This window comes from Pinus tabuliformis, chromosome X (genome assembly GCF_031772625.1).
Source record: "Pinus tabuliformis cultivar Carrire ecotype Pingquan chromosome X, CPIR1, whole genome shotgun sequence".
In the NCBI taxonomy this organism is placed as follows: domain Eukaryota; kingdom Viridiplantae; phylum Streptophyta; class Pinopsida; order Pinales; family Pinaceae; genus Pinus; species Pinus tabuliformis.
This window is the reverse complement of record NC_142308.1, coordinates 678,509,124-679,085,839: the sequence shown is the minus strand read 5'-3', so window position 1 is coordinate 679,085,839 and position 576,716 is coordinate 678,509,124. Positions and strand designations below refer to the sequence as shown.

At 39.4% G+C, this 576,716-nt stretch overlaps 2 protein-coding genes and 3 pseudogenes across 3 annotated transcripts; 2 read left to right on the top strand and 3 right to left on the bottom strand.

Moving 5' to 3' along the window:
• The first annotated feature begins 125,643 nt into the window (after nucleotides 1–125,643).
• LOC149141801 (uncharacterized) lies at nucleotides 125,644–132,165 on the top strand (annotated as a pseudogene).
• Nucleotides 132,166–177,139: 44,974 nt separating this feature from the next.
• LOC149141797 (putative sucrose-phosphate synthase 1) lies at nucleotides 177,140–512,603 on the bottom strand. Of its 2 annotated transcripts, XR_016264289.1 has the most exons (14): nucleotides 511,729–512,603; nucleotides 404,279–404,368; nucleotides 299,100–299,341; nucleotides 250,261–250,324; nucleotides 249,344–250,039; nucleotides 249,092–249,208; nucleotides 248,779–248,910; nucleotides 248,343–248,519; nucleotides 236,132–236,185; nucleotides 235,961–236,023; nucleotides 234,818–235,792; nucleotides 234,364–234,491; nucleotides 179,003–179,218; nucleotides 178,536–178,905 (listed from the first exon to the last, which is right to left on the bottom strand). XR_016264289.1 is itself a non-coding variant. In XM_089447751.1 (13 exons), the coding sequence occupies exons 1-13, from the start codon at nucleotides 511,930–511,932 to the stop codon at nucleotides 177,498–177,500; spliced, it is 3,225 nt and encodes a 1,074-aa protein (XP_089303877.1). In that variant the 5' UTR covers nucleotides 511,933–512,598; the 3' UTR covers nucleotides 177,140–177,497. The 2 variants fall into 2 exon arrangements, 1 of the variants encoding a protein (XP_089303877.1); XM_089447751.1 differs by lacking the exons at nucleotides 178,536–178,905; nucleotides 179,003–179,218 and adding an exon at nucleotides 177,140–177,780 and having other exon boundaries at nucleotides 511,729–512,598.
• LOC149141800 (uncharacterized) lies at nucleotides 283,138–285,460 on the top strand. The gene is made up of 2 exons (XM_089448497.1): nucleotides 283,138–284,714; nucleotides 284,839–285,460. Exons 1-2 carry the CDS (start codon nucleotides 283,138–283,140, stop codon nucleotides 285,317–285,319), a joined length of 2,058 nt encoding a protein of 685 aa, XP_089304623.1. The 3' UTR covers nucleotides 285,320–285,460.
• On the bottom strand, nucleotides 392,677–399,961 carry LOC149141799 (cryptochrome-1 pseudogene; annotated as a pseudogene).
• LOC149141798 (integrin-linked protein kinase 1-like) lies at nucleotides 455,796–456,747 on the bottom strand (annotated as a pseudogene).
• Nucleotides 512,604–576,716: the final 64,113 nt, after the last annotated feature.

Below are 576,716 nucleotides of genomic sequence, written 5' to 3'. Positions count from 1 at the left end.
ATCCAAAGGGCTCTGGATGCTCTTACAACACGGTATGCCAACGTCTAGGGACTTTTCTGCCCAGTGTTGTGCCTGTGTCCTCGGGATTCAAGTCACTTTTTGAGGCCCAGAGCTTAGGTCACTTCCTAGAAATAAATGACACCTTCAGAACATAAATATAACAATGGAATGATGATACAAATGTAATCACTTGAACAAGGGCTTGAATGGACCCCTACTAGCCATGACAGGCATTTCATCAAACATGTCACAAATATGTAATCTACAGGTGTAAACAATAGACCTAAGTATAGGGGCCTCATACTCATCTGGGAATCACTAAGAAGCATTGATGCCTCAACGCATTAGCTATAATTTCATCCATTAGTTGATAGATACATTGTTCATTCATTTACAAGTAAAAACATGATGAGAACCATACATAGCCATTGCCATAATACATATTTATAACTAGAATATTAGCAACAGAAATACCAAGGAAATCACAACCATATCATCCACATATAGACCAGTATAATACTCATGAAATAACAAGGAGAAATAACCTCATATTAATGATGCAAAGACCAACCAGTTGTGGGACTTCCACGAACCACCCAACCATAGACGTAGTTGAGCCAAAACTCTCTTCACCCAGTCACCCCTGTGCCATATTCCAAGCATGAATGTGGAATCTCATAAAACACATTAATCCAACACCATCTAGGGCTTCCAGAGGGAAACCACCTCAACCCATCAAATAGTGATTCCACCTCACAGTCGTACATCACAAAAACATCATCATATTGGTCTTTACCTAAGCCTTCCAGGGCTCCAAAGCGTTTGTTCCAACCAAGGCTTCCAGGACTACTAACTCGACCCACAGTTGCCGTCGGGATTCTAGAGTATTTGTCTAACGAGAGTTTCCAGGACTAGTAACTCAACCCACCAAGGGCTTCCAGAGCATTTGTCCAACCAAGACTTTTAGGACTAGTAACTTAACCCAAGTTGTTACAAGGCTTCCAGGATCTAGTAACTCAACCCAAGCTAAAGAAATCATGAGAACTAACCAGGAAAAAAAATAAATAATAATAAATAAATAAACCCACGACACCATGGCTATCCAAGAAATGGCAAGGCTAGGAAAATACATTGTCAATCTAGGCAATCCTCCATACCAGTGATAAATCATAACCAATAAACCACATGCATATGTCATGCATGCCAAAACTGGTGAGGAAAACATACATGCAACTCGGTATCTGCAAGAAAAACCTGTTGTAGTTGTTGATCCTGATGTTCTCTTGTGATTTCCTGCTCTTCCTTTGCCTTATTGCTCCAAAACTCCAAGTATGCCACACTCCTCCAAGAGTGCTCCAAGAAACGCTAAGTGTCCAAGAGTATGAGAGAGAGCGAATAGAGAGAGAGCTCCAAAACAGAACTGAAAAAAGTCATGAATTGATCCTCAGAAGCCTTTTTATTAATGAGGCCTCTATTTTCTTCATTTTCCATTATTTTCTTTCATTTTCCTCCTCATGCATAACCTGTGACCTTTCACCTCCCTTTTCTCCTAATTTCCATTATTTTCGTAAATAAATGTGCCAAAATGCCATTTTGCCTTTCCACAACATTTTCCATTGCCTTTGCCAATTTCTTTAGCCATTAATTAATCACTAGTGGTCCCCCTCACTATGATTTTGCCCAACATTCAGTTTGGAATAAGTGTCCCATCAACTGTGGCTAGTATTTTTGCCTTTATTAACTTTTATTATATTGAATTTTCACCAAGGTTGTTACAAAAATATTTTATAGTGCATGCAGAAAACTCTACTTTAGGATAAATATAATGAAAAAAAAAGCTAATGAGATGTTGTAAAGTTGCAAAGGCCAATTGTAGCACCCTTTCTTACACATCCCAAAATTATAGTTATAGATACCTCCTTCCAAGATGTGTAACAAAGTAAATGTGTGAACCATACCTCCTTCCAAGATGAACTTCTTTTTAATTGAATTTGTCAATTACAAAGAAGGTAAACGATCCCATCCCATGGCACATATATTGAAGACACATATGAGAACCCATTGTTTTTCCTTTCTTTCCATCCACTTTAAAACCTAAACCCTGCATGAAAGCAAATTTTTGACTAGGGTGATTTGTAAGGTTCCTAGTGTGGGCTTAGTTTGATGGGTGACAAGGGGTGGAACTCTCCAACTAACCAATTTTTTGAAGCATATTAAATTATCTTGATTTTACATTCTCCTGCATCATCCATACTAATTAAATCAATCCCATTGTGTATAAGAACTTCAAAGTGATTCCATGGTTCCCTATGGGGATTTATTATTGAAAGAGTATGCGGCTGATCGAAAGTTCAAAAAATCAAATCACCATTGGTTTTGGATGATGTTTGAGAGAAGTTTTTTCAAGCTTGATGTGGTTTAGTATTTTATTGTTTTCTTATTTGTTTGTTCTAGTCTTATATTCCATGCAAAACAATATCCATAGATGGTTTAAATATTTTTGCATAGATAAGAAAAACTAATTTTTTTGGAAAATACAAGAAACTTAGCAAAAGTAGCCTTCTAATTCTAAGCTTTTGACAAACAAGGTAACTAATAAAAAATATTATAAAAAACTTGACAAAAGCTTAGCAAAATAATAGTCTTACTGGTAATTGGGAAACAACACTTCAAATCTCTCCAATGACATAACAAATAAATCAAATTCAATCATTCAAAAAAATGAATAATTTATTTCTCTAATAAAAACAATATAATAAATGCAAAAAATCATGATCAAAGTTTAACTAATGTAAATTCAATGATAAATTGATTGCTATAGTCTCGCCCTTCTCGAGGGACTAATAATGGAATATCAACAATTAATTGTAATAATTGACTTGCTTTTTTATCTTCCTATATTACACTAAAACTTTCATATGTTTAAATCATAATGATGTATTGATAAAAGGGGTGGTAGGTGTAGGGGGTGCTTATTTTTCTCGAAGGGAAAAATGAATTAACATTCTCCTGGAGCTTGAGCAAAGGCACCAATAATCAAGCATGTGTTTACACTTTGTTCAAAGAGATTGACTTTGTTGCAAATTTGCATCTTGACAAATTAATCATCATAGGGGATTCCACCAACTCAAGAAGGCATTTGTAGCTTATCTCTCACCCTTTGGATCTAAAACTTCACTCCTTTTATCGTCAAATTTGAGTTGGTATGGATTCTCTCTAAGAAGTTCACTCTTTCCATGTTCTGAAGGGAAAATCGAATTAACATTATCTTGGAGCTTGAGCAAAGGCATGAACAATCAAGTAGAGCTTTACACTTTGTTCAAAGACTTTGACTTTGCTACAACTTTGCATCTTCAGAAATTAATCATCATAGGGGACTCCACCAACACAATAAGGCATTTGTAGCTTAGCTCTCTCCTTTTGGATATGAATCTTCACTCCATTTATCGACAAATTTGAGTTGGTGGGGCTTCTCCCCAAGAAGTTCACTCTTTCCATGTTTTAAAGGGAAAATAAAATTAAACTATCCTAAAGCTTGAGAAAAGCCACCAACAAGCAAGCAGAGCTTTACCCTTTGTTCAAAGAGATTGAATTTTTTGTAACTTTGCTTATATGTCCCGAAGCTTTAACATTCTCCTGAAGCTTGATCAAAGCCATCAACAATCAAGCAGATCTTTACACTTTGTTCAAAGAGATTGACTTTGCCGCAATTTTGCATCTTCACAAATTAATCACCATAGGGGACTCCAACAACACAATAAAATTTGTAACTTAGCTCTATCCCTTTGGATTTGAAACTTCACTCCATCTATTGACAAATTTGAGTTGGTATTTATTCTCTCAAAAAAGTGCATTGTTTCCATGTTCCAGACATAAACAATGGCCTTGTGGACTCTTTGGCATCTCAAGTGGTTGGAAAATCTCAAGGGACCCCAAAATTAATTGATAGCACACAACTCCACCTTATTCCATGGAAAGTATAATATGAAATTTTGGTCTCACCATTGATAAACACTTAGGTGCATTGGTTGTTACATTTTGGATTCAAATGACACAAGACACAATGACTATCTTTATGAAATTCATCATGGGAATTGTTAGAGTGTCTTGCCTCCCTAATGTAATAGATATATGGTTATATATTGGTGCTAATTATTTGTCATGGGGTCTCCTCACTTGAGGCCTCCTAATGTCATGGTTTTCATGCGATTTATTATCTACATGTGATTCCTAGTTGGTGGTATGTTTGTAGGACCATTGTTCATTTATTTTGATGTGAGGGTTACTGATTGTGAGGTGTCAGAATATCTTTCCATCACAATGTTGGTTGTAATGGCTTCTTATTAGGTCCCTAACTAGAAGAAGGAGCCTTGTGCATTAGCTTTAGAGGTTTTGGAGTTACAAGAGTGCTTCAATCTACTTCAAATTCACTCAAGTCAAATGACAACATAAATGGCTTCCACCATGGAAACCGTGATTGAGCATCGATAATTGATCCGATGGATGGATGTTGAATTGGATAGCCTTAAAAGAGAACTAAAGGGTGTCCAACATGTTGGCACCAAGGAAACTCAATCTCCTTCCTCCTTGGTAAATTTGGTATATCCTTATAATTCTACCCTCCCAAACCTTAATATGGTAGTTCTTCCAATAAAATTTGTTGTAGCTACTAGTCTTCCTCAAGACCCAATTATTGTTTAGTTCTAAATGCCATTAAAACTTTGTTTGATATAGAACACTTTTACAAAGTGTTCACATTTACAACCACTTTTTCTATGTAATTTGGCTCAGTAATAACCTTGATCGCTTGATTATAGATCAAACTAAAGCCAACATTCAACTTATGTTTATCAAAACTCTATAAGTAACTTTGTTATGCATTTAGGCACAAAGTTTGCTCGTAAATATTTTCTAGTTACTATTAAAAGAAACAATGTATTAATAAAAACAAGATGTATTTCATGACCTACAATTAAAAGTGTTTTATAATGTATATAAATTATCTTAGCATTTTTTCAAAATGGGAAAGGAAATATAGAAAACGATAAATGATGAGAGTGTTATAAAAGGAAAATAGATTGTGTTTTTTTAGATAGTGGATAAATGTGTTCCATGACGAGTATGAAGTGCATTAGAAACACTATGAAGTATTTATGTATCACTTATCTAACTTTTGCAGCTTTAGTAGTTCATGTAAGTAGATATAAATTATTTTATTGTTTACTTTTAAGGAAGTCATAAATTATATATACATTCTGAACTAATTAAGAAGTTCTTTGATGGGGCATTCCTTTTGTTGGGCCATTTATTTGTCACCATTTCACCATTATTTACAGTCATCCTTTTAATTATTTGTTCCATTCTTTCATCTGTTGATGAACCTATTTCCCACAAATTTTCACAAAAGCATCACAAACATTTCCAATGCTCAAAGTGGTTAAGTTTCATACATTTTATTTGATTTTAATGAACTAATTAGTATTATGTTGGTTTTACTAATGGTAGTAGCTATCTCTGTGATTGAGGTAATAGCACCATTCTAGAAGGAAATCCAACACACAAAATTTGTTTCTAAAGGTTCCAATATGGATTTGTGTTGTTCAAAGTCCACCCAACTTGCACATGTGAACCTCTAGCAAGAGATCAAAGGAAATACACAATAGTTTTGACCATTTAACTTCAAACACATTTTCTAAGCAAATGAAAATGAATTTGTAAAATCGAAAACATGGGTTTTCTTTAAAGCAAGCCCAATTTAGAGGCAGTTTTCTCAATTTCACTTGCGTTTGGGAGGTTTTACTAGTTCTTTAAACCCCATTTTTGCACATTGTGTAGGCAAACAGTTTACTGATATCTCATTCAATGCACAGTCAACTAAAAGGCCAGAATGAGTTGTTATCTATTAAATTCATGTTATAAAGATAACCTTGATCAGATCTGGGATGATCTTTGATCCAAAAATCCATGGAAATATATTTGATTTTATTTTCAAACTGATCTCATGACCAAAATTGTAACAATCAAACTCTGAACTTGTTATTGTTTCAGAGCTTTATAAATAGTGTAATGTCTATGATGAAGGAGAGTCATTTAAGTTCAGAATTTTCATTACAATTTCCTGTCGTAAACTCTGTTTTTATTTCAAGTATTTCAAGTTCTGTTCATGGCATATTCGTGATTTTGTTGGCGATTCAAAGTCTCGTGATTTGAGTTTATAAGCATCTCACACTCACTAGGAGGCCCTCCTAAGGATGTGTGAGAGATAGTGTAGTTGTTTTTCATTATTTTTCAATTTCTTATGCTTTGCTTAGATCAGAATTCACTCCATTCAATTGTTCAATTTATTTAGATGTTCACTTTCATTTCAATACTATGTTTTTAAACTATAATTGCTCTCATTTCTTTACAAGTTGAGCGCTTGATATTAAATATAAAACACCAAAAATATTTCCTTTAATTGTTAAATTGGTTTCAAATTTATGCTTGATAGATCATGACTAGCTCTAGTTCAGAATGCGCACATCAGTAATATTTTGAGTTTTTTAAAATTATTTAACTGCTCTCTATTTTCTAGAATAATTTTCATTCCAAAGAATTATAGGTTTTAATCAAATTCCCTTTCATGTTTTGTTAATTTAGATTTCCTTTCAAAGTCACCTAGATTAAACTTGCTTTCAAAGTTTCATAAAATACATCCATAGAATATATTTGCTTCAAGGTTTTATAGAATATGTTTCTTTTCAAGTCAAGTAGATTAAGTTTCCTTTCAAAGCATAAGTAGAATAAATTTGTCTTTTAAAGTTCAATAGAATAAGATTTCATTCCTTATCTCATAAAATAGATTTTGAAGCTTTTACATTAACATAGTTTTCTTTGAATTCATTTGATTTCGAAGTCTTGAATTTGATATAGGCCTATACAAACAGAATGGGTGTGTATGGTTACTAAAATCTTATCATAAATAGGTTTAATGTTTCATTTTGCAATTATAATAGTCTCCTTTGATTGAAAGTAGATAACATAATATATATAGTGCAAGTATACTTCAAAAGTTAACGAACCCTGGATTGACATATAAATGCAAGTAATTTAACCAACAATTAAATTACCCTACATTTTGGCGTCGTTATCAAGGAAGTATACATAATTATTAGCTTTCAATTGCATCTCATTCTTAGTTGCACAATGTTAATTTCATTTTAGTGCATTTTCGAGGTAGATCCATTAGAGTACAAAAAATAACTTCAATCACCTACCCACCCCCACTAAATCACGTGGTGTAGTAAGAGCCACATCACCTTCCACATCATGAATTTTTATTTTTGCAGGTATAAGAAGAGGTGAAAAGGGAGGTAGAGGAAATGGATGAAGTTGATGACAATGAGGAAGATCCTTTTAGATTTCCCATTTAGGATACATATATAAATGTTTATATGAAAACATCCCTCCATCCGTACTTCAAAACTTCAATGATATGAGATCAAAAGACCCATAAACATTTATTTTTTAATTTGAAATACTTTGTATATCTTATGGTTATTTCTTAAACACTCAAAAATTGAATTTGTTATCTGCAACATTGAAGGATATAGCTCTTAAATGTTTCATGAGTTTAGGGACTAATTTAATAAGATCATGGGATGATATGAAAAATGATAATTTTAGAAAAATACAAAGATTATTGTATACTTCATGACCTTAGAGAAGAATTTTTTGAAATGACTAAAAAACAAGATGAGAATCCTGAGGATCTAGTAGAGAGATTTTCATATAATGTTAAAAGATCCAAATTGCATAATTTAGGACTTGATACATTAAAAACTCTCTTACTTAGAGAAATTAGACACGAATGGATAAATATTCTTAACCTAATGGGCATAGGATATGTGTCTAAACTACCATTTGAAGATATTTGTGAACTGTGCAAACATATCTCAAGAGGAAAAGCAAAGTACGATAGATCCCCTCGAGATCTAGTTATGGAAAGAGTAAGTAAGTCAACATCAAGGTCAGTAAGTTAAGTTGAACTTAACAATTTGTTAGATATTCTTGGTAATTTAAGTGAACAAATCAATATTCTAATAATGCGAAACAAACAAAAAGTTGAGAATGCTGCTTTGTTTATATTTCTCCCTAAATGTAGAAAGAAACATGCTTTGCATGAATGTCCACTTCATAAAATTGAAATTTGTGAAATTTGTGCAGAATCACATACTACTAAAGGTTTCCCATCGTTAAAATGGTTGAAGGTAGTTTACCAGGGAGAAAATCAAACACCAGGACAGCTCTGTTATGTAGCTCCAAGAAGACCACAACAACCTTGTCAACCCAGTATGATGCAAGATCTTAATTCACAATATCAAGGTTATTCACAACAATCTCAAAGTAATTGGAACACACCCTTGCCTTGGAAACCTTGGCCATCTCAATCCCAACCTCAAAACAAATATTGGAAACAAGGTTAGCAAGGGCCTTATGACTATAGGTTTTAACCCTGTACATAAATTACCTACAAACAAATTCTTAAAACAGAAAAATAAACAATGGAAATAACATAAAACAAATATACACAAAGATTTTCCACTGAATCCTGAAATTGGGACTACCCGATTGATTTTTCATTATGTTCCTTTCAATGTTACAATACATATATATACATGTCGAAGCATTTACAAACCCCAATCCCTTAACCCTAGATTAGAACATAATTGTAGTTCCCTTGACCAAATCTACAAAATACCACGGGAAGAAAACTATCATGCCCAAAACCATGTGCAAAACCCATGCACATATTGAAAAGTGTAACTAGGTTCGGTCTTCATAATGACATGTGTAATTGTGATTTTATGTAATTGATGTAAAGAAGAAAAATCAATTTATTATTGCAACGCTTGTCTCATGGGTTTCATGAGAAAGGAATTTTATTTTTTGTAATGGATCCCATTGTGAGCCCTTAGGATTGGTCATAGAGTCAAAGTGAGTCAATGTCATGTATGAAGGACCCTTCTTGGGCATGTTACATTTGTATATGAGTCAATGAAAGAGTCAAATAACCCTCCAAGATCAAGCTCAAGCATCTCCTTCAATTCATCCTTAAATGAAATAATGAAATTTCTCCAAAAGACATGCCGGCTCACCCACAGTTCAAGTTGGCTTGTTATGGATGCTCCAACCACTATAAATAGGGAAGCTCGGCCTCATTTCAGAGACACAATTTCGGTCATCAACAAGTCTGCAATAGGAGGTGAGAAGTTCATATAGGAAGCCTATAATTAAGCAAAGTAAGGGAGATTATAACCAAGGTCATTTCTGATTTGTTTTGGGTTGATCTACTCCACACGTGTGAAGAAAGGGTGTTGTCCAATTGCAGAAGATGCGAAAGTATCATAGTCTACATTGAGGGACATATTAAGGAAGAGAAAAAGTTCATTATCAAGATTAGTTTCCAAGTAAGTTTCCTCCACCTAAAGTGAATTGAATCAAGGTTCCAAAGTTGGAAATTTACACGTGCTAGGGTTTCTTAAGGAAGCCGAGAAATTGCAGGATTGAAGCAGAGAAAAAGGAAGTCGAGATATGAAGTATAACAGAGGTACAAAGGAAGGCAAGAAGTTGGACCAAGTGTTGACTTGGGCATGAAAGAGAACCAATGAAAAGGAACTTGTCTCTTACTATTGGAGTGGCAAATAGGTCAAGGGTCTTGGTCTTGGTATTAGTCAAATTGAAGTGTCTATAAGAAGGAGATTTTTTTGGGTTTTCCTCTCAACTGGGAGAGATTTTGGCCTTGGACGATAACCTATATTCTGTGTCTCTTGTCTCTTTATTATTTATGCTATTATCACAAAATCACACACTGAAGGCTGCCTATCAGTAAGATAATGTGTAACTATTTCAAACCTAGCTTTGGACTAAGGCTTAGCCTCCTTAGTCTGAGAGGGCTCTCTCACAGATTATGAATGTTGATCACTAACAAGGAAAGATGGCTAACTCTTTAACAAACACATGAAAATAAGTTGGCTGGACAGATATCAGATTGATTCCCATTGGGCTTATGGAGTCTCACACATCTCAGCAAACCAAAATACTATTTTTCATAGAAGTCAGGGCTCTTTACATCTATGCTCAAACATAACTAACATAAAACACAGTCTGCCATAACATACAGGAAGTCAGAGCATGTGGGCATGAGTTCTAAGTGATTATGCAATAACAGAACTGTAAAAGAACACTAAAATAACAAGTCACCATACATTTGAACAATGAGATCTATTGAGAATCCTGAGTCAAAAACAACAGTCATTTGTATTCCTGAAACATGCTTTACATAAACCAAAATAGACTTCTTCTCTATCAAAGTATCCAACCCTTATTACATCCAAGTTTAATCCATATATAGGAATACATGCTTAACCACCTCGAGCTTCCTCCTCCAGCATGAGGGGAGCATCGAAGGTTGTTATTAACTATCCTTATCTACTGTATAACTAATTCATTAATTACATGATTGCTGAACTGTAATTACAAATGGTCTTAATTTACTCAAAACTCAAAATCTGTCCTCCTCGTAGCATGATGCTTTTCTGACTCTTGACACATGTCCTTTATCTGTTTTGGTTGAGGTATCTTGGAGGAGAATACACTGAACGAGCTGGCTTTGGATTCTAGTTGCGCAGATGGCTCATTAATTAACCAAGAGAAGTGCTCTGTTTTTACGGTCCCTGTTTCCCATCATTCTTCATCACTTAAAGAACATGTCCCCTGCTCTCTAATTCTTCATAAACAACGCATATCACCATACTCTCCAATGAGCTGGAAGCCTTGTGAGCTGAACAAGTGTACAAACAAAAATCTCTGATAACCTTAACAAGAACCCTAACAATTCGGTCATAAAGTACCTTTAACGAGACTTGAGCTAGAAACAAAATATTTCACCTTTTCCAAAATGCACATCTGTCATTCTCTGAATAGCTAGGAGAGTCTTTTAAGGTTTCCCTTATGTCTTTGAGGCTTTTCCTTCAAAAATTTGCTGACCTCATCATTAAACTCCTTGTTTTTCTTATAAAACAGCACCTACAGCAGTTTCGTAGCGCGCTACGAAACTGCTGTTTTTGCTAAAACAGAATGCATTTGCACTAAAGCTTCCTTTGCTTGAACTTTTGACTTTTCAAACTTCCTCTACAGGTGTCAAAGACTTAGATGACTTCAAAATAGTGGAACTCAAACAAAATTGACCAAAACTGAAAATATCACCTTTTCCTCAAATCAATGAGCTAGCTGACCTAGCCGTATCTTCAAATTTGAAATCTCCTTCTTTAAAGCTTTGTTTTTAGCTCTCAGGGTCAGGTTCATTTTTCTAAGGAGTTTAGCTTGCTTGAGGGCTGGGACCGTCCAGGTATATACATCAGCCACGGAATCTGTCTGACCCACTAGGTTTTTGCTGCCCTTTAACACAGCTCTTTTATAGTTGGCATACCTAACTGCACGCTCCTTAATCACATTTTTGGCTTTGACAATTTCTTCTTTGGTTGCTCCCACCTGATCTTTTATGGCTGTTTCCACTTGACTCTTTATGGCAATCACATTTCCTCCTTGGGTGATGATGACCTTCCTATTCTTATCTTTATGTTTGACTGCCTCCACTGTTTTTGTCAATACTTCAATTACCTCTGTTCTGGGTGACTTTACAGCTTTCTTTGCTTTATGCACTTTCTCCTTTACAGCTTCTTCTCCTTTATGCACTTTCTCAGCCTCTTTAATTTGTTTCCTTGTAACTGGCCTTCTTGGCTTGAACATAAACTCCTCACTAGGCTCATCAAACCTTAATCTTTTCGAAGCTTTTGATTTCTTAGTGCTCTCAGGAGAAGATTGGGTCAAATCAATATGCATGGGTTCAAGATGCACTAGTTCTTCCTGCTCAAATTCAATAGCCTCAAGTAGGTCACTTAGGCTGGCCTTTGAAATTGGACTTTCTTCCACAGCTACTGATTTACCTTTCTCCTTGCTTAGTTGACCTCTAGTTTTAACTCTTGATGCTTTTTCAGATTCAGCTGATCCATGAACATCCTTCTTTTGCTTGACCTTTTCCTTTGATGATGACTGTGGTGGCTCTTTAATAACCAAGGGTTTGACTGGATTGTTCAACTGAGATTTAACCTTCTTTTTCTCCCTAGCCTCCTTTCTAAGCTCAGCAATAGTAGGTTCCTCCATTAATTCTTCTCTTCCTCTAAGTGGCTGTGGGGTGAGGCCTGTCTTACTCTGGAAACCGGCCATATAGATGAAAGAATCCCAATCCATACCAATCTTCTGCAAACCATCCATCACTAACAGTTTAACTAGGCCATGATGAAATAGTGATGACTCACAATCATCCTTCCTCAATTGAATTTTATCACACATCTTACTGAGGCTTCGAAACAAGTAAAATGGGAGATCTATAGATGCTTTACCCGTGAAATGCAGCAACAACTTGAAATGATATGAATAAACTTTGTTATATATGCCCTCACAAGTTAAATATTTTTGAATACAAGTAAGAAGCATAGCATAACTCTCCTTAACATAACTTCTAGGTACAGCCTTGGTTAAATCTTCATTCACATAGGCTTCCTTCAAGAATACTTTACAGGGGCTCATATCAAATTTGAAATTTTTGAACCACTCCTGCCCTCCTCTAGGAATCTCAGTTACCCTAGCAATAGCCTCTGGAGATACTGGGAATTCTAACATAGATACCTTGGAATTTAAGCCTGTAAAATTCAAGGCAAATTCTTTTGTTACCTGAGTGTGTCCTCCCTTCAGCTTTTCACAAAAACTCCAGCAACCAGCGTCTTTGAAGGCCTTTTTAACACCTTCCTCCCTTAATGTCAAGTCCAATCCTTCGGGCTCTGCCCTTTGACACCTTCCGGACCGATGCTCCTTCTTCTCCATTACACCTTGAAAGCTTTTGCACAGAGAAACACCGGCAGCTTCAACTCGAAAAGCAAATTCAAACTTTAGAACACAGGCTCGCTTGCAATGCAGCTCTCTTGAAGAAGAAACTCGGGCTTATTTCAATTCAAATATCTTAACATATAAGCTGGCCACTTCATGTAATAATAACAGAACATCATGACACAACCATGTATGACAAAAACATTTGAATGAACTTAATGTGCATGACTATGAACCTATTGGTGGAATGATGTCTCGTAAGTGCTTGGAAGGTACATTAACTGACAACAACCGACCGGACACAATGACTCATCCCCGGACATGACATTTCGAAGATCTGCGCTGCAAAATCCCCGAATCCGCGATTTCGTAGCGCAGACAGTTATAACTTAGCGACATGTGCTGCGAAATGGCTGGCGCTACGAAAAGGCTAAAACATTATTGTGCTTCAAAATCAGCCAATCAAACTGCGCTACGAAAAGGACAAATGACATATACGATTTAAGACATGTCTTAATCAATCACGATGGAGGATGACTAACGGTTTTGAAAATGATTCTCATCAATATCATTGAAAAACATGACCCCTAAGTAGTAAACATAGGATAACAACCATTTGACATCCATTTTTAACAATGAAATTTTGGACTCAACTTATATACATGTGACTGCAGTTCTCAGTGATAACATATGCATTGGTAGATGTTTGATGAATAAGAACACCATAATAATCTAAATAAAGAGAATATCCTAATGTAAAGAAGTAAAAATAATTCACAAGCAGTTATCAACAAAAGAGAAATCACCTAATTTCTATGCCCTAGATTTCTCAACATGGTATCAGAGCTAAGGTGACAATCTCTAGTAAGGGCATCTTATCAAGGGACACTCAAGGACCAAATCTTGAGAAAAACATCAAAGCAAATTGAAGGATATCAAAGTGAACTCAAAATCTACAAAGAAGTGTCAAAACCCTAGATCAAAGAAGTAGCCTTTGATCATCATCAAAAGAAGGCCAATACTCTACAACTACTCAAGTTGAAGAAATATGCAAATCCAAGCAACTTGAAATCTATTCATCCAAGAGAAGCACTTCAAGGACAAAGATCACATTATTATCTTGAATAAAAACCCTAGTTCAGTCAAAGAAGCATTCTTGGGATCCACACTTAATCTTTGAGTGGAAAGTATCTTAAAATAATACTAATCCAAAAGAAGATAGAACCAAAGGAATTGACATCATAAACAAGGAAATCTCCTTTTTATTAAAGCAAGGACTTCATCTGGAAGAATATCACCCAAGAAGCATTAAGACATATTCATCAATCATCATCAACAAAGGGATCAAGTTGGACATTCTATCTTCACTTGAAAAGTAAGTACCATTTCTACTATAATCTAATCTAGTAAATGACTTCATTTTGCAAGGAGATCTATAAGTTGGTTGGGTCATCGAACTTCCTTGAATGGAAAAGAAGGATAGAAATAATACTTGAAGAAAATGAAGTTATTGATCATGTCAATGGAAAAGTCTCTAAACCATTCGAATGATAACAACTGTCTGAATACATGGAAATGGATCTAAGGGCTCGAGAGATTCTTATGGAGTCTGTCAAATATCCCTTCATTCCCTATATTTCAGAGTTGGAGACATCAAAAGAGATATATGAAAGTGCGATAAGAAAGTTCATATCACTTAGATTTGATCTATACAAATTGAAGTTACCAAAGGATGAAGGGATATGTACATGTCTCTCAAAAGCATCTTGAATAAGAACTCAACGAAAAGATCTAGGAGAGATGATATCTGATAGAGAAATGGTCTCCATTGTTCTAAATGCATTAACTAATGAACAAGGTAACCTTGTATCAAATACCTGTAAGGAGAAGAAATCTATCCCATTCAACAACTTGTGGTTTCTATGCAAGATAGAGGAAGACAAGTTGAAGGCAAAAAGTGATGAAGGACCAAGTGAAACGGGTCAAACATTTACTAAAAGGAAAGGGAAGTTCAGGAAGCATAGTTCTCAGGAAAACATGACTAAGATTCAATGCTATGGATGTCAAGAATATGGGAATTACAAGAGATATTGTGCTAAGATCAAGAAGGACAATATCAAAAGAGGAAGAGAAGAAGCCCATATCATCGAAGAAATGGAGGAAGTTGAAAAGAAGAAATCCAAGAGGAAGTAAGAGATTGAGATAGCCTTCCTCACCTAAGTTATTTTCAATTTCTTGTTCTCAAGTCTTATGTTGCAAAATATGGCTATTATGATTCACCAAGAAAAATTTCGGGATGCCACATGGCATCATAAAAGCATTGAAAGCAAGAGCTTGTGAAATCATCATAGAGAAGCATGAAAAATGGTTGAAATTGAAGTCCATGGAAGTCAGCTATGGAAGGATATAGCTCTTGGTGACCTCATTACAAGCATTATGGGAAAATATCATCAAAGACAAGGCTCATCTTACATGAGAAGGAAACATCTGCTGGATGAAGATACTCAAGATCCTCAAAATTCTCTAATGGAATATTCATTGGAAGGTTCACCAATATAGAAGGAAAGCAAATGTTTCATCAAGAATTCCAACTTGTGGAATTCATGGAATGATGGTATGATATCAAAGGAGGAGAAGCATATTAAGGTATTGAAGTTATTTCAATCAAGGAAGTTGTTGAAAGAAAGTCCAAGATGACCTAAAGGAAAATTAGGTATATTTGCTTGTATTCAATATTTTGGAGTCTTGTCATATGGTTGTAGGTATCATGAAGAAATGCTCTATCTCAAGAGCATGATCAAAAGAAAGGATCTCCTCCTTCGAAAGGATGTAAGAAGGCATGGGTCACACATTCACTATATGGAATCAACATGATATGTCCTCATATATAATATGAGTTGGTTGAAAATAATTGGAGGAACTATGATTGGAAGTTCCTGGGAATGAAATGTGTGAAGAAAGGAAGGAAGAGATCGTGGAATATGCAACCATGGAAAAGGAAATCAACATCCAAGGACTAGAATATTTGACTAGGATATCTCCATGAAATATATGAAGACTCTGATGAATTCTGAAAAAGAAAGAGACCCTTGATAATATATATCTTTTGGATATGTGTCAATGCATATATAGGACATTGATGAAAACTAGGAGATGTCACGATGAAAGATCATCATAAAGGTAATTTTGATTTAATATGTTCATTCCTTTATTTTTGAATGATGTTTGGATGGGCTTGAGCAGAGATGCCAAGGGAAGATATATGGTTATCTTCCACCCATGATTTCCATGTAGTAGGATGAAAGATCCTTAAGGAAACATGACATGAAAAAGGCACCATGGCATGAAGGAAGGCCAAATATGAATTGATGGATCACTTTCCGATGAAAGGAATAATGACATGATTGACTCATGGATGAAAGTGATGGATGGTTTGTTCCCTACAAAGAAGTCCCAAGACATGAAGATTCCTGAATAAAGAAGAGAAGTTCATGACATCGCGAGGAGGAGTTATTCAAGAAGTTGGTTGACCCGTGATATCCACCTAGAAAGTTGTTGGAAGCAAGTCCCTAGTCAAGGGGGAGCTTGGTCAAGTCCCTATTTAAGAGGGAGATTGGGTACATTCCTTTATGGAATGGGTAGGCCATCCCTAGTTAAGAGGGAGTGATAGTTTTGGTTCTCTATCTCATGTGTCATGCACTAGACCAAGACTAACAACCCTAAGTCTTAGTGAAGGAAATCATTCTTGTCTTCAATTGGAATATAGAATGGAGGATTGGGTAAACATATAGCATCCGATACTCTTTGAGGATGAGTTAGGGAATCCAAGATAAGAGTAGTTGTAAAGGACCAATATTCTTTGAGGACTGGGAATCCAAGATAAGAATAGTCCTGGTGGAACACACCCTGAGAACCCAGGTGGGGTATGTTCCAAGAGAGACAATGATGAGGGTGTCTATACATCATTGGTCTCACCAAAATTGATCTCATATCTTATGGAGAGATAGAGTTATTAGTCAAGGCCTTGCTATGTAACAATTTTGGTTGATATGATGCTAAACAGAGGGTTTACCAATCCGACTCTTCTTATGAGAAATTATTCAACTTGAGAATGACCAAGTACCATTATGAATTCCTCCCTAATTAAGAGGGAGTGTTGAAAAGTGTAACTAGGTTTGGTCTTCATAATGATATGTGTAATTGTGATTCTATGTAATTGATGTAAAGAAGAAAAATAAAATTATTATTGTAATGCTTGTCTCATGGGTTTCATGAGCAAGGAATTTTATTTTTAGTAATGGCTCCCATTGTGAGCCCTTAGGATTGGTCATAAAGTCAAAGTGAGTCAATTGTTGAGAAATGACAACAATAAATTATAGTTTAATTTGTCCTTGAATTAAACTGAGAATTAAAATCGAATTCTATTCTCATAGCAACTTGTAAATAGTTAATTAAGTTTACTTAAATTAATTAGCTTAGGAATTTCGAGTTAGAAGTCTTTCTATAGTCATGTATATGTTATCCCTAAGTTTTAGGGGTCCAATATGAGTTTAAATTGAGTTGGAAATTAGATCACTTAGTTTACTGAGTTAAGTTCAGTTAAATTAGTTCTAAATTGTTTTTGGAAGTAATATAGGACTAACAAGCAGTTGGTGCACTAATGCATCCACTAGTGCTACTCCAGTTAACTAAAGATTCCCTCATGAGAAACTCATGCATGTCAGTTCAGAGAAAGACCCAGTTGAGACTAGAGTGTAGGGACAGTGTACTATTAATGGTATTATTTACTAGAGTGTAAATATCATGCATGCATCAGAGATTGATCCTATGTTTGGATTGCATAGTTTTGGAAGCATGAATTCCCTTTAAATATGATCTATTCATCCTAGGAATTATGCAAGAGATCAGGAACTTGGAGAGCTACAAAATTGGCTAAGTGTTGGCCAAGAGCTAGCTTGTGAGCTGAGAGAGTTGAGCATACTTGTGCAAAATTGTTCTAGTGAGAACAAGCTTTGTATATTCACTCATATTTATGATATATGCAATACAGATAGCGGGGTTTTGAGTAGTGGCTTTCCCCAGATACATCTTATGTTATGTGCCATTGATTTATCTTCTTCTTGTTCATATTGTTTTCATCGATCTATTGGCTTCGTTGGTTGAAAGTAGAAGTAGATTCTTGTCCTGTGCTTTAGTAAATTGCATGAGCTTGTGAATCTACATGATTTTCTACATGGTATTAGAGCTGAGAACAATATATTAGAGGAGATTTCGAAGTTTTGAGTTTTGGGTTATAGGTGAAATTCAAATTTGCAATACATACTTCAGGATCAACAGATGGCGTTCTATGGTTTGCGGCTCGAGTATGCCTTGGAAGGCAACTTAAATTTTATATCCTGGAGGGACATAATGGAGGTTGTGCTAGAGGATAATGGCTTGAAGGAATTTGTTGATCAAGAAATTCCTAATCTAGCAGCATTGGATGCACAAAATTTGGCCGAATGGAAGAAGTGTGTGGCGAAGGCAAGGCGGATAATCCTTGAGGGAGTTTGAGACCACATTATCTCAAGTCTCCATGGCAAGGAAACTATGTATGCTATGTGGAAAGCATTGATGAACTTGTACCAAAATAATAGTGACCAAAGGAAATTGGCACTGGAAGACAAACTTCAGAAAATCAAAATGGAGAAAGGAAAGACTATTCCAAAATACTTTACCAAGTTCACTCAATGTCATGATGAACTTGGAAGTGTTAGAATCGCAGTTATCGAGGATGATATGGTGTCTTTCTCTTATATTACTCCCAAAGAATTGTCATAGTTATTAGGACTCTGTCAATGGTCAGGAGAAGATGCTGGATTGGGAACAACTGTGGTCAGATTTGATGCAGGAGGAGATCAGGAGGAACACCAAGGATGGCTCTTCATCAAAGATTGATGATGAAGAGAACTGTTCCTTAGCGATTAAGGCGAAGAAGGGGAAAGGGAAAGATTCCCATTCCAAATTAGATTCATATCATGGAGGTAAGAAGAAAGACATGACGAAAGTTAAGTGCTTTAATTGTCATGAGCTGGGCCATTTTGCTACAAATTGTCCACTCAAGAAGTTTAAGAAGAAGTCATCAGGAGGATTGGCAAGTGAGGCTTTGGCCTCTCAATTCGAATTGGAATTTTCCCTCATTGCATGTATGGTTTCGTCAATGATGGGAAGTGTATAGTATTTAGACAATGGAGATTCATTCCACATGACTGGCGACAAAGGGTTATTTAGTGACCTGGATGAGAAAGATCTCCATATTCATATCGAGATGGGTGATGAAGGGAAGTATAGTGTTATTGGATTGGGCACAATTACTTTTTAGAGGGAGCATGGGGCTCCACTCACCTTGAATAATGTCATGTATGTGCCCGGGCTGAAGAAGAACTTGTTATCCATTGCCATGCTTCAGGATAGAGGCTATGATGTGATCTTCTCAAAAGGAAAGGCATTCCTTTGACACATAGCCATGGGTCAAGTAAAGAAGATAGGGATTTGGGTGAATAATCTCTATAAGCTGGAGGTAGAGGAGTGTGCTACTTTGAGCACAAAAGCAGAAAGGGTGTAGAGCCGAGACGTTGGTGATTTGTGGCACAAGTGATTGGGCCACTTGCATCATGGGGCTTTGAAGATATTGCAGCAGATCTCTACCGGTCTTCCCAAAGGTACACTTGAGAAATTTGATACATGCAAGGGGTGTACTTTGGGAAAATACACCAAGTCTTCCTTTCACGACAGAGACAATCGAGTAGAGGCTATTCTAGAGTGAGTCCATTCAGATGTGTGTGGACCATTCTCGACAACATCCATGACCAAACATGGGTATTATGTTATATTTGTTGACGACTATTCTTGTAAATGTTGGATATTTTTCATGCAGAAAAAAGGATCAAACTTTCAAAAAAATTTGTAAGTTTAAAGCATTGGTGGAGAAATAGTCAGGAAAGAAGGTTAAAGCTCTACGGAGTGATAACGGTGGTGATTATGTCTCAAACTAGTTTAAGAACTTCTGTGCAATGGAAGGTATTAAACGAGAGTTGACGACACCCCATAACCCTTAGCATAATGGGGTGGCCGAGAGGAAGAACATAAGCATAGTAGGGGCAGCGAGGGTGATGTTACATGATTAGGGCCTACCACTACACTTGTGGGTTGAGGCATGCAACACAACGATTTATGTTCAGAACCGTAGCCCACATCGTATACTTGAGATGAAGACACTAGAGGAGGCTTATTCTGGTTAGAGGCCAGGTGTTGGTCACTTTAGGATTTTTGGGTCATTGGTATATTGCCATGTGAAAAAATATGCACAAAAGAAGCTTGAGCTGACAACAGAGTTGGGGATATTTGTGGGGTACACTGATACACCTCACAATTATCAGGTGCACTTGTCGACCAACAAGATGACAGTGGTTCGCACTAATGTCATATTAGATGAGGAGAAGGACATGCGAGTTTCCCTTGAGAGGGAGCTTGAGCTACACGAAGATGAGGAGATTTTAGCTCCTAAGATTTAGGAGCCTCATATTGATGTGGAGAAGCCACATGCAGAGGATCTGGGAGTGGAGATATCCACTGAAGTAGAGTCTTCTAGAGAAGGAATAAAGCGCACCGGAGAGGCTAACATGTTGTTGGATGATGCATGGGAGAATGTGGGAGCACCCACTTCTTAGCGCAGGCAGAGGAGGTCACCTGAGAGGTACACTGGATACATCGCTCTTATGGGCGAATGTGTTGTGACAGAGCCACCTTCCTTTAAGGAAGCAGTGCAGTAGCTAGCTTGGGTTGATGCAATGGTGGAGAAGTATGACTCCATAGTTCATAACAATGTTTGGGATGTGGTACCGAGACCGGAGGACAAGTCAGTGGTGAGTTGCCGTTGGCTTACAAGGTAAAGCAAGCTACAGATGGTAGTATGGAGAAGCATAAGGCTAGATTTGTGGCCCGTGGTTTTTCATAGGTAGAGGAGATTGACTATGATGAGACCTTTGCTCCTATTGCAAGGTACTCGTCAATCAGATCTATATTGGCACTATCAACACAGATGGGTTGGAAGATACATCAGATGGATGTGAAGACAACCTTCCTTAATGGCATGATTGAGGAAGAGGTGTACATAGAGATGTTGGAAACACTGAGAGGGGGGGTGAATCAATATTTCTTTTCAATTATTATTTTTATCAGTTAAAAACATTTATATTTGGAACACAGAAATAGATAATAGGAATAGATGATTTTATTAATGTGATCTTTGCAATAAATCAAGTACAATATATCTATATATATATATATATGTGTGTGTGTGTGTGTGTGTGTGTGGTTTCAATAAGTTGCCAAGCACCAACTTGGACTCTTTGTGAGGCTCCAACCTCCAGAGCACCAATCCTTTCAGTTCTGAGGCACCAACCTCCAAGGGCTCCAACCCTTTGCTGTAAATTGTCTGGATCTGTTTGGTTGTAATTCTCTGCTCCCAACCCTGCTGCACCTATGACTTACTTCTGTCCTCCTGTTCCTTCCACTTCTGCAAGAACTTCGGCTTCTTTTTTTTCAGTTCACCAACCTCAACCACTTTTTTTTTCTCTGTTATATAAGCTTGATATGCTAACCTTCGGCTTCCTCCTTGCTCGCTTGAGCTTCGGCTTCCTCAATGCTCGCTCGACCTTTGGCTTCCTCAATGCTCGCTCAACCTTTTGGCTTCCTTCCTCTGGTCACTTTAGCTTCCTCTGTGCTCACCCGTCCATCTACGCTCGCTTGATTCTTCGGCTTCCCAGTCGATGGCTTCCTCTATCAATAGAGAGGTCCCACATTGACTTTTCTCTTTTTAATCAGCGCCTCGCTCCGCACCGTCGATTTATTCTGTATTAGATCCAACGATCACCACTCGGTTCGATCAACACAATCCATCAGAAGCTCGCTGCGGCGTAGATCTCTTCTCTCCAAATCTAATGGTCTTGACTTAACCCGATCAACCATAGGCAAACCCTTAGTCAATATCCTTTCTATCGGGACTCATTAACCCTTATAAACCTTCATTAACCCTTAGCCGCATATATATAACCTTTCCACTCTTTAACATTGGTTATATAGAATTTAACCACATGAAATCCTTATATCCGCGCTATTTCTATTATAATGTTTATATAATAGAAATACACAATAATCATGCGTAACTTACCTTTTCCACCTTTTTACAGCCTTTGCACGTTTTCCAATGTTTACCTTTATCGGATCAATCCTCCACCGTAGATCTTACCATCCCATCCGACGATTGATATTACACCTGACCAACAAAGCTGCTCGGTGATCCCGCGCCATAGATCAAAACCGCATTTTATCCAATGCTTGACAACGATATCGGGTGAGCTACATGCACGAGGATTACCCGCCCGATAAAGTGGTTTCCTCTCTCCTCCAACGTGCGACATGTCAATTGCTTAATGGAATTGGGTGACTCCCTCCTATTACCACTTACTGCTTATTCTCAACCCCATAAACCATTTCCGCTTATAAACTCGCCTTTCTCTTTGACTAATGCCCGAGTTAATCTTCGTCGTTCATTTCTTTGACTTTACACTGCACGACTTAATCCTGGCCGCTCATTACAAACATTCTCGTTCGTTGATCTCAAAGATCCATCGGTTCCTGAACATTCAATCTTCATCTGTCTCCTCACTTTGACTTTGATTCATTTCTTTAATGTTTTTCCCGTGGTTTTGGGTTTTCTTCAGGGTTTCGACCTTTCACTTTTCCGCTGCTCAACTCTCTCTGAGCCTGCCTTCTGCGAATTCATACATCGCTGATTCTCTCTAAGCTTCCCTCTGATTATTCAACCAGATTCAAAGACCCATTATGATTCCTTTGTCTCTTCTTCTCCTCTCCGTGTTTCGCTGAATTCTGCCAGCTAATGACCTCTTTGCTTCCAATGACCTCTTCTAGTGGCTTCCCTGATGGCTTTGCTCCTTGGCTTCTTGCTCGTGTTTCTTCATGGATCCGCTCTGCTTGGCTTCACATCATTATTTACTCATCTAGAATATTTCCATATTGACATCAATGAAAATCTAGGTCAGAAATCTCCCCCTTTGTCATTGATGGCAATATTCTTCTTCTCTCCCCCTTTGACATCAATGGCAAAGGAGTGCACAAGGACTCCCCATGTCGAACTGCTCCCCCTGTCCTGCAACATCTTTATGAATCAACTTAAGTGATGCTAAAGAGATAACCCCCATATTTTGATGAAGATGTTCAAATGCTTATGGAGGAAGAGGTTTTGTGAAAATATCAGCTATCTGCTCCTTGGTATTGATATATTCCAAGACGATGTTTTGTTCAGCTACTTGTTCATCAAGGAAATGATACTTGATTGGTATATGTTTGGTCTTTGAGTGCATCATTGGATTTTTGCTGAGGCTGATCGCACTTGTGTTATCATAATAGATGGTAATTGGTTGATTTGTACCTGTGTTGACATCTTTTAGAGCTTCCTTCATCCATAGTGTTTGAGTACAACAATCTGCGGTAGCTATATACTTGGCTTCAGCTGTAGATAGTGATATGGATGTCTATTTTTTGCTGAGCCAAGATACTAAATTGTCTCCCAGGAAGAATGCATTTCCACTAATACTTTTCCAATCATCGACACTTCTGGCTCAATCAGCATCGGTGTATGCAGTCAAAGTAAGAGTTGAGCTCTTAGGGTACCAGAGACTGAAATCAGGAGTTCCTTTCAGGTATCTAAGAATTATTTTTACAGCCAACAAATGGGATTGTTTAGGAGCTGATTGAAATCTTCCCACCATTCCTACTGCTTGCATAATGTCGGGTCTCGTAGCAGTTAAGTATAGAAGGGCTCCAATTATTGACCTGTAATGAGTTGCATCTACTAGAGGGGAGTCATCATTTTTGCTCAATTTGCAAATTGTGGTCATAGGTGTGCTCATGGGTGCACAATCTTCCATTCCATATCTTTTAAGCATGTCTTTAAGATATTTGGCTTGAGATATAAACATGCCTGCCGTGGTTTGAGATACGTGTAGTCCAAGGAAGTGAGATAACTCTCCTACCATTGACATCTCGAACTCTTTTGAAATATTTTGAGAAAACTCATGGCTCATCTCATCATTATTACTAGCAAAAATCAGATCATCAACATAAACAAGTGTGACTAGTAACTTATCCTCATCCATCTTTATGTAGAGATTACTTCCTGCGACCCCCTTCTTGAAGTCTTGTTGTTGTAGATAGTGACCAATCTTGCATACCAAGCTCTAGGAGCTTGTTTCAACCCATATAATGCCTTTTTCAACTTACAAACAAAGTCTTTTCCTTCTGTTAGATTAAGCCCTTCTGGTTGCTCCATGTAGACTTCTTCCTTGAGTTCCCCATTTAGAAATGCTGATTTTAAGTCCATTTGATAGATTTTGAATCCTTTTGAGCAAGCAAATGCCAAGAACATCCTGATAGCTTCCACATGAGCTACTGGTGCAAATGTTTCTTCAAAGTCAATTCCTTCAATTTGTGTATAGCCTTTACAAACAAGCCTTGCCTTGTTTATGATGATTTATCTATCTTCATTCATTTTGTTTTTAAACACCCACTTGGTTCCTATTATGTTTTTGTCTTTTGGATGAGGTACTAGCTCCCATGTCTCATTTTTCTCAATTTGAGACATTTCTTCTTCCATGGCTTTTACCCAATGAGGATCCTTGCTTGAGTAAATGTTTCTGGTTCTATCATGGATAGAAGAGCAATATCATTTTTCTTTGGTGCATTTGTCATTCTTCTTCAGGTTTGCATCCCTTCATCTATATTGCCAATAATCTGCTCTTCCAGGTGATATTTTTGGAGAAGTTTCATCTTTGAAGGAGTTTGAGATGGTGCTTTTTCCCTGGGTATTTCTTGACTTTTTTCTTCTTCTTGAGGTTCTTCTTCTTCAATGAGAGGATCAACTTCATGTTCTTCAATTTCTTTTTCTGGAAGGTCTTCATCAATCTTCACATCAATGCTTTCCACTATTTTCCATAGTCGGTTATTGTAGCACTTGTAGGCTTTGCTCCGTGTAGAATATCTAAGGAAGATCCCTTCATCAACCTGAGAATCAAACTTTCCTGGTGAGCCATCATTGATTTTTATGAAGCACTTGCTTCCAAAAATCTTGAAGTATTTTACTGAAGCAGGTCTTCCTTTCCATAATTCATAAGGAGTCTTTTCATTATTTGGTCTTAATTGAGTTCGATTCAAGGTAAAAACAACTGTCCCGACTGCTTCTCTCCAGAATTTTGGCTGCAAGTCAGCTGCTATTAACATTGTTCTTTCCATTTCTTGATCTGTTCAGTTTCCTCTTTCAACTACCCCATTTTTCTTGGGTGTTCTAGCAACAGAGAGTTCTCTTTTAATTCCATGTATTTTACAGAATTCATTAAATTCTTTTGATGTGAATTGTCCCCCTCTATATGTTCTGAGGCACTTAATCTTTGAGTCCTTTTCATTTTCTACAAGAGCTTTAAGATTCTTAAAACACTCAAATGCTTCGGATTTATATTTTATAAAATGTATCCACATCATTCTAGTGTAGTCATCAACAAATAAAGTAAAGTACCTTTATCCTTGGAGTGTTAGAGTTCTAGTTGGTTCACATAAATCAGCATGGTTGATCTCCAAAGGCTTTGATGTAGAAAACTCCTTGGTCTTGTGGCTGGTTCTGGTTTGCTTTCCATGTTGACATGGACCACATATTCCTTGATTTGGTTTGAATAAATTTGGAATGTCTCGTACTGCTTTAATCTTGCTGATATTGATCAAGTTATCGAAGCTTGTATGTCCAAGTCGCTTGTGCCAGAACCAACTTTGATCTGTTTGACTTAAGTAGCATTTATCTTCTTGAATCTTGTTTAGAATGTAGATGTTGTCTGGTGTTCTAACCCATTTCGCCACAAGTTCCCCTGAGGAAGATTTCCTTATTTCACAATCTTTGGTGCTAAAGACAACATTATGTCCTTGATCACAGATTTGGCTAACACTCAGGAGGTTGTGTTTGAGTTTGTTTACTAGAAAATCATTTTGAGCTTTTCCTTTTCCATTAATAAGAGTAACAATTCATTTTCTAGCAATTTTGGCAGATCCACTTCCAAAGGATACATTTCCTTCCTTCTTTTTTGAATGAGACAAACTTCCTTTTGTCGCTTGTCATGTGTCTGGAGCACCCACTATCCACAAACCAATGATTTTCATTATTTTGAGCACATAGAGCTAGGCCACATTTATCTGTGTTGGGATTCTCACTTCTTGCTTTTCCTCTTTTGAGTGGGCAATTTTGTTCATTGTGTCCATTATTATTACATAATGAGCAAATCAGATCAAATTTGGCCAAGGGATCAAAAGAATTGTAGGTCTTGATTTGTCCTTGCCCTTTGGGGCCATATGGTTTGTTTATTTGATCCTTCAGTTTTGGTGTGTCATTCTTACGAGCCATGCAATGTCTAGCTTGATGACCAAAATTTTTACAATGGAAACAATGCCCAAAAAAGATAGTTTTGTACCTATTGTAATAGCCATGATTTGAATCAACATTCTTCCTTGGAGTTACTCCCGCTTCATTCTTTGGATTTGAGATGGGCCTTTGATGAAATACTGTTTTGTATCTGTTGTAACATCCATGATTCGAATCAACATTCTTCCTTGGAGTTACTCTCTCTTCATTCTTTGGATCTGGGATGAGCCTTTGATGAAATAATCTTTCTTCTTTTGGGTTGTTAGAAAGTACGTCGGCATAGCTTTTCGCATTATTCTTAGTACTTGATGATTCTCCTTTAAAACCTATTCCAAATTTTTCATGTTGAGGTTTTTGATTATTTAGGATAGTGTCAAGTATTTGAGAGCTTTTCCAACCCTTTTTAACTTGCTCCAATTCATTCCTCAGAGATACTATTTCGGCTTCACGGTCTTCGCAAGCTTCTTCTTTTTGTTTTAGCTTATTTTTCAAGAGATCTTCCCTTCTTTTTGTTTCCTCATTTTCTACCTTGAGAGAAATGATTTTGTTCCGTAATTTCTCATTTTCTTCAATGGCACTTATTAAAAATTCATCTACATTTCCATCTAGCCATGATTCATCATCATTTGTGAATGCCATGAATAATACTTCTTGGCTTCCAGCATGGTCATTTTCTTCATCTGATTCTTCATTACCTCCTTTGTGGTGAGGGAACTGGTTAGTTGATTTCTTTTTGATGACTACAAATTCATCTTCATCAGACTCATCTTGCTTAGAGAGGAAATTCTTCTTATTAAACCCTTTCTTTTGTATACAATCCTTTTATAATTTTCTTCATCATCACTATCATGCTTATGAGGACATTTTGCAGCATAATGACCTATTTTTCCACATTTGAAACAAATAAGAGGGTATTTACCTTTTAGCTTAGATCCTTTCTTCAGCCTTCATACAAATTGCGCCAATTCGGATTCAACATCGGAGTCATCACTACTGACATTCCTTTCTTTCCCCTTTTTTGATTTTGAGGCCTTGAATGCTGCATCTTTGGAACTTGGGCAACCTTTTCTCATCTCATAGGCAATGAGGATTCCATGGAGTTCATCCATCTTGAGAGTATCTAGATCCTTCATTTCTTCTATGGCACTTACTTTGGAGTCAAATCTGTCTGGGAGAGATCTTAAGACCTTTTGAACAATGGTGCTTTCTTCAATGTTTTCTTCCAATCCTTTAAGAGAGTTGACCACTTCAGCTACTCGGAGAAAGTATGATGCAATATATTATTCATCATCCATTTTTAGACTTTCAAATTGCCTTCTATGAGTTTGAAGTTTTTCCTTCTTGACTTTGGAGTCCCCGTCGTATAATCCAATTATCTTATCCCATACTTCTTTGGCAAAGTTAAAATTCATGACTTTTGTAAATTCAGAATCAATGATTCCACTAGTGATGGAGTTTAAGGCTTTTTCATTTGCAACGTAGACTTTCCTCTCATCTTGATCTGTTGGAAGAGTGGAAGGAGCTATGTACTCATTTAAGACCGAATGCCAAACTTCAGGTCCAAGGGACATTAAGTAGTAGGACATTCTCTTTTTCCAGAAACCAAAATTTGTGCCATCGAACAGAGGAGGTCTTCCTAACACTTCTTGATTTCTCATCATGACTAAGAATCCTTCTTCAAGCTGTTAGGTTGATATGAAGAAGCCCACTTTGATACCAATTGTTGGAAATACTGAGGGGGTGGGTGAATCCATATTTCTTTTCAATTATTATTTTTATCAGTTAAAAACATTTATATTTGGAACACAGAAATAGATAACATGAATAGATGTTTTTATTAATGTGATCTTTGCAATAAATCAAGTACAATATACATATATATGGTTTCAATCAGTTCCCAAGCACCAATTTGGACTCTTTGTGAGGCTCCAACCTCCAGATCACCAACTCTGTCTTGTCAAGGCACCAACCTTGAATTTAGGAGCACCAACTCCCAAGACACCAATCCTTTCAGTTCTGAGGCACCAACCTCAAGGGCTCCAACCCTCTATTGTAAACTGTTTGGATCTGTTTGGTTGTAATTCTCTGCTCCCAACCCTACTAGACCTATGACTTACTTATATTCTCCTGTTCCTTCCACTTCTGCCAGAACTTCAACTTCCTTTTTTCAGTTCGCCAGCCTCAACCACTTTTTTTTCTCTGTTATATAAGCCTGATATGCTGACCTTTGGCTTCCTCCTTGCTCACTTGAGCTTCGGCTTCCTCAACGCTCGCTCGACCTTCGACTTCCTCAACGCTCGCTCGACCTTTTGGCTTCCCTCCTCCGGTCGCTTTAGCTTCCTCTGTGCTCACTCGTCCATCTACGCTCGCTTGATTCTTCGGCTTCCCGGTCCATGGCTTCCTCTGTCAACAAAGAGGTCCCACATTGACTTTTCGCTTTTTAATCAGCGCCTCATTCCGCACCGTCAATTTCTTCTGTATTAGATTCGATGATCACCACTCGGTCCGATCAACACAATCCATCGGAAGCTTGCTGCACCGTAGATCTCTTCTCTCCAGATCTAACGGTCTTGACTTAACCTGATCAACCATAGTCTAACCCTTAGTCAATATCCTTTCTATCAGGACTCATTAACCCTTATAAAACTTCATTAACCCTTAGCCGCATATAAATAACCTTCCCACTCTTTAACATTGGTTATATAGAATTTAACCACATGAAATCCTTATATCCGCACTATTTCTATTATAATGTTTATATAATAGAAATACACAATAATCATGCGTAACTTACCTTTTCCGCCTTTTTACAGCCTTTTCACATTTTCCGATTTTTACCTTTATCAGATCAATCCTCCACTGTAGATCTTACCATCCCATCCGACAATTGATATTACACCCGACTAACAAAGCTGCTCAGTGATCCCGTGCCATAGATCAAAACCGCATTTGATCCAATGCTCGACAACGATATCGGGTGAGCTACATGCACGAGGATTACCTGATCGATAAAGTGGTTTCCTCTCTCCTCCGACATGCGACGTGTCAATTGCTTAATGGAATCAGGTGACTCCCTCCTATAACCACTTACTGCTTATTCTCAACCCGATAAACCATTTCCGCTTATAAACCCGCCTTTCTCTTTGACTAACGCCCGTGTTAATCTTCGTTGTTCATTTCTTTGACTTTACATTGCGCAACTTAATCCTGGCCGCTCATTACAAACAATCTCGTCCGTTGATCTCCAAGATCCAATGGTTCCTGTGCATTCAATCTTCATCTGTCTCCTCACTTTGACTTTGATTCATTTATTCAGTGTTTTTCCTGTGGTTTCAGGTTTTCTTCAGGGTTTTCGACTTTTACTTTTCCACTGCTCAAGTCTCTCTAAGCCTGCCTTCTGCGAATTCATACATCGTTGATTCTCTCTGAGCTTCACTCTGATTCTTCAACTGGGTTCAAAGACCCATTATGATTCCTTTGTCTCTTCTTCTCCTCTATGTGTTTCGCCAAATTCTACCAGCTAATGACCTCTTTGCTTCCAATGACCTCTTCTGATGGCTTCCCTGATGGCTTTGCTCCTGTTTCTTCATGGATCCTCTCTGCTTGGCTTCACATCATTGTTTACTCATCCAGAATATTTCCATATTGACATCAATGAAAATCTAGGTCAACAAGAGCAGCTTGAAGGTTTTGAGACCTTTGACCATGAGTCGCATGTGTGCCGGCTCAAGAGAGCGTTGTATGGGCTGAAGCAAGAACCCCGTGCTTGGTACACCAAGATAGATAGCTACTTCACCGAGTTGGGCTTCACAAAGAGTGAAGCAGATGCGAACCTGTACCACATAGTGGTGGAAGATAAATTGTTGATAATTGTACTTTATGTTGATGATGTCATATTGACAGGTGATGATCAACTAATCAAATCTTGCAAGGAGGACCTTGCAAGAGAGTTTGAGATGAAGGACATGGGGCTCATGCATTACTTTCTTGGCATGGAGGTATGGCAGGGAGATGGGGAGTTGTTTGTGTCTCAGGGCAAGTATGCCAACGAGATACTTAGGAGATTCTATATGGAGAGAAGAAAACCCATGGAGACTCCTCTAGCAGGTAACTGGAGGAAGGATGATGCTACTTCAGGGGAAGTAGTGGAAGCTACTATTTACGGGTAGCTTGTGGGTTCACTCATGTACTTGGTGAACACATGACCGGATATGTGCTATGCATTTAACTAGATTAGTCAAGCGATGGTTATGCCTACCAAGCTGTATTGGAAGGTGACAAAGCATGTGTTGAGATACCTCATGGGCACTACTCAGAATGGATTATTGTACAAACAAACAGAGGGAGTGAAGCTTCAAAGCTTCACCGATGCAGATTGGGCAGGAAGTCCATCCGACAGGTAGAGAAAATTAGGTGGGATATCCAGTATTGGATTAGAAACAGTTTCTTCGTACAACTGGAAAGAGAGATTGGTTGCACTGAGTTCAGCAGAGGTAGAGTACATGGCTGTGAGTCAAGCAGCATGTGAGGCCATTTGGATGAGGAGGATCCTGGTTTGGTCAGCACATGGATCCAAATATGATTTATTGCAATAATCAAAGTTGTATCAAACTCTCTGAAATCCAGTTTTTCATGATCGGTCCAAGCATATTGATATTCGATATCATCATCTCAGAGATTGTGTATTGAGGAAGATTATGTTGTTAGAGTACATTCCCACGGAGGATCAAGATGCTGACATTTTGAAAAAGGCATTGTCAAGATGTAAATTCGAGTTTCACAGAGACAAGATCGGGGTAGCTGATAATCCCTTTCTTGTTGAGAGGGAGTGTTGAGAAATGACAACAATAAATTCTAGTTTAATTTGTCCTTGAATTAAACTGAGAATTAAAATTGAATTCTATTCTCATAGAAACTTGTAAATAGTTAATTAAGTTTAATTAACTTAATTAGCTTAGGAATTTTGAGTTGGAAGTCTTGTTGTAGTCATGTATATGTTCTCCCTAAGTTTTAGGGGTCCAATATAGATCACTCAGTTTACTGAGTTAAGTTATGTTAAATTAGTTCTATTTTTTTTTTGGAACTACTAGAGGACTAACAGTCAATTGGTGCACTAATGCATCCACTAGTGCTACTCTAGTTAACTGAAGATTCCCTCATGAGAAACTCATGCATGTCAGTTCATAGAAAGACCCAGTTGAGACTAGAGTGTAGGGTCCGTGTAGTATCAGTGGTATTATTTACTGGAGTGTAAATATCATGCATGCATAAGAGATTGATCCTATGTTTGGATTGTGTAGTTTTGGAAGCATGAATTCCCTTTAAATACGAGCTATTCATCATAGGAATTATGCAAGAGATCAGGAGCTTGGAGAGCTGTAGAATTGGCTAAGTGTTGGCCAAGAGCTAGCTTGTGAGCTGAGAGAGTTGAACATACTTGTGTGGAATTGTTCTAGTGAGAACAAGATTTGTATCTTCACTCATATTTCTGATATATGCAATATAGATAGCTGGGTTTTGAGCAGTTGGCATTATGATACAGGTGTTTTCCTTGACATAAACTCACATAGATGACAGTTCACAGTGCAACAAGTTAACAACAAAGGATTATAGATCAGACTCCAGATATTGAAGAAAGAGAATAGTTTAAGAAGTATATGCTGGTTCACTTTGTCCAAGCAGCGTACACACAAAAGGAGCGTATACGTATGCACACACTTTCACAGAAGGAAAAGCGCGTATGGGATGGAAAATCAAGGTTTTGGTCAGAGGTATTGAAAAAGGATCAAAATATATAAGGAGGAGAAGATCAAAGGGCCAAGTGAGAAAGTGTAAGGGTTTCTCAGGAATACTTCTATATAAAGTATATTTTATGTTGTAGGGGCTATGATTATGATATGATTTGAAATATTTTGTGCACCTTGAATTCAATGTTGGATCAGGATCATGAGACCTGAAATGAATTTTCATTTAATGATCTGATATTGGATTAGCTAGATCTGATTGCTAATGCATATTTTATTCTGTAAATGTTATGATCCAGGTATGATTGAAGTCTGGAACAATTGTGAAGTTTTAAGTTAGTATTTTCAGATCTATACACTGGTTCGCCTTGGTGAAGGCGTGTATACACACTGGTTCGGTACTTCAAAGTAGCATATACATTATGAAATATGATGTTTGAAGTTGCAATTGGTTCTAGTTGTTGATGCAGAGTTCTGGGTTTTGCTCTGTGTTCTGGTGACTATGTTCTGGTGACAGTGTTCTGAATGTTCAGATTGATTGATTGTGATTTGCTTCAGTGTTGATGGGTTTTCAGTGATTGGTTGTATTGTAGTGGTGATTGATTTTGAGCTTCAATGTTGCTGATGGGTCCAGTATGAAAATTGGATGAAACGTGGCCTTCATATTGTGTTGTTGTGTACCAGGAGTATCCAGTCTGAAAATTAATGAAACGTGGTCCTTGGAGGAAGAGAGAAGGTTGTAGCCTTCTGTAGGCTGATGCCTACGTACTGGTAAACATATCGGCCAGTACAAGAGCCAGGGGGTTGGAGATCCCTTCCAGTAGCAGCTAGAGAACGAGTGAAGGTTGAATCCTTCTGTAGGTTGGTGCTTACGTACTAGTAAACATATCGGCTAGTACAAGAGCTAGGGGGTTGTAGCTCCCTTCCAGTAGAAGATGGAGAATGAGAGAAGGTTGTAGCCTTTGTAGGTGGGTGCCTACGTACTGGTATGAGTCTGCACCAATACAAGATTGTAAACAGGTTTTTCTTATATTAAAAGAAGACAAAGACGACAGTAGCAGGTGGTTTTTCTCCCACATTGGGTTTCCACCTTAAATCTTGGTGTTCATGTGTGTTGCTTATGTGTGATTGCTTATTCTGTTATTACTGCACATGGTTACTGTTTAAATGGTTAATTAAGTACTGATGCACTGATTAAAGATCAACATATGATGAATTAACTAAATCATAAGTTCACTGGATATACGTTGGTTTCCTTAAGAACAGTTGCGTGCACACACGAGTTCCCTTCACTGAAGTAGCGTATATAAATTTGATTATGAAAATAAAAAGTTAGTAAGTTGATAATATTGATTCACCCCCCTCTCAGTATTATTTCCAACAATTGGTATCAGAGTGGGTCCTTCAGAAGAAGCTTGATCACTTGAAGGGAGATCTTTGAAGATGAATAATCGCGAAGGCGTGGGATCTACTAGACCACCAATCTTCAATGGGAACAACTTGGTATATTGGAAAACACGAACTAGAACTTATCTTCAGTCACTTGGAGTTGATGTTTGGGAAATTGTGGAAAGAGGATACCAATATCCAACAGTAGTCCCCACGGATCCAGCAGAAAAGAAATCATATGAAATCAATGCCAAAGCCGTCAACGCTTTATTGGGAAGTCTATCAGAATCAAAATTCGTCAAAGTCATGCAGTTCAACACAACCAAGGAAATATGGGACATAATCATTCAGAGCTATGAAGGAGACTCCTAGGTAAAACATGCTAAACTCCAAACTCTCAGAATCCAGTATGAAACTCTCAAGATGCATAGTGATGAAAGTATTTCTAGTTATTTCTTACGAGTAGATGGGATTGTAAATCATATGAGAAATCTGGGTGAAGAAATAAAGGAGGCTACTATAGTTGAGAAAATTTTGAGATCTTTGTCTTCTAAATTTGAGTCAAAAGTATCTGCCATTGAAGAAAAGCAAGATCTACAATCTGTTACTATTGTTCAACTTCATGGAATTTTAACTGCCTTTGAAATGAGGAAAGGAGGTCCATCAGAAATCAGAGAAGCCACTTTCAAAGCTTCTACAAAAGGAAAAGAAAAGGGAGATCTCAAAGAATCAGGATATATATAAGAAGAAGAAGAGGTAAACTTTGTGAAGAAACTTCAGCGGGGTTCCAGAAGATTCAGAGGTAAGCTTCCCTTCAAATGTTTTGCTTGTGGAAGAGTTGGTCATTATGCTGCTAAATGCCCTCATGACAAAGGAAAGATTTCTGCAGAAGGTAATAGAAGTTATTATACTCATGAAGATAGTGATGGCATGTCTAATAGTGATGAAGATGATCAAGATATTAAACTACTCATGGCATATGAAAATGATACCTTAGAAAAGGAAGATTTCCTTAAAGAAATCACTCAACTCAAAATCTGTTTGGAAGAAAAGGATACAATCATAGACACAATGACACATCAACTCACTGAAAAGGACAAGCACAATGAAGTGTTAGAATGTGAAGTAGTAAGTCTAAGAAAAGAACTTGAGAAGACAAAAACTTTGAATCTTAGATTTGCTAAAGGATTGGAAATGTTAGATGAAATCATCAAAGTTCAACGTTCTCCTCTTATAAAGATTGGTATTAGATTTCATGAAACTTTTGAAGGTGAATCTAGCTCACAAGGTGAGGCAAGGAACTTTAATGCAAAATCTGAAATTCTCAACAAGGAGATAAGTGGTAAACCCCATCAACAACCAAGGAAAGAAAGACTTCAAAGAAAATCATTTCCTCCTAACTATGGAAGGGATAATCGGTTCTTTCCTCTAACAAATAATGTTGAATGTTTTATATGTCATAATTTTGGACATGTTGTAGCCAGATGTAGAAGTAGAATGATTCAAGATCGTCACACAAAAAGATAATCAATTTCGAGGTACTTTAAGGGATATTGTTTTTCTTGCAATATGTTTGGTCACAAAGCTATTGATTGCGATAGAAGGAATATGAAACATGTAAGATTTTATGCGTGTAACAAGTTTGGACATATAACAAAGGAATGTAGGAGAAAATTTCGGCCACCATACCATAAGGAGAAAACATCATCACAATCCAAGGTATTGAAGAAGCAAGAATTGTTGTCAGAAAGATGTGGCATAGCTCAATATACAAACATAACATACCCAGGGGGAGCTGGAAGTGTAAAACTTCAGTATTCCAATTCTTATACGCAGTTATTATGAAGAAAAGTGGCGTATATACGTGAGTTAGAAGTTTCACAATTGCGTATATGGTGTTTTGAGGAAAAAGCAGTGGGACAGACTCAGGAAAAGGGGTCTGATATGGTTCAGTCAATTATCAATTATCTGTTTTGTTCTGATTGATGATGATTACAGTCTATTGATGATATGTGGAAGTATTTTTGGCCCTCATAAGTTGTTAATAATTTGATGAATAATTGGTTGATGATGATGCCTTGATGATTCTTACTAACAAATGCAATGATCAACTCTAATAGTGAACGACTGGCACAGGTTTAGGGGGAGCATATGCTTCTAATAATGCATTGTTGGCATTATATTAGAAGACCTTGGTACATGATGATGCTTATATTGCTTGATCCACATAGTTTTTTTGATTCAGATGACTCTTTTGATGATGGACATTTACAGGCTGTTGATCTTGATGCTGCTGACAGATGCTTATGGTGCAGATCATATATGGTGTATGATAGTTGCTGATGACTATCATGGTCTTGTTTAGATTGTTAGTCCTTGTTATAAATGTCATGTATATCATTTGATGTAAAGGTCATGTAAAGACCTATGATGTAACCCCACTATGCATGGGAAGGATGATGTAATAATTGCAAATTTTTTAATCATGTATGAACATTTGGTATATCCCCACTTGGTTGGGTGATTGATATATATATATATGAGTCATTGATGATAGGAAGGTCATACTCACTTAGTTGAGTGATAGAGTCATGTACTTCATTTCACATCCATCAGAGATTCTGGTAAAAGCTTAGGGGGAGCATGATCAGAGAATTCAGCATGTGCAGAGAATCCCTACTAGGGAGAATATCTTGGTCCGCCCTTTGCCCTTGATGTCAAAGGGGGAGAGAATCTGGTTGCCATCAAGTCCAAAGGGGGAGATTGTTGGCATTATGATATAGGTGTTGTCCTTGATGGAAACTCACATAGATGACAGTTCACAATGCAACAGGTTAACAATAAAGGATTACATATTAGACTCTAGAGATTGAAGAAAGAGAATGGTTTAAGAAGTATACGCTGGTTCACATAACAAAAGGATTGTATACGTATGCACGCACTTTCATCGAAGGAAAAGCGCATATGGGATGGAAAATCAAGGTTTTGGTCCGAGGTATTGGTCTGAGGTTTTGGTCCGAGGTATTGACAAAGGATCAAACTATATAAGGAGGAGAAGATCAAAGGGCCAAGTGTGCAAGTGTAAGGGTTTCTCAGGAATACTTCTATCTGAAGTATATTTTATGTTGTAGGGGCTATGATTATGATATGATCTGAAATATTTTGTGCACCTTGAATTCAATGTTGGATCAGGATCATGAGACCTGAAATGACTTGTCATTGAATGATCTGATATTGGTTGGGCTAGATCTGATTACTAATGCATGTTTTATTCTATAAATGTTATGATCTGGGTATGACTGAAGTTTGGAACAACTGTGAAGTTTTAAGTTAGTATTTGCAAATCTATACGTTGGTTCACCTTGGTGAAGGTGTGTATACACGCTGGTTTGGTACTTCGAAGTAGCGTATACATTATGAAATATGATGTTTGAAGTTGCAGTTGGTTCTGGTTGTTGATGCAAAGTTCTGGGTTCTGCTCTGTGTTCTGGTGATAGTGTTCTGAATGTTCAGATTGATTGATTGTGATTTGCTTCAGTGTTGATGGGTTTTTAGTGATTGGTTGTATTGTAGTGGTGATTGATTTTGAGCTTCAATGTTGCTGATGGGTCCAATATGAAAATTGGATGAAACGTGGCCTTCATATTGTGTTGTTGTGTACCAGGAGTATCCAGTCTGAAAATTAATGAAATGTGGTCCCTGGAGGAAGAGAGAAGGTCGTAGCCTTCTGTAGGTCGGCACCTACGTACTAGTAAACATATCGTCCAATACAAGAGCCAGGGGGTTGGAGCTCCCTTCCAGTAGCAGCTGGAAAACCATGAAGGTTGAATCCTTCTATAGGTTGGAACCTAGGTACTAGTAAACATATCGGCTAGTACAAGAGCTAGGGGTTGTAGCTCCCTTCCAGTAGAAGCTGGAGAATGAGAGAAGGTTGTAGCCTTCTGCAGGTGGGTTCCTGCATACTGGTATGAGTCTGCACCATTACAATATTGTAAATAGGTTTCTCTTATATTAAAAGAAGACAGAGACGACAACAACAGGTGGTTTTTCTGCCGCATTGGGTTTCCACCTTAAATCGTTGTGTTCATGTGTTTTACTTATGTGTGATTTCTTATTATGTTATTATTACACATGATTACTGTTAAATGGTTAATTAAGTATTGATGCACTGATTAAAGATCACCATATGATGAATTAACTGAATCATAAGTTCACTGGATATACTTTTGTTGCCTTAAGAACAGTTGCGTGCACACGCAAGTTCCCTTCACTGAATTAGTGTATATAAATTTGATTATGAAAAGAAAAATTTAGTAAGTTGATAATACTTATTCACCCCCCCTCTCAATATTATTTCCAACATTATTTACTGGAGTGTAAATATCATGCATGCATAAGAGATTGATCCTATGTTTGGATTACGTAGTTTTGGAAGCATGGATTCCCTTTAAATACGGGCTATTCATCATAGGAATTGCACAAGAGATCAAGAGCTTGGAGAGCAGCAGAATTGGCTAAGTGTTGGCCAAGAGCTAGCTTGTGAGCTGAGAGAGTTGAACATACTTGTGCGGAATTGTTCTAGTGAGAACAAGATTTGTATCTTCACTCATATTTCTAATATATGCAATACATATAGCGGGGTTTTGAGCAGTGGCTTTCCCTAGATACATCTTGTGTTATGTGCCATTGATATATCTTCTTCTTGTTCATATTGTTTTCATCGATCTATTGGCTTCCACTGGTTGAAAGTCGAAGTAGATTCTTGCCATTTTTATATGAGTCAATGAAAGAGTCAAATATCCCTCCAAGATCAAGCTCAAGCATCTCCTTAAAGTCGACATTAAATGAAATAATGAATTTGCTCCAAAAGACATGTTAGCTCACCCATAGTTCAAGTCGACTTATTATGGGTGCTCCAACCACCATAAATAGGGAAGCTCGGCTTCATTTCAGAGACAAAATTTTGGTCATAAACAAGTCTTCAATAGGAGGTGCGAAGTTCATCTAGGAAGCATATAACCAAGTGAAGGAAGGAAGATTATACCCAAGGTCATTTCTGATATGTTTTGGGTTGATCTACTCCACACGTGCGAAAAAATGGTGTTGTCCAACTATAGAAGAAGCCGAAGCCAAGCATCATAGTCTCCTTTGAAGGACAAATTAAGGAAGAGAACAATTTCATTATTGAATTAAGGCTTCTATTATCCATATCAAGTTTTTAAGACATGTTTTTCGGCGATAATCACATCAAAATTTATTTGTAGACGCGTTTCAAACCAACAAGTGTGGTTCATCGCCAAGACAAGATGAAGAACTAGATCATGGTAGCAAGTTAAATAGAGAGATCGATCATTCAAATGGCTAGAAAGAAACAACTACTTTGACGAAATGAAACGGCTACAATGGACTGGCCCTCAGCCACAACTTATTGGACTAAGAATTGGGGGAAAGGTTGATAAATAATTAGTTAATTGCTAGATTTAGTTAATTTATCTAAAACTAAATATATATCCTAAATAATTGTTAAGGGACATTATAAGTTCTTCCTTTTTAATTTAAAAGACTACAAATAAACTTATACTACTATATGAATGAAAGTTTATTAATTAAATAATCAATAAGTTAATAAATTAGTTAATTTGTTTATTAAGTTTATATATATATATATTATATCCAATTTTTAATTTAAAATTAAATATATAAATTTATCATGTGATAAATTAAAATACAAATATAAGTGTGTTTTTTTTTTTTTTTTAAATTAATTAATTATTAATATGTTTATTAAATATATTTATTTTTACTTGAATATAAGTTATAATTAGGGTTAAATATAAATGTCTACTAATTAATCAATCACTTAGTTAAATTGTTTAAAAACTTTATTTATTCAATAAGAATGTAACTAATTAAAAATTCAATGAAAGGAATATAACAAGAACCTATATTTAAAAATTAAACCTAATAAATAAACATTACGTTAAGCTATATTATCCTTTTATTACAATATAAAAATAAACTTATAAGAATATTATTATAGGAACAAATAGAAAATATTAATAAAATAGGAAAAATAGAGGTAAAGAGTACAAAAAACAACAACAACAACAACTGTAAATCAATAGAAAAGGGAACAAAAACAACCAGAAGTCGAGGGAATAAAACTAGAAAGGAAAATGAAGGAGGGTAAATGAAGGGGTGGCGGGGAGGGGGGGTGTGGATAATAGGAAAGGGCAGGGATCCAACAACTGCTAATCTTCCAGCCGTCGTCCCTATTAAGATTGCTCGACCTCCTTTTGATTTCTATGGCTTCCCTAAACTTATGGTGATGAAATAGAGCAATCTTGGCAATAACCTGGCCTCCTCAATACATATATGATGCTTAGACTTCTTTGCATGTTCATCCAAGGTTGAAGACCGGGTCCTCCCATGCTTGATGTCGGCTGCATGCTCATGAATCCTCTGATTAATAGAGCGCCCAGTTTCACCAACATAGGGGGTCCCACAAGAACAAGGAATAACATAAACACCTTTCATGTCCTTGGGGTCAATAGGGTCTTTTACAGACCTAAGGGAGTTACGAATGGTGTTAAGGGGTCTAAAGGTAGAGGGAACATTATGCTTCCTAAGAAGCCTCGCGATCTTGTCAGTGGTCCCCTGGATGAAAGGGAGATGCACCCCTGAGATTCTGTCTTTAGGGTCTTTCTTAGACTTGGGACCTCTGCTAGCTTCAAGGAAAGCTTTCAAACCTTGGTGCCTACTATATCCATTATTAACAAAAACATCAAGGAGGTGGGCTTTCTCCTTATCAAGGTTCTTTTCATCAGATATTCTCAATGCCCGAGTGGCAAGCGTGTTGAGAACCCCTATCTTTTGAGCAAGGAAATGATGAGAGCTGGCATGAAGATACTGCTCAGTATGAGTTTTTTTTCGAAACACCTGGTGGGAGAAAAAACCTTCATCTTTTTTCAAAATAAGAACATCAAGGAAAGGTAGGCACCCATCAACTTCATGTTCCATAGTAAACTTTATGGAGGAAGATTGATCGTTGAAATGCTGAAAAAATTGATCTAACTCTTGTTGGCCATGAGACCAGATGACACAAGTGTCATCCAAAAACCTTTTCCAAATCTTAGGCAGGATTCGAGTTGAGGCCAAATCCCTGGATTCAAAGTATTTCATAAAAATATTAGCAGCAATCGGGGACAGGGGGGAGCCCATGGCAAGAGCTCATGGCAACCCCGCATGTCTGCTCATAGAATTCTCCTTCGAAGTAGAAAAAAATAGAAGTAAGACAAATCTCTACTAAATGAGCGATATCTAGATTAGTGAGGTGATTGATGACCCATGCGATTAATGGTGTCTAGACGGGTTCTAGTGGAGAGGTTAACCCACCGGAGTTTTTACCTTTGGTCTCCAGCCGTTCGGTATCAGTTCCACCACTTCCCAACGTGGAGCTTGGTATGCACCACGATGATTTGGACGCCCCCTGCTCGATCCCTCCTACTTCGGATTCTTGTCTTGCCTCCAAGGTTGATATCAGTTCCATTGGCGTGATGACTGGTTCATTCAAGCCCGATTCTTCTCCTTTGGTAGATATCCATCCCCGTGGGGTCCTTTCTATTCAAAATGCAACCGCAAGTTCTGTCGTCCCTTTGGTATCTGACGCTGGAGAATTTCCTTCACCATCCTCGGTTAACCGTCCTCCCTACTCCCTAACTGATTTGGGCCTTCCCTCCTTCAATGGTGTCGAGTCCGATCCTTCCTACATGCGTGGGGATTCCGGTGGTTTTCATTCGGTGGACAGAAACCAAGGTAAGCCTACACTGCCATACCCGACCGTTTATAATAGGTTAATTAATTTAGGGACTGGGATATTGGGTTATGAGGATAATAGCATTGCAAATAACGAACCTATGAACTTTGATAATTGCGATTACTAGTAATATGAAATTCAATAATAGTAATAATAACGGAATTAATAATAATATTAATAAAAATTTTAAATATGGTAATATTAATATTAATAAAAGATATAATATAAAATACAACATTGTTAATTATATCAATAATAATAGTAGTAGTAGTAGCAGTGATAATAATAATAATAAATATAATAATAATAATAATAACAACAACAATAATAATAATAATAATCATCTTTCTCATAGAAATAAGGTAGTCAATCTTTCTAGTTTTTCCTTTCCCCCTTCTGTTTATAGTCTCCTTAATAAGGGATTAAATTTTGCCCTTGCTCCTAGAAAAATCCCTGTGGAAGACATTATGTGTGACGTGGAGTTTGGGATTAGGGGCTTACCTAATAAAGACACAATAAGGCAAGACTGTGCTGTAATCCTCAGGAAGGCAAAGCCCCCTAGGAACAATATTAGCAAGGATGAATTTGATGCCCTTAAATCCTTGAACCATAACCATGACATTGTCGTTCTTAAAGTTGACAAAGGTGGGGCTGTTGTTATCCTTGACAAAGAGGATTATCGCAGGAAGATGTTGGATCACCTGTGTAATAGTGGTAGCTACAAAAAGCTTAATAAGAATCCCCTGAAAAGGATCTCTAGAACAGTTTCTCTAGCTATTAAGTCTAGTAGCACTGTGGGCACCCTTTGCCACAAGCTTATTGAGAGTAGCCCCATCACTCCGAGGATCTATGGTCTTCCAAAGATCCACAAGGAAGGGGCCCCCCTAAGACCCATCGTCAACACCATAGGAGGGCCAACCTACCTCCTAGCCAAATTCCTTGCCTTGAAGCTTAAACCCCTTGTTGGCCTTACAAAGTCATTCGTCAAAGACTCTTTTGCATTTGTTAATGAGTTAAAGGGAATAAAGTTTGACCCTGAGGATATTCTTGTTAGTTTTGATGTAGTCTCCCTTTACACTTGCATCCCTATTAAGGAGGCTATTGAGGTCATCAATCACCTCACTGATCCCGATACCACTCATTTAGTAGAGATTTGTCTTACTTCTACTTTTTTCTGCTTTGAAGGAGAATTCTATGAGCAGACATGCGAGGTTGCCATGGGCTCCCCCCTGTCCCCAGTTGTTGCTAATATTTTTATGGAAGACTTTGAATCCAGGGCTTTGGCCTCAACCCGACTCCTGCCTAAGCTTTGGAAAAGGTTTGTGGATGACACTTGTGTCATCTGGTCTCATGGCCAAGAAGAGTTAGATCAATTTTTTCAGCATTTCAACGATCAATCTTCCTCCATGGGTGCCTACCTTTCCTTGATGTTCCTATTTCGAAAAAGGATGACAGTTATTTCTCCCACTAGGTGTTTCGGAAAAAAACTCATACTGAGCAGTATCTTCATGCCAGCTCTCATCATTTCCCTGCTCAAAAGTTGGGTGTTCTCAACACACTTGCCACTCGGGTGTTGAGAATATCTGATGAAAAGAACCTTGATAAGGAGAAAGCCCACCTCCTTGATTTTTTTGTTAATAATGGATATAGTAGGCACCAAGGTTTCAAAGCTTTCCTTGAAGCTAGCAGAGGTCCCAAGTCTAAGAAAGACCCTAAAGACAGAATCTCAGGGGTGCGTCTCCCTTTCATCCAGGGGACCACTGATAAGATCGCGAGGCTTCTTAGGAAGCATAATGTTCCCTCTACCTTTAGACCCCTTAACACCATTCGTAACTCTTTTAGGTCTGTAAAAGACCCTATTGACCCCAAGGACATGAAAGGTGTTTATGTTATTCCTTGTTCTTGTGGGACCCCCTATGTTGGTGAAATTGGGCACTCTATTAATCAGAGGATTCATGAGCACGCAGCCGACATCAAGCATTGGAGGACCCGGTCTTCAACCTTGGATGAACACGTGGAGAAGTCTAAGCATCATATATGTATTGAGGAGGCCCAGGTTATTGCCAAGATTTCTCTATTTCATCACCGTAAGTTTAGGGAAGCCATAGAAATTAAAGGAGGTCGAGCAATCTTAATAGGGACGACGGCTGGAAGATTAGCAGTTGTTAGATCCCTGCCCTTTCCTCTTAGGCCCTCTTCCCCCTCCCCCCCTTCATTTACCCTCCTTTGTTTTCCTTTCTAGTTTTATTCCCTGGACTTCTGGTTGTTTTTGTTCCCTTTTCTGTTGATTTATAGTTGTTGTTGTTGTTTTTTTGGTACTCTTTACCTCTATTTTTTCCTATTTTATTAATATTTCCTATTTGTTCCTATAATAATATTCGTATAAGTTTATTTTTATATTGTAATAAAAGGATATTATATCTTAAGGTAATGTTTATTTATATTCCTTTCATTGAATTTTTAATTAGTTACATTCTTATTGAATAAATAAAGTTTTTAAATAATTTAACTAAGTGATTGATTAATTATTAGACATTTATATTTAATCCTAATTATAACTTATATTCAAGTAAAAATAAATATACTTAATAAACATATTAATAATTAATTAATTAAAAAAAAAACAAAAAAACAAACACTTATATTGGTATTTTAATTTATCCCATGATAAATTTATATAGTTAAATTTAAATTAAAAATTGGATATAATATTTTGTACACACACACACATATATAAACTTAATAAGCAAATTAACTAATTAATTATTTAATTAATAAACTTTCATTCATATAGTAGTATAAGTTTATTTGTAGTCTTTTAAATTAAAAATGAAGAACTTCTAATGTCCCTTAACAATTATTTAGGATATATATTTAGTTTTAAATAAAATAACTAAATCTAACAATTAACTAATTATTTAATGAATTAATAATTTATCAACCTTTCCCCCAATTCTTGGTCCAGTCAGTTGTAGCTGAGGTCCAGTCCATTTTACTCGTTTCATTTAGTCAAAAGTAGTTGTTTCTTTCAAGTCGTTTGAGTGACCGATCTCTCTATTTAACTTGTTTCCATGATTTGGTTCTTCATCTTGTCCTGACGATGAACCACACTTGCTGGTTCGAATCGCATCGACAAATGTATTTTGATGTGATTATTGCCGAAAAACATGTCTCTAAAATAATTTCATTATCAAGCCGAGTTGCCAAGGAAGTTGCCTCCACCTAAAGCGAAGTGAATCAAGGTTCGAAAGTTGATAATTTACACGTGCTAGGGTTTCTAAAGGAAGCCGAGAAGTTGCAGGTCTGAAGCAAAGAAAAAGGAAGTCAGGATCTAAAGTATAGCTGAGGTACAAAGGAAGGCAAGCAATTGGACCAAGTGTTGACTTGGGCACGAAAGAGATTCAGTGAAAGGGAACTTGTGTCTTGATCTTGGAGTGGAAAATATGTCAAGGGTCTTGGTCATGGTATTCCTCAAATTGAAGTCTCTATAAGAAGAAGAATTTGTTCAGGTTTTCCTCTCAAGTGAGAGAGGTTTTGGCCTTGGCTGATAGCCATATTTTGTGTCTCTTGTCTCTTTATTGTTTGTGCATTGGTAGCTATTTGATAAATAACAACACCATACTAATCTAAAGAAAGAGAAAATCCTAATCTAAAGAAGTAAAAAGCACTCACAAGCAGTTATCAACAAAAGAGAAATTACCTAATTGCTATGCCCTAGATTTCTCAACAACAAAAAACCATGAGTAGGTCTACCCACCATCTTTGGGTCTGTCCCCCATCCTTGGGTCTGTCCCCCATCCTTGGGTCTGCCCAACTATTATTGGTTCCGCATAAAAAAATAATTCCCAGGGCACTACGTTCGACCTCGTGCAAGGGGGCGATAGGGGGGGCGACCGCCCCCTCTATGTCATGGAAAGAATATATCACAAACCCAACAACGAAAAAAATCCACCATATCCTCAATCTTTTCTTCACTATCCTCAATACCAATCCCAATGCTATCCATTCCATTCACCTCCACCACAACTTCATTTTCACCCACAACTGACCTCAATTCAACCTTTCCCATTACCACCTATGCAAGCACTGCAAAAATCCATTCCCACTCAACTACCCACATAACCATTTTCGATCCCCACCAATAAAATACCTCAGCCTGCTTACAATTTTGAGGTACACAATCTTCAAACAATTCCTCCTGATCTAAATGATATTCATCTTAGATTAGGAAGAGTATTGCAAAAAAGAGAATATCTAATTGTCTTTGAGGAACAACATCCAAAATAAGAAGAAGATCCAAAGAAGACTACAGAATCATGGACCACATCTGATGGAGAGCAATTGTTGGAACCTAAGATCGTAGAATATATGAAGAACATGGAAGAAGAAGACATAAAAATTATCCAAATGAGCAAGTGAACCAAGGGAATCATAACTATATTGAACTTTGGTTTGAAACAATCATTGAGTTGGAACACACCTCTCTTCTTTAGCTCTTTCTTGGCATCATCTCAATCAAAGCAATTGGTCTTTCATATAATGGTATATATCAAATAATATATTTCAAACCTGCATATGAGTTTACTTGTCATCATGTTACGCACATGGTTCCATTGGAAGTATTACTATACTTGAAAGCTATTTTATTTTTCATGTAGGGTAGAAAGAAACAAAAAAAAGAAAAAAATATAAAAGAAAAAAAAAGTCCTATTGTGAAAACTAGTTTACTACACAATTGGACAAAAGATTTTCTTGAAAACCAGGTAATTGGCAAGAAAAATTCACAATAAGTTCTGCAATTTCATGATGATTTGAATCTTTAATTATGGTTTAAATCATTTTGGATCTATACTCAAGTTGGTTGATGTGGGATTTCTCAAGGCCCATGTTCCAATAGATCTTGTCCCATTGACTTCAACACCTTATCTGGGACCACGATCAAAGATTATTTTGACTGCCTTAGAACTTTCATACATCAATGAAAAGTCTCCTCGTTGAAAACAATGGGAATTCAACAATGTCTCTTGATTTTCAGATCTTGCAGGTGCTCGACTTCAACACATTCATTCATCCCTGTCAAGATGCACTCAGGTGCCTTGAAACTCATTTACATTATCAATGAGTTTTCTTTCATTGGTTACCGATTTCCATCAGTGATCGATAATCCAAGTATTTCTTTCCATGCTCGAATTCGACACATTCATTCATATGGTAAGAATTATACCATGGATTTTGGTTTTAATGAAAACTATATGGTTTAATGGAATCAACAAAACTTGCAACAATTCGTTTTCTTGTTCTAAAAAATTCTTGTAGTAGCATGATTCACCTTTTGTTCCAATAACATTTGTCATTCAACAACAACATGATGGTAGCTACTATAACTATTATTCATTCATTTCCTTCTCTAGTAAATCAATAGAATTAGACAATTTAAGTAAACATGCTTCATATTTCATGGTCTCTACTTCAATACTCAACACATAGTCCAAATCAACAGTTCGAACTCAAAGAAGACAACTTCCATAATGAAGGTAGAAACAATTGTGGAAAGTTTGTAGTAGCTACGGAAAGTTGTTGTAGAAAACTATTCTAGAGCAGTTTTTGCATAGAGATTACAAGAAAATGGAGCATAAATAAAAAATTATGATACGAGGGTTTTTCTCAAAGTATGGAAAATTGTGATGACACTGGAATTTTTTTCTCATGCTGTCTTGATTAAAACCCACAAATATGCTAGATTTTCACTTACTTCAACTAAAATTATGAAGTTTAGCAACCAAAAGGAGATAGAAAGTTGTTATAAAATAGACCTACATTGATCCGATATGTGATTTTGCATAAGTATTCATGGAGTTTATGCATAATATTGACATCTCTTTGAAGCAATGGCATATATCGTTGCAAATCAGGGCCATAAACATGTGAGTATTGCCCTTGAATCTTAATCCCATTTCTCTCCATTTTGTAGGGCATTTATGGAGATTTCTATGAGAAGAGCATGTGGATAAAGAACAAATTAAAGAATCACTTGCAAAAGAAAGTAATCAAGCAATAACTCTTGAGGACGAAGTCTTGATTTCAAATCATTATTTTGAAGACTTAAGGTATGACATGGTGGATTTCTAAGGAATCTTGTGAGTCATTTCATGGGATATTGCATCATTTGTTAGAGTTATGAAATAATTTCATGTTTTTCATGAGGATGTCAGCATGATGGTTTTTACATTGACCTTTGAGGATGAGGCATTGAAATGGTTTGGGGATCTTCACAAACTTCATTAGTGGAATGCTCACTAATTTTTTTTCCTTTGATTTCAAGCTGATATTTTGTGACAATAATCTCTTGTTGGTTGTTAAAGAAAGAATTGAAGCAGGTCTAGTTCAGCAGTTGAGACTAATCTCATTCCTTCAAATCAACCAACAATCAAGAAATTATTCCTTTGAGAACAAACAATTGTTCAAAGAAAGCTAACTCATTGCCAAACAAAGAAGGATACATTCTAGAGCAAATATGTTGATCAATTTTATTGGTTCCCTTCATTTGTATGAGGACATGCAAAGATATCAGTGTGGGGGAGATGTTGGGCTGCTGATTTGTCGCCATTTCATAATTATTTACAATCATCCTTTTACTTATTTGTGTCATTCTTTCATCTATTGATGACCCTATTTCCCACAATTTTTCACAAAAGCATCACAACCATTTCCAATGCTTAAAGTGGTTAATTGTCATACATTTTCTTTACTTTTAACGAATTAATTAGGATTATGTTTGGTTTTACTAATGACAATTTGGCTAATTCAAATTCCGTAGCTTCATCCAAGTTTCTATAGTTATCTCTGTGATGGAGGTAGTAGCACCATTCTAGAAGGAAATTTGATACATGGAATTTGTTTATAAAGGTTTGAATATGGATTTGTGTTGGTTAAATTCCACCTATCTCGCACGTGTGAACCTCTAGCAAGAGATCAAAGACAATACACATCATTTTTGACCAGTCAAATTCAAACACATTTTTGAGCAATTGAAAACAAATTTAAAAAACATAAAACAAGATTTTTCTTCAGAGCAAGCCTAGTTAGACTCCTCAAGGGCCATTTTCTCAAATTCATTACCATTTGGGAGATTTTCCTAGTTCTTTAAACCCATTTTTGTAGATTGCGTGGAAAAACGATTTGCTAATGTGTCATTCAGTGCACAATGAACAAAGAGGCTAGAACGAGTCATTCTTTAGCAAATTCGTGACATACAGATAACTTTGATCTGACATGGGCTTATCTTTGATCCAAATATCGATGGAAATATATTTGATTTGATTTTCAAACTGATCTCATGACCAAAATTGTAGCAATTAATCTCTGAATGTGTTGTTGCTTCAGAGCTCTATAAATAGTGTAATTTCTATGATGAAGGAGAGTCAATTAAGTTCAAAATTGTCATTACCATTTCCTATTGTAAACTTTGTTTTTATTTGAAGCAATACAACTTCTATTCATGGAATATTTGTGTTTGTGTTGGAGATTCAATGTCTCATAATATGAGTTTTTAAGCATCTCACACTCACCAGGAGGCCTCCCTAAGGATGTGTGAGATATAGTATAACTGCCTTTCATTATTTTTCAATTTCGTATGCTTTGCAATTAGATCAAAATTCACTCCATTCAATTGTTCAATTTATTTAAATGTTAAATTTCATTTCAATGCTCTATTCTTAAACTAGAATTACACTCATTTCTTTTTGTTTCTTTACAAGTCAACTGCTTAACATTAAATCAAAAACACCAAAAATATTTTCCTTTAATTGTTAACTTGATTTCAAATTTATGCTTGATAGATCATGACTAGCTCTAGTTCAGAATGCACATATTGATAATCTTTTGAGATTTCTAGAATTATTCCATTGCTCTCTATTTTCTAGAATAATTTTGATTCCAAAGTATTATAAGTTTTAATCAACTTCACTTTCATGTTTTGTTAATTTAGATTTCCTTTCAAAGTCACCTAGATTAAACTTGCTTTCAAAGTTTCATAGAATACATCCATAGAATAGATTTGTTTCAAGGTTTTATAGAATAGGTTTCTTTTCAAGTCAAGTAAATTAAGTTTCCTTTCAAAGCATAGAATAAATTTGTCTTTTAAATTTCAATAGAATAAGATTTCAATCCTTGTTTCATACAATAGATTTTGAAGTTTTTACATTAACATAGTTTACTTTAAATTCATTTGATTTCCAAGTCTTGAATTTTATTTAGGCCTATAAGAACATAACATGTGCATATGCTTACTAAGATATTGTCATAAATAGGTTTGATTTTTCATTTTTCAATTATAATAGTCTCCTTTGATTGAAAGTAGATAACCTAGCATATATAGTTCAAGTATACTTCACAAGTTCATAAACCTTGGATTGAAATATAAATGCAACTAATTTAACCAACAATTAAATTACCCAACACCTTTATTCAAATAAATCTTATGATGATAGCATATCAAATTTGAACTAGAACACCCAAATTTTTAAGTCAAGCCATGGATCATTTCCCCTAACCCTCTTACCAGAGATATCGAGAAGGTAACATAGGCTTTATTTGTGCATGGAAAGTGGATGGGTCAAGTGTGTAACTATCAAGGTTACTAAGTAATGTGGGATACATATAAATAACTACATAGAAGGAGATTAGCACTGTTAGCTCTGCTACATGTTGCTGATGTTCGAAGAGTAGAAGTAAGCTCGGTCCTTGGTTTTACTCAGAAAAGGCCTTCACCGGATATCCTTACCCTTCTCCATTTCCTCGCCCATTCCCCTCTTTATCTCCTTTGCTTCTATTTAAAATCCCACAAAATGATTTTCTTAAGTCACGGGCGTTAAAACCCCTAAACCCATATAACCGCGTACCTTTGCAAAACCCCTGCCGTAACCTTAACTGTAGCCATTCACTTTCCCCGCTAATCAGCTGTTTCCCTGTCACATCAAACAAAACCCACACGGTTAAATCCCTACCATCCGATCATCCCCTCTGCGATTGAACAACAGTCGCTTTCCTCGCACTGTCAAACTGATCGCGTGATAACTCACGATCAAAAGTGGTTTCATCTTGTCCTGTCTGCCATGCGTCGTCCTTCGAGTGGTATCACGCGTTGTTGTACGATTACCGCTTTCCCCCCGATAGCGATGCGATAAATACCGCTCACCGCCAAAACCGTCCTCCCCGCTCGTTAAACTCCGCACATCTCCTCTGCCCAATGACCATTGGATCTGTCTATTGGAGATCCAATGGCTCATGATTGTCCGCCCCCGCTTCCGCCCGATACCTCCCCCGAGAGATCTCTGTCGTTCATGCATTTGATCCAACGACTGATATCTATTCCCCATCTTGCTCATGCATCCACCATGCAGTCCTCATGTCCATAGCCTATCCCATACATCCGCAGGACGAAGGTGGCCGATATCTAGTACACGGCGCATCAGATCTTCAACCACCGCTTTCAACAGACTGTGTACCCGAGAAGAAGAAGGACAAGGCTCAAGCAGAAATTTACATTTAACAAGCATGGCATTTTGGCTTATATGACACTCCAGCCACTTCAGAAGTACAACAGAGCATCCAAGAAGATCAATTTTGTTCACTACAGCAAGCAATTGCACTCAGAAGTTCTGCCAGGCAGTTAAAGCGGTTGGTGGTCCATTATGACCCCTCCACGTCTAGGATAGCAGAACATTTTTGTAATCAAACTCTATATATACCCAGAAAACAGATGTAATCAGGGTTGATGGTTGTTGTTTTGATGTAAGGTTCAACTTCTGGAGACTGTAACTACTTTGATACTTGCAGCGTCTCGTCTTCATTTTCAGCTAATACAAGCTTCTTTTGTTGTTAATTGCTCACTTTCCATCTCTTTTCTGTTCTAGGTTGTGCTTGATATGCATTCTTCCTGAACTCTTGATGTTTAGCATTAGAGGGGCTGTCATCCCACCTCTGTGTTATAATCTTGCATGTATCAGTGAATCTGTCAATCAGGTTTCTTTTCACTTAGTGACAGAGAGCTGTCATCCTGTCTGTGCACTAGTGAATTAGATTTGCAGACCTTTTTACTGGTTGCAGCTGCCATCACAGGGTCCTGCATCTGCTGGTGTGGTCAGTATTCTCCATATTCACCCAATCCTTAAACTGTGAGTAATTGGTGGTCTAAAGCCTTGTAGTCTGGGGGTGTTCACGCATGTCTAGAGTCAAGCAAAGTAGGAGTGGTTATCTGGCTTGAATATGCATCATTCCTTCCATTCATCCATTTCTAACATGAAGTTGAGTTTGTAATGTTCCTGAGCATCTCCGAGCTACAACCTAGGAGAGTTTCTTGGGGTGATATTATCGATTAGCGTCGTTGCTGGGGAAAGGAGATTGAATCTCAGCTTCCCTGGGAGAACGACACAGCTCCATGCTTTGATGATAGAAAAAGTCTGGACAGATTTCTCGTTGTAATCATCTATCTGGCGACTCTACTGGAGAACCTACCTGGTGGCGACTCCACATTTCAGTTCTGGCTCAGTTTGTGAGGCATACCCGGAGAAATATTTGGAAATCACCAGCTGACCCAGTGCCTGACCCTGAGAAGATTGCTAAGAAAAAGAAAACATCACAGAAAGGAGCATCAGGATCAGGTAAGCCCAAGAAATCTTATGCATCTCTGAAAGAAAATATTGCAGCTGAGGATATACAGTTTGAATATTTAGAGCCTAGCACTGCTAGTAAAGAAATACCTTTAGAGATTCATACAGCTCCTTTTTCAGTCAGTTCCCCTTTGGATCTCAGTCCAAAGAAAGCCTCCCATACAGTCCATCAATTTCCTTCATTTTTGTCATCTATCTCATTACTTCCTATCATTCAATTTGCCAATATCCTTCCACCTATCCCAGTCATGGCAGGTCAGCAAGCTCCCATGAAGATGGAAAGAATTATAGCTGCTAGGTATGGACCCCTGGTCTTGCCTGTTCCTTTGAATGCCATGCCTATAGGAGAATATCATAAATATATGCCCAAATTCACTGGTACAGAGGGAGTAACAGCTGAAGAACACCTTGAGTCTTTTTATAGTTATGTTGATAACTTAGATATCAGTGAGGATGATGTGTGGATGAGAGTGTTTTTCCAGAGCCTTGATGGAGAGGCTAGAAAGTGGTTCATAGAATTTCCCCATAGGTCCTTAGTAGACATTGAGACATTGGATGATGCATTCCTGAAGCAATGGGGAGATAGAAAAGACCTGCTCTATTACATACAGAGTTTGGAAACCTAAAGAGGGAAAATGGGGAATCATTGCCTGATTTTAATAAAAGATTTAACCGTATGTGTAGTAAGATACCAGCTGAAGTAAAGCCTACCACCACCTCTGCCAAACTCACTTATGCCAATGCTTTTGACTCAAATTTCTGCCTGCTTTTGAGAGAAAGAAGATGTGCCACTCTAGTTGATATGCAAGATGCAACACTAGAGGTGGAATCAAATATTATGGCTGCAGAAAAGCTTAAAACACATGCTGATAGAAGAAGGCAGAGTAGTGAGGCTTCTTCTTCCTCTGCTTCGTCTTCAGAACCCAAATTAGATAAGATGACTAAGATGATAGAGTCATTAGCTACTGAGATATCCAAGCTGAAAGTTGAGCAAAGTTCTGGGAAAGCAAGGTTTCAAAACACATTTTCTCCAAAAAATCCAAATCCACTCAGAAGAGCAAATGAACAATCATTCAAAGGGGTAAAGAAGCAAATGAAGAACAGAAAGTTAAGGCTCCTTTCCAGAATGTAGTCATGGAGGAGGAGCAGTTTGAAGAGGAGGATGAAATTCATTACATGGAAGATAAAGGTAGCGCTACCTTTCTGACATTGGCTGCATATGAAGAATCATTACTATTGGACCAAACCAGTCAAGAGTGGGATAGAGAGGCTATTCTGCAGATTGGTGAACAACAAAGATATAATCTCAGGTCAAAAACAAATAGTGTCAAGGAGAGTCCTGCCCAAAAAGCTGCTGTCCAGACAGAGTCACAGAATATCAAACAGAAAATACCAGCAGTTGATCCAGTCATCCTCAAAGCACTAGCTCAAGAGGTAAGAGGTCCTGATAAGTCCCCTTCCCCTTTCAGTTTTGAATCAGAAGTCTAGAAGTTAAAAATATCTGTGCCTCTGTTAGAACTTGTAAAGAGTGAAGTTTTTAGAAAGCCTATCCTTGATGCTCTTGAGCTGAAAGCCACACAAACCTCCACTGACTATGTCAACTTGCAAGATGATAAACTTGCAATTGTTCTTAGCCCTATGATCGAACCTGTTGATAATAATTCTCCATCATTTTATGTCTCCTTGACCATTCATGACAAAATCCTCCACAATTTCCTGCTAGACACAAGGGCCAGCCACAATCTGATGCCTAAAGCTGTCATGGAAGAGTTAGGCCTTGACATCACCAGACCATATCATGATTTATTCTCATTTGATTCAAGAAAGGTGAAATGTCTGGGGTTGATTAAAGATCTAGCCATTACCCTAACTCAACTACCCATGAAGAGCATGATGATGGATATTGTGGTAGCGGATGTCCCTCCCAAGTTTGGCATGCTGTTGTCCAGGGGGTGGATTAAGAGACTAGGTGGGACACTACAGAATGATTTATCTTATGCCACTGTCCCAGTTTTTGGAGGAGAAAGCAGGAGATTGTACAGAGAAGCACAGCTGGCCTACATCATCAGTGATGAGAAGAATCCTTCTAATCATCCTATTTATGCGGTGGACACTGATTTTGGAGCTCGTATCCTCCAAATTGAAGAATCACAGAAGGCCTCAATGCAGATCAAGAAACCAACAAATCAGGCCGAGGGAGAGCAAGGAGGTCTGGTTTGGGAGATGTTCTTTGATGGAGCATGTTCCAGGGAAACCGCAGGAGTAGGGGTGGTGCTGATATCTCCAAAACAAGAAAGAACATATCTATCTTTCAAGCTGGCTTTTCAAGTCACAAACAATATAGCAGAGTATGAGGCTCTGCTATTGGGCCTTAATGCAGCTAAAGACAGAGGAATAAAAAACATAAAGGTGTTTGGAGATGCTGATCTTATCATTCAGCAAGTAAACAAAACATTTCAAACAAAGCACCCAAGGCTGAAAGCATACAGAGATGAGGTATGGAGACTTAAAGATTCCTTTGATAATTTTTGTATCTCATATATCCCTAAAGCCAAAAATTAGCTTGTTGATTCCCTCGCTGTGTCTGCTAGCATGTTCATTCCTCCCATGCCTCCCAGACTAGTTTATGAAGTCCAGATGAAATACAGACCATCCTTGCCTGATAATGTCCAGCATTGGAAAGTCTTTGAAGATGATGATGAAGTAAATAGGTTTCTGCAAGTCTTTGATGAATTTTATGAAATATAAATTGACCAAGAAAATGAAGCCTTGGAAGAAAGTCCCCAATCCCATCTTAGAAACAAAATTGGCAAAGATAACATTGCCCAACTGCCCAGTAATCATATACCTAAGCGTCTAATTCCTCTAGAAAGATTGTTTGACCAAAATGGTGTGCCTTATAACGCTGCCCAAAAAGAAGACCAATATGTAGTCTGTAGGCATAATATAGGGAGTTCAGATCAACCCAGATACATAAATCTGTCCACCTGCCTATCTGCTGACCAAAGCGCTGCATACTGCAATGTAATGAAGCAATTTGCTGATGTCTTTGCCTGGGAATATAATGACCTGAAAACTTATGATAAAAAGATTATCCAACATAAAATCCCTTTAGAGAAAGACACCATCCCTTTTAAATAGAAGCTGAGACCCATAAAGCATTTGCTCCTTCCTCTGATTGAAAAGGAAATAAAGAAGTTACTGGTTGCCAAAATCATAGTCCCTCTCAAATACTCAAAATGGGTAGCCAACTTAGTGGTAGTGAGGAAGAAGAGTGGAGAAATCAGACTCTGTGTTGATTTCAGGAACTTGAACAAATGCTCTAAAAAAGACAACTACCCTCTACCCAAGATGGAGCATTTGTTGCAGAAGGTCTCAGGGGCCAAAGTAATGTCTTTCCTGGATGGATTTTCAAGCTATAACCAGGTTGCTGTACATCCAGATGACCAAGAGAAGATCGCATTCACCACTCCTTGGGGCACTTTTATGTATTCCAAGATGCCTTTTGGGTTGATGAATGCTGGAGCCACCTTTCAGAGAGCTATGGATATAGCGTTTGTGGGAGAGAAGGATAAGTTTGTCCTTATCTACCTTGATGATATAACAGTATACTCTAGCAGCCATCATGACCATTTGCAGCATTTAAAGAAAGTGTTCCTGAAGTGCAGAAAGTTTGGAATTTCAGTCAATCCTAAAAAATCACAGTTTGCTTTAGAAGAGGGCAAGCTGTTAGGACATGTTGTTTCTGCTGCAGGTGTTCGAATTGACCTAGAAAGAGTAAGAGAAATACAGACCTTGTCTGTCCTGAGATCAAAGAAAGACATCCAGTCCTTTCTGGGAAAAATAAATTTTGTGAGGAGGTTTATCCTGAATTTTGCAGAACTTGTAAAGCATATTACCTCCATGTTGAAAAAGAGGTCAGAGGTCAAATGGATTGATGTAGTAAGAAGATATTTTGAGTCCATTAAGAAAGCTATTATGGAGGCTCCTACTTTAATCAGCCCAGATTACAGCAAGGAGTTCCACATATTTTCTTTTTCTTCTGAAGACACCCTTGCAGCAGTTTTATTGCAAGCATATAAAGAAGGCTCAGAACATCCAGTGGCATTCTTCAGAAAAACCTTAAGGGATGTTGAGCTGAGGTATGATATCATTGAAAAACAGGCATATGCTCTTATCAAGGCTTTGAAATCTTTCAGAGTTTATATTCTGCATTCCAAGATAATTGCATATGTACCCTCGACTTCAATAAAAGATGTCTGATGGAAGAAGGGCTAAATGGATTGCAAAGTTAATTGAATTTAATATATAATTGAAGCCCACCAAGCTTGTCAGAGGTCAGGGCCTCACCAAGCTATTGGCTGAAGAAAATTGCAGATCGTTGGACATAGATTTCATGGGCACAATTGCAAAAAATGGTCAAGCAGAAGGGGAGGAAGCAACTGAATCAGGGAAAGAACAGTCATTGGCAGAAAATCTAGCTTCTTGTGATTGGTACTCTACAATAGCTAAATTTTTCCTGGAGCTAGAAATTCCTCTAGGCATTAGTTCGAGCCAAGCTAGAACTGTCAAGCTCAGGGCAGCAAAATATTGTATTCATGAAAATCTGCTCTACTGGAGGGATCCCTCTGGAATCTTGCTAAGGTGTTTGGACAAAGAACAATCAATGGAGGTTATGCAGCAGTTTCATTCCAGCATGTGTGGAGGGCATCATTATTGGAAAAATACAGCCCACAAAATTCTCAGAGCTGGGTACTATTGGCCCACCTTATTTTCTGATGTCTTTTCATTTGTTAAATCTTGTGACATGTCCCAAAGATTTCAAGGAAAGCAACAATTGAAGTCCCTGCCCTTAAAACCAATACACTCTAATGGACCTTTTCAGCAATGAGGCTTATATTTCATTGGAGAGATCAATCCACATTCCAGTGGCCAGCATAGATGGATATTAGTAGCCACTGACTACTTCACTAAGTGGATTGAAGCAATCCCTACCAAGAAGGCTGATCATCACGTGGTCATGAGGTTTTTGACAGAGCATATCTTCACCAAATTTGGTTGTCCACATAAATTAGTCACAGATAATGCAACAGCCTTCAGAGCAAAGGAGCTGGTGGATATGTGTGACTCAATGGGCATTAAGCTAGTTCATTCCACCTCATATTACCCTCAAGGCAATGGTCTAGCAGAATCTTCCAACAAAAGCCTGATAAGGATAATTAAAAAGCTATTGGAAGACAACAAAAAGAATTGGGATGCTAAGCTCAAATATGCACTGTGGGCTGACAGAGTGACCACCAAAAAATCCACAGGGAGTTCTCCTTTCAAGTTGGTGTATGGCACTGAAGTTGTGTTCCTGATTCAATTAACCCTTCCTGTGACAAAATTCCCATAAGAAGAACAAAATGTGGAAGAAGACATGGAAAAAAGGATCACTGATTTAGCAGAGGTACATTAGATTAGAGAACAACTGGTTGAGAAGGTTGCAGCACATCAAAAGAAGATCAAGGAAGTCTTTGACAGAAAAACAAAATCAGATAATTTTCAGGTTGGAGATCTGGTTCTGAAGTGGGATGCATTGAAAGAAAAGAAAGGCAACCATGGGAAGTTTGATGCTTTCTGGACAGGGCCTTTTATTATTTCTCAGATTTAAGGGAACAATACCTTCTTGCTAAAAAGTATGGGAGGAGAAGCAGTTTTTGATGGCCCAGTTAATGGGCATTTCCTGAAAGTTTATGTTATTTAAGGTCTTTTGGCCTTAAATTTTGTAAATATGTTGTTTTATCAGTTTTTAGTGTAAGCTCAGTTAGACTCCATGCCCAATGGAACACTAGGAAATTTTGCTAATTTGTTTTCACAGGAAAGGCATTGATCTGCAAGTTCTTGAGACCTCACAGGGAGGATCTCATCCCCAGAAGGAGCCAGTGTTAGCTCTGCTACATGTTTCTGATATTCGAAGAGCAAAAGTAAGCTCAGTCCTTGGTTTTACTCAGAAAAGGCCTTCACTGGATATCCTTACCCTTCTCCATTTCCTCGCCCATTCCCCTCTTTATCTCCTTTTCTTCTATTCAAAATCCCACAAAATGTTTTTTTTAAGTCATGGGCGTTAAAACCCCTAAACCCATATAACCACGTACCTTTGCAAAACCCCTGCCGTAACCTTAACCGTAGCCATTCACTTTCCCCGCTAATCTGCTGTTTCCCTGTCACATCAAACAAAACCCACACGGTTAAATCCCTACCGTCCGATCATCCCACCTACAATTGGATGACAGTCGCTTTCCCCACACCGTCAAACTGACCGTGCGATAACTCGCGATCAAAAGTGGTTTCATCCCGTCCCGTCTGCCACGCATCATCCTCCGAGTGGTATCACGCGCTGTTATATGATTACCGCTTTCCCCCGATAGTGGTGCGATAAATACTGCTCACCGCCAAAACCGTCCTCCCCGCTCGTTAAACTCCGCACATCTCCTCCGCTCGATGACCGTTGGATCTGTCTACCGGAGATCCAACGGCTCACAATTGTCTGCCCCCGCTTCCGCCCGATACCTTTCGCTGAGAGATCTCTGCCATTCATGCATTTGATCCAATGGCTAATATCTATTCCCCGTCCTGCTCATGCATCCTCCATGTAGTCCTCATGTCCATAGCCTGTCCCATACATCCGAAGAATGAAGGTGGCCGATATCTAGTACACGGCGCATCAGATCTTCAACCACCGCTTTCAACAAACCATGTACTTGAGAAGAAGAAGGACAAGGCTCGAGCAGAAATTTACATTTAACAAGCATGGCATTTTGGCTTATATGACACTCCAGCCACTTCAGAAGTACAACAGAGCATCCAAGAAGATCAATTTTGTTCACTACAGCAAGCAATTGCACTCCGGAGTTCTGTGAGGCAGTTAAAGCGGTTGGTGGTCCATTATGACCCCTCCACGTCTAGGATAGCAGAACATTTTTGTAATCAAACTCTATATATACCCAGAAAACAGATGTAATCAGGGTTGATGGTTGTTGTTTTGATGTAAGGTTCAACTTCTGGAGACTATAACTGCTTTGATACTTGCAACGTCTCGTCTTCATTTTCAGCTAATACAAGCTTCTTTTGCTATTAATTGCTCACTTTCCATCTCTTTCTGTTCTAGGTTGTGCTTGATATGCATTCTTCCTGAACTCTTGATGTTTAGCATTAGAGGGGTTGTCATCCTACCTCTGTGTTATAATCTTGCATGTATCAGTGAATCTGTCAATCAGGTTTCTTTTCACTTAGTGACAGAGAGCTGTCATCCTGTCTGTGCACTAGGGAATTAGATTTGCAGACCTTTTTACTGGTTGCAGCCGGCCATCACAGGGTCCTGTGCATCTGCTGGTGTGGTCAGTATTCTCCATATTCACCCAATCCTTAAACTGTGAGTAATTGGTGGTCTAAAGCCTTGTAGTCTGGGGGTGTTCACGCATGTCTAGAGTCAAGCAAAGTAGGAGTGGTTATCTAGCTTGAATATGCATCATTCCTTCCATTCATCCATTTCCAACATTAAGTTGAGTTTGTAATGTTCCCGAGCATCTCCGAGCTACAACCTAGGAGAGTTTCTTGGGGTGATAACAAGCACAATGTGTCACTGTACTCTTTTTTTTTTATGTTATCCTATGGAAGAGAATCTTTTCGAGTTCACTCTTGTTATCTACACAATCCTTCATTTTCCCTATTGCAAACTCTCCGAAATTGTTATGAACCTTGCACCGTAAAAATGATAAGAAACCAATGATTACAATGTTCTTTGAGGAGGATACCTCCCTTTTGCAATGAATATGATGTACAAGACAATGTTTGATGATTCTAAGACTAGGTCTCTTTAGTATATATATACGAGACACGAGGTATAATTATAATAAAATGGGACCATGAGGGGTTCTAGCCTACATAAAAATATAATAATAGAAATGTAATCACTCAATATCTAGGGCTTAATAAGGGGTTTTAGGGTTAATATGGGGCTTATATAGGGCTTAACATGCCCCTCTGCTTCAAACAAGTGTTGTCCTCAACACTTGACTAACTGCTAGTGATTCTACAAGAATAAGTCATCTTCCCATGTCATATCTTCCACTGGTAGGTTCTTCTATTTGATGATGTACTCCACAATTGTTGGGTTACTCAACTGCTTAATCCTTGTTTCAAGGATTATTTCTAATTCTAGCATGATTTTCCCTTCTTCATTTATTTTTGGTACAATTCCGGTTGTGAATGAATAACATGGTCATGATCTCAAATAGGTGGAAGACACTTTATGCATTAATTCAAATACCTTGCGATGATTGTTGAAAACTTTATGGAGATCACCGGACATAGATGATATCGATGTTTGAACATTTAGCGAATATAATTTTTCCATTACAACCTAGTAACCCCTTTTGAGTAATTTTGTCATCCCATTAGAGATTAACACTTTAGAGGGTTTCCTTTGGATACCTCTAGGCTCAATTTCATTTCCTTCTGAGGTAAATCTTATGAAGAGATCTTGAAAATTAAAGTCTATTGTTCATAATGATTGTAACCAGTAAACTCCTAATACAACATCAACACCACCCATTTGTATTGCAATCATGGGATTATCCAACAACTATTCCCCCATATTGAGCTTAATATTATGGCATTCCTGTGAACAATTTATGGTGCTTGCATTTGCAATTATTACTTAAAACTATGGTGCTAGATATATGAAACATTGAGAAGTTTTACTAATTTGTAATTGATGAAGTTATGGGTATTTCCTGAATCAATCAGCACTACTACATTTTTCTTTTTAATATCCTTCTACCTTGAGGATTTGTGGAGTATTGATGCTAGCCAATGCGTGACAAGATATTGTTGGAGTAGTATCTTCTAGCTCTATATCTTGTGACTGTTCCAATTCTAGATCCTATTCCTCTTCAAAGTTTATGTAGAATAATTTCTTCTCACTGCATTTATGCCCCTTAATGTACTTATTGTCATAGTTAAAACATAGTCGATTTTTCTCTTCTTTAATCCATTTGTAGAGGAGTCAACCTTGTCGATTTAGAAAATTGAGCATGATCTTCACTATACTTATTAGCAACTAATGTTATAGTGGCCATATTTTTACTTTCAATTTTCCTTTCCATTCTAAAAGCATGTTCTAGAGGTTTAGGTTCAAAGAGACACACCTCATGCTTTAAAGTTCCCATAAAAAGGTCTAATAGATTATCCTCTTAAATATTGTTCACTCTAAGACTCAACTTTTGGAATTGTTGAATATGCTTTGTATTTGGACCTTATTGTTGAAGATTTACCAATTACTAAAGAATGTATTGCTCTTAATATCCCCATAATGCACTTATCAATTCCTTTGTAAAAATGAACCAAGATATAACATAATATTTTTTCCTTTCACAAAACCATTGATACCATACATGTTGGTCTTGTTCTAAAAACATGGATGCAATATTTACCTTTTGTAAGGATGCCAATATTTACCTATCTCTATGCTTTTAGAGTTATACCCTATGGAAGTTAGTGTTCGTGAACAATCCACTTGGCTTCACTCATGTGCTTCTATCTTCATGTTTCAGTGAATACTATATTCATGCCTAATTTAAGTACTTATGGAAGGAAGGTGTTGTAGAAGCTTATTGATTGTATGTAAGTACCAACCCACATATATTTACTCTTGTAATTGTTTAGAGAGGATAATTTATCTCTATGGTTGGATTGTAATCATGAGTTTGGCTCATTTATGTCTATATAAAGGAAAATTTCTTTGTGTTTAACAACTTCTTCAAAGCAACAATAGTAACATGAGAAATTTTAGAAACAACGAATGAGGGCTAGAACATAGTTACAAGAAATTAAAATGAAGGTAAAATGTATATAAAATATATATTCAATCATATTACCCATCTTTGCAGGGCTCTTGTAATGATTACAGTGATGGAAAACATAGTTCCATTTGAGAGAAAACATTTTCATAATTCACAAGCATTTTGAGCATTGATGATATGAAGATGTAAGGCATTGAGGCAAGGTGCATGATAGCATATCTAGAAGAGACATCACAAAGGAAAACCGTGTCCCCTATGCTTTCTTTTCTTTTATGTTTACCAAGGCCCATCTTAACCTTCAATCTATCAAACACTAAGAGGAATAAAAGAAAACCATGTATTTTTTTTATATCTTTTCCCCATAAAATACAGATATTAGGGGAAACCATCAAGCACTATCCCTCATTCTAAGTGACATGCCTTTTAATTACCTTCCTAATTATTTCAAAAAGACAACCAAAAGACTATGCATTTAATTATTAATGTGGGTTCATATGGAACTTGCGAGTTGTCATAAACTGTATATGCAGAGCACACTTTCTACATTGGTTTTTTTGTAGTTGTAGTATCAATGATTAATTTTGAAGAGGGAGTATAAACGGTGCACAGACTTGGAAAGGTTCTACAAGTTCATAAGTAAAGTGACTAAAGCTACCTGTAGGAAAATAAACATACATGCAAGAAGGTAAACGCAATTGTAGGAAAGTAAACACACTTACGAGAAAGTAAGCATATTGGCAAAAAAGGATGGGTGGAAAAAGAAACACACATACTGGAAATAAAAGAAACATACTTGCAGAATTAAAATATCACATTTCTACCTAGTGGTCTTAGAAAACTTATCGTTGTAACCCCCAACATATGTAGAATTACTAATCTAGTTTTGCAAGAAAGGAAATGTCATTCTTCTACTCACTAGGATTAGGAAGTTTGTTATTGTAACCCAATATAGGTATAAAAGACTACATGGGAAGAAAATAAATTACATAGGAAGACATAAATGAAAAGACTAATTCTTTCTAATATGATCCTTGTTTCTACTCCAACCAACAAATGTAATCATTGTGTTGAGCACATTTATTCAATAACATAAATGAATGCAACCTAATCTAAATTATAAGCATTAGAAATAAATAAAATATGGTATGAAAAGTCAATTACATAAATAAATAAACACAATCTCACATAAATAATAGTTACGTGAACAAATTGAATCATATAACAAGAAACTAATTACGGAAATAAATAAATAAATTCTATGTAAATAAATAATTGCATAATGAAGTAAATGTTGAAGATTTTATCATATTGTTCAAATCCCTTTGGAAACAATGGTAAAAAATTTCTTAGATTGTTCTTCCTATTTATGTTTGTAGAAATCCTAACCATGGCGCTAGGCGAGGGTTTATGGATCCAACACTGATTTTTCCTCCCTGTAGTCTAGTTTAACCTATTTTTGGATTTCAGTAGTACAGGGTTGTAGTATTCTGAAGATTGGGGGTTTTGTCAACTTGTGGACAACAAGAGGTGTCACGTCTCATGATTCTGAGCTCTGTCGAACGATTCTGTTGATTTATGTAGTTTCTGACTTCCTTGGTGAATGGAATTGGAGGAACCCATTGATTACGAGCCAAAGGACTCTCCATGTGAACGCATTTTCCTAGATTACCTGGTTGAGAAAGGAATTAACCCTATAGCGGAGCTTTTGACGGTTACACCATGTGGCTACAAATTCAATGAAACAGTGATGGGGGATGCTCGGGACAAGGTGGTTGTTTCCATTGAGGCACCTAACACTATAAAAGGGCCTGGATATAGCCTAAGGAAGGAATCAAGCCATGGATTTGAAGGTTGGAGCATGGGCCCTCACTGTCTAGTCTAGGATTCAGGGGCTTCCAGAACTATCTCTCTTTCAGACGTTATTCTCATCTCACCATTCACAGTTGGCCCTAATCAGATAGAGGCATTAGAAGTTGTAACCAAAGGTCTTGGCACCAACAAGGGAAATTCTTATTTAGGCGAGATCCAAGGTTTGATTCTGATGACAGACTTAACTCTATTCAATTTTTGAACTCACCAGGGCATGAAAGCTTTAGTTAGGCTAAGAAGGAAGGTGCAAATCTGACAGTAGGGGATGTAAACACCTAGGTATTCGGGACAAGTCAAGCTCAGGGGGTAATCTCAGTAAAAACTTTGGCGACAATAGAGATAGTTCTAAAAAAAACCCACTGTATTCAAAAGGCCAAACACAGTAAACTATTTTTGGTTTTGGGACTAGATGCTAAGATAAACAAGGTTTCTCGAGTTGTGCATTAGTTTATCACTACCTTATGTATTACAAATATCACTTGGGCACTCTTATTGGTGCCAATTGTCTTCTTGATATATATACTGTGAAGTAGAGCCACACTATATTTCTTATGGCTATTATCTCTTTTATGACATGGATCCACCATGTACTATTTCATGGGTATGGTCTTGCATATTATTGCATGGACCTATAGTGTGTTGTGTTGGTGGCCATGCTTTACTTATGTTATGAGAATGGTATGCCTACCACAAAGGTTGATCTATACATGTTGGTTGATGACTAGTTGTAAGTACTTAGTGGGTCCTTGACCTTTAGCTCCTTCCTTGTACTACTTCACATCTTTTGGATTATAATGTGTTTTGGCCATCAATTCCTTTTCTAACCTCAGACATTAGAGGACATCTACTATAGCTCTATTTTCTACCCCTCATAGTCCTTGATGACCTACCGAGTTAGCTTGCTAAGAAAACATCATTTTTCCCTTTTTTGTTTAGTTTTGAAGGTAGTCATTCTCTTCACTCACTGCAAAGAACATCTAATTACTCCTTGCACCACTATTAGAAAGTGACTAGTCATGAGTTACATAACTAATAGACCATGGTCACTCCTTGGAACTTTGAAAATTGATGATTTTGGGGATAAAGAATGCATGGTGGGTTTGAAACTTTGCATGAAGAGTTGAAAAATTCTATTAAACTTGAAGTTCATTAAGATCACTGAATCATTTAAATTATTCTCTATCCTATTATAGCCACTCCATATATATATAGTGAAGGCCATACCAAGGGAAAGAAAAAAAAGTGTGCAAACTTATGCTACGAGTATTCAAAATCTCTTCAACCTTATGAGATCAAAGTTATTATGATTGTGTGAAGGCCAAGGAAGAGCATGGGAAAGGAGCTAGGAGAGGTCTTCAATTGAGACTCAAGGTATTATTACTTGGTTGATGAATTCCTATTCTTTTTATATTAATATAGATCTACATGGTTTCCCCCTCTAATATTTTATGTATTCAATTTATATGCAAAAGTGTTTGGTAGATCTAACTTATCTTTAGTAGATTATACTATAATTGATTACAATCAACAATCCTTATTTCTTTGAAAGAGTTGAGATTGATATCTTGTCTTGTTGTGTGCAGGTAGCAGGTGTTAGTATCAAGATTTTTTGGGAACTACATCAATCGAATCATGCAAAAAAATCCATCTAAGAAAATGTATGCACCATGATAGTCCATATTGTAATATATATTAGGATTTAGATCTACTCGGTTATTATGTCGTTGTATATCATATGATATATTTTAGATCAAGGGAAACCCTAAGGGAGTGCTCACTTAACCACAAGAGGCATTTTCTCTATAATAATAAGTTGTAATTGTTGTCTCATTTTCAGTTTTAAAATTTCAAACTTTAGAATCTAAAAGACAATGATTAAACCCAAGGCATTATTTTTTTTGGAGAAAATAAAATTGACATTAATGAATCAAAATACAAAAATGTTGCATAAAAAACAAACATAAACTATCAAATAATAGGCATAAATGGTAAATCTCCCACATGCCACTAAAAATAAATAAGAACAGGGAAAACTAATAGGCATTCTGAAACCTATCAAAACTCTAAAAAAACGATTGAAATTACATATAGCTACAAATACAACAACATATTGGGAATCAATTCCCACTCTGCAATAAACCAACAATGGAAAATGAAAACATTATCTCTCCAATCCTTGGCTCAAATAAAAATGGTCTCCACTTTGCTCTCAAAACCCCTCAATCTATTTGCAAAATGATCAAAGAGAACATAAAATTTGCCTTATGTTGGCCTGCTCATGGGCTTAACAATGCTTTCCATCACCTTGTGTTAATTTTGTGAAATTTAAGATATAATCACAATATTTTCTAGAAAAAAATATTGATCCTCTAGAAATCACATGAGATATCATGATGCTGATAATATTTTTATGATATTGGTAACACTATGACCAATACATGAAACAATATCATCAAAAGCAAGCAATAATATGAGATATAGGATCGTAAATATATCAAGTGTCATCATGTTATCTCCATAGAAAATTGAAACTCTAGGGAACTCTCATCATGAGGGAAAAATCATGGTACACCCTCCACATGCCAAAATCATCTAAAATGTATAGCCATGCTAAGGAAAATTAATCTATATGAGGGATAGATCATCATGAAGAAAAAATTGATATGTGGAATTGTTGATTACAATGAAAATCACAAGCCAAAAAATCATCTACTTACCCCTATATGTAACGTATAATAGGGTATCTTAAAGCATTATTTTATAGTGCCTTCTCTCACTTGTTATATGTTGTTAGTAGCTTAATTACGCATAATGTAATGATCAAATTATTACTATATTAAAATTTAAGACACTTCATGAACTCTAATGAAGAAGAACATTATCATAATGGTAGTAAAAAATGTTATTTAACAAGATTATTAAAGCATGCAATATTTCTAATTAATATAATATATATTTACTTCAATTTTAAATTCACGATATCCTCTATAATTTTTGAAGAGATTATCATTGATCCATATAACTATTTCAACAAATATTGATAATACTTAGATTGAATTATCCAAACTAGCATGACAATTTAAAGAAGTTCCTTTCTTTGCATTCAAAAAAATAAGTCAATTACATCAATGCTCCAAAAGCTCCAAAGCAAAAATTACAATATGCTAGAGTTTCATCGACTATCGATAACCATTACAGTGAAAGGGCCTCTCTTTATGTAAAGAGACATAGAGCCTCTTACAATAAAATGTTGTTTTCCATGCAAAAAACCTATCTCATAGAAATGATAATTTAATCAAGGGCCACAATAGGGATTTGGAATAGTCAAATAGAGAGATTGACTTGTTCATGAGAGGTACAATATTTTCTTTAAATAAGACAATCCATACTAAAAATGGTTCTCAACATCCAAATGTGGCACATGTGGCATATGGTCAAATTGTTGTATGTGAGTATAGTTGTTCTCTTGGTCATGGTGGAGATATCACTCATGAGAAGAAAACCTATATTTGAATCAATACCATCCTAAAAACTATTGTTTATCAATGCTAACTAGAAAGTGGAGCTTTGAAAGTTGGATGGTGAAGCATTATAACGATGGATGTCATTCATGCATGCCAATCTATTTTTTTGTGGAGCAATAATAATGGCACCAAGGAGCCCCATGACGGTTACAAATTCTTAGAACCTAGCCACAACAACACCAAGATAGAGGTGGGGCATTTGCAAAAGAATATGGAGGTCAACATGTGAAAAACATGTGCTAGCTTTAGATGTAGACTTATGTGATAGAATTGAGGGGTGCATATTGTAATACTAGATAGATAGTGAATAATTTATTTATTTATTTTGTTTAGGGGGGCTGGGGTTAGGGTGTTGGTTGGTGGAGATAGGTGTTTATCCCAAGTCAAGTTTAAAAGGGGGAATCTTAGGTTAATCTTGACTCAATGATGGTTTTACCATAGGTAGTTCAAAAACCTATGGGATTTGATACGATGATGCCTAGATTTAAAGACTTGGTATACCAAATTGTAATATGCTTGGCTTGGCCATCTTGACCACGGTTAATGAAGATATTTTTGTATTTGGTTTTCCCAATAAAGAGTTTCCAAAATAATAGGTGATATTCTACTTACGGTTGTTATTATGATGCTTTTTTTTCTTTGAAATAATTTTAATAGTTGGACAATGTTATTTGTGGAATGGACATGTTTTTTATGAGTCTAAGTATTGTAGTGTCATTTTCACCTTGGGAGATCAATTCTGTAGGCTCCCTTGCCTATGATATTCTCTTCGATCATTTATAAACAATGTAGGAAGATAACTGGAAAACTAGGATATTTTCCTCTTCAAGGTCCAATTAGAGGAGCAAAGAATATCACCATGACCAAAAAGGCATTTTCAAATAGTTTCTCATTATATTCAACTTAGAAAAGTAGATCAATTGGTGGAAGAATGTAGATACATCTTCACCTCACCTACAAGAGTAACTTTATATAGTGGGTTAAACACATAATTGGTTTGACACTGGATGCCCCTCTACTCAATGGCCCTATATACATACATAGTATTTTGGAGAATGAGAAGATCAAATGTTAGATTTAAAAGATGACACATAATGACCAAAAGCAATCGAGATCCTCTCCTTACAAAAACCCTATTATATTAGTTGAAAATAAGCATAGGAAATATCGATTTTTTATTGAATATATGGCCTTAAACAAAATCACAATCATGAAACAATGTTCCATCCCTCATATTGATGTTTAACATAATGGCAGTATATCCCTTTAGATTCAATTTAGTTCTACCTCATTTTCTTCACTAAATATGTTCCAACATGTGAGTAAATCTTGTTCCTATCTTGATGATATTAGAGCTCAAAGCACAATGATTAGATGTTCTATCATAATAATTTGTATTATTGTATCATCATCAATAAAAATGTGATTATTGCATCTTATATATTGTACTATACCAATGCTTAGACGATCTATGTAAAGTGTTTTCTTCATCTAGATGGTTACTCTAGACTCTGTGGTCTGCAATGACCCATCCTATTAATTCCCATTTCAAGATAGTAAATACCCTTATAGATTATATTAACCATCTCTTGGAGGTCATTTATGGCCGAGGTGTGTGCGTGTGTGCGCACCTTGGAGTGGATCTACTAGGACACATGACTCAAAGAACCCCTAGGTTTTCTCACTTTAGCCTCATGTAAAAGTGCTTCTCATGTATTGTAAAGGTTGTTATGCCTAGATATCACATTTCTCTTATGCTTAAGCATGAATCTCCTTATGTATTTGTCACACTTTGGCCTAGGGGATTATCTCAAAAATAATTTAGGGTCTTATAACATATATCATCACTTGAGGTCACTCTACATATTTTCATGTGGAGATATAACTCCCAAGGCATCATCATAATTCCTACGACAATTTCAAAACTCTCTAGGAACTTGTTAGAATTCCCTATGAACATGAGGGCCCTTCTTCATGCACCTAGAATATCTATGTCATGCGACATCACAAATCTTGAAGTGCTCAACCTTTTCACATATTTGGAGGTATGTGTCACAAAATTTTATTGGACATCCACCTTGGAAGATGCTTTACTTGTTGAGGTTTTATTTGACACTTTTTGACCTTCTTGGTCCTCCCTTGACTTGAGGATATGGTTGACATGACTTAAGGAGAAGGTTATTCCTTGGAGGCCTTCCATATGAATCTTAGAGCTCATTTTTCATGAGTAATCCCCTCTTTAAGCCTCCAATGTGCTACATTCATGGGTCTTCCTCATCTTGAGCATAACCATTGACATATATGGTCGATCTATCTTCATTAGAGAGGTATCTTGAGGAGGTTACCTTGCATTATGGAGGGATGTTGGGCTTCATTAATGATGGACCTCCCAATTATGTAAAACATAAGGCCCATATCGCTTTCTTAGGCACATAAAGGTCATATCAGACCTTCCCTTTTACACTTAATAACATTTTCTTAGTTTAAATGAGTTCTTAGGAAGATTAAAGATATTTGTCATGCTTTATGTGCCTAATGTGATTGTGATGAAGGATATTGAGAATATATGGAGAAAATCACGAGGATATCTAGCTAAATATATTCATGGGACCTTTCCCTTGCTATAGGAATATCAAAATTAGTTGGCTTGGAGCATTAAATACTCCTCCCTGGAGCTGTGAGGTCACTCAGAGCTCATGAACTTGTTTTTTTAGGAGTTTTGGAGGGAAAATAATCCTCCTATAAAGGAGGCTTCCCCTCGTCCATTTTGAATAAATAGAGGGTTTGAGTAACCCATTAGGAAGCTAGTCAAAGTTAGTGGAAGTAGTAGAAGCATAACATTAGAGAGCTCTAAGAGTTTTAGATCTACAACTTTTTATGTATAAGCAATTTTTTTATTAATGAAAGACATATTTGGTTCAAGATCAAACTGTTTCTCCTTTAGGGATCTAAGCTTCCTTGGGTTAGGGCCCACCCTAGGTGCTCAATGCCCCTTCTATATCATTTTTCTTTATGCACTTGTCCATTTCTGCAATTTATTTCTGAGTATTATTTTTATGCGGGGCTAATTAGTTTTTTTGTGAACAATCATTTCTTGCACAATATTTGAGCACTAGATGGTAGCTTTGGCAGTAATTATATTGTTTAGTTAGAATATTTTTTCATGCATTTGAGTTCACTTTAGTTGTTGATATTTATTTGTTGTCCATCATTGTTGTTTTGTTGTGACTGCACAGTCCCTTGCTTTTGCAAAGCTACAAGAGACTCTACAACCACCCATTTTCTGAATAAATCCTTCTACCACTAAAATTATGACATGGAAATGAGTTATTTATCATTTATCAACCTTCATTAACCTCCATTTTCTTTCTAATCATGTCCTTAGTGCGTTTCACAGCTCGCTAGACTGTCTCCTGTAGCAAAATAAGGACTCTTGTAACAATTTGCATTTTTCTTGGAAAACTCATCTGAACTTGCATCCAACTCATGATTAATATTATTTGATGTGTAAAAATGTTTGTGGAATGCAAAATATGGAATTCAGAGGAAAATAGACCAAGTATATTCCTTGACCTAGTTTGATGTAGAAATTGTCCCATTTTCCTTGCATAATTAGGGTTTGTTATTTACATGAGTTATTTCATTTATGAGTTTTCTCTCTTTGCACAGTAGAATATATATGATTTTATTTCATCATAGTTAATATGGATTTACTCCTTTTATTGTAGTTAGCATAGGTTTGTTTATTTTCTTTCATTTCCTGCAAGTTTGAATTTTTGTTTGTAGCATACAATAATCAGAATGGTTTGTGAGTGACTAGATCTCATCTCGGTGATTTCAATACAAATTAGAATTCACATTTTCAACCTTGGTGTCCTCCTAACCCTTCATCCTAATCTATGCCCACTCCATGGCCTTATTATCACTAAAGTACTATTCATCCTTTTTAGCCATATCCACACCAACCTCCTCAAAGAGGTAATTCATCTTCAGGATGGAGACCTTAGGAAACCCAACCTCTTGCCTTGATGCCTCCTCCTCAACCACAAGTACCCCAAAATAATCCTCCAAAAAAACCTTAGATGCTTTCCCAAATGAACCCAAATCCTAATAAGAAGGAGGCTCAACCAATCTACAATGGTGAAACCCCTATCCAATTTATGTTGTAGAGATTCAAGAGACCAATGTTAGGTATGTGAAGGTCCTTTTGGATGCCCACCCACCTTCTCCAACATAAAATATATAAGAAGAGAATGAATATTTCACAACTCAAGTCACCCAAATCAAGCCTCCCTATCTTGAAAGGTTGACCACTCATAAAGCACACACCCCAAAAGAAGCTGAAATTTTGGGAGAATTGAAAAATATGTGTCAAGATCCCTCTCCTTCAAGCCATCAAGAATGTTCCTATCTATAATAAGTTCATCAAAGAGTAATCTATTAAAAGGTTGGGGAGGAGGAAAAGAGATGCCCCTACCATCAATGTCATATGGAATGTTGGGTAATTTAATTGATGGTTAAATTACTTGACATTACATTATCAATCCAGGGTTCATATTCTTATGAAGTGCACTTGCATTGTATGTGCAAGGAAATTGACTTTCAATGAAAAAGGAAATTTCATCTATCGAAAATAATTGCAAGACTAAAATGAAATCTTATTAATGAAGAGATCTAAATGAGCACACAAGCCTTATTTCTAAAAAACCAATCCTAAGGAAAGCAATAAATTCTAAACAAGAAAGAAATTTTATTCTGTTGAATTGAAATTGAAATTATATTCTATTGTTTAATCTATTGAATTGAAATGACAACTATATTCTAGGAGAAGTAACACAACTATATGATAAGTTCTTAATTTAATGAATTGATTTGCACTATATCATGGGAATCATAAAGTCTATTCTAAGAGCATTCAATTGACAAATCTGGTCTAGAAAGCAATGAATTCTAATTCTAATGAAAACAATAAATTCCAGTTCTAGGAAAGTAGTAGAATTATATACTATGAAAAGAAAATACACTCTATTCTAAAACAATAAGTAAATGATTGGAATGAAGTTGCATTTATCAAAGAAATTTGGGATTATTGATGTGTGCATTCCAAATTAGAACCATTCATGAAAACGAGTATGTAAAAGAAATAACTAAAGCTATGAATGGAAGCTATACTATTTAAACAAAACAAAGGATCAAACTAAAGCTATGAATGAAAACATAACATAAAGGATTAAATAAATTCTAAATGGAAATGAAATTATACTATCTCGTACTTCTGTAGGGGGACCTCTTGAGATGCATGAGTGACTATAAACCTCATAGTACGAACTTAAATCAACCACAAGAGATTATGAAAGCGCCATAACAGAGTTACTATTATTGAAGTGCATAAAACAAAGTTTCAATACAATAAGCTTGCAAATACAAACTAATTTCAAAAGCTGTCTACTTGCTTCCAGATGAAGCATTTATAGTGTTTACATCATAACTATATTGAGAGTCTTATGGACGGAAATTAGAACTAAAGTGACATCTCAATTTCTCAAATTTAATAAAACACTTCATTTTCACAATTCACTATCGGAGAAGAAAATCGTGAAAGGACATATCATTGGCCTTGATCCATTGGGTCTTAAAAATATCATTGAATCTTAGTTCTTGAATCTCAGTTGCTTGATATAGACCTCACTTGCTTGATATTCTACTTCCTACAGGTGCACCGTAAATGGTTTGACCGAGAGTTTGACTTGAGTGATGTGTCAAACCTGAGAACTTCCACTTGTGGTTGATAGGTGGATCACCATATTGACAACCTTTGGCAACTTTCCATATACTCAGGCTAATTTATAAAACATGAGATCCTATAAAAATCTTGATTCAACTATAGAATGTTAGAGGAGCTATAGAATATGCACAATTTTGTAGCTTATGTCTAATCAAACCAATTTTATAAAGAAAAACATATATATTTGAGATAATAATGGAATTTTACCTGATTAATGTATTTGTATGGCTCAGATGATTTTTAATTCATGTTAGAGGTATAATGATATGAGAATAAGTAACAAAATGGGTGAAAATGAGAGATAAACTATAAAAAAAGAAGGCAATATTGGAGGCTCAACAAGGCAACTAATTTATCTTATGCTTGGGAGAGCCATCATCCCCAAGTACTTCGATCTTGGAAGCCTCGTAGTATATATCCACAACAATTTATAGGTAATATACCTTAACATTAATAATTAGCAATATGTATTCCCTAATCAGGGTGATAGTTGGAGTAGTTGTCTCGGTGGGATCCAAGCCAAGGAAAGTGTAATAATGAAGCATAAATCAAGGTGGCCAAATGATGGGCATCATTTATCTCCTTGCATGCATAAGGTGGAAATGAACGTTGTAAGGTGTTTTGGGAGGTGTGGGTTTTGATTATCAAGCTCGACTATGAGGTTTAGCTCCAGAATTGTTGTTTGGTTTCTGGGCTCTGAAGGCAAACACATACGACCCACTTGGTCGAGGCTGGGTCAAAGCCATGGAGTATTCTGGGTTCTCTGAGTCTATTGCTTACTATTATTATGTATAATTTTTTCTCATATTTTTAGGATATATCACTTCCGGCCTAGTAAAGCACCCATGCCTATCCATCTCTTTGCGAGCTGGGTGACTGCTCGGTCGGGTTCCTGGACGGTTGGTAGTGGATTTTTTTGGTTTTATTTTTGGGCACCCTTGTGTGGTCTGCAATTTAACCATATGGCTCGACCCTCCTCTCTCAAAAGGAACACAAGACGGGGAGGCCAGGCTCAAAGACGCAACAGAGGTCGAGGGCATGATGTTGGGCAAGCTCCACCTTCGCTAATTAGGGGTAGAGGGCGTCGTGGTAATGTTGGGAAGTCTCGGGAAGTTGCTTGGTCATACCTTTGTAATACGTCTGCCCCTGTCTGTCAGTTGATGTCTGGTTGGGAAACTGAGCTCAAGCAACAAGATGAGAATACTGATTTGGATTTGGAGGAATGACAATCTTTAGTCCAAGATCTTGGTCATTCTTATGGCAGATATACTCAGTTTCAACAGATGATTTATTTATACTCGCTTATGAAGAACATTATGGCAAAAGCAATTGTGTCTAGTTCTGCTGGGCCATCCAAACCAGATTCATACCTCCAAGAAATTCACAGGGAATTTCAATTGATCCAACGTCAAATCCAACTCCAAAATGTTCGCCTCAGCCAGATTGAGTAGTACATACCTTTCCCTCCTTAGACAGAGCTACTGTGTTCCAGCGCCAAAGATATGACACCTATTAACTCCTCTGATGAGTAATCAAACTATTAACATGGTCATGTTTTGTGAAGATTTTGTGTAGTTCATATGGTGGTTTTACAATATCTCAATTTTTGTTTAGATATATAGCTATTAGGAGTATTAAGGATATTCAAACTTATATTGCACTGCTAGACAATCTGAGAACCTTTAAATTTGGATGGCTTACAATGCAGTTAGATGGCCAACATACTCAGTTTCCCAGTAGGTGGGTTTAGGCCATCTAACACTGTTGGATGTGTATGTACACCTTGTCTGCTTTTTTCAAAGGAATTAGAAAGGATTTTCCAAGCTTACAAAAAAATTAATTAGCAATATATATTATTATGATATCTTAGTTCTAACTATAATATATTACATTATTCTTATTAATTTAATATAATATAGATTAATATGTTTATATTAATAAGTAACATTATTATTAATACACCTTATCATTTCTTTGTTATATTCTTATAATTAATTATTCTTTTCTCAAATTATTAATCATTATTATATAATTTATAATTTACATTAATTTCACATATAAAATTTACTTTTATTAATATGTATTCACTAGCATAATATTAAATAAATATTTAGTTTATTAATTCTTTTTATATTTATTTGATTATGAGGTTTTGCTTTTAGATTTTATTTATTTTGTTTTCTTAGCTAACTTTTTAGGTTTAATTTATTTATTTCTTTGTTTATTTTTCCCTCTCCTTGCCTCCTCTTTCTTCATTCTTTATCCTAAAGATGGACCCACTTAAGGATTTGAAACATCAACAACTCTCAAATATCATTCTGGAAAATTCAAACTCTCTATCTACAAAAGCAAACCACAAGAATCTAAAATCTACCATCAATGATATTGTAGTTCTTAAAACTCTCATTGACTTGGGAGCTACAATAAATTTCATGACTAAGGAGATTATGCTCAAACTCAATCTCCAAGGATCTCTAAGGAATCCCACCACATTTCTACAATTGATAGGTTGAAAATAACACCTAAAGGTATCATTGAAGATGTTATGGTCTCCATTGATTCTTGGGAGTATCCCACAAATTTCCTTGTCCTTCAGCCCAAGACCAAGTTAATAAATACTTTCTTATCTTAGGAAGAACTTGGTTGGCTATTGTCAATGTCGACATCTATTGTAGGGATGGAAATATGACTATCACCAATGGGAAATCTAAAAAAAAGTTGTATTATATCCACTTGCTCAACCCCTCATTGAGTGTGATTTTCCTATTTGGGAGAAGAAGAGGAAGGCCCTTGTCTATCATCACTGTACCCTATATGTACATTAGAAACCAACATTGGCAGCAGACAAATGGACGAAGGTAATCTGATTGACAAATTCTTGCAAAATAATTACCTTGTTGCCATGAATGTTGATGGATTGAAATATGAATCTACATGACAACTTGGCTATTCTCAAGACAATTCATGGGTAGATCTGAAAGCTGCTAGTCCTAAGGAAAATAATGTGAAAACCATAGAAACTAACCCTTCCAAAACCTTAAAAATCAACCCCTTTCCTTCAGCTGATCAAGAGGAACAACTACTCACTGTCTTGAAGCAACACATTGATGCATTTTCATGGGATTATAAAGGAATGAAGGGTGTTAATCCGTATGTACGCACTCATCATATATACATCAAGGAATATCATAAATATGTTCGCCAACCACAAAGGTGAATGAACCCTACATTAAAAGACATTGTAAAGATGAATTGCAAAAATTGTTGGATGCATGATTCATATATCCAATCTTGCATAGTGAATGAGTGTATTCCTTAGTCATTGTCCCTAAAAATAATGTAAAATGAATAATTTGTGTTGGTTACAGAGAACTCAACAAAGCCACTAGAAAGGATCATTTTCCCTTGCATTTTATTAACCAAGTTCTTGATGTCCTTGTAGGAAAAAGTTATTTTCTTTCTTGGATGGGTTCAATGGGTACAACCAAATCCATATCAACCTTGAAGATCAAGATAAAACCACTTTGACATGTCCATGGGGAAATTTTGCTTACAGACTTCTTCCATCTCCCAAAGGGTTGTGTTGAATATATTTTTTGAGCTTGTGAAAGATTCAGTAGAGATATACATGGATGGTTTTACACCTCATGGGGATGATTTCCAAGAGGCTCTCTCAAACCTATGGAAAGTATTGCAAATGTGTAAAGAAATGAAACCCTTCCTAAGCCATGAGAAATGTCTATTTTTTATGAACGAAGGGATTGTTTTAGGGCACTTTCTCTATGAAAAAAGAATCCAAGTAGAAGCTAACAAAATAACCACCATAAAAATATTCTTGTTCCTAAAAAACAAATAGATGTTAAAATTTTTCTAGGCCTTGTTGAGTATTATTGAAGATTCAATAAATATTTTAGCAAAATTGTTTCTCATTTATTTTCACTACTAAGAAAAGATACAGAGTTTTGTTGGATAGATTTATGTCAGAAGGAATTTGAGGAAATCAAAGAAAATCTAATGACTGCACCTGTCCTCAGAGATCCAAATTGGACTTTTCCCTTTCATATCCATGCAGATGCATTAGATAAATCATTTGGGGCAGCACTGAGACAACTCAAAGGTAAAATTCCCTATGCCATTTATTTTATTAGCAAGAATCTATCCAAAATTGAACTTAACTATACAATTATTGAAAAATAACTCATTGTTGTACATTCCTTAAACAAATTTAGGCATTACATTATTGGCTATTAGGTCTTTGTACATAATGATCATGCAACAATCAAATACTTAATGGACAAACTAGATGTGAATGCTTGCATAATCAAGTGGTTTTTGTTGCTGCAACAATTTGATCCAACTATTATTGATAAACTTAGAAAGAAAAATGTTGTTGTAGATTTTCTTTCAAGACTAATCTTGTATACATATGATGAAAAAGTGGTGGATGACTAGCTCCTTGACAAGCATCTCTTTTCTATATCACTCTTATCTCCATGATTTGCTAACATATCCAACTTCATAGTTGTTGGCCAATTCCATCCTCACTTATCTTCAATGGAGAAAAGCAAAAGTGTAAGGAAGAGTGCCTCTTACACTTGGATTGGGGGTGACTCTTTACGTTGGGGCTCGATCAGATCTTAAGAAGATGCGTGAGGGAAGATGGGGTTTATGAAATATTCTCAGCTTATCATGATGGACCCTATTGGGGCCAATTTGTTTCCAAGAGGAAAATCTACAAGATCCTGCAAGTAGGATATTATTGTCCATCCTTTCACAAAGATGCCTAGATATACACTGCATAGTGTGATGAACGCCATATAGTGCATAGTGTGATGAATGCCAAAGGATGGGGAAACCCACTCAGAAGGATGGAATTCCTTTACAACCTCAAGTGTATTTTGAGCCATTTGAGAAGTGGGGCATGGATTTAATTGGTCTTATTAATCCTCCATTTGGAAAAAAGAGATACATAATTGTGTGCATTGACTAACTAACTAAGTCGGTTGAGATGAAAGGAGTGAGGGAAACAACCAAGTGGAGAGTAGATGAGTTTGTAAGAAAATAATATTCTAAAAGTCTAATTTTCCTAGAGAATTGGTGACAAACTAAGGCTCCTAGTTCACCTCCATTTTGATTGAGGGGATCATGAAGCAACATCACATATGACACCGGAGGTCCACTCCATATCACCTTTAAGAAAATGGACAAGCATAGGTGACTAATAAAGCATTAGGGAGCACTCTAACCCGGGTGATCAACATTAGCAAAAAGGATTAGGCAGAGAGACTTGTTGAGGCCACTTGGGCCTACAACACCACTTGGAATACCACTACTGGGTTCACCCCTTATGAGCTAGTATATGGAAATGTATTATTATCTATTGAATTCGATTACAACACATTAAGGATGGCATCCATGCTCGGCATGGACTTGCACAAAGAACAAGATGAAACGATAGAACAATTAAATGCACTTGACAAATATAGGATGCATGCCCTATTGCATACCAAAGTGGTCTAGTTGTAAAGAAAAATATGTCATGACAAGAATATTAAAACTAGAGCCTTCTAGGAGGGTGATTGGGCCCTCTTGTATGATTCAAGGTTTAAGTATTTTAAAGGTAAGCTCATAACTAGATGGTTGGGCCCTTATCTAGTTGAAAAACACTATGGTAATGGTTCAATCTAGATCAAAATGATATATGAAAAGAAGATTCCACTTTTGGAAAATGATTATCGATTGACATTTTATAAGAAGTCCCTCTCCAAGGTTGAATTTAATGATTCAATAAGTAAGGAGTTAAACTTGATTGGAAGCCTCAAAACTCCTAATCCATTTACCTTTGACCAACAAGAAAGAAAGAAAAGAAGAAAAACAAAATTCTTAGTGAAAACCTCCTTTGAGGAACTTGAAGCAGAACCATTAGTTGAAAACCTCTATGAGGCAACTTGTGAGTCTAAGAAAAAGGAAAAAAAAATAAAGATTCCCAGGTGAAAACCTCCTTTGAGGCACCTGGGGAAAACCTCTTAGTTGAAAAAATCGATAAGGCTGTTAGTGGGCCTGGAAAAAAGAAAAAGAAAGGAAGAAAGAAGAAAAAAATGATGAAAAATGTTTTATCTTACCTTGATTTATTTGCAGGTATCACATAGAAAAAAACAACAAGATTTGTTTGACAGAACAACTTACACTCTCAGCCCAAGACATTATCTCATGCACTCTCGAAGGGCCCAAAAAGTACCCCTACACCATTTTCCATCATCATCCATCATCCATAACATCATATCAACATTTCCAAATCCTTTCCATGCATTTTTTTCCACTTCCCTGAGTTACTACAGGAAAGTCTTGTAATGCTACAGGATAACCCAGGTTTGATAAAAAGTTACAAACCGAGGATTTTCTTTGCATACGAGCTCAAGAAAAGCATCAAAGGCATCTTGACACTCAACCATTCCATCAACATGTATCACTTCTTAGATTTTCCTCCATTGTTCATCATTCTTTTCAACAACTTAAAATCCTTGTCTTTTCCATCACAACCACACTCAGACAACATTTCCATCACCATCGTCGGGGCTTCCTTGAATTATCAGTACCCCTTGATGTGTCAGAAGGATAATATGATGAGCATGAAGAATTTATGTGACTAGCTTGCAAGGATTCTCCCTCTTTTTATACCCCTATTGGATCATATTCTCTTCATCTAATTGTCTTGAAGATGATCCAAATTGGTTCGAAACACATCATAAATTTAAAATTTTTATGTGATGGATCCAAATTTAAGCAAGATATCTAAATAATTCCACTAACAAAAACCTTCATTCAGATAGACTACATAGTCCTATAACAACCTATAGAAACCCTATTGGCCCAAGTCTCTAGCACTCTTAAGAAAGATTATAACATGCCACAAATTCTCACAGTTCTAGAACATCATTGGAAATCAAGATACACCTTCCATCTCAAAAAAAATCCTGAGCAACTACATGATCTCCTGTAGACTGTTACAGGATCACTTGTTCAACAACAACAACATCAATAGATCACCTGCAAAAGAATCAAAATAACCTCCATTATCATAAGAAGGTAAGACATCAGGTATGAGGATCTCCTAACCTCACCCCTTGAACTCATTCAGAGCATTATAAATGTTGAAAGTGAAAAAATCAAGTGGATTTATAACTAAATTGGACTAGCAGGGGTCTCAGCCAAATAGGGTAGGAAACTCCACTTTTTATAAAATTTCTCCACATGTGAGGGTAAATAAGAAAAAAATAGAGGATATTTTGAAAAGTAATTCATTGTCACTTACTGATGGTAAGGTGAAGTGGAGTATGAGTGCACTAAAGGACAACGAGAAGTAGGAGGGGAACATCTCAACCACTGCGCGTTGAGCTTTCTCTCACCACCCATTGACACTACCTCCACTTCATCGCATGATCAACTTAAAGTTTTCCACCTAACCACACTCCACATTCTAAATGCAATTAGTGTTAAAGATCCTCGACAAAGACTGCCTACTATAGGGGGATATTACAATTATCAAGTTCAAATTCTATCTACTACATGAAGCAACTTGTGGCATGCTATAGGATACATAGGGTTCTGCTACAGGATCCTAAATTTCACCCAAGACGTTCACAGAGGTGTTGAACAAGATGGAAAATGAAATTATCCCAAGGAAAAAGTACAACCCCCTTTTTCACATTTGAAACAAGAATTAATGTCAAGCTCCTCGAATTTATCAATTAAGGGTCTCAGTTAAACAAAGGGGTAGTCAAATAATTTTGTTGTCTTTAAAAGTTCAAAATGATTTATAACATGAAGCGATAAGTTACACGGGGTGATAAGTTGCCTTTAATTCTTTTTTGAAGTTTGTGCATTTCTCTTAGCTACAAGATCCCCTACTTCCATAGGAAAATCATAATTCTTGTAGTATCACAAAACCAACATTGCTGTGCAAAAAATAAAGTGACCAAACTTGTGAGAGTTGTGCCATACAATGGGAGGGGGATTCAATAGGAGAGAACCCACAGATTCCACTTGGATTCATTAGAATCATGAGGTCAAGGCTATCTTAGAAAACTATCACTGACTAGGGTTCTCTGAGAAACTAACAGGTTATGATGATGAAATTACCCTAGAATTTTTTTTTAAACCTACAACACCCTAAGGGCCATGAAGTAGTCATTGCAGTCAAAGGGTTGACCATATATATTGACGAAGACTTTATCAATAGAAGCACTACCCTTCCAAAGGGGATTAAATGGAGTAAAGAGGAGAGACGTGAAGCCATTAGTGCAAAAGGAGGAATATTCCTCCCTGATGAGAAATTAGATGAAGACCAAATGGGATCAGAAGGGAAATCCTACCACACCCCTGAGATGAAATAACATATCATATTCTTAAATATATTTCTTGTAAAGGAAGATTAAGCATAGTATATGCTTATCAATCTAGGCTCCTTTATGAACTAATATTCCAAACTAACCTGCCTATTCATAAGAGGCTTAGTATGCCACATTTTCTCCTCCAATATATGAAAGAGATGAGCACAAAAGGGAAAGAGGGAAAACAAAATTATCTGGCCCATCATGGCCTAATTAGATTGATAGTCATGGATGCACTAGAACATCTCTAGGCATGGATGGAAATGCCTTATTAGAGGCCCATGCTAAATTAGAAGAGCCACATATAGAGTTAGTTGAGTTGGAATTGACTGAGACAGAGTTGGAAGAACCCCAGGTTGAATTGAAAACCCCACAAACATAGTTTCAAACAAAGATAATAGAGCCTAAAGAGGGATCAACAGAGCCTCAGGAAAAAATTGAGAAATTGTAAAGGAGGCCAGCTAAAAAGACGAAGAAAGAGGTAGTAGAAAGCCCTATATCACAGAAAGGAGGGGAAAAATTTTTGGAGGAAGAAAAAGAAATTGCTGCTACATTGGTAGCACTAAGCACTCCAACAAAGCCAAAGGAAAGTAAACCTACTCAACCTCCTATTTACTTTAGAAGAAGAAAAAGTACCAGAGTGTGGTATAGTGGCAAACTAAGGCTTCCATCTCCCACTCCTACAACCATTGAAGAAACCCCTAGCCTTTTAAAAAAAGGGCCTCAGAATATAGAAGGGAAAAAACTAATGACATTAGTGGTACAAACGACAATAACACCAACAACTCCCGAGGAAATGAAATTTAAAATACAACTAGAAGGACAAAGTGCTTAGCAATAAGAGAAACCTATAGAGCTATGAGAACAAATTGCTTTACTACAAGAACAAACATCAGAGCTAAAAGAACAAACATCAAAGCTATAAGAGGATGATAAAATAATAAATCAACTAGCTCCAAGAGGATATACTTCCTTCTAATCTTGGATTGAGGCAAGAAAAATGCTCCCTATGCACCGAGCGCCACAATTATTCCTTGAAGTTGAGCAAGAGAAGGATAAGATTCACATATGGAAGCAAATTGCACAATCCAAGGGAGTTGCTAATATTGGAAAAATGGAAGATGAAATGAAGAATATGAGAGAGGAAATAACATTCCTTAGATTTGATGAAGCAAATAGAAGGGATCGTCTAGAAAGAGAAAACATCAAGCTAAAGGCTTAATTTCAATAAACACAAAGATTTCTTCAAGATAAGGGAACTTAGGTTGCAACCCTTGAAACAAATTTGGGCACCATGGCACATCTTTCCTTAGAATTAGTAAATTGCAAGAAACCATAAAAAACCTACTCCTTATTCCTAAAGGAGCACTGGTGCCAATTTCAAATTGAAAAGCTTGCACATAGAGGATATCTCCCTCTATAGGATATTGAGTAATTCACCGACTTTTCCCTTCCATGCAGTATATAAGATAAGCCCAAGGTTCTTGGATTTTAGATTCACAAACATGTGCTTACAGATATGACCATATGGGACCCAAATCCATATTTGGGTGATGCACAACTAATGGCCCTATCATCTTGGCTAAGGCATGAAGAGGTCATGGATAAAGAAGTGAAAATAACAATGGATGTAAAGCTGAAGGAACCACTTTGGATTAGACTTGAACACCACAATCCATTTATCCTCACTTCCAACCATGCACTCCTAGTAAAGGATCCTAAAGTGGTGGAAGTATACAAATAGAGGAAAGTGGAGTCCATCCTCTACTTCGAGGATACCTTTAGGTTATTGGGGGAAGATATCTCACATGCTTTCTAGAGGAGATGGAAAACACTACCTTAAAATATGAATATCATATAGTATTGTTCCCCTGACAAGTTGCAAGTTACAATAGCCAAAACCCCTTTGTATAAGAGGATCATTCAAAGACTTTAGATCCAATGGATTGGAATCAAGTTCAATCCACCCTTGATCCTAGGTATTCAAGAGCATTAGAGCCAAGATTAAGAATAAAGGGAGTGGTAGGACAATGAGGAAAATGTAGGTTTCTATCTAGCAAGAATGACCACCTCTAACACAACATGGGATATTAAATAGGTCATTAGGAAAATGAATGAGGAAAAACATAGGAAGGAGGAAGAATAGGTTGCTCAGAGGATGAGGAATATTTTTAGTATGGGGTATTATGGGCCTCCCAATTAGGTAAAATATAAGGCCCATATAACCTTTCCTAGGCACATAAAGGTTATATTAAACCTTCCCTTTTGCACTTAATAACATTTTTTTTTAGCTTAAATGAGTTATTAGGAAGGTTAAAGAGATTTATCACGTTTTATGTGCCTATTGTAACTATGATGTATGATATTGAGAAGACTTGGAGAAAATCATGAGGATATACAGTCATAGAGATTCATGAGACCTATCCCTTGCTACATGAAGATCAAACTTGGATGGCATGGAGCACTAAATACTCCTCCTTGTAGTTGTGAGGTCACTCAAGGAGCATCATCCTATGTTTTAGGAGTTTTCGAAGTAAAACAATCCTCATTTCAAGGAGGATACCCCTCATACATTTTGTATAAATAGAGGGATCAAGTAGCTCATTAGGAAACTATTTCTAGTTAATGGAAGCAATAGAAGCATAGTGGTAGAGAGCTCTAGGAGTTTTAGTTCTATAACTTTTTGTGTACAAGTAATTTTTTTTTATTAATGAAAGAAAACTTTGGTTCTTAGACCTTTTATCCTTTAGGGATCTGAGCTTCCTTGGTTAGGTCCCACCCCAGGTGCTCAATACCCCTTCTGTATCATTATTCTTTATGCACTTTTCCATTTATGCAATTTATTTTTGAGTATTATTTTCGTGCTGGGTTAATTAGCTTAATTGTAAACAATCTTTTCTTGCACAATATTTGAGAACTATATGGTATCTTTGGAAATGATTATATTGTTTAGTTAGCATCTCTTTTCATGCATCTGAGTTCACTTTAGTTGCTAATATTTATTTATTTTCCATCATTGTTGTTTTGTTGTGATTGCACAGTCCCATGCTTTTGCAGAGCTACAAGAGATTCTACAGACACCCATTTGCTAAATAAATACTTATACTATTGACATGATGACATGGAAATTTGTTCTTTATTATTTCTCAGCCTTCATTAACCTCCATTTGATTTCAAACCACATTCTTACAACATTTCACTACTTTTTAGACTATCTCATCTAGCAAAATAGGGACTCTTGTAGCAATTTGCACTTTGCTTATGAAACTCATCTAAACTTGCATCAAAATTATTATGAATATTCTTTGACGTGTTACAACATCCCTGCAACCCTCAAGATGAATTTAGAAGCAAAGAGACCAAGTAGATTCCTTGATCTAATTTGTTGTAGAAATTGTCTTCTTCTTTTTTTCCTGTAGGATTAGGGTTTTCTATTTACATGTTTTATTTAAGTTGTGAGTTTTCTTTCTTTGTAAAATAGAATATATATGCCTTATTTTATAATAGTAAATATGGTTTGCCTCCTTTTATTGATATTAACAATGGTTTGTTTATTTCCTTTCATTTTCTGCAATTCTGAATTTTTTCTTGTAGCATAGAACAATTAGAATGGTATCTCAGTGACTATATCTTATCTAAGTGTTTTCACCCATATAAAAGTCAACAAAGGAAAATGATAAGTACGTATTGCACACATAATTTTGATTATTCTTAAGTCTGTATGAACCCCGGGTTGACAATTAATGCTGAGACCCTTGGGAGTTGCAACATTGTTGCTGCAATACTTATGGTCATCACTTGACCTCACATTGACCATTTTGGTGGGACAACTCCCTCTCTTTGGGGATTATTGTACATATGGCACATCTACATTTGTATTTTACGTATTATATGACTTTGTCTCCTTAGCTAGTTGGAAGACAAGTCAAAATGAGATCTCTTAGGCTAGATATAAGGAGATAGAACATATTATTTTAATAAGAGGGATGTTGAAGTCTCATCTAGACAAGAATTTTCCCCTCACATCTATAGTTGTTATTGGATATTAAGAATGAAATTTTGTTAAATATCTACTTATTGAGTGTTGGCCTCAATTCTTGAAACTCTTTTATCTTGGTTTTAATTTTGGTGCATAAAGATTGATTGTGAATGCTCAAGACTACTACAAGATAACATGGTTGATCCATTGAAGGTTAGGATATCACTTGGAATGAATGAGAAACTATTACAATGTCTTGCTTCGATCTTGAAGCACAACCTGCACTATAAAATTGTTCTCCTACTGACTGTCTTGCTATGGCCAACACTTAGCCAATTCAAGGCCCACCTAGCTCCTATTTCCTTGCACAATCTTAGAGGAAATTAGCTCATAAAAGATAGGATTTTTCTCTTATTTTCTTTTGTAATTCCCAAGGAATGATTCACCTTCTTAACTTCCAAGCATGTACACTCAACTAATATACAATTGATAATTACAATGTTCCTTTTCCTCCACTCCATCTAGGCAATTCAAATTCCATGCATGTCTAGGCTATTTTTAGTTGATTGACTAGTTTAACTGAGAGATCACTAAGTTAACAACAGTTCTACTACTCAAATGACCTTCAACTTACTCAACTAGGGACTTGAGCTCAGTTAACTGAGTTCAACTGAAAATAACTGAACCAGATTGTTAAATTTTAGTAATCACTACATGCACAACTCTATTTCTAGCCTATAACTAGAATTTATTGAGTTAACTAGTAGACAAGGCCATGCCACTCTAGCTAACTTCCATCCAAGTCTTCCTGCGGATGTGGAAAATCGAAGTACTAAATTTGACTAAGGCACAAGTCAAATTTAGCCTTTCTTGCTACAATTTCTAACACTCCCTCTTAGCAAGAAAGGTATTTTGAACTACCCTTATCCTGCACTTGTGGAATTCGAATTTACCTCTTGACAATGCCTTTGTCAAGATATTTTCATCCCGCTCCTCAGTTGGAATGTATTGTAGCATCATAATTCTCCTCTACACACAATACAACAAGTGATGGTATATGATATCAATGTGCTTAGACTTGTCATGAAATACTAGATTCTCAGAGAGTTTAATACAAATTTGATTATCACAATAAATCACTGTCAGATCCATCTCCTGACTGAAAAGACCCACAATTATTTTCCTCATCCATATGGCCTCACATGCTGCTTGACTTGCAACCATGTATTCAACCTTTGCTGAGCTGAGTGCCACAAACCTTTGTTTCCTACTATACCAGGAAATGTTGAATTTCCACAACCTTGGGTCTAGGTTAGAGTCTTAAAATCACTGATGCTACCAAACCAAAAATATCAACCATAAAATATTTTGCACAACGGAAATATAAAACATTAAATCACATAAGCACAAAGACACACACTTTTTAACAAAATTGTACAATATTGTTCAATCACCAATCTTCATCATATTAAACCAAATCTGAATAATAAAATAGTTTATGGTATACAAGATACAATGAAAAACTTCGTTGCAACTTCTATGTCGTATCTTGTCTTGTCGGTCCTTCGCTTCCGTACTACTCACATATGCACTTTAGTCCTTCAAAGGAAAAAACATTGAGACTCTAGGAGGGCTGCCACCCAACACTGATGCATGCCACTTCTGTTGCATGTATGTGAGCTCATCAATCTGCTCTCTAGGTTGGCCAATTCCCGAGCTCCAATCTACCTTCTAGTAGCATCTTTTGTCCATCAAAGAGCTACTCATAAGGCTGCAAACTTCACCCAATATACAACTATCTTCGTCACTTCAAGATTGCTAGTCTAGGGCTACTTTGGACATCCATAGATTTCCCTCCAATAGTACAAAGATGCCCAATACTTCATTGCCGGTTCTGCTCCTAAGATGGACTCTTCACCTCCTCGTAAAGTCCTCCACACGGTACCAATATCCTTGACCCAACACAAATTCAATTGCTGCAACAAGTCTGTTTTGCTGTTGTCATCATGATCACTGGTTAGGGCACCGAACACAATTGTAACAACCCTCCAACAATCATCAAAACAACCTTTAAAATCTGTTGCCTCTCCTTGTATAGGTATTCTCCTCTTTGTCGAAGGTACAACGCACAAGACAACCCTCAAATGTGCCTACGCTACCCCTTGCTGTGGTGGTATGGCCTGCAGCCTACCACACAACACTCCTATAGGTTCACGACACTCTTCAGCAAGTTTCAACCCACATAAAATAGCCCTGACAGACTTGCGTTGTAGCTCCTTAAGGCCTCGACCTACCAGCAATCTCGCTCAGCCTCCTCCAACAATTCTCAGACCCCTGAACCAGCCCTAAAACAGTCCTTGATCTACCTTTGGCCTTCCTGTAGGCGTCCTCCTCATGATGCGGCTAATTCAAAGCTCCCTAACCTCCATCGAGTCCTTCACTGTTGTGTGTGTTGCACAATTTTGGATGTCTTTAAGCCTTCTAATCACCTTGTATTTATATCAACACAAGGGCTCCTCCAAAGTTGTAATTAGGGCTTCAACCACTGTCATATGCCAACTTTACACCAAGCTGACCTTGACACATATGTGGAAACTCCATAATTAACCTTCAAAAATTCATACCTCCACTTCTACAACTCGGAATTCAACGATTCTCGAAGCATTGGATTCTCCTTTCCGCCCTCTATCATCTCATGCCATCACATGTATAAATGTGCTCTCGAAAATGCCCAAAACACATTTTGGTGCAAAATCCCATACTTGGATTCCAAGCCCACAAGTGACCCTTGTAGCGCTTTTCCCTCCAAACCCCGAACCCTAGGGCTTGGAGTACCTCCCAAGCTACACAAATCAACATGAAATAACTATAGACCCAACATTGAAGATAACAATTGAAGTAATTTTCCTGTTTGATGGACTACTTTCCCAATCTGCATCGGTGAAACCTTGGAGCTTCACTCCTTCTATCCTTCTGTACTATAACCTAGTCTCGATTGTGCCTCAGAGATACCTCAACACATGTTTTGTTTCCTTCCAATACAGCTTGGTAGGCTTCACCATGGCTTAACTCAACTGATTAATTACATATCATATGTCGGGCCTTGTGTTCACTAGACACATCAAGGATCCCACAAGATGTCTGTAGATGGTAACATCTACTGCCTCTCCTGAAGAGGCACTCTCCTTCCTCCAGTTTGTATCTAGAGGTCTATCCATAGGTTTGCAGTTCTCCATGTGAAATCTATGAAGTATTTCAGAGGCATACTTCCCTTGACTCACAAATATCTCACCATCACCCTACCATCTTTCCAGCCCAAGGAATTAATGCATTAATCCCATGCCCTTCATCTCAAATTCTCTCACAAGGTCCTCCTTGCAAGGGTGGATCAACTGCTCATCCCCTGTAAGTATCAAGTAATCAAAATACAAAACCATGATAAGAAACTTGCCATCTATAACAATGCGATAGAGATTGGCATCTGCTTCACTTTTGGTGAGGTCCAATCCACTAAGATATGTGTTGATCCGAGTGTACCATGCTCGGGGCGTCTATTTGAGAACATACAAGGCTCTCCTGAGTGTACACACATGTATCTCCCTGTCATATGTCTCAAATCCCTCTGCCTGCTCTTTGTAAGTTTCTTCCTGAAAAACACCATTGAGAAAGGCGGTATTCAAATCCATCTGATGGATCTTCCAACCCATATGCTCAGTTAATGCTAGAATGGTTATGATCGAGGAATATCTTGCCACTGGTGCAAATGTTTCCTCCTAGTCCACTCCCTTTACCTAAGAGAAGCCTTTCACCACAAATATGATCTTGTACTTCTAGATGCTCCCATCAGCTGCATGCTTCACTTTGTAGATCCATCTGGAGCCAACCAATGACTTGTTCTCTGGTCTCGACACCACCTGCCTGCACTGAGATGTAGGAGCTCCCACATGCTCCCATGCATCATGTACCAATCTATCAGCTTCTCTGGTTCTCTTCCTCCCCTCTTTGGAAGATTCTGGTTGAGTGGGTGCCTCCACCCGACCTCCTATTTGCTCCTCCACTTGTGGCTTCTCCACAACATCCTGAAGCTCTGCATGAGGTTCCTCCTTCTAAGCTAGAAGCTCCTCCTCTAGTAGGATACTTAGATCCCACTCTAGAGAGAATCTTGTAGCCTTCTCCTCATCAAGTTTTACATCTCGCCTCACTACTGTCACCCTGAGTGGGGGAAAATACATGCAGTAATTATGTGGTCTCTCTGTGTATCCTACAAAGAATCCCATCTTAGCTGTAGTCTCAAGTTTCTTCCTTCTATCCTTGGATACATCACAAAACACAATAGCTCCAAAAATTCTGAAATGAGATACATCTGGCTTCCTCCCAAAGAAAGTTTCTTTGGGTGTGATCACGCCAAGTATGCTATGAGGGATCTTGTTCTGCAAATAAACTGCAGTGTTGCATGCTTATGCCCATAGGTGTAATAGCAGTCCTTGATCATGCAACATGGCTCTTACTTATCCCACTATGATTTTGTTCTTCCTTTCAACCACCCTAGTTTTTTTGTGGGCTATGGGGTTTTATCAGTTCTCTTCTAATACCCTCTTTGGCACAACAGTCCTTGAAGGTGCTAGAAACAAATTCTCCTCTGTTGTCACTTCTCAAGGCCTTCAATTTCTAACAAGTCCCCTTTCCAACCAATGCTTTGAATTCAACAAATTTTGAGAAAACTTCATCCTTCTTCCTCATGAAGAAGATCTAACATTTTCTAGAAAAGTCATCAACAAAAATCACATAATACCTGTGTTTTGTTGTAGAGGAAATAGAAAATGGTTCACATACATCAGACTAGACTCACTCCAAGATTGCTCTAGATCTGCTATATCGGTCCTGGAAGGCGTATTTGACATATTTCCCCAATGTGCATCCCTTGTAGAGATCATGTTGGTCAAGGGTGCATTTCGGGAGAGTGATGGTAATCTACTGCATAATTTTTAAGGCTCCATGGTGAAAGGGCCCCATGCATTTGTGCTCGAGTTCTCCCCCATATCGACTCTGAACTTCTCCTCCCTTGCTACTTAGTGTAGTGCAAGATTCCACCTCAAGTTTGTAGAGATTCTTCACTCGAACTCCAATCTGTTTCACATGCACGGTAGCTACATGTCTCAGAAAGGATTTCCCTTTATTGAAAACAACATCATAGCCATGATCCTCCAATAAAACTACAAAGATTAGGTTCTTCTTCAACTTAGGTACATGCATGACATCTTTCAGATAAATATGGGAGCTCGATTCCCTCTTAAAGGTTACGGTACCAATTCCTTTGATACTGTAATGCCCATCATCCCCAATTTCTATATGCAACTAGAGATCCTTCTCCTCTAGGCTATTGAAGAATTCTTTACACCCCTTCATATGGTACGAGAAACCTGAATCTAGATACCACACTCCCCATTACAATGCTCACCATGCATGCAATCAGGGTGGAGTCTAATTCAAATTTTGTGGCAAGTGCTTCACCTCCTTCTCCTCCTGAAGGGTTCTTGTTAGAGTTCTTTTGCAAGCACTTTATTGCATAGTGCCCAAATTCATGGTAGTGAAAACATTTTATCTTGCTTAAGTCCTTCTTCTTGCCATTTTTCTAGCTGGTCTCTGGTTTTCTTTGGGAATTCTTTCCCTTACCTTTCTTACCCTTCCCAACCAAGGAAAAAATATCCTCCTTCTCAGATTTGGATGGTACTCCATCTCTAGTGTTGCACTGAATTTCTTCCTACACCATATCAGACCAAAGTATCTCCCAATTTGGAAATTTATCCCTTCCATTTAGAGAGTTATGGTAGCTACGCCAAGATTTTGGAAGGCCTAGGAGAGCTAGGCTCATTAGTTATGAAGAGGAATATTTTCTCCAACTCCTCTAAGCTCATCTCAACACTGAGTGAACTTGGAGAGGTAATGTGGAATGGTTTATCCTTTTTGCGGGTAGATGTTTCTGAGCTTGTTCCTCAATGCCAATTTCCTGGCATCACCACCCTTTTCAAATAGCTTAGTGAGGGTCTTCCACATAGAAAATGGAGTCCCTTTTCCATGTAAATTCGAGACTATGTGATCTCTCACACCTTAAAGGATGATCCTCCTAGCTTTTGCGGTATCCTCCGTCCACTGGGATAACTGTTGTGCATCCAATATTGCTAGATTTTGAATGTCAGTTTTGGTGTACTCCAACACACCATTATCATCAAGCACGACTTCCATCATGTACTTCCAGTCTATGAAATTCGAGGTTCTCTCAAGGGCATACTCCAATCTCAATTCGTTGAAAGACACTTTCTCGCATGGAAGAAAAGTTGTTTCACTGAATCTGCAAATCGAAATCTCTGAAGAAGAAGCTCTATTAACTAGTTTCTAGTGTGATTTTTTCTCTGATACCATATATAAATTAATATAAATTTGCTACAATCAATGAAATCGAACTGAAATCAAGAGATTACAAATTTCCTCTACTATTATGGAGAATGGAAACCACAATTTAGAAACACATGCAATGACATGAAACCATTAAAACCACAAGAACACAATGATTTACAGGGGAACCCAACTGGGAAAAACCACTTCTCTACTTTTTCATTAATCAAATGAGAACACGAAACTATTGCAATGTCTTGCTTCGATCCTGAAGCACAACCTACACTATAAACCTGTTCTCCTAGTCACTGTCTTGATCTAGCCAACACTTAGCCCATTCAAGGCCCCAACTAGCTCCTATTTCCTTGCGCAATTTTGGAGGTAATCAAAACCTACAATATAGGAATTTTCTCTTATTTTCTTGCACAATTCCCAAGGAATGATTCACCTGCTTAACTTCCAAGCTTGTATGCTCAACTAGTATACAATTGATAATTACAATGTGTCTTTTCCTCCACTCCATATAGGCAATTCGAATTCCATACATGTCTAGGCTATTTTTAGTTGATTGACTAGTTTAAGTGAGAGATCACCAAGTTAACAACAATTCTACTACTCAATTGACCTTCAACTAACTCAACTAGGGACTTAAGCCCAATTAACCAAGTTCAACTAAAAATAACTGAACTAGATTGCTAAATTTTAGCAATCACTACATGCAAAACTCTACTTCTAGCATATAACTCGAATTTATTGAGTTAACTAGTAGACAGGACCATGCCACTCTAGCTAACAACCATACAAGTTATCTTGCTGATGTGGAAAAAAAAATTACTAAATTTGACTAAGGCACAAGTCAAATTATCCTTTCTTGCTACAATTTCTAACAAACATAATTGATTAGAACCTAAAAACACATCATGTAAGGTTAATTGGCGTTAAAACAATTTTATCTCTTGTTATCCTAATTAGCTTACAATGGTTTCTTTTCATATTTACTTCTTCTAAATGTTGTTATTTTTAGATGTTAATCAAACTATTGCAAATATGAGTTTTTCTTTCTTACGTATTTTTATAAATCAAATCTCCCATTTAATCCACTAGCTTCTGACTCATAATACATTTAAGTGGATGTTTCTAATTTATGTTATTTATCTTGAAGTATTAGAACAAAGCCTTGAACCAATGATTCACTAGAATACTTATATTTACAACTGCTATGTATATTTTGCGGCATTCATTTATTGAAGTAAATATTTTCTCTTATTACTAAATCATTAATTAAGATTTTCTTGAATATATTAGGGACACACTCCTTAACCTTAAAGAGCTTGCCAAAAGTGAAGAGGAAGTTGTGTTGAGGTGGTATTGACACAATTCCATCCATTACACCAAGGTGGCATGTGTGGTTGGGCTTTCGAATTGGATGCTAGTCTAGGAATAATAGGTGCAAGATTTTTAGCAAGATTAATTTTAAGCAAATTATGATCAAGGGACAATTGAGCCAAATGATGTGTAGAAGACAACCTTCAAGTCTAAGGAAGGTCACTTTGAGTGGTTCGTCATGCCTTTATACTTGTCTAATGTGCTAGAGACATTAATGATGCCAATGGATGATATTCTTTAACTATTCACCAATAATTTTTGTGGTCATATAGCTAGACACTATCCTCATCTTAAGCATAACCTGCAAGTATTTGAATCACATTAAATTAGTATTAAGTACCTTGCAATAGCACATGTTACATGCAATATAGAGAAGTTCTCATTCAACATGCAAATGATTCAATGTTTAGGTTACATTAAGGATAATCATGGTGTGCATGTGGGTCTAGCGAAGATCCAAGTCACTTATAAGAACTATTCATTGCTCAACCCATTCCACATAATCCCTAAGATTTAATTCCCATTGATTTTATTCCATGGATCCCCTCAACCAATCATGGCGATGATTGTGTTTTTGTGGTTGTTGATAAGTTCTCTAAGATAGAATTTTTTTTCACCTTTGCAAGAAGAGTGCTACAAGAAGAAGAACCATGCAATGCTTCTTCGAGCATGTTTAAGTTCATTTTGGTTTATCAAACACCATTGTTTTTAATAGGGATAAGAGTTTCCAAAGTATCTTTTGGTCCATGGACACGAAACTGACCAAATCCATTGCCTTCCATTCCCAAATTGATGGGAATTTAGAGGTAGCCAACGTGATGATTGCGCCAAGAGGCGCTCTCCAGCCCAATATGGTAGAAATGTTGTAATGTCCTGTCTTGTCCTGTTTAACATTTTGTCTTGGTCAAGAGATGTTGTAATGTCTTATCTTCTCTTGCTTAACATTTTGACTCAGTCAAGAGATATTGTAATGTCCTATCGTGTCCTATCCTATTTAACATTTTGACCTAGTCAAATACAAAATTAACATTAATAATTAACAATGAAAATAAAATAATTAATTTATAGTTGGTAGTTTTTGGACTCCAGATTTTGAATATATTATTTTAATTTTAAAATATAATATAATAATTTTTTATTTTTTTGTTTTTTAATAAAATTACTCATTTTTTATATTTGAAAAAATAATTACTGGTTATTACTTTCACCATTGAAGAGAGAATTTTATTTAAAAACAAAGCAAGATGCTTCTAGAATAACTACAACATTCTATTCAGAGTTCAATGATCCACCCTAACCCTAATTAGGGTATGCAATTTTACATTTGCTCACACAATATATACACTGATTATCTTGTATTTGGTGTTTCATATCTCCACATTCGTTGGTTGAGGTGGAGAGACAAGAAGGGAAGGTAGGTGTTCTTTGCTTCAAGGCCATGATGGTTTGTTTAATAGTTAAGGTATCAATTAACCACAATGGCTTAGATGAGAAGAGCATATTCGCTTAGTTTAAATGGATTATGAGTTTGGTAGGAGGGGAAAATTGAGTTAATTGAAAATTGGCCTTTGTCCGTTTGGGTATTTTCAAAATAATGTGAAAATGAGCCCATCTTGTTGAAACCTTATCAAGATGAACACTTTTACTCTAATAATATTTAATATAGTATTTAAAGTGTTAATGAATACAAAGTTAACATTAATATATTTAAAGTTAATGTATTTTTATAATAATAATATTGAATATTTAGTATACTATATAAAGTGTTAATGAATAAATATAATGTCACGTTAGATTGATATTTTAGTTTTTTTTTTTAATTTACTGGATTTTATGAGAAAGAAAATAAAAAATAAAAAATAATATTAATAGATTTGAGATTATAGATGTAAAATTAATATTGATAAATTTAAAATTAATAATTAATATATTTTTATAATAGTATATATAATGTTTAATTTTTTCTTTAAAGTATTAACAAAATAGACATAACATTAAATTAGATTCACATTTTATTTTAACATTTGAATCTGTCCCGTTTTGAGAAAAATCAAATAATTTAAATATAACATTTTTGAATTTTTATAATCTTATCATTATAAAGTGCTTTTGTTCATAGAAGTATTGAAAATGATACATATACTTAGATTATAATTCTAAACATCCGTGTACATAGGATGAAGACCTTCCTTATGTTCAACATAGTTCCAATAGAACTCTTCATAGTTCTATTGTCCACAATCTTTTTTAGGTGTGCATGGATTTTCGATGATTGGACACTACTAATGTAGCTCAATACATACATCAACACAAGGAGAATCCTCCAATTCTTGAAACAATTTAGATAAAACAACAAAATTTGTTAAATGGATCAATCACATTCAATAAGAAGTTTGTGATATTTTACAATATTCAAATGTATAATACAAGTAGTGGAAAAATGAACATCGAGAGCCATGCAAGTTTCATATTTTTGACAAGGTATGGTTTCACTTTCTCTAGGGAGGCTCTAGACCTGATACCATAACCAAGGTTTTGGGTGATAATGCCTTTGAATTGAATCTGCCACCCTTCTTGACATATAAATTGTCTTTAATGTGGCACTACTTCAACTATACTTTGCCTTTGTTAGACACTTTGGAGTTGGCAATGCACACGGCTCCATGAAGCTCAATCCTCACTCCTTGAACAAGTTATAGTGGACTATATTAACATGAACACCTACCAACATAACAAACGATTCCAACGAATTGTCAAACAAGGGTGTTTTCTTCACCAAGAAAAGTGGCTTACCAATAATTAGATTCATTAGAAGTTTCAATATCTATTAGAGGAACTTGACGTAATGTGAACCATTGATTTAAGTGATCATTTAAGACATCAAGTTGGTCATGAATTACAAATATCTAAAAAATGGTCTTGAACCTCATTACATTTACAAAAATAATTTCAAGTCCTAAATTGTTGCCACATTTTTCAAGCCCTTCACATGCCTTTCGGGTAATCTACATAATGAAACAAATAGCACTCAAAATGAACATTGTATTGATCGTGCCCAAAACAAAGATTGTATGTGAAAGTAATAACCTTAAGAAGCAAACATTCCAACTAGCCTTCCCAAGCCCTTCCTTTTGCCACCTTAAATCATAAGGTCAGGGTTTTAGCTTTTAGTGTTTTTTCCTTGTAGGGATTTTGGCACAGTGATATAATGTAGTTTCAACATTTTTTAATGAGTTTTTACCAATGACCATATCCACCACATCTCTTCTCAAAGATGAGCTACCATCACGATAGCCATTTCTATTGTTATGTAAATGGCAAATTTTTAATGTTGTAATTGATAAATTTTATCAAGTGCCATGCAAGTTTCATATTTTTGACAAGGTATGGTTGCACTTTCTCTAGGGAGGCTCTGGACCTGATACCATAACCAAGGTTTTGGGTGATAACACCTTTGAATTGAATCTGCCACCCTTCTTGACATATAAATTGTCTTTAATGTGGCACTACTTCAACTATACTTTGCCTTTGTTAGACACTTTGGAGGTGACAATGCACATGGCTCCATGAAGCTCAATCCTCACTCCTTGAGCAAGTTATAGTGGACTATATAAACATGAACACCTACCAACATAACAAATGACTCCAACTAATTGTCAAACAAGGGTGTTTTCTTCACCAAGAAAAGTGGTTTACCAATAATTAGATTCATTAGAGGTTTCAATATCTATTAGAGGAACTTGACGTAATGTGAACCATTAATTTTTAAATGTGAACCATTGATCTAAGTGATAATTTAAGACATCAAGGTGGTCATGAATTACAAATATCTAAAAAATGGTCTTGAACCTCATTGCATTTGCAAAAATAATTTCAAGTCCTAAATTGTTGCCACATTTTCAAACCCTTCATATGCCTTTATGGTAATCTACATAATGAAACAAATAGCAATCAAAATGAACATTGTATTGATCGTGCCCAAAACAAAGACTGTATGTGAAAGTAATGACCTTAAGAAGCGAACATTCCAACTGACCTCCCCAAGCCCTTCCTTTTGCCACCTTAAATCCTAAGGTCACGATTTTAGACTTTAGTGTTTTTCCTTATAGGGATTTTGGCATAGTGATATAATGTAGTTTCAACATTTTTAATGAGTTTTTACAAATGAGCATATCCACCACATCTCTTCTGAAAGATGAGCTACCACCATGATAGCCATTTCTATTGTTATGTAAATTGCAAATTATTAATGTTGTAATTGATGGATTTTATCAAGTGCCATGCAAGTTTCATATTTTTTACAAGATATGGTTACACTTTCTCTAGGGAGGCTCTGGACCTGATACCATAACCGAGGTTTTGGGTGATAATGCCTTCGAATTGAATCTGCCACCCTTCTTGACATATAAATTGTCTTTAATGTGGCACTACTTCAACTATACTTTGCCTTTGTTAGACACTTTGGAGGTCGCAATGCACATGGCTCCATGAAGCTCAATCCTCGCTCCTTGAGCAAGTTATGGTGGACTATATTAACATGAACACCTACCAACATAACAAATGACTCCAACAAATTGTCAAACAAGGGTGATTTCTTCACCAAGAAATGTGGCTTACCAATAATTAGATTCATTAGAAGTTTCAATATCCATTAGAGGAACTTGATGTAATGTGAACCATTACTTTTGAAGTGTGAACCATTGATTTAAGTGATCATTTAAGACATCAAGGTGGTCATGAATTGAAAATATCTCAAAAATGGTCTTGCACCTCATTACATTTACAAAAATAATTCCAAGTCCTAAATTGTTGCCACATGTTTCAAGCCCTTCACATGCCTTTCTAGTAATCTACATAATGAAACAAATAGCACTCAAAATGAACATTGTATTGATCATGCCCAAAAAAAAGATTGTATGTGAAAGTAATGACCTTAAGAAGAAAACATTCCGACTAGCCTCCCCAAGCCCTTCCTTTTTCCACCTTAAATCCTAAAGTCAGGGTTTTAGATTTTAATGTTTTTTCCTTGTAGGGATTTTGGCACAGTGATATAATGTAGTTTCAACATTTTTTAATGAGTTTTTACGAATGAGCATATTCACCACATCTCTTCTCAAAGATGAGATACCACCATGATAACCATTTCTATTGTTATGTAAATTGCAAATTTTTAATGTTGTAACTGATAGGTTTTATGAAACAATTGTGAAGATTTGTATATTTAGAAAACCAAGAAAAAGGATGAACAATTTCACCTTCACACCTATAAAATTTAATAACCAAATCAAAATAAAACACAAACATGAAGAGTTTTAGATAGCCTACCTACTCCTAACCATGGCAATTTCTAAGGGAGAGGAAATGATAAAATAAATAGATATCGAAGAAAAACAAGTTATCCATTAAAACCGAAGTGGAATTCTTTTTGAATTGTTTCAAGCAAAAGTAATGAGGATATAAAGGTGAGATTAAAATTTCAGAAATTTTTATGATTAAAGTTTTATAATAAAAATAAAGTTTTTTTTCTTAAGAAATATTTAACTTGAGCCAGAAATAAACTTAATTTGAAACTTAAAAAATAAAATTAACTTACTAGTACAAGCCCTAATTAACTTAAAAAGGTATAGAGTCATAAACACTACTTAAAAAACAAAAGTTTCTACCACTAAAAGCTCAAAATACCAAATATATGTTTTTGAGTTTTATTTCAAATGTAGTTAGTGAGACGAGGTTCAATGTGACTTATTAAATCCATAATTAATTCATTTACTAAATAGGTTGAGTCATTTCATTGAATAAATAATTGGAAGTGAATATATTAATTATCAAATTTATTTTAACTTATTATTACTTCAATGTGGCGGTAAGAGATATCCTCAAAAAAATTAAAATAAAATCAAATATATGTTTGTTGGTTTTATTTCAAAGTCTAGTTGCTAGAATAAGGTCATCCATACCCTGAGTTATTGAATTCATAGTTAGTCCCCTCCTTAGAGGGCGTGAAACCAGTTACCCGGCTAATGAAAAAAGCATGCTCAACTAGGATGGATGGAAGGTAGTCCAATTCCCACTACCCTATAGTTGTTCAACCCCTTGGACCGGAAGCTTGGAATTGACAGATAAGTCCCTACTATCGCCAACCCTGGATAGATACAATCTAGTCACTATCTTGCCTCCCACCCACGGTATGGACTTCACAGAGCGAGAAGGAGAAAAGTAGTTCTATCCACTTCACAGAGCTATTCAACCAGAGAGTAGTTTAGTTAGGCTCCAAACGATAGCTCATGAAGTTAGGACCCAAGAGAAGAATAGCTAGTCTTGCCTCCCTCCCGGACAATAAAACAAAACAGTACCGGAAGGTCGGATGCTCGGACCAGAGAACTCTCTTTCTATCTTGTATTTCAAAAAGAATTTATTTATAACGATTTAGAGTTGATCTCGCCATAAAAGACTCTATTTAAAGAATTATATTTTAGACTTTTATCTCTCTAAGATTAAAGTTATTTTGTAAAGGTGGTGTAGGATTACTTTCAATTTGGGAGCTCAAACGCACAAAAAATCTCTTGATTAACTTTGACATTCATCAAATTTCATTGAAGATGGTATGTGTAGTGTGAATTAAGTTATGATATACATTAATGGAAGTCGATGGTTACACAACTAATATTTCAACTAGTGTAGGACATACATAATGGCAATACTCATAGCTATATTATTTTCTAAGCGGTTGTATACTCTTTATTGATTTTCTTATTTTTTCAATGCATTATTCATATTATGTACATTTTCTCAAATATAGAATGTATTTTTATTAATAAATATTTTTTAACAACATATCTGAAACTAGGTTAATGATTAAGAATTGGTTGGTTGAAGAAAGTGAGGTGGTGTTACTCCCCTATGGAGGTCCAAAGTCACTTATAAATATGTTTGGCTCTCATGGGTGAATTTTTATAAGCATTTTTTTAATTGTATCTAGTATTGTGTTTAAATTTAAGGCAAAGTTTGCAAAATGTATACTCTAATGTCCTTTTCCAAAAAAATCAATTTAATTGGTCATTTTCACTGGGAAAGAAAAATAACATCAAAAGTGAAATGATTAATTCATTTAAAATGGTATATAAAGAGAAAATCCATGATGTTTTGATGACCCATGTTATTGACCATGGTATTTCAAGACCCATGGTATTTCATCAATGGTATTTGGAGTGGAAAAATCATAAAAAAGAAAGATAAGAGTTCATGATATAGGAGTATGATAGAATATTGGTATTTTGATAATTGTCTCGAGAGCTTAAGTAACTTAATGTGTGAGAGATAGACTCTTGATATTTCCTGATTGGTGGCGGTCAATTCGGTGGTTGTAAAGCCACTATAGCTAATCAATTGATTTGCATAAGGGGTCGAATTGGTTATTCAAAGGCACTGAATTAGTAGAGAGGTTGAATTGTAGGAGCCAAAGAAATCATAGGTCTAGCATATCTTTTAGGTTTATCCTCATAATATTAATACAATTTCTCTTCAACAATCTTTAATAGTATTATAAAGATTTTTACAATATATTTTGTTTGCAAATTATGTGATTTTGTGTTGCATTTAATTAATATTTTTTGGTACAAATTTATGTTGTAATATATTTTGGAAATTTTTAATTAAATAAGAAAAAAATATCATAACGGTATCAGAGCTAATTTTTGTGTTAGCTTGAAAAGTTAAAAAATACTTCTAAGTGAATTGCAAAAAAAACATAAAATTTGAGAATTAGTAGAATACTTTCAAAAAAATTGAAGATTATAAAGGTAAAATATGGGAAAAAAGCAACAAAGGTGACATAGTATTTTCAGGGAGAAATAATTCCACATCATTGTTGGTTGATATTTGCAATCAGAAATCTCATGGTGACTTATATAGACACTTGCAAGTGTCAAGATGCTGCCCAAGGAGTATTTGTTATGGAAAAAGACATGACAATGGAGACCGGTGTATTGGTGCTTGCACTAAGGCCACCAGATTTGTGAAAGGTAACAAGGTTTAAGCCTGTCGGTAGTACCTATGATTTTCTACACCAGGTGAAAGAGTTAGCCCAAAGGAGCCAGAACTTAATGTATTCCAGTATATGTGATGCTGCCACTTCGAATTATCAATGGGATGGTCTCTCAATAACCAGGCTAAGTCTGTAAAGTCATCCCTCCGCCATTTGCCTTGCCACCCTGTTGCTGTGTCCATGATTCCAAGAACCTATCCAGCGGCTGCATATGACTTGAAGATAATGAAGATGATGAAAAAGAAGAGTAACCCCTTCTAAGATTGTGGCCACCTGGACAGACCGAAGCAACCATCAACAATAATTGCGCCAGCAGCAGCAGTCACCCGTCCTACATCACAGATGATCAGGACGATTCCGATGACAATGTGACCGTAGCTCTGTAAATTGGCCTTCCGAATTCGGAGCTTCGAGAGTGCAGAATCGAAGGTGCCGAAGAATATAACGATGCGCTTTCCATGAGTCCCAACGATGGGTGTTTTCCAAGAGGAGAAAAATGGGGAGAGGGACAGTACTGGATCCCCACACTTGCGAAGACCCTCGTCGGTCCTACGCAGTTTTTCTGTGTTGTCTGCGACGAGACCTTCAATCACTATAATAATATGATGCATATGTGGGGACATGGATCCCAATATCAGAAAGGCCCAGACTTGCTGTGAGGAACTAAGCCATTGGCCAAGGCTCCCTTGTTATCTGTGTACAAATCCATACATGCTCACGAAATTTGGATTCCATCTTGACCGTGCAGGAAATCGCTACACTTTATGTGGACAGCGAAAACATGCCATTAGGGCATATATGTGTGTTCTTCCTGTATTTGAAGGCCGTAGATGGAACTATATCAGAGACCATGTTCCTTTTGATCTCGGAAGGTGCTATACTGTTCTCGAGAAGTCAGGCCTGTGTATTCAACATTTAGCTAGTTAGCTAGTTTCGCAGGTGGGGAAAACTTGAGTTTAACTCAAGCTGGCCTGTCTCAATGTGAGTATTTTCAAAATGGTGTGAAAATGAGTTTATCTTGTTGAAAGCTAATTAGGATGAGCACTTCTTCTCAAATAATCTTTGTGTGAAAGTTTGGTGGTTTATTACTTCAAAAAGACATTACATAAAAGGTAGTTTTTTACTATTAGTTCATCCCAAGGAAGCCCAGACAAGTAGTACAAGTTCAAAACTGAGATTACATTGATCTCTTTTGATCATGACCAAATAAGTAGTACAAGTTCAAAACTTTGAAATTATATTGATCTCTTTTGATCATAGCATCTGACAAAGCAAAAAGATTACAAATTCTGGGAGATGGACAACGAGCACGTGAACCTATCTTTCTAGAGCAATAACTAGCGAAATATAAAGTATCCACACTATCAGAGGGAGACATTCCTAGAGTATATTGGGAGTGATGAACCACCATTGTGGAACTCTATTGGGTTGGCCCACATATAAAAAGAACATGGTTGAGTTGTGAGGCCACAGGTTCTTGAAACCATGCATGTTGGATATCCTTAATTCACTAGCCCGACCACGAACCAAGAGACTCCAAGCAACGAAGATTGGTATTGAACCATGGTTGAGCAAGCCAAGAGCCACAACTGCTAGGGACACAAACCTCTATAGCTGGCTGCAAGATGTTATCAACCACCATCCGACCTAATGCAACACAGCGCAAACCCTGAGATGAGGCAGAGGAGGAACTAAAAAATGACTAACTTTTTGTTTGAAGCTTTCGAATACGAACTGTGTGGAAGTTTTCCCTGTCCGACATTTCAGGTGGACACTGAAGTTTTCCCTATCTAATGTTTCAGGTGGATGAAGTGTCCACCTAAAACGTTAGACAGGGAAAACTTCCGCACAATTTATATCCAAAAGCTGCATGCAATATGAATAACTTTGGAAATCTCCACTCTCAAATGACTAACCTTACTTGAATTACACTATGGATGATGAGCCATGAAATTTGAGCCAGAGCCAGAGACAACGGTGATTGACCAACATGAAACCTTAATCCACCAACTGGTTGAATGAAGGACCACATCGGATGTAAAGGCGTTCATGAGAGTGGATCCCATCAAAGCAACCTTGCACTAAAATTAAGCTAGAGAGCTTGTGTGATAGGAAAATTAACAACATTGGACGAACATGCCGACTCAAGCCCCATAGCAGCCATGGAAATTCATTTGGAGAAAGGGTGTGTTACCCACCATTTTATGGGTGATATCCCTAGGAGAAAAAATTTCTCCAAGATGGTCATCAACCAACAGCCCCTTGCAACCACCAACTAGTTTTTTGTGCCATTTCTTTGCCACTTGAGTCAGCCATGTGGTCCCTCACCCATCTCTCATGATCATATATTTGAAGGTGGGCTTCCTGAACCTAAATGTATGCTTTGTCATTTGGTAACTAAGTATTGTAGTTTGCTTATTATGGACACTTCTAGGCATGGATTAATAGGGGGATTCAATGGAAAGAATGGGCTAGGTCTGTGCTCTTGTCCCCTAGGCCCCTTTTTGGATATGTCTTGTCATTTGGTAATTGAGTATTGTAGTTTTCTTATCATGGACACTTCTGGGCATGGATTAATGGGGGGATTCAGTGGAAAGAATGGGCTAGGTTTGTGCTCTTGTCCCCTGGGCCACTTTTTGGATATTAACCTTGGATTCTCGTCCCATGGGATCTCTTTTACTGACCATTTGGCTTTAGGGATGGTATTTCATGGGAAACCCTTATTTAGGTTGCATGGTCCCACTCCCTCATTTGCGTATATTACCCTCTTTCCACTCATTATTACCCCATTCATCGTTTCTCTCGCCTGGGTCCACATAGGGCTAGCTCTCCCCTTCCCCTTGCCCACACCTTGGGTCAAGCTTGGAGTGATGCCTCAGAGGTTGATGCAGTTAAAAAGAAAAGTAAAAGCATAATTGGCCACATTCAACAGGAAAATGTACCACAAAATGCAAAATATGGTTGGGACAAACACATTTAGCATGTGGGAAATCAATGCATGGGCTCTACTTGATCATCATGGCCATCACCCTGGTTCCTATAGGTTCTATGAGCCTCCTGCATCATATAGGAACCCATGATTGTCTCAACCCCTGGTGGGAAATGAACCGCCCTACTTTAAAAGGCAGTATCCACTGTTATATCCCACACATCATGCTCTTACCCCTTGAGCCCCGAGCAATTAAGTGAAGAAAAATCATAAAAGGAAAAATGCATATAAACAAGGGTGGAAAAATCAAGGTCAGGACACCTCATGTACCACGATTGCTCCCCTCTATACATTATAAACCCAAGTGTGGGCTTTCTCTTCTACTACCTACCCTTGTACCCTAGCATGTGGCCCAAAGCTGCCCCTTCTCATTACTTATTCTATCACCCCTTTATCACATGCCACTACCTTTTAATGGATGTACATTGGACATATTATCCCCTTTAAATGTAGAAACCACCTAATGGTATATTTGGTTAATCCCATTTGGAGTTTGGAAACATTAGCACATGCCAAAGCCCATTATGGAAGGGCAGGCCATTATGAAGTCCCCGCCTATGGTCCATGGTTTGTAAGCTCTTTTACTTGATTTCCTTGATGACTTGTTGTAGTAGAAGGCCAGGGGGCACATTGGATTTTATGCAAGATTGCAAGTGGTCTCCATCTTGGGTTTAGTCTCCCTCTATAGGGTCCTAACTCTCTAGAAGCGTGTCTTGAGATCCATGGGCCTCTACAACAGTAGAGAGCACTCCATGGATCCCTAGATGTTCAGAGATTGTTCAAGATTCATTTATTGGATGAGGAAGATGCACCTGGTTCACCTTTGCCCAGCCAGTCCCACAAATGTACCATGCACTTGGCAACTGGCCCAGGACTTGTAGGATGATATGGCATCACCTACACCATCCTTTGAGCCCTTACCAATGGTCTACATGCATCTTCAACTTACTTGGAGACCCATGAGGTCACTTGTGTGCCCTCACAACCATTGGGAGCACCACATGTTTATTATGTGGAGAACAAGGGGGCCAACCCCTTGTCCATTACTTTTGGAAGTCCAACTCATCATTGGCACTTATGGACTTCATCAAGCCTCTTAGAGAGCCCAACAACGTGCATTATTGATCCTTTGATGTCTTGGGAGGCTTATTATTTTATTTGTGAGCTAGTTTGGTGGGCATGTCACCAATAGATAGTTATTTGCACATTATTTTAGTTGATGGGCTAATGTAGGCTCAAATTAGGTAATTTGAATTCCTAATGAGTGTATAAATAGGAGAGACATGAATTCATTTATATCATCACTTTGTATTGGATCATTCTTCTCTTTAGAGAATTTCACACTTTTTCTGGGATGATGAATTGGAGCATGCATGAATTTTGATGTTTGGATTGGAGTATTTTATCTTGGAGCTTATTTATTGCCAAATTGTTGATGGTTGGATATGTTCTATTACATGTAAGTACACATATTTAATATTATTCTTGTTTTACTTTTTTCAAATGCATTGAATGGGATTTTCGCTATACTAGGGCTAATTGTTGCATTGCATAATTGCAAAATTGTGGAATTATTGTTTCTGTATAGCATCCTTCAATGTTTGGGCCATGTATTTGAATGAAATATCCTAGGAATAATTCCACTTGTGAATTTATCTTGATAAGTCATATATTTTTTCCAAGCTAAAATATAAAAGCTTTGAAGTCTCTTCTTCTTGCCCTAAAGGGCCATTGAAGTAGCCGTTAAGGCCTTCTTGACTGAAATGCGAATTCCTTTCTCATCATTATCTTAGACTCCATTCTCCCCAAGGGATTAGGCACCAGTCCACGAATAGGTGATCACTCAAAGAACATTCTATTCACCTTTTCCCTTTCTCTTTTAGGTCTAGCCAAGTTGGGTCACCTATGGCATAACTTTGCCAACGAAATAACCATAGAAAAAGTTCGATCTCCTAGTCTCTACTGCATTGGTGTGTCCTCAAGGTATCCTCCAAATTTGAAGCCATTCCAATGGTGGAGTTGTGAGATAACCCAAGCCCTAGCTCTGAGATCAAACCTTGCCTTAGTATTCCCCAAGCTAGCACCTCATAAGATCAATTTGATACTTTTAATTGAAAATTATTGCTTTGATCCTTTCCCCTTCTTTGTTTGGGTTAAGAACATCATTAGTTTCTAGATTCTCTCTCCTTAACCTAGGTTGGGTCCTCTTGGTCCAGTGTGGTCCCATACATTTGAAAAGTTAATTCTTCAAGAACCATTCCAAAAGCCAATTTCAATAAGGATTTTAGGATTGGGAAACTCCTTTACAAGGCATATTCCTCTAACCTAACTCTCAAATCCTCACCTCATTTTCCGAGAAATCTTTGTACCTTGCTTGAAGAACAGGTAAGCTTTCATCCTTTACCCCCTTCTAGGAAAAGTCTCATTAAGGTCACTTCACATCCATTTGTTCATTCATCCTTCACATGTGACTTCCATATACCGGTTCTCCTCCCATCAGTGAAAGCCAATAAAGAGTAGGGAGTCTTAGCTGAAGTGACAGTGGGCTAAGTCTCCATTGTATCCCTTGGCCTAGCAGTTGTCCCCTTTAGGAATCCACTTTAAGCTCCCTGCTAGTTTGAGTGATAGCATTTTTGTGTCTTTGTCGGGGACACGAAATGTGTGTTTGGTTCCCCATATGACATATTGACATAAGATTATTGGCGACTCCATTGGATGAACAAAGCCCTAGTTCTTCATTGAACTTCAGAGTCAATCCTTGAAGGGTGAAGCAAGCAATTGTTAAGGCAATTTCATTCACCCCGACGACTCCCATGTCATTAAGGACCCAACAACATGTTGACCACATATATTCCTGCCATAGATATGACAGGGACCCCAATATATCCTTCATCGAAATCCATAAAGAATATGCCAATGTTCTATGGGGATCCACATTCCGTAGCCAACCATGTGGTAAGGTTCATAAGGTACCTTTCAAAGCAAAATATAACTCAACTTTGTGACCAAATGGAATTGTTTGTCCTATCCATTGCCCTAAGTACCAATTGGCTTGAGCCATGTAAATCTAAAATCATTCCTTCTCTTCCAATGTTAACTACGCACTTATTGTTACATGAAGGGCCGAGTTTCCAATATCATGAATACATATCCCAAATGTTAGATATGGCCCTTTGAGAGGAGGAAGTTATTGAATATGGTTTTATGCTTGAGTAAGAGTCTCTTCTTGGTGCATACTTTAATGATTGCACCAAAGGGGAGACTCATGAATTAGAAATCATGTCCTCTAAGGATAATGAGGAAGATCTCAATCCCAATAGCCCCTCAGAAATTGAAAGAATGGATGATGGAATATGAAAAGTCTTGTAGGAAAATAATGGCCACATATAACTCCTACGAGATTTTCTCCCACTATTGTGAGCAATCGGAAAGGATCTATAATGCGAAGAGTGAACATAAAGAGAATCCTATTGATGACCTTCTTCTTGAGGCATTTGATCAAAATCATGTAGTAAAAACCTTGGAGATCATTCTCCATGAACGGATGAAGGAGGAAAAATCCTCCCTATCTAAAGAAGAGAATGAATGGCATCCTAACAAACACCAAATATATAGTGAAGAATGGGAGGATTATGACGAAGATCATGGTAGTCGAATAAACGAAGTATCTATGAGTGACTTTCAGGATGTTGACTAGGGAATTGGGTATGATTATAAAGACGAAGACCCCATGGTTTCTCAAGTCCATAAGCATGAGCTCAAGGAAGTAGAAAATGCTCTGCCCCTTCTGAATAACGATGTTGGTCCTTATGAAACCCTTCGTAGTGGGTGGAAAGGTCTCTTCTTTATGTTCCAAGACGATTTAATCAAAGAAGAGCCTTCCATGATTGTGGAAAATTCTGATGACCAATATAAAAGAAATTGAGGAAGATGCTTCCCTAGGTCATCCCACCGATAAATGGCTTTTCTTCATTTTTGAGAACTCCTTTGCTACCCTCGAAATAGATGTTTGTGATGATGTCCATTCCCCTAGTCTTGATGAAGAGCAACTTTCCCCTATGAAGGATGAAGATTCATGGTTTTTTCCCAAATATGATGATGGGTCCACTTCTTGTTTTCCCAATGACCAAAATAGTATCATCCTAAACATGTATGAGTCTTTCACTCCTTCTTACCCTAAGGATGATAGACCTGAGATAGTTCTTCATGAAATATTCATATACTTGGTCATTGACATTTCCATCTCCTGGTTGGAGGATCAAATTCAATCCTCTCGATTGGTGTCTTTTCCTTGTTTCAGGGTTCCTTTCTATGGCATGTGGGTCTCTTATTTTCCCACCTCCATCCCTCGTAACCCTCATATAATTGTTCCCATTTGTATTGCTAGGTCCATTGCAAAAATAATCATGGAAGCATGCATTCTTGTATTAATCAATTGACATGTTGGTTGCATTGGGTGTATGTTTAGACCTAGAACTTGACATTGTGTGTTATGCATTTTAGAGTAGGATGCATCACATGTTGATTTTGCATTAAAACTAACCTCATATGATATTTCTCATGGTAGATTAGATGCATTTAAATTAAAGTTCGCATATATTATTTTTCTGTTGATTTTACGACCTAACAATAAGCATGGGTGATCATAAGACACCGTGAAAAACATGCTGCCCCGTGGGTTTAATTGTTGATATGTGCAGGTAACAGGTCTGCAGTAGCCAAGAGATTGTTGGAGTTCTCATGACCTCCATTTCGAGTGGCTTCATCCACTTTTTCGAGAGATCATGTCCTAGTTGGAGTCAAATGTTACTCACCATTTTGTGGGTGATATCCCTAGGAGAAATTTTTTCTCCAAGATGGTCCTCAATCGGCAGCCAACAACCCCTTGCAACCACCAACTAGTTCATTGTGCCATTTCTCCACCAGCTTAGCCAACCATGTGGTCCCTCACCCATCTATCATGATTGTATGTTTGAAGGTGGGCTTCCTGAACCTAAAGGTATTCCTTGTCATTTGGTAATTGACCATTGTAGTTTGCTTATCATGGACACTTCTGGGAATGGATTAATGGGGGGATTCGACAGAAAGAATGGCCTAGGTATCTACTATTTTCCCCTATGCCCCTTTTTGGATATTAAACTTGGATTATAGTATTGTGGGATCTATTTTACCGACCATTTGGCCCTAGGGATGGTATTTCATGGGAAACCCAGATTTTGGTTGCGTGGTACTGCTCCCTCATCCGCATATATTACCTCCTTTCCACTCATTATTACCCCATTCATCGTTTCTCCCATTTGGGTCCACATTCCTCCACTGGGTCCACATTGGGATATCTCTCCTCTTCCCCTTGCCCACACCTTGGGTCAGACTTGTAATGATGCCCCAAAGGTTGATGCAACTAAAAAGAAAAGTAAAAGCACAATTGGCCACATTCAATAGGAAAATGTACCATAAAATGCAAAAGATGGTTGGGACAAATACATTTAGCATGTGGGAAAAAGGCAATGCATGAGCTCTACCCCATCATCATTTCCATCACCCTAGTTACTACAGGTTCTATGAGCCTCCCGAATCATATAGGAACCCTTCATTGTCCGAACCCCTGATGGGCAATGAACCACCCTCCCTTAAAAGGGGGTATTTCGCTGCTATATATCATACATTATGCTCTTACCCCTTGAGCCTCAAGCAGTTAAGTGAAGAAAAATCATAAAAGGAAAAAGGCATATAAATAAGGGTGGAAAAATCAAGGTCGAGACACCTGATGTACCACGATTGGTCCTTCCTATACATTATAAAACCTAGTGTGGGCTTCCCTTTTACTAACTACCCTTGTACCCAAACATGTGGCCTAGGGATGCCCCTTCTCATTCCTTACTCCATTTATCCCTTTATTACATGCCACATCCTTTTAAAGGATGTATCTTAGACATATTATCCTCTTTAAAGGTAGAAACCACCTAATGGGATACTTGGTTAACCCCATTTGGAGTTTGGAGACATTAGCACATGCCAAAACCCATTATGGAAGGGCAGGCCATTATGAAGTCCTCACCTGTGGTCCATGGTTTGTAAGCTCTTTTACTCGATTTCTTTGATGACTTGTTGTACTGGAAGGTTAGTGGACACATTGTGTCTTATGCAAGATTACAGGTGGTATCCATCTTGGGTTTGGTCTCCCTATACAGGCTCCTAACCCTCCAGAGGGCTACATTGGCACATGTAGGGTGTGTTGAGAGCCATGGGCCTCCACAACAGTAGAAAACACTGCATGGATCCTTGGAGATGCTTAGAGATTGATTGAGATTCATCTATTGGACGAGGAGGATGCACCTAGTTCACCTTTGCCCAGCCAACCCCACAAATGTACCATGCACTTGGCAGTTGACCCAGGACTTGTAGGATGATGTGGCATCACCTACACCATCATTTGAGCCCTTACAGGTGGTATACACAAATCTTTGACTTACTTGGAGACCCATGAGGTCACTTGTGTGCGCTCACAGCCATTGGCAGCACCACATGTTTATTATGTGGAGAACAAGGGGCCAACCCCTTGTCCATTACTTTTGGAAGTCCAACTCATTATTTAGCACTTATGGACTTCATTGAGCCTCTTAGAGAGCCCAACAACATGTATTATTGATCATTCAACCTCTTGGGAGGCTTATTATTTTATTTATGAGCTAGTTTGGTGGGCTTGTCACCAATATATAGTTATTTGCACATTATTTTAGTTGATGGGCTAATGTAGGCTCAAATTAGGTAATTCGAACTCCTAATGAGTGTATAAATAGGAGAGACATGAATTCATTTGTATCATCACTTTGGATTGGATCATTCTTCTCTTTAGAGAATTTCACACTTTTTCTGGGATGATGAATTGGAGCATGGATGAATTTTGATGTTTGGATTGGAGTATTTTATCTTGGAGATTCTTTATTGCCAAATTGCTGATGGTTGGATATGTTCTATTACATGTAATTACACACATTTAATTTTATTCTTGTTTTACTTTTTTCATATGCATTGAATTTGATTTTCGCTATACTAGGGCTAATTGTTGTATTGCATAACTACAAAATTGTGGAATTATTGTTTCTATATAGCATCTCTCAATGTTTGGGCCATGTATGTGAATGAAATCTCCTAGGGATAATTCCACCAGTGAATTTATCTTGCTAAGACATCTCGTTTTTCCAAGAGAAGTATAAAAGCTTTGAGGTCTCATCTTCTTGCCTTAAAGGCCAAGTGAAGTAGTCCTTAAGGCCTCCTTGATTGAAATGTGAAGTCCTTTCTCATCATTCTCCTAGACTTCATTCTCCCCAAGGGATTAGGCACTAGTCCACCAATAGTTGATCACTCAAAGAACATTTTCTTCACCTTTTCCCTTTCTCTTCTAGGTCTAGCCAAGTTTTGTGACCTAGGGCATCACTTTCCCAACGAAAAAGCAATAGAAAAATTTTGATCTCCTACCCTCTACTGTGCTAGTGTGTCCTCAAGGCCAACAAATTTGAAGCCATTCTAATGGTGGAGTTGTGAGATAACCCAAGCCCTAGCTGTAAGATCAAACCTTGCCCTGGTATTCCCTAGGCTAGCACCTTATAGGATCAATTCGATACTTTTAATTGAAAATACTTACTTTGATCCTTTCCCCTTCATTGTTTGTATTAAGAACATCATTGGTTGCTAGATTCTCTCTCCTTAACCTAGGCTGGGTCCACTTGGTCCCATGTGGTCCCATACCTTTGAAAAGTCAATTCTTCAAGAACCATTCAAGAAGTCAAGTTCAATAAGTATTTTTGGATTGGGAAACACCTTTACAAGGCATATTCCTCTAAGCTAACCCTCAAATCCTCACCTCCTTATCCTAGAAATATTTGTAGATTGCTTGAAGATAAAGTAAGCTCCATTATTTACCCCCTTCTAGGAAAAGGATCATTAAGGTCACTTCAAATCCATTTGTTGATTCATCCTTCACAAGTGACTTCCATAAACCGGGTCTCCTCCCATCAGTGAAATTCCGTAAAGAGTAGGGAGTCTTAGCTGAGGTGACATTGGGCTAAGTCTCCATTGTTTCCCTTGGCCTAATAATTGTCCCCTTTACGTCCTCTGCTAGTTTGAGCGGTAAGAGGGTGCTTGGTGATAAATGCAGAGCCACATAAATTCTCCATACACGAGAATGCCAATGAAGTCCTATTTCCAACCAATGAATGCATGCACACTGAGATAATAACTGGCATGATTGTGCTTGGCTTGTAGAGGCATATCTAGGTGAGGGATACACCGTCGAATAATGTTGTGCTCTGTCACACATGTGAGAAGGCCTTCCTTGCCATAATACCCAGCCATTATGAGATTGCGCGCCTAAGAGTACTCACACCTAGAGATTATAAATGATCGATTCACCAGGTAATTTAACGACTTGTACCATTGCTTGGATGGAGGCACCGTAGGCCAAATGGTCTGCAGATCGAGAATGTTCTATGACGTCAGGCTTGAATCATCACCCGCGATGGGGGAATATTTGATATGTTATTTAGTATGATAATATTTAATATTTAATTTGTTATTTAAAGTGTTAATGAATACAAAGTTATTTTACAATAATAATATTTAATATACTATATAAAGTGTTAATGAATAGATATAACGTCAAGTGAGATTGATATTTTAGTTTTACTATGAATTTATTGGATTTTATGAGAAAGAAAATATTAAATTTGATATTGATAGATTTGGGGTTGTAGATTTAAACTTAATATCGATAAATTAATAATTAATAATTAATATATTTTTATAATAATATATATAATGTTTAATTTGTTCTTTAACGTATTAACAAAATAGACATAACATTAAATTGGATTGACATTTTATTTTAATTCTATCTAGTTTTGAGAAAAATCAAATAATTTAAATATTATTTTTTTGAATTTTTATAATCATATAATTATAAAGTGCTTTCTTTCATAAAAGTATTGAAATCGATAGTTTATATATATTTAAAAAAAAAAATTTGTTGTATCAATAAGCATTCTACAACGTAGTATGGTAAATATGTTGTAATATAATGTCATGTTTAACATTTTTTACTTGGTTAAAATAAAAATAAAATAAAATAAAATAAAACATAAAATTAATAATTATAATTATAATTAAACCAAGGTTGATCCATTTGGATTTTGAATCTACCAAGAACCGAGAGGGATCAAATGTCTTGAGATGCAAACAGAGTGAAAAGATATTTGATCCCTCTTGGCGCTTAGTAAATCTGAAGTTAAGATGAATCTTTGTACATATACTTAGAATGTAACTCTAAACATCCATGTACATAGGATGAAAGCCTTCCTTATGTTCAACGTAATTCTAATAGAACTCTTCATAGTTCTATTTCCCACAATCTTTTTTAGACGTGGATGGGTTTTCAATGATTGGCCACTACTAATGTAGCTCAACACATATATCAACATAGGGAGAATCCTCCCATGCTTGATACACGTTAGATAAAGCAACGAAATTTGCTGAATGAATCCATCACATTCGATAATAAGTTTGTGATATTTTACAAAATTCAAATGGAAAATACAAGTAATGACATAACAAACATTAAGTGTCGTGCAAGTTTCATGTTTTTGACAAGGTATGGTTTCATTTGCACTAGGGAGGCTCAAACCATTTGATATAGACCTGATATCATCACAAAGGTTTTGGGTGATAATGCCTTTGAATTGAATCTTCCACCCCTATTGACATATAATTTGTCTTTATTGTGGCGCTACTTCAACTATAATTTTCCTTTGTTAGACACTTTGGAGGTGGCAATGCACATGTCTCCACGAAGCTCAATCCTCACTCCTTGAGCAAGTTATAGTGGGCCATAACATGAACAGCCACCAACATAACAAATGACTCCATCGAATTTTCAAACAAGGGTGATTTCTTCACCAAGAAAAAGTGGTTTATCAAGAATTAGATTCGTTAAAAGTTTCATCACCTAAGGGAACTTGACGTAATGTGAACCATTGATCTAAGTGATCATTCAAAACATCAAGGTGTCATGAATCACAAATATCTCAAAAATTGTCTTGAACCTCATTAGATTTACAATATTTTTTCGAGTCCTAAATTGTTGCCACATCTTTCAAGCCCTTCCCATGCATTTTTGATAATCTACATAATGAACAAATAACACTCAAAATGAGCATTGTATTGATCGTGCCCAAAACAACGATTGTATGTGAAATTAATGGCCTCAAGTAGATGTACCAACTAGGCTCCCCAAACCCTTCCTTAGGGTTTTGAATTTTAGTGGTTTTTCCTTGTAGGGATTTTGGCATAGTGATATAATGTAGTTTCAACATTTTTTAATGAGTTTTTGCGAATGTGCATATCCACTACATGTCTTCTCAAATATGAGCTACCAACACAATAACCATTTCTATTGTTATGTAAATTGCAAATTTTTAATTTTGTAATTGATAGATTTTATGAAACAATTATGTAGATTTGTATGTTTATAAAATCGAGAGAAAGAATAAACAATTTCAGCTTCACACTTATAAAATTTAATAACCAAATCAAAATAAAACACAAACAATCCATGAACTACTATAAAAGAACATGTTAGTAGATGAAGGGTTTTGGATAAGCTACCTACTCTACTCTTAACCATGACAATTTCCAAGGGGAAGGGAATGATTAAATAAAATAGATATGGAACAAAAAGAGGTTACTATTAAGGCCGAAGTGGAATTCCTTTTGATTTGTTTTATGCAAAAATAACGGGGATGTAAAGATAAACCCTACTTAGAAAGATGGAGTGGATGGAGTCATAAACGCTACTTAAAAACACAAGTCATACCACTAAACTCAAATATATATTTTTGAGTTTTATTTCAAATGTAGTTGGTGAGACAAGGTCATCCTCACTTTGACTTGTTAAATCCATAGTTCATTCATTTCCTAAGTAGGTTGAGTCATTGAATAAAGAATGGGAAGAGAGCGTATTAACTATCAAAATTATTTTAACTTATTATTATTTCAATGCGGTGATGAGAGATCTCCTCAAAGAACTTCAAAATAAAATCACTTCAATGTGGTGATGAGAGATCTCCTCAAAGAACTTCAAAATAAAATCAAATATACATTTGTTGGTTTTATTTCAAAGTTTAGTTAGTGGAACAAGGTCATCCATACCTTGAGTTATTGATTGAATTCATAATTAATCTCCTCAAAGAACTTAAAAATAAAATCAAATATATGTTTGTTGGTTTTATTCCAAAGTCTAGTTAGTGGACAAGGTCATCCATACCTTGAGTTATTGATTGAATTCATAGTTAATCCCTTCCTTAAAGGCCTTTAAAAAGAATTTATTTATAATAGTTCATGATTTATCTCACCATAAAAGCCTCCTGAGAAGCCTCCACATAAAGAATTTATATTTTAGACTTTGATATCCAAAGGAAAGTCACAATTTAAAGTTATTTTGTAAAGATTGTGTATGATTACTTTCAATTTGTGAGCCGAACAACCCAAAGAATCTCTTGATTAACTCTGGCATTCAATAAATTTCATTGAAGATGGTATGTGTAGTTTGAACTAAGTCATGATATACATTAATGGAGGTCGGTGGTTACAACTGGACAAATAATGGCAATACTCATAGCTCAATTATGTTCTAAGAGGTTGTATACTCTTTATCCTTACTTTCATAATTTTTTATTGCATTATTCATATTTTTTTTTCCAAACATAGAATTCATTTCTTATTAATAATTTCCTTGTTTTTCCAAACATAGAATGTATTTCCTATTAATAATTTCCTCGTTTTAAAACATCTGAAACTTGGTCAATGGAATTGGTTGGTTGAATAAAGTGAGGTGGTGTTACTCCTCTACAGAGGTCTAAATTCACTTATAAATATGTTTGTCTCTCATGGGTGAACTTACATAAGCAATTTTCTAATTGTAGCTAGGGTTGGGTTTAAATTTACGATAACATTTGCAAAATGTACACTGCAATGTCCCTTTCCAAGAAGATCAATTTAATTGCTCATTTTCACTTGAAAAGAAAAGCAACATCAAAAGTGAAAGGGATAATTAATTTAAAAAGGGGTATAAAGGGAAAATCCATGACGTTTTGATGACACATGGTATTGAACACGGTATAACAACGACCCATAGTATTTCGCCCATGGTATTTGGAGGGAAAAATCATAAAAAGGAAGATGGGAGTTCATTTAGGGGTATGTTTGAGTATTGGTATTTTGATAACTGTCCCGAGAGCTCAAGTAACTTACGGTGTGAGGGAGAAACTGTCGATATTTCTCGATTTCAATATTGAGATATACACCTTGGCTGGTGGCGATTGGTTTTGGTGGTTGTAAAGCCACCCTAGCCAATCAATTTCTTTGCATAAGAGGACAAATTAATTATTCGAGGCTGAATTTTTAGTCTTGAGAGAACAGTGAATTGACCAATTTGGGAGGCTGAATTACTAGCTTGTAGATAGGTCGAATTGTAGTAGCTAGAGAATTCGAGGGTCGAGCATAACTTCTAGGTTTATCCTCATAATAATAATGTTATTTTCCTTCAACAATTTTTAATAATAATATCGAGGTTTCTACAATATTTTTTATTTGCAAATTCTTGGTTTTATGTTGCATTTAAGTAATAATTTTGGTAAAAATTTATGTCGTAATATTTTCTAAGAATTTTTAGCTAAATAAATAAAAAGGGAATATTATAGTGGTATTAGAGTTGGTTTTCTTGCTAGCCTGAAGAGTTGAAAAATGCTTTTGAGTCAATTGCAACAAGAAAAATGATTTGAGGATTTCGTAGAACACTTTCAAAAATTTGAAAATTCTGGAGGAAAAATATGGGGTAGAAAGTAGCAAAAGTGACTAAGCATTTTCAGCCAAAAATAATTCCACATCCGTGTTGGTTGATGGATGCAACAAGAAGTCTTATGGTGACTTATATAAACACTTGCAGGGATTAAGGTGCTGCCCAAACATTATTTGTTATGGAGAAAGTTCGACATAACAATAGAGACTAGTTTATTGGTGCTTGCACAAGGCCACCGAATTTGTGCAAGGTAAGAAGGTTTAAGTCTAGCGGTAGTACCTATGATTTTTGTTGGACACCTAATCCTCTATGTGTTAGTGTGGAAGCCGAATAGACTAAAGGAGTCCAAGAGACCTTGGGATGTGGAACTCAACGGTCACACCATGTATTATAAATGTATATCATTTGTTAATAAAAAATGTACTCTCATATTTTATCTTTCATACTCTTTCTGCCATGTGTGTGTTTAACATGGTATCAGAGAGGGTGATCTCCTGCCCTACTCAAGTGTGAACCACCTGTTTCTGTGGCCTTTGTAAACCAATGCTCTCCTCCTGATTATACTTTTCTGAGCATTTCTTAGAATAGAGGTTGTTACCTCTATTAGCGCTGCCATTCCTCTATTGTGAGCAGTCTTGGCCCTCTGCAACTTAAATTCTCTATTCTGAAATCCTATCAGCCATATTTTAGCTGCATTCTCTGAGCACACTAACCCAAATAGAAAATCCTACAGCTTTGACGCTTCCACTGACCTAAACGCATCATTATTCCCCTGCGACTCACTATTATTCCATTAGCTTGTTCCTTCTGCTACATTGCTCCACCTGCTATTCACTATTATTCTCTGCTCCTGACACTGCTCCACCTGCTATTCACTATTATTCTCTGCATACAAAACGCTATTGCATTCAATCTGATCTTACCGCCATTCCTTGGGTCTCCATCCCACGCACCATAAACACAACATTATTAATAACGTTGTATAATACCACGCTGCGCTCATGAGACCGAGCATGACACCCACTCCAGCCATTAGATAAGGAACTGAGGAATTCACTGCCGATATTTGGTTCCTTCCTGTGCTCATATCATTTGTCATCGAACAAATGACAGAGAACACTCAGCCCAAACTAAGACCTCGTTCTGGTGAATGGTTGAAGCTGTTACAACTGTGGAGAGTTTGGCCACTTTGCTAAAGACTATACCAATGGTGGTGGTGCTGGTGCTGGTGGGACAACGACGGTGAAGGGGGCAGTTGTTATCAGTGCGGTGACTTCGGTCATTTTTCCCGAGATTGCCCTAAACCGTGAAGGTTAGGCATATCGGAAGCCTGCATCCAAAAAATTTGCTACATGCAGGAGCTGTGGTCCCATGACAATCGAACGAAGGTGAATTAAAGGTGGAGGTGACCTCTCCTGCGCAAATGTGTTTTATATACGGTGTATCGACTTAACGTTTAGTGGTATCGACCACTAGTTCTCGACATTGAATGGTATCATGTATTATGGTATTACCATTTATTTGTGCACTCTCAACAGTTATATAACATTTATTTGTGCATTCTCAGCACTTATAACATTTATTTGAGCGATTTAGATCGGAGTCCTGCGTAACATTCACCCAGTTCTTTTGCCTAAGAAATCTGGAAAAGACAAGGGGGAGATTGGATCTGCTTCTCAGGAGTTTTGATCCTGTGGCGTGTTGTTGAGCGATTTAGAATAGTATTTTTATTTGTAAATGATTGGTCGAACAAATTTGTTTACATATATTTTTGATGAAATATGGTGAATGCCGTGATCGTGGAATAATAATGCTGTTGTTGAAATCTTGGAGAGGTATTAAGCCTGAGAACATAGAAGAGTTGTACAATTCAATGCATGCTACAATGTTTTCGGAGAGGACTACAGTGTTTTCGAAGCTCTGAAGGGTGCTTTGGATGGAGGATTAGATATTCCTCACAGCGACAAGCATTTTGCTGGCTATAACAAGGAAAGCAAGAGCTCACCTAGCCTAACATAGTATCAGATTCTCTGTGAAATTCAGTGTGTTCTATACATTCAAAAAATGTGAACCTCTATATTGTGCATTCAAATCCCTTGGAGCTACGTTGAACATCCTATTTGAGCATTGGTTCATTAGTTCTACTGTGCGTTGAAGGCGTATGGAGAGACTCGCTTGTAAAAGGAGCGATGTTGCAAATGAAAGGACTTTCGACTTGTGAAAGGAGCATTGTTGTCGCTGTGCGTAGAACACTTTTAAAAAAAAGGCCTAGTTTGAAGATTGTGCATTGCAAATGCTCCTGCATATGGTGCGTTCTCCAGGAAGAATTTTAAGTATATTGCAATGAGTTCAATATCTGTGTTAATTCATTTGTGAAAGCACAGTGTGTTGAGGTTTGTGGTGGTCGATAACATGTGTTGACTACATATTCTATCAAAACCATATATTCAATTCAATATAAATCGTGTGCGCTCCTAGCTCTGCGTTAACCCATGTTTTGAATTATGTATTATGTGCACCGCCCTGATTGAAAAGGACGATAGTGTTGACTGCGTATGGATGGTTTTAAATGTGGGTGTTGTTTGAAGGTTGATATATATGCATACTTCTCTAAAAAAAAATATTTTGAAAGAGACTTTTTTGATGTATTTCAATTGAGTATTGATAGTGGAATATGAAGCAGAAATTCTTGTGCCCTCACTGTGATTCAAAAGGCCGAGTCATTCTAGATCTAAAGGTTTCAAGAGTTGAGTTATAATAGGGAGAGAGTCACATTATTCTAGATGCATCAATGATAGTCTCAAGAGCTTAAGTGGATCAAATCATCTGCCATCACTCCATGTCTATTGAAAGGAGACAATTCATCTAGCCATGTTGCAATATTAGGATCAAAGGAATTGAACTACAACCACTGATGTTATGATCTGATTTCTACATGCCTGTAGCAGTGAGTTTATGAGAGGCTGAGCTCGTGTACATGTTCCAAATTTCATGTGCCTGTAGTAGCTTGTAATGTGCATGCAACAGTCTATCAATATCTTGTGGTTTATTTGCTTCGTAAAGGAAGGGAAGATCTAGAGAAAGAGAGCACTTTACTGGGTTCACCAGAAAATTGCATTGAAGGCTATTGTGCACGGATGTTAGTATTATATGGTGTATGGTCGATGAAATATAGAAGCTAATCTCATTTTTGTTGGGGTCTTGTTATTGCTGGAAAAGAAGAGCTTGTGGGCTGCAAACCTGTCAAGCTGGACATTCTGTTAAAACAAAAATATTGGGATTATTGTGTAGAAATTGAGGCACAAGACATTGTGAAGTGAGAACATGAGCAGTGCAAATTAATTCGTGTTGAAAAGTTGGCAAATTAATTTTCTAAAACCATTATTGTTTCTACAAGTGCATTTTTGGTCATTTATTGATTTGATTGTTTAAATAATGGAGAAAATTCATGGATTATTGAAGTTATTAAGCACTCTAATCTTATCTACTGGTGGAAGCACAGTTAAAGTCAGCAAAGACACTCTCAGAGATATTCAAACATCTTTACAACATGCACAAGAAAACATTGATTTTTTGCAGCTTGAATCTCAGCTATAGCGAGCAGAATTACAACAATGGAGTCATCATTCTGAACCTGTTTCTGTTCAGAACAATGAAACAGACTCCCATAAACAACAAGACAATAATGTTACAGTTGATTCAGATCTAGTGCCCAATAAAGCAACAGTTGTACATGCAGATGCAGAAGTTTAGTTTGCACTTCCCAAGCCCATCATCAGACCTTGGGAACAACTTGTCCACAACAAGCACATAATTGGTCTTGGATATGACAAGGACATGTCCTTTCATATTCCAGACTACTCCAAACCAATCCAATTTCAAAGTGCTAGATTTATTCAGGGCGGTTCGTCTTCACCTGCTCTTCATGACAGTTCACCTTCAGTTGTTTCAGATTCTGGTTCTCTTCCACAACAGCCACAACAAATTGTGAAATTCCAACACTGTGACCGAGTTGGCCATCTGAAAGATCACTGTTTTGATCTTAATCCATGTAAGCACTGTCATAAAACCAGTCATTATTCAAACAAATGCTCAGAAACAAACCTCCTGCAAGAACAAAGATTCATCTTAGATGGATCACTTGTTGGCAATGGGCATCAATAGCGAAGAAGATATTCCAGTCACATGTCAGAACTTGTTCTAGAGTATTGAACAGTCTTGTAGTTGAGTTTTCTCCATCATCTCACCTTGTATTTGACAGGGGGGAAATGATGGTCATCTACAAGCTTCAAAGCCACATCAAGCAAGCCTGAGCCACAACCTACCACACCGGATTCAAAGTTGTAGCCAGAGACAAAGATGCCCCTGAGCATGCCTTAAGTTGGTAATTTGGGACACTTCCTCTAGCAGAAGACTTCATCTTCTTGCCAGTTTTGAAAGGTCTAGGAATAGAATTGGGGACACTTCCTCTAGCAGAAGACTTCAACTTCTTGCCAGTTTTGGAAGAGTTCCAAGAATTGTATTAAGAATTCCAGAGTTTTTGGTCATCCTTAAACCATCACAGGTTGAGACCTCCCTTTTCAGGTTGAGGTTCTCATTTTATGCGAGGTGAGACCTCCCTTTATTGGTTGAAGGTTTCCCTCTTCAAAACATCAAGAGCACTTCCTCTAGCAGAATACTTCAGCTTCTTGCCAGTTTTAGAAGAGTTCTAGGAATTGCACTAAGCATTCCAGTGTTGGTGGTCATCCTTAAACCACCGCCCTTTATACCAACATTTCACAGAGCACATTCAGCCTAGTGCTACCCTGCATTTTTTGCACATTTTGTATTACAATTGTCTTCTTGCACTCATACATAACCCTTCGAATTAAGGGGGGGAATGTTGGACACCTAATCCTCTATGGGTTAGTGTGCAAGCCGAATAGACTAAAGGAGTCCAAGAGACCTTGGGATGTGGAACCCAACGGTCACACCATGTACAATAAATGCATATCATTTGTTAATAAAAAATGTACTCCCATGTTTTATCTTTCATACTCTTTCTGCCATGTGTGTGTTTAATAATTTTCTACACCAAGTCAAAGAATTAGCCCCAAAGGAGCCAGAACATGATTTTGCAAGAACTCAATGAATTCCAGTATATGTGATGCTACCACTTCAAATTATCAATGGGGTAGTTTCTCTCAATAACTAGGTTGAGTCTGTAAAGTCATCCTTCTTTTGTTTGCCTTGCCACCCTGCTGTTGTGTCCATGATTCCAAGAACCTATTTATTTATTTTTTGTAAACTAGAGCAAGATTTTCTATTATATAATCATAAAATACAATGTTTAAATTGCAAGGATAGAGTTTTCTGGGCAGTTGGGGACTATGCATCTAGCCATCTTGCTCATCTAGAGAAAACAAAAGAAACCAAAAATCAAAAACATTAAAATCACCTAGCTTGGGGCAGATCACCGGTGCATCCTTTCTTTCCTTTATTTTTTGCTACTTTGACCCAAACTTCGAAAGGTGGGCTTACCAAAGCTACTTGAAGATTGTTTTGACAAGCTAAGGAGGGTTCCTTGTAAGAGTTTGAGGTATATGATTCATGGGCACGCTTCATGGCGCCCAACAAAACATTATTAACAACTTCTTCTCTTCTAGTTGGCAACACTTGGATCTCCTTATCTTCTTCACAGGGCTTTTGAAGATCTGTAGTTTGGGCCTTGTCCAATGAGAGCATGTTGTCATCAAACTCAACATCTTCCTGATATAAGGAAGAGGAATCCTTGTCTTTTCGAAGAGGCAGGCTGCATGGCTTCCATGCCTTAGACTTGAACTTCTGTTTGACTAGTTTTGGGGAACATGAATTCTAAAGATGGCCTATTTGATGGAAAAGTCGACACCGAAAAACAATGTTCTCGTAGTCCAATAATTGAGTCCAGTTAAAATCACCTATTTTAAATTAATTTTTTTAGGAAAGCCTTTACTGATTTCGAGTTCTACACAAATCCTGGCATAGGTGTAGACTCCATACTAGCCCCACGAGGGATTTGTGGCTAGAAAACGACCCAAGGTGTTTCCGATACCCTGAAAACTTGAATATTTCCATAGATGAACTGGCAAATTCAGGAGCCAAACCCAGATGGTTAGCTTTGTGATCACTGTTGTAGAGGGGTCAAAATCTGGGAACCAAGGGGTCAGGAAGAGCCCAAATTTTCCGCATAACCAGGGCCCCTTGGAAAGAACATTATGATAATCCTCATCATTGACAAACATGACGATGAAGAAAACCTTGGAACATAAGAGGACCCTACAATCCTTGGTCTAAGTTGAATGATTCCATTGGTAAAGGTAAGTTGTGTGTGGCTGCAACCCATTGAAACAACAGATGAAGCCATTTCCTGCCAAGAACTCATAGAGTGCATTCAAATCTGGATAAGTGATTTCAAGTGAAGGGAACTCCTAAGCTTTGTCTACTAAAAAAGAACCCAGAGAAACCTGGGACTGAGGCACATTGCTTGAGGGCTGGGGACGTGCCTGAGGTGTTATTGTACTTTGGGGAACCTGGTTTTTGACCGCGCCTTTATAAGAGAAGGCTTGGGGGAGAGGAAGGTTTTCTTAAGATCCCCCATGCAGTCAAAGTATCAAGAAAAAATGACATCCCTGCATATATTATAAGCAGAGAGAGGAGAGAGATTTTCCAGTTTCTTACCTTCGGAAATAAGGCGTTGTAAATTAGAGGGTATCCTTGTTTTAAGTTCCAATGAGAGCTTGAGGTATTTTACCAGATCCATAGATCTCACCCAAAAAAGCATCGGATTCACGGAATTCGATCTAATCGAGATCTGGAAAGGGCTCAGGAGATATGATGTAGTGACAGGTTCGACCTTCTCACCAACAACTTCCCCTTTATTAGGCACAGATTCACTCACAGGGGCTGGCTCCTCTGCAACGACGACGCCTTTGGTAGACTACTCTTTTAACTTCTCATATTCAATACTTTTCTCCTCCTTTACTGGAACATTGGGAACCTTAGTGTCTACTACAAGAGTGGCCTGTTCTAGCATCTCAACATTTTTAACACGTTTAGGCTCAGACTTCCGCAGCAGGGTCTTTTTGGTACTCTGATCAGTCTTGTTTGGGCTCTTTGCTGTGACCTTTTTAGGGACTACTGCTCCTGCGGGATTCTTCACAGCTTGGGGAGGCATGGCTGCTCTAAAATAATCGGACCTTGATATGGCAGGTGCTTGAAACCCTCCTCAAACTAATCCTTGAAAACAACATCTTCGTGATTTACTTGTAGTGGCAGTATATGATTCCAATAACCTATTCAACAATTTCAAATGAAGAACTTAAAGATAGTGAGGAAGAAGAGGAACCATTTCTAATCTTGTAGCCACCGGACAGACCCGCAACCATCAAGAATAACTGTGCCAACAACATTAGTCATCCATCCTCCTACACCACATATGAAGATGACTCTGACGACAATGTGACCATAGCTATGCAAATTGGCCTTCTGAATTTAGAGCTTCAAGAGTGCAGAAGCAAAGGTGCCAGAGAATATACGGACATGGTTTCCATGAGTCTTAATGATGGGTTTTTTCAAACGAGGGAAAATTGGTAGAGGGAATGTACTTGATACCTATGCTTGCATAGATCCTCATCGGTCCTACGCAGTTTTCTTGTGTCGTCCATGGCAAGACCTTCAATAGCTATAATAATATGCATGTGCATGTGGGGACATGGATCCCAATATCAGAAAGGCCCAGATTCACTGTGAGGAACTAAGCTGTTGGCCATCCCAAGGCTCCCCTATTATATGCATACAAATCCACACATGCTTAAGAAATTTGGATTCCATCTCGTCCTTGTAGGAAATCGCTACACTATATGTGGACAACGAAAACATGCCATTAGGTCATATATGTGTGTTCTTATTGTATTTGAAGGTGATAGATGGAACAATATCAGAGACCATGTTCATTTTAATCTCAAAAGGTGGTATGTTATTCTTGGGAAGTTGTACCTGGATATTTAACATTTAATGAGACTACTTGCATATAGTCATCAATCAATAGTAACTCAAGAAATGTATCTAGGAGATTTCTTGCGTGCTTTTTAGAGTGTCGGAAAAAAAGATGAAATGCTCAAATTGAAGTTGTCTTTCATTAATATGACATCACTGAGAATTCATTTAGAGGATCACTGCACATATGTCTCTACTGTAGCTATTATTTTACTAAAAAACACATGGCAATATTTGGAGGAAGGATTAATTCCTCTGACTTCCTGGAGATCAACTAACTGATTAGATTTTGCAGCAAGGTCTTCTTCCAAATATTTGAAAGGAAAATATAACAATGTTTGTATTGCTAGAGAGGCTATAAATGTAAGAAAGCAATGGAATCCTGCGTTGTTAAAATTGTCTAAAGTGAGTCATATTCTAATGTAGTAAATTCTGCTTATCTGTCGACACCTGTGTTCCCCTGCAACTTTTACCAGTAGGTTAGGATTTGTCTCTTTTCTTCAGACTCATGGATACTAGCAAATGTACAAGTCTCAATGCTTTAGACAGTGATATGAATAGGCAATTCAATAGTGATGTGAAGCTTGGTCCTCTCAACGATAGTGAACCATTGATTAAGGTCAGTAATGGATTGAAGTTGATTCTTTCTAGTTCATCACTAACAACGAAGACAATCGCAAATAAATTAAAGCTACTAAAAATAGGGATGTGGGCTTGTTCTAATGCCATGCAAATACATTCCCTTTCAAATTTTGAAGGGAAAACACCTGTGTCCAAGCAATGGAATTTACTGAAAGATATTACAGGTAGAAAGAATGGCAAAACCTATGCATACAAGAGGGGAACAAGAATTACGCAGGACAATAGCGAAGGAAGACATAATATTATCTTGAGCTGAAGATCAAAAGTTTCTAGGAAGCATGCTCGTTATATGACATAAAGATATACAATAAGTCAGTTATGGAATGAGAGATAACAATTGGTCTAAGCTACAAGCCTGATACATTTTAAAAATTATTGGAGTCTTTGTACCTGGATTGGAACTAGAGTTTCAACCTATTGTTGACTATTTGAAGCTATATATTATATCTCATAAGCAAGATAGTCATGATATATATATATTCAACTTATTCAAGATATTACATCACACCTATCTCCATTTATTCCTCATCTAGAGGCAGTGCTCTTAAATTACACTAATGTTGAATCCAAAATTCATTTTCTAGCAATGCTGATAGGACCATCTTATCACATACTTTGCATTGCGGGCCAAAGGGAAAATGCAAAGGGTGGAGCTAGATCCCTTGATTTGGACCAGATGAGTAGCAATTAAGGATCTGTTTTGACGATATTTTTGAAATTTCTAGGCTCAACCAAGGAGGGTGTGTGGTCCAACCCTTACTCATCAACTAACTCCTAGCTCCATTGGTTTTCCATCTAGATGTTGCTCAGAAAAGCATACAAGGACAACCACCTTGGAAATTTGTGCCAATCAGTTGCTTGTATTACACATGATTACTACACTTGGATGTTCCCTAGAAGTGTCGATTCTAGTTGTGGATTCACCAACATTATTTTGGTCAAAGGATATGACAACTAACGAACAATCTGGGGAAACTAATTCCATACATCCATGCAGAAAATAGGTATCATTTGCATTATATACCTAGTATGCTTTCTTTACCAAATCTTATACCATAGTTAGATCAGTCTTATTGTAACATGATTAGTTTTGATAATTTAAAATTTGTTGATATAATAGGTTTTAGTAGTTTAGAAATAATAAATGGGTCTGCAAGAGTAAATGCACCCTCAAAATGTAAATTTAAGTTTCATTAGCTGGTTGATTTAGTTAATCATGCATTTAAACATGATTAAATGATGTAATAAATTAAATTCAATAGTTGAGAATGAATTTTCAAAAACAAAAAGAGGTTTTTATTGATAACATCCTCATGTAAAAAAACGCTCTTGGATTTCTAACAACTATTATGGTTCGGGAGATTCGGATGAAGCTTTGCAGCCATAGTTTCCCGAAATTTCCTGTTTTAGTCACCTTTTTGTAAAGAATATTGTGGAAGAAAAAAGATGAATCCTTGGAAACTGGAAGAGGCTTTGGTTCATAAGATTCCAAAATAAAAAATCCTATCTCACTTTTCATACAGGTGTCAGGGGTTGGGAGGTACACTCTCATCGTGTTTAGCTTAATTTTTTGACTGTGCAATGTCATGTTTAAGCCACTTTTTTGCATAACATATTGCGGATAATTAGAGATGAATCTTGGGAAACTGTAGGAGGTTTTTGTTCCTAAGATACTAGGCTACAAAAACCTCTCTCGGTTTTTAAAAAACTAGCTTGGTTTGAGATATTTGAAGGGATGACTGGACCCTAGTTTTTAGAAATTCGGGAGGAAAAAGCTCAAAGGCAATTAGTGACTTGGAGGCCACCTCATCAAATATGAGTTGCAATCAAATTCGATTTCTCTTCTTTATCAATAGAAATCCTCAAGGATAGTACCAGAATTCTTCGAATAGTTTTAGTTACCTTTATTTGTGTTCTATTTTTGTAATACAATTTTTAGATATTTATAATAGCTCTTCATACTTTTATCAAGATATTTTGTGAGGAAATTGTATAAATACTTCATCAATTGAAGTAATATGTGTGGGCTTCTGATGCGAAGGCTCTTCAATTTGTAATAGCTTCTATTATAGGATTTCTAATGAAAGCCTTCCGACGCCAGTTTGACATAATTTTGTGTTTTCTAGTATGTCTTTCTAGTGTATCATATCTTATTTCTACACATGTTCAAAGCATTTATATGAAGGTGTGGGTAAGTGTAGATTAAGTCTTAATCTCTCTGAAATCCCTTGTAAAATCATAGCCATTAAAAGATATTATCTTATTGGACTATCTGTCCGAAATAGATCCTCTTATAATTGGTTTCAGTTTGGCCTTATTGGATACTTTGAATATGTTTTGTTGGGCTGTAGAAATCTTCTACATGCATCCAAATTTCCCTTGTTGTTAAGAAGTATGTATGGCTGCTTAATTATTAGGAATATCCTTACATTCTTCTATCATAATCCTTGAAAGGCTAAGTTATTTTGTTAGGCTAGAAGCTGACACATTCTGAAGGGACCCTGTGAGAGAGGCCTTTAATCATGGATAGGGATTGTCATTGATCGCCAACCACCCCTAATTAAAACCATAAATCTGGCCATTGTGATTCAAAGGATGATGTTCAGTGACAGGTGAAAAACATTAAACAAAGCCTTGTAACCACTAAGGGATCCCCCTCTGGTTCAAAGGCTAGCTTGAACCTAAAGGCTGGTTCAGTGTAATTTTTGCAGCCAAGGACTGCCTATGGGAAACAGGTACAACATCCGACGCCGTTGCCGGGAAGCGAAGTAACGAAGATATCTTTCTCCGAGGAACGATAAAGATTAGATCTATTCCTTGCTGGTGAACAAGGAGTAGGCATTTAGTATTGGTTGCATTTATTTCACCTGGTGACTCCACTTTGTCATATGGCGATTCCAATGGGTAACCGATCCCACAGTTTTGAAATTTCAGCTGCCTTTACTCCTATGCAAGGTTCATTGGTACTTGTAATCATCAGTATATGTCTCTCCCTCTCAGCCATGGTTAGAAATCTAAAATGTCTACAGAGGATGCAACTTTTATAGTACACCTGTAAGTATAAGTTTCCCATGGTATTTCATGTTCATATTGTATATATTCTTTAGATTTTTAGCTGTTGGAAACATGGTTTATCAATAAATCCACTCCGCACTTGGTTACATTGGAAAGTAGATTACACCTAACAGTGTAAAGTTTTTCAGTTCAATTAGATAGAGTTGTAGGGATTGATTAGATATTCTGAGTTTCAGTATGCAGTAGATCAGCGTGTTCGTTGTTTATGAGTGGTGTGATTTGAAGAGTATATGATAGATCAACTTATATTTTCAGTCTCTAGAAATTTTCAGTTTTCAGATTTCAATATGAAAGAGTATCTGAATTAGTGCAAGCATATGGTTGCATTTTACAGTTGTAGGTTGCAGTGTGCAGTAGCAGAGTATTCAAATGACAACACTGATCCATGGGGATTGGTTATATTTCTACATAAGATGGAAAATCAATGGTTGATGGTTTTATGGTATGACTCCATGCCCAACACTAAAGGCAACTGGTCTACTAGTTCTCTACATCCCAAAGGGGGAAGCAACCCCCATTGGAGCCGATGTTGTAACATGATTAGTTTTGATAATTTAAATTTGCTGATATAATAGGTTTTAGTAGTTTACAAATAATAAATGGGTCTACAAGAGTAAATGCGCCCTCAAAATGTAAATTTAAGTTTCATTAGCTGGTTGATTTAGTTAATCATGCATTTAAACATGATTAAATGATGTAATAAACTAAATTCAAACATGGTTTACAAATAGATGAAAACGAATTTTCAAAAACAAAAAGAGGCTTTTGTTGATAACATTCTCATGTACAAAAACCTCTCTCGGACTTCTAACAGCTATTATGGTTCGGGAGATTCAGATGACGCTTTGTAGCCATAGTTTCCTGAAATTTCTTGTTTTAGTCACCTTTTTGTAAAGAATATTGTGGACAAACAAAGATGAATCCTTGGAAACTGGAAGAGGTTTTGGTTCATAAGGTTCCAAAATAAAAAATCCTATCTCACTTTTCATACAGGTGTCAAGGATTGGGAGATACACTCTCATCATGTTTAGCCTATTTTTTCGACTGTGCAATGTCCTGTTTAAGCCACCTTTTTGCAGAACATATTGTGGATAATATGAGATGAATCTTTGGAAACTATAGGAGGTTTTTGTCCCTAAGATAATAGGATACAAAAACCTCTCTCAATTTTTACACAAATAGCTAGGATTGAGATATTCGAAGGGATGACTGCAACTTATTTTTCATAAATTCGGGAGGAAAAAGCTCAAAGAAAATTAGTGACTTGGAGGCCACCTCATCAAATATGAGTTGCAATCAAATTTGATTTCTCTTCTTTATCAATAGAAATCCTCAAGGATATTACTAGAACTCTTCAAATAGTTTTAGTTACCTTTACTTTTGTTCTATTTTTGTAATACATTTTTCAGATATTTGTAATAGCTCTTGATATTTTTATCAACCTATTTTGTGAGGAAATTGTATAAGTACTTCATCAATTGAAGTAATATGTGTGGGATTTTGATGCCAAGACTCTTCAATTTGTAATAGCTTCTATTATAGGATCTCTAATGAAAGCCTTCCGGCTCCAGTTTGACGGAATTTTGTGTTTTCTAGTATGTCTTTCTAGTGTATCATATCTTATTTCTACACATGTTCAAAGAATTTATATGAAGGTGTGGGTAAGTGTAGATTAAGTTTTAATCTATCTGAAATCCCCTGTAAAATCATAGCCATTAAAAGATATTAGCTTATTGGACTATTTGTCCAGAATAACTCCTCTTAGAATTGGTTTCAGTTTGGTCTTCTTGGATACTCTGAATATGTTTTGTTTGGTTGTAGAAATCTTCTACACGCATCCAAATTTCCCTTGTTGTTAAGAAGTCTGTCTGACTGCTTAATTATTAGGAATCTCTTTACATTCTTCTATCATAATCCTTGAAAGGCTAAGTTATTTTGTTAGGTTGGAAGCTGACAGGTTCTGAAGGCACCCTGTGACAGAGGCCTTTAATCATGGATAGGGATTGTCATTGATCGCCAACCACCCCCAATTAAAACCATAAATCTGGCCATTGTGCTTCAAAGGCTGTTGTTCAATGATAGGTGAACAATGTTAAACAAAGCCTCATAACCATTGAGGGAGCCCCCTCTGGTTCAAGGGCCAGCTTGAACCTAAAGGCTAATTGAGTTGGTTTCTTGGCGTGGTTTTTGCAGCTAAGGATTGCCTACAGGAAACAGGTATAATAGCTCTCAATAACTATTTATTGGTTATCAATGACCAACAGATGTATCAAACAACCACAATATATAAAGAAGCCTTTTGAAATTCCCTCAAGGCCATCTACTATGTCACCACAAGAAAAGATAGAGAAACTAAGATGACACTAGCATATGCAGGCAAGACTTGCAAATGAACATCAACAACAACAATATGGTGGTTAGGATGATTCCATGGATCATTCTTGTGAATAAAAAGCCACAGAAAATCAATCTCAACATGCAGTTGTCAGTCCAAAGGAAGGGAATAGTAAACTTTTGCAATCATTAAGTGCATAATCAGACTCATAAACTCCACATGAAAATTCCACTGCAGCTTTAGTAGTTACCAACATTGATGATGATGGTTCTCTAGAGGCAGTCGTACTTCATCAACCTGAAAATGCCATAGCAAGGTTGGATATCTGAACAAGGTTATGCATCCAAGGTGCATTGTTTTGTCTTGCTAGGAGTGCAATGAAACATCGCTATGTCAGTGATACAAAGAACAATAGTCAAATTCGTGAACTGCAATTTGGAGTTGGTGGCTTGTGAATGTCTATCAATTATGACAAAACCAAGACTAATAGGTATACATGATTGAATGACATGGAAACATAGGTGAATCCAATTGACTGTACCATTTCTCAATTGCTTTTCCATAATCATTTGTTACCTTCAACAGGACCTGTTAGTGCGACTGCAGGTTTTGGAGATTCCAGATTCCACTTTCTATGAATACTCAGTCTCTTTCTAAAGCACCAAATCCCTGGATATGTAGGGCCTCCAGTGTCTTGAGTCTCAAATGGGCTTAGCATAAACCCGACAGCCAAGACCCAACCCCCTATACTAGTTCAATCACCTACATCCATGTCGCAGATTGGGATAGGATGTGGTACTCAGGGTATTAATAATATAAAAAGGTTCTACCTCAGGTGGTTCTTGCAGCACTTCTGTTGTCCTTTTCAATCAACTTCATGCTCCTTTAGCATCTGCAAGTCTCCAAAACTACAATCCTCTTGTTGAAAGTGATGTCATCTTGGATACTAGTTGTTGGAAAAACTGGGGGGTGGTGTGAATCAATATTTCACTCTTTTTTACACAATTAGTTAGATTCCTTTAAACATTTAGAGCATCAAAACAAAACTTGTATTATCATCACGTCAAATAGACAATGCACAGAATATTTTCTTTCGACAAATCCTCGTTATGTATGGTTACATACAAGTTTACTAGTCGCACTAGAAGGACGCACAAAACTCCCCAAGAGTTTTACCAGCAAGGTTTGGAACAAAGCTAATTCTCCCTAATGCCTGAAGATTTTTACAGATCCAATTTGAAGGGGCCTTCAATCCCCTAATCACTTCAACTCAACCACTTTGCCCTACAACACTCAGTTGCTTCAAACAATGACCAGGATTGGGCTCCCATACCGGGGACAATGACCCAATTACAAAGATAGGCCAATAATCAATTACAATTGTCCAATTTCATCCTGCTAAAAATACACAACAATGCCCAACTGCAAATCAAATTTGAACTGCTAAAGATGCATAATCTGCTGCACAACATACCTCAAAAGACATTCCCTTGAATATGTAATAACACTGACATGACTGCAAACTGAAGATGATGTGATGCCTATATCCAAACTATGACTGTCAGTACACATGCTGCAATTGAAATCCTACCTCAACACTCTCACCTGACATACATCCTCTGCTCAGTTCACTGTCATAAACAAATTTTCCTTTGACCATTTTACAACATATTGACTAAGATTATTGATGACTCCATTGGATGAATGAAGCGCTAGTTCTTCATTGAACTTCAAAGTCAATCCTTGAAGGGTGAAGCAAGCAATTGTTAAGGCAATTTCATTCACCCTGACGACTCTCATGTCATTAAGGACCCAACATGTTGACCACATATATTCCCGCCATAGATATGACAGGGACCCCAATATATCCTTCATCAAAATCCATAAAGAATATGCCAATGTTTGATGGGGATCCACATTCCGCAACCAACCACGTGGTAAGGTTCATAAGGTACCTTTCAAAGCAAAATATAACTCAACTTTGTGACCAAATGGAATTGTTTGTCCTATCCATTGCCCCAAGTACCAATTGGCTTGAGTCATGTAAATCTAAAATCATTCATTCTCTTCCAATGTTAACTACGCACTTATTGTTACATGAAGTGCCGAGTTTCCAATCTCATGAATACATATCCCAAATGTTAGATATGGCCCTTTGAGAGGAGAAAGTTATTGAATATGGTTTTATGCTTGAGTAAGAGTCTCTTCTTGGTGCATACTTTAGTGATTGCACCAAAGGGGAGACTCATGAATTAGAAATCATGTCCTCTAAGGATAATGAGGAAGATCTCAATCCCAATAGCCCTTAGAAATTGAAAGAATGGATGATGGAATATGAAATGTCTTGTAGGAAACTAATGGCCACATATAACTCCCAAGAGAGTTTCTCCCACTACTGTGAGCAATCGGAAAGGCTTTATAACACGAAGAGTGAATATAAAGAGAATCCTATTGATGACCTTCTTCTTTAGGCATTTGATCAAAATCATGTAGTAAATACCTTGGAGATCATTCTCCGTGAACGGATGAAGGAGGAAAAATCCTCCCTGTCTAAAGAAGAGAATGAATGGCATCCTAACCGACACCAAATATATAGTGAAGAATGGGATGATTATGACGAAGATCATGGTAGTCGAATAAACGAAGAATCTATGAGTGACTTTTGGGGTGTTGATTGGGGAATTGGGTATGATTATAGAGACGAAGACCCCATGGTTTCTCAAGTCCATAAGCATGAGCTCAGGGAAGCAGAAAATGCTCTGCCCCTTCTAAATAACAATGTTGGTCCTTATGAAGCCCTTTGCAGTGGTTGGAAAGGTCTCTTCTTTATGTTCAAAGATGATTGAATCAAAGAAGAGCCTTTCGTGATTGTGGGAAATTCTGATGACTAATATAAAAGAAATTAAGGAAGATGCTTCCCTAGGTCATCCCACTGATAAAGGGCTTTTCTTCATTTTTGAGAATTCCTTTGCTGCCCTAGAAATAGACGTTTGTTATGATGTCCATTCCCTAGTCTTGATGAAGAGAAACTCTCCCCTATGAATGATGAAGATTCATGGTTTTTTCCCAAATATGATGATGGGTCCACTTCTTGTTTTCCCAATGACCAAAATAGTATCATCCTAAACATGTCTGAGTCTTTCACTCCTTCTTACCCTAATGATGATAGACCTGAGATAGTTCTTCATGAAAGATTCATATACTTGGTCATTGACATTTCCATCTCCTGGTTGGAGGATCAAATTAAATCCTCTCAACTAGTGTCTTTTCCTTGTTTCAGGGTTCCTTTCTATGGCATGTGGGTCTCTTATTTGCCCACCTCCATCCCTCGTAACCCTCATATAATTGGTCCCATTTGTATTGCTAGGTCCATTGCAAAAATAATCATGGAAGCATGCATTCTTGTATTAACCAATTGACATATTGGTTGCATTGGGTGTATGATTATACCTAGAACTTGACATTGTATGTTATGCATGTTAGATTAGGATGCATCACATGTTGATTTTGCATTAAAACTAACCTCATATGATATTTCTCATGGTAGATTAGATGCATTTAAATTAAAGTTTGCATATATTGTTTTTCTGTTGATTTTACGACCCAACAATAAGCATGGGTGATCATAAGACACCATGAAAAACATGTTGCCCCGTGGGTTTAATTGTTGATATGTGCAGGTAACAGGTCTGCGGTAGCCAAGAGATTGCTGGAGTTCTCATGACCTCCCTTTCGAGTAGCTTTGTCCACTTCTTCGAGAGATCATGTCCTAGTTGGAGTCAGATGTTACTCACCATTTTGTGGGTGATATCCCCAGGAGAAATTTTTTCTCCAAGATGGTCCTCAATCGGCAGCCAACAACCCTTTGCGACCACCAACTAGCTCGTTGTGCCATTTCTCCGCCACCTTAGCCAACCATGTGGTCCCTCGCCCATCTATCATGATCATATGTTTGAAGGAGGGCTTCCTGAACCTAAAGGTATGCCTTGTCATTTGGTAATTGACCATTGTAGTTTGCTTATCATGGACACTTCTGGGAATGGATTAATGGGGGGATTCGACGAAAAGAATGGCCTAGGTATCTACTACTGTCCCCTACGCCCCTTTTTGGATATTAAACTTGGATTATAGTCTTGTGGGATCTCTTTTACCGACCATTTGGCCTTAGGGATGGTATTTCATGGGAAACCCAGATTTTGGTTGCGTGGTCCTGCTCCCTCATCTGCATATCTTACCTGCTTTCCACTCATTATTACCCCATTCATCGTTTCTCCCATCTGGGTCCACATTGGGATATCTCTCCTCTTCCCCTTGCCCACACCTTGGGTCAGACTTGTAATGATGCCCCAAAGGTTGATGCAGCTCAAAAGAAAAGTAAAAGCACAATTGGCCACATTCAATAGGAAAATGTACCATAAAATGCAAAAGATGGTTGGGAGAAATACATTTAGCACATGGGAAAAAGGCAATGCATGAGCTCTACCCCATCATCATTTCCATCACCCTAGTTCCTACAGGTTCTATGAGCCTCCTGGATCATATAGGAACCCTTGATTGTCCGAAGCCCTAGTGGCCAATGAACCACTCTCCCTTGAAAAAGGGTATCCACTACTATATATCATACATCATGCTCTTACCCCTTGAGCCCCAAGCAATTAAGTGAAGGAAAATCATAAAAGGAAAAAGGCATATAAAGAAGGGTGGAAAAATCAAGGTCGAGACACCTGATATGCCACGATTGGTCCTTCCTATACATTATAAAACCTAGTGTGGGCTTCCCTTTTACTAACTACCCTTGTACCCAAACATGTGGCCTAGGGATGCCCCTTCTCATTCCTTACTCCATTTATCCCTTTATTACATGCCACAACCTTTTAAAAGATGTACCTTAGACATATTATCCCCTTTAAAGGTAGAAACCACCTAATGGGATACTTTGTTAACCCCATTTGGAGTTTGGAGACATTAGCACATGCCAAAACCCATTATGGAAGGGCATTCCATTATGAAGTCCCCACCTGTGGTCCATGGTTTGTAAGCTCTTTTACTCGATTTCCTTGATGACTTGTTGTACTAGAAGGTTAGGGGACACATTGTGTCTTATGCAAGATTACAGGTGGTCTCCATCTTGGGTTTGGTATCCCTATACAAACTCCTAGCCCTCCAGAGGGCTACATTGGCACATGTAGGGTGTGTGTTGAAGGCCATGGGCCTCCGCAACAGTAGAAAACACTGCATGGATCCTCGGAAATGCTCATAGATTGATTGAGATTCATCTATTGGACGAGGAAGATGCATCTGGTTCACCTTTGCCCAACCAACCCCACAGATGTACCATGCACTTGGCAGTTGACCCAGGATTTGTAGGATGATGTGGCATCACCTACACCATGATTTTAGCCCTTACAAATGGTCTACACAAATCTTTGACATACTTGGAGAGCCATGAGGTCACTTGTGTGCCCTCATAGCGATTGGGAGCACCACATGTTTATTATGTGGAGAACAAGGGGCCAACCCCTTTTCATTACTTTTGGAATTCCAACTCATTATTTAGCACTTATGGACTTCATTGAGCCTCTTAGAGAGCCCAACGACATGTATTATTGATCATTCAACCTCTTGGGAGGCTTATTATTCTATTTATGAGTTAGTTTGGTGGACTTGTCACCAATATATAGTTATTTTCACATTATCTTAGTTGATGGGCTAATGTAGGCTCAAATTAGGTAATTCGAACTCCTAATGAGTGTATAAATAGGAGAGACATGAATTCATTTGTATCATCACTTTGGATTGGATCATTCTTCTCTTTAGAGAATTTCACACTTTTTCTGGGATGATGAATTGGAGCATGGATGAATTTTGATGTTTGGATTGGAGTATTTTATCTTGGAGCTTCTTTATTGTCAAATTGTTGATGGTTGGATATGTTCTATTACATGTAAGTACACACATTTAATGTTATTCTTGTTTTACTTTTGTCATATGCATTGAATGGGATTTTCGCTATACTAGGGCTAATTGTTGCATTGCATAATTGCAAAATTGTGGAATTATTGTTTCTATATAGCATCTCTCAATGTTTGGGTCATGTATGTGAATGAAAACTCCTAGGGATAATTCAACCGGTGAATTTATCTTGCTAAGACATCTCATTTTGCCAAGCGAAGTATAAACGCTTTGAGGTCTCATCTTCTTGCCTTAAAGGCCAAGCGAAGTAGTCCTTAAGGCCTCCTTGACTAAAGTGCGAAGTCCTTTCTCATCATTCTCGTAGACTTCATTCTCCCCAAGGGATTAGGCACTAGTCCACCAATAGTTGATCACTCAAAGAACATTTTCTTCACCTTTTCCCTTTCTCTTCTAGGTCTATCCAAGTTTCGTGACCTAGGGCATCACTTTCCCAACGAAATAGCCATAGAAAATTTTTGATCTCCTAGCCTCTACTGTGCTAGTGTGTTCTCAAGGCCTCCAAATTTGAAGCCATTCTGATGGTGGAGTTGTGAGATAACCCAAACCCTAGCTCTAAGATCAAACCTTGCCCTGGTATTCCCTAGGCTAGCACCTTATAGGATCAATTTGATACTTTTAATTGAAAATACTTGCTTTGATCCTTTCCCCTTCATTGTTTGTGTTAAGAGCATCATTGGTTGCTAGATTCTCTCTCAACCTAGGCTGGGTCCACTTGGTCCCGTGTGGTCCCATACCTTTGAAAAGTCAATTCTTCAAGAACCATTCAAGAAGTCAAGTTCAATAAGTATTTTTGGATTGGGAAACACCTTTACAAGGCATATTCCTCTAACCTAACCCTCAAATCCTCACCTCCTTATCCTAGAAATATTTGTGGATTGCTTGAAGATCAAGTAAGCTCCATTATTTACCCACTTCTAGGAAAAGGATCATTAAGGTCACTTCACATCTATTTGTTGATTAATCCTTCACGAGTGACCTCCATATACTGGGTCTCCTCCCATCGGTGAAATTCCATAAAGAGTAGGGAGTCTTAGCTGAGGTTACATTGGGCTAAGTCTCCATTGTTGCCCTTGGCCGAACAATTGTCCCTTTTACGCCCCCTGCTAGTTTGGGCGGTAACAGGGTGCTTTAATGCAGAGCCACATAAATTCTCCATACACGAGAATGCCAATGAAGTCCTATGGTTGTTCCAACAAATGAATGCATGCACACTAAGATAATAATTGGCATGATTGTTTGCACTCCACATATCTAAGCTCTAAACAATGGTGGAAATGTTGTGCTTGGCTTGTAGAGGCATATCTATGTGAGGGATACACCGTAGAATAATGCTGCGCTCTGTCACACATGCGAGAAGGCCTTCCTTTCCATAATACCCAACCATTATGACACTGCGCGCCTAAGAGTACACACACCTAGAGATATAAATGATCGCTTCACCAGGGAATTTAACGACTTGTACCATTGCTTGGATGGAGGCACCGTAGGCCAGATGGCCTACAGATCGAGAATGTTCTATGACGTTAGGCTTGAATCATCACCCGCGATGGGGAGATATTTGATATGTTATTTAGTATGATAATATTTAATATTTAATTTGTTATTTAAAGTGTTAATGAATACAAAGTTATTTTTACAATAATAATATTTAATATACTATATAAAGTGTTAATGAATAGATATGACGTCAAGTGAGAATGATATTTTAGTTTTACTATGAATTTATTGGATTTTATGAGAAAGAAAATATTAAATTTGATATTGATCGATTTGAGGTTGTAAATGTAAACTTAATATCGATAAATTAATAATTAATAATTAATATATTTTTATAATAATATATATAATGTTTAATTTGTTCTTTAAAGTATTAAGAAAATAGACATAACATTAAATTAGATTGACATTTTATTTTAATTCTATCTAGTTTTGAGAAAAATCAAATAATTAATTATTTTTTTTTTGAATTTTTATAATCATATAATTATCATATAATTATAAAGTGCTTTCTTTCATAAAAGTATTGAAAATGATAGCTTATATATATATTTTTTTCAGAAACATTTGTTGTATCAATAAGCATTCTACAACATAGTATGGTAAATATGTTGTAATATAATGTCATGTTTAACATTTTTACTTGGTTAAAATAAAATAAAATAAAATAAAAAACATAAAATTAATAATTATAATTATAATTAAACCAAGGTTGATCCATTTGGATTTTGAATCTACCAAGCACCGAGAAGGATCAAATTTCTTGAGATGCAAACAGAGTGAAAAGAGATTTGATCCCTCTCGACGCTTTGTAAATCTGGAGCTAAGATGAATCTTTGTACATATACTTAGAATGTAACTCTAAACATCCATGTACATAGGATGATGAAAGCCTTCCTTATGTTCAACATAATTCTAATAGAACTCTTCATAGTTCTATTTCCCACAAACTTTTCTAGATGTGCATGGGTTTTCAATGGTTGGCCACTACTAATGTAGCTCAACACATATATCAACATCGGGAGAATCCTCCCATGCTTGAAACACGTTAGAGCAACGGAATTTTCTAAATGGATCCATCACATTCGATAAGAAGTTTGTGATATTTTACAAAATTCAAATGAAAAATACAAGTAATGACATAACAAACATTAAGTGTCGTGCAAGTTTCATATTTTTGACAAGGTAAGGTTTCATTTGCACTAGGGAGGCTCAAACCATTTGATATGGACCTGATATCATCACAAAGGTTTTGGGTGATAATGCCTTTGAATTGAATCTTCCACCCTTCTTGACATATAAGTTGTCTTTATTGTGGCACTACTTCAACTATACTTTTCCTTTGTTAGACACTTTGGAGGTGGCAATGCACACGTCTCCACGAAGCTCAATCCTCACTCCTTGAGCAAGTTATAGTGGACCATAACATGAACACCCACCAACATAACAAATGACTCCATCAAATTGTCAAACAAGGGTGATTTCTTCACCAAGAAAAAGTGGCTTATCAAGAATTAGATTCGTTAAAAGTTTCATTACCTATTAGAGGAACTTAACGTAATGTGAACCATTGATCTAAGTGATCATTCAAAACATCAAGGTGTCATGAATCACAAATATCTCAAAAATTGTCTTGAACATCATTAGATTTACAATATTTTTTCGAGTCCTAAATTGTTGCCACATCTTTCAAGCCCTTCCCATGCATTTTTGATAATCTACATAGTGAACAAATAACACTCAAAATGAGCATTGTATTGATCGTGCCGAAAACAAAGATTGTATGTGAAATTAATGGCCTCAAGTAGATGTACCAACTAGGCTCCCCAAACCCTTCGTTAGGGTTTTGAATTTTAGTGTTTTTTCCTTGTAGGGATTTTGGCATAGTGATATAATGTAGTTTCAACATTTTTTAATGAGTTTTAGCGAATGCGCATATCCACTACATCTCTTCTCAAATATGAGCTACCAACACGATAACCATTCCTATTGTTATATAAATTGCATTTTTTTAATTTTGTAATTGCTAGATTTTATGAAACAATTATGTAGATTTGTATGTTTATAAAATTGAGAGAAAGAATAAACAATTTCAGCTTCACACTTATAAAATTTAATAACCAAATCAAAATAAAACACAAACAATCCATGAACTACTATAAAAGAACATGTTAGTAGATGAAGGGTTTTGGATAAGCTACCTACTCTACTCTTAACCATGACAATTTCCAAGGGGAAGGGAATGATAAAATAAAATAGATATGGAACAAAAAGAGGTTAGTATTAAGGCCAAAGTGGAATTCCTTTTGATTTGTTTTATGCAAAAATAACGGGGATGTAAAGATAAACCCTACTTAGAAAGATGGAGCGGATGGAGTCAAAAACGCTACTTAAAAACACAAGTCATACCACTAAACTCAAATATATATTTTTGAGTTTTATTTCAAATGTAGTTGGTGAGACAAGGTCATCCTCACTTTGACTTGTTAAATCCATAGTTCATTCATTTCCTAGGTAGGTTGAGTCATTGCATAAAGAATGGGATGAGAGCGTATTAACTATCAAAATAATTTTAACTTATTATTATTTCAATGCGGTGATGAGAGATCTCCTCAAAGAACTTGAAAATAAAATCACTTCAATGCAGTGATGAGAGATCTTCTCAAAGAACTTCAAAATAAAATCAAATATATGTTTGTTGGTTTTATTTCAAAGTTTAGTTAGTGGAACAAGGACATCCATACCTTAAGTTATTGATTGAATTCATAATTAATCTCCTCAAAGAACTTAAAAATAAAATCAAATATATGTTTGTTGGTTTTATTCCAAAGTCTAGTTAGTGGACAAGGTCATCCATACCTTGAGTTATTGATTGAATTCATAGTTAATCCCTTCCTTAAAGGCCTTTAAAAGGAATTTATTTATAACAATTCAGACTTTATCTCACCATAAAAGCCTCATGAGAAGCCTCCACTTAAAGAATTTATATTTTAGACTTTGATCTCCAAAGGAAAGTCACAATTTAAAGTTATTTTGTAAATATTGTGTATGATTACTTTCGATTTGTGAGCCGAACGACCCAAAGAATCTCTTGATTAACTCTGGCATTCAATAAATTTCATTGAAGATGGTATGTGTAGTTTGAACTAAGTCATGATATACATTAATGGAGGTCGGTGGTTACAACTAGACAAATAATGGCAATACTCATAGCTCTACTATGTTCTAAGAGGTTGTATACTCTTTATCCTTACTTTCATAATTTTTAATTGCATTATTCATTTTTTTTCCAAACATAGAATGCATTTCTTACTAATAATTTCCTCGTTTTTGCAAACATAAAATGTATTTCCTATTAATAATTTCCTCGTTTCAAAACATCTGAAACTAGGTCAATGGAATTGGTTGGTTGAATAAAGTGAGGTGGTGTTACTCCTCTACAGAGGTCTAAATTCACTTATAAATATGTTTGTCTCTCATGGGTTAACTTACATAAGCAATTTTCTAATTGTAGCTAGGGCTGGGTTTAAATTTACGGTGACATTTGCAAAATGTACACTATAACATCCCTTTCCAAGAAGATCAATTTAATTGTTCATTTTCACTTGAAAAGAAAAGCAACATCAAAAGTGAAACAGATAATTAATTTAAAATGGGGTATAAAGGGAAAATCCATGATGTTTTCATGACCCATGGTATTGACCACGGTATAACAACGACCCATAGTATTTCGCCCATGGTATTTGGAGGGAAAAATTATAAAAAGGAAGATGGGATTTCATTTAGGGGTATGTTTGAGTATTGGTATTTTGATAATTGTCCCGAGAGCTCAAGTAACTTACGGTGTGCGGGAGAAACTATTGATATTTCTCGATTTCAGTATTGAGATATACACCTTCGCTTGTGGCGATCGGTTTCAGTGATTGTAAAGCGACCCTAGCCAATCAATTGCTTTGCATAAGAGGACAAATTAATTATTCGAGGTTGAATTTTTTGTCTTGAGAGAACACCGAATTGACTAATTTGGGAGGCCAAATTACCATCTTGTAGATGGGTCGAATTGTAGTAGCCAGAGAATTCAAGGGTCGAGCATATCTTCTAGGTTTATCCTCATAATAATAATGTTATTTGCCTTCAACAATTTTTAATAATAATATCGAGGTTTCTACAATATTTTTTATTTGCAAATTCTTGGTTTTATGTTGCATTTAAGTAATATTTTTGGTAAAAATTTATGTCGTAATAATTTCTAAGAATTTTTAGCTAAATAAATAAAAAAGGAATATTATAGTGGTATTAGAGTTAGTTTTCTTGCTAGCCTGAAGAGTTGAAAAATGCTTCTGAGTCAATTGCAACAAGAAAAATGATTTGAGGATTTCGTAGAACACTTTCAAAAATTTGAAAATTCTGGAGGAAAAATATGGGTAGAAAGCAGCAAAAGTGACTCAGAATTTTCAGCCAAAAATAATTCCACATCCTTGTTGGTTGATGGATGCAACTAGAAGTCTTATGGTGACTTATATAAACACTTGTAGGGATTGCGGTGCTGCCCAAGCAGTATTTGTTATGGAGAAAGTTTGACATAACAATAGAGACTAATTTATTGGTGCTTGCACAAGGCCGCCGAATTTGTGCAAGGTAACAAGGTTTAAGTCTAGCGGTAGTACCTATGATTTTCTACACCAAAAACTCAATGTATTCCAGTATATGTGATGCTACCACTTCAAATTATCAATGGGGTAGTTTCTCTCAATAACTAGGTTGAATCTGTAAAGTCATCCTTCTTTTGTTTTCCTTGCCATCCTGCTATTGTGTCCATGATTCCAAGAACCTATTTATTTATTTTTTGTAAGCTAGAGCAAGATTTTCTATTATATAATCATAAAATACAATGTTTACATTGCAAGGATAGATTTTTCTGGGCAGTTGGGGACTATGGATCTAGCCATCTTGCTCATCTTGAGAAAACAAAAGAAACCAAAAATCAAAAACATTAAAATCACCTAGCTTGGGGTAGATCACTGGTGCATCCTTTCTTTCCTTTCTTTTTTTCTGCTTTGACCCAAACTTCGAAAGGTGGGGCTACCAAAGCTACTTGAAGTTTGTTCTGACAAGCTAAGGAGGGTTCCTTGTAAGAGTCTGACTTTCCATATACCGGGTCTCCTCCCATAGGTCAAAGTCCATAAAGAGTAGGGAGTCTTAGCTGAGGTGACAGTGGGCTAAGTCTCCATTGTTACCCTTGATGTAGTAGTTGTCCCTTTTAGGCCCCCTACTAGTTTGAGCGGTAACAAACTACAATGTAAATTTACTTTGAGATAGTTCATTCCTTCGAATTAATGGAATCAAGTATACTTGACACCCCTCTTTACATCTTGAGGCTAACAATTCCTAATTTCCTACCAAATAATTAGTGCTTTGTGAGTAGTTTTTCAGGACCCTTGCAAGCCCAATAGTAGTCAGCAAACTAGAGGTAATTTATAGATTTATTCCAGGTCCAAAGGCAGCGTCAAACGGATCTACCTCGTGGAACCCTGTGTTCCTACATAACTAAGTCATCACTAAAGCGACCAGGGTTGGATCACTTGTACGTTCCTAGCTCAACAAATCTTACTATCATAACAATTTAAGGGCATCATATATTGATTACAAATAAAAAAGAAATTCATATTTTTCTAAAAATGGAAAGAAACAAGAAACAAGAAAATGCTAACTTCTAGGCCAAAAGGGAAACTTCCCTTTGCATGTCAGAATATCTAAAACCAAGAATCACAGTGGCTTCTCACCTTTAAAAGGCATTAAATAGTCACATAATGCAGAAATCCCAGAACAAACAAACCCACAAAACTGAAAAGCACACTAGGAAAATGACGAAAAGGTAGGAAATGTTATAATGTCATGTTTCTAAATTAATGCAATAAAAAGAATAAAGTTCACTTCATAAATCCTGTAATATCCCAAACGAGATATTTTGCTAAATTTGCATAAATCTAGCTCAACCAAAATTTCTCCATAAAATAACCATTCAATGAACCGAATATTGCCATGTAAAATAAAACAAATAGAGTGCTGACAACTCAATAACACGATAAATAGAAATAATCTCAACTTTTATTATAATAGAAACTGGGGTTTACATGTTGATACAATAAAATAGCTAAGATGGAAAATTGGCCTCAAGAATCTGCTCCAATGCTGTGATGGCCCTCCAAAACTAAACTGAAATGTCACTGTTGAGCTCTCTTGTGGATTCTGAATAAATTCACCAAGGGAAGATGGGTACTCGCCCAGTCTCACTGAATCACCCGAGGGTTTTTTGTCCTAGGGCTACCAATGGAGTAGAGAATTGGGTTCTCAACCTCTCATATAAGAAGAAATATCAAATCCACGATGTCCCTCCAATGGCCTCCTCTTCCTTTTTATAAATCTAATGGACCCCTCTAGAACCTCCTATTTTGTTATTATTTTAATCATTGAGCTCATTTCCCTCTTTTGTTTCAATTAAAATATTCTTTTTAATGTGGAAAAATGGTAAATTGGCCACCATGTCTCCTCAGGTCACTGAAAACCACTTCCAACCATCCCATCATGTATATCTTCTCGTTCCGGTTCCAACGAGCTATTACACTAAGGTGTTCCATCAAGTATTCCTCTCGGAATGCCACCTTAAGCGTAATTAATTAAGTCAAGCCCAATAATAACCCTGTTTTTCGAAAGTTGTCGAAATGCAATAGAACGAAAGACAAGTTGTGTAGATGATGGAACACTCCAAGAGAATGCCATCGAATCCAAAGAAACTCCTTAAAACCCCATGAAACATCTCCAAAAGCCCCTTGGCCCGTTGATGACGCAAACCTGTACCTGTGACATGTCTGCCTCCAACCTTGAAAGTCCATCCTAACCATGCCATAAGGAACACCGGAAAAAGGAACATTACAAATCTTCCAAACCAAGATTGCTTGTCCTTAAGCAATCCAAACCCGTGGACCAGTCTGGTGGCCCAATGTAACTGAGACCTAATGCCCGAATCCCATACAAACCACTGGGTGATGGTATGCCTCTGTGTCAACCCACCATGAATGGACCCCTCAATGCTCGGATCCCAGACCAATCTCTGACTGAACCTATCATCAACCAATCCTCCTGGATCCCAATGCCACCAAGAACAAGTATCAATGCTCCATGGCTCTTGTTGTGCTATAACTCCAACCATGAGTGTTGCTCCATCCACTGTGTACCAACTCATCACCTCTCTCCAATCCAACCCTTGGCATAGACCAAGGTCAATCTCACCATGCTGATGTTGTGCTGAAATACTGATGAGTGGCCAACCTACATCCTGCTGCCAACTGGAGCATGTAGTATCCCTCACATCTAAGGGCTCCTGTAGTGCAATGCTCCTAACTAAAAATGATACTCCATCAATAGGGTGCCAACTCATGGTCTCTCGCCAATCCAATGCATGGACACTTGTGTAAGGAACAAGTCTACTAGGTTGATATAAGTCCCTTCTCAACTCAGGATGCTCTATCTGGTCCAGTGTTGCACTAATCGCGAAAATATCCCGATAAAATTGTTTTATGGATATTTTTTCAGAAAAACGATATTATCGCACGATAAAAACCCATATTATTTTTGGCCGATTTTTATGAAAAAATCGTGAACCCGTTGAGCAGCGTGTATTTTAAGTGAAAAAAACGATTTTATTTTTCATTTTGTAATATCCCTTATCAGGGATATCCCTCAAACACAATGAAACTCCAACTAGAGATGGACTAGGAGGGCATTTACCAGATATGTCGCCTCTGAAAAGAGGACGAGATCTGGAGGCTACCTGGCCCGTTCCAGACTCTGTCTAAGAGTATAGGAGAAAAACACACAAGTGGTATAGTATCCGGGAAGTTCAAAGAGATTAAAATAACAGTAGAGCAACATACAATAATGTATACATGGAACATAAGCAGATACTCGAGAAATGTAGAGACAAATGCTAAGCCATTTTATTATATTGAGTAATGGAAAGAGTACAAGAGGTGATCAGAAATATAGCACCTCGACTTGCACAAGGCAAGTGAAGAAATACACTTAGAATGGTAAGGAAATGGCCTCTCTCTGAACTGCGTCCAAGCTGCCGGAGAACTGATATGCTGCTGCTACTACTAGAATCAAGTGAGAATTTAGGGTTGTTCCCATCCTCAGAAAATGTTGAAACTCTAGAATCAACCTCTGCTCAATAAACCCAGAAAAGCCCAGAAAGCTTTTCTAAAATAGCTGACCCCCGAAAATCACCCCCTTGAGGATCTACGCTATCCCTCAAGGCTCTGCGCTGCCCCTGAAGAGAATCCTCCAAAACTCTACCCGAGACTCTGTCAAAATCCTCTAATATGCAAGGGCTAATCCCTTCCTCAATCTCCAAGCTCAAATCCTCCACATAAACCCAATCCGGAGCTCCTACCAAAAGAAACTGCGTCCTCCCCTCTCAAGACTGTGCAGTCATCAAAATGCTCAGCTCCTCCTCAACTCCAGAAATCGCTCCTCCTACAAAATACTGATGAAACTACCTTGCCCGAGCAGGCACTCGAAGTCCCCCGGGGCTAAGGGTGAGATCTCCGAACGGAGACACTCGATGCACTAAACAGTGCTGCAGACAGGCTAAACAACCAGCGTGCTCTAAGTCGAAGTGACTAGCTCAAATGCAACATAATCCAGTGCCCAAATGAGGAGGCTCATCTCTCCTTTATAGCGTTGGCCTCTCTCAAAACCATAAAGCCCACCTCCTCCAACGTAGCCTCTCTCTTGCCACGTGCTCCTTCTCCATCTGCGCAGTTCCTCCAAGTGTCTACGTGGGCCCCCTTTTCTACGTGGTCCTTTGGCCCCATTGGCTCCCCTTTGAAGTTACAACGTTGTGCTACTAGGGAGTGACTTTATTCAAAAAGTGAGTTATGTCCCCCCTTTCCTCACCTTTTTATTTATAAATAACTATAGAAGGCAAAATTGAGCAAAATCAAATATTCCAATTAGCCATTGCTAATTAGGAACATTACAGTCTCCCGCGGCAAAATGTTGCTTGTCGTCAAGCAACTGAAGTGATGGATGCTGCGAAATTTTCTCACTCTCCCAAATGGCATCCTCATCCGGTAAATTCTTCCATCTCACCAAGAATTCCCGGACCGTCCTGCGCCGCAACTGCCTCTCCCTAGTATCAATAATAGCCTCTGGCTGCAACACCAAATTCCCCTCATCATCCGTGGGTGGTAGCTCATCTGTCAATGTCACCTGCTGCCCCAATGCCTTCTTCAAGCATGATACATGAAAGACATTATGAATCTTGCTGCCTTAGGGCAGCTCCAATTCATATGCAACCTATCCAATCTTGCGTATCACCCTGTATGGCCCATGAAAGCGGGGCTTGAGCTTCTCAACTCCCTTCTGCTTCGGTGACGACTGTCGGTATGGCTGTAATCATAGGTAGACCAAGTCCCCTACCTCGAACTGTCTCTCCACCCGACCCCCGTCAGCATACAACTTCTGTTGATTCTGCGCTGTAGCCATATAATCCTTGAGAGCTCGGAGGATATCCCGACTCTCTTGGATCCATATCTTGGCTCTCGGAGTCTTGCTATCACCAAACATCACGTCAACAAAAGATAAAGGATGATATCCATACAAAGCATAGAATGGTGACATACCAATGGACATGTGATGTGTAGTGTTGTAGCAATACTCCCCCAGATGCAGCCACTTCAACCATGCTCGCTACTGCCCGCTGGCATAGTTACGCAAGTAGTCCTCCAGCCACTTGTTAACTATCTCTGTCTGCCCTTTCGTCTGTGGGTGATAACTAGTACTCGGTGTCAACTCCGTCCCCACCAACCGGAAAAGCCCCTGCCAAAACCCGCCCATGAAACGGTTGTCCCTGTCATTGATGATGGTCTTAGGAAGACCATGTAGCTTGAAGACCTCTCTAAAGAACAACTCGACCACCTGCGCTGCTGTGTAGTGTGCGGATATGGCAAAAAAGTGTGCGTACTTTGTCAGTCGATCAACAACGACAAAGATACAATCCTTGCCCTGCACGATGGGCAACCCTGTGATGAAGTCCATCGAAATACACTCCCATTTCACCTCCGAAATGGGAAGAGGCTGCAATAATCCCGCGGGATGGCTCATCTCCCCCTTGTTCTTCTGGCAAATATCGCACTCCCGGATATGCTGGAGTACGTCCTCCTTGAGGCCCTTCCATGAGAACTTCTCTCTAATGGCCTTGTAGGTTTTGGTAAACCCCTGATGGCCGGCCAATGGTGAATCATGTGATGCCTAAAGTATCTTCTTCTTGAGCTGAGATCCCTTAGTCAAGAAGATCCGGTCCCTATAGTAGATGATCTCATCGATTACCCTGTACCTGTCATCTGCCACCTGCCCATCCAAAACCTCACATGCAAATTTGTCCTTGGAGTACTCTACTAAGAGTCGAGCCCTCCAGTCTCTGTCCAAGTTCATAAGAGACAACGTGGCTGGTCTACGTGAAAGGCATATGCTACCACATTGTTCTTACCCTTGACATACTCAATGTCAAAGTCATATGCTTGGATCTTACTGATCCACTTCTTCTGCCTCTCCTGTAGCTGTTTCTGCTCCAAAAAGAACCTGAGGCTGTTGTGATCAGTCCTCACCCTGAACCTATTACCCACTAAATACTACCGGAATTTGGCCAATGCATGCATGATGGCTAGCATCTCCTTGTCATATATAGAATACAACCTCTCATGCGGAAGGAGCTTCCGGTGCTCAAAGGCTATAGGGTGACCTCCCTGCATCAACACTGCGCCGATCCCCTCTCCCGACGCATCACACTCCAAAACAAATGGCTGCGAAAAATCCAGCAACACAAGCACTGGGCAGCTGCTCATAACCTCCTTGAGCCTGTCAAAGGCTCGCTGCGCTATATCCAACCAACTAAATGCCCCCTTCCTCGTCAGATCTGTCAGGGGTGCAGCAAGCTATGAGAAACTCTTGACGAACTTCCGATAGTAAGTACAAATGCCAATGAATCCCTGAAGTTCTGTCATGTTCCTCGGCTTCGGCCAATCTCTGATGGCCCTGATCTTCTCCTCGTGGACTCTCACTCTGTCCACCCCTATGATGTGTCCCAAGTACAACATCTCCATCAACCCAAACTCACACTTGGAGAGCTTGGCATAGAACTGCTGCTCCTCCAAGATGCGCAACATTATCTCAATGTGCTGGGGATGCTCCTCCCAAGTCCTGTTGTAAATGAGAATATCATCAAAGAACACCAACACAAACTTCCTTAAGTGACTGTGGAAGATGTGATTCATGCAGGACTGGAATGTAGCTGGAGCATTGGTTAGCCCGAAGGGCATCACCAAAAACTCAAAGTGCCCATAGTGACACCTGAAGGCGGTCTTGGGAATGTCCTGCTCCCTCACGCAAATCTGATGGTACTCAGATCTCAAATCAATCTTTGAGAAGCACTGTGCTCCTCTCAACTCATCCATCAACTCATTGATCCTGGGTATGGGGTACCTGTTCTTCAAGGTATTTTTGTTCAGGGCCCTATAGTTAATGCACATCCTCAATGTGTCGTCCTTCTTCTTCACCAAAAAACACGGAAGAAGCAAAAGGACTCGTGCTCGGCTGAATGTGCCCAAGAGCTAGCAACTCCTGAATGGACCGCTCAATCTCATCCCGATAGGCCTTGGGATGCGTATAGCGGGTAGTAATCACTGCCTGTATGCCTTGCTCAAGCTCAATGGTGTGCTCAAACCCCTGGTCTGGTGGCTATCCCGACAGAATCTCCCCAAAAACTGTGGCATACTGGTCAAGGATGGACTGTATCTCTGGGTACACCGCCTATCCTGTAGTCCCTGCCTTTGATGAACGCAGCTCCACTGCCCACTCTACGTCTCCCTTCCGGAAGACTGCCTCCATCCGATGAGCCGAAACAGTTTGAGGCGGATATGTGTGCTGTCCCCGTATCTTCTCATGCCTCCCTGTCTTCTCATCATCCCACTCCATCTCTAGGGACTTCCAATCTGTCGTGACCGTCCCTAGAGTAATAAGCCATTGAACACCCAGTATCATGTTGGTGTCCGGAATATTGACCACGAAAAAGTGGTCAGTCAGTGTGTAGGTGCCCATCGTCACTGTTAACTCTGGAACATAACGAGCACACACCATGGTCACATCTCCTGGGACCAAAACTAAAAAGCCATCGAAGCTCTCTATATGTATACCTCTCTGCTCAACCATCTCTGAATCGATGAAATCGTGGGTTGCCCCCCTGTCAACCAAAACTGATACTCACTGGCCACGTACTGTCCCCCGTACATGCAACGTCAAATACTTGGGAACTCCTCGGAATGTTGCAAGGGCCCCTTCGGTAGGTGCAAAAGCTGCACAACCTGCTGGTGGTGATGGAGGTGGCAAAGAATCCTGCGCGACATGACTATCTCCTGCCCCCACGTCATCCTCCTCATCCTCTTCCCTGCTGCTCTCGGAGAAGACCTCAATAAAATGTGCTTTGCCAACAGCACATCTATGTCCCGGTGCCCATGGCTCCTGGCAGGTAAAGCACAACCGCTTCTTCTTCAGCTCCCTCCTGGTATCATCATTAATCTATGCTCGTCCTGGATTCCCCTTTGGAGGCGGAATCCTCACATCCTTCCCCTTAGGCTAGAAAGCATGTCCTTGGGGGTGAAAGGCATCTTGTAAATCCCCGGTCCTGCTAATAGCACCCTGGAGTGTGGCTGGTCTAGTGGATCTGACTAGACCTCGAAGTGGCTCTGCTAACCCCTCAACAAACATGTAGATCCTCCGTGTCGCGGATAGATCTGGCACCATCATTGAAACCCTCAAGAAGTCTGCAATGTAGGTCTCTGGGTTCCCGATCTGTTTGAGCCTCGTCAGCTCAACAAAGTGATGTTCTGGATCTCCCCAGTCAAACCTCTGTATCAATCTCCTGGTGAACTCGGCATATGTCGTCACTGTGGAGTGTCCGAGTGTAACCATCCCATGGAACCACCAGTCCTGGGCCTCACCATCCAAATGTAATGTCACCACCTTGATGGCCTCTATCTCCGACATTTGGTTAAGCTAGAAATAGATGTCTAGCTTCTCCACCCAAGACTTTGCCGAAATGTTTGATGAGCCATCAAACGTAGGCAAGTGAAATCTACTAGCTGTGCAATGGGTGTCTCCGTCATGATAATGTCGGTATCTTCTGTGATGGTCGCGGGGTCTACTATCCCGCTGGAGCTGAACAAAGTCCCTGAATGAGAGAGCACCCCTAAACTCCTGCCCATAGGCCTAGTACTCTGCAAAATAATCGCCCATATGACCGGGCTATGCCTCCTGCTGGGCTCCGACCCCCGTGTCTGCTCCTAGAAAAGTGGGCATGGTAGAGCGTGTAGGGGCATGTGATGCCATCTGCTGAGTAGAATCACACTAAGTGGCACCTTGCTTTGGAAAATGGTGGGATGTACCCGATCCCTCACCAACCTGGAAAACCTGTGGGTTCTCACGCTGTCTAGCCTCCACCGCTGTGAATCTCTGCCCCATCACCTCGATCTGCCTCGACAGATCCTGCACTGATTTGAGGAGCATGTCCGCAAATCTCTTCCCGTCCTCATCTGCCATCGGATCCTCCTGCTCTGCGTCCACCACAGGCTCCTCCTGTTCTGTGTTCACCATAGGCTCCTCCTGTTCTGTGTCCACCACCCGAACACAGTCTCCCTCTCCGTAGGTGTTCTCCAACCTACGCTCAATATCTCTGTATTTCCTACCTCTGTAACAGATGTAGGGCTTCTCCCTCGGTGTCATAGACTGCTAGCTCCACATGCTGAGCCAGATCTATGCTCTAATACCACTATAATATCCCTTATCAGGGATATCCCTCAAACATAAGCAAACTCCAACCAAAGATGGTCTGGGAGGGCATTTACCAGATATGTCGCCTCTGAAAAGAGGACGAGATCTGGAGGCTACCTCGCCCATTCCAGACTCTGTCTAAGAGTATAAGAGAAAAACACACAAGTGGTATAGTAGCCGGGAAGCTCAAAGAGATAAAAATAAAGGTAGAGCAACATACAATAATGTATACATGGAGCATAAGTAGATACTCGAGAAATGCAGAGAGAAATGCTAAGCCATTTTATTATACTGAGTAATGGAAAGAGTACAAGAGGTGATCAGAAAGATAGCATCTCGACTTGCACAAGGCAAGTGAAGAAATATACTTAGAATGGTAAGGAAATGGCCTCTCTCTGAACTGCTGTGCTGCTGCTACTGCTGGAATCAAGTGATGATTTGGGGCTGTTCCCCTCCTCAGAAAATGCTGAAACTCTGGAATCAACCTTTGCTCAATAAACCCAGAAAAGCCCAGAAAGATTTTCTAAAATAGCTGACCCCAAAAATCACCCCCCTAAGGATCTACGCTATCCCTCAAGGCTCTGCGCTACCCCTGAAGAGAATCCCCCAAAACTCTACCAGAGACTCTGCCAAAATCCTCCAATATGCAAGGGCTGATCCCTTCCTCAATTTCCAAGCTCAAATCCTCCACATAAACCCAATCCGGAGCTCCTACCAAAAGAAACTGCGTCCTCCCCTCTCAAGACTGCGCAATCATCAAAATGCTTAGCTCCTCCTCAACTCCAGAAATCGCTCCTCCTACAAAATATTGATGAAACTACCTTGCCCGAGCAGGCACTCGAAGTCCCCCAGGGCTAAGGGTGAGATCTCCGAACGGAGACACTCGATGCACTAAACAGTGCTGCAGACAGGCTAAACAACCAGTGTGCTCTAAGTCGAAGTGACTAGCTCAAATGCAACATAATCCAATCCCCAAATGAGGAGGCTCCTCTCTCTTTTATAGCATTGGCCTCTCTCAAAACCCTAAGGCCCACCTCCTCCAACGTAGCCTCTCTCTTTCCACGTGCTCCTTCTCCATCTGCGCAGTTCCTCCAAGTGTCTACGTGGGCCCCCTTTTCTACGTGGTCCTTTGGCCCCCTTGGCTCCCCTTTTAAGTTACAATGTTGTGCTACTAGGGAGTGACTTTATTCAAAAAGTGAGTTATGTCCCCCCTTTCCTCACCTTTTTATTTATAAATAACTATAGAAGGCAAAATTGAGAAAAATCGAATATTCCAATTAGCCATTGCTAATTAGGAATATTACACATTTAGACAGTAGACAAGTGTGCGCCGAGGGTTTGGAGTCTTGGAGTGAGCACTTGGTAGTTTTGGCGCTAAATCCACTATCTGGAGGAGAAAAACGAAGTGTGAGCTAAGGAGGAGACAAATTTTCCCCATCAAACTGGTATGGGCACCAACGTTTTGTGTTTTCACTATTTTGTAACTTTGTTTTGGTTTTTTTCATTGTTTTTGGTTGGGTTTGAATCTGGATAACCCATTGTTTTTTTTTTACATTTGTCCAATGTAATTCTTTTTTAGTTTTTTTGGTTGGGTTTGGAATGGGGTTTCTTAAATTGTATGTAATTTTTTTTTAGTTTTTGTACAATGTAAATTGTAAGTTTGTAACTTGTAAATTGTAATCCTTATTTTTCCATAGGTTCACTGAAACACCATTCAAGTTTTCAGCTTCAAAGTTCAAAGTCAAACATGCCAAGGGAATTGGACCCTCTGTGGGAATTTGGTGAACCTGATGGAGCGAATGATAGAGTAAATTTGTCTTGCAAGTTGTGTGGGCACCATATGTCTGGGGGGTGTACAGATTGAAGTATCACCTTGCACAAATCCCTGGATTTGATGTAGGGCCTTGCACAGAGACAAATCCTGAAATCATCCGAAGAGCCATGAAATCATTCGAAAATTTAGACCACACTAGAGAGGCCAAAGCAGAAATGAAGAGGCAACTAAAAAAGTCAGTTGAACAAGGAAGTGGCAGTGGTTCTACTGCAGCATCAACCAACCCGGTAGCTGCCTCATCATTTTTTGTTCCTCGAACCACACCTGGTTCACAACCATCTATCACTTCAATGCTTAAAAAAACTGAGAAAGAACAAGCTGACAAATTGCTAGCCAAATTTCTCCTTTGGAGTGATATTCCTTTCAGCATTGTAAGAAATAATCCATTTTTCCAGCTTCTTGTTGATGCTATTGCCATTGTTGGCCCAGGGTACAAAATCCCTTCTTATCATGACATTAGAGGCCAGATTCTTCAAAATGAAAAGCTTGACTGCATCAAAAGATTGGAGGATTTTAGGGAATCATAGGCACAAACAGGATGCACTGTGATGTTAGATGGTTGGACTGACCAAAAGGGGAGAACCCTTATAAACTTCTTGGTTAGTTGTCCCAAGGGGACTATGTTTATCAAATCTGTTGATGCATCTGCACAAATCAATGATGCAAGAAATTTATGTGATTTGTTGGATGTGTTTATTTTGGAGGTGGGTGCAGAAAATGTTGTCCAAGTCATAATAAACAATGCTGCAAATTATGTTGTTGCTGGCATGATGCTTATGGATAGGCATCCTAATTTATTTTGGATACCTTGTGTTGCACATTGTATTGATTTGATGTTGGAGGACATGGGGAAAATTTCCTTTGTCAAAGATACTGTTGAGTCATCCAAAAGCATTACAAAATTTATATATAGTCATACATCTGTGCTTAGTTTGATGAGAAAATTCACCAACAACAAAGAGTTGGTGCGCCCGCCATTACACGGTTTGCCACCAGTTTCATATCTCTTCAATCCCTCTTGAATTCTATGTGGGATGTGAAGAGAATGTTTCTTTCAGAGGAGTGGCGTGCTTTGACAATGAGCCACAAACCAGAGGGAGAGGCCATATGCAGACTATTTTCATACCAGAAAGACTTTTAGACGGGAGTGCAGGAGGTGTGCGTTGTTACTGAACTTTTGGTAAAGGTTCTTCGATTAGTTGATGGTGAGAAGCCCGCAATGAGCTATTTGTATGAGGCCATGGACAGGGCGAAAGAATCCATTTGGGCCTACTATGATGATAAGGGAGATGAGGGGTTTCAGAGACAACTCCTCCTATGGGGAGTGATTGATGAACGATGGAATAACACACTCCATTGTCCCATTCATGCTTCAGGGATCTACCTAAACCCCGCATTATATTACACATGTGGGTTCGTATTTGATGCTGAGATCATGGATGGATTCTTAACCTGTGTCTAGAGGATGGTGCGATCTCCAGCAGAACGTACAGAAATCTCTAAAGAAATTGAGACATATAGGATGGCAGGTGGCACATTTGGCTTTGACATGGCTGTGACTGATAGGACAATTCAAATGCCAGGTATCTTTTAGTTTGTTTCAAATTTCATTGTCTCTTCAAATTCCATTTTTTTTCTTATGTTTATTTAAAAGTTTATTTGTAATTTTGTTGTATATGCATGGTGGAGAATGTATGGTGCCAAGGTACCCCTTCTACAAAAGCTTGCCATTCGAATCCTCAACCAAACATGTAGCTCCTCAGGATGTGAGCGCAACTAGAGTGTATTTGAAAAAATACACAACAAGAAGCGCAACAGGTTAACACTTAAAAATTTAAAATATTGCAAATTTCCAAATAATTTTTTGAATTCATTAAACATTATTTTTTTTATAATTATTATTTCATGATCTTTGTACAGGTTGGAGTCCCAGTGACTTAATGACATGGTCTACGTCTACTACAATCTTCGATTGTGGATGAGGCAACTTGAGAGGACACTTGATATGGAGGCCATCTCATTGGATGGGATTGACACCACTGTTGCATGGAGGGTTGAGACCGAGAGGCCTCTCATGGAGTCTGCTGATGATTGGTTAGTGTAGAATGTAGTGGAGGGGGAGGAGGAGGAGTTGGAGCAACAGGAGGAGGAGGTGACACCACCTACCCGGGCTACCCATGCCACCAGTAGAGGACATGGTCTACCTCCTATAGCTCCTACTCCTAGTTCTTCAGTTTCTAGAGCACAACAAAGTCCACTGCCAACTCCACCAACACCAACATCTACATCTAGAGGGAAAGGGAAAGTTATGGCATTTTCTCACAAGAGGGGTAGAGGAAATCAATCTTATTAGACTTTAGTTATTTTGTTCATTTCATTGTATATGACATTATGACTCATGATATGACTCATGAGATACATTATTATATTTTTTTTTGTTGTTGATATTTTGAGGCTGAGTTGGGACTCAGGAGTCAAGACTTACTATTCAGGACATGATTCACTATTATGTGTGATGTAGCACTAGAAATGATATTAAACATCTTATATATTAGTTCTTTTATCATATATATGTGTCAATGTATTTATTTTATGTTGTATATGGTTTAGATATTAAAAAAATTGAATATTTTTGTAAGTTACGATTTTTTTCCTGATTATTACCAATTTTTTCATGATTTTTTCCGATTTTTTCCCAGCGCCGAAATTATCCCGATAACGATTAGTGCAACATTGATCTGGTCAATCAACAAGATCTGTCTAAAGGAACCTGCCCCTCTCTCTATAATAGGCAAAAGTGGGCAAGATGTGCTACAAGCCTTGTCTGTGTACTCCTAGAGAGGGTTGCGACCTGGAAATGTTGCAGCTCTATCGACTGCCATTGCACCTATATGCATTGCATCAATGGGTAAGCCCAAATATGGATGCACCACCATCTCCAACAGCTCCTCCCTCCTCTGATCGGAAACTCTACGCTCCTGTCGTCTACTAACCTCCTGCAAAACTACCCTGTCAGCCTCCAACACCTCTCACTGCAAATACTGCCTCCCTGCTAGCTGTCTGTACATATGTCTGCTCCTCATCAATGGCTGACCCCAAGGGTGGTTTCTCATCCTCCATCACAGGCTCAATATGAACCTCCAATTGCCTCTCCCCAAAAGGCTCATCATGCATACTGTGCACATCCTCGTCGTCAGCTGACTCATGCTCCACCATATGATTCTCATGTCGAATCATCACTGTTGACTCATCATCCTGAATATCTCCCATAGGGTCCACTGACTGATCACCATACACACCCGAATATAAATCTGGCCTGTTGTCAACAGCGCCACATGACTCATGCTCCTTAGAGGCATCCTCGTATGAACCCATGGACTTGTCCAAAGAAGAATCCTCACCCTAAAAGTCAGAAGGGATCACCTCCCGCTCTATCTCTATCATCTCCTCAATGTCACTCAAGCATGAGTGGTCAGGTCCCCAAGGTCTTGTGCAAATGAAGCAAAGTCTCTTCCTCATGAGTTCATTCTTGCTGCATGATCCACCAAACCTGAGCAACTCTTCCTTGGTCAACTGTCTTCTGAACATCTCAATGTTCTTCTCAACCAACCTTTTGGCTAGTTCATAAGCAACAGGTGAGACCAATTGTTCTCTCCTCCAAATGGTCAACAATCTAGTCCGCAACTCCCTGCAAATGGCATCACGACCTCCCATACATGAAAACAAAATGGACTGCATATGTGTTATGACCGTGTCAAGATGATGTTTCCTAATGCTAAAGAAGCATTGCAACATCTAATGAATCAAGCCATCACACTCCAAATCAAACATGATTTCATATGTTCTGACCATGGCCATGATTTCTAAAATCTCAAGCTTCTTCCCAAAGGTAGAGCCTGCATTGTTGTCCAAGTCCTAGAAAGTCTCTACTATCAGTCTAAAAACACTCCTCATAACATCATCATTATAACGAGTTATAGGGGCGGTTATTCTCATGATGTTACTAGGACAAGATGCCACTGGAAGTCTAACCCCTTCACAAGGTTCCTCCAAGAACTTGCGTTGTATGAGAGCAAACATAGCTGGTTTTAGCGCCCAAATTAGTTTTTTCCCTTTTATCTGGTTCACTTTAGAAAGGAGTGCATCCAGTTCATCCAGTTTGAAAAGGACTTTCCATGTGAGCTTCATGTGTTTCAAATCTGTTCCAAGTGCAAGGATTTTGTGTCCAATCTTCAGCTTCTTCTGCAAATCAATTGGTTGTTCCTTCTGAAGGCTGGCATAGACCCCTCTTGAGAAAGGTTTGTTGTTCTGTTTGGTTTTTTGGTCTATTGTATGGTTCACTTTCTTCAATCCTATCAAGAGTTTTGTGAATTTCTCCATGGTTTGGCCAAACAAAATTTGTGATAATGAGGTCACGATTTTTCTGAGTTTATTGACTGTAAAATTCCCTTCCCTTTAGATTTCACAAATTTCAACAATTTTTAGGTTTGTGATAAAAGTCTCATTGATATTTTTTTGTCAAATAGTTCCTTTGCACACCGCTATAGGTGTTTTCTCACAAGTTCAACACACAGTGAGTAGTATGCACCCAAAATAAGGTCTTCAAAGTATTTCACTGATATATTTAATTACTCAGAAATTTATCATAATTAAAGCAAACTAGAACCATTCCCTTACATTCACTATACAAATGGACTGGAATTTAAATAGATCAGAAGAACCTGATTATTTCGCTCCAGCAAGACGACAACTCTCCTAAAGGAAACCAGCCATATATATATCAGTTTCTAATCAGTGATATCCAGCAGTGCTTTCCCATCATCAATACGACCCAGTCATGAAGGAAATGTACCAACAACTCCTGTGTATAACCAGCAAGGAGGGCTGCACTGATTTCCCACAAACCAACCTTTAAACTTGACTTTTACAAGCAAGGATGCTCAAATTTCATGCCTATAACTTCGATTGGCTAAATATGCAGTGCCACAACCCCAACAATGGTCGCTCATCAGAAATGGAGGAGAATTCATACCAACTCAAGCTTCAGAGCTCTTCCTGGTTTCCCCCCTTATGCCCAATGTGAAAATTTCTAAATAGAAATCCAACTGCAGTGATTAATATTATTTCTTCTACTTATTAACTCAAAAATAGGTTATTCACAGTGTTCTTACAGTAAATATCGAAATAAATTCTACTACAGCTTTCACAATTAAAATACTACGGAAAGTAAATGCAAGGAAAAATATTGGCACCAATACAATCACAATGACAATTTTTTTTGAACAATCGTCCCCGGAAAAACCCAATGTGGGAAAAACGGTGCAGCAGATGAGGGTTTCATTATTATTCTTCAGCGAAAATCTCATGTATAAGTTACAACCAACAGAATAGAATAGGATTCTCTGTGAGAAAATTTACAGACGCTTCCTGACAAGTTTCTGATCCAGAAGAAGTGCTCCTCTTCCCTCTATGTCCCAGCGTCAACTTTCCCACGCTGTCCCAACGTCAAAACTATCCCATGCAATCCTAGTGTCAAACTGCTCTTGCGTTGTCTCTCCCTACGTCACAACTTCTGCGTTGTCCTCCCACTGCTCTGCGTCTTCTTCCCTTGCACTCTTGACTGATGCTGATAACCCTCACTCTCTTTTCCACCTGCAACTCTCCCTCTGATTCGATTTTATCTTTCCAAACTTCGACCAGTGAGAAAATCGATCTTACTCGAGCAACTGAGTATCTGCCTCTGGTGTGTTCTCTAGGTGCCCATCAAGCCTCCTCTTATAATCCCTGCGTTGATCAATCAACAGCCCAGATTAGATCCTAATCAATGGCTAGGATCATATTGACTTGATCTCCGCCACCTTCTAGAAGTTTCACCCACAGTTTAGATTAATACCCATTAATTATTTTAATTTAGCAAGTTTAGACCAATGTTTTCAAAACCGACCGGTTCAGAACCGGCTCGGTCGAGTTGGTTCGAGCCAGAGCCAAATTAAAAAAACTATCTTCTAGTGGAATTTCCCAAAACAATTTCTGGGTATTGGAGAATGCATGTGTCTAAGCCTCCCTGCAAAATTTGAGACTTAGAGCACATCCGATGCTACCAAAAATCAACACTCCCTCTTAGCGAGGAATGTGCTCTAGTAATGCAACCTACTGAGGCATCACCCTGTTCTGTAACATCTCCCTCTGTGCTTGCTGATGTCTAACATCCTACCCACCAACTACTGCGCAAATGTTGCATATTTACCGCTGCTCACCCTACCACTTGTCAACACTGCATCCGTACTACAACTCCCTCTGCGACTATAACTGAGAAAGCACATGTTTCTGCTACTGAAATGAATTCTCTACCATACCCATCCGCTCTCTGAACTGAATGAACTTAGCTCTTCCTAGAGCCTTCGTGAGTATGTCTGCTACCTGATCTCCTGTGGGGACATACTGTAGTTGTACTGCCCCATGTTGAACATAGTCTCTGATAAAGTGACCTCTAATATCAATGTGTTTCAACTGATCATGAAATACTGGATTCTCGGAGAGTTTGATACAACTTTGATTATCATAGTAAACCCAAGTTGCTTCCATCCTTTTTCTGAACAAGCTCACAAGTAGTTTTCTAAGCAATATAACTTCACATGTAGCTATGTTGGCTGCCATATATTCTGCTTCTGCTAAGCTCAGAGCTACCGACTTTTGCATCCTGTTGCACCAAGATATCATCCCTGATCCAACACTGAAGCAGTACCCCGAGGTACTTTTTCGGTCTACTGAATTACCTGCCCAATCTACATCTGTGAACCCATTCAATCTAATGTTCTCCCCTCGAGAGTATTTCAACCCATATCCAACTATTCCACGCACATACCTAAGAATGTGTCTAGCTGTCACCCAATGCACCATTTTTAGTTCCACCATGAACTAACTAAGAGTGTTGACAACAAAGCAAATGTCTGGCCTAGTGTTGACCAGATACATGAGCAACCCAATGAGCTATTTGTATAAGGTGGGGTCCACTTCCTTGTCTCCTGATGCATCTATTTTCTTCCAGTTGTTAATCATGGTAGTGGCCATGAGTCGACAATCTTGCATTCTAAATCTCTTCAGAATCTCTGTAGCATATCTTCCTTGCCCAAGGAAGATCTCCCCATTCTTCTACCAAACTTCCAACCCTAGAAAATAATGCATCAACCCCATGTCCTTCATGTCGAATTCAGCTTCAAGATTCTTCTTGCAATCTTGTATGAGCCTGGATGAGCCTGTTAAAAACAAGTCATCCACATATAATACTAGAATAAGTGGCTCATTCTTTGCCATCAAATAGTAGAGATTGGGATCAGCATCACTTTTGAAAAATCCCAACTGCTGCAAGTAACAATCAATCCGACCATACCATGCTCTAGGTGCCTTCTTGAGCCCATATAGGGCTTTCTTTAATCTACACACATGAATTCTCTTCTCATGAGTTTCGAAGCCTTCGGGCTGTTCTATATACACCTCCTCTTCTATCACCCCATTCAATAATGTTGTCTTGACATCCATCTAGTGAATCTCGCATCCCATTTGAGTTGCTAGGGATATAACGGATCTAATAGAGGTGTAATAGTTAACTGGGGCGAAGGTATCTTCATAGTCTATATCTTCTTTTTGAGCGTACCTCTTTGCCACGAACCTACCCTTGTACTTCTCTATACTGCCATCTGCAGCATACTTGATCTTGTAGATCCATCTTGATCCTAAAACTGATCTATCCTCTGGTCTAGGTACTACTTCCTAGACATCATTCGTCGTGATAAAGTTGTATTCTTCTACCATGGCATCCAGCCAAACTTGGTGTTGAACGACTTCCTGAAAGCTAGAGGGTTCTTCAACCTAAGCTACAAATGCCTGGTATCTGTCAAGTTGTCTATGTTTCCTTTTCTCAGTTCTAATTTCCAAGAACTCCAACAAACTCCTCTGCATCCCTCAGTGTCTGTCGTACTTCTCTGTTGGTTCTACCACTGGTGGTGGGAGGCTCGATCAAATCCTCCTCCTGATCCTGTTGTTCCATCTGCTGAGAAGTATCTGGATTTCCTCCTTTTGAGGAAATATTGGTACTAGTCACTGTACTCGATCCAAGTGTCTGTCCTCCTGCCTGTCCTCCTTGTTGGCCATGTTGCTCCTGGACTAGTGGAACATCTAGTGACTGACATTTTGTTGGCATCTCTTGATATTTCTTGAAAGCTCTATCCTCCATGAACTTTGCATCCCGTCTCACTACAATCTTCCTACTGTTAGGAATGTAGATTCTATATGCCTTTGAGGTCTCGCTATATCCTACGAGATACCCCTTTTTTGCAGTCTAATCCAGTTTATTGCGCTTCTCATATGGAATGTGACAATATGCCATGCTTCTGATTATCCTGAGATGACTGACTTCCAACTTCTTCCCTGTGAAGACTCCTTCGGGCATTTTCTTCCCCAATGCTTTATGAGGAGTTCTATTCTGGATATACACCACTGTGTTGCAAACTTCTACCCATAAAAACTTAGGTAGATCCTGATCATATAACATAGCTTTCACTGCCCCAACAATAGTTCTATTTTTCCGCTCTGCTACTCCATTTTGCTTTGGATTATATGGAGTTGTCTACTCTCTTTTGATGCCCTCCTTTGCGCAGAAATCTGTGAAGTCGTTGTCCGTATATTCTCCACCATTATCTAAACGCAATACCTTTATCTTTTTCCCTGTCATATTTTCAACGAGAGCCTTAAACTCTCTGAATCGATCAAAGACCTCATCCTTGGTCTTTCAGAAATAGATCCAAGTTTTTCTGGAGTGATCATCAATAAAAGTGACGAAGTATTCGCCGCCACTAAGGGCTCTTGTGGACATTGGACCACAGATATCTGACTGTATCAATTCCAATACACATTCTACTCTATTGCTACTTTTGGAAAAAGCTGCTTTAGCATACTTCCCTAGCACGCATCATAGGCATAAGTCATCATGCTCACTACTAAGGGATGGTACTCCTGTAACAGTCTCTCTGAGCATCCTCAGTGCTCTCTGGTGTAAGTGTCCCATTCACCTATTCCATAATTCATTTCATTCCTTTTCACCACTATAGTTGTTGCCTATTAGTGCCATTGGAGACTCAAGTTGTAGACTATACAATTTGTCTCTTCTTCTTCCAACTTGGATGCTTGACGTATACTTTCTTTCCTATGAAGTATACATCATATCCCTTGTCCTGTAACTGGGACACTGTAACCAGATTCATTCCTAATCGTGGGACATGCAGAACATTGGTGGCTCAGATGCTGGTCCCTGCTTTCGTTTGAAATGTTATGGTTCCTCTCCCTATTGGAGTACATTTCGTTTTGTTTCTCATAGTAATCTGGAGAAATGTTTTCGTACTCTATTCATATGAGCTGAAACCCCGATATCAATGTACCAAACATCTGTTGATGTTGAATTTGCTAGGCATGCTTCTTCTTCTAATCTGGTAGACAATTATGAAACACTTTGAGTATCCATCTTTGTGTTATTTTTAACTGATTTCTAATGCTACCTTGCCCCAGCAACTGTTGCAGGAAAAACTGCTTCCCACCTGAGAAACCCCTCTTTGCTGAATCTTCTATTGCATTGTTCCATCTACTGCTGACAGATTTCGATCAGGAAATCTTACCTCTGTTGACTCACTCAAAGAGAGCTTTACCACAAAAATCTAGTCTCCTGGCTTGGATTGTGCAAACCCCCCGGGATTCGAATTACTGCCCCTGCAGGAAGTTCAAATTCCTTTCTTCCTTCAACGATGGGTCTTTTGGCTCCTTTCTTCTTGCTTTACCTCAACTCTGATACCATGTGAAATTTTATAAATAGAAATCCAAGTGCAGTGATTAATATTATTTTTTCTACTTATTAAGTCAGAAATAAGTTATTCACAATGTTCTTACGGTAAATATCGAAATAAATTCTACTGCAGCCTTCGTAATTAAAATACTGCGGAAAGTAAATGCAAGGAAAAACACTGGCACAAATACAATCATAATGACAGTTATTTTTGGACAATCGTCCTCAAAAAAACCCAATGTGCGAAAACCAATGCAGCAAATAAGGGTTTCTTTATTATTCTTCAACAAAAATCTCATGTACAAGTTACAACCAGCAGAATAGAATAGGATTCTCTGTGAGAAAATTTACAGACGCTTCCTAACAAGTTTCTGATCTAGAAGAAGTGCTCCTCTTCCCTCTGCGTCTATCTTTGTGTCCCAACATCAACTTTCCCACGATGTCCCAGCGTTGCCCAACACAGTCCAACATCAAACTGCTCCTATGCTGTCTGCCCTACGTCACAGCTTCTGCGTTGTCTTCCCTTTGATCTGCATCTTCTTCCCTTGCACTCTCGACTGATGCTGATTACCCTCACTCTCTTTTCCACCTGCAACTCTCCCTCTAATTCGATTTTCTCTTGCCGAACTTCAACCAGTGAGAAAATCGATCTTACTTGGGCAACTAAGTATCTGCCTTTGGTGTGTTCTCCAATTACCCATCAAGCCTCCTCTTATAATCCTCTCGTTGATCAATCAACATCCCAGATTAGATCATAATCAATGGCTAGAATCATATTGACTTGATATCTGCCTTCTTCTATAAGTTTCACCCACAGTTTAGATTAATACCCATTAATTATTTTAATTTAGCAAGTTTAGACCAATGTTTTCAAAACCGGCCGGCTCGGAACCAGCTCGGTCGAGTTGGTTAGAGCCAGAGCCAAACATTATGACTTGGCCTTGGAAACGATTCGACCGGCCGGGTTAATACCGAGTTGGCCGAGTTCTCTAGCAACTCGGTCGACTCGGCTAGCCCGCAATAACTCGGCCGGGTTAGAAACAGCGGCCCAGAAACCCGTAAATCAACGATTTTTTTTTTTAAATTGTTTTTTTGGGGAACTCCAAACCTGATTTTGATTTGTCTATTTTGTCTTTGGGGTCCATTCCCCTCTCCTAAACCCTATTTAACCCACCCAACCCCTCTCATTTCCTCACAACCATCTCATGCATTTGAGTGAGAATTTCTGTGAGAGTTTGTGAGGAGTCTTGGACAAGCATTGTAGCTGGAGCGAGGAGCTTCTTGGGCAGTCATTTGGAGTAGCATTTGCCATTGAGGAGTTGGTTTCTTGGAGCAACCTTGAGGAAGCAATTTGTGCCTGGAGGTATTTTTTTTCACTTGTAAAAATCTGTTTTTGCTTATTAAATTTTATGTGCAAATCTGGAAATTGAAAACAGTTTTTTTGTGAAAGAAATGAACATTGAATCAATGTTTTTTTGTTTTGTTTTCAATTTCAGATTTTTTGCTTTCATTTCCAAGTAAAAAAATGGCACCTAGAGTGAAAGACGCTGCTTGGGCATATTTTGAAATGGTTGATAGTCAAATGCATTGCAAATTTTTCCATAAGAAAATTAAGGAAGGTCTTGGGGGCATTAATAGGTTGAAACAACACTTGGCGGGGATTAGAGACCAAATTACTCCATGTACCTCACCAAAAATTGGGGAGATTAGGAAGGATTTGTTAGCTAGCTTTGAGAAGTCTAAAGAAGATAAGGCTAGGCAAAAAGAGTTAGAGGCTGAAATTGGGAGGAAGAGGAATATACAAAAAATGCTAGCTACCAACCCCCATTTTGATTTTGAGAGTTCTTCCTCTATCCCTTGTGCTGATGCATCCAACCTCTTCCGATATGTTCCTCCCTCTTTTGAGTCTATTCAAGAAAAGGGAAAGGATAAAATGAAAAAGGGTGATATGAATATCAAAAGTTATTTCACTCCCTCCTCTCCATCATATACACATGGTCCTCAAACTAGTAGAAGTCATATGCAACCCACTTTAGATCACCATTGGAAGAAAGAATTGAGGGAGACTGCTTGTGATTACATAGCTAGATGTTGGTATGATGCTGATATCCCCTTCAATGCTTCATGTCCACCATATTATGAGCTCATGTTTGATGCCATACATGCTGCTAAAAAAGGCTTCAAAGGCCCTACTATGCATGAGCTAAGGGGTTATCGTTTTGCAGAAAGAAATTTCCTCCATTAATGAGTATTTGAAAGATTTCAAGGACTCATGGGCAAGAACAGGATGTACCATCATGTCAGATGGATGGACTAATCAAAGAAACCGTACCATCATAAATCTTCTTATCTTCTGCCCACAGGGAACCATGTTTCTAAAATCAGTTGATGCATCTGATAAGGTAAAAGATGGGCAATTGTTGTTTCAGCTATTGGATGAGGTTGTTGAGGAGGTGGGGGTGGCTAATGCTGTTCAAGTCATCACAGATAATGCCTCTAACTATGTTCTTGCTGGTAAACTGTTAGAGGAAAAACACAGAACCATCTTTTGGACCCCATGTGCCGCACATTGCATAGACCTCATGCTTGAGGCTATTGGCAAATTAGATTGGGTCAAAAACACTGTAGATCATGCCAAAAGCATAACAAAATTTATCTACAACCATTCATGGATTTTGAGCCTAATGAGGAAACACACAAGGGGCAGGGATATTATTAAGTCTGCCATCACTAGATTTGCTACTCATTTTTTGACATTGCAATCTATGCTTTCACAACATAGAAACTTGCAAAAGATTTTTTCCAATGAAGAATGGGGTCAAAGCTAGTGATCTCACAAACTGGAAGGCAAAGAACTAAAAAAGAAAGTTAATGAAGAAATATTTTGGAGAAAGGCAGCAAATATTCTTAAGTTTGTTGAGCCACTGGTTAAGGTGTTGCAGTTGGTGGATGGGGAAAGATTGGCTATGGGCTTCATTTATGAGGCTATGGATCAAGCAAAGGAGCAAATAAAGAGGGATACAAGGATAAAGTGGCTAAGTATGGGCCCATTTGGGCAATCATTGATGAAAGATGGAACAATCAACTCCATTGCCCTATACATGCAGCTAGGTATTTTTTGAACCCACGGTATCATTATAAAGCTAAGGCGACAAGAGCTTTGAGGGGGGAGGTTAGAGATGGATTGATTGACTGCATTGATTGCATGATCCCATTGGAGTGTGATCAGCGGGAGATACACCGATAGGTCACAACCTTCAGCACTGCCTCAGGTACCTTTGGGAAGAACCTAACAAAGATTGCAAGGGAAGCAGATGAGCCAGGTAAACAAAAATTTCAATTTTCAAATTCTTAATACTTTTTTTGTTAAATCGTTTATAATTTGAAAGTTGGATATAATTTGTAATTTTGTTGAGCTAACTCATTATACTACTATGTTTTTTGCAGCACAATGGTGGGAGCCTTTTGGTAGCCATTGCCATGAATTGCAGAAGTTTGCAATTCGTATTTTGAGTCAAACTTGCAGTGCTACTGGGTGTGAGCGCAATTGGTTTGTCTTTGAGAGGATTCACACAAAGAAGAGAAACCGTTTGGATCAAAAATGGTTAAATGATCTAGTATATGTCCAATACAACCTCCAGCTCAAGCGCAACCAATTACTGAACAAAAGACTTGATTCGGATCCCATTGTGTTGGAAGACAGTGATCGAACATTAGATTGGTTAGTGAAGAGTCATCCAGCAGAGTTTGCTTCTGATGAGGATATGGATTATGAATTACAGACGATAGCATCACTCAAACATAATGTTCAGTTGAATGCAGAACCTGATCCACTTGTACCAGCCTTAGCCTCAGAGCCAGCAAGTCCTCTAGTTGTAGGTGCTTCCTATGCTCAGTCACGACAGAAGCGCATATTTCGTCTATCTCAGCTTGCAGCTGCTGCATAGCCTGCTAGTGCTACCACTTCTACAATTGCAGTTGGAGATGATGATGAGGAGGAGCCATGGGGCCCCCTGTCTGACATTGATCCAGAGATTGATCCACATGATCTCGGCTCCTCTAGTAGTAGACAATAGTATTGGTCACAGTTTACTTTTGTTGTAGAGGCCATTTCTAGCCTCCTTGGTTATGCGTTTTGTTTTGATCTCTATATCATGATCATCTATGTATTGGACAGTGCACTGGGTGCCATTTTGATATAATGGATATATTCATGAGCCTATTTTGATCATATGTTGTCTTCTATCTATATTCTAATGCTGTTTGTTTGGAAACATGAATGAAAATCTTCAAAATTATGTTTTTTTATTAAAAAAATAAATATTTAATGTATTTTTTACGACGACCGAGTCATTGAAATTGAGCCGAACGAGTCGATACCAAGTTGGAGTTGGAGTCGAAGTCGACCCTCAACCAAGTCAGAGTTTTAAAACATTGGTTTGGGCTTAGGGTCCCATTTAAAATAATTAATTATTTTAATAAAACTGTCTCCAGGTGGAATTTCCCAAAACGATTTCTGGGTACTGGAGAATGCATGCCTCTAAGACTGCTTGCAAAATTTAAGACTTAGAGCACATCCAATGCTACCAAAAATCAACACCCAGCCTATTTCGAGAGGATTCAAGTGGCAACAATATGAGGGAAGCTCATTCTTCTCGAACTGTGGAAATGGCTTCAGATTTTGGCTTGAGTTTGCCCTTGAAAGAAACTAATGATCTCTGGAACTTTCGCTTTACACTAGAAAATGCGCAGCAATTGGCATGAATTTGTTACACTGGTTCAAGGACGAGCTCAACATGCACCCACGTCCAAAAATATGCAGTTGATCACGATTCTTCCTTGTACGTACAAAAAATAGACAAATACATACGCTTATCTCATGCACACAGTGGTTTATAACTTAGTTTGTTGCCCTCTATCCCTTAAACTCACAGGTAGCTACTTCGTTTTATTGGAGTTTGGCAACTAGAGATTATGGTGACCTAAACACAACACTTCTGCACTCCTGCGCATAGCATGCACCAACTACAATGCAACCAATAGGTATTGTGATTACATGCTCTGAGATGCCACCGTTGTGCTACACCAACAACTAACAGTGAGCGGATTTGGTCCCCGGTTTCTCTTGTGTGTTCACAAAGAAATGTGTTGATTTGAAGCGTAATAACTCTTCTTTAATCAGTCCTCGTGCATGGCCCACTACAGGTAGGCAAGAACACCCATGTGCACAAGTACTCAACCAACGTTGTTTATTCTGTTGGACACCTAATCCTCAATGGGTTAGTGTGGAAGCCGAATGGACAAAAGGAGTCCATGAGACCTTGGGATGTGAAACCGAACGGTCACATAATGTACTATAAATGTATATCTCTTGTTAATAAAAATTGTACTGTATGATTTATCTTTCATATTGTTCTTACTACCCGTGTGTGTTTAACATGGTATCAGAGCGGCCGATTGCTGGTCCTGCTCCAATTTTCAGCCATTTGTTTTATGGCTTTTCTGTGCAAGTCAGTTTTGCATTTCATGAATGTTTTATCAGCAGTATTTTAGCTGCATTCTCTGCGCACAATTCCCCAAATAGAAAATTCTGACATTATTCTCCCGCTCTGACGCTTCCACTGGCCTGAACGCTGCTCCTGTAGCTGCTCCACCTGCATACAAAACGTTGCTCTCTGCATACAAAACGCTCCTTCACTCAGCACTATTTGTGCCATTCTTTACCTGCGCCCTCTGTCTTTTACAGTCCTGACCCTTGAAATTAGACCTGCGCTCTCTGTCTGACATTCATCTGACATGGGAACGTTTGCGCTGTCCTGACCTGGTTTGAAACATTTGCGCTAGCATGCTGGTCATCCTGACCTAGTTTGAACGTTGGACATTTCTTGTTTCGGTTTCATTTGTTTGAAAGCTGGACGCTCTGTTGCTTGATTTCTTGTTGGACACTTTGTATGTAGCTGAGGCCAAGTCTGTTCTATCTTTGCTCGACACACCATGATGGGCACCATAAAGGGTTCAACCTTGAAATGCAACTGCTCTTTCCAAGATTTTGTATGACTGACATGAGATGTGCCGTTGATCCGCTTCTTTTCGTTTGGCCTTCGCGTGCCAAAGGCTTCTTTTCATTTGGGCTTACAACAAGCTTGGTGGCGCTTCTTGATGCAGAATAGTATACATAGGCATTTACTGCTTCCTTCTTGGAGATAAATTCTCGTCGATTAGAATATCAAGAAGTCGATGATCAGAAGAACCAGAAAGAATTCCCTTGCTTCTGATGATGATGATGTGAGGAGATCAGGAAGGGCCGAACAATCTCGTGAACTGCTATCCATCTGTTTGTAAAAGCATCCGGAATCTTTAATCCCACATGATTCACGGAGAAGGGTTTGTCGTCGGTCACAACCAGTGATTGGCCGTGGAGGAGAGTCGGGAGTCTTGTACCCGCCGGAAGACGCGTAAGATCGGCCATCAACAACCTGCTGTTGGGAACCACATGGTATCTCACATTGTTTGTAAAATCTCCCTTGAATTTTGAAATACTATCAAACGCAGTGGGGACTCTGTGGATTGAGACCTCGGAGGCCGCGAAGGGCACGGAGGGCACTGATAAGGCCATCCTAGATATGACTATCGATGGCTTTTAATCATAGATGAGCGAGAACTACGATAAATTATTTCTAGCTCTGTGAGGCTTTTTAATTGTATCGACAGAGAATTGAGGCAATCGTAATTTGGACTCTCGTCAACAAAGTGTCTGCTCATGGTTTCGAGGCAGAACATTGCTATCAAATCTGAGGCGCGCTTTCAAAGTTTGAGTGCAAGATCTACGTGAAAACCAACGACGTCAAAGATGTCATCAGACGATGCGAAAGTTGGAGATTTTCCAAAACAATGAAGCAACGCAATGTAATTTTGACAAATTGAAGCGTCGGTATAATCTAGAGTAGCGGTGTGAATCCTACATTCATTAATATATTTGTTAATCCTAATGCGGTCATATAAAAACCTGTGTATCTGTACTTTCTTGCCCTGTGTTCATGGTTGTGTTGAATTTTCTGCCGCTCTTACGCGTTGAGACTTTGACTGGCCGTGGTATACATCGAAAAAAAATAAAAATTCAAGGACTGTGTTGAATGTATGGTTGTGTACAACTCTTATGTGCATTGAACCGTCGCTTACATGTTGTTTGCTTTTCATCGCTGAGTCATTGGAATGGTCAAACATTGCTACCCTAATTAACATACCGATTTTCTTCAAAAGCGAAAGCGCTGGAGAATTCAATGTATGATAGCGTTGAATGCTGAATTGATAATGCGTGTTGCGAGTTTGAATAAGGAGAGGTAAGTTTATTGTGTTGGTATTCTATTTTAATCAGAGTCTGGTTGAAATCAATCAGTGTTTTAAACTGATCTGCGTTTTCCAGAGTCTTGAATCGATTCAATTTGTGTTGAGTTTGGAGGATAAAATGTTGATTTAAAAACATTCACATGGTTGGATAGTATAATAAGCATGGGCATTTGATTTTATGAGCTTGATAAGCAGATTGGGAAAAGGCGCATTTTTAATATTTGGTGCAGAAATAATGAGCCAGAAGGCGCAGTCCAGAGATTGATTCAAACGGGTAAGATATGATGGTGGTTGCATAAAGTTATAATGCATGTAAATGATCGTATTAAATTGCCAGACTCAGTCTTAACGCATAGGGCATTTGTTTGGTTGAAATTTGATTGTGAAATGAAATCTGATCTTAAAAGGCGCATGTACAAGATTGGACTTTGGATTGAATGATGTTTATTTGATATGAAAGCATGTAAACGGGGATTAGAAATGCAGATTGTAATTTGGGATGATGTGTATAAACACATGTGAATGTTGGTGATTAAAGAATGAGGGAATTAAGACATGGGTATGAATAAAGGAAGTATTCATAATTTTGATGCTTGAGACAATAAACTTAAAGGAATATCGTAAATTTTTTATATTGAGGGAATCTTTCCAACCAGTTGAGCAAGGTGTGTGAATCTTCAGCAGTTCGTTTATCTCCTGACTTGGATATATCTGAAGGAGTGTTGATGTAGGTACTTCAAATAATTATTTTATTAATTTCGATACTTGCATTCGAAAGGAAGATAATCCACAAGGGTTTTGCCTTTTGATAGCCATCATTTCTGCTTTGAAAGTGATTATGCTGGGGTTTTTTGGGAATGACAGAGTTCAATGTTCATAAGAATTGGGACTGTTTATATTCTTTAAAGTTGCAGCAATTTGGCATTATTTAGGAGTTCAGTGGAAATTGTTTCAAGCCAAGACTATCCTTTGTAGATCGAATTGGTGTATTTTCTTAAAGGTTGTTCATATCAGAGATTGTTATTGAACTCGATTGAAGTTGTTGCTAGGACAAGTTCCCTTGGATTCAAGGCTGGTACAGGAAAATATCTCTTTGAGGCCTAAATTGCTTGTAGCTTTGTTGGAAGTTAAATTCTCAGGTGAATTGAAGAAAATTCATTTTTGAATGAGGAGTCTGTTTTCGGATATCACCATTCTTTGTGTGTTGAATCTATTGCAAGCTGATTGATTTGAAGTTGTTGCCATAAGTTTATATAAAAGAGCAATTGGTGTCCATCTTTTCCTCATTGTTTTACTATTTTTTGAGGTTAAAAATGGCTCCAATTGGTGCAATATTAGAGTTAGTCGACAATCTAATACTCTCTACTATGGATAATACAGTCAAAATCAGCAAGGATTTTCTCACCGATATTCATAGTTGTTTACAAGATGTACAAGAAAAGATCGATTTTTTGCAGCTTGAATCACAGCTACAGCAAGAAGAGCCACATCAAAATAGACATCATTTTGAACCTGTTTTTGTTCAGAACATTGAGACAACCACCTATCAGCAGCAAGTCAATAATATTACAATTCATTCAAATAAAGCAACAATTGTGCATGCAGATGTAGAAACTCAGTTTGCACTTCCCAAGCTTATCATCAGACCTTGGGAACAACTTGTCCACAACAAGCACAAAACTGGTCTTGGATATGACAAGGACTTGTCCTTTCATATTCCAGACTACTCAAAGCCCATTCAGTTTCAGAGTGCTGGACTTATTCATGACAGTTCACCTGCTCCTCATGACAGTTCACCTCTAGCTGTTCCAGATTCTACTCCTCTTCCACCACAACAACAACAACAACAGATTGTGAAATGCCAACACTGTGACGGAGTTGGCCATTCGAAAGATCACTGTTTTGATCTTCATCCATGTAAGCACTGTCATAAAACCAGTCATTCTTCACACAGATGCTTCAGAAACAAACGTCCTGCAAGAACAAAGATTCATCTTGGATGGATCGCTTCTTGGCAATGGGCATCAACAACCAAGAAGATATTCCAAACACATGTTAGAACTTGTTCCAGAATATTGAACAATCTTGCAGTTGAGTTTTCTCCATCATCTCACCTTGTATCTGACAGGGGGGGAAATGATGGTCATCTACAAGCTTCAAAGCCACATCAAGCGAGTCTGAGCCACAACCTGCCACACCAGTTTCAGAGTTGTAGCCAGAGACAAAGATGCCCCTGAACATGCCTTCAGTTGGCAATCTGGGACACTTCCTCTAGCAGAAGACTTCAGCTTCTTGCCAGTTTTGGAAGAATTCCAGGAACACAATTGAGAACACTTCCTCTAGCAGAAGACTCCAGCTTCTTGCCAGTTTTGGAAGAGTTCCAGGAATTGCATTAAGCATTCCAGAGTTGTTGGTCATCCTTAAACCATCACAGGTTGAGACTTCCCTTTTCAGGTTGAAGTTTTCCCTTTTATGCGGGGTGAGACCTCCCTTTCATGGTTGAAGGTTTCCCTCTTCAAAACAATAGGAGCACTTCCTCTAGCAGAAGACTTCAGCTTCTTGCCAGTTTTGGAAGAGTTCCGGGAACTGCACTAAGCGTTCCAGTGTTGGTGGTCATCCTTAAACCACCGCCCTTTATACCAACATTTCAGAGAGCACATTCAGCCTAGTGCTGCCATGCATTTTTGCACATTTTGTATTACAGCTCTCTTCTTGGACTCATACATAACCCTTCGGATTAAGGGGGGGAATGTTGGACACCTAATCCTCAATGGGTTAGTGTGGAAGCCGAATGGACAAAAGGAGTCCAAGAGACCTTGGGATGTGAAACCCAACGGTCACATAATGTACTATAAATGTATATCTCTTGTTAATAAAAATTGTACTGCATGATTTATCTTTCATATTGTTCTTACTACCCATGTGTGTTTAACATATTCGTAGATAACTCGAGAAAATCGACTCACTGTTATCACACTATGCACCCAATTTGTTTTTGCCACTCGTTTCCTGCTTTGACGCCAACGGTTGACTTTGTTAGCCAATTGTATTGGGTACCCTGTGATCCAATCTCAGTTGTCGTCCACCGTTCCTACTTTCGTCGATCTGATCTGCCTCCTAATTTGTTGCAGCTTGCGTAGTAGCCGACGGGACAACTCCTGTGCATTACCTCGTGTAATCTTTACACGACACTCCTTCATAGTGCTTGTTGCACAATCGTGCCACATTCAGGCTGAATATGCCCATAAGTGATCGCACATTCTCACGTTTATTCACTAAATTACACATCCACGAACCAGACTCCGGTGTATAAACGCTACCAGTATGCGAATGGGATCAAGTCAGACCTTCTTCAGCGCAATGTTATTTCTTACATTGGTAATTTGTGCACTAAACACATGATGTGTATACTATTCCAAGTGTATACGATGGGCTCATCATGCGCACTTAAGCAAATCTGACCCAATCGCACCTCTGTAAGCATGCATGCATAGGAATATTCAAAACGCAAGGACTGGGCAGTTGCATGTTCCTTACTCAGATCATGCTCTGTCATTTGTTGTGTTTACATTGTATAGGAATCGAAACAACGATTAGGTTAATGGGATTTGAACCTTGGCCAAAAGAAATCTCCATGACCCAGATCACGCCCTGTTCAACACATTTTTCACTGGGAACTGATCACGTATAGGGGAAACACATTTTTGTCTCAGTGAAAATACTCACACTAGTTAGAAAAGATATTGGCATTAACAATTGGTTCTTGACCCTTTGCCAATTGTCACAAAATATAATTTGTTGCAAGAGCAATAATGAGTGGAATATTTCTGGTTCGGAAAAAACCCTAGAATTTTGCCCTCACCAACTTAGCTCGGAATCAAATCAATCTCAACAAACCCTTAGGCTGGAAGGAAAACCAGCTCTAATACCACTGTAATATCCCAAACGGCATATTTTGCTAATTTTGCAAAAATCTAGTTCAACCAAAATTTCTCCTTAAAATAACCATTCAATTAACAAAAGATTGCTATGTAAAATAGAACAAATAGAGTGCATGCAATTCAATAACACAATAAGCATAAATAATTTCAACTTATATTATAATAGAAATTTGGGTTTACATGCTCATACAATAAAATAGCTGAGATGGAAAACTGGACTCAAAAATCTGCTCCAATGTTGTGCTGGCCCTCCAAAACTGAACTGAAATGTCGCTGTTGAGCTCTGCTATGAATTCTAGATGAATTCACCAAGGGGAGAAGGGTACTCACCCAATCTCACTAAATCACTCTAGGGTTTCCGTCCTCGGGCTACCAATGAAGTAGAGAACTAGGTTCTCAACCTCTCATACAAGAAGAAATATCAAATCCAAGATGCCCCTCCAATGGCCTCCTCATTTTTATAAATCTGATGGACCCCTCTAGAACCTCCTATTTTATTATTATTTCAATCATTGAGCTCATTTCTCTCTTTTGTTTCAATTAAAATATTCTTTTTAATGTGGAAAAATGGTAAATTGACCACCATGTCTCCTCATGTCACTGAAAATCAGTTCTAATCATCCCATCCGGTAAATCTTCTCGTTCTGGTTCCAACGAGCTATTACACTAAGGTGTTCCATCAAGTATTCCTCTCGAAACACCACCTTAAGCGTAATTAATTAAGTTAGGCCCAATAGTAACCCTATTTTTTGAAAGTTGTCAAAATGCAACGGAACATGCCAAGCGAATGCCATGGGATCCCATACAAACTCCTCAAAACCCCATGAAACATCTCCAAAAGCCCCTGGGCCCACTGATGACGTAAACCTGCACTTGTGACCTGTCTGCCTCCAACCTTGAAAGTCCATCCTAACCATGCCAACATTACAAATCCTAAAACTCAAGTAATAATAGCCTAATAAGGACATGAATCTAGAAAATTTATAGAAACATCTGGTACGGCTAAGGTTAAAAGTATAAGTGCATTTGCACCATCTTGTCAGCAATCATGGGTTACAAAGGCCAAAATTGTAAAAAGTCTGAACCCTATAAATTCAGGTATTCAGAATCGTAAATTGTTGCCAGTCAACCGTGTCTAATTGCTTCAATGACTACACCAGAAGTATAAATTGCAGAAATTGGCAATAAAAGGAAGCAAAAGGAAGTGACGTGAAAATATAGAAAATGGTTTTAGAAGCAAAGGATTGGAAATGAGTGAGACTCATATCAGAGTTCATGTATCCTATAATTGATTGACGTAACTTCAGCAAGAAATATCTGGACACTCTTATCAGATGATTATGCACTATATGTTCTGAAGGACCAGTTATAAAGTTGTGGCTACAACCATTGTTTCTCTTGTGGCCCTCCATGTATAACATCCTAATGGACTTATTTTACTAATGAAATTAAATTCACATATCCTATCTGGTGATACACTCTACTGATATGCTATAAACTAGTATCTGATTAATAGTGAATCCAAATTTGTATGGCATTAACAGAACCTTTAATTTATTTTGTGCAAGAACAAGATTTTCATCAGCATTTATTCTAAACAACTAGATGGTATATGGAAGCTTCACACCTGACTACTGAACACAGATATGGAAGTCTTGGTAACCTAAATGTGGAAGTTAACATACAAGCAAATATCTTAACATCTGAGACCCTTCCAAAGTTTCCTGGAGTTGATCTATTCACCCATTATTGACAAAGAGATTACTTGATCAAAAATGTCGAACTGTCATATTCTTTGTTTTAGACAGCAACGTGGCAAGCCTCAGATGCACACTATGTCAGAGGCTCCGCTCGAAAACATTTTCTTTGCAGAGGTCAAGTGTGCATTAGTTAATGAGATGGAAAGATAAACATATATCTACATATACACATAAGCAGAAAGGAAAGGAATAAAAAGGAAAAGGGATCATGCTTGTAATTTTCCCTGAATATCAAAAGCTTACACAGCAGCCAGTTCTAGTTTCTTTAATGCCACTTGTAGATCCTCAACACTGTAGCCTTCCTCAGCCATCACAATGTTCTGGCTGTTAAGTGGCACAACGTCTTCTTTTACATAGCTACTGTTGCTACGAAGAAGGTTTTCACAACCGTTATCAACTGTACCCTTCAATATGACGGTTTTGTGTAAACCTCCAAGTAGTTCTTCATAATCAGTGTCGCCAGTTTCTCCAATGAACACAAACATATTGGTAACCTCCATGCCCCAACGTGTAAATAAATACCTGCAATAGTCAAATTGGATTAAATCTTCATTTTTCCACATTATTTTGTTTAGGCTGTAGACTATATCATACAAAAGCACTAGGTCCGTCCTTGGCATCTATATTGCATAAAGATTAGGGTAAGCTGTTCATGGTAGCAGGCAGTCAAATAAATTGACTATCAAACAACAGGATCAGCAATCTGTGATGGTGCATTATTGAGATTGAGAGAATCCTAATACCTATGTCCATTAAGTAAGTAAATGGTACCAAGCATAAAGTCAACTGGAAAGAAAGCCTCCAAATTACAAAAAACAAGCAGTATTTACAGCTGATCATTGAACTTGAAATAAAATTACCCCCTCTCCCCTTCAGCCAGTAATATTAACCCAAGGACGAAATCATCTAAGAATTCACAAAATTACATAAGGGATAGAACTAGTATTCAGAGATTCTTCCCATGATAAAATAAAATGGTTTCATAAGAATTTGATTAATTGTTTCCCCTATCATCGTACAAAAGAGATACAAAATGGAGAAAAGTAGAAACTGCGAAGAATCAACATACAAGTAGGGTAAAATACAGAGAATTCAATGTATTAATCAATGTTACCAGACTCAGAATCAGAAATAAATCAGCGAGGCAAAAAAGCAAAGAGTTTTAATCAGATGAGGAAAAAATCGGCAAAAAGTCAGTGCATTCAATAAATAAAAATATACACATATTGAATTAAAAAAAAACATTTTTTATTAATATTCGGTAAAGCCGTGTCCAAACAATGCATAATATCAATAGATGTCCAAAATATCAAGAATGAATAAGTATCTCATATATGTTATGAGTCCAAACATGATCCAAAGTACTAAGTCTTGACTCCTAACCAATGACTACATAGAACCAGAAGCATATGCTTCTAAAAATTTACAAAAAAACTGCATACTAATCAGAAAAAAATAACTAAGAGTCTAAGACTCTTTAAGAGTGATAACTAGAAGCGATTCCTCCCACCCCTTCGCTTGCTTGACTCTCAAAGTTCTCCAAGTCATGTAGGCTTAAAAGAGGAGCCTCCTCTAATTGGACCCATTCTGCAGCATTTGTAGTTTGCAAATCTAGCTCTTCAAGGTCGATTGGTGAATGATCCCAACCTGTCATTATCATGAGACATTGAAATGTGAATTAAATTTTGACTTTGAACTTTAAAGTACGAATTAGATTATGAAACCTTCAAATTCAAGCTCTCACCTAGTATTTGCTTGTTGCGAAGTCGTAGATTGTAATGGACAAATACAAGGTCATTTAAGCATTTTTGTGTCAATCGGTTGCGCTTCTTAGAATGTATTTTCTCAAACATGCTCCAGTTGCGCTCACAACCTGAAGCACTACATGCTTGGTTTAAGATTCGAATGGCAAATATCTTCAAATTTGGCATATCACTACCAAAGTTTTGCCACCAAAGACCTAGCAAGTGGCAAGGGTTTGTGAGTAGAAGTACTAAATACTAAATAGTAAAAACTTAAAAAGACAACAAAATTTAATAAAACATTTAACATACAAAATAAATTTTAAACAAATTTAATGAATTGATGAAGCCTTCAAGCCTCAAAGGGTACCTGGCAACATCTTAGACCTTTCTCGTATAGCACTGGTATAGGCAAACAATTTAGATGGCACCCTATAATCTTGTAGTTGGGAAAAGACACGACTTTGAAATTCTGGATCAGGGAAGCACCTTTCCATGCATGTCATAAGTCCTCTGCCAACCTCCCCATCCTCATTAAATTTGCTCTTATCATAAAAATATTGTGGGTTTAAGAAGTACCTAGCATCATGTAAGGGGGAATACAATTGCCTATCCCAATGTGCATCAACAATGTCCCAAAGAGGCATATACTGTTGGAATTTCTAAGTCTATCTGTTAGAAATTCTTCCTGTACTATCTGATTTATTTCTTCCTACTTGTTCAGTTACTTAAAAAGTTATCTACCATGTAAATACTGAAAATAAATACAAGTACAGTATCAACACATACAGATCATAAATTGAAAGAAACAAGCACACAAGTGACACCATTGTTTTCGGAATAATGTCCCCGAAAAAACCCAATGCGCGAAAACCGATGCAGCTATTCAGAGGGTTTTATTATTAAGCAGTTTCAGAATACAATCTGGGGACTAGAAATGGCTCACCCAACAGAGAATTCCCTCGGCAGTAGTACCTCTTGGTCGAAGACAGATATTCTGGCTAAATCACCAAATGAACGATCCCACAATAACAATACAACTTCTGCTGCTCTGCATCACCCTGATGGGAACTGTGTCACCTTATCCAACTCTCCAGCTCCAATTTGCCCCATGAATTCTCCCAATGCTGCCTCTAGGGTCTGTGTCAGCCTCTCTGGCCCAGCGTCAACCCAACGTCAACCTCGAGACTCTGCGTCAGCCTCTAGAGCCTCTGTGTCTCACACGCTGGCCCTCCTCAGCTTCTACGCAGCTCCTAGCTACCTCTGCATGGCCTTTAGCTCGCTCTGCGTCGACCCTCTCTTGGCTTTTGCACTGATACTTTGGTACTAACTCTGCCTCTCCGCTATGTATTCACTGCCCCTCAGCTGCAACTCTGCTCACTCAATCAATTTCCTCAGCGAACCCTGCCCTAGAAAATCGAGTTCTTGATGTCTCTCGATGTGTTCTCCAACTGACCTTCAAGACTCCTCTTATATTTTTCTCGTTCGTCCATCAACGGACGAGATTAAATCTCTAATCAACGGCTAATATTAGATTTGGCTTGATCCATGACTTTTGGACCATTCTAACTCAAATTTATATTAATTCACATTAATATTTTATTTTTCCAAAGTTTAGATTTAGGAACTCCATTAAAAATATTAATTATTTTAATATCTCCCAAACTGGTTAGATTCTGCCCAAACCATTTCTAGGTCTTGGAGATCTCATGTGCTATAGCCTCTCCACCAATTTTCGTGGCTAGAGCACATTCGATGCTAACCCAAACCAACACTCCCTTTTAGCGAGGAATGTGCTCTAGTAATACTCCTCACTAAGTATCACCCTGATCATCCAACATCAGTCCCTGTGCTGATGACATCCTCTGCACTACTGCATCATGTACACCCATGGCCCTGCCACTGCCACTGCTGCACTGCAACTCAATTACTGAGAAGTAAGTAACTGGTCCTCCCAATTCTGACATCCCTGTCAGGCTACAAACACTCCCAATGTTGAAGCTCCGTCTGTCGCTAACAAGTGCTCCCTCTACTGACCTCTGTTCTGCTGCAACAACTCCATGCATCTTGCACTGTTGCCTCACACTGTCCCGGGACTCCTGCACTGTAGCACCCTCTGTCGCTTCATCCGCATCCATCTCTACCGACATCTATCAGTCCTGCTACTCCTCTTCGGGGCTCCCATAGCAAGGTATAATCCAAGAGGTTGGGTACCTCGAGGATCCTGCCCCTCATCGCCTATAGTCCATCTAACTACAGCGCAATGTCTCCCCACCTCTTCTCTCGAGGTGTATGAGCACTCATGGCACAATAGTCATCAGTCTCCACTTCCTTCTCCGCCTTAGCCAGCGCAGCCTTGGTCTCAGAAGCCTCTCCCTTGCTCTTCTTCCTAGGACACTGGTTCACATAGTGATCCAATTCCCCACAATGGAAGCACTTGACCTTGGAGAGGTCCTTCTTCTTTCTTTTCTCTTGTTTTTGCACAGATGTGAGGGCCACATCTTCTTCTTCCTTCTTGATTCTGACCCCTTTTTTCGCTACTCCCCGCCTTGGACACCCATCCGATCTCTTCCTGACGAAGAGTCGCCCACAGTTCCTACCAATCTGGAAGGCTCGCCCTGCCCAGTATGCTCTGGATAAATACCTCCCAATCCTCTGAGACTGCATTCAATGTGGTCCTCACCATTAGTTCCTGATCCAGTGTAGCCCTATGGAAGTTAGCTGATCATGGATCTCCTTCAATCCACCGAGGAAGAGTTCTATCTGCTCTCCCTTCTGCATCTGATATGACCACAACTAATTTTCAAGTAACATCCTCCTCTGCACAGAAGTATGCTGGTACAATTTCTTCAGGGCCTCCCACATCTCATTTGTCGTCTCCTTCTTGCCAATGTGTGGCGCCACATGATCCTTGACACCATCAAGGATGATGCACTTTGCCCTAGCCATTGCCTCCTCGTACTTGTCATTTTCAGCTGGGTCATCCGGGATCACTATCATTTTCAAGGTGAAGTGTTTGATGCGATACCTGTCTAGAATGGACAAGATCCTGGCCTTCCAGACTACAAAGTTTGAAGCTCCGTCCAGTCTATCCTGATCTCTTAGCCCATTCACTACCATTTCACTGCTCCTCTTTCAACTCTTTCAAGTCTCTCTACTTCCCGTCTGGAAGTTCTCGGTTTGACTCCCTCTGAGCCTCGATTTCCCTTATGGAAATCCCTCTGCCAATGTCAAGATGCCCCACTCCGATCGTTTGTGCAGTTGCACCACTGATCCGGATTTCTTGGCTAGAAATCCTCGACAGCAACTCCCTCCTCCTTGGTCTTGCCCTGTTAGGTATTGTTCTGACCACAATACCCCACCATCTTTGCTCCGCAACTTACCCACAGCCTCCTATGCCCCAACAGTCTAAAGGTTAGAGCCTCTAGGCTTTGCGCAATCCCGGCACCGACACAATCTGCACTTCCTGGCCACAGCGTTGGTCCTTCCTGACTAAGAAAGATGACCGAGCACTGCGTAGGTCAGGTCTGCTCCACTCTGCCTCAGCATTGATCCTCCTCCTGGCTCGAACTGATGACACAAGTTCTCTGCATCACCCCTTCCTTGCTGCTTTCTGCTAAGAACAACTTCTGTCACTCAGGACAGCCATTTTCCGTTGCTGTTGTTCTGCTCAGCTCATGCCTTCAGTTATCCTGTGATCTGCAACCACGCTCCGATACCATGTTGGAATTTCTAAGTCTATCCCTTAGAAATTCTTCCTGTACTATCTGATTTATTTCTTCCTACTTGTTCAGTTACTTAAAAAGTTATTTACCATGTAAATACTGAAAATAAATACAAGCACAATATCAACACATACAAATCATAAACTGAAAGAAACAAGCACACAAGTGACATCGTTGTTTTTGGACTAATGTCCTCAGAAAAACCCAATGCAAGAAAACCGGCACAGCTATTTAGAGGGTTTTATTATTAAGAAGTTTCAGAATACAATCTGGGTGCCAGAAATGGCTCACCCAATAGAGAATGCCCTCGGCAGTAGTACCTCTTAGTCGGAGACATATATTCTGGCTAAATCACCGAATGAACAATCCCACAGTAACAATACAGTTTTTGCTGCTCTGCGTCACCCTGATAGGAATTGCATCACCCTATCCAGCTCTCCAACTCCAATTTGCCCCACGAATTCTCCCAGCGCTGCCTCTAGGTCTGCATCAGCCTCTCTGGCCCAACGTCAGTCCAACGTCAGCCTATCTGGCCCAACATCAACCTCTTGGGGCTCTGCGTTAGACTCTGGAGCCTCTGCGTCTCACACGCTAGCCCTCCTCATGCTCTACGCAACTCCTGGCTGCCTTTGTGTGGCCTCTAGTTGGCTCTACGTCGACCCTCTCCCGGATTCTGCACTGATGATTCTCATACTAACTCTGCCTCTCTGCTATGTATTCACTGCCCCTCAACTGCAACTCTGATCACTCACTCAATTTCCTCGGCAAACCCTGCCCTAGAAAATCGAGTTCTTGATCACTCTCGGTGTGTTCTCCAACTAACCCTAAAGCCTCCTTTTATACTTTTGTCGTTGGTCCATCAACCGCCGAGACTAAATCTCTAATCAACGGTTAAGATTAGATTTGGCTTGATCAATGACTTTTAGACCATTCTAACTCAGTTTTATATTAATTCACATTAATATTTTATTTTTCCTAAGTTTAGACTTAGGAACTCTATTAAAAATATTAATTATTTTAATATCTCACAAACTGGTTAGATTCTGCCCAAACCATTTATGGGTCTTGGAGATCTCATGTGCTATAGCCTCTCCACCAATTTTCGTGGCTAGAGCACATCTGATACTACCCCAAATCAACACTCCCTCTTAGTGAGGAATGTGCTCTAGCAATACTCCTCACTGAGTATCACCCTGATCATCCAACATCAGTCCCTATGCTGATGCTAGGCCTCCCCGCTCAACATCCTCTGCACTACTGCATCATGTACTGCTACCCATGGCCCTGCCACTACCACTGCTGCATCCGTACGACAGCTCCCTCTACATCCATGCTACTGCCCATGGCCTTGCCACTGCCATTGCTGCACTGCAACTCAGTTACCGAGAAGTAACTGATCCTCCCAATTTTGACATCTCTGTCAAGCTAGAAACACTCCCGATGTTGAAGCTCCCTCTGTCGTTGACAAGTGCTCCCTCTACTGACCTTAGCGCTGCTGCAACAACTCCATGCATCTCGGACTGCTGCCTCACGCTGTCTCGGGACTCCTGCACTGTAGCACCCTCTGTCACTTCATCCGCATCCGTCTCTACCGACATCTACCAGTCCTACTACTCCTCTTTGGGGCTCTCGTAGCAAGGTATAATCCAAGAGGTTGGGTACCTCGAGGATTCTGCCCCTCATCGCCTGTAGTCCGTCTGACTACAACTCGATGTCTCCCCACCTCTTCTCTCGAGGTGCATGAGCACTCATGGCACAGTCGTCATCAATCTCCACTTCCTTCTCTGCCTTAGCCGGCGCAACCTTGGTCTCAAAAGCCTCTCCCTTGCTCTTCTTCCTAGGACACTGGTTCGCATAGTGACCCAGTTCCCCACAATGGAAGCACTTGACCTTGGAGAGGTCCTTCTTTCTTTTCTCCTGCTTTCCCGCAGATGCGAGAGCCGCATCTTCTTCTTCCTCCTTGATTTTGACCCCTTTTCCGCTACTCCCCGCCTTGGACACCTGTTTGATCTCTTCTTGATGAAGAGCCGCCCACAGTTCCTCCCAATCTGGAAGGCTCGTCCTGCCCAGTATGCTCTGGACAAATACCTCCCAATCCTCTGAGACTGCGTTCAATGCGGTCCTCACCATCAGTTCCTGATTCGGTGTGGCCCCTATGGAAGTTAGCTGATCACGGATCTCCTTTAATCCACCAAGGAAAAGTTCTATCTGCTCTCCCTTCTGCATCTGATATGACTGCAATTGATTTTCAAGTAACATCCTCCTCTGCACAGTATGCTGGTACAATTTCTTCAAGGCGGCCTCCCACATCTCATTTGTCGTCTCCTTCTTGGCAATGTGTGGCACCACATTATCCTTGACACCATCAAGGATGATGCACTTTGCCCTAGCCATTGCCTCCTCGTACTTGTCATTTTCATCTAGGTCAATCGGGACCGTTATCGTTTTCAAGGCGAAGTGTTTTATGCAATACCTATCTAGCATGGACAAGATCCTAGCCTTCCAAACTACGAAGTTTGAAGCTCTATGCAGTCTATCCTGATCTCTTAGCCCATTCACTCCCATTTCGTCGCTCCTCTTTCGACTCTTTCAAGTCTCTCTACTTCCTGTCTGGAAGTTCTCGGTTTGACTCCCTCTGAGCCTCAATTTCCCTTCTGGAAATCCCTCTACCAATGTTGACATGCCCCACTTCGATTGTTTGTGTAGCTACACCACTGATCCGGATTTCTTGGCTAGAAATCCTCGACAGCAACTCCCTCCTCCTTGGACTTGCCCTGTTAGGTATTGTTCTGAGCACAGTACCCCACCAGCGTCGCTCCACAACTTACCCGTAGCCTCCTATGCCCTAGCAGTCTAAAGGTTAGAGCCTCTAGGCTCTGCACAATCTCGGCACCGACATAATCTGCACCTCCTGGCCACAGCGTTGATCCTTCCTGACTGAAAAAGATGACCGGGCACTGCGTAGGTTAGGTCTGCTCCACTCTGCCTCAGCGTTGATCCTCCTCCTGGCTCGAACTGATGATGTAGGTTCTCTGCGTCACCCCTTCCTTGTTGCTTTCTGCTAGGAACAGCTTCTATCACTCGAGACCGTTGTTTTCTGTTGCTGCTATTATGCTCGGCTCATGCCTTCAATTATCCTGTGATCTACAACCACGCTCTGATACTATATTGTAATTTCTCTATCTATCTATTAGAAATTCTTCCTGTACTATTTGATTTATTTCTTCCTACTTGTTCAATTACTTAACAAGTTATTTACCATGTAAATACTGAAAATAAATACAAGTACAATATCGACACATGCAGATCATAAACTGAAATAAACAAGCACACAAGTGACACCATTGTCTTTGGACTAATGTCCCGGGAAAAACCCAATGCGGGAAAATTGGTGCAGCTATTCAGAGGGTTTTATTATTAAGCAGTTTCAAAATACAATCTGGGTGCGAAAAATGGCTCACCCAATAGAGAATGACCTCAGCAGTAGTACCTCTCAGTTGGAGACAGATATTTCGGCTAAATCACCGGATGAACAATCCCACAGTAACAATAAAACTTCTGCTGCTCTACGTCACCCTGATAGGAACTGCATCACCATATCTAGCTCTTTAGCTCCAATCTGCTCCACGAACTCTCCCAACGCTGCCTCTAGGGCTTGCGTCAGCCTCTCTGGCCTAATGTTTGCCCGACGTCAGCCTATCTCGCCCAGCATCAGCCTCTCGGGGCTCTGCGTTAGCCTCTGGAGCCTCTGCGTCTCACACGCTAGCCCTCCTCAGGCTTTGCGTAGCTCCTGGCTACCTCTGCGTGGCCTCTAGATGGCTCTGTGTCGACCCTCTCCTGGCTTCTGCGCTGATGCTTATGGTACTAACTCTCCCTCTCTGCCATGTATTCACTGCCCCTCAGCTGCAACTCTAATCACTCACACAATTTCCTCAATTTCCTAACTTCTCGCACGTGTGGGAGGTTTCTTCTATGCTTTGGCTCCTTTCTCCTTCGCTTGAGTAGGACGCCTTATAGGCCTAGGTTACTAGCCCAAACAATGTGATATTCATCACTGTTATCTTGTTGTTGTGATGACCGTAAGGATACTTCTATTTCTCGCACGTGTGACTGTTTTTTACCCCAGAAATTGAGGAAATTGAGTGAGTGATCAGAGTTGCAACTGAGCGGCAGTGAATACATAGCAGAGAGGCAAAGTTAGTACCAAAAGCATCAACACAGAAGCTGGGAGAGGGTTGACGCAGAGCCAGCCAAGAGTTGTGCAGAGCCTGAGGAGGGCCAGCGTGTGAGACGCAGAATCTCCAGAGGTTGATGCAAAGCCTCGAGAGGCTGATGCTGGGCCAGATAGGCTGATGCTAGGCCAAAGAGGCTGATGCAGACCCTAGAGGCAGCGCTGGGAGAATTCATGGGGCAGATTGGAGTTGGAGAGCTGGATAGGGTTACGTAGTTCCTATCAAGGTGACGCAGAGCAGCACAAGTTGTATTGTTACTGTGGGATCGTTCATCCGGTGATTTAGCCGGAATATCTGTCTCTGACTAAGAGCTACTACTGCCGAGGGCATTCACTGTTGGGTGAGCAATTTCTGGCACCCAGATTGTATTATGAAACTGCTTAATAATAAAACCCTCTGAATAGTTGCACCAGTTTTCCCGCATTGGGCTTTTAAGGGACATTAGTCCAAAAACAACGGTGTCACTTGTGTGCTTGTTTCTTTTAGTTTATGATCTCTATGTGTTGACAGTGGACACTGTACTTGTATTTATTTTCAGTATTTACATGGTAAATAACTTGTTAAGTAACTAAACAAGTAGGAAGAAATAAATCAAATAGTACAGGAAGAATTTCTAACGGATAGACTTAGAAATTCCAACAAGATTGCTACATTGAGGTAGGTCGATTTCCTCACAGCTAGGGCCTGCACGGGAGCCAAATTATGGGCACATGCGAGAGGTTGAGGAAAGGAGTTGGGGAGATGGATTGTGCCGGGAATTTGAGGAAGTCATCTAGGGAGTAGAATTCAACATTTTTGGAGTGATTGGAGGGCTGCTACATTGAATTTCCAGACAAGATGTATTTTCCAGTGTAATGTCCCCAAATTAATTAATTTTGTTAAGAAGAATTTCCGTTTTTGTAATTTTGGCAATTGGGGGGGATATTTTGGCCCACAACTTAGGAGAACAGAGAAATCAAAGGAAATTTTGATTTTTGGGTAAAGAGAAGGCCCCACTTTAGAAAAAAGGGGAAAATTTGTGGAACTGGTGGAATATGGGGTCCACCCCTCAATGAATACGCACTCCTTGGAGGAAAAATCGATATTTGTGAAGGGAGGTCGAAATATTTGGAGGGACCATCAAGGAAAGGTGAGGCAACAATTATCAATAGAAGGGTGAGAGCAACAATTGGTATCTTTTGCTCATTTGATATCTGAACCATTGTTTGCTCAAGCTGTTTAGTTGGGTCAACAGAGTGTTGTTTAGCACACGAGATTTTCGAGGGGAGATCTCAACTCCTACTTTGGTGGACTTCGAGTGCCACCCTAGGGGAGCTTTGCTACATTCTTGGAGTTGTTCCAGAGGGATTTCACAGGGAAATTTGAGCTATTAAGGAGTAGGTTGGGCGTAGTAAGGGACCACACACTCTTGTGGGGAGTGAGCTTCATGACAGCGTGGGTTCCGGGAATTTAGAGGCATATTCTCTTGGCACCTAGCAACAATTTTGCAGTGGTTTGAAGGGTTGGCTGAGTGGATTACATACAAGCTGAAATTCTTCTTCCTGGGCCAGTGTAGAAGTGGTTTGGTTGGGCCTACGCAGTCATTAGAGGAGCATGTTGGTTGTGGGGGCTGAAGATTTACAAGGGGGTATAAGGATAATTCTTGGAGGTATTCTCATCTAATTTTGGAGGGGTTTGGCAACTATTTTTTAGGTAGTACAGATTACCCAGCTATAGTGGGTGCTCACACAAATTGGGGGTGATTTTCGAAGGTTGGAATTAGGCCTAACCTTTCTGGGTTTTTTTGGGTTTGTTGAGGAGAAACCAAGATTAATTTGGCCGAATTTTTTGAGCACTGTAGCAGGCTCAAACAAGTGTCTCTTTGCAACCCGCAACTGATGGTGATTCACTCCAATTTGTGGGTTTTTTGGTGGGAAGGATTGGGACCAATTCCTTTCTGGGTCCGGTGGGAAAAATTAAGAGGGAGATACAACAACAATTTCAAGCCAATTCGGGCATTCTAGCAAGGGATTCGAACCATTTTCAGATAGTAGCAGTGGCACAATTTCTAGGAAGCGCAAGGACGGTTTGAGGGTTGAAGTTTCTACTCATTGGGGCATCTTTCTCACCTTGGGTTTGCTTCAAATTTCTTATGCAAGCCCAGGTGCCCTTGTTCCTTGTTATTGTACTCCCATTTTTTCCAAATTTTTAATAAAATGGCTCAGTTGTGGTTCTAACACTTGTATTGGGTGTTTTGGTACCTTGTGTGTAAAGATTTTTGGTCGTTTTCTAGTTCATTCTTTAGTAATTCATTGCATAATTCCATTAGGAACATTACAATGGTATCAGAGCCTTGATCTTGGCCCAACTGGGTGTAGCCAACAAGAACATAGGAGACTTAGGTATGAATGCACATTGACGGGTGAAACAATGGACAAACCCATTGCTCAAGGGAAATTCAGTATGCAAAAATTCTGGGGTGGAATCCGTTGGGATGATGAGAGGTTGGCCCAGTTGAAGAGGGTGACAGAACAAACCCATCCTCACCCTTACAACAAAGACACTAGAGGTGCACAGGTTGTGGGGGTGCAACCATTTACATCATGTGGGGAAAGTCGACAGAACCAGGGCACCAGATCTCTTGAAAAGGAGCAGGCAGGATAGGGATAGTTAGAGAGTGAGAATAGGGGGCGATTTTACTGGTGGAGTCTTGGCTTTAGATATCAGGACCCTGAGGAGGAGGTTGAGCATGATGCTGAGGGCCCATAGGATGGTGAAGAGCACATCAATATACCCGATATGGCGTAGGAGTCACCATTGTTAGAGACCTCTTTGATAGCCCTAGTTGACACCTTGGTGGAGAGGATAGAGCCTACACCCATAGAGCCATCTATTGACGTGCCACCCATGGATGAGATGCCAACAATTGCTGAGGTATCCAGAGTTGTGACCGAGTTTACAGGTGATAGATGGCCACGTCAATTTCATCAATTCTAGGCTGGCCTTCTAGCATTGAGAGAGAGCCACGACAATGCGAGAGGCTATTCTACAACATAACAAAGATTTGGTCGTCATGAGAGTGGTTTGTCCTGAGTCCGCAGCCAAACTAACTCACGTTAGGGAATGATTGGATTCCCTAATGGTCTAGCTAGAGTGCACATTAGAGCATCAGAGCAACCCTCTTCAAACATACATAGATGGCGCTTCTAGCGCTAGTAAGTTTCCTTTGCACATTGGAGAGGGAGAGGCAAAGTCACCTTGACATATTTTGTGTGTTGACCAGGCTGATGAGATGAGGCGACATGAGCTGCACAGGGTACAACATTCGCAGGATGGAGGGCTTGTCCTATGTACGGGAGTTCGTACATTATAGCCCTCTCTTGGGGTTGGATGGTGAGAGATTCTGAGTTGGTACCCGGTGGAGTAGGCTGTAGAGATGGTAGTGGACCGACGTGAAGCTCAACAAGAGCTTTCAAGCATTGGGGATACCGGAAGCCCAGACTAGCATTGGGATCTAGGTGGGACTACTTATCATTTCACGGATATGCCAGTTGACTACGACCTTAGTGGTGTAGTTGACCCAACGATTGAGCGCACACATTCGCTAAGGGAGTTTTGGTCAGCACCAGTGGCCAACCAGTTTATGGACAAATTCCTTGGGTTGTCTTGTTATGATGGTTGCAGATGGGATTGTGAAAATTCCAAAACCGGAATCATATTGCAGCAACTGGAAATTATTCTCCTAATTATTAATTTAATTTAACAATTTATTTCCTGTTTGCTACAACAAATAGTGAATAAATCACATTGCAACCTACACAAATAAATATGCGGAAGAATAAACGTTGGAAGAAATACTAGTACACACACAAAAAATTAACACAATTATTTTTGGAAAAAAGTCCCGAGAAAAACCCAACTTGGAAAAACCTGTGCAATAGCTGAGAGTTTTATTATTAAGAAATAGTGAAATAATCTAAGTACAATCTGGATGCTGAATATTGGCAATCCTATAGAGAAATACTGGCAAAAATCTGGAGAGGAATTTTCCTCACCCCACAGGCAATCTCCTGGCACAACTTGCCTCCAAAATTTCGGCACTCTAAGCCTCTGCATCAACCTATGCACTGCTCTTCGTTGTTGGCTGAACGTCTAGCCTCGAACTGGAATCTGATGAAGTCGTTCTGCCTTCTATTGACTGGAAAGACGCTTCTCCGGCACTCTCGGACTCTTTCCCAACCTCAGGAACTGAAAAAGTCAATCTCTCTCACCAAATCAACTTTGCCTCTAGAGGCTACTATGCTACCCCAATGTTAGCCTCTCTGTGGCTCTCTTGCCTCTCTGCAAATGCACTCATTGGATCTGGAAACCTTCCTCTGGCTTCACTGTCTCTACCCCTCTTTCACTATTTCTATCACAGGCTCTCTCTCCGGCAACTGACCACTGCTACTCTGGAAATTGATCTGCTCATGAAATCGAAACTCTGAAGTGTCTTCTCCATCACCACATCGACCTCCTCTTTTAATCCACTGTTGGAGCACTAGCAACCAAGAGAAATACTAGCAAAAATTTGGAGAGGAATTTTCCTCACCCCACAGGCAATCTCTTGGCACAAATTGCCTTCAAAATTTCAGCTCTCGGAGCCTCTGTGTCAACCTATGTGCTGCTCTGCGTAGCTCACTGGACGTCTAGCCTCGTACTGGACTCTAATGAAGTCGTTTTGCCTTTTGTTGACTAGAAAGGCGCTTCTCCAACATTTTGGGACTCTTTCTCGGCCTTTGGAACTGAAAATGTCAATCTCTCTCAACAAATCGACTTTGCCTCTAGAGGCTACTACGCTGCCCTAGCGTCAGCCTCTCTATGGCTCTCTTGCCTCTCTGCAAATGCACTCACTGGATCTGGAAACCTTCCTTCGGCTTCACTGTCTCTGCCCCTCTCTCACTGCTTCGATCTCAAGCTCTCTCCAACAACTAACTGTTGCTACTCTCGAAATCGATCTGCTCATGATATTGAACCTCCCAAGTGCCTTCTCCATCACCACATTGACCTCCTCTTATAATCCATTGTTAGAGCACCAATGACCAAGATTAAAACATAATCGATGGAAAGGATCATCTTGGAGTCGATCTATGTGAGTTTCTAGATCATTCACGCCTTGACATAATTAATAATGATTAATTAACCATATTCCCTAAATATTTAAAAACTAGTTAATAATCTAATTAAGGCATTTCTAAGCGGAATTTCCAGAAACAATTTCTAGGATTTGAAAATCTCTTATATTCTTGCCTCCACAAAATTTCAAGGCTAGAACACATCTGATGCTACAAAAATAACACTCCCTCTTAGCAAGGAATGTGTTCTAGTGCTATTGCACCCCTTGTAGCAGCGCCCAGTCTCTGCATCATCTCCTGCCACGCTGTTGATGTTTGGCTATACTGCCCACCAACCATTGCGCAACTCTGATATATGTTGCATTTGTGCTGCTGCTAACACTGCCATACTGCTGCCAACACTGCATCTGCACTACAACTCCCTCTCAACTGTTGCTTCTGCAACTGCAACATCTGCAACTGAAAAGCATCCAAAATACTAAATCAATTGTGACCACTATGATGCATCTATCACCCGAGTGTCTGAATGTTGCTAGTATCTGCACTGTCACTGAAGAATCTGTGTTGCTATTGACTCTGCACTGTGCCAACTGCACTACTGCCAACTCTGCATTGCGCTCCCCAGTATTTGACGGCGACTAGTCTCTGCAATTGTCACTCTAGCATCTGACTACATCAACTGTCACTAATCCACCCTGCTACTGAATACTGTGGGCCCACATAGCAAGGTATTGGTCCATGAGGTGGACTCCTCAAGGATCATGCCCATTTGTAGCGCTCTGGGGCTTCAACACCAACTCACCCCACCTCTGCTCCCCTTGTCCCTGATTGTGACCCTTTGGCGTGAGGGCCACATTCTCCTCCTCCTTCACCTGCTTCAATCTACTGCTGTTGCCACTGATGGAGTTCTCTAATAGAGCTCGCCTCAATTCCTCCTGTTGCAAGTGGGCCCACATCATGTCCCACCTTGGCAAGATATCTATGCCCAAAATAATTTGGACGAATACCTGCCACTCCTCGAAGACACTGTTGAGTGCCAATCGTACTAGCTCTATGGGTTGAGGCGCTACCCCAACAACTGCAAGCTAGTCCCAGATCTCCTGAATCCTGGTGAGGAAGGGGTCTATGCCTTCCCCCTTTTGCATCTTGACACACCTCAACTTCTCCTCTAGGTACAGCTTCCGCTGCTTGGAAGTACCCTGGTACAACGTAGAGAGAGCATCCCACATCTCTTGGCAAGTATCTTTGCCAGCTATGTGTGAAACAACATGATCCCGGACTCCATCTAGGATCAATTGTTTCGCCCGTGCCATCTCCTTTCTGTACTCCTTCAGTTGTCTATGTCCTGGGGAACTACTACCACTGCATCAATATATGTCTGCAGGCCAAACTCATCTAGAAGGACATCCTTGTCTTCCAGATGACATACTTGGAAGCCCCATCCAACCTATCTTGGTCAAGAAGCCCTGCAATGGCCATCTCAACGAACTGTCGAAAATTTCCTCTTTCCTTTTGCTCGGTTGCTGCTCTGCTACTCACACTCCCTTTTGGAGTGAGAAGATTTGCTCACAACTACTGCTAATCTGCAAGGAAAATCGAACTTCTTGAGACTAGAAGTTCCCTAAGGAAAGATTTTCCTCTGTGCATGCTCTTCTCTCTTCCAACCCGACACTGGCTCTACTCTAGCAAACTACTGCAAAAGTATTTGCATCTAGCTAGAGATCTGCTCAACGAAAAATTTGAGTTGCTCCCTCTGCTTCCAAAATCAATCGATCTCGAAGGATCGAATATTTATGCCCCTCTCAAAAAAATCGGTCTTCCTCAAGAACCTTGACCTCTTGGAAAAATATTGCGCTGCCCTTGGGAATTTCGGCCTACTGCCCACACTTAGCAATGAAATTCCTTCTTGTCGCTTCTGAGCTCTCTCGCTGATCAACTGCGATCTCATACCATGTGAAAATTCCAAAACTGGAATCCTATTGCAGCAACTGAAAAGTATTCTCCTAATTATTAATTTAATTTAACAATTTATTTACTGTTTGCTACAACAAATATTGAATAAATCACACTGCAACCTACACAAATAAAATTGCGGAAGAATAAATGCTAGAAGAAATACTAGCACACACACATAAAATTAACACAATTATTTTTAGACAAAAGTCCTCGAAAAATCCCAACTTGGGAAAACCGATCCAACAAATAAGGGTTTTATTATTAAGCAGCAGTGAAATAATCTGAGTACAATCTGGCACATCGACCACAAAGAAATGGTTTGTCATCGAGTAGTTCCCCATAACTACTGTCAAAGAGGGCACATATCTAGTGCACTGGATGGTACGGTCACCTAGTACTAGGACTGAGAAGCCCTCAAACTCTGTTGTGGTGAGGCCCCTCCTCTGGACCAACTGGGCATCTATGAAATTATAGGCAGCCCCACTGTCCACCAGCACTGACACCCTCTATCCCTATAAAGTGCCTCTGATCCTCAGTGTCAAAAATTTGGGAATACTGCATAAGGAAGTGAGAACTCCCCCTGATGGGGCAAGGGATGCCCCACCCTGTGGAGGTGGTGGTGGTGGCCCTCTGTCTGTCGAACTCCCGCCATCTGCCCCATCGTCATCCTACTCCACCTCGTCCTCCTGGTCACTATCAGAAAAAACCTCAATGTAGTGTGCTCTCCCAGCAGTGCATCGATGACCTGGTGCCCAAGGCTCTCTGCATGTGAAGCATAGCTTCCTCCATAGCTTCCTCCTCTGGAGGTCCTTTCGTATCTCCTCATCTAGCTGCCCCCTCCCCTATGTGGTCCTCTGAGGTGGAGGTCTAGTCTCATGCCCCTTCTGTGGAAAAGGGGTCCATGCAAGAAACGGTGCTCTAGTCTTGGGGATGGACCCCTGCAAATCTATGGCACACAAGACTGCTTCCTGCAGTGTGGAAGGTCTGCATGACTTCACCAGTCCACGCAGTGGCTCAAGTAAGCCCTCAATGAAGGTGTACACCCTCCTTGCTTTGGATCGATCCAGGACCATCACTAACACCCGTAGAAAATCTGAAAAGTATTGCTTCGGGTTGCCTGTTTAGCACAATTGGGTTAGCTCTCTGAAATGAGCCTTTGGATTCCTCTGATCAAATTGCTCCACCACCCTCCTGGTGAAGTCCTCATAAGAAACTATGTGGGCATGCCCTAGGGTGGTCAAGCCATGAAACCACCAATCATGGGCTTCCCCTTCCATGTGCAACGTGGCCATCTTAATGGCTTCCTGCTCTGTCATCCGATTGAGTTGGAAGTATGTGTCCATCTTCTCAACCCAAGCCCTGGCTGTGCACTTGGCAGCGCCGTCAAAAGTATGGAAATACATCCTCCCTATGGTTCTCTGCAACTCATAGTTTTAGATCCCTTGTCCTCCGTACCCCTTGTTCTTCTCACTTTGCTTGAGCTTGCAGTAATCTCTGAAGGAGAGGGCTTCTTTGAAGTCTTCATCCATAGACTGTCACTCTCTGAAGTAATCTCCCATTTGAGGAGGGTCTTCCTCCCTTGCAGGCTCGATTTGTGCCACTAGCACGAAGGAAGGTAGTGCAACCCGAGTCGCACACTAACTGAAGGGCGTTGCGCTGCTAGTGAGGATGATCGAATGGCTGAGAGGCCCCAAAAGTTTCCCCACATAGAAACCCTCTAAGCGTGGTCCTCTCTCTATTTGTGACTTAATCTCCTCCAACATGTCTTTCTGCCCCTTGGCCAAGTCACTCAAGGCCCTTAGGAGGCTGTCGAAAGCCATCTCCTCCCTACTCTTGGGCTCTGTCATTTCCTCCTCTTCTGCTATTGCTTTCCCCCTGTCCTCCGTGTCTGGAGTAATCTCTAACTCCCTTTCTCTGCTCCTGTACCTCTGTCTATGGTAGGTGATGTTCTGTTGGTCCCCTTCTCTCATAGGAGACAATCCCCACATCTGAGCCAAGAACTAGGCTCTGATACCACTGTAATGAACCTAAATAGGAAATACAAGTGCTAACAACAAATATTCTACATAGAAAAATACAAAAACGAAACATTCATCAAGCACCCATAGAAAAACTGCAAATGAAGAACTTTTGAGCCATTTTATTATATTTCTGCAAGCCAAATACAATAGATAGTGGAATGGTGCACCTGGGCTTGTCTCAACGGACAAGCAGGACCAAAACCAGGTAGGAAAATCGTTGAGCATAAGGCTGCCCAACTGCTGCACCAATCTGCACTGCACTGCCCAGAAAGCTGTTGCACTGCTGAATTTCGAATGGTTGGAAAGTGCACTAAAACCACCCAGAAACTTATATGCTTTTAACCCTAGATTCCTTGGCCAAAACCCAAAAGGGAATTTGGTTGGCTTTGACTTCTATTTTTCGACCCCCTTGGAGCCTCACCCCAGCCAATGTTGCCAACATCGACATCGAGATAAAATCGAAAAGGGTCTGAAAATCCAAAAAATCGTAAAAATCAGGAAAATTTTGGTAAAAATCGAGAAAATTAAGATACCATAAAAATATCTTTAAAAAACTAGCAAACATCGGCTAGGCCAAAAAACCGTGATTTCAAGATAAAATCGAGATGTTATCGAGATGTTCGCAACACTCACCCCAACTATGACTGCCAAATTCGACCTACTGGAAACTGCCTACAAATCCCTTTGCAAACTGCTCCAAAACATTGGGTTCACCCCTGCTATCCAACTCCTAACATCCTGGATGAATTTTTGGCCCTGATCAGCCGCTCCCAAACACCACGAAATTCTGTTGAGTGGCCTCTTCGTTGTCCCTCTGCCCAAAAATGTGAATTACTGGTCTGTTGGCTCAGCTAGCTGAAAGCTCCAACAAAAATGCCTACCCAATGTTGCTACCTCAGCTCCTTGACCTCCCGACAAGCAATGAGATCCCTGCTGGTCTCAAACTCCCTCTGCGTGATTCCTGGCTGCCCAGAAATACGCACTCCCCTCTCTGCGTTGGTTATTGATGTGTGTTGCTGCCCCAGAACTCCTGAAAACTCCTATAGAACAACCTCCCTAGGGCGGGCACGAATAGTCCCCCCGAAGTAGAGGTTGACTCTCTCGCATGAAAGACTTGTGGCTAAACAACCGATAGACTCACTAAGCACCAGAGTGAACATATGTGTGTTTGTATGCAAATGTCAAAGATGATCCAAAATGAGAATTGATCTCTCCTTATATCTCCTTGGGCCTCCTTAGCCTCATGTGGACCTCCACCCATTTGATTTCCCTCCAAGCATATCAAATGGCTAGTTGGAATTCCTCATGTGGGTGGCCCCCACATTCCACTAGCTGCTAAATAAAGTCGAATTAGCCCCAAAGTCCCTGAGTCGAAGTGTGGGGCCCTCTTCCTAAGTCAAAAATGTGCCAAAATGTGTAGTTGCACCCTGTTGCTAATGTTTTTGAGAAGGGACATGACAACCTCTCATATCGCACTGAGGAATTGGAGGTGACGCCCATGCATCAAAGGGAGTGGTGATGCGACAGAGGAGGTGGCGATACTAGTAGGGTGTGGGCCAATGCCTACTATCTCATCTTTAGAGCATGGCATCCAATGGCGGATAGGAGCATACAATGTTGAGCAGTGGGTTGCAGGTGAGCACAGAGGTGCATGACAACGTGCCACAGCAAATGGATTTACGCCATGGAGTGGGGGTAGCGACTCACACCACATTGGGTTTCTTAGTGGAGTGACAGATGCATTGGTGCATATGGGACAATCGATGGTACAAGGTGATACATCGGCAGACAAGATAATCCAGTGGTGTACAGGTACAGGTCGCAGCATACAGTAGCATGTCGAGGAGTACGGGGATACTTGGTGGTATGCAGCGGCATATGATGCGGCTCGGCGGGCTCTTGGAACATTGCTTCCAAGGAAGCTTATGAACTGGGACATCAGGTGTACCATTAGGTGAAGTCCCCCAGGATCGATGAGGACGTTGTTGAGCATCTAGGGACACCATGTTTAGCAAAGAAAGGTCTTCGATTGGGTTATCAGTAGGTCTGGGGCGGAGAGAGGGACGTACGGCGTGATACAACAACAGACATGATAATCCAGTGATGTACAGGGACAAGTCATAGCGTACAGTGGCATACTAAGGAGTACGGGGGTAATTGGTGGTATGCAGTGGCATAAGATGTGGCTCGGCGGGCTCTTGGAACGTTGCTTCCAAGGAAGCTTATGGACCGAGACATCGGGTGTACCATTAGGTAAAGCTCCCCCAGGATTGATGAGGACGTTGTTGAGCATCAGGGGACACCATGTTTAGCGAAGACAGGTCTTCGATTGGGTTATGAGTAGGTCTGAGGCAAAGAGAGGGACGTCAGTAGGATTACTCTTTAGCATCTTGGCATACTCTTGACCATACCATTGGGGACCCACCCACCCATCATCCTCCAGTGTTGCTTATAGCCACAGACCATTTGGTTGTTGCTCCTTGATGCTCTCCGCTTAGGAAGCGGGACATGGGAGGCTCACCCTACGCAGTTGGATGAGACATCGCGTCTCATGGGCAAGGAGGAGACTCTCTAGTTGAGACACTTGGTAGGTGCACGAGTTGACGTGTCATGTCCCTTCTCAAGTACATTTGTAACAGGGTGTTGCTACACAATTTTGCAAAATTTTGGCTAAAGAAGAGAACCCATCATTTTGGACTTAGGGACTTAAGAGGCAATTCAACTTTATTTGGTTGTTAGTGGAATGTGGGGGCCACCCACAGGAGAATTCGAACTGGGTTATTCAAAAGGCTTGGAGGGCAGTCGAATTGGTGGATGGAGGGGCCCACATGAGGCAAGGGAGGCCCAAGGAGTTATAAGGAGGAAACAACTCTCATTTAGGATTCATTCTAACATCTTGCAAACAAATTAACTTGACTATTCGCTCTGTTGTTTAGCTAAGTCAACCGGTTGTTTAGCCACGAATCTCTCAAGTGGGAGATTCAACCTTTACTTCGGGGGACCTTCTGTGCCCGCCCTTGAGAGGCAGTTCCATAAGTATTTCAGGAGTTCCGGGACTATGTTACAGCACTACCATTCAGCCATAACAAGAAGTGTGTATTTCTGGCTAGCTAGAGAATACGCGAGGGAGTTTGAAGCTATCAGTGATCAAGCATCTGCCGGGAGAGTCAAAGGATTGGGAGAGCAGCAAATGGCCAGCATTTCTAGTGAGTTTTCGAGCCAGCGGAGCTAGCATCTCAGTAGTTCGAATTGTTGGGCTTGCGGACAGCGCAGAGGGCCAGTCCAGCACTTTCGTGGAGCTAAGGAGCAGGAATCATAGGCTGGGAGCCCATCCGGGAAGTTAGGGGATTGATAGTAGAGGTCAACCCAGCACTTTGGGACGATTTCCAGGAGGATTTACAGGCAGATTCCAGCAAGCCAAGTTTTGCAGTTGAAGTTGAAGTTGGCCTCCAAGGGGGTAGAATCCCAGAAGTCTAAACCAGCCAAAATCCTTCGTGGGTTTTTCTGGGTTTAGGCCAAGGAGTCTGGGGTTAAAAGCATATAATTTTCTAGGCATAGGAAGTGGACCTTTCAGCCATTCAAACTTTAGCAGAAAGGCAGCTTTCCACGCAGCGCATAGCAGATTGGTGTAGCAATTGGACAGCTTCAGTTCAGCCATTTTATCACCTGGGTTTGGTCATGCTTGTCCATTAAGACAAGCCCAGGTGCACCATCTTATTATCCATTGTATTTTTCCTTCAGAAAAGTAATAAAATGGCTCAACAATTCCTTATTTACAGCATTTCCATGTGTGTTTAATGTGTATTTTGTTTTTATATTCTGCTGCATAGATTATTTGCTTTACATCACTTGTATTCCTATTTAGGATCTGTTGACCACGGAGTGGCACTTGATGATTATATGAAGACTCTGTGCCCAAGGATGATCCAAAAAACACTTGTACCATCAAATATCATCAGTCAAAATCATCTTTCTTATACCCAGATTCCACACCCTACGAGAAATTGTAATAAGTGATACTAGTAATGATGAGTTTTGAGTTTTGTAATAGGCCTAGGATGTTGGGACTCGATCAGCGAACGAGTACACGTTGGAGTGTTTTTTTTATCTGGTCAATTATCCCTTCTTTTTTAGAGGTGGATAATTTTCTAGGTTTTTTCATTCACGTTTTACCCCAAAGCAGGGGTGACGGTTTGAAGGTTGAGCCCCTAACACATCTTAGTGTCTAGAGTCGATGTATATTACCATACTAGATCACACAAAAGAATTCGTGGAATTTGGTTGTAAAAATCTCTGTTTTCCCACCCCGGTTTTCAGTTTCTCCTTATTTCTCCCATGTAGTTAAATGCCCATTCCCATAACCATACATTTAACAGACTGAAAAAAATAAATATTGCTAAAAACACAAATTCTGAAAATTTTTCAGAATGCTAGAAATTACAGAATTAAAAAATCAGCAATCAAAAACAGCCATTAAAACACATTAAAACACTGATATTTTTGGTCAACTTGACCCTGGAAAAACCCCCTACAACTCTTGGGGAAAACCAGTTTGAGAGCTCTTCTTTATTTCTGAAAATTGCCTTTTTACAGTGAGAATTATTCGGCAAAAAATCAGCAAGCAAATTTACAACTTATCTCCTTTCCCGTGCCTCACAGCAATCTGGAAATTACAGCAAACAGGACAGCAATAAATGTTGTACGGCCTCCGTTTTGTGTGCAGAAAAATCAGCAAACTGCTCCTCGATTTTTGTGCAAAAATCTGCCTTTCACTATGTGCTGAATCAGCTGTACAAATCTGCTCAACTGCTGCCTTGGAATGTGTGCCAAGCTGTTGTCTCCTTCTCCTCCCTGCTCAGAAATCTCTCTTGCTCTCTTGCTCTCCTTCTCCCAATCTGCTCATGAAAGAATGAATGACCTTTTCCTCCTTTAATATAACTCCAAGTGACTTTTGGGTGATCCAAGTGACTTTTGGGTGATCTCTAAATCCAATGGCTGAAATAGATTTAGATCAATGGCTGAGATTAAATGCTCATTTAAATCTCACTTTCTATTTTTTAATTCACCCCACTTTAATAAAGACCCACTTAGTCATTTATTTCCAAAGTCACTTTTCCTTTCTAATTTTTCATTTACTTTAAAATTAGACTTAGTAACTTTATCACTTAAAGTCACTTTTAAATTAGATTTAACTTTATAAAATTATAAAGTCACTTTAGGAGAAAAATTAAATTCTTTTGGACACTTTTCCCTAGGCCAAAGATCAAAGCCCAAGGGAACCACCTGTCCTCCGGTACCAAATTTCAACACTCCCTCTTACTGAGGAAGGTGTTCCTCACCACACCCATCTTGTCTCTGAAGTAGACATGCTTGCCTTGTGGTAAGGCTTTGGTAAGGATATCTGCAACCTGCTCATCAGTGGAAATATACTCAAGTTTCACAACTCCCTTTTGAACATAGTCTCTGATGAAATGATATCTGATCCCGATATGCTTTGACCTGTCATGAAATACTGGATTCTCCGTGAGTTTAATGCAACTCTGATTATCACAGTAAATCACTGAAGGTCTCAACGGCTGACCAAATAAGCCAAACAACATCTTGCGAAGCCAGATAGCCTCACAACTAGCTAGACTGGCTGCCATATACTCTGCTTCCGCTGAACTCAGTGCTACTGACTGCTGCTTCCGGCTGAACCATGACACTACTGCTGAACCCAACCCAAAACAGCACCCTGAAGTGCTCTTCCTATCAGAAGCACAACCTGCCCAATCAGAATCAGTGTATCCTGCCAATCTCACTCCATCTCCCTGCCTGTAGTCCAGACCATAATCCACTGTCCCCTGCAAGTACCGCAAAATGTGTTTTGCAGCCACTCAGTGAACCTTCCTAGGCTCACACATAAACTGACTCATCGTGTTGACTGCAAAACAGATATCTGGTCTAGTGTTGACCAAATACATCAAGGAACCAATCAGCTGCCTGTACAATGTGGGATCCACCAACTCGGAATCCGAAGCATGAAGCTTCTTCCAGTTGGTGATCATCGGTGTCGACATGGGTCTACAATCCTCCATGTGGAATCTGCTAAGGATGTCCACAATATACTTGCCCTGCCCCAGGAAGAAATGCCCCTCCTCCTGCCACACCTCCAAACCCAAAAAGTAATGCATCAAACCGATGTCCTTCATCTCAAACTCTGCCGCAAGATCTCTCTTGCAGTGCTCTATGAGTCTCTCTGCACCTGTAATGATCAAGTCATCCACATATAGCACCAGAATGAGGGGCTCCTCACCAATCACAATAAAGTAAAGGTTCGGATCTGCCTCACTCTTTGTGAAACCCATCCCCTGCAAGTATGCATCTATCCTGGAGTACCAAGCTCTGGGAGCTTGCTTCAGGCCATAAAGGGCCTTCTTCAATCTGCACACATGGGACTCCTTCCCATGCACCTCAAAGCCCTGTGGCTGCTCAATGTATACCTCCTCCTGTATGAAGCCATTGAGAAATGCGGTCTTCACATCCATCTGGTGGATCTTCCAACCCATCTCTGCTCCTATCAATATAATGGAGCGGATCGAAGTATATCGAGCCACGGGAGCGAAGGTCTCCTCATAATCAACTCCCTCTACCTGGGAGAACCCTCTAGCCACAAACCTTGCTTTGAATTTCTCAATGCTGCCATCTGCAGCATGCTTTACCTTGTAAAGCCATCTGGAAGTAACCACGGATTTGCCCTCAGGCCTCGACACCACCTCCCAAACATCATTCTTCATGATAGAAGAATACTCCTCCTGCATGGCCTCTCTCCAGACCTGCTGGCTAGCTGCCTCCTCATAGCTAGAAGGCTCAGAGTCAAGGATGCTGGTAACCATCGCCATATAACTACAAAACCTCTCAGGTGGTCTACTCTCTCTGACCGGCCTCTTCGGCTCAGCAACAGATGTGGCATATCTCAAGGTGTCCTGAAGCCACTTGGGCTTCCTCTTCCCTGAGCATGCTTCTCCCATAGGAGAATGAAACTCCTCCTCCTCATCACCATCAGTAGCCTGAACTCCTGACTGTCTGTCTGCTGTCCTCCTGCCTGCACCTGAACCTGTAGAAGCTGAGGTACCGTGTGAACTGTCCATCAGTGGACTCCCTAGTGAACTGCTCTGTGAACTGCTCTGCATGCTGCCCGGAGCACCACCCCTCTGGCTCGATGAGCCACTGCTCACTGACAGACCTGACATCCTCATAGATGTACCTCCTGATCCTCCTGATCCCTGCCCACTGGATCCGTGCGACTGACTCAACTGCTGCTGAGGGTCTGGCTGATCCAAATACTCTAACTCCCGTGACCTCCTAAAGGCCCTGTCCTCCTCGAACTTCACATACCGTCTGACAACAACTCTCCTCTGTGCAGGGATGTAAATCCGAAAGGCCTTTGAGGTCTTACTGTAGCCCACAAAGATACCCTTCTCTGCGGTGGGCTCTAGTTTGGTCCTCTTCTCCTTGGGTATATAGGAGTATGTAATGCATCCAAAGATATGAAGATGACCAAGATCAGGCTTCTTCCCAGAGAAAGCCTCCTCCAGAGTCATGTGCCCCAAGGCACGATGCGGACTCCTGTTCTGCAAGTAAACAGCTGTGTTGCAGGCCTCTGCCCACAAGAACAATGGCAACCCCTGATCATGTAACATGGCTTTGGCAGCCCCTATGATGGATTTGTTCTTCCTCTCTGCAACCCCGTTCTGCTGGGGGTTGTAAGGAACAGTGAACTCCCTCCTAATGCCTGCCTCCGCACAATAGTCAACAAACTCTCCAAGGGTGTACTCTCCTCCATTGTCCGACCTCAAGGACTTGATCTTTCGACCTGTCTGAGTCTCCACAAGAGCTCTGAACTCCTGAAACCGCTTGAAGACCTCACTCTTGGTCTTCAAAAAATAAATCCAGGTCCTCCTGGAGTGATCATCAATGAATAAAACATAGTACTCATATCCACTCAAGGAAACATGAGACATCCGACCGCTCACATCGGAATGAATCAAATCAAGTATCCCCGTCGCTCTGCTGTCACTGCTGGGAAAAGGGGATTTGGCAAACTTGCCCATCGCACAACCTCTGCAAGTATCAAAGTGATCAGTACTGAAATCTGGCACACCTGTAGTGATCTCCCGCAATGTCCACAAGGCTCCATGATACATATGTCCCATCCTGCGGTGCCAAATCTCACACAGCTCAGAACTGCTAGCTCTGCTGTCGGTACTACTGCTCAATGCCAAAAGGGGTTGGAATGCAAACTTGTACACCTTTGCATGGCGTACACCTATCACTCTAGCTGAATCAGCTGGAGTGTCCCTGGGATACATCAACACCTATCCTCCCCTGACAGTACCTCATATCCTCTGTCCTCCAAAGCTGAGACGGATATGAGGTTCTTCCTCATCCCTGGCACATAAAGAACCTCTGACACCTTCAAGGGAGGTTTGGACTCCCTCTGAAATGTCACTGTCCCCACCCCGACTGCTCTAACAACTCTGTCATCACCGAGTACTACCTCGATATCAGTGCCACTCTCTGAAAGCTCTGAGAAGTACTCACGGACTCCTGTCATGTGACGTGAAGCCCCACTGTCCACATACCAGATACCTGAAGATGCTCCGCTAATCGAGGGAAAAGCATGCTCCCTCTGAACCTGTGTGGCAGGTGATCCTGCACTAGAGGACTCACACGTAGTGAACGCAAACTCCCGGTCAAAACGACCTGCAAAGTCCTCAATCTCTGCTGAAGCTGCCACGTCCTGGTTCTTCCCCTTCTTCTTCTTCTTCTCCGGACACACAACTGCATAGTGTCCCATCTTTTGACAATTCCAACACTTCACCTTGGAATAGTCCTTCTGTGTGTTCCCCTGTTTACCTTTACCTTTGCCTTTGCCTCCACCACTGCTTGTGGAAGCCTGCTTCTTCCCTTTGCCTTTCTTGCCTCCTGCCACCAGTGCTACGTCCTCATCTTGCTCAACTGGCTTGGCTGCCCCAAGCTGTCCTTTCCTGATCTCTGTCTGAATACAATCATCCCAAAACCTCTCCCATGTGGGAAGGGTCTCACGTGCACAAACCCCATCAGCAAAGTTCAACCATGAACGGGGGAGGCCATTCACTGCAATACGCACCAACTCAGTGGATGGAATGGCCTCTCCAATCGCTGCCAACTCATCTCTCACATTGGTAATCTTTGTGAGATATCCAACTGCACTATCATTCCCCATCTTAATGTTCTTCAGCTTCTCCTTCAGGACCATCTTCCGGTTCTCATTGGTACTCTGGTAGAGATTGGACAATGCTGTCCACATCTCATGGGCATTGCTCTTTCCTCTCACATGAGGAATGCAATGGTCTTTGATTCCGTCTAGAATCAACCTCTTACCCTTATTGTTCTTCTTTTTATACTCAACCAACTGAGTAACATCAGTGGGCACAACAACAGGGTTCTGTGTGGTATGCACCATGATATCCCAGACTTCTGCCTCCTCAAAGATACTCTACATTCTCTCCTTCCAAACGTTGTAATTTATATGCCCATCCAGCCTATCCTCCACCCTCAATCCCAATGACATCCTGCTGTCCTAAAACTGAAAAATAGCACTGCTGTAGTAAAGATAAAACTGCGGTTTATGAAAAAATCAGCTTGCTGGAATTTTCTGAGTGAAAAATCAGCAACTGTAATTTTTCTTTTTGCTGTCCCAAACTGCCCTTCAGCACTCAAACTCTGATACACCCTGGTTTTCAGTTTCTCCTTATTTCTCTCATGTAGTTAAAAGCCCATTCCCATAACCATACATTTAAGAGAATGAAAAAAATAAATATTGCTGAAAACACAAATTCTGGAAATTTTTCAGAATGCTGGAAATTGCAGAATTAAAAAATCAGCAATCAAAAACAGCCATTAAAACACATTAAAACACTGATATTTTTGGTCAACTTGACCTTGGAAAAACTCCCTACAACTCTTGGGGAAAACCAGTTTGAGAGCTCTTCTTTATTTCTGAAAATTGTCTTTTCACAGTGAGAATTATTCAGCAAAAAATCAGCAAGCAAATTTACAACTTATCTCCTTTCCCGTGCCTCACAGCAATCTGGAAATTACAGCAAACAGGACAGCAATAAATGCTGTACGGCCTCCGTTTTGTGTGCAGAAAAATCAGCAAACTGCTCCTCGATTTTTGTGCAAAAATCTGTCTTTCACTATGTGCTGAATCAGCCGTACAAATCTGCTCAACTGCTGCCTTGGAATGTGTGCCAAGCTGCTGTCTCCTTCTCCTCCCTGCTCAGAAATCTCTCTTGCTCTCTTGCTCTCCTTCTCCCAATCTGCTCATGAAAGAATGAATGACCTTTTCCTCATTTTCCTCCTTTAATATAACTCCAGGTGACTTTTGGGTGATCCAAGTGACTTTTGGGTGATCTCTAAATCCAATGGCTGAAATAGATTTAGATCAATGGCTGAGATTAAATGCTCATTTAAATCTCACTTTCTATTTTTTAATTCACCCCACTTTAATAAAGACCCACTTAGTCATTTATTTCCAAAGTCACTTTTCCTTTCTAATTTTTCATTTATTTTAAAATTAGACTTAGTAACTTTATCACTTAAAGTCACTTTTAAATTAGATTTAACTTTATAAAATTATAAAGTCACTTTAGGAGAAAAATTAAGTTATTTTGGACACTTTTCCCTAGGCCAAAGATCAAAGCCTAAGGGAACCACCTGTCCTCCGGTACCAAATTTCAACATTGGTTAGGTCTAGGTAGTCATTTTTTAATTTTTTAGATTTCTCGCAGGTCAAATTTTGCAAATAAAATTGTATTTAAATTGTAATAAGTGTAGTCTAAAGAAGTTGTATGGGGTATAAGTAATCAAAATTACACCTCACCCTCAACCTTCTACTCTGCCACACTTTGATGGGTAAAAAATGTGTTTTGAACCCTCAAAACCCACTTTTCCTAGGTTTAGTGGGAAATCTGACAATTAATTAAGTTAGAAATTAAATAAATGGAGAAAAATAAATATCCACACATGCTAAATGTTGTGGAAATGAGGTGGAAAATTATAGGGGAGTTAAAGTAAAGTCCCAAGGTGATGTGGACTCCTAAAATCAAGGAAAGAACATGTGCTCAAATAAAATCGAATTTCTAGCATTAAAGGAGAAAGCTGCTTACTTGGGAATTCGAATTTGTGAAGTTAATGCACATTTGGGAGGATTTGGGAGAATATTTAGTGGAGATTTTTGTCGAAAATTGTCCCCACATGGGTTACCACCCATATACACTTGTCATTCTATCATAAAATTCGAATTTGGCACATAAGGGAAGAAGAAAATGATGTCCACTTGCCAGAATTCGATATTTACATTTGGCATTAGAGCTCCATTCAACAAATTCGAATTTCTCTTTGGGATTGTCACCTCATGCCACTTGTTTAATCACTTCTACATTGGGATTGGCTCCAATTCCATTTGTCATTGTCATTCTTCATTGGGATTTGCTCTCAACTCTCTATATAATAGAGCCATGGGCTCTGATTTGTATCACGTAATACAAGCTATTGAGCTTGAGGAGACTCTGCGGGATTGTATTCACTACTTGCAATATAATACAACAATCTTTGGGGTAAAGCGTGATGGTATTTTTCTCCTTACATGTGTGGTAAATTCTTGACTTGTTGTTATGCTTCTATTTATTTCCTCATGTCATTATTTCTTTCATGCTTGTTTCAAGTTATGTTAGTATGCAACTATCTCATATTAGCATAAGAATTAATTATTTGCTTTAGGAAAATAAATCTTCTAGTGGATAATAGATGTATTTCTAAGAATTCTTTCCATTGCACTTATTTAATTTCATGTCGATTTAATGATTTGTGGTGAAGTTTTGTAGATGAATCATTATTTGGTCAATCTTTTCAAGCGTGAGGGGAAATTCTCGAAAGAATCAACCCATTCTTGAAAAATATTCAAGGAAAACCCGCATGTTTTGAATTCCAAAGTCTCATCTATATCTTATTTGTGTCTTGCATGGATTCTTTCAAGTTTCTTAAAACTTTGATTTCTTGCATCAAAATATCAAACTTGGAAAAGTTTATTTTTTACGTATTGTACTTCATTTATCAATATCTGGCTATTTCAAAGAGCTAAGTCATGGCTAGTCAAAGAGGAGAGTTTGCTCATATTATTTGGCCTAGCCCCTTGTAGATTATTTTTGTAACATACTTTGTTGTCATCTTGTCTAACATTTGAGTTATTTTTGTATCCTTTTGGGCAAGATAGTTTCCATGCTTTGATTTGTAGATTTATTCATCTGGAAGCATTTATAATATCTTATGCTAACAATTTAGTGTTTCACTTTTCAGAGTTATTTTGGCTTTCCATTTGAAAGCATTTCACTTCATTTTAAGCAAAATACAATTTCATTTCTTAGAGAGCAAATACTTGGAAGGCACTGGTTGTTTATGTATTTCATGCTTATCTTATGATGGTTGTTGCTCATATCAATTTTTTGCTTATAAATCTTAAAGAGATAATCTATTTAACTCGAACAATTCTCCTAGAAACTCACATCCTTTTTAAATTAACTTTTCATTAGGGACCACCCCCCTTAGCTAACTTAGGAGATAGCACAAACGGAGAGAGTCAGGATTAGTGTGATAGCCCCTTCTTTGAGTTCCCTGCCACCAACCACACCTTGTGGGGTTGAAGGCTTTTCTCACTAACTTGTAGGTAGGTGTAGGCGGCAGGGTCAACATCTTTGGCGCCATTGTCGGGGACAAGTCTTCTTGTACCTGGGAAATCGACTAACTTTTGGTTTTTGCATGTTGGATTTTAGAGTTAAATTCCTGTTCAAGTGGCGACTCCACTTATTTCATTTTCTACAAGGATTTCTGCTTGAAGCTTGCTTCTTGTAGATTTCTTGCTAATCTTGGACAGGAGCCTCTCTCTGGTATCCATTTGCTCTTTCAGGGTCAAGTGAGCATGACATCATGAATGATTTGTTTGCCCCTTGTGATTTTACTAACATTTCAGGCTATTCGAATTTCATTCCGGATGAAGTCATTGAGGCTATTGAAGGGTTGCCTAGTTTTCTAGGTAACAATGCCATCAGTACTGAAACTTACCTTAGGAATTTTAAGCATGAGAACGTTAAAATGAGAGTTTTCATCTTTTCATTAGATGGTGATGCTATGGATTGGTTCATAGACTTGCTAACAATTTTGATTGTTTAGAACCAATCATTGATGCCTTTGAAGAAAAATATGGAGATGAAAGAAAGATCAAAACTCAAGCAAATGAGAATGATAAGGATCTCATCAAGGGGTTGAATCGAATGATTAAGGATATGCAGCTCAACCAAGCTCAACTCATTAAGGCCATGGAGGAAAATCATGCACAAGCAATAAAAGCCATGGAAATCAATCATTTTAATCAAATGACCTCTATTCAAAATAGGTTGCTCGCCATGGAAGAAAAACAAGTACAATTAATCAACACCATGGAAACAAATCATGACAAGGAAATAAGTGTTATGAAGGCTAATCAAGTCACTTTTTAGAATAGGTTGGATGAAATGGAAAGATTACAGGTACAAAAATTCCAACTTAGGTTAAATGACGAATGGGAAGAGAACAAAGAAACAAATCATAAGCCTCTCGATCCACTGAAGCAATCTTCATCTCATTATGAGGAGGTCATTTACTCCATTGAAAAATGGCTAATTGATGGAGACTTGGATAGCAAGGAAAATGAGGAGAATCAGGGTCATACTTATGAGATTGATCCATCACCCATGTCAGACCACAAGCAGAAGCAAGTCAAAGATGTCTTGGATACTTCGAATTTTCTATCAAAGCATCTTCAAAATTAGACAGAAAGGTCTACGTTGATCACCTCAACATCAACATCACAATCTATTAAGAAGAAAATAAAAAAGCAGTGAGGATTTAGTAAATTTGATGGCCATGTACAACACAGTGTTGGGATTGATCAAAGTCCTAAGATATTCAAAATTGAACAGGGCACATCAGAAAAACCACCCATGGATCTGCCCGAAAGTAAGCAGGTTCTCAGCACGAACTTCATTGAAGACATCTGATGCCATGGGACATATTTCTGTATCATATTTCTAACCTTATCTCGTGTCATTTTTGTTTAATTAGTTTTTTCATGAATAAATTGTCATTTATGCTCTTAGAATATATTTCCATTTCTTCATTTCTGTACTTGATTTCATTTGATGATATTTAGAATGGACACTGTTGATATATGTCTTTTGTTAGTGGATGCAGATTCTAGGTTCTTGCATACTATCATTTTGTATCTAGCATGCATCCCCATATGGAGCCAAATGTTGACCACTGGAGTGGCACCTGATGATTATATGAAGACTCCATGCCCAAGGATGATCTAGAGAACACTCGTACCATCAGATATCATCAGTCAACAAAGTTTTTTAACTTTACTTCTATCTTCTCATCATCTTTCTTATACCCAAATTCCACACCCTACGGGGAATTGTAGTAAGTGATACTAGTAATGATGAGTTTTGAGTCTGTAACAGGCCTAGGATGTTAGAATAATCAGCGAACGAGTACACCTTGGAGTGTTTTTTTTATCTGGTTAATTATCCCTTCTTTTTCAGAGGCGGATAATTTTCTAGGTTTTTTCACTCACATTTTACCCCAAAGCTGAGGTGACGGTTTGAAGGTTGAACCCCTAACACATCTTAGTGTCTAGAGTCGATGTATATTACTAAACTAGATCACACAATTTTTTTATGGAATGTGGTTAGGTCTAGGTAGTCATTTTTAAATTTTTTAGATTTCCCGCAGGTCAAAGATTGCAAATAAAATTGTATTTAAATTGTAATAAGTGTAGTCTACAGAAGTTGTATGGGGTATGAGTAATCAAAATTACACCTCTCACCTTCAACTTTTTACTATGACACACTTTGATGGGTTAAAAATGTGCTTTGAACCCTCAAACCCCACTTTTCCTAGGTTTAGTGGGAAATCTGGCAATTGATTAAGTCAGAAATTAAATAAATGGAGAAAAATAAATATCCACAAATGTTAAATGTTGTGGAAATGAGGTGGAAAATTATGGGGGAGTTAAAGTGAAGTCTCAAGGTGATGTGGACTCCTAAAATCAAGGAAAGGACATGCGCTCAAATAAAATCGAATTTCTGGCATTAAAGGAGAAAATTGCTTACTTGGAAATTCGAATTTGTGAAGTTAATGCACATTTGGGAGGATTTGGGAGAATATTTGGTGGAGATTTTTGTGGAAAATTGTCCCCACATGGGTTACCACCCATATACACTTGTCATTCTATCATAAAATTCGAATTTGGCACATAAGGGAAGAAGAAAATGATGTCCACTTGCCAGAATTCAATATTTACACTTGGCATTGGAGCTCCATTCAACAGATTCGAATTTCTCTTTGGGATAGTCACCTCATGCAACTTGTTTAATCACTTCTACATTGGGATTGGCTCCAATGCCATTTGTCATTGTCATTCTTCATAGGGATTTTCTTCCAACTCTCTATATAATAGAGCCATGGGTTCTCGATTGTATCATGTAATACAAACTATTGTGCTTGAGGAGACTCTGTGAGATTGTATTCACTACTTGGAATATAATACAATAGCGTTTGGGGTAAAACGTGATGGTGTTATTCTCCTTGCATGTGTGGTAAATTCTTGATTTGTTGTTATGCTTTTATTTATTTCCTCGTGTCATTGTTTCTTTCATGCTTGTTTCCAGTTATGTTAGTATGCAACTATCTCATATTAGCATAAGAATTATTTATTTGCTTCAGGAAAATAAATCTTCTAGTGGATAATAAATGTATCTCTAAGAATTCTTTCCATTGCACTTATTTAATTTCATATCGATTTAATGATTTGTGGTGAAGTTTTGTAGATGAATCATTATTTGGTCAAGCTTTTCAAGCGTGAGGTGAAATTCTCAAAGGAATCAACCCATTCTTGAAAAATATTCAAGGAGAACCCACATGTTTTGAATTCCAAAGTCTCATCTATATCTTATTTGTGCCTTGCAGCGATTCTTTCAAGTTTCTTAAAGCTTTATTTCTTGCATCAAAATATCAAACTTGGAAAATTTTATTTTTTACGTATTGTATTTCATTTATCAATATTTAATATATCAAAGAGCTAAGTCATGTCTAGTCAAAGAGGAGAGTTTACTCATACTCTTTGGCCTAGCCTCTTGTAGATTATTTTTGTAACATACTTTGTTGTCATCTTGGTATAACATTTGAGTTATTTTTGTATCCTTTTCAACAAGATAGTTTCCATGCTTTGATTTGCAGACTTATCCATCTTGAAAGCATTTATAATATCTTGTGCTAACAATTTAGTGTTTCACTCTTCAGGGTTATTTTGGCTTTCCATTTGAAAGCATTTCACTTCATTTTAAGCAAAATACAATTTCATTTCTTAAAGAGCAAATACTTGGAAGGCACTGGTTGTTTATGTATTTCATGCTTATCTTATGATGGTTATTGTTCATATCAATTTTTTGCTTATAAACCTTAAAGAGATAATCTATTTAACTCTAACAATTCTCCTAGAAACTCGCATCCTTTTTAAATTAACGTTTCATTAGGGACCACCCTCCTTATCTAACTTAGGAGATAGCTCAAATGAAGAGAGTTGGGATTAGTGTGACAGCCCCTTCTTTGAGTTCCCTGCCACCAGCCACACCTTGTGGAGTTGAAGGCTTTTCTCACTGACTTGTAGGTAGGTGTACGCAACAGGGTCAACAGGATCATTATAGTGGTATCAGAACCTAGTCCTTGGCTTCGCTATCGGGATTGTCTCCTATGAGAGAAGGGGACCAGCAGAACATCACCTACCGAAGGCAGCGGTTCCAGAGCAGAGAAAGAGAGTTGGAGATTACTCCAGACACGGAGGACAGAGGGAAAGCAGTAGTAGAAGTGGCGGACATGGTGGAAACCAAGAGCAGGGAAGAGATGGCTTTCAACAACCTCCTGAGTGCCCTGAATGACTTAGCCAAGGGTCACAAAGATATGCTGGAAGAGATCAAGTCGCAAAACAAAGAGAGAACCACTCCTAGAGGATTTCTGTTTGGGGAAACTTCTGGGGCCTCTCAGCCATTCGATCATCCCTCACCAGCAACACAACACCCATCAGCCAGTGGGTCAACTCGTGCTACACTGCATTCTTTTGTATCAGTGGCACAAATCGAGCCTGCAAGGGGTGAAGACCCCATTCAGGTGGGGGACTATTTCAAAGAGTGGCAGTCTATGGATGCAGACTTTAAGGAAGCCCTCCCTTTCAGAGATTTTTGCAAGCTCAAGCTAAATGAGAAGAACAAGTGTTATGGAGGATAGGGAATCCAGAACTACGAGTTGCAGAGGACCATAGGGAGGATGTACTTCCCTACTTTCGATGGCACTACCAAGTGCACGGCTAGGGCTTGGGTTGAGAAGATGGACACATGCTTCCAAGTTCCAACTCAACCAGGTGACAAAACAGGAAGCCACCAAGATGGCCACGCTGCATATGGAGAGGGAAGCCCATGCCTGGTGGTTTCATGGCTTGACCACCCTAGGGCATGCCAATGTGGCTTCTTATGAGGACTTCACCAGGAGGGTGGTGGTGCGTTTTGACCAGAGACATCCAAAGGCCCATTTCAGAGAGCTGACCCAACTGCGCCAAACAAGCAACTCGAAGCAGTACATCTTAGAGTTTCTGCAAGTATCAGTGATGGTCCCGGATCTATCATAGGCTAGGAGGGTGTACACCTTCATTGATGGCTTACTTGAGCCCTTGTGTAGACTGGTGAAGTCACGCAGACCCTCCATGCTGCAGGAAGTGGTTTTGTGCACCAGAGATCTACATGGGGCCATCCCCAAGACTAGAGCACATTTTCCTACACGGGTCCCTTTTCCACAAAAGGGGCATGAGACTAGACCTCCATCTCAGAGGACCACACAGGCGAGGGGGCAGCTAGATGATGAGACACGAAAGGACCTCAAGAGGAGAAAGTTGTGCTTCACATGAAGCCAGTCCTGGGCACCAGGCCATCGGTGCACTGCCGGTAAAGCACACTATATTGAGGTTTTTTCTGACAGTGACCAGGAGGATGAGGTGGAGCAGGATTGTGGTGTGGCAGATGGTGAGAGTCCGGCAGATAGAGGGCCACCACCACCACCTCCACAGGGTGGGGCATCCATTGCCCCAGCCAGGGAAGTCCTTGCTTCCTTATGCAGGATTCCCAAATTTTTTACACTGAGGATCAGAGGCACTATATAGGGGCAGAGGGTGTCAATCCTAGTTGACAGTGGGGCTACCCACAATTTCATAGATGCCCAATTGGTTCAAAGGGGCCTCACCATGACTGAGTTCGAGGGCTTTTCAGTCATAATACCAGGTGACCGTACCACACAGTGCACTCGATATGTGCCTTCCTTGACAGTAGTTATGGGGAACTACTCGATGTTAGACCATTTCTTTGTGGTCGATGTGCCAGACACCATGTGGTTATGTGTGTCCAGTGGTTGTATTCCCTTGGGCGAGTCACGACAGATTGGAGGAAGCCAGAGATGGAGTTCATTGGGTCGGATGGCAAATTGGTAGTTTTGAAAGGCATGCAGTCTTATCCACCTTAAACAGTCTCGACCCACAAGATGGAGGCAGATCTGCGACATGGGGACATTGCATGGGCAGTAGAGTTGAGGATTTCAGAGGCTGAGGGACAGGCTCAGCCACCACCACCAGACACAGGCTTTGCTGGATAGATACGCAACGGTGTTTAGGGACATTCCACCAAGGCAGCCACCAAACAAGGGATTTGAGCACACTATTGAGTTGGAGTCAGGTGTGCAGGCAGTGTTCACCAACCCTTATAGGCATCCCAAGCCTATAAGGATGAGATAGAGAAGGCCATTCAGGAGTTGTTAGCATTGAGCCATATCAGGCCAAGTTCCAATCCCTTCACTTCTTTAGTAGTACTAGTGAAGAAGAAGGATGGAACCCTTCGTATGTGCATTTACTACCGAGCCCTCAACCGGAAGACACTGAAGAATCGGTACCCCATTCTCCGCATAGATGAGCTGATGGATGAGCTCAGAGGAGCCAAGTACTTCTCTAAGATCGATCTGTGTTCAGGGTACCGCCAGATCAGGGTGAGGGATCAGGATATCCCTAAGACAGCTTTTCGGTGCCACTATGGGCACTTTGAGTTCCTAGTCATGCCATTTGGACTGACCAATGCTCCAGCCACCTTCCAGTCATGCATGAACCATGTCTTCCAAGGATAGTTGAGGAGGTTCGTGCTAGTTTTCTTCGATGACATTCTGATTTACAGCGGGACATGGGAGGAGCACCTCCAACACTTGGAGGAGGTACTACGCATTTTGGAGGAGCAGCAATTTTATGCCAAGCTATCCAAGTGCGAGTTTGGTTTAACAGAGATGCTCTACCTAAGGCATATCATTGGCGTTGATGGGGTGAAGGTCCATAAGGAGAAGATATGGGCCATCTAGGATTAGCCAGTACCCCGAGATGTGACTGTGTTGAGGGGCTTCTTAGGCATTTGCACCTACTACACGAAGTTTGTCAAGGGATTCTCACAGCTGGCAACATCCTTGACCGATTCGACTGCCTCAAGGAGGTGATGAGAAGTTGCCTGGTCTTGGCACTTTCGGATTTTTCCCAGCACTTCACTGTGGAGTGTGATCCATCCGGGGTGGGAGTCGAAGCAGTATTGTCACAGGAAGGGGCATCCCATTTCTTTCGAGAGTTAGAAGCTCCTACCACATGAGTTGTCATATTCCATATATGACAAAGAGATGCTTGCCATCATGCATGTATTGGCCAAATTTCGATAGTATGTGGGCAACAGGTTTCGAGTGAAGACTGGTCACAACAGTCTTCGTCACTTCATGGGGCAACAGGGCCTCAATGGCAGGCAACAGAGATGGGTCAGCAAGGTGCAGGCCTATGACTTCGACATAGAGTATGTGCGAAGAAAGCACAATGTGGTGACCAATGCTCTATCTCGAAGACCAACTGGGTTATCCCTCATGAGCATCTGCCATGATTGGAAAGCTCAGCTATTGGTGGAGTACTCTAAGGACAGGAGGGCATGCGAGGTATTGGAGGGTACCCATGTAGATGAGCGTTACCGAGTGATGGATGAGGTCATCTATTACAAGGGGTGCATTTTCTTAGTACCCAACTCACAATTGAGAGAGAAGGTGCTCCAGGCAGCATAAGACTCGTCGTTATTTGGGCACCAGGGGTTCCGGAAAACATATATGGCAGTCAAGGAGAGATTCACATGGAAGGGCCTCAACGGGGACATGCTGAAGCACGTATGGGAGTGTGAGGCATGCCAGAGGAACAAAGGGGAGCTGATCCACCCTGCAGGATTGCTACAACCACTTCCCATCCCCGAGGGGAAATGGGAAAGTATCTCTATGGATTTTATCACAGGGCTCCCCACAGTGCAGGGGAAGCACTACATCTATGTAGTGGTCGACAGATTGACTAAATATGCCCACTTATTCGCCATCCTCACCAGAGACATGACAACACAGGTTGTAGAACTGTTCTTTCAGGAGATTTTCAAGTTGCATGGGCTCCCCAAGAACATTGTGAGTGACAGGGACAAAAGGTTCATGGGAGGTTTTTGGCAGGAACTTTTCAAATTGGTCTGGACCGAGCTCACTCCTAGCACCAACTAACATCCTCAGACAGATGACTAGAACGAGAGGATTAATCAGTGGCTGGAGGGGTACCTGAGGAACTACGTGACCGGTCAGCAGAGGGCTTGGATTCGGTGGTTGCATCTGGGCGAGTACTGCTACAACACCACCCACCACATGTCCATTGGTATGACTCCTTTCCGTGCTTTATATGGATATGATGCATTATCTTTTGCTGACATTGTTTTTGGAGACAGTCGAGCCCCAAAGGCCAAAGACTAGGTCCAAGAGAGCCAAGACATCCTCAAGGCTCTCAAGGATAACTTGGTGACAACCCAAAATCAACAGAAGGTATACACAAACCGGCACAGGATGGAGAGGCATTTCGAAGAGGGGGACTTGGTATACCTTCGGCTACACTCTTATAGGTAGTCCACGCTGAAGCAAAAGCGGGCCGAGAAGCTACAACAACACTTCTATGGGCCCTACATGGTCATTAGGCGAGTTGGAGAGGTGGCCTATGAGCTAGGGGTTATCCCTCATGAGCATCTACCATGATTGGAAAGCTCAGCTATTGGTGGAGTACTCCAAGGACAGGAGGGCATGCGAGGTATTGGAGGGTACCCATGCAGATGAGCGTTACCGAGTGATGGATGAGGTCATCTATTACAAGGGGTGCATTTTCTTAGTACCCAACTCACAATTGAGAGAGAGGGTGCTCCAGGCAGCACATGACTCACCATTATCCAGGCACCAGGGGTTCCGGAAAACATATATGGCAGTTAGGGAGAGATTCACGTGGAAGGGCCTCAAGGGGGACATGCTGAAGCACGTACGGGAGTGTGAGGCATGTCAGAGGAACAAGGGGGAGCTGATCCACCCTACAGGATTGCTACAACCACTTCCCATCCCCGAGGGGAAATGGGAAAGTATCTCTATGGATTTCATCACAGGGCTCCCCACAGTGCAGGGGAAGGACTACATCTACGTAGTGGTCGACAGATTGACCAAATATGCCCACTTCTTCGCCATCCCCACCAGAGACATGACAGCATAGGTTGCAGAACTGTTCTTTCGAGAGATTTTCGAGTTGCATGGGCTCCCCAAGAACATTGCAAGTGACAAGGGCAATAAGTTCATGGGAGGCTTCTGGCAGGGACTTTTCAGATTGGCCTGGACCGAGCTCACTCCTAGCACCAACTAACATCCTCAGACAGATGGCCAGACCGAGAGGATTAATCAGTGGCTAGAGGGGTACCTGAGGAACTATGTGACCGGTCAGCAGAGGACTTGGATTCGGTGGTTGCATCTGGGCGAGTACTACTACAACATCACCCACCACATGTCCATTGGTATGACTCCTTTCCGTGCTTTATATGGATATGATGCATTTATCTTTTGGTGACATTGTTTTTGGAGACACTCAGGCCCCAAGGGCCAAAGACTAGGTCCAAGAGAGCCAAGACATCCTCAAGGCTCTCAAGAATAACTTGGTGACAACCCAAAATCAGCAGAAGGTATACACAGACCGGCACAGGATGGAGAGGCATTTTGAGGAGGGGGACTTGGTATACCTTCGGCTACACTCTTATAGGTAGTCCACGCTGAAGCAGAAGGGGGCCGAGAAGATACAACCACGCTTCTATGGGCCCTATCTGGTCATTAGGCGAGTTGGAGAGGTGGCATATGAGCTAGGGCTACCTCAAGGGAGCAGGATCCACAATGTCTTTCATGTCTCATGCCTTAAAAAGGTGTTGGGACAACAGGTGACAGCAACAGCTGATTTACTCCCACTGGATGATGAGGGCCACTTGGTTTTGGAACCTTAGTCCATCTTGGAGAGCAGGGAAAGGAAACTAAGGAGCGGGACCATCAGGGATTTCTTGGTGCATTAGAAGAACTTGCCAGATGAGGATGCCCCCTGGGAGGCTGAGCACATCTGGGAGCACCCAGCTTTAAGGTTGCTTGAGGGCAAGCAACATTTGGGAGGGGAGGATTGTCATGTCCCTTCTCAAGTACATTTGTAACAAGGTTGCTACACAATTTTGCACAATTTTGGCTAAGGAAGAGAACCTGTCATTTTCAACTTAGGGACTTAGGAGGTAATTCGACTTTATTTGGTTGTTAGTGGAATGTGGGGGCCACCCACATGAGAATTCAGACTGTGGGCCATTCAAATGGCTTGGAGGGAAGTCGAATTGGTGGATGGAGGGGCCCACATGAGGTAAGGGAGGCCAAGGGGAGTTATAAAGAGGAAGCATCTCTCATTTTGGATTCATTCTAACATATTGCAAAAAAATTTACTTGACTGTTCGCTCTACTGTTTAGCTGAGTCAACCAACTGTTTAGCCACAAATCTCTCAAGCGGGAGATTCAACCTCCACTTCGGGGGACCTTCCGTGCCCACCCTAGAGAGGCAGTTCCATAAGTATTTCAGGAGTTCCGGGAGTGTGCTACAGCACTACCATTCAGCCATAACAGGAAGTGTGTATTTTTGGCTAGCTGGAGAATATGCAGGGGAGTTTGGAGCTATTAGTGATCAAGCATTTGCTGGGAGAGTCAGAGGATTGGGAGAGCAACAAAAGGCCAACATTTCTAGTGAGTTTTCGAGCCAGCGGAGCTAGCATCCCAGCAGTTCGAATTGCTAGGCTTGGGGACAGCGCAAAGGGCCAGTCCATCACTTTTGTGGAGCTAAGGAGCAGATGCCATAGGCCGGAAGCCCAGCCAGGAATTCAAGGCACTGATAGCAAAGGTCATCCCAGCACTTTAGAACCATTTCTAGGAGTATTTACAGGCAGATTCCAGCAGGCCGACTTTTGCAGTTGCAACTGAAGTTGGCCTCCAAGGGGGTTGAATCCCAGAAGTCTAAACCAGCCAAAATCCTTCGTGGGTTTTTCTAGGTTTAGGCCAAGGAGTTCAGGGTTAAAAGCATATAATTTTCTGGGCATAGGAAGTGGACCTTTCAGCCATTCGAACTTTAGCAGAAAGGCAGTTTTTTGGGCAGCACAGTGTAGATTGGTGCAGCAGTTGGACAACCTTCAGTTCAGCCATTTTCTCACCTGGGTTTGGTCATGCTTGTCCATTGAGACAAGCCTAGGTGCACCATCTTATTATCCATTGTATTTTGCCTTTAGAAAAGTAATAAAATGGCTCAGCAGTTCCTTATTTGCAGCATTTCCATGGGTGTTTAATGTGTATTTCGTTTTTATATTCTGCTACACAGATTATTTGCTTTATATCACTTGTATTCCTATTTATGATCATTACATGACGGATATAGGTTTAGGGATGGCGCAGTTTATTGTCAAGGTAACATATGTTCCACCCCTGGGCTCACACTTCGGGAGGTCACTAAGAGGGAGATGCATGGTGCCCTCTCAGCTGGGCAACTTGAGGCGTTAGGTGAGCATGAGGTCCGGGGGATGGTAGTCCTTGTTGGCAGGATGATGCCTAGGCTTAAGACAATACCCGGGCACATCATTAGGAGTTGGGATAGCAGATCGTGCTGTGTGATTTGGCAGGTGCAAAGCAATTGGTCATTCGCGACACAAGTTCTTGATGCTCATTGCCTACCTATTGGATACATGCAGGAGTTGGAGACGAGGCATAGAGAGGTCCCAACAGCTAGCAACATATCACAGTGGCAGGCAATGAGGATTGGGAGTTATGGACCTCCAGCATGGTTATGGGATCCATGGATCCAATAGGGTGGTGGGATACTCCACTTCTCAGCGAGCAGGGTCAGGATAACAAGTGATCAGATTCATTCTCAGGCGGAAACATTGTGGATCACCAAATCCCTCACCATATGCCGAGGCAGATTGTTGCTTAGAATTGGGGCCAACCATGGGGTTTTAGGTGCTGGCACTGTTGAGTCGCTTTGGCAGGTTGGGACTAGCCTCGACCATCGCATATATTATGGTCAAGAGTTATGGGGGAGGACGCTCTAGTACGATCATGCTAAGCAGTCATTGATGACCAGAGTGTAATGAGCTCAGTAGGACAGTTTCTTGTTGCGATGGGCATGGGACCCTAGTGTCACAGTACTTAGCGGTTCGACTACCCATAAGCATGAGCTGGTTTCTACAGGGGGAGGGTCATCTAGATCTTCCATCAGGTTTCAGTGATTCGTTGATGGTGTGGGGGATTTCCATAGTGTGGTAGGGAAATCAACCAGAGGGCATCAGGGGAGGCTCATGCGGACGAGGACTCAACCCCACAGAGGTTGGATTGCAACTTCAGCAATCTACTCCTAAGGTGAATGAGAAGGACTATTCAGTAGAGCGGTTTCACGAGGAGATGGAAAAGATTTTATACCACCATGATACTCTACTTAGTAGCGGTCTTCAGAGGGCGTCTGTTACCTATGTTGAGCTGGAAAACGAGTGGAGCAAGGGATGCCTCATGTTGAGTAGGATGGCTTAGGACCCTGGTAGGACAGGGCAAAGATTGGGGATGGTTGGGTGGTACATTTGGGACCCCGGTATTGGGTGCATTGATTGTTTGGGTCAACTGATCGAGAGGGTGCTTGTTTCAGGCATTGCTTGAGGACAAGCAATTTTTGGTGGGGAGGACTGTAATGTACCCAAATTATTTAATTCTGTTAAGAAGAATTTCTGTTTTTGTAATTTTGGCAATTGGGGGGATATTTTGCCCACAACTTAGAAGAATTGAGAGATCAAAGGAAGATTTGATTTTTGGGGTATGTTCCGAGAGAGACAATGATGAGGGTGCCTATAAATCATTGGTCTCACCAAAATTGTGCTCTGATCTTGTGGAGAGATAGAGTTGTTAGTCAAGGCCTTGCAATGTGACAATGTTGGATGATATGATGTTATACATATGGGTTACCAATCCGACTCTTCATATGAGAATTTTTCAGATTGAGAATGTCCAAGTACCTTGTATGGATTATGAATACCTCCCTAGTTAAGAGGGAGTGTTGAAATATGCAACTAGGTTCAGTCTTCATAATGGCATATGTAATCATGATTTTATGTATTTAATGAAAAGAGAAAAATAAATTTATTATTTGTGTTTTTGAGGTATGGGTTTATGCTAAAGGGAAATTTATTTTTAGGTCAAGCACCCATTGAGTGCTTCTAGGTTTGTCATAAATTCAACTAAGTCATTGTCATGTATTGAAGACCCATTTGGGCATGTTACATATTGTAAAGGAAAATTTAATGAGTCAAAAGACCCTCCAAGACCTTATCATGGCACAAAGATCTAGTCGACCTACATGAAGGGACAAGTTGGCCTCAAGATAGCAATTCGTACCCCTCGCAAGCCTATAAATAAGAAGTAATTCGACCTCATTTGCACACTTACTCAAGCAAGTTAGGTCTCCACAAGATAGAAGTTGGAAAAGGACGAAGAAGAAGAAGAAGAAGATCAAGATCGAAGTTTTTGGGCCTCTCTCTCTCTCGTTAGGGTTTCTACAGTTTCTGGGCTAGACGAAATTTTGAAGCTGCATCAAGGTCGAAGTTGTGAAGTTGCTAGGTGGAAGTTGCTGAAGCTGCATCAAGGTAGAAGTTGTGAAGCTACTACATCGAAGTTGATAAAGCTGCTAGGTCGAAGTTGCAAAAATTGTTGCTAGGGTCGAAGTTGTTAGAGAAGTTGTTGGAAGGTCAAAGTTTGTTGCTGGAAATAAATCTCATCAAGAAGGAAGGATGACTTGGTCTTGGAGGGTCTTGGTCAAGAGTCATAGGTCTTGGAATTCGTCAATTGAAGTTCTATAAGAAGAGAAGGATTCTAGTGGGTTTTCCTCTCAGTTGGAGAGGTTTTGGCCCTAGATGATCGCCTATGTCTTGTGTCATATTGTCCAATTGTTCTTTATGATTTGGTAGTTCTCTGATGATAGAAAACATTAATAATAATAAAGGAAAGAAGTTAATCAAGTAGTGTAAAAATACATCACAAGTAGTTATCAAAGTAAGAGAAACACCTACTCTTGTTGCCCCCTATATTTCTCAACACTGAGGATATTCTTGGTCCTTGAGCCACAACTCTATTAGTTTATGTAGCTCGGACAGATGTTCTAGTCTCAAATGGTGTCTATGAGGCTAAGGAACACATTTTCTCCAATACCCAAAAAAGGTTTCTAAGGAAAAGGCCTTGATTAGAATCAATTAGCCAGTTTATTAATTTTCCTAAGTCTATCTTAGGGAAATGGCTTAATTAATCATAATTAATTGAGGTAAATCAATTTTCCTCTAGTGACTTCTAGAAAAGTCATTTGATGGGGTCAAGATGATCTTAGCCATCGATTGAGATTAGATCATGGTTGTTAATTCATCAACGAGAAACTATAAGAAGAAATTGATGGGCATTTGGAGAACAGATCAAGACACAGAATTGCAATGATAGCAAGGTCACAGAGGCAGCGTAGGGGCATCAACAGATCGGGATAAGCATTGTTTGGAGACAGGATTGTCTGGGGAGATTTATCACAACGATTTTTTAGTTATTAGCAGATCAATTTTTCTGTAGAGAGGTTGATTTTCTAGTTGTGTGAGTTGCTTTAGAGAGGAGTGTGAATTGCTCTAGAGAGGATGAATTGTCGAAGCAAGGAGATAGATTTCCAAAGTGATCGATTTTCAAAGGAAAGTCGAATTTTCCAGTTGAGATCGAAATCCAGTGGAGGCCAAGTTCATTTTCTCAGCAGTGCGAGTTTGCTAGAGAAGGGCTTGAGCCAGGGCCACACGTGTGACTAGTACAAGAGCTAGAGGGAGGCCAAATTGTGAAAATTTCAATCTATAACAACAACTAGAAATTATTTTCCTACTTGTTAATTTATTTAACAATTTATTTGCAGTTTTCTACGACAAATACTAAATAATTCACTGTGATTTCACAAATAAATACTGCGGAAGAAAAATAGCGTTGGAATCTGAGAAAATTCTAGCATGCACACACAATAAAAATGACACTATTATTTTTGGACAAATGTTCCCAGAAAAGCCCAACTTGGGAAAACCGGTGAAGCAGTTGAGTGTTTTATTATTATGCAGCAGTGAGAAATTTTGAGTACAATAATCTAGATGTCAAAATCCGGCAATCCTGCAAAGAAAATACTAGAGGGAAATTACCCTCACTCCGGGCAATACCAGCACTGGACTGCCTCTAAAAAGCAAGTCATCGAACTGGGCCTACGCAGGCTCTGCGTCACTCTGAAGCTGCTTGCTCTGTGTGCTGCCCGAACTGACTGCTATTCAAGCCGTCCTACCAGCTGCTGGTTGGGCAAATTCTTCTCCAGCACTTTGGGACTCCTTCCTGGTCTCCGGAACTGAAGAAGTCTTCCCCTCTTAGCAAATCGAACTGCCTTCTTGAGGCTCTGCGCAACCTCCTAGAGAAATCTTTGCCACTCTGCAAATGCACACGCTAGATCTGGAAAACTTCTTTCAGCCTCACTGTCTCTGCCCTCAATATCCCTGCTTCGATCTCTGGCTCTCCAGCAACTGTTGTTGCTCTCTCGAAATCGATTTGCAAAGGAAATCGAACTGAAGAAGTGTGTTCTCCATCACCACATCGATCCCTCCTTATATCTTCCTGTTGGGACTCCAACAACCAAGATTAAATCTTAATCGATGGCTCAAATCATTTATGGATCGATCCACGTAAGTTTCTAGAGAATTCTCACCTTGACTTAATTAATTCTGAATAATTAACTAGTCTTCCTAAGTTTATCCTTAGGAAACATTAAAAAAAATAGGCTAATAATCTCATTACACAAACTCTAGGTTGAATTTCCGAAAACGATTTTTGGGTTTTGGAGATCTCATGCATTCTAGCCTTTCCACCAAATTTTGTGGCTAGAACACATCTGTTGCTACAGAAACTAACACTTTGTCTTAGCGAGGACTATGTTCTCTCTAGTGTTGCACATCTTGCCACAACACCCTATATCTCTATATCACCTCCTGTCACGTTGCTAATGTCTAGCCATACTTACCACCATCCATTGCGCAACTCTGATGTTGCATCTATGTTGTTGCTGACACTGCCATACTATTTCCAACTCTCCATCTGCACTGCAACTACCTCTCATCTGTTGTTGCTGCAACTGCAACTATTGCAATTGAGAAGCATCTAAAATATTGAATCATCTATGTCCAGTATGATGCATCTGTCTCTTGAGTCTCTGACTGCTACTAGCATCTGCACTGTCACTGAAGACTTTGCATTGTTGCCAACTCTGCACCGAGCCACATGCTTTGCTATTAACACTACACTACGCTCCTAAGCATCTGACTACTACTAGTTTACAATTGTCACTCTGGTACTGACTGCATCAATTGCCACTAATCCATCTTGCTACTAAATATTGTGTGCCCCTGTAGCCAAGTAATGATCTATGAGGTGGACTCCTCAAGGACCCTGCCCAATTTCTATAGCTCTGATCTACTCATACTATCGTTGCTACTGCTCTGTTGCTATCTCTGCACTGTTGCTGCAACTACTGCAATAATGAGTCTGATCTCCCCAGATCCTGAAGTACTAGCTTCCATAGGGATGCTCCCTCTGAAACTAGACTCCCTCTGAGTCTCAATCTCCCTATGGGAAATCTCTCTGCTCCCTCCTGGCAACTTGCACTGTCCTCCTGTACTGGAAACTGGACTGCGTAGCTCTGCGCTGGGAATCTTCTGGCTGGAACTGCACCTGCATACTGCAACTGGGCAATTCACACTGCCTGTGTCACTACAACTAGTTCTGCAACTATCTCCTGACTACTGACTGCAACTAGCCTTGCAACTGTCTAATGATAGATTGCGTCTGCTAACACTGAACCTACTACTATCATGTTGTGGGCTCCTGTGGCAAAGGTGATGATCTCGCTGCAACAATCCAGAACTAATCTGAATGATCTCCTTGTTACAACTGTGTTGGATCCTACCCATCTGGCACATTGGAGTCTCATACTCCTCCACCTGGATCTGGTAGCCCATTATCTCCTTTCGAGCCTCTTCCCTGGTTGGGACCCTTCTTCACTTTGCAGTTAGCACTAGACAACTCGCACCTCCTCCAGCACCTGCCTCCAACAACTGGAAGTCAATCTGATATCCAAATCTGCAATCTGACAAACTCATATGGCCTTCTCTAGCAATCTCATACGACCATCTCTGCAAAGCTGCGAAACGCAAATATCTAGAGAAAATATCCCTCTTTCTCGCTGTTGGATCTGCTACTCGCACTCCTTTCTAGAGTGAGAATATTTTCTCATTTGTACTGCCAATCTACAACTGGAAAAGAATTATATCTCTAAAAATCAAGATCGCCTAAGAGAAATTTTCCCTCTGTTGTGTGTGCTTCTCTTCCACCCGGCATGGATTCTGCTCTAGCAACTGCTACAAAACCCTTTGTGACCAACCAAGGAATCTACTCAGCAAAAATGTGAGTTGTTGTTGCTCCCTCTGCCTACTGGAATCACTATTCTAGGAAAATCTAATTCTCTGCAACCCCGCAACTGAAAATCGAACCCTTGCCCAGCAATTTGCACCGCTTGGTTAGGCACTACGCAGCACTAGAAAATTTCGGCCAGCTGCTCCCTCTGAACAGCAAAATTTTCTTCTTCTGCTTCTGAGCTTCCCGGTTGGTCAATCACGCTCTGATACCATGTGAAAATTTCAATCTATCACATCAACTGGAAATTATTTTCCTAATTATTAATTTATTTAACAATTTATTTGCAGTTTGCTACGACAAATACCAAATAATTCACACTGTGATTTTCACAAACAGATACTGCGAAAGAAAAATAATGTTGGAATCTGAGAAAATTCTAACACACACATACAATAAAAATGACAGGATTATTTTTGGACAAATGTCCCAAGAAAAACCCAACTTGGGAAACTAGTGCAACAGTTAAGGGTTTTATTATTATGCAGCAGTGAGAAATTCTAAGTACAATAATCTGGATGTCGAAATCTAGCAATCGTGCAGAGAAAATACTGGGAAAAATACTAGAGGGAAATTACCCTCACTTCGGGCAATTCCAGCATTAGACTGCCACGGAAAAGCAAGTCATCCAATTGAGCTTGCGCAGGCTCTATGTCACTCTGAAGTTGCCTACTCTGCATGCTGCCCGAATTGACTTCTATTCAAGTCGTCCTACCATCTACTAAATGGGAAAATTCTTCTCCAACACTCTGGGACTCCTTCCCAGCCTCTGGAACTGAAGACGTCTTCCCCTCTTAGCAAATTGAACAACTTTCTTGAGGCTCTGCACAACCTCCTAAAGAAATCTTTGCAAATGCACTCCCTGGATCTAGAAAACTTCCTCCAACCCCAAGGTCTCTGACCCTCATTGTCTTTGCTTCGATCTCTAGCTCTCCAACAACTGTTGTTGCTCTCTAGAAATCGATCTGCCAAGGAAATCAATTGAAGAATTGTGTTCTCCAAAACCACATTGATTCCTCTGTATATCTTCCAGTTGGGATTCCAATGACCAAGATTAAATCTTAATCGATGGCTCAGATCATTTCTAGATCAATCAGTGTGAGTTTTTAGGGAATTCTCACCTTGACTTGATTAATTATGATTAATTAACTAGTTTTCCTAAGATTAGGCTTAGGAAACATTAAAAAAATAGGCTAATAATCTAATTACGTCATCTCTAGGTGGAATTTCCAAAACAATTTCTGGGTTTTGGAGATCTCATGCATTCTAGCCTCTCCACCAAATTTCATGGCTAGAACACATCCGATGCTACAGAAACTAACACAAATTGATCAAAGGAGGCCAAATTGCTTCTAAGAGGGTAGATCGACTTGCAAAAGTGACTAGATTAATTTTCCAAAGGTTTGCTAATTTACAACAAATGATTGTAATTTCTCCATCATGATTTTGCTAAAGAATTAATAAAATTACTCATCTACAGAAATGGTTTTCCCCACACTAGGGTTTTTCCAGGGACGTTTGTCCAAAAATATTGGTCTTCATTATTTGTGTGTGTGCAATATTTTTTCAGTTACTCTAATTCATTTATTTTTTTGTGAAGTTGCGGTAGTGTTTTATTCAATATTTGCCACAATTAATTGCAAAAGACAAATAATCAATCGATAGGTGAATAATAACCAGTTAACTGCAATAGTCTTAAAATTTCACAAACTTAAGGAGAGGATCATGAGAGCCATCCATGACTCACCCCTAGCCAAACACCAAGGATTCTTCAAACAAATAAGCAAGAACGAGAGAGATTTGTGTGGAAGGGCCTCAAGGGGGATGTTTGGAGACATAGTAGAATCTGCCATTTTCTAGCAGAATAAAATAGAGCAGATCCATCCAAGGGGATTACTACAGCCACTATCGATCTCGGATCAAGAATGGAAAAGCATTTTGATTTCATCATAGATCTTCCAAAGGTGCAAGGGAAAGATTATATCTTCATGCTGGTGGATAAGTTAACAAATTTTCCCATTTCATGGCCATATCTTTAGACTACTCAGCAGCAAAGGTGGTAGAGACATTCTTAAAGTGGTCTTCAAATTGCACAGGGTACCTAAACACATTGTCAGTGATAGAGATCGCAGATGCCTCTGCATTTTGGAAACAACTATTTAAATTAGCCAGCACGGAGCTGACCTCGAGTACTAGTTATCAATTGCAGATAGACGGCCAAAGAGAAATTGTCAACACGTGTGTGGAAAGATATTAGAGGAACTATGTGGTCGGGTAACAGAAAACTTGGATTAGGTGATTTCACTTGGGTGAGTACTACTATAACACCACCTACCATATGTCTATTGGGGTGACTCCCTTCAAAGTTCAGAGCATTGTATGGATATGATGCTCCCACATTCATTGAGATGGCACTAGTAGATAGCAAGGCAACAATGGCTAGGGATTGGTTGTAGGAGAGTCAGGATATTTTTGGAATACTCAAGAAGAACCTATAGGCAACCCAAAATCACTAGAAGTATGCAGATCCTCATAAGGTGAAGCGCAGCTTCCAGGAGGGGATCTTGTTTTCCTAAGACTTCAACCATATAGGCAATCATCCTTGAAGAAAAGTGGCTCTAAGAAATTAAAGCCACAATTCTATAGACCTTACAAAGTGATTAGGAAGATTGGGGAGGTTGATTATCAATTACAATTGTTAGAAGAAAGAAAGGCTCAAAATCTTTTCCATGTATCTTACCTTAAAAAGGTGCCTGGACAACAGGTTAAGGCCACACCAAAGCTTCCTCTACTTGACAAGGAAAGGCAATTGGTTCTCATTCCAAAGGAGGTCATGGACATGAGGGAAAGGAAGTTGAGGGATAGAGTCATCCTAGAGTATTTAATTCAATGGAAGGGCTTGTCAATGGAATATGCTACATGGGAAGGTGAATAGGTGTTCAACACGCTAGCATGCAGTTGCTTGAGGACAATCCAATTCGAGAAGAGAAGACTCTAATGTCCCTTTCCAATCCATAGGAGCATGAGAGGTTTTGAGTCATATCCTAACTTAATCCCATGGGCCATTGACAGGAGAAAGGGGGTCAACAGAATAAATTAATAAATAATTAAATAAAGGTGGTAAAAGTCACTTTACAAAGTGAAGTGACCAATGGTTTTTGCTTACCACCCATGGTTTTTGGAGCTAGAAAATATTATAAAATAGAGGAAGCTCAAGGGGAGATATGTGAAGAAATTATTTTGTGAATTGTCAAGGAGCTTGAGCAACTTACTAAGTGAGGGAAAAACCCTTGTGATTTCCCCCTATTGTTTGTGGCTCAAGTGTATTCTCCAACCCCCACCAAATTTCTTCTTATAATCTCTCGTTGAGACATCAACGGCCAAGATTAAAACATAATCAATGGCTAAGATTAACTAGAACTCAATCCATGTCTTATTCTAAAAGATTCTCACCATGACTTAATTAATACCCTTTAATTAATCAGAGTTCTTAAGTTTAGACTTAGGAAACATTAAAAAAATGATTAATTATTTTAATCAATTCATCTCTAGGTAGAATTTCCACAAACGATTTCTGGGTTTTGGAGAATACATGTATTCTAGCTTCTCCACCAAATTTCGTAACTAGAACACATCTGATGCTACAAAAACTAACACGATGTTGAAATATACACCCTAGCTAGTGGTAGTTGGTTTTGGTGGTTGTAAAGCCACCCTAGCTAATCATTTGTGATTTTTGTAGGCAGATCGAGTGGCTCCATCAGGAGGCCACAATTACTGTGAAATAGAGATCGATTTCAATTGTTGGAGGCCAAGTTGTGTTTTTTTTCTTAAGGTTGAATTCGACTGTGATAGCAAGGGTTCATTTATTGTTTCTTCTCCAGAGAGTGAGCCACTTATTTGTGGAGGAACCAAAATTGCCATATTCAAAAGGTTGAATCCACAAACCCTTGAGGAGCGCATTGATCTTCTTAGAGAGGTCGAATTAATCAATACAGGGAGGTTGAATTGTAGCTCTTACCGAGGGAAAATTTATTGTCTCTAGAAGCCAAATTATTGAAGAATTACCAGGGTTGATTTGCCAGTCAGAGGAGGTCGAATTTCTTGAGCAGGTTAGACGACAAATTGCCAAGGTCGAGATAATTTGTGGATGGTGAATTGTTCTTCTCTAAGGGTCGAACTTTTTTCCATCGATAGAGGATCCAAGCTACCCAAGTCCAAAGGTCAAGATTATTGGTCTCCAAGAAGGTCTTAATTGTCTTAATTAGAGGGCCAAATTTGCATCAACAAGGAGGGTTGAATTGCCACTTGCAAGCAGGCCAAATTATTCGGTTGAAGAGACGAATTGTTGATTTTTGTAGCATCGGATGTGCTCTAGCCTCGAGATTTTGCAAAGAGGCTAAGACACATGCATTCTCCAAGACCCAGAAATCATTTGGGAAAATTCCACCTAGAGATGGTTTAATTAAAATAATTAATCATTTTTAATGTATTCCTAAGTCTAAACTTAGGAAATGTGATTAATTAAAAGGTATTAATTAAATCTGGTGTGAATCTTCTAGATAAAGACGAGGATCAACTCTCAGTTAATCTTAGCCCTTGATTATGTTTTAATCTTGGTTGTTGGTGCTCCAACGAGAGATTATAAGAAGGAGCTTGATGGGCACTTGGAGAACACACTGAGATAGTGAGATATAGAGATTGAATTTCTTAAGAGTAGCAGCGCTGAGTTGCCGGAGAGAGATCAAGTGATATTCTTGTAGTGAGGGGTAGGGATAGTAGATCGGAGGAAATTTTTCCAATTCCAGAGAGTGCAAGACAGAGAAGGCAACGAGAGGTTCAAAGAGGCAGCGCAGTGCCACGCAGAGGCAATGCAGTGCTTCAAAGGGAGTCCGTAATTTTGCTAGGAGCAGTCGAGATCTAGTGCCGAAAGCCGATGTGTGAGACCGGAGAGCCAGAGAGTCGAGTTCCAGTCATCAAAATGATAAGCAAGAAGGGTGACGCAGTTCCTAGAGGTTGTGACACAGTGACAGCGCAGAGGCAGTGTGGGGCTAGTCATCCAAAGCTTGGATCAAATTCGGATCGCCAGTGACAGTATGAGAATATTTCTCACTACCTCTTTGCCAGATTATTCTCTGTATCAGAATGCCATTTTGGGCATCTAAATATTTATACTCAAAAACTACTGCATAATAATTAAAATCCTTAGTTGTTGCACCGATTTTCCCACATTGGGTTTTTTCGAGGACATTTGTCCAAAAACAATGGTGTATTTGTGTGTGTGTTTATTTCTCTCCTGTGTAGTATTTTGTTTCTGCAGTACTTTATGTTGTGAAGGTTGCAACAAATTTTATTTTGATGTTTACTTTGTAACACTGTAAATAACTTGATTCAGAAATTAACAAATAGGAGAAATTTAATTAGTTTCTACAGTAGGAATCAGATCACCGATTTTTCACACGAATTATCAAGAAGTTCGAAGGCAAGCATTTTCAGGGTTTATTCGCCAAGTTCTATCTCACGAATTTATGTAAATTTCCTCCTGAGAATCCCATTAATAAAATATTGCTAGAGCTGCAACATTTCATCTAATTTCTAGATTTTTACATTGCAAATTTTATTTAATATGCTGGTAAGTTCTTTTGTGTAAAATTGTGCAATTTTTATGGTGTCCTTGCAAAACAAATTCATAATTTCATGGTGTAATTTCCTGAAGCAAATTCCCTAATATTTTAGTCAAATAATACTAAGGGATATTACCAACCCAAAATCCTCCCAAATGGGAGATATTATCCAGATTGGATCATTATAATGTTTGTTATCCATCTCAATGCTTTCAGGGTGGAAAAATAAGAGAAATCAACTTACAAGAGCAGTTTTAGCAGTGAGACCTAGTTTGGCAAATTTCCATAAGAAACTTTGTAGTTTAAGCTTCAAACCCGCTGAAACTATTCTATACACAAAGACTATTCCAACTGTCAAAGAAATACATCAATCTGAGTTTGGGTGCAAGATTTATGCTTCCCAGAATTTGACATACCGTAATTGACCACCATAATTTGAGAGGATGCCATGTTAGCCCCCTTTACTCAAGGAAAACGAGCTAGCCATGTGGGGATAATGAAGAATACTCTAGAAGGGTCGAATTGTAACTCATGTTGAAGGCTAAATGGGTCAAATTTAACCCCTAGTTGGCTATCGGGCTATGTTATAACTGGGCTACTAGGAGGAAAAGGGGTCCATTCTATTTTGCTTGTATTTTGTTCAATAAACAAACAAAGTAGCTACATGTTAAATAGGGGAGAATTATGTTATATAAAAACCCATGAGCCATAGGTCGCAGGCAACTCCATAGAGAGTGCCTGCTCCTTTGAATATGCATCCTTTCCATTCTAAACAAAAACAGAACAAAGCAACCTCAACTTCCAACTAGCTTTTCTCCCAAAAAAGTTTCCCAAACCATATCTTGGTGTTCATGGTTTTTGGTGTGGATTTGTTTTTCACTGTTTCTATTTCCCACATTTTATTTATTGCAAGCATAAGCAGAAAGACAAAATTAATAAATCAAAAAATCCAAGGAAAATTCACTCTTATTAGTATAAATTTCAGATTTCAGTCTATTTTTATTAGATTTCAGTATTCTGACAAACTATCTAGTGGAATACACATGACATTTTACAGATCAACTAAGCTCACATTGTATATATTTTGTTAATAATCTAAAAAACCAGATTCGTCCTCCACCCCCTCATGTCCCAAATCCAATGTGTTGAACATGACTCCCAAGGAACATGTGTCTGATTTGTGGCTCGAGCATGTCCAACCACGTGGGATTCGCTAGGCATGCGAATCAGATTTGCCAAGCTAACATGTCCCGATTTCAGGACACGTGTCCCTCTAGAAAAGTGTGTTGCTGATCTTTAAAAGCCCGATCTGGGCCGCTTTTGCTTCATTCTTGTGTCTCTCTCTTGCTGTGGGTGTGTGTGAGCGAGTAGAAAAGGGTTTAGGAGCATTTTGGAGGTGATTGAAGTAACCGGTAAGTGCATTTTGCTTGCACTTTTTTCCATTTTTGCTACAGCAGTTTGCCTGTCCATTTTGTTTACATGCTAGTGCATTTTTTCTTCTTTTTTTTTATGGCATTCATGCCTCAATCAAAGGCAGTAGGGAAGGGACAAAAGAAGGGGAGGAATGTCCCCATTGGTGATGCCCCTCCTATTCTAGTTTCATCAGGTTCTGCAAGTGTTTCCTCTGTTGGATGTGGGGCTGCAATGGTAGCTTCAAATGTTGAGGGTAGAATAAATTTAGAAAGAGACTTAATGAGAAAACTGCAGTTTCGTGTCTTTCTCCTATTGGATCATTGATGAATCTATGATGATTGTATTTGTATGCATAATATTACAAGTTACAACTTAGATAATCTAAATCTATGTCTGAATTTGTATCATGAATGAGAATTTGTGTAATATGAAATAATTGAAATATCTATTTAGTATTATATATATATATAATGTGTCCTGTTCCGGGGGGTCTATGTGCCTTGTGTTGGACACTCGAATTTGCATGTCCCATGTCCCCATGTCAGGTGACTTAGTTAATAATGTACACAAATACCTGAAATATAAACACTACTTTTTACTGTCTAGATTTTTATGTTCTACTTTGCTCCAAAAATATGCTCTATAAAGAATATCAATACTTTTGTGGATTATTCCATACCGGCATGACATTATTTTAAAATGCATTCAAAGTGTAAAAGCTCTTGTAATTTTCATCTTGGGCATGTATGAGATGGAATGATAAAAGCATTAGTACATCATTTTCACTGACCTAATTAATCAACAGTCTAAGGAAATTTTCTACATCCAAGCTGTCATCCTTGCCAACAATTGCATGCACAGAAGAAGCTTGCAGATATCTTTTCCTACCTATTAAAAACAATTCCCAAATAACTTTGAATCTAGTCATTAAAAGCACATATCATCTTGTCAACAATTGAGAAGATCAAATTCAAAGACTTCAGACAACCCAATGCATTCGTCTCAAGAACAAGGAGTTCCACAAAATGAATAAATATAGATGCATACACTATAACAAAGTGTGTGTTTTCCAAGATTAGGCAGTTACTCCTGCATGCATTTCAGCACAAATGCCTATATACATGCAGAATACAGGTGCTATTCACATAAGAAAGTTTTGAAAATTAATACCTGAGGGCTTGTGATCGTGAAGCTAATAATGGAATGACATGTAATTTCGAGCCCTTGTGACAGTATATCACATGACATCTGAGACCTTGCATTCTTAACTGCTTTCGTAGCTTATCCACTGTAGGAACCTGCATAACAATAGACTGATTTAGATGAACAGGATATTTAGCAGAAAGCTTGAGGCAGAAATATGTTCTTCCTTGATGGAAGAACTATTTTTATCTTCATGAGATGGAATTTTGACACCCATCATCCTGTCCGGAATCCTACACAGAATAAGAAGTGACTGGCCAACAAAATAAATGAAAATATGTTAAGCATAATAGTGCTTCTACACTATAGTAAGATTTGAAACACAATTTACCAGTCAGAAAAGAATGTCATGTTCTTTTCAACATGTAACTAGAACATCATAAACAGAAGCACCATAATGGTACGAAGTTCTCAAACTTACAACAGTTGGGTCTTTGATTTGAAATGACAAGCAATGTTCATTACACCGTTGTTTATCTTCAAGAACAACACACTCTGCCTTTTCTCCCTTCTTAACAACTGATTCAGCCCATCGAACCATCGTTTTCCTGAGCCCTTCACCACCCCATCGGTAATCAATGTGGGAAACATAATCCAGATCAATTGTACAAGCTGGGTGTCCAGAAGTGATGATGTCATCTGCATTTGAAGATCCTGTATAGTATATTTCACTGCCACTGCTACAAATAAAAGCATCAAAATCACCTAGATTCATGTTCCCAGAAGCTAACAGGGACAGTGTTTCAAAAATAGTCAATGCTGTTGATAGTATAAACCCAATTGTTCCTGACATAGAAATTAGGCGCGAAGCTTCAATAACCCCTTTTACAATGCCCAGAAGACCAGTGCCCTTGTCTTCTGAATTGTAATAATCCACAGCAATAACAAAGAGGCGACTTCTTCTCCCCAGAACAGGAAATCTATTTGAATTGTCATTCTGATCACCCTTTTCACTTGGATCTCCTAACTCTCTGTGTATTACAGTAGATCTGTGTATTTCTTCACAGGCCACAGAAGTGTTACCAGATGTATATTCACTAATAGCTAGCCCCTCTTCCACATCAGGAGCTATATCAAGAGATCCACCTTCCTCGCCTTGTTCACCATCCAAGGAAAAGTTTAATTTAATATCCTGAATGTCCCTCAAAGAGTCACCTTGTGAATCTACACTCTCATCAATATCATCAATATCTTGCCATTGAGGATGCCTTATTCTGCAAAGGGCTATTCGAGATAAGTATGTTTTACAGTGTTCAGGCCACGAGAAAAGATGAACATTTTTCAACCCATTTTGCCTGCATTTCAACCAAAGCTGTTTATCTGCAAGAAGCCTTAGTAAGGCCTCTGCAATTGATTTCTGATCATGTGGATCTACTAAAAGGCCATTATCTAGCACCTGCATTGAATTTGATAAATATCTAAATGTGCATAAAATAAAAGAGACGCACCAAAAGACTTGATTTTACTAGAGCCTCTAATAATATCAAGACCAGTGACACTTAAACAGTACATGAATTGAAATGGAAACTGATATTTCTAGTATCTTTTTTACAACTCAAGATACCCTATGTATGTCAACTGGGCCTCCATTCTTTGTTGCAACTATAGGTAATCCATGGGCTGCAGCCTGCAACAGAATAATAGATCAATTTTCCTGTATGTACTATGGATGCATAATATGAAAAACTTTCACTGCTTAAATGCTCTTCCTAATCAAACTACAAGAGAAGAATACCTCTATCAACGTAAGTCCAAAAGGTTCAACCAGTGCCGGATTAATAAAAACGCCCTGCAATTAATGCTAAAAAAATAAAATACCGGCTGTTGAAATAATTCACATAAACATAAAAATAACAAAAATGATTTCCATGCAAGGCACTAGAAACTGGCTACAGTGGAAATTTCTACAAACAAATCTTAAATAATGTACATGCACAGTTTAAAGATGGAATGAAGTTAGCACATGAGATCATGTGGCATACTATCAATAAGAGAAGAATTAGGAAGTAAAAGACAATAACAGATTAAACTATTCCACTAAACTTTGAACGTTGATCAGGTCATGTCCCTACATAATCGGCATGTTATCTCCTTCAATGTCATCAGTACATAAAATCTGGGCCTTATGAGGAACACAACTCAACAAGAGATGAAACTACCTTGTGCAAATCCAGCGAAACTGATCTATGAAATCATCTCTTTTTAACACAATAATAAAATAGTATGAATAGTGACATGTCTTTCATATAGAAATTAGCCCTAAGTGCTAGCTCAACTGGTTCTCTTTTCCCCTTGGGACTGCAACCTCCAAAACTTTTAGCTTTCGGCCCCCCTGTGCAAAATTCTTAGTATGGCACTCTCATTTCCTATTCATGGTGGGTTATGTAACTTCCTCCCTGTCCAAAACCCTTTCCAAAAGCCCTTTTTGTGAAATTTGTTCTGATTGCCTCAAGCCTACACAATCCCCACCGATGGTAAATTTTTTCTCCTTGCCCAGAGTTTTACTGAAAATTTTCTGAGAAAAATCCTACTGAATCCCACTAACCTTCATATTTTTGTCCATGGCTTCTCCCCTAGACAGTCTTGGAGGCTATTACCACTTTGTAAGTGGGGGTACATAGATTTTTGAGTGCAGCACTCACCAATGTTATACTGAAAATGTTCTGAGAAAAATCCTATTGAATACCACTAACCTTATTATTTTTTGTCCATGGCTTATCCCCTAAACAGTCTTGAAGGCTATTACCCCTTTGTAAGTGGGGGTACATAGATTTTTCAATGCAGCATTCACCACCATTGTAAACCCAAGGTCACAAGTTAAGACCATGTAAAACCATGTGAGGCTCTACATTAGGTATCCCAGACTTGTGTCTTGTCAATGTGAAACTGTATCCATTTTGTTTTGGTTGGACCATGTTCCATCCCTTGAAAGCTTCACCTAGGCAATCTCTTCCCTAATCTGATTAAAGAACCTTGGTGGGCTTCTCATGAAGATTCCTGGTTTTATGGGAGCCTGCATTTGTAGGGGTGGTCACCTATGTACAGGCTAGTCCAGCCCATGTCAATGTAATGTCCCCTTCCAAATGATCGAACTCAATTTTTACGAATAAAATTCAGCCTTAATAAAATAGAGTTGCTACAACTACAATGATGAAGCACTTCTCATTCAACTTCCATTATATCCTGCAAATGAACTTCTTCATTTGACCACCTATCAAGAATCTGGATGATCCCTCCTTTTTTACTGGCTAGGGTGAATAGTTTCACCACCAAAACAATCTTGATTTGCTAGGGTGCATAGTTTCACCACCAAAACTAATCTCCATGAGGGTTTCATACCCTTACACAATGCTCCAAGAACTCACAGACCAATTATCAAATGAAATAACCAATTCATGCCCACGAGTGAGCTCCATTCTTCCTTTTATTATCATGGGCTATTACCATGGGTTATTATCGGTGCAGCAGATGAGGGTTTCTTTATTAATTCTTCGACAGAAATTCAAGTACAAGAATTCGGACATCAGAACGGAGGAAAAATACTGAGAGAAATTTAGTGACAAATTTCTCACTCTCCACAGTGACTCCCTAACCCCGAGATGAACCCTCTGAACATACGCTAGGTTTCTGCATCACCCATTGCGCAGAGCTCTAGTGGACTGTGTCTCTCCTCCTCCTGTCTCTTTCGAAACTCGTTCTGCACTTCCCAGATCACTACTGATACCCTCTCTCTCTCCCCTGCAACTCACCCTCTAGCTCTATCTCCTCTACTGAACTTTAGCCACTGAGAAAATCAATCTTCCTAGGCAACTGAGTAGCTGTTGGTGTGTATTCTCCAAGCCCCATCGAGTTTCTTCTTATAATCTCTCATTGAGACATCAATGGCCAAGATTAAAACATAATCGATGGCTAAGATTAACTAGAACTCGATCCATGTCTTTTTCTAGAAGATTCTCACCATGACTTAATTAATACCCTTTAATTAATCATATTTCCTAAGTTTAGACTTAGGAAACATTAAAAAATGATTAATTATTTTAATTAAGTCATCTCTAGGTGGAATTTCCAAAAACGATTTCTGGGTTTTGGAGATCTCATGTATTCTAGCCTCTCCACAAATTTTCAAGGCTAGAACACATCTGATGCTACAAAAACTAACACTCCCTCTTAGCGAGGAATGTGTTCTAGCACTGCAACCTACTGAAGCAACACCCTGTCTCTGCACCACCTCCTGTCACGTTGTTGATGTCTAGTTGCTTTTCCCATCAATTATTGTGCAACTCTGATATGCGTTGCATCTGTGTTGCTGTTGACCCTATTGTACGGCTGCCAACTACTGCATCTGCACTACAACTCTCTCTCATCTACTACTGTTGCAACTGAGAATCCATTTGTTTCTACTACTGAAATAGGTTCTCCACCATGCCCATATGTTCCCTAAACTGGATGAACTTAGCTCTCCCTAGAGCTTTCGTGAGTATGTCTGCTACCTGATCTCCTGTGGGAACATACTGCAGCTAGACTGCCCCACGCTGAACACAATCTCTGATGAAATGACATCTGATATCGATGTGCTTCGACCTATCACGAAATATGGATTCTCAGAGAGTTTTATGAAACTTTGATTATCACAGTAAACACTGGTCACTCCCATCTTCTTCCTGAACAAACTCACGAGCAGCTTCCTAAGCCATATAGCTTCACATGTAGTTGTGTTGGCTACCATATATTCAACTTCTGTTGAGCTTAATGCTATTGACTTTTGCTTTCTACTACACCAAGAGACCATCCCTGATCCAACACTGAAGTAGTACCTGGAGGTACTTTTCCTATCCACTGAACTACCTGCCCAATCTGCATCTGTGAATGCACATAATCTAACGTCATCTCCTCGAGTGTATTTCAACCCAAATCCGACTGTTCCATGCACATATCTAAGAATGTGTCTAGTTGTTGCCCAATGTACCCTTTTCGATTCTACCATGAACTGACTAAGGGTATTTATAGCGAAACAAATGTTTGGTCTAGTGTTAAATAGATACATGAGCAACCCAATGAGTTGTCTCTATAAGGTGGGGTTGACTTCCTTGTCCCTTAATGCATCTATCTTCTTCCAATTGGTGATCATGAGCGTCGTCATGGGCCGGGAATCCTGCATTCTGAACCTCTTCAGAATATCTGTAGCATGTCTCCCTTGCCCAAGGAAAATCTTCCCATTCTTTTGCCATACTTCTAATCCTAGAAAATAGTGCATCAACCCCATATCCTTCATGTCAAATTCTGCTTCAAGGTTCCTTATGCAGTCATTTATGAGCCTTGAAGATCCTATCAGAAATAGGTCATCTACATACAAAACCAAAATGAGAGGCTCACTCTCCACCATCAAATAGTAGATATTGGGATCTGCATCACTCTTGATGAATCCCAACTACTACAAATAACTGTCAATCCGACCATACCACACCCTGGTGCTTGTTTGGGCCCATATAGGGCTTTCTTCAACCTGTATATATGAGTGTGCTTCTCATGAGTTTCGAAGCCTGCAGGCTGGTCTATATACACCTCTTCTTCTACCACCGCGTTCAAGAATGTTGTCTTGACGTCCATCTAGTGAATCTCCCATCCTAACTGCACTACTAGGGATAGAGATATATATGGAAACTGGGGCGAAGGTCTCCTCATAGTCTATCCCTTCCTTTTGCGCATACCCCTTTGCCACGAATCTAGCCTTGTACTTCTCTACACTACGATCTGCAGCGTACTTTTTCTTATAGATCCATTTGGAACCTACAACTAATTTGCCTTCTAATCTAGGCACTACCTCCCAAACATCATTTGTCATGATAGAACTGTATTCTTCTACCTTGGCATCCACCCACACCTAATGTTGTGTAGCTTCCTAAAAGCTGGAGGGTTTTGTAACCTGAGCTACCAAGGCTTGATATCCATCAGGCTGCCTGCGATGTCTCTTGTTTGTCCTAGGAGCTCAGACAAACTCCTCTGTGTCCCTCAAGGTCTGACGCACTTCCCTACTGGCTTTACCACTGGTGGTGGGAGGTTTAATCAGTTCCTCCTCCTGTACTTGTTGCTCCGTATGCTGAGAACTCCCTAGATCTCCTACCCCTGAGGAGATACTAGTACTGGTCACCGTACTCTATCCCTGTGACTGTTCTCTTGCTTGCCCTACTTGTTGTCGTTGTCGTTGGACTAATGAAACTTCTATTGACCGATCACCTGTAGGAATTTCTCGAGATCTTCTAAAAGCTTTGTCTTCCATGAACTTTACATCTCGCCTCACTACAATCTTCATGCTGCCAGGAATGTAGATCCAGTATGCCTTTCAGATCTCGTCAAACCCTACGAGGAACCCCTTCTCTGCAGTCTGATCCAATTTACTATGCTTTTCATCTGGTATGTGACAATAAGCCACACTCTTGAATATCCTCAAATGACTTTGGACTTCTTTCCCGTGAAGACCCCCTCTGGCATTTTCTTCCCCAATGCTCTATGAGGTGTTATGTTTTGAATGTACATCGTTGTGTTAAATGCCTCTGCCCATAAGAATCTAGGAAAATCCTGGTCATACATCATAGCCTTTGTAACCCCAACTATAGTTTTGTTCTTTTGCTCCGCTACTCCATTCTACTGAGGATTATATGGAGCTGTCCATTCTCTTTTGATGCCTTCCTTTACGCAAAAGTCTGTGAAGTCTTTATTTGTGTATTCTCCACCATTATCTAAATGTAGCACCTTGATCTTTTTCCCTATCGCATTCTCTACGAGAGCCTTGAACTCTCTGAACCGATCAAAGACCTCATCTTTGGTTTTTAAGAAATAGATCCAAGTCTCCCTAGAATGATCATCAATAAAGGTGACAAAAAATTCACCACCGCCACTGCCACCGCTAAGAGCTCTAGTGGACATAGGACCACAAATATCTGAATGTATCAATCCCAACACGCCATTTGCTCTGTTGTCACTTCTAGGAAATGTTGCCTTTGCGTACTTCCCAAGTATGCATCCTCTACACACATCATCGTGCTCTATGCTAAGAACTGGAACTCCTGTTACAATTTCTCTGAGCATCCTAAGTGCTCCATGGTGTAAATGTCCCATCCTCCTGTGCCATAGTTCATTTAGCTCCTTCCCACTGCTATTATCACTGCCTATCAGTGCCATTGGAGAATCGAGTTGCAACCTGTATAACCTATTGCTCTGAGCTCCAATCTGTCTCACCTTCTTCCAGCTAGAGTGTTTGACATACACTTTCTTCCCCACGAAGTGTACATCGTACCCCTTGTCCTGTAACTGGGACACTGAAATTAGGTTCATACCCAATCTTGGCACATGCAATACATTAGTAGCATTGGTGTTGGTTCCTGTTTCTATCTAAAATTCTATGGTGCCTCTCCCTACCGGAGTACATTTAGTTTTGTTACCCATAGTGATTTGGAAGTCCATCTGCTCCTCCTGATAGCTAGAGAAATATTCTCTAACTCCTGTCATATGAGTTGAAGCTCCACTATCAATATACCAAACACTAGATGATGTTGAACCTAACAAGCATGCGAACTCATCTTCCAACCTGGAAGATAATTTTGTGGCTTCCTCGCAGTTGATTTTGTCCATGTGTTATTTATCCTTTCCTTCCTGACGTTATTCTATACTAGCAAACTGTTGCAAAATAACTGCATCCCAGCTGACGATCTACACTTCAAGGAAAACGTTGCTGCTCCCTCTGTCTCTAGTAATCTTTGATCTAGAAAATTTATTCTCTGTCTACTCTCTCAAAGAAATAAATTTTTCCTCAAAAAACAACCTTCTTGGCAAAAGGAACTGCACTGCCTCTGAGGGTTTCCAACTGCTACCTACGCAGAGCTTCAAAATTCCTCTTCTCTTCTGCCACTAAGCTCTCTAGCTTCCAAGTTGTGCTTTGATACCATGTGAAAATTCCGAAACTCAGAATCCTACTGCAGCAATTGATCATATTTCTTCTATTTTTTTAAATTAATTAAACAAACTATTTGCAATTTCCTACGGCAAATATTGAAATATATATGATGTAGCCTTCACAAAACAAATACTGCAGAAAATAAATGTTGGAAAATTAGAGAAATTATAGCACACAAATAAAAATATTGACACAATTATTTTTGGACAATTGTCCCTGAAAAAACCCAACTTGGGAAAATCGGTGTAACAGATGAGGGTTTCTTTATTAATTCTTCAGTAGAAATTCAAGTACAAGAATTTGGACATCAGAACAGAGGAAAAATACTGAGAGAAATTTAGTGACAAATTTCTCACTCTCCACAGCGACTCCTTGACCCCGAGATGAACCCTCTGTCCATACGCTAGGTCTCTGCATCTCCTCCTCCTATCTATTTCGGAACTCGTTCTGCACTTCTCGGATCACTGCTGATACCCTCTCTCTCTCCCCTACAACTCACCCTCTCACTCTATCTCCTCTGCTGAAATTCAACCAATGAGAAAATCGATCTCCCTGGGTAACTGAGTAGCTGGTGGTGTGTATTATCCAAGTCCCATCGAGTTTCTTCTTATAATCTCTTGTTAAGACATCAACGGCCAAGATTAAAACATAATCGATGGCGAAGATTAACTAGAACTCGATCTATGTCTTCTTCTAGAAGATTCTCACCATGAATTAATTAATACCCTTCAATTAATCATATTTCCTAAGTTTAGACTTAGGAAACATTAAAAAATGATTAATTATTTTAATTAAGTCGTCTCTAGATAGAATTTCCAGAAACGATTTCTGGGTTTTGGAAATCTCATACTTTCTAGCCTCTCCACAAATTTTCAAGGCCAGAACACATCCGATGCTACAAAAACTAACATCCTTGTCCTAACATGCAACTACAGGTCAGGTAACTTTACCAAGGACAATATTTTCTAGGCACTTGTACTCATAAATGGCTAGCATCCACTGCTTCGATGTGTTGTAGTTATTTTTTCTGAACCTATGACTCCCTTCCAACAGGATGTTGGATAAAGATGTCATAAGTGAAGTCTAATGTCCCCATTTTCAATTTCATCTATGTATAGCCAGGATGGATTTCCAAGGTACGTGATGGCCAGGGCTCAGAAGTAGGATTACGTCATCAGAGGCCCCAAAGGGGTTTTGAGGAGTCTTATCAGGTCCAACGACATTTGCTTGGCATATTCCATCATCAGGGTTAGTTCCGCACAACTTGCTTTTAGTTCCACTGCATTCCGATAATTCCCGTAAAACAGGGTTATTATTAAGCCTAACTTAATTAATTATACTTAAGTTGGCATTCTGAAAGGAAAATTTTGATGGAACACCTTAGTGTAATAGCACATTGGAACCGGAATGAGATCTATAGGATGGGATGATGAGAAGTGACTTCCAACCACCAAAGAAAGTATAGTGGACGATTTACCATTTTCTTGAATTAAAAGTGACTTTAATTAGACATTTAATTAAATAAAATAAGGGGGAAATGATTAATTAAAGGAAAAAGGCCAAAAGTGACTTAAGAAAAACTAAATTAAACTAAAAGTCACTTAGATGAAGTGACAACGCAATCAAAATCAGGGTTTCCCATGAAGTACCATCCCTAAAGCTGAAAGATCAATAAAAAAGATCCCACAGCACTAGGGTCCAAGGTTAGCATCCAAAAGAGGTCTAGGGGACAAGAGCACAGACCTAGCCCACTCTTTCCATCGAATCCCTCCATTAATCCATGCCCAAAAGTTTCCATGATAAGTAAACTACAATACTCAATTACCAAATGACAATACATACCTCTAGGTTTGGGAGGCCCACCTTCAAACATACAATCATGACAGATGGGTGAGGGACCACATGGTTGGCTCAAGTGGCGAAGAAGTGGCACAATGATCTAGTTGGTGGCTGCAAGGGATTGTTGGCTACCGGCTAAGGACCATCTTCTAGAAAAAAATCTAGGGATATCACCCACAAAATGGTGGGTAACACAGTGCATGTGATGCATGCATATGTAGCTATCATATGCATGCTTCATACGCATGCTAATATTCCTATGTTCCTTGTAATTCAATGGGTCATTACATATAATTTCACAAATTTACAAGAGAAACTAGAATTTAACAATTCAAAACAATCCTACTTCTCGGATTTAAACAGAGAACTCAGATTGATCAATATAAACAAGCCCTAATTTTCATTTTAACTAGAAATGAATTTTTTTGCCCTAAATTTATGAATTAACCCGACAATCTTAAATTTTAACAAATAGTCTGCAAGTACTTACCTGAAAATTTCATTTGGAGGTGTTCCTAATCTATTGTTGCTCCCGCTCCTACTACCAAACGACCCCTTTTCCTCCCAGCCTATCTGGGATTAACCTATCTGATTCCCATACCCAAAAGACTTCAAAATGGAGGGATTACGACCCCCGTGCCCAAATCTCCAAGAACAATCTGTAGGAATTTACAGGGTAAGTTCCTTAGACAGAACACCAAAAGGACACCGCTCACAACTAGATCGCAGATCAATACACCAGTATTTTGACGTGGTTAAAACCCTCAAAGAGGGAAACAGTCCACGGCCTGAGCCAACGCGGCCACTTCAGGCAATTTATTAATAAAAGAATGAAAATTTACATATGTTTCTCTCATGCACGGATTACCCTACAAATGACCCTCCATGCGCTTTAAATAGAATTCATGGACCAATCGGGTGTCAAGCCACGGATCAAGTGTCGGTAATACCGAGGAGAGAATGAACCGTCGGATCACTACATATCGTGACCGTCGGATTGTAAGTTACAAAATGTACAACGGTAAAGAAACACACTTTACCTAACTCTATACCTAACTCTACACTAGACCAAGTTGTACTTAACTATTTCCTATGTGTCGGAATATCCTAACATCCCCCCTTAAGAACAACTTGGGATAGGATTGAAGAATTTACAAATATGACACAATAGGAGAAGGAAGGAGGCACTAGAGCCTATCCCCCCTTAGTGACAACTTCCTGAACTCTAACCATAAATCGAAGTTTAGTGAACTTCGCCTCTGTGAGAGCCTTTGTGAAGATGTCTGCAACTTGATCATCTGTTGTACAATATTGCACTTCAAGAACATGGTCGTGAATGAGCTTTCTGATGAAGTGCATGTGCAGTTCAATGTGTTTGTTGCGCTGATGTTGGACTGGACCTTTGCAGAGGCTTCAGGCCATCCACATTGGGAAGCAGCTATGAATGAAGAATATCATTCATTATTGGCAAATGATACATGGGATCTTGTTCCTCTACCAAAGGGACGAAAACTTGTCAGATGCAAATGGGTTTACAGAACCAAGTATGGACCAGATGGGAAAGTTGATAAACATAAAGCTCGTCTTGTTGCTAAAGGTTTTTCACAGGTTGAAGGCATTGACTACACCGAAACCTTCTCCCCTGTTGCCAAAATGAACTCTATCCACCTTGTTCTTTCCCTTGCTGCCTCTTTCAAATGGGAAGTCCATCAGATGGATGTTAAATCTGCCTTCTTGCATGGGGACTTGCATGAAGAAATCTATATGGAACAACCCATTGGCTTCATACAAAACAGACTCCAGCCTTGTATGTCGACTTAAGAAATCCCTTTATGGTCTCAAGCAAGCTCCTCGGGCTTGGTATGCCAAAATGGATAGCTTTCTTTTAGAATCTGGCTTTTCTAGGTGTCATTCTGACAATACTGTCTACACCAAGAAAGTGGGCAACTCTCTTATCATCCTTGTTCTTTATGTTGATGATCTTATCCTTACTGGTAGTGATCCCAACCTTATAAACCATGTGAAGTCTAGCCTTAAAAGGAAATTTGAAATGACAGACTTAGGACACTTACACTATTTTCTCGGTCTTCAAGTCTTGCAATCCAAGGAGGGTATTTCCCTTTCCCAGTCCAAGTATGCTTGTGATATTCTACGTCATTTTCACATGGAAGATTGTAAGCCAGCCCCTTCTCCCTTTCAGTCTGGAGTCAAACTTTCAGTCACTTGTACTTCTCCTAAAGTTGATGCTACATTATACCGTCAACTTGTAGGAAAACTCTTGTATCTAACTCATACTCGTCCTGACCTTTCCTTTGCTGTTGGCCTTGTTGCTCGGTTCATGCAAAAGGACACCGCCCACAACCAGATCGCAGATCAATACACCAGTATTTTGACGTGGTTAAAACCCTCAAAGAGGGAAACAGTCCACAGCCTGAGCCAACGCGGCCACTTCAGGCAATTTATTAATAAAAGAATGAAAATTTACATATGTTTCTCTCATGCACGGATTACCCTACAAATGACCCTCCATGCGCTTTAAATAGAATTCATGGACCAATCGGGTGTCAAGCCACGGATCAAGTGTCGGTAATACCGAGGAGAGAATGAACCGTCGGATCACTACATATCGTGACCGTCGGATTGTAAGTTACAAAATGTACAACAGTAAAGAAACACACTTTACCTAACTCTACACTAGACCAAGTTGTACTTAACTATTTCCTATGTGTCGGAATATCCTAACACAATCAGGGCTTAGTCGTCCTCTCTGTCTTTGAATTTCCTCGTATTCCTCCTCTGTCTGAAAAAGACCAAAACAAAACTCCCTCTCCAAAAGAATTTTCTTCCCCCCATCTTCGTGCCCCCTTCTGCCTCTCTATATTCCCTCCTTGGCAGTCAATGCTTCTTTACCAACTGAATCTGTCGCTATCATATATGGTGACACCTCATATCCTTTTGTTAACGTGTTATGAAACTTGCTTATGGTATTGGTAGGTTGACATGTGCGTTTGGTTTATTTTTAGAATTAGTATTTATATATAAATGTCCTTGGCCCATATTATGTATTACATGTTAGTTTAATTTATTTGACATTCTCCTTTATCATTCATTTTCATCCTTTTACTTAAGTTTTTAACATTACCATGAAATGGCTCGGGATGTTTGAGAGTGGTTCCGATCTCATTGGATTTCATATGGAGAAAGTAGAATTTTAGATCTCACTCGAAATCCAGCAGACTTGTCAATTTTTCAAGATTTAAGGATTGGGAGGATTGCAATGTTTCCATTGGATTTTGTCATGTACTAGGGTATGGGACTTGTATTTAACAAAGAGCACCAAGCCCTCTATGTACCTTGATGTTAGTGACATTGGTTGTCGAACTCCTTTTAATTTTTGCAACTACAGTCAAATTCCACCTTGGATAGCTCAAATGACTGAGATGATGATTGCATTAGATTCCTCTTTTCAAGAGGACCAAAATCGACCTAAATATCGCCCAATTTGGTTAAGCGGAAGTTGAGTTATGATCATGTTAAGATCACCCAATTTTCATCCTTTTACTTTAATAATTGCCGCCCTGAAATTCCCTTGTGCTGAGCAGCACAAGTTGAGTTGGCTAAACAGCTCAAGCAAACACCAATTCAGTTTTCCAAATGGAAAAAAGACCCCAGGGCCCATAATGGAGCCCCTCTCTTCTATTTATCCCTGCTTCCCTTCTCTCTCCTTGTGGGCCCTCCCATTCTACCATCCTTTCTTCTCTCTTCCCTCCACATCGAATTTCCTCAAGGGAGTGCGAATTCCCTCCTTGAGGCAGCCCCCACATTCCACCATCCAATTAATTTCTCCCTTCTTTCTAATATTTTGTAGCCTCCCTTCTCTCAATTAAATTGATGTCTCTTCATCCATTTTTCCTAAGTTTTATGCCCAAAAATTTTACCATCACCAAAATTGCAAAAGTTTTGTACGTACTTAGCAAAATTAGTTATTGGGTATATTACATAAACATTGAACCAATAGCAGCTGCAGGATTTACAGAGTGAATATAATCAACGTATATTTTTACTGGGAAAATATTTGGTTCCTTTTCTACTTTATCTCTGCAACTGACTGCAGTAAGCACTATGCCATGTCTGAAATCAGATGCAAGTTGCATACCTTGGTTTTTGTTGCAAGACGGTAGATGTCAGGAACATCAGATTGCTTGTGATGTTTGGGATACGCTACCTGACCATACAGATCATATTTGTCTATGAGTTTGAGTATTGTAGTGAGCACAGCCGCATTGCCGCTAGACATCCCATCTATATCATCTCGATTTCCCATTATTAAAGTCTGCATGACAAACTAACATTCATTAATTACTATAAAAATGGACTAATTGGAAATAGTAAAATGGCCCTCTAATCAGTTTCTTAAGAATCCAAACTGATTTGAGAAGTGACAAAGTCTCACCTAGAAATATGATGCAAACTATAAAGTAACTCAACTGAGACAAAGGTACAAGAGTCCAGACTTTAAAGCAAGGATCAGATGTCATCATTAAATGTGAAACTGCATTTTAGGAAGAACACAATAACATCATAAAACTCACCAGATTTGCAAGCTCCCGCAAAGGGCGGGACTCCCCAAAAGCTTTCACAAGAGTAGTCATGTTCTTTTTTGGATCAGGTCGGGCCAGTGCAAGAATCATAGGCTTTCGGGGGTTTGTAAAGAAACGCATTATCTGTCCAAAGAAAATTACAATTAAATAGTCAGGCTGTGGAAAGGACCTACAAATAAGTACAAAAGTTAATTTATAAAGTAGATTTACTCAAGAATAGCTAACCAGTGTAAAAATACTTGACACATTTGATCATAATTGGACTTCATTTCATCCAAAGAGCTAGGTCAAACACAGTCCAAACCTCAGCCCAAATAGGAGGATCTGGTGGAGCTGATGCATCCCCATTCACATCAATGTCACCATCAGTATCAAAGTTCTCATGCTCAACCACATTGAACTCCATTCCTGGAGGTATTACCTACACAATAAATGAAACCACGACCTTAGATTCAGAAGCATGTACATTGTATACTTAACATAAAAGGGACATTTTTTCATATAATTAACACAGGTATGATAAGGACAAAAGCAAAAAATAACATTTAGAGCTTACCACCATGCGGGGCATGTATCGACCATGTCTGCTTACATTTCTCTTAGCCCTTGTGCGAAGAACACGATCCAGTTTGACATCAAAGCCATCATATAAGCCCCATTGCTCTTCAATCTCCTGCCTTGTACTTGTAATGATCAATTCAGAAGCATCCAAGGATAGTTCCTCTGCCTCTATACGACGCATTATTTTATATGTTGCATTTATTTCATCTATAGATTGCCTGCCTTGCTTCAAAAGTTGTTCAAGCTTGTTTCTTCCCAAGGAGTGTCCAGTAAAGACCATTGGAACATTTAAAGCCCCAGACAAAAGAGAAGCAGCATCTCCTGCATCTGCATAGTGCCCATGAATAACATAAGGCCAAACAGGTTGGCCACCACCAATTTCTTCACCAAGAATCTTGCACATAATTAACACATGACTTAAAGCACCGTCTACAAATTCTTGTATATGTGGCCAGAGCAATTCCTTGCAAATATATTCATCATTGGGACCAAATGGAATACGAACAATATAAGCCCCACTATTTTCTGCCCCTTGTACATAACCATCATTTGTTCCTAAGGTCAGCATCTCTGATCTTTCACCATAGCTTGAGTCTACCTCTGGGGAACAAATTTGTCTTGTAAATAGATCAACTCGATAAACTTCTGGCATAAGAGCTAATGCCCTTGCAAGCTCTACAACATATTTTACCTGTTTAATAAATTAAATAAGTAAAATATTTAAGATTTTAAATAAATATGTACCTTCCAAAATACATTTCAATTAATATTAGAAGGTCCAAGAAGATTGACATCTTTGAAGCTATTTCAGGAATTCCAAAGAAAATCAATATCCAAGAGTATAAATGTATCTTCCTTTGAAATAAAAGCTACAACTGCAAAGAGCAGAGGCTTAAATTTAGGGTACTCTACCTGCCCACCAGTGTCTGAATCACGTCCAAGCTCCATATTGTAACCTCGTACTAGACCATGCAAGCTGCAAAATCTCAACAGTATTCCTTGACATTATAAGAAGAAAATTGCTGAGAAATCCCCTACGTGGCCCCATTAATGTCCCAAGGAACCTAGCCTAAAAGCTGTACATGGTTTCCATGTTGAGAAAATAATTCCTTTGTTTCAAGAGCTAATTTTGTACTTGTATGATCAGATATGATACTAACCATGTTGCTGAAAATTATACTTCATTACAAACATATCATATCTGAGTGCTTTCATCTCTATTTGCAAGTCAAAAGGGTTAAATGTGTCAGAAAACGGGAACTTAGGGAAAAAATTTCATTCCAGATCAAAGTCATTATCTAAAATTTGTTAATTAAATTAAGCGTGACAAATTTCAGAAGAATGGCAACTGTTACATAAAACCTATATCACATCCTAGACAGGTGTTTTCCATCAGAGCTATTACTATGGAAATCTACTCAACAACTCTCTCATCTAATGCAATTAAAAGTGTTGCAGACAACACTGTGTAGTGGACTCGCATATGCTAACACATTGTTACCACTGGTTTGGCATCTTCAGTAACATCTCTCATAAGGACAATGAATTCTCCTGGAAAGATATCTATTACAAATATTAACAACAATAGAAGAAAAGAAGAGAAATATAAACCTAACATGGACAGCAGAGAACCTTCAAAAGAAATAACAGTGCTCACATCTCTGTCAATATTAGGTCAGCAGAGAGCCTCCAAAAGCAACAACACAATACTCACAAATGAGTCAATCATTAACTGCATCTTTGCGACAAGTGTTTTATGTTATACCCCAAACGGCAAAATAGCATAAAACTAGGTCTCCTTGGTACATATAGAAGTCAAGGGGTACAAATACAATAAAAAGGCCTCAGTGACTAAAGATAAAGTCTAGTATATTTACTATTTTTGACCTATAATGAAATTATCTTTTATTGTATTCTCTACGGCTTACCTCTCACGATGAGAGGCATCCCTCATCATAGCTTTTGTTTCTCTTCTTTAGGATTCCCTATTTAGAGATTAGAATGAAGGGGCTTGTATAGGAATTTCACTAATAGAAATGTAATTACTCAATATCCAGGGCTTAACAGTCCCTCCCCTTCAAACAAGTGTTGCCTACAATACTCAATTCGCTATGCATGTTTTTGAAAGAAGAGCTCATTTTCCCATATCACCTCTTCTACTAGTAGGTTCTTCCACTTGATGATGTACTCAATAATTGATTGATCTGTGTTTCAAGAATTGTTTCTAGTTCTAGTATAATTCCCCCTCCCCCTCTATTAATCTCTGGTAAAATAGTCCAAACTAGGATCTTGTTGCAATTATCTTCTTTGATAAAGAAACATGGAAGACAAGATGTACACGTGAAGATGGAAGCAAATCCAATTTGTAAGTTATCGACACCTTATTGATAGCACTTGGCTGCTAATTTATTGTCCCTCTTTTGTAGCTTGAGGGCCATTTGATTGTATGGTTGTAGCCACAAAATACCCAATCCCCCACTTCAAATTCCCTTTCAATACAATGTTGATCTATTTGTCGTTTCATTTTATTTTGTGTTATAACCATGTTGCCCTTCAAGCCCTGGAAACCTCTTCTTGGTGCTCTATGCGATCGTCCATTGCTTGAACCTTTGCTTTCCATCTGAAGGGCGGTGTGATGGATTGAGGATGATAGCCATAAAATTCCATAAATGGGGACATTTTTCATGAGTATGAAAGGACATGTTGTACTACCATTCTACCAAGTGCGACCACTTGAACAATTGTGTTTGTTTATTAGATATAAAGCAATGAAGATACCCTTCCAAACATTGGATTGAGTCTGAGAATGGTAAGAGCGGAGTACCAGGTAGTTTTAAAAACCGGAACCAGTGCCCAGACCGGTCCACCTATCAAACCAGGTTTCAAATCGGAACTAGTCAGATCTCAATTAACCAGCCTTTAAAAAAATACATGAAATAATTAGTTTTTAATGAAAAAAATCTATTTTTAAGATTTAAAACCATGATTCCAAACTAATAGAGATAAAATATGCAAAGTTTGTTCATCTATATACCAGGTAAAAGTGAATATATCAAATTGGCACCAAGTACAATACATATCAGCAACATAATACATAATCAATGAACCTCTAAATGGCCTCTAGAATCCAAAAACAATGTTATAAGCTATGGGGTCACTGGCCTACTACAAGTCTACATATCAGTGATCAGCATGATCACTCCTCATCATGATCAAACTCATCACCACTGCTAGACAAGGGATCATCAACATGAGCTCCATAAATAATTTGGCTCAATGTTTGAGGACTCCTAAAAATCCTCTACAACCTTAGCAGCAGTGGTAGTAGTAGCAATAGAAATAAACATCAAAACTACAAATCACTGATCAACATGATCACTCATGAAACTCATCATTGATTCAGCGCTACTAAAAATGGGATCATCAGCAAGAGATACATAAACATCATCTCGCTCAAAGTCTTCAGAATTGGATTGTTGAACCTTATAATATGATAGAAATTGAAAATTTTTAACATGCCTAACCAGTGATTTTGGTTTCAGTGAAGGGTTCATCTCCTCAGCCTTATAATGTGGTAGAAAAAGCTTAGCATCCCTAACCAATTATTTTCCTTTGAGTGAAGAGTACATTCTTGTTAAAGTCATGGTAGAGGAGTTCAACAATCAATACCACCAACATCAACAAAGTTCAAAAACCAATGCCACCAACATCAAGGTTCTTAAAGGGCTTCATGCTCTTGATCAAACGCCAATCTCATACCCTCATGCATGATAGAATCAAATGGAAACATTGCAAACCCCCAAACCATGAAAAAATCCTGAAAACCATTATGTCCGCTGAATTTTGAGTGAACTCTAAAATTCTAGTTTCTCCATATGAAATCCAATGAGGTCGAAACCACTCTCAAACATCCTAAGTTGTTTCATGGTAATGTTAAAAATTAAAGTAAAAGGATGAAAATGAAAATGAAAAATAAAGGAAATGTCACTTTTACTTTAAGAATTTAACATTACCATTGATTGTTAGTGTTGCTAGGGTTAAATGTGTGAGGCAAATGAGAGGGGAGGCATGATGTTCTTAGAGGGGTTGTTTTTGGAGGGAAACAACCCCAAATTTCCCTCAAAAAGACATCAAAACTCACAAAACTGCATTATGTGGGTTCCGTAGCTGACCTGGCAATAAATCGACCAGTTTACGAGAAAACCAACTAGTTTATGGCCAGTCATACCAAAAAACCGATGTGTTGCTCAGAAAACCGGGGTTTTCAACCGGTTTGATGGCCAGGGCTAATTAACCAGCCGATTTGACTAGTTTTTGGTTCAAACTAGCCGATTTTGAAAACTATGGATCATTACCCTAACAAGAAAATAATTTAGTCCAAAAATTGCCAGTGAAAATTAGATCTCTATTGCTTACAATAATCTTGGAGATTCCATGTAACTTCTGAAGTGTTTCCATGAATGATGCAGCTACTATCCTTGATTTAAGAGGATGAGAAAGCGAGCCAAAATGGGCTTACTTTGTAATTTGATCCACCACTACCATGATGACATTCTTTCCTCTAAACTTTGGTAGACATGTAATAAAATCCATTAAGACCTTATCCCAACACTCACTTGCTATTGCTAATGGTTGTAGAAGACCTGAGGTCTTGATTGTCTCTCCCTTATTCTATTAGAAAACCAAACCTTTAGCCATAATTTTTTGAACATCATTTCAAATATCTTCCCAACATCTTCCCTCATCCTATGCTAACCTTTTAGGAACCCTAAATGTCCTCCTATAGGCTATGAAATCGGATTCGTTGGATTTTCCTCAAGTGTCTGAATCCTACGAATCGGACACGATTTGCCCTAATTCGAATCCTAAATTCAGGACAGGTCGTGTCCTAACGAGACATGCTCAAATCCGGGTCGTGTCCTGTTATGACACTACATGTCCCGAAAACCGGATTCGAATCCAGCGAAAAGGAACCCGCAGGCCCTTAAAAATAGCGCATTCGTATTTTTATTTACCATTTTCTCTCATTCCTATTGCTAACAGTGAGTTGTGGGTTTGTTGTTAGAAGTTTGGAGCAAGGAGCCAAGGGTTTGGAGCACTCGGCAACGAGATTCAAGCACCAGGTAAGTGCATTTCATCTCTATTTTTTTGCATTTGTATTACAATAGTTTGTAGATGCATTTATTTTACAAATTTGTGCATGTTTTGTTTATTTTGTGACAGTATTCATGGCTCAATGAAGGGCAGCAGGTAGGGGGCAAAAGAAGAGGAAGAATGTCCCCATTGAAGATGCTCCTCCTCCCCCAATATCATCAGAGTCTGCTGCAAGTAATGTTGAGGGAAGACTTCCTCCTAAAGGTAACATTGAGAAATATCCCTTGTGGAAATATGTCACAAGAGAGGATGGGCCAAGCACCAAGGGGAAGGGAGGAGGCAATGTGCATTGGAGATGCAACTTTTGCCACAATACTTTCACAAGCACATATTTTCGTGTGAAAGGCCATTTGTTGGCTTTACCAGGTTGTGGAGTTGGAGCTTGTACAGTTGTTCCTTTACAAAAGAGGAAAGAAATGGAAAAAGAGTTCACTGTTGGTATGGCAAATGTGGCTGCAAAATCAAGAAAAACCAAGAATGATGACCCCCTTCCATTTTTGAGGAAAGGCACCACCAAATTTCCATTTGAGAGTTCTATTGGGGGACAAGCAACAAAAAGAAAGGCAATTTCACTTGGTCCAGTGGACAAGATTTTTCAAAAAGAGAAACGGGAAGAGCTTGATCTCACCATTGCCTTCTTTTTCTATCAAAACTTCATATCCTTTAATGTTGCACACTCACCTCTATTTATTGAGATGTGCCGAGCTCTAACTCATGGGTCTCCATCATGGTATGTGCTTCCTGGTTCAGAGAAGCTTAGAACTACATTGTTGATGAAGGCAAAAAAAGAGGTGCAAAAAATGCTTGAGCCTATTAAAGCATCATGGCCAACATCTGGGGTTAGCATTGTTTCTGATGGATGGACAGATCCAGCACGACACCCATTCATCAACTTCATGGTGTCTTCCTTGAATGGTCCAGTGTTCTTGAAAGCAGTGGATACACTTGGAGAATACAAGGATGCACAATTTATAGGTGAATTGTTTATTAAAGTTATTGAAGATGTAGGTGTTGATTCTTGTGTGCAAATCATCACAGATAATGCACCTATTTGCAAGGCTGTTGGCATGATTGTGGAAGCTAAATATCCACAAGTGTTTTGGACACCTTGCATTGTCTATTCATTGAACTTAGCACTGAAATCCATTGCTTCTGATGTGCTTTGGATTGGTAACATTATTGAGGATGCACGACATATCCGTAACTTTGTGCAAAATCATACAAATGCCCTCACTATCTACAAGGAGTACAACAATCTATCATTTTTGAAGATTGTTGATACATGGTTTGCCTCTTCATTCATCATGTTGAAGAGGTTGAGGGAGGTCAAGACCACTCTTGGAGCCATGGTTATTTCTGAGTTTTGGTCTTTTTGGAGAAAGACAGATCAAGTAGCCTCTAAAAGAGTGAAGGACACAATGCCAGATGATGCTTGGTGGAAGAGGGTAGATCTAATTATTCAAATCATGGACCCTATCATTTCTTTGCTTCGATTTGCAGATATAGACAAACCCATCCTAGGAGAGGTTTATGAGAGATGGGATTCCATGATTGAGTCTGTGAGGAGCATTATTCTACAGAGTGAGTGCCCCGAGTATGAGACATCACCAAAGGCCTTATGTGGTACTATACAGGATATTCTTGTCAGCAGATGGGACAAGAATTGCACACCTTTACATTTTTTGGCTCACTCATTGAACCCAAAATACGACAGCCATGAGTGGCTGAATGGTGGACCTTCCCACAAATTCCCTCCTCACATGGATGGTGAAATCTCACGGGAGAGGAAAGATGCATTCATGCGGGTTTTTTAGGATAAAACATTGCTTGATGAGGTGGAGGATGCCTTTGCAGAGTTTTCCAGTGGCACTAGTCGATTTGCAGGATATGATGTGATTAAAGACAAGGGGGCTAAGAAGCCCTATTCTTGGTGGGCAAATCATAGGGCAACAAGCCCTCCTCTACAACAGTTATCCATGACGCTCCTCTCTCAAGTGACTTCATCCTCTTGTTGCGAGAGGAATTGGAGCACATATGGGAATTTGTATAGTGTGAAGAAGAGAAGGCTTGAGCAGTCCACGGCAGAGACAATGGTATATGTGCACACCAACCTTCGTCTTATTTACAGGCAGAGGGAAGAGTGGTTGAAGGGAAAGACAAAGATGTGGGATGTCTTTCCTGATGATATGGGTCTGGACAACAGTGTTGAGTTGGCATCGACCACCATGGATCTCAATGATCCAGTGCTAAAGCCTGTTAGATTTGATGATGGTGATATTGTAGAGGGGTCATCCTCCACACTAGTAGATGCAGAGGCGACTATGGATACAGGGGAGGAGGAGGATGCAGAGGAGAGCAGTGGTGACCATGATGATGAGGACATTGATGCTGATTCTGATGATGACTATGAGGATTGATGACTCATGAGTCATGGGCTACCCACTGCCTTGAGGCTTGTATACCTGTAGTTGTTTTATATTTTCTATTTATAGTTGCCATTGGCATTGCACTACCTATGTAACACATTTTGATTTGATGACTTAATGAGAAAACTACAGCTGTCAATGTCTTTATCTCACTATCTTGTCTTTCTCCTATTGGATCATTGATGAATTGAATATGTATTATGATTTATCATTTATGAATTTAGAATTTATGATTTACGTGACATGTATTTGAATTGTGTATGTACTATGCATGCTATAATGTTACCAACTTATTTTGTAAACCATAAAACTAACATCTAGATGAAGATCTATGTTTGAAATCAATGAATTTGTATCATTAATGAGAATTTGTGTAAGAAATATCTAATTTTTAAGATATATATATATGTATTTAATAAAATAATATATAACAAATCCTATGTGTCCTGTTCCCGGGGGTCAACGTGTCTGAATCCGACACTCGAATCCCTGTATCCTACGAATCCCGAATCCCCGTGTCAGGTTACTTAGCCTATAGGACAACTATGCAATTCCAAAAGGACCCTTTGTTTGAGTTGTGAATTCTTTATATAAATACAGTGAATGTTGATACCACTATGAATTGTTCTTCCACACAAATTTATCTAATGTAGTCAAATCTTGTTGTAGTTATTGTATGATCTTCCATACCTTTTGGTCTTCCTTCCATTTTATCCTTAATTTTTCACCAAATCATATTACAAAGTGCAAAATTGCACAAAGTAAGCCCTTTGCATCTTCTTGTTTCCTTGAAAATGCATCAACCACCACATTTTGTTTTCCTTTATTGTATATAATTTTAAAGTCATAACGTAGCATCTTTGTAGCCCATTTTTGTCACTTTGCTGAAGATAATCGTTGTTACAAGAATTATTTTAGAGTATCAAGATCTATTTCTACCTTAAAGCATCTTCATTTTAGGTGAGGGCAATGTTGCGGGGGAGCCCCCCCCCCCCCCCCGATCCCGCTCCCAATCCGCGATCCGGGCGGGAGCGACTCAGGAGCGGGTCGAAAGCGTGCTCCCGTAAAAAAAATTGTGCTCCCTGCCTATTTCCGGAGCGAAGCAGGGAACGTCGCTCCCGGAGCGATGTGAGCAACCGACGGGAGCAAAACGCGCGGAAAAAAATAAAAATTAAATAAAATTAAAAAATAAAAATAAAATTTGGCGTAATAAAAATTAAAAAAAAAGAAAAAAAAAAAAAAAATTGTGGAAAATTTGTGAGGAAGGGAGGGAGGGAGGGTTAAATAGACCCTCCCTCATTTCATTTCATCATTGTGAGAGTGAGTGAGATTGAGATTAGAGAGGGTGAGAGTGAGGAGCAAGGAGAGAGCAAGGAGCAACGAGCAAGAGAGTGAGAGAGCAAGAGAAAGCAAGGAGCAAGGGGAGATTGGACGCCAAAGAGGTAGGCTCTACAATATTGAATAGAGTGTCTAGCAATTTTTTTAATGTTTATTCCTAAATAAATAAATAAATTTTTCTCTATTTCCCATTCCATTTTTTTAAATTTTGCAGATTCAAAACTTCAAATTTCAAACATCATGGTTATATTTCTTGGCATTTTCTTCTTCTTGGTTCCTTTTTTGGTTATTATGGTGCTAGAAAGTAGAAAAAGGAGGGTTGAAATTGAAAATGAAGAAGGGGATGAAGAAGGGGGACACAGTGTATTTGATGAAAACCCCGGTGAGGAGCTGAAGGAGAGTGAACATGAGTCAGCTCAAAAAACTAAACTAGACCAAACCCCATTGTGGAAATATGTTAACAGGCCTAAAGCAGGGAAAGGGGGTGGAACCACTAAATTTCATTGCTCCCATTGCAACAATAATTACACAGGTTCATACACCCGTGCCAGAAAACACCTCTGCGGGAAAATGGCATGGGATGGAGATAAACAAATAGGAATCAAAACTTATACAGGTGTGTTAGCAGTAGATAGAGCCAAATACATAAGGGAAGAGGAGGAAGCCCAATACAAATCTAAAAAATCAAAGGGTTTCTTTGAACCAAGCTCACAATCACATGCACAAAGAACTCCTTCAGCATCCTCCCAAGGCAGTGGATATGGAGGCACAGGGTCACCAGGTTTAAGGTGTAGAACCATATTAGATTTCCTTGACGAAGGGTGTACGAATGATGTGGATTCAAAAGTTTACAGGTTTCTCTATGCATGTGGGATACCATTCAATGTTCTTCGCTCACCTTATTGGCACGAAATGGTTTCTGCCATAAATTATGCCCCTAAAGGATACAAGAGCCCTGGGTATGACAAGGCAAGAACCATTGGACTTGATCAGGAAAAAGAAAAAATATCACATTCTTTGAATAGGATGACAAGTTCTTGGACTGACCATGGGGTGTCCATTGTATCTGATGGATGGACAAATGTAAAAGGCAAGCCATTGATAAATGTTCTTGCTATGTCTGTTAGTGGTGCCATCTTTCTTTCAGCATATGATTACTCAGACAAGTTCAAGACCGCCATCAACATTGCATAACCATTACTTGAAACAATTGACCGTATTGGGCCATAAAATGTCATCCAAGTCATCACTGATAATGCTCCTAATTGTAAGGCAGCGGGAGCAATTATTGAAGAGAAATACCCCAACATATTTTGGTCTGGGTGTTTGGTTCACACAATGAACCTTTTGATGCATGATATTGTTAAGAACAAAAATGAACAAAACAAATGGATTGGTGATTTGTATAAGAAAGGCAAACAAATGATAAAATTTATTACAAATCATAGCAATACCCATGGCCTTTTCCACAGTCACTCAAGATTGGAGTTGTTGAAGATTGCGAGGACTAGATTTGGTATCTATTACCTCACCTTCAGGCGCCTTTTGAAGATAAGAGAGTCATTGGCTAGCATGGTATCAAGTCCACACTGGCAGGTATTAAAGGAAAGGCTACAAATGCAGCTGACAGGCAAGGTTTTGAACAAGTGGAGGAGGCCACTCTTCATGGTATGTTTTCGGCACGTGTGAGGCAAGTATTGGATTTCACCAAGCCCATTTATTACATGATTCGGTTTGCAAATACAGATAAACCAATGATTGGCGAGGTGTATGAGCAGATGGATACCATGTTGGGGCAAATAAAAGATATTGTTCATAACAATCATCCCAACTTGTACAAACTGATTCACGATTGTGTGTGTATACGGTGGGATAAACTTAATGTTCCACTACATTGCTTGGCATATATCCTTACGCCAAAATACTACTCTACATCTTGGTTGGGCCAACCTGCACTAGGGGGTGGGGTTAGGGCCAAACCCCATATAGATGAAGAGGTATCTACAGGATATTTGCAAGCATTAGAAAAGTTGATACCTGACAGGGAGGAATGTGCTAGTGTGCGTTTTGAAATAGGCAGATACTTCAGTTGCACTAGTTTGTTTGGTACCTTTCATGCAATGGAAGATAGAGACAAATTTGATGCTCTCACATGGTGGGAATCATATGGCGGCCATGGACTTTTGCCCAAATTGGCAAAAAAAGTTCTCTCACAAGTTGTAAATACTTCTTTTGTAGAGAGGTGTTGGAGCACCTATAGCTTCACACATAATGTGAAAAGAAACAGACTCAATGAAAACTAGGCAAAAAGCTTGGTTTATGTGCACTACAACTTGAGGTTGTTGAGTCATTACTGTGATCGGGCTTATGAGGATCCAACGTATAAATTTGGGACAACCACCCAGAGAATGATAATTTGGAGGATGGCACTATGCATCTTGAAGAACTGGAAGCGGAACTTACAAGAAAGGAAGATGAAGCAACAACCATGCCACCTCCACCATCCAGTAGCAATGCTCGAGTTCCGAGGCCTGTTCCTTTGCTGTCGCCGCCTCCATCTACACCCTCATGTGGAGGGCATGTGCCTTCTGGTTCTGGTCGTCGGTCTGTGCGGGAGACTCCTAGAAGACCACCACGACCTGCTCATACATTAGACACTTCTCGTGGCAAGGGCCACATGTAGTAGTAGATAATAGATTTACAGTTTACTTGTCTTTTCTAGTTTCTATTAGTTTTCATAACTGTTGAGTCTTGACTCTTTCATATCATAATGATATTTTTTGTAAACAATATATGACTGTGACAATTTAAGTTTGAAGTTTGAAGTTGGCAATTATAACTCATTGGTAATGATTCTGAATTATGAATATGATGCTTCGTGAAAGTTGTTTCATTTCATTTCATAATTCATTTTATAACATTTCATTTCATGTTAGATATTATTTCTTATAATGGTTAAAGTTTAAACTTTAAACTTAGCTTACAAGTACAACTTTGGTGATCAATGATGATAAATGTTATATATTTAATTTTCAATTTTGAAAGCTTGAAGTTGAGACTTTAAGATTGATGAATCATGATTCACGAGACTCAATATGTTGTATGTTACTAACTTGTGGACGTGGTTGATGAAGATTATAACTTTTAGATGATTGATGTTATATGGTTAATGGTTCAATGATCAATCTATGTTTTTTTATGTTTTTTATATCTAATTCATCATTCTACATGTTTTTGTTGACATATATGTATCAAAATATAAAAAATATAATATATATATATATATATATATATATATATATATATATATAGATATAGATATAGATATATATATATATATATATATAAATTGCTCCGAGATTCGCTCCCAAACCGGGAGCTTTTCAAAATGTTGCTCCCGCTCCCAAGTAACACTGGGTAAGGGCAACATTTCTTAATGTTGAGAAATCAGTAAGCTTGTAGATTAGGGTTGATTTCTCTTTCATGATAATTACTTGTGAGTGTTTGTTGGATTTTTATTAAGTTTATGTTCTTCTTCATCAAGCAATTACCAAAATACATGAAACATGAAGATCACAAAAAGACAAAAGAACACAAAGATGTAGGCTCTCCAAGCCAGGGCTAAAACCCCACAAGGGGAAAATCTAGAAAATTCCTCTTCTTATAGAATCAGATCAAAGTGAGATATCCAAGACCCAAGACCAAGACCAAAATCTCCACAAATGTCCCAAGTTAGCCCTCCTTCAATCCTTCTTCTTGCAGGTCAAAGTAAACACTGGTCAAACATCTGAATTTTGGCCAATCCCTAAAATTTCGGCCTCCCTGAAATCTCGGCCCTATAACAACTGTAGAGAAACTCGCACGTGTGAACAGAAGATGGCAGAAAATTTCGGTTCCTTTTTTCTGACTTCGTGCTCTCTCTTTCCCTTGACTTTTCGCTGAAATTCCTCTTCTTCTTGCACAACAATTGAAGTGATGATGGATGCCAAACGAGGTTGAACTTCCCTTGTATTTATACACTTCCCAAGTGGTCGAATAGGTGCCTCTTCTAGGCCGAGTTTCTCTTGTGGAAGACAAAATTTATTTTTTGACTCTTTTTGACTCAAAACAATTTTTTCTTCTTTTTCTTCCAAGAAGTCCAAATGGGACTTTGACTCAAATACATTCTTTTGACTCAACAATAAATTCTCTGACTCAAATAACCCTACAAGCATGAAGAACATGCTTTGACTAAAAATTAATTTTCTTCTTTTTACTTTTTACAAATTGATACAAGTACATAGATAATTATGAAGACCGAACCTAGTCACATTTCCAACAAAAGGCAACATTTCTTAACTACATGTAGCATTGCTAACATTTCCCTTTCATAAATGGGTTTGACTAAATTCTTTCCTTTAAGTTGGTTTCTTTCAAAGGTAAGGGGCCTTCCTTCTTGCATTATAACACAATTTCTTTACCCATAAAAAAGTATTTACACAATTTTGTTTTAGTTTTGGTAACTTAGTAAATTTAAATGTTGCAAATTCATTTTTTATCAGTTTTTACAGCAAAGAAGTTAATATTGTAAATCGTCCTTCATTTAGATATTTGTAGATAATCCTGGGCAAAACCAACATGTAGGCTTTGTACCTTGGGTTCAAGACACGGTTGGTTTCCTCTTCGATCTGCAAAAGCTCAAACAAAAGGGGCCATTCAACGCAACACTCAACATTGTGGTAGTTGAGAAAATCACACACCAAGGGAAAATTCGCACCTCATCCAAATTGCGTAACTAGGCACAAATTCGACTAATCCAAGGGTTGAATTTGTTGAATGCCAAATCAAGGCTATAGTTATTTCATAAAGGATTGGTCGTTGAGTTTGTTGTTTCCGCCTTGCACACACACCTAAGTTAGTGAGAAAATCCCTTAACCCCACAAGGTGTGGTTGGTGGCAAAATCAATAGATGGGGTTGTCACCTATTCCCAACTCTCCCCATTTAAGCTCTCTCCTAGGCAAGCTAAAGAGGGTGGTCCCTAATGAAAAACTAAGTTAAAAGTGATGTGAGGTTTCTAGGAGATGTTAAAGTCAATTGGATTACCTTAAAATTATGAGCAAGTTCAACAAGTATGATAAGCAATATGAAATGAAATATATTCTCAATAACCATGAACACATAAATCTAAGATGACCATATAAAACCAGTGCCTTCAATATTGCTTCAAAGTAAATAACACTTGCTCTAGAAATGAAATGTTTCAAAGTGAAATACAGGTAACCCTGTCAATCAAATAGATGTTAAAAAAAGATGATATCACTTGCAAGATTTAAAATTGCTCTCAAAGAAATGCTTTCAAAATATAACCATTCAGAATTCTAAAGCATGTAAAGAAGCAATATAAAATAACTTGCAAATGAAACAAGCTAAAACTTCACTTGCAAAATGAAAGATATGGTACTTGCCTAATGAGATATTACAAGATAATCAATTCAAGGCATTTTCATCATGACAAGCATATAATAAATTGCAAGTAAAATAGCTTGAAAAGTAAAGTGAATTAATATGAAATGTGCTTAATTAAGGTTAGATGCAATTATCTTGGTTAATTTTAAACTAAATTCCTATTCTATGTAAGAGATCTTCCTCTTGAACTCTTACCAAAGGGTAAATGTTGATTTGGGGTAGCATCGGATGTGCTCTAGCCACGAAATTTGGTGGAGGGGTTGGGGCACATGAGATCTCCAATACCCAGAAAGAGTTTGGGCAGATTCTAAACAGATCAGGAGATATTAAAATAATTAATATTTTTAATGGAGTCCCTAAGTCTAAACTTAGGGAAAATAAAATATTAATGTGTATTAATATGAATCTATGTTAGAATGGACCAAAAGACATGGATCAAGTGAGATCTAATCTTAGCCATTGATTAGGGACTTAATCTTGGCCGTTGAGATGTCAACAGAAAAAGTATAAGAGGAGGCTTGAGAGGCACCTGGAGAACACACTGAGAGAGACCAATCAATTCAATTTCTAGAGCAGCGTTTGCTGAGAAATTGAACCAATAGTCTGGAGAGCAGTCAAGAGGCAGCAAGTACGGAACAGAGAGATGGGAGATCAGCGCAGAAGAGGCAGACGCAGAGCTAGGGGAAACCACGCAGAGGCAGCAGAGACTACGCAGAGTCAGAAGGGTTTGCGTCATCCACGCAGAAGCTGCAGGAGTGACGCAGAAGCCCAAAGAGGCTGCGCAGAGCCTCAATAGGCTGACGTAGAGGGTTTCAAGCTGTAGCAGAGGTCAGTAGGGCCTAAGCTTGGTTTAGGAAAGTGCTGCAAGTTTGTCTATCTGTGGGTAAGCCAGTTTGGCACCCTGTTGTACAAGAAAATTGTTGAATAATAAAATCTTCCCTTGCTGCAACGGTTTTCCCACATTGGGTTTTTCCGGAGACATTAGTCCAAAATAACTTGTCAATGTGTGCATATTTTTGTTTTTTATGTATTACAATGTGATATCTGCAGCAGTATTTATTTTAATGTTTGTTGAAGTAATTTCATGAATAACTTATGATGAAATAAGTAGGAAAAGCAAATCAGTTGTTGCAGTGATAGAATTTTCACATGGTATCAGAGCATCTAATCAGAGACGAAAAGGGAAAATCAGTTATGGGTCCAGACCACGATGTAGAGGCATCCACCTCAGGGGACTCACGCAAATTTTCAGAAGATTGCACAAGAGAGAGATTTCGATTTCTCTATGTTGGCCTCCAGGTTGGAAGAAGAAGTGGCGTGCATGACTAGTGCTGCATCATCAAAAGTATGGTATATAGACAGTGGAGCCTCGTGACATATGACAGGAATCAGGGAGTGTTTCTCAGAATATCGAGAAGAGAAGATGAACTTTTAGATCACCATGGGGAACAAGGCAAAGTGTACTTGAGTAGGAAAGGGTACCATAGTTTTTCAGACAGAATCAGGAGAATGGTTTCGTGCCACAAATATGCTACATGTGCCAGGATTAGGGATGAACTTACTTTCCATGTCACAACTACAAGGCAAGGGCTATGATGTCTACTTCATCAAGGAAAAGGTATACGTAAAACACACAAGCTGGAAAAAGAAAGTGCGGATCGGGATCAAAAGTAATCGGTTGTACAGATTACAACTAGAATCTCCAATGGCACTAATAGGCAGTCATGGGGACAAAGACTTGAACGAACTATGGCACAAAAGGATGGGTCACTTGCACCATGGAGCTCTGAGAATTCTCAGGAGCACTATAACAGGAGTTCCGGATCTGAGTACAGAACGAGACAATGTATGCAAAGGATGCGCTCTAGGAAAGTATGCCAAGGTGGCATTTTCTAGGAGCAACCATAGGGCCAAGAGTGTACTAGGATTGATACACTCAGATATCTGCGGACCTATGTCCGTCAAAGCTCTCAGCGGTGCCGAGTATTTCCTTACTTTCATTGATGACCACTCGAGGAAAACTTGGATCTATTTCTTGAAAACCAAGGATGAGGATTTACGTCGATTCAAGGAGTTCAAGGCTCTAGTGGAGAATCTAACAAGTAATAAAATAAAAGTCTTGCGCTCAGATAATGGTGGAGAATATGTCGATAAGAACTTCACTGATTTTTGTGCTAAGGAGGGCATCAGAAGAGAGTGGACAGCTCCCTACAATCCGAAGCAGAATGGGGTGGCAAAAGGAAAAACAGGACTATTGTAGAAGCAGCTAGGGCCATGTTGTATGATCAGGATATGCCAAAATTCCTGTGGGCAGAAGCATACAACACAACTGTCTACGTTCAGAAGAAGACTCCTCATTGGGCATTGGGCAAGATTACTCCAGAGAAAGTCTTCACTGGGAAGACACCTGAAGTCAGTCATTTCAAGATATTTGGGAGTTTGGCATATTGTCGCATACCCGAAGAAAAGAGGAAGAAGCTGGATCAGACTATAGAAAAGGGGTATCTGGCAGGATATAGCGAGAACGCTAAGGCATACAGGATCTATCTTCCAGGGAGCAGGAAGGTAGTAGTACGACGAGATGTAAAGTTCATAGAGGACAGAGCTTTCAAAAGATCTCGCGAAATGCCTTCCAAGGAACAGTTGAAAGAGGATCCGTTGGTCATGCCTCTTTAACCAACGAAAGTGAAGAACCCTTCCTCAAATCAGGAAGATTCTCAGGATGAGGAAGAGGAGCAAACAGAAGCACCTGTTGGCAGAGGAAGAACTAGTAGGGAACTTTGTCAAATTCTGCGTGATGCAAAGAACTTCATCAGAGAGCCAAGGAACAGTAAAAAGGAGAGAAAACAGCCAGACAGGTATCAGGTGTTAGTAGCTCAGGATGGAGAGCCTGTCAGCTTCAAGGAGGTAGCTCAACATCAGGTCTAGCTAGATGCAATGGTGGAGTATAACTCCATAATGGTAAACGATGTCTGGGAGGTGGTGTCAAGGCCTCAAGACAGATCTGTGGTAGGTTTAAGATGGATCTACAAGATCAAATATGCTGCAGACGGTAGTATTGAAAAATATAAGGCCAGGTTTGTGGCTAAGGGGTATGCTCAAAAAGAAGGGATTGACTATGAGGAAACCTTTGCCCCGGTAGCCAGGTATACATCTATTAGGACCGTGATATCTCTTGCAGCCCAGATGAGATGGGAGATCCATCAAATGGATGTCAAGACGACATTTCTGAACGGGGTAATAGAAGAAGAAGTATACATTGAACAACCAGAGGGCTTTGAAACTCATGAGAAGAAGTCTCATGTACGCAGACTGAAGAAAGCCTTGTATGGGCTAAAGCAAGCACCAAGGGCATGGTATGGTCAAATAGATGGCTACTTGCAGAAGATGTGGTTTGTCAAGAGTGACGTGGATCCAAATCTCTACTATCTGGTCGTAGAGAGTGAGCCACTTATCTTATTATTATATGTGATGATATCTTCCTGACAGGATCATCCAAACTCATTGAAGACTGCAAGAAGGATCTAGCCACAGAGTTCGATATGAAGGATCTGGGACAAATGCACTATTTTCTAAGGTTGGAAGTTTGGTAGCAAAAAGGAGAAATCTTCCTTGGGCAGGGAAGGTATGCTATAGAAATTCTGAAAAGGTTTGGGATGAGAGATTGTAGACCTATGGCTACGCCAATGATCACCAACTGGAAGAAGATTGATGCATTAGAAGACAAGGATGTCGATCCCACCCAATACCGACAGCTCACAGGGTCCCTGATGTATCTAGTCAATACTATGCCAGATATTTGCTATGCTGTCAACACCCTCAGTCAGTTCATGGTGGAACCAAAGAGGGCTCACTGGGCAGCAGCCAAGCACGTTCTCAGGTATTTACAGGGAACAGTTGATTATGGGCTCTTGTACAACAAGGGGAAGGATATCAGGTTGAGTGGATTTACTGATGCAGATTGGGCAGGAAGTTCAGTGGATCAGAAAAGTACCTCTGGGTACTATTTCAACATTGGATTAGGAATAACCTCTTGGTGTAGTAGGAAACATAAGTCTGTGGCTCTGAGCTCGTCTGAGGTAGAATATATGGCAGCAAGCACAACTTCGTGTGAGGCCATATGGCTTAGAAAACTGTTGGTAAACCTATTTAGAAGAAATATGGAGGCGACCAGGATCATGTGTGATAATCAGAGTTGCATCAAACTCTCTGAGAATCCAGTATTTCATGATAGGTCAAAGCATATTGATATCCAGTGTCACTTTGTCAGAGATTGTGTCCAACGTGGAGCTGTACAGTTGAGCTACACTCCTACAGGGGAACAAGTGGCAGATATCCTCACCAAGGCCCTTAGAAAGTCAAAATTTGACTACTTCAGGGAAAAGATGGGGATGGTAAAGAACCCCTTTCAGAAGTAGTGTGTTAGCAGCACGAATGAAGAGGGAGTTGCAGTGCAGATGCAGTGTTGGGAGAAAGGACTAGTAGCAGCACGGATGCAAAGGGAGCTGTCGTACAGATGCAGCAGTGGCAATGGCAGAACAATGGGCAACAGTACAGGATGCAGCAGTGCATAGGATGTTGAGCAGGTAGGCCTACCATCAACAGAGGTACCAATGCCGAATGATCAGAGTAATACTCCGTGAGGAGTATTGCTAGAGCACAGTCATCGCTAAGAGGGAGTGTTGATTTGGGGTAGCATCGAATGTGCTCTAGCCACGAAATTTGGTGGAGAGGTTGGCACATGAGATCTCCAATACCCAGGAAGGGTTTGGGCAGATTCTAAACAGATCAGGAGATATTAAAATGATTAATACTTTTAATGGAGTCCCTAAGTTTAAACTTAGGGAAAATAAAATATTAATGTGTATTAATATGAATCTGTGTTAGAATGGTCCAAAAGACATGGATCAATCCAGATCTAATTTTAGCCGTTGATTAGGGACTTAATCTCAGTCGTTGAGATGTCAACAGAAAAAGTATAAGAGGAGGCTTGAGGGGCACTTGGAGAATACACTGAAGGAGACCAGTGAGTTCAATTTCTGGAGCGAGATTTGTTGAGAAATTGAACCAGTGGTCTGGAGAGCAATCAAGAGGCAGCAAGTATGGAACAGGGAGACGGGAGATCAATGCAAAAGAGGTAGACGCAGAGCTAGAGGAAGCCACACAGAGGCAACAAAGGCTGCGCAGAGTCAAAAGGGCCTACTTCATCCACGCAGAGGCTGCAGGAGTGACGCAAAATCCCAGAGAGGTTGCGCAGAGCCTCAGTAGGTTAACACAAAGGGTTTGAAGTTGTAGCAAAGGTCAGTAGGGCCTACGTTGGGTTTAGGAAAGTGCTGCAAGTTTGTCTATCTGTAGGTAAGCCAGTTTGACACCCTGTTGTACAAGAAAATTGCTGAATAATAAAATCCTCCCTTGCTGCATCGGTTTTCCCACATTGGGTTTTTCCGGGGACATTAGTCCAAAATAACTGTGTCAATGTGTGCATATTTTTGTTTTTACTGTATTACGATGTGATCTCTGCAGCAATATTTATTTTAATGTTTGTTGAAGTAATTTCATGAATAACTTATGATGAAATAAGTAGGAAAAGTAAATCAGTTGCTGCAGTGATAGAATTTTCACAGTAAAAATTGGGGTGACTATAAGAAAGAGGGGTTGAGGCCACGATGGTGTCATTAATGATACCCTTCCCCTTAGTCTTATGAGCCAACATGTGCGTTCATTCCTACAAGGGGACAAGCCACCTTCATAACTACAGGGTCACACACTCTTTACCTTACTTCGTATCAGTTGGAAGAATTTTCCAAGAAAGTATTTTCCCTATGATGTCTATCAACCAAGCTTATGCTTGGAGGTTAATTGAGTTAAAATGAAAACTATGCTAAAAATGCCTAAATGTAATGCAAGTAAGTTTTCCCAAGAGATATTTGCAATGCTTCAAAATAATGGAAATGAAATAATGCTCAAAGTAAATTGCAAATGTAACTTCAATTGGAAAAGGAAATTAGCTTGAAGGTGAATTAAAGTGATGCAAGTAAGTGTATTGATGCTTTGCAAAAGGAAATTGCCTCAAGTAAATGAAAGTGCTCACAATGATACAACTTGAAAAATTTCTCTCAAACTTGTACAAGACATATAAACATAAGCTTCATAAATAAATGGAATTGTAAATTGCTCCAAGTAAATGCCACAAACCATAAACTTATAGCAATTGAAAATGAGATGAAGCTAAAAAAAAATGAAATGCTTGCTTGTAAAGTATGCTTGGAAAATAAGTGAGCAAAATAACAAATGAGCCTATAGTGAGGCAATTGTATCCCAAAGAAAGCAAATTGTTAAGCAACTAAATTAAACTTGCCACATAACTCCAAATACTTGCATGTAAGAAGTGAGTTGCTCTAAAGCAAGATATCAACTTGTACTTCAAAGCAAAATGAAATGCAAAACATCAAATGAACTTGTAGCAAGATCTAACTTAGAGATCGAAATGTGATGGTGAGGTTGTGTTAATTTTAAAGCATGCAAAATGAGCTAAAAAGGAAAGTTAGAAAAGATGAAATGCAAAATTAACCCACCCACACAAAATCCTCCTTCTAAATAAGAAGAAAAGATGTCTTGGGCAAAAACCCAAGCTTCCACAAGAAAAAGAGACTTTTTATTATCATATTACAATGGAGTTAAAACATCTTAGAGGGATGCCCAAAAGGTGATGGGAATTTGTACAAGATTGAGAGTTGGAAATAGCTAAGGAAATAGTTCGATATATCCCTCCAAACAATAGCAACCTCAAAGGCGAAAGAAGTTTTTCTAAAATCAGAAATTAAAATCTCCACAAAGGCCTATGCCCTAGCCTTCTTTGCATCTCCTTCTAGTGTCTATGGCCTCCTTGGAATAGATATTGAATACTTGAGAGGTCCTACAAGAGAGGTGGTTAGAGTTTTCAATAGTCTTTCCTCAAGGCACTTGTGTCAAAACTCCAACTATGGGTTGCAAAACTAAGACAAAATTAGTGTAAAAAGAGCATGTAAGTATGATACAAAATAACATATAAAACCAAATCAAGTGATGGGAGTGAACCCCATCACTTTCGTGGTTTGGGAAATGCTCTTAAATAGCTAAATAAATCAATGAAAAAAAAATTAAAGAGATTTAAATTATGAAGTATTTGCTTGTATACAAGCTATGTCAAAGAAAATCTCTACAAAATCCACTTCGTAAGATGAACTATGGAATTCAAAAAACCAATGAGAGCTCCTTGGAGAATGTGTCAAGAGTGGGTTGGTCTCTCCAAAGACTTACCCTCACACTAGATATTTGATCCAACAAGAATTTTCTCTACAAAAATTCAATCAAAAATTAGTTCCATATAGATCTAACAAATAAGCAATGATAAGAAAACTCTAGAAATTTATTGGAAAATAGCTAGAGATTTTTATACTTAGAGCATACTCTTAAATCAATTGTCAATGCAAGATAGCTTTACATTAACAAATCTACAAGACCATATGGAAATAACATAAATCAAAAGCACGAGCAAAGGAAGTTATACCAATAGTGAGTCAATCATCAAACTCCAATGGAACAACACTCATGAATGAACAACAAAGTCTTTTATTGCAATTGAGAACAAGTGTACATAAGATCAGAGCTTTCCCAAGCACAATAGCTCATAACAAGCATTACCTGTGTGAGAGCCTATAGCTCTATTATATAGAAGCTTGGGAGCCAATCCCAAGGCAAATGGTGACAATCCCAAGACAAATAGGTGACAATCTCAATGCTTCTTCATGCAAATTCAAATTTCCCACGTGGCGACTTGATTTCTTCCTTAGAGGCATGTTACCACTCAAACCAGCAGGGGACCTAAAATGGGTTTCTAAGAGGACAACTGCTAGGTTAAGGGCAACGGTGGAGGCTTAGCCCAATATCACCGCAGCTGAGTCTCCTTGCTCTTTATAGACTTTCACCGATGGGAGGAGTCACAGTACTGTAGGGATCACTTGTAAAGTATATGTCAATGGATAGGTGGAAACTGACCCCAGACACCATTTCCCAAGGATGGAGGGAAAAATGTAACTTGCTTGCTCTTTAAGCAAGGGACTTGGTCCTCTAGGGGTAAGGGTGGGGATTGGAGGGTTGAGGGAGAAGGAATAGGCTTATAGACGAGGTCATCAATCCCTATAATCCTTGGGAAACTTGGATTCCCAAATGGTCATTGACAAATAATCTTTATTGAGAAGTGAGACCACAGGAGACCAAGTGGACCCAATCCAGGTTTGGAGATGGAATGTAGCAACCAATGATGCTCCTATCCTGGACAAGGTGAAAAGAAAGGACAAAACAAGAATATTTACTTCAAAAGTTTGAATTGATCCTGTTGAGGTCTAGCCTTGTGGATTCCTAGGCAAAATTGGATCCTAAAGCTAGGGCTTGGGATTCTTGGAGATTCCACTCTTAGAATTGCCTCAAATTTAGAGAGGGAGGGGACCCACTCACACAGTAGCCTGTAGTAGATTGAAATTTTTCCTTAGGTCAATTCTCGAGAATTAATGCCCTAGGTGACCTAATGGGGCTAGACCTAGGGAAAAGGGGGGGAAAGGGTAAAAAGAGGGTTAAAATGATCACCCTTTTTCAAGGATCAGTGCTTAATTTACTTGGGGATATGGATTCAAGGATGATGATGAGTAAGAACTTGGTTTCTTGATCAAAGAAGCTTGGAAAGTCAACTTCATCCAATGTTGACAAAGAAAAGAGAAGTGACCAACAAGCATTTATACTTCAAAGCAAATAATGCAAGCTTATTGAGACAAATAATCTCTAGGACATTTCATTCATATAACATTGGCCCATACATTAAATTAGCTAAAACATGCTTAGTTCCACATTTCAATTATGCAGCAACTAGGCCTAATTTTAGCAGTATGCAGCAACAAGAATAACAATGTCAACATTTACTTACAACATTATAGAATATATCCAACCAGCAATTCGTTTGCATGACAAAGCTCCAAGACAAGAAAAATAGCCCAAATCCATACGTCAAAATTCATCCATTTCCAAAACATATCTTCCAAGGAAAACAATGTGAAGTTCCCTATGATTAGAGAGATCCCAAGTCAAGTGATGATCTAAATAAATGTATCTAACATCAATATATAGCCTCCTAACGAGTTCGAATTAGCCTATGGGCCTACATTAGCCCCTAATGATAAAATAATGTGCAAATAAAACTCCTATTGATGACAAGCCAACCAAACTAACTCACAAGTGTAAAAAAGCGCCTCACAAAAGGCCAAATAATAATATGTACATGTCGTGGGGCCCTCCAAAGGCCTAATAATGTCCTAAAGTGCCATACTGAGGAATAAATTCCTCGGAATATGATGGACAAGGGGCTGGCCCCTTGTTCTCCAAGTAGTAGACCTGTGGGGCTCCCAATGGTTCTAAAGGCACATAAATGACCCCATGGGTCTCCATATGAATCGGAGATGCTTGTAGATCCTCTGCAAGGGTCCGAGTGGTGGAATGAATGTTACCATGATATTGTACAAGTCCTAGGACACCTTCCAAGAGTGTGGGGCTCCTGTGGGGGCCTGCTGGGATAATGTACCAAGCATATTACCACCATCCCAAAAGTGGATCGCTAGTAGTCTCTAAGCATCGATGAAGATCCGTGGAGTGTTGTCTGTTGTTGTTGAGGCCAATGGCTCTCTATGCACACCCTATATGTGCCAATGTAGACCTCTGGGGGTTAGGATCCCGTATAGGGAGACCAAACGCAAATGGAAACCACTTGTAGTCCTGCATAAGATCCAATGCGTCCCCTAGGCTTCTAGTACAACCAGTTATTAAAATAATTGGGTAAAAGAGTTTACAAATCATGGATAACAAAGTGGGCACTTCATAATGGCATGCCCTTCCGTAGTGGGCTTTTTCATGTGCTAGTGTCTCCAAGCTCCAAAGGGAGTTAACCAAGTACCTTATTAGGTGGTTTCAGCCCTTAAACGGGATAGCATGTCCAAGGAACATCCCTCTAATGGGGGTGGCTAGTGATAAATAAGTGGAATGGAATAGGGAATGAAAGGGGCAACCCTGGGCCACATATTGGGGCATAGGGGTAGTTGGATAAGGAGAAGCCCACACCTATGTATGTAATGTGTAGGAGGGAGAAATCGTGGTACATGAGGTGCCCCGGCCTTGATTTTTCCACCCTTCTTTATATGTCTTTTGCCTTTTATGAATTTTCTTTCATTAACTGCTAAGGGCTCAAAGGACAAGAGCATGATGTGTAAGATATAGTAGTCATTACCCCCTTTTAGGTAGGGCGGTTCATTGCCCTCCAGGGGTTGGGACAAGCATGGGATCCTGAATGATAATTGAGGCTCATCTAGGGCCTATGGAACCAGGGTGATGACCATAGATTGGGGTAGAACTCATGTATTGGTTTTTTCCCACGTGCTAATTATTTTTGCCCCGACCATCTTTTGCATTTTGTGGTACAATTTTCTATTAAATGTGGCCAATTATGTTTTTTTCTTTTTCTTTTAGCTACTTCAACCTCCGGCGCATCATTCTAGGCCTGGCCCAAGGTCGGGGTGAGTGGATAGGGAGGTTGACCCTATGTGGAACAAGAATGGAAATTGGACCCAAGTGGGAGAAATGATGAATGGGGGTATAGTGAGTGGAAAGGGAGTAATATATGTGGATAAAGGAGCGGGACCACACACCCAAAGTCGGGTTTTCCCAAGTAGTACCCCCTAGAACCAAATGGTAGATAAAGGAGGTCCCACAGGACTAAGATCCAAGGTTAACATCCAAAAGAGATCAAGGGGAGAAAGTGAAAATTCCTGGACCGAAGGAACCCCTACTGCAGCAAATCTAAATCTACTTCACCTACTTGATTTTTAAATTACATTCATCAAGTTATTCTTCTAAATACTTAAGCAAATTACTTCTGCAACCTACACTAATTTAAATATTTGATCTCATGAAATGGAAAACAGAGTAAAGAACAAGATACATAGGACACACTTATTTTTGGACACAATAGTCCCTGCAAAAAACCCAATGCGGGAAAACTGGTGCAGTAGTTTTGAGGGTTTATTACTATGCAGGAGAAATATCTGAATACAAGTCTAGGATGCTCATCCCTTTAATTAGGTCTATGGGTCATTTTTAAAAAAATTTAAATTTCCTGAAAGTTGGAAATTTGAATAAAATATGAATGTATGATGTAATAAGTGATGTCTAGAGAAGTTGTATGGGGTATGTGTGCTCAAAATTACACCTCTCACCCTCAAATTTCTACTATAACACACTTTGAGGGGTAAAAAATAGGTTCTAGACCCTCAAAATGTACTTTTCCTAAGTTTTGTGGAAAATGTGGCAATAAATTAGCCCAACAATTAAATAAATGTTAAAAAATAAATATCCACACATGCTCAAATGATGTGGAAATGAGGTGGAAATTCATCTAAAGGTCAAAGTTGAGTTACCAAGTGACGTGGACTTCACATAAGCCACAAATCAAGCAAATCAGCTTTTTTGTGGAGAAGACAGCGAGTTCCAATGACAAGATCCACGATTTGAGGAAGTCAACTCGAGCTTCAAGGAGATATCATGAGTTCACTTGAGATTGCATTAGGGCTTACTTGAGTGAGATGGAGAGTGATCTCTTACCACTCCACTTCACTCTCCTACATTTCCCCTCATCTAATTCGAGCTCCCTCATCAAAGATTGGGTGGGCCTTGTTACCCACCACTTCGTGGGTGATATCCCCGGGATAAATTTTCTTCCATGATGGACATCAACCAACAGCCTGCAAACCCTTGCACCTTCCTGCTAGCTCGTTGTGCCATTTCTCTACCACCTAAGCCAACCATGTGGTCCCTCATCCACCTGTATTGATCATATGTTTGAAGGTGGGCCTCTCGAATCTAAAGGTATGCCCTGTCATTTGGTAATTGAGTATTGGGTTTACTTCTCATGGAAATCTCTCTCTGAATGAGACGACAGAGAGGTAGGATTTCTAGTTCATGAGTTTGCAGACGCAGAGGGAGTGATGCAGTGCTTGAAGGGCGCAATTTCTACCGGGGCAAAAATCCACTGGAAAAGAACGAAGACACATAGAAGGGGAATTTTCTCCTTAGAGAACTTTCCGCTAGAAAGTTCGAATTTCTCACTTGCTGAGCAGTTGAGCAGTGCTAAGTAGTGACTAGAGGAGTCAATTCGACAGTTGGGTGAGATGGCATCACATGGGCTCAGAGATCAGGACAGGTTGGACGGAGCCTCCAACTATGTCATATGGAAGACCAGAATCTTAGCTGTTCTGGAAGAATATGATCTCGAAGCCTACGTCAAAAGTGTTGTAATTGTTCCTACTGACAACGATCAAAAGAAGAAGTACAAGATCGAGAAGGGTAAAGAAAAGAGGCTCATTCTCGATGGAGTTTGAGATCATGTGCTCTCACACTTGCAGGGGAAGGATACAACCCGAGAGATGTGGGAAGCCTTGTCTTCTCTGTATGAAGGCTCTTTTGAACCACGGAAGATGTATTTGGAGCAGAAGTTGCAGCGGACTTTGATGCAGAAAGGAGAAGGGGCGAACCTCTATCTTCAGCGTCTTTAGGACACTAGAGACTAGCTTGCTGCAGTGGGGTCCACTCCTCAGCCAACTACGATGGTGAGAATAGCCCTGAATGGAGTCTCAAATGAATGGCGAGTTTTCGTCCAAAGCATATTGGGCAGAGAAAAACTACCTCTCCATGGGAGGATATGTGGGCGTCTCTTTAACAGGAGGAGTTAAGGAGGGGCCTAGTGAAGGTCAACCTCAATGGCAGCAGTGGGAGTGGCTCAAAGACGAAGGAGGACGAGGAAAACGCAGCTCTTGCATCGAAGCGACAGCAGAAGCAGAAGCAAAAGAAGGACATTTCAAAGGTGAAATGTTTCAGATGTGGCGAGTTCAGTCACTTTGCCTCTCAGTGTCCTTTGAAGCAAAAGGATAAGGACGAGAAGCATGATCATAATGTTGTAGTCGTGAAGAATGACGAGGAAGAGTATGCCATGAGTGCCCACGCATCTCCAGGAGGGAGATGTGGCGAAATTGAGCTGTAGTCGGGAGGACTACATGTGGACAGGATCCTTAAGGAGTCCACCTCTTGGATCAATTCCTTGCTACGGGAGCCCAAGATTAGTAGTAGCGAGATGGACTTAGTGTCAGATAATGCAATGGAGTGTTTGGAGAGACAGATACAGTAGCTGGAGACTAGAGACTGATTAGCGCGGAGCAAGGTTGGCAGCAGTCCAGATGGCACAGTGTAGAGGTTAGCAGCAACGCAGAAGATTCGGAGGATCAGAATTAGTAGTAGTCAAATTCCAACGGTCATTGTATTATGTTAAGTTTTGGATGTTTTTCAGTTGCTTCTCTCAGCAACTGAGTTGCAGTACGAATGCAATGTTAGCAGTGGCAGTGCTAGCAACATAGCAGATGTAGTGTTTGAGAGGGAGTTGTAGTACAAATGCAGCAGTGGCAGTGTCATGGGCAGCAGTACAGTAGTAGCAGGAGCACAGTGTTGGTGGTAGTAGCAGTGCAAAAAGAAGGTGCTTCAGACACAAGGCAGCATGCAGGTGGACATTGTTGCTAGAGCACTTTCCTCGCTAAGAGGGAGTGTTTGTTTCTGGTAACACCGAAAGTGATCTAGCCTTGAAAATTGGTCGAGAGGCTAGGGCACATGAGTTCTAAGAACCCAGAAATAGTTTGGTGAAATTCCACCAAGATTGTTTTTATTAAAATAATTAATATTTTTAATGGGGTTCCTAAGTCTAAACTTAGGGAAATTAAAATATTAATGGGTATCAAGCGAAATAGGGGTGAGAATGATCTAGAAAGCAGATGAAGCCATGTTTTAATCTTAGCCGTTGATTAGAGACTTAATCTTGGTCGTTGAAGACTCAATAGGAAAAGTATAAAATGGAGGCTTTGGGTTCAATCGGAAACGCAGAGAAAGAGATAATTGATCTAGAGTTTGATTTCTGGGGCTAGAAAGATGAGAAATTCGAACTAAGTGCTCATTCTGCAGCAGAGGGGCAGTGAGAATCCGGGAAAAGGACTTTCCGGAGAATACAGACAGAGAGGTGGAGAGAGCCAACAGAGCAGAAAAGTTGCCTGACATGCAGAAGCCAAAACTACCAGGAACAATCGGAACTGTGGAGAATTGCCGAAACAGCCGGAACTGCTGACGTAGAGGGCAGAAGCCGAAACTACCGAGAACAGCCGAAACTGCCAAGAACAGTCGAGAAAGCTGACATAGAGAGTATAAGCCGAAACTGCCGAAAATAGCTAAAACTGTCGGGAACTGTCGAAACAGCCGGGAATGTTGAGGAAGAGGGAAGAAGCCAAAACTTCCGGGAACAGCCAGAACTGCCAAGAACTATCGAAACAGTAGGGAAAGTTGACGCAGAGGGTAAAAGCCGAAACTGCCGGGAACAACCAGAACTGTCGGGAACAGCCGAAACTGTCAGGAACAGCCGAAACTGTCGTAAACTCACTCAGATTTTCTGCTAGTTTTTTTCACTATAAAGGATTGCTAAATGAGCATCCTAGATTTGCATTCAGATATTTCTCCTGCATAATAATAAACCCTCAAAGATGCTGCACCGGTTTTCCTGCATTGGGTTTTACGGGGACTGTTGTGTTGAAAAATAAGTGTCTCCTATGTAGCTTGTTCTTTGTTATGTTTTCTGTTTCATGAGATCAAATATTTAATTAATTGTAGGCGACAAAAGTAATTTGCTTCAATATTCAAAATAATAACTTGGTTAATGTATGTTAAAAATCAAGTAGGTGAAGTAGATTCAGAATTGTTGCAGTAGGGGTTCCTAGAGTCTAGGAATTTTTTTCACATGATTTTCCCAACCCCTGGTGTGCGATGAAGCACCCTACCTTAAAAGGGGGAATTCACTGCTATATCTTATACATCATGCTCTAAGTTTCTAACGACTTGAGCCCCTTAATCAAATAAAATCATAAAAAGGAAAAAGGCATAAAAGAAGGGTGGAAAAATCAAGGTGGGGGCACCTTATGTAACATGATTGCTCCTTTCTACACATTATAAACCCAAGTGTGGACTTCCCCTCTTATTAGCTACCCTTGTACCCCAGCATGTGACCTAGAGCTGCCCCTTCTCATTCCCTACTTCATTCACTTATTTGTCACATGCCACCACCTTTTGAAGGATGTACCTTGACTATATTATCCCCTTTAGAAGTAGAAACCACCTAATGGGATTATTGGTTAACCCCATTTGGAATTTAGGAGACATTGGCACATCCTAAAGCCCATTATGGAAGGGCGGGCCATTATGAAATCCCCACCTGTGATCCATGATTAGATAAGCTCATTTACTCGATTTCTCTAACGACTCGTGTGCTAGAAGGCTAAGGGACGCATTGGATCTTATGCAAGATTACAGATGGTTTCCATCTTGGGTTTGGTCTCCCTATATGGGGTCCTGATCCTCCAGAGGGCTACATTGGCACATGTAGGGTGAGCGTTGAGAGTCGTGGGCCTCCATAGCAGCAGATTGCACTCCATGGATCCCCATAGCCATTCAGAGATTGCTCGTGGTTCACTTATTGGACGAGGACGTTGATTTGGGGTAGCATCAGATGTGCTCTAGCCACGAAATTTGGTGGAGAGGTTGAGGCACATGAGATCTCCACTACCCAGCAAGGGTTTGGGCAGATTCTAAACAGATCAGGAGATATTAAAATAATTAATAATTTTAATGGAGTCCCTAAGTCTAAACTTAGGGAAAATGAAATATTAATGTGTATTAATATGAATCTGTGTTAGAATGGTCCAAAAGACATGGATCAAGCCAGATCTAATCTTAGCCGTTGATTAGGGACTTAATCTCGGCTATTGATATGTCAACAGGAAAAGTATAAGAAGAGGCTTGAGGGTCACTTGGAGAACACACCAGAGTGATTAGTGATTCTATTTTCTAGAGCGGGGTTTTCTAAGAGAGATAGAATCAATGATCGGGAGAGCAGCTGAGCGGCATTGAGTACAGAGAAACCAAGAAGGCAGAGATTTTGCCGGAGAGCAGCGCAGCAACCAAGGAGAGTGACGCAGGGCCATGCAAAGGCAGCCAAGTGCTGCGCAGAGCACCAAAGAGGCCAGTGTGTCTGAAGCAGAGGCCCAGAAAGCTGATGCAAGGCCTCCTGGGGCTGACGCAAGGCCAGTGTGAGACAGAAAGGGGCTGATGCAGTCCAGACTCCAGATTGGGCAGATGCTGGGGTTGCAAAGCAGTTTTGTGCTGAGGAGCTGCCGAAAGGATTTTCCGGGGTTTCAGCCAGGAGATTTCTCTCAAACTGTGAGGTATAACTGCTAAGGAAATTCTCCGTTGGGTAGGCCAATTTCGACACCCAGATTGTATTCTGATATTGCTTAATAAGAAAACCCTTAGATAGCTGCACCGTTTTCCCGCATTGTGTTTTTCCGAGGACATTGGTCCAAAAATAATGGTGTCATGTGGTGTGTTTGTTCTTGTTTCTTTTAATTGTTGATCTATAATATGTTGAGCATGCACTGGTGTTTATTTTCAGTATTTACTTTGTAAATAACTTGTTAAAGAAAAATAACAAGTAGGTAGGAATAAATCAAAAGAAGTGCATGAAGGGTTTCTAAACTAAGTAAACTTAGAAACTTCAACATGGTATCAGAGCGTGATTGCAGATCACAGGAGGACTAAAAGACATCAGCCGAGCGGAGCAATAGCAGCAAAAAACAGTTGTCCCGAGGTGACAGAAGCTATTTCTAGCAGCGCAAAAGCCAAGAAGTGTGACGCAGAGCCAGCGAGAGCCACGCAGAAGAAGTCGAGAGCTGCGCAGAGCCTCAGAGAGGCCAGCGTTGTTGACGCAGAGAGCCAGAGGGCTGACGCAGGGCATCCCAGGGCTAACGCAAACCCATCTGGGGTGACGCAGAGCCAGCGTGAGGCAGAGAGGGGCTAACACAGTTCACAGAGAGGCAGTTGTTGGAGTCTAGAAGGCTGCAGAAATATTGCAGAGTGGAGCTGGTGAGGTACTGTAGTCAGAACAGTGCCTGACAGAGCAAGGCTAGAGGAGTTATTGAGGGTTTCAAGCCGAGGAACCTGGATAAGTAGTGCAGTTGCACAAGACGATCAGAGTAGGGGGCATCTCGACAAGCAACAGAAGGATTTCCAGGAGGGAATTCAAGACTCAGAGGGAGTCCATAGGAGAACTTCCAGACGGGAAGTAGATACTCAAAGGAGTAGAAAGGAGAACTTCCAGGAGGGAAGTAGAAGAGCGTCATGGCACTACATGGGGTAAGAGACTAGGATAGACTGGACGGAGCATCGAACTTCGCAATCTGGAAGGCCAAATTCTTATCAGTGCTTGACAGGAATTGTGTCAAGAACTTCGCCTTGAAGGTTATAGCTATCCCAGTTGACCCCAATGATAACGAAAAGTACGAACAGGCGATGGCGAGGGCCAAGTGCATTATCCTTCACGGGATCAAGGATCATGTGGTACCACATATAGCCTTAGTCACCGGATTCGGCGTATTTAATCGAAAAAATTCGAAATTCGGCGTATTTAATGGTCATTCGAATTTATTCGTTTCAGTTCGGCGTATTTAATGGCGTATTCGAATTTAATAGCGTATTCGAATTTTTGTCGAATAAATTCGACATTAAAATCGATTAAATTCGTTTATATGCGTTCAAATTCGTTTTTTCGGGTATGCGTGTTGCTAACTTGCTGTTTTAGGCTTTAGCTTAGGTTTCATTGTTGTTTTCATTGCCGCCGCACGACAGAGACAGAGACAGAGACTACACTGTAACACGACACCTTGACGGGCTCGGGCTAGGGTTTCATTGCCGCCGCAGGCCCGCAGACGCTGTAACTTGTAAGTTTTTCGGTTTCCAAATTCCGTCATAGACTATAGTTATTAATGGAACGTCAATCGTAAATCGTAACTTCGTGAATCCTTAGTGTTACATGATAGCATCACAGACTAGTCAAGTTACCAGCATCCTTAGTGTTACATGATAGCATCACAGTCAAGTTACCATCGGTTTCGCATTGATAGCAGCATCTGTCCACCAGAGCATATCATTCTTTTAATGAATGATCTTTTGGAACTTTCCTTGAATGACTATGCAGCAGTTCGTCAGTAAGTTTAGTAACTTGTAGCCTACATCCTTAACGTTGGACAGATCAATCATCACACATATACCCACTGGAACAGCATCCTAAATAGCTTTGATGAAATACATATACCCACTGGAACAGCATCCTAAATAGCTTTGATGAAATAGATATACGGTATACCCATTACCCACTGGAACAGCATCATTCGGGAGCTTTGAAGAAATAGATATACCCATTAGAACATTATTATTCAAGCTCATGCTTTTACCTTAATAAAATAGATACACCCACTAGAACAGTATTAAATCAGGCTCATTCTATTCACTCAATAGACATTATCACTGGGCATTCCAGATTACACTCAGATTTTATCCACGGGGAACGATTATTCCCAGATTTGATCTATAGGGGAAAATTGGAAATTAGTGTATGGTGTACACTGTACACATCCTTTTTTATTTATTGGATAAAGAACCCCTTTCCATTTAGGAATGACTACTTAGTTTTAGAGAAGTTTATATACCCTAAGACTCTATTACTCTATTACTGAGAGATCTTCATTACAATTTACACATATGCTGAAGCCTGAGACTGGGACTGTACAGATTTCTGAAGTATCAAAAGCTCATCAAACAAAATTCTCAACACACCTGAATTGCAAAAATACTGCCAGCAATGTCTCTAGAATAAAACTTGTAGATCTTGTAAATTATATTGATTTTAATACCACAGATGTTAAGAAACTGGTAGATCTCTCCACCAAAACTTCAACAGAAAAATATTCTGGTCTAGAATACCATGTAAAAGATACTAAACTCGAAATTTTCACATACCATGATTCTTTGTTTGATCAAACATTGAAAGATAATATACCATGTAAAACCATTTGAAACAAGTTGAACAGAAAGATAGTCTCTTTCGTTGGTATTAGACCAATCATAATGGAATTGCAATGTATTCTATACAGAAAGGTAAGCCAGAAACAAGCTGAACAGAAAGGTAGTGTCTTTCATTGTTATTTCAACAGTCATAACAAGATCAAACCTCTGTAATTTTATGTCAAGCCACTGTTCTGTAATAAATTATAATGATATCAGCCACTGTAATTATGTTCTAACTTCTCACTGTGTTGAAGGCTGAAGCCTGATTTGACTGTGTTGAAGATGACTAACGAAAATGTAATTTCAACACGAATTGCAGGCATTTCAGACATTGAAGTGTCAGACATTTCAGACTTCTAAATTCCAATGGCACCCCCAAAGTCAACTGCTGTAGCTTGGACTTTTATCCAAAAAGATGGTTCTAATCTTTCATGTCAGCTGTGTGGACATAATTTCAAGGGCACTTTGACTAGAGCAGTGGATCACCTTCTCGGTATTACCAATGGAAGTGGAGGTGGTGTTGAAGCCTGCACTAAGATCACTGATGAACAAAAAGCCAAAGTGGATAAAGACCATTCCAGTTCACAGATGCAAAGGCAGAAAAAGGTGAATAAGAGGCAGCGAATTGAGAGGGAGATTGCCATGTCTTCCTCCACCATTAATTCAGTTTCAAACATTGGTGGATCTAGTTCTACAGCTCCTCAAGCAAAAACAGGTGTGCCGAAAACATTAAATCAATTCTGGAAACCTGTTGAGAAACAGGAAGTTGATGACGTTGTTGCTGAGTATTTTTATGCATGTGCAATTCCCTTTAATGTGGCGAGGAGTCCATTTTTTAAAAATGTAATTAAAAAGGCCATTGATTTTGGGAAGGGCTATGTTCCTCCTGGATCTGAAGCTTTAAGGACAACTTTGCTAAAGAGAGCGAAAGACAGAGTGACAGAAAAGTTGGCCGATATTAAAGAGTCTTGGAAGCTTACAGGATGCACAATTTTGAGTGATGGTTGGTCAGATTTGTGTCATCGCCCATTGATCAATGTGCTTGTTTATTGTCCTCAAGGGGTAGTTTTCTTGAAGGCAGTGAATGCAATGGATCAAGTGAAGACATCAGAATTCATTTTTGGAATTTTGGATGAAGCGATTCAAGAAGTTGGGGTGGAAAATGTTGTCCATGTTGTTACAGATAATGCATCAAATTGTGTTGGTGCAGGGAAGCTGATTATGGAAAAATATGGGCAGATTTATTGGACCCCTTGTGCAGCTCATTGCTTGGATTTAATGTTGCATGACTTAGCCAAATTTCCTTGGGTCAATGAAACAATCCGAAGAGCCAAATCAATTTCAAACTTCATCATCAACCATCGTCTCACTTTGAGCATATACAGGAAGAATGCATCAAAAGAGTTGTTGAGGCCTTGTGATACAAGGTTTGCCACTTTTTATATTACTCTGAAAAGAGTTGTTGAGGAAAAAGCGAGCCTAAGAGCTGTTTTTTGCAGCACTGAGTGGGAGAGATCTACTCTCTCAAAAGAAACTAAGGGGAAAAATGTTGAACAAATAGTGCTCAGTAATGGCTTTTGGGAAAATGCAAACAAGGTTTTAAAAATTTGTGGCCCAATTGTTAATGTGCTCCGCATGGTTGATGGTGACAAACCTTGTATGGGTTTTGTTTATGAAAGCCTTGATCGTTGCAAAGAGGCCATTGCAACTGCTTTTGATAATGTGGAAGCTGATTACAAGGAGATATGGGATTTAATTGATCATAGATGGAAGATGATGCATAGTCCATTACACGCAGCAGCATGCTATTTGGACCCTAGATTGTTTGGGTTGCCAAGACATAGGGACGAAGAAATCATGAATGGACTTATCCAATCTATTGAGAAGCTAAATCCAGATCTAGAGATTGCAGGTTTGATCAGAAGTCAGTTGAGAGCATACAGGTAAATGTCTATTGAATTATATTCCTTTGCATGCAATTATATGAATCTTGTTGTTAATGTCTTGCAATTATATGAATCTTGTTGTATATGAACTGATTGAGACTCTCAACTTGAATGCATACAGGTTAGAAGAAGGATTATTTGGAACAGTATCAGCAAAGTATGATAGGAGCAAAAGTGATCCAACACTATGGTGGGAATGGTATGGTTCAGGGGCACCAGAATTGCAAAATTTTGCAATGCGTATCTTAAGCCAAGGAGCAAGTGCATCAGCATGTGAAAGGAATTGGAGTTCCTTTGACCACATTCATTCCAAAAAAAGAAATAGACTGTCATCTCAAAAATTAGAAGATCTTGTTTATGTTCGTAGTAATTTGCAGTTGGCATTGAAGAATGTGGCTAAAGAGTCATCCAATTCTTCTACTCCGTGGATCGATCCTGTTCCAAATGCAACAATGGGTGATGTTGATTTGTACATTGATAGTGACAGGGAATTCGCTGATGAATCTGGTGCTGAAGCATCTAGCGGATCCATATCTCATACTGCTCTTGATGACATAGAACTTTTTGATATAACAAGTGGGCAACAGGAACGTCAAGAATAAAACTTGTGTTCCTGTTTTAGAGTTCTAGTTTAGTTTTTGCATGAACAATTTGCTAGAGCCTAAAACTGCCAAGCTAGCTGCTACTTTAAAGTTTAAAGTTTAAACTCTCTTTTTATCTAATGTGGAAGCTGTTCACTCTTATTTGATGACTGTTTACTCAGTACTATTCTATTCGCTTTGATGGTTACATGGTACATCATATTTTGGTTGGTGATCAAATGGTATCTTTTAGAAATTTTCATTATTTCTTTGTCAATATGGTTGACTCATTAGAAATTTTCATGTGCTACATAACTTGCTGATTTTTCCTATACATTTCAAGCTTTTCATCGAATTATGCTTTGACTCCATTATTAATATAATTTCTAACAATAAGATAGTCTTTATAAGTGTATAAATCGGCCCTCTATCTTTAATATACATTTTTTTTTTCGAATTTCTATATGTCGAATTTTATCGACAAAATTTGAGTTGCCGAACTTTATTCGAATTTCAAGGTCCTCGAACTCGAACTCGAATTCGAACCTGGTGACTTAGCATATAGCTGAGAAGGAAAGGACAGTTGAGATGTGGGAGGCTCTCAAGAACCTGTACCAGCATACTTCTGTGCAGAGAAAAATGCAACTCGAGAACCAAATGAGGTCGTATCAGATGAAGAAGGATCAATCGATTGACACCCTCCTCGGAGGACTGAATGAGATCCGAGACGAGTTGACTGTTATAGGAGCAACACTGGGTCAGGAGCTTGTGGTGAGGACAACCGGAAATGTTGTCTCAGAAGATTGGGAAGTGTTTGTCCAGAGTATCCTGGGCAGAGGGACTCTCCCACCTTGGGACAAGATGTGGGCAGCTCTTTGCCAGGAAGAAATCAGATGGCAGTCGAGGACAGGTAGCAGTAGCAAAGGGATCAAGGTCAAGCAGGAGGAGGAGGATGTGGCCCTAGCATCAGAGGGAAAGCAGGAGAAGCGGAAGAAGAAAGATCTCTCCAAGATCAAGTGCTTCCACTATGGGGAAATGGGTCATTATGCGACCCAGTGCCCAAGGAAGAAGAGTAAGGGAAAGTCTTCCGAGACTAAGGTAGCGCTAGCACGAGCAGAGAAGGAAGGTTTGATAGATGATGACTGTGCCATGAGTGCACACACGCCACTTGAGCGGAAGTGGGGAGACATCAAGTTGTTGTCAAGCGGACTACAGGCAATGAGGGGTAGGATCCTTGACGTACCCAGCCTCTTGGATTAGACCTTGCTACGAGAGCCCCGACGAGGAGTAGCAGGACTGGCTGAGTGCGTAGAGACGGATGCAGCTGGAGCGGCAGAGAGAGCTACAGTGCAAGAATCTCGAGACAGTGCAAGGCTAGCAGGCTGTAGCAGTGTGAAAGGCACAGGAGTGTGTTGCACTAGTGCAAGATGGCACAGAGAGGTGTGCAACGGTGTGAGAAGCAGAGAGTTATTGCAGCAACGCAGAGGTCAGAGAGGGAGCACTTGTCAGCGGCAGAGGGAGCTTCAGCATCAATGGGCGTCTCTAGCCCAACAAGGAGGTCAGATTGGGAGATCAATTACTTACTTCCCAGTAACTGAGTTGCAGTGCAGCAGTGGGCAGCACGATGCAGCATGATGAGAGGAGGTGCAGTGCTGGGAGAAAGGACCAGCAACAACACAGATGCAGAGGGAGCTGTTGTACAGATGCAGCAGTGGCAGTTGCAAAACCATGGGCAGCAGTACAGGATGCAGCAGTGCAGAGGATGTTGGGCAGGAAGGCCTAGCATTAGCACAGGTACCGATGCCGGATGATCATAGTAATACTCAGTGAAGAGTATTGCTAGAGCACAGTCCTCGCTAATAGCGAGTGTTGATTTGGGGTAGCATCGGATGTTCTCTAGCCACGAAATTTGGTGGAGAGGTTGAGGCACATGAGATCTCCAATACCCAGAAAGGGTTTGGGCAGATTCTAAACAGATCAGGAGATATTAAAATAATTAATATTTTTAATGGAGTCCCTAAGTCTAAACTTAGGGAAAATAAAATATTAATGTGTATTAATATGAATCTGTGTTAGAATGGTCCAAAAGACATGGATCAAGCCGGACCTAATCTTAGCCATTGATTAGGGACTTAATCTCGGCTGTTGAAATGTCAACAGGAAAAGTATAAGAGGAGGCTTAAGGGTCACTTGGAGAACACACTAGAGTGATCAGTCATTCTATTCTCTAGAGCGGGGTTTGCAAAGAGAGATAGAATCAGTGATCGGGAGCAGTGTTGAAAATATCGATATCGGGAAAATATCAGCGAGGGTCCAGAAAATATCTTATCGGCAATATCGGCGAAAATATCGGCAAGCATAAAAAATGCATAATATATTCATTTTTTTTCATATTTTTAAACATATAAAGCAATAACAACATGAAATAAACACATTGGCACATAAATATGAAGAAAGCACTAATAAATATGATGTCAAATAGAAATGATACATCAAAAGCGATACCAAATCCTGCTGATCCATGATAATTGTCCATTCAAGGACTCAAATGTGGAGAACCAATACAAAATAATATCACATATATAAAAGTATCTCATCATCATGAGTTATATGTAGCATAACAAATAAAACTAGCAGCTATCTATCTGAAATCACTGCCCTCTCCCCCTTTTACGGGAAAACATGATGGACTGTTTGCCAAGCCTGCCCCTAATAATAGAAGGCCCTGACCCTGCCTCTGCACCTAATGTCAAATAATGAGTGCTAAGTATGGGGCTATGCTCTCCAATATATATAGCAGATGGTGTTGATGTTGATGCTCCCGCAATGTCCTCCTCCTCCTCCTGCTCCTCCTCCGAGTGTTTTTGCTCCTCCGAGTCCTCCTCTTGTTGCCCCTGTTCTAATGGATCATCTGCCACTGGCTCTAACCATGAAGGTGACTCCTCCAAGATGGGCTCTTCAGACTCCACCCTCCACTGAGACAATACATCAATATTGTCTAAGGAAATGGCATCTGGATCCATTGGTGATTCTATTTGCCTCACTCGAAGTCGGATGTTGTAATGCACAGATACTAAATCATTCAGGCGTGCGAACTCCAACTTGTAAGAGTGTCAAAAAACTAATGAGTCTTGACTCTTGACTCTTAAGTCTTGACACTTGAAAGTTGAAGGTCATAAATTAAAAATTAAAAATTACAATAAGTGTAATTGCTCAACTGAAGGCTGGAGCTCAAAGTTATACCTGTTGCGCTTTTTTGCATGTATTTTCTCAAATACACTCCAATTGCGCTCACACCCTCAAGAGCTGCATGTTTGAATCAAGATTCGTATGGCCAATTTCTGCAAATTTGGTTCCCTTGCACCATAGCTTCGCCACCAAATATCTACAACAAAATAATGAAATAAAAAATTCAAAAACTTAAAACATAATTAAACTTTTAAATAAAAGTTACATAATTGAATTTTTAAAAATAGAATTACAAGTAAGGAAATTTTAAACTGAAAATTCTAATTTCTAATGAGTGATGACTTGTCACCTACGTGGCATGAAGAGGGTCCTTTCCCTAATAGCATCATCAAAGCCAAATAGGCCAACACAATCCCGATAAGACTGTATCTCGCGATTGATTTTGCTACGAAACTCAAGATCAGCTACCATCCTCTGAATACAGTTATGGAGCCCTTCCATCACCTCACCATCAAAATCAAAGCCGCATTTGTATGAAAATGCGAGGTTGAGGAAGAGTGTTGCTGCATGAATGGGTCATCCCTGTCCACTGACTATCAATCACATCCCATAACATCATTTGCCTATTAAGGCCAACAGAACCCTTGTCTACATAATAAGAACGAATGGCCTCCTTGGCCCTATCCATGCCCTCATACAAATAAGCCATTGCAGGCTTCTCCCCATCCAACAATCTGAGAACCTTTACTCTAGGTTCACTAACTGCACATGCTTCTTCTACTCCATGCTAAAACATCTCAGAGTACACCATTTTTGCAATGGCTTTCCCGTCCTGTCTCCTGTTGTATCTACAATTACGCCAATCATCAGACACAAACATTTGCTTCAACTCGAACTGTCATCGAAGAAAAGATTGAAGAGTAATAAAGTTTGTGCCAAAACGTGTGATCGCAAGACGCCGCAACTCCTTGTTTCTAGTGAACCTCCTCATGAGGCTAAGAACAAAAGCATGGTTATAAATAACCTTGGGGACGCTCCTAGCCATATCAACCGCCTCCTTGATGAAGGAGAGTTTCCCCATATCCTCAAGCAACAAATCGAGACAATGTGTTGCACATGGAGTCTAGAACAATGTGGGATGCCTCTCCATAAGCATCTCGCTGACAGACACATAATTAGCTGCATTGTTTGTTATGACTTGCATCACATTTTGCACACCAATCTCCCGAATGAACCCATCTAACAACTCACATATCGTTGCTGCATCTTTGACATGTTCTAATGCATCCAACGATTTAATAAACATGGTACCTTTAGGACAATGTACCAAGAAATTTAGAAGGGTCTTACCCTTCCTATCTGTCCAACCATCAGACATCACTGTGCATCCAGTAACTTCCCATGTCTTTTTCAACTCCGCTAATTTAGAGTTGATGTCCTGCTTTTCTGCTTGAAGAATTGGCCCCCACAACTCCTCATATGTGGCACTTTTGTACCCCGGGCCCACAACAGCAATAGCATCACACATTGGCTGCCAAAATGGATTGGTTTTGGTGATGCTGAGAGGTAAGTCGCTCCAGAAAATACACCTCCCCATGACTCTATCTGCTTCTTGCTTCTCCTTTTTTTTAACAAGCGATTTTATGCCAGGTTGTGCTCCAGGTCCTGTTCGTGGAACAAAAAATGATGACCTCACACTAGCAGTAGCAGGTGATGATGTGCCAGTGCCAGTTGTGGAGCCCCTCCCACTACCCTCAACATCAAAATCAGGGGAAGATATCCCGAAAGATCTACCTGCACGTTCAACTTTGTTTCTTTCTGCCTCTTCCTTCTATCTTTTTCATCAATTGCCTCAAGAGCTTTTTGTATAAGCTCCAGACTAGAAACTGTACAAATCCCAACATCATGTCCACTGAGTCTAGGAAGATGGTATTTCAGTCGTGTAACCCCACCTGTCATCCTAGTCCCACACAATTTGCATGTAAGATATGCACGATTTGTCCCACCATTAGGGTTCCCATACTCCCAAAATGGGTCCAAGGCTTTTGGCATATTTGTATTTTGTAGTGGGCTAACTCAAAGCTAGGGCACAAAAAAAAATGGAATTAGTAACTTAATAAGTAATAACCACATCATTTTACAAAACAGTTTTTTTGCTACATTATTTGCAATTTTGCAATGTGAATTGAAAATTGAAAATTCAATGAAAAACCATAAATGACAAGAAGAGTGTGTATTTTAAAGTTTAAAAAAAAATGCAGTTTGCTCTTGAATATCAGAGAAATTTTTAAGGGAAACACCAAGTAGGTAATCATGGCTACATGAATAAACAACATTGTCAATAAGAGGAATACGTTTCACTTTGAAGGCATTACACAACATCCAATATTGAGCACATCATTTCATCAATTCATACATAGAAATAGGCAAACGGTAAACCTACCTCACTGTTCACATTGCACAATAAGAAACTAATTTCTAAGGTGAAGAAATTTTATAGAGATGAACCCCTAATATATAATAAAATTAGTAAATAGCCTCTGCAGCTATGAACTCAAAAAAAATGGAGTTTTCTCCCCAAATATGGAGAAAACTTGAAAAGTTAAAAACTTAAAACCCTTGCATTTGCTCATGGGCATGAAAATCTTTTCAAATGGAAAAAAAAATCAAGCAAAATGATTAGGCAAGCAAGAACAATCCTAAAACTAACAAAAAATTCATTAAATCAAGGTTTATTTGAACATACCTGTTAATGGAAGAAATGAAATTATCTCACTGTTCTTGAAGCTTAGATCAATGAAATCTTCGTTGTTGGTGGCGATAATAGCTATGGAACACTCAAACCCTCCTTGGCAGCAAGCACATAGCTCTCCCCTTCCTTCTCCAGCAATCAGAAATGAAAATGATTCATAAAAAACCAAAATCGGAATTTTATAACCCGCACGGATTTTTTTTACCGTCTCCCGGCGATAAATTGGATCGTCGTGTGATATTTTGCCGAAATATCAGCGATATTTCGGAAATATCGCAATATTTTCGGGAGCCGAAAATATCGCAATACTTTCTCGGCGATATTTCGACTCGCCGAAAATATAACGATATTTACGAATATCGTCGATCATCGTGCGATATTTTGCCGAAATATCAACGATATTTCAGAAATATCGCAATATTTTTGGGAGCCGAAAATATCGCAATACTTTCTCCGCGCTCGCAGAAAATATCACGATATTTACGAATATCGCCAATATTTCGGCGATATTATCAACTGGTCAGGAGAGCAACTGAGGGGCATTTAGTACAGAGAAACAGAGAAGGCAGAGATTGTGTCAGGAGAGCAACGCAACAGCCAAGGAGAGTCACGCAGAGCCAGCGAGGGCTCACGCAGGGCCACGCAGAAGCAACCAAGTGTTGTGCAGGGCACTAGAGATGCCAACGTGTCTGAGACAGAGGCCCAGAAAGCTAACGCAAGGCCTCCTAGGCTGATGTAGGCCAAGAAAGGCTAACGCAGGGCCAGCGTGAGACAGAGAGGGGCTGACGCAATCCAGATTGGGTAGACGCTGGGGTTGCAAAGCAGTTTTGTGTTGCGGAGCTGCCGGAAGGATTTTCCAGGGTTTCAGCCAGGACATTTCTCTCAAACTATGAGGTATAGCTGCTAAGGAAATACTCTGTTGGGTAGGCCAGTTTCAGCACCCAGATTGTACTCTGATATTGCTTAATAAGAAAACCCTCTGATAGTTGCACCGATTTTCCCGCATTGGGTTTTTTCGAGGAGATTGATCCAAAAATAATGGTGTCATGTGGTGTGTTTGTTCTTGTTTCTTTTAGTTGTTGATCTGTAATATGTTGAGCATGCACTGGTGTTTATTTTCAGTATTTACTTTGTAAATAACTTGTTAAAAAAAAAATAACAAGTAGGTAGGAATAAATCAGAAGAAGTGCATGAAAGGTTTCTAAACTAAATAAACTTCGAAACTTCAACAGAGGAGTATGCCTCTGATCCATCATGCCCAGTTGGCCCCAGATCTCTGCTTACACATTCCTGGAACGCCTTACCGGGTTCAAATTAGAAGGGTTGACCTTTCAGGACCTTTGGTTATGGTGTCTTTTCCTCTACTATGATTCTTACACCATACACTTGGCAGATGATCCAGGACTTGCACGATGATTGGCACCACCTACAACATCATCGTAGCACTTGTAGGCGATCTACAGGCATCTTTGATTTGTTTGGAGACCCATGAGGACACTTGTGTGCCCCCACATGTCATTTGGAGCACCACAGGTTATTACAAGGGGCCAACCCCTTGTCCACTGCTTTTGAGAGTCATATTCTTCATTGTGGCACCCATGGACCTCATTAGGTCTCTTAGAGGGCCCTACAACATGCATAGATTATTATTTGACCTCTTGAGAGGCTTACTTTTTCATTTATGAGTTAGTTTGGTGGGCTTGTCACCAAAAGTTGAATTATTATAACATTATTTTATTTTTGGGCTTATGTAGGCCAAGGAGGCTAATTCGAACTCCTAAGTTGTGTATAAATACAAGTGAGATGAGTTCATTTTCTCATCATCACTTTGGTTTGGATCTCTTATCTCTCTTGAGATTTTCGCACTTTTTCTAGAGGATGAATTGGAGTTTTTTGGATGAACTTTGATGTCTGGATTTGGGTCTATGTTCTCTTCGAGCTTCCCTCTTGTCAATTTTGAATGGTTGGATATACTCTGTTACATGTAAGTACATGTTTTTTAATGTTGTTCTTGTTTACTTTTGTCATATACGTTGGATTGGGGATTTTGTTGTTCTAGGGCTAATTGTTGCATGCATTTACTGCTTAAAATAGTGGAATTTGTCTCTATTATAGCATCTCTCAATCTATGGGCAATGTAATATGAGAGAAATCTCCTAGGGGTAATTCTATTAATGAAGTTGACCTAGATAAGCCATTCCTTTTGCACATCGAATTATAAAAGCTGCAAGGTTGCTTCTTCTTGACCTAGAAAGGCTAGCAAAGTGATCTTGCGGCCGTCTTGACTGGGAACCGAGAAATCCTACTCATATTCATCATAGACTCTGTTGACCACTACGTGTCAACGACCCATAGCAATACACCCCCTTTTTTCGCAAAAAGGATAGCGCCTAATCGACGTGTCTGTCATTTAGCTATCATCATCACCCTGATTATCGTGTTATAATGTAAACCCATTTTGCATGTGTATAATGTAAATAATCTCAGTGATTCCGTGTCGTGTATGTAATTGCCTAGATAAGCCTAATTTTCTAGTGATGATCTACATTCCGAGAGGTTTTTTGTCTCATCGATCCATTCTCGAATGGTCGGCAGGGTTTTCCTTCAGCCTTACCCCAAAGCCGGAATGGATTTTTTCACTGGGATCTTAGGCGAGTCCTAACGTTCTAGATCGAGTCTATGTAAAAGTGATTTGAGAATATCCTGACTATTTGGTTAGGTTATTTTATTACAAATTGTTTGGTCTGTTGGATTATATTTATGTCGCAGAAATGGGTAGTCTGTGAGGGTCTTATACAAATGGGTTTTCCCCCTTGAGATATAAAAAATATGAAAATAATGATGTAAAGTGTCTTGAAAGTTGGAAAATAAATTTATCCCCTCATAGGTTAATTAATTAAATTTTCTGCCAAAATTTAATTAAAATCATAAGCCAGAAATTTACTTATTTCTACGTCCTAGATAAATTTAAATTCTCCAAAGGCAAAATTCGTCAATCCTTAAAAATTCAAATTTTTGAAGGTCTTGGGACTAAGGTAAATTAATTATTTTGCTAAATTTTAAGCCTTCGGTCCCTAGAGTTAAGTCAAACTCAAAATTTTGAGAAAATTAATTCAAAATTTTAATTTTTGAATTAATTAAAATGCATTTAATTGAAAAATTCGAATTTCCTCAAGAATTTAAAATTTCCACGGATGAGATTAAAAGAAATTTTGATCCTCATCAATGGTCGAGATTGCTTTGACAATGATCACTCGAACTAGCCGTTGGAGGATTTATCTTTAAATAGGAAGTCATTTGTCAGTCAAATCATCCAATCTTTTGATTGTGTACTAGCTCTTGAAGCTCTTGTAAACTTTTATGGAATAAATGCAAAAGTCTTTGGGGTTTCAACGTGTTGTAGTGTTCCTCTTCATGAATTTATGGTAACATTGCTTTAATTTTTGCTTAATATTATGTGAAAACTATCAATCAATAGCTCTCTTAGAATAGTCTGAATATAGGTATCTTATTCAGTTTGTTGGATCTAGGGTAACACTTTTAAGTTTGATTGAAGTAGCAAGTATCTCTATTTCTTCATAATTTTATTGTTGTTCTATTTTTCTACTTGATTTGATGGTTGATCTAGTGTTTGCAGAAGATCTCTCAGGTTCTCATTAAGCATTTGGGGATAGTCCTCGATTGGACCAGCCAACTTTCAACACATATTTTCTGAAGAGCCTACTTCATATAAGCCTCAGGATTTATCTAACGATATTTTTTTTTTTTTTCTGCAAGGTCTTTTTGGGCTAGTACCTCTCTAAACTTCAAAATCTTTTAAATATTTTGTGGAAATTTTGATAGATCTGGCTATTGAGAACTTTAGATTATCATATCTGGAAGCGGAGTTGGACTCATACTCCTTAGATCTGATAGATCTATAAATTATTTGTATAGATCTGTAAATTATTTGTATAGATTTGTTATTTACTTGTGTAGATCTGAAATTTTGTAACATAATTTTGAACTTTAACACTTCAGTTTTTTGAATTTTCTCTATTTTTGTACATATTGGGTATTGGGTTTTTCTCTTTTCACTTGTGCAGGAATAGATCTGAGAAATCAGCCAAGAAAATTTTCAGATCTGAGCTAAATCTAAACCTTGGAGGGCAAGATCTGACTCAAAGATTGTTTGCAAGAATAGATTTGAGAGATCAGCCAAGTAAATCTTCAGATCTGAGATTTTTTCAAGCAGATCTGGGGGTTTTGAAACATATCTAGGCCCTGGAGGACAATATCTTGTCCCAAATTTGTTTGCAGGGCCAGGCATCAAAGATTTTGCAATAAATCTGAAGATCTGAAGCAAAATAATTTTTCCAGAACAAAGGTTTCAAGTTTTGGGGCTCCTAAGCCCAGATCTGCCTTCTCATAGCCCAACACTAGTTCTATTGGGCCTAGTGCTAGCCCTCATTGTCCCTAGATTCCCCTTGCTCCATTGCTGATTTGAATATTTGATTTTCTGAAGCTAATCATTGGTGGGTTTTTGCAAAAAAAATATGTTTCAGGTATTGAAATTTTTTTGGCAACTTGGGCAAGTGATATTCAAGGCCTAGGGCCTAAGGGTTTGATCTCTAAACCAATTTTTTTCCTCACTGTTTGGTACAGCAATCATATACCTTTCTAATAGTGGTGAAAAATACATACAAGTGGTTTGAAATTAACTAAAAAAATTGCTAAATACATTAATAACTCATTTATGTTTGATGTGTATCAAAAAATTGGCCTAGATCTACATTTTGGGTGACTATTATCTCTGAATAATTCTGTTTTTGAAGTCTGAAATATAACAGTGGAAAAATTTCATGTGGGTTAGCCTAAAATCAGTTCCTAAGTTGTCTAATACATTAATGAATTAATTTCTTGAGTAGGGCATTCATCATTAAACTTATTTCATGTTTTAATTGTTCGTTGTAATAAATATATCAGATCTGATATAATTCTGGAAATCACATCATAACAGGCATAAATTTTTTTTGATAATTCATATGGACAAGTTTGGAAACTTTTTAGTAAATTTTTGGCATAAAGATATCATTAATAACTTACTGTTTTCATTGTCATATTATTGTTGTCATAAAGTTTTTCTTACTGCTGTCCTAAAAACTAATTTCTAAAAATTAAGTACTATGTCATAGAATTGTGATAAAATGCTTATCTTTTGTTTCATAAACTAAGTATTTTTTGAGAATCTATTGGCATTGATTGCAAAGAAGTTTTTGTTCTCTTTGAGCTATAATTGTATCAAAAAATATTTGAAATAAACTTGTGGTTTAATTGTAATATTTTCAAGGGTTTATTTTTAAGTCTTCATCCAATAAAGCGAGCATTTCATTTTGGTGATTAAGGGCTTTCGCGACACAAGTGTTTCTAATCATCGGGTCTAACTTCTTCTCATCATCTAGTGCATTTGCATATAAGTTAGTTTTGCATAAATAAAATTTACTTCCAAGCATAAGCTTGGTCGATAGAGAGATAGGTATCCATCCATCTTTGCTTGAGAAGCCTGCTTTTAATAGTACTTAAAATGGTGACCTTGCAGTCGTCAGAGCCACAGCTCTCTGCAGTGTCGGAGGCACCGGGTATGTTAGATTTTCAGAAAAGGTATCATTAATCACACCTTAGTGTGCTTCACCTTATCTTCTTTCTGCCAATTACTACGAAATCAGGCTCAATATAGAAAGGATCGAAGGGTTAAAACTTAGATAGGCATTTAACTAAAATTAACCAAGATTCTTGCATCTCATATTAGCTTTAGGATCTGCACTTCATATAAGATAGTCATTCATCCAAGCAGCAGTTGCAAATCAATTACTTGGTCCTAAATTTCCTAGCAAGATAGTTGACTCCATAAGGCACTGGCATCAATTGCTTAAAATCTAATCAAATCCTATAAGTCTTGCTAAATCTTAATCAAGTACTTGATTGCTTCACTGTGTCTCCCGAACTGGTTGGTTCCCAACTAGTTCTTCTTCATTCCATTTTTCCATAGGGTCTACCCCCCTTAGCCTGCTGTAGGGAGACAGCTTAAACGGAGAGATTAGGGATCAAGGTGACAGCCCCTGATCTGAGCCATTGTCGTGGTGCCTAGACATTCTGTGTGACAACAGACTCCATTCTCCCAAAGATTAAGGCACTAATCTACCAAGGGTGGTCACTAAAAATCATATTCTTTCACCTCCTTCCGGTTCTAGCCAAGTTGGGGTACCTAGGGCATCGATTTCCCAACAAGCTAGCCACCAAAAATGTTTGATCTTCTAGGGCCTCTTTCGCTGCCCTTTCCTCAAGCTCTTCTCCAATTTTGAAGCCATTCTGATAGTGGAATTGGGAGAAAATCCAAGCCCTAGCTCCAGGATCAAAACTTTCCCTGCCATCCCCAAGGCTAGTACCTCATAGGTTCAAAACAACATCTTCAAGTGAAATCCTTTCTTTGATCCTTTCCCCCACCTTGTCTAGAGTAAAAATATCATTGGTTGCTACATACTTTCCTCATACCCTAGACTGGATCCACTTGGCCCCGTGTGGTCCCATTCCTTTGAAAGATAATATTTCAAAAACCATCCAGGATACCAATTCTAAACAAAGATTTTAGGAATTGGAGAAATCCTTCACAAGTCTTATCCCATAAACCTAACCCTCAAAACCTCTCTTCCTTTCCCTAGAATACATAGTACCTTGCTTAGAAAGCAAGCAAGCTCCATCCTTCAAACTCTTCTGGAAAAGAGTTTATTTGAGTAACCCATATCCATTGATTTATCCTTCATCGGTGACTCCATACATACTGGGTCTCCTCCCATCGGTGAAAGTCTGTAAATAGATGGGAGCCTTAGTTGAGGTGATAGTGGGCTAAGTATCCATTTGTTGCCCTTGACCTAGCATTTGCCCTTTAGAGATCCCCCTCTTAGGTACCATGCTAATTTGAGCAGTAACAAGAGCCACTTGAGGCATGAAATCTCACAACCTGATTTCTACCTATGGAAGCTTTGGTAACCTTAGATTAGAAGGATTAGTTCTTGTTTTTCTTTGAAAGTTACATTGCTAGTTTAGAATTTTATTGTAATAGTTTGAGTAAAGATAGTTTTCATTTTGCTTACGATGTCGAGTTAGAATTTCTAGTTTTCCACTGCATTGACTTGATTAGTATTCATACTTTCTTTGATCGGTGACGTAGTTAGCATTCATACTTCTTTGATTATAGATGTTAGTTTGAATTTCATTCATAAGTTAAGCTTTTGATTAGCACTCGTACTTCCTTGATCATAGTTATTAATTTGAACTTCATTTTTAAGCTTATTTGGAACTTGTATTATTCATTGATTAATTTAACTTTCATTTTTAGGTAAGGTTATTATTCATTAAGTGACACCTTAGGAACTTTCTAAGCTAATTCCTTCACATATAGCAAGTGTACTTCATCAGTTTACAAACTCCAGGTTGATATAATGATGTCTTAATTTATGCAAGTCAATTAGTTCTCACATAGAGTACTTATGAAATAGATCCTACAACCAAGGCATAGGGTTGATAAGCAGATTTATCATAAACTGGTGCTAGTAGAAGTTTGGAATATAACACAAAACATGTGTACAACACTACCTATTTATTTTCTTCTCTATTTCTTTAATTTTTTTGTGGAATGAGGGGTAAAGGGAAGGAAAATATGCAAATGCCAAAATACTATTCATGATGATTTTTTCTTGCATACCCATTTTAAATTTAGTCTCTCTCTATATAAGGGCGTAACATAGTAAATACTTCATTCACGATCTTCAGCCTATTTTGTGGCACATTACTGTAATCCAAAGGAAAAGTTCAAAGATATACCTAATCAAAACAATATACAACTTTTTCTCCTTTTCCTGTTTAGCCCATGCCTCAATCACATCTACAGAGCTAATCCTTGATAATTTACTTTTCCTTTGACCATCACCATGGGTATACATATCATTAACAATGTCACTTTTCTCTCCCTCTGATAAGTCTTCTGATATATTGTCTGTTGCATATTTGCAACCTTGATCATGCTGAAGGTGTTTAGCAAAGTGCTGGGTTTCCTCACACTCAATCTGCAGCATACAATGATCAAAAGCATTTCAGGTCTTATCATTGACAGACAACAAGAATAGCTTTATCATAAAGAAATGCATCAGCATTAACATGCTAGAATTCAGACATCAATCAATATAGAGTCTAGGTAAGGAAGAGAATGGACTTATTAAGTGCCTAAACAACTACAAAAATACCACTGCTAAGCATATAATTTCCAGAATTTTGCTGCGTACACCCAATTCCAGATGCATTTACAACTTCAGGAAATTTGAACAGAAACAAGCTGCCAAAAACTCATTCAAATTTCAAGTTGTATAGAAGTGAACGAGAAGACTAATTACTGCAGAAACCAAGTAATGGATAATTCAAGCAGTTAAGCAAACAGAACAAGCATCACTAGATGCATACTGAAAGCACCTGTAGTTTCTGTGAGCAACATGTAGTAGGAAAGCAGGCAGACTGGAATATAGAATCATAAATATAGCCCACAAATTTCAAGCTGTCCTTCCTGCTAAGTTGGACAGTGATTCCTGATACAAATTGCATTGACTTTGATGTCAATTCATACAAAACGAAAGATCAGATAAAATTATCATTTTTCCTTTTAGAGTGTGTTGTCTGAACCATTGTATGCCTCAAGCCACAAAATTTTAGGACTCGGAAATCAAGTTATTGACTAAGTTGCAGTCTTTAGTTCAAATCAAGAGATACAAAAATAAGGATCCTAAACCTGCCTCTGCATTTGCATGGAAGTAAGATGTGTATCAAATAAGAGGCTTCACGTTCAAGAGATATTTGCATTCCTTGTAGAAGACTGAATCAAAGAATATAAGAGGCCTCCATTTGAAATAATTCACAATTTTGATATTAAATTATTCTAGGCCTTATTTCTCTCTTGTTCTCTTCTGGCTGACTTGCATCTTTTGGGAGAACACTCTTTATCCTTTCAACTGGTATGTATCTATGAAATGGATACCTCAACAGCTATATGAAAACGTAGTGAGTTGTATCTTTCATAATTGGCATTCCTATTCATGGCCTTCCTCTCACAAGTGGCATTCTCATTTGTAAAGATCTTAACATTTAACAACATTCAAAATGTCAATTTCATAACAAGTCACATCATATCATCGGTTTACAACTCTAGCCTGTGGGGATATACCACTGCAAAGTGGTTCTCAAGCATTCGATAATATTCTGTTAAGATTCCAAACATCAGATGTAAGGAAAGTAGAGTCCATGGCTTATGCAAGAGAGATGAGCAGCAAAGAAGGTTTCACTACACTATGCTGATGAAAGTGTGATAAACAGAGATAAATAATGCTAAACTTTGTAAATCATAGGACCATAATTATTAGGTGTAAAAATGTAATGTCCCTTTCCGGAAAGATTGTTTTAATTGTTCAATTCCACTTGCACAGGAAAAGCAACATCAAAAAGTGAAATGAATAATTAAATTAAAAAGAAAGAGAAAATACATGATCATTTGATGACCCATAGTATTGACCAAGGTTGGAGTGTTGGAAAATGTAACTAGGTTCGGTCTTCATAAATTGTACTTGAAAATATTTTGTCAGAAGAAAAGCAAAAATATTTTTATTATTATTGAATTGACATATTAAAACATGGGTCTCATGCTTGAGTCAAATGTATAGGTCAAGCCTCCATTGTAGGCTTTAGGTTATTGTCAAAATCAATTTGTGAAGACTCCTCCATCCATCGAAGTCTCCTTCACAGAATCTCCATCAAGTCGGCTTTCATAAATTGATCACATGTTGGCCAATATAAACACAACTGTTCGAATGCTCATGTTGGCTCAATTATATCGGACAACCACTATATATCTAAGTAACTTGACACGGGGATTCGGGATTCGTTGGATAAGGGGATTCGGGATTCGTCGGATACAGGTATTCGAGTGTCGGATTCGGACATGTTGACCCCCCAGAACAGGACACGTTAGGATACATTATATATTATTTTATTTTATATATATATTAAAAATTAGATATTTCTTACACAAATTCTCATTAATGATAAAAATTCATTGATTTCAAACATAGATCTTCATCTAGATGTAAGTTTTACTATTTACAAAGTAAGTTAGTAACATTATAGCATGCATAGTACATACAAAATTCAAGTACATGTCAGTGATGTCACATAAATGATAAATCAATGAATCATAAATTCTAAATTCATAAATCATAAATCATAATACATATTCAATTCATTGATGATCCAATAAGAGAAAGACAAGATAGTAAGATAAAGACACTGAGAGCTGTAGTTTTCTCATTAGGTCATCAAAATCAATATGTGTTACATAGGTAGTGCAATGCCAATGGCAAATAGAAATAGAAATTACAAAACAACTGCAGGTATACAAGCCTCAAGGCAGTAGGTAGCCCATGACTCATGAGTCATCAATCCTCATAGTCATCATCAGAATCAGCATCGCTGTCCTCATCATCATGGTCACCACTGCTCCCCTCTGCATCCTCCTCCTCCCATGTATCCATAGTCGTCTCTGCATTTGCTGGTGTGGAGGATGACCCCTCTATAGTATCACCATCATCAAATCTAACAGGCTCTAGCACTGGATCATTGAGATCCATGTTGGCCAATGCCAACTCCACAATTTTGTCTAGACCCATATCATCAGGAAAGACATCCCACATCTTTGTCTTTCCTTTCAACCACTCTTCCCTCTGCTAGTAAATAAGACGAAGGTTGGTGTGCACATACACCATTGTCTCTGCCCCGCACTGCTCAAGCCTGCTCTTCTTAACACTATACAAATTCCATATGTGCTCCAATTCCTCTCACAACAAGAGGATGAAGTCACCTGAGAGAGGAGCCTCATGGCTAACTGTTGTAGAGGAGGGCTTGTTGCCCCATGATTTGCCCACCAAGAATAGGGCTTCTTAGCCCCCTGTCTCTAATCACATCATATCCTGCAAATCGACCAGTGCCTGTGGAACACTCTGCAAAGGCATCCTCCACCTCATCAAGAAATGCCCTATCCTAAAAAACCCGCCTGAATGCATCTTTCCTCCCATGTGAGATGTCACCATCCATGTGAGAAGGGAAACTGCGGGAAGGTCCACCATTCAACCACTCATGGCTGTAGTATTTTGGGTTCAATGAGTGAGCCAAACAATGTAAAGGTGTGCAATTCTTGTCCCATCCGCTGACAAAAATATCCTGTATAGTACCACATAAGGCCTCTGGTGATGTCTCATACTCGGGGCACTCACTCTATAGAATAAAGCTCCTCATGGACTCAATCATGGAATCCCATCCCTCATAAACCTCTCCTAGAATGGGTTTGTCTGTATCTGCAAATTGAAGCAAAGAAATGACAGGGTCCATGATCTGAATAATTAGATCTACCCTCTCCCACCAAACATCATCTAGCACTGTGTCCTTCACTCTTTTAGAGGCTAGTTGATCTGTCTTTCTCCAAAAAGACCAAAACTCTGAAATAACCATGGCCCCTTCAACATGATGAATGAAGAGGCAAACCGTGTATTAGCAATCTTCAACAATGATAGATTGTACTCCTTGTAGATAGTGAGGGCATTTGTATGATTTTGCACAAAGTTACAGAGATGCCGTGCATCCTCAATAATGTTACCAATCCAAAGCACATCAGAAGCAATGGATTTCAGTGCTAAGTTCAATGAATGGACAATGCAAGATGTCCAAAACACTTGTGGATATGTAGCTTCCACAATCATGCCAACAACCTTGCAAACAGGTACATTATCTATAATGATTTGCACACAAGAATCAACACCTACATCTTCAATAACTTTAATAAACAACTCACCCATATATTGTGCATCCTTGTATTCTCCAAGTGTATCCACTGCTTCCAGAAAACTGGACCATTCAAGGAAGACACCATGAAGTTGATGAGTGGGTGTCGTGCTAGATCCATCCAACCATCAAAAACAATGCTAACCCCAGATGTTGGCCATGATGCTTTAACAGGCTCAAGCATTTTTTGCACCTCTTTTTTTGCCTTCGTCAACAATGTGGTTCTAAGCTTCTCTGAACCAGGAGGCACATACCATGATGGAGACCCGTGAGTTAGAGCTCGACACATCTCAATAAATAGAGATAAGCGTGCAACATTAAAGGATATGAAGTTTTGATAGAAAAAAAAGGCAATGGTGAGATCAAGCTCTTCCTATTTCTCTTTTTGAAAAATATTTCCCATTGGACCAAGTGAAATTGTCTTTCGTTTTGCTACTTGTCCCCCAACAGAACTCTCAAATGGAAATTTGGTTGTGCCTTTCCTCAAAAATGGAAGGGGGTCATCATTCTTGTTTTTTTATTTATTTTGCAGCCACATTTTCCATACCAACAGTGAACTCTTTTTCCATTTCTTTCCTCTTTTGTAAAGAAATAGTTGTACAAGCTCCAACTCCACAACCTGGTAAAGCCAACAAATGACCTTTCACACGAAAATATGTGCTTGTGAAAGTATTGTGGCAAACGTTGCATCTCCAATTCACATTGCCTCCTCCCTTCCCCTTCCTGCTTGGCCCATCCTCTCTTGTGACATATTTCCACAAAGAATATTACTCAATGTTACCTTTAGGAGGAAGTCTTCCCTCAACATTACTTGCAGCAGACTCTGATGATATTGGGGTAGGAGGGGCATCTCCAATGGGGACATTCTTCCCCTTCCTTTGCCCCCTACCTGCTGCCCTTGATTGAGGCATGAATACTGTAAAAAAATAAACAAAACATGCACAAATTTGTAAAAGAAATGCATATACAAACTGTTGTAATACAAATGCAAAAAAATAGAGAATAAATGCACTTACCTGTTGCTTGAATCTCCTTGAAAACGCTCCAAACACTTGGCTCCTTTCTCCAAACTCCTAACAGCAAACCAACAACTCACTTCTTGCAAAAGGAATGACACAAAATGATTAAAAAACATAAGCATTTTCGCCCTTTTATGGCCGCAAGGGTCCCGATTTTCTGGATTCGTGTTTGGATTTCGTGACACATTGTGTCCGAACAGGACACGATCTGGATTCGATCGTGTCCCATTTGGACACGACGTGTCACGAAATTCGGACACAATTTAGGGCGAATTGAATCCGATTCGCCAGATTCGAACACGTGGTCCTCAAACAACGAATCCGGTTTTAGAGCTATATATATATATATATATATGCACAGGGTTTTCGCATTAATATCACCACAGAGAAGTTCGGATATGATTTCACAAACATATATTTCAGGGTCTTCACAGTGATAAGTTTGGATATCACAATGTGCACAGTTCGGATGACTTTAGTTCAGTGCTATTTCAGAAAGAGAGGCTCATTGTCATTACAGAGATGAACTCGCATTACAATGACTACAGGATTCAGTGCTATCACAATGACCTTCACTCGGTGCTCTCACATGACCACAGTGACATCATCTCAGTGCTATTACAGTGACTTCAATTCGGTGCTCTCACATAACCACAGTGACCTCATCTCGATGCTATTACAATGACTTCAGTTTGGTGCAATTACAGTGGTGCTTTCACAGTATCTCGGTGCTATTATAACGATTCTATCACAATGGTTGAAGGAGGGATTGGTTGCAGAGCTGATCTCTTCAAAGACAAGTGTGAAGAAGACTGACTACTACAGGAGCAATGGAACTGAAGCATGACAAGGTTGACTTCATGGATGGAGGTAGTCTTGAGTCTGAGTTGTAAGGGTCTTGGTCATCTCATTTTGAACCTACTGAAAGAAGAATTTGTTAGTTTTTGGTAGCATCGGAAGTGCTCTAGCCTTGAAAATTGGTGGAGATGCTAAGGCACGTGAATTCTAAAGAACCCAGAAACTGTTTGGTGAAACTCCACCCAAATTGTATTTTATTAAAATAATTAATATTTCAAATGGGGTTCCTAAGTCTAAACTTAGGAAAATTAAAATATTAATGTGTATTAATCAAAATATGGGTGAGAATGATCTAGAAGGCGGCTCAAGTCATGTTTTAATCTTAGCCATTGATTAGAGACTTAATTTCGTCCGTTGAAGACTCAACGGGAAAAGTATAAAATGGACGCTTGGAGTTCATTTGGAAACACACACGGAGAGAACGAATTGATCAAGAATTCGATTCCTAGGGAATGGTTTGCTAAGGATTTCGAATTAAGTGATCATTCTGCAACAGAGGGGCAATGAAAATCCAGGAGAAGGACTTTCTGGAGAATACAAACAAAGAGGCAGAGAGAGCGAACAGAGCAAAAAAGTTGCCTGTCACACAGAAGCTGAAACTACCGGGAACAGCCGGAATTGTTGGGAACTGACGAAATAGTCGGGAAAGATGACATAGAGGGCATAAGCCAAAACTGTGGGTATAGTCAAAACTGTCAGAACAACAGGGAAAGCTAACACAAAGGGCAGAAGCAGGAACTGTCGGGAACAGTTGGAATTGTCAAGAACTGCTAGAACAACCGGGAAAGCTGACGCAGAGGGCAGAAGAGGTGACACAAAAATAGCCGGTGTTAGCCAGTCTTGTGTTGGATCAGCCGGAATTATGCCAGGTGAAGTGAGGTAAAACTCACTCAGATTTTCCGCCAATGTCTTCTCTGTAAAGGATTGTTGGATGAGCATCCAAGATTTGTATCTAGATATTTCTCCTGCATAATAATAAAACCCTCAGAACTGCTGCACCGGTTTTCCCATATTGGGTTTTTCTGGGGAATATTATGTCCAAAGATAAATGTGTCCTACGTATCTTGTTCTTTGCTCTGTTTTCTGTCTCATGAGATCAAATATTTAATTAGTGTAGGTTGCAGAAGTAATTTGCTTTAGTATTCAGAAGAATAACTTGATGAATATAATTTAAAAGTCAAGTAGGTGAAGTAGATTCAGATTTGCTGCAGTAGCGGTTCCTATAGTCTAGGAATTTTCACATGGTATCAGAGCATTGATTTTCAAACAAGAAGAACAGATCTAGTGTTGAGTAGTGAGGCCAAAAGTTGCACTTGGCAGCAACGTGAATCCCTTTATTGCGCAGTCCTTTGCTGGGACGCAGATCCGAGGAAATCTCTTTCTTAGTGAGATGGCAGAGAGGTACGATTTCCAGTTCGTGGGTTTGCATAGGCAGAGGGAGTGACACAGAGCCTCAGCGCAGTGCTTGAAGGTCGCAGTTTCTGTCGGGGTAGAAATCCGTTGGAAAAGAACGAAGACACATAGTAGGGGAATTTTCTCCTCAGAGAACTTTCCGCCAGAAAGTTCAAATTTTTCACTTGCTAAGACGGCATCGCATGGGCTCAGAGATCAGGACAGGTTGGACAGAGCCTCCAACTATGTCATATGGAAGACCAGAATCTTAGATGTTCTAGAGGAATATGACCTCGAGGCCTACGTCAAAAGTTTTGTTGTTGTTCCTACTGACAATGATCAAAAGAAGAAATACAAGGTCCAGCAGGTGAAGGCAAAGAGGTTGATTCTCGATGGGGTTTGTAATATCCCTTATCAAGAATATTCCTCAAACACAAGCAAACTCCAACCAGAGATGGACTGGGAGGGCATTTACCAGATATGTTGCCTCTGAAAAGAGGACGAGATCTGGAGGCTACCTGGCCCTTTCCAGACTCTATCTAAGAGTATAGGAGAAAACACACAAGTGGTATAGTAGCCAGGAAGCTCAAAGAGATAAAAATAACAATGGTGCAACATATAACAATATAACCATAAGCAGATACTCAAGAAATGCAGAGAGAAATGCTAAGCCATTTTATTATACTAAGTAATAGAATGAGTACAGGAGGTGATCAAAAAGATGGCACCTCGACTTGCCCAAGGCAAGTGAAGAAATACACTCAGAATAGCAAAGGAATGGCCTCTCTTTGAACTGCGTCCAAGCTGCCGGAGAACTGCCGTGCTACTGCTGCTGCTAGAAATCGAATGAGGATTTGGGGTTGTTCCCCTCAGAAAATGTTGAAACTCTGAAATCGGACTCTACTCAAGAAAAGAAAAACCCAGAAAGCTTTTTTGAAATGGCCAACCACCGAAAATCGCCCCCTTGAGGACCCACACAGTCCCTCAGGGCTCTGCGCTGCTACTGAAATAAACCCACCACAACTCTGCCTGAAACTCAACAAAAATCGTCCAATATGCAAGGGCTGATCCCCTGCTCAACCTCCCAGCACAAATCCCCCTGCAAAACCTCAATCCAGAATTCCTGCCAGAAAGAACTGTGTCATCCCTCTCAAGACTGCGCAGTCATCTAAGATGCTCAATCTTCTTGCAAAAATGCTGATGAAACTACTGCAAAAATACTGATGGAAATACCTTGCCCGAGCAAGCACTCGAAGTCCCCCGGGGCTAAGGGTGAGATCTCCAAACGGAGACACTCAATGCACTAAATAGTGTTGTGGACTAGCTAAACAGCCAACGTGCTCTAAGTCGAAGTGACTAGCTCAAATGCTCATAATCCAATGCCAAAATGAGTAGGCTCCTCTCTCCTTTATAGCATTGGCCTCTCTCAATCCCAAGGCTCACCTCTTCCAACGTAGCTTTCCTCTTGCCACGTGTTTCTCACCATCTGCGCACTCACTCCAAGTGTCTACGTGGGCCCCTCCTCTATGTGGTTCTTTGACCCCCCTTAGTTCACCCTTTAAGTTACAACATTGTGCTACTAGGGAGTGTATTTATTCATGAAGTGAGTATGTCCCCCTCTCCTCACCTTTTTATTTATAAATAGCTATAAAGGCAAAATTGAGCAAAATCGAATATTCCAATTAGCCATGGCTAATTAAGAATATTACAATCTCCCCTGGCAAAATGTTGCTTGTCCTCAAGCAACTGAAGTGATGAATGCTGTAAGATCTTCTCACTCTCCCAAGTGGCATCCTCATCCGATAAATTCTTCCACCTCACCAAGAATTCCCGGACTATCCTGCTCCGCAACCGCCTCTCGGTATCAATAATAGCCTCTGGCTACAACACCAAATGCCCCTCATCATCCATGGGTGGTAGCTCATCTGTCACTATCACATGTTGCCCCAATGCCTTCTTCAGGCATGATACATTAAAAATGTTATGAATCTCGTTGCCTTGGGGCAGCGCCAACTCATATGCAACCTGTCCAATCCTGCATATCACCCTGTATGGCCCATAAAAGCGGGGCTTGAGCTTCTCAGCCCCCTTTTGCTTCAGTGACGACTGTTGGTATGGCTGTAATCGTAGGTAGAGCAGGTCCCCTACCTCAAACTGTCTCTCCACCTGACCCCTGTCAGCATACAGCTTCTGCTAGTTCTGCGTTGTAGCCATATTATCCTTGAGAGCTCAGAGAAATATCCCGACTCTCATGGATCCAAATCTTGGCTCTCGGAGCCTTGCTAGCACCAAACATCACGTCAGCAAAAGATAAAGGATGATACCCATACAAAGCATAAAATGGTGACATACTTATGGACAAGTGATGAGTAGTGTTGTAGAAGTACTCCCCCAGATGCAGCCACTTCAGCCATGCTCGTTGCTGCCCACTGACATAGTTACGCAAGTAGCACTCCAGCGACTTGTTAACTATCTCTGTCTACCTGTCCGTCTGTGGGTGATAACTGGTACTCGGTGTCAACTCCGTCCCCACCAACCGGAAAAGCTCTTGCCAAACCCCGCCCATGAAACGGTTGTCTCTATCACTGGTGATGATCTTAGGAAGACTATGTAGCCTAAAAACCTCTTTGAAGAACAGCTCGGCCACCTGTGCTGCTGTGTAGTGTGCGGATATGGCAAAAAAATGTGCGTACTTCGTTAGTCGATCAATGACAACAAAGATACAATCCTTGCCCTGTACCATGGGCAACCCTGTGATGAAGTCCATCGAAATACTCTCCCATTTCCCCTCCGGAATGGGAAGAGGCTGCAATAATCTTGCGGGATGGCTCACCTTCCCCTTGTTCCTCTGGCAAACATCACACTCCCGGACATGCTGGAGTACATCCTCCTTGAGGCCCTTCCATAAGAACCTCTCTCTAATGGCCCTGTAGGTTTTGGTAAACCCCTGATGACCTGCCAATGGTGAATCATGTGACGCCTGAAGTATCTTCTTCTTGAGCTGAGACCCCTCAGTCAAGAAGATCCAGTCCTTGTAGTAGATGATCTCATCGACCACCCTGTACCTGTCATCCGCCACCTGCCCATCCAGAACCTCACATGCAAATCTGTCCTTGGAGTACTCTACTAAGAGTCAAGCCCTCCAGTCTGCGTCCAAGCTCATAAGAGCCAACGTAGCTGGCCTACGTGAAAGGGCATCTGCTACCACAATGCTCTTACCCTTGACATACTCAATGTCAAAGTCATATGCTTGGATCTTGCCAATCCACTTCTACTGCCTCTCCTGTAGCTGCTTCTGCTCCAAAAAGAACTTGAGGCTGTTGTGATCAGTCCTCACCCTGAACCTGTTACCCACCAAATACTGCCAGTACTAAGCCAATGCATGCATGATGGCCAGCATCTCCTTGTCGTATATAGAATACAACCTCTCCTACGGAAGGAGCTTCCAACTCTCAAAGGCTATAGGATGACCTCCCTGCATCAATAGGGCGTCGATCCCCTCTCCCGACGCATCACACTCCAAAGCAAATGGCTGCTGTAAAATCTGGCAACGCAAGCACTGGGCAGCTACTCATAACCTCCTTGAGCCTGTCAAAGGCTCGCTGCGCTGTATCCGACCAACTGAATGCCCCCTTCCTCGTCAAATCTGTCAAGGGTGCAGCAAGTTGTGAGAAACCCTTGACGAACTTCCGGTAGTAAGTACAAATGCCAATGAATCCTCGAAGTTCCGTCACGTTTCTCGACTCCGACCAATCCCTGATGGCCCTGATCTTCTCCTCGTGGACCCTCACTCCATTCACTCCTATGATGTGTCCCAAGTATAACATCTCCGTCAACCCAAACTCACATTTGGAGAGCTTGGCATAGAACTGCTGCTCCTCCAAGATGCTTAATACTGTCTCAATGTGTTGAAGATGCTCCTCCCAAGTCCTATTGTAGATGAGTATATCATCAAAGAATACCAACACAAACTTCCTCAAGTGACTGCGGAAGATGTGATTCATGCAAGACTGGAATGTAGGTGGGGCGTTGGTTAGCTCGAAGGGCATCACCAAAAACTCAAAGTGCCCATAGTGACACCTGAAGGCGGTCTTGGGAATGCCCTATTCCCTCACGCGAATCTGATGGTACCCAAATCTCAAATTAATATTTGAGAAGAACCGGGCTCCTCTCAACTCATCGGTCCTGGGTATGGGGTTCCTGTTCTTCAGGGTCTTCTTGTTCAGGGCCCTGTAGTCAATGCACATCCTCAATGTGTCGTCCTTCTTCTTCACTAACACCACGGAAGAAGCAAAAGGACTCGTGCTTGGCCGAATGTGCCCAAGTGCCAGCAACTCGAGAATGGCCCGCTTAATCTCATCCCAGTAGGCCTGGAGATGCCTATAGGGGGTAGTAATCACTGCATGTATGCCCTGCTCAAGCTCAATGGTGTGCTCAAACCCCTAGTCCGATGGTTGTCCTGGCGGAATCTCCCCAAATACTATGGCATACCGGTCAAGGATGGACTGTATCTCTGGGTGCATCGTCTGCCCTGTAGTCCCTGCCTCCGATGCACGCAGCTCCACTGCCCACTCTATGTCTCCCTTCCGAAGACTGCCTCCATCCGATGAGCTGAAACAGTCTGAGGCGGGTATGTGTGCTGTCCCCGTATCTTCTCATGCCTCCCTGTCTTCTCATCATCCCACTCCATCTCTAGGGCCTTCCAATCTGTAGTGACCTTCCCTAGAGTGATGAGCCACTGAACACCTAGTACTATGTTGGTGTCCGGAATATTAACCACGAAGAAGTGGTCAGTCAGTGTGTAGGTGCCCATTGTCATTGATAACTCTAGAACATAACGAGCACACACCATGGTCTGATCTCCTGGGACCAAAACTGAAAATCCATCGAAGCTCTCTATCAATATACCTCTCCGCTCAACCATCTGTGCATCAATGAAGTTGTGGGTGGCCCCACTATCAACCAAAACCAATACTCACTGGCCACGTACTGTCCCCTATACGTGCAGCGTCAAATACTTGGGAACTCCTCGCAATGCTGCAAGGGCTCCTCCGGTAGGTGCAAAAGCTGCACCACCCGCTGCTGCTGGTGGAGGCGGCAACGGACCCTGCATGGCATGACTATCTCCTGCCTCCACATCATCCTCCTCATCTTCTTCCCCGCTACTCTCAGAGAAGACCTCAATAAAATGTGCTTTGCCAGCAGCACATCTATGTCCTGGTGCCCACGGCTCCTGGCAAGTGAAGCACAACTGCTTCTTCTTCAACTCCCTCCTGGCATCATCATCAATCTGTACTCGTCCTGGATTCCCCTTCGAAGGTGGAATCCTCACATCCTTCCCCTTAGGCTGAAAAGCCTGCCGCTGGGGGTAAGGTTTCCGAGTCCTGGGTACGACATCCTATAAGTCCCGAGTCCTACTAATAGCATCTTGAAGGGTGGTTGGTCTAGCGGACCTTCCTAGACCCTGAAGTGGCTCTGCTAACCCCTCAACATACATGTAGATCCTCTATGCCGCAAATAGATCTGTCACCATCACTGAAACCCTCAAAAAGTCCGCAATGTAGGTCTCTGGGCTCCCTGTCTGTTTGAGCCTCGTCAGCTCAACAAAGTGTTGTTCCAGATCCCTCCGGTCAAACCTCTCCATCAATCTCCTGGTGAACTCAGCATACGTTGTCACTGTGGAATGCCCGAGTGTAACCATCCCATGGAACCACCAATCCTGGGCCTCACCATCCAAATGTAATGTCGCCACCTTGATGGCCTCTGTCTCCGACATCTGGTTAAGCTGGAAGTAAATGTCCAGCTTCTCCACCCAAGACTTTGCCGAACTGTTTGATGAACCATCAAACGTAGGCAAGTGGAATCTACTAGCTGCACAGTGGGTGTCACCATCATGATAATGTCGGTACCCTCTGTGATGGTCGCGGGGTCTACTATCCTGTTGGAGCTGAACAAAGTCTCTGAATGAGAGAGCCTCCCTGAACTCCCGCACATAGGCCTAGTATTCTGCAAAATAATCGCCCATATGACCGGGCTCTGCCTCCTACTGGGCTCCAGCCCCTGTGTCTGCTCCTAAGAAAGTGGGTATGGTAGAGCGTGTAGGGGCATGTGATGCCACCTGCTGAGTAGTATCACGCTGCTCTGGCAAATGGTGTGATGCACCCGATCCCTCACCAAACTGGAAAACCCGTGGGCTCTCACGCTGTCTAGCCTCTACTGTCGTGAATCTCTACCCCATCACCTCAATCTGCCTCAACAGATCCTATACTGATTTGAAGAGCATGTCCGCAAATCTCTTCCCGCCATCATCTGCCATCGGATTCTCCTGCTCTGCGTCCACCACAGGCTCCTCCTGTCCTGTGTCCACCACCGGAACACAGTCTCCCTCTTCGTAGGTGTTCTCCAACCTACGCCTAGCGTCTCTGTATCTCCTACCTCTGTAACAGATGTAGGGCTTTTCCCCCGGTGTCAAATTGCTAGCTCCACAGGCTGAGCCAGATCTATGCTCTGATACCACTGTAATATCCCTTATCAGGAATATTCCTCAAACACAAGCAAACTCCAACCAGAGATAGACTGGGAGGGCATTTACCAGATATGTAGCCTCTGAAAAGAGGACGAGATCTGGAGACTACCTGGCCCTTTCCAGACTCTGTCTAAGAGTATAGGAGAAAACACACAAGTGGTATAGTAGTCGGGAAGCTCAAAGAGATAAAAATAACAATGGTGCAACATATAACAATATAACCATAAGCAGATACTCAAGAAATGCAGAGAGAAATGCTAAGCCATTTTATTATACTGAGTAATAGAATGAGTACAGGAGGTGATCAAAAAGATGGCACCTCGACTTGCACAAGGCAAGTGAAGAAATACACTCAGAATAGCAAAGGAATGGCCTCTCTCTGAACTGCGTCCAAGCTGTCGGAGAACTGTTGTGCTGCTGCTGCTGCTAGAAATCAAATGAGGATTTGGGGTTGTTCCCCTCCTCAGAAAATGTTGAAACTCTAGAATCGGACTCTACTCAAGAAATCCAGAAAAACCCAGAAAGATTTTCTGAAATGGCCGACCACTGAAAATCACCCCCTTGAGGACCCACGCAATCCCTTAGGGCTCTGCGCTGCTACTGAAATAAACCCACCACAACTTTGCCTGAAACTCAGCAAAAATCCTCCAATATGCAAGCGTTGATCCCCTGCTCAACCTCCCAGCACAAATCCCCCTGCAAAACCTCAATCGAGAACTCCTGCCAGAAAGAACTGCGTCATCCCTCTCAAGACTACACAGTCATCTAAGATGCTCAATCTCCCTGCCAAAATGCTGATGAAACTACTCCAAAAATATTGATGGAAATACCTTGCCCAAGCAGGCACTCGAAGTCCCTCGGGACTAAGGGTGAGATCTCCGAACGGAGACACTCAATGCACTAAACAGTGTTGCAGACTAGCTAAACAGCAAGCGTGCTCTAAGTCGAAGTGACTAGCTCAAATGCTCATAATCCAATGCCAAAATGAGGAGGCTCCTCTCTCCTTTATAGCATTGGCCTCTCTCAATCCCAAGGCTCACCTCCTCCAACGTAGCTTTCCTCTTGCCACGTGTTTCTCACCATCTGCGCAGTCACTCCAAGTGTCTACGTGGGCCCCTCCTCTACGTGGTTCTTTGGCCCCCCTTGGCTCACCCTTTAAGTTACAACGTTGTGCTACTAGGGAGTGTCTTTATTCATGAAGTGAGTATGTCCCCCTCTCTTCACCTTTTTATTTATAAATAGCTATAGAAGGCAAAATTGAGCAAAATCGAATATTCCAATTAGCCATGGCTAATTAGGAATATTACAGAGTTCGAGATCATGTGGTCTCACACTTGCAGGGCAAGTATACAGCAACGGAAGATGTATTTGGAGCAGAAGTTGCAACGAACTTTGATGCAGAAAGGAGAAGGGGTGAACCTTTATCTTCAACGTCTTCAAGACACTAGAGACCAGCGTGCTGCAGTGGGGTCCACTCCTCAACCAACCACGATGGTGAGGATAGCCCTAAATGGAGTCTCAGATGAATGACAAGTTTTCGTCCAAAGCATATTGGGCAGAGAAAAACTACCTTCATGGGAGGAGATGTGCACGACTCTTCAACAGGAGCAGTTAAGGAGGGAATTAGTGAAGGTCAACCTCAGTGACAGCAGTGGGAGTGTCACAAAGACGGAGGAGGAGGAGGAGAATGCAATGCTAGCATCAAAGGGACAGCAAAATCCAAAGCGAAATAAGGACATTTCGAAGGTGAAATGTTTCAGTTGTGGTGAGATGGGCCACTATGCATCCCAGTGTCCTTTGAAGAAAAAGGACAAAGATGCGAAACATGATCCTAAGGCTACTTCAGCAAAGATTGACGAGGATGAGTTTTGCCATGAGCACCCACGCATCTCCAGGAGGGAGATGGGGCAATATTGAGTTGTAGTCCAGAGGACTACATGCGAGTAGGATCCTTGAGGAGTCAACCTCTTGGATCAGTTCCTTGATACGGGAGACCAAGATTCAACAGTAGCGAGAAGGACTTAGTGTCAAATGATGCAGTGGAGTGTTTGGAGGACAGATGCAGTGGCTTGAAACCAAAAACTAATCAGCGCAGAGCAAGGTTGACAGCAGTGCAGATGGCACAGTGCAGAGGTTAGCAGCAGCGCAGAAGATTCAGAGGGTTAGCAACAGCCAGATTCCGACATTCATTGTATTATGCTGAACACCGTTAAGTTCAGCTAATTTTGGATTTTTTTCAGTTGCTTCTCTCAACAACTGAGTTGCAGTACGAATGCAGTGTTAGCAGTGGTAGTGCTAGCAACATAGTAGATGCAACGTTTGAGAGGGAGTTGTAGTACAGATGCAGAAATCGTAGTGGCAATGTCATGGGTAGCAGTACATTAGCAACAGTAGCACAATGTTGGTGGAAGCAACAGTGCGGAAAGGGAGATGCTTCAGAAGCAGAGCAGCATGTAGTTGGGCATTGTTGCTAGAGAACTTTCCTCGCTAAGAGGGAGTGTTAGTTTTTGGTAGCATCAGAAGTGCTCTAGCCTAAAAAATTGGTGGAGAGGCTAGGGCACATGAGTTCTAAAAAACCTAGAAACCGTTTGGTGAAATTCCGCCCGGATTGTATTTTATTAAAATAATTAATATTTTTAATGGGGTTCCTAAGTCTAAACTTAGGAAAATTAAAATATTAATGGGTATTAATCAAAATATGGGTGAGAATGATCTAGAAGGCGGATCAAGTCATGTTTTAATCTTAGCCGTTGATTAGAGACTTAATCTCGGTCGTTGAAGACTCAACAGGAAAAGTATAAAATGGAGGCTTGGGGTTCATTTGGAAACACACACGGAGAGAACGAATTGATCAAGAATTTGATTCCTAGGGCAAGGTTTGCTAAGGATTTCGAATTAAGTGATCATTCTGCAACAAAGGGGCAGTGAGAATCCGGGAGGAGGACTTTCCAGAGAATACAGACAGAGAGGCAAAGAGAGCTAGCAGAGCAGAAAAGTTGCCTGTTACACAGAAGCTGGAATTTCCGGAACCGTCGGGAAAGCTGACGCAGAGGGCAGAAGCCGAAACTGTCAGGAACAACCAAAACTGTCGAAAAAGCTTACACAGAGGGCATAAGTCGGAACTTCAGGGAACAACCGAAACTGTCGAGAACAGCCGGAACAGCTGGGAAAGCTGACATAGAGGGCAGAAGAGGTGACACAGAAATAGCCGAGGTTAGCTAGTCTTGTGTCGGATTAGCCAGAATTCTGCCACTGGAAGTGAGGTAAAACTCACTCAGATTTTCTGCCAGTATTTTCTCTGTAAAGGATTGCTAGATGAGCATCCTAGATTTGTATTCAGATATTTCTCCTGCATAATAATAAAACTCTCAGAACTGTTGCACCGGTTTTACCGTATTGGGTTTTCCCGGGGACTATTGTGTCCAAAAATAAGTGTGTCCTATGTATCTTGTTCTTTGCTTTGTTTTTTGTTTCATGAGATCAAATATTTAATTAGTGTAGGCTGCAAAAGTAATTTGTTTCAGTATTCTAAAGAATAACTTGATGAATGTAATTTAATAATCAAGTAGGTGAAGTAGATTTAGATTAGCTGCAGTAGGGGTTCCTACAGTGTAGGATTTTTCACAGAATTTTGACTAGGTTATCCCCTAGAGTGGGGTTTTTCCCTGGCAAGGTGCCTACATCTTGTGTTCTCTTCTATTTGTTACTTGGCATTAGTCTTGATGATATGAAAAGATAAATTTAATGAAAGAATAATAATAATAAACCATCACAAGATAATGTCATCATAAGAAAAATTGTTTAACTGCCATCCTATGGATTTTTCTAACATGGTTTCAGAGCTATGGTCAAGGTCAAAGGCAGTTTGAAGATCACTTTGAAGTATTCTCAGTGAAAGGATCAGTTTGCATTGAAGATCAAGTTCAAGATCCCAAGGATGTTTCTGGGCTAATATTTTGAGGTATCTTGGATAGCAAATTGTAGTGAGCTAGTTCATTCACCATATAAAAACACCTTGAAGAAGAAGGAGGATTCCAGTATTCCTTAAGGTGAGAAGTTCGGATCAATTTGTAGTAGTATGAGGATGGGTGAAATCATAGTTCAATATAGAATATTTCAAATCAGTTTCAAAAAATGTAACTTCACTCAAAATACATAGAAGGTTTCGGTGAAATCATATGACAGGGTTTTGGCATTCTGCAAGGAGAAAATTTTGGATCAACTTCAGTGTTAAAATTGTAGTTCGATGTTAGTTATAGTCATGTCATAAGAAAAATTCGGCCTCAGTATGGTTGAAGCACTGATATAAGGAAACAATGCTATGGTCATTGATATGTGCAAGGTCGAAACAATACATTCTTCCACTCGTTGAAGAAACAATAGACTGAGTTATCACAAGTCTAAAAGCCTCTTCAACATACTCTAAGATTATAGTAACCCTAACTAAATAACACTAGTCATGCATTTGAAGGCAATGAAAGGAGGATTTGCTAAATCAAAAGCATTTATTTGAAGACTATCCGAAGTTTGGCCTACGGAAAAAGAAATAAAGTATTGTCACTTTATATGGTATGTATATGTATAAGCTTTTAGATTCCTATTATCTCTAATGGTTCATATAATCCCTATTTATAATTATTCTAGGATTAAGAGTGTACTCTCTTGATAAACCTTAATCCTCTCCCTCTAGGATTTACAAGTAATCTAGGATTCCAAGCTAAAAGAAGAAATAACTATTCATAGAATTCCATTCTCCATGGCTATGTAGGAAATCTAACTTTAGAAATTAAATCATGATTCTTGGTATCACACGTTGTGCTTGTAAGTATGTACTATAGGTATAAAAGATCATGGCTTAGGACAAAGAAGACACTTCAAGGAATCCTTCCAAGGTCTGTCAAGGAACATCTCCGGCGATGTCTTAAACTATACACCTTACAAAATTCTCTTAAAAGTGAGTTCATCTTATTTTTGTAATTTGCATCACATTACTAACATCGTTATGTCTAGTTGTCTCGAATCATAATGATTCTTGTTTTGGGTAATTCATCACTTGATAAATCTACCCTCCTTACATCCTTAATTGTTCTTATAGAACTCTAGACAAGTTCTCTAGAAAACCCTAACCTAAGGGTATGTTGAAAATGAATGAAACCCTAATCTACTTAGGGTTATTGATGGAGTCTAAAGAAATTGCTATTATGATATATTGATGATGTCAAGTTTCGGGTTTTGGTATGATCATGAAAACCCTAACTTGTTAGGGTTGAATGATGATTGTCTGAAATTCCAGGACCCAAACCTTTGAAATTTTGATATATAGTAGGGTTTGTTGAAACCTTAGGTTCTTAGGGTTTGGTTGTGTCTATAAGCAAAACCCTTGTTATGTATTTAGAGTCTTAGGAATGAAACCCTAGGTATGTCTCCATTTGGTTGAAACCCTAGCATGTTCTAGGTTGGTATATGTCTAACATATTAATATTGCCTGACATATGATGTGCTTATCATATATTCCTAGATATATGTGTTGGCCTAATTGTTAATGGACATGAGTCCTAGGGTTTGGAAACAAGCCGTAGTCAAAGCTTGATTATCTAGGATGATGTTGTTTGGAAAATCTAGGGTTTAGCAAGTAAACCCTAGTAGTAGTTAAATTCTCGTGTGTATAACCATTTGGAGTTTATGAATCTATATAGTGATTGTTGAGAATTTGTAGATGGAAATCTAGGGTTTACATCAAACCCTAGTAAATGCTAGTCATGATGTTGATTAAGCTGTGATTGATTGTTGAAGCTCATGTAAAAATTCTAGGGTTTACATGAAATCATAGTAGGAAGTCTAACCTGTGGAATTTGAAAATTGTGAGATGCATTAATCTGATTTGTTTCTAGGGTTTTCTATATAAAATATTGGGTCATGTCATTAAAAGAATATTGAAACCCTAGATATGATGAGCTTGATATCTTGATGAGCTATGGATGTGATTTAGGGTTTGTAACAAAACCTGGGCAAGAAATCGAAGTATTGAAGTATAGCCTCTTACTGATTATGTTTGTAAATGCTTCTGTTATGATAAGATTTTGATATGGCGAATCTCATGCTTCTATAGATTTGGTTGTACTTGCTATCTAAGTTGTGCAGGTATGCAATCTTCAAGCTCGTGAAGATATTCGTAGATGTGATAAGCATGACGTGAATAGTGATGGTAATAATAACTCTGATGAGATGGTTGGAAGCCACGAAAGATTCTCTAATGACGTAAAGAAGAAGTAGAACTCCCTAAGTTAAGAGGGAGCCTGAATGAAATCTCCCTAGGGTAAGAGGGAGCTTGAATGAAAGGAATCTCCCTAGGATAAGAGGATGTACAGAAATGATTAGATCCTCTCTGATTAAGAGGGAGTGACAAATGTGGTTCTCTACTTCACGTGTCATGCACTAGACCAAGACTAACAGTCGTAAGTTTAGTGAAGGCCATGAGTAAGATAAGGAAATTGGAGAATGCATTTTGAGGTACTACTGAAAGAAGGAAAGTAGGATCCGACTGAAGAATATGTTCTTGCACATGAAGTAGGAAAAGGAAAGTGCATGATTGAGGAATCTTCTGTCAAAGATTCGGTTGATAGTCCTACTATGAAAAGTTGAGAAGCAACATCAAGTTGTCTGGAAGACCCTGAAGGTTTGTACTTGATTATGCACATTTGCAAGTATATTATTAACTGGGGTTATGTTTGTACAGGTAAATCTCTTGAAGGTTTTGATAGCATGTTGGTTAGCGATCAGTTTGATTGGGAGAGATTGTTGTTCTTGATCTGTGGGATCAATGGGTGTTGAGGCTTTGTGAGTGAAGCATTTCCTGGGAGGACATCTGGCTGACACTTTCTGTTAACGTCTAGGTCCTAAAGTTGGAAGGGTGGCATTGGTCATTGAGCTCTGATACGCACTTGGATCTATGGGTTGATGGTTAGCAAGTAATCCTGATGGTACCTAGAGAGGATGAAAGCTTGAGTCCATCTTAGTCCCACCCGGATAGATTGCCCTGGTAAGGAATATAATACGTGGCATTGTAGTGCCTAAATTGTCGAGAGACCAATGTATAGATTGCCCTGGTCAGGAATCTAGTCCATGGCATTGTGGTGCCTAAAATTTTCCATAGATGATGTGTTTTGAGATCTTCCATGTACCTCTTTAATTATATGTAAATATGAATACCTCCCTGTTAGGATATTCCGACACATAGGAAATAGTTAAGTACAACTTGTCTAGTATAGAGTTAGGTATAGAGTTAGGTAAAGTGTGTTTCTTTACTATGTACATTTTGTAACTTACAATCCGACGGTCACGATGATCCAGGTGGATATTGGTGGCCACCTGCGAAGTCCACCTGGACCCCCACCATTGTTTCTCTTAGCATTTTCAGTTTCCTTAATTGTAGCACAACTTACTATTTTTAGCAGTTTTTCGAGTCCTGAACTTCCGGAGCCGTTTTGAGGCCCTAAACGACGTTTTTTTGGGAAATCTAGGGCAACATGGGTCCATGGACCGATGTTGCTTCTCAAAGTGGTAGTGCTCGATAGATCTTTCTAACGAGCTATTGTACGCGTCAAACGGAGATCGTATGCAAAAATTACGACCCCAGGAAGTTGGTGTACCAATTTACCCAAACGGGGCCCACAGTTTGGTGTTTCATCTTCTAGGGTTAGGTTTTGGAATGTTAAGGGTTTTCCATTGTTTCTCAACAATGAATAGGGCTTCGAGCCTCATTGTAACACAGTTCAAAGGCATGTAGCCACCACATCTCTTCTTAGAGATAAGCTACCATCGCCCTAGCTAGTTTATTTCCATTACTGTTTGTAAGCATATTTCAGTATTTTACATTAATGAAATGAAGTATTATTTCCGCTGCATATCTGTGTTTATGGTTATCTCTGTAATTTGTTGCATTCCTGTTTAAAGTCTGGATCAGTGGTATCAGAGCAGTCTGCTTTTTCTCTGTTTTTCTTTGCATGTCCCCAACAAGGTCGGGATATAAGGAGTTAGGGCTTGAACTGGTCGAACCTTTGCAAGACCAGCCTCGCAAATCCCGACGGCCTCCCATGGCGGATGAGAAGAAACATGAGGGGGCAGGAGATCCTATCAAAATCTTGCTCGAAGAAGCCCTCGAGCAACAACGGAACGCGATGATGGACAGCTTTGCCCAGATCCTTCAGCGGCTACCCAGAAGCGACGCATCGGCTTCCAGCAGCTACTCTGCAAACGCCACGCCCTTTAAGGTACAAGTTAATTTTGAAATCCCCATATTCGAGGGTCAGATAGACGCAGATGCCGTAGATAAATGGTAAAATCTGCTAGAGGGTTATTTTTCTATTCATGAATTTTCGAGTTGGGAAAAGATTGTTTTCGCTCTTCTCAAAGCAGCCCCCCACGTCAAGGACTAGTGGGAAACCTACTGCGAGCAGAAGGATGAAAGTACTAGCTCACTATTTTCAGTCGCACCCACCTGGAATTCATTCCGGGATGCCATCAAGGAGCAGTACTACCCTGTTGGGAGCTATGAGGATGAATACATAAAGTGGACCACGCTGCGGCAGGGAAGGGACCAAGACGTGCCGAGTTCACCAATATTTTCCATACCCTTCGCACAAAGTTGGGTACCAAGGATTCGGAGCAGCATTTGATACTCAAATACCGTGGCTGCCTCCACAAGTACATCCAGGAAGAAATACAATTCCTGAACATCTCCTCGCTCGGCACAACATACCGATATGCAGTCAAGGTCGAGCAGAAGTTTAAACAGAAGAAGCGAGACTTTGGATCTGCGAATCCAAAGCAGGGGAAAGGTGCCCCTAAACCACAGAACAAAGGACAAAGCCAAGGCGGGGCAGCCCAAGACAACCCGCCGAAGCTGCAAGCAAAGAACAGCGCCGCGAAGCCGAAAAAGGACACGGGAAAATGGTGTGAGTTCCATAAGAGCTCCACTCACACAACAAGTGAGTGTCGGGCCAAGCAGTCACTGGTGGCTGAGCTAAAGGTTTCAAAATCAGATGCATGTTCCGACTCTGAGTCAGAACCCGACAAGGGGAATGACAAAAGGAAGCAGATCATTGATGCGGATCCCAACGCCACTATTGCTACCGCCAAGATCCAGAGAAATGAACCCGAAGATCCAGAAGAGGAGCGTCTCTTCCACTCCCAGATGTGGGTAAAGGGCTCCTCGCTACAGTTCATTGTTGATAGCGGGAGCCAAAAGAACCTCATTTCGGCAGAGGTCGTGAAGCGGTTGGGCTTACCAACCACAGCACATCCACAACCGTACACCATCGGGTGGCTTCACCAAGGACGAGATCTTCGCGTGAGCCAGCAGTGTCGCCTTCCATACAACATCAAGCCCTTCACGGATGAGGTATTGTGTGACATTGCTCCCCTTGAAGTTTGTGATGTATTATTAGGACAACCATACTTGTGGAAGCGACATGTTGTGTATGAATCAAGGCCCCGTGTTGTTATTATTACATTGGGAAATAAGTTGTACAGGATACCAGAGGTAGCACCACCTACTGCCATCTATTTGGTTACTGCAAAACAATGCAGTAAGCTCATTTCCAAAACCGGGAAATTTGTTTTCCTGATGATACGTCCTCAAGGAAAGAAGAAGACAGTGGTCGTGGCCTCCAGACAGGGCCCCTCTGCACGAAAACTACAGATGGACAAGGTCGTGGAGGAGTACGAGGACATCTTCACCTCCCCCGCAGGGGTTCCTCTGCACTGTCAGGTCAAGCACTCCATCGATCTGACCCCAGGTGCACTGCTACCCAATGGACCAATTTATCGGCGCTCTGTTCTGGAGAACGATGAAATCAAGAGGCAGATTCAGGAGCTCCTACAGAAAGGTCACATCTGTCCGAGTTCATCGCCTTGTGGGAGCCCGATCGTGTTGGTACAGAAGAAGGATGGGACGTGGAGACTCTGTATTGACTATCGGGCGCTGAACAAGATCACTGTCCGTAATAGGTACCCGATCTCGCGGATTGATGACCTCCTAGACCAACTAAAGGGGGCGAAATATTTCAGCAAGATCGATCTGAAGTCAGGATATCACCAAGTACCAATCGAACCCTCTGATGTGTGGAAGACTGCCTTCAAATCCAAGGAGGGCCTTTTCGAATGGTTGGTTATGCCTTTCGGATTGACGAATGCTCCTGCAACCTTCATGAGGCTAATGGATGACATCTTGCGGCCATTCACCAACTCATTTATAGTAATATACTTGGATGACATTCTGATCTTCAGCCAGAGTTGGGAAGAGCACCTCCACCACATCCGACAGGTTCTCCAAACACTGCGGCAACACAAGCTATGTGCCAATTTGGAGAAATGCACTTTTGGCATGACCCAGGTTCAGTATCTGGGATACATCATTGATGAACAGGGGGTGCATGTGGATCCAGCCAAGATCCAAGTCATTCGGGATTGGCCATCTCCAACCACTCTAACAGAGCTCCGCAGCTTTCTCGGTCTTGCCAACTTCTACCGCAGGTTTGTGCTGGGGTTTTCTCATATTACTTGGCCCTTGAGTCAAGTCACCAAGGGAGGAGCGAAAGCAAAATTCTTTTGGTCTGAATCTCAATAGAAGACATTCATAGAGTTGAAGGATCGCCTCTGCACGACACCAGTGCTCGCGTTACCAGATTTACAACAACCATTTGAAGTCGAGACAGATGCCTTTGACTATGCTATTGGGGCAGTCCTTACTCAACATGGACATCCAGTGGCATATCACAGTGAAACACTTTCAGACACAGTCTGGAAGTACCCCACTTATGATAAAGAGATGTATTCCATTGTGCAGGCCTGCCGACAATAGAAGCATTACATTTTGGGGAAGGAAACGGTCATCCACACAGACCACCGACCCCTGCAGTTCATACAGACCTAAGGGAAATTGCAGAATGATCGCCATCAGAAGTGGTCTACATACCTGCAACAAATCCACTTGAATATCAAGTATAAGAAAGGTAGCACCAATAATGTTGCAGATTGCCTCAGTCGACCACCGATCATGGCGTTAACCACTGTGCTCAACTCTTGTGGGCACGAAACTTCTGATTGGCCACTTCTCTACAAAAGCGACCCAGAATTCAGCCACACATACCAGACACTCTTGGAGGGTCGGCATGTTCCAGATTTTCACCTCCAGGATGCCCTGTTATGCCACCTGGGTCACCTTTGTGTTCCTTCAAGCGAGTGTGCCAAGATGATTTGGGAAGCACACTACAGTCAGGCTGCTGGGCATTTCGGGGTCGAGAAAACAGTGGCAGTACTGCAAAATTATTTCTATTGGCCGAATCTTCGACAGGATGTTCGGAAGTACATCAGATCATGTACTGCCTGTGCCATTGCCAAACCGACCATCAAGAAGCACGGCCTCTATACCCCATTGCCTACCCCTAGTCGACCTTGGGAATCCATCTCCATGGATTACATGTCAGGCCTTCCTTCCACTAAGCATGGAAATGACTGTGTTTTTGTGGTCGTCGACAGGTTCTCGAAGATGGCCATTATGGCGGCCTGCAAGAAGAATATCACAGCAGAAGCCACTGCTAAACACTTCTTTGAACGAGTATGGGTGCACTTTGGGATCCCACAGTCTATCATCTCAGATCGGGACAGTCGGTTCCTCAGCACATTTTGGTCCAGTCTCTGGTCAATGCTGGACACCAAACTCACGAAGTCCACAGCCTTCCATCCTCAAACTGATGGCCAGACAGAGGTTGTCAATAGGATGATTGTGCACATTCTGCACATGTATAACTCAAAGCATCCACGCACATGGGACGAGAGCCTCCCCTATGTTCAGCACAGCTACAACCGAGCTCTTCACAGCTCCACTGGCCATAGCCCTTTTCAGGTGGGTTTGGGATTCCAGCCACTATGCCCCATTGATGTGGCCATGCCACTTGCAACTACTCACATAAATTCAGCTCATGTCCAGTCCGAAACAGATAAGGCCACCAGCTTCATTGAGCGCATCCAACATATTCGCCAGTAGGTCCATGACATTCTGGAGAAATCAAATGCCAAGTACAAGCAGCGACATGATCAACATCGGGTGCCACACAAGTTTCAGGTGGGCGACAAAGTCTGGTTGCATTTGCAAAAGGAACGCCTTACTGGAGCCTATCGGAAACTGAGACCACTCCGATATGGTCCTTACACCATTACTAAGGCTGTGGGAGACAATGCATTTGAGCTCAGCATCCCCCCATTCCTTGGCCTGCACCCAGTGTTCAATGTGGACCACCTTCGGCCATACTTTCCACCATTGCTAGACACATCCGACATTGCAGAACAGCTCACACCTACAGAATTAAATCCAGATTGCATGGAACAAGCTGCAACTGATCGGATTATGGACACACAGATCAAGAACACTCGCCAACAGAATATCCAACTGTATCGAGTTGTCAAAGCAGGCCAACTCCTTTACTAAGGCAAGTGGCTCACCAGGGAACAAGTTCAGCAAAAGTTTCCTCATCTCATGGAGGAACTCAACGCAATGGGGACCATTGCTTCCTAAGGGGGGAGGAATGATCTAGGTGGATATTGGTGGCCACCTGCCAAGTCCATCTGGACCCCCACCATTGTTTCTCTCAGCATTTTCAGTTTCCTTAATTGTAGCGCAACTTACTATTTTTAGCAGTTTTTCGGGTCCTGAACTTCCAGAGCCGTTTTGAGGCCCTAAACGACGTTTTTGGGAAATCTGGGGCAACACGGGTCCATGGACCGATGTTGCCTCTCAAAGTGGTAGTGTTCGGATAGATCTTTCTAACGAGCTATTGTACACGTCAAACGGAGATCGTATGCCAAAGTTACGACCCCAGGAAATTGGTGTACCAATTTACCCAAACGAGGCCCATAGTTTGGCATTTCATCTTCTAGGGTTAGGTTTTGGAATGTTAAGGGTTTTCCATTGTTTCTCAACAATACATAGGCCTTCGAGCCTCATTGTAACACAGTTTAGAGCCATGTAGCCACCACATCTCTTCTCAGAGATAAGCTACCATCGCCCTAGCTAGTTTATTTCCATTACTGTTTGTAAGCATATTTCAGTATTTTACATTAATGAAATGAAGTATTATTTCCGCTGCATATCTGTGTTTATGGTTATCTCTGTAATTTGTTGCGTTCCTGTTTAAAGTCTAGATCACACCATATGTAGTGATCCGACGGTTCATTCTCTCCTCGGTATTACCAACACTTGATCCGTGGCTTAACACCCGATTGGTCCATGATCTTTATTTAAAGAGCATGGAGGGTCATTTGCAGGTTAACCGTTCATGAGAGAAGCTTATGTAAATTTTTATTCTTTTATTAATAAATTGCCTGAAGTGGCCACGTTGGCTCAGGCCGTGGACTGTTTCCCTCTTTGAGGGTTTTAACCACATCAAAAGTACTGGTGTATTGATATGCGATCTGTTTGTGAGCGGTGTCCTTTGGTGTTCTGTCTGAGGAACTTACTCTGTAAATTCCTACATGGTATCAGAGCTATTTGAGGGCCACGTCCGTTGGTGATCCAAATCTGAAGTCGGTAAAACTGCATCCGACTACCGTTTCCTAGATCTACTGTTTCTGACTGCTTTCGGGCCGAGAGGACTGCTCTGTTGTGTTGGGAGCATCTGTTCCAATGAGGAACCCCTTTCGTTTCACGCGAAAAGGTTTCCGGTAGCCCTAGCTGCGTCATTGTTAAGATCTGGAGGTATACAGTGTTTATTTGTAGTTTACAGTTATTTTCTCTCTGTTTATTTCGGTTTTCGATTTATTTAGCCTTTTTTATTACCGGATCTATACCTTTCATTTCTGCGTATGCTCTTTGCTCTGCGACTCTATGCGATCTGGGCAAATCAGAAACAGAAAGGAATGATTTTTCTCAGGCGTATGCTCTTTTCCGCTGCGCCTTAGTGTGATCTCAGAAAATCAGAAACATTGAAGAAAATATTTAGTTCCGGCTAAAACTAACTTCGAGCCGCAAGGTTCGTTTTTTTGTATGTCCGTGTTGGGTTTTGTGTTTTTTGTTTTGTAGGGAAAAAGAGCTTTCTCAAAGCAAGCATGCAAACCAAAGCATCAACCCCCCCCCTCTCTCTCTCTCTCAAACTTTTTGTATAGCTCTCTTGGTGCAAAGCTAATATATGAGAGTAGAGGTCTTGGGTTCAAGTCTCCATTTTGTGAGGGCGGATTTTTTCATTTCCGCACTTCGTCGGCGACTTCATCAAATTTTCTTCAAAAAGCCATAACTTCTTCATCCAGAAGCCGTTTTCAGAACCGTTTTTTTTTAAACAACCTAATTTTTCGAGATCTTTCCATTGAAACACTTAGTTTCAGCATCTATAGCTTCAGTTTTTTTAAAATGGAAAGTCCATGCCAAGTTATTCTTGACAGCACCAACTACTTCCAATGGTGGTCCTACATTGTGGATTTACTTAGAAGTAAAGGTCTTTATAGAATAGCCACAGGCCAAGAGACCAAACCGAAAAATGAAGACAAGGCAGCTAAATGGGAAAATAGGCAAGACCAAGCACGTGGGTTGATAGGGATGTCTATTTCTCCAGATCTTAGATTCCATATTACAGAACTTGATACTCCTGATGAAGCAATGAAACAGATTACTAAAGTCTTTGGAATTAAAAATGAACTTAAAGCCCATCAACTTGAAAATGAATTGCTTACATTGGACCCCAATAATTTTTCTTGCATTGAAGATTTTTTGTCCAAGTTCAAGACCCTTAGACTTCTCTTGGAACGTGTTAAGGTTAAGAAAGAAGATAGTAGCCTTATCTACTTCATTCTTACTAAGTTGGGACCAGCCTATTCTGTGTTTGTTTCCACCTTCCATTCTACAAGAGAAGCCTTCATTTCTCAAGGACAAGCCTACAAGTCCCCTTCCTTTGATTCCGTTTGTGATTCTTTAATAAGAGAACAAGAAAAACTCTTACACCTTTGTCTTCTTCATCTCGGAAACTCTTCTAAGAAAGCGTTAGCCGCCCAGCAGCAACCAAATTCAAAGAATCCTAAGAAGTCGTATCCTAAAAGGAATGTTCCTAAACCAAACAAGCGTCCTAAGCAATTTCCGCCTCAAAATGAAAAATCATTTCAACAAAATGATAAGACAAATAAAAACAAATGGAAGAAGACTGATAGACATTGCAACTTTTGTAATCGAGATGGCCACTTAGAATCCAAATGCTTTAAGAAGATAGAAGCCTTCGAAGCAGCAATGAAGAAGCATAACATCCATTTGGAGCAATCTTCAACTTCAACTTCATCTTCAGGAATGGCACTTTCTGCATGTGGTTGTCAAGCATCTCGGTCTGGCTATGCACTAAATGTATCTTCTTCTTCTCATTCTCATGAGTGGCTCATTGATTCTGGAGCTTCTTATCACATGGCCAAAAACAAAGCCATGTTTTCTTTTTTAAATGATTGTAACACCAAAAATATATATGTTGGTGATGATAGATCTCTTAGTGTTGTAGGGACTGGAACTGTTCATCTAGACAATGGTCAGTTTAATGATGTATTGTGTTCGAACCTTATCCTGCAACCTTCTATCTGTATATCAAATAACCCATTCAGGTGAAGGTAAAATCGTTGAATTTTCACCTCACGATGTTGTAATTACAGACCTAAGAGATCCTATACAGATTTTAGCTACTGCCATTGTTGATGATTCTACAAGGTTGTATAAGTTTCACAACTTTGGGTCATCAAATCTTCCCTCAGTATTTGTTGCTCATAATGATGAAGTGAGCAAACTTTGGCATGAGCGATTTGGTCACTTAAACTATCGCTCTCTTCAGAATCTATGTAAAGAAAATATGGTGACAGGTCTTCCAATGGTATCTTGCAGAGATGGTGTTTGTTCTGGATGTGTACTCGGAAAACATCATCAGGACAGTTTTGAAAAACATGCCTCTTGGCACGCCTTAGCCCCTTTACAGCTCGTGCATAGTGATTTATGTGGTCCACTTCCAGTTGCTTCATTCTCTGGCTACAAGTATTTCTTAACTTTCATTGATGATTTCTCCAGACGCACTTGGGTATACTTCTTAAAACTCAAGAGTGAAGTATTTAACATGTTCTTGGCCTTTAAGGCCTTTGTTGAAAAACAATCTGGACATCAAATTCTTAAGCTAAGATCTGATAATGGCGGAGAATATGTTAAAAACACATTCATCAACTTTTGCACTGAAAATGGAATTCAAATGCAACATACTGTTCCATATACTCCACAACAAAATGGTGTAGCTGAAAGGAAGAATCGCACCTTAAAGGAAATGGCTAATTGTATGCTTCAATCTAAAGGACTTAGTCTTAATTATTGGGTAGAAACAATTAACTGTGCAAATTACATAATAAATCACACTCCTACTAAGGTTTTAAAGAATATCAATCCAGAAAAAGCATGGAGCTCAATCAAACCAGATGTAAATCACTTTCATGTTTTTGGAAGTGAAGCATGGGCCCATATTCCAAATGAGAAACATAAAGCTTTAGAACCTAAGAGTGAAAAATGTATTTTTGTTGGATATTCTGAAGATGTCAAAGGATATAGACTTATTCCACTTAAGTCCAAAAATGTTATCATTAGAAGAGATGTAAAGTTTGCTGAAAATATATTGGCCTGCGAGCGTAGTTCGGCGGATGTGCCACCTCTCCCTATCTCTTCTACTTTTGAAAATATTTCTTCTTCAGATGATCAAAGCGAGGATGAAAATCCTCCCCCACCTTCTCAGGATCCTCCTTCAGCTCCTCAGCTTCCAAAATGGGTCTGTGCTACTCGGGATGCAGCAGGTGATCTTGCCGGTGATCCTACAGATCAGCGACGTACACATTCTCAGTTCGAGAGAGCCTCTTCTTTACTAGCTCAAGCTTCAGTGAATTATGATCCTGACACCTTTGCAGAAGCTTCAGGCCATCCAGATTGGGAAGCAGCTATGAATGAAGAATATCATTCATTATTGGCAAATGATACATGGGATCTTGTTCCTCTACCAAAGGGACGAAAACTTGTTAGATGCAAATGGGTTTACAGAACCAAGTATGGACCAGATGGGAAAGTTGATAAACATAAAGCTCGTCTTGTTGCTAAGGGTTTTTCACAAGTTGAAGGCATTGACTATACTGAAACCTTCTCCCCTGTTGCCAAAATGAACTATATCCCCCTTGTTCTTTCCCTTGCTGCCTCTTTCAAATGGGAAGTCCATCAGATGGATGTTAAATCCGCCTTCTTGCATGGGGACTTGCATGAAGAAATCTATATGGAACAACCTATTGGCTTTATACAAACAGACTCCAGCCTTGTATGTCGGCTTAAGAAATCCCTTTATGGTCTCAAGCAAGCTCCTCGAGCTTGGTATGCCAAAATGGATAACTTTCTTTTAGAAAATGGCTTTTCTAGGTGTCATTCTGACAATACTGTCTACACCAAGAAAGTGGGCAAGTCTCTTATCATTCTTGTTCTTTATGTTGATGATCTTATCCTGACTGGTAGTGATCCCAACCTTATAAACCATGTGAAGTCTAGCCTTAAAAGGAAGTTTGAAATGATAGACTTAGGACACTTACATTATTTTCTTGGTCTTCAAGTCTTGCAATCCAAGGAAGGTATTTCTCTTTCCCAATCCAAGTATGCCTGTGATATTCTACGCCATTTTCACATGGAAGACTGTAAGCCAGCCCCTTCTCCCTTTCAGTCTGGAGTCAAACTTTCAGTCACTTGTACTTCTCCTGAAGTTGATGCTACCTTATACCGTCAACTTGTAGGAAAACTTTTGTATCTAACCCATACTCGTCCTGACCTTTCCTTTGCTGTTGGCCTTGTTGCTCGGTTTATGCAAAACCCACGTGAAAGTCATTGGAAAGCAACTAAAAGAATACTTCGTTATGTTCGAGGTACAGTTCAGTTTGGGATTCATTACAGTGCCGAAGCATCTCCTCTATTGGTTGGTTTCACTGATTCCAATTGGGTTGGTGACCCTGATGATCGGAAGTCTACTGCAGGTTATGTGTTCACTCTTGGTTCAAGACCTATTACATGGGCTTGCAAGAAACAAGGTGCCATTTCTCTTTCTTCAGCAGAAGCAGAGTATCGTGGTGCCGTAGAAGCTAGTAAGGAAGCCTTGTGGCTTCGTCAGATCCTGTCAAAGTTTGGCTTTCAGCAGCAGCATCTCACTACACTTAGGTGTGATAATCAAAGTGCCATTCAACTATGCAAAGATCCAGTCCAACATCAGCGCAGCAAACACATTGAACTGCACATGCACTTCATCGGAAAGCTCATTCATGACCATGTTCTTGAAGTGCAATATTGTTCAACAGATGATCAAGTTGCAGACATCTTTACAAAGGCTCTCACAGAGGCGAAGTTCACTAAACTTCGATTTATGGTTGGAGTTCAGGAAGTTGTCACTAAGGGGGGATAGGCTCTAGTGCCTCCTTCCTTCTCCTATTGTGTCATATTTGTAAATCCTTCAATCCTATCCCAAGTTGTTCTTAAGGGGGGGTGTTAGGATATTCCGACACATAGGAAATAGTTAAGTACAACTTGGTCTAGTATAGAGTTAGGTAAAGTGTGTTTCTTTACTATGTACATTTTGTAACTTACAATCCGACGGTCACGATATGTAGTGATCCGACGGTTCATTCTCTCCTTGGTATTACCGACACTTGATCCGTGGCTTAACACCCAATTGGTCCATGATCTCTATTTAAAGAGCATGGAGGGTCATTTGTAGGTTAACCGTTCATGAGAGAAGCTTATGTAAATTTTCATTCTTTTATTAATAAATTGCCTAAAGTGGTCGCGTTGGCTCAGGCCGTGGACTGTTTCCCTCTTTGAGGGTTTTAACCACGTCAAAAGTACTGGTGTATTGATCTGCGATCTGTTTGTGAGCGGTGCCCTTTGGTGTTCTGTCTGAGGAACTTACCCTGTAAATTCCTACACTCCGTAGTTAAGAGGGAGTGTTGGAAAATGTAACTAGGTTCGAACTTCATAAATTGTACTTGAATATATTTTGTCAAAAAAAAAGCAAAAAGAATTTTTATTATTATTGAATTAACTTATTAAAGCATGGGTTTCATGCTTGGATCAAATGTATAGGTCAAGCCTCCATTGTAGGATTTAGGTTATTGTCAAAATCAATTTTTGAAGACTCCTCCATCCATCGAGGTCTCCTTGAAATAATCTCCATCAAGTCAGCTTTCATAAAGTGATCACATGTCATCCAATATAAATAGAATTGTTCAAATGCTCATGTCGGCTCAATTATATTGGAGAACCACTATATATATATGCACAAGGTCTTCTCATTAATATCACCACAGAGAAGTTTGGATATGATTTCAGAGACATATATTCCAGGGTCTTTACAATGATAAGGTCAAATATCAGAGTGTGCACAGTTTGGATGACTTCAGTTCAGTGTTATATCAAAAGGCGAGGTTTGTTGTCATTACAGAGATGAACTCACATTACAGTGAATATAAGATTCAGTGCTATCACAGTGACCTTAACTTGGTGCTCTCACATGACCACAATGACAGTGACTATTACAGTGACTTCAATTCGGTGCTCTCACATAACCACAGTGACCTCATCTCGGTGTTACTACAGTGACTTTAGTTTGGTGGAATTTCAGTGGTGCTTTCACAATATCTCGGTGCTATTATAATGATGCTATCATAATGGATGAAGGAGCTCGGATTGGCTGCAAAGGTGAGATCTTCAAATACAAGTGTGATGAATACTGACTGCTACAAGAGCGATGGAACTGAAGCATGACAAGGTTGACTTGATGGATGAAGGTAGTCTTGAGTTTGAGTTGTAAGGGTCTTGGTCATCTCATCTTGAATCTACTGACGGAAGAATTTTGACTGGGTTTTCTCCTAGAGTGGGGTTTTGCCCTGGCAGAGTGCCTACATCTTGTGTTCTCTTCTATTTGTTGCTTGGCATTAGTCTTGATGATATGAAAAGATAAATTGAATGAAAGAATGATAATAATAAACCATTAGAAGATAATCTCATAATAAGAGAAATCGTTTAACTTCCATCATATTGATTTCTCGAACATGGTTTTAGAGCTATGGTCAAGGTCAAAGGCAGTTTGAAGATCACTTTGAAGTATTCTCAGTGAAAGGATCTATTTGCATTGAAGATCAAGTTCAAGATCCACAGGAGGTATCTTTTATAGAAAATTACAATGAGCTAGTTCATTCACCATATTGAAAACACCTTGAAGAAGGAGGATTCCAGTATTCCTCAAGGTGACAATTCAGATCAATTTGCAGTAGTATGAGCATCGATGAAATCACAGTTCAACATAGAAGATTTCGGATCAGTTTCAGAAAATGTAACTTTACTCAAAATACATAGAAGGTTTCGGTGAAATCATATGATAGGGTTTTGGCGTTCTACAAGGAGAAAAATTTAGATCAACCTCAGTGTTAAAATTGTAGTTCGGTGTTAGTCACAGTCATGTCATAAAGAAAAATTTAGGCTCCACTGATACAAGGAAACAGTGCTATGGTCATTGATATGTGGAAGGTCGAAAAAATACATTCTTCCACTTGTTGAAGAAACAATGGACTGAGTTATCACAAGTCTGAAAGCCTCTTCAACATACTCTAATATTATGGTAGCCCTAACCAAATAACACTAGTGATTCATTCGAAGGCAACGACAGGAGGATTTGTTAAAGCAAAAGCATTTATTTGAAGATTGTAATGTCCCAAATGAAATAAATTTGCAACAAACCCTTCACAAAAATTTACCACACTTAACAAAAGATTGCCATGTAAAACTAAGACATCGGAAAAATAATAAACCCATAAATTGAACAAAATCTCATTAAAAGCTCACAACATGAGGAACAATGAGAAATGCAGCAACAAAATCCAACTTTATTTTATAGAAATATATATGCCACTACAATAGCAGGGAACGACCCTCCAAGATATGTAATAATGCTGATGTTGGCCTCCAAATTGAAACAAGAAATCAATCACTACACCTATGGATTTTGAATTAATCCACCAAGGGGAGATGGTTATTCACCCAATCTCACTAAATCACCCAAGGGTTTCCATCCTGGGGCTACTGCTGAAGTAAAGAACCTAGTTCTCAAACCTCTCCACAAAACAATATACAAATCCTCGATCTCCAAATGACCTCCTCCTCCTCTTTTATAGATCTTATGGATAGATCTCCAAACCTCTAGAAGCATCTTATTTTATTATTTTATTATTATTCTAGAATCTCCTCCATTGAATTTATCTTAAGTGACCTTTTATTTTTATTTTATTTCACTTAAGTCACTTTTGGCCCATTTTCTCCAATTAATTATTTTTCCTTAATTAAATGACTAATTAAAGTCATTTTTAACTATAGGGAAAATGGTAAATTGCCCACCATACTCCCTTCGACCACTAGAAGTCACTTCTCAACACCCCATCCTATAGATCTTCACGTTCTGGTTCCAACGAGCTATTACACTGAGGTGTTCCATCAATTAATCTCCTCAGATCGCCACCTCGAGCATAATTAATTAAGTTATGCCTAATAATAACCCCATTTTACGGGAATTATCATAAAGTCATGAAACCAAAAACAAAATGTGCAGAACTGCTCATGATGATGAATATGCCAAGCAAATTTCATCGGACCCCATAAAAACTCCTCAAAACTCCATCAGGACCCCTGATGACATAAACCTACTCCATTGACCTGGCCATCCCCTACCCTAGAAATCCACCCTCGCTATGCTATGGAGAAAAATAAAATGGGGACATTACAGTCCTCCTGCCCCAAGCTTGCTCGCCCTCAAGCAATCCAAATCTATGGACCAATCTGGTGGCCCAATGCAACTGAGACCCAATGCCCGGAACCCATACGAACCATTGGGTGATGCCTTGCTCTTGTGTCAACCCACCATGAACGGGCCCCTCAATGCCCGGATCCCAGACCAATCTTTGGTTGAACCTATCATCAACAAATCCTCCTCCATCCCAATGCCAACAAGAACAAGTATCAAGGTTCCAAGGCTCCTGTTGTGCTATTACTCCAACCATGAATGTTGCTCCATCCACCGCGTACCAACTCATCACCTCTCTCCAGACCAACCCTTGGCATAAATCAAGGGCAATCTCATCATGCCAATGTTGTGCTGAAATACTGATGAGTGGCCAACCTACATCCTGCTTCCAACTAAAGCATGTAATATCCCTCACCTCTAAGGGCTCCTGCAATACAATGCCTCTGACTAAAAATGATACTCCATCAATAGGGTACCAGCTCATGATCTCTCGCCAATCTAATGCATGGACACCCGTGCAAGGAATACATCAACTATGATGATACTGGTCCACGCTCAACCCCTGATGTTCTACCTGGTCAATCAAAACATGTCCAAGAAATCCTACCTCTCTCCCTCTAATGGGAAAACGTGGGAAAACAGTGTTGTAAGCCCTATCTATGAACTCCTGGAGAGGGTTGTTGCCTGAGAATGTTGCAGCTTTGTTAGCTGCTACTACATCTGTTTGCACCTCATCAATGGGTAGACCCAAAGATGGATGCACTGCCACCGCCCTCAATTGATAGCAAACTCCACGCTCCTCCAATCCACCAATCTCTTGAAAAACTACCCTATCATACTCCAACATCTCCTGAAGACATGTGTCTGCAAATACTATCACCATGTTAGTTGTCCATACATATGCCTGCTCCTCATCAATGGCTGGCCCCAAGAATGGTTGTTCATCCAACATGAACCACCAACTGGCTCTCCCCACAGGCTCATCATGCATAATGTGCATATCATCCTCCTAAGTTGACTCATGCTCCGCCATATGTTGCTCCTGCTGAATCATCACTGGTGACCCATCATCCCGAATGTCTCCCATAGGGTCCACTAACTGCTTACAATACACACTAGAACATAAATCTAGCCTGTTTTCAACAACTCTACATGACTCGTGCCCCTCCATGGGCTCATCCAAAGAAGAATCCTCACCCTGATGGTCAAAAGGAATCTCCATCTGCTCTACCTCTATCATCTCCTCAGTGTCACTCAAGAATGAGTGGCCAGGTCCCCGAGGTCCCTTTCAAATGCAGCAAAGTCCCCAAGGTCCCAAACCTGAGCATCTCCTCCGTGGGCAACTGTCTCCTTAACAGCCCAATGTTCTACTCAACCAAACTCTCAGCGAGTTCATAAGCAGTAACTGAGACCAACCGTTCTCTCCTCCTAACGGACAGCAATCGAGACTGCAACTCCTGACAAATGGCATCACGACCTCTCATACACGATGACAAAATGGACTGCATGTGTACCATGATTGTTTCAGGATGATATTTCCTAATGCTAAAGAAGCATTAGAACATTTGCAGGATAAAACCATCACATTCTAGATCAAACATGATTTCATATGTCCTAGTCATGGCCATAATTTTCAGAACCTGAAGCTTCTTCCCAAATGTAGGACCCTCATTGCTATCCAAATCTCGCAAAGTTTCTACCATCAGCTCAAAGACTCTCCTCATAACATCATCATTGTAAGGAGCTATAGGGGCAGTCAGCGTCATGATGCTACTAAGAAAAGAGGCAACTGGAATTCTAACCCCTTTACAAGGTTCCTACAAGAACTTGTGTTGTATGAGAGGAAGCATAGCTGGTTTTAGAGCCCAAATTAGTTTCTTCCCTTCTAACTGGTTCACTTTGGAAAGGAGGGCATCTAGTTTATCAAGTTTGAATAGAACTTTCCATGTGACCCTCATGTGCTTCAAATCTGTCCCAAGAGAATAAATCTTGTGTCCTATTTCATGCCCCTTTTGCACATCTCTTGGTTGTTCTTTCTGAAGACTGGCATAAAGTCCCTTTGAGAAGGGTCTGCAGATTTCTGCTGCTAGTTTATTAAGGGAATGTATAAAGGTTTGATCCATGTCCAGTTGTTCAATGATGGTAAGTACATCAAATTGACTCCTACAAGGCTAAACTAGTAGCACAACAAAAATATGATCAAATGACTTGACATACATACTTCTCACATGGCATCAAAGCTATATCATCACTCAATCCATCAACAAAACTTGGTAATCCCTTAGCCAAGGCTTAAAATATGGCAGACTGTAGAGACAAACTCAGCACTATGATAGCATTCAATCCTCCTACAGGAGTAAATACATAGCAAAGACACCTTTGCACAAATGGGCTTTAGTGGCCAGACTCTCACTAACACCCCTTACAGGTTCAATGCTCTCAAATGTGATAGTTATTGTTGTGACTTCTACTAAATTTAATTTCTTAAAGCAGTTTAAGGACAAACTTCCTTCAAAAAGAAAAAGAAAATTTCATAAATAGAGCTAAATTGAAACCTAGCAGATACGTTTCACCTCTCCTCGTCTTCAACGTAGCTCAAAGATGGGTATTTACAGGACTGATACATGCACAGCAGTGAAAGCTTCGGCCTCCTTGCAGTGAAAATTTCGGTCTTTAAGGTGTGGACCGGTCTGAGTAAGAGGGATAGAGCTTAGCCTCTGCGCTGAAGGAATATGTTCTTTCTTCTTGACAGCAATGAGTGAAGATTCGGTTCTCTTCTGAAAACAAACCACTCACTGATCATTCGCTGCTACAGGTAATTGCAACTCGGCCTTTTCAAATCGATGGCTGCAGGCTTGAAGAAACTCTATTCCGATGTTGATAATATCGATATCGAAAAAATATCGGCGAGGGTCCAGAAAACATCTTATCGGAAATATCGACAAATATCGGCAAGCATAAAAAATGCTTAATATATTCATTTTTTTCAGATTTTTAAACATATAAAGCAATAACAACATGAAATAAACACATTGGCACATAAATATGAATAAAGCACTGATATATATGATGTCAAATAGAAATGATACATCAAAGTTGATACCAAATCCTGTTGATCCCTGATAATTGTCCAATCAAGGACTCAAATGTGGAGAACCAATACAAAATAGCATCACATATATAAAATGTTGATTTGGGGTAGCATCGGATGTGCTTTAGCCACGAAAATTGGTAGAGAGGCTAAAGCACATGAGATCTCCAATACCTAGAAATGGTTTGGGCAAATTCTAAACAATTTGGGAGATATTAAAATAATTAATATTTTTAATGGAGTCCCTAAATCTAAACTTAGGGAAAATAAAATATTAATATGAATTAATATAACACTGTGTTAGAAGGATCCAAAAGTCATGGATCAAGCCAGAGTTAATATTAGCCGTTGATTAGGGACTTAATCTCGATCGTTGATTTGTCAACGAGAATAGTATAAGAGGAGGCTTGAGGGTCACTTGGAGGAGACACAGAGGGAAACCAGTGAGTTCAATTTCTGGAGCGGGGTTAGCTGAGAAATTCGAACTAGTGGTCTGGTGAGCAGTCAGGAGGCATCAAGTACAGAACAAAGAGACGAGATCAGGCACTGGAGACCAGCACTGAGGCAGGAGAGGCAGACGCAGGGCATTTCAAGCAGACACAGAGGCAGCAGGAGACTGCGCAGTCACTAGAGGGCCTGTGTGGGTGACGCAGAGAGGCCTAGGGCTGACGCAATCAAGCAGGGGCTGACACAGAGTGTCTGTGAGCCACGTAGAGGTCAGCCAAGTTGATGATAGGACTGGGAAAAGTGCTGGAGATTTTTTTTCTCTCTGTGGGTAAGCCAGTTTGGCACCCTGTTGTACTGAAGAATTGCTGAATAATAAAATCCTCCCTTGCTGCACCGGTTTTCCCACATTGGATTTTTCAGGGGACTGTTGTCGAAAATATCTGTGTTAATGTGTTGATTCGTGTACATGTGTTTGTTTCTGTATTACGGTGTGATATGTGTAGCAGAATTTATTTTAATGTTTATTGAAGGAATCTCATAAATAACTTATTGAAAAATAAGTAGGAAAAGTAAATCAAATGTTGCAGTGATAGAATTTTCACATAAAAGTATCTCATCATCATGAGTTATATGTAGCAAAACAAATAAAACTAGCAGCTATCTATCTAAAATCACTGCCCTCTCCCCGTTTTATGGGAAAACATGATGGGTTGTTTGCCAGGCCTGCCCCTAGTAGTAGAAGGCCCTAGCCCTGCCCCTGCACCTAATGTCAAATAATGAGTGCTAGGTATGGAGTTGTGCTCTCCTATATCTATAGCAGATGGTGTTGATGTTGATGCTCCCACAGTGTCCTCCTCCTCCACTGACTCCTGCTCCTCCTCGTGTTGCTCCTCCCTCGAGTCCTCCTCTTGCTGCCCCTATTCTAATGGATCATTTGGCTCTAACCATGAAGGTGACTCCTCCAAGATGGGCTCCTCAGACTCCACCCTCCCATTTGGATCCATTGGTGCTTCTATTTGCTTCACTCAAAGTCGGATACTGTAATGCACATACACTAAATCATTGAGGCGTGCGAACTCCAACCTGTACGAGTGTCAAAAAAACTAATGAGTCTTGACTCTTGACTCTTGACACTTGAAGGTCATAAATTAAAAAATTTAAATTACAATAAGTGTAATTGCTCAACTGAAGGCTGGAGCTCAAAGTTATACCTATTGCGCTTTTTTGCATGTATTTTCTCAAATACACTGCGATTGCACTCACATCCTAAAGAGCTACATGTTTGACTCAATATTCTTATGGCCAATTTCTGCAAATTTGGTACCCTTGCACCATAGCTTCACCACCAAATATCTACAACAAAATAAAGAAATAAAAAATTCAAAAACTTAAAACATAATTAAACTTTCAAATAAAAGTTACATACTTGAATTTTAAAAATCTATAATTATAAGGAAATTCTAAATTGAAAATTATAATTTCTAATGAATGATGACTTGTCACTTACGTGGAATGAAAAGGGTCATTTCCCTAATAGCGTCATCAAAGCCAAATAGGCTAACAAAATCCCGATAAAACTGTATCTCGCGATTGATTTTGCTATGAAGCTCAAGATCAGGTACCATCCTATGAATATAGGAATGGAGCCCTTCCATCACCTCACCTCAAAATCAAAGCCGCATTTGTATGAAAATGTGGGGTTAAGGAAGAGTGTTGCTGCATGAATGGGTCGATGAAGCATCCTTGTCCACCGACTATCAATCACATCCTATAATATCATATGCCTATCAAGGCCAGCAGAACCCTTGTCTGCATAATAAAAACGAATGACCTCCTTGGCCCTATCCATGACCTCATACAAATAAGCCATTGCAAGCTTCTCCCCATCTACCAATCTCTTAACCTTTCCTATAGGTTCATTAACTGAGCATGCTTCTTCTACTCCCTGCCAAAACATGTCAGAGTACACCATTTTTGCAATGGCTCTCCCATCCTGTCTCCTGCTGTATCTACAATCACGCCACTCATCAGAAACAAACATTTGCTTCAACTCGAACTGGCATCGAAGCAAAGACTGAAGAGTAATAAAGTTTGTGGCAAAACGTGTGATTGCAGGACGCCGCAACTCCTTATTTCTAGTGAACCTCCTCATGAGGCTAAGAACAAAAGCATGGTTATAAATCAACTTGAGGACACTCCTAGCCATATCAACCGCCACCTTGATGAAGAAGAGTTTCCCCATATCCTCAAGAAGCAAATTGATACAATGTGTTGCACACGGAGTCCAGAACAATGTGTGATGCCTCTCCATAAGCATCTTGCCGACAGACACATAATTAGTTGCATTGTCTGTTATGACTTGCACCACATTCTACACACCAATCTCCAGAATGAACCCATCTAACAATTCATATATCGTTGTTGCATCTTTGATATGTGTTGATGCATCCATTGATTAAATAAACATGGTACCTTTAGGAAAATGTACCAAGAAATTTAGAAAGATCCTACCCTTTCTATCTTCCATCCATCAGACATCACTGTGCATCCAAAAACTTCCCATGTTTTTTTCAACTCCGCCAATCTAGAGTTGATGTCCTGCTTTTTTGGTTGAAGAAATGGCCTCGCAACTCCTCATATGTAGCACTTTTGTACCCTGGGCCCACAACAGCAATAGCATCACACATTGGCTGCCAAAATGGATTGGTTTTGGTGATGCTAAGAAGTAAGTCGCTCCAGAAAAGACACCTACCCATGACTCTATCTGCTTCTTGCTTCTCCTTTTTTTTAACAATTGATTTTATGCCAGGTTGTGCTCCATGTCCTGTTCGTGGAACAAAAAATGATGACTTCGCACTAGCAATAGCAGGTGATGCTGTGGAGCCCCTGCCACCACCCTCAACATCAAAATCAGAAAAAGATATCCCGAACGATCTACCTACACATTCAGCGTTGTTTCTTTCTGCCTCTTCCTTCTTTCTGTCTTTTTCATCAATTGCTTCAAGAGATTTTTGTATAAGCTCCGAACTAGAAACTATACAAATCCCAACATCATGTCCAGTGAGTCTATCCAGATGTTATTTCAATCACGTAACCCCTCTTATCATCCTGGTCATACACAATTTGCATGATAGATATGCCCGATTTGTCCCACCATCAAGCTCCCATACTCCCAAAATGGGTCCAAGGCTTTTGGGATATTTGAATTTTCTAGTGAGCTAACTCAAACCTAAGGCACCAAACAAAAAAAATGGAATTAATAAGTAATAACGACCTCATTTTACAAAATAATTTTTTTCCTAAATTATTTGCACTGTGAATTCAATGAAAAATAATAAATGACAATAAGAGGGTGCATTTGAAAGTTTAAAAAAATGGATTTTGTTGTCCAAATATGGAAAAAACCCTTGCATTTGTTCATGGGCATGAAAATCATAGCAAATGGAAAAAAAACAAGCAAAATGTTTGTAGGCAAATATGCAAGCAAGAATAACCCTAAATCTATCAAATAAATCATTAACATAGGAGTTTATTAGAACATACCTGTTAATGGAAGAAATGAAGATTGTCTCATTGTTCTTCAATCTTTGATCAACAAAATATTCGTTGTTGGTGGCGATAATGGCTATTCAACCCTCAAATCCTCCTTGAAAGCAAGCACAATGATCTCCCCTCTCCAACAATCAAAAAACAAGAATGAGGAAAAAAATGATTTTGGCCTTTCCTAGCCGCGACATCGCATTTTTTCACCCGCTCGGTGGTTTTTTAAGTCGTAGCGCGATATTTTCGGGGAGACAAAATATCGCGATATTTCCTCGGTGATATCGTGTCTCCCCGAAAATATTGCGATATTTGCGAATATCGGAGATATTTCAGCGATATTGTCTTCACTACTATATTCTGTTAAATTAAACAATGGCTCCAAGCATTCAAATTCTCTAGACAAGGTCCACTTGGTCCCTCCTTCAAAAATTCGACTTTGTTCAGTGATGAACTCTACAAACTGTATTGCACTGGAAAATTCTAAAGCGGTTCCTCTGCCCCGAAGATAGCTATGCGGCCATAATAAATTACGTGCTGAAGACACCAACTTGAAGCAATAACGTGATCGCTCAGTGATCCAACACTAAATTCGGCCATTGTCCTCAGATGAATTCAATCCTTCGATAAAATTGGATGGCTTTTACAAAATGAATCGGCCCTTCCAAAATAATTCATCCCCTTCAATAATCTGGCCCACGTAATTATCATATGCACCACCTTCCACTCACACGCATACTTTACAGTGGATGTGCCATCGTTTTTGTAACAACCGCACAATGTTCTAGTTGTTCATGACTGTCGGATCACACGATGGGCAATTGATGCACATTCTTTAGAAATTGTCGTCCGGTCACAGTTCAATCTTGATCCCTTGACTTGTTTGTTTTATGGCAGCCATGCTTACATACACCGGCTCTATTATGGGTACAGATGCATGGAGTTCAGTTATGCATTAATCACATAGGCTCAGTCCACAGGAATTGGCCACACCAAATCGACCCGATTAGAATCATGTGAGGGCCCGTTCTTACTACCTTCGATTCCTAGCGCCTGCAGTTGTTACATAACAGTCCAGCCTCCCACAATTTTCTTGCAATTCTGCTCTCCGCCATTATAGGAAAATTAATGCTACTCGCAGGTCGACACAGTTTAGCTCTTGACGGTGCCTTGGTGAATCAATTTATCACCCGAAAAATCTTGATTGATTGCTATCAAGGGTGGAATCAACCCTGCCCAATCTATGGACAGCTCACGGCTCGACACAACCCACGGAATTTTTCGCGATTTAGCCTTTAGCTTATGAGCTCATCAAGAGCGCCATAGATTAAAGCGCCTTAGCCACCTGTAAGATGGGCCCTCGACCCCTTGTCAATATTCGTCACCCCTTTTATGCCACGGCTTCCACCCAGGTTAACAAGAGAAATCGGCCTTCCATCAGTTGAAGTTCACAACCCCTTACAAAATTTCGAAATGATGGCAAAGCATTTGGCTTCACAAAATAATCGAGCCCCGCTCTAAAAAAATATGCTATAGTATGATATGACCTTCATAAAAAATGATTGGCACAATCGTTTCTTCAATTGAAAAATTTGGCCCTCAGGAATTTGGCATGAATCAATGTCCAAGTAAGATAGATTTTGGCCACAATAGAACTCAACACTTTCTGTAACAAATCAAAGACAACTCGACCCAAGAGAATGAAGAAGGAACTCAACAGCTACACAATTTTTGAAAAATAATATTAGATTTGGCACCTCAGATAATCTCAACCCCTCAAACCATAATAGTTGCAACCAAGAAATGAAAAACCCGCAAGCTAAGCCAACCCTCAAGCTGAGCCAAGACCAAGGCTTTGATACCACTATAATGTCCCAAATGAAATAAATTTGGAACAAACTCTTCACAAAAATTTACCATTCAGTTAACAGAAGATTGCCATGTAAAACCAAGACACCGGAAAACAGTAAACCCATAAAATGTACAAAAATCTCATTAAAAGATCACAACATGAGGAACAATGAGAAATGCAGCAAAAAAATCCAGCTTTATTATATAGAAATATATATGCCACTACAATAGCTAGGAACGACCCTCCAAGATATGTAATAATGTTGACGTCAACCTCCAAACTGAAACAAAAAATCAATCACTACAGCAGTGGATTCTGAATGAATCCACCAACGGGAGATGGGTACTCGACCATTTTCTGTCCTGGGGCTACTGCTGAAGTAAAGAACCTAGTTCTCAAACCTCTCCACAAAACAATACACAAATCCCCGATCTCCAAATGACCTCCTCCTCCTCTTTTATAGATCTGATGGATAGATCTCCAATCCTCTAAAAGCATCTTACTTTATTATTTTATTATTATTCTAAAAGCTCCTCGATTGAATTTATCTTAAGTGACCTTTTAATTTTATTTTATTCACTTAAGTCACTTTTGGCCCATTTTCTCCAATTAATTATTTTTCTTTAATTAAATGACTAATTAAAGCAATTTTTAACTAAGGAAAATAGTAAATCGCCCACCATACTCTCTACGGCCACTAGAAGTCACTTCTCAGCATCCCATCCTGTAGATCTTCTCGTTCTAGTTCCAACGAGCTATTACACTGAGGTGTTCCATCAATTAATCTCCTCCGAATGCCACCTTGAGCATAATTAATTAAGTTATGCCCAATAATAACCTCATTTTATGGGAATTATCAAAAAGTCACGGAACCAAAAACAAGATGTGCGGAACTTCTCATAATGATGAATATGCCAAGCAAATTCCATCGGACCCCATAAAAACTCCTCAAAACTCCATCAGGACCCCTGATGACATAAACCTGCTCTACTAACTTGGCCATCCCCTACCCTGGAAATCCAACCTAGCTGTGCTATGGAGAAAAATAAAAATGAGGACTGTTGTCGCACAAAGTGTCTATGCACCGTGACAACGCTTAGAGTAAGGACTATCACTCTAATCCGTACTCACTCCATCTAGACTTTCTCTTAGACAAGTCAAGGGGGGTAGTCCCTAAGGTAAATCGATGAGGGTAGCTTGTGGAACACGGGCTCTAGGAGATTTTAAGGATGAACAATTTGATGAATTTAAAGCAAGTCTCGGTAAATTCAGATAGTTAGATTAAAATAAGACACAATCACAAGATATAAATGACTACGGACCAATGCCTTTAATATTTGAATTAACCATAGACTAAGTAAAACAAGTTATCCAGAGAAAACTTATAAATGTGGCAAAGTGACGATCATGAATAATTAATTGTAAAATGCCGAAAACTATAGCATACAGGATAATCTAGCAAAATAATCTTTCTCCAACAGTCAATATGATTTTTTAAACATTTATCGCACCTTGACAATAGAAAAATCACAAAAATGCATCTAATCACCAAATAACACCAACAAACTTTAAATTAGTATTTTAATTATTCCTTGGGCAATTAGTCGAATGTGGCAAATGAAGAATCAAAATCTTTTAATGCGACGGAATTAAAATGAAACAAAGGGTTAAAAATTAAAATATTAATGGGCCATACGCCACATTAAAATATTAAATGTGAAAGCGCAAATCCCTTTTCAGTGTATTTCATTCCCAATCCGAAAGACAATTTTTTTTTTATGATTTTTAATTTTGTAAAAATAAAAAATCAAAATATGAAAAAAAATCAATTGTCACAAAGATTAAAAAAAAAGGCTTTTTTTATTTTTTCTAAATGTTTTAGATTTTTATTTTTTCTGATATAAAAATTTAATCAAAAGAAAGGACAATCAAAAAAAAATTTAAATTGCAAAAAAAAGGGAGAAGCCAAATAAACCCTAACGGATACACTAAAACAATAAAAATCAAACCTAATTCATAAGCATACATAATACACAAGTGAAAAAAAAGGTTGAAAGCCTTGCTTTGTGTGTGTTGTGCAGGGCTCGACGGTGGGGAGATGAGATCTGCTCGAAGGGCAGCAGACAGAGCTCGAGCAAGGGGCAGCGAGGAAGGGAGCTTGCAGGTTTGGACGTGCGCATCTGTTGCAGGGACGGCGGAGGAATGAGGACTTGCGCAGATAGAGAAGAGGGTGAGCTAGAGCCGGCTTGGAACCGTGGGATGGACGGAGCAGCGAGGGGATTCGAAGAGGCCACTACAGAACAGTGTGGGAGGACAACGAAGGGAAGGTTCGAGGGCTTGCAAGCAGAATGCGCGGAGGGAGGAGTTGTTGCAAGTTGCCGTGGAAGGGAGAAGGAAATACGCAAACGAAGAGGACGGCAAGTATAGAGGGTTACGATTTTGAAGAGACAGCGAAAGTTTGCAAGCACGCAGAGGAGGATGCAAACTCGGGCAGCAAAGAGGAGGGTTTAGGCAAAGGATAAAGAAATCTGAAATTTCCAGAAAACCCCAAGATGTAGACAGTAAAAACAAATTCGAAATTTTAAGTTTAGAAAACCCTAGGCAACAAAGAAACTGTAGCCCAAAACTCAAGATAAACCTAGAAAAATGAATTTCACACCAATGTATTTTTATGCTTCATATTTATCAGTGAAACTCCTATAAAATTATTTCCAGATTTAAAAAATTTTAAAACCCTTGCACTGCAAAAGGCTAGATAATATTCCTGCAAAATTGATTTTGAGGCCAGATCTTACCCTCCAGGGCCTAGATCTGGCTTCAAATCAAAATTCACCTTCAGATCTGCAACCTGTCCCTGAAAACAAAAATACCCATAACCCAGATATAGAAAAAAATAAATAAAACCCCAGAAACTCAAGTCAGAAAACCCAAAAAAATTTACAAATCTATGCACAGGAATGGCAGATATATCAGATCTGGGGAGTGTGACTCCAACTCCGTTCCCAAATCTGATAATCTAAGGCTCTCAACAGCATTCATCAATTTTGCAAATAAAAAATTAAATTTTTAAATTTTAAAGGAGGTGCTTATAGCTCAAAACCCTTCATGAATCACCAATAAAAATCTTATGATAAGCGCGGGATCAAATTAAGCTAGGCTATTCAGAAAACACGGATCAGGAGTTGGCTGGTTCAACTGAAAACTTCACTGAATGTCCGGTGATCTAAAAATCAAGATTTTCCTGCAAAACTCAATCCAACCATCAAAATAGAGCGAGAAAATGATAATAAATTTAGATAAATAGAGATACCTGCTATTACATTCAAAATTTAAATTATCACTTAAACCCCAGTGATTTAGCAAGATACCTGTAGTCAAATCACTCTTCAGAAGCTATCATCAATGGCTAAAAAAAATTACACATGAAAACGACACATCTTATATTATTTCCATGAAGAGTAACACTGACGAAAATTAACCCCAAAGTCTTTCTTTATTATTCAGAAAAAGAATACACGAGTTTTTCACTTAGCACACGACTTAAAAGTCAGATGAATTGACTGACGAATGACTTCCTATTTAAAGATAAATCCTCCAACGGCCAGTTTGAGTGATCATTGTCAAAGCAATTTCGAACGTTGATGAAGATTAAAATTCTTTTTAATCTCATCTGTCAAAATATTTAACTATTTGGAGAAATTCGAATTTTTCAATTAAATGCATTTTAATTAATTCAAAATTTTAAATTTTGAATTAATTTCCTCAAAATTTTGACTTTGACTTAACTCCAGGGATCAAAAGCTTAAAATTTATCAAAATAATTAATTTACATTAGTCCCAAGACCTTTTAAAATTTAAATTTTAAAGACCGACGAATTTTTCCTTTGGAAAATTTGAATTTACCTAAGACCTAGAATTAATTAAATTTCTGGCTTAAGATTTTAATTAATTTTTGGTCAGAAATTTAATTAATTAACCTATGAGGAAATAAATTATTTTTCCAACCCTCAAGACACTTTACATCATGATTTTCATATTTTGTATATCTCAAGAGGCAAAACCCAATTGTAAAAGACCTTCACAGACTACCCATTTCTGTGACACAAATATAATCCAACGGACCATGCAATTTGTAATAAAATAACCTAACCAAATAGTTAGGATTATTCCCAAATCACTTTTACATAGACTCGATCTAGAACACTAGGACTCGCCTACTAAGATCCCAATGACAAAATCCATTCTGGCTTTGGGGTAAGACTGAAGGAAAACTTTGTCGACCATCGGAGAATGGATCAGCGAGACAAAAAACCTCCCCGAATGTAGATCATCACCAAAAAAGTAGGTTTACCTAGGCAATTACATACACGACACGAATACGCTGAGATTATTTACATTATACATATGCAGAAAGGGTTTACATGACATCTTGGAATTGAAGCTGATGATGATAGTTGTACAGAACGAACACATGGATCAGGCGCTATCCCATTTACAAAAAAAGGGGGTGTACTGCTATGGGTTGTTGACACGTAGTGGTCAACATCAGGCTCTACTTGGGGACACGTTGTTGCACCAGAGGAATTTGAGAATCCAGAATCTGCATCCACGCAACACGCCATATAACATAAATAGCGTCCATCCAAAAAATCATCATATAACGTTAAGCACAGGAAAGATATAAGCTCTTCATTTATTAACTATCCTAATAACATGAAAAACATCTACCTGCAAAATAAAGCACTGAAATAAAAGGGTGTAGGGTTAAGAATACAATACAAAGGATGCCCCATGGCATCAAATGCGTTCAATGTAGTGCATGTTGAGCATTTGTCTGCTTTCAGGTAAATCTGTTGGTTGTCTCTCTGATGTGCCATGTCCAATCCTGCACATAGTAGGATTCTTTCCTATCTGGAAATCAAGTTGCTCGTGGCCATCAGATGGATCAAACCGCTTTCTCATTCTCTTTCTCTTGTGTCTTTTCTTTGTGGCGGGTTGTGATGTTGATGATGATGCAGTCGATGTACAACTTCCTTCTTGATCCAAAAAACGCTCATACGGAAAACTTGGAATGTTCAAAACTTCTGTGATCTACACTTCTTTATGAACTTGATCTGTTATGACTGGTGGATTAACCATGTGAGCATCAACCTAATTCTTATTAATTTCCATTTTATCTGCGTCACCTTCAATTAGCCACTTTTCAATGGAACAAATAATCTCCTCATAATAAAATGGATCTTGCTGCAGCAAACAGGAAGGCTTATGATCTGTTGATGTTTCCTTGTTTCTTTCATCCTCTGACCGATGTTGAAATTTTTGTACCTGTATTGTTATGGCATCCATCTGGTTAGAATGTTTAACCTTCATAGCACTAACTTCCTTGGCATGGTTTTCCTCCATGGTCAATAACTTATTCTGAAGACATATCTGACGAGCTTCCATATCTTTTATTACTTTGTCATTATCTGCTTTTATGGTCAACAAGCAATTTTGCATAGATCTCATTTCTATGTCATTATTAGCTTTCATGGTTTCCATTTCCTTAGCATGTTTTTCTCTCATGACAAGTAAATAGTTTTGCATGCAAGTCCTTTCTTTGACATGACTTGCTTCCATGGCCTCCATCATTGTGTTATGATTTACTTGAATAGTACTCATTTCTTTCTCATGATGACTATGCATGTCGGTCGTCATAGCCTTCATATTCTGAGCACACTTTTCTACTACGGTGGCTACGTGATCGGAGTGTTTAAATTTCATGATTTCCATCTCCTCATCACGTTTTTCTAGTTGAGTGTACAAAGTTCTCATATCCTTGGCGTAATCAGCTATCAATTTTTGTTGACTAAGCTCGATATTTTTTGCCCGCTGTGTTTGATTGAACTGCATGCCTTTAACCAACTGCTTTAGTTCCTTTATTAGATGCTTGTCATTTTCCCTTTCATTGTCAACATTGATTTGACAACTTGTTCCTGTTTTTCCACTATCATGGATTCGTCTTGCAATGGTACAAGTGGATGGCACATTTTGATATGGAGAATTGTCTTGAAATCATTCATTGACAGTTGGATCCTTTACGAGATCACTTTCATCCTGTTGCATAGTATTAGGGGCACAAGGCGAGCCTCCTTGATCTTTGTATCTATCTTTAAAAGCATTGATGATGTATTGTAAAGAAGCGAAAGAATCTTCAGGACAATTATGAAACCAATTCAAAGCATCACCCTCTAAACAAAAGACAAATAGACGCATCTTGACATCTTCATGTTTATATTGGGAAGAAAGACAATATCTGATTATTATATGAGTAACCCTCGATAGATGCTTTCTAGTAGCGGCTAAATCACCACCTGAGAACAAAGGTAATTTATGAATGGCCTCTTCCAGCATATCATGGAGAAGGTTAGTAAAATGACACGGGGCAAACAAGTCATCCATGAATACTTGCTTAAAGGAATAAGGAGGGACCAAATGGATGATAGAGAGAGACCCCTGCTCAACAAAATCAAGAGATCCACAAGAAGCGAGATTCTAGTAAAAATTCTTGTAAGAAATGAAAGAACTGGAGTTGCCACTTGAACATGAATCTAGCTCTAAGATCCAAAAGGTAAAAACAGTTGGATACAAAGGAGGGCTTCTTGTCTGAGAAATAATGGATGAATAAGTGGAGTCGCCACCCAAACAAGAAACGAACCGAAATGTCCAAGTGCTAAAACTGCAGATGAAACGATTAACGAGATGACAAAAGATAAGGCGATGAAAAGATCAAATGACACCAAGAAACGTTGTACTGATAGGATAAGAAATGATGAAAGATTAGATGATTAGGAAAATGTCGTGAGAACCCAGGACGGAAAAACTCTATCCCCGGGAACGACGCCAAAAAATGTTGTTGCACAAAGTGTCTAGGCACCGCGACAACACTCAAAGTAAGGGTTGTCACTCTAATCCGTACTCACTCCGTTTAGACTCTCTCCTAGACAAGTCAAGGGAGGTAGTCCCTAAGGTAAATGGATGAGGGTAGCCTGTGAAACACGGGCTCTAGGAGATTTTAAGGATGAACAACTTGATGAATTTAAAGCAAGTCTCGATCAATTAAGATAGATAAATTAAAATAAGACACAATCACAAGATATAAATGACTACAGACCAGTGCCTTTAATATTTGAATTAACCATAGACTAAGTAAAAGAAGTTATCCAGAGAAAACTTATAAATGTGGCAGAGTGACGATCATGAATAATTAATTGTAAAATGCCCAAAACTTTAGTATACAGGATAATCTAGCAAAATAATTTTTCTCCAACAATCAATATGATTTTTTAAACATTTATCGCACCTTGACAATAGAGAAATCACAAAAATGCATCTAATCACCAAATAACATCAAGAAGCTTTAAATTAGTATTTTAATTATTCCTTGGGCAATTAGTCGAATGTGGCAAATGAAGAAATCAAAATATTTTAATGCGATGGAACTAAAATGAATCAAAGGGTTAAAACTTAAAATTTTAATGGGCAATAGGCCACATTAAAATATTAAATGTGAAAGCGCAAATCCCTTTTTAGTTTATTTTATTCTCAATCCCAAAGTCACAAAAATTTTAAATTTTTTTCTTGGATTTTTATTTTAGAAATTTTAGAAATTGTTATGATTTTTAATTCTGTAAAAATAAAAAAGTAAATGTCACAAAGATTAAAAAAAAATTAAACAAAAAGAAAAAAAAAAATCTAAATGGTTTAGATTTTTATTTTTTATGAAATAAAAATTTAATCAAAAGAATGGAAAATCAAACAAAAATGTAAATTGAAACAAAATTTAAAAAAATGAGAGAAACCAAATAAACCCTAACGCATACACTAAAACAATAAAAATCAAACCTAACCTAATTCATATGCATACATAATACACAAGTGAAAGAAAAGGTCAAAAGGCTTGCTTTGTGCGTGTTGTGCAGGGCTCGACAGCGGGGAGATGAGATCTGCTTGACGGGTAGCAGACAGAGCTCGAGTGAGGAGCAACGAGGAAGGGAGCTTGAAGGTTTGGACGTATGGATCTATTACAGGGACGACAGAGAAAATGAGGACTTACGCAGACGGAGAGGAGGACGAGCTAGAGCCCGTTTGGAACCGTGGGATGGACGGAGCAGCATGGGGATTCGAAGAGGCAGCTACAGAACAATGTGGGAGGACAACGAAGGCAAGGTTCGAGGGCTTGCAAGCAGATCGCGCGGAGGGAGGAGCTGTTGTAGGTTGGCGTGGAAGGGAGAAGGAAATACGCGGACAAAGAGGAGGGCAAGTATAGAGGGTTACGATTTTGAAGAGGCAGCGAAAGTTTGCAAGCGCGCAGACGAGGATGCAAAGTCGGGCAGCAGAGATGAGGGTTTGGGCAAAAGATAAATAAATCTGCAATTTCCAAAAAACTCCAAGATGTAGACAGTAAAAACAAATTCGAAATTTTCTGTTTAGAAAACCCAGGTAGCAAAGAAACTGTAGCCCCAAACTCAAGATAAACCCAGGCAGCAAAGAAACTGTAGCCCCAAACTCAAGATAAACCTAGAAAAACGAATTTCACACCAATGTACTTTTATGTTTCATATTTATCAATGAAACCCCTGTAAAACTATTTCCAAATTTAAAAAATCTTAAAACCCTTGGACTGCAAAAGTCTGGATAATATTCCTGCAAAAAATGATTTTGATGCCAGATCTTTCCCTCCAGGGCCTAGATCTGGCTTCGAATCAAACTTCACCTTCAGATCTGCAACCTGCACCTGAAAACAAAAATACCCATAACCCAGATATACAAAAAATAAATAAAACCCCAGAAACCCAAGTCGGAAAACCCAAAAAAAATTACAGATCTATGCACAAGAATGGCAGATCTATCAGATCTAGGGAGTATGAGCCCAACTTCGCTCCCAGATCTGTAATCTAAGGCTCTCAAAAGCCAGATTCATCAATTTCACTTATAAAAAATTAAATTTTTAAATTTTAAATGAAGTGCTTAGCTCAAACCCTTCATGCATCACCAATAAAAATCTTATCATTAGCCCAGGATCAAATTAAGTTCGTCTCTTCAGAAAACACAAATCGAGAGTTCGTTGGTCCAACTGAAAACTTCCACGAACGCCTGATGATCTAAAAATCAAGATTTTCCTACAAAACTCAATTCAGCCATCAAAATAGAGCAAGAAAATGATAATAAAATTCAGATAAATAAAGATACCTGCTATTACATTCAAAATATAAATTATCACTTAAACCCCTAGCAACTGAGTAAGATACATGTACTCAAATCACTCTTCAGAAGCTATCATCAATGGCTAAAAAAAAAAATTACTCGTGAAAACGACACATCTTACAGTATTTCCATGAAGAGTAGCACTACGAAAATTAACCCCAAAGTCTTTCTTTATTATTCAGAAAAAGATTACACAAAAGCTTTTCGCTTAGCACACGACTTAAAGGTCGGATGAATTGACTGACAAATGACTCCTATATAAAAATAAATCCTCCAACGACTAGTTCCAAAAATCCTTGTCAAAGCAATCTTCACCGTTGATGAAGATTAAAATTCCTTTTAATCTCATCCGTCGAAATACTTAACTATTTGGGGAAATTCGAAATTTTCAATTAAATGCATTAATTTTGGAATTAATTTCCTCAAAATTTTGACTTCGACTTAACCTCAAGGATCAAAGGCTTAGATTTTATCAAAATAATTAATTTACCTTAGTCCCAGGACCTCTTAAAATTTAAATCTTAAAACCCGATGAATTTTGCCTTTGAAAATTTTAAATTTACCTAGGACCTAGAATTAATTAAATTTCAGGCTTAGGATTTTAATTAATTTTTTGCCGGAAAATTTAATTAATTAAACTATGAGGGGATAAATTATTTTTCCAACTCTCAAGTCACTTTACATCATAACTTTCATATTTTGAACATCTCAAGGGGGAAAACCCATTTGTAAAAGACCCTCACAAACTACCCATTTCTACGACGCAAATATAATCGAGCAGACCAAGCAATTTGTAATAAAATAACCTAACCAAATAGTTAGGATTATTCCCAAATCACTTTTACATAGACTCGATCTAGAACACTAGGACTCGCCTAAGATCCCAGTGATAAAATCCATTCTGGCTTTGGGGTAAGACTGAAGGAAAACTCTGTCTACCATCCGAGAATGGATCGGTAAAACAAAAAATCTCCCGAAATGTAGATCGTCACCAGAAAAGTAAGTTTACCTAGGCAATTACATACACGACACGGATCTGTTGAGATTATTTACATTATACACATGCAGAAAAGGTTTACATAACATCTTAGAAGTGAAACTGATGATGATAGTTGTACGGCACGAGCACATCGGTCAGGCGCTATCCCTTTTGCAAAAAAAAATGATGTACTACTATGGGTCGTTGACACGTAGTGGTCGACATCTGGCTCTACTTGGGGGCACGTTGCTGCACTGGAGGAATGTGAGAATCCAAAATTTGCATCCACATAACATAAGTAGGGTCCATCCAAAAAATCATCATATAACGTTAAGCACAGGAAAGATATAAGCTCTTCATTTATTAACTATCCTAATAACATGAAAAACATCTACCTGCAAAATAAAATACTCAAGTAAAAGGGTGTAGGGTTAGGAATACAATACAAAGGATGCCCCATGGCATTAGATGCATTCAATATAGTGCATGTTGAGCATTTGCTTGCTTTCAGGTAAATTTGTTGGTTTTTTCTCAAATGTGCCATGTCCAATCCTACACACAGTAGGAATTTTTCCAATCCGGAAAACAAGTTGCTCGCGGCCATCAAATGGATCAAACCGCTTTCTCATTCTATTTCTCTTGCGTATTCTCTTTGTGGTAGGCTGTGATGTTGATGATGATACGGTCGACATACAACTTCCTTCTTGGTCCGAAAAACTCTCATAAGGAAAACTTGGAATGTTCAAAACTTTTGTGATCTGCGCTTCTTTATGAACTTGATCTGTTATGACTGGTGGATTAACCATGTGAGCATCAACCTGATTCTTATTAATTTCCATTTTATTCAGGTCACCTTCAATTAGCCACTTTTCAATGGAACAAATGACCTGATGGATCTTGCTGCAGCAGACAGAGAGGCTTATGATCTGTTGATGTTTCCTTGTTTCTTTCATCCTTTGACCGATGCTGAAATTTTTGTACCTGTATTGTTATGGCATCCATTTGGTTAGAGTGTTCAACCTTCATAGCACTGACTTCCTTGGCATGGTTTTCCTCCATGGTCAATAACTTATTCTGAAGATATATCTGATCAGCTTCCATATCTTTTATTACTTTTTCATTATCTGCTTTTATAGTCATCAAGCAATCTTGCATAGAGCTCATTTCTTTGTCATGATTAGCTTTCATGGTTTCCATTTCCTTAGCATGTCTTTCTCTCATGACAAGTAAATAGTTTTGCATGGAGGTTCTTTCTTTATCATGACCTGCTTTCATGGCCTCCATCATTGTGTTATGGTTTACTTGAATAATACTCATTTCTTTCTCATGATGACTTTGCATGTCGATCCTCATAGCCTTCATATTCTGAGCACACTTTTCTACTACGGTGGCTATGTGATCGAAGTGTTTAATTTTCATGATCCATCTCGTCATCACGTTTTTCTAGTTGAGTGTACAAAGTTCTCATATCCTTGGCGTAATCAGCTATCAATTTTTGTTGACTAAGCTCCATATTTTTTACCAGCTGTGTTTGATTGAACTGCATGCCTTTAACCAACTGCTTTAGTTCTTCTATTAGATGCTTTTCATTTTCCCTTTCATTGTCAACACTGATTTGACAACTTGTTCCTGTTTTTCCACTATCATAGATTCGTCTTGCAATGGTACAAGTAGATGGCACATTTTGATAAGGAGAATTGTCTTGAAACCTTTCATTGACAGTTGGATCCTTTACAAGATCACTTTCATCATGTTGTATAGTATTAGGGGCACAAGGTGAGCCTCTTTGATCTCCATATCTATCTTTAAAAGCATTGATGATGTCTTGTAAAGAAGCAAAAGAATCTTCAGGACAATTATGAAACCAATTCAAATAATTACCCTCTAAAGAAAAGGCAAATAGGCGCATCTTGACATCTTCATGTTTATATTGGGAAGAAAGACAATCAGATTATCATATGAGTAACCCTGGATAGATGCTTTCTAGCAGTGGCTGAATCACCACCCGAGAACAAAGGTAATTTATGAATGGCCTCTTCCAGCATATCATGGAGAAATTTAGTAAAATGACACAGGGCAAACAAGTCATCAATGATGACTTGCTTCAAGGGATAAGGAGGGACCAAATGGATGCTAGAGAGAGACCCCTGCTCAAGAAAATCAAGAGATCCACGAGAAGCGAGCTTATAGTAGAAATTCTTGTAAGAAATGAAAGAACTCGAGTCGCCACTTGAACATGAATCTAGCTCTAAGATCCAAAAGGTAAAAACAGTTGGATATAAGAGAGGGCTTATTGTATGAGAAATAATGGATAAATAAGTGGAGTCGTTGCCCAAACAAGAAACGAACCGAAATGTCCAAGTGCTAAAAGTGCAGATGAAACGATTAATGAAATGACGAAAGATAAGGCGATGAAAAGATCAAATGACGCCAGGAAATGTTGTACTGATAGGATAAGAAATGATGAAATATTAGATGATTAAAAAAATGTCATGAGAACTAAAAACAGAAAAACTATCCCCGGCAACAATGCCAAAAAATGTTGTTGCACAAATTGTCTAGGCATTGCAACAATGCTCAGAGTAAGGGGTACAACTCTAATCCTTACTCACTCCATTTAGACTCTCTCCTAGACAAGTCAAGGGAGGTAATCCCTAAGGTAAATGGATGAGGGTAGCCTGTGGAACACGGGCTCTAGGAGATTTTAAGGATGAACAACTTGATAAATTTAAAGCAAGTCTCGATCAATTAAGATAGATAGATTAAATTAAGACACAATCAAAAGATATAAATGACTACAGACCAGTGCCTTTAATATTTGAATTAACCACAGACTACGTAAAACAAGTTATCCAGAGAAAACTTATAAATGTGGCAAAGTGACGATCATGAATAATTAATTGTAAAATGCCCAAAACTTTAGCATACAGGATAATCTAGAAAAATAATCTTTCTCCAACAGTCAATATGATTTTTTAAACATTTATTGCACTTTCACAATAGAGAAATCACAAAAATTCATCTAATCACCAAATAACACCAAGGAACTTTAAATTAGTATTTTAATTATTCCTTAGGCAATTAGTCGAATGTGGCAAATGAAGAAATCAAAATATTTTAATGCGGCAGAGTTAAAATGAATCAAAGGGTTAAAAATTAAAATTTTAATGGGCCATAAGCCACATTAAAATATTAAATGGGAAAGCGCAAATCCCTTTTTAGTTTATTTTATTCTCAATCAAAAAGTCACAGTTTTTTTTTTTTTTTTAGAAATTTTAATGATTTTTAATTTTGTAAAAATAAAAAAATCGAAAAATGCAAAAAAAAATCAAATGTCACAAAGATTAAAAAAAAGGCTTTCTTAATTTTTTCTAAATGTTTTATATTTTTATCTTTTATGAAATAAAAATTTAATCAAAAGAATGGAGAATGAAACAAAAATTTAAATTGAAAAAAAAAGAGAAAAAAAGAAGCCAAATAAACCCTAACGCATACACTAAAACAATAAAAATCAAACCTAACCTAATTCATACGCACACATAATACACAAGTGAAAGAAAAGGTCGAAAGGCTTGCTTTGTGTGTGTTGTGCAGGGCTCGACAACGAGGAGATGAGATCTGCTCGACGGGCAACAAACAGAGCTCGAGCGAGGAGCAACGAGGAGCAGCGAGGAAGGGAGCTTGCAAGTTTGGACGTGCAGAACTGTTGTAGGGACGGCAGAGCGAATGAGGACTTGCGCAGACGGAGAGGAGGGCAAGCTAAAGCCTGTTTGGAACTGTGGGATGGAAGGAGCAGTAAGGGGATTCGAAGAGGCAGCTACAGAATAGTGTGGGAGGACAGCGAAGGCACGGTTCGAGGGCTTGCAGGCAGAACGCACAGAGGGAGGCGCTGTTGCAGGTTGGCGTGGAAGGGAGAAGGAAATACACAGAAGAAGAGGAGGGTGAGTATAGAGGGTTACAATTTTGAAGAGGCAACGAAAGTTTTCAAGCACGCAGAGGAGGATGCAAAGTTGAGCAGCAGAGAGGAGGGTTTGGGCAAAGGATTAAAAAAATCTGAAATTTCCAGAAAACCCCAAGATGTAGACAGTAAAAACAAATTCGAAATTTTTTGTTTAAAAAACCCCAGGCAACAAAAAAACAGTAGCCCAAAACCCAAGATAAACCCAGAAAAACGAATTTCACAGCAATGTATTTTTATGCTTCAAATTTATCAGTGAAACCCCTGTAAAATTATTTCCAGATTTAAAAAATTTTAAAACCTTTGGACTGCAAAAGGCTGCATAATATTCCTGCAAAAATGATTTTGAGGCCCGATCTTCCCCTCCAGGGCCTAGATTTGACTTCGAATCAAACTTCACCTTCAGATTTGCAACCTGTACTTGAAAACAAAAATACCCATAACCCAGATATATTAAAAATAAATAAAACCCCAGAAACCCAAGTCAAAAAACCCAACAAAATTTACAGATCTATGCACAGGAATGGCAGATCTATCAAATCTAGGGAGTGTGAGTCCAACTCCGCTCCCAGATCTGATAATCTAAGGCTCTCAACAACGAGATTCATCAATTTAGCAAATAAAAAATTAAATTTTAAAAGAGGTATTTAGCTCAAAACCCTTCACGTGTCACCAATAAAAATCTTATGATAAGCTCAGGATCAAATTAAGCTGGGCTCTTTAGAAAACACGGATCAAGAGTTCGCTGGCCCTGCTGAAAACTTCCCCGAACACCTGATGATCTAAAAATCAAGATTTTCCTACAAAACTCAATCCAGCCATCAAAATAGAGCAAGAAAATGATAATAAAATTCAAATAAATAAAGATACCTGCTATTACATTCAAAATTTAAATTATCACTTAAACCCCAGCGACTGAGCAAGATACTTGTACTCAAATCACTCTTCAGAAGCTATCATCAGTGGCTAAAAAAAAAAATTACACATGAAAACGACACATCTTACAGTATTTCCATGAAGAGTAGCACCAGCAAAAATTAACCCCAAAGTCTTTCTTTATTATTCAGAAAAAGATTACACGAGCTTTTCGCTTAGCACACGACTGAAAGGTTGGATGAATTGACTGACGAATGACTTCCTATTTAAAGATAAATCATCCAACGTCTAATTCGAGTGATCCTTGTCAAAGAAATCTCGATCGTTGATGAAGATTAAAATTCATTTTAATCTCATTCGTCGAAATATTTAACAATTTGGGGAAATTCGATTTTTTCAATTAAATGCATTTTAATTCATTCAAAAATTAGATTTTTAAATTAATTTCCTCAAAATTTTGACTTTGACTCAACCCCAAGTATCAAAGGCTTAAAATTTATCAAAATAATTAATTTACCTTAGTCCCACGACCTCTTAAAATTTAAATTTTATGGACCAATGAATTTTGCCTTTGGAAAATTTAAATTTACCTAGGACATAAAATTAATTAAATTTCTAGCTTAGGATTTTAATTAATTTTTTGCCAGAAAATTTAATTAATTAACTTATGAGATAAATTATTTTTCTAACCCTCAAGACACTTTACATCATGATTTTCATATTTTGTACATCTCAAGGGGAGAAACCCGTTTGTAAAATACCCTCACAGACTATTCATTTTTGCGACACAAATATAACCCAGGAGACCAAGCAATTTATAATAAAATAACCTAACCAAATAGTTAGGATTATTCCCAAATCACTTTTACACAGACTCGATCTAGAACACTAGGACTCGCCTAAGATGCCAGTGACAAAATCCATTTTGGCTTTGGGGTAAGACTAAAGGAAAACTCTGTCGACCATCCGAGAATGGATCGGTGAGACAAAAAGCCTCTCGGAATATAGATCATCACCAGAAAAGTAGGTTTACCTAGGCAATTACATACACGACACAAATCTGCTGAGATTATTTACATTATACACATGCAGAACGGGTTTACATAACATCTGGGAAGTGAAACTGATGATGATAGTTGTACGGCACGAACACATCGGTTAAGCGCTATCCCTTTTGCAAAAAAGGGGGTGTACTACTATGGATTGTTGACACGTAGTGGTCAACAGGGACATGACAAAGACTATCTGAAGTCTGCCTTACGGAAAAAGAAATCAAGCAAGTATTGTCACTTTATAAGATGCTCTTCAAAGCTAAATAAACATTGTTGATTTGGGGTAGCATCAGATGTGCTCTAAGCCTCAAATTTTACAGGGAGGCTTGGGCACATGCATTCCAAAGAACTGAGAAACTGTTTTGGAAAATTCCACCCAAAGACGATTATATTAAAATAATTAATATTTTTAATGGAGTTCCTATGTCTAAACTTAGGAAAATTAAAATATTAATGAGTATTAATCTAATTGTGGGTGAATCTTCTAGATAAAGATGGAGATCAATTCAAAATGATCTGAGCCATTGATTAGGAGTTAATCTAGGTCGTTGGTTATCCAATAGGAAGATATAAGAAGGGGCATGAGGGTCATTTGGAAAATACACCGAGAGATCAAGAGATCGAATTTATGAAGTGAGAAGTTCTCAAGAGGAAACTATGATTGAAGAGATCTTTTGCAGTAGAGGGACAGGGACAATCATCTGTAGGAAGATTTTCCAGATCCGGAGAGGTAGTAGTAAGCGGCTAAGTTATTCCCAGTGCAGGAACTCGCGAATGCAAGAACGCGCAAGTGCAAGAACACGTGAGTACAGGAATTCGGGAGTACAGGAACGCGTGAGTGCAAGAACACGTGAGTGCAGGAACTCGTGAGTGCGAGAATGCGCGAGTGCAGGAACATGAGTGCAGGAACGCGAGTGCAAGAACGCGCAAGTGAAGGAATGTGAGTGCAGGCAACACAAGTGTCGGTGTTGCTTAAGGAATATCTCTACCAGATTTTCTTGTTGTTTGGATTGCCAGTTGGGCATCCTAGATGTACTCAAATTTCGCTACTGCATAATAAAATAAAACCCTCACTGCTACATCGGCTTTCCCAAGTTGGGTTTTTCCGGGGAAATTTGTCCACAAATAACTATCCTATGTGTTTGTATTTCCTTGCTCAGTTTCTATGTTTCAGAATCATATTTAATTTGGTGTAGGTTGCTTCAGTAATTTACTTCAATGTTTCAAGAAGAAATCTGAAATAAGTTTGTAATTTAATTTACATCTAAGCGAAGTAGATTCAGTTGGTTGTAGTAGGATTCCTAATATTGTTAGATCTAGGAATTTTCACATGGTATCAGAGTTGTTGATGTGAAACAGGAAGAGCAGATCTAGCACTGAAGCAAGGGCCAACTAGTTGCAGCAAGCAGTAGTTTGAATCCCTCGAGGGATTACGCAGTTCTAGCCAGGAGGGCTATATTTTTGTGGGTGTCTCTCTCTAAGTGAGCTGACAGAGAGGTAAGATTGTTGGATCGAGAATTTGCCAAGGAAGAGGGAACCACGCAAAGCATCAGCACAGAGCTAGAGGGATGCAGTTTTCTGCAACATGAGTGTTGGGCAGAAAAGTTGTCGGAAGAAGGAAGCAGATTGCATAGTGAGGGAATACTTCCTCAGTGATTTCTTGCCGAGGAAATCAATATTTCTCATTTGCTGAGCAAAAAAGGAGCAGCAGACTTACCAGCTCCATCAGGGAGCACGTAAGCCAGCCTAGAAGCTACGCAATAAGAAGAAAGAGGGAATTGTTCGACAGCTTTCGGAGGATATCGAAACCAGTGGCTTGAGGGATGAGGACAGGTTGGACGGAGCTTCAACCTACGTCATCTGGAAGGCTAGAATGACCTTCCTTCTAGATGAGCATGCCCTCAAGACGTATGTTAATAGTGTGGTAGTTATTCCTATAGATGCAGATCCGCTAAAGAAGTATAGAGCTGAGATGGCAAAGGCCAAGAGGATGATCCTGGATGGAGTCAAGAATCATGTGGTGTGTCACGTTGCTAGCAGAGGGGTTGTTAAGGAGATGTGGGATGCCTTGGCCACATTGTATCAAGGATATTCCGAGCAGCGGAAGATGTACTTGGAACAAAAGTTGAGATCTGCGTAAATGCAGAAGGGAGAACGTGTGGATCCATTCCTCACGAAGTTGAAGGAGACCCATAATGAGTTGTTGGTTGCGGGGCATACACCTCGAGATTCGGAGTTAGTGAGAATGGCTCTAAATTTGGTCTCGGATGAATGGCAAGTTTTTGTCCAAAGCATCTTGGGCAAAGCAACATTGCCAAATTGGGATGAGATGTGGGCAACTCTAAAACAAGAAGAGCTACGGAGAGACCTGGTCAAGGTCAAACTTGACGGAAGCAGCAGCAACAATGGGTCAAAGCCCAGAGTAGAGGAGGAGGATAACGCAGCCCTTGCATCAAAGGTGTAGCAGGGGCAACAGAGACAAAAGGATGTCTCGAAAGTGAAGTGATTCAGATGTGGCGAGATGGGCCACTATGCATCCCAGTGTCCCTTGAAGAAAAAGGACAAGCATGAAAAGCACGATCCTAAGGTTGCAGCCGAAAAGATCGAACAGGAGGAGGAGTTCGCCATGACAGCCAAGATACCTCCAAGAGGGAGGTGAGCTAATATAGAATTGTAGTTCGATAGAGCTACAGATGGGCAGGATCCTTGAGGAGCCCACCTCTTGGATCATCACCTTGCTACGGGAGCCCATGATCAGTAGTAGCAGAATGGAGGAGTTTTCAGTTGGTGGCATGGAGTATTGGAGCGACAGATGCAGTAGTTAGCAGCGCCCAAAATTGAACAGAGCAGAGCATAGAGTCAGCAGTGCATGGAGGCACAGTGCAGAGCTTCAACAGTGCAGTGGCTTCAAAAGACAGTGTGGGACTAGCAGCAATCAAGCTTTCAGCATCGAGGTGTATCCACGGGAAAGTTATCCATTTTTGGGTGTTTTCAATTGCTTCTCTCCGATGCAATGTTAGCAGTGGCAGTGCTAGCAGCAGCAGCATAGTAGTTGGTGGACAGCATGTCAGACATCAACAACGTAGAGGACGATGCTTCAGAGTCAGAGCAGTATGCAGTAGCAGTATATTGCTAGAGCACATTCCTCGCTAAGAGGGAGTGTTGATTTGGGGTAGCATCGAATGTGCTCTAAGCCTCAAATTTTGCAGGGAGGCTTGGGCACATGCATTCCAAAGAACCCAGAAACCGTTTTGGGAATTCCACCTAAAGACGATTATATTGAAATAATTAATATTTTTAATGGAGTTCCTAAGTCTAAACTTACGAAAATTAAAATATTAATGGGTATTAATCTAATTGTGGGTGAATCTTCTAAATAAAGATGGAGATCAAGTCAAAATGATATGAGCCTTTGATTAGGAGTTAATCTAGGCTGTTGGTTGTCCAACAGGAAGATATAAGAAGGGGCTTGAGGGTCATTTGGAAAATACACCGAGAGATCAAGAGATCGAATTTCTGAAGTGAGAAGTTCTCAGGAGGAAATTCTAATCGAAGAGATCTTTTGCAATAGAGGGGCAGGGACAATGATCCGGAGGAAGATTTCCAGATCCGGAGAGGCAGTAGCAAGAGGTTGAGTTCTTCCCAGTGCAGAAACACGCGAGTGTAGGAACGTGCGAGTGCAGGAACGCACGAGTGCAGGAACGTGCGAGTGCAGGAACGTGCAAGTGTAGGTACGCGCAAGTGCAGGAATGCGAGTGCAGGCAACACGAGTGCCGAGGTTGCTTACGGAATATCTCTACCAGATTTTCTTGTCGTTTGGATTGCCAGTTGGGCATGCATAGATGCACTCAAATTCCATTATTGCATAATAAAATAAAACCCTCACTGCTGCACCGGTTTACCCAAATTGGATTTTTCCAGGTACATTTGTCCAAAAATAATGGTGTCCTATGTGTTTGTATTTCCTTGCACAGTTTCTATGTTTCAAAATCATATTTAATATGGTGTAGGTTGCTTCAGTAATTTACTTCAATGTTTCAAGAAGAAATCTGAAATAAGTTTGTAATGTAATTTACAATCTAGGTGAAGTAGATTTGGTTTGTTGCAATAGCATTCCTGAAATTGTTAGATCTAGCAATTTTCACAAACAGGTATGTATATGTATAAGCTTTTAGATTCCTATTATCTCTAATGGTTCATATAATCCCTGTTTATAACTAGTCTAGGATTAAGAGTGTACTCTCTAGATAAACCTTAATCCTCTCCCTCTAGGATTTACAAGTAATCTAGGATTCCAAGCTAAAAAAAGAAATAATTATTCATAGAATTCCATCCTCCATGGCTATGTAGGAAATCTAACTTTAGAAATTAAATCATGATTCTTGGTATCACATGTTGTGCTTGTAAGTATGTACTACAACTATAAAAGATCATGGCTTAGTGCAAAGAAGACACTTCAAAGAATCCTTCCAAGGACTCTTAAGAAACATCTCCAGGTATGTCTTAAACTATACACCTTACAAAATTCTCTTAAAAGTAAGTTCATCTTATTTTTGTAATTTGCATCAAATTACTAACATCATTATGTCTAGTTGTCTCGAATCATAATGATTCTTGTGTTGGGTGATTCATCACTTGATAAATCTACCCTCCTTACATCATTAATTGTTCTTATAAAACCCTAGACAGGTTCTCTAGAAAATCCTAACCTAATGGTATGTTGAAAATGAATGAAACACTAATCTACTTAGGGTTACTGATGGAGTCTAGACTCTAAAGGAATTGCTATTATGTTTGATATATTGATGATGTCATGTTTCGGGTTTTGGAATGATCATGAAAACCCTAACTTGTTAGGGTTGAATGCCGATTGTCTGAAATCCCGAATCTTTGAAATTTTGATATATAGTAGGGTTTACTGAAACCCTAGGTCCTTAGGATTTGGTTGGGTCTATAAGAAAAACCCTTGTTATGTATTTAGAGTCCTAGGAATGAAACCTTAGGTATGTGTCCATTTGGTTGAAAGCCTAGCCTATTCTAGGTCAGTATATGTCAAACATATTAATATTGCCTAACATATGATGTGCTTATGATATATTCCTAGATATATGTGTTGATTTAATCGTTAATGGTCATGAGTCCTAGGGTCTGGAAACAAGCCCTATTCAAAGTTTGATGATCTAGAATGATTTTATTTGGAAATTCGAGGGTTTAGCAGTTAAACCCTAGTAGTAGTTAAATTCTCTTGTACGTATAACTGTCTGGATTTTATGAATCTATATAGTGATTGCTGAGAATTTGTAGATGGAAATCTAGGGTTTACATCAAACCCTACTAGATGCTAGTCATAATGTTGATTAAGCTATGATTGATTGTTGAAGCTCGTGTATAAAATCTAGGGTTTACATGAAATCTTAGTAAGAAGTATAGCATATGGAATTTGAAAATTGTTAGATGCATTAATCTGATTTGTTTCTAGGGTTTTCTATATAAAAGATTGTGTCATGTCATTAAAAGAATATTGAAACCCTGGATACGATGAGCTTGATATTTTGATGAGGTGTGGATGTGATTTAGGGTTTGTAACAAAACCTGGGCAAGAAATTGAAATATTGATGTATAGTCTCTTGTTGATTATGTTTGTAAATGCTTCCGTTATTATAAGACTTTAATATGGCTAACCTCATGTTTCTATAGATTTAGTTGTACTTGCTATCTAAGTTGTGTAGGTACACAATCTTCAAGATGGTAAAGATGTTCGTAGATGTGATAAGCATGATGTGAATAGTGATGGTAATGATAACTCCGATGAGATGGTTGGAGCCTGTTGACCACTACGTGTCAATGACCCATAGTAGTACACCCCCTTTTTTCGCAAAAGGGATAGCGCCTAATCGATGTGTCCATCTCGTCCAGCTATCATGTAAAGCCCTGAAATTGTCAACAAGATATAACTATTCCAAGTATAAGAATTTATCAATTTGTTGTTGAGTACCTACCTAATGTTGAGTACCTACCTGGCTGAAGATGTTTCTGATTGCTCCATTTCCCACTCCCGTTACCAAAAGACCAAAAACCTCCCAGCCAAGCTAGGAAAAGTCTCACCACCCAGCCCCAAAATACTTTAAATTCGAAGTATTTGGCCTTCATGCCCAAAAGTCTCAAAAACAACTGCACAAGCTCCATTATTCTCTGTGTCTTTCTCTTTTTAGTTCCTCCTCTGCCTTCCTCTGTATCAAAGAATGTCCCTCTTTTCTATAGTACCCTTCCTCCTTTTATGCCCCCCCAGAGACTCCTCCACCGCTTCCCCTTTCTTTATTGTTTTAATTTGATAAGTTCATAAGTTGTAGAAGCGGTCACCGCCTTCTCCCCTTCCAATTTGCTGACCATGCACTCTTATTTATACAATATCTCCTTTATCATAATGTTATGTTTCACTTTTGTTTAAATCGAATTATTTTCATAGTATTATGGTTTTATATATTCTTCTCTTTATTATATTCACTATTTATATATATATATATATATATATATATATACTTTCCTTTGACTTTATAGAATATGTTGTTTCTTTTGTAGAATAATATGTATATCATAACTCTTTTGTACATTATACTTTATAGTTCCTTTGTATGTAGTAGGGTACATACTTCCTTCGTTGTGAATTCACTATGCTGCATTTATCTTTAATTTTATATAGTAGAGTTATATATATGTATTATAGTGGTGGTACTTATATCATATACCCTACTATATTCTTGTAAGTTGGGTATTCATTTTAATAGTTAATTTGTTACTTAAATACGGACGGTTTTTCAATATTAACTAATATATACTAGTGCAGTGCAGGCGATGCATGCATATGTAGCTATCATACGTATGTCTCGTATGCATGCTAATATCTCTATGTCCCCATTAATTTAAGATGGGTCCTTACATATCATCATCAACCTGATTGTCATGTTATAATGTAAATCCATTCTGCATGTATATGATGTAAATAATCTCAGCAGATGTGTGTCATGTATGTAATTGCCTAGGTAAACCTACTTTTCTGGTGACAATCTACATTCTGGGAGGTTTTTTGTCTCACCGATCTATTCTCGAATGGTCGGCAGAATTTTCCTTCAGTCTTACCCCAGAGCCGGAATGTATTTTGTCACTGGGATCTTAGGCGAATCCTAGTGTTATAGATCGAGTCTATGTAAAAGTAATTTGGGAATAATCCTAACTATTTGGTTAGGTTATTTTATTACAAATTGCTTGGTCTGTTGGATTATATTTGTGTCGCAGAAATGGGTAGTCTGTGAGGGTCTATTTCAGATGCATTTTCCCCATTATGATGTAAAAGATATGAAAATTATGATATAAAGTGTCTTGAGAGTTGGAAAAATAATTTATCTCCTCATAGGTTAATTAATTAAATTTTCTGGCCAAAGATTAATTAAAATCCTAAGCCAGAAATTTAATTAATTCTAGGTCCTAAGTAAATTTAAATTTTCCAAAAGCAAAATTTGTTGGTCCTTAAAATTCAAATTTTAAAAGATCCCAGGATTAAGGTAAATTAATTATTTTGCTAAATTTTAAGCCTTTAGTCCCGGGGGTTAAGTCAAAGTCAAATTATTGAGGAAATTAACTCAAAATTTTTATTTTTGAGTTAATTAAAATGCATTTAATTGAAAAATTCGAATTTCCTCAAGAATTTAATATTTCGACAGATGAGATTAAAAGAAATTTTAATTCTCATCGACAGTCGAAATTGCTTTGACAAGGATCACTCGAACTAACCGTTGGAAGATTTATCTTTAAATAGGAGGTCATTTGTCAGTTGATCCATCCGATCTTTGAGTCGTGCGCTAAGTGAAAAGCTCTCTTGTAATCTTTTTATGAACAATAAAGAAAGACTTTGGGGTTAAATTTTGTTGGTGTTACTCTTCATGGAAATACTATAAGATGTGTCATTTTCATGCATAGATTTCTTTTTAACCATTGATGATAGCTTTCTGAAGAGTGATTTGAATACAGGGATCTTACTCAATCGCTGAGGTTTAAGTGATGATCTAAATTTTGAATGTAATAGCAGATATCTCTATTTATCTGGAATTTTATTATTATTTTCTCGCTCTATTTTAATGGTTGGATTGAGTTTTGCAGGAAATTCTTGATTTTTTAGATCATCGAGCATTTGGGGAAGTTTTCAGTTGGACCAGCCAACTCCCAATTCGTATTTTCTAAAAAGACCAGCGTAATTTGATTTCGGGCTTATCATAAAAAAATTTATTTGTGATGCGTGAAGGGTATCGGGCTAAGCACCTCCTTTTAAATTTAAAAATTTAATTTTTTCTATGCTAAATTGATAAATCTTGCTGTTAAGAGCCTTAGATTATCAGATTTGGGAGCGGAGTTGGACTCACACTCACCAGATCTGGTAGATTTGCTATTCCTGTGCATAGATCTGTAAATTTTTTGGTTTTTCTGACTTGGGTTTCTGGGGTTTTATTTATTTTTGTATATCTGGGTTCTGGGTGTTTGTGTTTTTAGGTACAGGTTGCAGATCTGAAAGTCAAATTTGATTTGAAGCCAGATCTAGGCCCTAGAGGGTAAGATCTGGCCTCAAAAACAGCGTTTGCGGGGGCATTATTTTTGCAATCCAAGGGTTTTAAAATATTTTAAATCTAGAAACAATCTTACAAGGGTTTCATTGATAAATCTGGAGCACAAGTGTGAAATTCGTTTTTCTGGGTTTGTCTTGAGTTTGGGCTATAGTTTCTCCGCTTCCTGAGGTTTTTAGATTTGTTTGCTGCTTGGGGTTTTCCAAAAGGAAAAAATCGAAATCATTTTGCTCTTACTGGACTTTTTTAGGTCTCTCAGAGATTTCGAAATTGTTTACTCGTCCTTGCTGCATAATCATCACACTTCTTGTTGCTCGTTCATCACACGCCTTAGTTGTCGAGCAACCTCACTATCTGTCCACGCAGCCTTTTCCAATCTGCAACAGATCCGTCGAACAGATCTCTCTCACCCTTCGCGTGGTTCCCTTCCTCATCCATCAGCTCTCTTTCCCTATCCGCTGTTTCTAGCTCTGTCCAGCTCCACAACACGCTCCATTACTATGTTGCGGGGGGGCGCTCCCCCCCTCGATCCCGCTCCCAATCCGCGCTCCATGCTGGAGCGACTCAGGAGCCGGTCGGGAGCGCGCTCCCTAAAAAAAATTTCGCTCCCTGCCTTTTCGGGAGCGTTTTGCCTTTTTTGCAATTTTGTTTTTCGTAGCAATGTTCGAAATGCATTTTTTTTTAAAGAAACAAATAATTTTTGAGTGGGGCAGCTTAATGATCAAGTCTAGGCCCTAGAATTAATATGCTATTCATGGTAATGTTAAATTCTTAAAGTAAAAGTGGCATTTTCCTTAATCCTCATTTTCATCCTTTTACTTAAATTTTTAACATTACCATGAAATGACTCAGGATGTTTGAGAGTGGTTTCGGCCTCATTGGATTTCATATGGAGAAAGTAGAATTTTAGATTTCATTCAAAATCCAGCAGACTTATCAGTTTTTCAGGATTTCAGGATTGGGGGATTGCAATGTTTCCATTGAATTTTGTCATGTATTAGGGTATGGAACTCGTATTTAATCAAGAGCACCAATCCCTCTATGTACCTTGATGTTAGTGACATTGGTTATCGAACTCCTCTATCATGAGCCTCCTAAAAATGTATGCATCACTCAAACAAAATCTTGACTTGACATGCTATGCTTTTTCTATCTTATGTTAATGCTTAGAGGGTGATATTAATGACAAAGATCCCAATACAGATACAGAGGTAATGACAAAGATACCTCTGGATAATAATGCTTAGAGGGTGATATTAATGACAAAGATCCTGATTTTCCAACAAGACTAAAAAATTAGACATTTCTCGTGGTGGCAAGAGGCCCAAGCATAAGAAATAGATAATAGATTTACTTCTCTTTTCTAGTTTCTACTAGCTTTTATAACTATTGACTCTTTCATATTTATTATGATATTTTTTTTAAACAATATATGACAATTTAAGTTTGAAGTTGGCAATTATAACTCATTAGTAATGAATTATGAATATGATGCTTCATGGAAGTTGAAAGTTGTTTCATTTCATTTCATTTTATAACATTTCATTTCATGCTAGATATTATTTGTTGTAATGGTTACACTTAGCTTACAAGTACAACTTTGGTGATCAATGATGATAAATGTTATATATTGAATTTTGAAAGCATGAAACTTTAAGATTGATGAATCATGAGACTCAATATGTTGTATGTTACTATGTTACTAACTTGTGGACGTGGTTGATGAAGATTATAACTTCTAGATGATTGTTGTTATATGGTTCAATCTATGTTTTTTTTGTTTTTTATATCTAGTTCATTATTCTACATGTTTTTGTTGACATATATGTATCAAAATATAAAAAATATATATATTATATAAAAAACGCTCCGGGATTCGCTCCCAAACCGGGAGCTTCTGAAAATGTCGCTCCCGCTCCTGTTTTCGCTCCCGCTCCCAAGTAACATTGCTCCATTAGCTCTGCATTTGCCATCCTCGCCACTGTCGAGTTGTCCACTGCGAAAACCTACGTGAATTTCTCTATTTCCGCAGCCTATTCCTGTGTTGTCTATTGCCCATTTCACCATCGCTACATGATCTCTAACCCGCTGTCCATCAAGCCCCATCATGCATCCTAGCTCCATCCCCTCGCAGACTTGCTCCTTTCCTTACCCCCGTCAAACCTGCAAAGCGATAGTCGACTTACCCTTTGTTTTGTGTACGTTTAATTTATTTTGATTTCATTTAGTTTAGGTTTTTATTTCTTTTTTTTATTTTGTCAAATAAAGCTTTAGATTTAATTTTTCAACTTTCGATTTTTTTGTTTTTGTTTTTGCATTCGTTTTTATTTTTATTTTTTTATTTAATTTCATTTAGTTTTTTTTTATGATTTTGATTTAAGATATAAAAAATCTAAAAAAAATAATAATAAATAAATAAATAAAATAAAAAATAAAAATAAATAAATAATTTAAAAATATAAAAAAAAATATAAAAATCTAAAAAATTCTAAAAAATTCTAAAAAAATATTCTAAACATTTCAAAAAACCCCAAAAATTAAAAAAAATAAAAATAAAAAATGGAAGGGGCTTCATTTTTATTTTATTTTTTTATGTGACTTTGAGATATCCTAAAAAAAATTAAATCAAAAGCCATTTTTCGCATTTAAAGATTTTATTTTTTTATGTGGCCTCTAGCCCATAAAAAATTACAAAGAAAATTATTAAATCTTTTGATTTATTTTGGTCACATTTTTTATTTACCACATTAATCTTGCTTCATAAAACTTAGCACATCGAAAAAAAAAATCCTAAGGACTAATTAAATCGTCAAATTTTAAAATTCCTTCTTGGTGTCTTTTTGTGCTAAGGGTAAAATCTGAAAGAGAACTTTTGTGGTATGTAACATTTTTCATTTCTCTATAGTTAAACATACTTAAATTTTTTGTATCTAGAGATTAACTATAGGAAAGTGGTAAATATTCCTAGATTTGAGTCACTAAGCATAAATCATTTTAATTCTAGGATTGGAATTGATCAGCATTTAAATTTCATGGTTGTTTAAAATATTTGGATCTCTGGAAATTTAACTACTAGAATATCTTGCATCTATTGAAATTGATCGTCATTGCTTGAATTATTTGATGTGTGTTACATGTTAGATATATTGCGAATATTTTCAAGTGATTGTTAAAGTGCTTTGTCCTGGAATTATAATAGATAACATATCTTTGTTTCCTAAGCTGAGTATTTGTGAACATCTATTGACATTGATATTAAATTGCAAGGAAATTTTCGTTCTCTTTGAGCTATAATCGTATCAGAAAGATTTGAAATAAGCTTGTGGTTTAATTGTAATACTTTCAAGATTTTACTTTTAAGTCTTCATCCATAAAGTGACCATTTATTTTTGGTGATTGTGTGCTTCTGCGACACAAGTGTTTTCTAATCCTCGAGTCTAATTTCGTCTCATCTTCTGGTGCATTTGCATATAAGTTAGCTTTGCATATAAAATTTACTTCTAAGCATAAGCTTGGTCAATAGAGACATAGATATCCATCCATCTTTGCTTGAGAACCCTGCTTTTAATAGTACTTAAAATGGTGACCTTACAGTCGTCAGAGCCACAGCGCTCCGCAGCGCCGGAGGCACCGGGTATGTTAGATTTTCAGGAGAGGTATCGTTAATCACACCTTAGTGTGCTTCGCCTTGTCTTCTCTCTGCCAATTAATACAAAAACAGGCTCAACACAGAAAGGAACGAAAGATTCACATTTAAGTAAGAATTTAACTAAAATTAATCAAGGTTCTTGCATCTCACATTAGCTTTAGGATTTGCATTTCATATAAGATAGTCATTCATCTAAGCAGCAGTTGCTAATCGATTACTTGGTCTTAATTTTCCTAGCAAGATCATTGACTCCATAAGGCACTAGTATCAATCGTTTAAAATCTAATCAAATCCTATAAATCTTGCTAAATCTTAATCAAGTACTTAGTCGCTTCACTGTGTCTCCCTGAACTGGTTGGTTCCCAATTAGTTCATCTTCATTCCATTTTTCCATAAGGTCTACCCCCCTTAGCCTGCTGTAGGGAGACAACTTAAACGGAGAGATTGGGGATCAGAGTGACAACCCCCGATCTGAACCGTTGTTGTGGTGCCTAGACACTCTATGTGACAATAGAACCCATGAAAGATTCTTCGATGAGGTAAAGAAGAAGTAGAACTCCCTAAGTGAAGAGGGAACCTAAATGAAATCTCCCTAAGATAAGAGGGAGCTTGAATGAAAGGAATCTCCCTAGGATAAGAGGATGTACAGAAATGATTAGATACTCTATGATTAAGAGGGAGTGATAGATATGGTTTTCTACTTCATGTGTCATGCACTAGACCAGGAATAACATCCGTAAGTTTAGTGAAGGCCATGAGTAAGAGAAGGGAATTGGAGAATGCATTTTGAGGTACCGCTGAAACAAGGAAAGCAAGATCCGATTGAAGAATATGTTGCTACATATGAAGTAGGAAAAGGAAAGTGCATGATTGAGGAATCTTCTATCAAAGATTCGGTTGATAGTCGTACTATGAAAAGTTGAGAAGCAACATCAAGTTGTTTGGAAGACCCCGGAGGTTTGTGTTCGATTATGTACATTTGAAAGTATATAATTGATTGCAGTTGTGTTCATACAAGTAAATATCTCAAAAGTTTTGATAGCATGTTGGTTATCGATCAGTTTGATCGAGAGAGATTTGTTGTTCTTGATCTGCAGGATCAAGAGGTGTTGATGCTTTGTGAGTGAAGCATTGTCTGGGAGGACATCTGGCAACACTTTGTGTTGATGTCCAGGGCCCAAATTTGGAAGGGTGGCACTAGTCATTGAGCTCCGACACGCACCTAGATCTCTGGGTTGATGGTTAGCAAGTAAGCCTGATGGTACCTAAAGAGACTGAAAGCTTGAGTCCATCTTAGTCCCACCCGGATAGATTTCCCTAGTCAGGAATCTAGTCCGTGGCATTGCAGTGCCTAAATTGTTGAGAGACCAATGGATAGATTGCCCTGGTCAGGAATCTAGTCCATGGCATTGCGGTGCCTAAACTTCTTCATAGATGATGTGATTTGAGATCTTCCATGTACCTCTTTGATTATATGTAAATATGAATACCTCCCTAGTTAAGAGGTTGTGTTGGAAAATGTAACGAGGTTCGGTCTTCATAAATTGTACTTGAATATATTTTGTCAAAAGAAAAGATAAAATAATTTTATTATTATTGAATTGACTTATTAAAGCATCGATTTCATACTTGGGTCAAATGTATAGGTCAAGCCTCCATTGTATGCTTTAGGTTATTGTCAAAATCAATTTGTGAAGACTCCTCCATCCATCGAAATTTCCTTGACATAATCTCCATCAAGTCGACTTTCATAAAGTGATCACACGTCGACCAATATAAACACAACTGTTTGAATGCTCATGTCAGCTCAATTATATAGGACAACCACTATATATATATATATATATGCACAGGGTCTTCGCATTAATATCACAATAGAGAAGTTCGGATATGATTTCAGAGACATTTATTTCGGGGTCTTTACAGAGATAAGTTCGGATATCACAATGTGCAAAGTTCGGACGACTTTAGTTCGGTGCTATTTCAAAAGGAGAGACTCATTGTCATTACAAAGATGAACAAAGGCTCATTGTCATTACTTCATCTTCAAGTCCGTGGTATGACAGGTTCCAAGGTGCCAACTAGGAAACAAAATATATGGATAAGTAGCAATTGATGCACTCAACGATTTCCTCCTCTTTGCATGAACTAGATCGATGGAAACAGGGCCTAGCAATGCGGTGAAAGGCAAAGTCAACCTCAGTAATCAACAACAGGCAAGCAAGAACGAGATCTGTGCCTCATGATTTGCTTTGATAATAGCAAATCATGAATGAATTATGCAATATTACCTTTTCAAGTTAAATTTGGTTTTTGTTGATAGGAATTAGGCGTATAGCTCTGAACAATTCACTGCCACGAGCTCTATAAATATGCCTCTCGGTAGAAGTGAAAACAGTGATAGTGAACGTGACAATGAGACTTGAGCTTTGTTATTTGATACTCTGTTTTTAAAAAGAATAGTTTCATTTTCTCAATGCGTGGTTAAAGTGTTTGATCACTAATGTAGCTACTGCCTACTTCTCGTGGAGGGACCCCTCGAAACAATAAGGATTCATGTTTTGTATTACCAGTTAGTTATTAGCCTTATATTCTCGTAGATTTCTATTTATTCAATCGAGTATTTATGTTTTCAATTTTATTTCAGAGTTAAGTTAAAATCATTGTGCTAATCATTCTTATTGTTCAGATTTTGAATGCAAATGGACAAAGCTTAGCAGCAGTGATCTAGTTTCATCTTAGACAGTATATTTATTTGCAGAATTAGTTGTTAAATTCAAGCATGTGTGATATTTAATTCAAGTAAGTCTGAGAGTGTTTTAAGCAGAAGTTTGTTTCATTTCATTTTTAATGTTAGTGTGATTCTTATTCATGCAGATGTGTGATTTTCTTTAAACACGAGATTTCTTAAGTGAGAGCAGTTTTCATTCATGCAACAGAGTGTGAATTTCAATTAAGCAAAGTATGGATTGATTTTCATTTATGTAAAGTTTGAGATGATTTACAATTATGCAAGTGTGAGATTTCAATTTTAAAGTAAAGTATGGAATCTTATAAGTAGAAGTAGTTTTGTTTGAATGCAGTGTGATCATCATTGTAGAGACAATTTTATTTTCTAGCAATAACTAATTTGCTCATGTGCATTCCAATAACTTAATTTAATTTAGAATTTATATTTCGATAACTCAATTTAATTTAGAATTTGTGTGAATAACCAAAGACTTCTGCACATACAGTGCACTTACACTTCATCAGTTTACCAACCCTGGTTGATAATTCGTGTAAGTAATTTAAGATCAATTAAATCACTAAACACCATCTTTGGGGTAGGATCACTAACCTTCTCAAATTCTAGGAGAAGCGCAGTTCTAACAGGGGATGGAGTTCATTCTCCCCTTCTTGCAATGGCCCTAGTTAAAGGAGGAATGTTGTCACCTTCAAGTAAACTAGGGGTTTGGACAATGAATGGAGTCGCCAGACGAATATTAGAAGTGTCTTCAATGAATCAATTCCTCAATGATTCACTAGGGAGGTAGACTTGATTCCTCCCCGGAAATAGCGCCAAAATGTTACCGTTCAAACTAGCAAGGGTCCAGGGAGGGGATCCTAAAGGGCAGCTGCTAGGTCAAGGGCAACAATGGAGTGATAGCCCACTATCACCTTAGTTAAGGCTATCTGCTCTTTACGGACTTTCATTGATAGGAGGAGACTCGGTATAAAGGAAATTACTAGATGAATGAGTCAATGAAAGGATGAGGAGTGATTCCTAAGGCCTATTCACAAGAAAGACTCAATTGTATGATTTGTTTGCTTGAGAAACAAAGTATAAGGCTCCCTAGGAAGGGCCAAGGGAATTTCAAGAGCTAGGGTTTGAGTATAAGACTTGTAAGGAAGATATATAGTCCTAGAAAGCCTTGTGAAAACTTGGTTTCCAAGTGGTCTTTGTGAAATTAACTTCAATAGGTTGTGGGACCACACAGAACCAAGTGGACCCAAAATTAGGTCAAGGGATGGAATTTATCAACCAGGGTTGTGCTTGACCTAATGGAGGGGGAAGAAGCGAACCAAGGAGAAATTTTTGGTAATTTTGATGCAATGATCCCAATGAGAACACTAACCAAGGGCAAGAATCAATCTCGGAGCTAGGGCTTGAAATATTTCAAGATCTCGCCGTCTGAATTGCTTCAGATTTGGAGGGCCTCTAGAAGACACAATAGCGCAGTAGTGGTAAAGAGATCGAACTTTTTGGATGGTTGAATCGTGTTAGGTCCCTATACTACTAGTGTAACCCCTTATTGTTATTAGTACAACCCCCTTATTGTGCCCATGTAATCCCCATATTGTTATTATTGTGCCCCATAGAAGCCCACCATTGTTCTTATTGTGCCCTTACATTATTATTGTTATGTCGGCTTTGATTATATTATGACCCCTTAGACTCCTATATATAGAAAGGAGGTCTTGTCATTTGTAGCATCCAAGAATTGTTCATTTGTATAATGTGAAGGAGATTGCCCCCTCGAAGAGGCTGAATTCTAAGGCGTTGATCTATCTTTTCTATCTTTTTGTGAGTTGGTTTCATAACACTTGGTATCAGAGCTTTGGATTCTAGGGTTTCGCTACTCCAAACAGGTCATCGTGGTATTTTCGCTACAAAGTTTCAGAAGCTCAAACAAAAACCAATTTGAGAAGAAATCGGTCTGAACCTCGAGTCTGAATTTCAAATCTTATCTCACTATATTTTCGGAGATATGATCTGAGGAAGTTAGGATTTTTGCAAGCTCCAGAATTTCATCTCAAACAGGTCATCGTGGAATGTTGGCTATAATGTTTTCTACGAAGGTTCAGACTCTGAAATTAAAACCCATTTGAGAATAAATTGTGGGGAAGCTCAGCCCCGAATTTCAAATCTTGTTTTGCTATATTTTCAGAGATACAGTCCAAGACATTTAGGGTTTCTACAGGCTCCCGAATTACATCCCAAACAAGTGACCTGGGGAAAATCGCCATAACTATCTCTCTGAGCATCAGATTGAAATTTCGTAAGTTACAGAAAGAGGATGGACTGTAGTTTTCTGCGTATCTGTTTCAGATCCTAAGGTCGAAACAGTGACACGTGGCACTTCATACAAGTGCGCTCTTATGAAAAGGTATATAATCAAGTCATCTTGGGATATTGTGCATAAGTCTTTCTTGGATAATCCAATTTCGATCAGACTGGTGGCATTGGAAAGAGGACGCAGAGGGCTACTGCAGGCCGCAATTTCAGAACTGGAAGATCCGAAATTACAGAGTTACAGTCGTTTCAAGATCGAGCTCCTAAAATCAAGAAAAGGCGATATGAGGAAGTTTGGCGGCAAGGATGAGGTGCAACTGTTACAAAAGGTACGTATTACATCTTCATATTTAGAACCGGATTATTTTTTATGGTATAAAGGGATTTGTTCTCATAAACCACTTGTTACGTGGTCAATTTTCATGGAGGAAACGATAGCACATTATGCGGATACGAAGTGTTCAATGGCAGAGCACATTGAGGACTCTCAAAAAATTGAATATAAGGAAAAATGATATTCCAGAGAAGCAGAGGATTGATGTCTCCATAGGGACTTTAAAGGATAACATTCAACATGAGGTTCGTCTTTGGGAACCTAATTCATTGGAGAATGCATTCAGGTTGGCAAGAAAAGTGGAAAGCAAAATTATGGAAACAAGGAAGTCTACCCCTCACAACTATAAAGATGGAAGTGTTGTTTCTCCTAGCCTTCCAGAACCTACAAGGTTGACACCACAACAATTGGAAGAAAAAAGAGCAAAAGGGCTTTGTTACAATTGTGATAACAAATACATTAAAGGTCATAAGTGTGCTGAGAAGAAATTATTTTACATTGATTGTGAAGAGTAGGAAGAAAAGGATCAAGAAACGTCAAACGAAGAGGATATACATCAGGAACCAACCACAAAGAAAGATGAAATGAATCCGACCATATCTTGTAAAGCATTGGCAAGAATTACCACTCCTCAAACTCTCAAGATAGAAGGACATATCAAGAAGAAAAAGGTTCAAGAAGTGGAAGATCACATCGAGAAAGAAGAAATGAATCCGACCATATCTTGTAATGCATTGGCCGGAATTACCACTCCACAAACTATCAAGATAGAAGGACATATCAAGAATAAAAATGTTCAAGAAGTGAAAGATCACATCGAGCATCAAGAAATGAATCCGACCATATCTTGTAATGCATTGGAAGAAATTACCACTCCTCAAACTCTCAAGATAGAAGGACATATCAAGAAGAAAAAGATTCGAGCAGTGAAAGATCACATGGAGCATCAACAACAAGTTTTCCAACTTTTAAAGGATAATGCCACTTTGGTGCAAAATCGAATGAAACAACAGGCAGATCAACATCGCAGTCAAATAAGTTTTGATGTAGGCGATTGGGTATTTTTACGGCTACATCTCAAGCAAGCTATTTATGAGAAGGGAATGTTGGCAATACTATGTGCACTTAATAAATGGCGACCTTACCTAATGGGAAGACACTTCAAGGTAAAAATGGATCATGATATTCTTAAATACCTTTTAGAACAAAGATTATCTTTAGAAGAACAGAAAAAATAGGTCACAAATATGATGGGTTATGACTTTGAAATCATCTACAAAAAAGGGAAGCGAAATGTTGTTGCGGATGCACTCTCAAGAAAGGATGAGGATGTGGAAGCATTGTTTTGTGTTATTTCTATTATCCAACCAGATTGGATAAACGAAGCAAGGGATGAATGGAAGAAGGAAGAAGAAGTGTGGCCACTCATTCAAAAGTTGCAGAAGATCCCAGTTCAAACAATATTGCCAGAACTTGACGAGGAAGGAAAAATCATATTGGAACCTAAAGCAGTCACAAAAACAAGAACCCGACAACTACAAAATCGATCAATTTCAGAGTATCTCATCAAGTGGAAGAACTTACCCACTGAAGATTCCACATGGGAGGACAAGAATTTTATACAGAAGCATCAAGAACTACTCAAGCGTTGAGGACAACACTTTTTGAAGGAGAGGGACATGTTAGGTCCCTATACTACTAGTGTAACCCCTTATTGTTATTAATACAACCCCCTTATCGTGCCCATGTAGTCCCCATATTGTTATTATTGTGCCCTTACATTATTATTGTTATGTCGGCTTTGATTATATTATGGCCCCTTAGAGTTTTATATATAGAAAGGAGGTCTTGTCATTTGTAGCATCCAAGAATTGTTCATCTATGTAATGTAACGGAGGTTGCCCCCTCGAAGAGGCTGAACTCTAACGCGTTGATCTATCTTTTCTATCTTTTCGTGAGCTGGTTTCATAACAAATCGTGAGAAAATCGATGCCCTAGGTCACCTATGGAGGCTAGGCCTAGAAAGGAAGAGAGAGGTGAGAAAAATATGCTTTTGAGTGATCACCTATGGAGGATTAGTGCCTTGTCCTTTGGGAGAGATGGAGTCAAGGAGATTTTAATATTTGGGAGACTTAGTCAAGGAGGCCTTAAAAACAACTTTGCATGGCATTAGGGCATGAGAACAGTTGCTTCAAAGTCTTTATACTTCGATTTGCAATATTTGATGACTTATCAAGATAAAATTTTGACACAAAATATCTCTAGGAATATTCACTCATTCATACATGGCCCATGACATGATGCAATGCTATAAAAGATCAAATTTCCACAATTTCGCATTAGAAAAGCAGTAAATTTCAGCCTAGTATAGCGAAAAAAACCAGCAACATGCATGTGACAAAAGAAAATAACAAGTATAGCATTAAAAGAGTACTTACATGTAAGAAAGAGTATATTCAATCATCAACATATGCCAATAGTGAAGCTTTAAGACAAAATGAAAGAGATCCAAACATCAAAATTCATCCATTCATCCAAACTCATCATCCAAGAAGGATAGTGAAAATCCCACAAGAGAAGATAACGCAATCCAAGTGATGATGATCAAAATGAATCATCTCACTTCTATTTATACACTCTCTAATGAATTCGATTTAGCTAAATTGGCCTAAAGGAGCCCCTAAAATAAATTAATGTGCATAATAACAATAGTTTTGGTGACAAACTCACCAAATAGTTCAATAATACATGAATAAGCCTCTCAAGACAGCCAAATGATCAATAAAGTGAGACGTTGGGCCTTTGAGGAGGCCTAATGAAGTCCAAGGAGTGCCATGATGTAGAAATGGACTCCCAACATAGTGGAAAAGGAATTGGCCCCTTGTTTTCCAAGCAAGAACTTGTGGTGCTCCCAAGTGGGTGTGGGGGCACAAGGACATCCTCATGGGTCTCCAAGTGCATTGAAAATGCCTGTAGACAATCTGAAAAGGGCTAGGATGGCGATGTAAGCCTTCCCTCTGTAGCGGGAGACATCCTCTAGACACTGGAACATCTGTCAAGTGTATGGAGCATGTGTGGAGTCGGCTAGGCATGGTGGACCAGGTGCATCATCCTCATCCAAAAAGGTGGAACACGAGAAATCAATGATTGGTGTTGGGGATCCATGAAGTAATATCTACTATGGTGGAGGTCCATGGCTCTCAACACTCACCCTACAAATGCCAATGTGGCCCTCTCGAGGCTAGGATCCCGTATAGGGAGACCAAGCCCCAAATGTAGACCCACCTTCAATCATGTATAAGATCCAATGCGTCCCCTTGCCCTATGATAAAACAAGTCATTAGAATACTCAAGTAATAAAGCCTACAAGTCATGGGATCAATGGGGCACTTCATCGTGGCATGCCTTTCCACAGTCGACTTTGGCATGTACAAGTGTCTCCAAGCTCAATAAGGGGTTAACCCAGGACCCTATTAGTTGGTTTCAACCTCTAAAGGGGGTGGCATGTCTGTGGTACATCCTTTAAGTGGTAGGTCGCAAATGATAAAATAATGGAATGGAGTGAGGATCAAGGGAATCATCCAGACCACATGTTAAGGTTCATGGGTAGCTATAATAAGGGAAGCCCACACCTGGGTACGCGAGTGTAGGAGGGAGAAAATCATGGGACATGGGTTACCCCGGCCTTTGTTTTTCCACCCTTCTTCATATGTGTTAAAATTGGCAACTAGGGCAAAACTTCATGTGGGTCATCTTATTCATGGCTAATAATATTTTTATTAGATTCCTCTCGTCGAGAGGTGTAGGATTGATATAAAGATCATCCAATTCTGATAAGTATTCATGGAGATATGAATTTATTTTGATTATGGAATTATTATCAAGCCGACCTACAACTCATGTAGGCTCAGAAGCCCAACAGTCACATCTATTCACCCACCAACGTTGTGTATAAATATAAGAGGACTTTTCCTCATTTAGTCTCACTCATCTCATCACATCTCTCTCTCTCTACTGCGCGGATATGAGTCTCTTATCTACTGCGCTGAAATGGGTCTCTCTCTCTCACACATGTGAAGCCAGAAGCTGTTGAATTTGAAGCTGCAACTGCAGAAGTAAAGATTGACTTGCGTGGCCTAGAAGATCTCCTCTTTGGAACTGTGCTGTAGGTTCATCTGAACCTCCTTTGAAAGCCGCAACTTTTGGTGGTGGAATGAAGTCAATCCGACGAACGGTTTGCAAGATATCGACTGCCCTAGTTTGAAGCCAGAAACTGCTGAAACTGAAGCTGCAACTGCAGAAGTAAAGATTGACTTGCGTGGCCTAGAAGATCTCCTCTTTGGAACTGCGTTGTAGGTTCATCTGAACCTCCTTTGAAAGCCGCAACTTTTGGTGGTGGAATGAAGTCAATCCGACGAACGGTTTGCAAGATATCGACTGCCCTAGTTTGAAGCCGCAAACTGCTGAAACTGAAGCTGCAACTGCAGAAGTAAAGATTGACTTGCGTGGCCTAGAAGATCTCCTCATCTGAACTGCGTTGTAGGTTCATCTGAACCTCCTCTGGAAGCCGAAACTTTTGGTGATGGAATGAAGTCAATCTGACTGTCGGTTTGTGAGATATGGTCTGCCCTAGTTTGATAATGAAGCCGCTAATGTTGATGCTACTGATCTAGGGTTTGCTACTGCTGATATGAATCAGATTTATTGTACTATTTCTCGCTGCTGAATTATTGAAGATAAAAGAAGATTTGATCAAAGGGTTTCCCCACACATTGTGGGGTTTGTCCCTGGCTAGCCGCCACATCTTGTGTCTCTTGTCTTGGCTTGTTTTCTGTCGATCGTTTAATGTTCTATATGCACTTTACTTTATGTACATGTGATTGCTAATCGGTGGAATATAATAAGAAAAAGAAGTAAACTGTTATAAGCATAGAACATACCATAACTTAACAATATGCCTTTTGCCTTTTATTGATTTTTCTTCATAACTGCTCGGGGCTCCAAGGGACGAGAACATTATGTATAATATGTAGAAGTGGATACCCCCTTAAGGTGGGGCAGTTCATCGCCCACCAGGGGTTTGAACAATCATGGGTTCCTTAATGATAGAGGGGGCTCATCTAGGGCCCATAGGAACTAGGGTGATGGCCATGGATAAGGGGTAGAACTCATGTTTGGCTTTGACCACATGATAAATTTGTATGTTCCAACCATCTTTTGCATTTTGTGGTACATTTCTTGTTGAGAGTGGCCAAATTATGTTTTTTTTAGCTGCATCAACCTTCGGGGCATCGTTCCAACCCCGACCCAAGGTGTGGACAAGGGGAGGAGGAGGCTAACTCTATGTGGACCCAGTGGATACATGTAGACCCGGATGGGAAAATAGATGAATGGTGATAAAATGAGTGGAACGGGAGGGATGTAGGTGGTATTGGGAAGCGGGACCACGCAACCAAAACCAGGATTTCCCATATAGTGCCAAACCCAAAGTCAAATTGTAAGTAAAGGAGATCCCACGGGACTAGGATACAAGGGTAACCACAAAATTAGGCAGTGGAGACAAGAATACAAACCTAACCTACTCTTTCCACGGAATCCCCCCACTAATTCATGCCCATACCTTTGAGGTCGGGAGACCCACCTTCAAACATACATTCATAACCGATGGGCGAGAGACCACATGGCTAGGTCAGGTAGCAGAGAAAATGGCACATAGAGCTATCTGGGGTCTGCAAAGGGTTGTTGGCTACTGGCTGAGGACCATCTAGGAGAAAAATTTTCCCCTGTGCATACTACCCACAGGTGGTAGGTAACATCTGGCTCCAACTGAGACATGAGCTCTCCAAAAAGTTCGCCTAGCTACTCGAACGACAAGTCATGAGAACACCAACAATCTCTTGGAACCATAGACCTGTTACCTGCACATATCAAAGACCAAGCACACGAGGCAGCATGTATTGTGGTGTCTTATGATCACCCATGCTTAGTATAAGGTCGTAAAATCAATAGGGAAGTAAAAATATGAAAATTTAATCTAAATGTAGCTAAACTACCATGAGAAATGTCATATGATGTTAATTCTAATGAGAAAATCAGCATGCATCCTACTCTAACATGCATATAATACAATGTCAAGTATCAAGGAAAGAGGTGATACGAGTTAACTTGACCAGTTGCGGCCAAAGTTCATCGTTGAGTTTAGCAATGTAATAATAATTCTCCTCAACATTCCCATGAATCTTGACGGGCATTGGATTTTTATCTACCAAGACCACATCCCCAACCTTGTATTCCCTTTTAGGCTTCCACTTTTTGTTTGCTTTGTGATTTGGTCGCTTGAGAATACAAACTTCTTGTGAAGGGAGAATAGGAGAAGGCTTCTCAATCTCATGTGTCTTATAGTATGGGATCGGTCCCGGCTTGACCACATCAGATTGCGGGATAGTGGCATATGACAAGTCCATTTGGAGATGACCCCCAATGGTGGCTCCCCACTTCCTTGATAGCAACATCCCCCATACATCAGGGATATCTATGACTACAACGTCCATAAGCAATGATATATCGAGGTTCATAGCCAAAGAAACATTAAGATCCTTTATGAGGCCCTCTACTTCTACAAGTTTGGAGTTAAAACCACACACCTTTTTATATGGCCGAGTGATGTTAAGACCCAATTGCTTCATGACTTTTAGTGGCATGATGTTTGCGGAGGCCTCTAAGTGTAATGTTCCAAACTTAAATAAACAATGATATGCAAAGCAAAAACAATTTACAACACAAAAATTTTAAACAATCACCAATTGCTCATAAAAACTCCAAAAGCAAGACCATCTAAGTCATTTTATTAATCAATAGAGCAATACAATAGTATGGAGGAATGCACTTGGGCTTGCCTCAATGGCAAGCGTGACATAACCCAAGTGATAATACAATGATCTCAAATGTTGGAAATGACTGCTCCTCTATGGCTCTACGCTGCCCAAAAAACTACACTGTTGGCTAGAAAGGAACTGCAAGAAACTCCACCTCCGGTGCTCAAAAAATGCTGCAAAATTAACCCCAAGCTCCTTGACCAAAACCCACAAAATCACAGAAAGGGTTTGGTCAGAATCCAACCTCCCAAAATCAACCACCAAGAGGCCCTATGCCCTCCAAGACTGCTCAAGAATATGACCTGCAAAGATGCCAACAAAATCCTTCTCTAAGGCTTTGGAAAAGTAGCAATCTCCTCTACAAGTGTTTCCCCAACTCTCCCAACAAAGACAAGCCCCAATAACTGAAGCTTCACCTCCCACATGTGCACAATACTCTGCCTCTACGCTCACCCAAGAAGTGCGAAAGTCACACTGGATGGGAGCTCTCTCCTCCAGCTCCAAGACTCACCAAAATGGCAGCCCAACACCTATGCCTTTTGTCCGGAATTTCTCCTGGCCAAACCTCCTCAGAAATATGCCACAATCACAACTCGGCCTCCCTTCACTGCATCCTCCGGAAATATGCACCACCTGGAGATGATGGATGCAATTGTTGGAAATCACAACAAAAACCTCCTTCGAAAGACTGAAGATGAACCTCTCTAGGGTGGCACTCGAAGTCCCCCGAATAAAGGGTGAGCTCTCCGCTTGAAGAACTCTTACAGCAAGTGACTTGGCTAAGAAGCTTGAGCAACCAAAGAGAAATTCTATATGCCAAAGATGATGAAATGAGGAGAGTTGCCTTCCTTATATAGATTTCGTGGAGCACTTTTCCCTACATTTTCCCTCCATCGTTGGTCCCTCACTTAACCATAGACTTCCCCTCCATGTAATTCGAGCTAGGGAATGCGTATTCTCCTAGTGTGGGTGGCCTCCACGTAGAACTTAACCACATAGAACTTAACCACATCAAAATAATTTCTACTAACTCTAACCTTCTAATAAAATCGAATGGGCCCCATCATCTCCAAAATTGGCCCCATAATGTAATAATTAATCATGTTCCAAATTAATTTAGGAAGGGACATGACAGTCCTCCCGTCCCAAGTGTTGATTGTCCTCAAGCAACTTCAATGTCGGATGCTCAAGTATGTGCTCACCCTCCCAAGTAGCATCCTCATCTGGTAAGCTCTTCCAACGCACCAAGTATTCTCTGATGATCCTGCTTCTGAGCTTCCTTTCCCTGGTCTCCAAGATGGCCTCCGTTTCTAAAATCAGGTGTCCCTCATCATCAAATGGAGGAAACTCCACAACTGTTGTAACATGTTTCCCCAACACCCAATTGAGGCATGAAACATGAAAAATATTATGGATCCTGCTCCCTAGTGGTAGCTCCAACTCGTAAGCTACCTCTCCAACTTGTAAGATCACCCTGTAAGGCCCAAAAATTATCAATTGTAGCTTCTCGGTCCCCTTCTGCTTCAGCGTGGACTGTCGGTATGGCTACAATCGAAGGTACACCAAGCCCCCTTCCTCGAAATGCCTCTCCATTCGATGCTTGTCAGCATACATCTTCTGTTGATTCTGAGTTGTCTACAAGTTATCCTTGAGACCCTTGAGGATATCTTGGCTCTCTAGGATCCAATCTTTGGCCTTTGGGGCCTTGCTATCTCCAAAAACCATGTCAGCAAAAGAAAAAGCATCATAACCATATAAAGCATGTAAAGGAGTCATACCAATGGACATGTGATGTGTCATGTTGTAACAATACTCTCCCAAATGCATCCATCGAATCCAAGCCCTCTGCTACCCTGTCATCTAAGTCACAGGACACGTCCTCCAAGGTCCCGTGTCCCGTATTTAACGTGCCGGACACGAAAACGGCCCTAAAACATGTCGAAAACATTTTTTATCGTGTCCTATAAAACGTAAAACATATTCGGGGATTTTAGTCGTGTCCTAGTCCTGGAAAACGAGTATTCGGTGTCTAGAATACGTTGCCCTAACGTTTTTTCTCTGGTTGAATACGTACCCCACAAAATCACTAGTTTAAAGCCCACGCAATTATTTTTTCGGGGTTCTTTTCCTATTTTACTCTGCCGTTTTCCTCAATCGTCGCTCTTCGTCGCTGTATATTCGTCGTGTGGAGCCGAGTGTGGAGCTAAGTGTGGACCGAGTCATCTCCATGGACTCGTAGAGCTGTTTGGTCGCAGCGTGTGTGAGGTTTGGCAACTTGGAAGGCTGCAACATTCAGGTAAACCGTGGTCCATCGCTGTATATTCATCGTGACGTGTTTGCTTACAGAAATTGTGTTAGTTGCTTTAGAAGCAATGCTGGCTCTCACACAGGTTTTCTTTTAGGTAGCTTGATATCACTCTAGATGGTTCAGTTATTTCTCTATCTTTTTGGTGAATGTGAATGATTATTATTTCTAATGGATTGAATGTGCTATCACTAAAAGACATTTAAGCCTTAAAGAAATGCGCTTCGAAAACTTGTGTCAGTCTATCAGACTATTCTTCGAGATGGGCAATTCATAAATGTGGTTTGTAATTATAACTTTGTAATTGCTCGGTCGTAAAACAAAATACATCTTAGAATGGACAGAAGAATAATTCTTTCCTAATGCTTGCAATGTGTACAAAGTGTGAATTCAAGTAGTTGCCCATCTTGTCATCTTTTAAGATCTGGGAACTTCTATGGTAATTTTATTTTGCGAGTAATGTATGATTATAATATCATAAAATGCAAGCTTCTTGACTTTCTCACCTATAATTAGAGTAAAACAAATTTCTACTTGTGTACTCACCTGTTATGTTTCCAATTCAACCGTGTTTAGAGGCATGTTTATGACTATATTTTGAATCTCTTTACTCTGAAGGGATAATCTAAGTTCTGATGTTCCATTAACTTTTTTTTTTGTCTTCTTTTTATTACATTTGTCTAACTGTTCTTTCAGCACTATGTAGCTCCCACCATACATGTGAGATTCATATTTTGAATGCATTCACTAATTGTGCATAACTTTAAAGTTTAAGCTTACAATGTGATTGAAGTTATCGAGAAAATCAATAACAATTACTTTGAAGAGACTGGGCAAGGATAAATGTGATGATCGAGATATTTGAAATGCATCAGCAGACGCAAAGCATGAGTGAACAATAAATATGTAGTGGCATCAATGACATATACCTTCTTTGACAGAAGTATTGAACTATAATTGCAAGTTGTATAACCTTCAATTTATTGCGCTCGAAGGATTTCTTGCCATATAGATGGCGAATTCTTCACCCATTCCCATGCCTCCAGACCATAGAAAATTGTCTCTTTCATAGTCTTATAAATACTATTACAAAAATAAATGGACCTTAATTCCTCAAAGGAAGAAGGATCATCAGATTTAAGATTAGGGCTATAAAAGTGGCATTGAAGGCGGCAGTCATCTTCCCAGTTCTCCTAGATTCATCAAATCTTCCTCAATGAACATTGAATATTCAAGAATCAAGAACAAGCATATCACATTCTAATTTCTAAATAGTAAATTATGATTCTATTTATTTTTTTTAAATGAAATATGAACTTTGAAGTAATTATATTTTAATTTGATTAGATAAGTTGCAGTGTGCAATTTAATATGGATTAAAAACTATATTTCAGTATATATATATATATATATATATATATATATATATATATAAAACGTGTCCCTCGTGTCCTATTTCCAGGTCGCTGCGTTTCGTATTGAATACTCGTATTTACGTGTCCTTCGTGTCTTGTGTCCTCGTGTCATGTGACTTAGCCTGTCACATAGTTCCTGAGATAGCCCTCTAACCATTGGTTCACCCTCTCTGTCTATTCGTCGATCTGTGGATGATAACTAGTGCTCGAGGTGAGCTCGATGCTAAATAGCTTGAAAAGCTCCTGCCAAAACACCCCCATGGACCGACTATCTCGGTCATTGACTATAGTCTTAGGGAATCTGTGCAGGCAAAAGACCTCGCTAAAGAACAACTTTGCCACCCGTGAAGTTGAATATCATGTCGAAATGGCAAAGAAATGTGCAAACTTGGTCAGATGGCACCACAAAAAAATACAATCCTTCCCTTGTACCGAGCAAAGTCCGGTGATGAAGTCCATGGAGATACTCTCCCATTTCCCTTCAGGGATGGGAAGAGGCTGCAATAGTCCTGCCAGATGGTTCAACCCTCCTTTGTTCTTCTGACAAGCTTGACACTCCTACACGTGCCTCAACACGTCCCCTTTGAGGCCCTTCCAGGTGAAGCACTCTCTCACTGCCATATAGGTCTTCCTGAACCCCCGGTATCCAGACAAAGGAGAATCATGAGTTGTACGAAGGATGCGCTCCCTCAACTGGGACCCTAAAACCAAGAATATGCCCCCTTTGTAAAATATAACCTCATCCATCACCCTGTAGCACTCATCTATATAGCTTACCTCCAAGATCTCGCATGCCCGATTATCCTTGGAGTACTCTACTAATAGTTGTGCCTTCCAATCATGGCAAATGCTCATGAGTGAAAGTCTTGCTGGTCTCCTGGATAGTGCATCCGCCACCACATTGTGCTTCCCCCACACATACTCAATATCAAAATCATAGGCCTGCACCTTGCTGACCCACCTCTGTTGCCTATCATTGAGGCCTTGCTGCCCCATGAAGTGGCAAAGACTATTGTGATCCATCTTCACCCAAAATCGGTTCCCCACCAAGTACTGTCTAAACTTGGCCAATGCATGCATTATGGCCAACATCTCCTTGTCATATATGGAATACGACATCTCATGTGGTAGGATCTTTCGGCTCTCAAAAGCAATGGGGTGCCCTCCTTGGGACAAGACTGCCCCTATCCCCACACCCGATGCATTGCACTCCAATGTGACAGGCTATGTAAAATCTGGAAGTGTCAATACTCGGGAACAACTCATCACCTCCTCGAGGCGATGAAATGCTGCTTGAACTCCATCTGTCCATGCAAAAGCCCCCTTCTCAGTTAGATTAGTAAGGGGTGTTGCCAACTGTGAGAAGCCCTTTACGAACTTACAATAATAAGTACAAATGCCCAAAAATCCTCTCAGTGCTGTCACATCTCGAGGCTCTGGCCAATCACGTATGGCTCGAATCTTCTCCTCGTGCACCTTGACCCCATCTGCGCCTATGATGTGCCCCAAGTACAGCATCTCTATCAGCCCAAACTCGCACTTGGACATCTTGGCATAGAACTGCTGCTCCTCCAAGATACGTAATACTGTCTCTAGGTGTTGCAAGTGATCCTCCCACATCCTATTGTAGATCAAGATGTCATCAAAGAATACTAGTACAAACCTCCTCAGTTGGCCTCTGCACACATGCTTCATGCACGACTGGAAAGTAGTCGATGCGTTGGTCAACCCAAAAGGCATGACCAAGAACTCAAAATGCCCATAATGACATCTAAAGGTCATCTCGGGATGTCCTACTCCCTCACTTGAATCTAATGATACCCAAACCGCAAATCTATCTTAGAGAAGAACTTGGATCCTCTAAGTTCGTCCATCAACTCATCAATATGCGGAATGGAGGACCTGTTCTTCAGTGTCTTCTTGTTGAGGGCCCTGTAGTCAATGCACATGCGGAGAGTCCCATCCTTCTTCTTCACTAGCACAACTGAAGAAGAGAATGGACTAGAACTCGGTATGATGTGGCCCAATGCCAGTAGCTCCCTAATGGCCATCTCAATCTCATCCTTATAGGCTTTAGGATGCCTATAGGGTGTAGTAATGACTGCTTGCACACCAGGCTCTAGCTCTATAGTGTGCTCAAACCCCCTGTCAAGTGGTTGACCCAATGGTATGTCTCCAAAGCCTATCGGACATCTATCTAATATCGCTTGTATGTCTAGATGTGGTGGCTTGGCCTTCCCCCAGCTTTTGAAATCCTTAGCTCTACTGCCCATGTTATGTCTCCATGCCTCAAATCAGCCTCCATCCTGTGGGCCGAAACTGTTTGTGGAGGATACAAATGCATACCCCGAAGAACCACCTACTTACTATCCAACCTAGTGAACTCCATTACTAGCTGCTTCCAATCAATGGTAACTTGGCCAAGGGAATACAACCATTGGACACCCATCACCACATTGGTGTCTAGTACATCCACTGCGAAAAAGTGGTCTATCATCGAATAGTTCCCCGTGGTCACTATCAAAGAGGGAACATATCAAGTGCACTGCATAGTCCTGTCTCATGGTACTAGAACTGAACACCCCTCAAACTCTGCAGTGGTGATGCCCCTCTTGTGGACCATCCGAGCATCGATAAAATTGTGGGTAACCCCACTGTCTACTAAACTGAGACACGCTACCCCTGCACCATACCTCTAATCCTCATGGTCAAAAATTTGGGAATCCCGCACAAAGAAGTTAGGACTCCCCCAGCTGGAGCAAAAGATGCTCCCCCATGTGGTGGTGGTGGTGGTGGTCCCCTCTCTGTTGGATCCTCGCTGTCTCCCCCACCAAGCTCCAACTCCACCTCATCCTCTTAATCGCTATCTGAGAAGACCTCGATGTAATGAGCCTTGCCCGTTGTGCACCGATGGCCTGGTGCCCATGGCTCTCGACATGTAAAACATAACTTCCTCCTCTTGAGGTCCCTCCTGGTCTCATCATCCAACTGTCCCCGCCCTTGGGCTGCTCTCTGCATTGTGGGCGCTCTAGTGTCACTTCCCTTCTATGGGTAGGGAGTGCGTGGAGGAAAGGGTGCCCAGGTCTTGGGGATGGCCCCCTGCAAATCTCTCGTACAAGTCACTGCCTCCAGAAGAGTAGATGGTCTGCGTGACTTCACCAATCCCCATAGTGGCTCTGTCAATCCCTCCATAAATGTGTATACTCTCCTAGCATCTCACAGATCTAGCACCATGACTGAGACCCTCAGGAACTCTGAAATAGAATGCTCTGGATGTCCTGTCTGCCTGAGCTAGGTCAACCCCCTGAAGTGAGCCTTTGGATCTCTCCAATCAAAACGCTCCACTACTCTTCGTGTGAAGTCCTCATAAGACGTCAAGCTGGCATGCCCCAAAGTGGGCAAGCCATGAAACCACTAATCGTTTGCCTCCCCCTCCAAATGCAATGTGGCCATCTTGATGGCTTCTACCTTCATCATCCTGTTGAGCTGGAAGTATGTGTCCAACTTGTCCACCCAAGCACAATCTGTGCACTTGGTAGTGCCATCATAGGTGGGAAAATACATCTTCCCAATGGTGTGGTGTAGCTCATAATTCTGCATACCATGGCCTCCATAGCCCTTCCCCTTCTCATTCTGTTTGAGCTGGAAATAATCTCTGAAAGATAGAACCTCTCTGAAATCCGCTCCCATGGACTGCCACTCCTGAAATGCTCTCCCATTAATGATGGATCCTCTCCTCCACATGTTTCACCCTGTGCCAAAGGTAGAAAAGAAGGTAAAGTGGCTCGAGTTGGCTCACTCGAGGATGGCCGCTGCGCAGTAGGTGAAAGGTGATCGAGCTGTTGAGAGGCCCCTAAAATCTCCCCAAATATAAACTCTTGGTGAGTGCTCTGCTCCTGATTCGGCATCCTGATCTCGTCCAACATATCCTTTTGCCCCTTTGCCAAATCGCTCAAGGCCTTCAAGAGATTGTCGAAGGCAACTTCTTCCCTGGTCTTGGGCTCCCCCATATCTTCTGCTACCACTGCCTTCCCACGATCCTCTGTGTCTGGAGTAATCTCCAACTCCCTCTCCCTGCTCTGGTACCTTTGCCTCTTATAAGTAATATTTTGTCAGTCCTCCTCACTCATAGGAAAGTTTCCCCACAGCTGAGCCGGAATCTAAGCTCTGATACCACTGTAATGTTCCAAACTAAAATAATCAGTGATATTCAAAGTAAAACGATTTACAACACACAAATTTTAAACAATCAGAAATTGTTCATAAAAACTCCAGAAGTAAGGACCATCTAAGTCATTTTATTAATCAATGGAGCAAGTACAATAGTATGGAGGAATGCACCTGGGCTTGCCTCAATGGCAAGCGTGACAAAACCCAGGTGATAATACAATGATCTCAAATGCTAGAAATCACTGTTCCTCTATGGCTCCGTGTTGCCCAAAAAACTGCACTGCTGGCTGGAAAGGAACTGCAAGAAACTCCACCTCTGGTGCTCAAAAAATGCTGCAAAATTAACCCCAAGCTCCTTGAACATACCTCTCGATTTCGCCATCTTTAGTACAAACCTTGAATAAAATCTAGACTATTCAGAGCAGTGCTTGGCCTCAATTAACGTGACCTCATAGTCGTCGATCCACAGAATTTCCCTGACTATGAGGGGCACCAATTGGTCATCTTGTGACCTTGTTGCAAAACCTATGTTGTTTCTAACTGGCTCTCTATCAACATCCATATGTTTTGACAATGAGGCACTTGCATTTTCCAATGATTCTCCCAAGCCTTCTTCTATGACTTTTTCCCAAGAAGCTCTAGCAACTGCTACACGTTGCTCATTTTTGAAAGGGCATCTTGCAAGCGCTCTTTAGCTGTCAATATCTCTATAATGGGTAGGGGATAGTTGGAATCCAACTCAACTCCAACAGACTAAAGAACATCTTTTGGTGCATCCCATGGGTGATGTATCCACTCAATGGGAAATATAACTGAATGTGGAAGCCAACAACAGACAAATTCTCTTACTAGATCAAATTTGTAGCCTTCAAGCTTAGGATTAGATATTTGATCCATCTCATAACCATCTGGCAAGAAACCATGAATTTACTGCCATCAAAGCATCACACTTTAGATCAACAACGAGGAGCATGTCCCAGAAATATTTCATACCCCACCTCCATGGAAGTTGGAGAACCTTAACAAAGAAAATAGAGACCACCACTCGAATTTGATCACACACCCATCCTATTGACCAAAAGTTCCCGAATCCCAGCATCAACTAGTAGATAGCTAATCCTACCTTGCCTCCAAGATAAAGTAAACCCTATCAAAACTCCACATAAAATAATTAAGATGTAAAAGAAGTGACCTCTCATGGCTGCAGTGAAAATTGAAACTCAAAGATCTTGAATATTCCCAGAGACCAATTGACTTAAAGAACAGATTCACACTTTGTTCTACTGAAGTATTTCCCTCATTAGCCCACAAAAATTGTCTGATGCAAACAAGGTGTAACACATTTCTAATGCTCAACTCCCCAAAATGCAAATGAGGTGACAACAAAGAAGTTGCACTATCTACTTTCTGACGATTTACTGCATAGTCAAGCGAAGGTCCATTCATGTTGTTAGATCCTTGTCAACATTGCTCCAACCACGTGACCATGCACTTGCCAAAAGTGCATTGTTGGCCTTTTCAGATTCATCCTCCATGTTCGGATCATCTAACCTGCAACAATCCCTTTAAGAGGTAGAAGGGGAGTCGTCGAATCATATGGCATGTTAAGGAACTTATTCTAATCAGTGTTGATAATATCGCTAAAATATTGGCGATATTCGTAAATATCGCGATATTTTCGGCGAGCCGAAATATCGTCGAGAAAATATCGTGATATTTTCGGCTCCTGAAAATATCGCGATATTTCCGAAATATCGCTGATATTTCGGCAAAATATCGCACAACGATCCAATTTATCGCCGGGAGACAGTAAGAAAAATCCGCGCGGGTTATAAAATTCCGATTTTGGTTTTTTATGAATCATTTTCATTTCTGATTGCTGGAGAAGGAAGGGGAGAGCTATGTGCTTGCTGCCAAGGAGGGTTTGAGCATTCCATAGCTATTATCACCACCAACAACGAAGATTTCATTGATCTAACCTTCAAGAACAGTGAGACAATTTCATTTCTTCCATTAACAAGTATGTTCAAATAAACCCCGATTTTAATGAATTTTTTGTTAGTTTTAGGATTGTTCTTGCTTGCCTATTTGCCTACAATCATTTTGCTTGATTTTTTTTTCCATTTGAAAATATTTTCATGCCCATGAGCAAATGCAAGGGTTTTAACTTTTTAACTTTTCCAGTTTTCTCCATATTTGGAGAGCAAACTCCATTTTTTTTAGTTCATAGCTGCAAAGGCTATTTACTAATTTTATTATATATTAGGGGTTCATCTCTATAAAATTTCCTCACCTTAGAAATTAGTTTCTTATTGTGCAATGTAAACAGTGAGGTAGGTTTACCATTTGCCTATTTCTATGTATGAATTTATGAAATTATGTGCTCAATATTGGATGTTGTGTAATGCCTTCGAAGTGAAACGTATTCCTCCTCTTATTGACAGTGTTGTTTATTCATGTAGCCATGATTATCTACTTGGTGTTTCCCTAAAAAATTTCTCTGATATTCGAGAGCAAACTGCATTTTTTTTTAAACTTTCAAATACACCCTCTTATTGTCATTTATGGTTTTTCATTGAATTTTCAATTTTCAATTCACATTGCAAAATTGCAAATAATGTAGCAAAAAAACTGTTTTGTAAAATGATGCGTTATTACTTATTAAGTTACTAATTCCATTTTTTTTTTGGTGCCCTAGGTTTGAGTTAGCCCACTACAAAATACAAATATGCCAAAAGCCTTGGACCCATTTTGGGAGTATGGAAACGCTGATGGTGGGACAAATCGTGCATATCTTACACGCAAATTGTGTGGGACCAAGATGACAGGTGGGGTTACACGACTGAAATACCATCTTCCTAGACTCAGTGGACATGATGTTGGGATTTGTACAGTTTCTAGCCCAGAGCTTATACAAAAAGCTCTTGAGGCAATTGATGAAAAAGACAAAAAGAAGGAAGGGTAGAAAGAAACAAAGTTGAACGTGCAAGTAGATCTTTCGGGATATCTTCTCCTAATTTTGATGTTGAGGGTAGTGGGAGGGGCTCCACAGCTGGCACTGGCACATCATCACCTGCTACTGCTAGTGCGAGGTCATCATTTTTTGTTCCACGAATAGGACCTGGAGCACAACTTGGCATAAAATCGCTTGCTAAAAATAAGGAGAAGCAAGAAGCAAATAGAGTCATGGGGAGGTGTATTTTCTGGAGCGACTTACCTCTCAGCATCACCAGCCAATGTGTGATTCTATTGCTATTGTGGGCCCAGGGTACAAAAGTGCCACATACGAGGAGTTGCAGGGGCCAATTCTTCAGGCAGAAAAGCAGGACATCAACTCTAGATTGGCGGAGTTGAAAAAGACATGGGAAGTTACTGGATGCACAGTGATGTCTGATGGTTAGACAGATAGGAAGGGTAGGACCCTTCTAAATTTCTTGGTACATTGTCCTAAAGGTACCATGTTTATTAAATCGTTGGATGCATCAGAACATATCAAAGATGCAGCAACAATATGTGAGTTGTTAGATGGGTTCATTCGAGAGATTGGTGTGCAAAATGTGGTGCAAGTCATAACAGACAATGCAGCTAATTATGTGTCTACCGACAAGATGCTTATGGAGAGGCATCCCACATTGTTCTGGACTCTGTGTGCAGCACATTGTCTCGATTTGTTGCTTGAGGATATGAGGAAACTCTCCTTCATCAAGGAGGCGGTTGATATGGCTAGGAGCGTCCCCAAGGTTATTTATAACCATGCTTTTGTTCTTAGCCTCATGAGGAGGTTCACTAGAAAAAAAGAGTTGCGGCGTCCTGCGATCACACGTTTTGCCACAAACTTTATTACTCTTCAATCTTTGCTTTGATGTCAGTTCGAGTTGAAGCAAATGTTTGTGTCTGATGATTGGCGTAATTGTAGATACAACAGGAGACAAGACGGGAAAGCCATTGCAAAAATGGTGTACTCTGAGATGTTTTGGCATGGAGTAGAAGAAGCATGCGCAGTTAGTGAACCTATAGTAAAGGTTCTCAGATTGGTGGATGGGGAGAAGCCTGCAATGGCTTATTTATATGAGGGCATGGACAGGGCCAAGGAGGCCATTCGTTCTTATTATGTAGACAAGGGTTCTGTTGGCCTTAATATGCAGATGATGTTATGGGATGTGATTGATAGTTGGTGGACAGGGATGCTTCATCGACCCATTCATGCAGCAACACTCTTCCTCAACCCCGCATTTTCATACAAATGAGGCTTTGATTTTGATGGCGAGGTGATGGAAGGGCTCCATTCCTGTATTCAGAGGATGGTACCTAATCTTGAGCTTCGTAGCAAAATCAACTGCAAGATACAGCCTTATCGGGATTGTGTTGGCCTATTTGGCTTTGATGATGCTATTAGGGAAAGGACCCTCTTCATGCCACGTAAGTGACAAGTCATCACTCATTAGAAATTAAAATTTTCAATTTAGAATTTCCTTACTTATAATTCTATTTTTTTTAAATTCAATTATGTAACTTTTATTTGAAATTTGAATTACGTTTTAAGTTTTTGAATTTTTTATTTCATTATTTTGTTGTAGATATTTGGTGGCGAAGCTATGGTGCAAAGGCACCAAATTTGCAGAAATGGGCCATACGAATCTTGAATCAAACATGTAGCTCTTCAGGGTGTGAGCGCAATTGGAGTGCATTTGAGAAAATACACGCAAAAAAGCACAACAGGTATAACTTTGAGCTCCAGCCTTCAGTTGAGCAATTACACTTATTGTAATTTTTAATTTTTAATTTATGACCTTCAACTTTCAAGTGTCAAGACTCAAGAGTCAAGAGTCAAGACTCATTAGTTTTTTTGACACTCTTACAGGTTGGAGTTCGCACGCCTCAATGATTTAGTATATGTGCATTACAACATTCGACTTCGAGTGAGGCAAATAGAATCACCAATGGATCCAGATGCCATTTCCTTAGACAATATTGATGTATTTTCTCAGTGGAGGGTGGAGCCTGAGGAGCCCATCTTGGAGGAGTCACCTTCATGGTTAGAGCCAGTGGCAGATGATCCATTAGAACAGTGGCAACAAGAGGAGAAGGACTTGGAGGAGGAGCAGCAGCACTCGGAGAAGAGGCAGGAGGAGGAGGAGGACACTGCGGGAGCATCAACATCAACACCATCTGCTATAGATATAGGAGAGCATAGCCCCATACCTAGCATTCATTATTTGACATTAGGTGCAGAGGCAGGGTCAGGGCCTTCTACTACTAGGCATTGTTTTAAAAACCGGCCGTTTCGAAACCGAAACGGCCGAGTTGATCCGAGTTGATGTTGTTGGGAGTGACCCGGCCTTGGAAACGGTCCGGTTGGCCGAGGAGTCATAAAGGGACGGCCCTCCACACGTAAACAGCATTTAAAAATTGATTTTTTTGGGATTTTTAAATTGTTTAATGTTTGTTTTGGATCTCAAACTGTTATACCAACCACTGTCTTACTAGAGCTCTGCTATATCGTTATAGTGTGCATTATTGTCATGCATATGTATAGATTATATATATAGTATATACTGTGTCAACTATTATGTATAGATTACTGCTATGTTTAATATGTATATTGTTATGTAGGCTGTGTATACTATGTAAACAACCAAGTCAAGAGATCAAGTGTTGAATCAAGTTGTTGATGAGAAACTGCATTGTTCTGAGGCCTTAAGAGAATATCAATCATCGCAACAAAACTAGAAACCAATGATTGGCTTAGTGCATATGATCCACAACATACCTTTGTACCAAATCACAACGAAATTTGAAATCAATGATTGGCGTGGTGCATTTATTTCTTGAAGTTACTCACTGATAGACAAAGTGATCACTGCCACTGTCTTATAGTGAGAGTCAACAACATATATTGACAATCGGATGTCAATGTCTTGCAGAAGTTTCGTTTATGCAATAAGGTATCGTCCAAATTACAATTGAAATGTCAAACGATGCCCTGGATGAGAGCCTACTCTTGCACTCAACAGAATACCTAAGAGACTCAAAGTTACAAAACAAATTAATGCAAAAAGGACCTAAACAGTACTATGCTGCTGGTTATAAGGCCTAAAATCTGCAGTTAATATAACTTTTCCTCAAGCCCTACTACACATGTCCGAGCCCTAAACACTTTACTTGAGTCTTCAGTGCAAATGATTATCCACAGTCAAGCATAAGTCCTGTAGTTCATTGTTAGTGGATGTCGAGTTCTTTGGAGCAGGTCTGTAATAAAATTCTGGGTGTGCAATTGAAAAGGAATCCCAACCGAATCACAAGGGAAAAAGGAAGAGAACAGATCTTAAGGATAAAATAACCCTAGAGTCTAGACTCAAGGTAAAACAACACCAGCGGATCAAAAATACAATAAAGTTCTGAAATTATACTCAAAGAATTACCCAAACAAATTCCATTGGAACACACAAAGGAATACAAATTGAAACCCTTACCTTGACACCTAGAGCTACTGTACTTTTTTTTCACTGTTCTGATGATGATGATCCAGAGATTGGTCGAGATGATCTAGGCTCCTTTGGCAGTAGCTACTAGCTAGTAGTAGTGTAGCTGCTAGCAGTGCTACAGTAGTACTAGTATTGGAGTCTGGTCACCATCACAGTTTACTTTTGTTGTAGAGGCCATTTCTAGCCTCCTTGGTTATTTGTATTTTGTTTTGAGTCTTTGATCATGTATGACAGTTGACTATGTAATTGTATTGCCATTGGGTACCATTTTGATATAATGGATTGGTTCATGAGCCTACTTTGATCATATGTTGTCTTCCATCTATATTATAATGTTGTGTGTTTGGAAACATGAATGAAAATCTTTAAAATTATGTTTAGAATATTTAAAATTATGTTTTTTAATAAAAAAAATAAATATTTAATGTATTTTTTACAACGACCGAGTCATTGAAATCGAGTCGGCCGAGTCATTACCGTTTCGGAGTCGGAGTCGGAGTCGATCCTCGGCCGAGTCGGAGTCGGAGTCGGAGTTTTAAAACATTGCTACTAGGGGCAGGCCAGGAAAACAGCCCATCATGTTTTCCCGTAAAAGGGGGAGAGGGCAGTGATTTCAAATAGATAGCTGCTAGTTTTATTTGTTATGCTACATATAACTCATGATGATGAGATACTTTTATATATGTGATGTTATTTGGTATTGGTTCTCCACATTTGAGTCCTTGAATGGACAATTATCAGGGATCAACAGGATTTGGTATCGCCTTTGATGTATCATTTCTATTTGACATCATATATATCAGTGCTTTCTTCATATTTATGTGCCAATGTGTTTATTTCATGTTGTTATTGCTTTATATGTTTAAAAATCTGAACAACAACCAAAAAAAAAATGAATATATTATGCATTTTTTATGCTTGTCGATATTTTCGCCAATATTGCCGATAAGATATTTTCTGGACCCTCGCCGATATTTTCCCGATACCGATATTTTCAACACGGATTCTAATAAGCTTGAAAGGTGGAAAACGCACATATTTCCTCATCATTGACCTCCCAGGGCTCATAGAGTAAATCTAAAATATCACCAATATGCCTTGAGAAGAGAGATCATGCTTCAACTTATGATCATGAACAAGTGACAAGGGATTTGGTGGCTTTGTACAAACCCCAATAAACTGAACTATATATTTTTGCGAGATTTTCCTCATATTGAACAACTCTTAGGCGACATCATGACTCCAATAAGTGACATCATACGATTTGGATGCCATTTTGCTATCAATTTCTCCAAGTTGCATTAAATTGGCATGTGGGCGCAAAGGTGTTCTATTTGCATCTAGCTCCTCTTCCATAGTTACGTCTTCTCCCAATTCGTCTTGGAGGATTTGATCAATGTCTTCATCTTCAATCATTATGTCCCTTTCATCTACAGCATGGATGTTATGATTTTGTTCAATAGTTGTGCTAGTGAGGCTCACATTTTATCGCCCACAACTCCTCCATCTACAAATATGAAATTCCTTTTTCCCTCACCACCTATGATAATGCCCATGCTCCAACTTGCTCTATCACCTTTGTGAGGTTTCTGTTAAAGTATTCAAAAATGCGGAAAAGTTATGCATTCACCCTTTCCACTAAGAGAAATAATTCATGTTGCAAAATTTATCAAATAAAACCCTTCAGGATGGCAAGAATGTGAAATTTCCTTAATTGCAACAACTAGAATTTAATCTTCTATCTACTGGAGATTATTTGTCTTCAGAAATTTAATTACGAAAAATAATGATAAAAATCACTACTGCAATTTTCACAAATTATTACAGGAACTGAGAAATAATGCACACACACAAATAATTGACACCAGTATTTTTGGACAAATTGTCCCTAGAAAAAACCCAAATGTGGGGAAAACCAGTTCATTGGATGAGGGTTTTATTATTATTTAGCAAAATGAGAATTACAATTTACTTGCCTCTCACTGGAAAAGCTTCGCAAATTATTCTCTACTGGCAAAATCGATCTGGAAACACAATTTTCCCTTCTGCAAAATCACACAGCCTCCTACCTTCAAATCACACCTCCTGCTTACAACTCGCACTCGCAAAATATGGAAATGTGTCCGACCCTCTCTAGAACTCGCACTGTCTTCGGAAATTAGTTTAAGCGATGATCTCTGCCTCCTGCAACTCGAATGAGCAACTCGCACCTCCTCTGATACCTATATCTGACAACTGGAAATCAAACTTCTACCCAACTATGCACGCTGGCTAGCACGGCCTCACTACAAAATAATTCGGCCTCACTGCAGAATAATCCAAACTTCCTTCCTCTCTGAAAACTAGAAATCACTCAGAAAAATTCCTCCATAAATCTTCTCTATTGAAACCCCTCTGTCGGTGTCTCCCTCGCTCAAACTGCACCCTTGCTATCTCTGCGACTGGGTGATTTGAACTCCTTGTGATGTCTCCAATTGACACATTGATTTTCTCTTATAATCTCTCGTTGATGAATCAACGACCATGATCTAATCAAAATCAATGGCTATGATCATCTTGACACCATCAAATGACTTTTCGAGAAGTCTCTAGAGCAAAATCAATTTACCTCAATTAATCTAATTTAATTAACCAGTTTTCCGAAGTTAGGAAAATATTTAATAATTGGCTAATTAATATAATTAAGGCATTTTCTTTGGAAACTTTTTCTGGGTCTTGGAGATAATTATCCTCCTACGTTTCTTAGCCTCTTAGACACCATAGAGACTAGAACACCTGTCTGAACTACTCAAAAACTAACAAGAAAAACCAACTATTATACCACTATAATATTCCCTTTATTTATTTAATAAAATTCCCAAAAACATTCTATGAATTTTCTCCAAAAAAAAGGATGCAATAGTTTTTGCCGAGAATTTAACAAATTTAAATAAATTATAAAGCCAAAAGCCACAAATCTTGTAGACAATTCCCACTGCAAACCCCAGCTACTTACTTATAATTCTAAGAGGGAAATTACGTCAAATTTATTTTGAAAGGAAACCTGAGAAATAAATAAGTTGGAGTAATTTGGTCCTCTTCAAAAACCTCCTCTGGATGGACTTCCTTGTCTACAAATGTGTGTTGCTTCACCGTTCAAACAAAATGCTCCAAAATCTCGTCCTTCCTCACTAAGCGTGAATGATGAACCTGAAGTGGCTCTCCCTATTGACTAGCTAGGGTGGATGTTTCACCACCGAAACTAATCACCACCAACTAGGGTATATAGTTCCAACACTAAAACTAGGATCTCTAAAAGGGTTTCCCCTTACACATTTAAGCTACTAGAGCTCCCAAAACAATTATCAAAAATCAATAACCAATCATGTCCCTAAATGAACTCTCATCTTTCTTTTTATAATTTTCCCCATCCCAATACCATGGGTCACTTTTTATTAATAAAATGACTTTATAAGTTTTATCAGAAGTCACTTAATAATCCCTAATAACTCACTATCACTTTTAAGATGACATTAACTAATTAAATTAACTCCCTTTTAACTCCCTTTTACTTAATCATAGCCCACGAGAATCAAATAGGCTAATGGATTACCCACTTGCGATGATCACTTGAAAATGAACATGGCATTCAAGAGGGGAGGGGCAGTCAATAGATTTCTCCAACTTTGTCAAGAAGGTCTCTTAGTATGAGATGACCTTACAGGATGTCTAGGAGCAGGAAAGTTCTAGGAACAACTTCACAAAGAGCAGGTCTTCGAGGATGATGGCAAAGAAGTCTTCCAATTCAAAAGGAGCAGCCATGGCAATGGATGCAAGTGTAAGATCATAATCAGTTCCAAGTGGCAGAAGTGCCTCCTTGCTAAGAGGGAGTGTTGAAATTTGTACCTCAGGAAAGTACTTTTGCACAGGCTCATTTGTCTAGGCGTGTAGAAATCACCCAAAATCTCCTTAGAGCACAGTGTGAGCAAGATGCTAAGTAACTTAGCCTAAGTCTAACTTAGGAAAGAGCACATATTATTATATTGGCTAGTTGAGCTAATGAAACATAGGAAAAGTAAAGTAAATTACTTTGGTGATTTTGTTTAAATTTCAATTGTTGATCTCAAGTGAGGCAAGATCTAATCTCAATGGTTAATCACTTTGGAGATTAAGGTTACGCATTTAGTTCAATGTAAAGTTATAAAAGCAAGGCTAGGGAGATAACAAAAATACACAACACAACAACACAAGATTGAAAGAGTCTTCTCAATGAGAGTGTTGGGTCCGAGGAAGGGCATCAAGGAGATCCGGATTAGAGGGCTGATCAACCGGATCAGATCCAGGGTTGTAAGTAATTTCTTAGTTGGGCCATTATCCCAGGACAAGAACCCAAGTAAGTTTGAATTGTTAATGAAAAACTTTGATTGAGAAAAATCTGTGTTATTTTTATGAGATTGGTTATTTTATTTTGCTTCCGCTGAATGTTAAGATCTCAACTATGTAAATTATTCAGTAGATCTCCAATCTACTAGGTTAATGATTTACTGGATGCTAGGTTTAACGGAAATTAACAACCTTAGGCTACAATACCATGTTCTAAATGCATATAATAATAGACGGAAACAAGGTGTACAAACAATAGAAGAGAGAGAATTCAAATAACTTGCATTATTTTTCAAAAACAAATTAAACAATACATAAACGAAAGTAGAAGCTAAGGTGCCTCTTTATCTCCCGAGGTGACTCTCCACATTCCACCTTAACTAAAACCTAATCAAAAGTGACTTAAGTTAATTCTGACATAATAATTATAAACTATGTACTAAAATGTACTTTATTGACTAATGTACTTCCTAGTGGTTATGAACACTGCACATAGTTTATCATTCTCATGCAAAAACTTGAGACCTGAATTGAATATCCCATCTTACCACGCTTCCCTTCCCATTGTGATTGACCCATATGTGGACAAGTTTATTAAGGTCTAACAAATGACCATAAAAGGGTCAACGGGACCACAAAGTACATCCATGTCAATACAAAGTGGGAGTGAAAGGGCAACTCCTATAAAAGTAAGATGAAAGCAGATCTAAGTTCTAAATCCTAAACATATAAAACCATAATGCCAATACAAGAATCATCTCACTAATGACAATATACAATCCTAGGGTCCAGAAAAGGGACTTCATGCATGAGGGAAAACTGGGAGGGCGCCTCAACACATCTCGGTGCTGCTGATGTCTTCTGTAGAAGAGGAAGGGAAGGAGGGTAGAATGAAATGTACTTTCTGATGATCAAGCTAAATACAATTCATTAAAAAAATGCCAAAATCAGCATTGACTCTCAACAAGGATAATCAGCATCCACTTAATGCTTAAGAGCAAGTGCAACACATAATATCATCAAATGCAACAGCCAATTTTTGTAAATAAACAACTGAAAATTATCCAAGATTTACAACCAGTGCTCTTCCTTAGCAACAAATGATGGTATAAAAGTCTAGGAGTCAAAAGATCAATAGAAACAGGCCATATGGATTACTTATTTTACCTGCTTCTTCTTGCGTGCCAAATGCCAGATTCTCCAACACATATTCTCCAACCTTGTATTCTGGTCCTGAGGGCCTCTAGCCGCAGCCGCCTATCAAAGACAATACCAGTTTAATGAATGTTAGAAGGTAATCAAACAGAAATATCAGTTATTGTCTCCCAGCATTATGCCAGGTTATGAAAACAATTTAATACCAAGTTATCACTGCCTACTGCTACAAGTTTTCTTGCCTACTACAAAGCCAACATGGACCAGATTCCTATGCTAATCAGTAACAACTTGTCCTATATGCTAACTTGGGAACACAATCAATAGATTAATGGATCACAACAAGGTTGATATCCATTTACTGCTATTATTTCTAGTTTCCTATTGAATTCACCGAAAAGTTATGCTACGTGAAAGTCTAGCTTTGATCAATTCATTTTGCCTTCTTCCCCGTTACAAACTGCCCAATTTCCTATATGTCATGCCACTTACAAGCCACTACACTAAACTATTTTTTTGCAAACAAATTTAATTACTATGCACACATAATATTAAATGATGAATGACACTAAGCACTAGGCTTTATTTAGTAATTTTATCTGCAGCAAGCTGACTTCTTCAGATTAAGCTAAAAGCAGAGATGCATGGATTCTTATTTCCTTGCGTAACTGACCCCATACCCACCCCAAAATCGCACACGTTGGGGTGCCTTTATCCCTCCCAAAGAATTTAACCTGACTGCAATTTTGTAAATTCTGCACACTGACCCAGCTGCACCTGTGCATCAATGGTTAAGAATAACACTGACAAAGTGTCGCCTTTCTCCCTTGTCCACAGTGCACAGAAGCCACTATTTGTTGGTTGGAAATTGCCATCAATTTTATTGAAAAAGCACATCTCTACTGCTCTTAACAAATAGGATAAGATTGGACTATATTTGAAAGTTTCAAAATACTTTTTCCCCATGAATACCCTAGTACTCTGTTGGTTGATGTAGGTCAGACAAGTGTTCTAGCCTCAAGTGGTGTTAGTGAGACTAGGAACACGAACAGAAAATATCTCCAAGCCCAGTTCATTTTATAGAGTGAAAATGTCTTAATTAAATTAATTAATCAGTTTTTAATTATTTTCCTAACTCTAACTTAGGGAAATAGATTCATTAATTAGTGATAATTGAGACATGGTCGATTTTCCTCTAGACACTTCTAGTAAAGTTTCTAAGTGATCTTAGCCATCGATTAGATCATTTCAGATCTAGATCTTGGCCGTTGATTTCTCAACTAGAGGTTATAAAGGAAATCGATGGGTAGTCTTGGAGATCAGTTCATTGCATTGAAAAGGGCACAATGACAGTGTGAGGTTTGACACAAGTGAGGGTTTCAGCAGCAATTGAACTAGTAAATATTTCCGGAGTTTTCTTTCATCGATATTCTTCTAGTTTCTGAGATCCGGAGGAGGAATTCTCCCATAGTGATTTTGTAGGCAGAGAATCCATACGAGATTGCCAAGAGAGGTTGTACGAGATTGCCAGAAGAGGTCGTGCGACTTAGCAAGTGGGCAGACCTGGGCAGCAAATCAATTTCCAGTTGTCGAAGACGAGATTTGGATGAAGTGTGAGTTGCAAGTGGACGAAGGGGTTGCAAGAACGATTTTCTTGTAGTATATCGAGTTCCAGTTGCCAATGCAAGTTGCAAGCAGGGGTGCGAGTTCCAGGGAAGCCTAGTAGGTTGCAGAGGGAGGTCGTGGGCCTTCAGTGGTCAGATCAACCTGTGGAGGTGAAGAAGTGTTTTTTGTCGGAGCTTTGTTGTGGTTTGGCAAGCAATTGTAATATGTATCAATTGCAGAATTTGCCGAAGATTAATAATAAAACCCTCAGATTACAATTCGGAAGACGAACAGCGAGGGTTGCAGATAGTTGCAGTCGATGAACCTTATGGAGGGCCGCAGAGGAGGGAGCTCCACTCCCTCCTATAAGGAGGTCATAGCTAGTAGAGGCAAGAAACCTCTAGAAAATGTTAGAGGAACTGGGGAGGAAAGGAAAAGAAACATGGAAGAGGAGACAAGAGAAGCCATAAATAAGGAAAAGAATGGCACAAAAAACAAGGAGGCAAAAGACAAAAAACAGGGAACTAAAGACAAAAAACAAAAGGGACCCTGCAGACCCAAAGCAGAGATAAATCCCAAGGTCATTTTAAATGATCCGGCTCTGCGAGCACACAGGGATCACATGCTAACTTATGCCATCATCTGTAAGTTCATGGGAGTATGGCCCACTGAAAAAGCTTTACAGTCGTGGATTAAATACCACTGGAAACCTAAAGGGAGCATAGAACTACATCTTGGGTCTAAGGGATTCTTTACGGTGGTGTTCACGAATATTGAAGACAAGGACAGAGTATTTGAAGGAGGGCCTTACTTCTATGCTGCAGCGGGACTCTACATGAGGCCATGGATGATGAATTTTGTTCCAGAAAGGGAAACTTTCACTTCAGTACCGGTCTGGGTAAGGCTCTATTCTCTACCTCTTGATTACTGGCAAAATGAATCGTTAGCCGCCATAGGCAATAAATTAGGTCGCTATGTTAAAGCCTTTGAAGCCACTAGAAGGGGAAAATATACTTCCTTTGCCAAAATATGTGTGGAAATGGATCTATCAGGAGCTCTACCGGATGAGGTGATCTTGGAAGTTTTTGATGAAGAATGGGTGCAAACAGTAGACTATGAGCACATTCCGTTCAGATGTCGAAGATGTCATGAACATGGACACCTTTTCAGAGACTGTCCGCTCAGTAAAGAAGTAAACAAGAGCAAAACTAATACAATGAAGGAAACAGACAGCTTCCAGAAAGTGGTCAATCGAGGTAAAGGAGGTAAAAGAGGACTGAAACAACATCAAGACAAAGGAAAACAGTTTAGTCAGAACAAATTCCAAGTGCTTGAGGAAGAGGAAGAGATTACAAAAGGAGATCAAGCAATGGAAGGAAGTACTGTGGAAAAGGAGAAGGAAGAAAACCGGGAACAAACACAAAATATTGATTATCAGAAAGAAGCTATAATGAGTGATGCAGAACTGGAGATGGATCAGGAAATGACCCAGAATGAGATGGACCTGGAGGACCATGAACTACAGGAAATTTTTGACAAAGAAAACCTAGATCTAGAAGGGTTCTTGATTCAGGGAACCACAGGTGGAGTGGATTCGTTAGCGCAAGAAGAGCTCAACAGAATACAACAGTTGTTTTTATGGAAAAAGCAGGCTAAAGCGTTAGAAAGAGGAAAAACCATCGATAAGCAGGACAACAGAGGTGTGAAAACGATGAAAACCACTCTGGGACTAGCCACTAGAAACACAGGCAAGAAAAGAAGTAGAAAAAAGCAAAATGAACTCTTGATGGAGTGTGGAAAGCTAATGATTGATTCAGGTAAGATGAAAGATCTAGCCAACTACTCCTTCACAAATATTTAATAATGAAGTTTACATCTTGGAATATTAGAGGTCTAGGGAGTAAGAGAAAGCAGAGAATGCTTAGTAACAGAATGAAACAAGAAACGTTGGATATAATTTTCATCCAAGAAACAAAATGTTCCATTCAAAAATTAAGACAAATTCATAGCAAATGGCTTAGCAGATTTGAGTTTTTTGAAGTCAAAGCAGAGAATACAGCAGGGGGCATACTCACTCTATGGAACCCCCAAAAATAGGCATTTTGGATGCTGAGGCTTCCAGAAATTATTTATCGGTTGTTATTCAACCGGTAGGAGAAAGGGACACCTTTCTGGTCACAAACGTTTATGGTCCTCAGAGAATAGATGACAAACTCAGGTTTCTAGATTCCCTAGTGGATCTCAGGGACAGATATGCAGATATACCCTGGATCATGGGAGGGGACTTCAACATGATCAAATCTCTTTCAGAGAAAAAAGGAGGAACAAGAGCTCTAAGTAAAGACTCTTTAGCATTCCAAACCTTTTCAGACAATATGAATCTTGTTGACACTAATTGGAATTCTGGCCTCTTTACTTGGAATAACAAAAGAGGTGGAGATTCCTGTGGTGCCTCAAAGTTAGACAGATTCCTCATCTCTGAGAATCTTATGCTGACAGATAACGAGGTAATAGCGAGAGTTCTTCCCTTTGGAGGCTTAGACCACTGGCCGATTCAATTGGAGATTAAGGGTATTGGTACTCCCAAGAACAAACCTTTCAGATTTGAAAATATCTGGTTGTCACACCCAGACTTCATCAACAACATTCAAAAATGGTGGTCAAAATATTTGTCGATTCAGCGGACAAGAATGTACCTTCTTCATAAAAGACTAAAGCACATCAAGCTCCGGCTTAAAGAATGGAACAAGAAGGATTTTGGCAATATTTTTGAGGAGAAAAAAGCTGTTGAAAACAAAATGTAGGTTCTCAACCAAGCTCTGATCACGGAAGGCTTTGATAAAGCCATAAGTGATCAAGTGGATAAACATCATCAAGAATGGGAGAATCTATGTAAACAAGAGGAAATATTTTGGAGACAAAAGTCTAGAGTTCAATGGCTCAAAGAAGGAGAGCGTAACACTAAGTTTTTTCACAGAGCCACCATGGCCAATAGAACTCACAATAGAATCTCTTCGATCAAGAATGAGGAGGGGGAGCTTCATATCTCCCATGAAGCTATAGAAGTTGTGTTAGTCCATCACTTCCAAGGTATAACTCGGGAGAACAATTTGGATAGAGAGCAATTCATCAGGGAGGTAACTAGTAATATACCGAAACTGGTGTCCAGAGAGGATAATTTCAACCTTAATAGACCAGTAATGGAAGAGGAGCTTAGTGAAGTCCTCAAAGAAATGCAGAATGGAAAAGCACCAGGCCCGGATGGTTTTAATGTGGACTTTTTCAAAGCTTGCTGGAATATTGTTAAACAAGATATTTTGAATGTTGTGGAGGACTCCAGGTTAAACAAAACCATTCTGAAAGCGCTCAATACATCCTTCATCGCCCTGATCCCCAAATAGGACATTGCTCATACACCGGATAAATATAGACCCATAGCCCTATGCAATGTGGTCTATAAGATTATATCCAAGGTTGTGGCTAACAGACTCAAACCTTTACTTCCGGTTCTTGTTTCAGGGGAACAATCAGGTTATGTGGAAGGCAGACAAATTCTTGACAACATCATTCAAGCTCAAGAGGTGGTTCACTCACTAACTAGCAAGAGGCAGGCGGGCATGATCATGCAATTGGATATAGCCAAAGCTTATGACAAGGTAAACTAGGCCTATATCAAGAAAATGCTTATTGCTTTTGGATTTGATCATAATTGGGTCAGATGGGTAATGGCACTGGTGACCTCCTCCAATTTTTCTATATTAGTTAATGGCTCTCCCTCAGAGATTTTCAGTCCTTCAAGAGGCCTCAAACTTGCTCTCTCCCTTTCTTTTTATCATCATGATGGAAGGATTGGGTCGGGCTATAAAGCAGGCAAAAGTAACAGGAAAGATTAAAGGTCTGCAACTAACTGAAAATGGGCACACCCTAACTCACCAACAATTTGTAGATGATACCATGTTACAGGGAATCCCCACAGTCAAAGAAGCTTCAACCTACAAAAAAAATTTGAATCTCTTTGCCTTGGCTTCAGGTATGGAAGTTAATCTCTCCAAATCAAAAATCTTTTTCTTCAATACCAATATTGCTATTCAGAAAAACATTTCCAAAATTCTAGGCTTTCAAAGGGATTCCCTTCCTTCAAAATATTTGGGAGTTCCTCTAACTGCTAAACCGATGCTCAAACGTATCTGGGAACCCTTGATCAATGAGTTGCAGGGTAAAGTCAGTAAATGGACCATCAGATCTTTAAATCTGGCTAGTAGGTTAGTTCTTACAAAAGTTGTTCTGCAAGCAATCCCTATTTTTATGCTATCAGCCCTCCTAGCTCCAAAAGGAGTCCTTCAGCAATTCAGAAATATTCAAAGAAACTTCCTTTGGGGCAAGGAGGAGACCAGAAAGAAATGGGCCTTAGTGTCTTGGGAAAAAATTTGTAAGCCCAAGAACCATGGAGGGCTAGGTTTGGATGATCAGGAGATACTCAGCAAAGTTTTAGGGGCCAAACTATGGTGGCATTGGGTTCAGCATCCAGAGACTCAATGGGCAAATATTTGGAAAGAAAAATATGCTAGCTCATGGCAAACCAGTGATCTCATAAGAATGTCAGGAAATATAAAGAGCTCTTATCTCTAGAACAAAGCCTGGGAGAATAGGAGACTAGTACAAGAAAATAGCTTCTGGGAAATCAGAGAAGGAGATCTGGCTCTTTTCTGGGAAGATAAGTGGCAACAAGAATCAATTCTGTTAAAAGAAGACTTCCTCGATCTTAAGCAGGAGACAGATTCCCAAGGATTAATTAAGGTGAAGGACTTCTGGAATCATTCTCATCATACGGATAAGTGGAGAATCTAGAGAAACATTGATTGCAGAGATAACAATCTCTTGAAAACAAAAGCAGAGGAGCTCAGGAAAATAGTGGAACAAAGGAAGATCTTAGTTACAGGGGGGCAAGACCAACTAAGATGGGGCAATAACAAAGAGGGTACCTTTAATCTTAAGGAAGCAAAAGGCATTCTCCTTGAGCTGGATCCCCAGGTTCCGGACAAAATTTGGCAAAACCTTTGGAGGCACCAGGGATGGATGAAAATCAAACTCTTCATGTGGTTGGTATACCACAAGAAAATCCTGACTTGGGACAACATCAGAAAGAGGGGTGTTCTGGGGCCTTCAAGATGCCAGCTCTATGAGGCTCAAGAGGAAACTATGGAACATTTACTCAACAGCTGCATTTTCACTTCCTGGTTATGGGACATATTTGCTACAATCTTTCAGCAATCAGATAGAGACAGAGGGAGCATCATTAGTACCCTCAATAATTGGAGAAAAAAAAATTTGGATTATGAAATTCTCAACTCAGCGTGGGTTCTTACACCAAGCTTCATTATTTGGAACGTCTGGAAAGAGAGGAACAAAAGAATATTTAAGGATGAAAAGAATCCCCCACACCGCCTGGTTGAGATAATCCTGAAACAGCTCAAGGAGACAGTGGGAACCACAATTCGTAACAACCCTAAAAATCCTCCCTCAGATGTAGATTTAAAAATTCTCAAGCAGCTAGGGATGCAGGGGCTCACTCCTTTAGGCCTAGAGAGGAAGGTTATAGCTATGGATATGGAGAAGGATTTCTGGCATCCTCCCCCGGAAGGCTATTTAAAGTATAACATTGGTGGGGCTTCAAAAGGGAACCCAGGATAGCTGGGTATGGAGGTGTCCTCATAAATGCAGAGGGAAGTATAATATTCATCTTCCATTGCCACCTAGGTACTGCCACCAACAACATGGTTGAACTAATGGCTATGGAGCAATGCTTGGATTTTCTGAGTCAAGATAATTGTTTCAATGTTATGATAGAGGCGGATTCTGAGTTAATCATCAACTCAGTGCAAAAAATAAATAATGGAACAACGCCGGAGAAAGTCTCTAAGCATTGGAAATTAATTCGGGTTTTCCAGAGAATTCAGAGCCATCTTCATAGCCTTCGCACTGTCAGTTTCCACCATGTTCGCAGAAAGGCAAATAAGCTGGCGGATCTTCTTGCCAACCAGGGGGTCAGCTGTACAGATGATAAGGTTTCGATGAAGTGGCAGGAGTTGCATCCAAGCAGACTGAGAGCTCTATGTTGCGAGCAAGCGGAAGAAGATAGGGAAGTGTTTAGACACAAAGCCATGGAGGCTAGCTCGATTTGATTTATCCTCTGAATGAGTCTCCATTATCTGGTAAACTATTCTTTGGCGGGGAGAAGACCACGTCTAGTCGCTCAAAATCCTGGAGTTAGCGAGATGAAGATCTCTGTTCATCGGGGGGAGAAACGAATATCACAGGTCTTTGTCCAGTGGAAAACCTCTTATCTTTACAGGGTTCCAGGTCCAGGCGAAGAAGATTAATAGGCGAGGGAAGAACCCTATTTTTTCCGGCAACCGGATTTTTCAGAATTTGGGGTCTCGACATGTAAAACCGCCTCCCAAGCGGTTTTCGGCTGATCGCACCGCTTTCAAGTGGGAAACGGTTTTGGCGATTTCGCAGCGATTCCATTCAGCCTCCAACACGTGGCAGGGAGATGGATCCATAAACTGCCCTTCATCGCACACTAATGTCTGACTATCTTGTCCGATGCGATATCAATCTCATCCGTTGGATTTAGTCGAAGGGGATCAACGGTTGAGTTTGATCGTGCAGCTTGGTGGGGCAGGACCGTTAAACTTCGGTCTTTTTGGCTGTGCGATATCCTCCTCAGTCGTTGATCTATGGGCAGCATCGGACGGCTCAAATGGTTCGGGCTTTTCAGGGAGTTATGAAGCGGGAAAGTTCGCGGGTTTTCCAAGGGCCAGGTGGTATTTTTGTTTGTTTTCCTTGAGTTTGGGCTTTTCTTTGTAAGGCTATGAGGTTTTGCCCTTGGTGGCTTGGGCTCAAATTTTTTCTGATTCCTTGACATCGGGTGGACGTTTGTAAAAATTGTACACTATTTTTCGGCTTAATGAAATAGAAGGATCCACACTTGCTTTAGCAAAAATAATAAAACCCTCAGATATGAAGAACTCGTTTTCACTTTGGGGTTTTTCCAAAGACATTTTGTCCATTTTGTGATTGGTTTTCTATCAGAGTTTCCACAGTTTATTTATTGGTGAAATTTGCAGTTGTGTTTTATTCGTTATTTGCAGTAAATAATTTGTTGGGACATATAATTTGTTTAAAGATAGGAGAATAGTAACCAGATTAACTGCAGCCAAAATTTTCACATGGTATCATAGCAGATCTGAAGAGCACAATTTTATGGAGTAGATCAACATAGGGGTTTGGAAGAGGAAGCCAAGGGTTTAATAACCAAATCGATTTCCAGAATTTCTTGGAGGGATTTTACCAGTGTTATTTTCTACAAGAGGAAGGTTGAATTTCCAGTTTACCAGTGTGTGTCGTCGGAGTCACAGTTTTGTTTATCAGTTGCAAGATTGATTTTTTGGAGGCAGTGCGAGTGGGTTTTGTTACCCACCACCTGTGGGTGACACTGTTGATTTGGGGTAGCATCAAATGTGCTCTAGGCCTCAAATTTTTCAGGGAGGCTTGGGCACATGTATTCCAAAGAACCCAGAAAGTGTTTTGGGAAATTCCACCTAGAAACAATTTTATTAAAATAATTAATATTTTTTAATGGGCCTATTGACCACCGGAGTGGCACCTGATGATTATATGAAGACTCCATGCCAAAGGATGATCCAAAAGACACGTGTACCATCAGATATCATCAGTCAACAGAGTTTTTTAACTCTACTTCTATCTTCTCATCATCTTTCTTGTACCCAAATTCCACACCCTGCGGGGAATTGTAATAAGTGATACTAGTAATGATGAGTTTTTTAGTCTGTAACAGACCTAGGATGTTGGGAATTGATCAACAAAAGAGTACATCTTGGAGTGTTTTTTTATCGTTAATTATCCCTTTTTTTTCAGAGGCAGATATTTTTTTGAGTTTTTTCACTCACTTTTTACCCCAACGTCGGGGTGACGGTTTGAAGGTTGAGCTCCTAACACATATTAGTGTCTAAAGTCAGTGTATATTACCATACTAAATCACACAAAAAATTTCGTGAAATTTGGTTAAGTCTAGGTAGTCATTTTTAAAATTTTTAGATTTTCCACACTGCGGAAATTGCTAATAAAATTGTATTTGTAATGTAATAAGTGATGTCTAGAGAAGTTGTATGGAGTATGAGTAACGAAATTTGCACCTCTCGCCCTCAACTTTCTATTATGACACACTTTGAGAGGTTAAAAATGTGTTTTTAACCCTCAAAACCCACTTTTCCTAAGTTTAGTGGGAAATCTAGCAATTAATTATGCCAAAGATTAAATAAATGAAAAAAAATAAATATCCACACATGCTAAATGTTGTGGAAATGAGGTGGAAAATTATGGGGTAGTTAAAGTAAAGTCCCAAAGTTATGTGGACTCCTAAAATAAAGGAAATGACGTGTGCTCAAATAAAATCGAATTTCTGGCATTAAATGAGAAAGTTGCGTACTTGGAAATTCGAATTTGTGAAGTTAGTGCACATTTGCGAGGATTTAAGAAAATATTTGGTAGAGATTTTTGTGGGAAATTGTCCCCACATGGGTTACCACCCATATACACTTTGTCATTCCATCATAAAATTCGAAGTGGGCACATAAGGGAAGAAGAAAATGATGTCCACTTGCCAGAATTCGATTTTTACACTTGGCATTGGAGCTCCATTCAACAAATTCGAATTTATCTTGGGGATTGTCACCTCATGCCACTTGTTTAATCACTTCTACATTGGGATTGGCTCCCATAGTTCTATTTAAATGAGCCTTTAGCTCTCATATTGATCTTTACAACGAGCTATTGGGCTTACGGAGACTCTACTGGATTTTGTATTCATTTTCATATAATAAAAAGACTATGGGTACTATTGTGTTGGTGTTCTCCTTCCATTGCTTGAGGTGATTTATTTCAATTGTTGTGTTTTACATTCGACATGTATGTTGTATTATGCTAATTATCATTTTGCCACTTGTTTGGATTAACATATGCAAGCTATCTTGTCTGGTTTTTGGGTTGAAGAAATACTCTAGGAAAAAAAGCACTAGAAGATTTTTGGTGAAATCTCTAATCTTCTCCTCCATTGTATAATCTAATCCTTTTATGATTGTTGACGTCTTTTTCCAAGTGTGTAGAGATCTTTAGATTTGGTTGAAGGGTTTACTTGGGCGTGGGGTAACTCTCCAATAAACGAACTAACTCCCAAGATCGAAAATAGAAGGACCCAATCGGTTTGCCTCAAGGATCTCATCAAACAATTTTGAAAGAGGGAGTTTCCTTTCCTCTAGCCTACTAAGATCACATTAACTTTTATTCAATATTTTTCTTGATCAATATCTTGTGCTTTCAAGGATTTTATTTGCTACCTAGAGCATGGTTTTAACTAGACAATTATAGAGTTTTACTTGCATTGTTTTGTTCTAGTTCTTGTACACTAATTGTAGATTATCATTTCAACTCTTTCATGTTATCTTTCCACTCATTTTGGATTTGTTTTGCAACCCCTTTTGAGTAGATTTGACACGAAAATTCACAGAGGTTGTGAGAATTTGAGGCATCATTTCTCGAAAGGCCGAGTTCTACTTTGAGGGCAACATCCTTCTCTCACTAGGTTGTGGGCTAGAAGTGGCTTAGCCTCTCTCCTCAGCGCTGAATACAACTCTCTTTGTGGCTGATTTGATTGCTGCAAATTTGTTTCCTGTATTTTCACATTTTGTCAAAGACATTCCTATAGTTGTTACTTGAAGAGATCTAGCCCTTGGAAGTGGCATGTTGTAAAAGACCCATTTGGTTTCCTTGGGAAGTCTTCTCAAAAAGCTTTTATTTTCTCTCTTTGTAACCAATCTCTAATAAAAAGATTATTTTTTCTTGTGAGGGAGCTTGGGATTTTTCCCATGGTATCATTTCTCCCCATTTATAGGGAGGATCATTGCTTGTGGGTGGACCAACCTCTTAGTTTAATTACTCCAATTTTATTTGTTAATCTCATTGCTAAGTTCATTCGTGCATGATTAGTTTCTTAACATAACATTCACATCCATTCTCATTTTAGCACACATTTGAGATTGGTTTATGTTTTCCATTTATATTTCTTGAATACTTGTATTGGGCAATCTACTACAACATATGCAATTTTTCTTTTGATGCAAGAAAGTATTTTATATTTACTGGGCAAGCTTAAACTAGTTTAATTTATCCATCTACTTTGGTTTCACATGTCTCTTGAGCACATTGCTTTATCATTGTCAATTTATATTATGTGGCATTATCATTATTGTTGGGTCTTTCTTGTGTCACTCCATTGAAGCAATTTGGCATTGATTTCATTTACTTGCAAAGCAACATATTTGGAACATGTGGAGCTACATTGAGCTAATTGTTTCACTTTCCCTTTTCATTGAAAGATATTGGTATTGTTTAATTGAGCATTATCTGTTATTTTGAGCACTAATATCAATAGTTTATTGGAAGCAGTAGCACTCACTCATGCATTTCATCTAGGCATTTTAATATAACAAGGCTCCAAGTCAGGCCCCAAGCCTCACTAAAATTAACCTCCAAGCATAAGCTTGGTTGATAGAAAGTATAAGGAAAAAGACTTTCTTGGAAAGTTCTTCCATCTGGTACGAGTAAGGTACAAGTGTTGTGACCCTACAGTTATGAAGGTGGTTTGTCCCCTTGTAAGAACGAAGGCACACGCTGGGTCGTAAGACTTGGGGGACGGGTATCGTTAATGACACCTCCATGCCCTCGGCCCCTCTTTCTTACAGTCACCCCAATTTTTACCCTTTGGTAAGAGCTCAAGAGGAGGACTTCTCATTTAATTAAACATTTTAGATTAAAAATAACCAAGACTAATTGTATTCAAATCTAGTATAGGTGCATCTCATGCTAATACATCTTATGATTTCACTTGCAATTGTCCATTTTACTTGTCAATATTGAATATTTTATGTTGGCAAGCATTGTTTCATTTTCTTTTTGTAAGTAGAACACTAATTGATTTTCCTTTTGCAAGATATCTCTATATGCTTTGACTTAGGCATTGATTATATTTTAAAAACATTTTATATCTTGTATCGATTATCGTGCTAACATCTTTGTCTCCATTTCAGGATTGTTTTGCTTTCATTTTTTAAGCATTTTACTTTTGTTTAGAGCAAATATATCTTTCATTCCTGCTGAGCAATTTATCTTAAAGCACTGGTTTACGATTTTAATATGTTAATGATTTTTATTGCTCATATCATATTTTGCTCATAATTCTTGAAAGTAATCCACTTCCACTTTAACATCTCTCCTAGAACCTCACATTTCTTTTATCTTAGTTTTTCAAATTAGGGACCACCCCCCATAGTTAACCTAGGAGATAGCTTTCTTAAACGGAGAGAGAGGAGATTTAGTGTGACAGCCCCTTCTCTTAGTTCCCTGCCACCAACCACACCTTGTGGGGTTGAAGCCTTTTCTCACTAACTTGCAGGTAGGTGTAAATAGCAGGGTCAACAGGACACTAAGTCTAAACTTAGGAAACTAAAAATATTAATGGGTATTAATCTAATTATGGGTGTAACTTCTAGAAGAAGACAAGGATCAAGCTAAAATGATCTTAGCCATTGATTAACTTTTAATCTGAGCCATTGAATGTCGACAAGAATATTATTTAAGGGAACTTGAGGATCATTTGGAAAACACAACAAAAGATCAAGAGATCGAATTTCTGAAGTGAAAAGTTCTCAGGAGGAAGTTCTGATCGAGGAGATTTCTTGCAGTTGAGGGGCAGGGATAGCATCCGGAGAGAGAGATTTTCTCAGCCAGAGAATCATTAGCAGAGAGAGGCAGAGAGTGATCTAGCAGCTCTCACGCAGAGGCTGACGCGGGGCCACGAAGGGCCACGCAAAGGCAACACAAAGGGTGAGAGAGAGTCCAAGATTTTGCTAAGCAGAGTCAGTTTCAGAAGCCGGGAGCCGGGGTGTGAGACTGGGAGGCTAAGAGTAGAGACTCCAAGAAGCAAATCGATCAGCTGACTGGGTGACGAAGTGTCTATAAGGGTTGATGCAAGGACTGCGTGAGGACTACACAGAGGTAGCGTAGGGCCTCCCAGAGGCACATCCAATGACCGGATCAGTAGGGATTTTTCTCAGTGATTGTGTAAGGTAATCTCACAAATCTTTCTGCCAATATTTCTCTCTCTGTAACTGAATAACCCTTGAGGTATTCAAAGATGTATTCAGAATTTGCTACTGCTTAATAATAATAAACCCTCAGAGTTGTTGCACCAGTGTTCCTGCATTGGGTTTTTCTGGGGACATTTGTCCAAAAATAACGGTGTCATTTGTGTTGTATTTTCTTTCTTGCTCAGTCTCTTGTTTCCGCATATAAATTAATTAAATGAAAGCTGCAGTGTATGTATTACGATATATGTCGTAGGAAACTACAAGTAATTTGTTTAAAGGAATTTAACAAATAGGAGTAATATCATCAGTTGCTGCAGTAGGGATTCTGATTTAGCAATTTTCACATGGTATCAAAGTTGTAGGTGAAGCAAGAAGAGCAGACCCAGTAGATCCAGCGCTCAGCAGAAGAGGGACATCTAAAAGTTACAGGAGGCAGCAGCTCAAAAACCTAGAGGGTTTGCGTAGTTCTTAGCTAGAGGGAAGAAATTTCGAGGCAGTCTCTCTCCGAGAGAGTCGACAGAGAGAAGGACTTCCAATTTGAATTTTTGCTAGGGCAGAGGGAGCAGCGCTAAAGCCTTAGCGTGAGGAGAGCTAGTAGGACGCATATTTTTCTACAAGCAGTTTGCTGGGTAGAAGATTGTCAGAAGGAAGAGAAGAAGCATGGTGAAGAGAATTTCTTCCTCAGAGAATTCCCAGCGAAGGAATTCGAATTCTCTAGAGTTGAGCAGCAGAGAGGGGCAGCAACTTTACTAGCTCCAACAGGGAGTGCGTAGGCTAGCCCAGCAGCAACACAAAAGAGAGAGGAGGTCATTCAACTTTCTATTTTTGGCAGAAATGGCAACCAGTGGCTTGAGGGATCAGGGCAAGTTGGACGGAGCATCTAACTACGTCATCTGGAAAGTTAGAATGCCATTCCTTCTAGATGAGCATGCCCTCAAGACATATGTCGACAGTGTGGTCGCTGAACCAGCAGATCCAGATCCACTGAAAAAGTACGAGGCAGAGATGGCGAAGGCCAAGAGGATGATCCTGGATGGAGTCAAGGATCACATGGTGTGTCACGTTGCTAGCAAAAGGATTGCTAAACAGATGTGGGATGCCTTGGCCACATTATATCAGGGATCTTCCAAGCAGCGGACGATGTACTTGTAGCAGAACTTGAGATCTACTCAAGATGTAAAAGGGGGAGCGTGTGGATCCATTCCTCACAAAGCTGAAGGAAACTCGCGATGAGTTGTCTGTTTCGGGGTATACATCTCAGGATTCAGAGTTGGTTAGACCGGCCCTCAATTTTGTCTCAGATGAGTGGCAAGTCTTTGTCTAGAGTATCCTAGGCAGAGCAGCATTGTCGAAGTGGGATGAGATGTGGGCAACTCTAAAACAAGAGGAGTTGAGAAGAGACTTAGTCAAGGTCAAACTTGACGGTAGCAGCAGCAGTGGGTCAAAACCCAAGGAGGAGGAGGATAATGCAACCCTTGCATCGAAGGGACAACAAAAGCAGCAGAGACGTAAGAAAGACGTCTCCAAGATCAAGTCTTTCAGGTGTGGTGAGATGGGGTCACTATGCTACTCAGTGTCCTCTCAAGAAGAAGGACAAGGATGAGAGACACGATCCGAAGGTTGCGCCCGCGAAGATCGAAGAGGAGGAGTTCGCCATGATAGTCGAGATACCTCCAAGAGGGAGGTGGGCTGATTTGGAGTTGTAGTTCGAAAGAGGTACAGATGGGCAAGATCCTTGAGGAGTCCACCTCTCGGATCAATACCTTGCTAAAGGAGCCCAGATAAGGAGTAGCAGGATGGACTAGTGTTGGATGGTGTCAAGTGTCGAGGAAACAGTTGCAGTAGCTAGGAGCACCAGAGTTTGAGCAGCGCAGAGTTGGCAGCAGTGCATATGGCACAGAGCAGAGGTCAGCAGCAGCGCAATAAATTCAGAGGTTCGGCGTAGAGACTAGCAGCAATCAATTCCAGCATTCACGTGGTATCATACTAAGCACAGTTAGTTTAGTAATTTTGGATGTTTTTCCATTGTTGGTGAAGTAGCAGCAACAATTTGCAGTGCAGTAGCAGTTAGCAGTGGCAGTGCTAGCAGCAGCACAGATGCAGCACTTAAGAGGGAGTTGTAGTACAGATGGAGTGTTGACAGTGGCAATGTTAGCGGCAGTACACTTACAGCAGCGACGCAGTGGTCGGTGGACATCATGTCAAAATTTAGCAGCACAGAGGACGATGCTTCAGAGTCAGAGCAGTATGCAGCAGCATATATTGCTAGAGCACATTCCTCGCTAAGAGGGAGTGTTGATTTGGGGTAACATCAAATGTGCTCTAGGCCTCAAATTTTGCAGGGAGGCTTGGGCACATCTATTCCAAAGAATCCAGAAAGTGTTTTAGGAAATTCCACCTAGAAACAATTTTATTAAAATAATTAATATTTTTTAATGGGACCCTAATCCTAAACTTAAGAAATTAAAAATATTAATGGGTATTAATCTAATTATGGGTGTAACTTCTAGAAGAAAGCAAGAATCAAGCTAAAATGATATTAGCCATTGATTAGCTTCTAATCTGGGACGTTGAATGTCAACGAGAAGATTATTTAAGGGAGCTTGAGGGTCATTTGGAAAACACACCGAGAGATCAAGAGATCGAATTTATGAAGTGAGAAGTTCTCAGGAGGAAGTTCTGATCGAGGAGATTTCTTGCAGTTGAGGGGCAGGGATAGCATCCGGAGAGAGAGATTTTCTCAGCCGGAGAATCATCAGCAGAGAGAGGCAGAGAGTGATCCAGTAGCTCTCACACAGAGGCTGACGCAAGGCCACGAAGGGCCACGCAGAGGCAGCACAAAGGGTGAGAGAGAGTCCGAGATTTTGTTGGGCAGAGTCAGTTTCAGAAGCCGAAAGCCAGGGTGTGAGACTGGGAGGCTGAGAGCAGAGACTCCGCGCAGCAAATCGATCAGTTGACTGGGTGACGCAGTGTCTAAAAGGGTTGACGCAGGGACTACATGAGGACTGCGTAGAGGCAGTGTAGGGCTTGCCAGAGACACCTCATCCAATGGCTGGATCAGCAGGGATTTTTCTCAGTGATTGTGCGAGGTAATCTCATAAATCTTTCTACCAGTATTTCTCTCTCTGTAACTAAATAACCCTTGAGGTATTCATAGATGTATTAAGAATTTGCTACTACTTAATAATAATAAACCCTCAGCGTTGTTGCACTCGTTTTCCCGCATTAGTTTTTCCCGAGGACATTTGTCCAAAAATAATGGTGTCATTTGTGTTGTATTTTCTTTCTTGCTCAGTCTCTTGTTTCCGAATATAAATTAATTAAGTGAGGGCCGCAGTGTATGTATTACGATATTTGTCATAGGAGACTGCAAGTAATTTGTTTAAAGGAATTTAACAAATAGGAGTAATATCATCAGTTGCTGCAGTAGGGATTCTGGTTTAGGAATTTTCACAGACACCCATAGGAGAAATTTTCCTCCTAGATGGTCCTCATCCAGCAGCCCCTTACAGCCACCAGATAGCTCGATGTGCCACCATCTCCACACCTGAGCGAACCATTATGATTCCTCGCCCATCTGTCATGATCGTATGTTTGAGGGTGGGCTTTCCAACCCTGAAGATTGTTGGCATTATGATTCAGGTTTGGCGTTATGGCACAGGTGTTGTACTTGATGGCAACTCACTCAAGTGGCAGATCTCTGTTCAAGCTCTCAAAATCATAGAAAATGAGATACCCGCAAGTGATCCTAAGAGAAGCTGCGGACCCGCAGGTACGCCGACCAAGAAGTGCGGACATATCCGCAGGTGCTCCGTTCAGAAGGTGCGGACCCCAGTTCACTCACTCCAATGCAAAGAAGCGCGCACACGCGGGGTTTCTTATGTTTGGCCCTTGGTATTTAGCCCGTCGATCATGATCCTATGGTTTTGGTCCGTGGTATAGGATCTAAAGTATTGAACCCCGGTTTGGATTCAGGTTTGGCGCTATGGCACAGGTGTTGTACTTGATGGCAACTCACTCAAGTGGCAGATCTCTGTTCAGGCTCTCAAAATCATAGAAAATGAGATACCCGCAGGTGATCCTAAGAGAAGCTGCGGACCCGCAGGTACGCCGACCAAGAAGTGCAGACATATCCACAGGTGCTCCGTTCAGAAGGTGCGGACCCCAGTTCACTCACTCCAATGCAGTGAAGCGCGCAAACGTGGGGTTTCTTATGTTTGGCCCTTGGTATTTAGCCCATCAATCATGATCCTATGGTTTTGGTCCGTAGTATAGGATCTAAAGTATTGAACCCCGGTTTGGATCCCTTGTATTGATTTTCGATGGTTTTGTCCCATGGTGTGAATAAGGGCTTGCCTATAAAAAGGAAAGGAGATCACTTGGCTAGACACTGGTGAAGATTGAATATCTTAAGATCTGAAATTTTGGGTGATCGGTTTTAAAAGTTAGATCTAAATCAAGGTGAATTTTAAGGCAAATCTATTGATAGGTCGTGATCTCTCGAGCGCATGATCAGATCTGTGGATCTGACTGTCTGTGGCACATTGGAGGACTGTTAATTTGGCTCTATTCAGAGGTCCGCAAGCGATCCACAGCACAGGTGCGGGGGTCCGCAGCGCAGCAGAAGGCGCAGGTGCGGGGATCCGCAGCGCAGCAAAAGGCGCAGGTGCGGGGATCCGCAGCGCAGCAAAAGGCGCAGGTGCGAAGTACGCAGCGCAGAAGAAGGCACAGTGCGGAGGTACGCAGGGGAACAGAAGGACCAGGTGCGGAGGTACGCTGTCAGGCAGACAATGCAGGTGCGGATCTGAGCAGAGGTACGCAGGGTAGCAGAAGGAGTAGGTGCGGAGGTATGTAGAGCAAAAGAAGGACTAGGTGCGGATCTGCGCAGTTTAGACACAGAAGAGTTGCAGATATTCACAGGCCTCTATTGGTGAAGTTGCAGACCTTTCTTGAAACATTTGTTGGCTGTCTTTTATCTATTGCTGAAGAGTTCTGGGTTTAGATTACTGGTATTGCTGATCTGGTTACTGCATTCTGAGAAGTTATTGGTTGATTCATTGGTTGATTGAAAAAGTTGATTGGGTGATTCACATGTACTTGATGATTATTTGATGTTCATGGATCCAGTTTGAAAATTTATGAAAAGTGGTCCTTGGAAGAAAAGAAGTAGGGGGTTGTAGCTCCCTTCTAGGAGAGACTGGAAAACGAGAGAGGGTTGTAGCTCTCTGCAGGTTGCAGCCTGCGTACTGGTAAAGGACTGCACCAGTACAAAATCATTGTAAAAGAAATTTCTAATTGAAAGAAGATAGAGACATATTGCAGTAGGTGGTTTTCACCCACATTGGGTTTCCACCTTATATCTAGTGTTCTTTGGTGTGATTATCTGTTTTTCCTATTCTTGCTCATTATTATATGGTACTGACATACAAACTAATGATCAATATCTGAAGAATAACTTAAAGTATAATCTAGAAGATATATTGAAAATTGTTTGATAATACTTATTCACCCCCCCTCTCAGTATTATTTCCAACAAAGATATGGCTTTCATTATGTGGTTGGGTATTTTTGCTTACTTATCATGGACACTTTTGGGCATGAATTAGTGGGGGGGTTCGACAGAAAAAATGGGCTTGGTTTGTGCTCTTGTCTCCTTGTCCAATTCGGTAGTTAACCTTATATCCTAGTCCCGTGGAATCTCCTTTATTAGCTACTAGCCTCAGGAGTGCCATTACATGGGAAATCTCGATTTTGGTTGCGTGGTCCTACTTCCTGACACCACATGCATCACTCCCCCTTCACTCATCTTAACCCCTTTTCACACATTTCCCACCACAAGGAGTTAGCCTCCCCCTCCACTTGTCCACACTTTGGGTCAAGCCTGAAACGATGCCCTAGAGGTTGTCGCAACGGAAAATAAAGTTAAAAACATAATTTGGCCACTCTCAATAAGAAAAGTACCATAAAATGCAAAAGATGATCAAGACATACAAATTTAGCACGTGGGCAAAAGCCATCATGAGCTCTACCCCTATCATAATGGCCATCAACATGGTTTCGAGGACTCCCTATATTGGCCCCTTACATCATTAAGGAACCCATGATTGTCCCTATCCCTGGTGGGCGATGAATTGCCCAACCTAAAGGGGGTATTCACTGCTATATCGTACACATCATGCTCTCATTCCCTGGAGCCCCAAGCAATTATAAGGGAAAAATCAATAAAAGGCAAAAGGCATATGAAGAAGGTTGGAAAAACAAAGGTCGGGGTAACTCATGTACCACAATTTCTCCCTCCTACATCTATTTACCCAAGTGTGGGCTTCCCTTATCATAACTACCCTTATACCGTGGCATGTGGCTTGGAGCCTTCCCCTGATGCCCCCATTCCATCATCATGTCACATGACACCTGCCACTTGAGGGATGTACCATGGACCTGTCACTCCCTTAGAAGTTGAAACCACCTAATAGGGTCCTTGATTAACCTCCTTGAACTTGGAGACACTTGTACGTTCTAAAGCCCATTATGGGAGAGCATGCCACTATGAAGTTTCCACTTAGTTCCATGATTTGTAATCTCTTTTACTCAATTACACTGATGATTTGTTGTACTGGAAGGTGACAAGACACATTCGATCTTATACAGGATTGCAGGTGTTAGTTTTTGGTAGCATCGGATATGCTCTACCCATGAAAATTGGTGGAGAGGCTAAGGCACGAGTTCTAAAAAACCCAAAAATCGTTTGGTGAAATTCCACCCGGATTGTATTTTATTAAAATAATTAATATTTTTAATGGAGTTTCTAAGTCTAAACTTAGAAAAATTAAAGTATTAATGGTTATTAATCAAAATATGGGTGAGAATGTTCTAGAAAGCAGATCAAGTCAAGTTTTAAATCTAGTCGTTGATTAGAGACTTAATCTCGGTCGTTGAAGTCTCAACGAGAAAAGTATAAGAAGGAGGCTTGAGGTTCATTTAAAAACACACATGGAGAGGACGAATTGATCTAGAGTTCGATTTCTGGGGCTAGGAAGCTGAGAAATTCGAACTGAGTGATCATTCTGCAGCAGAGAGGCAGGGATAGTTCAGGAATACTAGGTAGAGAGGCGAAGAGCCACTAGTGGAGGCAGCGCAACATCTAGAGGGATTGACGTTGGGCCAGTATGGGCCCCCGCAAGCCTAACACAGAGCCAGAAGGGCTAGCGCAGAGCTGACGTAGAGCCTGTAAGGCTGACGCAGGGCCTACGCAGGGCCAGCGTAGAGATAGTCGGGGTTAGCTAGTTCTGCTGCCGGATCAGCCAGAAACTGCTGGGTGAAGTGAAGTAATCTCATTCAGTTTTCCGCCAGTATATTTTTTCTCTGTCACTGGATTGTCGGGAGGGCATCTAGCATTGTATTCAGAACTACTGCTTAATAATATAAAACCCTCAGAGCTACTGCACCAGATTTCCCGCATTGGGTTTTTTCGGGGACTATGTTGTCCAAAAATCACTGTATCCTATGTATCTTGTTCTTTGCTCAATTTCTTGTTTCATGTAATCAAATTAAATTGGTGTAGGCTACAGATGTAATTTACTTCAGTATTTTCAAAAAATAACTTGACAATGTATATTAAAATCAAGTAGGAGACGTAAATTCAGTTTTGCCACAGTAGGGGTTCCTTGAGGATAGGAATTTTCACACGGTATCAGAGCATTGATTTTGAAACAGGAAGAGCAGATCCAGCGCTGAGCAAAGATGCCAATAGCTGCATTTGGTAGCAATTTGAATCCCCTTGAAGGGATTGTGCAGTCCTTGTCGATAAGAGAGTCGACAAAGGTACGATTTCCTGTTCGTGAGCTTGCAGAGGCAAAGGGAGTGACACAGAGCCTCGTGCAGTGCTTGAAGGGCGCAGCTTCTGCCGGGGCAGAAATCCATCGAAAAAGAGCGAAGACACAGAAGGCGAATTTTCTCCTCAAAGAACTTTTCTCACCAAAAGTTCGAATTTTTCACTTGTCAAGCAGCAGACCGGTGCTAAGCAGTGACTAGAGGAGTCAATTCAATAGTTTGGGTGAGATGGCATCACATGGGCTCAGAGATCAAGACAGGTTGGAAGGATCTTCCAACTATGTCATATGGAAGACCAAAATCTTAGTTGTTCTGGAGGAGTACGATCTTGAAGCTTATGTTAAGAGTGTTGTGGTTGTTCCCACAGACAATGATCAGAAGAAGAAGTACAAGGCCGAACAGGGAAAGGGGAAGAGGTTCATACTCAATGGAGTTCGAGATCGTGTGGTCTCACACTTGAAGGGCAAAGATACAGCCCGAGAAATGTAGGAAGCTTTGTCTTCACTATATGAAGGATATTCCGAACAGTGGAAGATGTACTTAGAACAATAGTTGCAACGAACATTGATGCAAAAGGAAGAAGGGGTTAACTCCTATCTTCGACGTCTTCAGCACACCAAAGCCCAGCTTGTTGCAGTGGGGTCTACTCAGTCTACCGCGATGTAAGGACGACCCTGAATGGAGTCTTGGATGAATGGCAACTTGGCAAGTCTTCATCCAAAGTATATTGGGATGACTTTTGGTAGCATCGAAGGATCTTCCGAACAGTGGAAGATGTACTTAGAACAATAGTTGCAACGAACATTGATGCAAAAGGGAGAAGGGGTTAACTCCTATCTTCAACGTCTTCAGCACACCAAAGCCCAGCTTGCTGCAGTGGGGTCTACTCCTCAGTCTACCGCGATGTAAGGACGATCCTGAATGGAGTCTCGGATGAATGGCAACTTGGCAAGTCTTCATCCAAAGTATATTGGGATGACTTTTGGTAGCATCGAATGTGCTCTAGCCATGAAAATTGGTGGAGAGGCTAAGGCACATGAGATCTCCAAGACCCAGAAATCGTTTGGAGAAATTCCACCAGGATGAAGAGATATTAAAATAATTAATATTTTTAATGGGGTTTCTAAGTGTAAACTTAAGAAAATTAAAATATTAACGTGTATTAATATAATATGGGTGAGAAAGTTCTAAATAATAAGAATCAAGCCATATCTAATCTTAGTCGTTGATTAGGGACTTAATGTTGGTCGTTGAATCCGTTAGAAAAAGTATAAGAGGAGGCTTGAGGGTGAGTTGGAGACACACCAAGAGAGATCAAGAATTCGATTTTCTGGAGCAGGCTTTGCTGAAGAAATCGAGTGAGTGATCAGTTGCAACGAGGGGCAGTTCAACAAGAGGTTGAATAATACATATCAGAGAGGCAACAAAAGTGTCGGAAGAGACAGCACAGAGCCTAGGAGCGCAGAGGACGCAGAAGCTGCAGAGGCAGACGCAGAGGACGCAGAAGCTGACACAGATAGCGCAGAGGGCTGTAGATGCTAACGCTGGACTGAAGAGGCTACGCTAAGGAAGTATGTGGGGTAGACTGGGAGAAGATTAGCAGAGAGAGGGTGACGCAGTTCCAGAGGAGTGCTTGGAGCAGCTTTCGTTGTCCAGCACAAGGAACAGTAAGAGTCACTGTGTGCTTGTTCATCCAGTTACTGATTTGCCGAAATATCTATCTCCGGAGAGAGGTACTATTACCAAGGAAATTCTCTGAAGGGTGAGCCATATCTGGCACCCTGGTTGTATTCAGAAATCTGCTTAATAATAAAACCCTCATATATGTTGCACCTGTTTTCCCTACATTGGATTTTTCCAGGGATGATTGTCCAAAAATAACGGTGTCACTTGTGTTCTCTCAGTTTATTTCAGTTGTTGATATGTATGTTTCTGAAGGCTACAATTGTGTTTATTTCGATGTTTATATTATTAAATAACTTGTTAATGTAAATAACAAGTAGGAGATAATAGCAGTAGGGGTTTCTGATGTGTTAGATTCAGAAATTTTCTCATGGTATCAGAGCAATTACAAATCACAGGAGGACTGAAGACACCAGCAGAAGAAATCTAAAAATTTGCAGCAGAAGCAGCTGTACCGAGAGACAACGTTGTTCCAGAGCTGAAGCAACAAGAGAAGAAGTGACGCAGTGCTTAGAGGGTGACGTAAAGGCTCGCACAGAGCCTGCGTCAGTGTTTCGAGCCAAGGGAAGGGCCAGCGCAAAGACAGAAGGAGGCAGATCAGGCCTACACAGTGTCCAATCATCTTTCTCAGCCAAGAAGGATTGACGCTAAGGCCAGGAGGAGTTGATCCAGCTCTCACTGTGATTGTGCAGAGCCAGAAGGGCTCAGATTCTTCAGTTGTCAGGGCTAAGGGAGTTGTGCAGATTGTGATTTGAAGAGCTGGTGGGACACTGTTTCTATCAGTGCGAAACAATGTCCAAGGAGACGGAACCAAGGTAGAGGGAAGCACTACCTCGACGGATTTCTAACCAAGAAATCCAGATCCGAGTTGCAGCAGCAAAGGAGGATTGGAGAGGAGTGGATCGACAATTGGCAGGAGAATTTCCAGGAGGGAAATCAGGACTCAGAGGGAGTCTAACAGAGAAGAGTAGAGATGGCAGTGAACAGACTGAGGGATCAAGGCAGATTGGACGAAGCTTCCAATTTTGTCATCTGGAAGGCCAAGATCCTGGCAGTCCTAGATAGACATCGCATCAAGGACTATGCCTTGAAAGTAGTGGCTATCCCAGTTGACCCAGCTGAGAATGAGAAGTATGAGGAGGCCCAGGCAATGGCGAAGTGCATGATCTTAAACGGGGTCAAAGATCATGTAAGACCACATATTGCTGAGAAGAACACAGCAAAGGAGATGTGGGACACCCTGACCTCCTTATACCAGGGATCTTCCATGCAGCGGAAGATGTTATTAAAGAATCAACAGAGGTCATATTAGACGCAAAAGGGAGAGAAGATAGATCCCTTCCTTCTCAAGTTGCAAGGGATTCGTGACGAGCTTACTTCGTAGGGTCTACTCCAGATCCAGAGTTCTTAGTCAGGACTGCCCTGAATGCAGTCTCCGAGGAGTGGGAGACATTTGTCCAAAGATTTTGGGCAAAGCAACTCTCCAAAATTGGGAGGAGATGTGGGCAGCTCTTCGACGAGAAGAGCTCAAGAGATTGACCAAGACGAAAAGTAGCAGCAAGGGAATTCAGAGCAAGGAGGAGGAAGAGGAGGATGTAGCCCTTGCATCTGTGGGACAACAGGGACTACAGAAGAGGAAGAAGAGGGATATCTCCAAGGTAAAGTGCTTCAATTGTGGGGAGCTGGGACATTATGCATCTCAGTGCCCCAGGAAGAAAAGCAAGGGAGAAGCTTTTGACTCCAAGACAACGACAACAAAGGCGGAGAAGGATGTCGAGACCGATGACGATTGTGCCATGAGTGCTCATGCAACTCTAGAGAAGCGGTGGGGTGACATCGAATTGTAGTCGAGAGGACTACATGCAGGGGCAGGATCCTTGAGGTGCCCAAACTCTTGGATCACATATGGCTACGAGAGCCCTTAATGACAGTAGCATGATGACAGGTGTCGGGTGGAGCAAGGTGTGTTGGAGCGATAAGGCAGTGCTAGAGTGCAGAAGTCTGTAGCAGTGCAGTGGATGTTGTAGCAGTGCGAGAGGCACAGAGCAATTTGCAGCAACGCAGTGGCAGCAGAGGGAGAGCACAGGATAGCAGCAAAGGTAGTTTCAGCATCACGAGGCTTCCAGACTGATCAGGATGTCAGTGATTGGGTGAAGTCAGTTACTTCTCGGTAACTGAGCTACAGTGTAGCAGTTCGCAGGGGAAGTGTTATGGGAAGCATGAGGCAGCATGTTGAGAGGGAGTTGCAGTACAAATGTGGCAGTGGCAGTGGCAGTGTCATGGGCAACAGTACAGGAAGCAGCAGTGCAGTGGATGTGAGGCAGCAGGCTAAGCATCAACACAGGTACCGATACGGAGGATCAGTGTGATGCTTCTATGGTGAGGCATTACTAGAGCAATTCCTCGCTAAGAGGGAGTGTTGATTTTTGGTAGCATCAGATGTGATCTAGCCATGAAAATTGGTGGAAAGGCTAAGGCACACGAGATCTCCAAGATCCAAAAACCGTTTGGAGAAATTCCACCTAGATGAAGAGATATTAAAATAATTAATATTTTTAAAGGGGTTCCTAAGTCTAAACTTAGGAAAATTAAAATATTAATGTGTATTAATATAATATGGGTGAGAAAGTTCTAAATAACGAGGATCGAGCCAGATCTAATCTTACTCGTTGATTAGGTACTTAATCTCGACCGTTGAATCGTCAACAGGAAAAGTATAAGAGGAAGCTTGAGGGTCAGTTGGAGACACACCAAGAGAGATCAAGAATTCGATTTTATGGAGCACGGTTTGCTAAGGAAATCGAGTGAGTGATCAGTTGCAGCAAGGGGCAGTTCAACAAGAGGCTGAAGAATACATATCAGAGAAGTAGCAAAAGTGTCGGAAGAGGCAATGCAGAGCCTAGGAGGGCTAACGCAAAGGCTAAGGAGACCAGCATAGAGGATGCAGAAGCTGCAGAGGCAGACGCAAAGGACACAGAAGCTGATGCAGAAATCCGCAAAGGCTGACGCACACAGCACAGAGGGCTATACACGCTGAAGACGCTGCGCTGAGGAAGTCTGAGGGGCAGACTGAGAGCTAATTAGCTGAGAGAGGGTGACTCAGTTCTAGAGGAGTGCTTGGAGTAGCTTTCGCTTGTCCAGCACAAGGAACAGTCGGAGTCACTGTGGGCTTGTTCATTCGGTTGCTGATTTGCCGGAATATCTGTCTTTGGAGAGAGGTACTACTACTAAGGAAATTCTCTGAAGGGTGAGCCATATCTGGCACTCTAGTTGTATCCAGAAATTTGCTTAATAATAAAACCCTCATATATGTTGCACCAATTTTTGCCGCATTGGGTTTTCCGGGGATGATTGTCCAATAATAACGGTGTCCCTTGTGTTGTTTAAGTTTATTTCAGTTGCTTATCTGTATGTCTGTGAATGTTGCAATTGTGTTTATTTTGATGTTTATATTATTAAATAACTTGTGAATGTAAATAACAAGTAGGAGATAATAAACCACCAAGGAAAGACTACCTTCATGGGAAGAGATGTGGGTAGCCCTTCAATGGAAAGAATTAAGGAGGGATCTGGTTAAAGTCAACCTCAATAGCAGCAATGGGAGTGGCACGAAGACCAAGGAGGAGGAGGAGAACGCAGCTCTAGCATCAAAGGGACAGCAGAAGCAAAAGCGAAAGGAGGAAATTTCGAAGGTGAAATGTTTCAGATGTGGCGAGATGGGCCACTTTGCATCCCAGTGTCCTTTGAAGCAAAAAGATAAAGATGAGAAACATGATCCTAAGGCTGCTCTAGCAAAAATTGACGAAGATGAGTTTGCCATGGGTGCCCACGCATCTCCTGGAGGGAAAGGGGGCGATATTGAACTGTAGTCGGGAAGACTACATGTGGGCAGGGTCCTTGAGCAACCCACCTCTTGGATCAATTCCTTGCTACGGGAGCCTGAGATTCAGCAGTAGCGAGATGGACTTAGTGTCAGATGATACAGTGGGTTGTTTGATGTTTTAAAACTCCGACTCCGACTCGGCATCGACTCGGCCGGCTCGATTTCAATGACTTGGTCGTTGTAAAAAATACATTAAATATTTATTTTTTTAATAAAAAAACATAATTTTAAAGATTTTCATTCATGTTTCCAAACACACAACATTAGAATATAGATAGAAAACAACACATGATACCAAAATGGCACCCAGTGCACAGTCCAATACATACATGATGATGATATAGAGATCAAAACAAAAACACATAACCAAGGAGGCTAGAAATGGCCTCTACAACAAAAGTAAACTGTGACCAATACTACTGCCTACTGCTAGAGGAGCCAAGATCATCTGGCTCAACCTCTAGATGATAGTCAGACATGCTAGCCAATGGCTCCTCCTCATCATCATCTCCAACTGCAACTGTAGAAGTGGTAGCACTAGCAGGTTGTGTAGCAACTGCAAGCTGAGATAGACGAGATATGTGTTGTTGTCATGGCTGAGCAAAGAAAGCGCCTGCAATTGGAGGACTTGGGGCTGGCCCTGAGGCTGGTACAAGTGGATCAAGATCTGCATTCAACTGAACATTATGTTTGTAATATTCCTAATTAGCCATGGCTAATTGGAATATTCGATTTTGTTCAATTTTTGCCTTCTATAGTTATTTAGAAATAAAAAGGTGAGGATGGGGGGCTTAACTCACTTTTAGAATAAAAAGTCACTTCCTAGTAGCACAACGTTGTGACTTAAAGGGGAGCCAAGGGGGCCAAAGGGGAACACAGAAATGGAGCCCATGCAGACACATGGAGGAATTGCGCAGGAGGGAAGAAACACGTGGCAAGAGGGGAATCACGCAGGAGGAGGTGAGCCTTGGGCTTAAGAGAGGCAAAGGCTATAAAAAAGAGAGGAGTCCCCTCATTTTAATCATTCCTATTATGAGCATTTGTGATAGTCATTTCGACTTAGAGCACGTTGGCTGTTTAGCTAGTCTGCAGCACTGTTTAGTGCATTGAGTGTCTCCGTTCGAAGATCTCACCCTTAGCCCCGGGGGGCTTCGAGTGCCTGCTCGGGCAAGGTATTTCCATTGGCATTCCATCAATAGTTTCATCAGTATTTCAACAGCAGTTTCATCAGCGTTTTGGAGGACTGCGCAGCACTGAGAGGAGGACGCAGTTCTTTCTGGCAGGAGTCTGGGTTGAGTGTTTGTTGGAGGATTTTTGCTGAGAGGTAGAGCATGGGATCAGCTCTTGCATATTCGAGAGTTTTGGCAGGGGTTTTAGGCAGTTTTCTGGAGGGTTTCATTTAGTGGCAGCGCAGAGCATTGAGGGACTACGCAGAACCCCAAGGGGGTGATTTTCAGGGGTCGGCCATTTTAGAAAAACTTTCTGGGATTTTCTAGGTTTATTGAGTAGAGTCCAATTCCAGAGTTTCAGCCTTTTCTGAGGAGGGGAGCAACCCCAAATCCTCATTTGATTTCTAGCAGCACGGCAGTTCTCTAGCAGCTTGGACGTAGTTCAGAGAGGGGCCATTCCTTTGCTATTCTGAGTGTATTTCTTCACTTGCCTGGTGCAAGTCGAGGTGCCATATTCCTGATCACCTCCTGTACTCATTCTATTACTCAGTTGAATAAAATGGCTCAGCATTCTCTCTGCATTTCTTGAGTATCTGCTTATAGTCATATTGTTATATGTTGCATCATTGTTGTTTGTATCTCTTTGAGCATTCTCAGCGATTATACCACTTGTGTGTTTCTCGCATACTCTTAGACAGAGTCTGGAAAGGGCTAGGTAGCCTTCGAATCTCGTCCTCTTTTCAGAGGCGACATATCTGGTAAATGCCCTCCCAATCCATCTCTGGTTGGAGTTTTGCTTGTGTTTGAGGAATATTCCTGGTAAGAGATATTACAGTGGTATCAGAGCATAGATCTGGCTCAGCCTATGGAGCTAGCAATCTATGACACCGGGGGAAAAACCCTATATCTATTACAGAGGTCGGAGATACAGAGACACTGGGCGTAGGTTGGAGAACACTTACGAAGAGGAAGACTGTGTTCCAATGGTGGAGGCAGAACAGGAGGAGCCTATGGTAGATGGGGCAGAAATTCACGGCAGTAGAGGCCAGATAGCATGAGAGCCCACAAATTTTCCAGGTTGGTGAGGGATCGGGTGCATCCCACCATTTGCCAGAGCAGCGTGATACTGCGCAGCAAGTGGCCTCACATGCCCCTACACGCTCTACCATGCCCACTTTCTTAGGAGCAGACATGGGGGCCGTAGCCCAGCAGGAGGCAGAGCCCAGACATATGGGCAATTATTTTGCAGAGTACCAGGCCTATGGGCACGAGTTCAGGGAAGCCCTCTCATTCAGAGATTTTTTTCAGCTCCAATGGGATAGTACACCCCGCGACCATCACAGAGGGTACCGGCATTACCATGATGGTGACACCCGCTGTGCAGCGAGTAGATTCCACTTGCCTACGTTTGATGGGTCATCAGACAGTTCGGCAAAGTCTTGGGTGGAGAAGCTGGACATTTATTTTCAGCTTAACCAGATGTCGAAGACAGAGACCATCAAGGTGGCAACATTGCACTTGGATGGTAAGGCCCGGGATTGGTGGTTTCATGGGATAGTCACACTCGGGCACTCCACAGTGACGAATATGCTGAGTTTACCAGGAGATTGATGGAACGATTTGATCGGAGGGATCCATAGCAGCATTTTGTTGATTTGACGAAGCTCAAACAAACAGGTAGCCCAGAGACCTACATTGCAGATTTCTTGAGGGTCTCCGTGATGGTGCCAGACCTATCCACGGCATAGAGGCTCTCTATGTATGTTGAGGGATTAGCAGAGCCACTTCGGGGTCTAGTCCAATCCACTAGACCAGCCACACTCCAGGACGCTATCAGCAGGACCTGGGACTTATAGGATGTCTTCCCCAGGACCCGGACACCTTACCCACAGAGATAGACTTTCCAGTCTAAGGGGAAGGATGTGAGGATTCCACCTCCAAAGGGGAATCCAGGAGGAGTACAGATTGATGACGATGTCAGGAGGGAGCTAAAGAAGAAGCGGTTGTGCTTCACATGCCAGGAGCCGTGGGCACTGGGACATAGATGTGCTGCTGGTAAAGCACATTTTATTGAGGTCTTCTCCGAGAGCAGTGGAGAAGAGGATGACAAGGATGATGTGGAAGCAGGAGATAGCCATGTCGTACAGGGACCTTTGCCACCTCCACTGCCAGCAGCAGGTGGTGCATCTTTTGCACCCACCGCAGGGGCCCTTGCAGCGTTGCGAGGAATTCCCAAGTATCTGACACTACGCGTACGAGGGACAGTACGTGGCCAGCGAGTATCAGTTTTGGTTGACAGTGGGGCGACCCACAACTTCATCGATGCACAAATGGTTGAGCGGAGAGGTATACAGACAGAGAGCTTTGATGGGTTTTTAGTCTTGGTCCCAGGAGATCAGACCATGACGTGTGCTCGTTATGTTCCAGAGCTTTCAGTGACGATGGGAACCTACACATTGACTGACCACTTTTTCGTGGTTGATATTCCGGACACCAACATGATACTGGGTGTTCAGTGGCTTATCACTCTAGGGAAGGTCACGACAGATTGGAAGACCCTAGAGATGGAGTGGGATGATGAGAATACAGGGAGGCATGAGAAGACACGGGGACAGCGTACATATCCGCCTTAGACTGTTTTGGCTCATCAGATGGAGGCAGTCTTCCGAAAGTGAGACATAGAGTGGGCAATGGAGCTGCGTGCATCAGAGGCAGGGACTACAGGGCAGACGATACATCCAAAGATACAGTCTATCCTTGATCGGTATGCCATAGTGTTTGGGGAGATTCCATCAGGACAACCACCAGATCGGGGGTTTGAGCACACCATCGAGCTTAAGCAGGGCATACAGGCCGTGATTACCACCCCCTATAGGCACCCCAAGGCCTATCGAGATGAGATTGAGCGGGCTATCCAAGAGTTGCTGGCTCTTGGGCACATCCGACCGAGCACGAGTCCTTTTGCTTCTTCTGTGGTGTTGGTGAAGAAGAAGGACAGTACATTGAGGATGTGCATTGACTACAGGGCCCTGAACAAGAAGACCCTGAAGAACAGGTACCCCATACCCAGGATCGATGAGTTGATGGACGAGTTGAGAGGGGCACGTTTCTTCTCAAAGATTGATTTGAGATTTGGGTACCATCAGATTCGTGTGAGGGAGCAGGACATTCCCAAGACCGCCTTCAGGTGTCACTATGGGCACTTTGAGTTCTTGGTGATGCCTTTTGGGCTAACCAACGCCCCAGCTACATTTCAGTCCTGCATGAATCACATCTTCCGTAGTCACTTGAGGAAGTTTGTGTTGGTATTCTTCGATGATATTCTCATTTACAGCAGGACTTGGGAGGAGCATCTCCAGCACATTGAGACAGTATTGCGTATCTTACAGGAGCAGCAGTTCTATGCCAAACTCTCCAAGTGTGAGTTTGGGTTGACGGAGATGTTGTATCTGGGACACATCATAGGGGTGGATGGAGTGAGGGTCCACGAGGAGAAGATCAGGGCCATCAGAGAATGGCCGGAGACGAGAAACATGATGGAACTTCGAGGATTCATTGGCATTTGTACTTACTACCGGAAGTTCGTCAAAGGTTTCTCACAACTCGCTGCACCCTTGACAGATTTGACCAGGAAGGGGGCATTCAGTTGGTCGGATACAGCGTAGCGAGCCTTTGACAGGCTCAAGGAGGTTATGAGCAGCTGCCCAGTGATTGCATTGCCACATTTTACGCAGCCATTTGTTTTGGAGTGTGATGCGTCGAGAGAGAGGATCAGCGCAGTATTGATGCAGGGAGGTCACCCTATAGCCTTTGAGAGCCGGAAGCTCCTTCCAAATGAGAGGTTGTATTCCATATATGACAAGGAGATGCTGGCCATCATCCATGCATTGGCTAAGTACCGGTAGTATTTGGTGGGTAACAAGTTCAGGGTAAGGACTGACAACAACAACCTCGAGTTCTTTTTGGAGCAGAAGCAGCTACAGGAGAGGCAGCAAAAGTGGATCAGTAAGATCCAAGCATATGACTTTGACATTGAGTATGTCAATGGTAAAAACAACGTGGTAGCAGGTGCCCTTTCACGTAGACCAGCCACGTTGTCTCTTATGAGCTTGGATACAAATTGGAGGGCTCAACTCTTAGTAGAGTACTCCAAGGACAGGTTTGCATGCGAGGTTCTGGATGGGCAGGTGTCAGATGATAGGTACAGGGTGGTCGATGAGATCATTTATTACAGGGACCGGATCTTCTTGACTGAGGGGTCTCAGCTCAATAAGAAGCTACTCCAAGCATCACATGATTCACCTTTGGCAGGACATCAAGGGTTTACCAAAACCTACAGGACCATTAGAGAGAGGTTCTCATGGAAGGGCCTCAAGGAGGACGTACTCCAGCACATCCAGGAGTGCGATGTTTGCTAGAGGAACAAGGGAGAGATGAGCCATCCCACGGGTTTATTGCAACCTCTTCCCATTCCGGAGGGAAAATGGGAGAGTATTTCGATGGACTTCATCACAGGGTTTCCCATGGTACAGGGCAAGGATTGTATCTTTGTCGTCGTTGATCAACTGACGAAGTACGCACATTTTTTTGCCATATCCGCACACTATACAGCGACACAGGTGGTCGAGCTGTTCCTCAGGGAGATCTTCAGGATACATGGTCTTCCTAAGACCATCGTTAGTGATAGGGACAGTTGTTTCATGGGCGGGTTTTGGCAGGAGCTTTTCCGGTTGGTGGGGACATAGTTGACACCGAGTACCAGTTATCACCCACAGACGAATGGGCAAACAGAGATAGTTAACAAGTGGCTGGAGGTCTACTTGCGTAACTATGTCAGTGGGCAACAGCGAACATGGCTGAAGTGACTGCATTTGGGGGAGTACTGCTACAATACTTCACATCACATGTCCATTGGTATGTCACCATTCTATGCCTTATATGGGTATCATCCTTTATATTTTGTTGACGTGATGTTTGGTGATAGCAGGGCTCCTAGAGCCAAGATTTGGATCCAAGAGAGTCAGGATATCCTCTGAGCTCTCAAGGATAACATGGCTACAGCGCAGAACCAGCAGAAACTGTATGCCGACAGGGGTCGGGTGGAGAGACAGTTCGAGGAAGGGGACATGGTCTACCTACGATTACAACCATACCGACAGTTGTCACTGAAACAGAAGGGGGCTGAGAAGCTCAAGCCCCGCTTTTATGGGCCATACAGGGTGATATGCAGGATTGGACAGGTTGCATATGAGTTGGAGCTACCCCAAGGCAGCAAGATTCATAACATTTTTCATGTATCATGCCTGAAGAAGGCATTGGGGCAGCAAGTGACAGTGACAGATGAGCTACCACCCATGGATGATGAGGGGCATTTGGTACTGCAGCCAGAAGCTATCATTGATACCAGGGAGAGGCAGCTGCGGAGCAGGAGGGTCTGGGAATTCTTGGTGATGTGGAAGAATTTGCCGGATGAGGATGCCACTTGGGAGAGTGAGAAGATCTTACAACATCCATCACTTCAGTTGCTTGAGGACAGCAACATTTTGTAGGGGGAGACTGTAATATTCCTAATTAGCCATGGTTAATTGGAATATTCGATTTTGTTCAATTTTTGCCTTCTATAGTTATTTAGAAATAAAAAGGCGAGGAAGGGGGACATAACTCACTTTTAGAATAAAAAGTCACTTCCTAGTAACACAACGTTGTGACTTAAAGGGGAGCCAAGGGGGCTAAAGGGGGACGCAGAAATGGAGCCCACGCAGACACATGGAGGAACTGCACAGGAGGGAAGAAACACATGGCAAGAGGGGAATCACGCAGGAGGAGGTGAGCCTTGGGATTAAAAGAGGCAAAGGCTATAAAAGAGAGAGAAGCCCTCATTTTGATCATTCCTGTTATGAGCATTTGTGATAGTCATTTCGACTTAGAGCACGTTGGTTGTTTAGCTAGTCTACAACACTGTTTAGTGCATTGAGTGTCTTCGTTCAGAGATCTCACCCTTAGCCCCAAGGGACTTCGAGTGCCTGCTCGGGCAAGGTATTTCCATTGGCATTCCAGCAATAGTTTCATCAGCATTTCAGCAGTAGTTTCATTAGCGTTTTGGAGGACTGCACGGCACTGACAGTAGGACATAGTTCTTTCTGGCAGGAGTCTGGGTTGAGGATTTGTGCTGAGAGGTAGAGCAGGGGATCAGCGCTTGCATATTGGAGAGTTTTGGCAGGGGTTTCAGGTAGTTTTCTGGAGGGTTTCATTCAGTGGCAGCGCAGAGCATTGAGGGACTACGCAGAACCCCAAGGGGGTGATTTTCGGGGGTCAGCCATTTCAGAAATGCTTTCTGGGCTTTCCTGGGTTTCTTGAGTAGAGTCCGATTCCAGAGTTTCAGCTTTTTCTGAGGAGGGAGCAGCCCCAAATCCTCATTTGATTTCTAGCAGCACGGCAGTTCTCCAACAGCTTGGACGCAGTTCAGAGAGGGGCCATTCGTTTGCTATTCTAAGTGTATTTCTTCTCTTGCCTGGTGCAAGTCGAGGTGTGTTAAAATTGGCAACCAGGGCAAAACATCATGTGGGTCATCTTATTCATGGCTAATAATATTTTTATTAGACTCCTCTCGTCGAGAGGTGTAGGATTGGTATAAAGATCATCCAATTCCGATAAGTATTCATGGAGATATGCATTTATTTTGATTATGGAATTATTATCAAGCCGACCTACAACTCATGTAGGCTCAGAAGCCCAACAGTCGCATCTATTCACCCACCAACGTTGTGTATAAATATAAGAGGACTTTTCCTCATTTGGACTCACTCATCTCATCACATCTCTCTCTCTCTCTACTGCGCAGATATGAGTCTCTTCTCTACTACGCTGAAATGGGTCTCTCTCTCTCACACATGTGAAGCCGGAAGCTGTTGAATTTGAAGCTGCAACTGCAGAAGTAAAGATTGACTTGCGTGGCCTAGAATATCTCCTCTTTGGAACTGCGTTGTAGGTTCATCTGAACCTCCTTTGAAAGCCGCAACTTTTGGTGGTGGAATGAAGTCAATCCGACGAACGGTTTGCAAGATATCGATTGCCCTAGTTTGAAGCCGGAAACTGTTGAAACTGAAGCTGCAACTGCAGAAGTAAAGATTGACTTGCGTGGCCTAGAAGATCTCCTCTTTGGAACTGCGTTGTAGGTTCATCTGAACCTCCTTTGAAAGCCGCAACTTTTGGTGGTGGAATGAAGTCAATCCGACGAACGATCGGATTTGCAAGATATCGACTGCCCTAGTTTGAAGCCGGAAACTGCTGAAACTGAAGCTGCAACTGCAGAAGTAAAGATTGACTTGCATGGCGTAGAAGATCTCCTCTTTGGAACTGCGCTGTAAGTTCATCTGAACCTCCTTTGAAATCCGCAACTTTTGGTGGTGGGATGAAGTCAATCCGACGAACGGTTTGCAAGATATCGACTGCCCTAGTTTGAAGCCGGAAACTGCTGAAACTGAAGCTGCAACTGCAGAAGTAAAGATTGACTTGCGTGGCCTAGAAGATCTCCTCATCTGAACTGCGTTGTAGGTTCATCTGAACCTCCTCTGGAAGCCAAAACTTTTGGTGGTGGAATGAAGTCAATCCGACGGTCGGTTTGTGAGATATGGTCTGCCCTAGTTTGATAATGAAGCCGCTAATGCTGATGCTGCTGATCTAGGGTTTGCTACTGCTGATATGAATCAGATTTATTGTACTATTTCTCTCTGCTGAATTATTGAAGATAAAAGAAGATTTGATCAAAGGGTTTCCCCACACATTGTGGGGTTTGTCCCTGGCTAGCCGCCACATCTTGTGTCTCTTGTCTTGGCTTGTTTTCTGTCGATCGTTTAATGTTCTATCTGCACTTTACTTTATGTATATGTGATTGCTAATCTGTGGAATATAATAAGAAAAAGAAGTAAACTGTTATAAGCATAGAACATACCATAACTTTAACATGGTATCAGAGCTGAGGTGAAGACAAAGCCCGAGCAAGAGCAAGAGCAATCATTGAAGAGAAGATTGGCAAGGCTATCCTAAAAGAACTATGGGGTCCTCAACACTCTTTCCTGCCGAAGACAAGCTCCATGAGAAAGCTGACTATCACGGATGGAAGATGTCTATCGATCTAACCCTTGAAGATCAAGGAGTGTTGGACCATGTAAGAGGCAATATTGTTGAGCCTTCATCAAATGCATCTGCTGCTGCCTGGAACAAATGAAAAAATGGAGAAGTGAAAACAAAGAAGATCATCCGGGACTCTATCGACTAGCGCTTGGTGGCCTACATCTCTGATCTAGACACCTCCAAGGAAATCTACGACAGACTGGTGAGTTTATTTAAAGTTAATGATGCAAATCAAGTTTTGTTTCTTAGAAATAAGCCGAGGGAAATCAAGAAGGGTAAAGATGAAAGTATGCAAGCATACTCCTTAAGAATCACCGAGATCAAGAACAATCTCCTATCTATTGGGGAAACTATTACTGACAGAGAAATGGCACTCACAACTCTTGGAGGATTGCCATTTGAATGGTATGTGTTCAGGACTACTCTTTTTAACTATAATGTAATTCCTGGTTTCGAGGAATTAATGGCTAGATGCATTCACGAAGAAACAAGGGAAGAAGTGCAAGAAATGCCCATGCCTAAAGGTCCTCCTGCTGCCTTTTCTTCTCATGCAAAGAAAAGAAATAATTCCGGGACTAAATCAAAGGAAAGGCTAGACCTAAGGCTAGAAGAAAATGGCGATGTTACATTTGCGATAAAGCAAGTCACCATGTATGAGATCATGAGCATCATGATGAATGAGATCATGGACATATAGGATAGCATGATGATGATGCACACTAGTTTGAGCAGCATTATGATGGATAAAATCATGGACATGGGCAGCATGATGATAATCATGATTAGAAAAGCATGGTACAGTATGCAGTGGTGCAACTCGAAATCCCTCTGATGGCAATCAAAGGAATGACAAATTCAACAGCAAAGGTAAGAGGAGAGCTGGGAATCAAGGAAGAGGACAAGCATTCAAGAAGGCTAGAAATTCTAGGATGTATTAAATGCTCCTGACCTCAAAAGGAACCTGGTGTCCATCTTGGCAATGGAAGACAGAGGCTATAAGGTAACCTTCAGCAATGGCAAGGTATGTATATGGAAAAATAATGTTAAAGATGCCTTTACTCTTGGGTTTAGTGTTGATTCATTATATCAGGTCGATGGAAGTCCACTAGGTGTCATGTCTTGTGACACAACTCTTTAGTCCGAACTTTGGCATCGGAGGTTTTCCCACCTTCATTACAAAGCTCTACCCGATGTAAGACAGATGGTAACAGGGATGCCCGAATTCCAAGTAGAGAAAGAAGGTGTATGTCCGGGATGTGCCGAAGGAAAGCTCAAAAGGGGACCATTCCCCTCAAGCCAAAGCAAGACCTTCGATATATGACAGTTGGTTCACTCAGGCATATCTGAGGCTGGCATTAAGAGGGAGACTACTACACCACATACTTCTGAGCAGAATGGTGTGGCGGGAAGGAAGAACCATACGATTGTGAAAGTTGTCTCAGCCATGCTACATGATCAAAGACTTTCGACTATGGGCTGAAATTACAAACACCGTCGTATATGCCCTCATCAAGCATTGGGTTCCAAGACTCCTGAAGAAAATTTCACTGCAAGGTGAACAATCTTCCGACTTTGAGGAGCTCTCAAGAAGCTGACACCAGGGAACCGAAAGAAAAGGGTGATGAATTAATGCCTGATGTAGAAGAACCCATGGATCCGATTGATCCTCATCCACATGAGCCTTCCTCTTCTAAGAAGAGGCCTTCATGGCTTAGGGGGATACTTGATGATGCTGAAGGACACGCTGCACCCCGAGGAACCTTTCGTGAAAGTAAGAAACCTAATAGGTATCAAGGATACCTGACCATCATGAGCACGATCACACAAAATGAGCCTTCGTCATTCTCAGATGCCGTCAAGCATCAAGTATGGAAGGATGCTATGACCGAAGAATATGAGTCTATCATAAAGAATGATGTTTGGGAAGTAGTTCCCAGACCCCAGGACAAGACTGTTGTTACTTCCAAATGGCTTTACAAGATAAAACATGCAGCAAATGGAAGTATGGAAAAGTATAAGGTTCATTTTGTTGCTTGTGGCTTATCCCAGAAGGAATGTATAGACTATGATATTTGCACCTGTTGCCAGATATACGACCATCCGCTTGATCATAGCCCTTGTGGCTTCACCAGGATGGAACCTACATCAGATGGATGTCAAGACTGCGTTCTTGCATGGTTCTATCAAAGAAGAGGTCTATGTGGAGCAACTTGAAGGATTTGAGATTTATGATTGAAAATCTCATGTATGCAGGTTGAAGAAGGCTCTCTATGGGCTGAAGCAAGCACCTCAAGCATGATATGAGAGGATCGATAGCTACTTGATGAAGCTAGGATTCACTAGGAGTGAAGCCGATCCTAACCTTTACTTTAAGGTTGAAGATGACAAACCTCTCATACTGGTGTTGTATGTGGATGACCTCTTTCTAACAGGTGCAGACCCTCTCGTTCACAAATGTAAGAGGGAGTTGGCTTCTAAATTTGAAATGAAGGACCAAGGACTTGAAGTGTGGCAGAAGCCAAGGGAAATTTTCCTATCTCAAGGAAACTATGTGGTAAATATATTGGAAAGATTCGGTATGATGGACTGCAAGCCTGTGACTACCTCGAGGATCTTAACTTTTAGAAGTTATATGGTAGTGATGTCGGACCAGACTTGGGAAATGCCTCTAAGTTTCAAAAACTCATTCGCATTGATGTTCTTGGTGAACCTCCGTCCGAACATATGTTTTGCAGTTAGCATTGTGAGCTCATATTTGGTTGAGCCTCACTGGATTGATGCCAGGAATCTTCTGATGTCTTCAGGACACAATCTCTCATGGATTAAGATACACTGCCGAAGATGTGAGACTACTTGGATATACTGATGCTGATTGGGCAGGCAGTGTGGTGGACCGTAAGAGCACTTCCGGGTACTATTTCACCTTGGGATCTGCTTCGATATCCTGGATGAGCAGGAAGCAGAAGTCGGTGGCTTTGAGCACCGCCGAAGCAGGATATATTGTTGCTAGCATAACCTTGTGTGAGGCAGTCTAGTTGCGAAAGCTCTTCAGTGAGCTGTTTGGATTTACATTGGATACCACTGTGATTCTCTGTAACAACCAGAGGTGGGATTCAATTGTTGAGGAATCCCATATTCGTCAATTGCTCCAGCAGATAGACATCATCTGGGATATGGTAAGTCGATGAGCAAGGAAGCTCCATCACATTAAGATGATGTATAGGTTGATAAACCTTGTCAAAGCCCCGACAAAAGATCTAATCTGTGATTTTCCCAAACGACTTGGAGTCGGCAAGAAACCCTTGTACAAGGGTCCTGCATGTTGCATACATTGAGCTCTGGGAGCTCTGAGGGTTTGCGGTTCCTACTGGAGCAACATATCACCACAGGGTGACTCACCCTCCCCTGGTGGTGCACACTGGAACAAGATGATTCACTCTCTTGTGGGACAAGATGATTTGCTCTCTTGTGGAACAGGATGATTCGCTCTCCTGTGTAGCAGGATGATTAGTTCTCCTGTGAGGCCTGGATTGATGTGTTCTCCATGGCAGCCTGGATTGATGTGTTCTCCACGGCAATTGTAGCAGGATTGATGTGTTCTCCATGGCAATTGTAGCAGGATTGATGTGTTCTCCTGTGAGTCCTGGATTGATGTGTTCTCCATGGAAATTGTAGCAGGATTGATGTGTTCTCCTGTGAGGCCTGGATTGATGTGTTCTCCATGGCAATTGTAGCAGGATTGATGTGTTCTCCTGTGAGGACAGGATTGATTAGTTCTCCTGTCGAGGCATCCTACCCATGCAGTCTGGGACTCATGGGAAGTACCTCTCATCTGATCAATGAGCAAGGAAATGAAGTTAGGGACCATAGTAGTACCGATGGACGCATCGTTGTAACTATCGTACTCCCTACGCTAGGATGACCTCCATTGATCTGGGATCAATGATACTGGTCTGGGACCAGTGGTAGGAGTTGTACCATACTATGACGCTGACTTCGGGTCGGTTGAGACTGGTCTGGGATCAGTGGTACATACTCTGAGACTGACTTTGAGTCAGTGGAGGATGATATTGGTCTGGGACCATTGGAGTTGTACTCACTATGACGCTGACTTTGGGTTGGTTGAGACTGGTCTGGGACTAGTGGTACATACTCTGAGACTGACTTTGAGTCAGTATGATACATCCTCGATCATTTCTTCTTCTTCATAATTCGGACAAAAGCAGAGTAGAACAGAAAAATGCAAGAGCAGAGCAGAACAGAACAAAACAGTACAGATCAGTGCAGGGCAGAACAAGACAAAGCAGAACAGGCAAAATAGAGCAGAGCAGGGCAAGGGTCAGGCTGTACAAGGCAGTGCTTTTGATGGATGAATAGTAACGACCGATAGACAAATTGCAGATGAAGTTCTCCATGGTTGAGAGGGAGTGTTAAAATTGGCAACCAGGGCAAAACTTCATGTGGGTCATCTTATTCATGGCTAATAATATTTTTGTTAGACTCCTCTCGTCGAGAGGTGTAGGATTGATATAAAGACCATCCAATTCCGATAAGTATTCATAGAGATATGAATTTATTTTGATTATGGAATTATTATCAAGCCGACCTACAACTCATGTAGGCTCAGAAGCGCAACAGTCGCATCTATTCACCCACCAACGTTGTGTATAAATATAAGAGGACTTTTCCTCATTTGGACTCACTCATCTCATCACATCTCTCTCTCTCTCTCTACTGCGCAGATATGAGTCTCTTCTCTACTACGCTGAAATGGGTCTCTCTCTCTCACACATGTGAAGCCGGAAGCTGTTGAATTTGAAGCTGCAACTGCAGAAGTAAAGATTGACTTGCGTGGCCTAGAAGATCTCCTCTTTGGAACTGCATTGTAGGTTCATCTGAACCTCCTTTGAAAGCCGCAACTTTTGGTGGTGGAATGAAGTCAATCCGACGAACAGTTTGCAAGATATCGACTGCCCTAGTTTGAAGCCGGAAACTGTTGAAACTGAAGCTGCGACTGCAGAAGTAAAGATTGACTTGCGTGGCCTAGAAGATCTCCTCTTTGGAACTGCACTGTAGGTTCATCTGAACCTCCTTTGAAAGCCGCAACTTTTGGTGGTGGAATGAAGTCAATCCGACGAACGGTTTGCAAGATATCGATTGCCCTAGTTTGAAGCCGGAAACTGCTGAAACTGAAACTGCAACTGCAGAAGTAAAGATTGACTTGCGTGGCCTAGAAGATCTCTTCTTTGGAACTGCGTTGTAGGTTCATCTGAACCTCCTTTGAAAGCCGCAACTTTTGGTGGTGGAATGAAGTCAATCCGACGAACGGTTTGCAAGATATCGACTGCCCTAGTTTGAAGCCGGAAACTGCTGAAACTGAAGCTGCAACTGCAGAAGTAAAGATTGACTTGCGTGGCCTAGAAGATCTCCTCATCTGAACTGCGTTGTAGGTTCATTTGAACCTCCTCTGGAAGCCGAAACTTTTGGTGGTGGAATGAAGTCAATCCGACGGTCGGTTTGTGAGATATGGTCTGCCCTAGTTTGATAATGAAGCCGCTAATGCTGATGCTGCTGATCTAGGGTTTGCTACTGCTGATATGAATCAGATTTATTGTACTATTTCTCTCTGCTGAATTATTGAAGATAAAAGAAGATTTGATCAAAGGGTTTCCCCACACATTGTGGGGTTTGTCCCTGGCTAGCCACCACATCTTGTGTCTCTTGTCTTGGTTTGTTTTCTGTCGATCGTTTAATGTTCTATCTGCACTTTACTTTATGTATATGTGATTGCTAATCTGTGGAATATAATAAGAAAAAGAAATAAACTGTTATAAGCATAGAACATACCATAACTTAACAAGGTGCCATCTTCCTAATCACCTCCTATACTCATTCTATTACTTAGTGTAATAAAATGGCTCAATATTCTCTCTGCATTTTTTGAATATCTGCTTATGGTTATATTGTTATATCTTGCATCATTGTTGTTTGTATCTCTTTGAGCATTCTCGGCTATTATACCACTTGTGTGTTTCTCGTATACTCTTAGACAGAGTCTGAAAAGGGCCAGGTAGCCTCCAGATCTCGTCCTCTTTTCAGAGGCGATATATCTGGTAAATGCCCTCCCAGTGCATCTCTTGTTGGAGTCTTGCTTGTGTTTGAGGAATATTCTTGGTAAGGGATATTACAATGTTCAAGTAATGCCTCCACCTGTAAATCAAAATCAAGATCCTCATCAGAATCAAACTTTGTTGGATGACTCTCCACTACCCAATCTGATGTTGGATCAATGTCTTCCAACACAATGGGATCTGAATCAATTGTTTTGTTCAGCAATTGGTTGCATCTGAGTTGGAGGTTGTATTGGACATAGACTAGATCATTTAATAGTTTTTGATCCAAATGGTTTCTCTTCTTCGTGTGAATCATCTCAAAGATAGACCAATTGCACTCACACCCAGTTTCACTGCAAGTTTGACTCAAAATACAAAATGCAAACTTCTGCAATTCAAGACAATGGCTACCAAAATCCTCCCACCATTTTGCTGCAAAAAACATAGGAGTATAATGATTTAGCTCAACAAAATTACAAATTATATCCAACTTTCAAATTATAAACGATTTAACAAAATAAGTATTAAGAATTTGAAAATTGAAATTTTTGTTTACCTAGCCCATCTGCTTCCCTTGCAATCTTTGCTAGGTTCTTCCCAAAGGTACCTGAGGTATTGCTGAAGGTTGTGGCTTGTAGGTTTATCTCCAGCTGATCACACTCCAATGGGATCATGCGATCAATGCAGTCAATCAATCCATCTCTAACCTCCCCCTTCAAAGTTCCTGTCTTCTTAGCTTTATAATGATACTGTGGGTTCAAAAAATACCCAGCTACATGTATAGGGCGATGGAGTTGATTGTTCCATCTTTCATCAATGATTGTCCAAATGGGCACATACTTAGCCACTTTATCCTTGTATGCCCTCTTTATTTGCTCCTTTGCTTGATCCATAGCCTCATAAATGAAGCCCATAGCTAATCTTTCCCCATCCACCAACTGCAACACCTTAACCTGTGGCTCAGCAAGCTTCACAATCTCTGCTACCTTTCTCCAAAATATTTCTTCATTAACTTTATTTTTCAATTCCTTGCCTTCCTGTTTGTGAGACCACTGGCTTTGATTCCATTCTTCACTAGAAAATATCTTTTGCAAGTTTCTATGTTGTGAAAGCATAGATTGCAATGTCAAAAAATGAGTAGCAAATCTAGTGATGGAAGGCCTAATAATATCCCTGCCCCCTGTGTGTTTCCTCATCAGGCTCAAAATCCATGAATGATTCTAGATAAATTTTGTTATGCTTTTGGCATGATCTACAGTGTTTTTGACCCAATCTAATTTGCCAATATCCTCAAGCATGAGGTCTACGCAATGTGCAGCACATGGGGTCCAAAATATGGTTTTGTGTTTTTCCTCTAACAATTTACCAACAAAAACATAGTTAGAGGCATTATCTGTGATGACTTGAACAACATTAGCCACCCCCACCTCCTCAACAACCTCATCCAATAGCTGAAACAACAATTGTCCATCTTTTACCTTATCAGATGCATCAACTGATTTTAGAAACACGGTTTCTTGTGGGCAGAAGATAAGAAAGTTTATGATGGTACATCCTGTTCTTGCCCATGAGTTTTTGAAATCTTTCAAATACTCATTAAAGGAGGCAATTTCCTTCTGCAAACGATACCCCCTTATCTCATGCATAGTAGGGCCTTTGAAGCCTTTTCCAGCAGCATGTATGGCATCAAACATAGGCTCATAATATGGTGAACAGGAAGCATTGAAGGGGATATCAGCATCATACCACCATCTACATATGTAATCACAAGCAGTCTCCCTCAATTCTTTCTTCCAATGGTCATCTAAAGTGGGCTACAAAGTTCTACTAGGTTGAAGACCATGTGCATCTGATGGAGAAGAGGGTGTGACAGTGAAATAACTTTTGATATTCATATCACCCTTCTTTTTCATTTTACCCTTACCCTTTTCTTGAATAGACTCCAAAGAGGGAGGAACATATCAAAAGGGGTTGGATGCATCAGTACAAGGGATAGAGGAAGAACCCTCAAAATCAAAATGGGGGTTGGTAGCCAGCATTTTTTGTATATTCCTCTTCCTCTCAATTTCAACCTCTAACTCTTTTTGCTTAGCCTTTTCTTCTTTAAACTTCTCAAAGTTGGCTAACAATTCCTTCCTAATCTCCCCAATTTCATCTAATTCACATGGAGTAATTTGGCCTCTAATCCCCGCCAAGTGTTGTTTCAGCTTATTAATGGCCCCAGGACTTTCCTTAATTTTTCTATGGCAAAATTGCAATGCATTTGACTATCAACCATTTCAACATATGCCCAAGCAACATCTTTCACTCTAGGTGCCATTTTTTGACTTGGAAATGAAAGCAAAAAATATGAAAATGAAAACAAAAAAAATAGCATTGCTTCAATGTCCATTTCTTTCACAAAAAACTCTTTTCAATTTCCAGATTTGCACATAAAAATTAATAAGCAAAAACTATTTTTACAAGGGAAAAAAATACCTCCAGGGACAAACTACCTCCAGGTTTCTCCAACAAGCCAACTCCTCAATGCTGCTCCAAATGGCTGCCCAAGAAGCTCCTCACTCCTGCTACAATGCTTGCCCCAAACTCCACAACTCTTCACAAACTCTCACTCAAATGCAATGAGATGGTTGTGAGGAAATGAGAGGGGTTGGGTGGATTTTATAGGGTTTAGGAGAAGGGAATGGACCCCAAATAACCTGTAGGCAAATTAGAAATCTATTTGGGGTCCCCAAAAAGCAAGTAAAAAAAAATCGTTGTTTTTTTTAGTTTTCAGACCGCTGTCACCGAGCCGGCTGAGTTGTTAGACAACTCGGCCGGCTCGATAATAACTTCGCCGGCCCAACCGGTCGATGGCCAAGTCGACCCGATGAGGACTTTGACTCGAACCAACTCGGCCGAGTCGGTTCTGAGCCGGGCTAGTAGCCTGAGACCAAAGACTGATCAGTGCAGAGCAAGGTTGGCTGCAGTGCAGATAGCACAGTGCAGAAGTCAGCAACAACACAAAAGATTCAGAGGGTCAGAGACTAGTAGCAGTTAGATTCCAACATTCACATGGTATGATGTTGAACACAGTTAGTTCAGAAATTTTGGATGCTTTTCCGTTGTTGAGTAGCAGCAATTGGAAAATGACGCAATGCAGCGCTAGCAGTGGCAGTGTTAGCTGTTGAGTTTTTGTAGCATCAGATGTGCTCTAGCCATGGAAATTGGTGGAGAGACTAAGGCACATGAGATCTCCAAGACCTAGAAATCGTTTGGAGAAATTCCACCAGGGTGAAGAGATATTAAAATAATTAATATATGGGGTTCCTAAGTCTAAACTTAGGAAAATTAAAATATTAATGTGTATTAATATAAAATGGGTGAAGCCCACGGGGTTTTGGATTGACGGTGAATGGGTGCGTTGTTAAGGCACTCCTTGCGATAGGTCACTGGTTCAAATCCCCCGTGGGTACTTAGGTTAGTCTTAACTAGAAAAAAAAATATATAAAATGGGTGAAAAAGTTCTAAATAACGAGGATCAAACGAAATCTAATCTTAGTCGTTGATTAGGGACTTAATCTCGATCATTGATTCATCAACAGGAAAAGTATAATAGGAGGCTTGAGGGTCAGTTGGAGATACACCAAGTTGATCAGTCAGTTTGATTTTTTGGGGCGAAGTTTGCTGATGAAATCGAACAAGTGATCTGTTGCAGTGAGGGGCAGTTCAGCAGGAGGTCGAGAATACATAGCAGAGGGGCAGAGAAAGTGTCGGAGAGACAACGCAGAGGCGGCCTGGGCTGACGCGGAGGCAGCCAAAGCTGACGCAGAGGCTTAGAGGGCCAGCACAGAGGACGCAGGAGGTCGAGAAGCTGATGCAGGCAGACGCAGAGGCTAGCAAAGCTGACGCTGGGCTGAAGGAGCTGCGTTGTGGTGTTTCTGTGGGGCAGACTAAGAGCTGAGAGGCAGACGCAGAGCCGTAGAGGGTGATGCAGTCCTTGGAGGGTGACGCAGTTCCGGAAGTTAGCTTGGAGCAGCTTTCACTATCCAGCTAAGGAACAGTCGAAGTCACTGTGGGGCCAATCATCCGGTTGTTGAATTAGCCGGAATATCTGTCTCCGGAGCAAGGTACTTCTACCAAGGAAAATCTGTGAAGGGTGAGCCATTTTTGGCATCCTAGTTGTATTTAGAAAACTGCATAATAATAAAACCCTCATATCTGTTGCACCGGTTTTCCCGCATTGGGTTTATTTGGGGACGATTGTCCAAAAATAACGATGCCCCTTATGTTGTCTCAGTTTATTTCAGTTGTTGATCTGTATATTTGTGAAGGTTTCATTTGTGTTTACTTCGATGTTTATATAAGTAAATAACTTGTTAATGTAAAGAACAAGTAGGAGATAGTAAACCAGAAAATGCAGTAGGGGTTTCTGATGTGTTAGATTCAGAAATTTTCACATGGTATCAGAGCCAAGTTGCAGATCATAGGAGGGCTAAAGACGCCAGTAGGAGAAATCTGAAAAATCTGCAACAAAAGAAGTTGTACTGAGAGACAGCGTTGTTCCAGAGTTGAAGCGGCAAGAGGAGAGGGTGACGAAAAAGCTCACGCAAAGCCTGCAAGCTACGTCAGCATTTCGAGCCAGGAGAGGGGCCAACGCAGAGGCGAAGAGTGGAAGATCAGGCCTACGCAATGTCCATCATCTTTCTCAGCCAAGAAGGATCAACGTTGTGGCCAAAAGGAGCAGATTCAACCCAAGCCGTGATTGCGCAGAGCCTGAAGGGCTCAAATTCTTCAGTTGTCAAGGCTAAGAGAGTTGTGCAGATTGTGATTTGAGAAGTTGGTGGGACGTTGTTTCTGTCTGTACAGAACAATGTCTAAGGAGACGAAACCAAGGTAAAGGGAATCACTACCTCGATGGATTTCTAGCCAAGGAATCCAGATCCGAGTTGCAGTGGCAAGGAGGATTGGAGAGGAGTGATTCGAAAGTTGGTCGATTTCCAGGAGGGAAGTCGAGACTCAGAGAGAGTCTAGAAGAGGAGCAAAGATGGCAGTGAACAAATTGAGGGATCAAGACAGATTGGACGGGGCTTCCAATTTTGTCATCTGGAAGGCCAAGATCTTGGAAATCCTGGATAAACATTGCATCAAGGACTATGCCTTGAAAACCATAGTTGTCCCAATTGACACAAATACTAACGAGAAGTATGAGGAGGCCGAGGCAAAGGTGAAATGCATGATCCTAGACGAGGTCAAAGATCATGTCATACCACATGTTGCTGAGAAGAACACAGGAAGGGAGATGTGGGAGACGCTGACCACCTTATACCAAGGCTCTTCCATGCAGCGGAAGATGTTATTGGAAAATCAGCTGAGGTCATATCAGATGCAGAAATGAGAGGAGACAGATCACTTTCTCCTCAGGTTGCAAGGAATTCGTGACTAGCTTACTTCCGTGGGGTCTACACCGGATCCAGAGTTTATGGTTAGGACTGCTCTGAATGCAATGTCTAAGAACTGAGAGACATTTGTCCAAAGAATTTTGGGCAGAGTGACTCTCCCCAGTTGGGAGGAGATGTGGGCATCTCTTCGACAGGAAGAGATCAGGAGGTTGACTAAGGAGGGGAGTAGCAGTAAGGGATTTCGAATCAAGAAAGAGGAGGAGAATACGGCTCTAGCATCTACGGGACAACAGGGGGTTCAAAAGAGGAAGAAAAAGGACATCTCCAAGGTCAAGTGCTTCAATTGCGGGGAGTTGGGACATTATTCATCTCAGTGCCCCAGGAAGAAAGGCAAAGAAGAAGCTTCTGACTCTAAGGTAGCTCCAGCAAAGGTAGAGAAGGATGTCGAAACTGATGTCGATTGTCATGAGTGCTCATGCGCCTTTAGAGAAGAGGTGGGACGACATCGAGCTTTCGTCAAGAGGACTACATGCTAAGGGGCAAGATCCTTGAGGTACCCAAACTCTTGGATCACATCTGGCTACAGGATCCCTCAACGATAGTAGCATGATGACAAGTGTCCGGTGGAGCAAAGTGTAGTGAAGCAGCAAGGCAGGGCTAGAGTGCAGAGTTTTGTAGCAACACAGTAGAGGTTGCAGCAGTGCGAGAGGCACAAAAGAGGTTGCAGCAGCTTAGTGGCAGCAGAGGGAGCACGTGTTAGCAGCAAAGGCAGCTTCAGCATCACGAGGCTTCCAGACTGACCGGGATGTCAGTGTTTGGGTGAAGTCAGTTACTTACTTCTCGGTAACTGAGTTGCAGTGCTGCAGTTAGCAGTGGTAGTGTTATAGGCGGCATGATGCAGCATGTTGAGAGCGAGTTGCAGTACAAACGTAGCAGTGGCAGTGTCATAGGCAGCAGTGCAGTGGATGTGAGATAGCAGGCCAAGCATCAGCACAGGTACCGATGCGGAAGATTAGTGTGATGTTTCTATGGTGAAGCGTTACTAGAGCGCATTCCTCGCTAAGAGGGAGTGTTGATTTTTGGTAGCATCGGATGTGCTCTAGCCGTGAAAATTGGTGGAGAGGCTAAGGCACATGAGATCTCCAAGACCCAGAAATCATTTGAGAAATTCCACCAGGATGAAGAGATATTAAAATAATTAAGATTTTTAATGGGGTTCCTAAGTCTAAACTTAGGAAAATTAAAATATTAATGTGTATTAATATAAAATGGGTGAGAAAATTCTAAATAATGAGGACCAAGCCAGATCTAATCTTAGTCGTTGATTAGGGACTTAATCTCGGTCGTTGATTCATCAACAGGAAAAGTATAAGAGGAGGCTTAAGGGTCAGTTGGAGATACACCAAGTTGATCAGTCAGTTCGATTTTCTGGGGCGAGGTTTGTTGAGGAAATCGAACAAGTGATCTGTTGCAGGGAGGGGTAGTTCGGTAGGAGGTCGAGAAGACATAGCAGAGAGGCAGAGAAAGTGTCGGAGAGACAGCACAGAGGCAGCCTAAGCTAACGCAGAGGCAGCCTGGGCTAACGCAAAGGCAGCCTGAGCTAATGCAAAGGCTTAGAGGGCCAGCACAAAGGACGCGGGATGCTAAGAAGCTGATGCAGGCAGACGCAGAGGCTAATGCAGGAACAGTCGAAGTCACTGTGGGGCCAATCATCCGATTGTTGAATTAGCCGGAATGTCTGTCTCCAAAGCAAGGTACTTCTGCCAAGCAAAATCTCTAAAGGGTGAGCCATTTCTAGCATCCTAGTTGTATTCAGAAAACTACATAATAATAAAACCCTCATATTTGCTACACCGATTTTCCCGCATTGGGTTTTTCTGGGGACGATTGTCCAAAAATGACAATGTCCCTTGTGTTGTCTCAGTTTATTTTAGTTGTTGATTTGTATATTTGTGAAGGTTGCATTTGTGTTTACTTCGATGTTTATATAAGTAAATAACTTGTTAATGTAAAGAACAAGTAGGAGATAGTAAACCAGAAAACGCAGTAGGGGTTTCTGATGTGTTAGATTCAGAAATTTTCACATTAGCAGCAGATGCAAAAGGAGATGTAGTACAGATGCAGCAGTGGCAGTGGTAGTGTTATGGGCAACAATACAGTAGCAGCAACAGCACAGTGTTGGTGGTAGCAACAGTGCGGAAAGGAGATGTTTCAGAGATAGAGCAGCATGCAGTTGGACATTGTTGCTAGAGCACATTCCTCGCTAAGAGGGAGTGTTAGTTTTTGGTAGCATATGATGTGCTCTAGCCATGAAAATTGGTGGAGAGGTTAAGGCACATGAGTTCTAAAGAACCCAAAAATCTTTTGGTGAAATTACTCCTGGATTGTATTTGATTAAAATAATTAATATTTTTAATAGGGTTCCTGTTAGCGCTTGAAATTTCACCTCAGGCTGAGAAAGGTAAACCTCAAGGCAACATCAAACCACTTAGCCTCGTAGCTAGCCCTACGGGGCAGGAGAGGGCTCTCTCCGGTCTATCTCAGCAAAAAGTTTTCTAAATGGGGCTGAGATGACTTTAAAAGAAACTGATTTTAGGCTAGTAAATTGATATAAAGGGGTTTTTAATAAAATGAAGGGGTTTTTCTGGGCTGCATAGGCAAAGTAACAGTTTGAACAGAGAAATGTAATCAAAACACAGATTATCTCCTGAGGCAAGGTAGGCAAGAAATTTAACACCAAATTTAGATTAAATGAGATGGCAAGACTGCTGAGGAGCTGACAAGGGCATAGAAGATGAATCCTTGTCAAACAGAAGAAAACATTGAATATTGAACAAACTTAAAGGCAGAGCATACAAATGATGAATTCTACCTTAACACTTCATTTGTTCAATTAGAAATGATCATGAAGTGAAATGAAACATAACAGATCACATATGAAACACAAGAAAAACTTATGCTAAATTATCATACCACAGGAATCTCAGAAGTCAGAGCTGTATTTTCATTAAACTCTCTGCCAAAAACTGTACATGGTAAGCTCTCTATTCTCCAGCACTCAGAACTCTCCCCTCTCTCTCCCTTTTTTTCTTACACTCAGAATTTACAATAAAAAAAATACTATCTGTAGGAAACAGATCGACCCAAAACAGGGGCGCTGTTTCAACTGAAGTTACATAAATAGAACATGTAACAATTTTCTCCTCGAAAATCTCTAACCAAAAAGCCTAACAATTGGAGCGCAGACCCCATCGTATGACTAACTGAGGTCATAGATAAGAACGAATCCTATTCATCTGGTAACAGGTGTCTTTGTTTATTTTTGGCTGAAGTGAAGGCCAGGTGTCAAGGACGTGCGCCAAATTTTTCTAGTTGACAAATCCTTTTTGGATATTTTCCCAAACCTTTCGCTCTCCTCGAGATTTCTCTTCATCATCTGTGGATGTTCCTTTAAAAATCACAGCTTTCCCACGTTGCTCTAGCAACTTAAGAGCCCAGATTAAAACTATGCGATCAATGCCAGCAAGCTCTGTTTGACACATAAGGGCCTTATTCTGTCTAGACGCACAATAATCGCAGAAAAGATTGGCCTGACACATGGGTTTCTATCCCAACATTCCTCAATCAACTCTTTCAGATCACTTGGATAATGCTTTGGCTTGAGTTTGAATGCTGGTCTCTTATCCTCCAAAGCCATCAGTCTGGAGACTTCTTCTGGTGATTTCGGGTGGAAAGGTGGGATACCTTCAATCATCTCATAAAGAATAAGACCAAACGAGAAAACGTCCACACTTCTATCAAATGCTTCATTTTTGTAAACCTCTGGCGCCATATATAACCTTAAGGTATCATCCAAGGGACGTCGATGCCATTCTCGAACATTATCTGATGATAACTTCAACAATTGACTCAATCCAAAATCTGTCACTTTCCAATGCCCCCCACTATCACGCAAAATATTTCTGGCACCTTGGCTTCAAATTACAATGGATGATTGCCTCCGGTTTGGATTCGTGAAGATAATTCATTCCTTTTGCAATCTCAAGAGCAATTCTCACTGCCTTTGCAGGTTGTAAACGTTCTTTCTTTTGGAGGTAACTGCTCAAATCTCCGTTTGGAAGATACTCTGCAATGATCATCATAGGAACATTTTGTGTGACAGCACCCACAAACTGAACCACATGAGGATGCCGAACCTTTTGTAGCAGTGTCAATTCATTCTTGAAACGTTTTATGCTTTCTGGGTCAGAATAATAGTCCTTGTTAAGAATCTTTACAGCAACTCTCGTCCCGTTCCACTTAGCTAATTGATAGCTACCCTTTGATGTCTCTGCACCTTGTGGAAATGACAGCTCTGCTGGATTTACTTCATATTCTGGAATCTGGAGAGGATTTGATACACTCATTGGTGTTTTAGGCATTTTTGCTCCTTTTGTTTTTAAGATATTGCATATTTTGGTGTTAAACTGGGAATAAGGTTTTGTCCTTCACGCCAATAAGCATCAAAACCAAATGAAAATATCTTAAGTGCCATAACTGCGGTCTCCTGCGTCCCCAAGACCTGGAATAATAAAACCGTTTTCATCCAGACCAAGATCAATAGTTCCAGTATAGACATGAAGCCCAGGAAATTTATCACTTAATTTTTGAAGTGCAGGGGAAGCAGCCACAGCCGAAACCACACGTATATCTTTGGGATCAATTCCCCTGTCCTTCAGTAGATCAATTGTGGCAACAATTGTCCCACCGGTCGCAAGCATTGGTCAGCTACAAGCACACGAGAACCCTCTGAAATCTTTCTGGCAGTTTGTTCAAATATAAGGTTGGTTGAAATGTATTCTCATCTCTATAATAGCCAACATGATATGTTTTTGTTGCAGGCAAAATAGATGCAGCATGCTCCACCAATACAAGACCAGCTCTCAAAACTGGCACTATCATCACGGGCTCTCTTGGATCAATGAACTCAACACCAAAGTTCCATTCAGCTCTTTTGGAATTGTAGATATAGGTAAGACAGAACGTATACTTGTCCAAGGCCCTTCCGGGCTAAGCCCAACCATCAAACCAATTTCACCATTGCTATATCTATTCAGAGAGTCCACTGTCAGACTCTTATCTCCTTGAGCAGTGAAGTAGGAAGTAGTAAGGGATATAAATCCACAATTTGAACATTCATTCCCGGCATCATTTGCACACTTTTTCTTTAATGGTTGTAAGCCAAATGTATCAGCACTTTTTGCATGATTCTTGGAAGTGATGCTTGTGACGGCCAATAATTTGTATCATTTTTCATAGGAATAGAAACCATTCCCATCCTAACCCGGATTCCTTTTGAGAAATTTCAAATACAAACTGTTCAATTGATTGGATACCGAATCAATGATATCTTGGCAGTAAATAGGACTCATGTAATATAGAACATCATGAACAGTGGCACTCAACATAGTACGTAATGCTCTTACACACCTGAATTGAATTGTTAGAACCCACATAATACTGGTCAACTGTCTTGAGCCATCCCAGATCATCATGGGTGTGGGAAACGAGATGAACATTGAGCTTTCCCTGCACTGGCCCTTCTGTGTTGTTGTAATCAATTGGCAGAGATTTGCATAGAGGGAGATTGAGCTCAAAGCATATAGTGCCAATGGCAAGCCAATTCCATTGCAAAACTGTGCATGGAGCCACGAATGTTGGTGTAAAATCAGATTCGATTGCCTTGAGGAATCCACCTCCTTATATACATTGCTGAAGGCTAGGCAACAAACCCGCAGGCATATGCTTGTCAAGAGATTAAAGTATGCCTTTCATTCCAGCGATTCCTTGGCTAAGTAACCAGATCTGAGCAACCAAATGTATGGAGAGCTGTATAACCAAATGACAACTGTAATAAGACAGCTTCTAGACCAGATCAAACAAATGGACATGATTGTTGATGATGTTTTGTTTTCTTTTGTTTGTGCTTTTGCAGGGATAGGAGCTTGAAGTCGCCGCCAGTTGAAGAGCTGGAGAATAAATTACATATTCTAAAACACCACATTTAATGATTTCTTCTTCAAAACAGGGTTTTGAAGAAGAATCAATCTCACATTGACATAAGACGGAGTCTAACAGTTCCTATGTCTAAACTTAGGAAAATTGAAGTATTAATGGGTATTAATCAAAATATAGGTGAGAATGTTCTAGAAAGTGGATCAAGTCAAGTTTTTAACTTTAGTCGTTGATTAGAGACTTAATCTCAGCGGTTGAAGTCTCAACGAGAAAAGTATAAGGAGGCTTGGGGTTCATTGAAAAACACACAGAGAGAACGAATTGATCTAGAGTTTGATTTTTGGGGTTAGGAAGCCGAGAAATTCGAACTGAGTGATCATTCTGCAACAGAGGGGCAAGGATAGTTCGAGAATACTGGGCAGAGAGGCGGAGAGCCTCTAGTGGAGGCAGCGCAACATCTAGAGGGACTGACGTTGGGCCAGTCTAGGCCCATGCAGGCCTGACGGAGAGCCAGAATGGCTAGTGCAGAGGAGAAGCTGCCTTCACGTAGAAATCCGAAACTGCCAGAACAGCCGGGAGAGGTTGACGCATAAGTTCCAGGAGGCAGAAGAGATAGAGCAGACCTAACACGGAGCCTGTAAGGCTGACCCAGGGCCAGCGCAGAGATAGTCGGGGTTAGCCAGTTCTGCTGCCAAATCAGCGAAAAATTGCCGAGTGAAGTGAGGTAATCTCACTCAGTTTTCTGCCATTATATTTTTTCTCTGTCACTAGATTGTTGGGAGGGTATCCAGCATTGTATTCAGAACTACTGCTTAATAATATAAAACCCTCGGAGCTGCTACACCGTTTTTCTGCATTGGGTTTTTCCGGGGACTATTTTGTCCAAAAATAACTGTGTCCTATGTATCTTGTTCTTTGCTCAGTTTCTTGTTTCATGTAATCAAATTAAATTGGTGTAGGTTGCAGAAGTAATTTACTTCAATAATTTTCATAAAATAACTTGATAATGTATATTAAAATCAAGTAGAAGTAAATTTAGTTTTGTTGCAATAGGGGTTCCTTAAGGATAGGAATTTTCACAATAGGTGGGTCTTTATCTTGGGGTTTAGTCTCCTTATACAGGGTCCAAGCCCTCCAGAGGGTCATATTGGCATTTAGAGGGTGAGCGTTGAGAGCCATAGGCCTCTACCATAGCAGAGAGCAGATAGCCACATCATGGGATCCTTCAACTCCACTCATTGCTCGCTCGTGTTCCATTTATTTGACAATGATGATGCACCTAGAACACCTTGCCTAGTTGGCTACACTCTTGGCAGTTGTTCCAGAGCCCAGATACAGTTGTGTCTCACCATGGGAGACAAAGGCAGGGTTTCATCATTGCTCCAACCCTTGCAGATGGGATACAGGCTTGCTCGATCCATTTGGAGACCCATGAGGATGTTTTTGTGCCCCCACAGCCACTTGGGAGCACCACAGGACATTTGCTTGGAGATCAAGGGGCCACCCCTTTATCACTATGTTTGGAGCCCATTCACTCCTCTTGGAACACATTCGACTCCACTAGGCCTTTCAATGGCCCTTCGACCTATTGTATCTATCATTTTTTCCCTCTTGAGAGGCTTACTTTCATGTCATGGAGCTATCTTGGTGGGCTTGTCACCAAAAAGTGTTATTTTGTACATTATTTTATTATTACGGGTACCATTAGGCCTAATTAGGAAAATTGAACCCTTAGAGGATCATATATATTGATGTGATGATCATTTCATTGGATCATCACGTAGGTTTGGATATTTATCTCCTTTTGAGAATTTCGCTATAGCTATTGGCGGACGAATTGGATGATCTTTGATGCATTTTGATATTCAGAAATCTTGTCTTGGTCTTGGAGCTTCGATTTTCACTCTTTTTTATGTGATCAGGTGCCAAGTATTTAGCTCAAAAATCAAAGTTCTCATAATCGCTCGAAACCTAAACGATCGCGTCCATCTCAGTAAAACAATCCCAACGGAACTCGTTTCACTGAAAATCGGGTTCGTATGAGGAAGATAATGAGTTCTGTCAGCATTGCCAAACAAAAGATATTTTGCTAAAAAATGTACAGTCACTGCACATTCAACAGTCTGTAATACTGACGTGGCAGGTGACTGGGCAGGGTCAAAGGTCAATCAACACTCAATCAGATTTCGACAAGTGACATCCTGTGGTTGGTTATCAGATGTGGTGACGTGGCATGTTTTGATTGGTTAATGGAGGACCAATAAGGAGGGGACAAGTGGCAAGCCTGGAGGCCGCCACGTGTCCCTCCCCAAAGGACCGATGTCAATGGCGTAGTGTGACAAAATAATGGGCAGGTCGGCGGGGTCGAACCTGCGACCTCGCCCCAACAAACTCCAAGATTTATAGTTATACCACCACCACAAGACTTAACATATAACAGATTCAACACAATGTTATGGTGTAACTGTTTGCGGTTTGGGCGTCAGGAGGGAGCCAGCCCGCGAGCCAACCTCCTCCATGTGAACACACATAACATAACCATCGACTAACGGTCAGGAAACGCAGATAATGTGCCTAACCACCACTAAACCATGGCATGTGACCGCTCCACGAAAACCGCATGTTAATTGTTTGACATAACTGCGCAGTATTTGTGTTAATCCACCATTATCCGTTAATTAATCGTGCTTAGCGTTAATTAAACTGGAGTTTAATTCGGCGGAAAAATCGGCGGTGCCACCAAATTCGGCACTAACTCCAAAATTAGCGGGACTAACTGGAATTCCTCCAGTTTTAGAGGAGGCTTACTAGGAGAAAATAGTTTTGGTCATAACTGGAGCAAAATTCGACCAAATGGAGATCAGGAAAATGTATTCCTAACTGATTGGAGCATTCTAAACACATTGAAGTAGGTTGCAGGAGCAGTAGAGCATTGTAAACAGCATTTTTTCAATTATTGAGCTAATACAGAGGCCCAAGCCATGGACGCTGGACCAAAGAGATGTAGCCCAGGAGGGGTGAACTCCTTCATCAAAAAATTGTGTTAAGTGTTCATTTTGATGGTTCACTGTACATTTACTTCTTGATGTTTAGCACTTGTTTTTCATGCTATTTTGCTCATGAATTTCACTTAAAACTTGATAAAATTTACATGTTTACATTCACAAACACCATAAGGAAACCTATGCACATGAAGCAATTGACAAGCATTTGTTTATAAATCTGAAGTTGAAATTAGCACAACAAAACTAACATTCAATAACAGATCAAGTTGGTATCAGAGCAAAGGTTATTTGCTTGATTGCTTGAGTTTTGTGCAAGTAGGGTTTTAATGGTTGCAAATTTGTGATGCTTACAAGGTTAAAGTTGCAGAGAGGAGAAGGGAAACTATTGGTAGCAACTCCTGAGGTAATGCCCAAAAGAAGGAGAGCCACAAGGCCACAATCTCCACCCAAAGTTCCAATCCCAGCTGCACTTGAAGCACCTCAAGTTTTACCTTCAATTGAGATTGAGGAGGTACAAGCAGTACCAGAAGCTAAGCTTGAATCCAAAGCCATCATGTCTGGAGCAAGAAAAACTGAAGGCCTTTCAGAAGAGGAAGCATTCAAGAAAGCTTCCTATGAATTAACTGACATGGTTAGAGTCCTCTATGAAGAGAGGAATACTAGAATGGCTGGAGAAAGTTCTAAGCCTCCACATGGAGAAGGAAGCTCCGGAGATAAAAAGGATAAAAAGAAGGATTCAAAGGGTAATGGAGGAAAGCCAACTCCATCTCCACCATCTTCATCTTCCTCATCATCTTCATCATCCTCAACATCTCAAATAGCACCATCTTCCACTTTCACCACAAAAACTGTTCATACTCATTCAAAAACCCCAAAGGAAAAAACTCCCTTACTCAAATTGGACATTAAGTTTGAAATTCCCATGTACAATGGTGAGGTGAATGCAGAAAGGTTAGACAATTGGATTTGACAATTGGAGGTTTATTGCAGAATTCAGAACCTTCAAGAAGATGACATAAAGATCCAGTTGGCTTCATTGAGGCTATAAGGAGTAGCATTAGTCTGGTGGGAAGCAAAGACTCAAGAGGAAATGCGAATTCATGGTAAGATATCCATTTCCTGGGTTGAATTTGTTTCTGCAATTAAAACACAGTTTTATCCTTTAGCCTATATGCAAAAAGCCATTATGAGTTGGCAAAATTTTAGGCAACTCAAGACAGTTCAAGACTATACCCAGGAGTTTAGAAAGAGGGCTTTGTTGTTGGGACTCAAGAGTAAACTTGAATTCCTGAGATACATTGTTGAAATATATTGGGGGTTTACATTCCTACTTAAAACATATTATCCTGATGTTCAATCCAAGCAATTTGGATGAGGTATGTGTGCAAGCCACGCACCTTGAAGCAAGGGGAAAGAACATTCAGGAAGAGGGTCGTAAGAAGAAGCCATTCAAGGGTAAGGAGAAAGAGAAGGGTGGAAAATGGAAAGGGAAGAAGAATGCAAGTGTGAAGAAAGAAGGGGAGAAAACAGTATGCCAACATTGTTCCAAAGTTGGGCATGATGAAACCCATTGTTGGAAATAACATCCCAAACTAAGGCCTAAGAAACAAACAATAAGGGAAAACAAAAGACGACCGCTACCACACAACATGATCTTGGATCAGATTCTCATGATGAGACCAAGATTTTAGCCATGGTCACAAAAGGAAAAGAAGCTATTGCAAACACTAGTTCCTCACATAGTCAAAACAACACTCCAAATGAAGAATCAAGAATAGAGTTGTTCCATGTAAGGGTAATTTCAAATCATACAAAGGTTGATGCATTATTTGATAGTGGGTCACAATCAAACTTAATTTTAGAAGACTTGGTCAAAAAGCTTAACCTTGAAACTGTACCTCATCATAAGCCATATCCATTGGGTTGGATAGTCAATAATGCAAATTTACAGGTTACAAGGAAATGCTTATTCAAGTTTGCCATTACTGAAAAGTTCATTGATGAAGTTGAGTTAGATATAGTTCCACTTGACATCTCAAGAATCATTTTGGGTAGTCATTATTTGTATAGGAAAGCAGTGTTTTATCGCCATGAGAACAAATATTTGTTGCTCAAGGATGGGGTGGAGTATATTGTGAGAGCCCATGGCAAAAGTTGAACATTTCTTTGGTTAATGCAAGGCAGATGAAGAGACTAGTAAATGCAGGCAAAAATTTTGTGCTTCTCGTGATCAAGAAAAAGAATGATATTGATTATGAATCTTTTGAAGGTTGTGATGACAAATTAAAAACTGATTTGTTTGATGTGGTAAGCAAGCATGGCGAGATATTTTAGGAACCAAAGGGGTTACCTCCCAAGAGGGGAATTCAACATGAGATACAGCTGCAGCAGGATGTTCCACTTCCAAACATTGGCATGTATCGCATGTTGATTATGGAGAGCATGGAAATCAAGAAGCGAATTCAAGAATTGTTAACAAAGGTATCATATGCCCATCTACTTCGCCATGTGGTTCATCTATTGTCTTTTTTCCAAAGAAGGACGGGACTTGGCGTATCTGTAGGAATTTACAGGGTAAGTTCCACAGAAAGAATACCAAAAGGACACCGCTCACAACCAGATCTCAAATCAATACACCAGTATTTTTGACGTGGTTAAAACCCTCAGAGTGCAAGGAGGGAAACAGTCCACGGCCTGTCCCAACGTGGGTACTACAGGCAATTTATTAATCAAAGAATGAAAATTTACATAAGCTTCTCTCATGCACGGATTACCCGAACAATGACCCTCCATGCGCTTTAAATAGAACTCATGGACCAATCGGGTGTCAAGCCACGGATCAAGTGTCGGTAATACCGAGGTGAGAGTGAACCGTCGGATTGTAAGTTACAAAATGTACAACGGTAAAGAAACACACTTTACCTAACTCTAACCTAACTCTATACTAGACCAAGTTGAACTTAACTATATCCTATGTGTCGGAATATCCTAACATCCCCCCTTAAGAACAACTTGGGATAGGATTGAAGGATTTACAAATATGACACAATAGGAGAAGGAAGGAGGCACTAGAGCCTATCCCCCCTTAGTGACAACTTCCTGAACTCCAAGCATATATCGAAGTTTAGTGAACTTCGCCTCTGTGAGAGCCTTTGTGAAGATGTCTGCAACCTGATCATCTGTTGGACAATATTGCACTTCAAGAACATGGTCATGAATGAGCTTTCTGATGAAGTGCATGTGTAGTTCAATGTGTTTGCTGCGCTGATGCTGGACTGGATCTTTGCATAGCTGAATGGCACTTTGATTATCACACCAAAGTGTGGTTGAATGCTGCTGCTCAAAGCCAAACTCTGATAGGATCTGACGAAGCCACAAGGCTTCCTTACTAGCTTCCACGGCACCACGATACTCTGCTTCTGCTGACGAAAGAGAAATGGCAGCCTGTTTCTTACAAGCCCATGTAATAGGTCCTGAACCAAGAGTGAAGACATAACCGGCAGTAGACTTCCGATCATCAGGGTCACCAGCCCAATCAGAATCAGTGAAACCAGCTAACAGAGGAGCTGCTTTGGCACTGTAATGAATCCCAAACTGTACTGTACCTCGAACATAACGAAGTATTCTTTTAGCTGCTTTCCAATGACTTTCACGGGGGTTTTGCATAAAACGCGCAACAAGGCCAACAGCAAAGGAAAGATCAGGACGAGTATGGGTTAAATACAGGAGTTTTCCGACAAGTTGACGGTATAAGGTAGCATCAACTTCAGGAGAGGTACAAGAGACTGAAAGTTTGACTCCAGACTGAAAGGGAGAAGGGGCTGGCTTACAGTCTTCCATGTGAAAATGACGAAGAATATCACAAGCATACTTGGACTGGGAAAGGAAAATACCCTCTTGGGATTGCAAGACTTGAAGACCGAGAAAATAGTGTAAATGTCCTAAGTCTGTCATTTCAAATTTCTTTTTAAGGCTGGACTTCACATGGTTTATAAGGTTGGGATCACTACCAGTAAGAATAAGATCATCAACATAAAGAACAAGGATGATAAGAGAGTTGCCCTCTTTCTTGGTGTAGACAGTATTGTCAGAATGACACCTAGAAAAGCCAGATTCTAAAAGAAAGCTATCCATTTTGGCATACCAAGCCCGAGGAGCTTGCTTGAGGCCATAAAGGGATTTCTTAAGTCGACAAACAAGGCTGGAGTCTGTTTGTATGAAGCCAATGGGTTGTTCCATATAGATTTCTTCCTGCAAGTCCCCATGCAAGAAGGCAGATTTAACATCCATCTGATGGACTTCCCATTTTAAAGAGGCAGCAAGGGAAAGAACAAGGCGGATGGAGTTCATTTTGGCAACAGGAGAAAAGGTTTCAGTGTAGTCAATGCCTTCAACCTGTGAAAAGCCCTTAGCAACGAGACGAGCTTTATGTTTATCAACTTTCCCATCTGGTCCATACTTGGTTCTGTAAACCCATTTACATCTAACAAGTTTGCGTCCCTTTGGTAGAGGAACAAGATCCCATGTATCATTTGTCATCAATGAATGATATTCTTCATTCATAGCTGCTTCCCAATGTGGATGGCCTGAAGCTTCTGCAAAAGTGTCAGGATCATGATTTACTAGAGCTTGAGCCAGTAAAGAAGAGGCTCTTTCAAACTGAGAACGTGTACGTCGCTGATCTGTAGGATCACCGGCAAGATCACCTGCTGCATCCCGAGTGGCACGGACCCATCTTGGAAGTTGAGGATCCTGAGAAGGTGGGGGAGGATTATCATCCTCGCTTTCATCATCTGAAGAAGAAATGTTTTCAAAGATAGAAGAGATAGGAAGAGGTGGCACATCCGCCGGACTAGGCTCGCAGGCCGATTTATTTTCATCAAATTTTACATCTCTTCTAATGATAACATTTTTGGACTTAAATGGAATAAGTCTATAACCTTTTACATCTTCAGAATATCCAACAAAAGTACATTTCTCACTTTTAGGTTCTAAAGCTTTATGCTTTTCATCTGGAATATGGGCCCATGCTTCACTTCCAAACACACGAAAGTGACTTACATCTGGTTTAATGGAACTCCAAGCTTCTTCTGGAGTGATATTCTCTAGAACCTTAGTAGGAGTGCGATTGATTATATAATTTGCACAATTAATTGCTTCGGCCCAAAAACTAAGACTGAGTCCTTTAGATTGCAGCATACAATTAGCCATTTCCTTTAAGGTGCGGTTTTTCCTTTCAGCTACACCATTTTGTTGTGGAGTGTATGGAACAGTATGTTGCATTTGAATTCCATTTTCGGTGCAAAAGTTGATGAATGTGTTTTTAACATATTCTCCACCATTATCAGTTCTTAGCTTAAGAATTTGATGTCCAGATTGTTTTTCAACAAATGCTTTGAAGGCCAAAAAAGTGTTAAATACTTCGCTCTTGAGTTTTAAGAAGTATACCCAAGTGCGTCTGGAGAAATCATCAATGAAAGTTAAGAAGTACTTGCAGCCAGAGAATGAAGCAACAGGAAGAGGACCACATAAATCACTGTGCACAAGCTGTAAAGGGGCTGAGGCGTGCCAAGAGGCACGTTTGTCAAAACTGTCCCGATGATGTTTTCCGAGTACACATCCGGAACAAACACCATCTCTGCAAGATACCATAGGAAGACCTGTCACCATATTTTCTTTACATAGATGCTGAAGGGAGCGATAGTTTAAGTGACCAAATCGCTCATGCCAAAGTTTGCTCACTTCATCATTATGAGCAACAAATACTGAGGGAAGATTGGATGACCCAAAGTTGTGAAACTTATACAACCTTTTGGAATCATCAGCAAGACCAGTAGCTAGAATCTGTTTAGGATCTTTTAGATCCTTGATTACAACATCATGAGGTGAAAATTCAACAATTTTACCTTCACCTGAATGAGTTATCTGATAGACAGATAGAAGGTTGCAGGATAAGGTTGGAACACATAATACATCATTAAACTGACCATTGTCTAGATGAACAGTTCCAGTCCCTACAACATTAAGAGATCTATCATCACCAATATATATATTTTTGGTGTTACAATCATTTAAAGAAGAAAACATGGCTTGGTTTTTGGCCATGTGACAAGAGGCTCCAGAGTCAATGAGCCACTCATGAGAATGAGAAGAAGAAGAAGATACATTTAATGCATAACCAGACTGAGATGATTGACAATGAGATGCAGAAAGTGCCATTCCGGAAGTTGAAGTTGAAGTAGGCTCCACATGGATGTTATGTTTCTTCATTGCGGCTTCCAAGGCTTCCATCTTCTTAAAGCATTTAGATTCTAAGTGGCCATCTCGATTACAAAAGTTACAATGTCTATCAGTCTTCTTCCATTTGTTTTTATTGGTCTTATCATTTTGCTGAAATGATCTTTCATTTTGAGGCTGAAATGGTTTAGGACCATTCTTTTGAGGATATGACTTCTTAGGATTCTTTGAATTTGGTTGCTGCTGGGCGGCTAACGCTTTCGTGGAAGAGTTTCCAAGATTAAGAAGACCAAGGTGTAAGAGTTTTTCTTGTTCTCTTATTAAGGAATCACAAAAGGAGTCAAAGGAAGGGGGCTTGTAGTCTTGTCCTTGACAAATGAAAGCTTCTCTTGTAGAATGGAAAGTGGAAACAAATACAGAGTAGGCTGGTCCCAACTTAGTAAGGATGGAATAAATAAGGTTACCATCGTCTTTCTTAACTTTAACACCTTCCAGGAGATATCTAAGGTTCTTGAATTTGGACAAGAAATCTTCAATGCAAGAAAAATTATTAGGATCCAAAGTAAGCAGCTCATTTTCAAGTTGATGGGCTCTAATTTCATTTTTAATCCCAAAAACTTTAGCAAGTTTTTCTAATGCTTCATGAGGAGTCTCAAGTTCCGCAATGTGGAATCTAAGATCAGGAGAAATAGACATCCCTATCAAACCACGTGCTTGATCTTGTCTATTTTCCCATTTTGCCGCCTTGTCTTCATCTTTTGGTTTCTTCTCTTGGTCTGTGGCTATTCTGAAGAGACCTTTACTTCTAAGTAAATCTTCGATGTAGGCTACCCATTGGAAGTAGTTAGTGCTGTCAAGAATGACTTGGCATGGGCTTTCCATTTTTTTTTAAAAACTGAAGCTGAAGATGCTGAAAGTAGGTGTTCCAATGGATAGATCTCGAAAAAATAGGCGGTTTTAAAAAAAACGGCTCTGAAAAAGGCTTCCGGATGAAGAAGTTATGGCTTTTTGAAAAATAATTGTTGAAGTAGCCGGCAAAGTGCGCGAATGTGCGGGAATGAAAAAATCCGCCCCCACAAAATGGAGACTTGAACCCAAGACCTCTACTCTCTTAAAATAGCTTTGAACCAATTGATCTATACAAAAAATTAGAGAGAGAGGGGGGGGGGGGGGCCTCGGTTTGCGTGCTTGCCTTGAGAAAGCTCTTTTTCCCTACAAAACACAAAACACAAAACCCAACACGAATATGCAAAGAAAAACGAACCTTGCGGCTCGAAGTTAGCTTTAGCCAAAAAACTAGAAATTTTAAAAAAATCTCAAAGTTAGCTTTAGCCGAAAAACTAAATATTTTTCTCAATGTTTCTGATTTTCCGAGATCACACTAAGGTGCAGGGAAAAGAGCATACGCATGAGAAAAATCCTTCCTTTCTGTTTCTGATTTGCCCAGATCGCACAGAGTCGCAGGGCAAAGAGCATACGCAGAAATGAAAGGTATAGATCCGGTTAAAAAAAAGGCTAAATAAACTGAGACCGAAATAAGCAGAGAGAAAATAACAGTAAACTGCAAAAAAAACACTGTATACCTCCCGATCTGAAAAATGACGCAGCTAGGGCTACCGGAAACCTTTTCGCGTGAAACGAAAGGGGTTCCTCACTGGAACAGATGCTCCGAACGCAACAGAGCAGTCCTCTCGGCCCGAAAGCAGTCAGAAACAGCAGATCTAGAAAACGACAGCCGCATGCAGTTCTACCGGCTTCAGATTTGGATCACCAACGGACGCGGCCCTCAAATAGCTCTGATACCATGTAGGAATTTACAGGGTAAGTTCCACAGAAAGAATACCAAAAGGACACCGCTCACAACCAGATCTCAAATCAATACACCAGTATTTTTGACGTGGTTAAAACCCTCAGAGTGCAAGGAGGGAAACAGTCCACGGCCTGTCCCAACGTGGGTACTACAGGCAATTTATTAATCAAAGAATGAAAATTTACATAAGCTTCTCTCATGCACGGATTACCCGAACAATGACCCTCCATGCGCTTTAAATAGAACTCATGGACCAATCGGGTGTCAAGCCACGGATCAAGTGTCGGTAATACCGAGGTGAGAGTGAACCGTCGGATCACTACATATCGTGACCGTCGGATTGTAAGTTACAAAATGTACAACGGTAAAGAAACACACTTTACCTAACTCTAACCTAACTCTATACTAGACCAAGTTGAACTTAACTATATCCTATGTGTCGGAATATCCTAACAGTATCTGTGTGGATTTCCATGCACTGAACAAAATCACGGCAAAGAATCATTATCCACTCCCAAGAATTGATGATTTGCTTGATCAATTGAGGTATGAAAAGTATTTCACTAAGTTAGACTTATGATGTGGTTATCATCAAGTTAGAATCGCTGAAGAGGACATTTGGAAAATTGCATTTAAAACTAAACAAGGATTGTTTGAGTGGCTTGTTATGCCTTTCGGTCTTACAAATGCTCCAGCTACTTTCATGAGGGTTATGAATGATGTATTGAGACCATTTCTAGATGACTTTGTCATTGTTTACTTAGATGATATTCTCATATTCAGCAAATCTAGAGATTAACAAGTCATGCATGTAAACAAAGTACTTGATGTCTTGAGAAAAGAACAGTTGTTTTTAAAGATGTCAAAGTGTGAATTTGGCAAGACTTCTTTAGTGTACTTGGGACACATTGTTGGAGGACGTGAGTTGAAGATAGACCCCTCTAAGGTTGAGGTCATTCTGAATTGGCCCAAGCTCAATACAGTTACAGAGGTAAGAAGCTTTCTTATGGCAGCACAAAATTGGAGGAAATTTATTGCTAATTTTTCTTCCATTGCAGCTCCACTATATGCATTGACTAGTGTAAAGAAAGTCTTCCATTGGGGAGATGTACAGCAGAAATCATTTGATGCTTTAAAGCAAAAGATCAGTTCAGCACCGGTATTGGCTCTTTCGGATCTTAGACAACCATTTGAGATTCAAACGGATGCTAGTGATTACGCCATGGGAGAAGTTCTTATGCAGCATGGTAAGCCCATTTCATTTCATTCTAAAAATTTTAATGGAGTTGTGACTAACTATCCCACTTATGACAAAGAACTTTACGCATTGGTGCAAAGTGTCAAAAAACGGAAACACTACTTGATGGGGAAGGAGACTATTATCCATACCGACCATCAACCATTGCAATACTTACAGTCACAATCAAAGTTGCAACAATCACGACACTTCAGATGGATGGGTTTTCTACAACAGTTTCATTTGGTTATCAAGTACAAAAAGGGAATCTACAATAAGGTAGTTGATATGCTTTCTAGGCCTATTGTAAATTCATCTATTATACTCAAGCACAATTGTGTTTTGCATGAAAGTTATATTGAGCATAATAGTTTGATTACCATGTACATAATAGTTTGTTGTATCACTTGGGCAAATTATGTATTCCACAGGGAGAAAGAAACAACATCATAAGGGAGGCGCACACTTCATTGATTGTTGGACACTTTGGTGTAGGCAAGACAACAGCGAATCTCCAAAGGTATTGTTATTGGCCACGTATGTTTGATAATGTATCTCGTTTCATTAGAGGATGTTCTTTGTGTGCAACAAGTAAACCTAGCAATAGGAAACTAGGATTGTACACTCTACTTTCGGTACCTTCACGTCCATGGGAGAGTATCTCAATGGATTTTGTAGGAGGTCTTCCATTGTCAAGGAAAGGTCATGATTACTTGTATGTAGTTGTAGATAGGTTCAACAAAATGTGTATACTAACACCATGTAAAAAGAAAATTACAGCTGAACAAACAGCTCATCTTTTCTTCCAAAATATTTGGATTCATTTTGGTCTTCCTACTTCCATTGTAAGTGATCGAGATTCTCGATTTGTTGGAAATTTTTGGTCAAATTTGTGGGACATGATAGACACTAAGTTGAAGAAGAGTACAGCCTTTCATCCACAAACAGATGGACAAACTGAGGTGGTCAACAAGACAGTCATTCATCTTCTTAGAGGATATTGCAGCAAACATTCCAAGTTGTGGGATGAATAGTTGCATTACATACAACATGCATATAACAGGGCAAAGCATTCTTCCACAAATACATCGCCATTTGAGGCATGTTTTGGGTACTTGCCAAGATCGCCATTGGACTTCATCTTTGAGAAAGATGTCGCTATCAATGGTCATAGCGACATCGATAAGGCAAAGAAGTTCATAGAGCAAATTCAGTTGATACATCACACAGTGTAGGAACAACTTGAAAGAAGTCAGAGCAGCTACAAGGCAAGGCATGACAAACACTATGTCGATCATAAATTTCAAGTTGGAGACGAAGTTTGGTTATATATTAGCAAACAGAGACTTCAAGGGGAAGGTAAAAAGCTTAAGCCAATCCGTTATGGTCCTTTTAAAATTCTGGAAAAGATTGGTAACAATGCATTTAAGCTAGATTTGCCTCCTTATATGCAAATATACTTTGTTGTTAATGTTGAGAATTTGAGATTGTTTGAGCCTCCTTTGATTGATGATCAAGGAGAGTATGTTCAACTACCATCAATAGATGATTTCTTGCCAGAATATCTTGATGAGCTACAGCAAGATCTTATACTTGACAAAAGAACCAAAACTTCAAAGAGATGGAATTTCAAATACCTTAGAGCAGTGTTCCACGGGGTCACGTCCCCCCACCTGGGGTTCGAGTTTCCTAGCTCCCTCGCGCTCCAGGGACTTGGGGACGAGAGGGGGATGTTTCCCCACGCTCCCAAAAAACAGGGTACGCGAGGAAACTTGAAAGGGGTCGTTTCCTCCATTTTTGGGGTCGTTTCCTAGGTGAAAGGTGTCTTAAGGGGTCTTGAGGGGTCGTTTCCCTAGAAAAAATTCGTAATTTTTAATATTTGTTGGTCGACCGTGAAGGGTTTACATTTTGTTAATTTCACATTTCATTTTCTGTTTGCTCTTTCGTTGAATTGAACACTGCCGCCATCGCCAAACAACCTCGTGTCTGCTCCTTCATTGAACAGAACGTTGTTGCTCATGTATCAAACTTGACTTTTATATTATTCAATATTCAATGTTCATAGTTGGAAGTGGAATATCAATATGGTTTAAAGTTTAAACTTTAAAACTTTAAACATTTATAATTTTATAATTTATTTTCATTGTGCATTGTTAGTAAGTTAGTAGACTAGTAGTTACATTGTACAGTTACAAAATTACATGTATGATGTATGATTATAAGTTATATGATAATGATATCAATGATCATGTTTTTCGTTTTAAATTTGTTTCAGTTATATGATTCATCGATTTATATTTATAAGTTTTTAAGACCTCGACATCCCCCCTTGTTTCCTAAAAATTGGTGGGGAGCTTTTGCATAGGTCGCTCCTGCGTATCCCCGCTCCCTCGCTTCCTCGTACCTGAAACTTGGTGGAACATTGCCTTAGAGTGGGACTCAAGGGACAAAAGCCTTCTAAATCCAAATGGCTTCAGATCGAGAAGGTGAGGGAGTTGTACCCTCAACTGCTGAACAATTGATAGTATCTTTTGGGGTCCAAAAAGCTTCTAGTGGGGAGGATTGATCAGGTGCTCAGTATTTAGCTCAAAAATCAAAGTTCTCAGAATCGCTCGAAACCTAAACGACTGCGTCCGTCTCGGTAAAACGATCCCAACGCAACTCATTTCACTGAAAACTGAGTTTGTATGAGGAAAATAATGAGTTTTGTCTGCTTTGCCAAACAGAAAAAAATTTGCAAAAAATGTGCAGTCACTACACAGTCAGCAGTCCTCCGTACTGCTGACGTGGCAGGGTCAAAGGTTGGTCAACGCTCAATCAAAGTTTGACAAGTGTCATCCTATGGTTGGTTATCAAATGTGGTGACGTGGCATGTTTCGATTGGTGTTAAAATTGGCAACTAGGGCCAAACTCCATGTGTGTCTACTTATTCATGGCTACTGATATTTTTCTTGGATTCCTCTCGTCGAGAGGTGTAGGATTGATCTAAAGATCATCCGATTCCGACATGTATTCATGGAGATATGAATTTATTTGTGTAATGGGACAATTCGTCAAGGTCGGCCAGCAACCAAATTGCCCCCACTTGTCCTCAACGTTTTAGTATAAATAGAGGTGGCCTTCATGTCATTTAGACACTCATTTCTTGTGATCTCTTCCTCTCCATTCGTTTGGGTTTTGGTGGAAGGAAAAAAACCCTAAGAGAATACGCTGCCCTAAGAAGAGATGACCTAGATCTAAATGCAATCATGGGAGAGTAGGCTCTACGCTGCCCTAATGGAGAAAGCCTAATGCAGCCATGGAAGAAGCCTTATTGTTATCATGGAGAAACACCTATGCTGTCATGGAAAAGCTTAACACTGTCCTAAAGGAGACTTTCCTACACAGCAAGAAGAGACCCTATGACATTGATCTATGATGCCATAAATCTGCTGTCACAATGTGCCCTAGCCGCAAGCTTATGAGAAGATCTATTAGCAGAAAAGAGGATACATATATACAGCTCAAAGAAGAACCTAACGCTGCCATGGAGGTGAAGGCTTAACGCAGTTCTATCGCTGTCCATGTGCCCTAAAAGATGGTCTAAGAAGAGACCTCAAGATGCTGCCAAAAAGAAGCCTACACGTTGTCTGAAGGGTGTTATCTACAGCCAACCTATATGCTGTTCAAAAAGGACTCCTAGCCGCAGCAGGGAGTAAAGGGCTCAATACATTCTTGGAATGGTTAGATGGTACTCTCAGAGGAATGGAGCAAAGAAGGCTTATGATAACCACAGCATATGTATAGGCAGCATACCTGTAGGTGTTGTCTTGTCTCGACATCAATTAGATGTAGCAGAAAAGACTTCGGATGATGACACTGTATTATTTCACTGTATATGGATGCAATGTATATCAATGATATCACAACAACTCTGTTAATAGCCTTGGTATATATATATATATATGTGTGTGTGTGTGTGTGTGTGTGTCTGTGCTCCTTCATGGTTTGTGTGCAATGAGAAGAAATAGTATCACATGCATTGGTGTTGTTTTGAAGTCACTCTCTTCAGCATTGCTATGTGCTAGGCCGCAGGCCACAGCACGATAGATAAGACTACCTTAGGGCTGTTGTCTTAGGATTGTTTGGAGTTTGTTTAGATCAACCACTCAGCACAGTGTTGAGTGCAGCTTGGTGTTGAGTGCAGCTTGGATGGATGCAGCATGGACAATGAATGCATTGACTGTTGGGTGCAGCATGGTGACAATGAATGCAGCACACTGTTGGATGCAGCATGGTTAATGCAACACACTGTTGGGTGCAGCATAGTGATCATGAATGGTGCAGCATGGTGTAATGAAGTGTAGCACAGTGATGGGTACAGCATGGTGATGGAATCACCTTTGTTCAGATCAGCGACCTCACATGTTATCTTCTTAGTGAAGATCTCTGCTCTTATTTTGTCAAGTCAAAATGTTGACTTTTGATGTATATGTACTATCTCTCTCTCTGTTGAACTATTGAAGAACATAAGAAGAATTGATCAAGGGTTTCCCCACATTGGAGTTTGTCCCTGGCTGGCGCCACATCTTGTGTCCTCTTGTCTTGGCTTGTTTTCTGCGATTTATATTTATGTTCTATCTGCATTTTACTATCATGCTAAATGTGATTGCTAATCTGGAATGACATTGAGCTAATATGGAAAACTGAAGTAAATTTGCTCTAAGCATAGAACATACCTAAAATTTAACAATTGGTTAATGGAGGACCAATGAGGAGGCGACAAGTGGCAAGCCCAGAGGCCGCCACATGTCCCTCCCCAAAGGACCAGTGTCAATGGCGCAGTGTGACAAAATAATGGGTAGGTCGGCGAGGTCGAACCCACGACCTCGCCCCAACAAACTCCAAGGTTTACCATTATACCACCACCACAGGACTTAACATATAATGGATTCAACACAATGTTATGGTGTAACTGTTTGCGGTTTGGGGGTTAGGAGGGAGCCAGCCCGCGGGCCAGCCCCCTTCATGTGAATACACATAACATAACCGTCGGCTAATGGTCAGGAAACCGCATGGATAATGCGCCTAACCACCACTAAACCATGGCATGTGACCGCTCCACGAAAACCGCATGTTAACTGTTTGACATAACTGCGCGGTATTTGCGCTAATCCACCATTATCCGTTAATTAATCATGCTTAGCGTTAATTAAACTGGAGTTTAATTCAACGGTACCACCAAATTCGGCACTAGCTCCAAAATTAGCAGGACTAACTAGAGTTCCTCCAGTTTTAGAGGAGGTTTACTAGGAGAAAACAGTTTTGGTCATAACTGGAGCAAAATTCGACCAAATGGAGATCAGGAAAAGGTGTTCCTAGCTGATTTGAGCATTCTGAACACATTGAAGCAAGTTTCAGGAGTAGTAGAGCATTGTAAACAACACTTTTGTGATTATTGAGCTAATATAGAGGCCCAAACCATGGAAGTTGGACCAAGGAGATGTAGCCCAGGAGGGGTGAACTCCTTCATCAAAACACTATGTTAAGTGTTCATTTTGATCATTTGTTGTACATTTACTTGTTGTTGTTCAGCACTTGTTTTTCATGCTATTTTGCTCATGAATTTCACTTAAAACTTGATAAAATTTACCTGTTTACATTCACAAACACCATAAGGAAACCTATGCACATGAAGCAATTGACAAGCATTTGTTTATAAATCTAAAGTTCAAATTAACACAGCAAAACTAACATTCAATAACAGATCATTATGATTAGATATACTCACTATATTTGTAAGTGCTTCTCATGGTCTACATCTCTACTTTATGTGATCATGTATAATGTATGGAATTTTCAATCATGAAATCTAAGTTTCTGCCATAATGAAGTGTGAATTTGTCAAATCTTGATTTTGTGAGGGTATTGCATATGTTACATGATTGGGTATAATCCCCAAGGGTTAGCTCAGTTGGTAGAATTCCCATTGCTAAGAATGTCACCAATCGGGAGGTCACGAGGTCAAATCTTCTCAATGCCCTTGCCGTTAGGAGCTGCTTGTTTAGCCGACGAGTAGATCCCTTCGGGTTGATTTGCCTAGATTTTCTCTTGGATGTAGCGACCACCCAGTGTCCATGAACCACATCAAAAAAATACAAGATTGGGTATGGTGAATAAATGTTCCTAGGGGTACACTATCTTGATAATCACCTTGATAAGTCATCAAATTGTAGCATAAAAAGTATAAATTAATTTGGTAACCTAGTTATTGCCTTTAGGGCTATGCAAAGTCGTTAGGGAACTCCTTGATTGGGTAAAAGAAACTCCAAAGGTTGAAATCTCAATGACTCCATTCTCCCAATAGACTAGGCATTGGTTTAATCCTTGGTGATCACTTCAACAAACATCTTTTCACCTCCCTCTCTCTCTTTTTCTAAGCCCTGACTTTAGTGTCTCCTAGGAATCACACGAAATCCATTGCAGCCATCCATTTGGTGAGCGAGTTGGAGCACAACTGCGCTGGGGTGTCCTCTAGGTCCTCACAAATTTTGATAGAATTCTCGTGGCTAGAATTGGAATTATACCAAGCCCTAGCTCCAACTCCGTTCTTGGTCCTAGGTTTCATAGGTTAGTGGCTTCATCAAGGATTATTACCTTGAAAATTCAAGTCAAATCTAATCTTTTTTATTCTTTTCTCCCCCCTTACTTGGTCAAGACCTTTTGTTTGAAATGTCACCCTAAACCCTTGAACTTGTTTGGGTCCACTTGGGTTTTTTTGTGGTCCCACACTCTTTATTACTCTAATTTCACAAGGATCACCTTAGGAACCCTTTATTATACGAAATCTTAGGTCTAGGTCATCCCATTATTAAGGAATACTCCTCAACCCTAGGTCTGAGTTCCCCCTTAGCCCTTCTTGGAGAGCCATACATCTTGCTTTTAAAGCAAGCAACCCCTATCATCCGAGTCTCTCCTTTGAATAGGCTTTCCAAATCATTATCTATAGATCATTGATATACCACTCATAGTGATTTCCCTTATACTAGGACTCCTCACATCAGTGAAAATCTATAAATAGCAGGCGACATTGACTGAGGTGACAGTGGGTCTTTGTCCCATTGTTGCCACTTGGTCTAGTAGTCACCCCTTTGCAACCCCTCCTAGGAACCCTACTAGATTAAGCGGTAACAGGGTTCTATAGTTGCTAGAGGCAGAAAAATTTGTCAAAGTGATTTCTCAGAGGCAGTGCGAGTTTTTGGGAGGGCCAGTGGGAAGTGCAAGTTCACAAAGAAAATGTGAAATGCCCAGTAGCAACCATGATCACTTTAGAGGGAGATCGTGAGATTCCCAGGCTTGTGAGCTGGTAGAAGAGTATTCTTTTATTATCTCTCGAGGGCTCCAATAATGGTTTCAGCAGGATTGAGGGATCAAGATAGGTTGGATGGTGCATCGAAATTTTGTTTCTAGAGAATCTGATGCCTTCTTATCATAGAAGAGCACGGACTGAAGGAGTTTGCTATGGCACATATTGTTGTACCTGTTAGTGTCAGTCTTTCCAGCCTTCCTCCAGTGATCAAATATGCTCTTACAAAGTGGTCTCAGAGTGTCAAGGTCAAATTTTGTCATTTCAAAGAGTTTTCAAGCAAAATTTGGTCACTAGGCATTAGGTCTAGGGTTTGCTTTAACTCCTTCTAAAGTTGTCAAAATGTCGGTCCATGTCATTATTCAGCTGAGTCTATCATCATTCATAGGGTTGTCACTATCATGTCAATGTCTAATGAGTCATTTTACATCTTGTTCATGCTTCAGTTGCGCCTAGGCAAGGTCATTTCCCTCTCCTAGGGTTTTGAAAGCTAATTTCTCTTGAATGGTCAAATCATTAGCAAAACTTGTATCCAGATGTTCATACACCTTCCCCTATCCTTCATGTACCTTATCAAACATTTTCCATCACTGAGATCCCCCAAATTCCTCATTTTTGCACAAACCCTAGTTTCTTGCTACAACCTGGCAATTTTTTAGGTTTGGCCTGTGTTTTTCCCTTTTCGACCCCTTCCCCTCGCTCAATCTCTGAGATTCCACTTTCCCCTGCTTCCTAACATCCCTCCCTACTTCCAAAAATTTCCCCAAGAATTTAGAAGCCCCTTATCCCCTTCATTTCGCTTCATTTCGACAAAATCCCTTGTTTCACACATCGGGATAAGTTTCACTCAAAAGATGTTTTAGAGAAATCAAAGATGAATTTTGGGAAACTGAGAGAGGTTTTTGTCCACAACATGCCAAAGAAGAAAAACCTCCTTCACTTTTTGCACAGGTGTCATGGTTTGAGAGAAATGTCAAGAATACCGTTGCCTCAGGAGAATCAAAGACACCTCTGAAGTGACCTTGGGAAAATCAAGTTTTCTCCTAGCTTGGTTGGCCAAATGATTTGCTTGATGGGTAAAATGATAACTAGACACAAAGAGCTTTCCAATGAGCTATCATGAGCTCAATTTGGGGTTGAGGAAGGCATTCAAAAGTTGACTGCAACAGCACTCTTCCTTGAGGCAGCCTCATTTGGCACTTTTTTACCAGTCTTGGGAGATTTGATTTTTGACAGGGCAAATGAACTCCAAATTGAAAAATTCCAGTTGGGTTGGAAAGTAGACTCAAAGACCTTTCCAACGAGCTATCCTGCACCCGATTCTGACACCGGGAAGGCCTCCAAAAGCCTCCTGCAAAAGCGCGACCTGTCAGAGGGGTCTTACCAGTTGGGAAAAAACACTGGCGCGACGTGTTGGGCGCGCGCGACCTGTTGGGAAATCATCCACAAAAAAATTGCTTATAAACTGCAAATTGACCCCAAATCTCTTCAAGGTTGCAGGTAGGCCTCTAATCATCAAGGTTTATTGCTTGCTAAAGCTTGCATGAGCATGAAAATGTGTTTTAATGCCATCAATTTGAAAGGAGAAGTTCATGTGTATTTTGTTTAAAAATGTCAAAGTGCAAGTAAAGCTAGGGTTTTGTTTTGCTGCTCTCAAGGTCATCCCTTTCACTCCCATTTTTTCCCCACATCCCAACCATCTCCCTTGTCATTTTCACCTAATCTCCTTACCAAAAATATCAAAGTCCCTAAACCCTACCTCCTATGAAACCCCTACAAAATATGATTATGTGATGGTATATGTTTCATAATTGCTTCCCTAAATTCCCCTTTCATATGTATTTTCCCTAAATCCCTTCAAAAGTCCCCCTCCCTAACATCTCCCTTGTGTTTTTGTCCCCTTGGAGCAGCATTTAAACAGTCAAAACAGCAGGGTATCCCATGGGAGGATTTTATCTCTCGAGAGGCTATGCTTCTCCAGGTCAATGCTCATTTGGAGAGGCTGCTGGCCAAGGCCAACAGAGATAAGGACCTGCTCCGGAACATGAAAAACCACTATTGGGCCCGAATGCACGTATGCAAGGCGAAAATGAAGGTGATCCAAGGGCGGTTGGCCAAAGCACTAAAACGACGGAAAAGGCCCGATCCCCTCCACATCTTGGCTGAGGCTTCATTGAAGGAGCATGATACTAAATGACTTAATTCCAGCACAAAATTCTAAAAATTTTGAGCATTTTTTGTCATTTGTGATTTTTTATGGCAAAAAACAGGTTGCAACTCCTTTTTGGGAAAACTCAGCATTTTTGGATTTGTCATGCAAAGATACACTTGCTTAGCAATTGCCAAGAAATTTCACCAAGTTTTGAGCCTCCAGAAGGTCAAAAAACATGCAAAAAATGACTTTTTGCCACCTTTTTGACACACAGGAAGCAGTCTTGGGAGATTGCAATTTTGGAGGGGCAAATGGCCACCAAATTCAGAAATTCCACTTGGGTTGGAAAGTAGACATCCAGACCTTTCCAACAAGCCCACTTTTGCCTCATTTGGACACCTGGAAGTGCTTCAAAAGCAGCTCCAAAGGCGCGCGACCTGTTGGGAAAGTTTGCCAATTTTTCATCTACAGCTCAGGAATTCGCCCAGCTTTGACCAGTTTTGACTTGTGATGGGATTTTTCACCCTCTTTGATGTAATTAATGTATTTTCATGTTGACATGACACTTATTTACCTATTCTAGAAGATTCATTCATGAAATAGCAAACATTTAATGAATGAATTGGTTTCCTAGCTTATAGAGGTTAGTTGTTTTGACTGCCTAGATTATAGTGCTTTGTTTAGAATTGGTTGAAATAGCTCCTAGGATGATGAGCTCGACCCCTAGAGGCAAGGGAAGAGGTTGGCTTGCCTATATTATGTATTTTCTCAATCATTTTCAGAGGTTGGAGAGGTTGGACTCTTGAGGGAGAAAGCTTCTATTGTACTACTCATTGTATCTCTGCAATTTTAGCAAAGGAAGAAAGACCAGGGTTTTGCAGTCCTTTTTGGGATTCCTGTGGTTACATGTATTGATGGTGTGTTTCTCTTTGTACTTGTAAGTTTGTTATGTGAATCATCTCCTTACTTTTCCTTCTGCAAATTAGGCAAATGAAGTGTTAAAGTAGAATTCATGATTGCCATGCTCTGCTTTTAAGTTTGCTTAATATTTATGTTTTCATCTGTCTAAAGAGAACTCTTGAAGGTTTCTTGCTCTCTTTAGCCCCTCACCGGTCATTCCTATCCATTCACTTAATTTAAAGGCATCAGTACAGTCTCCTACCTTGCCCCAAAGAACCCCCTGCAAAAACTGTGTCCAATCCCCGCACCCAGAATTGCCTTTCCCCAACTTTCCACCAAAACCCTAAAAATCCCAAATCAAACCTTTTATCAGTTTACTAGCCTAAAATCAGTGTTTCCTTATTGGTTATCTCGCCCGTTGAAGATCTTTACCGAGATAGACCGGAGAGAGCCCTCTCCTGCCCCGTAGGGCTAGCTACGAGGCTAAGTGGTTTGATGTTGCCTTGAAGTTTACCTTTCTCAGCCTGAGGTGAAATTTCAAGCGCTAACAGTACCAACAGATCCCAGTGTTGATAATATCGCCGAAATATCGGCGATATTCGTAAATATCGCGATATTTTCAACGAGCCGAAATATCGCCGAGAAAGTATCGCGATATTTCCGAAATATCGCCGATATTTCGGCAAAATATCGCGCGACAATCCAATTTATCGTCGGGAGACAATAAAAAAAATCCGCGCGAGTTATAAAATTCCGATTTTGGTTTTTTATGAATCATTTTCATTTCTGATTGCTGGAGAAGGAAGGGGAGAGCTATGTGCTTGCTACTAAGGAGGGTTTGAGCGTTCCATAGCTATTATCGCCACCAACAACAAAGATTTCATTGATCTAAGCTTCAAGAACAATGAGACAATTTCATTTCTTCCATTAACAGGTATGTTCAAATAAAATCCGATTTTAATGAATTTTTTGTTAGTTTTAGGATTGTTCTTGCTTTCCTATTTGCCTACAATCATTTTGCTTGAAATTTTTTTCCATTTGAAAAGATTTTCATGCCCATGAGCAAATGCAAGGGCTTTCAGTTTTTAACTTTTCAAGTTTTCTCCATATTTGGAGAGCAAACTCCATTTTTTTTGAGTTCATAGCTGCAGAGGCTATTTACTAATTTTATTATATATTAGGGGTTCATCTCTATAAAATTTCTTCACCTTAGAAATTAGTTTCTTATTGTGCAATGTGAACAGTGAGGTAGGTTTACCGTTTGCCTATTTCTATGTATGAATTTATGAAATGATGTGCTCAATATTGGATGTTGTGTAATGCCTTCGAAGTGAGTGTTGTTTATTCATGTAGCCATGATTATCTACTTGGTGTTTCCCTTAAAAATTTCTATGCTATTCGAGAGCAAACTGCATTTTTTTTTTAACTTTCAAATACACCCTCTTATTGTCATTTATAGTTTTTCATTGAATTTTCAATTTTCAATTCACATTGCAAAATTGCAAATAATGTAGCAAAAAAATTGTTTTGTAAAATGATGTGGTTATTACTTATTAAGTTACTAATTCCAATTTTTTTTTTGGTGCCCTAGGTTTGAGTTAGCCCACTACAAAATACAAATATGCCAAAAGCCTTGGACCCATTTTGGGAGTATGGGAACCCTGATGGTGGGACAAATCGTGCATATCTTACATGCAAATTTTGTGGGACCAGGATGACAGGTGGGGTTACACGACTGAAATACCATCTTGATAGACTCAATGGACATGATGTTGGGATTTGTACAGTTTCTAGTCCGGAGCTTATACAAAAAGCTCTTGAGGTAATTGATGAAAGAGACAGAAAGAAGGAAGAGGCAGAAAGAAACAAAGTTGAACGTGCAGGTAGATATTTCGGGATATCTTCTCCTGATTTTGATGTTGAGGGTAGTGGGAGGGGCTCCACAGCTAGCACTGGCACATCATCACCTGCTACTGCTAGTGCGAGGTCATCATTTTTTGTTCTGCGAATAGGACCTGGAGCACAACCTGGCATAAAATCGCTTGTTAAAAAAAAGAAGCAAGAAGCAGATAGAGTCATGAGGAGGTGTATTTTATGGAGCGACTTACCTCTCAGCATCACCAAAACCAATCCATTTTCGCAGCCAATATGTGATGCTATTGCTGTTGTGGGCCCAGGGTACAAAAGTGCCACATATGAGGAGTTGCGAGGGCCAATTCTTCAAGAAGAAAAGCAGGACATCAACTCTAGATTGGCGGAGTTGAAAAAGACATGGAAGTTACTGGATGCAGAGTGATGTCTGATGGTTGGACAAATAGGAAAGGTAGGACCCTTCTAAATTTCTTGGTACATTGTCCTAAAGGTACCATGTTTATTAAATCATTGGATGCATCAAAACATATCAAAGATGCAGCAACGATATGTGAGTTGTTAGATGGGTTCATTCGGGAGATTGGTGTGCAAAATGTGGTGCAAGTCATAACAGAAAACGCAGCTAATTATGTGTCTGCCGGCAAGATGCTTATGGAGAGGCATCCCACACTGTTCTGGACTCCATGTGCAGCACATTGTCTCAATTTGTTGCTTGAGGATATGGGAAACTCTCCTTCATCAAGGAGGCGGTTGATATGGCTAGGAGCGTCCCCAAGGTTATTTATAACCATGCTTTTGATGTTTGTGTCTGATGATTGGCGTAAATGTAGATACAGCAGGAGACAAGACAGGAAGGCCATTGCAAAAATGGTGTACTCTAAGATGTTTTGGCATGAAGTAGAAGAAGCATGCACAGTTAGTGAACCTATAGTAAAGGTTCTCAGATTGGTGGTTGGGGAGAAGCCTACAATGGCTTATTTGTATGAGGGCATGGATAGGGCCAAGGAGGCCATTCGTTCTTATTATGTAGACAAGGGTTCTGTTGGCCTTAATAGGCAGATGATGTTATGGGATGTGATTGATAGTCAGTGGACAGGGATGCTTCATCGACCCATTCATGCAGCAACACTCTTCCTCAACCCCGCATTTTCATACAAATGCGGCTTTGATTTTGATGGCGAGGTGATCGAAGGGCTCCATTCCTGTATTCAGAGGATGGTACCTGATCCTGAGCTTCGTAGCAAAATCAATCATGAGATACAGTCTTAGTGTTGGCCTATTTGGCTTTGATGATTCTATTAGGGAAAGGACCCTCTTCATGCCACGTAAGTGACAAGTCATCACTCATTAGCAATTAGAATTTCAATTTAGAATTTCCTTACTTATAATCCTATTTTTTTAAAATTCAATTATGTAACTTTTATTTGAAAGTTTAATTATGTTTTAAGTTTTTGAATTTTTTATTTCATTACTTTGTTTTAGAAATTTGGTGGCGAAGCTATGGTGCAAGGGCATCAAATTTTCAAAAATTGGCCATATGAATCTTGAGTCAAACATGTAGCTCTTCAGGGTGTGAGCGCAATTGGAATGTATTTGAGAAAATACACGCAAAAAAGCGCAACAAGTATAAATTTGAGCTCCAGCCTTCAGTGGAGCAATTACACTTATTGTAATTTTTAATTTTTAATTTATGACCTTCAACTTTCAAGTGTCAAGACTCATTAGTTTTTTTGACACTCTTATAGGTTGGAGTTCGCACACCTCAATGATTTAGTATATGTGCATTACAACATCTGACTTCGAGTGAGGCAAATAGAATCACCAATGGATCCAGATGCCATTTCCTTAGACAATATTGATGTATTGTCTCAGTGGAGGTTGGAGTCTGAGGAGCCCATCTTGGAGGAGTCACCTTCATGGTTAGAGCCAGTGGCAGATGATCCATTAGAACAGGGGCAGCAAGAGGAGGAGGACTCGGAGGAGCAGCAGCACTCGGAGGAGGAGCAGCAGCACTTGGAGGAGGAGCAGGACACTGCGGGAGCATCAGCATCAACACCATCTGCTATAAATATAGGAGAGCATAGCCCCATACCTAGCACTCATTATTTGACATTAGGTGCAGAGGCAGGGTCAAGGCCTTCTACTACTAAGGGCAGGCCTGGCAAACAGCCCATCATGTTTTCCCGTAAAAGGGGGAGAGGGCAGTGATTTCAAATAGATAGCTGCTAGTTTTATTTGTTATGCTACATATAACTCATGATGATGAGATACTTTTATATATGTGATGTTATTTTGTATTGGTTCTCCACATTTGAGTCCTTGAATGGACAATTATCAGGGATCAACAGGATTTGGTATCGCCTTTGATGTATCATTTCTATTTGACATCATATATATCAGTGCTTTCTTCATATTTATGTGCCAATGTGTTTATTTCATGTTGTTATTGCTTTATATGTTTAAAAATCTAAAAAACAAGACCAAAAAAAAAAGGAAAAATAAAATAAAAATAAAAATAAAAATGGATATATTATGCATTTTTTATGCTTGCCGATATTGCCGATAAAATATTTTCTGGACCCTCGCCGATATTTTCCCGATACCGATATTTTCAACACTGACAAATCCTACCATGTTGCATGAGTACCAAAAAGATGATGCCAAGGCCAGGCGTATTAATCTAGATGGGATAAAGGACCACATAGTTCCACATTTAGCTCAAAAAGATATAGCCAAGAAGATGTGGGATGCTATGAACAAACTTTTCCAAGACAAAAATATGAATTGAAAAATGATCCTAAGAGAGAAGCTAAGAAGCACCAGATAAAATAAGGGAGAAAGCATTGTTAGTTATCTTACCCACGTCAGGACAGTCAGAGATGAGCTAGCAGCCATTAGAGAGAAGGTCGAGGACGAAGAGCTTGTGAGAACAACACTAAATGGTTTTCAGAAAAAGTGGGATGTTTTCATGCGAGTGGTCAGTGGAAGATCTGATTTTCCTAGTTGGGAACGCTTGTGGAATGACTTGACACAAGAGGAGCTTCGACTGAGCCTTATGAAAGGCAACAGTGGTACTAGTAGCAGTTCCGAGTAGAAGGGAGATGACAGCAAGAATGTTGCTCTTATGAAAAAGGGCAAAGCAAAGAAGGGTTCTAGTAAGGGGTCCAACTCCAAGGAGGATAAGAAGAAGGACATGTCAAAGATCAAGTGCTATGGATGTCATGGGTTTGGCCATTACCATGGCAATTTCTTGTATAAGAAGAAAGGTAACAAGAAGGGCGAGAAGCAAACAACAACAGTCACAGATGAGCTTTCTAGACGGATGGAGGATGAGTTTGCACTCATCGCTTGCAGTATAAGTCAGGGAGAGTTGTGGCATAGTGAAATGGGACATGTGTACTAAAGGTGACAAATGTTCCAGATGTGAGCATGGAGCACAATGGTGTCGAGTATAGAACACCTTCCTCGCTAAGAGGGAGTGTTGGTTGATGTAGCTTGGACAGGTGTTCTAGCCTCAAGTGGTGTCAGTGATGCTAGGAACACATGATCGGAAAATATCTCCAAGCCCAATTTATTTTATAAAGTGAAAATGTCATAATTAAATTAATTAATTAGCTTTTAATTATTTTCCTAACACTAACTTAGGGAAATAGATTAATTAATTAGTAAAAAATGAGACATGGTCGATTTTCCTCTAAAGACTTCTAGTAAAGTTTCTAAGTGATCTTAGCCATCGATTAGATCATTTCAGATATAGATCTTGGCCGTTGATTTTTCAACGAGAGATTATAAAGAAAATCGATGGGCAGTCTTCGAGATCAATTCATTGCAGTGAAGAGGGCATAGTGACAACGCGGGGTTTAATACCAATGAGGGTTTTAGCAGCAATTGAAGCAGTAAATATTTCCAAAGTTTTCTTTCATCAGTATTCTTCTAGTTTCCGAGCTCTGAAGGAGGAATTCTCTCAAAGTTATTTTGTAGACAGAAAGGTCGTACGAGATTGCCATGAGAGGTCATGTGAGTTAGCCAATGCGCAGAAGTGGGCAGCAGATCGATTTCTAATTGCCGGAGACGAGATCTGGAGGAAGTGTGAGTTGCGGGCAAACGAAGGGATTGCAAGAATGATTTTCTTGTAGCAAATTGAGTTCCAGTTGAACTATGTGCATTTCCAGTCGCCAGTACCAGTTGCAGGCAGGAGTGCGAGTTATAGGGAGGTCATGTCAGGTTGCAAAGGGAGGCTATGAGCCTTCCAGTGGTTAGATCGACCTATGGAGGTGAAGAAGTGTTTTTTGCCAAATCTTTGTCATGGTTTAGCAATGTTGACACCTAATTCGAAAGGATTGGGATTATTGTAAATAGTTATAATATTTCAGTTATGAAATTTTAGTAGCATCAGATGTGTTCTAGCCATGAAATTTGGTGGAGAGGCTAGAATACATGAAATCTTCAAAACCCAGAAATCGTTTCTGGAAATTCCACCTAGAAGTGTCCCAATTAAATATTTCCTAAGTCTAAACTTAGGGAATATAGTTAATTAATCAGTATTAATTGAGATAAAGTGAGAATCATCTAGAAACTCACATGGATTGATCCAGAGATGATCCTAGCCATTGATTAAGTTTTAATCTTGGTCATTGGTGCCCTAATAGTGGATTATAAGAGGAGATCAATGTGGTGATGGAGAAGGAAGCAAAGTCACTTGGAGAATTCGATTTTCTAGAGTAGCAGCAGTCAGTTTACGGAGAGTTCGAGCTTCAGAGAGGCAGCAGAGATAGTGAGGGGCAAGGACAATGATCCGGAGGAAGTTTTCTAGATACAATTAGGCAACAGCAAGAGGGTCAAGTTATTCCCAGTGAGGCAGCGTAGAGGACTGCGCAGTTACTTCAGATTGGCAGTTCGATTTAGCTGAGGAAAAATCCGTTCTCAACTCCAGAGGTCGGGTAGAGTTTCCACAGTGTCGGAGAGACGATTTCCTCAGCAATGGCAGGCATAATTACTTCATCAAGGACTGGTTGGAGGCTTGACATCACAAAGACTGCGCAGTGCAACGCAAATGCTCACGCAGAGGGTCCAGGATGTTGATTTAGGGTAGCATCGGATGTGATCTAACCACGAAATTTGGTGGAGAGGTTGGGGCACATGAGATCTCCAATACCCAAAAAGGGTTTGGGTATATTCTAAACAGATCAGGAGATATTAAAATAATTAATATTTTTAATGAAGTCCCTAAGTCTAAAATCAAGGAAAATAAAATATTAATGTATATTAATATGAATCTGTGTTAGAGCGGTCCAAAAGACATGGATCAAGCCAAATCTAATCTTAGTCGTTGATTAGGGATTTAATATCGATCATTGAGATGTCAACAGGAAAAGTATAAGAGGAGGCTTAAGGGTCACTTGGAGAATACACCAAATGATCAGTCATTCTATTCTCTAGAGCGGGGTTTGCTAAGAGAGATAGAATCAGTGATCGGGAAGCACTGGAGGGGCGTTGAGTACAGAGAAACAGAGAAGGCAGAGATTGTGCCGGGGGAGCAACCCATCAACCAAGGAGGGTGACGCAGAGCCAACAAGGGCCACGCAGAGCCAGCCAAGTGCTACACAAAGCACCAGAGGGGCCAGCGCAGCTGACGCAGAGGCTCCCGGAGCTGACGCATGGCCTCCTGGGGCTGAGCAGGGCCAACGTGAGACAAAGAGGGGTTGACGCAGTCCAGTTTGGGCAGACGCTGGGGTTGCAGAGCAATTTTGTGCTAAGGAGCTGCCGGAAGGGTTTTCCGGGGTTTCAGCCAGGAGATTTCTCTCAAACTGTGAGGTATAGCTGCTAAGCTGCTAAGGAAATTCTCTGTTAGGTAGGCCAGTTTCAGCACCCAGATTGTACTTTGATATTACTTAATAAGAAAACCCTCAGATCGCTGCACCGGCTTTCCCACATTGGGTTTTTCCGGGGACATTGATCCAAAAATAATGGTGTCATGTGGTGTGTTTGTTCTTGTTTCTTTTAGTTGCTGATCTGTAATATGTTGAACATGTGCTGGTGTTTATTTTCAGTATTTACTTTGTAAAAAACTTGTTAAAGAAAAATAATAAGTAGGTAGGAATAAATCAGAAAAAGTGCATGAAGGGTTTCTAAACTAAAGAAAATTAGAAACTTCAACATGGTATCAGAGCGTGGTTGCAGATCACAAGTGGACTAAAAGACATCAGCCGAGCGAGCAATAGCAGCAGTAAACAATTGTCCCGAGGTGACAAAAGTTGTTTCTAGCAGTGCAAAGGCCAAGGAAGTGTGACGCAGAGCCAGCCAGAGCCATGCAGAAGAAGTCGGGAACTGCGCAGAGCCTCAGAGAGGCCAGTGTTGCTGACGCAGAGGGACAGAGGGCTAACGCAGGGCATCCCAGGGCTGACGCAGACCCATCTAGAGTGACGCAAAGCCAGCGTGGGGCAAAGAAGGGCTGACGCAATTCATGGAGAGGCAGTTGCTGGAGTCTAGAAGGCTGCAGAAATATTGCAGAGTGGAGTTGGTGAGGTACTGTAGTCTAAACAATACCTGACAGAGCAGGGCCAGAGGAGTTGTTACCGAGGGTTTCTAGCCAAGGAACCTGGATCAGCAGTACAGTTGCACAACAAGATCAGAGTAGGGGGCATCTCGACAAGCGACAGAAGGATTTCCAGGAGGGAAATTAGGACTCAGAGGGAGTCCAGAAGAGAACTTCCAAACGGGAATTAGAGACTCAGAGGCGTCGAACAGAGAACTTCAAAGAGGAAAATAGAGGAGCGTCATGGCACTACACGGGGTAAGATACCAGGATAGACTAGACGGAGCATCGAGCTTCGCAATCTAGAAGGCCAAAATCTTATCAGTGCCTGACAGGAATCATGTCAAGAACTTCGTCTTGAAGACGATAGCTATCCCAGTCGACCCAAATGATAATGACAAGTACGAAGAGGCGATGGCGAGGGCCAAGTGCATTATCCTTGACGGGGTCAAGGATCATGTGGTACCACATATAGCCGAGAAGGAAACGGCAGTTGAGATGTGGGAGGCTCTCAAGAACTTGTACCAGCATACTTCTGTGCAGAGAAGAATGTTGCTCGAGAACCAGATGAGGTCATATCAGATGAAGAAGGGTCAATCGATTGACACCTTCCTCGAAGGACTGAATGAGATTCGAGACCAGTGGACTGCTATAGGAGCAACACCAGATCAGGAGCTTATGGTGAGGACAGCCCTAAATGTTGTCTCAGAAGATTGGGAAGTGTTTGTCCAAAGTATCCTGGGCAGAGGGACTCTCCTACCTTGGGACGAGATGTGGGCAGCTCTTCGCCAGGAAGAGATCAAACGACAGTCAAAGACAAGTAGCAGTAGCAAAGGGATCAAAGTTCAGCAGGAGGAGGAGAATGTGGCCCTAGCATCTGAGGGAAAGCAGGAGAAGTGGAAGAAGAAAGATCTCTCCAAGATCAAGTGCTTCCACTGTGGGGAGATGGGTCATTATGCGACCCAGTGCCCAAGGAAGAAGAGTAAGGGAGAGTCTTCTGAGACTAAGGCAGCGCCAACACGGGCAGAGAAGGAAGTTTTGACAGACGATGACTGTGCCATGAGTGCACATGCACCACTTGAGCGGAAGTGGGGAGACATCGAGCTATAGTCAGGGAGACTACAGGCGATGAGGAGCAGGATCCTCAAGGTACCCAGCCTCTTAGATTAGACCTTGCTATGGGAGACCCGACGAGGAGTAGCAAGACTGGCTGAGTGCGTAGAAACGGAAGCAGATGGAGCTGCAGAGAGAGCTACAGTGCAGGAGTCCCGAGACAACGCAGAGCTAGCAGGCCGCAGCGATGCGAGAGGCACAGGAGTGTTCCACCAGTGCAGGAAGGCACAGTGAGGTGTGCAACGGTGCGAGATTCAGGGAGTTGTTGCAATAGCGTAGAGGTCAGAGAGAGGGAGCACTTGTCAACCGCAGAGGGAGCTTCAGCATCAGTGGGTGTTTCTAGCCCAACAGGGAGGTCAGTTGGGAGATCAGTTACTTACTTCTCAGTAACTGAGTTGCAATGCAGCAGTGGGCAGCACGATGCAACATGATGGGAGGAGGTGCAGTGCAGATGCAGTGCTGGAAGGAAGGACCAGCAGCAGCACAGATGCAAAGGGAGTTGTCGTACAGATGCAGTAGTGGCAGTGGCAAAACCATGGGCAACAGTACAGGATGCAGCAGTGCAGAGGATGTTGGGCAAGAAGGCCTAGCATCAGCACAGGTACCGATGCTGGATGTTCAGAGTAATACTCAATGAGGAGTATTGTTAGAGCACAGTCCTCGCTAAGAGGGAGTGTTGATTTGGGATAGCATCGGATGTGCTCTAGCCACAAAATTTGGTGGAGAGGTTGGGGCACATGAGATCTCCAATACCCAGAAAGGGTTTGGGCAGATTCTAAACAGATCAAGAGATATTAAAATAATTAATATTTTTAATGAAGTCCCTAAGTCTAAACATAGGGAAAATAAAATATTAATGTATATTAATATGAATCTGTGTTAGAGTGGTCCAAAAGACATGGATCAAGCCACCGTTGATTAGGGATTTAATCTCGGTCGTTGAGATGTCAACAGGAAAAGTATAAGAGGAGGCTTGAGGGTCACTTGGAGAATACACCAGACGATTAGTCATTCTATTCTCTAGAGCGGGGTTTGCTAAGAGAGATAGAATCAGTGATCGGGAGAGCAGCTGAGGGGCATTGAGTACAGAGAAATAGAAAAGGCAGAGATTGTGTCAGGAGAGCAGCACAGCAGCCAAGGAGGGTGACACAGAGCCAGCAAGGGCTCACGCAGGGCCACGCAGAGGCAGCCAAGTGTTGCGCAGAGCACCAGAGGGGCCAGCGCAGCTGACGCAGAGGCTCCCAGAGCTTATGTGGGGCCTCCTAGAGCTGACGCAAGGCCAGCGTGAGACAGAGAGGGGCTGACGCAGTCCAATTTGGGCAGACTCTGGGGCTGCAATGCAGTTTTGTACTGAGGAGCTGCCGGAAGGGTTTTCCGGGGTTTCAACCAGGGGATTTCTCTCAAACTGTGAGGTATAGCTACTAAGGAAATTCTCTGTTGGGTAGGCCAGTTTCGGCACCCAGATTGTACTCTGATATTGCTTAATAAGAAAACCCTCAGATCGCTGCACCGGTTTTCCCACATTGGGTTTTTCCGGGGACATTGGTCCAAAAATAATGGTGTCATGTGGTGTGTTTGTTCTTGTTTCTTTTAGTTGTTGATCTGTAATATGTTGAGCATGCACTGGTGTTTATTTTCAGTATTTACTTTGTAAATAACTTGTTAAAGAAAAATAACAAGTAGGTAGGAATAAATCAGAAAAAGTGCATGAAGGGTTTCTAAACTAAGGAAAATTAGAAACTTCAACACAGGCGGCCGAGTTTTCTGAAGGCAGGTTGTGCCAAGATTGCTTGTGGAGGAAGGGTAATTCCCTTCAATTATTTTGCCCAGAATTTTTCTTGTTGTGGATTGTCAGTTTCAAGCATCCAGATTGTACTCAGATTTTCCCTGTTGCATAATAATAAAAACCCTCACTGTTGCACCGGTTTTCCCAAGTTGGGTTTTTCCGGGGACATTTGTCCAAAAATAATGGTGTCAAATTTGATGTGTGTGCTAGTATTTTCTTAGTTTCCAACACTTTTATTTCCGCAGTTTTATTTGTGAAGGTTACGGTGTGTTTATTTCGATATGTGTTGCAGCAAATAAATTGTTAAAATAATTATCAATTAGAAGAAATAATACCAATTGCTGCAATAGGATTTCAGTAGTGAGTTGAAATTTTCATGGTATCAGAGTGTAACTGATTAGCCGGGGAGGTCAGAAGCAAAAGAAGGAATTTCATTGTTTAGTAAGAGCAGCGGGCCGAAATTTTCAGAGGTAGTGCAGTTCCTTGAAAGACAGGTCGAATTACTGGAGCAGCAATTCGATTTTCAGTTGCAGGTTGGCAGAAAAATCGAGTTGCTCGAGTTAGTGATTCCGTTAGTCAGAGGGATAGACTGCAGCTCAGATTTTTCGTTGGGCATATTTCTGGCTAGACGCAAAAGGTTTTGTAATAGTTCGCTAGAACAAAACCAACATCAGGTGGAAGAAAGAAGCACACACAACAGAGAGAAAATTTTACTCAAGGAACTGAGTCTCGGAAGTTTGAATTTCCAGTTGCAGATTGGCAGTGGCAGTTAGCAGAGTCGCGCATTCCAGAAGGGAGTGTGAATAGCAGCGCAACAACCGAGCATAGGGAAAGAGGGAGTTTTCGACAATTTCAGAGATAGCCACTATAGGGCTTAGAGACTAGGATAGGTTGGATGGATCTTCCAACTATGTCATCTATAAGGCTAGGATGTCCTTCCTTCTAGATTAATATGGCCTGAAAGCCTATACTGATAACGTAGTGGCAGTTCCCTAGGATGCAAATCAGTTGAAGGAATATAGGAAGGAGATGGCGCAGGCGAAGCGGTTGATCCTGGATGGAGTCCGGGACTTAATATAGTCTCACATATAGCGGCCAAGGGAACGACCAAAAAGATGTGGGATGATCTCTCCACATTATACCAGGGTACTTCCGAGCAGCGGAAGATGTTCCTAGAAGAGAAGCTGAGATGCATCAGGATGCAGAAGGGGGAAGGTATAGATCCCTTCCTCACCAGGATTCAGGAGGTCCAAGAACAGCTGTGAGTTGTTGGGGTAGTGCCTCAACCATCAGAGCTAGTGCGATTAGTGCTCAATAGTGTCTCAGAGGATTGGCAAGTTTTTGTCCAAAGCATATTGGGCAAAGATAGGTTACCAAACTGGGACAAAATGTGGGCCGATTTGTAGCGGAAGGAATTGAAGTGAGCTCTGTTAAAGAGCTCCATCAGTGGTAGCAATAGCAGCGGATCAAAGATGGTGAAGGAAGAGGAGAATGTTGCCCTCGCATCTAAGGGTACTAGTCAGGGGCAGGGAGAGTATAGAAAGAAGAAGAAGGACCTATCTAAGGTCAAGTGCTTCAGGTGTGGCGAATTTGGCCACTACAGTGCCCAATGTCCTATTAGGAAGAAGGACAAAGAGGAGAAGCGGGATCAAGTGGCAGCTCATGCTGAGATAGATAGGTTGTCCTCCAACTTGGAGGAAGACTTCACTATGATTGCCCATATACCTCCAGAAGTGAGGTGGGGTGACTTGGAGTTGTAGCCCAAGAGAGCTTCAGAGGTTAGGCAAGGTTCTTGAGGAATCTACCTCATGGATCACTACCTGGCTACGGGGGCCCATAGTTTTTAGTGGCAGGATAGATCAGTGGCAGTTGATGCAGTTAGTACCAAAATGACAGTTGCAAAGACTAGTAGTAGTGAGATGCTAGAGAACGCAATGCAAAGTTGGCAGCAGTGCAGAGTGGCACAGTGTAGAGTTAGCAACAACGCAGATGCTTCAGAGACAGTGCAAAGGCTAGTAGCAACCAGAGACTCGGGTGACAGATGCATTATACTGAACACAGATGATTCAGTATTTTGGATGTTTTTCAGTTGCAGATGTTACAGTTGCAGCAACAACAGAGTTGCAGTGTAGATGCAGTGTTGGCGGTAGTATAGCAGGGTTAGCAACAACACAGATGTAGCATCAGAGTTGCGCAGTAGTTGATGGGCAGTGGCAAGCAGTCACAGTAGCCAAACATCAGCAGCGTGACAGGAGATGATACAAAGACAGGGTATTATGGCAGGGAGTTCAGCACTATAACACATTCCTCGCTAAGAGGGAGTGTCAGTTTTTGTAGCATCAGATGTGTTCTAGCCATGAAATTTGGTGGAGAGGCTAGAGTACATGAGATCTCCAAACCCCATAAATCGTTTCTGGAAATTCTGCCTAGAAGTGTCTCAATTAGACTATTAACCATTTTTTTAATATTTCTTAAGTATAAACTTAGGGAATATGGTTAATTAATCAATATTAATTGAGATAAGGTGAGAATCATCTAGAAACTCACATGGATTGATCCAGAGATGATCCTAGCCATTGATTAAGTTTTAATCTTGGCCATTGGTGCTCCAACAGTGGATTATAAGAGATCGATGTGGTGATGGAGAAGGAACTGGAGTCACTTGGAAAATTCGATTTTCCAGAGTAGCAACAGTCAGTTGTCGGAGAGTTTGAGCTTTAGTGAGGCAGTAGAGATAGTGAGGGGCAGGGAAAGTGATCTGCAGGAAGTTTTCCAGATCTGGAGAGGCAGCAACAAGAGGGCCAAGTTATTCCCAGTGAGGCAGTGCAGAGGACTGCGCAACTGCTTCAGATTGGCAGTTCGATTTAGCTGCGGAAAAATTTGTTCTTAGTTCCAAAGGCTGCGCAGAGGTTCCAGAGTGCCGAAGAGACAATTTACTCAGCAGTGGTAAGTAAAACAGCTTCATCAAAGATTGGTTGGAGGCTTGACGTCATAGATACTGCATAGTGCAGCGCAGAGGCTGACGCAAAAGGTCTAGGAGACCGAGTTTTCTGAAGGCAGGTTGTGCCGAGATTGCTTCTGGAGGAAGAGTAATTCCCTTCAATAATTTTGCCCAAAGTTTTTCTTGCTGTGGATTGCTAGTTTTAGGCATCCAGATTGTACTCAGATTTTCACTGCTGCATAATAATAAAAACCCTCACTATTGCACCGGTTTTCCCAAGTTGGGTTTTTCCGGGGACATTTGTCCAAAAATGATGGTGTCAAACTTGATGTGTGTGTGTTAGTATTTTCTCAATTTCCAACGCTATTTTATTTCCGTAGTTTTGTTTGTGAAGGTTGTAGTGTGTTTATTTCGATATTTGTCGTAGCAAATAATTTTTTAAAATAATTATCAATTAGAAGAAATAATACCAGTTGTTGCAATAGGATTTCAGCAGTAAGATGAAATTTTCGCAGTGGAGTTATCAATGCCTGGCCTAACATGGTATTAGAGCTACAGGTCTCTTTTTAGCGTGGATTACTTCTTCCACTTGTTGTTTCCTCTCCGGATCTCAAAAACTTCCTCTGGATCATTGTCCCTACCTCTCTCTGTCTCTGCTTCCCTTCTCCAACTCGAACTCCTTCAACAACTGTTGCTGCTCTCTAGAGGATCAAACTGCCCAAGGAAATTGATCTTTGTGTGTGTTCTCCATCTACCCATCGACCTCCTCTTATAATATCCAATTGGGACTGCAACAGCCAAGATTAAAACATAATCGATGGCTGAGATTATTTCTAGATCGATCCATGTGAGTTTCTAGATGATTCACACATTTCTCAATTAATATTGATTAATTTACCCTTTTTTCCTAAGTTTAGAATTAGGAAATATTTAAAAATAGGCTAATAATCTAATTGAGACACTTCTAAGTGTAATTTCCAAAAACCATTTCTGGGTTATGGAGAACTCCTATGTTTTAGCCTCTCCACAAAGTTTCAAGACTAGAACACCTTCGATGCTACAAAAACTAACATGACTCCTAAATAAACCTTCTCTAAAACGAAACTAGAGGTCGAGAACATGAGAATCTTTGGATGTCCTGTATATATTCATGTTCTTAAGGATAAGAGGGACAAGCTTGAGCCTTCAAGAAAGAAAGGCATATTTGTTGGATAAAGTGAATCTTCAAAAGCCTACAAAATATACATTCCAAAGCAATGACGGATTGAGGCCAGCCAATATATCACCTTCGATGAGAAAGTGGAATATTGAAGGTCTATGGAAGTCTCCATACATTCCTTGGAAGAGGTAAAGCAGGAGACCTCAGGAGAGGAACATTTGAGTTCTACAGAATGTACCAGAAGGCCAAAAGGGCCTCAAGATCTAGCAAAACTAGTCATAGTTCCAAAGATCAAGAAGAGACCAACATGGCTTAGATCCACATTAGAAGAGGCAGAAGGACATGCAACTCCTAATGGCACATCTCGAGAGACAAAGAAGCTTAAGAGGTTCTCCAACTATGCAACTCTCATGACAAAACTCATTGATGAAGAACCTTCCACATATAAAGAAGCAGCTAGTCAGCAAGTGTGGAAGGAAGCAATGAATGAAGAGCATCAATCAATCATAAAAAAAATTGTTTGAGAAATCATGCCAAGGCCTGAAGGGAACTCAGTGGTGACTTCTAAGTGGATCTACAAGATAAAGCATGTTGCAGACGGTAGCATTGACAAATACAAGGCATGGTTTGTGGCTAGAGGATTCTCGCAGAAAGAGGGAGAAGACTATGATGAGACTTTTGCTCCAGTTGCCAAGTATGCCTCCATCAAGTCCATCATTTCTCTTGCTACTGCGTTGGGATCAGTGTTGCAAGAAACGTCCCCCCCAAATAAAAAGCCCGATCCGCGATCTGTACGGATCCGTGGGTGATCCACCCTCCGAAACGTGTTTCAGAAAAACCGAAACATGGATAAGGCTGATAAATACGCTTCCTGCCAATTCGGAACCATATGGGCAAAACGCATTTCATATGGCGGATCGGCCGTACGATCCGCAGCACATCCGGATCGGATCTGTATGAATCATGACCGCTTCACCGGGCGAGCAGCCATTTCCACCACACGGACCAAAAAAATGTGACTTTTTTTAATTGTTTTCACTTTTTTTTTGTTTTCTTTGGTTGGGGGTGGGTCCACCTTGGGTTAGGGTGAGGAGTGAAGGGATTTAAGACCCTTTCATCTCTCATTTGCTCACTTTTATTTTATGAGAGCTTAGAGAAGAGAGGAGAGGAGAAGAGAGGAGAGCTTGGAGGAGTGAAGGAGGAGGAGCTTGGAGGACTTCCATCTACAAGAGCTAAAAAGGTAAGTGCAAACCCCAAACTCCCTCATTTTTTGACATTGTTTTTTGTATTTTTCTCCTCCCTCTCCTACTCTTTCCCATTCTTTCTACTTGTTCATTTAATTGCAGGTTGTCCACCAACTATATCCATATTCCAAGATGGTGTTCTTTTGACTTCTATGTATCATTCCACTTTTGGTTTTAATGATGGTAAGGGGGAGTAGGAATAGAAGGGAAGAAGAACAAGAGGATAGTGGTCCCAATATGAGTGACCCAATGTATGATGAGGAGGAAGGGTTTGAAGAGGAAGGGGATGAAGTTGAACCTGAAGGGAACACTGAAACACTAGAGGGGAAAGTTGCATTAACACCCTTGTGGAACTATGTGACCAAACTTGAAGGGGGAAAGGGTGGTGGAAGCTACAAATTTTTGTGCCCTCGTGGTTGTCATGGAGGAAAACCATTTAGTGGTTCATATACCCGTGTGAGGAGGCATCTTTGTGGGGTGATGGACAATGATGAAAAAAAGGGTGTTGTGGGGATACAAATTTGCCCAAACATTTCAGTTGAACAAAGAAGAAAATACATCCAAATAGAGGAGGTTGCACAACAAAAAAGCAAGAAACAAAAAACTCATTCTGAATCAAGTGCAACCTCTAGATTTGGTAGCTCATCTCCTCATGGTACTTCTGCAAGCTCTGGAGGTAAAAGAACAATAGGGGATTTCCTGAATGTTGTTGGGAGGGATGATGTGGATGGAAAGATAGTCTGATTTCTTTGTGCTTGCGGTGTACCATTCAATGTGCTTCGCTCTCCCTATTGGCATGAAATGGTAAAGGCCATCAATAAAGCCCCAAAAGGATACAAGTCCCCCAACTATGAGAAAGCTAGAACATTGTTATTAGAAAGAGAAAAAGAAAAGGTCCAAAGAGCTTTGACACATTTTACAAATGAGTGGGTAGATTGTGGGGTATCCATTGTATTATATGGGTGGACAAATATTAGAAACCAACATTTGATAAATGTTCTTGGTGTTTCTGCTACTGGTGCAGTATTTATTACATGTCATGACTCCTCCTCCGTCAGTGCATTTTCCCAAAACATTGCAGATCTCCTATTGCAATCAATTAGAGATGTTGGTCCGAATAATGTGGTTCAAGTGATCACAGAAAATGCAGCACATTGTAAGGCAGCAGGAAAAGTTATTGAGCATACTCATCCACACATCTTTTGGTCTGGGTGCCTGGTTCACACATTGAACCTTTTGATGCATGATATTGTGAAGCATAAAGAATGTGGGTGGATTAATGAGCTTTACAGGAGAGGGAAGCAACTCATTAAATTCATCACAGGGCATACAAGGGTAAACTACTTCTATGGCACTTACTCCAAGTTGCAGTTGCTTAAACTTGCAAAAACAAGATTTGCCAGTTATTACCTCACCTTTAGGTGGCTAGTGAAGGTGAGACAAGCTTTAACTAATATGGTGTGTGCTGAATCATGGGAGGAAATTAACACTGATAGAGATGGTGCTAATGTAGCCAAGGACACTATTCTTGACATGTACTTTTGGTCACAGGTTAAATATGTTTTGCAATTCACCAAACCAATTTATTACATGATCAAGTTTGGAGATTCACATTGACCAATAATTGAGGAGGTTTATGAGCAAATGGATAGCATGTTGGGGCAGATTAAAGACATTGTTGAGCCTAGAGATATCACCTTGTACAATTATATTCGTGCAGAGGTGGAAAACCGATGGGAAATGATAAATGTTCCATTGCATGCATTAGCATATGTTTTGACACCTAAATACTATCATCCATCATGGCTTTTAACACCAACATCTGGGGGGAAGCAGGAGAAAACCACACCAAGATCAAGAGGTTCACAAAAAATATATGATTGCATTGAGTAAATTAGTCCCTGATGAGGAGGTGGCTGCCATGGTATGGAGACAGTTGAGCAACTATACGCTTAGCACTGGTCCATTTGGGAGCATGCATGCAATTAGAGATTGAGAGACTTTTTCTTCTCTTGAGTGGTGGAACATGCATGGAGGTGCTACTCCACTTCTACAGACTTTGGCATTGTGGGTGCTATCACAGGTGGTAAACACGTCTTTTGTAGAGAGGTGTTGGAGCTCTTATTCTTTCATCCACAGTGTTAAAAGGAATAGGGTGAGTTTAGACCAAGCAGAGAGCTTGGTTTATGTTCATTACAACTTGCGATTGTTGTCCCATTTTTTTTAACCACATGGTGAATCGGAAACTGCCAGTCCTAATTTATGGGAGACCCAGGATCAATCCTCGTAGCTGCCTCTATAACACCAGGAGTACATCCAACCACCTGCAAGTTGGGTATACTAAGATCCTATGATTTTAGCAAGAGCAAACTCACGTGCCGCCAAGACGGGATTGGGGAATCCGCCCCTTTAGCTTCCACCACAGCAGGTCAGTGTACTCAATGAGATTTGAACTTCGGTCTCCCAGGCTTCGCCCAAGTGACTTACCGCTAAACCACACATCACTGTACTGCGATTGTTGTCCCATTACTGTGATGATGCAAAGACTAATAAAGACCTTAAGATTTGGGACAGGAATCCAGAGGAGCCCAATTTGGAGGATGGAGTGTTGCGATTAGAGCAATTAGAGGATGCTCTTATCCAGGTATGTCCATTGTGGTATGAATTTTGCTTATAAAGCATTTCTCTAATTCCTATTTTTTATTTTTTTGTTAACTGGTGGTTTTTTTTGGTATGAATTTTTTGAGTGATTCCAAGATGATGATGATCGAGTTGAGATGCCACCCCCATCTAGTCCCTTGGTTCCCAGGTTCCATGGTTCAACACCAACAGCAGGGGATTCGTCTTCATCAGTTTCAGTGCCACAACTTCCACAGGCGCCATCTTCTTCATTGCAACCACGTGGAGGCCCACCGCCTCGTGGTGGAAGGAGGAGAGATTGGTAGATATATTCACAATTTACTAATTTTGTCATAGATTAATCATTAGACTTGTAGGCTTGTGAATTTGAACCTTTTTGTCTTGGCAGTGACCAAGTGACCGATTTTGTAAACATTATTATTTGAATTTTGGACATGAAAAATGTTGACAGTTGCTCACTTGCTAGATAAATCATAATATGTTCTATGTTTTATGTTTTATAATATGCTTAAATGTTTTATGTTTTATATTATGCTTAAAAATTTGATGTATTTTTTTAATTGCTAGAATATAGATGGTTGATGCTCGAATAATTAATCATTGATGTACATACTACAATGGAATCATGGATGCCATATCTATCTTGATTTATGTAAAAATATGCATGTTTTCATGTCTTCTACAACTAATTTGGTATTTGGGATGTTTGTTTTGAATATAAATGCAAAAAAAAAAAGATCATCTATATATATATAGTAGACGCTTCCAAGACGCTTCGCTTCCTAGATTTTTGGAAAATGACGCTTCCGCGTCCCCGCTTCCAAAAAACGTCCCCGTTTCGTCCCCGCTTCGTGCAACGTTGGTTGGGATGGAATTTGCACCAGATGGATATGAAGACTGCTTTCCTCAACGGCGTGATTGAGGAAGAGGTGTACATAGAGCAACCTCAAGGATTTGAGGTATATGGAAAGGAATCTCATGTTTGCAGGTTGAAAAAGGCCTTGTATGGACTCAAGCAAGCTCCAAGAGCTTGGTATGATCGTATCGCCAACTATCTGGCAAGACTGGGATTTACCAAGAGCAAAGCCCATCCAAACCTTTACTTTAAGGTTGTAAGGAATGCACCTGTGATCTTACTATTATATGTTGATGAGTTGTTTTTGACAGGTGTTGAGCCTCTTATCTTGGGTTGATGCACTATTACTTGGGATTAGAAATATGGCAGGAACCTGGTGAAGTTTTTCTTGGTCAATGAAAGTATGTGTTAGAGATCCTTCAGAGATTCGGTATGATGGATTGCAAATCCATGGCGACTCCCATGGTGACTAACTTGAAGAAGTTAAGAGGCTTTGACTCCAGATTGGTAGATCCATCTATGTACCGGCAGTTGATTGGTATGTTGATGTATTTGGTTAACACTAGGCCGAACATCTGCTTTGTTGTGAACACCTTGAGCCAGTTCCAGGTAGAATCAAGACATGAGCATTGGATTGCAGCAAAGCACATCTTGAGATATTTGCGTGGTACAGTGAACTATGGCTTGAGGTATTGTTATCACTCAGATGTCTTCCTTAGAAGTTATCAAAGAAGGAATAGTCTGAGGTAACCACAAACCTAATATTTTAGACTCGGGTTCTAGCCAACCTAAGTCCAGAGAGGGCTCTCTCTTTATAATTTAACTTTTTTTTGGGTAGGATTTCAGGCTAGTTCTTAGTGCTCATGATTGTTTTGTTTTGATTGGGTGGTGGAATTAAGAAAATAGATGGTCAGAACAAGTACTCAGGCCATTGTGCTATGGAGTCAATCAAAGAGTGGCTTAACTAGATCAGATCAATCACTAAGGTAAGAGTTCACAGGGCAGGGTAGTCCTAACTAGGGCAAGGGCAATGAAGAATCCTTAATCGAGATTAAGATGAAGAAAAGAAGGATGATCAATAGCAAAGGGCAACTAAGAATCATTTACTATGGACCAAAGGGGGGGAAACTACGGAAGTAAGGGAGCAACTAAAAATTCCCAGACTAAGATAATTTAGCAGAAAACATATAAAAAGTAAACAGTTGAAACAGAGAGCATTTAAGCTAATTCTGAGGTATCATTCCTTGTTTACTTTTAAGATTTCATAAGAGACACATGTAAATATTTAAAACATGATGAGAAAACAATATTTAAACATGAAAAGATAATACTTATTTGGTTCCAACTGTGCACGAGAATCCAGTGAAATGCCCTTAGCTTTATTTCATAATCCAACAAAACCAATCCAGTCTTGAGTACAATAGCTCCTTGGCCCAATATAAAATGTCTACAGAAATGTATTTTAATCCACCCCAAAATACTTCAAATGAAGAAGTATTTATACAAATTCTAAACTGAAATATCTTCAAAAAAAAATCAAGATTGGTTTTACAAATATCTCAAATTGTTTTACACTAATAAAACTTAAATAAAAAACATTCAAAACTAATGTTTAGCACTATTTTTATGGATTTATGGTGACAAAGAAAAGAAAGTCGAATTTGATAGCAACTCTAAATTGACGATGAGGCATCCCAGTCACTAACTGCATCCTTTCTTTGTGCATTCTGCTCCAGCAATTCTGCAATATTAGGGTCCAATGATACGCCTATATATCTCAATTCGAGATAGATATGTAAAAATTGAAAGAGGTAATTGTAGATAAACATGTTATTGAGATAAACCTCTCTCAGTTTCCCAAAATTCAGCACCAGTTGTTCACAATATTCTCTGCAAAAATATGTCAAAAACAGGACTTTGCACAAACTTAAAAATAAGTTGTGAAGACATGCACTTATCTCCCTTTTGGTAATACCTGTGTAAAAAGTGAGATAGGTTTTTGTAGACTGGCCTGTTAAGAACAAAAACCTCCTCCAGTATCTCAAAATACATCTTGAATTGGTCACAATAGTTTTTGCAAAACTATGACTTAAACAGGAAATTTCTGAAGAATGTACCATTTCTACTCTGATTTCATCTTTTAACCTTAAATTTCTTTTAACTGTTTTTCACTTTTACTTTGGATAAACTTCATTGTTGTTGGTGAAAGTGTTTTCATCTCTGTTTAACCCTTAATGCCTCCATGTTTACTGTTTACTATTCACTGTTTACTTTTACCGCTCTGTTTTTTCATCTGTCTTCACTTCGACATGAATCTGTATGCTATGCTTTGTAACTATCTTTCCTGCTGTTTATCTTCATGCTAGCTGATTTACTTGACTTGGTCTTCAATCTGATACTCTTTAACCCTGATACACTTTGACTGCTTTTTCACTGTATCATTTTACCTTCACTGTATATTTTAGGTTTTTACTGTCTATTTCAACAGTAAATCATTTAATTTCATGTTTCCTCTGCTTGTCTTTTAACTTTATGTTTTATTTTCCATCTCTGTTTGAATAGACCTGATAACAATCTCGGAGTAAACAGGTCTTATGACTAGTATTAAGACTGTTTATCCAAGGTTGTAGTTTTTTGATCCCCTGTAAAATAAAACAAACTATTAGGAAAACGTTGGGTTGACAGGGAGGGTCATTAATGGATTTATCGTGCTTTATAGGTCTATGGAGAGTCCAAAGTGATTTCGAGAGGTAAACCATGCTTGAATTGGTTTGCAGAGGCTTTAGGTGGAGCAGAAGGGTTTCATAAGTTTACACAGGGTTTTACTGCACAAACAGGTGAAAATGAGCAACACTAGGGTTTTTGTGTTTAAACGGGTAAACGTTTGATTTGTTTGAATTTTGGCGCAAAGTGAGCAATAGATGGTTTGTCGTGTAGCGGGCGGCGGTATGTGGTTTTCTTCGCACCGCTTTTGGGCGTTGGGTGGTTTTGGGGGAGGCCACCCGATTCCATAGACTGAACGACACGTAGCACGGGGGCTCGGCCTAAAACCACTCATATCGGGCGGGTAACGTTCGGACGTCAGGCCCGCCCGATATGGTTAATAATCGTCGGATCAAAGGGGAGGCGATCGCACAGTGATTGGGCTTGGGAGTTGTGCGGAGGGTAATGGAGGGGCCCGGCTAATGTTTAAGTGCGGTGGTTTTAATTAAATGATGGATTAAGGCGGGGTTAATGCATCAGGCGTGATTTGATTGGTTAATGGGTTTGACTTTTTAATTAATCGCAAATCGATTAATTTACGTCGTTTGTCGGGGTTTTATTTATAAAGTTTATATTACAAACTTCGGGATAGGGGTATTAATATTAAGGGGGTTTAATAAAATATACGGGAAAGGGGTATTTTTGGGATTTAATATATAAATAAAATTAAAAGTTAATATGAATGAAAGCGGTAAATGGATTTAGCGCTAAGTACAATGTACATTTATAATTCATTGGCTTTGTATAAACACATTATAACTTAGGCTTAGTGTTATTTTTGTGGGTTTTCTTAGGAAAAGGGGTTTACTTGGGGGTAATGGCTTTTCCTTAGGAAAAATAGAGTTTAAACCTTAGGAAAAGAGGTTTTATGAGGGGAATGAGGGGAAGTGAAGAGAGGTAAATGTTTATGAGGGGATTTTTTGTACTTAAGGTCTATAAGTCATTAAGCCGAGGGTTCGGTCCCTCCTGAAGTCAGAGAAATGCTCTGAGTCCCTTTGACTTAAGATTTTAGGTACTTAAAAATTTTGTTGGAAATTAGTTAAGTGAAAAGTGTAACGAGTGAGGGAGGTTAATCAATTTGATTTTGTGGATTTGATACATGCCCAATTATTATCCATACTTGGACCTTTGATGATGAAGGTGATCAACATGCTTTTATCTAACAATCATCACAATTCTGCAACCATTCTTCTACTTACCCACCTACTCATCCTACCATTTTTACTTCTCTTTATTAGGGTGCACTTATGCTAGCAAACCCTTATCAAAACCTTTTTCTTTTCTTTTACAATGGTATTTTAACTAAGTCTAACCTTATTACATCCAAGGGCTCAAATTAAACAATTGAGCTCCTTTTATTTACTCTACCTATCTAATTATCTGCCAAGATGAAACAGTTTTGTCAGATTTTATCCTCTAGCTAAAAAACATGAAATTCAAAGCATGGAATAACCAAAATTAAACTGTTTGATTACCACGGATTATGGCGTGAATAACAAGCTGCACACAATCATTATTATGCATAAAATTAAATAGTAGTGGCATTTTGGCTTGCACACTTTCATGGTCTTTTTGTTTTTGGGGTTCATATTCTTTCATTTTTTTGACCTTCTCTTATTCTTTTTGTCCCTTGATTTATCTTTTAGAACATACCCTCTTTACATTTTTTAATTTTTATAATATGGAAAACATTTGCAAAAAGCAAAGGTATGTACATATTACAGATTTAATCTCAGCGATTCAAAAATTATGACTCCTATTGGTATAGGAACCTAACAGGGATGTTGCAAACAAAGGATGTATAGCTTCAGGAATATATAAATGTTGATTGGAATGGAAGTGCTGAAACAAGAAGAGTAGCTCTGGAGTATGTTTCAGTTTGGGATCCACTATGATATCGTGGATGAGCAGGAAGCAGAGATCGATTGCACTCAGCACTGTTGAAGCAAAGTACATCGCAACCAATAATGCCTATACCGAAGCAGTATGGCTTTGGAAATTGTTTGTAGGATTGTTCGGCCAAGAATTGGAACCGATGATGATACAATGCGATAATCAAAGTTGTGTGAAGCTTTTAGAGAATCTCGTGTTCCATGACAAAGCGAAGCATATTGAGATCAAGTACCACTACATCCGTGACATGGTGCAAAAGAGAGCAATAAGACTCAAGTACATCTCCACCGATGAGTAGACAGTTGATGTTCTGACGAAGTCGTTGCCAAGGGGCAAGTTCGTGTAATTCAGAGACAAGCTGGGGTTCGTAGAGATCTCCCCTCTTGTTGAGAGGGAACGTTGATTTGTCTGCAACACAGATGGACATTCTCCCGAAAGGGAGAATGGGTCCAAGAGACCCAAAGGGCTCAACAAGCAGTGTTGAGTGAGTGTCTCTTGGAGGAGGACCCTGATCACACACCAGGAATGGTGGAGTGAGGTCCTGGACCCTGATCACACACCAGGCATGGTGGAGTGAGGTCCTTCAGCATCTAGACCCTAATCACACATCGGAAGGGTGGAGTAAGGTCCTGGACCCTGATCACACACCAGATAAGGTGGAGGGAGGTCTTTTTCAACATCTAGACCCGATCACCAACCAAACAGGGGTTGAGCGAGGCCTTGACCCAAAGTGCTCACTAGGAAGGGTTAGTGAGTGCTTGCTAATTGAGGTTCTCAGCATTTTGGCCTAGGTAGTGGCCATGGGATTCAAGGATCGATCACTCTGGAGGAGTGAGTCCTGATATGCTAATGACATTGCCATGGGCTTGGTACCACCCTGGATATGGCCACTAGCAGATGTTGATGATAGATGATGATGCTGGTAATAATGGATAACCTTTTCTTTAGAGAAATTTGTTCAATTTGAGAACATCTATGACGGTGATTATGAATACCTCCCTAGTTAAGAGGGAGTGTTGAATTTGTAACTATGGTCAGTCTTCATAATATGCTTTTGGTCACTTGATGGAACGATATTTATCATTGTGAAGGAATCTCTCTCTCCATAATTCACAGTTTTTGGGGAAACTATTGCAGGGGGTCGAAATTTTTTGGGTTACTGGGGCAACTATTGCAGGGCCAAAATTATGGAATTGCAGGATCAAGAGCGAAGTGCAGGATCAATTTGGGAGACTAAACTTGGAGGAGAAGACCATGTTTGACCAAAGGTCTAGGTGTGTCTCTCAATGAATAGGAAGAATTTCTCTATTGAAAAGGTTGTTGGGTTTTTCCCAGTAGTGGGTTTTCCAAAGGTAAATCTTGTCTCTCTTTTTGTGCATTGTGATCTCTAGTGTTCTATTGTTCTTTATTGTTGAATTTATGAAGTATAATTGTTGAATGATATATTGGAATAAGTTAAAAGAAGATCTACATCAAAAGTAATTATCAGAATTTCAGAAATATAATGCTAATTTTAATTGCACTAGAAAATCAACAGTTCGTTGTTTGTAACTTTGTAATATTGTTTGTGTCAGCAAAATGTTGTAAAGTTCATGTCATTTTCTATAGGCAATATACTTTTAGGCATTTATGAATGTATATAAAAGGCCTCTGAACTAGGAGGTCAAATAATTTTAGACTTGTCTAGGAAACTCCAGAAAAACCTACTACTTAAATATTGGATGCAATTTTGTTCTGCTCTAGCATAGAATATGCTAATATAATTTCACCTATTATTGTTACACAAAAAAGAAATCGAAAGAGGAAGGCCTCACATAAGGACTATAAGATGGCAAATGGAGTGAATAAATACTTGCAAAGGTTATTTCCAACTTCTTTACAAATTGATGTAAGGGAGGAATTTGCTTGTTTTGTTGTTGGATTAGAATATTTTGCAGACCTGTCAACTTTGGATGAGAGGAGGACCATGAACCCAATTAAATGGTGGACTTTTCATGGGGAAAATGGTGTTTATTTGTAAATCCTTGCCACTTGTAATCATATCACAAGTGGCAAGCTCTTAATCAACAGGAACAAAAATGGACAGTTTCATTCATTTCATGTTGCACAACAGGTTGGGATCACAAAATTGTATAAGTTCATTCAAACCTATGCCTTGTGTCTCATATGAGTAAAAATATACAACTGGACCTCATAAATATTGGGATGTGGAAGCAAAATGCCCAGACTTGGAACTCTCTCTTGTTGCTTTTGATATCAGTGGTGATGCAACCTGAAGTAATTTTTCCTCTTCTTCCAATCCAGGCTCTAGTTCTGCTAAGCAAGCATCTTGTTCTATTTTTCATTGATGACGACATGGATGAGGATTATTAGGATATGTACTTGTACTTGTCTTTATCTCATGTTTTATTTCATTTTTAGCACATATAACCTTATGTATGAAAGCTAATTTTGAATATACATCCTCATGTATAAAGGTTAATTTTGGATGTAAAGCCTCATGTATAAACGCTAATTCTAGAAACTTGGATGTATAGCCTCATCTATAAAGGCTAAATTCGGATTTCGCATCATGTAAGCATCTGGGAGAGTTAATATAGATATGGGTTTCTTTATGAAATGTCATTTATGTGCCTCATTCTTTTTTTCTTGCAGATAATGTGTTATTCGTAAAAAAAATTATGTGTGCGTACATTTCCCCCAATATTTCGATTTTTGGGGGGTCACATTTCGATCCACACTTATTTTGGAAATTTCTAGACATTTCCACATTTCGTGCAACTTAGGTTTATTATAGCATTCTACTTAAATTTGTACCAATGGATTTTTCAGCATGGACAAAGCATTGTGAAGTGTATCTCTGCTCAAAGGGATTTTTGATTGTCAAGTTTGAAAATATAATGATTATCAAAGAGTTTTAGAGGAAAGCCCTCGTTTTTAAGGTATAATTGGGCTTTTTGTTACCCCTTGACTTCCACATTTTGATGCTTCCATCATGTCAATAACAAAAACCCAGTTTGAGTTCAACTCCTAAATCCACTGCTTCATTTTGGCATTTAAAAGTTGTTTAGGATATTATAAATGTTTTGGACACATGCATCAAAACAAATGAGATTGGATTAAACTATATCTTTCCACATATGCCAAAATATGTGTTGGAAATAACATCAATCAAGGACTCCTAGATAATATGATATTACAGCGAAGCAATTTTCATTGCGTTCAAACTCTTGATTATGAAAATACAACATTTCTGTGTCGTTTTTGTCAACAACCAAGGCATCTCCAAGTTTTGTGTCTTCATGCATGCTCCTCTTCAACAAATAACAAAGGACATAAACCTATACCAAAACGATGGCAAGAATGTGAACCACTGGATCTAAAGAATGTAGAAGATTACAATGACATAACTTAGAACTCTACAAATCCAGACATAGAGAACAATATTAGTCTAGAACTGATGAATGAGGTCAACAAAGATGACGCAAATGCCTTGCAAATGATAGTGACAAATGAAGCCCCATCATGGGGGTAAAGAGAATATATGAATGTGACAAATCTGATTTTGATAATGATTTGGCACAATTTTTGGATGATGGACATTTGATTTCTCCTTTCAATTGTAACCTTCCAATTTTTAATTCACCATTAGTTACTACAAAGCCTTCTTCAAAGGTGTGGCAAGAGGCTAAAAAAGGAAAGTTGAAATGGTAGGATTCAAGAACAGGAACAAAAGTTCATTAATTTGTAATACATTTTTCTTTATAGATCTCGAGGAATCGATAACTAGACAGGATTACCTAGGCAAGTTCTAGATTCAAATCCGATCAATTGCCACTATAACCATTAGGCTAGTGGCAACAGCCCATAAGCGTCCACCTAGTAGCATGAAAATTCGACAAACCCTGAATCCTATTGCAGCAACTAATGTTAATTCTTCTAATTGTTAATTCGATTAAACAATTTACTTGATGTGCGCTATGGAAAATATTGAATTAAATACACTGCAACCTTGACAAAATAAATATTGTGGAAGAAATAAATATGCTGGAAGAATAGATGCACACACACACAAATACAAATTTATTTTTGGACAAAGTCCCAGGGAAAACCCAACTCAAGAAAATCGGTGCAGCAACTGAGGGTTTTAATATTATGTAGTAGTAAATTTGAGTACAAGACTATGGATGCTCAAATCTGGAAATCCATACAGAGAAATCATTGACAATAAATCCAGTGAGAAAAATATCACTCCCACAGGCGATCCAACACTGACCTTGGCTCAAGTTGAGCTGCTCTTTACTGCCTTTGGGCAGTCACTACATCAGCCTACGCATTATTACGTCCTCACAACTCAGAATTGCTTTCCCTCTCGCTATCTAATCAGCTACTATCTAGAAGATGGATCCTCCTGGCCTCCGGACTCTCTCCGGTTTTTGGCACTGAATAACTGCTTCTCCCCAACAAAATACAGAATCCCCTTTGAAGCACTGCGTTGCCTCTCTGTGGCACTTACTGCCTCTCTACAGTGCACTCACCAGAACTGGAAAAACTTCCTTCAGCCTTACCATCCCTGCCCCTCTCTCATTGCTTCGAGCTCACTAGCTCTCTCTCTCTGGCAATGGACTATTGTTACTCAGAAAATCGATATGCCAGTGAAATCAAACTGCTAGTGTGTATTCTCTAAACCTCATCGAGTTTCTTCTTGTAATCTCTCATTGAGACATCAACGGCCATAATTAAAACTTAACCGATGGCTAAGATTAATTAGAACTCAATCCAAGTCTTTTTCTAGAAGATTTTCACTATGAAGTAATTAATACCGTTTAATTAATCATATTTCCTAAGTTTAGACTTAGGAAATATTAAAAATTGATTCATTATTTTAATTAAGTCGTCTCTAAGTGGAATTTTCATAAACAATTTCTAGGTTTTGGAGAATACACGTATTCTAGCCTCTCCACCAAATTTCGTGGCTAGAACACATCCAATGCTACAAAAACTAACAGAAAAAAGGAACAAAAGTTCAATAATTTGTAATATTTTTTTCTTTTTAGATCTCGAAGAATCAATAACTACCCAGGATTACAGAGGCAAGGTCTAGATTCAAATCTGGTCGATTGCCACTAAAACCCTTAGGCTAGTGGCAACAGCGTGCAAGCGTCCACCTAGTAGGAAACTTATAACTTAGCAAGGGCCAAGACATCAGGAGATACACCAATGAGGGAGGTCTCACTCCAAGGGGGCATCTACACCTTCTTCTAAGGTGTGCCAAGAGATTAAAAGAGGAAAGGCAAAAAAGGTAGGATTCAAGAACAAGAACAAATGTTCATTCATTTGTAATACATTTTGGTTTTAAGATCTCGAGGAATCGGTAACTAGTCGAGATTACCTAGGCGAGGTCTAGATTCAAATCCAGTTGGCTGCCACTATAACCCCTCAACTAGTGGCAATAGCCCACAAGCCACCACCTAGTAGAACACTTATGACTTAGCAATGGCCGAGACATCCGAAGACACACCAAAAAGGGAGGTCCCACTCCAAAGAAGAATCTACCCTTCTAGCCTTGTTGCAACGAGCCAACATGTCACTGGTGGAAATTGAACTTAGATTGGGAAGGCAATCAACAATCCATCTAACCATCCTTTCCACTCTTATATTTTTGAAGTAGGGAAAACATCTCCCCAAGACTTATGAAATGCTCTTGTATCATTTGTAAAATGTAACTTTTTTTCTTCTACTTCATTTTTGTAATACGTAAGAAAAAAAAGACACCACACTGCATAGCTAAATAAATACATAAGGTGGCGCACAGAAGTTCAAAAAGGTTGTAAATATAAAGAGAATCAGTCGATCGTAACAGCAAATAGGCAAAAAAACAACTTAAAATAATCATGTCACTCAGCCAGATATCCTCTGCATAATACAGTACAGTTAGTTAGGTTGTTGTAAATACCTTTATCCATGACCGATAGATATCAGTTTCATCAAAGCCTGTGACGACTTCTTCAACAAAATATTTAGTGGGATTAAAATGCCCTCTCTCCCGCAACAATAGCGATGAAGATTTTGGATCTTCTGTGCGAATTTCATTACCAACACCAGGGCCAACGTCCAATATCGCTTCCAGGTAACTATTAATCCAGTCGTTTGCCGCCATGGTGACGATAAAGAAAAGAAAAAAAACCTCCTGATGTTATTGAGAGATTATGCAAATGAAATCCCGATCAGTGTTGCCGGAGTGGAGGTTCTATTACAGGCAATGGAATTCAGTTCTTCCGGGGAACAAGGTGAATTTCCCTCTTCTTTTTCACTAAAAGAAGTTTAAGTTCTTTGCAAATGAAGCCGGCGTGACTTCTTTGATGTAATTGATGGTTCTGTTTCAGGCGCCATAAATGATCGCCGAACAAGCAAAACATGCAGGAAAAGTATTCAAAATTGGAGGGCGGCGAAGGGTGGTAGAGGAATTGGCGATGTCACTAAATTTGGAGCAATCAAATCAAAATCACATCACGTCACAGGTATTATGTGTTGGGGATTGGGCCTATTAATGAGGGACAAAGAGCGGTGGTAAATTTAAGCTCAACTTCCAAAAGCAAGCAAGAAACACATTCATGGATCACGGTTGGGAAAAGGAAACGCTCGGTCTCTGTGCTTTACTTTTGCTGGCATGGACTTCTCTTCAGTAATGTTTTGAGCAGCCAATCTCGTCTCGTGTGGGCGCTTCACTCCATGCCACGGCAACAGAAGAAAAGCCCAGTGAACCATCTAGTGATTTAGGAAAATCCTATTTCCACTTACACTATAGGATCATTAATGCGCTCTTACATGTGCGGGAGATAGACTTTTATAACACGCACAGGGGTAACACGCCGTTTTTATTTTTATTATCTAATTATAAACGTCTATCTCCCGCGCATATAAGAGCGCATGCGCTCTTAATGATCCTATAGTAGTGGAAATAGCATTTTTCATCTAGTGACCGCTACGAGGAGGAATCCCACGTATCAGCGAAAATGATGGTAATTATTTGGAAGATGGATCCTTCCACACTCTTCTCTATCGTACTTTGGGACTCTTAGGTTGGTAAATTATAGAAATAGAAAATGTCATGTCTGAAGGCTTAAAACCAGTAATGCTCGAAGTTTCTAGTTTCATGTAATAGTTTAGTTATTGCAAGTATGAATTTTATTATGACGTTGCTCAGATGATATAAGTTTGTTGATCATAATATTTATTGTACTAAAAGTAAGGTGTAAATTCATATAGATTTTTATTTAACATAATCATTCCATAAAAATTGATTTCTTTTTAGAAATAAGATATAAAAGAGAAAAGTGAAAAACAGATTTAATATATATATATATTAAATGGTTGATAATAAGTGTGGTTGAATCTGAGGAGAAGTTGGAAATATTTGTGGAGAGTAATAATATAAGACTCTTATTTTAAATTTAATTTAGTAAAAATAAATTTATTGTATTTTATATTAAAAATATTAATTCAAGTGAAAATAAATTAGTTAATTTAATTTATATTCAAAATAAATATTTAATTTCAAACCTAAACATTTAGCTTTTTTTAATTATATAAAAAGTTTATAATGACCAGTGATATAATTTTGTTCAATATAATATTTATTTTATTAAAAAAGATCAGGTGTATTTATTTTTATTTAATGTTGATCATCATAGGCATTATGAATAGGGTGAATATAATTTTTTAATTAAAATTTAAGACTTAACTGTTAATGTTTATTTAGGCCTAGAATTTGGAAAATGCAATATCATTTTATTTGGATAAATTTTACAACTTGTAAATTTTATTATTGATTAAAATAAATTTGTTAATATTCTAGTTATATTTAGTTTAGGGTGATGTATTTATGATCTCTCTGCCCTAATAATTTAGGGTGATGTATTTATCATCTCTCTGCAGTAATAATTTAGGGTGATGTATTTACGATCTCTTTGCGGTAATAATTTAGGGTGATATATTTACAAACTCTCTGCGATAATAATTTACAATCTCTCTGCGGTAATAATTTACAATCTCTGTTGTCATAATTTACAATCTCTCTGCGGTAATAATTCATGATCTCTCTGCGGTAATAGAAAAACAATCTGGGGCACGTGCATCTGCGGTCCGGCTTGGTGCACACATTCCTTATATTTTTCTAATACATATCTATTCATATATTTTCAAGTATGAATAATTCACCACAATTACCAAAGATTACCAAAGGTAGACCTAACACAGTTACTCTACAGAGCCTCTATGAGTATATAGAGTCTTTAGAGAAACGTAGAGAAGAAAGAGAAGTCAAGCTACAAACAGAGTTAGCAGCCATGCTGGAAAATAAATTCACATCTCTTGAAGACAAGATCCAAAAACAAATAGAAAATAAAATAGAACTATTGGAGAATAAGATGGACGCAATGGAGACTCGATTAACCAAGATATTAACCAAACATCCCAGCAAGTAGATGTTGATACTTTAGAGAGTCTTAAAATGAAGGACATGATTAAAGAGCTAGAAGAAAAAATTAATAGCCGCCTCACCCTAAATAGTGTGGCAGGTAAATTAGATATCAAACCAATTAAAGATGAAATGAAAAAATTGATAGAATTAGACCATGAGCATAACAAAAAGGCCTTGAACCTTATAACCTTCAGTTTGAAAGAGGAGGTAGACGAGGATACTTTAGTCATAGCCCAGACATAATTACATAACAGATTACAAATTGAAACAATGTGTCTCACAGAAGCAACAAGGTTGGAGAAACTAACTGAGAATAAAGGAAGGTTGATCCAAATAAAGGTGAGCTCTATTGACCATAAGTATGACATACTTAGTAAAACCTCAAGTCTAAAAGGAAGGGGAATATTTATAAATGAAGATCTCATTCCAGAAGATCAAGCAAAATTGAGAAAGGAGGTTCAAAAGGTAAAGCAAGCTACGAAGGAAGGAAAATGGGCAATAATCAGAAATAGAAAAGTCGTTATTCGAGATAGAAACCAAAAAGATAATAATAAATAGTAATTCAACATGCTATTGCTTCTTTCTTGGAACTGTCGGGGCTTTCCATGGAACAAAAGCCCCAAGCTAAGTTGGATCTCGAATGATGTTGATATTATTTTGCTTGTTGAAACTTGGGAGCATGAAGAATATAAGGTCCCTAACATAGATGGATTTACATTATGCTCTACTTGGAATAAGTGATCGTCCCGTAGAGGCATTGGGGGTATAGCTTGTTACATTAAGAAGAACATCTCTCCCCATGCTATGATTTATAAAAACGACCCTTACAACCAATATAGTTGGATAGAAATCACTGACATTTATGATAGACCTACATAGCAATCTGTTAGTACCCCCCATCAATTCTAACTTCTATAAGAAAAAGAATCTAGATAAAAATAGTCCTTACAATGGTTTAGAGAATGATATTTCTAGCCTAAGGAATGAAGGCAATATCCTTTTAATGGGTGACTTTAATGCTCAAACTTCAAGCAACCAAGTTATTCTTCTAAGCAATCATTCTAACCCTAATCCTCTTTGGTTAGACGAATACCTTCCTCTGGCTAGCCGGTACAAAAGGAGCTTTGAAGACCTCGAGAAGAATTTGTTTAGGTCGGATCTAGTCAAGCTCTATAGTGCTCAGGATCTCATAATTTGCAAAGGTCTAGAGAAGTGGCCCAATTCTAGCTAGATGACCTGCATCCATGGGCTTGGTAGCAGCGTGGTAGACTATGTTATCTCCGATCTCCCTCTCTACAACGAATAACAAATTTTGACATCTTAAACAACCACGAGCCTGACTCTGATCATATGCCTTTACTTATAACTCTCAATTTTGTCATGCATAGAGATCCCATAGAAGATAATCCTTATAGCCAAAAGAAGTTAATCTTTGATAGAAATAAAAAAAGGTCTATTTCTAAATGAATTAAAAACTAACTTGCTTTCTTTATCTAATATAGACAACATAGAAGATCTCTATCATAATTTTACTACAACCCTCTCATATTCTCTTAACAAGTTCTCAATTGAAGTTTCAAGTAATAGAAGAAATAGCAAAACCAACCCATGGTATGACAAAGATTGTAAAAGTGCGAGGAGAGCAATTAAGGAAGTTGTTGATTAATCTCTTAAAATTGGCAAGATAAAAATATACAAAGCCCTAACTAAAAGGAAAAAAAGGCAGTATATTTGTAAAAGACAAGAGAATCTCTTACACCTCTCTAAGGTAGCTCCTAAGAAATTTTGGAGCCAGATTCTAACTAGGAAAACTAAAGATAATAATAAAATTGCTTTACAAGACTGGAATTCCTATCTTAAAAAGCTTTATGAATCTCCAAATGTCATGGATAACTTTGAAACCCTGCTCACAATGAAAGAATTTTTCTCATTACAAGACATTGATTTTGGGGTTAATCGCTTGGATAATGGGAAAGCTAAGGACATTAAAGGTTACCAAGCGGAAATCTTAAAAATTGGAGGTCCTGTCCTCATCCCCCACATTCACAAGCTTTTCAATCAAGCGGTCAAGCAAGGGTTCCCTAAACCATGGACTCAAAGCCTCATTATCCCTATTTTTAAAAGTGGGGATAGAAATAAGCCTCATTATTCCTAAGCTAGCTTTAAATTCCAGCGAAAACCACCTAAGGCTCAAACAAGGTTGGTATAAAGACACCAGGGCCTGGTTAAACCATTGGGAGATCGACGAGAATGTTGCATGCAAAACATTAATAACATTAAAAATATTGTTACTTCTAAGTTCAAAGAAAAAATGTGGGATAGAAAGAAGTTCCTCTTTGAAACTTTAGTCACTCCGATTATCTTATATGGATGTGAGGTTTGGGGTTGTGGCATCGCTAGAGAATCCTGGAGAAAGATTGAGCAAATACAGAAGCGTTTTATAACGTATAACCTCAAAATTAAAAGCAACACACCCTATCCTATTCTCCTTATAGAAGTGGGTCTTTCCCCTATCGAGAGCCTAGCTATGACTAGGATTTTGTTGTACAAGCACAAACTCAATAACATAGGAGACCATAGACTTCCTAAGCTAGCTTTAAATTCCAACCAAAACCACCTAAGGCTCAAACAAGGTTGGTATAAAGACACAAGGGCCTGGTTAAACCATTGGGAGATTGACGAGAATGTTGCATTGCAAAACATTAATAACATTAAAAATATTGTTACTTCTAAGTTCAAAGAAAAAATGTGGGATAGAAAGAAGTTCATCTTTGAATCTTTAGTCACTCCGGTTATCTTATATGGATGCGAGGTTTGGGGTTGTAGCATCTCTAGAGAATCCTGGAGAAAGATTGAGCAAATCCAGAAGCGTTTTATAACGTATAACCTCAAAATTAAAAGCAACACACACTATCCTATTCTCCTTATAGAAGTGAGTCTTTCCCCTATTGAGAGCCTAGCGATGACTAGGCTTCTGTTGTACAAGCACAAACTCAATAACATAGGAGACCATAGACTTCATAAGCTAGCTTTAAATTCCAACCAAAACCACCTAAGGCTCAAACGAGGTTGGTATAAAGACACCAAGGCCTGGTTAAACCATTGGGAGATTGACGAGAATGTTGCATTGGAAAACATTAATAACATTAAAAACATTGCTACTTCTAAGTTCAAAGAAGAAATTTGGTGTAAGAAAGATTTAGCAGCTAAAAGAAAATTAAGATATTGTAAGGAGGTCATCAACCCATAGCTCCATAGTGAAACAGGTTGTTAGGCAGTTCCTAAAACACCATGGAAAGAAAGGTTCTGCTATCTCTGTGAGAATACGAACATCGAGGATGAAAATCACTTCCTCTTAGAGTGCCCGCGTACAACCACATTAGATCTCAATTTCAAAATCGTTGTTGCAATACTGACCTTCCTAGCCTTTTACGTTGTCAAAATTACAGTGAGCTTGGGAGGCTTCTCTCCAAGCTTTTTGAGCATTGGAATAAAATCTTAAATCAAACTAAATAATTCATTTCTCTAGGTCTGAAAGACCAAATTTTGGTCTCAGTGGATGTTAACCATCATCATCATCATCAATAGTTAAATTTAAAGAAAATTAACAATTTATAAATAATTTTATTGTATGTTTATAAATCAAAATAGACCATTAAATTTTGTTCTCTTGTGTAATTAGCCTAGATTCATTTTAATTTGGGTTTTACCAAAGGTTAAGAGAGATCAAATTTATTTTCACTCTAAAAGAGCTTTGTATCTCAAAAGATTTAAATCTCGAAGATGGATCTAGGCTTGTTAATTAAAACCTGACTATAATTTCAATTATTTTAAATATATTGTTATATATCTATGTGCTGCCAAACATAATAATTTTAAACATAGTTTGAACTTTCTTTAATTTGTAAATTTTCAAATAATTTATAGACTATATGTGACCAACAAACTAATATATTTAAAAATATACTAGTACATGCACAAATGTTAGGTTTTCATTAACCGTTTATGTAGTCTCAATTCACATTAATAAAAATAGTTTTTGTTTTTATTCATTTAATAGAAAATATTTTTATAATTGAATAAAACAATTGTGGAAGTTAATTAATTGAATATGTTGATGATGGTGGTTAATAACATATCTAAATTTTATAAATTAAAATTAAAATTAAAAATTTTAATTTTTAAAGATTATTGATTATTAATTATATTTTATAAAGTAAAAAAAAAATTAATATTATTATTATAATTAATTTTTTAGATTTAAATTATATTTATATTTTCAAAATTTTAAAATGGAAATTCTATTCATTGTTTTTTTTTCTTGGCACATGGTGAATCGGTAACTACTAGTCCTAATCTATAGGAGACCCGAGATCAATCTTCGTAGCTGCCACTATAACACCAATAGTACATCCAACTACTTGCAAGTCGGATATACTAATATCCTATGATTTTAGCAAGAGCGGACTCACATGCCGCCAAGGCGGGGGTGGGGAATCTACTCCTTGAGCCGCCACTACAGCAGGTCATTGTACTCAATGAGGTTTGAACTGCGGTCTCTTGAGCTTCGCCCAAGTAGACTTACGTTAAACCACACATCACTGTACAAAAATTCTATTCATTATTAAAGAAATCTATTAGAATTTTTGTAAGACCAAATAAAAAAGTGACCTAATTTTAAGGGATAAAAGATAAGAAACTTTGAATCTTTATTTTAAAAAAAAATGATTAAATTTTTTTTAAAAATATACATATTTTATGCTTTTAAATTTGAATGTGTATTTTTTTAATACATTTTTTATCATTAATTTAAAAATGAATAATAATATATTTTTAATACATTTTTTATCATTAATTTAAAAATTAATTATAATATATTTTTAAATTTATAAAAATTTAAATTAATAATAATATTATTAAAGAACAAACTTTTGTGGGAGATACATCAAGATGGGCACACAAAGAATTGAAGAAGCAATTTACACTTTTGCCAGGATATGTGTTAAGGTAAACCTCAATAAAGGATTACCTGACCGTATCCTTTTGACACACAACAACCAATGTTAGACCCAGTTCTTAGATTATGAGAACACAACATTTAGATGTCGTCTTTGTCTTCAAACTGGACATCTACAAACCACATTTCCTTTGGCAAAGAAAGATCCCCAGAGGAAAAAGAAACTAGTCGAAAAGCCTAAGAGATGGCAATTCCCAACACCACAACCCGATAAAGAAGAGGAAGACAAGGACTTGGGACCCACCATCAGTGAGGAAATCTCAAATCCATACACATCTTCAGTGAACGAAGAATTGAACCAAGACACAACAGTGGTATCAATTTCGCAAAATCTAAGAGTGGAAGGACACTCAGGCCAAGAAATGCCAAAGGAGAAGGAGGTAGGAGGATTCAGACGTCTTTATACATGTAGGAGCTCATACTCAGATAAGGAACATCTGAGGCATACAAAATAGAAACAACTAATTATTATAACCTTATAACAACCATAGAAGAGAACCAACTAATTACTATAACCTTATAACAATCACTCCTGATCAAAGAGGATGGCAACAAGTAGGAAAGAAAAAAAGGAGAAAAGTGTGACTAAGATCTTTTGCTTAGCCCCAATCTTATTTTTTATTTTTTAGTTTCTTGGTTTTTATTATATGGGCACCAAAGGAGAAGGAGATAGGAGGATTCAAATATCTTTATACATCTAGGAGCTCAGACTCAGATAAGGAACATCTAAGGCAGACATAAGAGAACTAACTAATTATTATAACCTTATAACAACCACTCTTGATCAAAGAGGATGGCCAAAAGTAGAAAAGAAAAATGGGAGAAAAGTGTGACTAAGATCTTTTGCTTAGCCCCAATCTTATTTTTTATTTTTTTTGTTTTTATTATATGGGAACCAACTTCTTGAGTGGTGCAACTTGGGAAATAAAAGAATGCACTCTGTGTCATCTACGTATGTAACTTTTTATCATTAATAGAAAGTTATGATCTTTCCGTTGAAAAAAAAAACAAAAAATCAAAAATCAAAATAAAATAAAATCTATTCTTTATTAAGTTTTAGTGAGTGTGAAGCTTTTTGTAAGAACTTATGAAAAAAAATAAAAAAAATAGGATGAAAACTATTTTCTCTCCAACAATACTTAATTATTCTTTATTTATAATATTTTTAGCACATAAATAAAAGAATAGAAGGGCAAAGAATCAAAATATTTGAAAGACCTATAATATTTAAATATTAAAAAGATATTTAAAATGAAAATTAAAACAAAAGGAAAATAAAGGAGACTAAGTCATTAAGTCTATATTATTTAATAATATTATTATCTAGAGAGAAACCTTGGTTATTAAATACTATTATTTAAAAGGGAGATAGGGTTATTAAATATAATATTAAATAACTAAAACATATATAACACAATTTTTTTTAAGAAGCGGATAGAGATTTGTACTAATAAAGTTGGAATCGAGTCTAGACCAATACATTTCTTTTGAGAATTAGAATTGCCAAAACTCCTTGGAGGTTTGAGTTAGAGCATGCAAGAACAATCCAAAACCTTGCACAAGGACACCCCTCTACTTGAGATTTGATTATGTTCCAACTGAAGACTTTCCAAAAAACTCCTAAAATCCAGAAATATTTGCAGCACATTCCTTTCTTAAGTTTTTTTTTTTGAGTGGATATCCGTCTTTCACGGAGAATTACTTTTCATCTTTTTTTTTCCACTTGGGTCCAAACTAATTTTTTTGTTGATTCTGGAGCATCACCCTTTTTTGAGAAAATTCTACTATTAGATTCCATATTTTGATCCAAAGAAAGGTGTATCACTTATGCCTGGTCTGCCCACGAAAGGGCCTTCTTGTTGGTGTTTGTTGGTGTTTGTTGGAGACGTGCTCCTATAGGTGACTGTTAAACATTTTCCCTTATCCAAAGTTAGGGGATCATCATCGATAGTCTTATCCCTTTGTGGGATCTTAAGAGATACGAAATATTTTCTTGCATTCTTTGTTGCATAAAAAATTGTGGCTTCACTACTTGCCATGGCGTGATTTTCGGATGAGACTATTGGTTCCTGGGGAATATTGTTCTTGGGATCTAAGAATTTAATACCCTTTTGCACATAGGTATCATTGCAAAGAAATCAAGGGGAGTCCTCCATTAAAATTGAATAATGATAAAAATTTGTGCTTACCCACCATCTTAGTTTTTGAGAGGAGATCTTTGACCTAGACTTCGCAGCTTTGGGACAAGATTTAAGAGTGTGACTAGTCTCATAGTAGGTTTCATAATCTAGAGATTGTACCCATCAGTAGTCAGGGCTAGAAAGATTTATTTCATAAGGGAATCTCATGTTGAAGTCCATTTCCACACAAATGCAAACATAAGCGAGCTTCAAATAATATTTAGTGTCTTCACTTAGACAATAAAACTTGCCTAAAGCATTACCACTTTAAGTCAAAGTTGCAATATTCCACATATGCAAACGAATATTAGGGAGCTTTACCCAAATCGGGGTGGTTGAGATTTTGGTGCTAAGAGAGGATCGAAATAGGGGAATCGAGGCTACATGGAGAGCCTCGCACTACCCCAAAACCATGGACTAGAGTTAGAGATCAACGCATGATCACTCACTTTGTTGAAAACATTATGAAGAAACCTCTTGCCATAGGGTAGATGTTCATATTTGTAGAGATGAGAAGCTTCCAATGCTCTGTGATCCAAGAATGAAGGTCAACAATCTTCGACCATAGTTTGTTAAACCTGCAAATCAAACCAACCTTAGAGAAGAACTTTGTTGCACTTAAGGCCTCATCCCCAAAGAAACCTTAATCAATGGAGCCTCACTGATGGGATACATTTTAAATACAGAGGAAGGGTGACTATTAACAACAAATTTAACAATGTCATTAAATGACTGAGCGAAAGCCTGAGAAGAGCCCACTTTATTTGAAGGAGAGGAAACACCCTTATCACCAGAAAATAAAACGTAGGGTGTAAATAAACCATTCACCATGGAGGGAGAGGAAAAAGCCCCAAAGTTGGCAATGGGCACCGCAAACGAGGATGGCTAGAGATCTGCCACAGGGAGAGAGGAAGAACTTATCCCCAAATGTGAAGTCTTGATTCAAGCTGCCAAGGATCGCGAAGCTGAAGATTGAGGGGAGAACTCTATCCCATAATTGAAAACAATAATCTAGCTCACGAGGAGCTAAGTAGGGGAATAACGAAGGAGGAGACGCACCAGACTCCATATAATCCACTTGAAGTCGCTGAAAGAGGGGAAGGGAATGGCCAGCTAGGGCTAAACTCTAGTCATCACCACACAGAAGATCCACAACGCCATTTTTCACACTTAATATTTATTTAGAAAGTTATAATATTTTTTAAATAAAATAAAAAAGAATAATTTTAAGGAAAAAAGAAAAAAAATATTAGAAATTATAAAATTAAATTATTCAAAAATTATTTATATTAATAGAGAAAACATTTAAAATATAGAATTTAAAATTTTAACAACTTGATTAAAATAGAGCCTATATTTAAAAATGTTAGGCCCCTACACTACTTGTAAGGGCACAATAATAACAATAGTGGGCTTCTATGGGGCACAATAGTAACAATATGGGCACTACATGGGTACATCAATATAATAAGTGGGTGATACTAATAACAATAAGGGGTTACACTAGTAGTATAGGGGCCTAACAAAAAAATATTGACATACAATTTTATATTACACCTACACATCTCCCCATATTGAATTGTAGAGCACCTCTCGAGGCAAAAGCGATGAGAGTGGTCAAATATCTTTTCACTGTGAAAGAGGTTTACATATGAATAGATTTGATCTCTCTCGGTGCTTCGTAGATTTAGAGTTAAGATGGATCTAGGCTAGTTAATTAAAATCTAACTATTATTTCAAAATTTTTTTTAAATATTCTTAGGATCCGCGTGTTGCAAAAAAAATTAATTCCAAACATAATTTGAAGGTCATTTAACTTGCAAATTTTCAAATAATTTATAGACTATACGTGACCAACAAACTAACATGTTCATAAATATATTAATACATGCACACGATGTTAGGTTTTTGTTAACAATTTATGTAGTTTGGCTTTACATTAATCAAATTTGTTTTGTGTTTTTTCTTTTAATAGAACATGTTTTTATAATTGAATAAAACAAATGTGAAAGTTAATTAAATATGTTGATGATGATGGTTAATATTATATCTAAATTTTATAAATTAAAATTAAAATTAAATATATATATATATATATATATATATATATATATATTTCCTGAGTATGGGTGGCTCTTCGTATAAACATCATGCAACCATCCATGCCACCATAACTTAGTGCATTAATGGCCTAGGCAGGGTAGCGATCCCACTTAGGTCTGTGTGTTGAGTGCATTCAATGTATAGGTGAAAGTCGCAATCAGAAAACGCTTGAACACTCACACCATGCTAGACACGGCCTTTAGTGTTAATCTCCAAGAAAACAATTATTCCTATATTTACTATGCTCCACAATTTGTATATCTCAACTGTAATCGTTGGTCTCAACCACAAATCTCCATCACACTTACTAGCCTCAACATTTGGTATCTGCCTTGCTCACTAGCCTCAACCATTAGCTATGGTCACCTCGCTCTGTTGCTCAGCAACACGAGTGTTTATCTTTGTTACCCCTACTCTTGGACATGCTTTGTCAATCACCCTTTTAGGTCCTCGTCAAGCATTCAAGTCTCTATTGTCTGCCTCTACTCCAATTGTTGGGCAGTAGAGGCCAAGGAACACCAAATTGGTCTAGTAATCCTCCTACCAGTTCATCCATGGTTCTGAAAGAGGGTGTGCTTGTTTGGTAAGCATGGACATGGGCATGGTCAACCTCCCTTAACTTGGCATGCTTTAGGGATGGACCAATATAATGAGGACATGCTTCAGCACATTAGGCTTTGGATTGCTACCATGGGATCCTAGGAACTCAGAAATAACAGTAATGGGAATTAGGCTATATGGAATTTGTTGGGTCATCATCTAAAGGACCGAGAAGTGGTCTTGTAGCTTGCTGAAGGAAGACTAGCAGATATGGACTCCCATATGATTCAGGCTCATCCGGATTTGAAATCCCTCGCTCGGGACTTAGGAATTCAATTTCCGCCTCCTCATCCTCCTCCATCCTCACCCAATGTGCCAGTGCCATAAAACAGTTCGAACTCCCATATTCAGGGCTCCAAACCTCCCAGCCTTAAGATTCTTGGACCTCAAAAATAAAAGGTGAAAGAACCAGGTGGCCTGAGTGGAGCAAACTCAAACTTCAATTCAAGTGGAGGATGTCCAAATTTCTACCAACAAAAGCAAAGCCATAACTAACCTAAAAGGGGAGACTTTGTAGCAGAAGACCACCACTAGCTTGTATGGTGTGTTCATTGAGTGGGAGCGCTCTCCTTGGCTTCCAAATGGCTAGGATGACCCCTCTTAGTACCCATCCAAGGATGACCAGTGTCCCCAACAAGTTCCACGAAAGGATTTCTAAGTTTTTTCTCTATCAGTAATTTTCATATGCTCTTTTGCTATTTATGTTATGCTTGTCATTATATTCTAGACTCAAAAAATATCCTTAGACCTATAAGGAGTGTTAGGATATTCCGACACATAGGAAATAGTTAAGTACAACTTGGTCTAGTATAGAGTTAGGTAAAGTGTGTTTCTTTACCTTGTACATTTTGTAACTTACAATCTGACGGTCACGATATGTAGTGATCCGACGGTTCATTCTCTCCTCGGTATTACCGACACTTGATCCGTGGCTTAACATCCGATTGGTCCATGATTTCTATTTAAAGCGCATGGAGGGTCATTTGTAGTGGAATCCGTCTATGAGAGAAGCATATGTAAATTTTCATTCTTTTATTAATAAATTGTCTGAAGTGGCCGTGTTGGCTCAGGCCGTGGACTGTTTCCCTCTTTGAGGGTTTTAACCACGTCAAAATATTGGTGTATTGATCTGTGATCTGTTTGTGAGCGTGTCCTTTGGTGTTCTGTCTGAGGAACTTACCTTGTAAATTCCTACATGGTATCAAATCTATTTGAGGGCCGCGTCCGTTGGTGATCCAAATCTGAAGCCAGTAGAACTGCGTCTGACTGCCGTTTCCTAGATCTACTGTTTTTGACTGCTTTCGGGCCAAGAGGACTGCTCTGTTGTGTTGGGAGCATCTGTTCCAGTGAGGAACCCCTTTCATTTCACGCGAAAAGGTTTCCGGTAGCCCTAGCTGCGTCATTTTTAAGATTTGGAGGTATACAATGTTTATTTGCAGTTTACAGTTATTTTCTCTCTGTTTATTTCGGTTTCGGTTTATTTAGCTTTTTTTATTACCGGATCTATATCTTTCATTTCTGCGTATGCTCTTTGCCCTGCGACTCTGTGCGATCTGGGCAAATCAGAAACAGAAAGGAAGGATTTTTCTCATGCGTATGCTCTTTTCCGTTGCGCCTTAGTGTGATCTCGGAAAATCAGAAACATTGAGGAAAATATTTAGTTTCCGGCTAAAGCTAACTTCGAGCCGCAAGGTTCATTTTTGAAAATATTTAGTTTCCGGCTAAAGCTAACTTCGAGCCACAAGGTTCATTTTTTTTGTATGTCCGTGTTGGGTTTTGTGTTTTTTGTTTTGTAGGGAAAAAGAGCTTTCTCAAAGCAAGCACGCAACCCAAAGCATCAACCCCCTCCCTCTCTCTCTCTTTGTCTCAAACTTTTTGTATAGCTCACTTGGTGCAAAGCTAATTTATGAGAGTAGAGGTCTTGGGTTCAAGTCTCCATTTTGTGGGGGCGTATTTTTTCATTTCCGCACATTCCCGCACTTCGTCGGCGACTTCATCAAATTTTTTCAAAAAGCCATAACTTCTTCATCCAGAAGCCGTTTTCAGAACCATTTTTTTTGAAACGGCATAATTTTTCGAGATCTTTCCATTGGTACACTTAGTTTCAGCATCTACAACTTCAGTTTCTGTTAAAAATGGAAAGTCCATGCCAAGTCATTCTTGATAGCACTAACTACTTCCAATGATGGTCCTACATTGTGGATTTACTTAGAAGTAAAGGTCTTTACAGAATAGCCACAGGCCAAGAGACCAAACCAAAAGATGAAGATAAGGCAGCTAAATGGGAAAATAGGCAAGACCAAGCACGTGGGTTGATAGGGATGTCTATTTCTCCAAATCTTAGATTCCATATTGCAGAACTTGATACTCTTGATGAAGCACTGCAACAAATTACTAAAGTATTTGGAATTAAAAATGAACTTAAATCCCATCAACTTGAAAATGAATTGCTTACATTGGACCCCAATAATTTTTATTGCATTGAAGATTTTTTGTCCAAGTTCAAGACCCTTAGACTTCTCTTGGAAGGTGTTAAGGTTAAGAAAGAAGATAGTAGCCTCATCTACTCTATTCTTACTAAGTTGGGACCAGCCTATTCTGTGTTTGTTTCCACCTTCCATTCTACAAGAGAAGCCTTCATTTCTCAAGGACAAACCTACAAGTCCCCTTCCTTTGATTCCTTTTGTGATTCTTTAATAAGAGAACAAGAAAATCTCTTACACCTTGGTTTTCTTCATCTTGGAAACTCTTCTAAGAAAGCGTTAGCCGCCCAACAGCAACCAAATCCAAAGAATCCTAAGAAGTTGTATCCTAAAAAGAATGGTCCTAAACCAAACAAGGATCCTAAGCAATTTCAGCCTCAAAATGAAAAATCATTTCAACAAAATGATAAGACAAATAAAAACAAAGGGAAGAAGACTGATAGACATTGCAACTTTTGTAATCGAGATGACCACTTAGAATCCAAATGCTTTAAGAAGATGGAAGCCTTGGAAGTAGCAATGAAGAAGCATAACATCCCTTTGGAGCAATCTTCAACTTCAACTTCATCTTCATGAATGGCACTTTCTGCATGTGGTTGTCAAGCATCTCGGTCTGGCTATGCACTAAATGTATCTTCTTCTTCTCATTCTCATGAGTGGCTCATTGATTCTGGAGCTTCTTATCACATGGCCAAAAACAAAGCCATGTTTTCTTCTTTAAATGATTGTAACACCAAAAATATATATGTTGGTGATGATAGATCTCTTAGTGTTGTAGGGACTGGAACTGTTCATCTAGACAATGGTCAGTTTAATGATGTATTATGTGTTCCAACCTTATCTTGCAACCTTCTATTTGTATATCAGATAACCCATTCAGGTGAAGGTAAAATCGTTGAATTTTTGCCGCACGATGTTGTAATTAAGGACCTAAGAGATCCTAGACAGATTTTAGCTACTAGCATTGCTAATGATTCTACAAGGTTGTATAAGTTTCACAACTTTGGGTCATCAAATCGTCCCTCAGTATTTGTTGCTCATAATGATGAAGTGAGCAAACTTTGGCATGAGCGATTTGGTCACTTAAACTATCGCTCTCTTCAGAATCTATGTAAAGAAAATATGGTGACAGGTCTTCCAATGGTATCTTGCAGAGATGGTGTTTGTTCCAGATGTGTACTCGGAAAACATCATCGGGACAGTTTTGAAAAAACGTGCCTCTTGGCATGCCTCAGCCCCTTTATAGCTCGTGCATAGTGATTTATGTGGTCCACTTCCAGTTGCTTCATTCTCTGGCTACAAGTATTTCTTAACTTTCATTGATGATTTCTCCAGACGCACTTGGGTATACTTCTTAAAACTCAAGAGTGAAGTATTTAACATGTTCTTGGCCTTTAAGGCCTTTGTTGAAAAACAATCTGGACATCAAATTCTTAAGCTAAGATCTGATAATGGCGGAGAATATGTTAAAAACACATTCATCAACTTTTGCACTGAGAATGGAATTCAAATGCAACATACTGTTCCATATACTCCACAACAAAATGGTGTAGTTGAAAGGAAGAATCTCACCTTAAAGGAAATGGCTAATTGTATGCTTCAATCTAAAGGACTTAATCTTAATTATTGGGCAGAAGCAATTAATTGTGCAAATTACATAATAAATCGCACTCCTACTAAGGTTTTAAAGAATATCACTCCAGAAGAAGCATGGAGCTCAATCAAACCAGATGTAAGTCACTTTCGTGTTTTTGGAAGTGAAGCATGGGCCCATATTCCAGATGAGAAACATAAAGCTTTAGAACCAAAGAGTGAAAAATGTATTTTTGTTGGATATTCTGAAGATGTCAAAGGATATAGACTTATTCCACTTAAGTCCAAAAATGTTATCATTAGAAGAGATGTAAAGTTTGATGAAAATATATCGGCTTGCAAGCCTAGTTCGGCGGATGTGCCACCTCTCCCTATCTCTTCTACTTTTGAAAATATTTCTTCTTCAGATGATGAAAGCGAGGATGAAAATCCTCCCCCACCTTCTCAGGATCCTCCTTTAGCTCCTCAACTTCCAAAATGGGTCCGTGCTACTCGGGATGCAACAGGTGATCTTGCCGGTGATCCTACAGATCAGCGACGTACACGTTCTCAGTTCGAGAGAGCCTCTTCTTTACTTGCTCAAGCTTCAGTGAATTATGATCCTGACACCTTTGCAGAAGTTTCAGGCCATCCAGATTGGGAAGTAGCTATGAATGAAGAATATCATTCATTATTGGCAAATGATACATGGGATCTTGTTCCTCTACCAAAGGGACGAAAACTTGTTAGATGCAAATGGGTTTACAGAACCAAGTATGGACCAGATGGGAAAGTTGATAAACATAAAGCTCGTCTTGTTGCTAAGGGTTTTTCACAAGTTGAAGGCATTGACTACACTGAAACCTTCTCCCTTGTTGCCAAAATGAACTCTATCCGCCTTGTTCTTTCCCTTGCTGCCTCTTTCAAATGGGAAGTCCATCAGATGGACGTTAAATCCGCCTTCTTGCATGGGGACTTGCATGAAGAAATCTATATGGAACAACCTATTGCCTTTATACAAACAGACTCCAGCCTTGTATGTCGGCTTAAGAAATCCCTTTATGGTCTCAAGCAAGCTCCTCGAGCTTGGTATGCCAAAATGGATAACTTTCTTTTAGAATCTGGCTTCTCTAGGTGCCATTCTGACAATACTGTCTACACCAAGAAAGTGGGCAAGTCTCTTATCATTCTTGTTCTTTATGTTGATGATCTTATCCTGACTGGTAGTGATCCCAACCTTATAAACCATGTGAAGTCTAGCCTTAAAAGGAAGTTTGAAATGACAGACTTAGGACACTTACATTATTTTCTCGGTCTTCTAGTCTTGCAATCCAAGGAAGGTATTTCCCTTTCTCAGTCCAAGTATGCCTGTGATGTTCTATGCCACTTTCACATGGAAGACTATAAGCCAGCCCCTTCTCCCTTTCAGTCTGGAGTCAAACTTTCAGTCACTTGTACTTCTCCTGAAGTTGATGCTACCTTATACCGTCAACTTGTAGGAAAACTTTTGTATCTAACCCATACTCGTCCTGACCTTTCCTTTGCTGTTGGCCTTGTTGCTCGGTTTATGCAAAACCCACGTGAAAGTCATTAGAAAGAAGTTAAAAGAATACTTCGTTATGTTCGAGGTACAGTTCAGTTTGGGATTCATTACAGTGCCGAAGCATCTCCTCTATTGGTTGGTTTCACTGATTCCAATTGGGCTGGTGACCCTGATGATCGGAAGTCTACTGCAGGTTATGTGTTCACTCTTGGTTCAGGACCTATTACATGGGCTTGCAAGAAACAAGGTTCCATTTCTCTTTCTTCAGCAGAAGCAGAGTATCGTGGTGCCGTAGAAGCTAGTAAGGAAGCCTTGTGGCTTCGTCAGATCCTGTCAGAGTTTGGCTTTCAACAACAACATTCGACTACACTTTGGTGTGATAATCAAAGTTCCATTCAGCTATGCAAAGATCTAGTCCAACATCAGCGCAACAAACACATTGAACTGCACATGCACTTCATCAGAAAGCTCATTCATGACCATGTTCTTGAAGTGCAATATTGTTCAACAGATGATCAAGTTGCAGACATCTTTACAAAGGCTCTCACAAAGGCGAAGTTCACTAAACTTCGATTTATGGTTGGAGTTCAGGAAGTTGTCACTAAGGAGGGATAGGCTCTAGTGCCTCCTTCCTTCTCCTATTGTGTCATATTTGTAAATCCTTCAATCCTATCCCAAGTTGTTCTTAAGGGTGGATGTTAGGATATTCCGACACATAGGAAATAGTTAAGTACAACTTGGTCTAGTATAGAGTTAGGTAAAGAGTGTTTCTTTACCTTGTACATTTTGTAACTTACAATCCGACGGTCACGATATGTAGTGATCCGACGGTTCATTCTATTCTCGATATTACCGACACTTGATCCGTGTCTTAACACCCGATTGGTCCATGATTTCTATTTATAGCGCATGGAGGGTCATTTGTAGTGGAATCCGTCTATGAGAGAAGCATATGTAAATTTTCATTCTTTTATTAATAAATTGCCTGAAGTGGCCGCGTTGGCTAAGGCCGTGGACTGTTTCCCTCTTTGAGGGTTTTAACCACGTCAAAATACTGGTGTATTGATCTGTGATCTGTTTGTGAGCGGTGTCCTTTGGTGTTCTGTCTGAGGAACTTACCCTGTAAATTCCTACAAGGAGGACCATATGGTTTCCCTCTCAAGTGCAGATGGTCTCTCCTTATTTTGTGCCCAACTATTATGGTTTTCGCATCTTGAAGGTACTATCCTCAGACACGGTTTGCACATGTTAACTCCTGCTTGTATTCTATTTAAACTTTTGAAAATCTTATGAAAATTTTGCTTACAATTTTTAATATTATTATTTATAAATCATATTTTATAAAGTTTAATATATATATATATATATATAGATATAGATATAGATATAGATATAGATATAGATATATATATATATATATATATATATATATCTATATCTATATCTATATATATCTATATATATATATATTAGTTAAGTTTTTATTTTTATTTTTATTTTTTAATTTAAATTGTATTTGAATTTCCGAATTTTTAAAATGGAAATTGTATTCATGAATTTCCTTTTTGCCATGGTGAACCAGTGATTCATTAGACTAATCTACGCGAGGCCCAGGATCAAACCTAGTGATTTCCACTATAACACCAAGAGTATATCCAATAGGAACTTACCCTGTAAATTCCTACAAGGAGGACCATATGGTTTCCCTCTCAAGTGCAGATGGTCTCTCCTTATTTTGTGCCCAACTATTATGGTTTTCGCATCTTGAAGGTACTATCCTCAGACACGGTTTGCACATGTTAACTCCTGCTTGTATTCTATTTAAACTTTTGAAAATCTTATGAAAATTTTGCTTACAATTTTTAATATTATTATTTATAAATCATATTTTATAAAGTTTAATATATATATATATATATATAGATATAGATATAGATATAGATATAGATATAGATATAGATATAGATATATATATATATATATATATATATATATATATATATATATATATATATATATATATCTATATCTATATCTATATATATCTATATATATATATATTAGTTAAGTTTTTATTTTTATTTTTATTTTTTAATTTAAATTGTATTTGAATTTCCGAATTTTTAAAATGGAAATTGTATTCATGAATTTCCTTTTTGCCATGGTGAACCAGTGATTCATTAGACTAATCTACGCGAGGCCCAGGATCAAACCTAGTGATTTCCACTATAACACCAAGAGTATATCCAATAGCCCGCAAGCCAAATTTACCATAAACTTATGACTTAGCAAGAGCCAAGACTCCATGGATAAGGGGGATCCTACTCCTTGAGCTTTATCATAACAGGCCAAAGGTGTCCCGCAGTGGGATTTGAAACCTAGTGGAAAGGATAGCATATTAATGAACCAACCACCCCGTCATCCCACAAAAGGACGCAAATTCTGCTCATTATTAAAGAAATCAATTAAATTTTTTGTAAAACCAAATAAAAAGGTAACTTTGATTAGAACATACTAAAAATAATATTCTAATTTTAAGTGATAAAAGGTAAGGGGCTAGAATATTTATTCTTAGAAATGTTTAATTAGAAATATAAAAAGATATACATATTTTATATTTTTTGAAATTAAGTGTGTATTCTTTAAAATGATATATTTTTAATCATTAATTTAAAATTATATATATATATATATATATATATAGAAAAAATCTTTCCATATTTTAGTAAGATTTAATGAGTGTGAAGTTTTTTATAAGAGCTTATGGAAATTAAAAAATGAAAGACAAAAAGGAATTGGATGAAAATTATTTTCTCTCAAACAATATCTAATTATTCATTATTTTACGATATTTTTAGCACATAAATAGAAGAGTAGAAAAGAAAATAACTAAAATACTTAAAAGATGGATATATATATATTTTTTTAACAGAATGAATACTTTGTATTAAAAATCTTGGATTACATGGCCAAAACCGTTTCCATCATGAGAGGCAAAAAATTGCTTGAGTGTTATCATTTGCTTCTATGTTCCAGTACAAGCAAAATAAAACTTTCTTGCCCCTACAAGCCCTGTGAACTAAGATTTTACATTGATATTTCCCATATGACCATCAAAATTGACCCAAATAGAAATATATTTGCAGTACATAACAAAACATCATTAATTGAGATTTGAAGGGTCGCCTTCCTCACTAGATCGGTTTTTCCCCTTGCTCGTTGCTGCGCCATCATCTCCGATGCCAACATTTTCTTGTTGTTGATTGAGAATGAGGACACACATTCCAACGATTATCTCATAGGTCTCTGCAAACAGATTATTGTTGACCAACTCATAATTACTAGTCAAGATATCAGATACCAGCTTGATAATATTTCTATCCAAATTTGCCTCAACTCTTTCAAATTTTGAATTAATGCGATCTGCATTGGTCGTTCAATCCTTCTCCAACAGCTCCACTCTCTGTGTGAGAAGGTCTAGCCTTCCCATAAGCAGTTTAAATAAAAATTCCATTGCTCACTTTCCTCAATCCATGTCGATCTCCAAAGTTTGCCCACCTGAAGATGCCATCACCAAAATATGCAACAAGACACAACTACTAGGAAGAAACTTAAAAGGGAGGTGAACATATGTCTCCTTGTGGAGTAAGGTCGACTTATATAAGGCATTGTCTTCCATTCTCTCGTGACTACACTCCACCTTCACTAATAATGCCTGCAACTCTTCGATCCTCATGCCCATTAAATAATTGTCCTGCCGAAGAGACCTCTTAAACCAACCTTGCAACCAATTTGCAGTGGCGTGAGGTGGAATTTTCCCCCGTCTCTTCATCATTAAAACTACCAGGTGATATGTAGTCCTCCCAGGGATGATAATAGCACAATTTTCTATAGTCTTGTCCTCCAAGCATTTGAAGCCCAGTGGAAATCACATCAGGGAGTCTAGAAAATCCAATTAACCGTCAAGTGGATACATAACACAATCCTCAGCCCACCAATTCACCATGTGGGGAATTATTATTAAGGATTTTATGACCCTGTTGACGTCATCATTGATGGCCTTAGTCTCTAGGAATGACATGATTCGACTATGGAATAGGGACAAATCCCAAGTCACGTCCATTAAATTCTGATTTTCACTTCCCAATTTTGAACCTCTATTTCCCATTTCGTCGACCTCATAATTGAAGTGGCGAAGAATGTGGAATACAAACATTTTTTTATTTTTTTATTTTTTATTTGAAGACTAATCCTCTTCACTACTGCAGGGTTCAAGTGGTCATGAGTGTGGTTGGAATTTGAAAACATTATGATCACAAGCAAATAATCCCCAATGACAGTTATCTCCTTGATTCCTTAACCCTAAGTGATGTCCAAGCCTTTCCAAAGTGCTAAAAGTTATGCCTTATTGTTAGTTGTTGTGCCTGATCCCCACACACATCTAATTACAACTTATTCAATGGGGCAATATATTACCCCTCTCGCTCTTGTTGCCCCTAAAACATGGATGTTATTTAAATATTAAAAAAAAAACTTTAAAACTAAAATTAACTTAAGCACAATGCAAATAATTAATAATATTGTTTTTGAGGAGGAGACTATGTCGGTAAATCTACGTTATTTAATAATATTATTATTATTTAAAGGGAAGTCTTGGGTTATCAAATACTATTATTTAAAGGGGAGATAAAGAGAAATTAGGTTAATAAAATAAATAGAATAACTTTAAGTAAAAGGAAAATAAATAAATTATTAAAAAACTAATTATATCAATAGAGAAAAAAATTGAAAGATAAAATAAAAAAATAATTTTTTTTTCTTAAAGTAGAGCCTATATTTAAAAAAGTGTTGACATACAAGCTTACATTACACATACACATCCCCCCATACTAGGTTGTAGAGCGCCTCTGGGCCCAATAAATTAAAATATAAATAAAGATAATTGTGAAAAATCACGATAGTCATGAATAAGAAGTGGTATAAGTTTGCTAAATATAACATCTATTGTGTTAAAATGTGTTTTTTTACATGTAACATAAGTTAACCTAGTATAATTGCACCAAAAAGTGCTCTACAACCCAATATAGTGAGAAATGTATAGACATAAATGTTTGTAAACTATAACATTTATCATAAACATTTAACATAAAAAATTTATATATATATATATATATAATGTTGTTCATAATTAAAAATTTAGTAATTAATGCAATTTCGAACTTTACAAAATATAATTATGTATAAATAAAATATAAAAACCAATTAAATGCATCACATAAATCAAATCAATACGACACACTTGATTCTGGATTAAAAAGGGATTTTGGAGCAGAATTTTAAAAAGGGATTTTGGAGCAGAATTTTAAATTGAGCTTAAGGATTTGTTGCGAAATTTTGAAATGGGTGGAATTTTATTGTGCAAATAGATAGACGAGTTTCTCACAACAATCGTCACGATTGTGAATCATCCTGCCAAAAACCCTAGCCTCGACACAATCCAAAGTAACTGTAGTTGTATTATGTTAGTTTGCAGATACGAAGACAATACCACTTTGAATACTTCCGAAAATAATCAATAAAAAAATATCAATTTATATTGATGTTTAGTGGATTTTAAAGGATTAACTCAGCGTACATGATAAAAAGAAAAATTCCTAATTATTTTTAAAAATTTAAATTAGAGCTATAGAGCAAGAAATTGTCATTTTGAACCATGGTTGATTAAGGGTTTTATTAGAAGGGGAGGGGAAATGGTGATTTTTTTAAAGTAATGATTTAGGGTTTTATGGGAAGAGTAAGGCAAAAATGTAAATATGTTTTTTGGAAGGTACCTTTTCAATATTTCAGTGTTTAAAGAATTCAGATTATATTATTCTAGTATTCAATAATTTAAAGAAATAAATAATTAAAAAGGAAATGAAGATTATATTGAGATAAAATAATTATGAGTTAAGAGTGAAGGTTAACCCACACATTTAAATAGATGATTAGTTAATTAAAGAGGAAGATTATACTTAAAAGAAAATTTGGGATAATAATAATAATTAAGAGAACAAGAGAGAATCAAATCAACAATGTCATAAAATGAAGGAAAATAAGCGAAGAAGGAGAAAAAATTTGAAATTGAGAAATGTTTTAAAATTTTAAAAGGTTTTTTATGATGAATTATAAACAACAAAGGAAAATAAATATATGGTAACTTTAACTAAATATAATTAAACTAATGAGTCAGATAGTGGATAAACGGTTGCCAAAAATCACTTAATTTATAGTCATCTTCTTGATTAAAGTTTTTTAGTTGCTTCTCAATTTCAAGTGCCTCTCTAATGATCCTGGAGTTGTAAAATGGAACAGTGGCGAGAATTTTGGTTTGATTAAAGCAGACCGCATGTTTTGAATTGAAAGAGTGCTCAACTATGGCAAACTTCGATAACCGAAGATGATTGGTGTCGACAATATGTTCTTTAATTCAAGCTTTGAAGGGCTGCTCAGTATGACCAATGTATGATTTTACACATGAACAAAAGATCTGGTAAACCTATGAAATCAACATGGGGTCAGACTTGTCTTTGGTTGATCGAAACATCTGCTTCAAAGTTTTATGGGGTTTAAAAATGGTCTTAATGTTCTTTTTCCATAATATTTTTGCTATAATGTCAATAGTCCCTTTTATGTAAGGGATAGATACTTGACCTTGAGGAGGAGAGGAATGGGGCTTAATGGATTTGGAATTAGAGACGGTCTTGAAATCTTTATTGATTTGAGAAGAAGAATAGCCATTAGCTTTAGAGGCCTTGAATATGTGGGTTTTCTTTGAGGGAAGGACTTGGGGAGCAAAATTTTAAGGGCATGGGAGATGAGGGTTTTATGAATACCATATTTTTGGGAAGGGTGGCGGTGAGAAAAATCCTCTTCTATCGATGCATCCATCCAATGATGTCTTATTACCAATACCACCAAAACACTTAGAATCCATGGCCAACCCAAAATTCACGAACCTGGAGTCCCTCTCAGACCCATAGTTAGTGCGATAAGAGCCCCCACCCATGCTCTTAGTCGATATCTTGCCTCTAATATTCAACAATTTGTTGGGTCCTCCCCCAATTTCATTAAAGATTCATCTAATTTCATTCGTAAGACTAAACATATTCATGTCGATGATCATGACCTTCTTATTATCTTTGACATCGTATCTATTTTTAGAGAAATCCTTGTATATGAAGCGATTGATCTAAATTTCAAACTTGTTGATTTTGAAACCCTTAATATGATTAAGATTTGCCTCTCATGCACCTTATTTTCTGACAAAGGAACAATTTAAGAGAAAACTGAAGGTACGACAATGGGTTGATCTCTTTCCCCTATTGTGGCTAACATATTTATGGAATATTTTGAGGCTAAATCTGTGGATTCTTGACATCTTAAACCTAAATGCTAGTTTAGGTTTGTAAATGAAAATTTTGTTATTTGGAAACATGGTAGACCTGCGTTGGATGAATTTCTCTCCCATCTCAACAATATTTCCCCTCATATTCAATTTACCATGGAAATTGAATCTAATAAATCTCTTCCCTTTTTAGATGTTCTTGTCACTCAAATTCCTAATGGTTCCCTAACCCATCAGGTTTACATAAAAAAAAAAAAACCATGTGCCCTTAAAATTTCCACTCCCTAATTCCTTCCCTTAGAGTAAACCCACCAATTCCAAGCCTTCAAATCTAATGGTTATTCTTCTTCTCATATCAATGAAGCTTTTAAGAGCATCTCTAATTCCAAATCCATTAACCCTCATTCCTCTCCTCCTCAAGGTAAAGTCTCTCTCCCTTACATAAAAGTGACTACTGACATTATAGAAAAAATACTTTGGAAAAAGAACATTAATATCGTTTTTAAAGCCCATAAAACTTTGAAGCAGATGTTCCAATCAACTAAAGATAAGTTTGACCCTATGTTGAATTCAAGGGTTTACCAAATCCCCTACTCATGTGGAAAACCATACACTAGCCAGAACGGGTGGCCCTTCAAAGTTCGAATTAAAGAACATAATTCTGACACCAGTCATCTACGATTATCGAAGTCTGCCACAGTTGAGCAATCTTTCAATTCAAAAAATCTAGTGTGCTTTAATCAAGCCAAAATTCTCACCTCTGTTCCATTTTACAACTCCATAACCATTAGAGAGGCACTTGAAATTGAGAAACACCTAGAAAAATTTAATTGAGAAGATGGTTATAAATTATGCCATTCTTGGCAACCGATTATCCACACTTGGAAACTCATTAGTTTAATTATCTTTAGTTAAAGTTATCATATATTCAGTTACTTTATTGTTTTTAATTCATATATATATATACCTTGACCAAATTTTTTGACCAATGTTATCACCATATTAAAAAAAAAAGTAGGAGAAGCAGATTAGAAGTCTAGATCCTGACAAAAAAAAGCACCAAAAGACAAACATAACCAAAAGGACGTCTGTGACCATACTCAATCATAAAAATTGATTGACGTTGGATTATCTGGCCCAGTCCCTGGAGGGGGTGGAGGAGCGGTATGAACATCTAACATGTTGCTCAAAGTGAGCAAGCCACGTTTCCAACTTCTCGACCTTCTCTGCTAGAAATTTTTTCCCCCGCCAAACCACCACAATCGTTTCTCTGACATGGCATTGAAAGTAGTGCAATTGGTTTAGCGTGGCCATTAGCCTCATGCTCTTCCTTTCTGATCCTGTTGTATGCTTCCAGACAATCCAAAACTAACTAAATCAAATCACATTAAGCAGTAGAGTAGTTCTCCTGGCCAGTAGTTGTACCCCTGGAAGCCCTGCACACCCTTGCCTGCTACTCTGATCGCGCACACCTGCTCCACGACCATGATCCACACTCCCATTCCTACTGTCGCAAGTTGCACGGAACTCACACCTCCTTTCCCACCTCGAGCACCAGATGATGCTTTTTCCACACCACCAGCGACATTCCCTCCCTGCTTGGATCTTGCGGCAACCCTATCCCCCAGCGCCACCTCCAACTCGCTGCCTGAACCACCCCGATTAGACAAGTCAACTATCTGCAGGGGTTGGGAGCGAGAATGTCATGATACAGGTCGCATGGTGAATACCCTGGAAGACACCCCTAAGGAGAGACCTACAACACTCCTCACAACTTCCTGATAAACTGTGTGCCAAAGCAAGCTTGAAGCCAACCCCGAATCAGCCAGGAGGAGCCTCCCCTTCGGAAATGTCAGCGACCACACACCAGCGAGGAGGGAGACGACCTTGGCAATAACTAAATTCTGTGCCAACAAAAGGAACGACTCTTCCTCTCCGTTGTTAGGGGAAACACCTGGAAGTAGAGTCGTGGGCTGACTGACTTCACCCCAAAGCATAGTGCCCCGAGAGCCTAACCAGATCCAAGTAAAATTCGGAGCAAACACCACCAGGCCCACGACAACCTCCAAGACCAAATGAATGTCACACAATTGAGCAAAATTCCAATTAGGCTTCTGGCCACGCTCCAAACAAGCCAACCCAAAGCCCCGCTACCTTCGTTTCCAGCAGTTTTCCTCCCCGAAGCCCAGGAGATTATACCCCAACATGCATGCGTCTCATTTTCTGGTATCATTGATTTGATTCTCTCTCATTCTCTTAATTATTATTAATATCCTAAATTTTCTTTTAATTCTCGTCTTCCCCTTTAATTAACTAATCATCTATTTAAATATGTGGGTTAACCCTTGCTCTTAACTCATAATTATTTTGTCTCAATATAGTCATCATTTCCTTTTAATTATGTATTTATTTAATTTTCTTTAATTAATTAATTATTTATGTAAATATATTGACTTGATCCTTTCATTTAACAACTAATTATTTCATTCTAATTTAATTTCACTAATTTATTCTTTAACGAATATATTAATATTTTAATGTTATTCTCTAACGACTAATTTATTATTTTAATATTAATTGTTAATAGCTAATTCAAAAGTTCCTTCTATACAAGAATTCACAACACTCGTTTGTGATCATTCAATTCTCAGGTCTCTGATGATGGGTGGAGTGTCCACCTGAAATGTTGGACAAGATTAAAATTCCTCCACACAGTTTCATTCACAAAATTTTTCTCAATAGTAATAATTGTGGAAATATACATTCTCTCAATTAACATTGGTGATTAAATAATATGATCAAGTTTTTCCCATATGTTTTTTTTTATATTACACTGAATCGAAATCTATTGTATAAGTTGTAACTCAAAACATGGGTTTGTATGATGTGTTTCAATTTGGGTTTCTAGTGATTTAACTATAGTCCTTTCAACAACAATATTACAGAAAGAAAAGCATCCATGTCAAAAAACTAGGAAACATAATGTTTCAAAGGGTTGATCCTAGTGGTTATTGCTCTTGTTCTTCTCATTTTTAGGGTCACCTCAACTCTTACTTATTATACACAAGTTTCCAAGAGTCATTCAAGTCTAGTTCTTCCACCATCCCAACCTAAAGCACTGTGAAAACAATTAGACAATAGTGACTTGGATTGGGTACTAAATGTTTGAATTGAAACCTATTCAATCACCTTCTTTTCGTAAAATATGAATATAATATTTTACAAGTGGTTTTGTAATGGTTTTCACCACATTTGTAAAAAAATTCAAAATCTATTGAAAACATAATGCCTTTTGAGTTTTAATATAACCATCACTAACAAGAAATACGAGGGAGAAAAGAATTATTGGTCTCACAAATGCTTCAGAGACTCTACAAATTGAAAATAGCTACATTTAAGTTTTCTAATGGTAAACTATATTTTGCTCATGTCTAGAGACAAATAATGGAATCTCAGTGAGCCCTTTTAAATTTATTTGTTTTTTTCTTTCAAAATTGGCTAGTGTAAGGATTGTGCATAATATTACATGGTATTGCTTGTTATGTTTAGAAGCAACTACAAATAACAACTGATATATATATCCTAAAAAATTTATAGAGTATGCTCTAAGCATCCCAAGAGCATATCTCCTTTCCCCATCATTACCCCAATCCTAAAAACCAATATGCATAGATTAATGTTAAAATAAAGAAGAATATTATCATGCCAAAAACAATAAAACCATATAATCTTAAAAAAATTGTAGATGCCAAATTTTCCAATAAACAAATTAAAATCCCCATATTCCCATAAAACATTGCTATAAAAATCACTATTCTAACAATCTATATGATTTATGTCCACTTGAATTTTTTTTTATCACTTTCCATAAATATAATAGCATACATAAGCATATTATATTATGTGTCTATGATATGATTATTTTATACAAAGACACATCCTACAATTTAGTATGAGGGTGATGTGTGATTTCGTCCATGCTCAGCGTCAAGTTGACAATTCTCATTTTTAAAATAAAAATAAAACATTCTCTAAATAAAAATAGGAATTCGACTATAATAAAAACTAATATTCAATATACATATTTGGTTGGTTTTAATTATCTTATTGTGCTTGTTTGGTTAGTTGATACACAACTCAGTATGAAGGAGATGTAAAAATCCTACACTATCACTCTCAATGATAAATAAAATAATTAAAAATAAAAATAGAAATCCTATATTTTTCTTTTGAGTATTAAAAATGTATAATTCTTATAACTTTTTAAAAATATTTCATTACAAAATTTAATAATTTATTTGAATATCAATACAAATATAGTGAGAGAAAGAAAATGTGTGTGTTTGCGTGAAACGCTGGCCATAATAAAATATTTCAATCTGCAAATAGACGAGGTAATTGAAAGGAAAAAAGTTCAATCATTTCATGATAAAAATAATAAAAGGGAGATTGTGTAATTCATTCCATTTTTTAATATAAAATTGATATGTTGCATTTAATATATTAACTAGCCTAGATCCTTCTTAACTCTAGATCCACCAAGCGTCGTGAGGGATCAAATCTCTTTTCACTCTAAAAGAGGTTTGCATCTCAAGGGATTTGATCTATCTTGATGCTTGGTAGATCCAAAGTTAAGATGGATCTACACTAGCTTAATTATTAATTGTAATTATACTTAATAATTATAAATATAATTAATTTTGTGTCTGTGTGTGTTTTTTAGTTTTTTGTAATTTAATCAAGTCAAAATGTTAAACAAGCCATTACAACATCTCTACCATACTAAAAAGAAGATGAATATAAGTCATAAATAAACTATTTCAATATACATCACATTAACATCTATTAAAAAAAAAAAAAAACAACAACAACAACATTTTACTATGTAGTTTATAAATAGAAAGTTTCATGGTCCATGTTAAGTAAAACATTTCAGTGCCAAATATGTATATATTATATATGGTAAAAAAAAATTCTATGTATATAAAAAAATTGAAAAAATAATAATTTTTATAGTTAAATCATTTCAAACAATCTCACTATTTTACATTTTAGCCCATGATTTTTTTTTTGTCAATTTTGTCCAACAAAGATATACTAGAATTGCAAGTTTAAGCTATTTAGATTACAAAATCCAATTTAAACAATAATATGCATGGTGGGTGGGTGTGTACACACTCTCTCTCTCCCTCTCTCTCTCTCTCTCTCTCTATATATATATATATATATAGGGCCATAGGAATTGCATCTTTTTTTACATTTGTTACCTTCTCTTTTACTGATTTTTCACTTATATTTATACCACTACACCACCATTTTGAAATACAAAGTCATCAAAGCCACATGAATAAGCAATAAGGTAAAAGTGCACATGTGCTCTCAATTATGTATGTTTTTCTTTGTAAATTTGATTCAATTTGTATGAGTTACGAAATATGACATTTTTTGCAACTTCACTAACATTTCACAGCCAAATCCCAGGTTCAAATAAGCTGAGAAGCAAGTTTTCACTTTGACAACTAAGAAATTAAATTGAAATCAGAATCATTCTTCTCATGATTTGCTATTGGAAGAGAAAATCATGAGAAGATTTTGATTTGACATATCATAACTTTTGATTCCAAATTCTTCTTGTCCAATTCCATGCTCACTTGATAATGCCACGATCCTCCTTCAAATTTTGCACATGGTTGGAGTATTATAACCAAAGTTGACTTCTGGTTTGACCATTAGATCTCTCGAACCAGGTGAGTTGTTAGATCAATGTGATAGGTGGATGTCCATATGTTGATCATTTTCCATCTACCTATATCCTTTATTCCTCCTCAAGCGTGCTAGAACCTATCTAACCATGGATGTAGCTACAAAATCTTTGGTTAGCTACAGAATGAGTGCAATTCGATAGCTATAGGAATGTTTTGATTAAATTTCATAAAGAAACAATAAATTATAAACCATGAATGAATGATACCTTTTATGATGTTTAAGCATATTTGAGGTGACTTTTCAACTTGAAAATGTAGCAAAAGGATGGAAAGGAAAGTAAAAAGGTTATAAAAAAAAAGACAATTCAAAACTTCAACAAATCACAGCTCACTCATGAAACAATTGCTCAGACAAGAGACTACTCCAATCACACTTATATTCACCAAACCAAAAATCACATACATAAGATTACAATCTAGTTGAACATAATTCTAAAATATAAAATATAAAAAATAACAAAGACTAATTAGAACAATTAATCCAAACTAAACTCTAATAACATATAAATTATAATAATAAGAGATTTTAGATTTCTCCATTACTATGACATTCTGGCACTAAGGACAATTAAAAAGGTGAAGGGTCACAAGTATAGTGTGTTTGTTTGGTTCAAGAATCCTCTCATACTCGAGCATAATGTCCACGATATTTGTCCAATCCATGGAAGTTTTCTACCTGTTTAGCTTAGTTCCAGACAAGCTTGTCGGTGGGGCTGAGAGTTATTCTTTTTCTTCCCTACACTAGTAGCATACTCAACAAGCCACAGGTGCTCTATCATTCCTTGTTACACTATTGAGAGGTAGATCCTCACCAAAGTTTGACTCCATTAAGTGTAACCAAACTATAAGTTCCATTTGGTCTAACCATGAGAAACAAATCAAATTTGGCTCGTTAATCAAATTTGGCTCCAACGAGAATACATTATAGTATTAAAGATCACTTATAAAAATTTATGACAAGTTATGAGAACCATAAAAAAATATCACATAGCAGGTTCATCATTTTTATGCGTACTATCGCACAATTTATAAAAATCTATCGCATACGCTCATGCAGAAAAAACATTTTGTAAACTATCAAATTCAAGACGTGCTTAGAACGCTAGGTTCCAATGTTTTTTTTCAAGAAAGTCGACAGTGATTTGATAATTTCATGACGAAGTTTTCTTTTCCACCAACTATGCTTTTATTTTAAAGGCCTTTTTGGATCAGCGAGAAACCATCTGAATATTTTTTTTCCGAAATTTTGTATTTTCAAATATAATCTCTTTATTTATATAAATCTTTATTTATATAACATATAGAAGGAAGGTTTTGGGTTATGGAGAATGTTTTAAATTTATTTTTGTTTGGTTAAAAAATGGTTTTTTTTTTTAATATAAGGAAATAAGTTAATTTTAAATGGTTTATTTTTACTTAAATAATAATGATTAGTCAACTTGCATTTGTGATAGAAATTAGTAATGATTTTTTCCCCACTGAAAAAAAAAAAAAAATATATAGGAGGAGGAGGAGGCAAACAAATATAAAATCTCTTCTAATGTTGCAAAATCGATTGAGATCTCAAAATGCACTTTTATCATTCGAATATAAAATATGATTTTATTTAGTTTTGATGAGTTTACCTGTAACTTTAATGTTTTGGTTTCAAAAGTAGACTAAAATCTTGGTTTCAAAAGTATACTAAACTCTGATAAACTTCGAACTAGACGTTTACAAACCTTATACTTTTAACAAAATGCATATATTCTCTTTTTGGGTATATATCAAACTAACATAAACACATTCGTAAATGTGGTTAATATACGCCAAAGACTTCATCTTCATCATTTATATGCCAATCAACTTTTGTAAATGAAGCCAATTAGCTTAATTAATATTATTTATAAATATTAATATTCATATTAATATTAATATTAATATTATTTATATTAAAAACATTAATGTCATTAATAATAATATCATTATTATTAATTAAATATTATTAATATTAAAGTAATATAAAACATAAAACCTAATTTTAATCTAATTTATAAACATCAACTATATTAATATTCTGTAAGTCTTTAAATAAGCCAAACAATGCTTTTAGCGAACTATTATTTTTATAATAATTTTGTATTAAATTAAAAACACATAATCAATAGAGAAATATGTGTGTAGTGGCAAATCAATGTGATTTAACATTACACCAAAGCTCTTCGAGAAGCAGAGAATCAAGTATGTGAAATCTTGGAGTGGATTTAGCGTGGGCATGGTGTGAATGTGCACTCAATTGCCACTCAAATGAAGCAGCGCTGGAGTGCGAAAGAAACCTTTGATAAATATTTTTTTTTATAAATTATATCGCCAACCATGTTTCATGAATTATTTTTTAATAAATTAAAGATAGGAGAATACTAAAGAAACTGAAAAACCAACCATTGGCATACTTTCTATATTATCCATTAGATCATGTATAAGACGAAGAATATTCCCAATTATCAAATCTTGGCCATCATAATTTAAAAATTTTGAAATTCCTTAAAACCAATTCCAATATAAATCACACCTTCAACATAATTATAATTTAAAATAAAACATAAATTATTAATGGTTAAGTGTACATAAATATAATAAAATTCAAAATAGTGTAAAATAAAAATAGTTACTGTGACTTGTAGTTTAACTAATAATGTAGGTAAACATATTATATAAACTATTATAAAATAGTTCTTACAGAGTGAGTGATTATGCTTGTGAGTTTGAGATCACAGGAAATTGCCCCTCTGCTCAGTGGCTCACCATTTGCAGAAGTGGAAGTTACAGTGGTACTGACAATAGGAGAAGGTCGAAGTTGAAATCCCTTGATGATGACAAATAGTAGGTCTATGTTCCCCTCACAACATGTTCCTCCAACTCATGATTCTAGTGGATATGGCACCAATCTCAGTAGGTAAAGCAGATGATTTTATTGTTGGAAAAAAACAAATGATTTAGGACGAAGTTCAAGTTCAGTGTGTGGTTGCTATTTTTTCATGGGACTCTACTGCCTTATTAAACCCTTCTACAAACTTGAATGAACAAGTAATCCTTACAAGAACACGGTATGTCGCTAATTTCTTACCTGCTTGAACAGTTTTTTATTGAAATCGTTTCGAAGAATTGTACTATACCTCTCCCTTCTACATAAAAAAGTTTAGATGGAGTAGAGTGATGATCAGGGTGATTGCAGCTGTGCTTGTAGACGAGAAACGAGCAACCTCATTAGTTCTAATGGACGTGGCTTCTTAAGACATTCAAATCATTAACAATAACAGATGCATTCGGTGTATGATTTGAATGCATAAACTATGTTCAGTAGGATTATTATAGGTGTAGGAGGTTTTTTGGGCTTTGTATGGTTTGAGGGATGTTGATTGGATGGCGGGACCTGGGGACATGTTATTGTTCTGTTGTGGAGTAGCTCTTCATTGAAAGTGCTATATTGTAGTATTACAGTAAGTAGATTTTTGCTGATGGATTAGTGGTATTATCGGTTTTTCTTTATATAGACTGGTGATGGGTGTAGAGTTTTTCCTGGGTTATTATACTCTTTCGATGTGGCTCTTTTTGTGCAACTATAATTGTTTTCCTTGCACAATTGTCCATCTTCTGGGTGGGGAATACATATTTTTACGTCTTTGGGGGTTCAATATAATTATCTGGATTTAGAATGCTCGGTTTTACTTGATGGTTTTCTCATCCTTTCTCCAATCGGATATTTTGCACATCCTGTTGATTCTCCTTATCGCCATATACATCCTTATTTTCATTCTTAGGACTCATTCTCCCATTTCCTTCAAGCATCTAGATGCCTATTTGGACTAACCTACTTGCACTTATCTGCCCACAATATTATGAGGAGGAGGCTTCATGTCTTCGGCCTATTAACTACTACACTCTCTGGAGGCATTGGATTAATTCTTTCATTATTTCTAGACCTTGTAAGGATTTTGGTATTAGGTTATGTAATCAGTGGTGGACCTGCTGGGGATGCTGTTATTGCGAAGGATAATGCTGGGTGTTATTCTACATCGGCTTTGATCGACTATATGTATGCTTACTTGCACTGGATTACTCTCTGTTGCTGCGGGTGGCCTTGGATTTTTTGTCGGTCGGAAATTCTATTTTCCGACATAATTTGAATTTCCATCTGGTGGGCATTGGGAGCATTACTATAGAGATTGACAGGGGTCACCATATTCACTATTCCTGTTATGAAACCAACTCACAAAAGATAGAAAAGATAGATGAACGCCTTAGAAATAAGCCTCTTCGAGGGGGCAACCTCCTTTACATTACACAAATGAACAATTCTTAGATGATACAAATGAAAAGACCTGCTTTCTATATATAGAGTCTAAGGGGTCATAATATAATCAGAGCCGACATAACAATAATAATGTAAGGGCACAATAATAACAATAGTGGGATTCTATGGGGCACAACAGTAACAATATGGGCACTACATGGGTACATCAATATAATAAGGGGGTTGTACTAATAACAATAAGGGGTTACACTAGTAGTATAGGGGTCTAACATGCCCCTCTCCTTCAAAAAGTGTTGTCCTCAACGCTTGAATAGTTCTTGATGCTTCTGTATAAAATTCTTGTCCTCCCATGTGGAATCTTCAGTGGGTAAGTTCTTCCACTTGATGAGATACTCTGAAATTGATCGATTTCATAGCTATTGGGTTCTTGTTTCTGTGATTGCTCCAGGTTCCAATATGATTTTTCCTTCCTCTTCAATTTCTGGCAATATTGTTTGAGTTGGGATCTTTTGCAACTTTTGAATAAGTGGCCATACTTCTTCGTCCTTCTTCCATTCATCCCTTGCTTCGTTTATCCAATCTGGTTGGATAATAGAAATAGCACAAAACAATGCTTCCACATCCTCATCCTTTCTTGAGAGTGCATCTGCAACAAAATTTTGCTTCCATTTTCTATAGATGATGTCAAATTCATAACCCATCATATTTGTGACACATTTTTTTCTATTCTTCTAAAGATAATAGTTGTTCTAAAAAGTATTTAAGACTATCATGATCCATTTTTACCTTGAAGTGTCTTCCCATTCGGTAAGGTCGCCATTTATTAAGTGCATGTAGTATTGCCAACATTTCCTTCTCATAAATAGTTTGCTTGAGCTGTAGTAGTAAAAATACCCAATCACCTACATCAAATTTTTTTTCACTATGATGTTGATCTACTTGTTGTTTCATTCGATTTTGCACCAAAGTGGCATTATCCTTTAAAAGTTGGAGAACTTGTTGTTGATGCTCGATGTGATCTTTCACTGCTTGAACCTTTTTCTTCTTGATATGTCCTTCTATCTTTAGAGTTTTAGGAGTGGTAATTTCTTCCAATCCTTTACAAGATATGGTCGGATTCATTTCTTGATGCTCGATGTGATCTTTCCCTTCTTGAACATTTTTCTTCTTGATATGTCCTTCTATCTTGGTAGTTTGAGGAGTGGTAATTCCGACCAATGAATTACAAGATATGGTTGGATTCATTTCTTCTTTCTTGATGTGATCTTTCACTTCTTGCATCTTTTTCTTCTTGATATGTCCTTCTATCTTGAGAGTTTGAGAAGTGGTAATTCTTGCCAATGCTTTACAAGATATGGTCTGATTCATTTCTTATTTCTCTGGGGTTGGATCCTGGCATATATCCTCTTCTTTTAATGTTTCTTGATCCTTTTCTTCCTCCTCTTCATACTCTATGTAAAATAATTTATTCTCAGCACACTTATGACCTTTAGTGCATTTGTTATCACAATTGTAACAAAGCCCTTTTTCTCTTTTTTCTTCCAATTGTTGTGGTGTAACCCTTGTAGGTTGTGGAAGGCTAGGAGAAAGTACACTTCCATATTTATAGTTGTGAGGGGTAGACTTCCTTTTTGCCATAATTATACTTTCCACTATGTAACAAAGCCCTTTTACTCTTTCCAATTGTTGTGGTGTTGCTCTAAAGAAGGTGATGCTCTTTGTATCCTCATAATGTGCTATCATTTCCTCCGTGAAAATTGACCACGTAACAAGTTTTTTACAAGAACAAAGCCCTTTATACCATAAAAATTGATCCGGTTCTAAATATGAAGATGCAATACATACCTTTTGTAACAGTTGCACACCATGTAGATCAAAATATTGCTCCATCTGAAGTATCCAATTTACCGGATCCTTGCCATCAAACTTCCTCATATCGCCTTTTCTTGATTTTAGGAGATCGATCTTGAAATGACTATAACTCTATAATTTCGGTTCTTCTAGTCTTGAAATTGCGACCTACAGTAGCCCTATGCGTCCTCTTTGCAATGCCACCAGTCTGATCCAAATTGGATTCTCCAAGGAAGAGTTATTCCAAATCTCCCACAATGACCTAATTATATACTAGTTTAGTAGAGCAAACTTGTATGATGTGGCACGTGTCACTGTTTCGACCTTTGGCTCTGAAAAATATATACACGAAACTACGGTCTGTCCTCTTTCTGTACCTTATGAAATTTCAATCCGATGCTCAGAGAGAAAGTTATGACGATTTTCCCCAGGTCACCTATTTGGAATGTAATTCAGAAGTCTGCAAAAAGACCAACTTCCTCATATCATATCTCCACAAATATAGTGCAAAAAGCTTTGAAATTTGGACCCAAGGTTTAGTGCGATTTTATCTCAAATGGGTTTTTTTTTTTTCGCTTTTGAAATGTTGCAAAAAAAAGTTATAGCGAAAATTCCACGATGACCTATTTGGAGCAGTGAAACCCTAGAATCCAAAGCTCTGATACCAAATGTTATGAAACCAACTCACAAAAGATAGAAAAGATAGATGAACGCCTTAGAAATAAGCCTCTTCGAGGGGGCAACCTCCTTTACATTATACAAATGAAAAATTCTTAGATGATACAAATGAAAGGACCTCCTTTCTTTATATAGGAGTCTAAGGGGTCATAATATAATCAGAGCCGACATAACAATAATAATGTAAGGGCACAATATTAACAACAATGGGCTTCTATGAGGCACAACAGTAACAATATGGGCACTACATGGGTACATCAATAAAATAAGGGGGTTGTACTAATAACAATAACGGGTTACACTAGTAGTATAGGGGCCTAACAATTCCTCTGTTAGTCTAATTCTGACAGTTGGGGCTATGGAAGATTACGTGTCAATTCTTCGGATCAGGCTTATATATTTTTATATTACTTCGGTTCTAATACCTCCCATTTCGAGCTGCGCTCTGACGTCGGAGTCTCTCGATTGGTGAGATGTAGGTTTGATCTTATAAGGGTTGTGGTATTCTTCCAAGGATTGTGGATCCCAATACATTCCTTCTGAGATTTGTTGCATGATTCATCGATGGTCTGACTTACCTCTCTGACATTTTTATGACTGTTTTATTATTAATTCTCATATATGTTTCCCACCGTCTCTCGCAATATGTCCACGAAGGATCCTTTTGAATCTGACACATTGGCTCATGAGGCCTTCATCTGGGCCACACTGGTTGCTAAATCATGCTATCTCTCAATCACTGGGACATAGCGGGTGGTGGGACTTTCTGATCAACTTTCATGGCGCCTTGAGGATGACCCAATTAATCTGACAGATGGTAGACATGCTTCCCATGATTCACATGGGGAGCGCCACATAGGAGGTGATAAATGTGGTTGGCGTAAACAACGTTCCATTAAAATCACCACCCCGACTCCCTTCCTCTGTTTTGGCCATGACGTTTTGATAGATCGTGTTACTAGCCTACAAAAGCGGGCTCTTGTTGGTAAATGGCATTTTGCTGAAGTGGGCGAAGGCGAGATGAGGAATTGGGTAGAAACTAAGTGGAAGTCACTGTTAGGCTATATGCCCTCGGTGGTGTGCCTGATGGGAGGTTGGTACAATTTTCACTTCCTCTGCCAGGAGGATTTAAACAAAATTGTGTCTCTACCATGAATTAAAGGGCAAAGTTTCTTGGCTCTTCATTCCTGGTATGTTGGTTTTAATCCTCTGAAGGAGACGCCAAAGAACAAACTTATATGGGTTAAACTGTCGAGTTTTCCAATTGAATTATGGACTAGACAAGTTCTCATGGATATTGGAAACGTGATTGGTAAATTTATTTATGTAGATCCACAGCGCTTGGGTGCCTGAGACAAAATAATAGCTTGGATATTGATTGAGAAGGAATACAGTGGTGGTTTTTCAGACCATATCGAGCTGCAATGGGAAGGCACACATCTGGTGTAGAGACTGGATTTTTGGGGAGTTCCTTTCCACTGCCTTATTTTTCATCACACTGGACACCTCATGGCTCAGTGTCCTCGCAGGAGAGGTGGTCATCGTATTCCACGTGGGCAGAACTGTTCGGGTGCTATGGCGACGACTGGTGGTAGTTCCAGTTTTCATATGGCTAGTCACGGGGTGAATCAACAACCAAGTGGCATGCATCACACATAAGGCAATCCTACATCCTATACTTTCCCCGCCTCAGATTCACATACTATGAAATGTTCTGATTCAATCCCTATATTGGTTCCATCATCACCCTGGACTTCCGAAGATTCTGGTACTCCTACTATTGATGACTCCTCCACGACCCCGTCGGATAAGATGCCCCTTTTTTCTGGGACTGATCAGCCTCTTTTGAACTCTATACCTTCCCTTATGACGACTTATGATGTTCCCTCCACTTCCCATATTACGTATATACTGACACCCTCCCCTTCACACATTTCACAACCATCTAGGATGCCATTGACCCGATCTATTTTGTGTATGTCGCTCGTGGGCTCTCCTACTAATTCGGTGGACAACGATTTAGATTTCCTATTACAGAAGAAGACCCTGGACCTACATACCCTCACGATTCATAAGCCACCTGGATCTTCGTCTCCGCATATTAGTCCTTCCTCAGCAGGCAACATCACTGTCCGTCAGAAGCATAACTGAGATAATAGACACTTCAGAGGGCGTACCCGACATATTCCATTTAGTCCATCTGACCGACACTCTTTGATTGACATTCCTATCACATCTCCATCCTCTCCTTGGGCCCTTAGAGCAATGATACTTGCCTCTGGGCTATCATGATTTTCATCCTTTCTATGAATATTCAGGGTTTGGGGGCATTGCATAAATTTTTGGCCGTCAAAGATCTCTTCCTTTCTATGTGCCCATATATTATTCTCCTACAGGAAACTATGCATCTGGCTCTGTAGGTTATCAAATATTTCAGGAAGATGCTCCCTGACTGGCATATGGTGGCTACAGATGTTGCGGCCTCTCGGGGGGGATTTGGTCGCTCTATGGGATCCACGATGGGTTCGGATGAAGGCTTTTTCATGCTTCGCAGGTATTCTTCTTGCTGGACACATTAGGGGTCTTCTAGGGCGAATACATATTTTGAACATATATGCCTTGTATAGGGATCGAGACACTTTTTGGAGGAAGCTGATAACATCAGGGGTATTGGAGCTGGTTACTTTAGTCATGGCGAGGGACCTAAATTGCACTATTGGTCTAGATGAGGTCTGGGGCAAAACCAGAAGAGTTGATTCAATGGCGGAGTTGATTAAAGATATGATCATTGATCATAACCTTGTTGACATTTGCCCATCAAAGATAGGTCCCACCCGGGATAATGGTAGGGAGGGTGATGGATATGTAGCTAGAAGATTGGATCGATTTTTGCTACATGATCATATAATGGATAGACTCGGGGCTGTGCAATCAGACATTGTGAGCTGCTATATTTCTGATCATCGTCCCATTATCTTACATTGGCATCGTGAGGATCTAAGATATGGGATGCCATTTAAGTTTAATCGGGTATGGTTGGAGGACCCTGATTTTGAGAATCTGGTGTGAGACACCTAGACCCAGGAGTGTGATGGGGACATTTCTCCCATGGTTCATGTATTGGAGAAGTTAAAGGCTCTTAAGATAGTGGTGAAAACACAGGAGAGGAGGAAGCCTGCCCAATAAAAAAAGGAACTAAATGATATTTTGGTGGATTTGGAGTCCCTTCGACCGCTTTTGGTATCACATCTCCCATCGACTGTTGTCCAGGAACAAATGCATTCTCTCGAGCTTAAAAGGAAGCAAATTCTACACAATAGAGAATTGATATGGTGTCTAAAGAGCAGGGCCATTTGGATTCGAGAGGGGGATAGGAACACAAAAAAAATTCACCGGTATGCCAACCATAGAAGGAAGGTCAATTCTATTTGGGAGATATTTGTGTTGATGGAAACCAGGTGCATACACAATGAGACATCACTAGAGTGGCGGTGGAACATTTTGAACAAGCATATCGTCAGAGGGAGTTAGATTACATTTAGGATCAGTTGTGGGGGGGTGCAAGTATATCCCCATATGTTTTACGAAGAGGCCAACTCAGCCCTTTATATGGATGTCACGGGTGATGAAATTCATCAGGTGCTTAAATCTTTGAAAGGATACAAGAACCCTGGTCTAGATGGTTGGACGGTGGAACTATTCTCCCATTTTTTCGACATTTTCTAGGAGGATCTTCTTAACATGGTGGAAGAATCAAGAAAACGAGGTTTCATCCATCCTTATATAAATTCCACCTACATTTCTCTCATTCTGAAGAAGGAATCCACTTGTTCCTTCTCGGATTATAGACCCATCTCACTTTGTAATCTTATTTACAAGATCATTTCCAAGATAATTGCGAACATGATCAAACATACACTATCTAAGTTCATTTCTAAGTTCAATTCAGGTTCTTACAAAATAGGAAAATACATGATGCAGTGGCTATAGCACAAGAATGCATTCATTCAATCCATGTTAAAAAGTTAAATGTAGTTGTTATGAAGGTGGACCTACAAGAGGCATATGACTTCCTTGATTGGCGATATCTGAGGATGGTGCTCCATAAAGTTGGGATACAAGCCAGGAGTGCCGAGTGGATCATGGCATGAGTAACGAATGTTAGGTATGTTATTGTTATAAATGGTTATCCCTCTCACTTTTTTGGGGCTGGGCGGGGACTCAGATAGGGATGCTCACTTTCGCCTCTATTGTTCATATTGGCAATGGACGACCTCAACTTACACATAAAAAAAGCTGTGATGGAGGAAAAATTTGGTTCTCTATCCCTGGGTAGACAAATCAGGATTTCCCATAGTTTCTTTGTAGATGATGTACTTATTATGGGGATGATTGATAGATTTAAATGGCTTGCATTGTTTCATATTTTCACAAAATTTGGAAGGGCCATGGGCCTTATCATGAATCTCTTGAAATCTATCATATTTCATAGCACATGTGATAGGGATGACATTGCTTACATTCAGAATATTTTTGGGGTGGAGGTGGATGAGGGAGACATAAAATACCTGGGTTATCATATAAAACCCAGTAGATATAGAATTAATGACTAGAGGTGGCTTGTAGATAGATTTTATAAGAAAATCTTTGGATGGGAATTCAAATGTCTTTCTTTGGGGGGTCGTATTACCCTCACCCAATTAGTGATCACACAACTGAGTGTCTATTGGGCACACTTATATTACCTCTCTCAATCTATTATCAAAGACCTGAACCAAATTATGGCTCAATACATATGGTTTGGGATGACACAGTCATTCAAATATCATCTGGTTAAACTAGAGTCTATTACTTTGCCTAAAAGACTAGGCAAATGGGGCATTTTGGACCTGAGACGTTTCGGTAGGGCGTTGTTGCAGAAGACATTATGGAGAGGGATATTTGGGATCGGCATTTGGGGCAATATTGTTAGATATAAATACATGAAGGACATAACATTTACGGTTTGGATGCGCAGGGAAGCCATCGGGATATCCATGGGTTCGACCATATGGCACAGTCTGAACAAGATTAAAACATATTTTCTGCAGAACCTGTGTTGGTGGCTTAGGTCGGGCACCAGGCCATGATCAGACTAGACCGCATTCTTGGATCGGATAGGGATTTGAACATATCGGAGGGCTTAATTCAAGATTTAAACCATTAGGGCATATTCTTTTGGAACCAAGTCATCTAGATATGGAAAGGCAATGTTCCAATATGGAAAAGGGCGTGGGATTTAGGACTGTCGGGCTGGATGGAAAATGAATGGGAGCAGGTTCGGACTGTGATGCAATTAATTGGAGTCAACTAGGATGTGCGTGGTGACCAGATTTCATGGGTAGGTAAGATGAAGGGGGGAGAAGTAGCGGTGGCTGATGTATATAATAACCTATGCTACTAGGAGATCCATAAAACAGAGGTATGCTGGTTTTTTAAATTTTGGAGAACTAAGATGCTTATTAAGATTATTCTATTTCTTTGGCTAGTTTGGAAAAAGAAGAATCTAACATGGGATAATCTTCAAAAGAGAAACTGGCACGGGCCAGGGATATGTTCACTGTGTAGTTAGGCAGGGGAGGATAATACACACCTTTTTTAAAATGCCCAATATCGGTTCAGATCTGGCTTTGTATGGATGATAATATTGGTTTTTCATATAACCAATTTGATAATATTTTTGACTGTTTAAACTGGTGGTGTTCCCAAAAATCCACACGGAAGTGGATACCCCTTGCATTTTTCTGGGAGACTTGGCACAAGTGCAATAAAATCATTTTTGAGAACCACATGGAAAACGATGTGCAGGTGATGGACCATATTACTAAATGGTACAATATTGCTATGGTTCAAGATAGTGGCCAAAAAAAATATTTATGTAGCAGGACTGGACTTGAGATTGTATACCCAGCCAGTTTTGTTGATGGTGTGGCACAAAGGGGTATTTGTGGATGTGGTATTTGGGTCAAAATCACAGATGAACAGGAATTCTGGGTCCATTGGGGTGCTGGAAGGGGTACGAACATGAAAGCTGAAGCGATGGCCCTATGGGGCCTGCTTTGGTTCTCTTCTTTTTTTAACATTCCCTCCATACACATTTTTGGAGATTCACACACCATCATAGAGCATGCACTGGGCAACAACAAAATACAACAACCTATGTTATATGGATGGCTCTGCCAGATTGAGAGTCTTTGGACATCATTTAGAGATTCTACCATGCAGCATATTGGAAGGGAACACAATCAAAATGCTGACCTCTTGTCTAAGATGGGGCTGCAGGATACACCGGGCGAGATGCATATTGAAATATAGATGGGGGCCAACAGAGTTGCAGATGGAACAATACCACTGCTGGGATAAAAACAATATATCTATGGGGTCATTTTACAGGAAATTTTGGTTAGATGTTAACAAATTGAAGACTTGATGAATATTTTGTTTCCCTTTGTACATAGCATACACTAAAAGTAGATATATGTAGATATATGGAGGACATGGTGCTCTTGAAAATATGAATATTGTTGATATAGTTTTATTTTTTATTTTACATTATCCATCTCTGGGTTCACTGTTACATAACTCAGATTGACGATTAGATTAGCTGAATATTGGCCCCATTATTGTAATATAAAGAACGATTTCGATGGATATATGAATATATCCAATACTAGATATATGTATTGGTTTTAACTGAAATATAAAAACATATGTTTTTTTCCTACTGAAAAAAATAAAAATAAATAATTAAAATAATTTATTAAAAACATTCTTCAAATATATCTATACATCATCCTAATAATGATTGTATGCCATGGCCTTTAATTTAGATTTAAACTAGAGAATAATTAACATTCATCTCACAAGGAATAAGATTCCACAAGAATCCAAACATCAAATATAAAAATTATTAAATTTATTCTAAAATTTACTCTCTCTTTTTTTTTTAAATTATTTGAAATATTACGTATATTTAAGTATTTTAAATAGGTTAGTGGAGCAGAGCCATATACGAAAACTTTTTTACTATAAAAAAAATGATTTCCAAAAATTGTATGAGTTTTACTAACATCTACTTACATGAGATCATGTGTCAATTTTCTTTAGTGCATGCCCACATCTCTCTAGATTTATTACTATTATATATTAATTCAATTATATAAAATTTATCATATGTAATTTGTATTCTCTCGTTTTTGGTATGTTTATAGAATTTTTTTTTCTTCTTAATTTGCAAAATTTGTTTAATTTTTTTTTTTCACCTAAATCCATTCCACACATATTCAACTACAATTTTACATAGATACACATTTTCATTTAAACTAGCACAACCACATTAATAAATGTGGCTGATATACACCTATCCACATGCACAACCACATTAGTAAATGTGGTTGATATACACCACATTGATAATTATTAAGTATATGGTAGAGATTTAATATTAATATTAATATTAATTAATATTATCATATTATAATTTTAATATATTAAAATTAATTAATGTATAATTACAATACTAGTGTTAAGATAGGGTTTTAATATAGGTAAGGATAAGTTAGGTATTCAACTAAGTTTCAATTAACATTTAAACCTTATAGTAAACCTTAATATTAAACTTGGTATTAAACCCAATATTATAAACCATAATATTAAACCCTGATACTATAAACCCTAATATTAAACCCAATATTATAAACCCTAATCTTAAACCCTAATTTGTATGTGATGTTGAGCGACAATGATTGTAAGATTGATTGTCACATTGCGACAATGTTTGTCACAATGCGACATTGAATAGATTTCTATACCATTCCAACGTCACAATATTAAACCATAGTATTAAACCCAATATTATAAATCCTAATATTAAACCCAATATTAAATCCTAATATTAAAAACCCGATATTAAAAACCTTAATATTCAAGCCAATGTTATAAACTCAATATTATGAAACCTAATATTAAACCCAATATTATAAATTGTAATATTATAAACTGTAATATCAGAAACCATTATATTAAACCCTAATTTTGTAATGCGCACTAAGACGTTGAATAAATTGCAAAGTAATGTGACATTGTGACCATGATTGTCAGATCGATTGTCACATTGCAACAATGATTGTCATAATGTGACATTAGATAAATTTCAGTACCATTCCAATGCCACATTATTAAGCCAAATATTATAAACCCTAACATTATAAAATCCAATATTATAAACCTCGTCATTAAACTCGACATTGTAAAACCCTAATATTAAACGCAAAATTATAAACCCAATATTAAATCTGAATATTACAAACCCTAATATTAAATCCTAATATTGAACGCAATATTGTAAGCCCAATATTTAAAACTCCAAATATTAAACCTTAATATTAACCATAATTTTGTAATGTCATAATGCAACATTGAATAAATTTCAATGTAATGTAACATTGTGACACTGACTGTCAGATTGATTGTCATATTGCGACAATGTCTATCACCCAGTATTATAAATCTAAATATTATAAACCCAATATTATAAATCCTAATTTTAAACCCAATATGAAACCCATTATTAAAAACCATAAAATTATTATTATTATTTTCAACAAAACGCGTAAGGGTGATTGTAAGAACAAACATTGGTTATCGGCCCAAAACCCTTACATTGATTTTTTGAGACAAAAAGCGGTTCTTCGTTAGAGTAAACAAAATGTTTACCGCCTCTTGGGATAATTAACCATTTAAAACTAAAAAGGTGTCCATGATAAACCCTGTAGAAAAACCCAAGGAGGAGACAAAATTTACAGACCAACATAGCAACAAAGAGATTTAACAATGACTGGATACATAAAGCCAAAATCTACCTCAAATAATGAGGCAGAGGATTCACCATGGATCAAGATTAATTACTACGACCCCTAGAATGACAATTTTTCCTTCTGTTCGCTAGAACTCTAGGGTCGGTACCTCTAGGAGCCATTCTCTTGATAGGAGAAGCTGAAATTTATATCACAGACACATGAGTGCTAAGCTAACGAAGTTTCTCCCTCAACTAGTCCATAGAGTCCTCCATATTGACATTATGGGAAATTAGCTTAGCATCCAAGAAGAGATGAAAATGACATCGTTTCCTCTCGACAATGACTTCAAGTTTTTGAATTGAAGTGAATAGAGCTTGGGTTGACTCCAAATTTTTATCAATCACAACAACTATGTTGAAAATTCCATGAGGATCAGAGCTACTAGCCATCTTGGAACGTGAGCCTGAGTCCTTACTTCCTAACACAATGAAGTTCACACCCCCAACTACTAAAACCATATGTGATCGTTGTGAGAGCAGGGGGGACGAGACTCAACAACCTAACATAAAGGATATTACACAATTAACTTCATAAACCGGGAGAGACAAATGTGAAGGTAGGAAGTCTAGGGGGTTTGATATATAATTGAGGCCATGACCTTGGCACGAGCCAATATGCAGTGAATAAACCCAAATATTCACCGTATTCTCGCCATGAAAAAGAAAAAACGTAAGGGAACAGTGTATGACATAAAACTTAATTCCATATTCAAGCCCATCACATTGAGAGCCACGACCAAGAAATTCCTCAATAAATTTGAATTGAGGTAGAAAAAATAGATAAGATTGCCTAGAGAGAAAGGAACCAGAATGAGATGCCACCTGACTAGAGTCGAATGACACTAAAGGCGATCTATGCAGGTCTAAGGCCGGAAAGGTAAGAGGGCCAATCAAAAAACAAGATTAAGATGGGCCTAGAAGTCCACTATGGGGTGAAATTTAATAATCCTCGAGAAACTCCACAAATTTTGAAGGTGGAGAGAGAAGAGACAAGGACTCTCCCATAAAATCATATTAAATCTTAATATAGCCATCAATTTTATGGGATTGGAGAGAAGCCCAACCCTTGATTTAAATCGATAACATGTTGATTCATAGTGTCAACTTTTTTAGCAAGCCCATCAGCCATCAAGTTCAAACGTCTATATATATGAAAGAAATATACTTGATCAAATTGAGAGATTGAAGAAAGGATCCTTTGACTTAATGGCGAGGAATCAAAGTTGATGGAATTCTTGGCTTTGATGAATTATCAAATGAATAACATATAATCGTAAAAAATGGTTATCTCAGGAATTTTGTGTTCATTGGCAAGTTCCAAACCCTTCCAAAATTCTAGATATTTCGCTTGATTGTTCATCACTATTCCAAGGCCCCAGTCGAATTTGGAGACCACTTTATCATCGGGGCCAAGGATGATCCCTCCCCCTCCTGCCTCTGCTTAAAAACCTTAATAGTAGAAACCTTAACATTAAATCCATTATTATAAACCCAAATATTAAACCCAATATTATAAACACAATGTTAAACCGTTAATATTAAACCCAATATTGTAGACCCTAATACTAAACTCGATATTAAACCACAATATTAAACCTAATATTATAAATCATAACATTAAATCCGATATTAAATATAATATTGTAGACCCTAACAGTAAACCTAATATTAAACCCAATATTATAAACCTTAATATTAAACCCTAATTTTGTGATGTCGTAATGCGACATTGAATAAATTGCAGTGTAATGTAACATTGCAACAATGTTTACCGAGTGCGATGTTGGATAGATTTATGTACCATTCTAATGTTACAATATTGAGCCCTAATATTATAAACCCAAATATTAAGCCCAATATTATAATCTGTAATATTATAAACCCTAATATTGTAATATCGTAATGCGACGTTGAATAAATTGCAATGAAATGTAACATCACAATAGTGATTGTCACATCACGACAATGTTTGTCACCCAATATTATAAATCCTAATATTAATCCCTAATACTAAACCCAATATTAAAACCTAATATTAAACCCAATCTTATAAACCATAATATTAAAAGCCTTGTATTATAAACCTAATGTTAAACCAAACATTATAAACCATAATATTAAATCCAATATTATGTTATCATCATTGTTAACTATTTAAGCAATGACTATTAATGTTGACTTTGTTTGACTATTTTCGCTAATGTGGTTGATTATGTTTGACTATTAATATTAATTAATAATAATGACAGGAGGCCAAGTGTTTGACTAAAGATGAGTGTTTACTATCAAACATAGTTGAACGTACTCAACAACATTAGTAAATGTGGTTGATTAATTTTGTCATGTCACAATGTGACATTGAGTAAAATGCAATCTAATGTAACATTGCAACAATGATTGTCACGATGCGATGTTGGATATATTTCTATACCATTTCGACATCACAACATGTTTGATTATTAAAACCCTAATATTAAAACCGAATACTAAAACCCTATTTTATAACCCAATATTAAAACCCAATACTGAAGCCCTAATATTAAAATTGTTGGTTGATGTAACTCAGACATGTGTCCTAGCCTTAGGCTGTGTCAATGAGACTGGGAACACAAGAGCGGAAAATATCTCTAAGCCCAGTGTATTTTGTAAAGTGAAAATGTCTTAATTAAATTACTTAATCAATTTTAATTGTTTTCCCTAACTTTAACTTAGGGAAATAAATTAATTAATTTGTAATAGTTGAGACATGATCAATTTTCCTCTAGATACATCTAATAAAGTTTCTAAGGGATCTTAGCCATCAATTAGATCATTCAAGAACGAGATCTTCGTCGTTGATTTCTCAACGAGAGATTATAAAGGAAATCGATAGGTAATCTTGGAGACCAGAAAGTTCATTGCAGTGAAGAGGACGTAGTGATAGCGTGGGGTTTGACACCAGTGAGGGTTTCAACAATAATTGAAGTAATAAATATTTCCAGAGTTTTTTTTTCATTAGTATTCTTCTAGTTTTTGAGATATGGAGGAGAAATTCTCCTAGAGTTATTCTACAAACAAATAGGTCATACAAGATTATCAAGAAAGGCCTTATGGTATTACTAGGAGATGTCATTCGAGCTTTCAATTTATAATATTGAGATTTCCAGTTGCAGAGCAAATTGCAGGAGATCAGTGTGATTGTAGGAAAGGCAGATTATAAGAATTCACTGTGCAAATTGCAACAAAAGCCATGTCAAGTTGTAGAGGGAGGTTATGAGTCTTCTAATGGTTAGATTGACCTGTGGGGGTGAATAAATATTTTGCTAGAGTTTTGTCGTGGTTTTGAAAGCAGTTGTAATATTTATCAATTGCAAAATTTGCTGAAAATAATAATAAAACCCTCTGATTTGAAGAACTGGTTTCTCGTTCGAGGTTTCGAGGGATGTTTTATGTGAAAATATTTTGTCCATTTTGTGGTTGGTTTTCTATCAGTTTCCACAGTTTATTTAATTGGTGAAATTTGCAGTTGTGTTTTATTTTATATTTAAATAATTTGTTGGGACAAATAATCTATTTAAATATAGGAGAATAATAATGATATTAACTACAATAGAAATTTTCACATGGTATCAGAGAAATTATGAAGTGTAGGGGTTTATCAGAGTAGATCAACGTGGGGGTTTGGAAGAGGAAGCCAAGGGTTTAATACCTAGATTTAATTCTAGAATTGCTTGGAGGAATTTCACTGGTGTTTCTTTTTGCAAGAAGAAGGTCGAATTAACTTGTACGATGGCTAGTTTACCTGTGTGTGTTGCCAGAGACACTATTTCATTTTCCACTTGCCAGATCAATTTCTTGGGGGCAATGCAAGTGGATTTCTATAGTTGTTGTAGGCATCAAAATTCGTCAGAGCAATTTCCTAGAGGAAGTGCGATTTTTTGAGAGGGCCAGTACACAGTTCTAGTTGGTAGTGTCAGTTCACAAATGAAGTGTGAGTTTCCCAGTAGTAGTCAAGATTATGTACAAAAGAAGATAGTTAGATTTTCTAGGTACTTTTGTTAGCTGGTACAAGAGATTTTTTATATTTTTTCTTCAGGGCTTCAGTAATGGCCTCAACAGGATTAAGGGATCAAGATAGGTTGAATGGTGCATCTAACTTTGGTGTTTGGAGAATTCAATGCCTTCCTATTTTAGAAGAGCATGGATTGAAAGTAGTTTGCTACAATGCATATTGTTGTACCAATATATCCTATCATGTTGCATGAGTATCTGAAAGATGATGCCAAGGTGAGGCATATTATTCTAGATGGGGTCAAAGACCACATAGTTCCATACTTAGTAGAAGAAGATATAACCAAGAAGATGTGGGATGCTCTCAACAAACTTTTCTAGGATAAAAATATGGATTGGAAAATAATCCTAAGAGAGAAAATCGAAAGAACCAGACAAAAAAAGGGAGAAAATATTGCGATTTATCTCAATCGCATAAGAATAGTCGGGGATGAGCTAGCAACCATTGGAGAGAAGGTCAAGGACGAAGAGCTTGTGAGAACAACTTTGAATGTTTTTCATAAGTAGTAGGATATTTTCATGCAAGTGGTTACTAGAAGATTTGATTTTCCTAGTTGGGAATGCTTGTGGAATGACTTCATACAAGAGTAGCTTTGACTGAGCCTTGTGAAAGGAAGTAGTGGTACTAGCAATGGTTTTGAGCATAAGGGAGTTGACAATGAGAATGTTGTTCTTGTGAACAAGGGAAAAGTGAAGAAGGGATCCAGTAAAGGTCCAAATCCAAGGAGTAAAAGAAGAAGGACATGTGAAAGATCAGGTGCTATGGTTTTCATGAGTTTAACCATTATAGCAACAATTTCTCGCACAAGAAAAAATGTGAAAAGAAGGGTGAGAAATATACACCGATAGCCACAAAAGAGCTTTCTAAACAAATGGAGGATGAGTTTGCACTCATCGCTTACAACAACAATCTGCTAGAGATGTAACATAGTGAAATGGGCCATGGGTTACTTAATGAGACAGGTGTTCCAGATGTGAGCACAGAGCATGATGGTGTTGAACTCAGAACACCTTCCAAAGGGGGTGTTGGTTGATGTAGGTTGGATAGATGTTATAGTCTCAGGTGGCGTCAATGAGGCTAAGAACAAAAGAGCAGAAAATATTTCCAATCCTGGTTTATTTTATAAAGTGAAAATGTCTTAATTGAATTAATTAATCATTTTTAATAATTTTCCTAAGTTGAAATTAGGGAAACAGATTAATTAATTAGTAATAATTGGTACATGATCAATTTTCCTCTAGAGACTTCTAATAAAGTTTCCAAGTGATCTTAGCCATCGATTAGATCTTTCTAGATCTAGATCTTGACCATTGATTTCTCAATGAGAGATTATAAAGGAAATCAATGGGCAGCCTTGGACATCAGAAAATTCATTGCAGTGAAGAGGGCACAATCATAGCATGGGGTTTGATACCAGTAAGGGTTTCAACAACATTTGAAGCAGTAAAAGTTTTCAGAGTGTTATTTCATCAATATTCTTCTAGTTTTTGAGATCTGGAGGAGGAATCGTCCCATAGTTATTCTGCAGATCGATAGGTCGTACAAGATTGGTAGGATAGTTTGTATGAGGTTTCCATGAGTGTCTAGTTTAGAAAATTTGAGATTATCAATTGCAGAGAAAATTCCAAGAAATCAACGCAATTACAAGAATTCACAGTGCAAATATCAGGAGAGGTTGTGAGCCTTTTAGTGGTCAGATTGACCTATGGAGGTGAAGAAATATTTTGGTTGAGATTTATTGTGGTTTGGCAAGAAGTTGTAATATTTATCAATTTTAGAATTTGCTGAAAATAAAAATAAAACCCTTGGATTTGAAGAACTGGTTTTCCCTTCGGGGTTTTTCCAGGGACGTTTTGTCCGAACATATTGTGTCTATTTTGTGATTGGTTTTCTAGTAGAGATTCCACAATTTATTTAATTGGTGAAATTTGCAGTTGTGTTTTCTTTGTTATTTGCAGTAAATAATTTTATGGGACAAATAATTTGTTTAAATATAGGAGAATAATAACCATATTAATTACAATAGAATTTTCATAAAAACCCAATACTAAAACGCTAATATTGACTATGGTTGTCCATGGTAAACATAGGGTTGACCAACTTTGGTCATGGTCAACTATTTAAACTCATGGTCATGTTTGATTATTAAAACCAAATACTAAAATCATATATTAAAACCTTATACTATAACCCAGTCATAAAACCCTAATATTAAAACTGGATACTAAAACCCTAATATTGGTTATGGGTGTCCATGGTAAACATATGTTTGGCCAAGTTTTATCATGATAAACTATTTAAACTCTTGATAATGACTGACCAAGGATGACCTTAGTTGACTAAGGGTCAAAATGTTCGACTTTGGTGAACCATGGTTGACTATATTTGAATATCGTTGACCATGGTTAGACTATGGTTAACCATGTGTGACTATTGTTAAACAACACTGACTACGATTCGATTATCGTTAACAATTCATTGACTATGGTTGACCATGATTAACTATGGTTTTCAATGTTCACCTTATTTAACTATCATTGACTATGTTTTGATTATGAGTGATTGTGTTTAACAATTGCTTGACTATGGTTGGCCATGATTGAATATAATTGTCCATATTCACCATGTTTAACCATTGTTGGCCATGTTGATCATGGGTTGACCATCGTTTTCAAATGTTGATTATGGTGATTATGGTTGGCCAAAGATGACCATGAGTGGCCATGGTTGACCTAGGCTATCCATGGTTGACCTAGGCTATCCATGGTTGAACATGATTGACTATGGTTGACGATGGTCAACTATGGAGAGTAGAGTCTACTGTGGTTGACCATGGTGACCATAGATAGCTATGATCAATCATAGTTAATCATAAATGAACCATGGCGACAATAGTTAATTATTGTTGACCATGGATAAACTACAGTTGACCACATGTCCCTATTTACATAATATTACAATTTATAATATTAGGGTTTAAAATATTGGGATTAATATTAGGGTTTATAATATTGGGTTTAATATTAGGTTTTATAATATATTGTGTTTAATATATACAGTTTAATATATACATTTACATAATATTACAATTTATAATATTAGGGTTTAAAATATTGGGTTTAATATTAGGGTTTATAATATTGGGTTTAATATTAGGTTTTATAATATAATGTGTTTAATATATAGGTTTATAAATTAGGGTTTATAATATTGGGTTTATAATGTCAATATTTACCATAATTTTATAAAAAAACTTAATATATAATGCATTAGTTCAATTCGATACAAATGAGTTATGTGGAAGCTAAAATATTTTATTCTCATACTCATTAATACAAATTTTAATGATATGTAAAATCCATTTTAAGTTATTTTTGAAACCATATTTTAATGTGAGGTTGACTAATGAAGTAAACCTATGGTTTACAATTTAGGGTTTGAGGGTTTGAGGTTTTAAGAATTTATGGTTGGTAATTGATGATAGTGTTTACCGTCCACTGAGACCAAATTGGTCTATCGGACCTATAATATTTTTAGTTTTTAATTGTATGGCTCCTCGTCTTTCTTGGCAAGATTGGTGTTGTAGCTTTCCTTTTTTTTTTTTATCTACGGTCTTCCAACTTCCTTTATCTTGCATACCCTTCATCTCTTCTGGTTCTTGGGACATTGGTGTCTTAGCTTCGCGATCTATTGTGTTTCTCCTTTTGAAGATAGTCGGACACGAAGTTTGGTCTAGGAGATCTGCTTTGCTGTTAAATGAATATTTATTTTGTACGGTATTCGAATCCTCATAATTGTTGATGCTTGAGGGGTTGTCGAGTGCACTTTTTTGTTGTTCGGCAGGGCTTTCTCCATGCTTTTCTTGAGAGTTGTTTTTGTCTTGCCCAATTTCTTGTGATTCAGAGTTTTCTCTAGAGTATTCTTCTTTGATGACAGTGTAGTGTTCTTTTTGTGCTCCTTCCCACCAAGTAGATCTGTAGTGGTTTTTTCTACCAGGATTTTTCTAGGAGGCTTTTGGGCAATTTTTGGCTAGATGGCCCGTCTCAAAGCATGATCGACATCGGAAGATGACACTTTCATAATCGAGTTTCTGGTTCCACACATAATCTTTACTTGTTAGGTTTATTTCCGCTGGGAGTCCGGCACTGAAGTCCATTTCCACACAAATGCGTGCATAGGTGGTTCTGGCATATTCCTCTATTTCTAACCACCTGCAGTAAAATTTCCCAATTGCATTTCCAATGGCTTTTAGCGAGGAGAGATTCCAGAGATGCAAGGGTAGGCTTGGCAATCTCAGCCAAACTGGTGCTGAGGTTATCACTGTTGTTGAGGGATCGAATGATGGGTTCCATGGCTTCATGAATAGGCCTGATTTTTCCCAATACCAAGGGCCGGAATCTTGAGTACATTGTTTGCTTTCAGGATTTTAAAAATCTACTATAAAGAAAACCCTAGCACAGGGGTAGATATTAATTGTGTAGCTAATAAGAAAATATATTAGGTGAACCTAATATTATTGTTGAGGAAATATTACATCTTCGAGGACACAATTACTAACCCTAATTTTGAATATGTAACCCAATATATTATGTTATATATATTATAAACCCAATATGTCATATCATATATTATAAATACAATATATAATATAATATAATATAAACCCAATATTGCAAACCCTATATATTAAGCTCAATATTACAAACCCTAATATTAAACTCAATATTATAAACTTTAATATTATAAACCCAAATTATAAATCACAATATTATAAACCATATATACTAAACACTATATTGAACCCTAATGTTGATCTTATAAAACCTAAAACTATAAACACTAAGATTAATATTATAAACCAAAAGATTAGTATATCAAACCCTACAACTACTGTTATAAAACCAAAGATTTAATATTATAATTAATACTATAATTAATATACTAAACCATAAGGTTAATATATTAAACCCTAAAACATAAAATATAATAAATCTAAAACATAAAAACTAATTATATGGCATTATATTATCCTTACAAAATCATGGAAAACATGTGAAGTATATATATATGAAAAAAATACCCCTAATGTCATTCATCCAAAAGAATAAAAAAGTTACATTTTGCATAGGTTGGGCACATTTGAGCAATAAAGCTTCACGAAACATGAAAAAAACGAGCATAGGGCAAGATACCCATGCCACAAAAATTGGCTTACAAATGAGGTAAAAAAACCCTAGCAAACTGTTGTACTACGAAACAACCCCCCCATTTTTATCTAACAATTGTTAGCATTTGAGTTATAAATGGGGACCCTTTTAAATTTTTAAGCCTAGGACAATAATCCCTAACTCTAAAGAAAAACTTAGCAAAACCTTGCAAAATGAGCTAAGGAGGAAACTTATATCGCACATCGCATATCGCGCTTTTTCACATCACTATTTTTATAAATCCTTTACGAAATTGCGATATGCGAAAAGGTCTCCCGCTGTGATAACCTCATCTTGTCACTGTGCAATCGCATTTTGCAATTCGCAAAAAACTTGAACATGCCATATGACAAACATTAACGATTTGCGAAATGCGATGTTGCGAATTTCGCAATCGCATTTCGCCCGATATCTGATAAAGCATTACACGGTACCCCTTTAAAGACCACGATCTATGATTAAGGAGGTAAAGTGTGCAGAATAATTACGTTTTAAATAATAAGAAAAAACAAGTTGACAGGTTATTAAATGTTTAGCGGCCCAAGGGAGGATAACCATTCTCCAAGTTATGGGTAGTTATAATCAAGTATCCCATAAAAAACTTTCTCACGATCCAAAGTCATTTCACAGAGGGTTTCAGTCTTAATTACTTGATATCGTTTGCATTGTTATTTCTTGTCTGTTTCAGGCAAGCGACAAAAGACATGTCCTTAATAAAGGTGATGCAGAAGTAAACTAAGAAGACCATTGTTGAGGCAGAGCATACAGAGATGGCTCCTATCTTTACTGATACATTCTGCGATGCAGCTGGAGGCACAACAACTTGGGAAGAAATTTACAACAGACTGGAGGACGAGCGTCCTACAATTTCTATTACGAGAGCAAAAACTTGGTTGACAAAGCATTCAGGACCTCAATGCAGGGATGCCTCCTGTTCTTTCCTTCATAGGATAGGAGAAAGAGCCAAAATCCTTCCCTACACAAACATGATCAAATGGGTGTTCGAAAACCTTATCATCGAAGATAGGCAGTTCAAGAATTCAAGGATGGAGCTCGTAGGATCGTTTAGGGCAGAAGGCTTGAAGGCTATGTATCACATACCTGACCAACAGGAAATTGACGACAACACATTTGTGGCTAACTTCACAAAAAGTAATCCAGACCCCTTCAAGTTAATTTAGACTTGGAGAATGTTAGACAACAAATTCAAGTACGACAAATTAGGTATGTATGCAATAGCCTCTTTGGCAAAACCCTACAATTATTCAACAACAATGTTATGTAGACTGTATGGACTGCCAAAGAACACTAAGTTTTCAATAGAATGGATTCCCTTAATAGACTCTTGTGCTAATTCCTATATCATGAATTGGCCTTCTATCCTATCTCACAACTTAGCCACCTCCATTATTGAATATCGACAAAAGAAAGCCTCCTCTCCAGATTACCTCCCTCCCTTCTATTTTTGTGCTTATATTATGGATGCTATCTCCTTTTGCACGGAATTTCCAACCATGGATTGGAAATAGACCATACAAGATCCTTACCCAATCCATGTCAGTCATAAGAAAATATGGGAATCTCATTATATACCTCACTTCTACAAAATATTCCATTCTATCGTGTTGCCCCTACACCAAATGATTTTCAATTAGGGTTTTTGGTAGCACTGCTGATCCACATGTCCTTCCCTTATATGTTTCTGATAAGCTATTAGCAAGGGAGATTGCCTACCAGACTGTGGGAAAGGGCATGACCAAAGTCCTTAAAGATGACAAGAAGTCATTATGGCTTACTTTCCATATAAAATGTGACTCTTTTACTTTATCTAATTTTGTTCATGCTACTAAGGAATCAGCACAAATGGAAGCCCTCAGGCTTCATGCATTGCCTACAAGGCAATTCGATCCAAACAATGTGGCATACAATGTCACTATAGGGCTAAAGCTCAAGGCATACAATTGTGGGGAAAATTACTTTGAGGATTTGTTGCAGTCAGCAGTTTCTTTTGAGCAAGTACTTGAATGGGCAAAGGCTAACCTAAAACTTGAAGATTTTCAAAGATTTCAGGAATTCAGGAATGAGAGGCTTCGAGTCATTCCAATGCATTTATTAAAGCTCAAGAATAAGCCTACCCCAATTAACACTATCGATAGCGCAACCCCTAGCTCTCAAAAGGATTCTCAGGTGAACACTGAAAATACAACAGACACAGGGAAAGTTCAAGATGCATACAATATGGCTGAGTCCAGCAGGAAGCCAGTTGAAAAACAGGTAATAGACACTCCGGCCACAAAGACAAGTTCAGAAGCCCAAGGCACTAGTTTGGAGCAGGAATGGGATCAATTCAATCAGAAATTGCAAGTCACCCCCAAAGCTCCAAATACTCAAGAAACATAGGAATTCAAGACTCCTCCAAAAATTCATCAAGATACAGAGCCCAAGTTTGCCGGAAAACGGTCTACACCAATGGATCAAGAAGCAAAAAAATCCCAGCATGATGAAATCATCCTTGCTCTGCCCACATCAGAAATTGTTCTGAAAGTGACAGAGATACCTCCACTTGACGTATTCTATAGCCCTCTCCACAAGGCTATATTTCGAAGGCAAAAGAAAAGAAGAAGGGTAAATGCACCCGAATTCTCATATGGAGATGAGCCAATGGACGTTGTTTGGAAGGACATGCCTTTTAATCCAGCCAAGAACTTGACTAGACTGCCACAGTTCATAGGAGCATACGCGTCCGCCACTATGGATAAGGCCATTGAGGTGTCTACTCTCTAAAGGAAAGGGAGGAAAGAATTGCGCAGCTCGAATAAGAGCTCGAGACAGGAAAAGCAAGTGCAAACAAGCAGGCAGCCCAACATCTTGCACAATTGCAACAAGACATGGAAGTCTTGAAAATAAGCCATGAAGCCGACTTATCAGCCAAAAATGTGTAGCTCCAAGAATTACAACAATCCTTGGACAGGTACAAGGATGTTCCCACTGCTGGGGAATTCATCAAAGAGGCTCTAGAACTAAATTCTCTTCTATTCAAGCAACAAGAGTATTTATGCCAGAAGCTGTCACACATCACTCCCTACTTGATTACCACCGACTAGGTCATAGACAAAACCATTGACCAGAGAACGAAGTTTAATGATTTAAACACCAAGATCTTCGAATTCATTGAATGGCAGGAATCAGAAGAAGGAAAGAAGGCCAATCTACCTGAGATTGAGGAAACTCACAAAGACATCCTCTTTACTGATTGGGATGCTAGGATAAAATAGGCCGAGCTGGCAGTCGCGAGGGTAGCTGGAGTATCAAAGAACATCATTAAGGCAGTAAATCATACCCTGTTCGCTACCAATCTCATGAAGGAGGGTAATTCGAAAGAAATGCCTGACTTAACTGCCCTGAGTAAAGACTGGCAAGAAAAAGCGAGGAAATAGAGAGATGCAATTATGAAACTAACTACGACCGACTGGGAGTCGTATTGGTAGTATTTGGTCAAGCCACATAGCCAGATCATGACCCTGAATTGTTCCCTCCATGCGACTCAAAGGATGTTGTGACCTATTGCCGATGTGATCTTCACATGACAGCTCAAATATAATTTCGGGCCACCCCCTCAAATTCAACCGATGATCGATATTAGCTATTTAAAGGACAAGTTGGCAGACAACAAGTCATCCTCTTAGTTATGTTTAGTTGATCTCTGCTTATTTTTGGAGTTAGTTACCTATGAATGAGGAAGGTTGTTTGAAACCTCCTCAAATTTTGTATAATCTATTTTTGCATACTTAGTTAGATTAGTATTTATACCCTTCCCATGCATTTAGAGAAGGGTCCATAATTTTATCAAAAACATTTGCAAAGAATGCACTATTGTAAGTTTGTGAATGCTTTGATGCACTTCTGTATTCTTGGGAGATAATTTGATTTGAAGGAAGAATTTGGTCTATGTCATTCGTCAAATGAGTAGGACTTCATACATCTGGTACTATTATCATGTATGCATAATTATGTTAACATTTAATTAGTGGCAAAACTTTCTTTTCATGAATTATATGTGAGATTTATTGTTTCTGTGAAGCATTAATTGCACTTCTGTATTGATGCCATAACTGAAGTTTTAATTTTCATATATAACTCATTAGACATGCGATATATTTTATAAATTCCTTTGAATAACTATTTAGTCAAAGGAATTATCTTTTACGTTATCATATCCATTTAATTGTGTTCAATCTTTATTATCACATGTTAAAAGGATATATTTGTAGATCGCATACCATGCAAGAACAACCGGGTTTATATTAGAATAAGTTAAGTTAAAGAAAATGCATCATAGAATAATTCACTTAGATTATCATTATTCTATTGCAAAACATTCATAAACCACCCACTCTCATCTTAAAACCCACATTGGGAAACTGGTCCTATTATCCCTAGTCGGAGCCACCACTTCAAACGGAAAAGGAGTTGTCTTAAGGTTCGGACCGGGTGGTTATCCCCCATGTTTCGGCAACAGAATTATGAAGTCACAACATTTTGGCGCTATAAGGAGGGTCTTCAACTGTGAATGGAATATAAACTTAAAGATCATTCGGAAAGCATTCACAAAAGTCAAAACCCCTCCACCACTTCTATACCTTCTAGATCTCGTTCTGAATCCCCTGACCAGGAATCTGAAGTTGTAGAAACATCCCCCCCATCTCCTGAAGTAGTAAAGCAACCACCATCTCCAAATTATATTCCTGAATCTCCTGAAGTTCATTCTTTGATACAAAAACTGGAACAAATATCCATTTCCGCTGAAAATCCAGAGAGACCCGAATTATATGAAGAAAGCGTTACCTCCTTATTACAACAAACTGGTGTATTGACTAGACTGCAAAGTGAGAAACTTGGGGTCACTCCTTTTGAGTTCCCTATCCCTCCACGATGTGGGAAAGTCACTTCATCAGTATCTAAATAAATTGCTAGCGAGATCACTTCACCTTTCCACCTATTTATTCCTTCATCCACTTCTACTTAATCCACTACCTCTCAAATATCCACTTCCCCTGTTAGTACTACAATTACCGGTAGTAACCCAGTAGTAATTTCTTTGCCATCTATACCTACTTCTAGACCGACCTTCCCATTTTATCAATCCTTAACTCAAGTTATGACCAATCAACCTGCTCAACCGTGGACAAATCCTGCTGCTGTCCTCGTTGCAAATCCAAATGCGCTCCTAGAAAATCCAGAAAATGGCTGCCTAAGTATAATCCTGATGATGTTATCCCGACTGAAAGAACATATAAATTTTTTTATGTTAGCCATGAATCTCAATGGGGTTGCACATGAAGATGTTGTAATCAGATTGTTTCCTTATACCTTACAAGGATCTGCCGGATCTTGGTATTTTCCCCTACCAGCGGGTTCAATTAGAGACTGGGATACTTTTCAAGAAGTATTTCTTGCAAAATTTTGTGATGACATAATTGTAGCATCCTTGATCAATGATCTTTCTAATTTAAAAGCTAATACATATGAAAAGATCAAAGATTTCAACTCCAGATTTAACAAATTGCTAAACAAAATCCCAGTTGCCTCTAAACTTGTTGTAGATGTACAAATAGAATGGTATATATCGTCTCTTCCTTCTAATATTGCAATCTTTGTAGATAGGGCCAATAAGGTTACCCTTGTAGAAAACATGAAAGAAGCTTTGTCTGTAGAAAGAAGAATCTTAAATTTAGAAAAAAGATCACAAACAGATGAAAGGAAGACTAAGAAAGTAACTTTTAAAGATGAATCTAAAAAGAAAACTTCAAAGGACACTTTCGATCTGGAGGGCCTTCAGAAAGTGTTAAAAACAATGTCAAATGAAATGATAGAAATTAAAAAACAAGTAGTAGAATCTTCTGCTCTTAAAAGACCTTTCCAATCATTCAAAAAGAACTCCTCTTCTAAATCACAACCTCCAAACACCATTTAAAATGCTGAATCTGACCAAGAATCAGCAGAAGATTCACCAAATGATGAAGAAGTTGAAACAGTAGAAGAATTTGAACTAAATGGGACGTGGGATTTTGTTCTCCCAACATAAGAAGAGGCACAAGCAATGCCAGTAACTACCAGAAGCAAAAATTCTCCTGACACGTCTACCACTAATCAGAAGCAAAAAGTTGCTACTCTTGCAAAAGAGAAAACAATAACTAAGAAATCTAAAGCCAGCCAAACCGACCCTATTCCTCCAGACTCCCCGAATGCTTCAAAGACATTGGTAATCTCGAATAAGGTTGAATACAATATAGTGGAAGACATGAAAAAGACTAGAGCTAACACTACATTGCATGAGCTCACTAAATTTAAACAACAACAGAAGATCTTGTTAAGAGAATTGAAAGCAGTTCTAGTATCTCACCTGCCATCTGCTGTAGTTACTCAAGCCACCTACAATATGGGAAAACCTCCTTCATCCTCAAATAAAGTAGATCCTTCAGATCTAGTTCTGATTGGTGATCGATCTATCTCTCATGTCCCTCCCTTTCTACTTACTTATGAAATTTTCAACAGGAATGTTCATAACTGCCTTGTTGACTTAGGAGCCTCCTCAAACATAATGCCAAGCATTGTGTGTGCTAAATTGAACATTACACCTCAAAAATCCGTAGTACACATAGTTTAGTTAGACAAGATGAAAGTAGAGGTACTTGGAGAAATAACATCAGTTTCAGTTATGCTTTCCTCTAATCCAAAAGTATCACAAATAATTGATATATTGGTGGTTGATATCCCTGAATTTTATGGTTTGATTCTCAGCAAGGATTGGTCTGAAAAGTTGTATGGTTATTCTACAACTAACTAGTCTCACATGTGGTTGCCACACAATGGTAAACCAAACCAAATAAGGATAGACCGAGAAAAACTCATGAAGTATACAATCACAGACCTTGAGGGAAGCAATGAACATGTTGCCTTCACTAATAAAATCATTGGAAACTATTCAACAGAGTTCTTTTTAGGATCTTTTCATGCTCAAAAGTGTCCCTTTTTAGATAATGCTATAGTTTCTCAAATTGAGAATTTCTTGCAAACAGATGCTTTCAAGTGTTTAAATTTAATTGATAAAGTTTATAATGACTCTCCGTTCTGGACTCTCTATTTTGATGGTTCTAAATTAGAAGATGGTGCAGGTGCCGGGTGCATTTTGATCAATCCGCAAGGAGAGAAAATTATGCTGGCCTGCAGACTTGAATTTCAGTGTACAAATAATATCGCCGAATATGAAGCACTAATCCAAGGACTGTATAAAGCCATTGGTCTTAATGTGAAATATCTTCGAGTCTATGGTGACTCTGAAATAATTGTGAAACAGGTGAGAAATACAATTCACTGCGTTTCCGGGCATCTTAAACACTATCAATCTTTAGCTCATAAATTGACTTCTCATTTTTCTGCTTTCAACATTTCTTCAATCCCTAGATTCCAGAACGCAAGTGACGACTTACTTGCTAATGTGGCATCTAGAATTATACCATCAGAAGACTTTAGTCCAGACAAATTTTCAATAGAATTAATATTTAGACCATCCATTCCTGACAATATAACAAATTGGAGAGTGTTCAATAATGATGCAGATATAGTAAATTTCCTTACATCAGAAGGATCATATGAAGAGCAGATCATAGACGAACATGAGCATGATATAGAAATAAAAAATAATATTGATCTAAACCAAATTCCTAAGTTCGTGGTTAAGATGGAAGATCTTTATGATTTGAAAGATAGATTCAAGAAAATTACTAACTCCAAAACTCAAAGTTCTACTATGAGATTTGAAGTAGTAAACCTAGGGTCAAATGAGAAACCTCAAAATATCAACCTAGGTCTTGACCTAACATCTCAAGAAAAAGAATCATTCATCAGGTTATTGAAAAAATATAAAGGTGTCTTCGCTTGGGATTATGCATATCTCAAAACCTATGATACCTCTATAATTCAACATACCATACCCATGACTTCAAATGAAAAACCAGTTCAACAGAAGCTTCAAAAAATTCACCCAGCCCTTGAAAGTCAAATTAAATCTGAATTGAAAAAGCTTCTGAAGGCCAAGATAATCTTCCCTGTCAAGCATTCTAAATGGGTATCAAATATGGTACCTGTGAGGAAAAAGAACGGTGATATTAGGATCTGCATTGATTTTAGAAACCTAAACAAAGCTTGCCAAAAGGATAATTTTCCTCTACCTACTATGGAACAGGTACTGCAATCAGTTGCACCTTTCGAATTGATGTCGTTTCTAGATGGATTCTCAGGATATAATCAAATCCTTGTGCACCCAGATGACAGATTAAAGACAACATTCAGGACCAAGTGGGGAACATATGCCTATCAAAAAATGCTTTTTGGATTCAAAAATCCTGGCGACGGAACCATTTGTTGGCTTGATGGGGCCTGACCTAGGTTCGAAGTTAATTAGCCAAATAAATCCCTACACTATTGGCCCTTTCGGAAACATCCCACAAAGTGCGGACTAAGGTCTCACCCGAAGCAGTATGGGGGGATGATGGAACCAGGTTTGCGCACCCTTGAGATGTTTGAGGGGTCGATTTAGTCCCACTGTGAATACCTTCGCACAGGTCACTTCATGCACTATCCTGACCTGTGAGACCTTCACGATCTGTTATAATCGCCCTCGCGCATCCCTAACCAGGGGCTGAGGTGCTTTCGCGCTGCTAAGGCAGTGATCTGTGTTATTTCTGCAAGTCACCCCATAAATCTTACTTCTTATAACTGCTAGTTAACTTTGCGTAAACAGATACTTTATCTTATATTCACTTAATCAACACA

Bases quoted from the DNA above. Each gene is read 5' to 3' on its own strand.
- LOC149141800 (XM_089448497.1), top strand. From the start codon at position 283,138: ATGGCACCCCCAAAGTCAACTGCTGTAGCTTGGACTTTTATCCAAAAA. The intron at 284,715-284,838 runs GTAAATGTCTAT...GAATGCATACAG, and splicing joins AGTCAGTTGAGAGCATACAG to GTTAGAAGAAGGATTATTTG.
- LOC149141797 (XM_089447751.1), bottom strand. From the start codon at position 511,932: ATGGCGGCAAACGACTGGATTAATAGTTACCTGGAAGCGATATTGGAC. The intron at 250,040-250,260 runs GTAGAGTACCCT...TTTATTAAACAG, and splicing joins ATTCAGACACTGGTGGGCAG to GTAAAATATGTTGTAGAGCT. The intron at 236,186-248,342 runs GTATGCAACTTG...CATTAATTGCAG, and splicing joins GTCTTGCAACAAAAACCAAG to GGCGTTTTTATTAATCCGGC.